At 31.9% G+C, this 576,716-nt stretch overlaps 7 protein-coding genes and 1 long non-coding RNA gene across 10 annotated transcripts; 4 read left to right on the forward strand and 4 right to left on the reverse strand.

The window, feature by feature from the left end:
• The first annotated feature begins 1,436 nt into the window (after positions 1-1,436).
• On the forward strand, positions 1,437-65,085 carry LOC115878852 (conserved oligomeric Golgi complex subunit 5). The gene is made up of 13 exons (XM_030895470.1): positions 1,437-1,468; positions 1,561-1,689; positions 1,747-1,994; positions 9,279-9,441; positions 14,767-14,927; positions 19,108-19,344; positions 33,001-33,218; positions 33,278-33,421; positions 41,277-41,410; positions 45,299-45,487; positions 51,784-51,973; positions 54,091-54,410; positions 64,873-65,085. The coding sequence occupies exons 2-13, from the start codon at positions 1,650-1,652 to the stop codon at positions 65,061-65,063; spliced, it is 2,235 nt and encodes a 744-aa protein (XP_030751330.1). The 5' UTR covers positions 1,437-1,468; positions 1,561-1,649; the 3' UTR covers positions 65,064-65,085.
• LOC115878863 (jerky protein homolog-like) lies at positions 24,282-25,354 on the reverse strand. The gene is made up of 2 exons (XM_030895483.1): positions 24,862-25,354; positions 24,282-24,701 (listed from the first exon to the last, which is right to left on the reverse strand). The coding sequence occupies exons 1-2, from the start codon at positions 25,225-25,227 to the stop codon at positions 24,390-24,392; spliced, it is 678 nt and encodes a 225-aa protein (XP_030751343.1). The 5' UTR covers positions 25,228-25,354; the 3' UTR covers positions 24,282-24,389.
• On the forward strand, positions 28,261-29,662 carry LOC115878860 (putative nuclease HARBI1). 2 transcript variants are annotated; one of them, XM_030895479.1, is made up of 4 exons: positions 28,261-28,407; positions 28,504-28,561; positions 28,621-28,825; positions 28,886-29,662. In XM_030895479.1, the coding sequence occupies exons 3-4, from the start codon at positions 28,634-28,636 to the stop codon at positions 29,651-29,653; spliced, it is 960 nt and encodes a 319-aa protein (XP_030751339.1). In that variant the 5' UTR covers positions 28,261-28,407; positions 28,504-28,561; positions 28,621-28,633; the 3' UTR covers positions 29,654-29,662. The 2 variants fall into 2 exon arrangements, with proteins under 2 accessions (XP_030751339.1, XP_030751337.1); XM_030895477.1 differs by lacking the exon at positions 28,261-28,407 and having other exon boundaries at positions 28,478-28,561.
• LOC115878862 (myb/SANT-like DNA-binding domain-containing protein 3) lies at positions 29,706-30,771 on the reverse strand. The gene is made up of 4 exons (XM_030895482.1): positions 30,546-30,771; positions 30,163-30,382; positions 29,995-30,105; positions 29,706-29,937 (listed from the first exon to the last, which is right to left on the reverse strand). Exons 1-4 carry the CDS (start codon positions 30,705-30,707, stop codon positions 29,741-29,743), a joined length of 690 nt encoding a protein of 229 aa, XP_030751342.1. The 5' UTR covers positions 30,708-30,771; the 3' UTR covers positions 29,706-29,740.
• Positions 65,086-85,550: 20,465 nt separating the features above from the next.
• On the reverse strand, positions 85,551-259,492 carry LOC115878913 (teneurin-a-like). Its single transcript, XM_030895523.1, has 7 exons — positions 259,117-259,492; positions 180,049-180,332; positions 179,269-179,391; positions 157,499-157,697; positions 149,857-150,005; positions 138,014-138,289; positions 85,551-85,849 (listed from the first exon to the last, which is right to left on the reverse strand). The coding sequence occupies exons 1-7, from the start codon at positions 259,206-259,208 to the stop codon at positions 85,551-85,553; spliced, it is 1,422 nt and encodes a 473-aa protein (XP_030751383.1). The 5' UTR covers positions 259,209-259,492.
• On the forward strand, positions 144,949-146,148 carry LOC115878865. The gene is made up of 3 exons (XM_030895485.1): positions 144,949-145,311; positions 145,477-145,545; positions 145,603-146,148. Exons 1-3 carry the CDS (start codon positions 145,233-145,235, stop codon positions 145,911-145,913), a joined length of 459 nt encoding a protein of 152 aa, XP_030751345.1. The 5' UTR covers positions 144,949-145,232; the 3' UTR covers positions 145,914-146,148.
• On the forward strand, positions 209,356-210,350 carry LOC115878869. Of its 2 annotated transcripts, none has more exons than XR_004049619.1 (4): positions 209,356-209,385; positions 209,600-209,854; positions 209,907-210,127; positions 210,191-210,350. It is a non-coding gene; the product is annotated as an uncharacterized LOC115878869 (long non-coding RNA). The 2 variants fall into 2 exon arrangements; XR_004049620.1 differs by having other exon boundaries at positions 209,368-209,389.
• Positions 259,493-458,438: 198,946 nt separating the features above from the next.
• LOC115878914 lies at positions 458,439-460,292 on the reverse strand. Its single transcript, XM_030895524.1, has one exon. The coding sequence runs from the start codon at positions 460,290-460,292 to the stop codon at positions 458,439-458,441; it is 1,854 nt and encodes a 617-aa protein (XP_030751384.1).
• Positions 460,293-576,716: the final 116,424 nt, after the last annotated feature.

Here is a 576,716-nt window from a genome sequence, read left to right on the forward strand (position 1 = left end):
TCCAATTGGGAATTCTTTTTGGGATACCACAAATTAAATTACCACAGATGCACATTTTCAACTGAATATGCAGAGCACAATTTTGAGGTTGCCACAGGTTATGCACAATCAAACCAAATCAAACTTCAAGCAGGGTTCGGAAGTAGTTAATTAAGACGTAATTTACCTGATTGACTATTAACTACGTGTAGTTTTTCTTCAAAAACTACGTCTTTTCCCGTTTATTAACTACATGAAAACTACGTTAATAATCTATGTATTGATATTATGAATAATTTTGCTTTGTATGAGGGGTCTAAATAATATGATGTGTGAATATTATATTTAAAGCCTTCTGTTTTCTTAAATACATTGTGTTTTCTAAAGCTTCAACTTATTATAACCTCACCAGGGTTCGGAAGTAGTTAATTAAGACGTTATTTACCTGATTAACTACGTGTAGTTTTTCTTCAAAGACGACGTCTTTTCCCGTTCATTCAATTTTTCTTTGTATGAGGTGTAATAGATATAATATGATGTAAATATTATATTTAAAGCCATATTTCTTTTGTTTTCTTAAATAAATTATGTGTTTTTAAAGCTTCAACTTATTATAACCTCACCTCAAACCTTTGACATTTGAAAGTTACATACATAGGTTACATAAGCTACACCCTCTACATAAACTACATTAACTACATGTAATGTAGTTTATGTAGTTTTTAAAAGTAACATGTAGTTTTCCTAACCCTGACTTCCAGGACAAGGAACAACCCTGCTTATTTTTACAAATATGACAAATTAATTTGACAAATATCAATCAAATACAATCAGGGCCATGTAAGTGAAATATTAAAAATGGTTCCAGCAAAAGTTTCCCAATTATGACGGATGATGGCGCTGATCGTCAAATTTTTGGACAGGGATTTTCCATACCGACAATACGACGTGAGCTACGACCGGACCAGGACCAATCAGAATGATCGGTCTTTCTTGGACATTTGCCGCGGACGTGTGTGTTAATTTCTGTTGTGATAAGTGTGGTTGTGTTTGCAGTTTGATTTTCGGTTTTGATATTATGTTAAAATTAATTTTGAAGTATTGTATCACCTGTTTTTATGTAATAGTACTTTTTTAGTTCTATGATTGTTTCTATGTTATGATTTGTTAATGTTTGTTTAACAATGTTATACCAAGAGGTTATACTTAATATATCAATTTGCATAGCATAACTTTTTATCAATAAACTTTGTAAATTTACTAAGTTATTTAATTCCTTTTGTTTCCGTTTGTAATTTAATTTTTAAGACATATTATGTAATTGTTTCACATAATATGTTTCAAAAATAAAATCATTAAAATAAAAAAGTGTATTTTACAATTCCCCCCGGCCCGCACCCCTTTGGCTAACCTATAATGTCAGCTATGTCGAGAGATGGCGTTACGAAAATGGAACCGATTTATTACAAGGAACTTGGGCTTCTTTTTCGTTAGTATATTCTGTGAATACGATCATAATCATATCATAATCATAAGGTTATCTATGACAAATATGTAAAATTAAAAATGTATTATTTTTAGGAATGGAAAATGTGATGTAAATTATAAATATCAATAAATATTGAGTTAAATTAACCAACATTTGGTGAATATAAGCAAATATAAGGACAATGAGTACAGAAAACGTAGTACAGTTAATTGAAAATGATGGTATATGCGATTTCTGTTTTCTACATTTTTGAATAATTGTATCTGTTTTATTGCTAGAATTCTATGGCCAGTTTTTAAAAAATAATTCCAAAGCTTTATCAGAGTCACTAGCTTTTACAGAACAAGTAAGAAAATTAGGAGAAGGAATTGAAACTTTAAATAAAGAATTGCAGAAGCAAGTATTAGAAAACCATGATGATTTACTTCGACAGGCAAATCATGCTACCAAGTTGGAAAATGTTTTATCCATTATGAATATGCATATTCAAAGTCTATTTGCAAATGCTGAAAGATTGAAAACCCAAGTAAGTATTGTATTAGGTTTAACTAAGTCAGGGAAGATTTGAACGGACAATATCCAAAGAATGGCACAAACATACTACTGACCTGTTTATTAAAATGGAATACTATAATTTGAAGGGTCCAGGGAAAAACTTGATAAGCGCCAATTTCTTAATTTTACGATTTTACAATATTATAATAGGTCTATAAGAGGGTCTATCAGTCTATCTATAGAGAGTCTATAGTAGGTCCCTACAAATGTATAAACTCTGCAGGGTAATAAGTTGGTAAATCCTATGATAAATGCCTAGTAAAAATCTAAAATACACGGAGAGAACTGGTAACATGCCAATAAAATAACCACCAACCATCCAGTCAGGGTTACCAAGTTCTCAACATTCATTTCACAATTTTCATGTGCCCTGAGCCTTTCAGTAAATTTATAGAACTACAAATTTAGTTTCTTCCGCATCGCTAGACGGCGTAAAAGACATTAAAATACAGGTTTCTAATTTATATTATGAAGATGACATGACAGTCTCTATGTTGACTACCGTCTATGGTCTAGTTCTGTTCTAGTTGACAAAATGGTGATCATACAGTTGTTTTCCCTATTATTTAAATAATTATTAATTCAGATATTCATGATTTGTCGGAAAGTTCAGGGATTTGAGTGATTTGTGTTTATAGTTTGTGTTTTATTAGTTTTGTGCATTCCTTTGGTGCATTCTGGTATTTACAGTCGATCTGATTTCGTGTTAGATACAGATAAAGACCTTATACTATTAAATGGTTAGACAACTTATAATACATTTCAAATTTTTATACAAGGGCGCCTCTGGTAGACGGAGGAAGGAATACTAATGGAAGAGAGGAGCGCGGAAGAGTTGTTTAGTTAATTTAAAATAAATTGTAAGGACACTTTGTGTGCTTTTAATTAGGTCTAACGTATTATAAACGATAAATCAACTGAATTAAAGCATACAAGTGTTCTTATATGTCGGATATTAATTAAAAATATTAATACTTGAAATAGTATATATTAAGTTGTTACAGTTAATTTAATCTTTACGGTTTTTCAGCAAATAGCAGGCAGTTTTACATAGTTTTCCTCCCTTTGAAGTGAATTGGAAGCGACTGGGTATATATTTTTGGTGTAGGCAAGATTCCCAGTTGGTTTCCGTTTGGGACCTGAAATAATAAAACAAATTAAATCAGATGTAATCATCTTCTGATCATGCTAATATAAACGCGCGTCCTTAATTCCTTACATGCACTGTAAAAAGAATTCAAATAACTGCTCTGCAAGTAGCATTTTAATTTAAAAATCTATGATAGTCTTTAAATTTTGCCACCATTGTATCCTTCGGAAACCAGGTGTATAACAATTAAACTCCATGATAAAAATAATTAAAGTATTACAAAACACAAATTGTCCACCATTTTAAAACATTGTCTAAAACAGAATACTGGCCTGCAAAAAATCAGAGAATTTAATTTTTACAATAATTCGACAAATCAAAACGAAATCAAACCGTAAAATCACAACATAAGCGTCTCTGAGTGACAGTTAAAAATCAAATTTTATTGTCAGATATTGACATTTGCATTAATATTGACAGTTTAATTTTGCTTTCTCTACATCTTGGAGGAAAACTATTTTGCAATGAACTGTCATTTCCATTTAAGTTTCAATATATTAGATACTAAACTTTTTATTAAAGTCATTTGACATTTTAAAGTATAATTTATAAATTAAATACAAAAAATAGTTTAATAATAAATAGTAAGTACATAGTTGGTAATATATAGTATTTTAGTAACAGTTAATTAGTAGTCTATAATATTTTTACTATATTATAATTTAGTTGTTAAATCAAAAAAAATAGGCGCTATGTGATCTATTGTCGGTGTTTAAAATGTATGTATTCTCATTTAATTTTGTTTCGAGTATGTTACACTTCTAATGATCTAATAAAACATAAATGGCAGTATTAAATCTATATTTACTATTTTATATTTTACAAAATAATTTTGCTCTTGAATAACGTTACCGTTTTAATTAGCGTTAATAAGTAACAGACGATTAGATATATTAATAACAAAACATATTTAAACTCTCATTAGTTTCTTCCAGATCACCAGGTGGCTCTAAATGACGGACCCATTTGTTTTATATCAGTGTCCAATCTATCTCTAGTATGTGATATTATGGTGGGTTCATACAGCCAAATAAAATAAAATAAGAATAAAATAAAATAAGAAATAAGGAATTCTTATTTGTGTGCGTTCATACAGTCAAATAAAATAAAATAAGAAATATATATTTGCTCATGCACGCAGTACGAGGCTGGATAAAAGTTAACCTTTACGATTGTTTATAGTAATTTTACTATTTATAGTATATTTATTTATTCGTTGCCTACTATATTATACATTTTGCCCATGTGAAATTATAAAATAAATTAAATCAAACTGAAAATATTTGTAGGTTAGAATTAAGCGTGCGCAAAGCCGTTTTCACATAAAATAAAACAAAAAAAAGTTTTTTTTTTTTTTTTTTTTTTTTATTTTATTTGGCTGTATGAACGCATGTACGGTATCCCATATAACCAACTTTCTTATTTTATTCTTATTTTATTTTATTTGGCTGTATGAACCCACCATTAGTCTATGCATGTAGCTCAAATTACAGTACATGGCTCCTTTTTACTGTACATTTTACCGTTAAAAATGTTTAAAATTATGTTTAATAAATAAACATTTGTTAACTTATAAGGGGGAACATAAACATGTTCCTCCGTTATACAGAGTGAGTCAGAAATATATGCAAATATTTTCAGGATTGGTAGATCTTGATAAAAGTAACATATCGTCAGTGAAATGTGATAACCAGCTAAACTCCATTTTTGATTTTAAGTGAATAATAAGTTTAATACATGATTTTTACGTAAAATTTTAACAGAAAAAAAAATATTTTTTTTTTTTTTTTTTTTTTTTTTTTTTTTTTTTCTTTATCATATTAACGCAAGAATGTATTTGCTACATGTGCACATATTTTTTTGTACTGTTTTATTGCTCTAAATCTATACTAATATACAGGGTTGTTCTAATGGCTTTAGATAATTAGATTTTTCAAATTTTAAGCTTAGGATTTCATGAAGGGACTATTAAAGGCTACAATTTAAAATAATTTTACAGATACAAGTGTCCCAAACAAGTAAAAAAATGCTATGGTGTATTTTTCAGTAGACACCTAATATTATCTGACCCACAGATTCTACGATTGGAGAATAAAATTCAATTTTGTGAAATTGCAGTAAAATTTTAGGCTTCATTTCTCCAAGGAGAATCTTTCTGCAATGTTTTTAATACTAAATATTTACTGAAGTTTATTTATTGATCAGTTATTGTGTTGCAATAATAAAAATTATACTACCTTATGAGTGTCTAAAAATCATTATTATTTAAATATTTACTATTTAAACGGCAATAACTTGTTTAATTTAAATAGAACGCCCTGTATATTTTAGGAGAATCAGATGCATAATTTAATTATCCTATCAAATTGTATTATACCACTTTTTACCTATCCCTTCTAAGTTTTCGTAGAAAATGAATATTTTTTTTTTTTTTTTTTTTTTTTTTTTTTTTTTTTTTTTTTTTTTTTTTTTTTTTAAAGCAACAATGTACAAAATGTACAGGCTAGTAATATTGTTTTTTAACAAACTACTAGCCCATTTAAAAAGGTAAATTAAATTATAGCCGTTTGTATGCAAAAGAAAACTATTTAAATCTTCATAAGAGTATACCATTAATTAAATATACCACCATAATTAATTCTTATTTTGCCGGTATGTTCGTGAATAAATTATTCCAAAATAAATGTGGATTTGAATCAATATAATAATAATAAGTTATAAAAATGAATGTCTATGTTGTTACAAATAAGCATTTGTCAAAAATGAAATATCATTTTTAAGGTATTACTTTTCACACTGTCCAATACACATAAAAATTCAGTTTTTTTAGTTTTTGGGTAATTATTATTAATCGCAACAGTCAATTAATGTAGTTTGAATGTACTGGAATAATTGGTGGTCCTTTGTAACAAATATTTAAACAGTTTTTTTATTTTTATGAAATAAACAAAGTATATCGAGAATATTAATATCTGTACTCTTTAAAAAGTTGGTATCTTTAAAAATAATCTAAAATGTCAGTCTTCCATGGATATATTGATAAATGAATTTAAAATTACAAGAAAAATGCATTTTCTACGGAAATTTGAAGCTATAGGTAAAAATGGTATAATACAATTTGGTAGACAATTAGTATCTGAATTTTCGAATGTTCAATAAACAAGTTAAAAATGATATTCGTGGGCTTTACTCTGTATAAAATGGTATATTACGATCAATAATAAACTTCAGTATATTTAATGCGCTTTATTGAATATGAAAACTCAAAAGACGGTAAGGTTTAAATTAATAAACCTTTATTTTAATCAGATTTGCTTTATTTTAATCGTAGAAACTAAAAATGTAATACAGGGTGTTCCGTTTAAATACAGGATTAATGTTTGGGACACTCTGTATAGCGTGGATGTAGCTCTAATAATCAGCAATAATCCGTGTCATTACAAATATCCTTAAGTGACTGACGACACTGGATAATCACGATCCTGCTTAAACCACTCAACGTAGAAGCTCAATTTTAGCATAGAGGTTGATTCTAGGGTGTAGGGTTCGATAAGAAGGATTTTTCGACATTCCAGTTCCAAGGGGGTGAGACCACCCTCAAATATTACAATATTTTTTAAAAAACGGTCAAGTTTCCCAAAACGCTTAAGCACGTATATTTTATTTTGTTTTTACATGTTTAAGATTTTTTAAAAATGTATATACAGGGTGTTTCGAAAAATCTGGTCATTGATTAATCACGATCCTGCTTAAAGCGCTTGACGTAAAAAGACGATTTTGGAAAACAGATTGACTTTAGGGTGTAGAGGTTCGATAAGAAGGGATTTTCGAAACCGAATTAAAGGGTGAAACAGGGTTGGAAAAAATTTTGATTTTTTAAAAAAATCAAAAAAAATCAATTTTTATTAAATCAGATTTTTTAAATCAGAATTTTTTATTTTTTTATTTTAATAGAAAACATTATTTAAATCAGTTTCCAAATAATTAAGACTTAATTCCAATTAAATTCTTATCCTAAATGGTTAAATCGTCATAACTCTGTCCAATACTGACAACATTAACAATTCTACGGCGCGTGTCATTTTCCCAGACATCGGTCACCAATATAATCCGCAAAAAAAGTCGCTCGCTTTAGATCAAAAGATTTTTGAAATGCCACAAGAGTATTAATTTTGTCATTTCAGCGCCTAGGCATAAAAGTAATTAAAGCACTTTTACGCCCTAAGCACAAAAAGTACCAAAATATATTATTAAACTGATATTAAGCGTCAATTTCAACCAGTGTACAAATTGTTACTCGATTACTTACAAGGCATTACTTTTTATATTATTGCAACGTTTGAAGTGATTAAAGATTATTTGTAATGTTTAATTTGTAAAAATATAATAGTATATATTCTATTCGAGATAAAAATACTTTTTATTGCCTCCCTGTTACATATATAGTCCGTCAAACGTACAACCTCGTGTTAAAGGAAGTATAATTTTACTCCTTACACACAATACAATATTGTTCGAAAATAGTCTTAAGTCGAGAATGAAATTGGTATTATCTATTGTCAAAGTGTAAAATAAAAGATATAAAACAGCATATTTTCTGACAACGATTTGAAGATATAGTCTAACATGAAAAGAACCTTTTTCTGCACTAGAGGTTGCGAATGGAATCTATTCGAACAGCATTTTTTTGTCACTTGTACATAAATTTCAAAGCCAATCCCTGCCTTTAGAAGTCTAATGGATTCATTACGAAATTACTTCAAAAGTCGGTCCAACATTTTAGTACTGAATGAATAGATATGTAATAGAATAGGTATATGTGTTATACAAATTTTTATATAATTTTATAACATTTACAATTTTTTCGATTTATTAAACGTATTTGAACGTTACAATAGTAAGTGTAACATTTCATTTAACGAATAGATATAGGGTATATATGTTATAGAAACAAACATAGTTTTCTAGAGACATTTTATAAACTTTACTTATGATTAGTTTTCGATTTATTGTAAAGTTTTAAAAGTTGATTTTTGATTTATATCACATGATTAAAATTAAAAAATCACTTGATTTATCACGTTAAACGTAATAACCCTGGGTGAAACTATTCCTCAAATATTAAAATGTTTTGATTTAAAAACCGGTGAATTTTCAGGAAAAACTTAAACACGTATATTTTATTTTGTTGTTTACATATTATTTTAAGATTTTTTATAAATTTATACAGGGTGTTTCATAAAATATGACCATTGAATAATCGCGATTCTATGCTTCGCGTTTAAAGCTGATTTTAACCTTAATCAAGAGTTGACTGTGGGGTGTAGGGGTTCGATAAGGAGGGGTTTCTCGAATCTCAAATTCCAATAGGGTGAAAACGCCCCTCAAATATTACAATATTTGTTATTTAAAAACGGTTAGTCTTTCGAAAAAAAACGCTTGGACAAACATAATTTATTTGGTTTTTATGTTTTAAAATTTTAAAATCATACAGGGTGTTCGAAAAAGTTGGGTAATTGCTTAACCGATTCTGCTTAAACTGCTTGACGTAAAAGCTTATTTGGGCAAACGGATTTTCGAAAGTCAAATTCAATGAGATGAAACTACCCTTCAAATATTAAGTTATAATAATATCGTCATATTGTTTTTTCTCATGCTGACATAAATGTGAGAAAAATTTATCCAGTTTGTATGTTAATGGCAATTCTTGCTTTGCTTTATCATCACTATTACAAATGATTAATTCGACGCGAACGAAGTCGCTGGTACACGCTAGTTTAAAATAAACGTATTATTTTCATTTTTTTTTATATAAATCCGAAACTAATCAAGATACCGGGGTTTTCTTATAGGTGTTTGTCTAATTACGCAACTTTTGTGCCATTTAACCGAATTCGTATCTCTCGTAGTTTCTGAGATGCCAGTGTTGAGCATCGAAATTGACACCACCCTGTATACTTTGAGTAAATTTTTGAGTCTAGCCCCCCCCCTTTCCTGAATCATGGATCCCAATCATGGATGCCCCTGATAATATGGGAGTATAATATAGATTAAAAAGGATTTTAATGAATTTGTTTTTGAACGTCTTTATTTTTTTTTAATTAGATTACTGTTTCATATGAACAACTAGAAGCGCATACAAAAGTTTTGGGCCATCTTCATAAAGCAAGTCACATTTTGCGACAAGTCAGTCGTATTCAACAGCTTAGTAAAAGATTGGCTAATACCAGTGATCCATTACAAAAAGCCACATTACTACAAGAACTAGGTAAGTATCTTTTGAATAAAAAGATTAAGGAAGAGGTATAATGCTGTCCATGTATTCATGCGTATACGGAATGGACACCATAGGTAGTTCTGTTTGACGTTGCAATAGGAAGATTGCAAAAATTGTAACATATATTTTTTATCCAAATGTGTCAAAAAAAAACTACTATAACATACCAAAAAATACATTTAAATATATGCAATACTTAAAAAAAATTCCAAGATTAAGTAAAAAAAAAGTTTATTATTAACTTTTACCTATTTATATTGACTTCAATTCACAAACTCCGTTTATTATAAACTTTAGTATTTGGTAGTGATGGGATCACTCGAGTGAAAAATACTCGGTCATCCGAGTATTCATATCCTCGATATGTCTCGAGTATTTTTTTCGATCCTCGAGGATTACTCGGCACGCAACTAACATCGGGTCTAGTGTACCGTCCTCGCTCGCGGCGATACAGGCGATTTACGATTTATGCTGAAACTTTTTTTATCGATCCCCGAGCATTACTCGGTACGCAACTAAAGACGGTCCTACACGATGCGTCCAACGTTCGAACCAACATTTGACACAGTTTTCGACAATATTACAATTGGCGAATGTGTCTCCTACACGATGCTTCGAATGTTCGTTCCAACGTTGGACGCAAACCTGGCGCTACATTTGTAAAATTAACTCAGTGTCGTACGTACTCTTGGCTTGCGCAGATATGGATAATATATTAAGTGCTAGGATTGCCGCTGGTATGGTTTGGTTTTAAGTTGTGCTAAACTGTTAAGAAGCAAAAGAACTAAACAACAGAAGCAAAAGAAAAAGAAAACGTAACAGGATCTTATGAATCTGTCTATAGCATCATAAGCAAACCTAGATGGTTTGTATATATCTGCACTCCCAGATCCGGTTGTATATAAGAATCTATAACTTTATAACTTTCCTCCTCAACGTTTTATACGTTGCCATTACAGATTCTTTTTTTTTTCTTCAATTCTGCTACTGACAAGTCTATATACTCATTTCCTGAGAAATGTCACGCCAAGCATCATTTAAGGCATTCCGGGTTTTATGCTCGGAATGCCTGGGATTCCATATAATGGAATATTTCTCGTAAATCGAAATAAATTCCATTATTATTTGATTATTCCATTCCATTTTAACTAAAAACGGAAAATTTTAAAAGTAATTTTAGTAAAAAGTAAAAACTTATTCACATATCTAATAGAAGAAGAAAATCTTGTTGCATAGAAAAAGTGAATGAATAAAAGGAAATTTCAGTGTTTTCACTAAAGTAATGTAATAACCAAAAATTCTGTCAGATATTTATTAACACAAAGAAAACCAATAATTAATCTTTCGATACAGGGTTGTTCACCACATACGACACGGAGTATTGTAGCTAAACGATTAGATTTTTACAAATTGTAAGTTTTGGGTTCGTTGAAGAACTATTAAAGCTACAATTTAAAAATATTTTTACAAGATACAGAGTGTCCCAAATAAGTAAAAATATAGTTGTATTTTTTAAATAGAGACAGCCTGTATATTATTCTATTTTTGGATTCTACGATTGAAATAAAGATAAATTTGATTAAGGTTTATCACACTTAAATCTTACCGTTTTGAAATATTTTCAATTTTGAAATTACTGAAAAATTTAAAGGCTTTATTTCTCCAAGGGTATAAAGTTTTAATGCTAAATATTTACTGAAGATTATTTATTGGGTCATATTGTGTTGCAATAATAAAAATTTTACGACCCTAATACAGGGGTGTCCAAAATTTTTTTTATTAAATAGTAATAACTTTAAACGGCAATAGCTTGTTTGAATTTAAATGGAACACCTATATATTTTACGTGAATCAGATACATAATGTAATTGTCATATCAGAATTATATTATTTCCATTTTTACCCATCTCTTCAAGTTTTTCACTTAAATGCATTTTCTTATAGTTTAGACCTCATTTATCACTATACCTATGGAATATTGACATTTTAAAACTATTTTTAAGGATGTAACAAATTTTCAAGGGTACATATAATATTGTTGATATAGTTCGCTTATTTAATTAAAAATAAAAAAACTGTTTAAATATTTTTTTTTTGTTAAAGAGGGACCAATTAATATGATCAGTATTCAGAACTACATTAATTGACTGTTTACGTTGTAGTTAATAATTGTTCCAAATACTAAAAACTGAATTTTGTGTGTGTATTACACAGTGTAGTAAAAGTAACACATGTAATTTTATTTCATTTATTGACAGATGCTTATTTATAAAAACAAGAGACATTCATTTTCATAACTTATTATTATATTGATTTCTGACAAATCCACATTTATTTAGAATAATTTATTAATTAAAACAATTTTAAAGTATGTAATTAACTAATTTTTGGTGTTTTGGTAGAAATAATGGTGGTATATTTAATTGGTATGCTCTTTTACAAGATTTAAATAGTTTTTTGTATGCCAATGGGCATGCAATATTTACCACCTGTTACATTTTGTACATATTATGGTGGTATAAAAAATCTGAAATGTCAATTCCATGGGTATGGTGATAAATGGGGAGTCTAAATTATAACAAAATGCAATTTCTACGAAAACTTGAAGAGATGGGTAAATGGTATAATACAATTTGATAGACAATTACATTGTGCATCTGATTGACGTAAAATATATGGTGTTCATTTAAATGAAACATGTTATTGCCGTTTAAAGCTAGTAATTGGTATTTAATATAAATTTTTGGACACTCTGTATAAGGTAGTAAAATTTTTATTATCGCAACACAATATCTGATCAATAAATAATCTTCAGTAAATGTTAGTAATAAAAACTTTGATACCTAGGAGAAATAAAGCCTTAAAATTTTTACTGCAATTTCATAAGAGTGAAAATATTTCAAAAACGGTGAAGTTTAAGTGTGATAAACCTTAAAATTCACCTTTATTTCAATCGTAGAGATCAAAATAGAATAACATACAGGGTGTTCCATTTAAAAAATACAACTATAATATTTTTTTTACTTATTTGCAGGACACTTTGTATCTTATAAAAATTTTTAAATTGTAAGCTCTAATGGACTAGCAAACCCAAAACACAGTTGTAAAAATCTAATCGTTTCCCAATACAATACTCCGTGTCGTATGTGGTGAACAACCCTGTATACCTATGTAATGTATATATATTTCTGGCAAAGGAGCAAATCACGAAAATTTTCAGCCTGAGGAGACCACGTTTTAGCATTAAAGCGGGGCCGCTACTGATCCTATTAAAATATCAGCCACGTAGAGACTCCGTGTGGGGCGCAGCAAACATTACTTCGAACGTTGGAAGGTCCTTTGACTCGCGTAAAATTTACCGACAAGAGCCCGAACTTGCTTCGAACGTTCGACACATGGATTTCTGCGCTCCAACAACACGATGTGGCGAATGCCGTGCGTCCCACGTTTGAAGGTGTTCACCACATCGTGTAGGACCGTCTTAACATCGGGTGTGGCGTACCGTCCTCGCTGCTCGCGACGATACAGGCGTTTTACGATATATGCTGAAACCTTTTATATAGAGGACAGAGGATAACCATAGGATAACCGTTTAATCACTTGCTCGCCTGCTCGCATATCGCTCGCAATAATAGTCGGTTTCAGATTAGTAACCTGGCATTTTGAACAGAAATACATTACTTATTTTTGTTTTGTTTTGTTTAGATGGGATATATTAATTATAATATTTATTTAAATTATAAAGATTTTTTCCCATACTTTATATTTTAAGATTTATAGTTTTTTAATCAATGATATAATAATAAAATATTGTTTTTTCTGTGTAATAATTCAGGATTTAAACATTTAAAAATTCATAATACGTCAGTTTTCGACTTTCAAAATTCCATTTGACAAAACCACAGTTGTTTATTTGGGTTAAAGGCTTTGGAGATTTTGCTTTATTTCGCATTTAATTTTTTCCAATTTACGTGTTTTTCTTATAACCTTTGCTTGTAGTTGTACGTTGGGGAGACCATATTCTGATGAAAGAGTATAATCAAAATTTAGTGTGATGGAATGTAGATATAAAGTGAATGATTTGCGGAATTTGCCAACAAGAACAATAACAATATTGCTGTATATTTTATTTCTTTTTTTTTCAAACAGTTTTTAAAGCGACAGCTGCCTCGTTGTAAGCCTTCAGCTCGGCCTTAAGTAAAATTTTATTAGTTAATATTTTTCTATTATGAGGGTTCACAAGAGAAAGAGGTTGAAGATCCGAAACAATCATAACTACGATAAAAAGGGTAGTGGAACGTTTTAGACAAATTGGCCGAATAAGTAAGGTGGCAGAAAGCGCAAAACTACCGGTCTAGACGACCGATATATCAGAATTCATGCTTTGCATTTGCCATTTAACAACGGAGCAAACAAGACGTTGGTATCGAGGTTTGAGGTGTGAATGTGAGTGTATTAACCCTTATGATCTAGGGTATAGCCCTTATGATCTAGGGTAACAGTTCGTCGAATCGTAGGTACATCAAATGTAACTATCGATATGACATTACGACAATGGTCACCCAAGTCACCTCGTCATATTAAAAAATATCATAAAAATGTAATGATAATTGAAAAAATTAAAATTTGTTGGTGGCAAGTTCATTTCGCTCTTAAAAATAAACCAAGACATGTGTTGACATGGATTAAAAAACAAAATGCTCAGGAGTCATGGTTCTGACCGAAAAATAATGTTTCGGGAAAATTTACTCACGATATCATTGCACAGGGTGCTTTGAGATATGGTAGAAAAATAACGCTTCGATTAACACTGTATAATAAGCCAAATACTAAAGTTTATAATAAACTGAGTTTGCGAATTAAAGTTAATATACTTATATGTATACAGTTTGTTAAAAAAATCATAGAACTAAAAATAAAAAAAAACTATTACACATTAAATTTGACGAAAAAAATTTCCGTTGCGTTTTTTGCATCTGAGTGTATTTTAAATATGTGTGTATTAATGTTTTAAACAAAATTAGAATGGCACTGATAAGTCGGAATTTAAGTCAGGCATATTAGGGCCCCATCGGGCTCAACCTAAGTTTTTTGATATGCTTCTTCCTTAATATTTTTATTCAAAGTAAGTATCATACAATCGAAAAAAATCGGCGTTAGCTGACTTGGAAATAATGATCAAGGGCATTTACCGTATAATATTCCATATGAAATGTCATTGATCGTCCAAAGTAACTTGACGCCGGCGCCGTTGTTAATTGTGATCATACGTGTTATTATTGACATATTTTTTAATACAAAAAATAATATTTCTAGAACAACTAGCTGGAGACTCAGAACTAACTGATGTAGATATAATTACAACTGAGCTGCGGAACATAAGGATACAACAGCAAAAAGTTATTAAATTGGCAGCAGGTTCTCTTAATCAAGGAATAATTAACGAAAATCTTATACAAACTACTACAGCCTTACAAGTAAGAAATCATATTTAAATAAGTAAGAAATCAGGTATTTACTTGTATACTATGTATACCGATCTGGTCATCGAAACTGCGTGGTTTGGATTTTAACGTGTAACGTTTTGTCAGTGATGCAGACAGCTTAAATGAAAAATCAAATGTATTAAAAAGAGATAAAAGTTAGGTTGATACATTTCTCCTATGCGGTATTGCCGGATTTTGCATCAAAATTTCAAACCGTACAACTAACAGCGCTTTCAGATGGAGCGGACCGTCCGTCGTGTTTTTTCAAGATAGCCGTCGGACGGAGCATACGCGCCCATGTGAAATTGTTCATATAAACTCATGATACTTGCTCGAAGTAGCGGACGGTCCGTCGCGGACGCTCCGCTCCATCTGAAAGCACTGTAAGTGTTTACGAAAAATGTTGCATCTAGGGTTGCAACTTTATTTTTTCACAATTAGTTGCTCATTTTACTAGAGTTGTAATAGATTCTTAAACAACTATCTAACAGAAATGAGCATTATTGAATAACTTATTTATTATTTTATTTCTCGTACGACTCGGCAACACTGTATGCCGCTTTTTATTTTGTCTTTCTGTCAACTGGTCATATATACAGGGTGTCCCAATATTCCGTAGGCATAAAACTACTACGTATTTTTGAAATGAAAATATAGTCTGTCCAACGACAAGATCCTTGACAGTGTCAGATCCAGACAGATGTGTCTGTCATTTTAATTTCAAAGTAGTTTGTTTTATTTTACAAAGAAATCAGTTGGTACAATTGGCACGCATAGCGGGAAATTAATATATTTAAAATGTGACCGACAAGTGATTACTTCAAAATATTGTGAAAAAAAACTGTATAAAACTGAAAAAATGTAATCGAGTTATTTTATTTCCAAAAAAAACGGTATGTGTTAATACAAAACAAGCAAGAACAAAACACCACATACCAAAAAAATATAAAAAAGAACTATTTCTTACTTCCAAGCTTCAAGAAACTTCCCGCATTTATTATTATATTCATCAATATAACTTATGTACAAATACAAATTTGTAATATTCCACATTCCACAGGAATAAATTAAATGACATAAATAAAACAAATTATTTTAGTAATTATAACACTTACCAGATTTTATACCTTAAAGATTGATTCATTAACTTTAATCTTAATTTTTTTAAACCAGTACCTTTTGACATTATTTTTCTGCAGTACTAAAATCCATTATGTGTAATGTCCTATCGTGTGATGTCGATATTTTACAGCTACTCCAGTTTTTAGTATAATATATGTTTAGTACGATCCTCTCATATACGAGATGCACTTATCTACGACGAGATGGTATACAAATTTATTGATGGTAACTTTATTGGTGTATAAGACTTTTTGCCTGGGCAGTGAGTATTAACTATAAACTGTGCTCTGGGTTTACAGTTAATTTTCCCCCGATTTTTCCTCCACTTGCCCACAAGACAAAAAACACGTAATAACACGAATCAAAATACATCAATTTCCAAAACGCAGGCTATTTGACATAAGTTGACACAAAATTATAATCTATAATTTGGCAAGAGACTTTTGACAAGCCTCAAAAATCTAAAGGCGAGTTCATACGCATCGGCGTCCGTTTATTGTCGTTCATCGTTCCGTCAAACCAATAAAATTGAAATATGATCTGTCATTTTTGAAATAAACCAATAAAACTGGTTAAAAACAGCAAACGTTGACGGATGACGGATTTATATTTAAACCCATCCATAGTTAACTTTAAAAATATTAGATATTTTTTCGAGAAAAAAAAACAGAATATATCAAAATGGTAATATTCGGTAACGTTTTATATTTATAGGGGATTAACGGTTTTAGATTTGTAAATTTCAATCCCTTAGCACTTACATCTTCGACACCGTGATAAAAATTGTTCAGAATATTCAGGGCTACATTTTCATTGTCTAAGCCAAACGGATTAATTTATGAGATGGAAAAGTGGGGTGAAATTTTGAAAAATCAGTAAAATTTGATAACACCTCCAAGAAAATATCAAAATATTTCAAAAAGTCGTTACTCAAATAATTTAAAAACGATGCGTTTTTGCTCAATGTTCAAATATACAAAATATTTATTATATTTTGTATATTTCATTATGATTATATTTGATTAACTTTCATTGTAGCACCACCGAAAATTGTCTCTATTATTTCTTCGGGAACATGATATAAATGGTATAAATGGCAATGCGCTCAAAGCTCAATATATGTATCGTTTGAGTAAAATCGTTGATTGAAGAAATAAGATGCGTTCCCATTCCTCCATTCCGAAGCTTATGGGCGATTTCGCAGCACAAGACCTATCCGAGATGTAGCTGCTGGTGATACCGTCGCCGCTAGTCAACCTGTCTGAGATTTAGTTTAGTTCTCCGCCGGTGCGCGCTGATAGTCGTTTACAGCGCAGCGGATAAAGAATACTGTAACGTAGTTCTACGTTCAGTCGACAGAGTGGGTGGTTACCGGAAACAGTGTTGCCAGAACTACGGATTAATTCGTAGATTTACGAATTTTGGGTAGAGTAAGATAATAATACGGTTTTTCTGTTATTAAACAATTTAATATAATATTATATGATTAAACAAACGACGGCGTTAGAATTGGCTTGGAAATGAAAATCGCTGTTATTTCATATATAAAATATTATGGTAAATGTCAATAGTCGTAATTTCCAAGCCAACTAGTCTAGTTTTTTCGATCATACGTACTATATGCAGTACTATTCAGTACTTATAAAAGAACTTTTATTTTTGTTGTTTATTCTGTGTTAACACGAATAAATTTGCAATACATAAACGCGGATATTTCATCCAAAGATATTTTCGTCAAATGTAATACAGATATTACACATTTGAATATGGCAACACTGTCGCTTTCAATTCCACACCGTCTTCGATATGCCTTCGCTAATTAACTAGAGAAAATGTGCTTTAAGCGTTGGCCGCAGAACGTGTAGAGGCTCCACCGTATAGCACTTGAGACATAAGAGGAAATCAAATCAGCTTTGTAAATTTGACTTTGGTTGGGTTTGGTTTCTTCCTTTGAATAAGAAGACTAAGGAAGGAGCATAATGCTATCCATGTATTCATGCATGGTGGGCGGAAAAAGCTCTCTAGGGTGGGGATCCTTGACAGTTCTGTTTGGCGATTCATTTGACACATTTGAATTTGATTTGAAATTTTGTGGATTTGTCAGTCTTTACGGAGCTTATTTTATGTTATTTATTATTTATTCTACCTACTGATAGTTGTTTAAGGTGAAATGAAATCTAGATGGAAATTGTGGCAGAACTTAAATTAACACTATCGCGATTTATCGAACAAGACTCAAATTGTTGGTTGTGTAGCGTGCATTAGATCTCGGCAAAGGGTAGGTGAAATAATGGAACAACTTTTTCGCTAGTAAGTGACTATATAATATACATGCATTAGTAAAACCGATCATTTATGAAATTCACTTAGAATTAACTTCAAATTATATATTTTCTTGCATTTTAGCTTTTATTTATTACTTGTGAAAGATCAGATGTCAAAGAATTTTTTGATACGTTAATTTGACTTACCTGCTTCAGTAGCGTATCGGATGTTTGTGTTAATAAATGCTTATTATAACTTATCTATTTTTATTAGATTATATATTTTTATAAAAATTTTGTAACTTCTAACATTTATTCACAACGTAAAATAAAATAACAAATTATTGAGTCTACCCCACGTCTACCCTACATCATAGTTTTACATTTTTTAAATAAAATTAGAACGGCACTGATAAACCGGAATTTAAGTCGGCCATATTTGAGGCCCATTGCGGTGCACCTAAGATTTTGATATGCTCCTTCCTTAGTCTTCTTATTCAAAGGTTTCTTCCCAATTCTTTCAATCAACGCTCTAATAGTGACCGTATCCGACATTTTCTACACCATAACAGAAAATGATAGACTTAAAAATGAATGCACCAGTGTCGACGATTTCGTGCCCACATCGAGATTACGCCGCTACCGATAGTCGCTACCGAATAGCCGCTACCGATAGTTTATAATAAACATTTTTAATTGTTAAATACGCAAAAAGAACATGCTTGATACTAGAACAATAATATCTATTTAGTTCATATAAAAATAATATATTTTTATCTTTGTAGATTTTTATCAATCTAGGAGTCATAAATGATACAGTGAATAATTTTATTAAACAGAATATTGATGAATGTCGTGATATTATAAAATCCGCCTTGGACGTCAATATATCTACTAGTATAAATAAATCAAAAGGTGGCAGTGGTAGAATGCAATTTAATTCCAGTCAAGGATTTTCGAACAAACTTTGGAATGAATTGGAGAAATGTTTTTCAGGAGATATCTATCAGATTTGTAAACAGGTTATTGATAGAATAGTGATTAAACAGACCTCGCAGTTAGTGTAGTGGTTTCAATTAGCGTAGAAATTTGTTCTTTTAATTTCAACGTAAATATTCAGAACGTCAAAATTAGTGGTAGAGTTAAAAGTTAACAAACTTTTAACTTTTCAACTAATTATATTTCAAAATTTGCGAGAAATGTCATTTTGGCCTTTGATTATTTTCCGTCAAGAGAAATTGTGGTTAGAATTCAAAAGTTGATTGTTTTATAAGCTGAATCACTGCCGTTCTTTAAAAGATCAGCCTGGGGGCGGACTTTTGTTTACTTCATCAGCTGTACATACTTAGATATTGGGTTAGATTCCGTTTCATATTTTGTCGGTTGATTTTTGGTTTTAACTCTATGATTTTTGGTATTATTTATTAGTGTAGTGCAAAAAACTAATTATTTTGGTGTTTAAGTGACGCAAGCTACTGCCAGATATATGGGTCACTCTCGGTTTCGCATAAAAATAGAAAATTGAAAAATTACGTTGTGTAAGTGATTTAACCCCTAAAGTGCCCATACATTTTACTCGTCGTGATTTTGTGTGTGTTTTTAAGACTCCTAACAATTCATCAATAAAGCTTAAGTGAATTAATGTTTTGGTGATATGCCTCATCTTTGTTGTGTTCACGGTGGAAAAGGATAGTTATACTAGGCAGCCACAAAGTGTCAGAAAGGAGCAAGAAAAGTGGAGTGCAGGTTATAAATCAAGAGAATTTTATTGAAAATATCTTTAATAAATTTAAAAATAATATTCTCCCATGATGGTATTAATAGAAACTGGACAATTATGTTTTATTTTTATTCATGTTAATGAAATCCTCACTCCAAGTGTTGTTGGTTCAGCTTGATAGATTCAAACCGCGTGAAGTAGGTATTATGATCTGTATGGAAAAATAAAGAATATGTGTATTAAAGATCATGAAAAAGATTATTATTTTGAGTTCAAATTTTAAAAAGATTTTTGTAAAGAACAAGACTGATACAGTTTAAAGAAGAATGTTTTTGTTTTGATAATATATAATGTAAGTCAAGTTGTCCAAGAAGCATAACATATATTTTTGTTAGGTAATTTTTAATGAATAGTGTTGATTATTTATAATACCAAATTAATATCAAATATTTAAGTGATGGCTGAATACAATGAATAAATAACAATAAAATTGGTATATATGCATAATACAAAATTAAGTTGTAAGAATAAAGATGTTACTAAAATACTAAAATTCATATTTCTTTTGTTTAATTGGTCTAATGTTATTTACATTTCGTAAAAGATATACCATTATCATCAATAAAATCGGCGTCTAGTTGGCTTGGAAATGAACATCGATGACATTCCCTAAATAACTGTACATAAAATAATTAACTAGAGATTTTACAATCTTGGAAAATTTGATATTCTTTACCTTGTTTCTAAATATTCTAAATTTTTTGATTTTCTTGGGATTTAAGTTCGGGAGAAAAACGCTGATTAAGTTTTCATTTGGTTTTCATTATTTTTGTTGGTTTTAATAAAAAGCGTTGGCTAACATTATAGCCTTCATCAGTGTTGTGTCATATGAAAAAAATAGTGTCGAATATAATCCAAAATTACATATAAAATATTCATACCACACACATAATGTTTACTGCGTACTCCATAGTCAATGTAGATAATTTTTAGTGTTAAGAATAATAATTTTAAAAATATGTGGTCATCTTTTGATAAGTTTATATTAGTTTTATAATAGCAGTAAACGCATTATGAGGTGTGAATTATATTGTATATGTAATTTTTTGGATTATAATCGACACTATTTCTCATATGACACAACACTGATAAACTCAGATAACCGAAACGTTCACAAACAAATAAAAATAATGAAAAACAAATGAGAGCAAATCAACATTTTTCAATTTCACATCCAAGAAAATCAAAATTTTAAAATAATTTACTATAAAATGCCAGCGATCTTCATTTCATTGCCACCGCTGGCCTTTTTTAGATAATATTGTATTTGTAAATATAATTTTCGAACATTGATGCTTACCAAAATATACATATAAATTTTGTGAATGCAAATAATAATACATCACTATTAGTAGATATTGAATGTTTTTTGTTAAATTAGATCGATTTTCAAACCCCAAAATTTAAAATATATTTACATTTTACCCATTATCTTATGTAGCTATACATTATTTGTACATTGTAAAACATTTGCTGCATTTGTATGGTTCATAGTTTATTTGCCAAAGTATTTATTACTATACTATAAATAGGTATATATCATGGTACAAAGAATACAAGGTATGATATTGCGCAGGTTGGTCGTTACGTCACAGGTGATAACAGGTGCTATTGGTCAGTACGCTCCGCGCGCCAGTTCAAATCGTCAAGATATTGTTATAAACCGGTTTTTTTGTTTATATACCGTCATTGAATTATCCTTCATACGTTACTGTGGAGCAGTGCGTAAGGAGTCGGAGCTGGAAGCGAGACCGGGTTCGAATCTCGACCGGGACATAACTTTTATTTATTTTTTTTAAATATTGTTGTATTCTATAGTTTATTTTTTGTAGTATAAAAAGAACTATTTATTCACCATTATTTTTAATCTCCGGTATTAATATAAATTGATTGTTGGTACAATACCTCATTTAATATAAAATAATATTCTACTTTTTGAAATGTATCGGGCCTAATTGTACCTAAAGTAATGTATTTTTAATGATATACCATATTGTAAACTATTTAATATTTCAGTCATAAAAGTTAATTTGCATTGAATAATTGCCTACCATTAAAAGGAAATTTGAGGCTATATAATCCTTGATGGGCATATTCTGGGTATGCAAATGCTTCCTCTAAATTTTGGAGTTCGTTCAACCGATTTATTCTCAAAGACACAAAACATCTACATATAAAGAAGCGCCAGGTAACTAATTATAATAAACTTCACCCTTGAAGTTACTTCCACTAATTATAATAAACTTCACCCTTGGAATTACTTCTATCACAATTACAATACATTCATCTGCATTGGCATTTTCTACTTTTCGATGGGAAACAATAAAATTCCCAACATTTTTAAATGATGTAACAATTCCTCTTGTGGTTACTTTTCATATATATCCTCATCTCTGTCCTCATGTGAAATCAGAGGCAATGAACATGAAATTATTTACCATAAGCATCGCAAACTAAAACCTAATAAACAATTTTATAGGTACCGAATATAGAAATAAATTTGAGTATTCTCTTACGTATTATGGTCAAAGTCCAAATCCATGTTAATAGATAATTATTATTTTTAAATATTTTTGGAACTTCTGGTTTTAGTAATTATTAAATTGAAACAGACTAAAAAGTCTTAAAATAAACAACTCTTACCCATGGCCCCAAAATGCAGATCTCCTGTCAACTTTCTTTATTTTTAATTTAGTCCTCATTTTCCTAGTGACGTCACAGGTGGTATGCGCGAACTGAACGAAATTGGAGCCGCTATCGATCATACCTTGTATTCTTTGTACCATGGGTATATATGTTGTAGTTATTAACTGTATATTATGTATATTTCATGTAAACTATATCATTTTTAAAATACAAATCAAAAATCTGAGGAATAATTATGTTTTCCATGTATTCTACAACATATTTATTAATCCGTTATATCTAACTAGCGTGACGTCATAAATCTCGCCCGTAGGCTGATCTTTTAATAGAAGGCACTGGCTGAATATTGGGCTTTCTCTATGGATACAACTGACTAACGCAAGCTGTTGCTAGGATATTCTATTAATTTAATTTATTTAATTTTAATTGTGTTTTTTAATCATTGTGAATGATTAAAACTAAAAAGTATAAAGTGTAATTGAAACCACTAATTGCGAGGTTCTGAATGAAGCTTAATAGAATAATCTCTGATATAAATAATATACTGGTTGGTCTGAATTGTATTCGGGAAACTTTGACAGCATATTCTGCAGATAGTGTAGAAATTACATTTTTTTTCGATTTTTTACAAAAAATTTCTCAATTAAAGTCGATATTTCGATGAAAATTGGTGTCTGAGAGTTTAATTGGCAGGGCGAAATTAATTTCGATTTCAATATGACTCCTACTTGTAGGGGGCGCCACCTACATATTTTTTAACCATTTTTTAACTGGTTTGAAGAGTAATAACTTTTTCCATACCTGTATAAAACTACTGAGTGAAAAAATACACATTTATCCACGACTCGTCTATAATTTGATGATTATACATGAGTTTATGAAATAATAATAATATTCATTATTCACTAGTGAATAATGATTTCAGTATTCACCGCTTCCACAGATATCTCGATCCAAGCTTTTTGAAGTTTTTAATGTCACTTTTTGCATTCATCTTGGGGTATTCCAAAAGTTGTTTTTCTTGTCATAAGATTTTTAAAATATATTTTTTCCGTTTTAATAAGTCTCTCATGTTATATCTCGACATGTAAACAAATTATTAAACACCATTACGAAGAAACAATGTTAAAATTCCCTCATTTTCTACTCTAAAATTCGATTTAAAAATTTGAAGTTTTAAATGTCACTTTTTGCATTCTAAAATTCGATTTAAAAATTTCAAGTTTTCAATGTTATTTTTTGCATTCATCTATGGATTTCAAAAGTTGGTTTTTAAAAATAAAAACTTAATATTAATATTATCTAAATTTTTTTGATAGTCTTGGATAAAGTATAGTATTCTACTCGCATATAATGCACGCCTTTGGCTCGTGTCATAAACTTCATCCGCGTGAATAACAGCCACCATTATATGCTTGTTGAATAATATACTATTTCGTCGTTTTTAATATAGTATGGTTCTCAATATACAGTTCAATCGCGATAATATGAACACAAAAAATTTTAGGTTGTTCATACTAACGGTATGTTCATATTATTGAAGGTAGTAAAAATACATAATAAAATACGGATTAATATTTTAAAAATCGTTTAATCGTACATCAAAATCAAGTGCTTAATATCTATGTACATTACATGAAACTAATTATTAGTTCTAAAATATGAAGTTATTTTTGACTGAGTTTGTTTGGCCGAAATGTTAGCTAAAACTGCTTTTTCAAGAATGTTTTTTAGAGTTGTAATATCCGATAAATTTATTGCGTTTTGTTTAGCCCATTCTACTGATACTGTAAGGGCCTGGACTGCTTCGCTATGTTTAATTGTAATTATTGGCTGTTCCTCGATTTCAATGCCACTCTCATTTGAATCCATATTTTCAGCTTCTTCCAGGCTCGCTCCTTCTATCACTGAATCCTTGTTCCATTCTTCAATGTCTACAGCCGTGTATTCCGCCTGTTAAAACGTTTAAAAGTTACTACATAATATGTATTAATTATTATACTATAGTTAAATTATTATACTATAGTTAAATTATTATACTATAGTTAATGACCTAGCGCTTACTTTAGATAAAACCGATTTTTAAACAAAAATGTACAAATGCAAAACTTACAGGCCCTATAGCGCCTAAAAGTGCTATTGTGTCTCTTATTGGGTCGGCAGCTCGTTCTTCAATTAGCTGTTGTCTTATGCGTGATAGAGGCAAGTCGTCCTCATCTAATGCATCCGTAAAGTCAAGAATGTTTCGCCAACATTTTGAGATCATGTCTGGGTTTAGTTTTTCCCATGCGGCCATTAAATGGATCACTGCATCCCTTAATTTAGTTTTCTTAAGGGCTTCACCTACAGTGTCATTTCCAGTAATAATGGAACTAAGAAGACTGTTCCTATAGAAAAGCTTGGTAAGCCTAAGCACATTCTGATCCATTGGCTGAATAGGTGGTGTAACGTTCGGAGGCATGAACATTACAAAGATCATACCATCACTAGATTTTAAATCTGCTGCAGGTGGATGAGACGGAGCGTTATCCAAAAAACCGTTAGTACAATAAAGTTAGAAATTAGAGGAGAATATTTTTTATGCTTACCTCTGGAACAAATTGCTGAAAAAAAGCAGTTTTTAAAAAGTTTACCAGTCATCCAGGCGTTCTTAGTGTGCCGGTACACCAAGGGATTAAGAAAGTTTTTGAAACATCTCGGATTTTTTGCAGTTCCGATAAGTAATGGTTTTATTTTATGCGACCCTGAGGCATTGGCGCATCCCAAAAATGTAACTCTTCGTTTAGCCATTTTGAGTCCAGGTGCAGTTTTTTCGGTTAGTAATACATATGTTTTATCAGGTAACAATTGCCAATACAACCCAGTTTCATCAGCATTGTACAACTGGTGCTCATTTAATTCATATTTTTCAATCACCATTTTTAGTTTTTCTTTAAATTGATTAATAAGTTCTGGCTGACTTGACAGTTTTTCTCCGGTTATTTTTAAAAATTTTACCCCATACCTTTCTTTAAACCGTTGCAATCACCCATCACTTCCTTTAAAGCTGCTAACTTTTAAACTGGAACTTAAACTCAAAGCTTTTTGCCTTATCATCTCTCCAGAAACTGGCATATTTCTCTCGCGTTGTGCAAGGAACCATTTATAAAGCAGTTTTTCCATTTCCGGAAGTTCTCCTTTTTTTAATGTGCATTTTTTGTTAATTTAGACGCACAACTTGCAACTCTTTCGACAATTCTTCTTTTTTTGTTTTTAATTAAACACACTGTTGATTTGGCAATACCGTACTTTTTTGCCAAAAGCGTCACGCCTAACCCTTTATCAACATCTTCTAAAAGTTTCGCTTTCTCATGAAGAGAGAGACATTTTGATTTGCCTTTCACTTTAACCATTTTAAATTATTACAGTTAAAGAGTTATTAAACACTTTATAGACTCTGTTTAGCAAACTAGCTGCGTTCACCTCTGTTACATAAATAACAATGAATTCGAACCTCTAACAGACACAAAATAAGTCTAACAAGTTGTTCATATTACCGAGATTTCAGGCTGTTCATACTATAGAGTAGTCAATGAAAAAATGATTGTGTTCATATTACGGAGTGGTTCATATGACTGCGTGTTCATACTATCGCGATTGCACTGTATTCTGAATCGAAATAATCAATACTTGTCATCATTGACAAAAACTGAACATATTAACGAGATAGTTATAAGTAGACTGAAATTATAAATTTGAAATGTTTTGTGGCCAAAGGTTCTACAGAAACTGCTTCTTCATATTCTTTTCTACAAAAAGTTATTATTAATTTAAAAAATAAAATAAAAAGTATCCAAAGTCACCATTTCAGTCAAATAACTGTCTAGTCAACATGTTTATTTTTTGTCAATTATGACATACAGGGTGTCATTGAAATGGTGTAAAAAAATCGGGGGGTGATAGTACTCCTAAAAATAGTAAAAAAAAGTTCCTATAAGTATCGGGCGGAAAATGCATATTAAGGGAGTTAAGGGCACTGAAAGGGTGAATTTAAAAAACGGTTGTTTTGAAATTGTAGGCTTAAAAAACGATATAAAACTCCTCTGGCAAATTTTGACCCTAAATCAAATGGTGATACTGAAAAATTATTTGGAAAAGCGGAAAGGGTAGTTTTTGCAAGGGTGGGGGGTTGTTTCGTGAATAACTTTTTTGAGATTATGTTTTTTGCAACGTGGGTTCATTTTATGAAAACTACATACTTTTTCCTACAAAAAAGGTACTCTTGTTGCACATCGCCCAGTGCGATGGTTTTCGAGAAAATTGAAAGCAAAGAGATTGCTCTGATGGGTTTTGCTAACTGATTCCAAATCAACATAAACTTATGAAAGTTATGGCGGTTCAAAAGTAACCAAGCAGTAGTTATTAAATAATTAATTGGAAAATCAAAATTTCATGATTTTTAAAAAACATCTTATTGCTTTAAAAACGAAATAAACTTTTTTGGTTTTAAAAAAATTTGGTTTACTCAGTGCCGATTAATACTGAAGAGCAACTACGGCAACGCATTATTGACTGTTCCAATCAAATTTGGACGACACTAAGGATATTCCACAGGGTACCTACGCAGATCGTGGAGAAGAAGATCAGATTTCTACGTTGAAATGAATGGTGGCCACTTTGAACATTTACTATGAATGAATTAAGGAATGCATTATTTTAATAAGGAATTTTGGTAATTGGATTATTTCGTTTTTTTTTAACCAATAAGATGTTTTAAAAATCATGAAATTTTGATTTTTCAATTAATTATTTGATAACTACTTGGTTACTTTTGAACCGCCATAACTTGCATAAGTTTATGTTGATTAACCAGTTAGCAACCCATCAGAGCAAACTTTTTGTCTTCAATTTTCTCGAAAATCATCGCTCTGGGCGATGTGCAATAAAAGTACCTTTTTTGTAGGAAAAAGTATGTAGTTCTCAAAAAATGAACCAACGTTACAAAAAAGATAACCTCAAAAAAGTTATTCACGAAACAACCCCCTACCCTTGCCAAAACTACCCTTTCCGCTTTTCCAAATAATTTTTCAGTATCACCATTTGATTTTATTGCAGAGGATTTTTTTTTCGAAGTTTTATCTCGTTTTTTAAGCCTACGATTTCAAAACAACCGTTTTTTAAATTCACCCTTTCACTGACCCTAATTCCCTTAATATGCATTTTCCGCCCTATACTTATAGGAACTTTTTTTACTATTTTTAGGAGTAACCCTCCGATTTTTCTTACACCATTTCAATGATACCCTGTATATTCATAAGATACATTCCAAATATCTTGAAAACGGTTACACGTAGCGATTTTTATTAAGGGGGCTTTTTACGTAAAAACCGTAGGAAACGTATCTACAGGGTTGTTCACCACATACGACACGGAGTATTGTAGCTAAACGATGAGATTTTTACAAATTGTAAGTTTGGGGTTCGTTGAAGGACTATTAGAGCTACAATTTAAAAATATTTTTACAAGATACAGACACTGGTATTCATAAACGATCGCTGGCGCGCCGCCAGCGGTTCGCCAATCTCCCACGCATATTTGTCATGCAGAGTCGTTCGCCAACAATGACACACATGCGCATTCACTGAAATTTTGGCGCGGCGTTAGCGATTCGTTGGAGATGGTCAGTACTATCTCCGAGCGACCGCCAGATTAGTAAATAATTTAAATTTTGTTTATTTTTCATAATAATTCGATTTAACAATGGAACGTGATTTAGATCTATTATATAATGCCCACAGGGATATTTTGGACATAGATTTTCATATACATCGGAGGTAAATTGGTTGCAGAAAACCTTTGAATTTGATATTATTTATTTCGTTGATTATTTTAGGTATATTCGAGATATGGAAAACCCTTTTGAATTTTACAGTGAAATCCAATTTAAAAAACGATTTAGATTTAGGAAAGAGGTGGTGCGTGATATTCTATTACCAATGGTACATGTCCGTGAACCCATGACTAACAGAGGATTGCCGGTACCCACATTGATAGGATTACTTTTAACGTTGCGTTTTTACGCTAGCGGAAGTTTTCAGGTGAAAATTAACAAAATAAAAAAGCCACACTTTTATAATAATATAATTATATGTTTGTAGATTGTCTGTGGAGACTTGAAAGGACTCAGCCAAAGTACTGTAAGCCGAGTTGTGACAAGAATCACCAGAAGACTTGCAGCACACTCTAGAACATATATCACATTTCCACTTAATGAGGATATTCCGGAAATGCAACGGCAATTTAGTACAATTGCTAACTTTCCAAATGTCACAGGGTGTGTCGATTGCACACATATCACTATCAAGAGTCCAGGAGGAGATGTTGCCGAACTGTTCCGAAATAGAAAACGATACTTTTCTATTAACGTACAAGCAACTTCAGGTCCTAATTTACAAATATTAGATATTGTTTCACGATATCCAGGAAGTTACCATGACAGTTACATTTTTCAAAGGAGTTCCTTAAAGGGAAAGTTTCAACGAAGAGAACTTCCTGGATATTTGCTTGGTGATGCGGGATATCCATGTTTACCTTACTTGCTGACTCCATTTAGACAAGTACGTACTCCAGGAGAAAGGCGATACAACCAAGCACATATTCAGACAAGAAATACCGTAGAACGATTATTTGGTGTTTTAAAGCGCCGATTTCCTTGTTTGAGTCGGGGACTTGCTACCAAGATCTCCACTTCCTGTTATATTATCGTAGCTTGTGCTATTCTTCATAATATTTCCATTACTTACCGTGACATCATAGACGAACCTCTACAGATCGACGATGATGTTCCAGAAATTATTTTTCGTGAAGGAAATTTAGGTTTAGGTAATGTGATGAGAAACCATATAGTTCATAATTATTTTGATTAAAAATCTATATCTACTATTAGGTACATACTATTGAAAATAAAACTATTACTTGTTAATCATTTATTAATTATTAAATTAATCGTTTATTTATTCATCTCTACTTTTCTTCCATTTTGCCTCTTCTTGTAACATTACGAACTTGGCAGCCGCCGCCTTATATTTCGCCTCCTCCATACGGATATCATGAAGTTCTTTCATATATGATTCTTCCTTTTCAACTAGGCCTAACCTTGCCTTGGTCAACTGATCAAGATGATCTTCCTTTTTTTTAGGGGGGCGCGAGACTGTGACAATAATTAATTTAAAAATATTTGCTAGGTCCTATAATCGTAGAATATTACCTTTAACAGCACTTGGGTTTAATGGAGTGGATAATGTTGGGGTTTCTGGCACTAAGACGTAAGAGGTGACTGATACCGTTGAAGCAGTTGCCTCTTCTGATGACCGTACAACTGAAACAAATAAAAATAGCAATTGTTTTGATGATTAACAAAGTATAGAAAGTTTACCTTCTGTATTTTTTAAATTTATGCCATCAGAATCATCTTCAATATTAACTTCATAATCGAGATGAGGTATCAGGGCATCTACTTCGGGTTGTGAATAAGGTGGTAGTGGTTTAGACGGCCCGCCTCCTGTGGCCATCACTTCACGCCTCTCTTCAGCTAACGCACTTTTCCTGCTTCTTTTTATTTTATCCCATAATCTTTTTAACTGGATTACTGTTCTCTAAAATAAACAGAATTTTTTAAATGTAGCTACTAAAAATATTTCTTTCTATTTCCTGTTTAAAAGATATATAATCTACTTTAATGCATAATTATCTCAAACCATAATAATAAATCCTATATCAAAGAATATTATAGCTACACAACATAAATTTTATATTTACCTTTTCTGTAGCTACCTCATTATACTCTAACGTAATTTTATCCCATGCTTTTTTCTTCTTCTCAATATTATAGGAATCAGTCCTTTTATCTTCTATAATAGGATAGTTTATCAACATTTTAATAAATTGTTCCTTATCACTTGCCGAATATTTTACCGCCATTGCAAAAAGACAACAAACAATAATAACAAGAAAAACGTTTTGGGATCAGTACCGCGCTCTGGTTTAAAAAATCGTCGCGTGCCGTGGACGGAAAACACATAAACAAATTAAATGCGCTTGCTCAAATCGCCACACGAGTCATAGCGAGTTGCCAGCGCGGCGACGGCGAGGATATCGTCTATGCATTCAAAATTGATATCGTTCGCTTCGCCGAAAGTTCGCTGGCGGTGCGACTGGGAGATTTTTCAACGCCTCGCCGGCGAATGACTATGAATACGGGTGAGAGTGTCCCAAATAAATAAAAAATATCAAAGTTGTATTTTTTTAAATGCAACACCCTGTATATTATTACATTTTTAGTTTCTACGATTAAAATAAAGGTAAATTTGATTAAGGTTTATTATACTTAAACCTTACCGTTTTTGAAATATTTTCAATTTTGTGAAATTGCAGTAAAAATTTTAAAGCTTCATTTCTCCAAGGGTATCAATGTTTTTAATACTAAATATTTAATGAAGTTTATTTATTAATCAGTTATTGTGTTGCAATAATAAAAATAATACTACTTTATACAGAGTGCCTAAAAATTTATCTTAAATAATTATTAGCTTCAAACGGCAATAACTTCTTTAATTTAAATGGAATGCCCTGTATATTTTACGAGAATCAGATGCACAATCAAATTGTCTATCAAGTTGTATTATACCTATATTTTTTACCTATCCCTTCAAGTTTTCGTAGAAAATGCATTTTCTTATAATTTAGACATCATTTATCAATATACCCATGGAATACTGACATTTTAGATGTTTTTAAAGCAACAAATGTACAAAATGTACAGACTAGTAATATTATCGTTTTTAGTAAAGCGATAATATTACTAGCCCATTTGTATGCAAAAAGAAAACTATTTAAATCTTTATAAAAGAGTATACCATTAATTAAATATAACACCATTATTTGCGCCCATATACTAATTAATTACATACTTAATTGTGTTCGTTATTAAATTATTATAAATAAATGTGGATTTGAGTCAGAAATCAATATAATAATAAGTTATCAAATTAAAGTCTCTGTAGTTATAAATAAGCATTTATTAAAAAATGAAATATCATTTTTAAGGTGTTACTTTTTATCACACTGTCTAATGCCCATACAAAATTCAGTTTTTTAGTATTTGGAGCAATTATTATTAATCAAAGCAAACAGTCAGTTAATGTTGTTTGAATACTGGAATCATATTAACTGATCCTCTTTAACAAATATTTAAACAGTTTTTTTTTATTTTTTAAAGAAATAAACGAATTATATCGACAATATTAGTATCTGTACTCTTTAAAAATTTGGTACATCTTTAAAAATAATCTAAAATGTCAATAGTCCATGGGTATATTGATAAATAAGTTCTAAATTACAAGAAAATGCATTTTCTACGGAAACTTAAAGAGATAGGTAAAAAATGGTATAATATTATTTGATAGACAATTAAATTGTGCATCTGATTCTCGTAAAATATACAGGGCGTTCCATTTAAATTAAACAAGTTATTGCCATTTGAAGCTAATAATTATTTAAAATAAATTTTTAGACACTCTGTATAAGGTAGTATTATTTTTATTATTGCAACACAATAACTGATCAATAAATAAACTTCAGTAATTATTTAGCATTAAAAACTTTGATACCTTTGAAGAAATGAAGCCTTAAAATTTTTACTGCAATTTCACAAAATTGAAAATATTTCAAAAACGGTAAGGTTTAAGTATCATAAACCTTAATCAAATTTACCTTTATTTTAATCGTAGAAACTAAAAATGTAATAATATACAGGGTGTTCCATTTAAAAAAATACAACTTTGATATTTTTTATTTATTTGGGACACTCTGTATCTTGTAAAAATATTTTTAAATTGTACCTCTAATAGTCCTTCATCGAACCCAAAACTTACAATTTGTAAAAATCTCATCGTTTAGCTACAATACTCCGTGTCGTATGTGGTGAACAACCCTGTATATTTTGTCAATCAATAGTTTTATACAGGTACGGACGAAAAATTATTACACTTCAAACCAATTAAAAAATATGTATCTTAAGAGTCATATTGACATTGAAAGCAAATTTCTCATGTCAAAAGACACCCATTCGAAAAAAATCGAAATCAAAACCGAAATACATACCTAGGACATAAATGTATAAGAACTTTTTCACTTATTTTGTGAAAAAAAGTTTCAAGAATACAATTCGGACCACCCTGCATAATTGTTTTTTATTATGTATTATGATTTTCAGGTGAAGTTTTTTCAAATAACTATAAATGAACTTCATTTGTCCAACATAGATAAAAACTTAGCAAATAAGTTTTGGACCGATCTTGGTAAAATTATTCAAGAAGAAATAAATCAAAGTTCTGTTGCTGTTCAGCAAATTTTAGAAACAGACTATCCAAAATTATTAAAAAAATATTATGATATGGCGAATAAATTAAATTACAAACAATTTAAATTTGAGTAAGTACCTAATTTGTTTATTTTTGCTATACGCGAAATGATGAATTATTCCTTTTTAGCCGATTTGTTTTAAAGAGATTGGAAAATTCATATTTATCTAGTTCATTAACCAAAATTTTAGAACCAGTTGAGGATATGTTTAAAGAAGAAAATAATATTCCTAATCATGATGAAATTGATTCACTGATAAGAATTATGTCAAGGTATGTAAAATGTATTGTGTCTTCTAATATATACAGGGTAAGTTTCCTACGATGTTCTCTATGGGCATCTCGGAAACTACTGGAGATAGAGAGTCGGTTAAATGGGAAAAGAATTGCAGTTTTGTGGGGTCATAAATATGCGCCTTTCAGATTTTTGAAAAAGTTCATGGCTTACTAGATATTTCGAAAAAAACAAATTTTGGCTATTTTAAAAATTGTCCCTAATTCCATTACAATCTATTTTAGACAAAAAGTGTTCAGATAAAAGTTGTAGATAATCACATTCCTAATGAGTTTGTGTTCTCCGATTTTTTATAAAAGTTGTCATTTTTGACATATGACACAAACATATGTTTTTTTAAATGGAAACCATAGTTGGCTATGACTTCATAAAAAGCGCCATTTTTTAAGCTTTTCAGCAATATAAACTATAATATGTTTCTTTCACAAAATTACTGAGTTATAGCCAATTCTTATCTTTCTTGACTAATTTCACTTAGTTAGCCATGGAAACAAGTTCAATCGTCGTTGCTCTCAGAAATGTGAAATTGTATCACATCCAATCTTTGTAAATTAAAATAAACAAAAATTGTAAATAAAAATTTTTCAAATGAAGACAAGCGTGTAGGATTATTGATTCAACTTTTCTTGGCCATACAGGATACGTTGACCGGTGAAAGTTACTTAAGTTTTTTAGAGAACGGTTTTCAATGGTGTTCAAATTTTGTTGTGATTTATAACTTATAAAACGACAAAATATGTTATTAAACGGCTCTTTACAATTTAGATTACACAAACTAAAACTCAAAAAAATAATATCACTACATACACTTTAAATTATTTTGGAAAATGTTCAAAAAATCCGCAATTATTTTGAGTACATAAATGCATCTTTTTAAAACTGAAGTTCTAGCTATTGTCACAGAACGACCGGTCGCCTTAATTAAACTTCTCCTGTTCCGCCTCTTCGAGTGCCTCTCTTGTTAAACCTTGTTAACCATACCGCATAAAAAAATCTAAAATGGATAGGTCAGGTGACCGAGGAGACCCATGCAATTGGTCCACCTCCCTGAGTCTACATAATAATGATATAAATAATTTTTTAAATAACATTTCTTACTTGTGGGGGGGGGTTGGTGCGTTATAATGAAAGTCATGTTGGAACCACTGTATTAATGCGCGAGTATCTAAATTTAACTTTTCTAACATATCTTGAAAACCGTTTTCTAAAAAACGTAACGTTCACAGGTCAACATATCCTCGAAACTGTATGACCAAGAAAAGTTGAACCAATAATTCTACACGCTGTTCTTCATTTAAAAAACTCTTATTTGCAATTTTTGTTTATGTTAATTTACAAAGATTGGATGTGACAATTTCACATTTCTGAGAGCAACGACGATTGAACTTGTTTCCATGGCTAACTAAGTGAAATTAGTCAAGAAAGATAAGAATTGGCTATAACTCAGTAATTTTGTGAAAGAAACATATTATAGTTTATATTGCTGAAAAGCTTAAAAAACGGCGCTTTTTATGAAGTCATGGCCAACTATGGTTTCCATTTAAAAAAACATATGTTTGTGTCATACGTCAAAAATGACAGGCTTTAGAAAAAATCGGAGAACACAGTCTCATTAGAGATGTGATTATCTACAACTTTTATCTGAAAACTTTTTGTCTAAAATAGATTATAATGGAATTAGGAACAATTTTTAAAATAGCCAAAATTTGTTTTTTTCGAAATATCTAGTAAGCCATGAACTTTTTCGAAAATCTGAAAAGCGCATATTTATGACCCCACAAAACTGCAATTCTTTCCCCATTTAACTGACTCTCTATCTCCAGTAGTTTCCGAGATACCCATAGAGAACATCGTAGGAAACTCACCCTGTATATTCTACCTGCAAGCGAAGTTTCATACGCTTTGAAAAATACTTGCTTTTCTTTCTTTATCTTGTACATCTTATTGTATTGGGAGTCAGATTGGGAAAAGAATATCATCAGATGTCATTCAAACAATGGTAGAAAATACAATATGATAAAAAAACGGCGTCAGCGATGGTTATAAAATGAAGATCGCTGTTATTTTATATGTAATTTAAAATTTATTATATGTAATATGGGAAATGTCATCGATCGTCATTTCCAAGCCAACTGGACGCCGTTTTTTTCGATCATACGGTACAATTTATCTGTCAATTAAAATGACAAACAACAACTCTCATTGTCAGGTATATTATCATTAGACAAACTTTAGATCTTAGATCTTATAAACTTCGTGGATAAAGCTATGCCATATGTATATTACACACGACTTTGTTTACGGGACTTTGCAAAATAAAAACACTAAATCTAGTTAATATTGATCTTCTAGTTTGCCCAACATATTTCTGGTTACAATCTTTACAAGAAATTTCATAAATACCCGACCTTTCTAGTGGAGGTGTTTTATCTTTTGGATTACCTAATAATTGTTGTAATTTATTATTCGTACTATACACAAGTTTATAATTGACGTTCTTCTATTGACAGTCTGCGTGTGGTCGTATTTTTCCTATAGATATCAAATTCCAGGCAATTATTAGTATTTCTAATAACTAATACATCTAAAAATTATTAGATGCTAACATGGTTAGCGAAACGCGCGTCCAGTGTAAAATAAAAGTGTTTTGGTGTATTGTGGTGATTTAGTGTTTTTATTTTGCTGTGTAACACCAAAGGTTCCAACCCTCAACTGTAATATACGGGACTTTCATATGCATTTTTTTATTTTTATTATTATTTCTTTCGGGAACAAGATTATCGTAGAAGCCTATCCGTCTCTCTGAATACGCTACTGAGCATGCGCAGAACGATATTAGACGTGAATGTTATCTTGGGACATTTTTTCGCTGCATTGACAACAATTACTAAAAATATAGACCATTCAAATTTATTAATTAAGATATAACTGATACGTGTATTTATTATTTTGAAAATATTTGTCATATTATTTGAATATACTTTTTTTATAAATTTTAAACAAAAATTAAATCATATAACGATAAATTCTTCTTTAAAAATATTTTAAAATACTACTTTGAAAAATAGCTATGATGAATGGGCAACACATAGAATCAGTAACCAGGGAAACATGAAAATATGTTTAACAAACCTAACCTAACCTAAAACATACCATAATACATACATAAAACATAATTTTGTAAAAATATGTAATTAATGTCACTTTTTGTGATACTCTTTGACAAGTGATAATAAAGATTTCATTTCGATTTCCGACAATATTTTAGATTTGTGTTCTTTTTGAAAGTTTGTTTTTGTAGTATGATAAAGTTAGTGGATAAATAAACATTATGACTAGTGATATATCTGAAGCTGCCATAATAGTTTTATCATTAAAAGAACTCCACAACACTAAAAGTATGAAAACCTCTGAAGTATGTTCCATATTTTCCAAAACAAGATTTATGTTATTTAAAATCTATCTATATCTATGTATGTTAGGTAACTTAATCACTTATTTAAACATTATTACAGTAATCGCAAAACATTTTTTTTTAATAAATATATTGTTTCCCAATTTTACATTAAGATTCATCTCATTAATCCTTCACAATCTGGCAGCGCTGTCGCCATCGCTTGTCACTCAGAGTTGATCACGTTCATTGGAAATAGTTTTGCGATTATTTTAGATAATTTACATTTGATTTTTGTTCTTTAAACAATTAATATATTAGTAAATATTATTCAATAAATAATTAATATCCGAATAACAATATTATTTTCTCTAATTTATACCGGGTGCGTCTCAAAACTGGCTCACCCCTATAACTTTTTTATTTTTTCAGAAAAAAAAACGAAATTTGGTATGGTAGTATATGACCTAAATTAGGATTGATTGACGCATTCAATTGTTTTTGGTCACTTCCTTCACCTGAAACGACTACAACTTTTGATTTTTAAATGGCATTCTCGGTATTTTTTTTTACTTTATTCGATAGAAAATGACATTCTGAATAGAATGACATATCACATGTCAACTTTTGACATTCTCACTTAAGAAAAAATCGTATTTTATATTTCAATATAGAGTGCCATGCTTTGAATAAGAAGACTAAGGAAGGAGCATATCAAAAATCTTAGGTACACCGCGATGGACCTCAAATATGGCCGACTTAAATTCCGGTTTATCAGTGTCGTTCTAATTTTATTTAAAAAATGTAAAACTATGATGTAGGGTAGACGTGGGGTAGACTCAATAATTTGTTGTTTTATTTTACGTTGTGAATAAATGTTGGTAGTTATTAAAATTGTTATAAAAATATATAATTCTAATTAAAATAGATAAGTTAAATAAGTATTTATTAACACAAACATCCGATACGCTACTGAAGCAGGTAAGTCAAATTAACGTATCAAAATTCTTTGACATCTGATCTTTGACAAGTAGTGAATAAAAGCTAAAATGCAAGAAAATATATAATTTAGTTAATTTAAGTGAATTTCATAAATGATCGGTTTACTACATGTATGTATATTATATAGTCACTTACTAGCGAAAAGTTGTTCCATTATTTCACTCAATTTTTTCCGAGATCTACCGCACGCTACACAACCAACTATTTTAGAGTTTTTTTCGATAAATCGCGATAATGTCACTGTTAATTTAAGTTCTGCCACAATTTCCATCTACATTTACTACCTTTATACAACTATCAGTAGTAGAATAAATAATAAGTAACATAAAATAAGCTCCGTAAAGACTGACAAATCCACAAAATTTCAAATCAAATTCAAATGTGTCAAATGAATCGTCAAACAGAACTGTCAAGGATCCCCACCCTAGAGAGCTTTTATGCTGGCTTTTCCGCCCACCATGCATGAATACATGGATAGCATTATGCTCCTTCCTTAGTCTTCTTATTCAAAGGTGCCATGGCTATGTTAAAAACACTATTTTTTAATGAAGGGGCCTTGGAAAAATATATTTGATCGTTTAATGTTTTTAGTGTCTTGTCCTTACCGGTTAAAAGATGCCCAAATCGTATTTTTAATCATAACTCAATTTTTTCAAATGGAACGAGGGTGGCTCATTAGCATATTTGGAAAAAGCATTTTTTTTACGAATAATTTGATACCACACACTTGGTATTTCGAGTCGGAATTTTTGTTACGAACCGCATGTTATAATTTTAAATAAACCATATGCGAAAATGTCAAAAGTAAACGATCAAAACTATTTTTCAAAGGCTCCTTGATTAAAACTTAGTGTTTTTAACACCGCCATGACACCCTGGATTGAAATTTAAAATTCGATTTGTTTTTAAGCGACAATGTCAAAAGTTGACATATGATATGCTATTCTATTCAGAATGACATTTTCTATCAAATAAAGTAAAAACATACCGAGAGTACCATTTAAAAATCAAAAGTTGTAGTCATTTCCGGTGAAACAGGAAGTGACCAAAAACAATTGAATACGTCAATCAATCCTAATTTATGTTAAATACTAGTAGTGGGAACTATCGAATGAATACTATCGAAACATTCGATAGTTGCAATTCATTCGAATAATTCGATAGCTAGTAAGAAAACATTCGTTGAAAACTATTCGAATAAAAATTATCGAATAGACGCGTCATCTGCCTTGAAATATTGTATTCTAGTAATTCGGCAGCAAAAACCATTCATTTATAAAATTCATTCATTTATGAAATTCATTTATTCGTCAGGATCGATTATAATAAAATATTAACTGGATTTTAGTTGTCGCCCGGCGACGTAGGTTTGTTTCCCAGAAACCCGACAGCGGTCGGTGGCAATGCCATGAAAGAAGGCGGCATCTTTGATTTTTTGCGGAGTAGATAAAAATAAGGACACATTATTTTTTTTATTGAGGTGCTAGTATTTACACAAAAACTACATTATGAAAGGCGCTGTTGCCATATATTGGTATTAGTTGATATTAGCAAAGAATATTATTGTCTGGCTTTAGTTAGTTAGGGATAGTATGTCTATATATTTTGCATTTTTTTATTAATATTCTGTTTGTTACACTGCAGTAATACTTGTTATTTTGGATGTAGGAAAATGATTTTTAATGCTTTTAAGCAAAGACTGGTATAATAAATAATAATAACAGTAATAATTTGTTATACCTAACGACAAAATTTAAAATCATTTAATATGAACATTTTTTTAAGTAGTGGCAAAATATAAACAACAAATTAAATGTCAAAATTATTTATATTAGATCCTATTTAAAAATAATATAGACTCTAAATTTTTTGGCAACGGTTGTTTTTTAAATAATAATAATTACAGAACTAATTTGTTATATTAACAACAAATTTTAAAATCATGAAATATCAACATTTATTGATTTTCTAAGCATGCAGTGTAATGGAAGAAAAATATAAATAAAAAATTAGAAATCAAAATTATTTATATTAGGTGCTTTATATTACTATTTAAAAATAATATTATTTACTTTTACTGGCATTTACTTTAAAAAATAAATGAAATATTTCTTCGCAAAAAACTACATGTAAGAGAATTAGCATCAACAAAATACAAACATCGTTAACTTTTTTAAAATTGGCACGTGTAAAACTTTCAATTTAATTTTCTCACCCCATAGTTTGAGTTCGATAACCATTTACTTAACCACATTACTTAAATATTAATAATCATATTTAAGTAAGTTCAACTAATTCATATTATTAAAACATCTAAAATACAAACATCTATTTTTAAAATTAATTGTAAGTTCATTTCATCTCTCTTAAAAATTGCTACTTCTCAAAATTTTCCATTAAAAAATAGACCATATAACCATATAAAATTAAATAATTGAAAGATCGGGCTACGGAAAATCACAAAAATTTTCGGAAAAATGTTGACCACCTGCACACGCACACAATCGTCAATTAAAAAAAAACTACTATTTTAGTATTTTAAATATTTTAATAAACGCAAAAATAGCACAGTATTTATACGGCGAAGTTATAAAAATTTGGAAGAACTAATAATGCACTGACGCACACAAAAATCAAACTTACTAAAGAGATACTAGATACTAAATTTCATTTATCAAAAGCATTCGATAGTCGTGGCTCAACGATAACCATTCAGGGGCACGGCGAGGTTGTCACGTATGCTCTAGTATACAAATGAATGAATGATTTTATTCGAATAAAACCATTCGATAGTTGAAATCATTCATTCAGTAACCATTCGATAGTCTAATTCATTCGATAGTTCCCATTGCTATTAAATACTAACATACCAAATCTCATTTTTCTATCTGAAAAAATAAAAAAGTTATAGGGGGTGAGCCGCTTTTGAGACGCACCCGGTATATTAATTATATTTTTTATTTTATGAAATGTACACAAATAAAAATGATATATACACAAAAAGATAGACGATTGGTCAGTCAGTGTCAAAGACAAAGATGATCAGATATTCGAAAGTCGCTAACTGTCTTCAACAAAAATGAAGCGAATTTACTTATCCACGAAGTTTATAAGATCTAAGCTTTACATAAATAATTCATTTTTGGACGAAGTCCGGATTTTGTCGTTTCAAAAGAGTTCACTTCTCTGGAATATTCAAAAACTTGTATGGAAACCCTAGCGATCAGGCTAACATGGGTAGAAAATGGTGTGCGATAAAAGTATTTTGATATAGTTTAGTTAAAGTGTGTAATTTTATGTAATAAAATAAAACATATTCATCAAAATGTTTTTCTTTCTTTATAAGAACTCTTAATTAATATGGCGGTGGTATCTGGTGTGGTATATCTGGTATTAAAGGATCATAGGGATCATTAATTGACCAGCTTATTTTTTAGTGAACTCAGTGTAGCTCTAATTGAAGAGAATTTAAGTGAACAAGTATCAAAAAATATTGGAAAATGTATAAAAATGTTTAATGTTAAAATTGAAAACAAAATCGAAAGCGGACCAGAATCGGCTCAAGTAATTGGTAAGTTTAAATTTATTGAATACAAGCTGCGTATGATATAAAATTACAGAGCGTCTAATTTTACATAGAGGAGAAAATGTTATATCTAGTTTTGACTCATCCTGATTTATTAATATTATAAATTATAACAAAAATAAAAGAAACTAAACTCACCTTGGATGCCAAAACATCTGTATAGTGCCTCTCACTCTTTGAGGTTTTTATCCCGTGATTCGCAATCTTTAAATATAAAATAAACTTGAGCATCACTAGGAAAACGCACCTAGTCACATCACCATAATCAATTAAATAAGTTAAATATTTATGTTGTTGTTTAGTAGTTAAGGCCACAAGGCGTCTGTCTCACAAAGGGGATGGCCACAAGGCGACATAGCGTTTTGTTGTCGTTTCGTAGCTAAGGCCACAAGGTGTCTGTCCCACAAGAAGAGATGGCCACAAGGCGACATAGCTGTAGCTAAGACCACAAGGCGTCTGTACCACAAAGGGGATGGCCACAAGGATATTTCGAGATTTTTCATTTTTTTTCTTTCGTTAAAAGCTTAAAGCTACCAAAAATCTAAAATTTGAAGTTTGTGGAACTTCTAGAAGTACATTAAAATTTTGATGACGGTGAATGAGTCGCTATCTAAATTGAAGTTTAGTCTTGTTACATTGATATATGTATAAATAAAATCAGATAAATCGATTTAATTCTAGATTTCTCATCAGATGCTATGCAACACAGATAAATTTTACTTAATCAAAATATACATACTCTGCTGGTCATCCAATTTATGTGGTCTGGATTTTAATCAGTGTGACAAAGAATAATATAAATGACCGGTTGACAGACCGAGAGACAAAATCAAAAACGGCATGCAGTGTTGCCGGTTTTTTACGTTTGTAGGAAAATGTGTATAGAAAAATATAAGCTATAGTTTGTCCAACGAGAAGATCCTTGACAGTGATAGATGTGTCTGTCATTTTAATTTCAAAGTAGTTTATTTTATTTTACAAAGAAATAAGTTGGTACAACTGGAACGCATAGCAGGAAATTAATATATGTATTTAAAATTTAACTGACAAGTAACTTCAAAATATTGTGAAAAAAACTGTATAAAACTGAAAAAATGTAATCTACTTATTTTATTTAATAAAAAACGGTATGTGTTAATACAAAACAAACAAAAAGAAGACACCACATACCAAAAAATATAAAAAAGAACTATTTCTTACTTTATGAAACTTCCCGCATTTATGATTATATTTATCGATATAACTTATGTACAAATACAAATTTGTAATATTCCGCAGGAATAAATAAAACAACATAAATAAAACAAACTATTTTATTAATAATAACACTTACCAAATTTTATACCTCACAGGTTGATTAATTAACTTTAATCTTAATTTTTTAAACCAGTACCTTTTGACATTATTTTTCTGCAGTACTAAAATCCATTATTTACCTATCGTGTGATGTCGATATTTTACAGCTACACCAGTTTTTAGTATGGTCCTTCTACCATATTCGAGATGCACTTATCTACAACGAGATGGTATACGAACTTTATTGATAGTAACTTTATTGGTGTATCTGTATAAGACTTTCTGCCTGGGCAGCGAGTATTAACCATAAACTGTGCTCTGGATTCTACAGTTAATTTTCACTCGATTTTTCCTCCACTTGACTTCAAAAGACACAAAACACGTAATAACACCAATCAAAATGCATCATCTTCCAAAACGCAGGGTATTTGTCAAAAGTTGTCACAAAATTAACCTATAATTTGGCAAGACTTTGACAAACGTCAAAAATCTAAAGGCGAGTTCATACGCATCGGCGTCCGTTTGTCGTTTATCGTTCCGTCAAACCAATAAAATTGAAATACGATCTGTCATTTTTGAAATAAACCAATAAAACTGGTTAAAAATAACAAGTGACGACGCATGATGAATTTATATTTAAACCCATCCATAGTTAACTTAAAAATTATTAGAAACTTTTTTTAGTAAAATAAATAGATTGGTATGGGACGTCATCTGCTTTTCTTCTGTCATCGTCTGTCGAAATCTTACCTGAGAAAAAAAACAGAGTATATTTTAAAAACTTCCATGTACAGGGTGATCGGAATTGGTCTGTTTTAACAGAGAAAACCTATTTCCTGACTAGATAGAGCAAAACCGACATAGATGTCATGGGCTCGATTTCTGAGACACGTTTAATGGCATAAACTGCCTGTTGATATTTTCACTGCCAACTGAGATACGGGGTCTTTTTGAATTTTTTACCATTTTGAAAATTGCCCATATCTTTTTTATTTCGCGGAATAATAAAATTCTGTAAAGACGTTCTTAAGGCACTTTTTTAAGCACAATCCAGTGGCGTAGTGAGTTTTTTCCTATGCTTGCTCTTTTTGTCAGAAATAATAAAAAATATAATTTTTTAAATGGAAATCATAGTTGGCTATGAACTTAAAAAATGCTGGCATTTAACCATTTCGAACGATATAAAGTTATGGATCCCTATTTCTAAGAATGAGAGAAATATTAGGGTTTTCATCTTTGTATCGAAGTGTGCCTTGATTTTGTGTTGACCTAGTTGTCTAATTATTTTTTATCGCAATTTAAGATTCTATATTATTATTGATCTGCATAATTAAAGACTTTTGAAAAGGTAAATTAATATTCTATATTAGTTTTAGTAATTGCAATTGAAATCGATACAATAAACAAAGATCAAAACTAAAAAACGTATTTTATGAGTGAGGAATATAGTTTTCTAAAAAAAATCATCTAAAATGTTCAAACTGAGCACCTCCTTGTTGAACACATAATAAACATCTTTTGCGCACAGAGTTACAGCGATTTATTAGGCGAACTGGTGTAAAAAGTCCAAAAGCTTACCTAACAGGCCAAGATATGAGGCCCCTTGTTCCAATCCGATTCTCTCTAAATTCTCCATTTAATGGCGTTTTAATTGTAATTGGTAAAACTAATAGAGAATGTTGATTTTTCTTTTCAAAAGTCTATAATTTTGCAAATAAATAATGATATAGAATATTAAATTACGATAAAATATAACTAGGTCAACATAAAATCAAGGCCCGCTTCGATACAAAGATAAAAAACCCTAATATTTCGCTCATTCTTAGAAATAAATACCCATAACTTTATATCGTTGGAAAAGGTTAAACATCAGCATTTTTTTAAGTTCATAGCCAACTATGATTTCCATTTAAATAATTATATTTTTTATTATTTCTGACAAAAAGGGCAAGTATAGAACAAAACTGACTACGCCACTGGATTGTGCTTAAAAAAGTGCCTTAAGAACGTCTTTACAGAATTTTATTATTCCGCGAAATAAAAAAATTATGGGCAATTTTCAAAATGGTAAAAAATTCAAAAAGACCCCGTATCTCAGTTGGCAGTGAAAATATCAACAAGCGGTTTATGACATTAAATATGTCTCACAAATTGAGCCCATGACATCTACGTCGGTTTTGCTCTATCTAGTCAGGAAATAGGTTTTCTCTGTTAAAACAGACCAATTTCGACCACTCTGTACACTACTGAAATGATAATATATCTAAACTAAATATAATCTAATACAGCTGTACTAAAATGAGTAACTAGTAATGAAAAATAAAGTTAGCAAAACCCTAGATGCAACATTTTTTCGTAAACGTCTACTTGTGCGGTTTGAAATTTTGACGCAAAATCCGGCAATACCGCATAGAAGAAATGTTTCGACCCAATTTTTATCTCTTTTTAATGCATTTGATTTTTCATTAAGCTGTCTACATCACTGTCTCGGGTTAAAATCCATACGGCACAGTTTCGATGACCAAATCGGTATATGTATGTAGTTTACATACATAAGATAGCATTATTTATTTTTAGGTGGTACCGCAAATACAGGTCAACAGAAAAACGTTCAATATGCAAATATTCTCTATTATTTGAAAACTCAGATACACCGAACGTTGATTAATATGAAGGAAAGTTTACCAGAAAGTAGTGCAACCATCATTAACGAAAATTTGGAAAGTATTAACGGTTTAACAGGATCCATAATAGAACCGTTAATTGGTAAGTTATTGAAATCTTAAAAATATACTAATACGGTGTAACGGGAATATTTTGTATTATTATAACGATTATATTATTTTTATTATTGCTAACAGGTTGACTGGCACGGCGGCGGTCGTATTGATAAATAGACTAAAATGCGAACTTAATAGGCTAGAAAGAAGAACTACCTGAATTAGATTTTTATGCATGATATTTTCAAAAAATAATTTCTTTTCTTTTTAATATTCATAATATTTTAAATCATTTTTTGTGTATTCTGTAAAATTTGTCTCAACGGACTTGTCGGGTTTTGCATTTAGACGCCTGAAATATTACTTATCTGTATCCTGGTAGCGTATTTCCATAATATGCCATGTAGAAAGCATAGGGTATCTAGGCCAAGCTTAGTTCAGCATTGAAGATATATCTAACGCGGTATAGAATGGAATAGCATAATTCGCCAAATGTGATATACTGGTCCGGTAATACGATATCTAGGCATAGGAATTACATGCATTGGAATGAAACGCCTATAGAAAGTCTAAGCTGAAACAGAGATGGACGACAACTTCCCCGTTTCCACTTCCACTACGACTGTCGAGTTAGACAAACTCCAATAAGATAACAAATTTTGGAAATTCCGCCGCCTCCCATCCACCCATGATACCCATCCACCTGCCCTTTATCGCCATTATTTTATTTCCCTTCCTGCGCCTCCGCAAAACGCCATCACCTCAGTCCATCACAGAGTTGCCAGGTCTACCGGTTTCGTCTGTAAGCTACCGATCTACCGATTTAAACAAAAATCTAACGATATGTTCAACTGCGTTTTTAGTCTAATCTGACTTTATTATTGTTTATTAAATTTTATTTAGTAATCATAGGTCATCGTTCTGTCTAGTTGCAGAGTGACAAAGATATTCCTACAAATCCTTATTACTCTTTATTAGGCGCGATATTGGCGATATGCCCGAAGAAGTTGATATCTTTTGAAAAGATTTTGTTTCATTCATCTACTAAAGTTAAACCCATATTTTCCCCAAAAAAATATAAACAAAAAACAAAATCTAAGTTAAGAAACAAACTGAATACGAATAAATTTTAGTGCTTTTCCTGTCAAAAAAATATATTAATGTGAAAAAAGAGTTGAGAGTTGCTACAGCTTTCCCATTAAAATGAAATTAATTTTAGATATCACTGATCAAAATTTGTACAAAGGTAAAAAGTGCCTGCTATCCCTACTTGTTATAGTTTTTATTAATATATTAATATTGTTTAATTCAATATATTTTTTTTAATATTAAATAAATATACCTCTTCCTCAACCCAGATTCATCCACTCCTGGATATAGGTCTCTCCTATCCTTTTCCATGTCTCCCTGTTTTGTGTTATATTTAACCACCTGCCACTTCCTTAATGTCACGCAGGGACGTGCCCCTGCCCACGCGAGCCTTAGCTTATCTCCCAAGACCATACTGGGGAAATCACTGTCCCATCCCATTCTCATATCCAAACCTCAAAATTTTCTAATCAAAAACGTGGCATTGAAATTGCCAAACCTCTAAACCACGAAATGTCGAACCTTAAAACAAAACTACCCCAGGCGAGTAGAACGTATGATTCAGAATCTCGCACTGAATATAATATACCTACCTATTTCTAATTCTTGTTATATTTACTATATTTGTATTTTATTTGAGTGATCTAGTATTACGACACATACGAATACTAATTTTGGACTTAAATATTATATTTTATTTTGTTTCTGTACTTTTGATTTTTGTTGAAGATCTACCGAGAATTTTGTTCTCGTATGGAATTATAATCTAACAAACCCGGCAACCCTGTTCGGCTACACCTTTATAAAGTTTTTTCGGTCTAATTCCTTTGTCGCCGCCGCCGACTGACCGGTCGGTGTCGGGCCGACTGGAAGGAAGATCGTACAGTATTGCCATTTCATAGAATTGCACTTGCTATTTTAGAAATGATTTCAAAGTTCTGCTTCTGCATGTTACTTTTTGTTTTAGAAAGAAATTGTTATGTGCCTAGAGAAAACATTCTTAAAATTGTTTTGTACTTTATTTAATATTTCATTAAGTAGGCAAGATAATGGGATTAGAAGATTCGGGATTTAGGATAAGCCAACATAATTTTGATTTAACAGAATGGCAACACTGTCCTTCGTCTTTCTATTTTTTCGATTCTATTCTATTAGTAGCCGGTAGCCCCCACACAAGCGTCTTAAAGACCCGCCCCCTCACGCAGAAGCTCTCTCGTCGTATCACTTCTATGATCACTTCCCCTATACAATGGTAGGGAAAAGACACTTTATCCGTCTCTGTTGTACTGCAGTGTATTTTGCAGCCTTACCATCTTTTTTTATCGTATTGAAAAGCTCCTATTGCTAATGAAATTTTGCCACACGTGTATAAGCTAGGTGAACATTTATAGTAATTTCTTGCATTTTTGCATTGAATTAGCCAGTTTGTGACCGTTGCGAATTCGCAACGGTTACAAAGTGGCTAATAACAAGGATAGCTGAGCAATGTACATTAATAATAAATTCACATGATATTGACACAGAGCAGCAGTCAAAACATTTCAGTTCACTACGTTAAACTGTAAAAAAGCAAAAGTACAACCAAGAGCTTTATCCAAAAAAAGAAGGCTATCAGTAAGGTCATCAGAAGAGACTAAAGAAGAAACAATGGTACAAAAATATTATCGAAAATACACTAAATGCCAAAGGACATTAATACTTTAATGCTTTAAGCTAAACAATACAGTCTAACAGGAAATAGCAATGTTTAATATTATTTTTCTTTAAGTGTCTGATATTTTAAAGAAATTAATATAATATACATTATTTAATAATAAATGTTATTTTTGTTGACATTTTGTTTGTTTTATATTTGTAGTCATGTTTTTAATGTAATGATAAAGATTATATATACCGGGTGCGTCTCAAAAGTGACTCACCCATATAACTTTTTTATTTTTTCAGTTAAAAAACGAGATTTGGTGTGTTAGTATATGACATAAATTAGGATTGATTGACATATTCAGTTGTTTTTGGTCACTTCCTGTTTCACCGGAAATGACTACAACTTTTGATTTTTAAATGGCACCCTCAGTATTTTTTTACTTTATGCGATAGAAAATAACACTCCGAATAGAATGACATGTCGTATGTCAACTTTTGACATTTTCGCATATGGTTTATTTGAAATTATAACTTGCGGTTCGTAACGAAAATTTGACTCGAAATACCAAGTGTGTGGTATCAAATTATTCGTAAAAAATGCTTTTTCAAAATATGCTAATGAGCCACCCTCGTTCCATTTGAAAAAATTGAGATATGATTAAAAATACGATTTGGGCATTTTTTAACCGGCCAGGACAAGACACTAAAAACATTAGACGATCAAATCTATTTTTCCAAGGCTCCTTGTTTAAAAATTAGTGTTTTTAACACAGCCATGGTACTCTAGATTGAAATTTAAAATACAATTTTTTATTAAGTGAGAATGACAAAAGTTGACATATGATACGTCATTCTATTCAGAATATCATTTTCTATCGAATCAAGTAAAAATATACCGGGGGAGCCATTTAAAAATCAAAAGTTGTAGTCATTTCCGTTGAAACAGTAAGTGATCAAAACTAACACACGAAATCTCGTTTTTATCTGAAAAAATAAAAAAGTTATAGGGGGTGAGCCACTTTTGAGACGCACCCGGTATACCGTATGGTCGAAAAAAAAACGGCCTCTAAATTTAAATATAAAATGACAGCGATCTTCGTTTCACAGCCATCGCTGACGCCTTTTTTTCGATCATACGGTACTATTTTACACAAATGTATATTACTGTTTATGCTCTCAAAAGTTACGCCAATAATGCGACTACGAACTATACCCGATTTTGTGGTGCATTTCCAATTCCGTTCCATACCGCGTTAGAGACATCTTTACTTCTGAACCACAAATTACCTATAATAGATGCGAAAGAAAGCGACTGCATCGGAAACCACTCGGCAAACCCCACACGCCTATTGAGTGGTGTAAATACACCAGTCGTTTAGTCCGGAAACCTATGCTGTGTCGTATTCGCTTGCTGGAATGACATAGTGCGTGGTTATATGTTTCTTTTTTAAAACGGGTGTAGGATTTTTGTTGAACTTTTGAACTGTTATTTCTAAGTTTTGGTAATTTGTAATCTTATTTAAAATGGGATACAAATGTGTTTATTTATAAGGAAAAAAAGATATTTATAGTATAAAAAATTAATTTATTTAACAAAATTTAATTAAAAATGTGACAAAAATAGTACCTTTCTATTGGTTCTATCGGACTTTTTTCGACTATATAAATCTTTATTTGTAAACTTTAATACATCAAATATTTTCAATCTAATAAATCATTTAATGATGTAAATAATAGGAAATTTCTCACATGGGTGGTCAAATTCTATAGTTTTCATTATATCAAACAGCCTCTGAGAAATGTTTTCAACTCAAAATGCCTTTAATTATGTTTGACTACATCAATTAAAAAGGGTCTTCAAATACATCAATGTGATATTTGTCTAAAATTTGCAAAAGAATCCGAATCTCTGGATAACTCGAAATTATTTACCCATTTAAAAGCCTTTGATCATGAAAGTGGAAAAATTTGTTCATTTTATTTACTGGAAATGGAAAAATTATTTATATTAAATTTTGATGAGTTTTGCACTGAAGAAAACATTCAGAGGCTGTTTGATATAATGAAAACTATAGAATTTGACCACCCATGTGAGAAATTTCCTCTTATTTACATCATTAAATTATTTATTAGATTGAAAATATTTTATGCATTAAAGTTTACAAAAAATAAAGATTTATAGAGTCGAAAAAAGTCCGATAGAACCACTAGAAAAGTAACTATTTTGTCACATCTTTAATTAAATTTTGTTAAATAATTAATTTTTTATACTATAAATATCTTTTTTTCCTAATCTCCTACGAACTGATATAATATGACGAGCAATCTATTAAATTACTGTGAGATTATATGCCTCGATAACATATTGGTGCAGATTATTTTCACCCAAACGAATAATAACCCAAACTATACATTGATGCGGATTGTCTATGAACTCTTTCTGAAGGTCACAGAAACTTGAACGCGTAATTCGGTGTTCTTTCGCATCTGTTGTAGTTAATTTGTGGCTGAACTAAGCTTGTGGGCGGGGCTTAGAGACCCTATACTCTCTACGTAATATATTATGGAAATACGCATCCTGATATTAGGTAAGTCTTTTGATAACCGCAAGTTTTGTTACCACGGTTGAATAACATTACATATTGTATTTAGAGTGAGCCTAAGTTCGAATAAAGCTTGATTTTCATGCGTCCGTTATCTGTTGATACGATGCGATGGTCCGACGGCGCTCTAATTGGTCTTAGCACTTTCATGCCACTTTTCACCCATAATTTTTTTACTCCAATCTACCAACGGCGAAAGATCGTACGATAACGTACGTTTTAACACTTTTTGACAAGTTTAATCTAACTTTAATACAAATATAATAGTACAAGAGCTAGCGACGTCAGGAAAACGAGAATTTTAAGAAAACTGGTTTTTTGATATATCTTTTGCTATGCTCTCCTGACCAAAATGCGGGCCATCTGACTGCCGGTAGACTACAGCGGTTCACTACTACGCATTACATCTGTACAATGTATCCCATTTTCATGTGTTTTATGGGATTTCTGATTTATCGTTTATGAGTACAGATACAATGATGCGATTTTCACATTACTTTGCTACTTTTTTATGAAACTAAGCATGCTACACATATGTTTGTCCTAGCCTCCTTAGTTCCTGAAATACAGGGCGAATTAGTGATGCGCAGTAATGAATAGATGTTGAATACAGATATGGTGCGCAGAAGTGAACGCAACGTCTACCAGCAGCCACATGGTCCGTTCTCTGTTCAGGAGAGCATAGCAAAAGATTATATTATTATATTAGAGCTTTCTTAAAATTCTCTCTCGAAAACGTTGCTAGCTTTTGGACTATAAGTAAAACAGCGAAATCGTTATGGAAATGAAAATATAAAATGAAACCAATCACAGTTAAATCCAACACGCAGTTCTAGAAAGTTTTCTAAAATATACAGGAAAATTTAAAAGAAAATGCAGTTTTTTGCGAAAAAAACTCATAGACGTGTTCCTGGGGTCGAAATATACCACCACTAAAATTATTTGTGCTTATTTATGATTCACCCTGTATAATAATAAAGCGTATTAAACATTTTTATTATTTCAGTATCGATAAATTCTGTAATAGAGACGATTTTGGTAACCATGCATTTGGAACCAGATTGGTTAAAAATTCAAGTAGTAGCAAACAAAAATTTACCTTGTAGCCCATACATGAAGGAGTTAATACAGTTTATAACGAGAGTTTATAATACATACTTGGTTAACTTTCATAATAAGGAAGTGCTGTCTGAAAAGTAAGTACTTATATAGCATACTTATGTAGGCTTTTTATCAGTTGTCTAGGGGTTGTATTTTTTAAAAAACGAGTTCATAAAAAACTCAGTTTAATGGTTAACAACACAATGGAAAAGTAGGTATGTGTGTTTAAATTTTAAACAAATCTTAACAATTGTTTGGACTTGCCCCCTTACTATCTCTTTCTCGTCTTCTATCGTCACGCGTTGGTTTTAATTCGTCTTGGTGTAAGCTGTAATCGTCTTATTACAAATTATTCGTCTTAATCGTATCGCGTCTTCTTTCTGTCAGCTGGCGCAGAGGCCATAAAATAATTAACTAGAAAGAAGTGTCAACTCTGTGTTAAATCGTGGAAACACGATACGCCACCGAAAGCCTTCGTTGTCGTCTGGAGAACTAACTTTCCAATTGACAGGTTGACATGATAAGGACATGATGGCTTAATTTTCATTTCCGTTTCCGGTTATTCAATGGCGGGCCCTCTTTCAGTTCAAATGTATTTTGTATTTTTTCTTTTCATAAATAAAACCAAAAAAATAATTTATTCACATATATTTATTTGAAATATGGAACAACGTGACTAAATAAATATAAAAATATAGAGGATTGTATTGTTTCAATACCAATTAGTTAATTATATGCACTTTTAACGTAAATTAGTTAAGTTGATGATGACTTACAGTAATTTGTAAATAAACACACGCATTCGCAAACTTCAAGGACAGAAAACGGACACAGGAATATGAAAACGGGAGCATTATAAAAAAACCTGAAAACAGAAAAACAATTTTTTTATCACAATGTAAAAATATCAATAGGTATAAAATATAAATATACTGTTTAAAAAAAGCGTCCATTATTCCCAAAGAACCTGGCTTATAAATCAAAAAGATGCAAAAAGAGACTTTTAGTCGGATAATATAATCAGATTATCAGTCCGATTTATTGCATTATTGACAATAAATCGCACATACTGGAGATAACTAATGTTGGCTATAGTTAAAAATGATCTTACCTTGCTGTAAATTGTTTCCATTTTCAAAAAAATCGCCGATCAAGGAGATTATAACACCATTTTCTTGCATCTAAAAAATGTAAAAACAGTTTATTTACTACCTATTTTTCATATACATGGGACATACATACTGCATAAACGTCATTTTCTCCAGGATTCTTCATGTAATACATATTTTATATACTTTATTACCTTTATATTTATAAATTTCAGCCGAAATATTAAACTGAACTTCCAAAACGAAACTTAACGGAATGAATTAAAATGGCGTCGAATATTTTCGAATTTGTTCTAGAACAAATCTGAAGTTGTCTCTGAAATTGAAATCTGTCAATTCTAAACTGTGAAGTTAGACAATAGTTAGACAAAAACAATGCTGTCCTTGTCTAGGCGGCCATACTTGTCGTGAAGAGAATGACAGGAATGACACTAATGACTGTTTCCAATTTTCCTATTTCACTGTCACCCCCCTGGCAGAGGCTGGCGTCTGCTGTCGTCTGTCTTTTTTTTCGCGTCCCCACGCTACAAGAAAGTAGTAAGGAGCAAGTCTCAACTAATTAGGGCTGGGAACACAACAATATCGATATAAAACTATCGAGCACACTACACTTATTTTGCCAGAACGGCTAGTGGGGATAAAAAAGAACTAGCAATTAGAAAAAAAAGCCTTTAATTCACGAAATATCAAATCATAATTTTTCTTTTCCAATGACAATACATTTTTAAACAACTAGTCTTTGTCACAAGAATGTTGGCTATGAAAATCTAGTAGGCTTAACATTTTCAAACTTTTTTGTAAAATCATGTTGAAAAAACTTCAGGCTGCCAAACTGTGTACATTTAGTTTAAAAATTGTATATTTGCTCACGATTTTTGATATCAATTTAAAAACATCTATATGAAGTCAAATAAAAAAATATAACACTAATAGTATATTGTTTTATTAGGAGTAAAAATGGCACTTTTTGTGGCGAGTCTGTACGTTGGCTGTACGCAAAAATGAATACTTTTATGACGTTTGAAAAAAGAATGAATTCACCCTGTTATATGCGTCTTTAAACACAAATCGGCAAAGTAATGATATTTTACTTTATTTTACAGGTGCAATATAATAGCAATAAAATGCATTGATCTTTTGGTGCGCCACTCGGCGATTCTAAGGCCTGTGGGCCAAGGTGGACGTCATCGTTTACAATCAGATTATCATCATCTAGAGGAAGCTTTAAAAGTGATTTGTCCTAATTTAACAAACTTGGGTCGCCCGTATAGATTGTTAAAATCGATGGCATCACTTATAATCCAAACACCGGAAGATATTATAGCAGGGCAAGTTTCTGGAAGTTCAGTGCCTCACAGCACTATTCTCTTCATGCTGTTCTCATTTGCTAATCTAGAATTGGCTAGTCCACATCAAAATACAGGTAAGAAAATGTGATTAAAAATTTTACAAGTAATACAGTGCTTTTGTTTTAACTCTTAAGATTTATAATGCATTGTTATTTCGCATAATGTCACTACTATTAGAATGGGCGTGTTGTATGTTATACATATGCTATGTATAGATAATATACAGGGTGTCCCAGAAATGAGTGCAGATATTTTAAAGGGTGGTAGATCTGGTCAAAATAAACATATTTTCTCTTTACCATTTTTAAAATAAATTGAAAATAACCGAGTTATTTAACTTTGAAAATTTAAAAAAATAATCGCAACATTTTGAGAACCGCCGGCAGATATCGCCAACTACATCCAATTACCCGGATCAAGCCCGGATTTCAGTTAATTCGACGCACTGTGTTGCCATAGGGACAAGAAAGTATATGTTAAAAGTAAGTCATAAAATCACAACACCTGAGGAGTTTGCAGAGATGCATTACATTTTTAAGATTGTGATATTATTACATATTAAAGTACATAAGTTAAATGTTTAATAATGTGTTAAAAAAGTTAAATTAAAAAAGTTACCCAACATTAAAAAAGATACTTATGACAGATCGATGTAACTGTGACAGTTCTCTTTTTCGATATACACTTAACTAAAACACACTTCACTGTGCTGCTTTACTTGTACATGCTATTATAATAACTACTAAAATAACAGTCCCCGTTTTTAACACATTATTTTCATATAGGCCTCATCACAATTTGAACCACTGATTTACAAAACACCCTGAAAAGCACACATTAGTTTGAATACCTTTCTGAATGAATAAATGTTGAGAATTATTGTGTCTTACCGCCACTTTCCGAACTACTTTCAATCTAAGAAAATACATGTTTCACTCAACAATTTTAAATACGTATTTTTTTTCGCTTTTTTTTCTATGTATTTCAACAATTCCATGGACAGCCAAACCGTCGCGTCGGCCGTCGGCCAAGAGAACGGCGCATCACTGGTAACTGCTCCTTTGTCGCGCCGCCGTGTCGAGCTTGCGTCATGCGAGGTTGCCTGCTTGTTTCAACAATTTCAAATTCAAGACAGTCGAAGCAATCAAATTCTTATTAAATTTTAAAAATAAAACAGAAATACATGAGAGGAAACAAACAAAACACAAATGAATTGGTTATTGATAAGGTCACAAAAAAGAAATTTCTAAAATGTTTATCGTAATTCAGAATTAAATACATCGAAAACAGCCCGACGAATAATAAATTCATTTTTGTTTTGTTTATTTCCTTTCATGTTTCTCTGTTTTATTTTTAAAATTTAATACGAATTTGATTGCTTCGAATGTCTTGAATTTGAAATTGTTGTAACTACGGCAATGTTGCGTAACATCGTCGTCTGACGCAAGCCCGCCACGACGGCGCGGCGACCGGCGACTCAAAGGACCAGTTCACACGCGGTAGTTCTTGGCTGACGGTTAGGCTGTCGATGGAATTGTAGAAATACATCGAAAAAATAGCGAAAAAATAGCGAAAAAACAAAATACGTAATGTTTTAGTTAATTTTCGGTGGTTTTTGTTAAGTTTTCATTGAAAGGGTAAGTACTAAAAATAATTAATGTGTTTTTTTTCTATAATTATTAATAATGAGCACTGATAAAAGATTAAATTTAAGATTCCTAATTTTTTGAGTAGAAATTTGTCTATGAATTTATAAATGTAGAACTATGTTCCGCCGAACTATGTAGAATGTGGATAACATAGGAGGTTGCAACACTGCAAGGTTTAGATACACCTTAGGGAAATCTCAGGTGAATAAACAAGTGGCACTAAAAGGTTTTTTCAAATTTCCCGGAAAATGTCAAGAAAAATTTTAAATTTTCAACATTTTTTTTCGCAAAAAAAACCTCATAGGCGTGTTTCTGGGGTTGAACTATACTACCAGTTAAAATATTTGCACTTATTTCTGGGACACCCTGTATATCGACGGTTAAAAGGAGAAACTGCTAATACGCCCCTTTCGTAACTTTCGACCCGTTTAAAGATTAGTTTTTTCGAACAAAAATCATAAGAGGTGGAGGTATTGTCCAAGATAAGATTTTTTGTAAGCACGTGGGTTGTATTTTCATTTTCCAAATTTAAGTGTATGATTTATCAACTATCTTCAATTGGTTTCAAAATTAGGGGCGTATTATACAATATTGTTTTGAAATTCAAACAGGATAAATGTATAATATTATAAATGAATATTACTTTTTTGCAAACAGAAATGGCTTATGACCAAAATTTTGAAGCAAATTTTTTAAGAAAAATGTAATATAAGTAAAAGAAAAATAATTTCGATTCTTTAATATGGTTTTATGGTGCAACTTTGCAACACTTTTATACATTTTAGAAATGTATAATAATAGCTACTTGGATATAAATTTGTATTCTTTTGTATAATCGAACTGCATTTTTTAAAAAAGTCTTACAAACAAATTGATTTTAGATAGTAAAATTCTATTAAAAATAAATTAATAAATGTTATCTTTTACGCACAACGGAGATAGTGTATTTAAAGAAAAACAGTTTTATATTTTAAGCAAAATGATACTAGGTAGAAAAAAACTAGAAATACAGTTCTTTATTTAAAAAATGCTTAAACAAAACCAACATAAAACAAAAAAAATATCCTATACTACAAAGCAACTAAATTACACAAAAATAGCAAAAATAATGTAGCTTGTATAAAAATATAAATTTTCATTATTTTGTACTCTTAAACTAGGAACATACTTTAACTGTCTTTTGTCTCAAGTCTATTTTCTCTTAAGAAACATTAAAACTAAAAAAAAAGTAGTATTAGTAATCTGAAACCTAAACTAGAATCACTAATTAAGTGGAAAATACATTTTTTTTATTAGTCTGTTCAGCTTCCCCTAGGAGATGCAAGACCTTGTCGTTGGTGGGGAAGCTCCTGGTCAGGTTTTCTGGGGGGAATCCCCTCTAGCACTTGGCTTGGTCTAAGAAGCATCTCACTCATCGTCTTGTCCCTGACTGTAGTGTCGTGGCCAGGGAATTGCACCAAGACATATAACGATACCGGGCGGGGCTACGGACAGCCTCAACCTTGGGGCACCGGGGGGCACCCCATTGTATTTTACCCCTTACTTGTACATGCGGGGCTCTGTAGAAGTGGACCGACTGTCCCTAGCGACTCATAGGAACACTATGAGTCTGATAATAATGGTAATAAAAACATCACCGGTGAAGCTGTGGGGAAACCCCCTAGCGACACTGGGAACAGTAACAATGAAAGTTCCAAGGGGCCAAACCCAAAGAGAACTACAGGAGAGGTGGCTGACACTTGCGTGAGACCATCCTCCGCAAGTGGCATACAAGCTACCACCTCCTCCAAGGGTCGGGAGCCTACCTCCTACCTCTAAACCCAACAGGCGACACAAGCTACCGTTTCGTCTACCCGGCCTGGGTCGTAGCTCCTCGACTGTGAGGGACACGGGTCTCCGTAGGAAGTCCTGGGACTGTATGATGAGTTATAACTCAAGAAAGGGGGACACAATAGATCTCTAAGGTCGCAGAGATTAACCCCCCCACTTATTCTAATTCTAAATTCTAGTCTGTTCAGATGTCATTGTCTTCTTCATCAGTCTCTGGTTAGTTATTAGAGATATACTGACTTATAGGCAAAAACTAATAAAAACTGAAACAGCATAATTGTTTAATACGCCAAATGTGTGATTATTTAATCACATCGAATGGTTTTATTTGTCAAGAGGTTACTAAAACGCGTAGAGCAAAATGATTAATATTTAAATTTGTCAGTTTTTATGAAAGCAAAATTAATTAATTTACCATTCGCACCGAATGCGATTGGTAAGGGCTAACGTGTCTGTTAATTAAAGGCTAACATGTCTGTTTTATTTTGAAACTCTGTCGCTTAAGACATTATGTTTCTCGTAATTCATTCAAAATTTAAAATGTTCAATGCGCCAAACCATAGGATTATTAGGATGAAACCTAAGTAGATCGACGCAGAAAAATTCGCTGATTTCGAAGGTCTTTTCTGTCTACTAGTTCGTTGTTCATTATAATCCAGAAATATTACGATTTAAACTCGACAAAATTCAGAAAGTTTTGAAAATTGGTAGGTATGTTGGGGATAACATGAGGATTACTAAACCGAATAGTTTCCACCCCTAAATAGTGTGCGTCATCCCCAGGACATCGTTTCTACCCCCATTTTGAGTTTTTTAGATAATCTCGGCAACGGTGCAATTCTCGACAAAATACCTACATAGAAAATTGTTCTTCGTAAAATTCTCTATCAAAAAGATAATTATACTTTTTTTCTAAAGTTAATAATATACATTCTTCTCTCACACTCCCCTACCCCTATAAAAAGGGTGATTTGTACTTATTTCCATATCACCGTAGAGGTAAAGTATTTGATGCGTTTTTTTTTAAAGTGGTATCCCCTGTAGGCCTAATCCACTAATTATCAAATGTTAACTAGTAATCTTCGTCATCTTCCACAGGTTCAATATTCAAGCATGACTTCCATGGCAATGATAACACAATGATAACAAGTTCTGCAGCTACATCTGATTTGCATGAACATGAAATAAGCGTTAAAACAGATGCGGGGGCTGGCTCTTTGTTTGTCATTGTTGGGGCTAATATACTGCCAACTTTTTTCCACCCCCCAGTCGGTAGGTTCGAGCATAACTCCTCTCTCCTCTCCATGCTTGAATTTGGTGAAAAACCCGATACGAGTGTTGCCGAGCTGCAGCAGAAGTTGGTGGTGGTTTTGACAACATGATAATGTTGTTGGCTTTACCAACGAGTTTGTTGAAGTACATAAATCGGTATTCATCTAGACTGCTTTCTGATGAGGTACAGATGTATCAACCTGAAATAAATTGCTCTCCTACGTTTGCAATTTCTTCATGAGTAGATTTCTCATTGAAAATGTGTACAATATGTTGTAAATCACTTCTTTTAGCGAATACAGTGATTGCATTAAACTTTCCTTTGGAAAAAAAATCCGAGGTTGTGTCACCACCGCTAATGGCGTGTACAAATAATATAGTGTCTTTGCAATTTTTTTAAAAAAGTTGCGGATTATAAATCTTGATAACTATAAATTCTTTTGCAAGTATTACCCTGTTTTTCTTTTAAAAATTTCATATCTTTGTCAGAGGGAGAGAGTTAGTGATGGGTTGTTATTTAACTATCTGTTATTTTATAACAATTATTTAGAAATAACATAACGCAACCGTTACTGCTTTTAAAAAATAACAGATATAAAATAACGACACGCAGAGATCGAGTGTTCGTGAAACGAAGTCGGCGCTCTGCACCGCCACGAAATTCGATGCTGCTCGAAGCAATTCCAAAAAACAACTAGTATGGATGGAAAACCTATTATTTCGACAACCATCGATACAGGCGGCGAGATACAACGGACAACGGAGTGGGGTATGCGCTACGGCGCGGCTTATTAAGTTTCAATATTTAAGTATTTATTTATTCTGAAAAATTTTCAGAATAATATTTTAAGATTTTTTAAAAATGTATACAGGGTGTTTTGAAAAATCTGGTCATTGATTAATCACGATCCTGCTTAAAGCCCTTGACGTAAAAAGCTGATTTTTGGAAAACGGATTGACTTTAGGGTGTAGAGGTGCGATAAGAAGGGATTTTTCGAAACTCAAATTCTAAGGGGGTGAAACCACCCTCAAATATTAGAATATTTTTTATTTAAAAACTGGTGAGTTTTTCGAAAAAACTCTTAAACACGTATATTTTATTTTGTTGTTTTACATATTTTGAGATTTTTACAAAATATATACAGGGTGTTTCATAAAATATGACCACTGAGTAATCACTATTCTGCTTAAACTGCTTGACGTTTAAAGCTGATTTTTGGTAAACGGATTGACTGTGGGGTGTAGAGGTGCGATAAGGAGGGGTTTCTCGAATCTCAAATTCCAAGAGGGTGAAAACGCCCCTCAAATATTACAATATTTATTATTTAAAAAACGGTTAGTCTTTCGGGAAAACGATTGGACACGCATAATTTATTTTGTTTTTTTACATATTTTGAAATTTTTTAAAAAATAATACAGGGTGTTCCAAAAAGTTGAGTAATTGATTAACCACGATTCTGCTTAAACTGCTCGACGTTTAAAGCATATTTTTGGCAAATGTGAGAAAATTTTATCCAGTTTGTATGTTAATGGAAATTCTTGCTTTGCTTTATCATCACCATTACAAATTAATAATTCGATGCGAACGAAGTCGCGGGTACAACTTAACAAGTATAGCTAGAGACGTGAGAAATATAAAATAAGAGACGCCCCCCGATGCGCAGTGGACATCCCACAAATTTGCTTCAATCAGATTTTTCGTAGCGTAACTGCATCTCTCTTCCGCCGAATGCGTTCTCTCTCTATCGTGTGCGCGACCGGTGCTATCCCCAAGTCTCTTCCTATATTTGTCAAACTGTACATGCTAGTTTAAGTGTAAAATTAATTCGAACTCTAGTGTGTAGTTGGTTTACTTATGAAGAATATACTACACATTTTCTTATATTGCTATTTTTTGACCGCAAATGGTAAAATCATAACGAAGAGCTTCTCGCCCGTCGAGTGAGATGCACCCTGTACACTGCTACGCAATTCAGAATCTACGCGGATCGAGGGGTAGGGCGTAGGTAGATCGGAATTTATAGATATAGACGAGTGGCGGCATTTTGGCTTTTTTATATCGCAATTTGTAAACAGCGCTTATTTGTAAACAACCCCCGTTTTTAGAGAGGTATTTTAGATAACAATCGATATTTAGAAATGTTATGACACCCTGGAAATACTACCACCGAGCACGTCATTGTTGCAACTGCGTTAATACGCCTGGCGGTGACCGCCTCATATTCTTTCAGATATTTAGCAATAAAATAAAGAAACCTGTTATTTTTAAGCTGTTATTTTAAGCTGTTTTTTATAAATAACTATAACAGTTTCAACTGTTATCTAAAAATAACAGTTTTGCCCATCACTAGAGAGAGTGCAATAAGAAGCTTGCCCTACTATAACAGTTGTCTCGCAATTATTAGATTTTTCTATAGCAGTTTGAATTATTAATAAATCGGCGTCATCCGCAGCAACAAATACTTCTATACCTTCTTTCCTAAATTTGTTTACTAGTTCTGTGATTAAGCGTTCGTTGTTAAACAAATTACTTAGGAACTTCTGCTGAGTTTCAGAGACAACAGTATTCTCGTCACACATAATTTGAGGACAGCTTCTTTGAAGTAGCCGCCTCTGTCGTTCTAGTCTCTTCGTGCTGTTTGCATTTTCCATATAACCATCGAACACGACAGTTACTCCATTCCCATAATGTTTTTTAATGTAACTAACGTAAGCGTTGTAAACAATGTTAAATGTCCCTTTTTTTGGTCATATTACGCTGCGAAGCAAATATCCTCCATCAATGACATACTCGCTGTTTTCAAAAATATGGCCTCGTTCTGGAACTTTATTGACAATCTGGTTTATACCAGATTGTCAATAAAGTTCCATTATTATTGGAACTAATTACTATTGGAATTAATTGGAACTTTATTGACAATCTGGTTTATACCAGATTGTCAATAAAGTTCCAATTAAATCAACTAATAAAGACAATCAAACTAATAAAGCAGCTTTATAGCTGCTTTATTAGTTATCCTCATTAAGCCTTTCGCATCGAAAAGAGAAAGAGGTACTGACGCTAATTCGAAACTAAAGCACTTTTTTAACTCCAGGCTAGAATGAACGGTGCAAATAATTCTTTGAAATAGTAATGTTGAGTCAACTTGAACATCATTGCCATTAATTTTCATTGTATCGCTCAAACTAGATATCGGCTTTACACGATTTGCACGACGCACTTTTAAAAAAAATCCCATCTTTAACATTTGATAATTAGTGGAGTAGGCCTATAGGGAATACCACTTTAAAAAAACGCATCAAATACTTTATCTCTAGGGTGATGTAGAAATATGTACAAATCACCCTTTTTATAGGGGTAGAGGAGTATGAGAGAAGAACGTATATTAAAACTCTAAGTATAATTTAGTGGTTACTGCTTTTTGTTAGCGTTAAGCATTAAACTTTAAATTAGATTGAACTGCAGATAGTGTTAGCCATAATCAACCCTTATTGCGCCCTAATTGCCACTTTATTATTAAGTTTAGAAAAAAAGTGTTATTATCTTTTTGATAGAGAATTTTATGAAGAACAATTTTCTATATATGTGTTTTTGTCGAGAATTGCACCGTTGCCGAGATTATCTAAAAAAACTCAAAATGGGGGTACAAACGATGTCCTGGGGGATGACGCACACTATTTAGGGGTGGGAACTTTTTAGTTTATTAATACATATGATGTCCTGATTATTTCCACCAATTTTGAAAACTTTATGAATTTTGTCGGATATATCGCAATTTGAACCATAATATTACTGAACTATTACTCTAGTTTTTGGTAAATTCATTTTGAGATCCACTTTATTGCTGGCTGTATTTAGTTTGTTAATTTGTGCTTGTAGTTCTTCAGGCTATTGGCAATTAGGACTATTTCATCAGCGAATCTTAGATGGTTAAGATATTCTCTACCTATTTTTAATCATTTGTTGGTCCAGTCTAGTTGACGGAAGATTTCTTCTAGTGTTGTTGTAAACAGCTTTGGGGATATCGCATCTTCTATCGTATTCCTTTGCTTGTTGGGAATTCTGGGGTTGTTTTATATATTATTATATATACTCTTGCTTTGGCTTCTTTGTATATATTGACGAGAGTTTCTTTTATTGTATTTCTAGTTATATACTATGTTCATTGTAATTGTTAATTTTCTACTAAACTTAATGAATTTCTGCGTTTATTTACGTCATGGATATTAATAATATTAGTCTTTATTGGTAATGATTTTAGTGCTTTTGTAGTGGGCAGTTGCATTAATTATGTTGTTTTCAGTATTACAGATAAATTATTTATTTATTATTATAAATATAGTATACAGGGTGGTCCGAACTGTATTCCGGAAACTTCGGCAGCATATTCTGCAGATAAAAATAAGTAAAAAAGTTCGTATAAATGTATATCCTAAAATGCTTAGTTTCGGAGATACAGGGTGTTGAAGTTTCATTTTTATTTCGATTTTTTCCAAATAATTTCTGTATATATAAGTATGTAACATCATTATTTGGATGCAATTAATTGGTGTCTGGGAGTTTTTTGACATGAGACATTTGATTTTGATGTCAATATGACTCCTATTTGTAGGGAGCGCCACCTACATGTGTTTTAACTGATTTGAAGAGTAATAACTTTTCGTCCATACCTGTATAAAACTACTGAGTAAAAAAATATACTTTTCCGTGACTTTTTACGTAAAAAATTGTCTCTTGGTAAAAATCGCTACGAGCAACCGTTCTCAAGATATTTAGAATGAAGATAGTCAATACATGTCATTGTTGAAAAAAAAATAAGCATTTTAAGTAGATAGTTATTTGACTGAAATGATAAATTTGGGAAATTTTTATTTTTTTAAATTAATCATATTTTTTTCTGCAAAAAATGATGATAAAACAGTTTCTCTTGAACTTTTGGCACAAAAACATTTCAAATTTATGATTTCAGTCTTATAACTATTTAGGTGACATGTTTAATTTATGTCAATGATGATAGGTATTGATAATTTCGATTCTAAATATCTCGGGAACTATTACTCGTAGCGATTTTTACCCAGAGACCTAATTTACGTAAAGAAACTCCTAAATGCATATTTTTTTACTTAGAAGTTTTATACAAGTACGAACGAAAGGATATTACTCTTCAAACCAGTTAAAATATGGGTAGGTGGCGCCCATTACAAGTAGGAGTCATATCGACATCAAAATCAAATTTTTCATGTCAAAAAACCCCCAGACACCAATTTTCATCCAAATATTGACGTCACTTTAGAAATTATTTTGAAAAAATCAAAATAAAAATGAAACTTCTACACCCTGTATCTCCGAAACTAAGCATTTTAGGTCATATATTTATACGAACTTTTTTACTTACTCTTATCTGCAGAATATGTCACCGAAGTTTCCGGAATACAGTTCTGACCACCCTGTATATAAAAAAAATATATATACAGATTGTTAACTGGACAGTTACTTATAGGGGAACAGAATGGCAACACTGCTTATTGAGAACGCATGCACTTATAGGGTTTTCCGCCGACTCGTCCCGTCGCGTCGTCTATCGACGAGCGGGCTGAGGTTGCCATATTTCAACCATAAAGCTCTTACCGCGAATAATAAACAAATTAACAACCTGTATGTAAAAAATAGCTTAATACATATATCATATTAAATCACCAGTTAAAATAAACGCACTCAATAAATTATCAGGTGCAGATAATTTTAACTAATTTCGTTTAGAAACATTGTATAATATTTTTTAAGGATGGTCGTTGCCGAAATTATCAACCTGGTTGGATGAACATCCTAATGAAACGGAACGGCTGGATTTAGTGGCAGGAGCACTTCAGAAATATGAAAGTATGGTAAGGCAAAAAAATTCTACAAACTATGATCCAGTATATCCGTTAATGTCAAACTTTCTTGAAATGGCAGTTAAGGAGATTAAACATTGATTAAACATTTTTGAGACATCATTGTAGTTTACTTTTTTAGGACTATCGTGATTAAAATAGGTACTTGAAAACTAAAATGTTTCATTAAATATTGACTAGGTGAAAAAATCTATGGAATACCTATATCTATGGATATTGTATAGTTTTTGAAAAGTCACTTAATTTCTCCACTACCTGTCGGCCCCTTTGTCGGCATCGTCTGTACAAAAGTAGTCTGTCCAACGACAAAATCTTTGACAGTGATAGATGTGTCTGTAATTTTAATTTAAAAGTAGTTTATTTTATTTTACAAAGAAATAAGTTGGTACAATTGGAACGCATAGCAGAAAATTAATATATTTAAAATTTGAGTGACAAGTAATTACTTCAAAATATTGTAAAAAAAATTGTTTATGTATACTCTGTTTTTTTTTCTCAGGTAAGATTTCGACAGACGATGACAGAAAAAAAGCAGATGACTTTCATACCAATCCATTTATTTCAATAAAAAAAGTTTCTAATATTTTTTAAGTTAACTATGGATGGGTTTATAAATAAATACGTCATTCGTCGTCTCTTGTTGTTTTTAACCAGTTTTATTGGTTTATTTCAAAAACGACAGATCATATTTCAATATTATTGGTTTGATGCAACGATAAACGACAAACGGACTCCGATGCGTATGAACCCGACTTAAGATTTTTGAGAGTTGTCAAACTCTTGCCAAATTATAGGTGTGTTAAATTATGTCAAATAGAAATTATAAATATTTTGCATTTTGCATTTTGGACTGTGGTGTTACTTGTGTTTCGTGTTTTTTAAATTTAAGTGGAGGAAAACTCGAGGGAAAATTAAGTGTTGACCCAGACCATAGTTTACAGTTAATATTCGGTGCCGAGAGACCGCCAGAAACACAGTTTGCCAGAGACTATGGCCAGAGAGTTGTATTAGCTACAAATAAAGTTGCATACCATCTCATATATGGTAGCAAAAACTGGAGTATCTGTAAAATAACATCATACTGTTAAGGTCAAGGTGTATTACTGGTTGCATAACCTGGCGAATTCGCCAGAAAGTAAAAGAAAATTACAGAATTCTTTAGAAAATTCCAGAAACCATCGCCAGGGGGTATATAAGGCCCGCGCTTTGACAGTTGGACCAGTTTGAAGATATGGTGGGTTCATACAGCCAAATAAAATAAAATAAAATAAAATAAGAAAGTTGGTTATATGGGATACCGTACATGCGTTCATACAGCCAAATAAAATAACAAATAAAATAAGAAGTCTTTATCTTTTAACTTCTTGTTTTATTTTATGTGAAAACGGCTTTGCGCACGCTTAATTCTAACCTACAAATATTTTCAGTTTGGATTTAATTTATTTTATAATTTCACATAAGTAAAATGTATAATATAGTAGACAACAAATAAATAAATATACTATAAATAGTAAAATTACTATAAACAATCGTAAAAGTTAACTTTTATCCAGCCTCATCGTACTGCGCATGAGCAAATATATATTTCTTATTTTATTTTATTTGACTGTATGAACGCACACAAATAAGAATTCCTTATTTCTTATTTTATTTTATTCTTATTTTATTTTATTTGGCTGTATGAACCCACCAATAGTCTGAAGTCTGAAGTTTGAACGTGGTTTGAATATACCGCACTTTAAATAGTGAAATACCGTTAGAGTAATAGTAGTTGCATAAATTGTGTTGTAAATAGTATGTTGTGTGTACAGAGTGAGACAAATAAATTCGTTAAGTATTTTATCGTGAGTTTAAATAGTGGACTCACGGAATCCGTAACAATACGATAGGTAAATAATACATTTTAGTACTGCAGAAAAAATTAAGATTTAAGTTAATTAACCAAGATTATATTTCTCATTTTTATACAGGTTTTTTTTCACAATATTTTGAAGTAATCACTTGTCACTCAAAATTTAAATATATTAATTATGCGTTCCAATTGTACCAACTTATTTCTTTGTAAAATAAAATAAAATACTTTGAAATTAAAATGACAGACACAACTATCACTGTCAAGGATTTTGTCGTTGGACAGACTATAAAACCGAAATAATCTAATCGAGTTATTTTATTAAAAAAAATTACGGGATATGTTAGTACAAAACAAACAAGTTAAACAAAACTCCATATACCAAAATAAAAATAAAAAATGTTTGTACTAATAAACCCATCCATAGTTAAACTTTTTTTGTGAAATAAATGGATTGGTATGGACGTCATCTGCTTTCTTTCTGTCATCGTCTGTCGAAATCTTACCTGAGAAAGGAAACTGAGTATATTAAGAGCCTCAGTACTTCCAATTGACTTCGGAAATACTATATATTTTTCTCTTACAACTTACAAATGTTAATTTAGTGACGATGATAGAAAAGTGAACCACTTGAATGAATTAAGTTTGTATTGTTTATTATAAAAATATATACATAATACAATAAGATTCCCAGTATTATTTATACAATTTCCATTTTCTGATAAGGTGATAAATAGAAACAAATATCAAACCACAAACTGAGTGAACCAGAAACTGAACAATTTAAATGATTTTAAATGTAATGTATATAAATCATTTAAATACAAAATAGTCTGTACAGGGTGAGCCTTAAATAAGTGCAAATATTTTCAGGGTTGCTAGATCTCGATAAAAGAAATATTTTTTCTTTATCGTTTTTCAGATAAATCCAAAATAACCGAGTTATCATAGGTACTTTGAAAATTTCCAAAAAATGATTTTATGCCAAAATTTTGAGAACCATAGATCTTTTCTGGATGTTCTTTCTTGTAAATTAGACCTATGTTGCCATATTATCAAGATATTATGTTTTTTTAACTAAAAACTAAAAAAAAAATCAAATTTTCCAAAAATTCCTAATTTTTTTAATTTTTTTTCGCGAAAAGCCTCATAATCCTGTTTCTGGGGTCGAAATATAGTACCTCTAAAAATATTTGCGCTTATTCAAGACTGACCCTGAACAGTTGGCCCAGAAAAACAAGACACACATCTGGTCTACAATTAAACGTTTGGCAGAGGCTATATTCATATACTTATCCTTTTCGACCAGGTTTGAAGTGTTTGGCAAACCCACGCTAGACCTATCAGACCTAGGAGACATATCACCTTCGGACATAATGGCCTATGTTAAAAGGGCTGGGTCTTGAGGGTGAACTTTAATGCTCTTTTTCTATTAAAGGGCTTGTAGAAACTGAGCCACAATAGGCCCTCGCGGCCCAAGTGGGACCCACTCTTTGTCAATACGATGCAAATATCCTTTTTCAGGTTTTGAGAACGCCATTGGCGTAGTTTCAGAATATTCCTAAGGACAATAAATAGTGTTCAAATTTCTCTGTTTACGTCAAGAAATTACATATGTAGATGTTAAATAACGTCTACAGAAAAAATAAACAGAAGAGCAAGTGTGACAGATTCTGTTTTTATTTTTGTTATAAATTCAGCTAAATCATACATTTTATACATTCCCTCACTCAGGTTTTTGTCTTAGCCTACGGCCACACTTCTGCGTAACTTAAATATTCTGCTCTAAAACTAAAATTAGTTTCAGAATATTCATAAGAACAACAAATAGTGTCCAAATTTCACTGTTTACTTCAAAATAATTTAGAAATTACATATGTAGATGTTAAATAACGTCTACAGAAAAAAATAAACAGAAGAGCAAGTGTGACAGAGTCTGTTTTTATTTTTGTTATAAATTCAGCTAAATCATACATTTTATACGTCCCATCACTCAGGTTTTTGACTTAGGCCACGGCCACACAGAAAGCGAGTAAAGCGATTTTGCCTGTAAAGCATCTGAATAGTCTTTTTCGTATATTAAGAAGCGCAAAACGCTTCACGCTTTTGGTCGGACCACTCTTTTGGCAATCTCTTCTTTGATTTTAAAGAACATAACATAAATAAACATAACATACGTAAAATATAAAAATAATCATACAGAAAGTTTGGGCTTTTTGGTTTGGGGGTACTTAAACTGCCGATAGACGGTAGCTTACTAAAATGCTGTTAATAGGTATGACGTCGTTGATGTGACGCACTTGACGGCTTTATGAAATATAGGAATTTTATAAGGACTAACCAACGCTATCCACCCCACCAAATAACTAACTTAACTAACGCAACTAACCTCGACACTGATAAAATAATTTAAAAACAAATATAAATTAGTAAAAACCAACCAACCCCACCAAATAACCAACTAACCAATGAATTAACACCCTCCAAATAACCACGCTAACCAACCCGCCAAATAACTAAACCAATCCAACCAAAAAGAGTGAAACCAATGCAATAAGATCACGCTATAAGCAAAAAAAAATATAAAAAAGTCTTGGTCGGCGTGAGATTTGAACTCCGGACCATTCGCTCACGAAGCGATAGCCTCAGCCACGGAGCCACAGGTGCTCTTGCAAAATGCTTATGGCTAGGCATTACTTTCCGCCGACATGAACGACGATGGGACCTTTCCACCACAGTTCTAAATCACGTAAGTATGAAGCGGAAACTCCACGGGATAGACAATCTGCAGGATTATTTTCCGACTGAACGTGATACCAGGTTTTAGGATCAGACAAATTTTGAATTTGTGTGACTCTGTTAGCCACGAATGTTTTCCAACGACTAGGACAACCCTGAATCCAACATAAAGTTATGGCTGAGTCTGTCCAATAGAAATATTTATCGATAGGAATATTTGTCGATTGTTTAATCTTCTCTACTAATTTGGCAGTTACATAGGCCACGCAAAGTTCTAAACGCGGTACAGTTATCCTCTTTAGAGGAGCTACCCGAGCTGAAAACCAGCGGTACTGAGAATAAACACGATGTCCTGTTGCAGTTGTAGTAATTTTGCTTCTCAAAATTCACCAGCCAGCAAATCATCCAGATAGAAACAATTCAAAATAGTTTTACTTGCTTGGGGGTATTTATCCTTGTACTCTAAACCTAATTGGTGCAATGCTCGAACTGCTAAAAATGGAGAAGATGCACAACCGTAAGTTACCGTGTTGAGTTCGAAACATTGTATTTGTGCGGATGGATCGCCAGGGGGTTTTCCACAAAATTCTTTGCAATTTACGTTGACTAGGGTCGATCAACACTTGTCGGTACATTTTAGTGATATCAGCATTCATCACATAAGGATAAATTCGAAAATTTAAAAGAATGGACAACAAATCTGGTTGAATAGTGGGACCTACATATTGCACGCCATTCAAAGAAACTCCGATGTCACTTTGTGCCGAGGCATCAAAAACTACTCTGAGGCGAGTTGTTAAACTGGTGTCTTTGACAACGGCATGGTGGGGTAAATAAAAATATTCATTTGAATCAACGGAATCCATAGAAAAATTTGTGATTTGAGTCATATGACCGAGCTTTTGATATTCATCAAGAAATGCAAGGTATTAATCGGACATTTTTAAAAAAATTAATTTTATTTTTCAGAAACTATTAGAGACAGAGTTTACCAAAAATGCTTTTTATAACTACTAGCGGATAAATGAATTTCTAGATATATTACGAATTTTTTTGAAACTTTAATTTCGGAGATATAAATTTAATCGGACCTTTTTAAAAAAATTAATTTTATTTTTCAGAAACTATTAGAGACAGAGTTTACCAAAAATGCTTTTTATAACTACTAGTGGGTAAATGAATTTCTAGATATATTACGAATTTTTTTTGAACTTTAGTTTTGGATATATACATTTAATCGGACATTTTTAAAAAAATTAATTTTATTTTTCAGAAACTATTAGAGACATAGTTTACCAAAAATGCTTTTTATAACTACTAGTGGGTAAATGAATTTCTAGATATATTACGAATTTTTTTGGAACTTTAGTTTCGGAGATATAAATTTAATCGGACCTTTTTAAAAAAAATAATTTTATTTTTCAGAAACTATTAGGGACAGAGTTTCCCAAAAATGCTTTTTATAACTACTAGTGGGTAAATGAATTTCTAGATATATTACGAATTTTTTTGGAATTTTAGTTTATAACCGTTATCCTTGAGCAAACTTTTTTCTAACATAAGAAGTCTTTTAAATGCCGTTTCTCTAGAGAGACCTATTCGACTTATATTTTCCTTAAAAGGAAATTTAACCACGAAACGACCTTCTGAATTTCGAGTATGAGTATTATTGAAATGATCTTCACAATACTGTTCCGATTTTGACATTATTTTGTGATGCCCTTCACAATCCTCTAATTCCCAGAATTTCGCTAAAGTATCTTCAATTTTTTGTTCTACAGAAAGACATGCCAACAGACTGCGACGTCACAATATCTATTAACGGCATTTTAGTAGGCTACCGTTTAACGGTTGTTTAAGTACATCGGTTATAATAACTATTTTATTAACTATTAATTAAACTATTTTCCCCTATCAGCTAAAATAAAGTGGTGGGGGAAGGTTAGATCTGTTTTTATTTAAATATTAATAACTCCGGACTGGATAAACGGAATCCAACAAACGGGGGCTCGTTTAAAAGAGAATTTCTTACTCTATACTACACCGTATAAACAATAATAATAACCTTTTCAATATAGACGCTAGGGCGATGTCTTATAATTTAACAAACAATACGCGTTTTTTCAAAAAAATTAAATGCGATAGTATATGTAGTTTTAGCTGATAGTAAAGAGTAATAAAAGCTTAAAAAGCCAGCGAAAACCGCATCTTGATATCTTCTTTCAAACCGATGATATTAGCAAAATTATAATAAATACGAAAAAATAAGCCCTTAATTGCCTTATTTGTATATATAATAGCCCTCTTGATTATGAACATTCTGACAAAAAATAAGCTAGAAATTATTAGTTCTAAAATCGACATATACCAGAATATCATAATAACTGATCTATTAATATCTAATCTGTGATCTAATAATTAAGATATCAATGACAGATGACAGTTAATAAGAAAAGACGCCTCAATGATGTCATGATAGGTTTTGGAAAAAATTTTCTTTTGACGTAATAGTATAAGCGTCAAAGTGCTATTAGATCAACATTTTGATAGTCTTAGCAGCGTTTTTTTTCTCTATTGAAGAAAGGTATTTTTAGAAAACAATTAAGGAATAAAAAAACCCTGCTGAGACTATCAAAATGTTGATTTAGTAATATTTTGATGTTTAAAACTATCCCTCTAAAAGCAACCTTTTTCCAAAGCCTACCATGAATTCATTGAGGTGTCGTTTCTTGTCCACCGTCATTGATATCTTAATTATTAGATATTAATACACCTAGTATTATGGTATTCTAGTTTGTTGTCGATTTTTTGAATAAAATAATATTTTTTATCTTATTTTTTTATTAGAATGGTAATAATCAAGAGGGTTATATAATTAAGGGCTTATATTTTCGTATTTATTATACTTTTGCTAATAACTTTGGTTTGAAAAAAGATATCAAGATGCGGTTTTCGCTGACTTGTAAAGCTTTCATTACTCTTTAGTTTTAGTATCAACTAAAATTGCATATACTATCGCATTTAATTTTTTTGAAAAAAAGTGTAATGTTAAAATAGCGCCCCCTAGCGTCTACGTTTAAAATGTTATTTTTATTGTTTATGTGTTATAATATAGAGTAAGAAATGCTCTTTTAAACGAGCTCTCATTTGACGGATTCCGATCATCCAGTCTGAAGTTATTAACATTTAAGTAAAAACAGATCTAACCTTTCCCCACCACTTTATTTTATCAGATAAAGGAAAATGGTTCTAACAAAAAAGATTCAAAATTTACTGAAGATTATGAAGCTATTATTTATAGTACATCGTATCTAGGCAAAATTTCTTAAAATTCCATTTTGTTATTTTCGATAGCAGTAGCGCCCTATAGCTGACGTCCTACATACTTGAAAATAATTTCCAGCAATTTCTCATGGTCTCTTTAGTTATAAATATTTTTTTCCGCAAGCCCTACAACTAATACTTTCCGAGATACAGCCGAGAGCTATTCTTAGTGGGACACCCTGTACATAAAAGAATGATCCGACCAACAGCGTGCAGCGTTTAGCGCTTTTTAATATAATTAAATAAAGCAAAAACTGCAAATGTGATTTTCACACGGGAAAGAATAGATTCGGATGTTGGTTCTGAAGCTTTTACGTTTCTAGGAATAACGCTAGATAGTCACTTGACCTGGAGTAATCATATGGACAATATTTCCACAAAGATTGGGAAAAACATACTTGTCATAAGAAATCTGAAAATAATATCGGATAGATATATATATATATATATATATATATATATATATATATATATATATATATATATATATATATATATATCCTTGTTTGACACATTGGAATGTTTGATCCACTACCAACGAGTATTTATGAATGAGATGTTCGGTATATCTTTATAATGTCTTTGATATATATATATATATATATATATATATATATATATATATATATATATATATATATATATATATATATATATATATATATATATATATATATATATATATATATATATATATATATATATATATATATATATATATATATATATATATATATATATATATATATATATATATATATATATATATATATATATATATATATATATATATATATATATCATAGATTTAGTAAGAACAGATATCTCATTAGACATTTTAACCCGATCAAACAATCGGAGGTTGACTACGTGCTGTAAAAACCAACTGAGATAGAGAAGGCGACATTGCCGCATCTCAAATTTGCGCCTATCTACTCAGTTTGATTTGCAGATTACCGGATATCAATAAATCTCAATTTCTTAATTAAATTAATAGTTTATTTTTAAAGGAGCATGCGTAATAATATGTTATTAACCAGAGGATATATGCGTTACTATTAAAGGACATGTTTACTGTTTAATGTGCTGAAACGTCTAGAACTATTGGCAACGTCGCTGCTAGTCTTCCAGAATGAAATGAGCCGTCCGTCCCACCACCCCTCGCGACGGCCCTTGGTCCGTTATAGCGTACTACGTTTAGCTTGCGGTGTGTTTGAAGTCGGAATCAAGACGAAAGTGAACTTTCAGTGTTTTTCGGTGGTTTTTGTTTTTGTTTGACGTACTTTTGAATCTGCGAATTCAGTATGGTACGACAGTGTCAAGTGTGTGGAAAAATAAGCTCAAATTACCCGAATTTGTCTTTTCACAGGTGAATGTATTGTTTTCGTCATTGTACATAGGCGTCCCACAAAGGAGCCTCTCCCAATCAAAATAATTTTTAATTATATTTGTAATTAATCTATTAAAACAAGAACGTAGTAGCCAGTAATTGAATTATAATTCGTCTCAATGACTACCTAACTGTTGTAGATCATAACAAATTTGAATATAAACGTTGCATTTGAAATTTTATTATCAGCCAGAAAGTGACATTTTTTTCTTAAAATTGCGTCATTTCTTGTCATTATATATGATATTCTAAAGGAATTTTGCTCAACAAATAAACAAAGGTGTTACCCGACCTTTTTTACATTTTATTGCTTTATTATATCTGTCACTTCGGCCTTATTTAGACAATTTTTTACCACTGTACAAATACCTCTTCCTAGAGTTATTTGTACGGTGTGTTTACCTTTTTTTTAGAATGGGACGAACTGTAAATAATTCTTAGGCTACTAGTTTTATACATACCTATATACAGAGTGACCCAGGCCTCCAAAAAAGCTTTTTACCTATTACTACTAGCTGCTCTCGCCATAGTAGTACGTTTTGTACTCAAATGCTATTTTCTGCTTTTATGCTTTTCGTTTGTCGGATTGAGGGTTACAGCAAAGTCGACCTGACGATGGAGATAAATCTCCGAAACCGGTCGTCGAATGGCTGTTCCCTTCAGTCTGATGAACTTAATGCAGAGAATAAGCATATATGTAGGGGTTAGGCCTTAATAATTTTTTGCTTCTTGTATTTTGTTTATTTATACGTACCCTACCAAGCCTTGAGCTCCATCTACGGTAACGTAGATGAAGCAAACGTAATTCATTATTATGCGACAGAAATCCCATACTGTAGCACACAGGTTTGATACTTTTAATGAATCAATTTTCAATTTTCTCATTAAATATTTATTTTAGGTATAGGAAGTTATTAATAATACAAGATTAAACAACTATTACACAGCACTTCACAGGAAGCTATCGATTGCGAACTAACTAAATCGTTACTAACTACTAATTTTGAAGTTCTTTTTAAGATCAAAAATGGTAAAACTAAAACCTAAACTATCATTTCAGATTAAACGGGAAGTTCTAAATAATGTTGCCTATTCTAAACAAGAAAAATTTATTTATAAGTTTTATAACATCTCTAATTAAATTTGGACGAAAAGAATATTTCTGTTTGCTGAGGTAATTTTCTCAGGGACGAAATAAAATGACTTTTTAAAGTAAAAAGTCAAAAGGACAAGTTATTCCAAAAGGACTGTCCTTTTCAAAAGGACAGGTGGCAACCTTAGGTATTTCTGGAATGGAAATTTAATGGCAAATCTACAACTTTAGTTTGAAAATATGTTCCGGCCACCTATGTTTACAAAATGTCTAAAATTTGCTTTACCATTGCCTCCATATTCTGAAAAAAATTGAAAGAAATGTCACCAACCACAAACCTAATATAGAACTGTTTCGGAAGCCTGAGTCACCCTGTGAATATTCAAAAGTAACTGAAAGTTTATATAGAAGTAACTGAAAGTTTAAATTGAAAATCGACGTTGGAGCGATTTTCGAAAACCACCTACTAACGTTTCAACATAGGTATATGTGGGATATTAATTATATTATTATATTAGACCTTATAACAAAACTCATCTGACGAAAAAGTGTTAATGTAGTATATTAATATGGAGTATAAATTTTACTAATTAATTTACTTTTACTTTACTAATTAAATGCTTTCCAAAAAACGATACGCCTCTGGCCATTAGAACAATCGAAATGCTCCTAGTTGCCGGGGTCGGAAATGTTAGACTCCTCTGTCTCTTCTGTCCTTGTTTGACACATTGGAATGTTTGATCCACTACCAACGAGTATTTATGAATGAGATGTTCGGTCTATCTTTATAATGTCTTTTGATATATATATATATATATATATATATATATATATATATATATATATATATATATATATATATATATATATATATAAACGCAGGTGTCATGTCAGCTGTTACTCTCTTGTGGTATCTCATATTACTTATGCAATAACAAGTTGGGATCCCTCAGTGCATATGAGCAGAATATTTAAGTTGCAAAGAAGGGTCCTTCGTATTATATTTAGTTGTTCCTACAGGGAAGATATTAGGGAAAAATTCAGAGAAAACAAAATTTTAATTTTGTTTTCTTTGATTTTTTTCCAAGGGAATTCAGAAAATCGAGAATCGAAATCTTTCAAATTAAATATCTCAGAAACTGTGTATTTTCAAAACACAGTTTAAATGGGGCGAATATACCGGGTGCGTCTGAAAAGTGGCTCACCCCTATAACTTTTTTATTTTTTCAATTAAAAAACGAGATTTGGTATGTTAGAATATGACATAAATGAGGATTGATTGACGTATTCAATTGTTTTCGGTCACTTCCGGTTTCACCGGAAATGACTAAAACTTATGATTTTTAAATGGCACCCTCGGTATTTTTTTACTTTATTTGATAGAAAATGACACTCTGAATAGAATGACATATCATATGTCAACTTTTGACATTTTCGCATATGGTTTATTTGAAATTGTAACCTGCGGTTCATAACGACAATTTGACTTAAAATACCAAGTGTGTGGTATCAAATTATTCGTAAAAAAATGATTTTTCCAAATATGCTAATGAGCCACCCTCGTTCCATTTGAAAAAATTGAGATATGATTAAAAATACGACTTGGGCATCTTTTAACCGGCCAGGACAAGACACTAAAAACATTAGACGATCAAATCTATTTTTCCAAGGCTCCTTGATTAAAAATGAGTGTTTTTAACACAGCCTAGATTGAAATTTAAAATACAATTTGTTTTTGAGCGAATATGTCAAAAGTTGACATATGATATGTCATTCTATTCAGAGTGTCATTATCTATCGAATAAAGTAAAAAAATACCGAGGGTGCCCTTTGAAAATCAAAAGTTGTGGTCATTTCCGGTGAAACAGGAAGGGACCGAAAACAATTGAATATGTCAATCAATCCTAATTTATGTCATATACTAACATATCAAATCTCGTTGTTTTATCTGAAAAAATAAAAAAGTTATAGGGGTGAGCCACTTTTGAGACGCACCCGGTAGAGCTCCATTAACTCTATCCGTAGAGGCTTCACTGGTCGTTTAGCTACTTACCGTTTCCAAGAGGAAACATCTTATTTTTATTAACACCTTTATTTTTTTCTGCTGGTATAATTTAATATAGCGACCAAATGCCAAAATTGTCGAAGTGACTTCCACGTTTAATTTCAACTTTTTAACACCTTAAAAATTATTTAGAATAATAAAAAATAGATCTTCTGAAAACACACGGATTTTGGTAACTCGACCGGACTACCAATGATTTTTTTCTTGTATTTTATGTTGAGAGAGCCATATGAAATAATACTGCGTGTATCTCCGAAACCCTTAAAAATTTTGAATGTTTATTTTTGAATGATCATTTTTTAATTCTACATCTAATAAAAAAAATAATATACAGGGTGTTCCATTAAAAAAAACAAGAAAAGTTATTTTATATTTTAGAAAGTTTGGCGTAGAATTTTGAACATCCTGTATGATTTAAGATTACGATTTAAGTAAAAACAATCTTCGGGTCGTCACAGGGTTTCTAACAGGACACTGTCTCCTCAACGAACATCTCACTAGGCTGAAGCAGAGAAACAACGGGAAAATAGGAAAACACCAGAACACCCTATCACTGAGTGCGCCGAGACTACGACCGTTCATGCCATGAACTTTGGTACGGCTGATGTCGAGGATGGAGAGCTGGCCTCTGTGGAGCCGTTTCAGATACTGGCTTTTGTTAAAGCTCTGAGACTGTCTGATGAGTTATAACTCAAGAAAGGGGAACACACAATAGATCTGTAAGGTCGCGGTGATTAACTCCCCTCCTAAACATTCTACATTCTACAAATACTCAACCGACGAGTTTTTATTTCTGCAGGCAGAAATCTTCGCTATTCTGCAATGTACGAGAGAAATCAACAGAAGAGCTTAATAATAATAATAAATCTTTATTGCCCAACAGTAACAAACCAATTATAGGACAATTTTACAATATGTATATAGCTATAAATTAGTAGTAAATTAACCTCTAAATAAACAATAAATAAAAAAAAATTACATTCAATGTAAATTAAATCTTAAAAATTAAATCTTAAAAATTAACAGGAGTAAAAAAGCACTGAAAGGTGAATGATACAATCCATCAGATACCAAGTACAGATGAACAAAAAAAAAGAAAAAAACTCAAGCATAAACAAAATATAAGAACAAAACACGATATAAAGAAACAAAAACTCAAATCACATCGCTGAGCAGCATATTATTAGCTAAAGCAATTATGTGACTCAAATTATCAAAGAAAATATCACATTTATCAGATATTACGTTATAATTGCTACACATGACATAAACTGGAGATTTAAGCAACAAATTAGTTCTGGCTCGAGCACAATAAAATGTTCTATGCGATCTAGTTGACATAGAAGGAACCAAATAATCCATATGTGCAACAAGCTCAGAACTATCTATTCCATTATGCAACAGCTTATACAGAAAGACTATTGATGCACACTTTCTTCTCGAATCGAGAGTTTGCAACTTAAAGGTGTTAATTAAATTAATGTAGGGAATGCCCCTTTCAGGATACACTCCGCTAACTTTATATGTGACAAATTTTAGAAATCTTCTCTGTACTCTTTCAACAAGCTGCCTGTAACAGGTATATACAGGGTACCAAATCAATGAAGCATATTCCAGTTTAGTTCTAATGTATGCTGAGTATAATATTAAAAATGCATTTGGGTCAGTAAAAGACGACAGTTGCGAACTATAAAAAGCCGTAAAATTTAAGAGCCTCACGTACCTTGGTTATAATATGATCACTACATGAAAGAGACGAATCAAAATAAACTCCAAGGTCTTTAATTACACTAAGTCGTTCCATTTCGGTACTATTTATATTATAATTAAAATACTGTACATTCTTTTTCCTGGAAAATGTCACTACCTTACACTTATCAACATTTAACTTTAGTTTGTTCTCACCACACCATTCCACAACGCGATCAATCTGAGTCTGCAAGAAATTACAATCCGTCCCATCCGATATACGCAAAAATATTTCATCATAAAAATAGTCTACAACAAGTCATCAGCAAAAAATAGTCTACAACACTTAAGGATATTATCTAGATCGTTAATGAATAATAGAAATAAAAGTGGGCCCAGGTTCGATCCCTGAGGAACTCCTGACGTAGCAATATAGTCACTCGAACAGTAGCCATTATATGAGACAAATTGCTTTCTTTGGGAGAGATAAGATTGTAAAAACAATAAAGATGGTGTGGTAAAACCCATACAGTTAAGTTTGTCCAGTAATATAGAGTGGTTCAATTTGTCAAATGCTTTGGCAAGATCTGTATATACAACATCTACCTGCCCATTACTATCAATGCATCCAGACACATACTGTGTAAAACATGCTAAATTCGTAACGGTAGATCTACCCGTCATAAAACCATGTTGATTACTAGATATTATGCCACGTACTGAAGTATATATTCGATTATACATAATTATTTCTAGTAGTTTAGCAAAATTTGATAAGATTGAGATGGGACGATAGTTTTCCACGTTATTTTGATTTCCTGATTTCAGAATTGGACATACTCTTGCCTGTTTCCACACCTCTGGAAAGGTGTTTGAATTGACAGCTAAATTAAGTATTTTACCTAGTGGGGTTGCTAATATGCCAATGCAATCCTTCACCAGAAATGCTGGAATTTTATCAGGACCCGATGTCATCTTATTTTTTAATTTTTTTGCAGCTATGAGTATTTCCTCTTCCGTAATATTAAGAAACGTTATATTAAATTCATTGCTAACTACAGACCGATTCCAATCAACATCATCTTTATCGGGTGGGGTGAAAACACTCTGAAAAAATCTAGCAAAACTGTTCACTATTTCGTTTGGACAATCATGTACCTCATCATTAAATTTCATTTGACCGGGTATTCTAGAAGATTTATTCCTCGCGTGGACAAAGCCCCAAAAATGTTGTGGATTTGAAGATACAGATGTTTCGACTCCGCGAATGTAATTTTCGTAATTAGCATTGATTAAGTTTTTAATAAGTGCTCTCAACTCTCTAAACCTCTGCAAAAATATATCTCTCTTATATTTCTTATACTTGTTATGATAGACGGCTTTTAATTTAATATTTTTAATAATTTCGGCATTGTACCACGGTGGATATTGTTTTTTATGCGATTTGTATAGAGGTACATAAGTGTCCAGAATACTATACAACACTCCATACACCTGATTGACGGCTCGATCACCACAAGTAACGTCATCCAAGAATGACCAATCAGTATTAAATATTGTTCGGTATATACTCGAATAGTCAGCTTTTTTGAAATTATATGCCTTACAAGACGTATTAGAACTCAAAGCATTACTCTTAACAAACAAATCATCGATATATATTATAAGAGCCAGATGGTAGCTAATATCCTCCGATACAAAAGGAGTAAGATCTCTCACAAATGTACAATATATATTAGAAATAACTAAATCTAACAACCTGCCGGTGCTATTTATTGTGGTATTGAACTGTCTAAGATCCATTACGCTCAGCATATTATTAAGACAACAAGATCGTCAGTCATTGTTATTTGCGTGAATAAATCCAGGGACATTAAAGTCGCCCAGTAAGATAACCTTTCCAGACTGAAGACAATCAAGTTGTTCCAATGCCTCGCAAAATGAATCAAACAAATCAATAGCTAAGGCAGGTGGTATGTAGACAACAACAATGTGAAAAGATATATACAAAATGTTGCACTTACAGATAACAATGTCAATTGTTGGAAAAGTCATATCCAAAGTGGGAACATTAACAATCTCGGTGCTGATAACAGACGTGGTTGCCAATAACACTCCACCTCCAGACTGGGCATCAACAATATCAAACTTTCTGTCCCTTCTAAATACCGTGTAATCAGGCGAAAACAATTCACTGCTCAATATTTCGGGATTTAAGTTAGTCTCTGTAAGAGCGATCAAATCGAACCCACCAGTACTATGTCCCGTATAAAATTCCTCAATTTTAGACCGAAGACCACGCACGTTTTGATAATAACAGCTGACGTTGTAACTGTTGGTATTTAGTTTTCCGATACAATTTTTGGTATACCATTTATGTATCTAATTTTTAAATTGGTTTCACCGGAATTTATACGTTCAGTCAACTGTTCTTTAACTTTCTTATAATAATCTATTTGCCGGGGTGTTCGATCAAATGACAGAGAAATCTTCTTATGATATGGGGTGCCTTGCAATGCTTTAGCATTCTTAATTACCTCGATGACCTCTCTCTCGTCCTTGAACACAAGTTTGATAGGGCGATTTCGATCGTTACTGTGTCGGCCAATACGAACATGCTTCACACTGCTCAGATCCATAGACGGTCTCACCATCCTCACAATTTCTTCTGCTGCCTGTTTGTCCCTATCGAATCTGTCATTGGCAGGTGCAGCCTGATCCTGCTCGTTTACCCCAAATATTAATAAGTTTCGCTTACGTTTGGAGCGTTCACTCATTTCCAATAATACTTCTTCGAAAGTGTCGTCATCGGTAGATATTGGACGCGGACCCGCCATTCCCATCTGCAGTACTTGAATGTCATCCTGCAGTTTCATGATCATTGCCTTTAGATCTTTTACTTCATTGCCTGTAGATCGACACTTCATGCAAGACCAATCGCAGCCTTTGTTCGCATTAAGCATACGAACTTCAGCAGAAGATATATCTACATATGTATTTTTGAAAAACTTTTTACATACTGAACACTTCAGCATAAGAATTGCTTCGTAAGTACGATTGCAGCAAGAACATGTAATGGATGTCGGTGCCATATCCAATAATACTCAAATGAATTTCAAGAAAATCCGAGTATAATGAAAGAAATACAAATTTCAGGAAACCTCCTCTCAACTATCGACAACTAATCACAAAACGATGAATAAATTCTCCTGCACTAAACACGGAATCGCCGCAAGAAGTTAATGCGAAATTCCTCACTGATAAGAAATTTATTGATATCGCCCGATTTATTGTGGTTTTCACCAATAGAGATGATTTTCTATTAAGACGAGAAAAAACACACACTTCTTTAATATTTCCATGTACCAAATTAGAAATTCAAAAAAATTCTGCACACATTGATACCAATTTCAATTAATACATTTACTTTAGTCCTCGTAAATAAACGATAAACACAGAGAACACTTTCACGCAGGTCCGTATACTAGAGATGCAAACAATACTGTTGATAGAAATCTGTGTAATAATGTTGGAGAAATTGTAAAAAACATACACCATAGCACAGAACTTTAAAGAAAAATATCATACGTTTATATATCAAAATTATCAAGAAATGTCAAAAGGCGACGAATACAGCGGTGGAGTACGGTGTATTTAATAAATAATACTTTTGACTTTTGCTGTACATTCCTTAAGCTAACTCCCTCATAAGACCAAACATTTCTAATTATCGTTTATTAATCCAAAAGAAGAGAAAGACTCAAAGTTACTTCCTTCTTTTTAATTTATAAACCAGGTCTCTTTGGGAAAACGGACGCCTTTTTTAAAAACTTTATTAAGTAAAAGAATTGATTTTCTATTAAATGATACGTTCAAAATATAAAGGCCTTTTTTCCAAAATAATTGCTAAATTTAGTGGTACATACATCAGATAAATTAAAATAGGTTTAAAAACAATAAAAAGCAAACGCGTTTAATATTAAATGTCATTTGTTGTACTGCATACGCCGTATATCGTTATAGTGTACATACGGTTGGTGTGCCCGAAATGCATTTTTGTAATTTAAAACTTGTTAGAATTAGACAAAATTCTAACGTTTAGGAAATACAATTTGATATTGACAAAATCAAATGTTGACATCTTAAGGTATTTACCTGGTTTTGCCTTTTCAATTTTAATTTAAAAATAAATGCAATAATTTTTATTAAATTAGTAAGACGTAAAGCTTCATTCAGAACCTCGAAATTAGCGGAATAAATTAGTGATTTTAATTAGCATAGGGTTTTGTCGACTTTGACTATAAGCATTCAAAATGGCATTTCGTTCAATTGGTAGAGAAAGTCAACAACCTTTCAACTTTTACCACTAATTTTACCTCAAAATTTGCAAGTAATGTTATTTTGGCCTTTGATTATCATCCGTCGAGAGAAATTGTGGTTAGAAATATTAGTTTAGTAGTATTAGTTGGTTAATAATGAAATAATGAAATAAGTTTATTGTTTTCTAAGCTAATTATTAGACCTTCTCTATGGACACAACTGACTACCGCAAGCTGTTGCTAGGATAATCTATTAATTTTAATTGTATTTTTTAGACATTGATGAATGTTTGTAAATATTTAAGTATCAAGTATAATTGAAACTATTAATTTATTCCACTAAATTCGAGATTCTGGATGAGGCTAAAGCTTCATTCAAAAAATTAATGGAAGAAATTAGTGGCTTCAACTAACATAGAAATTTGTTCCTTTAATTTCAGTGTAAGCGTTCAGAAGTCAAAGTAAGTGGTAGTTATTTTCAATTAGTAGAAAATCAGACCGCTGTAGTAAAATATAACAATATAACAACTGAACCAGCAAACATACAAAAAGGTGTCCGACAGGGTTGCATTTTATCACCAATGTTATTTAATCTATACTCCGAACGCATTTTTGAAGAGGGAATAAAAGGCACGAGTGATGGGATTAATATCACTTCGCACTTAACAACCTAAGATATGCTGATGATACCGCGGTACTAGCAGATAGCCCAGAAGCTTTGCAACGCGTGATAAATCAACTCACTGCAATCGGAGATCGTTACGACCTTAAAATAAATACCACTAAAACGAAAATACTTATAATATCAAAAACACCAGAGCCGCCCATAGATATTAGTATATATGGGAAAGGAATAGAAGTGGTAGAAAAATTCAAATATTTGGGGACCTGGATTTGCAACAACCTAGATCCAGAAATAGAAATTAGATCCAGAATCGAGCAAGCAAGAGCCACTTTTAAACTGATGCGGCCATTACTGTGTAATGCCATCCTAAGTCTGAGTCTTAGATACCGGTTTGTAAAGTGCTATTTACACCCGGTTTTGTTGTATGGCTGTGAATCATGGACTCTAAAGGTTAATACCATTGACAGAATATAAGCCCTTGAGAGGTGGATTCTTCGTAGACTTCTCAAAATACCTTGGACGGCACATGTCACAAACGAAGAGGTGCTGATGCGAGCCCAATGCCAAAGAGAATTAGTGCACATAGCCAAGACACGTAAGACAGTCTATCTGGGCATATAATGGGTGGAAGTAGATATGAGCTGTTAAAATTGATAATGGAGTGAAAAATTGAGAGCAAGCGGGGTATAGGTAGGAAGAAGCATTCATGGTTGAAAACATCAGAGATTGGACGGGTATGGATGCACACTCATTATTTCGAGCTGCCCAAGATCGTCAGATGTTCGCCGAGATTGTTGCCAACCTTCAATGAATAATGAAGACGGCACTCTGAGTAGAAGAAGAAGTAGAAAAAGTTAACAGACTTAACTTTTGCCACTAATTACACTTCAAAATTTGCGAATATGTTATTTTGGCCTTTGATTATCATCCTTCAACAGAAATAGTGGTTAGAAATGTAAAGTTTATTGTTTTTTAAGCTAATTATTAGGCCTTTGCTATTGATACTACCGCAAGCTGTTGCTGGGACATTCTATTAATTTAGTTGTATTTGTTAGACATTGTGTATAATCGTAAATTTTTAAGTATAAAATATAATTTGAAACCACTAAGTTATTACACTAATTTCGAAGTTCTGAATGAGACATAATTGCAAATCGACTTGTCTATTTAATAATTTTTATATGAACTATAAAATATCTGATTTATATTAAAATATATCAGTATATGCTGGTCTTTAGATTAAGTTATATTTTTCGTAATGAACTACTAAGACTTTAGTCGGAATAAATATGCACGTTTCTTCTTATTTCATCTAAACAATGTAGTAGATATATATATATATATATATATATATATATATATATATATATATATATATATATATATATATATATATATATATATATATATATATATATATATATATATATATATATATATATATATATATATATATATATATATTTTCGTAATTAAATAACGTCCGAGCTTAGTGAGCATTGGCCGTGCCAAATCCCCAGCTCGGCTTGGTCGTTTTCACGTAAAACCGCAGTCGCAGCAGCAGCTATTCCATCCCTGGGGAAATAATAATTACCTTTCCAGGCCGGCTTGCAATGGCAGGATCCCCGGACGCATTTCCCATGGCCGGAGCAATCGGCAATGTGGCAGTCACCTTCGGGGATGTCGCATTCCGTTCCCTTCCATCCTTCTTCGCAGTGACAAATGCCGCCGCCGTACTGGCCGTGGCCGGAGCATAGTACTGGGCATATACCTGAAAAAATATTACCAATTATTTTTACAGATCGACTATATTAAAATGTCGCTTTCTCCAACGTATTTGGCTTGAACTATCAACAATGGGCATACATTTTACTAGAATATTAGGCACTGATTACACTGTAAAAAAAAATGAGTGAAATTTCACTCAGATTTCACTCAATACTTTCTCAATTTCTGTCCACACCCGATTGAGTGAAATTTCCACTCTACAGAACCGAGTGAATCTTCAATTCTCAGAGTGAAAAGCACTGAGTGTTTTCACTCAATCGAGATTAGACGAAAGACTCCTTTTTTACTCATTATTGTTTACCTTGAGTAGGATTTTGATCGATTTTGATAATTTATTCACTTTAAAATGAGTGAACTCACTAAGTGTTGAGTTCAAGACACCTTTTATTGAGTGACTTTTACTCAAATTTGTGTTACACTTAACTCGATTAGTACTCATATCTGAGTATTAATTTCACTCAGTATTGAGAAATATATTCTAAATTATTTTTTTAAAAGCTATATGTAAGCTAACTTGTTATTTTATAACAGGTGGGCAGGTGCCTTTCAAAGGTAAGTTTCAGTTTAGGACATGGTCTCGAACATGTCCATTTCCTAAAATTCACTTTTGGGAGGCATCTGGTCACTTGTAATAAAATAACAAGTTAGCTTACATAGCTTTTAAAAAAATCATTTAGAATATTTCGTTTTTTTTAACAAACCAAATAAAAAACTGTAGAACCTTCAAAAATATTTTTATTTGTCATTTTTATTTGACAAAAAAACAAATAAAACCAAATATAACACTATTATTATAATATCAAAAACATTTTAAAAAGTTTTCAACTCTTTTTGGAAAAAATACAGGAACTTTTTAAGCTAGATGTCTAGAAAAGTTGCATCACATCGCAAAAATCCGCTTTATTAAGAGCATTCGTCAGCTCGGCTACCAACATTCTCGAATATTTCTAATTTCTAAACTAACTTTTAATAACGAAAATCCTCCGGAAAATCCAGATACTTTTCCTCCTGAAAATTAAAAAAAAATGTTATTCTGCCAAATGTTCCAGTTCCCAGTTCCAGATTGAGGGAAAGTACCTAGATTTTCGCTACGCTAATTAGTCCAGGAAACATCCGAGCATTGCGGCAATCAGTAGACGCAGTCGAATTTGAATATATGTTAGGCGGATTTCTGCGATGTGAAAAAAAATGTTCTTAACATAAAACATATTTAGGAGTTATGAGTTCGTATTCGCTTCACCACGCCACGCGGCCACTGTCACACTTTACATCACACACACATACACTATGGACTTGTAACCTGGGCACCTTCGAAGGAACAAGACAACCTACGACTCGAACAGATAATTAAAAACTGAGGAACAGGGAAATAGCTTATTCGGTATCGAAGAAGCGCGTATGACGTATGATTAGTAATGAGCGAAAATACTCTAAACTGGGTGATTTCACTCAAATTTTTATTGTGTAAAACTATAACATGAGTTTTTAAGTGAATTTTTCTATTCCATTACTCAAAGATAGGGGTTATAACTCGAACATGAGCTTATTCAATAGCTATTGATTAAATAGAGATCATATTTGAGTAAAATGATGAATTTACTCTATTTTAGATAAAAATGTACTCAATTATTTCACTCAAAAAATTCACTCCCTGAGAAATATGTGTTCACTCAGGCTGATTTTTTACAGTGTAAACAATCGCCGGCGGTATTAGTGTACCTATACAAAAAAATGTGACGGCTTGATAGTTCTATATGCCTGTGGAAAATTGAATTAATTTGGTGTTGTTATGCGACGGTATGCTTAACCTGATAGATAAATGTTGTCCAATGGCGACATACTGTATTTTAAACATCAAGTACCGCCGATTCTTAGTTTTTGACTTGAATTGAGGCTGTCGTTAATATTTGATGATTGTAAAGAATGGTAAAATATTGAATTTTAAAATCAAAATATTTCAAAGCAATCAAATGCACATTAGCAAATAGAGAAAAACGAAAAAAAAAAGAATGAAACCAAAGCAATCACAACAGGCTCACAGCTTGTTTTAATTGGTAGATCTATAGTTAGACTTAAGTTAATACCTAACTTTCTCACCGACCAACAAATTATTACTGTTTTGCGTCCTTCAATTTTGATGAACTCATTTCGAAATGAAAACATAACTTTTATTTTTGTATTTCGGTTAGGGAATAAAAAAGTTTTTAGTATTCGGCTGCTTGCTTATATTGCATCTAACATGTCAAAAATCTTTATATTCGTATGCAATAAAATGTAATTTTATTTACACAAAAGTACTTAATTGCAGAACATTGGGAAAAACCAATAACACATAAAATTTTCTTAAATAAAACCAGTATTTGTGTTTTTAAAAAAGTATATCGCTAAACGGCGTTATTTTTTATATATTTAGCATTAACTGCTGTACTTGAAAAATTTACCTCGTTGTTCGGCGGATTCATGTTAATAAATATGTAAAACCGTCTAACGGCTATTTGACTTTTGACAATTGTCTATACAGCCGGCGGTATTTAATCGGTTTGTATTTTAAAATGTCACTATCACCGATATAAGGGGTGGCCCATTAGTGCGAGAAATTCCAATATCGTGGTTGTTGAAGATATGAGAGGAAATTTTATACAGTGTGGTCCGAACTGTATTCCGGAAACTTCGGCAGCATATTCTGCAGTTAAAAATAAGCAAAAAAGTTCATATAAATGTATGTCCTAAAATGCTTAATTTCGTAGATACAGGGTGTAGAAATTTCATTTTTATTTCGATTTTTTCCAAATAATTTCTTAAATAACTTCAATATCTAGATGAAAATTGGTGTCTGAGAGTTTTTTGATATGAGAAATTTGATCTTGATGCCTATGGACACCCTCTCCTACTTGTAGAGGGCGCCACCTACATATTTTTTAACTGGTTTGAAGTGTCATAACTTTTCGTCCGTACCTGTATAAAACTACCGGGTAAAAAAATATACATTCACGACGTCTTTTACGTAAAAATTCACAGATTTTGCAACATGCGCAACCATCATAGGCGTATTGAAAATACCAGACACAAAAGTCGGCGGTGGTCAGCAATCACCTGTTTTTTACATTTTATATTAACTTATGACGTCATTTGGCAGAGCTCAATAGAAATATAAAAGAACTAAAGCTTGTTTGGAAAGCAATTTGACATTCGTGACGTCAGCACTCCGGCAGTCTAACGTATCGCTAATTGCCATTCGCAAATATATTCCAGATACGTATAGTGATATTGTATTAGTATTTTGATATTGGATTTTTATCGTGATGGTTTTTATAAAAAGTGAAGAATTTAGTAAGAAAAATATTAATGATGGAGATGAACGTGTACGGATTCATGAATGGTCACGATCACGGTCACGACACTATAGAAATGTGAGGTATGATAATAGCACCTTGAACCCACAGTTTCATTATGGAGCCAGATTAAACCAATCAGAATGAGTATTATGTTACCGTAAAAGCCTGAATATTGGTTAAACGTAGGGTTACCCACGTAGGAGCCCGAAATATGCAAAAAGGTCACTTTAGGTTAAGTTTAGATTAGGCCTATATTTTTATTAATGCAAAACCAACTAAAACCTAATTCTAATCTAACCTAAACTCACTCCCTCTTTTGCATATTTCGGGCTATTACCTGGGTATTTCCAGGTTTAACCAATATTCGAACTTATGGTGTAAATTTATGGACGGTCCATAAATTTAAAAATTCGCCGTACAAAATATAAGTAATAGTTACTGTAGATAAAAATAAATTAAAATATAGTTTCACGATAATTTAGTTTGCAGCTTCTTTTCATCATACCTAATAAAAGCCCGTCACAACCACTACGCATAGTATGTATACCTATGTATTTTTAAACATCATTATGAGATTTAAGTCATAGGTGCCCATAATATGAGTAGCGGTATTGACGGTTTTTTGTTATGATGAAAATGTTGTGTGATATGAAAAAGCAACAAAATATATTATCGATTGCAGCAACTATACCTAGTTTACATTCAGTAATTTCAATTAATATAGAACATTATAGCTATGCATGATTTTAAAAATTTGCTACCATTATATTTTGATAGTTGAGTTTTTGAAATTATTTGTTAGCTTCTTAAACAAAATAGGCCCATAATAATTTAAATCTTTATCTTCCAAGACTTCCAAGAATTATAAAGTAACCTCACGTCAGAATTTTTTAAAATTATTGCATGCCTTAAATGTTTGCAAAGTTAAAAAAAATATGTATTTGATTACCTGCAATTAATATAATTGGTCCAATTTATCAGTTCTGCATCATATCCGAAATTCAGGTTGTGTGTGATACAACGAAGAGTCAACGTGCAACGTGAACGACAAGAAAATGGCAAGTAAAAAAATTGTAAAGTCTTAATTACTAATTACACAGTCGTTCTCTTGAGTTCTCCTGCCCAAAGTCTATATTGCCTTCCCTAAGATTTTAAATATACATGATTGAAACTCATACAAGTTTACCACAATTCAAACTTAAGATAATTATTTAATTATTAAATCCATAATTATATTAAAATATAACACTTACGAAGTTACTAAATATTAACTATTTCTACTTAATCATTTAATAATTCTGATAAAAACACGCTTGAATATTTATTTTAGAAATCATACGGGCTATAATCATTAATATGACTTTATTAACAATACTTAAATGAAAATTTATTTGAAGGAATGCTACTGTATTACAATAATTGTAAAACAAGTATGTAATAATAACTCGGAATAATTATTAAAAACTGCTCATCTTGTTATAGATGTCGGCGTCTCTATTATTTTATTAGCCGTTTAGCTATAGTTTGATTTCAGATAATGCAGATTTTAATGTGCCATTTGTGTTTTTTTATAGGAATTATTATTTTTAGCATATTTGGTATACTCTATGAAGTTATTTTTAAGTGCTCCTGTCCATTTTTCAATTATTAAAGTGCCTTTAGATACAATTAAAATTAATTAATTGGTGTATAGTATTTGTATTATGGGTTTGTTTATTTTTTATGAAATTATTTTTTCCTATTTAAATAAACATAGCTTACTAAATCACTAGCTAGCCATTTTTAAATACAGGATGTTAATTAAGTATCTGGCCAAACTTCAGGAGGTGATTCTTTGAGTGTTTTTAAGGTAAAAAGTTCATATAAACAGATAAGTGTCCGGAAATATTATTATTATATATTATTATTTACGACAATATTTAAACGTTAAATACTTATCCCAATAAATATTTGGCGCCGCCTTGAATTCATTTGTTTTACGTTGGCGGTGGAAACCATGCAAGCTTTTTCTTTGCCCTAAGTTGTTAATTAAAAAAAATATTATCATATAAAAAAATATAGATCCTAATAGCCTAATTTTTATCAAAATTTATCAGCAAATCCGATGAACCCGAATTATTATATGTTTTGGAATTTAATGATTTAATTAATTATTCCCTTTAATGCATCGATTGTGCGCATTATCCTACGCGCCAAGAAAAAAGTTGCATTAGTCTAAATTTATTATTTATGTTATTCCGCTCTTTCACGTATAATTTTCCCCCTGCTTCTCATACGGAAAGAGTTAGATTAAAACAGCCCAACTGTACTTAACAACCCATGCCTTGACGCATATTCTTTTTTATAATAATATCGGCTTTCAGAGACTAAACATCCATATCCATAAAATAGTTGGCCCACACTAATAAGACCTCATTTCGGCCCTCGGCCGGCCTTGCTCTATTCACGACTTACGTGTTGACAAGTTGATTAGGCAGGTTATTGAACTCCATATCGCCTCTAGCATGTCGTTTTTTCAAAGATGGGTCCCATATAAACGCGGCCAGAAGTATTTCCAATACTAAAAAGATCTCTTGGTAAAAATTGATACGAGTAATGGTTCTTGAGAAATTTGGAATCGAAATTATCAATACCTGTCATCATTGACATAAATTATTAAACATGTTGACTAAATAGTTATTAAGGCTCTCCTATCCCACTGGCGCTAGCCTAGCATTTGTAATGGGTTTGGTTGTCACAAAATGCTGCAAAAACCATGTGACCTTTCTTCACGAATCTTTTTTTATTTGTTTGTATGCATCTTAAGACGTGCTTATAATTATATTTCTTTCCACAAACTCAACTCAAACTGTTTCAAATTTACCCCTAAACCACCCTAAAAAAAGATGATTTTATAAGTAATTTTAGCATTTAATGTATTCAAATCGATTTTAAAACTAATTACGAGCATGTCTGGAACCTTCCTTAATAAAGTGAAACAAAAATTATTTCAAAATATTAAAAAATATGGTCCCAATTTTGATCATTTTTGTTGCCCGTAATGTAGCGCCTCCACGTGAATTTTGTCGCTGACGCTTTTGAAGGCGGGCAAAGAAAACCAGGTACGCATTCGAATTATTTAGATAAATTATTTTATAACGCTTGTCTCTTACATAATAATTTGAAATTTTTATTTTGTAATCAAATCAAACGGCAAACAAAATTTGCGTTGCATCTATTGTGTGTTTATGATCATTGATCATGATGCAATGTAACGAAACATAAAACAATAAATAATTAATAAGATGGTTTGACCACTGTGAATTAATATTTTAACATTGAAAATGTTTCTGTTATCCTATATAAGGGAGCCCAAATCGAATTAAAATGCTACATTTGCCACACCATGACGTCATATATTCAAGGGTATAGGAAATCTCGGCGCAGCGGCGGCAGTCATCTCGGCGCAGCAAAAACCATTACATCGCTAATTGTTTATTGATATATCTTTATTAGTTTAAAAGCAAAAAATATGGGGTTTGCTTTGATACCTTGTCAAGACATAAGCGAAACTTTTAAATTGTTTCTTGTTTTCATTTAGGCCTTCGCTTTTCGTTACATGAAAGTTATATTAAAAAAATTCACAGTCCTTTACAAAGATGCAACCGGGGGGGCATTGAAAATGATGAATAAAAACGTAAAAATATGACTAGTGTTAATATGAGTGTATTACATACATATGTTTAAATAACGAACTTAACAAAAAACAACAGATTTAAAGATTCACTGAAAAAGTAGTAATGTTAAAATTAAATAATACATTATCAATAATAATTATGCGATCGCACCTATCCGTAAAACAAGCAAGCAAAAAAAAAGAATTCTTACAGAAAGTTACACTTTACGATATAATTTTTTAACTGTTAAAGGCAAACCCCATTTAAACACAAAACTTTTTAATACCTACTACTGTATCTAAAAGACTTTTTTTTAAATTACTAAATTCTTAGCCACGCTTCTGTTTTTCTTGGCTGTTGTGCGTCACGTCACAGATTAACAGGCCCACGTTTGCACCACAAGGCGATGCTGCAGACCACTAGGTAGACCGGTCGTAGAAATTTATGTTATACAACTTGTAGTCAATCTACACAAATATTATCAGAAACTTTTTTTCTTTTAAAATGTGTTCAGATTTTGTAAAAAGTATAAGTCAAAATCGCAAAACTTAAATTTGATATGTGTTTCTTAGTTTTTAACTAATATAGTGGCGAATTACAAAAATTCCTTTTCAATGAAAATTAATGAGTTAAATAAAATAATTTAATAAATTACTAGCTTTTTCTCGCGACTACGTTCGCGTTACACCTCGAATCGTTCATGCATTAATTTAAATGATTTTTTTTTCTTTATAGAGAGCTAGTGAGCATAGATGTTTTTTTTATTTTTCATCTTTTTTTTATTTATTAAGAGCACCAATACTCTCTTTATAGGTTATTTTTTATTCTTTGAAGGATAATTGAGGAAGCTATATTTCGTTATGATGTCACTAAATAAACCCTTGTATAAAATTTTATACTGTCTGGTTTATAATGTTATAGTATTGCATTTTCGTACAGCAAACTTTCATTCCCTATTCTACTTCCTAAGGGTATAAATTTCATAAATTCGCTTTACCTTTGTGCTAATTTTTATGTGTATAATCCAGAGGTCACCAAGTTTTATATAAACTTTTACTAACTTTACCCATTTGGTTGGTGAATTTCAAAAATTTCTTCTAATTCTTTTTGTAGGATTTCATTCTTCTAGAGCAAATAGTAAGGAATTTTCATACAACAAACTGTTCCGAGATAATTTTACTCTCTAAGAGGACGAATTTCCTAAAATCGCTTTGTGTAGCTAATTCACTAATGTCGTTTAAACGAACCTTTTGCTAATATTTATGTATGTAAAGCTGGCGGCATGAACTTACTCTAAAATATCTAAAAACGTAATATATAATCTAACTGACACACCACTGACAAAGACAAATAATTTATATCTGGAGGTATTGTGTGTAGGTGTTTTTCAGGCATGTTTTAGTATTTAGTCGTTTTACACAAAGAAATAGCCATTAAGCACTATAAAAATACTTCATAACAAATCTACACATATATACCTTTCATTTAAAGAAAGAATCATCAAGATTGGCAAAGCGGTTTCGGCGGGATGGATGCAACAAAAAAACCCTTTGAGCTTTTATATATGTATGGATTAATTATTTTTCCAACATATTTTACTTTGCAAATTTTTATAAATATTCAGACTCGCTAATATCGTACTCCACCGTGTCCAGCCTGTTTAGCCAAACGTAGGCCGATTCCTCTTCGGCTGCGTCGTGACCCTGGCCGAAGGAAGAGTCTTGAAGACGCTCATCCGCGCATAGGAATAAGTTGACTGCGTAGCGTATTGCGTATAATCGATTCTGAAAAACTCGAACTAAATTATAAATATTCTTATTACCTATGTTGTTATAGCTTTTATAGGCCTGTTTAACGACTTAATAAGTTACCTAGCGAAAAAATCTGTGCGCGTACCTACCACTATTGTTACAGGTTAATTCGTTAAAGAAATATGTTACACAAGTTAAAAACGCTAAAATTTTAATGGTACTACTTGTGCATTATTGGTCTTATAATGTAATTTGTTGGAATTATATCTTCTTTAAATATAATTAGACTTTTAACGACTTTTAAGTTACCTAGAAAAAATCTGTGCACGTACCTACCAGTATTGTTACAGGTTAATGCGTGAAACAAATGTCTACATATTATTCTTAGTATTAGTGGTATTATATTGGAATCATTAAAGCATTAGTGGGGCATTATATGAGAAATTTTGGTATTTAATTTGTATTTTTGGCATTAGTATACAGACATTTGTCAGCGGTTTACTCCTTGTAGATAATCAAAAGTTTTTTGATAAAATTTGCTTTTATGTCAGATCATTTCTATGAAAAATTACATTAGATTTTATTAAAGACGCTGGGTAATTAAAACATTGACTAATAAAGCTTGTCCACTTTAAATAAGGGGTCACGAAATATCCTCCTTGGAGTTTGGGTTAAAGGGTGTATAATAAATTAATTGTTGTTTTATAATAAAAACCATAAAACATTTATTTGTGAGTAAAATAATGCAATGGTTGGATATCTCTCCCTTTATAATTAGGTGACTAAAAATACACTAAAATAATTAGAAAAAAAATCTTGTAACTTATTTAGTAATTACGTCAATATTAATTAATTGACTTTCTAGTCTATTTTATTTTATGTACAAATATATTATTAAATTTTAAGCATTAAGTAATAAAACACTTTGTGCCCTCTTATATCGTAAGAGGTTATGAAATATACTCTCGGTTACACCCCTTACAGAAAACAGTGTAAAGGGTGTTTTTTGCTTAACAGGAAACAATCCAAAACCTACCGTTATAGGAGGTATAAGATGATTAAACTTATATAATGACAACTACTTATCGGATAACAAATAAATTACTACTGTCAGCTAGTTCAGCTACTGTCTAGGTAGAATATACCTAGAGTACCTACACCTACCTATAATGTAGGTAGATTAAAGCTTATTTTGACGTTCCATCTCACTTCGGTGTCACAAGCTGAATTTTTCAGGGATGGAGGTACAGTACATGATATGGGGACCCTTATTCCGAAAGTAGTACAAAATTAGACCTGGTAAAAGGGCACTATCATCAAAAATCGATATATTAATACCACCGTATAGAGAAAACAAATACTTATTTTTTCATCCAGTACACAATAAAGTCTTCGTAGGGAGTAATTTTTTATAATTATTTACGAAAAAACATTTCCATTAGCGCTTATGACCAAAAAAAACTTTAAGCATGAATATTTCAATCATGCCAAAATTTGGTTTAAAAATAGATTTTTTTTAATATAACTTTCATTTAACGAAAAACGAAGGCCTAAATGAAAAAAAGAAACAATTTAAAAGTTTCGCTTATGTCTTGACAAGGTATCAAAGCAAACCCCATATTTTTTGCTTTTAAACTAATAAAGATATATCAATAAACAATTAGCGATGGAATGGTTTTTACGCGCGCTGGCCGACTGCCGCCGCTGCGCCGAGATTTCCTATACCCTTGTATATATGACGTCATGGTGTGGCAAATGTAGCATTTTAATTCGATTTGGGCTCCCTTATATAGGATAACAGAAACATTTTCAATGTTAAAAATCTATTTTTAAACCAAATTTTCGCATGATTGAAATGATTATTCATGTTTAAAGTTTTTTTTTGGTCATAAGCGCTAATGGAAATGTTTTTTTGTAAATAATTATAAAAAATTACTCCCTACGAAGACTTTATTGTGTACTGGATCAAAAAATAAGTATTTGTTTTCTCTATACGGTGGTATTAATATATCGATTTTTGGTGATAGTGCCCTTTTACCCGGTCTGATTTTGTACTACTTTCGGAATAAGGGTCCCCATATCATGTACTGTACTTCCATCCCTGAAAAATTCAGCTTGTGACACCGAAGTGAGAGGTAACGTCAAAATAAGCTTTAATCTACCTACATCATAGGTAGGTGTAGGTACTCTAGGTATATTCTACCTAGACAGTAGCTGAACTAGCTGACAGTAGTAATTAATTTGTTATCCGATAAGTAGTTGTCATTATACAGGGTCCGGCAATAGTGCGTCGGGCATCTGTAGCTCCTAGAATAAAAAACTTGAGAATTTTGTTTTAGTGCAAACCTAAGGTATGTACCAGGATGTATTTCAGGAAATTATTTTAACTTCTATAGGGTGGCTCAAAAAAGTGTGGGCGGACCTGGATGATTTTTTTTAAATGGAACACCCTGTATATTATTGCATTTTTGGCTTCCTTTCAGATTACTTTACATAATCCTAAGATATAAATAAATATATTTCAATAGTTTCAGAGATATTAAAAAATAAATCAAAAATATATATTTTTTCGGCCTTCCTTAAAAAAATTATTAAAAATACAAGAACTGTTCTGAAATCAAAACGATATTAGGTATTTACTTTAGATGGTCTGTTCTTACTTTGCTATAAATATGGTAATCGTAATTCATACAGGATGTTCAATATTCTACGCTAAACTTTCTAAAATATAAAATATTTTTTCCTTGTTTTTTTAAATGGAATACCCTGTATATTATTTTTTCATTAGATGGAGAGTTTAAAAATGAACATTTTTTGTATTTAGAGTATTTCAAAATTTTTAACGGTTTCGCAGATATTTGCGGTTTTATGTTTCATATGGCATTTTCCACGGTAAATTTTTATCAAAGCCACCCAATAATTTTTCTCTCGTATTTTAGCATTGAAAGCGCCATATGAAATAATACTGCGTGTATCTGCGAAACCGTTAAAAATTTTGAAATACTCTAAATACAAAAAATGTTAATTTTTTAATTCTCCGCCTATTGAAAAAATAATATACATGGGGTTCCTTTTAAAAAAACGAAGAAAAATTATTTTATATTTTAGAAAGTTTGGCGTAGAATTTTGAACATCCTGTATAATTTACGATTTTCATATTTATAGCAAAGTAAGCACAGACCATCTAAAGTAAATACCTAACATAGTTTTGTTTTCAGAACAGTTCTTGTATTTTTAATAATTTTTTAAGAAGGGCTGAAAAAAATATATTTTCGATTTATTTTTTAATATCTCTGAAACTATCAAAATGTATTTATTCATATCTTAGAGTTATGTAAAGTGATCGAAAGGAAGCCAAAATGTAATAATATACAGGGTGTTCCATTTAAAAAAAATCATCCAGGGCCACTCACACTTTTTTGAGCCACTCTATAGAAGTTAAAATATTTTTCTGAAATACATCCTGGTACATACTTCAGGTATACACTTAAACAAAATTCTCAAGTTGTTTATTCTAGGAACTACAGATGCCCGACGCTCTATTGCCGGACCCTGTATAAGTTTAATCATCTTATACCTCCTATAACAAAAATATACTGAGCATATAAATGTTACAGGTTAATTCGTTAAAGAAATATGTTACACACATATTATTTTAATAATAATAGTATAATAGTAATAGCTATATTATGTTATAACACATATGTATTGAATGTACTTATTTTAACCAATGCATTGTTTTGTTTTTTTAATCTCACAAATAAGAAATGTTTTATAGTTTTTATTATAAAAAACAGTGATTATACAATTTATTTACACCCCTTACACTGTTTTCTGTAAGGGGTGTAACCAGGAGTATATTTCGTAACCTCTTACGATATAAGAGGGCACAAAGTGTTTTATTACTTAATGCTTAAAATTTAATAATATATTTGTACATAAAATAAAATAGACTAGAAAGTCAATTAATTAATATTGACGTAATTACTAAATAAGTACAAGATTTTTTTTCTAATTATTTTAGTGTATTTTTAGTCACCTAATTATAAAGGAGAGATATCCAACCATTGCATTATTTTACTCACAAATAAATGTTTTATGGTTTTTATTATAAAACAACGATTAATTTATTATACACCCCTTAACCCAAACACTCCAAGGAGGATATTTCGTGACCCCTTATTTAAAGTGGACAAGCTTTATTAGTCAATGTTTTAATTACCCAGCGTCTTTAATAAAAATCTAATGTAATTTTTCATAGAAATGATCTGACATAAAAAGCAAATTTTATCAAAAAACTTTTTGATTATCTACAAGGAGTAAACCGCTGACAAATGTCTGTATACTAATGCCAAAGTAATGCCAAAAATACAAATTAAATACCAAAATTTCTCATATAATGCCCCACTAATGCCAAGCTGATTCCAATATAATACCACTAATACCACGAATAATATGTAACACATTTGTTTCACGAATTAACCTGTAACAATACTGGTAGGTACGTGCACAGATTTTTTCCTAGGTAACTTAAAAGTCGTTAAAAAGTCTAATTATATTTAAAGAAGATATAATTCCAACAAATTACATTATAAGGCCAATAATGCACAAGTAATACCATTAAAATTTTAGCGTTTTTAACTTGTGTAACATATTTCTTTAACGAATTAACCTGTAACAATAGTGGTAGGTACGCGCACAGATTTTTTCGCTAGGTAACTTATTAAGTCGTTAAACAGGCCTATAAAAGCTATAACAACATAGGTAACTAATATTTATAATTTAATTCGAGTTTTAATCTCAAATAATAAATGTTTTTACTGGTGTATTTCTGAAGTGTTCATTATTAAAAGTAGATATTCTTCAAGTTATGCGAAGTAATAAGTAATGTTTCCGGTGAGACCGCGTATATGTCACCGGATTCTGGTTAGTATAAAGACTTTTTCTATAGAAAGAGTTTTTTCTATATTTTCCTTTCAAAATAAGACTAATTTCTTCTTATTCTTTTAAATATTACAGTGTTTCTTTTTCCTAAAATGTTATACTTAATTTTCGCTTAAAATTAAAAAATCACCAAATGGAGGAAAATATACTTTATTGAATAAAGTTTATAAAAATCATTTTACCATAACAAAAAAGTAAAAACATGTCATGGCGGAAGATACTCAGGTGGCATTTCACATATTTATCTATTAAAATCGAGATTAAGATAATAAACTTGCGTAATATGTTATAAATGAGATAAAAAGTTTCAGAATCGATTAATACGCAATACGCTACGCAGTCAACTTGCTCCTCTGCGCGGATGAGCGTCTTCAGACTCCTCCATCAGCCAGGGTCACGACGCGACGCCGCACGCCTCCGAAGAGGAATCGGCCTACGTTTGGCTAAACAGGCTGGACACTGTGGACTACGATATTGGCGAGTCTGAATATTTATAAAAATTTGCAAAGTAAAATATGTTGGAAAAATAATTAATCCATACATATATAAAACCTCAAAGGTTTTTTTTGTTGCATCCATCCCGCCGAAACCGCTTCACCAATCTTGATGATTCTTTTTTTGAATGAAATGTATATATGTGTAGATTTGTTATGAAGTATTTTTATAGTGCTTAATGGCTATTTCTTTGTGTAAAACGACTAAATACTAAAACATACCTGAAAACACCTACACACAATACCTCCAGAAATAAATTATTTGTCATTGTCAGTGGTGTGTCAGTTAGATTATATTTTAAGTTTTTAGATATTTTAGGAGTGAGTTCATACCGCCAGGTTTAGATACATAAATATTAGCACAAAGGTTCGTTTAAACGCCATTAGTGAATTAGCTACACAAAGCGATTTTAGGAAATTCATCCTCTTAGAGAGTAAAATTATGTCGGAACAGTTTGCTGTATGAAAATTCCTTACTATTTGGTCTAGAAAAATGAAATCCTACAAAAATAATTAGAAGAAATTTTTGAAATTCATCAACCAAATGGGTAAAGTTAGTAAAAATTTATATAAAACTTGGTGACCTCTGGATTATACACATAAAAATTGGCACAAAGATAAAGCAAATTTATGAAATTTATACACTTAGGGAGTAGAAAAGGGAATGGAAGTTTGCTGTACGAAAATGCAATACTATAACATTACAAACCAGACAGTATAAAATTTTATACAAGGGTTTATTTAGTGACATCATAACGAAATATATCTTCCTCAATTATCCTTCAAAGAATAAAAAATAACCTATAAAGAGAGTATTAGTGCTCTTAAATAAAAAAAATATGAGAAATAAAAAACATCTATGCTCATTAGCTCTCTATAAAGAAGTAAAAAATCATTTAAATCAATGCATGAACGATTCGAGGTGTAAAGCGAACGTAGTCGCGGGAAAAAGCTAGTAATTTATTAAATTATTTTATTTAACTGATTAATATTCATTGAAAAGGAATTTTTGTAATTCGCCACTATATTAGTTAAAAACTAAGAAACTCATATCAAATTTAAGTTTTGCGATTTTGACTTATACTTTTTAGAAAATCTGAACACATTTTAAAAGAAAAAAAGCTTTTGATAATATTTGTGTAGATTGACTAAAAGTTGTATAACATAAATTTCTACGACCGGTCTACCTAGTGGTCTGCAGCATCGCCTTGTGGTGCAAACGTGGGCCTGTTAATCTGGCACAACAGCCAAGAAAAACAGAAGCGTGGCTAAGAATTTAGTAATTTAAAAAAAATGTCTTTTAGATACAGTAGGAGGTATTAAAAAGTTTTGTATTTAAATGGGGTTTGTCTTTAATAGTTAAAAAATTATATCGTAAAGTGTAACTTTCCGTAAGAATTCTTTATCTGTCATCGATCATGATCTGTCATCATGTTAACCTGATGTTTTGTTGTTATTTTGTTTTTTCGAGGTTTTTTGCTTGCTTGTTTTACGGATAAGGTGCGATCGCATAATTATTATTGATAATGTTTTATTTAATGTTAACACTACTACTTTTTCAGTGAATCTTTAAATCTGTTGTTTTTTGTTAAGTTCGTTATTTAAACATATGTATGTAATACACTCATATTAACACTAATCATATTTTTACGTTTTTACTCATCATTTTCAATGCCCCCCCCGGTTGCATCTTTGTAAAGGACTATGAATTTTTTGCTATTAAATTATTTTCACTCTGCTTCAGTTGTCATGGTAAGGAAGCCCACACTAACTTGGACCGGCGCGACTTCAATAAGCAAAAATTAGAGTATAAAATCGTTATATCGCATTAAATAAAGAGATAGTACATGATACATGATACAGAGATTACATGATATAACACTTGTTACTACCTATTCTTACTTTGCTCTATTATTTTTAAATTGTTTAAAAAAATAATATCATTAAAAGCGATAAAAATTATAATACTAGTATAATATACTGGTGCCATAATAGTAGTACTCTACAAACAAAAAAAAATTCGCTGAAAAAAAAATTTCCAAAATAAAATAAAAAACACTGAGATGAGATGTACTAAGATGATATCTTTACTCAAAAAGTACGTACTACATATACGAAGTCAATGGACATACATGTAGGCAATAATAATGCATATAAACATTTACTATATTAGATAATATTATTGTTTAAGAAATGGGCGATTACGATGGACTATACTTAACTTGTAACAGAGATATTTATTTCTAATAGATTCTAGGATCCAGCAATTCGGTCAAAAGACATTTCATGTAGAATTCCGTAAGCTGTTTTTTAGTTTTTTCCCAAAAAACTTCATCTTTGAAAATAATTTCGTGTTTAATCCCCATGGGTGTCCACACAGGAAACAACAGAGGGCCAGGGTCACTAAAAACATTGAATATCTCCAAAAAAAAAAATTAATATTTCATAAATCTTGTCAATTTACAACAAGTAGACTTTGGAGCATCACAAAACAAAAGCATATGAATAATGGAATTGTCGTAACATGTCGAAAATCGCTTCACTTGATAGTAAGCTTTGCGAAATGCTATTATACACTGAAAAAACTATTGTTCATAATATTAATGAACATTGATTATTAACTGTTGTTTCATTGGGACAGTGATTTTTTTATTAATATAATGATTTGTTAATCATAGATCGATGTCCGATTTATTAATACTATGAATCTAATTTCATAAATATAATGAAAATCTGGTTATTAAATTAATGTAAGATTTTCATTAATATAATGATCGCGTTCTTTATTTTAGTGGTGAAACTTTAATAAACACATATTCATTATATTAATGTACTAAATCATTGATTAATGAGTTGTACATTGTGACAATGAACAATGTTGTTAATACAACGAACACACTACATTATATTAATGTACGCGGTTATTAATATCATGAATAAAATATTAGGGCTAAATGTCCGCCATGTTGATCGGTTACTTTGGCACTTTAATAACGTCTGTGTGGTTGAGTTATTTAGTGAGGCTTTAGTTTCATTAGAGCGGTAAGTGTTCTCTTCAATATTTTAAATAAAAGTCCTATCGTATTGTAGTTAATTTGTTGTGTTGTCAAATTAAATTCCGCTGTGTCAGATCTCTGGTGTGTGTATTCATTAAAACAGCGGTTTCCAAATATGTTTCAGAAGATAAAAAACAAAAAGAAGAAAAACATAGTAACAAGTCGAGGCATGGAACTGATTATGGTAAATTCGAATGTTCTTTTAACATTTGGTATTTTAATTATTTTGATATATGTCTTTTAGAACCGGAAGAAGATGTTGAGACCTGCCTTCAAGCCCTCAAATTCGACAATTTAACATCGGACCCACTTGATGCAACTTGGAAAGCCTGTTGCAAATTCGTCTAGACGTTATCAAGTCTAAGTATACAGCTAATATAATGAAGAAATGTTTTTTTTATAGAAATCCCTCAGGATATCGACTGGTAAATTAATTTACTTATTATAATTTACCCTAAAATTAATAATAACATTACTATTCTCTTCGTCAATTCGTTTTTTTTAATTTATAATTTGTATATGCTATATCGAGTTTAATAAATTATTATTAGTTTATTGCACTTGTTTTTTATTAATAATCCCTAATGGAAAAATTTTCTGTGCTCGTAAGTAAGTCGGCATTATTAGTAATTTTGTTACCTTTGTAGCTAAGGGCTTGTTCAAATGGACATCTATTTATAGTAGAATTATTTCAGGTAGTTGGCTGGGAAATGTCTATCAATGACATTTCATATCAATGACAGCGATCTTCATCATCGATTATACGGTGTAACAAGAGTTACTAATATTGTCGAATTTTAAATGTATAACTATAAATAGGTTATGAAATTATTTCATTGTATTAATGATAACGGTTCATTAATATAAGGATTTAGGTACATTATATTAATGATATCTGTTCATTGTACCAATGAATGTGTTCTTCAAATTAATGAACACTGTTTATTGATTTAATGAACTTAAAGTTCATAGAGTTAATGAATTACTTTTCATTGTGCCAATGAAATCGTTTATCGGCTCAAAATTAATGATTTATTTCATTATATTAATGAACTTTTTCATTATATTTATGTCAACTTTCGGTTCAGTGTATAGCAGCAGAAGAGTCTCAATTTTGTAATTTTTCTAAAACGTATATTTTTTAAATATTTTTTTATGATGAATGTAGATGATAGGGGTAAGTTTTTACTGTTTTTCTGATCTTTCACATTTTAATAATATTTTTCCATATTTGTGTTGGGGTTATTTTTGTTAAAATATATTTAAAAAAAACGATTTTAAAAAAATTTTGAAATATCGTATTTTTATACATCTCATTCGCTTAGGTAGTCCTTATACTTTTATATCGCGCAAAATAAATCTGCCCCAAACTGCCATCCTGTGTGGTAGAGCATATTGTTTTGTTGGATGCACAGTCCGGCAATAGTGCGTCAGTCATCTCCTAGAATAAAAAAACTTGGGAATTTTGTTTAAGTGCAAACCTAAAGTATGTACGAGGATGTATTTCAGGAAAATATTTTAACCTCTATAGGGTGGCTCAAAAAAGTGTGAGTGGACCGGGATGATTTTTTTAAATGGAACACTATATATTTTTACATTTTTGCCTTCCTTTCTGATCATTTTACATAATCCTAAGATAAGATGTAAATATATTTGGATAGTTTCAGAGATATTAATAAATCAATAAAAAATATTTATTTTTCAATAAGTTACAAAGTTGATAAAATATTGTATTTTGAAAATAATTACAAGTAAAATGAAGGTACAGCTCTTATCATTTTTATGGAATTGCCTTAAAAGTCTTAAAAATCGATTTTTAAGAAAAAACTAGTTTTATAAAAAAGTTTATTACTTTTGAGACACCCTGTATAACAATTTTTTTTACAATACTATGATGCTTCTAGGCTCATACATTTTTTGGAAACTAGTTAAAGTGTGACTTTGAGCTGAATCTGCGAAAATATGATTTTTTTGTGGCTTAATATTGTGTAGGTTATTGTTAAACCAAACACCCTGTATAAACCATTTCCTATGGACTAATAATTGTTATTTTTTTCATATTTTGTATTGAATTTTTAATTTTATACACATATTGAATAATATCTAAGAGCAAAATAATTTTTCCATAAAATATGGTCCACCGTTGGGATTTTGGGCGCCGCGCCGTTGACCCTGGAAGTGCAAGTAGTCGATGCACCGCCTTCTGTTAGTTTAAAAGCTACCTCGTATCTTCAGATTCCCCGCAGGTGTTAGAGTTTGTCTAGGGAAGGGAAGCCTTAAACTGAGATCATAAATTTGAAATGTTTTTGTGTCAAAAGTTCAACAGAAACATTTTTATCATCACTTTTTCAAAGAAAAATTTATGATTAATTTAAAAAAATAAAAAGTTCCCAAATTTACTATTTCAGTCATATAACTATCTACTCAACATAGTAGCATAGTATAAGGAAACTAGTAGTTTTACTCCTTGTCAAATCCATTGTTCTTTTTCTGCCACTTTATATGACCTTGTTCTCGCCTCCCGTGACCACTGACGTAGCTGTATAGTCGTGGTCTATTAACAAGGCAAAGTATAGTTGTGGCACTCGCCATAGTTTCACAGATATGTATTTAGGAAAATATGAGTTCACAATAAAATAAAATAAAAAAAAATGATCATCGAGTAAAAACTTGCTTGAAAACAGAATATTTTCACATTTCGTGTAGGTAACAATTCTTCTGTATCTGAAAATCTTCTGATGGGAAGAAATGCGGAAAAAATATATAATGACATATTTTTATATTATTATCTATTTCAGAGATTTTCTACAACTTTTTTTAAATTTAAAACAAGTTTAATTTTCTGTAGATAACTGGATTCGGCATAACATTCTGCATATAGTACACCGTCATTATTTAAAACACACTGCGGTGTTGCCATTCTATTTCTTTATTTGTGAATATAACTTTAGAGTGAATATAACTTTATTAATACTTAGCTGTGTTTTCTTAAACACGAATTTACTTTATCGTATACAGTATATTTTTTATGGCGTCACCAAAATCGTAATATTTAAAATATTGTATCTCATTTTTTTTAAATGCAACACCTTGTATATTATTTTTCTTTCAGATGTAGAATTAAAAGGTAAACATTTTTTGTATTTAAAGTGTTCTTAAATTTTTAGCCGTTTTGCAAATGTTTTCTGTATTTCATTACATATGGGATTTTCAACGATAAAATATCAGACAAAGATCATATTAGGTGTCTTCGATAAAAATTTACTGTTGAACGAGTCATATGTAATATAATACTGCGAATATCTGCGAAACCGCTAAAAATTATATATATATATATATATATATATATATATATATATATATATATATATATATATATATATATATATATATATATATATATATATATATATATATATATATATATATATATATATATATATATATATATATATATATATATATATAGATTTATTAAACCGCTTATACGAGCCCAAAACTACGTTGCTTCATTGGGCTCAGACCCGATTTCGACATTTCAGGCCCGGGGTCGGATCTGAGTACGATTTCAGTGGTTATCGTCTAGAACGGTTTCCCCACTTCCCTGACCAAATTTCAGCTGGGCCTGAAAAAATGGTTTTATGTTTTTTATATACGATTGGGGGTACACCGGTATTGTCACGGGCGGCGCCACCTTCGACATTAGTATAAGTGTATAAGCCGATTTACGTTGAATCGATGTATTCAGACCCAAGAACCGGCAACACGGTAAAGCAAACTGTTAAAGGAAAACGAAGATATAGCAGTGTTATATTTGATAGAAAACAAAATGCTCATACTCTAATTAGAATATTAAGAAATTCAGACGAAAAAAATGAAAATAAGTATTCTTTTAAAATTATTCCTACTAGTTTCATTTAAAAATATCAATAATTTACGGTCTAATCTTTTTTTTGAATTGCTGTCATCACCGGATTTGTATTTATTGTCGAAACCGGTCGTTCGGCTAATAAATACTAGAAACAAAATTATTTCGATTGGCGGGTCAAAAATTGTACGAGTACCTACAAATTTACTTCGATGCTATGATTTCGTTGTAGAAGTACCTAATTTTTTTTTTCATCTAATTCGATCAGCGATCGTCGCGTCGTGTCAAAGAATTGTAGGAGTAACTACAAAGTTATTTCGATGCTGTGATTTCGCTGTTGAAGTACTTAAAATGTTTTCGTCTAAATCGATCGTCGTGTCAAAAAAATGTACGAGTACCTAGAAATTTATTTCGATACTATGACTTCGTTGTAGAAGTATTTAAAAATTATTTTCAATTAAATCGATCGTCGTATACCGGGTGCGTCTCAAAAGTAGCTCACCCCTACAACTTTTTTATTTTGTCAGATAAAAAAACGAGTTTTGGTATGTTAGTATATAACATAAATTAGGATTGATTGACGTATTCAATTGTTTTTGGTCACTTCCTGTTTCACCGGAAATGACTACAACTTTTGATTTTTAAATGGCACCCCCGGTATATTTTTACATTATTCGATAGAAAATCACACTGAATAGAATGGCATATCATAAATATGTCAATTTTTGACATTTTCACATATGATTTATTTGTAACATGCGGTTCATAATGACAATTTGACTCGAGTACCAAATTGTGGTACCAAATTATTCGTAGAAAAATGCTTTTTCCAAATATGCTAACGAGCCACCTTTGTTCCGTTTGAAAAAATTGAGATATGTTTAAAAATTCGGTTTTGATATCTTATAACGGGCCCGGACAAGACACGAAAATCATTAGACTATCAAATGTATTTTTCCAAAGCTCCTTGATTAAAAATTAGTGTTTTTAATCAATATTTAAGACATCCATGGCAGTCTATAATAGATAGAAATTTAAAATACTATTTTTTAAGCGAAAATGTCAAAAGTTGACATATGATATATTATTCTATTCAGAGTGTCATTTTCTATCGAATAATGTAAAAACATACCATATACTAACATACCAAATCTCGTTTTTTTATCCAAAAAAAAATAAATAAAAAAGATATAGCGGGGTACCACTTTTGAGACGCATCCGCCAATAGAATTACTGGAAATCTATTCAAGGTCGTTGCGTCGTTACGCCGATACGCCGTTTTTAGGATAGTGTGGATCCACCCTCAATAGAATCACATATCATAATATGTCATTTTTTTACATTGTCGCATATGGTTTATTTGAAATTGTAACATGCGGTTCATAATGACAATTTGACACGAAATACCATGTGTGTGGTACCAAATTATTCGTAAAAAATGCTTTTTCCAAATATGCTAACGAGCCTCCCTTGTTCCGTTTTTAAAAATTGAGATATGATTAAAAATACGATTTAGGCATCTTATAAGAACGGGCCCGGACAAGACACGAAAATCATTAGATTATCAAATCTATTTTTCCAAGGCTCCTTGATTAAAAATTAGTGTTTTTAACACAGCCATGGCACTCTAGATTGAAATTTAAAATACAATTTTTTTAAAGCGAGAATGTCAAAAGTTGACATATGATATGTCATTCGATTCAGAGTGTCATTTTCTATCAAATAATGCAAAAACATACCGGGGGTGTCATTTAAAAATCAAAAGTTGTAGTCATTTCCGGTGAAACAGGAAGTGACCAAAAACAATTGAATACGTCAATAATTCCTAATTTATGTCATATACTTACATACCAAATCTCGTTTTTTTATCTAAAAAAAAATTAAAAAGTTATAGCGGTGAGCCACTTTTGAGATGCACCCAGTATAAAATACCAGCAATCTTCATTTCATGCCACCGCTGACGCCGTTTTTTTTTCGATTATATGGTAGTTAATTAGTACAATAATTAATTTTATTACATTACTACGTTCACTAAGATCTAAAATAGCAATTTTAGTGTAACAAAAATGTTGATTGCTACAGTAATACGTTGTATATTCAGTTTACGGTTGGATGCTATCTACCAACACCATATAAATGTAACAAACACGTTCTATGGTTGCATCTCTATAATATGTTCTATCTTCTATCTATGTTTACTTACTATGTATTCGAAAACTTCTTTTGTGTAATATATGGTAATATAGTATTATTAATATTAATATTCATTAATCGCAATAAAAATGAGAATAGTGCTTTCTTTTAATCACAATTCTAATAAATTGAACTTGAAAGTATGTTTCCCAGAAAAGTAGGTGGTTCCCAGACTATACAAATAGGGAACTCCCAGAAGTTCATGCTTTTAAATCTACACTTTTTTTACTACTTTACTGCTATACGAATTTTTTTTAAATTTATATGATTACATTACACTTTTAAACATTTTGTTTACAGTTTCATCCAAACTCAACTCGCCAGATTAGACTTTAAATTATTTATGTTTTGTGACGGGGATTCGTTACAATTATTTTGTTGGGTGTCGAACCATAAACTTTATGATAAAACTCGAAGAATTTCAACAAAACACTTTTACTAAACTTTACGTTTCCGTGACAAATCAAATCATATGTTTTTTCTACCTACTGTCCCTCGCTCTTTTTTATAATGGACTCGTCCAAGCGGTCCGAGAGGGGCCCTATAATAATAATAGTTCTCTATTACAATTTTTAAATAAAACTTGTAGAAACAATTTTAAAAAATACTTACTACCTATTTTGATTGTTTTCGTCTGAATCTCTTAATATTCTAAATGAATACACTTTACTTATTAGATAAGTATACACATGGCATATATATGATTCCAAAAAACAGCGTCAAATTACCTTTGAAATGATAATCGTCAGAATCGATCGTCGTGTCAAAAAATTGTACGAGTATCTAAAGTTTTTTTCATCTAAATCGATCACCGTGTCAAAAAATTGTACGAGTACCTAAAAATTTATTTCGTGTTATTATTTCGTTACAGATGTACCTAAAGATTTTTTTCATCTAAATCGATCGATGGGTAAAAAATTGTACGAGTACCTAGAAATTTACGTAGAAGTACCTAAAAATGCTTTTCGTCTCAGAAAACAGATCGTCGTATCAAATAATTGTACGTAGAAATACCTAGAAATTTATTTCGGTACTATGATTTCGTTGTAGTAGTACCTAAATTTTTTTCGTTTAAATCAGTCGTCGTATTTGTGTTTTGACATTATTTGATACAAAATTACACTCTGAGGGTGCATCCACACTATCCTAAAAACAGCGTAACGGCGTAACGACCTTGAATCGATTTCCAGTAATTCTATTAGCTGAAATTTTTGACAGATGAATTTGATAGATATAATTTCTGACAGATGAATTTTTCAGCCAATAGAATTACTGGAAATCTATTCAAGGTCGTTACGCCGTTACGCCGTTTTTAGGATAGTGTGGATGCACCCTCAATAGAATGACATCATAATATGTCAATTTTTGACATTTTCGCATATGGTTATACATAAACAGAAGTACCTAAAGATTTTTTTCACTAAATCGATCGACGGGTCAAAGAATTGTACGAGTACCTAAAGATTTATTTCGGTGGTATGATTTCATTGTCGAAGTAATTACATCAAAATAATTACGATCATCGTATATATGATAGTGATTGTACGATAAGGCCGTTTTGTATGATATTTCTCCCCACAGGAAAAAGTTTAAACAAAAAGGTACCGTATGATCGAAAAAAAGCGGCGTCCAGTTGGCTTGGAAATGACGATCGATGACATTCACCATATAATTTTACATATAAAATGACAGCAATTTTCATTTCATAGCCATCGCTGACGCCGTTTTTTTTCGATCATAATATTCGATAGAATTCAGTTAGAATTCAGTTATTTCACAATAATTAATTTTATTGCATTATTTCGTTCAGTGAGATCTAAAATAGTAATTTCAGTGAAACAAAAATTTTGACGGCTACACGTATTCTTTAAACTGTGGCTACACACTACAGTAATAGTTTGGTAATAGGTACGTTGTATATTCAGTTTACGGCTGGATGCTATCTACCAACACCATGTAAATATAGCAAACACGTTTTATGGTTGCATCTCTATAATATGTTCTATCTTCTATATTTACTTTGTATTCGAAAATTTAATTAGAGTAATATTTGATAATATAATATTTTTATTATTCATTGATTGCAATATGAATGAAAATAGTGATTTGTTTTAATCACAGTTCTAATAATTTAAACTTGAAAGTATGGGGTTCCCAGAAAAGTAGGTGGTTCCCAGCCTCTACAAATACGGAATTCCCAGAAATTGATGCTTTTAAACCTATACTTTTTTCCTACTTTACTGCTACATTAATTTTTTCAGACGCAGAAAATTTAAATTATTACATTTATACTTTTAAAAATTTTGTTTACAGTCTCATCCAAACTCAACTCGCCAGATTAGACCTTATATTATTTATATTTTTAAATAAAACTAGTAGAAACAATCTTTAAAGAATGCTTATTTTCATTTTTTTGTCTGAATTTCTTAATATTCTAAATCTTTTTTCTACCCGTCTTGCCCACAGTGCAAATTTTTAAATTTCCGCCCTCATATCTGTATGTAATAAAAAAATAAGTTAAAATAATTCTTTATAACAAAATAGAAAAAAGGTTAATGATAAATACACACATACCCTATGATTCCAAAACACGGCGTCAAATTACCTTAGAAATGACAGTCGTCGGACGACGTACCTAAATATTTATATCGATGCTGCGATATCGTTGTAGAAGTAACTAATTTTTTTTTTGTCGGAATCGATCGTCGTGTCAAAAAATTGTACGAGTATCTAAAAATTTATTTCGATGCTTTGATTTCGTTGTAGAAGTAGCTAAACTTTTTTTCTCTTAAAGTATAAAGATAATAAACGGGGTTCCATCATCACTTAGTAAACACTTACAAAATCTACTAAAAACTACTGAAATTGATAATGCATTGTAACTTGATTATGCTTATTACAAAAAAATTTCAGATAAAAACGCTTTCGTACAGATGCATTTATAAGACAAAATATATCTAATACTAAAAATAAGTACAATAATATTCACTATAGCAGAAATGCACCGTTTTTACTTCTGCACTGTCATCAATTACCGCGTCAAAAGGTCCGTTCGTCTAATTCTAATATAAATATTTGAGAATTAAAAGCGGCAACGACGTGGGTCTGGCGAAAACGAATAAACCTCTATTTTTTATATAAATGGGACAAATTAAACGGTCCAGCATCAGGGCCTGAAGGCATCGCTTGAACATTTTTCGTCCGATATACCCCGGGTCTGACGGCCTATCTTATTGTCTGACTCCGTCGATTTAATAAATATATATATAGAAACACTATATATATTTACATTCTTTAGAAACACTATAAACAGTTCTTTAGAAACACTTCTTTAGAAACACTATAAATAAATGTTCACTTTTTAATTCTGCATCTGACAGAAAATTAATATACAGAATGTTGCATTTAAAAAAATTGAGATATACCATTTTAAATATTTCGATTTTAGTGACGCCATAAAAATCCCCTATATAGAATAATGTATATAGAATTAATAATTAATAATAATTTATTTCCAGAAACAAAAATTACAAAATAATAATAATACATTGTAACTCCTACAGAGATAAATAAATTATCTGTGTGTAGGGCTGAATGTACCTATATAATAATCAACAAACTACTAATACATAATAACAATAATTAATACTAACCTAAACTAGTGCGACAAACATGACTACAAATGATAATAGCGCGTTGCTGTATTCACTTGTTATATGAGTCATGAACCATAAAAACCAAAAAAAAAAGTTTCTATAACATAATTATCTTTTAAATCAAACATTAATTCTAACCCAATTTTTTATTTTAGTTTTAATATTATGTTTTGACGTTGTTAGTGATTTTAACTCATTTGGTAACCTATTATATAATTTATTGTTGCTAAAATATAATTATTTTTATTGCTTACTCTTTTAATCATTTTGGGTAACGGTATACTTTTGTTTCTTGTTATACTTTCTGATTGTAAATATATTGTTTTAAGACTATTGTAGTGATAAATTAAAGATTCTAAAGAAAAAACTTGTTATAAATTAAGTGGTAAGTTTGTTGTAAATAAAGTGTTTTTACTGATCATTTTTATTATTTTTTTCTGTAGATTATTCAAAACATTTAAGTTATTCATATAAGCACCTCCCCATGCTATAATTCCATAGCTTACAACACTATGGAAAAAAGCATAGTAAATTAACATTAGTGTTTTAGTCGTCATAATTTGTTTTAGTTTATAAAAAATTATTGTTAAGTATTTTGTTTTGCTTATAACATGATTTATGTGCTCATCCCAACTAAGTCTATAATTAAAAATTACCCCCAAATATTTATAACTATTTACACGTTTTAGGCACTTATTATTAATTTTTATTTCTGCCCGGTCTGGCACACTATCACAGTAATTTCCAAAGGTGATAAAAACAGTCTTATCTATATTCAATGATAACTCATTCAATACTAACAATCTTGAAATTTTCTCCAAATAAAGATTCATGTTTTTTATTGTTTCCTCTCAAGTTTTTGCTGCAGAAATAACTGCTGTGTCATCTGCATATGACATTATTGTATTTTTTTATAAAGATTCCAAGATGTCATTCACATAAATTATAAACAAAAGGGGTCCAAGTATTGTATCTTGTGGAACTCCTACTTTTACCTCTCGATAAGAACTTATAGTATGATTGACTTTAACTCTCTGTTTTCTGTTGTATAGATAACTATTTAACAATCTATATGCACTTCCCCTTATCCCATACTGATATAATTTATCCAATAGCAACTTGTGATTGACCGTGTCAAAAGCTTTAGCCAAATCTAGGAAAGATACAATATATATATATATATATATATATATATATATATATATATATATATATATATATATATATATATATATATATATATATATATATATATATATATATATATATATATATATATATATATATATATATATATATATATATATATATATATATATATATATATATATATATATATATATATATATATATATATATATGGGAACTATTTCTGCACTTTTCAAGGAATCCGGCAAAAAAGAGAATTCAATGCATTTATTAAAAACATACATTAATGGTTCTGCAATATTTTCAGACAACACTTTTAGTGTAGTAGCATGGATATTATCTATCCCACCTGATTTATTTTTTAAATTATTTATTATTGTTTTAATTTCGTCTGTGCTAGTTGGTTTTAGAAAAATAGTTTTTGGATTCATTGGTGGAAGATTTATTGTTTCATCTGAGAATTTTTGAATTTTTTTACTTAATATGTCACCGATCTCACTGAAATAACCATTCATAGCTTCAGCTATGTGTTCCGCGTTTGTTATTTTTGTATTATTGTCATCTATAATATGTTCTATTTTGTTATTTTCTTTTTTTCTTTTTCATATTTTATTATTTATTATTTTCCAGAGATTTTTTGGAATATTACAATTTGGCTTCGACCAGTTTTTTTTCATGTTTAACTTTAGCATCTTTTATAACTTTATCAAGTATTTTTGTGTAAGTTTTATAATCTTTTTTAGTTGTTCATTTTTTTTATCTAGTTTCCACAAGTTGTAAAGATGTTCTTTTTTATTGCATGAAATTATTATTCCTTTTGTAATCCAATTTTTTCTAGGCAACTTTTTGCCATTTTTATTTGTTTTTTTACTTTCCTTTGATTTACATATACAATTTTGTATACTTTCAATTATTAAGTTAATGCTTACATTAGGATCTTCCAACAAAAAATTATTCCAATTTATTTTATTAGCTACATTTTTAAGTCTTTTATAATTTATTCTATATGGGTTATAATTACTTTCTTTATTTATTAGAGTTGTATCTATATTAATAAATAGTGGATAATGATCAGTAAAAGTTTGAGTCATTTTAATTGCCTTATATGCTACTGTGTTTGTTTTAAAGAAAAAATTATCAATGCAGGTTCCTTCCTGCTTACATTCTGCTGGTCTTGTTACTCCCTGGAAACAAGGCATATAGCCATCCTCCAGAAAGTTACTCAGATATTCTTGACTAACAGTGCTGTGCCCCAACAGATCAATATTGAAATCTCCTATAACTAAATAATTTTTAATATTTTTTTTTATTATCCAAATACTTTTTTAAACTTATTAAGAATTCATTTTTTGGTATGTCATGTGATCTATAAAGTGCCGAGATTTCAATATTGTTACAATAATTATTAGTCTTAATATTTATATTCATAAGATTCAGCCTATCAATACATTCAATTTTTGGAGCAGTTTCTATGTTATCCCTTACGTATATAACAACACCATCAGATTTGTTTATCTTACTCTGATTATAATATATTTTATATTCTTTTATGCTAAATTGTTCATATTTTACAAGATTCCATGTTTCAACACAAACAATAATGATAGGTTTAATTTTTAAACTTGCAATAGTCAATTCTAGTTTATTAAAATTGGCATTCAAACTTCTCACATTAACATAAAAAATTAAGTTTTTACCTATATTACCATTATTAAATGTGATCAAATCATCATACTCAGTTTCTTTTTCTACAATACCATCGCCTACATTATTTTGATCCATTTGGTTCCACAATTTTGAGGTTATCTATCTTTCCCAAGAATCGGGGAAATAGAGGCTTGATAGTAAAATAATAATAATAATAAAAATAAAAATAAATAATATATTAATAGTCAGTGGTATCCATTACCTTTTTAATTTTACTTTTTAATATCACACACATTTTACTGTCCATTGTTACATGCTCACAGTTGTATTTTGTGCCAAATGTTTTATTGCTATAGCTACAATTTGCACAACACGTTGGTTTTGTCCCATCACAATTTCTGGATAAATGAGGCCCCGCACATTTTAAACAATTAGGAAATAACTTCCACACTTAAAACATGGTGTTACATTGATAACATCAAACACCTTACAGTTTTGATATCCCACAAAAATCCTGTCTTTGTTTTCTCTTATATGTTTATGTATTTCCGGAGACACTTCCATTAACACAGTTGTTTTTTGATTTTTAGTAAAAATATGTATTATTGATCCTTTCGATAGTAAGTCAGCAAAATTTCTATTTCTATTGTCTATTTCTATTGTTTATATCTTCTTCCATATCTTCTTTAGTTAAGTTAAAAGTATTTTCAATTCCTATTATTTTAATAACTGGTTTTTTTAATTGTTCTTTTTCTATTTTGTAATTTCTTGATAGCTTTTCATCTAAAACCTTCTCGGCTGTCTTAAAACTTTCAATGTTCATACAATTAATTATAATTTCGTCCTTTTTATTTAAAGAAATTTTCATTGTTTGTATGCTTTTCTCTTTTATTAAATAATGTAACACTTTTTCTTTCATATCAGACTTATCTTCGTTGTTTTTTCTCTTGATAATTATTTTTGGTATTGCTTTCGATTGCATGTCTATTTTTGGTGAAGTTAAAACAGTGGCAAAAGACTTTGGTATTGTTGAGGTTGCTTTTTCTTTCTCCAGTAATTCCTCCAATAGCTTGTTTTTGTCATTAAGGGTCCCATTTAGTTCTTTTAAAAGCAGATTTTCTGTTTTTAGTGCATTCATTTTGTTAATCTCTACATCAGAAGGTGTTGTTTTTGTTCGGTTATCCTCTTTGTTATTCTCTCTTTGTTCGGCTAATAAATTTTCGTGTTTAATAACTAAATTGTTGTGTTCAAATTTGAGCCTATTATATTTCTTTCTGTATTCATCAATTGTATTGTTTTGTGTCTGTACTTGAGATTTCAAAGCAGCCAAAATAACTCGTGAATCCTGAGCTGAAGTTGAGGTTATGTCTATTCCCGAATGTTCATCACAAACAACCATAACATTGCTCAGGTATTTTACACTTTTGCTTCTGTTAAAGTCACTCTTATGAAAAACACTGTCACACAACACACAAAATACTGTAGCATTCCGTTTATCTGGATGACATTTATAATTAATATCAGGAGGAATTTCCTCAGGTGGCAGTCCCTCCGACGCCTGATGTAAAAAATGATGTAAAATAATTAAAAAAAATAAAACTAACTTTACCATAACTTTTTTTGTGACACCCTGTATATAACAAAATATTTTAGGATACGCCCCTTTATAAACCTTGAAACATATGAATAAAACTTTTTTCACATCTTCGACAACGACGACGATATTGGTCTTCCTCGAACTAATGGGCTACCCTGTATATTCACGGTGGTTTAAAGCTAGGTGTGGCACTTTTCTTCCCTCAAATCTAAACTCAATATTTTCTGTATAATATTTTGAATATTGTTATATTACGACCACTTATAATAAAAAATAAATAAAAAATACAGTCCACTAAATTTATAAGACATTATGTTATAATAAAATTCTTTTAATTAAAAAATATGAATAATTTGCGGAGACTTTAGATATACAAAATATTTACTCTAAAATTGTTTCAAAAACCAATCTATATAAATAATCTCGTAAATTATTATTGGAATGAAAATTTTATGGCAGATCCCCTGACCAAAAAATATTTTCATGCGCATATTTGAGACAACCTGTATATCTAAAAAACTATTTTTAAAGTCTGCCCACATGCTAAAAAAAATAATAACATTTAATTAATTACATAATATCTCAGCTTCTAAAATAAACAAATATAATTAATTTAATTAAATGTTAATTAATAATTACTATCAGCTTGCCGATTTATATCCGATGGAAATCTAAAAAAACTCAAAAAACAATTTTTTGAATTATTACTACAATTAATAGCAGCACACAGTAAGGCACTCATTTTTTGTCAATCCGTCTCTGTGCTGGGATACAACGCTCGAACCTCGCAGCTCGACGGACGGAATTCAACTGAAACGCTTTGCAATCTGCCGATATTCGACAGCTTGCAAAAACTGGCAGAAAATATTTGCGAGAGTGCAACTACTCTTTTCCTTAAACTATGATATTAGGGCACTTGACACAGCCACTTCCGGTCCAGATACTGCTGGAGTTTGACGTAAATCAGCTAAGAACATGTAAAATAGGATAATACAGAAGAATAAATAGGTTTAAACAAGAAACAACTACTTTGAAATAGAAATAAACGAGTTTGAACAACAAATGAACAGGTATGTTGTTTTAAGCTAAAGAGCGGTTCAAAGCAGTTCAAAAGCGGTTCGAAAGGGTACGAACCTGTTTATTCTTATTTATTAGCCTATTTTACATGTTCTTAGCTGATTTATGTCATACTCCAGCAGTATATGTACCAGAAGTGGCTGTCTGGCTCCAAGTGCCCTAATACCTACTCAACATGTTTATTTTTTGTCAATAATGACATGTATTGACTATTTCCATTCTAAATATCTCGAGAACTGTTGCTGGTATCCATTTATACCAAGAGATATTTTTTACGTAAAAAATCACGGAAATGTGTATTTTTTCGCTCGGTAGTTTTATACAGGTACAGACGAAAAGTTATTACTCTTAAAAACAGTTAAAACGCATTTAGGTGGCGCCCTCTACAAATTGAAGTCATATTGATATCAAAATCAAATTTCTGATGTCAAAAAACTTCCAGACACCAATTTTCATCTAAATATTGACATTACTTCAGAAATTATTTGGAAAAAAATTGAAATAAAAATGAAACGTCGACACCCTGTACCTCCGAAACTAAGCATTTTATGACATACAGTTATAGGAACTTTTACAGTTATAGGAATTTTTTATTTTTTAGATAAAAAAACGAGATTTGGTACGATAGTATATGCCATAAATTAGGATTGATTGACGTATTCAATTGTTTTTGGGTACTTCCTGTTTCACCGGAAATGACTACAACTTTTAATTTTTAAATGGCACCCTCAGTATTTTTTTACTTAATTCGATAGAAACATAACACTCTGAATAGAATGACATATCATATGGCTAGAAAAATTTTGGCTAGAAATATCAAATGGGTGCTACCAAACTATTCGTAAAAAAATGTCTTTTCCAAATATGCTAATGAGCCACCCCCGTTCCATTTGAAAAAATTGAGATGTGATTAAAAATACGATCCCGGCATCTTTTAACCGGCCAGGACAAGACACGAAAAACATTAAACGATCCAATCTATCGACATTTTTTATCGAGTAAAGCTTCATTCAGAACCTCCCAATTAGTGGAATAAATTAGTGGTTTCAATTACACTTTATACTTTTTAGTTTACGATCATTCACAATGTCTAAAAAACACAATTAAAATTAATAAAATATCCTAGCGGCAGCTTGCGGGCGTCTGTTGTATCCACAGAGAAAGCATAATATTTAGCTTATAAAATAATAAACTTTTGATTTCTAACTAAAATTTTCCTTGACTGGTGATTATCAAAGGACAATATGACATTCCTCGCAAATTTTGAAGTATAATTAGTGGAAAAGTCAAAAGTTAAGTTAAGTTGTTAACTTTTTCCATTAATTGAAAATTACTACCAATAATTATGACGTTCTGAATGCTTACATTAAAATTAGGTGAACAAACTTCTACGGCTAATTGAAACTCATAATTTATTCCACTGATTTGAAGGTTCTGAATAAAGCTTAAAGTTGCAGTAATTTTCGGTGAAACAGGAAGTGCCCAAAAACAATTGAATACGTCTATCAGCCCTAATTTATGTCATATACTAACATATCAAATCTCATTTTTTATCTGAAAAAATATAAGTGACTGACCCCCTATCAGTCACCTTTGAGACGCATCCGGTATGTTGCATGGTTTATAAAGGTGGACATTAAAAAAAAATTGTCGTATACACGTACACGATGTCCCAAAAAAGTAATGATATATTAACTTCTACGGTAATATATTATACTGGGTGGTGCATCGTGGTTGGAAACAGGAAATCCCATGCAACTGTTCAAATATTGGCTCCCCTATTAATTTTACAGCAAAGTCGTAAATAGATTTTTTAAAGGTTTATGTATGTAATACACATGCCAAATTTGAACAATTTTGGATCAGCCAATTCTGAGCAATTTAAAAAAGATTGCAACTATTTTTAAATTAAAACCGTAACAGGTAACAATCAAACACCAGTAAATGGTTAGGTAGGTTTACAAACTATGATTTTGTCATTGTCAAAAGTAAACTGTCTGTAAATGAGTCGCGTTACAATAGCGACCATTCCAGAAAAATACCGCGATTTTGTAATCGAGGTTCCAACTTCCTAAGTGTCGCGGTCCTCGCTTATGTAGTATTTCTGGCATTGGTACCTACTTTTATTTTATACTACCTACCTAGTCCCACAAAACCACTGTCAAAAAAAATCTTTATTGGTGACCGGTTTCGGCAATTCCAGCCATCATCAGATCTTAAAAATAGATATAAACAATAAAACTTATATAAATGTATAACGTATAATAATGTAATAAACTTATAATAATGTATACTTTCATCTTTGAAACAACGCTATTTTATACCATGCTTGGTACATACCAAAAATCGCTATTTCAAAAGTAACGTAGCGATGGCGACAGGAGCACCAACGCCAATAGTAACCGACCCAATCGCTACAGGCGAAAACGAAACCCTAGAAGCGCTCCAGCGACTGCTGGAACGAAGTAAGCCGCCTCCGAGGTCGAGCGTCGATAGCCAGTTACAGCAGTTACTTCTGTTCGCGACAGGGAACTAAAACTCTAGGAGCGCGACGGCTGGAGCGAAGTAGGCCGCCGCGCCGCCGAGGTCGAGCGTCGATGCCCAGTTACAGCAGTTACGCGACAGGGAACTACAACTCTAGGAGCGCGACAGCTGGAGCGAACACCTCGCCGTCGCCATCGAAATCGCCCGACGCTACGTACAGTTCCAGTAACAATTGTAGGCGACCGACGAAATCGCGACGGCTGGAGCTAAACACGTCGCTATGCGGTTACTACGGTTCAAACCATGTTCAAACTAACTTCAAGAGCGATTATAAATAATTTATTTGCAAATTACAAATAATTTATAATTGTGTCGTCATTATGATCGTCGTTCTTCAGTAGCAGGTTCCCCATTCGTTGTGGAGCGCGACAGGGCGTTACAAAAAAATACCGCTCCAAAATCGCGTTACTCATATACCGACACATCACTAGTGTTTACCAAATGTAGCGCTTAAAAAATCTATTTATGACTTCGCTATAAAATCAATAGGGAAGCCAATATTTAGGCAGTTGAAAATTTGCATAGGATTTCGTATGTTCCCAACGACGATGCACCACCCGGTATATTGTGTAATCATATTATATATTGTATGATATAATATAGTAACATAGAAGTTGAGTTCTCTCGCCTGAGAACTCCATATGATATATCTGATAAAATTCCCATCAATATACTATTTTAAATAATTTTATCACCTAAATAAATTAAAAAGTAATATACAAAAAAAATAATATGAATAAAATATGCAATTAGCAGAGAAGTAATAACAATTGCTGTCTGATGCGCTTTTTGACGACTATATTTTTAATTAAAAATATTAAATATTCGTTAAAAGTCAATTTGTTTTCTGTTATTTTCCAGCATTCACATTTGAAATTTGCATATATAGCAATATAAAATTTGGCAGAATATGAGATATATGTGGACCGTAACATACAATTTCAAACACAGAAACGCAGTGAGATCAATCGGTATTAGATTTATAGAGAATTTTTTTAGTTCATATACCGTATAATACACCTCGTCAAGTTGGCTTGAAAATGACAGCAATCTTCACTTTTGCTTTTGTGTTAAAACTATTCGTCTGATTTAGATAATTTTGATTTTAAAAAGAAACGACCATTAAATAATATTAAATTTTAATCAATCAAATTTGATTTTTTCCAGAACCAATTTCTAATAGCATGATGATTTTTATGGACTTACTTGTGAGATATTTCCTATCCAATTAATTTTGACCATTAACTGACAATAATTTATCCGATATATTTAGTGGAAGAGTTGCAAATTATGCATAATGGCGGTATGTCCAGCAAATTGCATTGAGTCAATCCACTGTGCGCCATTTTCTTTTCGATCGTATGGTACTTTATTAAAACAATATACATATGTATAGACAGATAGAATGTTGAAAATATAAATGTATATATGTTCTGTTTATAACGTCTTCCGATGTTTTCCGATTTCAGGTCTCCACTTCTCTCTGTTTAGCTATAGGTCTTCTATATTTCTAGTTTTCTGTCAATTCCTCCCCTCCAACTCTTTCCTCGTTTGCTTTCCTGTGGTGTCCAATCTCATAGTTTATAGCTTTGCGAGTTTTATGCCCGGCATTTTTTGTAGATGTCCAAACCATCTTAGCTGGTTTTCCGTGATGTGTTATTCCCAAAGACTACATTATAAAGATTAACCGAACATGTCATTCATAAATCCTATCTCGATGTGTATCAACCATTAAAATTAATTCCAATATATCAATCAAAGACAGAAGAGACAGAGAAGTCCGAAATTTCCGATCAGTGCTACTACACGGGCACAAACGCGGATTTCCGATCGTGTTGTTTCGTTCTAACCTCGGTTCTAACCTAAACCCTCCCTTTCTGAAGCAATGGAATCCAGAGCAGTCCCCAACTCCATATCATCCCAACTCCAACTGCTTGATTAATTTTCTCGATGGAAAATCAAAGTTAATGCAGCAAAAACTTCAACCTTGTTCATCTCCGGACGAATGAGACTCCCTCTACTTCATCCACTTGTCATAGACGACGAAGAGACCGCCAAGTATCTCGGAGTGAGGCTTGACCGTCGGCTATCCGGATCCCTCATATCGACAGGAAAATTTCTGGTGCCCGTCGCTTATGCTAGCCTACATGGGCTCCTCAGTAAAAAGAGCACTCTCCAAACAAAGTCCTCCTTTTCAAAACTATCTCTATAAAATCGTCTATAAAAGATTTTTAAACCAACCCGTCACCAAAAAAGAAATATTTAGTACTAGATCATGCGGACCCGAAAAATCTATCTAGTGCACCACACGCCCTTTTCACGCTTGTCACAATGTCATATGTGCGGACGATGTAACGTTAATATCTAGTGAAGTGAGTCAGACTCAAGTCTGACTCGCTTCACTAGATATTCCCGTTATACCGTCCGCAAATATGAGAGTATATTCATTAGTTATATTTGGTATTTCGTTAGTATACAGGGTGTATGGTATGTCAGGCAAATGTCGGTCATGCTTTCGAGGAATGATAGGGCACGTCGAAATATTAATTTTTATATAGAACACTATGGGTGGGAAATGCCTCTTACGCAAGATACAGAGTGTTAACATTTTTATAATAGAAAAATTAAAGATATTCTTTAATAGTTTTTTTACAGTTGAAAGTATCGTTATAAAATTTTATCATATAAAATTACCTACCTACACTTTAGAAGTCTAAAGAGACACTTTAAATGTAAAAAGAAGAAGTTTTAGTTTGAACCAGTGGCGTAGATGTGATACGCGTCAGGTAATTTTTTCAAAAAAGAATAGAACGCCACTGATAAAAAATAAAAATTTTTGAGTTTTTTTATTTACCGTAAAATGGGGTGAATAGAAACAGTTTCGTAGGCTATTAGCGATATACCGGTTGATAAAAATGTGGTATTATTTTCCCGAATATTTTAAAACATGGGTCTTTGTTTGTTCTTTGCGTATACATATAATTTGATTTTTGAAAAATATGCATATAAATATTAAATAAAAATAACATTTGTGTTTCTATTCACCTGCTATTGGGGAGAATAGAAACACACATAGATGTTTAGGTTTTTATCTATTCTACTTCCAATAAGGTGATTAGAAACAGTAAATTATTACATATTTAAGTAGGTTTAACAATAAATAACAATACATATAATATGACAACTTACATGTACCAGCTTATGTATTACTTTAAAAATAAATATTTTATTTATAAAGTTTTCGCGCCATACAAAATAGGTGATAAATCGATCTCACATTTATTGATCAGCTGATTGACAGAAACAGTGCTGCCACAGATAAAAATATAGTTTTTACATTTTATTGTGTATTACCAATGATAGAAAAATTAGATATGTCGACTCTTTTTACTTTGAATATTTTTAATCGTGATTTGATTTTTTTCAGAAATTTTGTTTCTATTCACCACTATGTTTCTATTCACCACATTTTACGGTACTCGGTTTATTTCCAAGAAGAAATGTATCTGACTTCTCCTGACTAGAGGGTAGAAACACATGCATCGTTAGCTCGCTTCATCAGTAACATGTGAATTTAAATAGGCCAAGGTTAGAGTTATTGCACACCTTAGGTAAATTTAGTACTTTTTACTATTGCACCTTAAATAAATTTTTAAAAAGTTATTAATTAATTTAAACTAGATTTTTTTTATTATTAATAATAAAATTCTTAGTTTTAAGGTAGTTTTAAAAATTCGCGTATTTAAGTTTCTCATTAAAAAATTTATTTATTTTTAAATTGTGACAAAATGGTGTTGCAAAATACTAAATTTTTTTCTTGGAAATAAACCGAGCAAATAAAAAACTCTGATATTTTTATTAGTGGCGTACTATTTTTTTTAATTACCTGATGCGTATCACATCTACGCCACTTATTGAAACTAAAACCTCTTCTTTTTACATTTAAAGTGTCTCTGTTAGGTAGGCTCCTATAATATATTTTTATAACAATACCTTCAACTGTTAAAAACAATTAAAGATTATCTTTATTTTTTCAAAAACTTTAACACCCCGTATCTTGCGCAAGAGATATTTCCGACCCATAGTGTGTTATATCAAAATTAATATTTCGACGTGTATATGGCGACAATATGTCTTATAGAAATAATTATCAGTTACCAGATTTTTTTTATTCTGTAAGAGTCAAGCACACGTTTTCGCTTACACGACACTCTTATCTCCTTTGTTATCCAAAACTTTGATTTATTGTGCTGAATACATTTTTTAAGTGGAAAAATACATTTAAAATAGTTTAGAAATAGAGTAACAAAAGCACAATTATTAGCCTCATTCACTGTGCTGAATGTGTATACCATAGACCGAAATTAACAGATTATATTTTCTCTTAAACGAAAATATTTTACTTCTTGGAAAGATTGTTTTATAATTGTAGGCTATAGGTTTTTTGTTAACATGACCAAATGAACTAAAAATATAGTAAATTTATAGGCAATATTGATTTTTTTTATATTGGTAAAATTGACAACGCCGATTTTTTGCCTGCATTCCTTTCGCTACTTTCGCTACTACTAGATTCGTTTGCTTGCTATATGATATAGTCGCTTTTGAATTTGGGACACACTGCATATACGACAAAATATAATTTCAACTGTTCAACGTGGCTATAAATATATAAGTAATATAAAGAACAGGAAATAAAATTAGTAAACTGGCAAAAACGTACAAAAGAAAGTCCATCCTGTCGCTTTCTCTGGAACCACGCCTGTCGGCAAAATCCGAAACTGTCTAGCTATTTTGTTCTGCGGAAATCTGCTTCAGAAAGTTCGAAATTTGTTTTCGGATTCTAAAAGTGGGCAAATTAAATTTTTCCACCAGTTTGAAAGTTTAAAAGCTGGATGTTACGCGTCATTCTTTTATGTTTTAATAGTGTTGCCGGTCTACGTATATTTGGAATTCTATTAAAATTTATTTGGATTCGTTCACGACTCTGGGCAACGCGAAAGATATGAAATGTCGGAATACAAATTAGCTTTTAACGAATATTTTATGTTTTAATTTACAAAACATTTTTAGGGAAATGCGCTATGCAAAACTTAAAGATATATTTTAATACACTTTTATTCATTTGTACTTTTTATACTGAGGACAATAATTATTTCTTATTTGTTTTTGGCGATAAAATTACATTTGTAAGTGTCATGCGTTACGTCAATTTAAATACCTCCATCTTTTGATTTTCAAATGGTATCCCTCGAAATTTTTTTTTTATTTGTTAGAAAATAATATTCAGAACAGATTGACACCATATATCAATTTTTTAACAATTCCGCTTAAAAATAGTATTTTAAATTTCAATCTTGGATGAAAGAAATAAGTCAAAACTATTAATTTTTAAACAGGAGCCTGGAAAAATAGATTTGATTGTCTAAAGTTTGTGACATTTCCTGGCCGGTCAAAAGATGCCCAAATCGTATTTTCAATTACAATTCAATTATTTCCAATGGAACAAAGGTACCTTCTTGGCGTATTTGGAAGAGGATTTTTTTACGAACAATTTGGTAACACATACTTGGTATTTCGAGTCAAATCTTCGTCATGAACACAAATTTTAGATTGAAATTTAGCCTCTACCATTCTACATTGAAATTTAAAGTCCAATTTTTTAAGCCAAAAATTTCTACTATTCAGATTGCTATTTTCTATAAAATGAAGTAAAAACATACCGATGGTACTATTTAAAAATCAAAAGTTGTAGTCATTTCTTGAAATTTGATTGAATTTTAAAATACGATTTTGTTTTAAGCGAAAATGTCAAAAGTTGGCACATGATGTGTCATTCTATTCAGAATGTCATTTTCTATCGAATAAAGTAAAAATATACCGAAGCCATTTAAAAATTAAATGTTGTGGTAATTTTCGGTGAAACAGGAAGTGACCGAAAATAAATGAATACGTCAATCAAGCCTGATTTATGTCGTATACTAACAGACGAAATCTCATTTTTGTGTCTGAAAAAATAAAAATTTCTTGGGGTGAGCCACATTTGCGATTTGGTGGGCAAATTTGAGATTCGTGCATTTTTCGACTCCCCTCGTATCTCGGTTATCTTATAACTTATTGAAAAGGCAAAAAATGTGTTCCTGTAGAGTTTTTCGCATAAAATCCGGAGGCATAACTAGATTTCGCTGGGAGCTGTTTTTTTTTCAAAATGTGACTAAACTTACGTGCTTTTAAATAGGACACAAAATATTTTCATTTTATTTGTATTATTATGAGCTTTCCAAAACTATGAGTACTATATACTTATTTTCTTAAATAAAGTAAAAAATGCATTATTTAACTTTTTAACATAAATCAACCTAGTTTAAAAGAGTTTTGGGTATTATTTTATTTAATTTAATTTAACCAGATCATTTCGCTTTCCTTCGTGTTTTTTAACAAACTGAACTGAAAATGAACTTGTGCAGCTTTTAGATAACAAGCCATCTATCAGAGATATTGATATTTTAGATGCACTAGTTCAATAAAATCACATACAGTAACTAGCTTGGAATAGCTAATGACAAAAATTTGACATCAAATAAATTATTCAATTATTTTCATTACCTAATTTATACTGGCCGCCTATGATAAAATGTGAAATAATGCATTTTTACATAGTATATGAAAATAAGTACATATTATATTTTTAAAAAGCTCATAATAAGGCAAATACAATAATATACAGGGTGTCCCATTTAAAAAAAACATAAGTTTGAGTCATATTTAGAAAATAACAGCTCCCAGCAAAAACGAGTTACGCCACTGGATTCTACGTGAAAATCTTTACGGAACACATTTTTCACCTTTTCGATAGGTTAAGATTAACCGAGAGGTATCGAAAGATACAGTAGCTAAACTCACTAATGTGTAAACCTCATTACTGTATCTATATTCATATACGAGAAATCCCATGAAACACAGAAAATGGGACACCCTATATAGATGTGCTGCGCAGTAGTAAACGCAACGTCTACCGGCAGCCGAAATAATATATCTACCGATATATCAAATTTTGATTTTTTGATATATTAAAATTGCTAGCTCTAAGAATATCACTACTAATCTATTTTTAAAAGTATTTTTACAATAAGAAAAATCGACTTTTGTATATGTCATAAAAACTAAATCTGAAATAAAATGAAAGCTTAAAAACGTTATAAAGTTTTTTTCCTTGAAATTGTCCCTAATCTATACCAAAACTTAATTTAATGATCTGAACTACATGGCTCCGTTCATCCAAATACTGTCAACAAGCAATTTATAGTTTTATGCTGGAAATCGCTTACTAACAATTAATGTGTAATCCAATTAAAACTTGGCGCCACTCGCATTTAAGTGTTCGATTTTCTATAAACTTAATTTAATGAGTTAAGCGAAATAATGGTGTTTTGCAGGAATGTTTTATAATTAAATCGGCCGACAGGAAATAATGCAAAACCTTCAGACTGATTTTAATGCATACTGCTAAGGACAGTGCTTGCTTACCACGTCTCCTTACTATTGGAAGTAGGGCAGTCATTAGAGAACAGTTTAATAATCACCGGAGGCTAGTAGTTCAATAAGTTTGTTAAAGTTGAAAATTATTGTGACAAAGATAGTTCTAAATTTAATGCTTATGATTAACTATAAAAAAAATAATTACTAATTTTCTTCTGTAAAATTTAATAAATCCATAGTGTAACGGTTTTCGTCGGTTCCGTGTGGATAGAAAGTCACAATTTATTTAAACACTATTTATTTAACACTAATTAACAAAAACAATAACGATAAAAGACTTATAGAACTATTTACAAACGATTTATAACTAAGAATTTATAACTACCCTCTCTAGGCCACAGCCGCCAGCTTTTATACCTACAGTTAAAGTTTACTAGAATAGTCCATAGATCGTTAGGTGCATAGAGAAGGTTTCGAATGTTCTGGTATGTACTACTCCATTCCGGTGGGACTCGATCCTTCTCGAATCTTCGAATGAATCATTACGGTGTCTATGCGATGTTAAGGTCATCCGAGGGCGGGCCATATTGTTAGGTTAGGTCGAGTCCACACCGGTCCGCAACAATAGGTTTGCATGAAAATCGACCATTTTTGCCGATTCTTATGTAAAATGACCTCCAGAATCTAAATATAACCTCCATTTTCCTCCACCACCCCCCAATTTTGGATGATAGCCCCTATTTATTTTTGCTGATTTTCGATAGCCTGATAGAATGAAAAAGACTGTTTTGGCTTCTACACTCTACATTGATATTTTTGGGGTACTAGATATATTAAGGTGTTCTGAAAACATGTATCTTTGCATGTATCTTGACTTTTATAGGAGGGGGTGCCGCTCAAATTGTAATGAAATCAAAAAATGTGATCGATATGTATAATTCTTATCCATATGTAAAATATTTACTTGCCGTCTTTGGTCGTCCAAATTAGAGTGGATGAAATAGTTGGTAGAAACATTTTCATTTATTATTGTTTACAGCAAAAATAATTATGTTCAGCTCATCAAATTAAATCGAAATAAAAACTGTTTATTTTAAAACGATAAAAATTCTATTGAAATGAAATTCAAAAATTGTTCGAGGAATATTATAAAAGAGCTTTTGTAAATTTAAAAGTAAGGTGCAGCAGTTCTGCTTTGAAACTTGCAAAAGACTGGAAAAATGAAATTTACCCATTTTAAAAATCTGCCCACATTTTACGTCGAAACAAAATAACCCGAGAGTTTTACATTTTGCCGGACGCTGTGTGACCGTGCTACAAATAAAATTCATAAAACGTTTTCTTTTGTGTGATAAAATTTCGGAAGCGACCAATTTTCCATCGCGCGTTAGGAATTTTGCCAGAATCTGATAAATGATTTCTTTCTATTATATTCTTTCACACTCGACTTTTAATAGGGAAGGTATTGTTCGAACAAACAATGTCCTGGCCATGGAGGCAGAATGCCTTTTTGCATTTTTGGCGAGCTTTGAAAATATACTAGAAAAAAGTAGCCTTTAGAAATATACATACATTTTAAGGTCTGAAGATGGCTGAATAACCAAAACTGGTTACCTATTTTCAATAAATATTTTATTGAATAACTTTCATTACTGTACTTATGCGTTCAGATTGCGCTGTTTACAATACACATTGGAAAAATTATGACAATATACAATATATAAGATGGTTAGGAAAAATATATAAAATACGAACATCCTTCAAAACACAAAATACATTTAGATCCATTCTATTTGACACTAAAATACCCTCAAAAGTAAAATTCCATTACTCCAACTATTACTACTAGTGGATGACATACCAAGAATGTACAACTTTGAGAAACTCCTCACTGTAGTATTAAGCAATAAACAAATTGGAAGAGAGAAACGTTTGCTCAGCAGTTAACATAACCCTCTGTGGTATACTGATGCTTCCAAAACCAAGCAAGAAGAGGGACAGGGTTATTACGTATTATCATAGGGCCGAAAACTAAATATTTAGAACCAATTGGCATCTATCACGGCATCAAAGGCAGAAATCTACACTTTCGAAAGATGCGTACAACTTATCTTAGATAGGAATTATCGGAAACCAATTCAAAATCAATTCGAAGTTGGTCAAAGAATGCCTAGAGAAGAAAAGCAAATTAGGCGAAGAAAATAAAGTCCCCCAATCCTTAATGCGAGCCCACCAATGGATAGAAGGAAATGACAAAGCAAACAATCTAGCTAGAAAAGGAGCGAACACTTCACTACCTGTACTAGCATTACAATTCTTTTTAGTGAATCGAATCACGCAATTCGATTTCTCATAATGAATCGACTCTTACGATTTGTTCATTTGAACAAACTACAACACATTTTGCGTATCACAGTATAAATAGATTTTTTTGTAAATAAAACCTAGCCTAACTTTCACATCGCTTTTAGTTTATATCCATGACCGATCTCATCTAAACGAAAAATAAAAGAGGCTTTTTTAACTCAATTTAATATAAATTAACGTATCGCTCAGGCATAGAGGTTAGTACTGAATGGCTATCGTTTCTTTGATTTTAATAAAAACAACATAAGTAAAAATTAAAACCAAACAAAGATTAATCACTTTTTATCAATTACTTCATTAGGTAATCATACCATACCATACCGCCATTACTCGCTGACGAGTATTTGACACGCATCAGAAGATGGTCACGCAAGGCGTTTTATTTCATGAGCTTTTCTGTGACTGAAAAGCCTGATACGTGATGGTATCTTTCTACCGCACTCCAGACATTCAAAAATCTCATCGCTTTGTTGCCTCTTTACTTTTTGGTTGTCGCTCTTAACTGACTTTACAATTTTTCTCCTTTCCGTTCTATTGTGAGCTGCCTCTTCCCACTCATTCTGCTTGTTAATTCCCTTTAAGTTTTCGTGGAAAATATCCTTGAACCTTTTGAGTTGTCCACCCGGCCTCCTCTTACCGTCTACAAGCTCACCGTAAAGCAGAGATTTTGATATGCGGTTTTCTTGCATTCTGCATACGTGACCAGCCCATCTTAAGCGGGACTTTGTAATCATGACTTCGATACTCTCGCAGTTATCGGATCGATACGTTTGAGACGTGATGGAACCATTTTATTCTTATAAGAGTTGTCTAAGATGTCTCTGTTGCAACTTGTTTAATGCGTCCATGTGTCGGCCGTACGGCACCCAAGTTTCGCTTCCATATAACATGGTGGGAATTATTATCGTTCGGTACACCGCAAGTTTCGTTTTTGTGCTCAAGTCATGATTGTAGAAAACCCTGTCTTTTAATTTCCAGATTGCTCTTGAGGCGCTGCTAATCCTGTGCTGAATTTCAGAGTCGATATTGGCCCTTTCCGAAATCAAACTGCCGAGGTAATTGAATTCCGCTACATATTCCAACAGTTCATCTCCGATTTTTATAGCATTGTTGTGATCTTCCGGGGGAGTGCAAATGATGATGGTTTTATCGATATTCAACTTAAGTCCCAAGGCCTCGTATGCCCATGTATATGTATTCAACATTTCTTGCAATTGCTGTAACGTATTAGCAACTAGAGCACAGTCATCAGCGTATTGAAGTTCTGTGATGAATTTTGTACGTGTTTTTGACTCAGGGCAAAATTAGGTAATCAGAATTACCTAAGAAGAATTATTGCATTAAGTAATAATAAAATCTAAATAATAAACAAAATCTTGAATTATGTAATAATGTTTTTCTTTAATTTGTGAATTATATTAAATATATGGTAAATTTAAAGTCGAGTACGTCGAAGGAATGTGATAAATACTTCAAGAAATACATTTTAGTGTGAAAACGAAGTAATACATTTACGAACCAAGACGGGGTTAAAAGTTACTAAAGTACAAGTCGCTTCACAAATGCTGGGAAACAAGAATCCCAATAAAAAAAATCCCCAGGATCAATAGCTCGAGCTGTTTCTCCACCTGTCCAAAAGTTGAGCACCAATGATAGCGGCAAAATCCTATTATATATATATAAGGTAAATACTCTCGTTTCTACTGCCTATCTGTCGGAATCTTGGGATATAAAACATTTTAAAAAAATATACATTATACCCATACTGCATAATATTTTTACTGTAGTTTGACTCATCAATAAACATATTTTAATTTATCTTTAAGAATTATACTCTTTCAAATGAGATTTTTTATATAAAAATTAACTTCTCAAAAACATTTTACAAATGATTTATCTATAAAATTAGTTAATATACAGAATAATATTTGATAAGTATATCTGCACTAAAATAGAATATTTAGCACCGTAAAATGAAAAAAAATGGTGGCAAAAGCCGGCTGGGAATGACAATCGATTATAATTTTGGTGAGGTCAATCTCTAGACATCATTTACTAAAGGTTGGCAAAAAACTTAATTAACGCTAATTATAAAATGATAGAACGTTTCCAGATCCGTTAATCTATATCCATAAAATATTTTTTTTCTCGAATTTTAAACTGCACCATTTAAAATTATTTTTAATCAATATAAAAATGTAAAACTTGGAAAATAAGTTGGTTATAATAATGGTTTTATAATTCGGAAACTCTCTATTTATTTATCTAGCAATGCTAGAACACTCTATTAATTTGAAAGTCGATTAGAGAAAATAGTATTATTCAATGGCAAGCGATGTAAATATTTGTGATCAGGTAAAAATGTGATGTAAGAGGAGGCTTAGCTTGCCGGCGCGCGGCGGGTCAGTCAGTAGTAGACGGGACGGCCGGCTGTAAAGTAGTGTTGTGTTGTGTTTTGTCACAGAGCTGACATTTGGAGGTTGCGAGTCTTATGACTAAGTGTAGGTTAGGTTAGGTATAAAGGATTAGGATATACTATACTATAGGATATATTGACTATTTGGATACGAGTCTTATTGACTATTAGGATACGTGTCTTATTTACTATTAGGATACAAGTCTTATTGACTATTAGGATACGAGTCTTACTGACTATTTGGATACGAGTCTTATTGACTATTAGGATATGAGTCTTATTGACTATTTGGATACGCGTCTTATTGACTATTAGGATACGAGTCTTATTGACTATTAGGGATGCGAATCTGTTTAGCTGCAGATTTGCGTCCGGGGGGAAGCGCCTATACTTATTTCAGGTGACACTAGCTAGTTGTTGAAGATTAACCAATAGATCCGAATAATATTTGAATTAGATGGAAGATATGGAATGGGATATGTTGAATAGAATACCAGTGGCTAGGGGGCGGAGTACCCCCGGGTAAGTTTTACTATTTAACTATCAATTTTATCCAGATCAGTAAATGTTTGTTTTGTTATTTTCATGTACAATGAGAGCCTGCTTGCCAATGACCAACTAAATGGATATTTGAGGTGAATTTTCATTGTGAGACCCGGTTGAGTAAGTCCCAGAAATAAGCGATTTTACAAAAATAAATTAAAAAACTTTTTAAGTACCTACAATTGGTAGTTGAAAGGAAAAATAGCCTAAGAAAAAATAAAGAAGTGTACGGGCCAATTAATGACGTCTAGGAGCGTCCTCTCCAAAATCGATCTTACTGTATATTTATAATCAAAGAAATATATTCAAAATAGAACTTTTTCAGTGCTTTATTATTCTATGTCTTATAAGTCTTAGTGTAGGAATATGTTTGTGCTCTAAATATATTGGGTTGCCGTATCATTGTTACGTTAGCCGGGGTACCAGAGTACGAAGGTCTCCAGGGTAACAAAAAGGCAGACGAAATGGCCAATTGGCCAAACAAGGCTCATCAATGCCATTTATAGTCCCAGAACGGTTCTTTCAAAGTCGATAGAAGAAGAAAGCAAAGAACGAGAGACAGCCAAAGCTGTAGTGGGTATACTAAAAAGATGTTGTAAGCTAAGTAGGCCCGAAAAAACCATGTGCAGATTTTGTCGAACTGAAGAACAAACGACAGAACAAATTTTATGGCGGTGCGAGAGCTTGGCAAATGTGTGCGCCCTGTATCAAGCTATTATAGACATTAAACCATTTTATTAGTATCCATTGACTGAGAGCTATATGAAGGGTTCTGTGTCCAAGTTGCTAGACATTTTGAAAATGATAGGACTGGAGAATGTAATCTAAAGATCAGAATAGATATGAAAAGGTTGCCGCAGATCAGCCACCTCGAAAAATATAATCTAATTTAATATGTTATAAACACATTGTCATTATATAGGAGAAGAAAATAACTAGTTAGTTACACTTTTAGTGTTCAGGTTCTCTCTTTTGTTTAGCGTTAATTATTTATTAAGTGTTTACATACCTAACAAGAACAAGTACCAGCTATTTTCCAGCAGTATAAAGAAGATTATTTTACTATTATTTAAAATTATATCAAAACGATATATCCTTTATAGTATATTTCCCATAAACCTAGTAAATAGGTTTTCCAAAGACCGGATAAAACAAGAATACAAGCTAACAATGTTTCATAACGAAAATTTCCGGTCGAATCAGTCCGCCGTTGCCGGTTCTTGTTACCTGAGTGAACAGGATCGTATCGAGGGGTTTTCAAAAGGATCTGCTACTCTCAAATTGCCCGGGTTTTACCTTACCCCTACAACTCTCCTATTAACAGTGACGATTATCTCTAGGGCTTCCGGAATTTAATAGGTTTAGTCGATGGGACCATAGATAAAACAAAGGAGCAATAATAGATCTCGAGTTTTTACAACGTGTTATCAGCAACTTTTGTTTTTGGTTCTACCATGGAAACCTTTTATAAAATTATAAACTGCATTTTATACGATATAAACAATTTTACACGACAATTTTATTTATCTTTTATTTTACGAACACTTCGATTATTACTTTTATTACGAAAACGAAAATTGCAAAAATTGGAAAAAGTAAGGTTTCAAGGCAAATTAAACAAGGTTTCTGTTTAATTTTCTACAGCGAGATAGCATTGCGAACATTATTTGATTCGTAATTAATCTCAATCAAATTTTTCTAGGCCATTTTTTCTTTCGTGTGTCGTGTCGTGGCGTGTCACGACCTTGAATTTTTACTCCCAGCGCACGTAAAGAAGTTTCACTTCAAAAAGTCCCTACATTTTTGCACAAAGTTCGCCATACTTTATGCGTAGTAATTATTAACATAATATTTAAAACAGTGCCAAATTTTAACCATAAATTATGAGATCGATTTTATTTGTAACAACTAATATTTTTATACCCGCCTTTTCCATAGCGCTAAATTGTATTCAATTTTAAATTGCATTATTTTTTAGCTACTAGGTTATTAGTATTTTCTCAGTGTTTTATATCTATATTTTCTAAAAAACTAATATCAGTCTTCTGAGATTGATTTTTTAGTTCAATTTAGAAGTTTTCCCAAATTGAGTGGCGCCCAAAAATATTGTAAAGACGTAAGTAGGTAGTATTTTATTTTTGACCAATCTACGAACCATTGGTCAGCGCAGAACAGCGCAGTTGCATATTATTAGTTGTTATCATAATATGAAGGGTCAGAGGAAAAAAGCAGGTAAGTCAATTTCTCTCCAAACTTAGAAAAGCGCGGTTTAATGTTCAAAATGGAAATTGACAGCAGGCCTGGAAATAGTAATAGAGATTTGTTAGAACAAGGTAAAGGTATTTTTATTAGATAAAATACCATTGTAACATACAATCGTACGAACTCAACAATGATTTGCCTGTTTCTTTTCTCTTTTTGCTTAACTTGCCTGATTTTTCCCTTGATAGTATATCAAGGTATATATATTTGACGGTATATATCTTCTGACTAGACTGTTTTTTTAGCGGTTCCTATAAATGCTGATACTCATAGGACTTTGTTGTCCGTCCGGCCGTCTGTCTCTTAAGACGCTTTATCACAGAAACGCATGGAGATATCGAGTTGAAGACTACAGTCACTTAAAGCTGTAAAACTTCTAAGTTTATGTAAAAAATACGATTACAGTTGGGGGTTGAAACCTTTGGTGTTACAACTGCAAAATAAAGCACTAAATCACCACAACATACCAAAATACTTTTACTTTTACACTAGACTCGCGTTTCGCTAACCATATCGCATCATCATCAGATGGTTGAAATTAAACTAATATCTACAAATTGAGCGTTTATATACTCGCTCAGTTGGCTCCGAGTAGGCGTGGCCAAAAACTAGCCAAGCTACTACCTAAAAACTAGCTACCATATATTATCTGAGCTATATGTTCTTTAAACCTAGTTAATATTTATTGATCTCCTAGTTTGCCCAATATTTCTGATAAATCTTAACATGAAATTTCATAAATACTCTACTTGTTTTATATTTAGGATTGTTTTATCTTATTATATAGGAATGAGATGTTTTATCTTTAGGATTACTTAATAATTGTTGTAATTTATTATTAGCACTATTCGCAAGTTTTTTGATTGACATTGTTAAAAATGCTTTTTAAATCACGGGATAAGTCTCTATCAAACGGTATTGAAAAATATTTTGGACGTATCTTTCGCCACTTGAAAATTCGACCAAACCAACTGAGCGAGTATATAAGCGCTCAATTTGTAGGTATTAGTTTAGTTTTAATCATCTGCTGATAATGCTAATATGGTTAGCGAAACGCGCGCCCAGTATAAAAGTAAAAGTGTTTTGATGTATTGAGGTGATTTTGTGTTTTATTTTTCTAAAAAAATACGGCCATATACCAACAAAAAAAAGTATATTTAGACAAAAATGTATATTTTATTCAAGGGAATCAAAATTTATAGGATATTTTCGGTAAATTTCTCAAGTTATACCGTCTTACACCACAAGTATAGGGAAAATTCTTAAAACTATACATTTATAATTAAATCATCAAAATATGTATGGTCTTTATTTAAAGCACGCAATGAATCATCGATTAAACAACGGTATGCACAGCCATAACTGTGCATGGCCAAATATTTTTGTAGATTTTTTAAACTTTTACTAATTTGTAACAGAGGAGAAATATCTGAAAGCTGTATAAATAATAAAAACAGGGTCATTATACAGGGAATGGCATGTAAGCGGCTGATATAAATGTTGATATAAATTACAGTTGTTAGAAATTGATGATTGTTGTGCATTTTAAATTATTTTTGCATCAATTCCCTTTTTATTAATAAGTGTTTATGTAAACTAGTTCTAAAATAAACTAGCAAAAAAGAAAAAAATCGATATTAGATGGAGACACAAAAAACTTTTTTGCATTTTAAATAACAACAACAAGGTTTCATTTCAATCTTTTTCAATGACATTCATGTTAATTATATCATTATATTCCAAACATTATCAATACTTCAAGGTTATTAAATTAAACAGGTTGCCTCGTAACTTCACATTACCCGCCATATTGCGTGTTATCGTGAACTTTGGTTTAACATACACTGGTGGTTTACGTACTCTGGTTTGACGTTGTACCCGTCCCCGACTATGCCCCTCTAACGAATCCATGGCTTGATGCTTTTATTTGAATATAAAAATATAACCTAGAGTTATGCGTGTTGGTCTCTATACTCGTGAACAGACCTGTTTTATTATATATACTCAAATATATTTATAGATATTTTTTTACAACAGGTTCTTTTTATAACAATCTTCTTTAATCTTCCTTTAGTGAGAAACAAAAGAGATCGAGTATTAAATATGTACTTACTTTTTGAACAGTCGATTCCTTGAAAGCCGTCGATACAATCGCATTTGCCGAGATAACAAGACCCTCTTCCGGAACAGTCGTTCGGGCAAGTCGTGCTCACGCCTTCCGCCTCAGAAACGACCAGGGATACGCTGTACGGCTGCAACTCGTCATTGTAAACCGAGAGAAACCAACGGCCCGTGTCGAGATACTGGAGCAGGCTAACGTTCACCATCATGGATTCGAAGTCTGCCGCATCGCGCTTGTTGATAATGTGCCGTTCATCGGCAGGTATATCTAAAATTAAAAAGAATATATACGTATATATGGTATATTTATACCTATATAAAAGATATCAGTTATTTTTTTTCGAGATAATGGATAAAGAACGCTTTACGAATATATCTAGAAATCCAATATATCCTAAGTAGCATTTTTGGAAACATTTTAGGTAATGTTTCTAATAATCGTGTCTGTTTTTTGACACAAAATGGAAACTGTATGCCACAAATAGGAAACATTCTCGAATGCCTTTTCAATATGGTGGCACTAACCGTTTCCTGAAATGTTTCGATGCGGAATCAAAACTTTCAGAGAAAATGTTTCCTGACATTTTCTGTAATTTGTGTACGAGATATTCCCGTTTTCAGTAGCCACTGGTTTCTAAATGTGAAGAAACAAAATACTGTTAAGGGCCTCAAATTTAGTGGAATTAAAATAAAACTTTCTAAAGTAAACTTTCAAAAATAATCTATTTTCCCTCAAAAACTATTATGCGTAACCAACGTTACACATATGCGAATTGTTTAGAATACAATATGCACCAAAACTAATAAAAGAACAAGATAAATAAATTTACGTTAACAGCTCGGCCAATCCTGACATTTGAACGACCTCGATCAAGATATAAAAATAATAACATACAATTTTATCTACTAATTACTATCAATATTCAATGCGAACACAAAATAATTTAAACTGAAAACAATACAACAAATATAACACTAAAATCCTTAATTCTAATTAAATAAGGGTAATTATTATCAGGCCACAATACTCCATTATCAGAAACATTATCACAATAATAGGGTTTAAGTCTAGAACTTTCAATTATTCCTTCATATGGAATTCTAGTATTCTGGAAACCAATTACATCATTCAAAACATAGCGATTGTTAGGTAAAATAGACTTAATTATAAATGGACCACGATATTTGGGTATAAGTTTTTTACTAACTCCTTAAAATGATACCAATAATTCTCTATTTTATTCACTTGTATCCCAGTTCTGCATCTGTTAAGGGCCTCACGTTTAGTGGAATTAAAATAAAACTTTCTAAAGTAAACTTTCAAAAATAATCTATTTTCCCTCAAAAACTATTATGCGTAACCAACGTTACACATATGCGAATTGTTTATAATACCATATGCATCAATACTAATAAAAGAAAAAGATAAATAAATTTACGTTAACAATACCAAACTGAAATAGTCTTTGTCTGTGTTTGGATTTCAAAATGAATACAACCATCAACAATGTCGACCCCCCCATATTTTTTTTTCTTAAGATCTTTGTTTTTAGGTTTTCTCACACAAAAAATGTCTAGCAAAAGCAAATTCATCGTTTAATGATTAATGTACTTTTATATTTTTAATGCTTCAATCAATGTATCAATTTAATAATGTACTTTCATATTTTTAATGCCTCTTCTATATATCATTATTTGTTGCTACAAAATATTTTTGTCTGAAATATAGATTTTTATTTTTATTTCTATATCATGGTTCTCAAAATAAAAATACATAAATTAAGAATGCGTTCTTATTAGTTTAAAACCTAAACCTGCCTAACTCAACAACTGATAAATACATACATTTTTAGCCAAAAATGCTATCACTAGTCAAAATCGTGGAATTTTAATTCATTATTTTATAAAAATGACATGAAGTCGGATACAAATAATCTGCATTATGTCATATTTGTGTCTAAAAAGAGAGAAACTCGCGTTTCGAAAAGGCTTGATCGGAGCAGTTTCTCAGTTAAACCATGATTTATCATTATCACCGTATGTGTTTAGGTTTATTAGTGTCGGTTGTTGAGATTTATGTTTAAAGCAATGTTAATCTTCTTCTTACAATGCCATACTCTATACAGAGTGTCGGCTACATCAGTGTTTCATAAGTACACGGGACCTACAATGCTACTTGGGATACATATGCTACAGAAAATTGTTATCATCTTCATTAAGAAAATTCGTAGGCTTGGTTTCCACAAATTGCACTTACTAATACTTTTCAAATAATGTAACAAATTTTTCGTGTACTCGCTTTTAAAGCTGTGTATTTGTTTAGTCGGCTGTTTACGGTATTCTCCGATGGTGGCAACACCGGTGGAGATGCACCAAACCTATGGCTATATACAAGGTGATCTATTAGAGCGATTATAACAATAATTAGAGTCAGTTTAACTTTATTAATACTTAGCTAAACTCTCGTAAACATCAAGTACCTATAACAGAATAAACCCGCAAAGGAAAATTTCCATTATCTTATACACGAAATATATCAGAAGATTCCTATCCTTCAATAAGAAGAAGAGAGACAGCCGTTCCCACCAAGACAATTAAGCTGACATATACTTTTTACTTTTTATTCTAATTCATTTTAATTAAGCAGTTGATTGTCAACCATCATAGCATACACATGTACTAAAACCAATTTTTTGTAATAAATAAATTTTATAATCGTTATATGATTATGTAAGATGATGTTATATGATTATAATTATGAAAGTGTTATATGATATGTAAAAATAATTGAATTCAAAATCAGTAATCGTATACAGTGTATATGCCAACAACATTCTGTTCAAACCATTAGTCTTAATTGTTTTTATAATTTATTAAAAAAATAGATTATGCAATTGATTTTTTTTTCAAAAAATTTCTATACCTCTGTGGCGGATTTATCCGGGTATTTGGCTACTTGCACTATAAACAAATCTACAGAATAAAATAGTTATTTTTTTTGCAAACACTGCTGCGTTAATCCAACGGAGACCAACTTGTCAGTAGTAATTTACTAACAAATTTGCCTAACGGACAAAAAATGCTTAGCCGTGTCGGGAAGTTATATCTTTTCCCGTCGTCAGAAGCAAAAAACACAAAGAACAAATAAAGAACTATTTAAAATATCTAAATATAACTATTCAAGAACACTTTATATTTTCTTATAGTGCAAGTAGCGAAATACCCATATAGGACTTTTTTAAAGATAATTTCTTTTTTGTTGAATTATACTTGCGTTTCATGGTAAGTTTTATGGTAAGCTTTTATCGATAGTTATCACTATTTCCGATTTTGTACCGAAAAATCGTTTGAACTATTAATGTTGTGTTCTAAGAAATAAATTATTGAATTTGCTTCGCTACATTTTCAAAATTTTGGAAATAAATATAAAACAACTAATAAAATGCAGTAGATAAAACAACTATGTAAAACTAGTATAATGTGCTGAAAGAAAACTAATTAGGTCTAAATAAAACAGATATATTTGAAAAATAACTAAAAATTTATATTATTTTATTAAATTTATATGAAAAAAACTGCAATAAAAGGTGGTATTTTAGATGCCAAACTTTGTCCAGTATTTTTCTTCAGTGCTGAATTTGTTGCAGACTAAATGAACTTTTTATTGTTAACGAACTATTTTTGCAATTCCTTCAAAAGAGAAATATACTTTTCTCAAAATAAGGACTAAAATTTCTAGTCTTACATAATTTTTAAAATTATGTCTCATAATATAACTAAATTGCACCGCCTCTTTGAAAAAATCTGGGTCACAGGGCTGAGGAATGACAATCGATATTAATTTTGGCGAGGTAGGCTCTTTCTAGACTGCAATTACCAGAAAATGAAAATTTGTAACAAAAAATTGCACCTATAGAAGGATTAAAATAGGATATAACGTTACCAGACACACAAATCAATTTCCAAAAAATTATTTTTTTACTGAACTACACCATTTAAAAAACATTTTACTGAATATAAAAATAAATTACAACCTCCTTAAGACGAACTGGCAATAAGCTCCATTAAAAATTAAAGAAGAATACATGTCGTAACTCTTAAAAAATCTAGGAGTTAGTGGTACAGGCCAAGTAAATGACTTAGGACATCACGAAAATTATCACGCGATTTTTACTCCCCAGATTCTTTGACGCCGTTTATAAAGATAATATTTTACTATAAAAAAGTATTGTTTGTCTGGTTGATAGAGGGGCTAAACATAGCTTTTACCCGAGACAATTTTATTGAAATTTAACTTAAAAGGAAAACGCTATAAAACCAGTTTACCTATTTCAACAGTCGGATGGGGTAGGTCTGCGGTGGCGGCGGAAGTGAAATCCTTACGGTAATCTATTTTTATATCGTGGGGTATATAGTAAGGTCCCCTGGGCTCGGAATCGGCAAGGATTTTCCGTGTACCTTCGTAAGAACTCGAAATGCTGTCCAAAACGTCGCTCTTGCGAGAGTTGCGGTTTTCGTAAGGGAATATGAATTGAGATAATGGACGCAGGTCTTCCGCTTCGCCGTCTTCCGCTCCTGAAAAGAACGAGGCTCCAATATAGATAAAAGCTTTCACAACCACGAGCTGCGGCGGCTATCGATTTGCCGGAAATTTACCGTAAACAGATTTATGCTCGGCTACTTCGTCTTGTTCGTCCAATATTGAACATAAATTAGCGACTCTACCAGCAATTTCGTATATCTTTTGAATTTTTCCGACAATATTATTTACATACCTAGAAATATATATCTATTTAAACATTTGTTATAACAGAACATGTTAATATTTCTCCAAAAATAAGTCCTATGTGTATTTCGCAAAAAAAATATTTATTTCCAAGAATTATAATGAAAGAAGCGATAGTCTCTAAAATAAAAATAAAAGAGGCTTTTTAATACAATCTAATAAAAATAAATGTATTGCTCATGCATCTGTAGATGTTAGTAATGTATGTCAATCGCGTCTTTGATTTTAAAGAACATAACATCAATAAATATAACATACGTAAAAATTAAAAATAATCATACAGAAAGTTGGAAACTTTTTGGTTTTACCTTATAAAGTAATTGTTATCAAGTAGTAATTGTTAATTTTGAAGTTTAACTTGATATAATGTCATTTTAACAGAACTTCAACGGTTTTTGTATACGTATCTGTTTAAAAAAAATAAAGTGTTCTCGGATGCATATAGATAAGTTGCATTTAGATATTTTAAGTTTAGTTTTTTTAGTTTTTTTTCTTTGTTCTTTGTATATTTTTTTGCTTCCGACGACGGAAAGAGATATGCTTTCCGAAACGTTAAGCATTTTTTTTGTCCGTTATGCAAATTTGTTTATTAGTAACCCACTGCTGACAATTATTTTCCGTTGGATTAACGCAGTAGTGTTTACACAAAATAACTATTTTATTTTGTAGATTTTCTTACAGTGGCGAAATACCCATAGCATTTCTTTTGGAAACATGAATCCGCCACAGAGGTATAGACATATTTTAAGCTAATATTTCCTATAATATTTTTTAATGAATACATTAGTAATAATAAAATTTGTCAGACAAGGCTGCAACATATGGGATAATAGGGACATATAGGGGGGGGGGGTTAACAACAAATTTAACATAACTATACTAGGACAGGAGGACTGGATGAAAAGTGTACTCATGCAAGTTGAGGCAATCTGGTATACATACGCAGAAGAAGCTGGAATATTTTTGGGTCGACACAATAAATGCCTTTCCATGGTAAAGACTATAATAATAACGGCAATCCACTATTGTGTAGAAGAAATAATATTGCTGCAAACGACACAGACAGGCAAGCAGCGCTAAAGGCACTCGTTTCCACGGAAGTCAATTCTAGCCTAATGAGAGATTATGTGTGTGCTCTAAACACATTATATGAGCATAGCAATATTACGTCAGCCTGAGTAACAGGGCACGACGGTCACTAGGGTAACGAAAAGACAGACGAAATGGCCAAACAAGACTCGTCAATGCCATTTATAAGCCCAGAATCTTTGTCACCTGTGGCGTTGCAAAAGCGGTTATAAGAATGGCTACAGAACGGTGGGTGGCCGACAAATTTCTAGAATGTTGGAAAAATTCACCAGGGCGGAGACAGGCGATAAAGTTCATAGTAGAGATTCAAATAAAAAAAGTAGCAGTCAAATCTATAATGGGTCTACTAAGAGGCCATCGTAAGCAGAATAGGCATCTAATGTTAATGGGATTGACGGACGAAGCCATGTGTAGATTCTGTCAATCTGAAGAAGAAACAATCTAGTTACTTTCGGATTTTCTCTGCGACCATATAATTTTTATCTTAATTTTAAAGAACACATCCTTTATAGAAGTTTGATATAAAAAGTTTTCTCTCCCTCTAACAGTTTGGTCAGTGGGCATCCGTTCTACTTGATTTTTAAAGTTAGCAGACAATGAATTAATAAACTTTTGACTTTGTAGTTGCTAATCCCGTAGACGATCCCATCAACCAACGTTGTTTTGTTATCTTAAATGTTTCTGCTATTAGCTCAGATCATCGCCTTTATATAATTCTGTAGAAAGATAGAAAATCTTGGGAGGATTTTCAATCACGATTTTTAATTTTCTACCACTTTCTATACTTCTCTATTTTCTTTTCTAATGATTAATATTTTATTACCATTTTTTTTTAATTTGATACTAAACTGTTTAATATGCTGGTTTTATTTTGCTCTGCGTTTGGGTTTTGTATTTGTTGCAATTATACGCGATTATTTATATATTTATTTAAAATATTTTTTCAAAATACACAATTACATTATGTACATAACAAAATTATTTTCATAAATCGTGGGCATACTGCCAAAAGTGACCAAGTCAGTTTTTTCTTGATTTTAAGGTAACATGTCCAAGTCAGTCAGAAGTTACAGCGGAATATCTGGAAAAAGTGGCCAAGTCAAAATATAACACATAGAGGGCTCCACACGAATAACACTATTATGACCAAGTCAAAGTATTTAGGTTGAGTACAGGCACAAATGAGTATGTTAACTTGGTCATTTTTTCACTTCTCCAACAAGCTTGATACCTAACAGACAGTGATAAATGACTATTACGACTTGGTCACTTTTTAATGTCCAGGCAGTGTGTTCACGTGCATAAGAAAATCTGAGGAAATTATTGTGCTTGTAATATGGCTTCCAGAGGAAAAGTTTTAGTGCAAATGTGTTTGGATAGTTCAGAAACGATTGCTTCAAATATATATAATGAAGGTAAGAATTTTATAGTTGTTATTGATTTTTATTATCGATTTAACCTATTTTGAGGTTATGTTGAACTCGAAAAAATATTTTGGGATTGTAGACCGGCGGTGCATTTTAAAAGTTTTTTAGTAGGATGAAATAGGGCCAGCTACTAATAACACGTATTGTTTTTAGAACCGTGTTGTTCAAAATCGTTCGTCCAAAGGGTCTCCACTTTATCTGCGGCAAGCAACATTGACGAAGGTAAATACTTTTAGTTTGATTGTCTTTTTCCTTACTTACTTAACATTTTTTAATTAGGTTCATTATGCTCTAGTGCAACGCAAGATTGCCTAAGTACGATAAGTAATGCCCTTATTGATGAACATTTAAGGCAGGAAAATGTTCCTACACAATATGAAAACGATGGTTCGGACTTTTCGGCAGGCAGTAGCGATAATTATATCCCGAGTGATAATGGGGGCCAATCAAACATAGAATCAAGTTCTGATAGCGATACTCCCTTATCAAAACGAATGTGCCGTTGGAAAAAAGCTGATCCTCCACATTGGAAAAAAATATTAATAAAAAGAAGAGAAAATCGCGTTTGCCATACGAATCCAAAGGAATAATTAGAGCAGCAAAGAAACCTAAAGTCACGAATTGCAATTCTTGCAAGTTTAAATGCTCACTTCATTTTGATGACCCACTTAGAGACCTGTTATGTTCCGAATTTTGGAAACTAGATTACAATCGCCAAAAAGACTTTATTCTCTCTTGTGTTTCAAGCAAAGAACCTGCTTGTAGAAGAATTCGATCTGGGAAAGGTGTACAAAAAACTAGTAGCCGGTATTATTATTTTTTAAAAGCGGGTATCAAAGTTAGAGTTTGCAAAATGTTTTTCTGCAAACTTTGTGCATTAGCCATGGCCCGGTAGACAAGGCATTTTCTGGGGTGAATGAAACAGGAATATTTGCTGCAAACGATAAACGTGGTAAAAAAGAGCCTGCTAATAAAACAAAACCACAAATCATTGCTGAAATCAATGCTCACATAAGAAGTTTTCCGACTATGGCCTCTCATTATTGTAGAGCATCGACTAAACGAGAGTATTTAGATGCAAACTTGTCTATTTCAAAAATGTACGCCTTGTATGCTGAGAATTGTAAAAACAAAAATAAGGAATATGCATCCCAAATAACCTACCGCCGCATATTTTGCAACAATCTTTAACTTGTCTTTTTTTTCAAGCCGAAAAAGACCAGTGCTTGACATGTGCGAACTACTTGAAAGAAAAATCAGCTGACATAGAAAGAAAACTACCAATGTCATATTCGGAGAAGAAACGAAGCAAACAATGCAAAAAAATTAGATAAGGAGCGTGCAATGACTGATGATTGTTTCGTAAGTGTCACCTTTGATTTGCAGAGCGTTCTGCAAATACCATCCTCAGATGTTTCACTAATGTACTATAGCAGAAAGCTATATGCGTATAATCTTACAATTTACGAGGCAGCTTCACAGAAATCCCATTGCTACACGTGGACTGAGATTAATGGTCAGAGAGGTAGTTCGGAAATAGGCACATGTCTGTACCGTTGGATACAAAATTTGCCAGATAATGTCACTGAAATAAGTTTGTTCTCTGATACCTGTAGCGGACAGAACAGGAATCAGTTTATTGCCGCTTTATTTTTATTCATAGTACAAAACAGCACTTTAAATATTATAGAGCACAATTTTTTAGAGTCTGGCCATTCCTACATGGAAGTCGACTCTATGCATAGTGCAATAGAGAATGACAAAAACAACGTTCTTGTTTATACTATGCATGATTGGTTGAACGTTTTTCGACTGGCGCGTTCGAATCGCGGCCGAAATAAAAAAAGTGACCCTTACAATACCCAAGAGTTAAAGTATAATGACCATGGACAAAAACAGAACCATGGACGAAAGTGGAGAACGTGTTAACTGGCTTAAAATTAAATGTATGCGATATGAAAGAGCTAAACCTCAGTTTATAATGTTTAAGTACAATTAAGTGATCCAGAGTTTCGTATGCTTAACGTAGCTGGACGTTGTAGTCGCAATGTAAACAGTCTTGTCATGCCAAATGGAATACCACGATTGTATACTAAACAGGTTCCAATTTCAAATGTGAAAAAACAGGACCTTTTAAAACTATGTAAGACGGGAGCAGTACCTTCCGAATTTCATGCCTGGTATCAGTCTATCCCAGCAGAAAATACAAAGAAGGATGTAGCACCAGAGCCATTATTTTGGTCCGAATCGGATTCGGATTAGTTTTAGCTGTAAATAGAAAACCCCTTTCGCTATTGTTTGCATTTATAACTATTTTATTGTAAAAAATAGAAATAAACTGTTTTTTTGTGTTCATTTATTAAATAAAAGTGTTTTTGTTTGGCCATGTCTGTAATATGAACAAAATTGTACATGCAAAAATGACCAAGTCAATTTTATTTTGAAAACCAACATATAAAATGCAATTGGAATACTTAATTATGAACGACTGACTGCATCTTAAAAATCTAAAATCTCTATTAAATATCTAATCTCTAATAAACTTTTTAAAATAATAATTAAAAAAATTACAAATTTTCAAGATCAATTATCCAGAAATGATAATAACTGACTTGGTCACTTTTGGCAGTATGCCCACGAAATATATTTTATATTTGCGTCACATATCCATGTAGGCCTAATTCGTTCATTTCGTTAACACGAAAACCTATCATTAAGCAGAAAATTACACGAAATCAGGCAGATCTCGTGTATATCGTTCATTCTGGACAAGACTAATGAAATTTGCTTTACGAGCAGCCATTAACAGATATGGTGGTTACAAGTTATAATCACTGGAAAAACATAGCATGCAAGTAGGTCGCTTTTAAATTAAACACTACTTGCTGTGATAGTTGTTCTGCGTTTTTTAACCATGCATAATTACTAGTATCACCTCTACAACTAGCCTTATTCTTCAAAAGAAATCAATTATTATTTTAATTAATTTAAAAGCCATTATTAAAATATTTATTCAAGTTATTCTATTAGTTTATTGAAAATTTCGATGTGGTTCCAAATGATATTTGCTTAATTTGAATTTCAATTAGTTCTACAGAATATTCAGTTTACATACCGAAATGATTAAAACAAACGTAGTCGGTTCGGAAAATTGTATCCAGTCGAGGGTCATGACGAAAAATTCACATATATGTAAACAAAGACGAATAGATTGAAATATATTGCATAGAAGTCCTTCAAAATTTTATTTCATTGATGACTTATAGTTAGTCGTATTAATTGTATAAACGATATTTGATATTGTTATTTGATAGTTTTTGACCTTTAGTAAACTTAATTGGAATTTATTCTTGGTCTTAGGTCCGCAATTTAAATACATAAATTAATATAAGTTGGATATTAAGTTGCCACTCTCTATTCCTTTCATTCGTAAAATTTGACAGGTCTCACACAATTGAAACAAATGTTTCTCTTTTGATAATTTAACCTTAAATGTCCCATTCTTCTAAATGTATAGAACTCAGCTATATTGACATTTCATTTCAAGAAGAATTCAACTCAGTATTGAAACCTATTGAAACATCTCTGTGATTGCTCCAATTGTGTCGATATAATCTATTCTTAATAGTTTTATTCAAAGACATCAAAGACTAAAGGGAAAACACGATATTCCATTCATAAAACTGCATTTTTTTGCAATCATACACACTTTAACGCTTTTTTATAAGCTAAAAAATGGGTGCATAAATATGGCAATACTGTTCTATGTGCATGTCCCTCTTTTTGTTCTAAATTTGGTGCTGTTTTTTTATCAACAATCAAATTTGTAATGAATGGTTATAATGATGTCTCTATTAGAATTATGGTATATGCGAATTCAAGGTATGAAGTCCATAAAAATCGTATATGTATGATTTTATTTTTAATAATGCTTTTTGTAATAACCTACTAGAATAGTACACATTTTTGCAAACTAAGCACTGACAAACCACCTTATATATATACAGAAACTTTAAACAATTCTTTTGCAAAGAAGACAAAAATTACTTGAAAAACACAAAAGCTCACAAACATAGCACAGCAACACCGCTAAATATAACTTGAATGAATCCGTCAAAAGTTGGCTTTTTCTATTCATAGTAAACACATTTTAAAAAAATATATAGAAACCAAAGATCTTCTGAAGCAGCGTTGTGACAATGATATATTCCCTAATAAATTTTAATCTAATTTGACTAGAAAAATAAAAATAACTTGAATGGTATAATCTATGTATTTTCACTAAAATAATATACATACACATATATTTAGTGCGCCGCGCCAATGCCGTTTCTATATGTACCCCAAAAAACTATTAATAACAACAATAACATAATTCGTTTTCAAACACAAGCCGTAGATTTAACACAATCCGCAGAAATTTGTCACCACAGATTTTTGTTGAAAAGGATGTTTGATCGAAATAAAATGGTAATAGTTTTATCTGTTTTAACTTAGATGTATGTAGTTTTTGGTCAATATAAAAATACTCACCTTGATCTAAAATATCTCTCTTCTTTAGTCGATGATCTACTCGTCCACCTTTTACAAATTCCACGAAATCGTATTGGGTAACGCTTGGAGCTACATTCCTTCTTCCGTATACTGCAAAATTCGCACCCCACGGTAACGTGAAATTAAACCTGAAAAATCAAACACTAATATAAAAATCCATATTCTATATGTTCTAGGGAGAATTGATTGTTGAGATAATAGGATAAATTTCAGATTTTCTAATATGGTTCGAAAATCCAATATCACTGTGCAAGTTCATATTGAAAATTCTCTGAATAAATAATGTCAAGATGAAATTGTTATTGGTTTCAATAAATTATACTGGCCAAGTTTCGCAGTTACGTTCAAAGATAATCACGTCGGTTATAGTCATATGGCAGCTTCAAATAATATGCTTTATTTTATATGGTTTTAGATCCGGCGTATTGCTGACCTCTGTTTTTATAGCTACGGCTATACGTTTTCATGACCACACTTGAGCTCATATTTATACGTTACAAATAACCATACATATTAGTTAGCCTGTAGGATACTGCTGTCTGTTAGGACTACTAATATTATTTTTATGTTTTTTATGTTTTATTATAATATTTTACTTTTATATTGCGTTTAATTCTTTAATATGTACCTGGAATTGCACGGTTTGTACTTTTCCAAGTTAAATCAAATAAAGTAAGAATTAATGAAAATGAAAAAAGTATGGTCGTTTGTTAATAATAGGTAAGTTGACCTTTTATACATTTCAAGTCAAAAATTGAAAAATAAAAAAGAAATCCACGGTGGTATGTCAAGAAAATCGAAAATTGAAGGCTTTTTCTTAAATATACGAGAAACTATTAATTTTAGAAACAGGTAAGAAGAAGCTCTAGAACACAGGTTCTACCCTTCATCTAACCATACATAATTAGTTTCAGTCAATGGAAATATATAGAAATTTTTTTTAAAAAGTTTGAGTTTTCTGAAATTTTTGATATTGATAATTGATAATTTTATATTTAAACCATCTAGCTCTCGTCATTGTAGTGGTACTTTTGGTACTCAGGTGCGATTTCTGCAGGTTGTTTATCAGATCGAAGGATACAGCAAAGTCGGCTTGAAGATGGGGATAAATCCCGGAAATCGGTCGTCGGATGGCTGTTTCCTTCGGTCTGATGAACGTAATGCAAAAATTAGCACACATGTATGGGTTAAGGTCTTTAAACTAAAAAAATCAAAATCGAGAAAAAATTACAGTAATAATGTAATGTGTAAGATATATCTCTTATTAGGAAAAAAAATAATACGTTATTTTGTTAATATTACTTATAATTTATTATAGTGTTAATTGTAGTTATATTGTACTTCTACTTATATTGGTTTCTTTTGTTATTAAGGTTTTTTACTTTTAAGTGTACACCGTTTATCCTTAATTGTCATTAAATTGGGGATTTCCTGTTAGACAATAAATGAGTATTTATTTACTTAAAAATATACATTTTCTACAATATTTTATTAATAAAAATAAGTTAATTTTAATCAAATAACAGCAAAAAATACATTTTTCCAAATTATGGAAAAGAAAATCTGATATTTTTAAAAAAAGTATGTATTTCCTAAACTATGTATTTTAACATTGAAAATGTTTCTGTTATCCTATATAAGGGAGCCCAAATCGAATTAAAATGCTACATTTGCCACACCATGACGTCATATATACAAGGGTATAGGAAATCTCGGCGCAGCGGCGGCAGTCGGCCAGCGCGCGCAAAACCCATTACATCGCTAATTGTTTATTGATATATCTTACGTAAATTAATAATTCGATTGAAAGGAAATATAAAATAATTAAAGTTCATTGGCATTTACGCAACAAAAGTAAAGTTTTAAAAATCAAAGTTAAGAGCATAATTGGCAATTGCGAAAATATTTCCTTTCAAAATTACGAATTTATAAAATCATCAAATCAGCACTAACGCGGTCATCGCACCGGTCATCGCACCGATAGACCAATAATGCTGATTCGATGATTCGACGTAACGAACCAATAAATACAAAAATGTCACCTGTTGGGGGGACAGTCGATAGTCGTGAATTGATGTTAGATAAGGTCGCGGTCGAGATTCCGGCATTGACGTTACACTACCCTGACACTACCCTCGAGCCAGTGATGATGTTCGTCCATAAATATAATATGTAAGTACATATTTAGTTTTATAATTATATCACTATTCGTAAATTAATTAAATTAATTATTAAATTGAATCATCTGTTTTATTCCGCTATGCCCCTAGTCATAACCCACAAAATGGGCCATGACATATGATACCCGGCGCCTCCACCACATATGTCACGGCCCATTTTGTGGGTTATGACTAGGGGCATAGCGGAATAAAACAGATGATTCAATTTAATAATTAATTTAATTAATTTACGAATAATGAAATAATTATAAAACTAAATATGTACTTACATATTATATTTATGGACGAACATCATCACTGGCTCGAGGGTAGTGTCAGGGTAGTGTAACGTCAATGCCGGAATCTCGACCGCGACCTTATCTAACATCAATTCTCGACTATCGACTGTCCCCCCAACAGGTGACATTTTTGTATTTATTGGTTCGCTACGTCGAATCATCGAATCAGCATTATTGGTCTATCGGTGCGATGACCGCGTTAGTGCTGATTTGATGATTTTATAAATTCGTAATATTGAAAGGAAATATTTTCGCAATTGCCAGTTATGCTTATAACTCTGATTTTTAAAACTTTACTTTTGTTGCGTAAATGCCAATGAACTTTAATTATTTTATATTTCCTTTCAATCGAATTATTAATTTACGAAATATATTAATATTAAATATGTTATTTTATATATCGAATAATTCCATCCTTGACAATATTTTCATTAAATATATACTGTTTTTTTAATTGGGTTAGGACCGAAAAAAAAACAAAAGGGTCGTTTCTTTTAAATTTGTCCACGTTTCGCAAAATTTATTTGCATCACCAGAACAATTTAAATCTGGTCTTTCTTTGTCATTGATATAAATATACGGATAGAGTGGATATTCCTCTTTTATTTGACACATAACGTACATTAAAAAAACATCCATATCAAAAAAAATCACAAAAAAAATTCAATGCAGCAATGCAAATACGCTTACATTGACTGTATTCAGAGAGCAACTCCAAGAGAGTTGCTCGTCTAACTGACTCCAAGAGAGTTGCTCTTTTGTCGAGAAATTAAAAAAAAGGACACAACCTAATCCGATTAAAAATAAAAACGAAAAAAAAATATATTATTTTGGATCGACAACAATAGAAATTAAATTTTCATTAAAATTTTATTCAGTAACTAAAAATCCTCATAAGTCTATTCCAATATCATAACAATCAAATCTATTTTCCTCGCCCTCAGTCGGTCGCAGCACACTACAAAATAGCAACAATTTTACAAGTACTGGACAATTTTCCCAGTTAAGAAGTCCCGGTTAGTTAAGTAGGTTTTTTCGATATTTTTGAGGAAATACTTATTTGGGAGTGTTTTGTTTACCGTATAGTTTTCCTATAATGCATGTTTTATAATAGTAAGTATTTTGATTTTTTTTACCTTTGTTATTTCCATCATTTTCTAAATGATTTTTTATCTATTAGGCGACGCTTTATCACCTGAGCTACGCGTCGTCTGCGAAAGGCAAAATTTATGGCAATCAAAAAAGAATTTATGGCAATCTCATCGCGAGTTTCCTGCGCGCAGCCGAAGTTACTACCTATCGAGACTGTCGATGCGGCTGGAAACTGAATGCCGCTACGGATATTTTAAGGCACCTCTAAACATCATTGATAACAATTTAGCTAGCATTTTAACGTTTCTTAATTTATTGTTTTTTCTTGCAGTGGACTTAATTTATGTTGCTATGCAGGGAAATCGGCATCTAAGCTGCAGAATGTGGCTTTTCTTCTAGATCTCTTAACGTAGTAATGCATGTTTCTATAAAGTTTTGATTGTAAACAGAATATAACTAAACCTAAACCGGGAGACGTGACAACTTTGGACATAGTCGGTAACGTGTAGTCTAGGAGACTACTTATTTCAAATGGACAAAAAATAAAAACAACAGATAATTTGATGATGAATCTATTATAATAAGTGAAAATAACCGTTACCTATGAAAATATAAAATGACTTAACTCAGATAACTTTAAAAAAAACGCGTTTATATACACGGTGAATCTTAAATAAGTGCATAAGTGCAATAAGTGCTCCTCTTAAATAATATTTGTAGGGGTAATATATTTCGACCGACGTCTATGAGCTTTTTGAATATTTGGAATTTTTTGAAAAATTATTTGGAAATTTTTAGTTAAAAAACATAATGTCTTCATAATATACCAATATAGGTAATAGATTAAATTTACAAAAGAGAAAGCACAGAAAAGATACATTGGTTATCAAAATTTAAACGAATAATCATTTTTTTTATTTTCAAAGTATAATATCTTGGTTATTTGCAATTATTTGGAGAGCGGGAAAGAGAAAATATGTTTCTTTTATGGAGATCTGCCAGCCCTGAAAATATTTGCTCATATTTAGACTCACCCAGTATTAGTATCACAGTATATTAGTTCATCATGTTTATCAAGACGTTCACTTGGTCTTTACAGTCCGCATTGCAAGAACATATATTTTTGAACACACGTTTCTCAAACTGGTTCTCAGCATTGTAAATAAAAATTGCCTTGCGATACTGAACACACAGATATTTTGTTAAGTTTTTCCATATCTGTTTGTCCATGTTTTTTGCTTGGAGAAACATAATACACTCTGCTCTCAATCATTCTCTAATATGAATGCTTCTAATGGATCACATTTTTTGGTTCTCGGAATTCCAAGAATACGGCTAATTATCTCATGAATATCTTGTGAAATGCGAGTGTTAGTCATTGGCCCCTTCATATGTTCTTGTACTAACTGTTTAGCTGATTTTTTTGCGAAAACATTTTTTCTCTTTAATCAGCTGATTCCTTTTGTAACATTAATGTAAAATGTATGAAATACCAATGGGAATATCTTATCGCCTTAAACATCTGCTGATAATGCTAACATGGTTAGCAAAGTACGCGTCCAGTGGAAAAGTAAAGTATCTTGGGATATTGTAGTGAATTAGGTTTTTATTTTGCTTATATTCATATATAATTTCGCTTTTTAAATACTCAAAACTCAGGTCCACTTACGGTGGAAAATGTTTAAATCAAATTTATATTACAAAATATTAAATTTTATCTGAAATCGTACAAGGGAAACGCGTAAACAAAGTATCAAATTAGAGAAATATTGTTGATTATTCCATAAGATAAGAAACGATTGTGTTCACGCTTTAAAATATTAGTCCCAAATTCTTAATCTAAGTACAAAATAAATTTGAAACCTAAATGTATCTTTCCACTAGCTCTATTATTCCTTGAAAACCGTGCCAAAGATGTTTTCCCAAAATAACAAAATTGAACAAGGAAAAGCTTTCCGCTTTAGGAATTCAAGTGCCGGTACTTGACAAGTGGAGAAACCTCTTATTGTATTTATTTGATTTGTATTTCCGAGTTACTTAACAAAATATTCAGTTGAGAAGCAGTTTTTCTTTTAGACAGCGATAGATAGATATCATATCAGAAAAGTTTGATAAAATAATAGTTTTAATATTATGCTGTAATGATTCACTATTACTTATTAGTAAATTTCTTATATCTTCATCTCATAATGAAATGAGTTCCGTACATTAACAAATTATGAAAATCCTGGCCCAAAAAAATATTTTAAGTGGGAATAAGCGAAAATGGCTCGATTTTGGCCGGGAATTTTTTTGAAAATTTTCGAAATACAGTTTAAATGGGGCAATTATAGGGCTCCACTAGCTCTATCAGGAAATGTCTCACTGGTCGTTTATCTACTTACCGCTTCCGAGATACTTCAGTTTTTCGATATTGGCAAAATGTCAACTTTAAATCGTTTTCTACTTGTTCTTATGAAAATCTAAATGCTAAATTTCCAGGCCAAAATCGAGCTTTTTCACTTATTCCGATTTAAAAGATTTTGAGAAGTGGATCAAAAAGAAAGATTAGTGAAATTTTTTAGTATCCACGGTTTGTCAAAAAAGTACATACAGGGTGAGAAAAAAATAAAAACACATTTTATTATTTTAAGCAAATTTTTTAAAAATACAATATAACCTAAAATAGGGGTTAAATCGCATTAGAATTCTTACAATTACGCAAGAATTCTTACATTTACGTCTTCTAACCGTAACAGGCGAAAAAAGTGGAAAAAGTTAATAATTAAAAAAAACGATTATTTTTCAAAAGGGTATATCCAGAAAATGGACAATCAAAATTTTCAAATTAAATATCTCAGGAACGAAAAAAAAAGAAGGTCCCCTAAAAAAACTCATAGGATTTAATATCTCGACCGGACTATAAGTAGTAAATTATTTATTAAGTAGTTAAACCCAGAGTTAAACTATTTTTTGTCGTAAATTGGTATATTTCTATTTTTAACTGGCTATTCACATGGTGACAGAGATGATACATCTAATATTGTAAATTCTTATCTTAATGTTATTGTTTTCAAGTTATGTGACGGCATAATATATGCTGAATCAATTAGGACACTACAAAGGAAAAAGTGATATTTTGGAAGGATTAAGTGATGCAAAGTATGAATAGCTACTCCATATTTAAGACAAGACGACTTACGATAGAAAATTATGTAAACTCATTTTTATATTACAAAACATCAAAATTTATCTAAAATCGTACAAAGAAAACAAAACAAACGGTTGTGCTATAAAATAATAGTCCCAAATTCGTAATCTAAGTTACAAGATATAATATGTGAAATCTGAATTTATCTTTCACTAGCCCTAGTATGCATTGAAAATCGCAAAAATAAAAAATAAATTTGACACCTAAATGTATCTCCCACTAACTCTATTATTTCTTCCTTATAAAATCATGCCAAAGGAACCTCTTATTGTATTTATTTGATGATTTCTATTTCTGAGTTACTTAACAAAGTATCTAGCTGAGGGCCAGTTTTCCTTTTAAATATCGATAAATACCATAAGATCGAAGAGAAAAAAACGGCGTCAAAGAAAACTGCGGAATGACAATCGATGATAATTTCACGATGCCAAGTCCTAGACGTCATTTACTTGGCTGGTACTCTTCTTATTATTTAATGGCGCTTATTGCCAGTTGGCCTTAAGAAGGTTGTACCTAATTTTTATATTCAGTAAAAATTATTTTTAAATTTTGTCGTTTAAAATTCGAAAAAAAATAATTTTCTAGATTTGTGTGTCTTAAAACCTATCGTTTTTTATACTTTCTACAGTCAGTGGTAGTTTTTGTCAGGTTTTATGTCAATTTTTAACGAATGAAATCTAGAGCCAACCTCGCTAAACTTATCATCGACTTTCATTCCTCAGCCGTCTTTGACATCGTTCTTTTTCGATCATACGGTACTAAATAAATATGAAAATTTTCATATTTTATATAAGTTATTTTTTATTACAGTATTCTATTTTCTCCGTACTTTTAAGTAAATTCTAATTGAATAGTCCAAATAAATATAGTTGTAAAATTACCTTATGAATGCTGGTTGCTTATTTCGAAATTCCGAATGCCAAAATTGATAAGGTGGTATAGTTGCAGTATGCAGAGTGTCTAATTCGCGTTGCTCTAAAGGCAGTGGCGACCACTGTTGCTGCTGTTGTGCTTGTTGTAATAGTGAACTATGTTGTGTAGTGGCACTAGAATGTTCCGCTGTACTTGTTGGCAGAGATTCTGAAAATAGTAATAAGATAATGATAATTTAAAAAAGAACTTACATGGAATATTGACATTTTATAATTTTTAATAATCATGCAATTATCAAGAAAACATTTTTTAGGTACAAAGGAATAACAATTGTTTGTTTAAGATTAGTAAATTATACTTAACTCTCTAAGAGTTTTGAAAGTTTTGTAAAGAAATAATTATGCTTCTCTCCGGCTTTCTAAAACATGAAATGTATTTGTTTCTTTACACAAGCGTCTAACAGTTTTTCAAAAAAATATGTTCTAAAACTTCGAAAGTTTTTCAAACTTTCTGATACTGTCGTCGTTAATTTTCGACAGTGACAGACTGTAATTACTATGTCTAAGTAGAAAACACTATCGAGAGCTTTTTGGTAGCCACGTCGAAATTTTGTTTTCAAGTTATTTATCTCCTTTAATAACAACGTTCTACCTTTACAGATATTAATGGGTCCAAAAAGTTCTTTTGAATTATTTTCTTCCCCTTTATTCTTTAATGGGTTGCAGAAGGGAAAAAGCACAATTATAAAAATAACTTATTTTTTTAGCATTGACCTTTAATAAAAAAATTATTACTTACTATTCTTTATTTTAGTTGCAAAAATATCTTGTGCTCAACGAGATCGTTATAATCCGGTATATTAGTGAAAACATAAAGATTATTAAGAGAAATGTCTATGTTATATTATATGAAAAATAAATTATATAAAATGGCATAATTATATAACCTATATAAAGTGTGTTGTAGTGGCATGAAGGTAAATGCTACCACCAAATATTCTCATATTCTGAAACATTTTCTTGAATTAAAATTCCAATTTGCTTTGGAAAAGATGAACGGGTAATATTTATGCCAAAATTATGCGCAAACCTGACCATTAATGTTTATTAAACTTAGTCTTTTTGTAAGTTTCTAGTTGAATGCTACATAAAAATAAAATATAAACCATTACTTTATTTCTTATTTAATCTTAGGTGGGAGCTAGATTCAACTGATGGAAATAATATCACCCTCATCGAACGAACGGAGATAAAAATCGCGGCAGCCACCCTGAAAACCCACAAGGCTCCAGGACTTGACAATATTCCTGCAGAGGAGGTAAAGATTTTGGCAGATGATTATCCCGAAGAGCTGACAGAGGCCATGACAAAGTTACTGCGCGAGGGACGTTTTCCTGATCAGTGGAAAAGTTCACGAGTCGTTTTGATTCCCAAACCGGGAAAAGATCCAGGAGAGCCTGGAGGCCTACGACCAATCTGTTTAATCAGCGCGATGGGCAAATTACTTGAGCGTATAATCCATACCAGACTGGAGGAAAATATGACAGCTAATAATCAAGAACTGAACTCAGAACAGTACGGGTTTCGCAAGGGATGCTCCACCGTGGAGGCTGTTACAATTTTGCAGCTGAGAGCACAAAGGCTGGTGGATACAGGCACAGGGAGACCTGCCTGATGGTAGCTTTGGACGTGAAAAATGCGTTTAACACGGCCATGTGGGACATAATTATAGAAGAGCTGGAGAAAAGGAGAATACAGAAATATTTACTCCACATCATAAAGAGTTATTTCTCCAAATGGGTGGTTCTTACTGGGAGTGGTTACAGTAAGATAGTCAGTATGGAAGTTCCACAGGGGTCAGCTTTAAAACCTTTTTTGTGAAACATCATGTATGATCCGGTCCTCGCCATCGATAAACCAAGTGGCGTCTACACGATAGCCTTTGCGGACGACTTAGCCATTGTGTCTATAGGTAAAGGTCTGGATGAAGCCAAGAGACTTGCAACAGTAGCCGCCGAGATAAGGCAGTGGATAGAAAGCAGAAAGCTGGAGCTGGCTGGAGTTTACAAACTGACCGGCAGAGCAAAACTGGTAGGGGCTTTGGAGGTCAACATTCTGGGAGTACAAGTGCCAATTAAGGATAATATTAAATACCTGGGCGTCTGGCTAGACCTTAGGGCTAGTGTGCTAGACCTTTGTCTACAACACTCAGACAAAGGCAAAGAATGCAGAGGAGAGTGCAAGAGATCTAACAGGGCTCAGGCCGCGCGATGGTGGCGCCGGCGATTGGGCACGCAGGATGCTGCCAACTGCACACGCGTCTACCGTGCTGTATGCTGCACCCGCATGGGCCGAAACCGCTCTAAAGCTGGCAAAGAATGTTGACGCTCTAAACCGGGCACAGAAGACAGTGCTCCTGTATGTAAGCAGGGCAAACAGGACAGTGTCCACAGAAGCACTACAAGTACTCGCTGGGATAATGCCTCTTTACCTACAAGTTCGATACAGGAGCGAATCTTACGGGCTAGAGAAAAGTGCTATCAAGGTAAAAAAAAAATTCCTGGAGCTGTGGAACAGAAGATGGCAATGCAGCGATCGGGGCGGCTGGACTCAGCGCTGGATACCAGACCTGAGTCCATGGCTACGGAGAGACCATGAGAGACCTACTGCTTGGTGCAGTTTCTGAGTGGACATGGTACTTTGCTGCCTACAGGCATTGCATCGAAAAAGCTGCCTCTCCTCACTGCGTAGCTTGTGGGGATATAGAAGATGCCGGGCACGTACTACTGGAATGCGACCGACATGCGGCACTGAGAACTGAGACGGAAGCCATCAGAGGACCTCTGACTGAGGGAAGCCTCATCACGGTTATGCTGCGTGCCGAGTATTGCTGGAAGGTTGTTGACAAGCTGTGTCTCGATATTCTTATGGAAGTGGACAAGGTAGTGGCCGCGTGACGTGTTAGATCTGTGTAAATTGTCCTGCACGGGCCCCTGTTAGTGATAATCAATTTTGTGATAATCAAGATTAAGATTAAGAACTAGAGCGATTCAGTGTCGACGGAATGACGAGTAAAGGTAGGAGTGGATGCTTCCGTATGCCTCACGGCGATCGACATCCACGCCTAGCATAGGAGAGGGGTTTAGTGGGTATTATTCTTTAGTATCGCATTTTCGCATCGAACCCCACACTTCGGCGGTAAATCGCTTCCCCTCTTCTTTAACAAAAAAAAAAGAGTCAAAAAGTAATAAATTGAGAAACCTTTTCGCAAGTGAACTAAAAAACTGGGTTTCGATTTGAAAAAAAATGATTAATAATAATTTTTAATCGCTCATTTCCATGTACACAATGTCCCATTTTGGTTGAAATCATAGGGTATCTCCGTTATTAGTGAAGTTAGAAGGGTGCGGTTTGCACAAACCTGTACCATTTTTTTGTCAAACGGAAGATGCCGTAAAAAAAAATTTCATAGCAGTCTACGTTTCTGAGCTACAGGGTCTTTTTGAAAATTTTGCAATTTGGGACAGCCCCGTATCTCCGTTATTGTGGTTGATATCGAGAAGGTGAAAACTGATCCTTGTAGAAATGTTTACGTAGATTACAGTGGCGTAGTCTGTTTTACTACGGAAAAAATATTTTTGAAAATATGAACTAAAATTATGTTTTTTCAAATGGAACACCCTGTATGTTTCTTATTAATATGATCCGTCTTGCTATGAACTTCTCAAAAATATATATCACTCTATATTTATTTTCGCTCTTTACTTCAATATTTAAAAATAATTTCATTATTAGTAGGCCGTGATAAATAACATAAAAATCAAAATAGTATTTACTAAAATAGTCATACACACATTAAAATTTTATTTGGGATTGATATAGATATTTTACTTTTGAACTGTTACCACTGAATCTTTGAATATATTTTTCTTTCTTTATAACGGAATTTATTATAACGGGATGGGTTTGCAATTATCTAAAAGCTTGCATTATTAAAGCATTTTCCTGGTGTTCGACATTGTAGTAGTTGCCACGATATATTTCATATTTTAAAAATTCCTAAAATCAGAAATCGAGAACGGATAAATCCGAGAATCAGGGACATCATCATATAGGTCCATTGGATCCAATTCATTGATTTCAGAAATAATAATTTAACAAAATTCTAATATTTTCAAAGTTGTTAGGGAAAGCCCCATCTTGCTGAAAGTATTTCACGTAAATTAGCTACAGGAATATCTAAAAGTTCCGGTACGATATCTTCCAAGATTTGCAAATAGCGGTAGAGAGTTAAGTGTTAATATATAAAATAATAATAATATATAAAAAAATTATTAGTGGCCCCTAAAATAAAATACAGACAGATAGCAGTATACTTTTAATAATTCTTTATTTTCTTTTATTATCAATCATGGCCTACTAATAAATATGATATTTTAATAAAAAATTTTAAATATTGCAGTAAATAGTGAAAATAAATATAGATTGATTTATCTTTTTTATGCTTATGCAATTTATTATTTTTTATGCTTATGGCAAGCCAAATCGTATAATTTATAAATATATAGGCTGTTCCATTAAAAAAAACATAACTGTAGTTCATATCTTCGAAAATATTATTTCCGTAGAATAAAAGACTATACCACTGTATTCTCCGTAAAAAGTTCTACAATAAACAGTTTTCACCTTCTCGATACCTTTCGCAATAACAGAGATACGGGGGGTGTCCCAAAAAAAAAAATTTCCAAAAGACCCTGTAGCTCAGAAACAAAGAGGGCTACGAAAATTTTGTTTACAGCATCTTTCGTTTGACAAAAAAGTGGGACAGGTTTGTGCAAACCGCATCCTTTCATTTTCACTAATAACGGAGATACCGTATGATTTCAACCAAAATGGGACACCCTGTACAGCCATTATTATAACATTCGGAAAATTTAATTTTTGAAACAGATATCCACATGTCCTATTTTTAAGTCACAGTGGCTGTGTTAATCACTAAATTTGACGTTTAAGCTATACAAATATTTTTTACGGGCTGTTTTTTTGCGGACAACATTTTTTTTTCTTAAAAACGATATAAAGTGTTTAATATCAAAATATCAAAATATTAATGTAAGTGCAATTTTTTAATTTAATGTCTTGTATTGTCCAAACCAAACCAAACCAAACCAAATCAAAATATTAATGTAAGTGCAATTTTTTAATTTAATGTCTGAGCTCGAAAATATAAATAATTTACAAAATTTAAATTTAACGCCTTCAAGTGACCCTAGTGTACCTAATAATTTAAGAACTTTTAGAGAAGAAAATTTAATTTTAAACGTTAAAATATCTTTAAAACCAGAATATATAAACTGTGTTCCGTTCTTTGATGGTAAACCAAATAATCTAAATAGAATACTTAGTCAGAGTCTAATAATTGAAAATTTTTATATTGCAGCTGAACCACAGAATTTTCAAAATATTGTGACGGGGTTCCGTTACATTTATTTTGTGGGGTGTCGAACCATAAATTTTGTGACAAAACTCGAAGAATTTAACAAACACTTTTATTAATAAACTTTACGTGACAATACTTTCACACTACTTAAGATACTCATCATATGTTATTCTTCTTCCTACTGTCCCTCACTCTCTTGATAATGGACTCGTCCGATCGGTCCGGTCCAAGAGGGGCGCTATATAATAGTTCTGTGTTACATTCTCCCCCTTTGCACCACACTGGCGTCCTCGCGGGTGAAGCAACAGATGCATTTCTTCTGGATATTTCGGTTGGATGGCCGGAAAGGGATCTTCGGCTGATGTCGGGGTTTGTTCTACGGAATCATTTTGAGGAATCGTTGTGTCCTTCGGGGTGTGGGAACTGTCGGAACTCAGCTTCGGTGGTCTGCCTCGATTACGTAAAGGTTGAAGAGGGCTAAGGTTTCTTTCTTCCGAGATCTGGTATGGGGTCAATGCTGAGGTGTGATACTTTCCCAGTGGTTGATCCGGTTTATCCGTGGAACTAAGGATATATGTGGTAGGGCTCACTATCTTCTGAATCAAGTAAGGGCCATCACGTCGTGGAGCAAACTTCGATGTGAATTGGTTGCTTGCTTTGCTAAGAACATGAGTTGTCACTAATACTTTATCTCCAACTGAGTAATTATAAGGTAGTCTATGTTCATTTTTTATATTAGTGCGTCGATCTTGGTTCTTCTCATGGTTTTCTCGTGCTTCGTGCAGAGTATTACTTAAGGTAAGTAGATAAGGCGTGATTTGCGGTACAAAATTGTCGGTTTGGACTATAACTCGCATATCACGGTTTACGTCATCTGGGGTTCTTAATTCACGTCCAAATGTAAGAAAAGCTGCTGTGTATCCAGTGGATTGGCATTTTACGGTATTCATGGAAAATCTTACAGCAGGTAATTTGTCTATCCATAATGTATGATCATCTGAGGTAAGTATAGCTAATTGCGTTTTTAGATCTCTGTTCTTTCTTTCGACAGGATTGGATTCTGGGTGGTAGACAGGTGTTAAACATTGTTTAAATCCTAAACAGTGGGCTAATTGTTGCATAATAGAGCCTACGAATTGTACTCCATTGTCGCTAATAATTCTCCTGGGCACTCCATATCTAAGAATTATTTCATCGGTCAGGCAGCGTGCACATGCCTCAGCTGTAGCAGTTTTTAATGGGAACAATTCAGTCCATCTACTTGCGGTGTCTTCAACAATAAAGATCCAACGATATCCATCATGAGTTTCTGGCAGAGGACCAAAAAGGTCTATGGAAATAACTTCAAATCTTTGTGCTTGTATCGGAGTTTGTAGAGACCAGCAGCTTTTAAGTTGGTTGGTTTATACCTTTTGCATTCGATACATTGTCCAACATAATCGGTTATGTTTCTTCTCATTCCAATCCAATAGTATCTTCGTGCAATGCGTTGGTAAGTACGTTCAATACCATAGTGTCCTGCGGTTTCCAAATCATGGTACTCCGGTAAGATATGAGGAATTTGGCTAGAAGGTATTACTTGTTGCGGTTCTTCTTCGTCAATATCTGGATTATAACGAAATAGAATTCCGTTTGACATTATATATCCACGTTCAGCCCATTTCTTGAAGTCGGTACTAGTGGCGGAGGATTCTAGGTCAGTAATGATTTTACGAAGCTCTGGATCTTCTAGTTGTTCAGCTCTAACGTCACTAGCGGGTTTACTAGGCATATCAACACTAATCATGTTGATGGAATCAGGTGACTCGTCAAGAACAGGTCTGGACAGGGTGTCGGCAATTACATTCTTCTTTCCAGTTATGTAATCTATATGTAAATCGAACGCTTGTAAGCTCAAAGCCCAACGAGCAAGTCGTCCGGTTGGGGTCTTCAAAGACATAAGCCATCGTAGTGGTTGGGATCGCTCTGAACAAGAATTGTGGCTCCTTCTACATATCCGCGAAATTTCTGGATTGCCCAAACAATAGCAAGAGCTTCTCGTTCTGTAGTGGTGTAGTTCTGTTCAGCGGTTGTTAACAATCTTGATGCGTATTCAACAGGTCGTTCGTCTGCGCCCTCCCCCTGGAGTAAACATGCTCCCAGAGCATAGCTACTGGCATCAGTGCGTAGTATATATGGTAACTTCGTATCTGCTTGACGTAGGATTGGGGCTGAACTTAGCAACACTTGTCTTTTGTCAAGCTGATCAAATGCTTCTTGTTGTGGTAGTTTCCAATTCCAAGTTGCATTCTTTTTCATAAGCATCGACAACGGTTTGGATACTTCAGCAAAAGTGTGGATAAATCTCCTGAACCAAGAGCAAGTTTGCAGGAAACTGAGCAACGGCTTAACGTTTTCGGGCGGCATCATCTTCATTATCGCTTCAACTTTTGAGTCGTCGGGTTGTACACCTTCGGGAGAAATAATATGTCCATGGTATCAAACAGATTTACAGCAAAAGAAACATTTCTTCCTATTCAGTTTCAGTTTAAAGGTGTTAAGTCTTTTAAATACTTTCTGAAGATCAGCTAGATGCTCTTCAGAACTTGAGGAAATGACGATTAAGTCATCTAGGTAGGCCAATAGGAGAACTTCAGGTATTCCAGATTTGAAACGATCCATCAACTTTTGAAACGTTGAAGGCGCTGTGGAAAGTCCAAAGGGCATTCTGATATATCTGTACGTATCAAAAGGGGTAATAAAAGCTGTCTTATCTCGATCTGAGGCTTTGACATTAACCTGGTGATAACCGCTTTTTAGATCTAGGGTAGTCATGTAATTTGTTTTCTTAGCTTCATGAAGCAGATCATCGATTCTTGGCACGGTCTCGTCACGGCGTTTAAACTGTAACTTTAGTCTACAGTTAAGCGTATTCCACCATCTTTCTTAGGTACTAAAACAACTGGAGCGGCGTAAGGTGAGTCACATTCTTCTATCGTACCATTTTCGAGCAATTTGTCAAGTTCGTTCTTGAGTTGTATCTTCTTCGGTTCTGACATTCGGTATGGAGGAACTGCGATGGGATTGTCATCTGTCAAAACGATGCAATGTTCTGCGTATGGAGTTGGTTCGTTACTACTCTCGAAGACTGTATGATTTTCTTGTAAGAGACTATTTAAGTTCTTCCTTTCTTCTGGTTGCAAAGAACTACCTTCTTCGTCTCGTAGAATTATCTGAGAAAAGGTTACAGTGTTGACTGAGACTAGCGAAACAGACTCCTCTGCGGTAAAGTTGTAACATTCATGTGGATTTTCACCAAAGAAGTATGTCTTGTTTGGAATATCAAGGATAACGTTAGCCTTGTGAATGAAGTCTACACCTAGTAATGTACGACTGTTTTGATGTTCTGGGACAGCTAACATCTCTATAGGAACACTTCTACCATGAAATATGATTTCAATGTCAAAAATATGGGCGGTAACTTTTCTTCTAATACCATCAGCAAGTGTCATTTCAAGGTCGTTCTTGATAATGTATGGTATATTGTCTTTTAATAGTAGTTGAGCTAATGCAGATCCGGCAACACTGGATTTTGCACCTGTATCTACGTTACTTGAAGCAGTTGGTTGTGGTACAGAATTTCTTGAATCTGCTGACTGAATTTTCTTCAGCTTGCGACAGTTGTCTTTTACATAGCCAAAATTACGACAATACAGACATCTTGGACGTTTATCTTTGTCTGCGTGGACGTTTGTCTTTTCATTTCGTGAGTCGGTGCGTTCAAACGTTTCTTGAACTAGTCTAGCTTGGGATAGAAGTTCGTTGAAGTTGTTGATTTTGTTGCGAGAAAGTTTTTCACGTATTCTTCTATGTAGGAGTCCATATACCATGTCTAATTGAGTTTCTTCTGTTAGCGTATTATTTGGAAGTTGTGCTAGCGTAGAACGGGCTTTACAAACGAAAATGTCAGTAGGTGTACTTTCATCTTGTTCATTTGCAAATAATTCACGATATACACGATAGGCAGGTTTTTGCGGCCAAACGTAAGCTTCAAAAGATCAATTGCTTCTTTCCAGGTACTTATGGTAGCATTTACACCTTGATACCATTCGGCAGCGAAACCATCTAGTAACATCGGAAGCCCTTTCAACGCATTTTCATCTGATACTTGCGCACAGTCTTTATATATCGATACGGAGTCAATAAATGCTTGAACACTGGAGATTTTTGCACCATCAAATCTCGACAAACAACCAGTAAAATTTCCATTTTGAGCTGAAGCAACTTGAGTAGGATTTTGATTACCTACAGAAAGTCTGGCTAAGAGTTGTTGAAACTGTTCATCACTCATTGTTATTGACGTCATGTTTTCGTTATTTTGCGGGTAGTTCTGACGGGAACGTAAATTATATCTGTGTGTGTCCGTGGTTGCACAGAATTCGATGGGTATTTATAAATACTGTTGATTTTCTTGAACCGTGAGCACACTGATGTAAAAGAAAGTCTTATTTGAGTGTTTTGTTACTCCTTAATCAGTTAAACCATTCGCGAATTGAAATTTCGTGGAGAAAGTTTCTTGTTTCAGGAAAGGATTGCCAAATATCCGGTATTGCTTTACGACTGCAAAGGCTTATTCGGGGCGAACCACTATGACTGCAAGACTTCGGTTTTTTGGAACAATTCTACGATTTTTCACCTTTTATGGTCCACGATTGGGCGCCAATTTGTGACGGGGTTCCGTTACATTTATTTTGTGGTGTGTCGAACCATAAATTTTGTGACAAAACTCGAAGAATTTAACAAACACTTTTATTAATAAACTTTTTGTCATACGCTCCCAAAAACAGCTATTTTACGGACTCATTTCAGTCCGTAAAATGTTTCTTTTTCGGCCTAGGCCGTAAAGGTCGTCATGGCAACCTTTATGGACTAAAATGTCTAAATTCGTTATTTGGTTGTTTTATTTTGTCATTCGAAATTTGTCACAAAATCACATAAAATTATACATATATTTATAATTAAATTATTAAATACTAACAATATCAAAAGCTAAGTTATTTGTTTAAAGTAAGTACCTAGGTACTTACTTTTCGTGAAATAATTTAGCAATACATCTTCATTTACAACGAATACGCCATTTTTGTCTTTCCATTCATTAAAAACATCATATTCTTTCTGGTAAATGGCACGAGACTTCACAGGAAGTAAATCCAACACGATTTCTTTGGCCTTATTAGCAATATGTTCGGGATTTTGGAACATTTTAAAATTGTTGATGAATTTGTGTGATTTTGTGACAAATTTCGAATGACATGTCAAAATGCGATGAAATAAACAAACTCGTTACTAAGATATGAATTTATAAGCCAACTTTTTCAAACATTATAATTTCAAATATGGAAAATTTGCAAATATGCGTTCTAAAAAACTGTAAAAAGCGTATGACAAAAAATAGTGTATGTAACACGTACCTAAATTATGTTTTTTAGGACTCATCTACTATTTCGGACTCGGCTAACGCCTCGTCCGCAAACAGTAATGATTCGTCCTAAAAAACATCATTTTAGGTACTAGTTACATAAATAGCTATTACGTGACAATACTTTCACACTACTTAAGATACTCATCATATGTTATTCTTCTTCCTACTGTCCCTCACTCTCTTGATAATGGACTCGTCCGATCGGTCCGGTCCATGAGGGGCGCTATAGGTATAATAGTTCTGTGTTACAATACTTATTTACTTAACTCGTTGATCGGAAAATTCAAAATTAATTGTTAATATACAGAACGTCATGACTTGATGAATTAAAAGACACTCTTCGGCGTTATTTTGCCGATCAAAGAAATTAAGTATGCCTTAAGAGAGATATGGTTATGTTGCGACAAAATCCTAATGAAAAAACCCAATCAATTCACGATAGAGTTCTTCATATACTAAATTTACTGTGTTCTCATATTGATTTACATGAACTAACACAGACAGCTAAAATTAAAAAAAGGAAATTGTATAATGAACTTGCCTTGAAAACACTTTTATCGGGATTAAGGGAGCCTCTTGGCACAGCAATACGTTGTATGCGCCCCCAAAATTTAATGAAAGCCCTACAGTTTGTGAGTGAAAAATTCAGGAAATTTATGCTTAAACCTCAGTTGTCTAATAATTTATCTAACAGTACAAATAATTTTTGTTTTTAGCCCGAATATCAATCCTAATTTTAATAATTTCGGTCCACCTCAATTTGCCTGTGAGGAACTACATAATATCAAAACGAAAAATTGACAAAAAACCTTAATCTGAAATTCAGAGTGATAATTTCGAAAACGAGTACGAAAGTGATTTTTGATATGCCGAAAATTTAAACGATTTTCCACAAGAACAAGAATACGAAAATTAACTCGACAAGCAAAGATATATAACACCAGAAATAATTTCCTTTAATATGTTTAGCTCTAGAGAGTTACCCTTTGTAATTTTTGCTGAACACAATTTAAAAATACTTATTGATTCAGGTTCAACTAAATCATTTCTAAATCCGCATATTGCAGAAAAATTTTATTCACAAAATATTATTAAAGATCCATTTATAGCGTCGACAGTTTTTCAAAAATCGACACATCAATATAGTGCAAATATTCCTATTTCAAGAATATTCAACTTATCTAAAAAACAAAGACTAAAATTCTGTTTATTCAAATTTCACAACGTGTTTGATGGACTTCTAGGACTTGATAATTTGAAACTTTTACAAGCTAACTTAGATTATAAGAATTGATTTTTGTTAACACCACACGCGAAGATGAAATTACAGTATCATCGCACTCAAACAAGGTTGAACTGTATTACAGTATCGCCACATGCGGAACAGGTCAATGGAATAAAAAACAACTATAAAAACGGTGAGCTGCACAATTGCGAGATACCAGAGTCTTTAACTATAGCTCGAAATGAAAAAGCTGTTACAACAATTCTGAAGAATACCGTCGATTCTATTAAAAAAATTAAAAAAATTCTCTTTGTTTCTCAAAATACGCACAAGCGTACGCAATACAATCAGCTTCGGGTACAGAAATTGTCGATAATTTATTATCCTTTTTCTCACATCATGGCGTACCAAAGCAAATTGACGTTGATACAGAATTTAAGAATACTCTTGTTAGTGAATTATTAGGGTTGCATACAATAAAATACACTTTTGTTCCCCAAATCACCTACAATCTAACGGGGTTATCGAACGTCTACATTCAACTTTGTTTGAACATATAAAATTATTAAACACCTATTAACCAAAAAATGGTTTATGCTATTTTAGCGTACAATCATACTTTACATTCTACAAAATTAAAACCAATCGATATTATAAACAGCCATATAACTTCTAATGATTCATTCGACCTTAAAATTGATCAATTACCTTTAAACAATTTTGTAAATGAACATAAGGAAGAATCGAAATTGCTGCATTAACAAATCAATGAAAATTTAATTAAACAAATAGAAAAAGTTATTAGAAAAATAAATAGTAAAGACCGTGACAACCCAGATTTATTTGTGGTAGGTCAAGAAGTTGGAGTCAAGAAACATGTCCGACAAAAGAACGCAGAAAAATTTGCAAGGCCAACTAAAATCTTATCTCTGAACATGAAACGTAAAACCGCGACAACAGAGTCTCGCGATAAAGCACACCTATGTAATATTAAAAGACCGCTTAGAAAAGCATATAGCTTTGATTAGTAAATAATTAATTTATAAAATTTAAGTAACTTATAATTTTAATTTTATTATCAGTATATTAAAAAATATCGTTAGAAAATATTTTACTGTCTGAAACGATTATAAAAATTACATGATTTATTTTATTTGCAATGCTTCTTACTTATTTATTAGATGTACCAATAGTACAACCTTATATTCTATTCCAATAGAGCATAAGGGTCATTTTAAGGTTATCATTCCAAAACAAAAAAAAAATTAAAAAGTGCTCTAAATCCTACATATGCTCACAAAATTTCATTTCAATACAAACTGTCGTTCTTTTTGGAGCCTCCGCGGCGTACGAGAGGCGCCACCCTGTACAGATGAACTTAAAACTAGGACCAGTGAAGTGCATTTTTAGTGGTAAAAATATTAATATAGTGAAATTACTGAAAGTTACTAGAGATACAGAAAAGGAATCGGATAGTTAGAAACTGTACAAAATATAATTTGCATCTGTCGATGTACATATTAAAAGTAAATGTTTAAAATATTGTAAATTATCGCATTCGTTGCTATTTCAGTGCATAATTAATCGGTATATATTTATGCTTATCAAAATAAACCGAAACAACAATTTTGAAATTTATAAAATTATTTAATGTTAAATAGGCTTATTTTAGTCGTTATAAGGCAAACATTCATATATAATCACAGCATTAACTTTCCCAAACTCTATTTTACTCATAATTATTATTAAAACACATTACGCATAGTTTGGTCTAAATTAATTTAAAATTTAAAATAATCCGTGGATTGTGTTTGTTCGGAGTTGCGGTAAATATTATCTAAACTAAACCCAATACGATTAAATGTGATACAGTTAATTTAGTATAGTTTTGGGAAATTTCATTTTTACTTTTATTGGATATACTACATATTGTTATAATGTTGTATACGTAATGTAGCCCATTTAATAATAAGCTTAATAATGTGATAATATGTTGTAGATGTAGATTGTAATAGAGGGAAAGTTAATCACCGGAACATTATAGATTTATTGCGTCTCCCCATTTTTGAGTTAAAACTCATCATACAGTGTCAGAGCTTTGATAAGGGCCAGTATCTGAAATGGTTTAACAGAGGTTACTAACTGTTATCTCCGATATCAGTCCTACCAAAGTTTATAGCACGAATGATTGTCGTCTCGGCGCACTCAGTGATGAGGTGTTATTTTACCATTTTTCTCATAGAATCTGGAATCACCATTGTTTCTTATCTTCAATCTACTGAGGTGTTCGTTGAGGAGACAGTGTCAATCAAAACCCTTTGTCAATCCGAATATTGTTCTTGCTTATCAAGGAAAATCTTTGATTTTTCACCTATGTAACTTTGGTATGCACCTTTTGAAGTTGGTTTCCACTTGGAAAGCAGAACTGTTCTGGTCCAGTTAGTGTAGTATTCGCTCCTTTTCTAGCCAAATCGTTTGCTTTTTCATCACCTTTTAGCCCTTGGTGGGTCAGCACACAGAGTAGTAGGACTTTATTTTCTTTTCCTAATTTGTTCAACTTCTTAGATATTCTTTGACTTCAACTTCTCTAGATATTCTTTGACCAACTTTGAATTGATGGTTATTGAGTTGATTGCTTTAATGCTGCTTGACTTTCGGTTAAGATGGCTATTTCTTTGTTCCGATAGTTCTTATGTAGGACAAGTTGTACGCATTTTTCGATAACGTAGATTTGTTCCTGAAGGATGCTGAGGTATTGGGGTATGGGCCATACTTTGTTCGGAGTATTTAGTTTTCGGCCCAAATACTCGTATCCCTGTTCCCGAATTGGTTTTGCAATCATCAGTATACCACGTTATGGTACGGTCTTTTATCTGCTGAGCAAACGTTTCTCTCTTCCAATCCTTTTTATTGCTCAATATTACAATGAGGTTTTCCTCAAAGTTATACATTCTTCGTATTTAATTTTTACTTTTATTAGATATACTACATGTTTTCGGAACGTGGCATGCGCAATATTGCCAACTTAATAATAAGCTTAAATAATGTGTTAGTAAATAATCCTTTTTTGAATTTTAAGAACTATGAATAAAGTTTCGCATTGAATAATAATTTGAGAACTTGATTGCAAAATTTGTATGAAACTTTTAAATAAAAAAGAACTGATGCACAGTGTGGCATGTAATGGACAAAATTCAAACCAAACGCAATTTTAAACTATGCAATATGAGAATTTGTATAACATCTTTGGATACAATATTGGTCACTATATAACGTAAGTATAATAGCAAATCGTAGTTGGCTATGCTTTTGTTTATCTGCGCGCATAAACTTTGACATGTCAAGATTTGTCAAATTTTAAGTTAATACACGCATTTATTTACCTGTCCAATTAATTGTGTTTATAATTAAGTGTTTTGGGTTTTTCCATAAAATCAAAATGGGTTCTATTCCTGAAGGTAAGTACTTTATATTGCTACCTAATATTACTTTTTGCACTAAGTCCAGTTAAGGATTCAGAACGGTTTAAAGTTTCCTGTTCATGTTTTTTTGTAATTTCTAATTTTTAGTTTTGTAAGTTTAAAAAAAAATCACTTCTGATCACCTATTGTACTTTTTTATCATTTTATCAGTTGTTCATAAACTAATGGTGTTGTCACAGACAAATTTTTAATCACCATGGGTTACTATTAACGGAGTTATGATTTTTTTTAGAGAGAGGTGTCGTAGTCAAAAATAAGGACTTGGTAGAAGCTTGGTTAACAAGTCCAAAAAGAAATAGAAAGCAGGTCGTATACGAAAAAATATTGAACCTCATTAATGTATATGAACCTTCCAAGCAGTTGCAAGATGAACTTCAGAAATGTGGCCAGTTTTTCGGTTTAAAAATTGCCTTAAAATGGCAAAAAGTAGATTGTTCCCGAAACCAACTTTAAGAGGCGAGAGGGATTGGCTAGAACAGGTCATATACGAGTACAATAATAGTAATCAAGTTACAATAATAGTAATCAAGTTAAGAAAACTGACAGCCGTTCAGTTGGAAGACCCAGAGTTCCTTTTGAGGAAGCTTCGTCTATAACAAAAAGAAGGCGCGTGGCAGAGTTAGTCGACAGAACCCCCGAAGAGCTACGGTTCGCTGCAGAAACTGTTTCAGGAACTGTGCGTGGCCAGTTAACCACAACTTTTACTGCTGTTGAAGCTTTATCCCTTATGATAGACTTAGACATATCCATAAGAAAATACATTATTCTTAGATCCGTCATCAATGCCAAAGCCCAGAACTGCATTCCAAGTTATTTTCAACTCAAACAAGCAAAGAATGCTATTTTACCTTCTAAAATCAATTTAACTGATACAAGAGCTTTCACAAAAAACTATAGAGAGCATTTTGAAATTAACTGATGTAGACAGTCAAAAGCGCCTAAAACTTATATGCAAATAGGGCATGGACGGCAGTTCTGGGCATAGTCAATACAAGCAAAAGTTTAGTAACACGGAAAGCACAGACGAGTTTTTATTTTTAATAGCAATGGTGCCTCTAAGGCTAGTTGATGAGGAAACAGAAAAAGCAATATGGAGAAATCTTAGGACCTCGTCAACTTTATACTGTAGGCCAATTAAGTTTTTGTTTCAAAAAGAAAATTCGAATCTTGTGCTTAATGCGGAAAAAGAAATTAATGAAAAAATCCAAAATTTACAGCCTATGGAAATTGAAACTAAAGATGGTCACAAATGTGAAATCAAAGCTGAATTGTCGTTAACGATGATGGACGGCAGTGTGACCAATATACTCTCGGAAACAAATTCTACAATGAAGTGTATTATTTGCGGAGCCACCCCTAAAGATATGAATACAACTGAAGTAAGTAGTCGTCCATCTAACCCAGATAATTATCGCTTTGGTTTGTCCACATTACATTGTTGGATTCGTTTTTTCGAGTGCCTTTTGCACATCGGATACCGGCTTCCAATAAAGTCATGGCAAGTTCGAGGGACTGAAAGCAAAACTATCGTAGAAGCCAACAAAAAACAAATCCAAGCAGATTTCAAAACCAAAATGGCTTTAACAGTGGACAAACCAAAACCAGGGTATGGCTCTTCAAATGACGGGAACACTGCCCGAAAATTTTTCCAGAATCCCAACAAAAGCTCTGATATCACTGGGGTTGACAAAAATTTAATTGAAAAGTTCTCAATTATTTTACGGGTTTTAGCAAGTGGAGGCATAATTGATTTAGTAAAATTTAAATTATTTCTAGAGGAAACGAGGACTTTATATATAAAGCTATACAAATGGTACAATATGCCTTCATAAAGTGCTAGTTCATGGATGTGAGATAATCGATGCCTTTTCTTTACCAATCGGAGAAATTTGTGAAGATGCTCTTGAAGCTAGGCATAAGGAGGTAAGAAAGCATCGATTATCTCATACCCGGAAATGCTCTAGAATAGCATCAAATAAAGATTTATTCCGCATTCTTCTTCTTACCTCAGATCCTTTTATTTCTTCAAAAAGAAAAATAACCACCAGAAAATGTGTAAGTTCAGATGAAGAAATAAAAAATTATCTGAAGAAAAAAGAAAATATAAGTCACGGTTTAGATCTAGATTTAGAGGAATTCGTTAATTATAATAGTGATGAAGAGTCTTCATATTCTGATTAAAATTGCAATTATTGTTTTAATTTAAATGTTTTTTTGAAAGTTTCTTGTTCATTTTTGTACACGTTCTAGTTTAACCCCAAGTAGAGTAGGTTTAATTAATGAACTGAGAAAATCTAAAGTAGACTTAGGAAATAGTGTTTGCTCCTAACGGGCTTTATTTTACCTCAATTCTTGTGACAAATAATTAAATGTATTAGTCCTACCACAACCATAGAAAAATACAAGTAATTTAGTCACTTGTATGCAAAATGTAAAACATAAATATACAGGGTGTCCCAGTAGAGCGTCCTCGATTGATATGTTGATAACTGTTATTTATAGCACCTACAAAAACGGTTAGAGATAGGAAAAATAAATTTCACTTCAACTCTTCAAGGCCTATTCAATTATGGTGGTACCTTGGTACATCATGGTAGCACCAAATCTAGTAGCGTACATTGTCATTCTTCTTTCATTGGTACCAACATTGTGACTTTCGGATAGTATTTGAAAAGTTAAGATGGGAAAGTGAAATTTATTTTTTGTTAACTCTAATCGTTATTATACTATTAATGGTTCAAGAATGTAAAATGCCAATTTTACCTTAATAGCTTGAAAGCAGTTGAATTTAGGTATAGTATATTATACATGAAATGTGCCTAAAATGTTGCGTAGATGCCAAATAATATGAAGAATTCTACAGGGTGTTTCATCAGAAAAACACAGCTTTGCTCTGGTACAGATTTTTGAAATACCCTGTATGAATGAAAATATTTTTAGATTATGCAACCTAATTACTGCACAATTTTTTAAGCGAATTTTTTCTCTATCGCTAGTTGTTTGGGTTAGTTATTAAAATATCAACCGATAACGCACTATTGTGACACCCTATATATATATTTGCTCATTGCATACCTACTCATTACTCCTGTATTTTTTTAGTCTAAACTATAAGTAATAAAACAGCGTTTACAGAATTGAAATTGGTTCACTCATTTTTGAGATATCTAATTTTGTCCTTAACGCATATACCACGCCACACTGTGTGATGGTAAGAATTAATGGTAACGTGTTTACGATGCACCTTTAGTAATAATATTGTCGAGGATGGAATTATTCGATATATAAAATAACATATTTAATATTAATATATTTCGTAAATTAATAATTCGATTGAAAGGAAGTATAAAATAATTAAAGTTCATTGGCATTTACGCAACAAAAGTAAAGTTTTAAAAATCAAAGTTATAAGCATAATTGGCAATTGCGAAAATATTTCCTTTCCTTGAACTAACTAAGAAAGTACTAAGCCAAATAGAGAATTTACTTCATTGTTTCTAAAATTTATTTTGGTTTTACTGTGTTGGTTTAATTATATAAAGTTTCTAGATTCATAATAACTACATAAATAAATACATTTTTTATAGAGAATTGTTTAAAAATACTTAGTAACTTTTTTTTTGTCTATCGAGATAAAATATTTTATTATCAACTTTGTTCAGCTTTGAATAAATATTATAAATTTATTTTATTTTGTAGGTATTTCTAAATTATATTTTTATGGTTCCTTAAAAATATTTACTCAATAATTGCAATCGTTTATATATGTTTAGTTACATTGCGACTACTAAATATTAATACAAATTTCAATAACGACTAAAACAAAGTCTTGATTAAAATTCAAGAGTCGTTAACTAAAAAAACAAAGACAAATGCAGAGCATAGTGTCGTTATTTTAAAGTAGGAATGTCATTCAGGCTCGTGACTTTGCAAAATAATAATTCTAATTTGAAATTTAAAACATTTTAAAGTAACTTTTAAAGAAAGTAGGGCAGTGTAAGACTACCAATATTTCAGTCGATTTAAATACCATACGGCCAAAAAAAAGGACGGTAAAAGCAGCTGGGGAATTGTCATTCGATGATAATTTTGGCGAGGTTAAACCCTAGACGTCATTACTTGATACGTACTCTTCTTTATATTTTAATGTCGATTACTGTCAGTTGGTCATAAGAAGGTTGTTATTTATTTTTGTATTGAGTAAAAATGCCTTTTAAATTTTGTAGTTTAAAATTCGAGAAAAAATATTTTTTTGAAATATATTTGTGTGTCTGGAAACGTTCTAATATTCTTTAATGTTTCTATAATTACTGTTAATTTTTGAAAATTTTATGTCAATTTTTAGTAAATGGCGTCTAGAGATTGACCTCTCCTAAAATTATCATTTGTCATTGCCTAACCGTCTTTTACCCCGATATTTTCGATCATACGGTATTTATCTTATAAGTATTAACTGGATTTTCTTGTAATATATTACTTTAATATACCTACAAACATATATATCTAGGGGAGATATTAATCAAATCATAAATAATATACAAGGGGATTGAAGGAGAAATCATAATTAGATACTTTTTGGTTCACTTTGCCCGCTTCTTATAAGATATCTTTCCTAAATTTCCTATTACAATCTCACATATATGACATATCATTGAAAAGCTCGCTGCTTTCTCATTACTCTCTTATAGCAAAATCTTAAATAGCACAATAATTAGTTTTGCACACATAAAATTTATCAACTAATGGTTATTCTCACTATACCTTCCGTTTCGAATTTTTTTCTTCGAAAAATGGTCCTAGTATTTACTACATTTTTTGTCTCTTGTGAAAAAAAAACCCTCGCATAGTTTCTTAGAGAAATAATATTTTTCCGAAGCTGACTTCCAAAGAATGTATCAATGGGAAGCGCATAAAGCTATTATGCTCTAATAATCTAGTTGGCGAAAATAGGGAATTTTATGTTAATATCACAAATTATATTTGACAATAACGTATACAAATAATAATAATAATAATAATAGCTCCCGTATATAGCGTTTAACGCCTTGGGAGTAGCAAGGTACATCTTGCCATAATAGAGCCGTTCGGTATACAAGGAAGGTAATGTGGCTAGCATTACGCTTCAACCGCCTATTATTACCTCAGGATTGTGAATCCCAAGTACTCATTTAAGGCTGAGTCGACCTAGGTACCCAAACTATTTTTATTTTAATAAAAATAGTCGGCTGATGCAATGCCGGGTGTGGGAATCGAACCCACTACCTTGAGATTGGTAGACGAGAGCCTGTACCTCTACGCCACCGGGCACCTTACGTATATAAATGATAATAATAATTTAAAATAATTACTTCTATAAAGCAATGTACTGGTAATATATAATATAGGAACGTAAGAACGCTCTTTCCGATACGCTTCAGTCCTTCTGCCAAAAAAATCTATGAAAGGAAAGGATATGGAACGGGGACGAAACGGAAGGGAAAGGGAACGGATAGTGTGCATTGTCCAATTCATTTACATGATACAATATTTTACGTAAACAGAAGGTAGTTGATACGGAAGTTATACTGGGAATCAACCTGTAAGCAACTTTAAAATTCTCATGGCAGTTCTCATCCGTTATAATTGTATATTTGTTATATTGTTACTTATTATTGTTGATCAATATCAGTAATCACAAAAATATATAATAGCTTATATATAACAGAAAAATAAATCAAATATTATGTTAGGTATTTTACCGTATTACTAAAAAAAAACGGCGTCAAAGACGACTGGGGAAAGACAATCGATCATACTTATGGCGAGGTAAATCCCTAGACGTCATAGGTATATATGTATAAAACTTGTCAAAATTAACACTAATTACAGAAAGTTTAAAAAACGAGGTATCTATGGGATATACATACGTAACAAATCTATTTCCAAAAAATTATTAAAGTAAATGACGTCTAGAGCTTGACCTCGCCTAAATTATCATCCATTGTCATTCCTCAACCATCTTTAGCGCTGTTGTTTTAACGCGTATGGTATATACCGCATAATAAAAAAAAACGGCGTCAGCGATAGCTATGAAATGAAGCCATGGCAAATGTCTTCGAGAGGATTTGCCATTCAACTAGACGCCCTTTTTTCGATCATACGGTACACTTGATAAAGATGTTTAGCACATACCTTCTGTAGGAATTTGTGTAGATTCGGAGCCCATTGTCATTTGATCTTGCGTTGCACCGTCCTTTACATCTTGCACTAGTATACAATTTGAAGAATCAATATTTGGTTTCATCGAACTCACAGCTGAAAGTAACAAAAATTTTTATTTATAAAATACACTTATAGATATTTTTCAAAACGAAATACATAATACAAAAATATATACTTATTAAAAATTGGTATTAAGAAGTCTTTAATAAATAGTATATATGAATTGGATTGATAATTTAATATTATTGGTAAAATAATCAATCCAATAACGCCATTGTCATAAAGTGTTGAAAATCAAATGAAAGAACTGTATATTTCTTTTTCTGGTCCAAGTCATTGTCCGTCTAAATTATCACCGGTAGTGACAGTTACGATTCTTGTTTTTAAGAATGGTAAATTTTGGAATGTGGTGTGCAAACCATCCAATAATAAGAGTCGATTAAATATGAGAAATTGAATCGTGTGATTCGATTCATTAAAAAAAATCGTAATGCCAATCACTAGCTCTCGCCGTTTTGTGTTTGTTCCCTTCCAAACCTGCAAACGCATTCGCAGGCATTTTATTTGAATCGACAATCGATGGATCGACTTCGAAGCGAACGATAGCGTCAATGCGAACAGCCAAAATTTGCAAACATGTTCGTAGACCGTCCAAACTTGAGTGTCATTTGCCGTTTGGTTGTTGTTCCGGTTTGTTGTTTGGCGCAAAGTTCAGGTCTGTACGAGGCTTAATACTTTAGACTCACTTACCTGCAAAATATGTCAACATTCCCGTCAACAACACGCTAAGTAATATCAATCCGATACTGAGACATTTCCAGGAGCAGCGATGCTGGCATCTTTTGTCGATATGGAATCTGGACGGGGAGTACGGCGAGTAGTGTGACGATGCGGGTGCCGGAGCGGGTCGCAGAGGGAAAACCGGCACAACGATCGGTGCGGACGGTGGTGGCGCCACTTGCGCCGGAAGAGTGTGGTTCTGACCTCCTGACGGTAAGTTTTGACTAATTTGGGTTTGCTGGAGACTGGCCATTCTGAAAAGGATAAAAACATAAATATAACGGGCTCCGATATATTTTGTGTATTTTTTTTTGGTTGTACTCTGGATCGTTTTTATGCTCAGTCGGTGTTGCTCCATACTCCTGAGCATAGTCGTCAGTGACAAAACTAGAAAAGTTGGATTGATCATCAGTAAATCTCTGCAATCACGTACAAGGGGTAAAATTTTGTTATGGAGAAATGTATAACACGTTTTTCTGCAGTTCTGTAGACAGCGAGCGATGCTATTAACCCTATTGGCAAGCGAAGTTTTGAGTCGGTGTTTATGTGTCTAGGAGTGAATCACTATGGAGATCTAGTAAGTCGGAGAAAGAAAAATGCGAAGTATTTATTACATAACCAATTAATCCCACGTTTGATTTCATGCCCTTGGAAAAATATTTCTCTTCTTAATTCAGTACATCTTATTGTACTGAGAATATTGACAGTACTCTTCGTACTCACAAAAATCGAAGCCGACAGAAATGCCGACCCCGTTTATAGTGCTATGTAATTTTTATTAAAGGCAATATACCTGCTGAAGATATTGCTTATAACGTATGACCGAAAAAAAAACGGTGTCAACGATGGCTAGGAAATGAAGATCGCTGTTATTTTATATGTAAAACTATACGGGGAATGTCATCGATGTTCATTTCCAAGCCAACTCGACGCCGTTTTTTTTCGATCATGCGGTATAAAACATAATATCATATATAAGGATATATGGACACAAAGAAAGTAGGTTGCCTGCTTGCTGGCAATAAAGCTTGTAAGCGCCAATAATTAAATGCGCTTTTAAACATACCCGCACACAGACAAAACTGGTCGGTACTTGTTGCTAAAGCAGATAGGTGCCGACTAGAAGATATTGCTTATAACGTATGACCGAAAAAAAAAACGGTGTCAACGATGGCTAGGAAATGAAGATCGCTGTTATTTTATATGTAAAACTATACGGGGAATGTCATCGATGTTCATTTCCAAGCCAACTCGACGCCGTTTTTTTTTTCGATTATGCGGTATAAAACATAATATCATATGTAAGGATATATGGACACAAAGAAAGTAGGTTGCCTGCTTGCTGGCAAAAAAGCTTGTAAGCGCCAATAATTAAATGCGCTTTTAAACATACCCGCACACAGACAAAACTGGTCGGTACTTGTTGCTAAAGCAGATAGGTGCCGACTTTTAATCGGATTTATATGAATTTTAATTCTTGGTCGCTTGTGGTCGGTGCCGAATGTGCTTTCCGTCGCATCGATTATCTAAATATTAGTTTCAAGCATTTTCCAAATATAGAGGACAGTTTTGAACACGAGGAACAGGTCAATCAAAACATAGCTAAGCTGGAGCAGATATTTTCAGGGAAGTGCAATGCAAATGCAAGCCTTTTGGCGGAGTACTGCTAATCTTTGGAATAACAGAATTATACCTCAGAGTGAAAATGACTAGCAATCTCCAAATAAAGGTAGAAAGAGATATTTTTATTTATTATTGTTTACAGCTAAAATAATTATTATTTCACTTCTTTAAATTAAATTCATATCCATAAAATTATTATTATTACCGAAAAGCCACTAAACTGCGATACAAATAAAGAGGTTCCCCCAAAAAAGGGAGTGGTGGAGAAAACAGGAGCTATATTTAGATTCAGGATAACATTTTATATAAGAATCAGCAGAAATGGTTCCAGAGCTCGAGAAATATATTTTTTGCAGACCATTGTAATCTCACAACTTCTGACAGTCTTTAATAATATTTTTTTAAACATCACAGAAGTATTAGTTTTTGCGATGTAATTAACAATGATGATGATTAACAATGATTGAAAATGATGATTAACAATGTGATTGACAAATAAAAAAGTAATTTGACTGCCTAGTCACAAAAGTAAAACACCTTTAAGCAAACTTTAAAACATAACTTTTAAGCACACTATGCATAAAATTAGGAAAATATATTATTAAACTGACATAAAGTGTCAAATTTAACGAGCGTAACCATAGTTTCTCGATATAATATAATTACTTACAAAGTATTCCTTTTAAATCTGTTTATATTATTTGGAATGTTTGAAATTGTTTAAAAAAATATTTCTGGCATTTGAAATCGTCTATTTGGAATAAAAATGACCTTTTGTGCTTCGCCTGTATGTCGGACCTAACCACAAAAAGTATCATTTTTACTCCCAATAAAACAATATAATATATTATTATTTACAAATTTTAATTGATAGATAGACCAGGTTTGTGGTATATTGTTTATTTTTGAGGTAAAATGCTATCTAATCTAATATATAATAATAATAATAATATATCTAATGCTATAAATATATCTTAAAACTATACAGGACAGGGCGAGTCTTAAATAAGTGCAAACATTTTTAGAGGTTGGTTTATGAGTTTTTTTTTGCGAAAAAAAAATTGAAAATTTGGAATGTTTGAGAAATTTTTTGAATTGTTAGTTAAAAAAACATAATATCTTCATAATATAGTATATAACATAGGTAGTAGATTAAATTTACAAGAAAGAAAACCCAGAAAAGATTCAGTGGTTCTCAAAATCGAGAGAATAATATATAATACATATTTTTTTTAATTTTGTAAGTAAACTATCTCAGGTATTTTGGACATATTTGAAAAAATAATAAAAAAGTGGTACGAGGAAATATGTTTCTTTTATCGAGGTCTACCATCCGCAGCCATGAAAATATTTGCACTTATTTAAGACTCGGTATATTTTAAATATTTAGAATACAAATTACAATGAAGGGATTATTTGGTATAAAACCGATATAATAATGCAATATAAATTTAAAGTATGTCCAGAAAATGAAATATAAAATTTATCATATTAAACCTGTGTTTTTTTTTTCATCGGTTTATTGTCCGATAAAAACAAGTTAAGTTACATTATCGTAACACAAAAAGAACATTGAAACATCGATGAAACTCTGAAAATTCATCGAATTGGTTAAATTATAATCCAAACGACGGGATCAGCTTAAACTAATCTAATGCATATTAATGGCAGAAGTTGTGAGCTCGCAACAGCGGCGTCAAATTTGCATGGTCTGCAAATAAAAGCAATTTATATTATTGACATAGGGGGGTGAGTCTCATCTCATCCAGGACTATCGAAGCGGAAAATTATGTTTTCATAAGCAATATAGGGTGCAACCACTGAAGCTGCCGTACTGAAAATTATAGTGGACGTTAAAAAATAGCCTTAAGCTAAGGTCAGACACAGCTACTTTTACTGCGTTGCTGTCACATATAACATAGCACACGTATATCTTATCTGTGGTTCTAGTAATATGAAAAACTACGCAACTTTAGTGAACCCTCATCTGAACAAACTAACGTGCACTTTCTAAAGTTTCAGGCGTCAACGTGCCATATTTCTTTGCTGCCTGCAACATCAAAAGTAGCGACACGACGCCGACGTGCGAATAGATTTTTTTTGTTGAAACTCTTTACTGCAACATAGGCTGCATTTGACAAAAGGTAAATAAAAAAAAAATAATATAATTTTTTTTGTTGAGGTACATATATAATAATAAATACTTATTACTTTATTAAATCCTATTAATTTATATTTTATTAACATTTCTTAATATAGTTGTGTAAGATAACAATTAAATCTCAAAGTAATATTTTAAAGTCTGAAGATATTTAAACTTTTTATTATAATGAATTTTTAGTAAAAAATACTAGTAAAATCCTAAATATTAAATATCACTTTTGTATGTCGACCATATAACCAATGGTCAGTGATGTCGATGTGGTTTTATTTTTTTTAACTTATCTATGTAATTAACTAAATATCCACTAGTTACATATAGACGGCTTCCAAACTGAATTGGACCCGTGAACAAATGCTAAAACTACTTGTGGAAGATAATAAATTTTTGGGGTTTTATTGTATTTAGAACAAGAAGGCCTAATGTTTTTGCTTGCATTAATAGGGGGCGGGCACTTGGAGTGGTAGAGGAAGAAATTAAAAAAGTCCTCATCAATATCTATATTTTCTACACTTTGTTATTTTCCAAAGAAACGAGAGAAATCACTAGATACAACAAGAAACAGAAAGAAATATTTTTTATTTAGCTTATGGTTTTTATCAAACACAAATAAAATACAACACTATCAACGAAACATTAAATGCACAAAGATGTAAATGTACAAACATACAAATGTGTAGATAGATAAAAAAATGTCTTAGTATAGAGGGTGGCGCACCTCATTCGCCTCGGTTGATTTTACGAAATCGGAAAGATGTAGAAACAAAATATTTTATGGGTATATGTGCATAATTTAAAATTATTTTGATATGTACAGGGTACGTCAGAACTAAGATCCACACCAAAGTTATATATTTTCTTATGGAACGCCCGTTATTTTATTCCATATTTGGATTCATGGACACAAAATAAGGCATTTATTATAAGGGTTAAATATGATTACAAGCTTTGCTTTTTGATATTTTTAAAGATATTTAAATATGCATGCTATAATAAAAAAAGATTGTCAACACCCTGTACATTGCTGTTGAGAATTAATTCTTGTGCTGTCAATTACGGCAAAAGAGCCAATTAAGGCAAATTCATTTTCTTCACTTCAAACGACAGGTTTTTGCCTAATATATTTTTTTATATACCACACAACCAGCTCTTCGAGATAGGACAAGTAGTTTTTCAAAGTAACGCTTATCAGGAAGATTCCTCTTTAGATATCTTTGAGCACTAGTAATAGATACTGCTTTATTTTTCTTGATAAAATAATGAATACTTACTTATTAAACTATTGTAGGTAAATTTACGTAAACTGTTATAAATCTAAATAATAATGTCCATAAACTAATGTCGACTTTGAAATAAGTTACTAAATGTCACTAGAAATATTGCCATGACGACACCAGCCATCTTGATTGCGATTTTATTGGAAAATCGCTTTTAATTTAAAATCTGAGCTAGAGGTATAGGAAACCCTAATATAGTGTGAAAAGGCATTTGAATCTGCTTCGATTTAATTTTAAAAAAATATAGGGTGTTGGATTTGAAATAACGTAGTTTTTATATAAAATAAATCATTAAAATAGATCAGTAATTTTTGGTACCCCTGTATAAATTTGAGGGAGCAAGAACATTTGTTAGTAAAGTTTATTTCCCCACCTTTAAACTCGGTACAAAAATTAATTCTGAAAAGTAATGTACAGGGTATTAATAATTTATTCTATTCTAGCATGCATATTTAAGCAACCCTTAACAGGAGTGGTCGGAATTTTTAGCACTCCATGCGTTGCGGAGTCCCTGGGACCCCAAAATATACAGGTACACTGTATTAAATACATACATACTGCCATTTCTTCCCAATGATTCTGCATGTTAATCCCTTTTAAGTTTCGTGGAAAATGTCCTTGTACCTTTTGAGTTGTCCAGCCGGCCTCCTCTTACCGTCTACAAGCTCACCGTAAAGCAGAGATTTTGGTATGCGGTTTCCTTGCATTCTGCATACGTGGCCAGCCCATTTTAAGCGGGATTTTGTAACCATAACTTCAATACTCTCGCAGTTAGCTTTTTCTAGGACCTATACGTTTGAGACATGATGGAACCACCAGATTCTTAAGAGTTCTAAGGTGTCTCTGTTGCAACTTGTTTAATGCGTTCATGTGTCGGCGGGGGGTACGGCACCCAGGTTTCACTCCCATATAACATGGTGGATTATAATTGCTCGGTACACTGCAAGTTTCGTTTTTGGACTCAAGTCATGATTGTAGAAAACCCTGTCTTTTAATTTCCAGAATGCTCTTGAGACGCTGCTAATCCTGTGCTAATTTCAGAGTCGATTTGGCTTTTTCCGAAATCAAACTGCCAAGGTAATTGAATTCCGCTACATGTTCCAATAGTCCTTCTCCGATTTTTATAGCATTGTTATGATTTTCCGATGGAGTGCAGATGATTTTCGTTTTGTCGATGTTTAGCTTAAGGCCCAAATCCTCGTATGCCCAGGTATATGTATTCAACATTTCTTGTAATTGTTGTACCGTGTTTGCAACTAGAGCGCAATCGTCAGCGTATTGAAGTTCTGTGATGAATTTTGTACGTGTTTTTGCCCTGAGTCTTTTCATGTTGAACAGACCGCCGTCGTATCTGTATCTAATGCGCAATCCTCTCTCCTGATGTTTGCTGTCCATTATAATGGAGCTAACTCCTAGCTGCCTAACTTCTGATTTGTTAGGAAGAGATCGCTCAGTGATCCATGATGGTGACACTCTTGACTGGTTGTTGTTATGGAGGCTTTTACACACCGTAAGAAATTTGTTGGGTACTCCGAACTTTTTCATAATTGCCCAAAGTGTATCTCTGTTCACAGAGTCGAAAGCTTTTGTTAGATCGATGAATGCAACATAAAGTTTAATCGAAGAGAGCCGTAAGGTGACCAATAAGTTCTTTACTGGTACACTTATAGATTTCCGCCGGGATGGCGTCACAGCCAGTTGATTTGTTGTTTTTAAGCTGTGTTATGGATGCCATTATTTCCTGTTCTGTTATTGGGGTATCTAATACATCGAGGCTGTTATACTGAGGTATTGTGTTTAGTGCATCTATATTGGGGTTGTTTTCTTGGTTAAGGATATGGCTGTAATGCTCTTTCCAACGGTTTCTAATTTGCTCTTCCTCTTTTAGAAGTTTGCCATTTTGTGCCATGATTGGGCAGCTTACCTTCTTGGTTGGGCAGTATACTTCTTTTACATCCCCGACGAATTTACAGTAATCGTGATGCGTGGCGTACACTTAAATCTGATTAGCCTTTTGTGACCACCAATCATCCCTTAATTGGCGCAGATTTCTTCGAAGCGTGTTGTTGGCTGCTTTAAAGTTGTCCACCAGCCTTGGATTGTGTGTATTTGCAGTGACTGCTTAAAGTGCTCTATACTTTTGTTCAAACAAGGTCTATATGTGAGGTTGATTTTCGTTAAACCAGTCTGGTTGTTTTTTTTTGTTGAACTTTCCCAGTACTGCTTCGCTAGTTTTATGAATCGCATCTCTTAATTGTGTCCAGCCTTGTTCAGCTTCCAAGATTGAGATTGAAGTTATCGGTGGAAGTGACTCGTTGATGGCTTCCCGGAGGGCGTCGGCGGTATTTTTGGTCTCTAGACCCCGTACGTTCAATCTGGTCATGTTGTTTTGCTTTTTACAGTGTGGATGTTTGGGTTTTAACTGGATTTTAATTTTTAAAATTAAAAGTCGGTGGTCAGTGCCGCATTCGGCATCTATTCTGTCTTTTGTGAGTCTGACATCTTTTAGATGCGTCCTTCGAACGATTACCTGGTCCAATTGATGCCAGTGGCCTGATCTGGGATGTTTCCAGGTACCTTTAAAATTGTCCTTCAACATGAACCACGTATTGGTGTTGCATACATTATACTCTGTGCATGTTGTTAATAAGCGTTCACCATTGCTATTTACGTTTCCTATTCCATGTTTTCCCTATACATCAGGCCATATTTCCTGTTGTCTACCGACACGAGCATTAAAGTCACCTAGCAAAATGATTCGTTGGTGCTTTGGAATTCGTTGGAGAGCATTTTGTAGAGCTTGGTAAAATTTATCCTTATCCTCAATTTTAGAGTCTAGGGTGGGAGCGTAGGCACTAATGATGTTGACGTAAAATTTGTCTGATATGGGGTACCTTAGAGTCATAAGACGTTCGGAGACACCAATAGCTACTTCTGTTAATTTGGTGGCGATTTCGTTTTTGATTGCAATGCCTACGCCATGAATTTTCCTGTGTGTTGCAGGGTGACCTTTCCAAAAGAAAGTGTAATGCTCCTCAGTGAGACCACCCGGGTTTCGCTAAGTGCGGCAATTATTTAGTCGGTGGAGTTCCTGTGAGACCAGTGCTGTTTTTCTCTCTGGTCGATTTGAATTTATCTTGTCCAGTAGAGTGCGGACGTTCAACGTCGCAAAAGTGAAACACTGATGTTTTTTGTTTCTCCAATGATACGCTCGAGTAGGCACCCCCTCCCGGAGATCCGATTGAGGGGGTATTTTACCTCCGGATGATAATTTTGTCCCACTCGAATGTTCCATCATTGATGTGTGTTAGCTGCGTGAAAGGGTTTAACTGTAACGGTTACGCTGCCGCACAGTTTTGGCTGAAACTGTAGGACGGGATGACTATGGCACAGTGAGGACCGCGTGCTACGTTCTCGGCCGGCTAGGAGTTTACTACTCCTCTTCCCAAGAAAGATGGTAGGTCTGAGGATTGTATAAGGTACCGCCTATAGTCGGACGTCAGACCCTCGTTTGTGTAAACAGGAATATGGAAGCACTAAACACAATACCTCAGTATAACAGCCTCGATGGATTAGACATCCCAATAACAGGACAGGAAATAAAGACCTCCATAAAACAGCTTAAAAACAACAAAACAGCTGGCTGTGACGCGATTCTGGCGGAAATCTATAAGTGTGCAAGTAACGGACTTATTGGTCATCTTAAGGCTCTCTTCGATATCGTATGAGAAAGCGGAGAGGTACCTCAGGACTTTCGCAACGCTAATATAGTGAATATATTTAAGAACAAAGGAAGTGCATCAGACTGCGGAAATTACCGGGGAATTTCACTATTGGCTATCGGCGGAAAAATTCTTGCAAAAATAATGTCAAACCGCCTGCACCCATATATAGAAAAAATCCTTCCAGAATCGCAAACGGGTTTTCGTACCAACCGCGGCACCGTCGATTCCATATTTTCCATCCGTCAACTACAGGAAAAAGTAAAAGAGCAGCAGTTTAAACTTTATGTTGCATTCATCGATCTAACAAAAGCCTTCGACTCTGTGAACAGAGATGCGCTTTGGGCAATTCACTAAATTGATATCATTACACTAAGGGCGTCGCGGAGACCCACAGACTCTAATATGTTTGTTAGATGCACTGCACAGAACACACTAAAGAAGAACGCTAACTCGCATGCATTTTTTAGTTTCAAAACGGTTTCAAATTTGTAAAGAAATCTGTAATCTGTATATTGAAGTGGCGCCATCTAGCCACCCAGGAAAGTAACAAATGTGGCGGCAAATTTAAATAGATGTAATTTATTTTTAAGCAAGACGTATGACTTGTTCGCCAGTTAGAGCCAATCAGGTTTCTACAAAATAATGTGTAGTCATCTGATTGGTCCCAAGTTGGCAAACAAGTCAAATGGTAAAAAACAAGGATTTATATATAAAGGTTAAACCAGGTTAAACTATTGTAAAGTGTTAAATGGTTTGCTTATATCATTAATATATGTGCATAAAAACCTACAATAAATAATTTATTTTAATTTACAGAAAATTATACCATAAAACATTTTACAAACAAATAAAACAACAGATTAAAAAGTATAATATTTATTATAGTACCAGATTTAAGAACACAACAAATATCGTTGGAATACAAGAGAAAGTGACGTCCATTAGAAACAATGTTTTATTTACGTGTATTTTTTACATAATGGACTCGAACAACTGTGTAATATCACATTGTGGAGTTTATGTACAAAAATATGGAGTTGATCAATTTTTTTGTAAAAATATATGGCGTTGTAAATATTACATTGTTAAAAAATAAAATTCAGGAACATTTGGACTTGGTTAGGTTACCTCACCTCACTTTCTCGGATTATTAAATAAAATTGTTAGATAAATCAAAGACCTTTAACTTAAACCTTACCTTTAATAAAGATCTTAAAAATCAAACACAAAACAAAGTTCAAAAAAATTCAAAAATACAAAATCACGATTGTAAAATGTAAAAAACACAGCCAAACAATCAGAAAACAGCGAAACGCACATCTCCGTTCAATTGCAAAACACAACTGAAGAGGAAGGAGGAAGCCGGAAACGGAAAACTGATTTGACATACAGAACAATGACAGAACAAAATTAATAGGCCTATTTAGGCAACTATAAAAACAATTTTGTACGCAATTGTTAGGCAACTAGAAAAATTAAAATAAAAAGACGCCATCTAGCGCCCCAGGAAATTACTACCCCAAAAAAAGATCGTTCAAGGTCGTATATCTCAGTTGACTGGCCCTGATGCACTGGCCGTGCCAACAGATCGAAGTCGACTCAACATCCGACGGGTACCATAACCATAGGAAGCTACCAGACGACGCGCGTCGCTTGGTCGACAAATACGAAAGTTATTAAACAATTTATGTTTACTAGAGTCCCAGAGACGAAAGAAACGCCAGTTAAGGGTTAATTATCTCAAAAACTAAATATTTTAAACATGTTTAACCCTTATAATATATGCCTTTTTTAACTAAAGAGTCCAAAATTGAAATAAAATACCGGGTATTCTATAAAAAAATATAACTTTGGTATGGATCTTAGTTCTAAAACACCCTATATATTTCAAAATAATTTTAAATTGTGCACATTGCCTCACCACATATATCCATAAAATATTTTGTTTCTACGCATCTTTCCGTTTTCGTATAAAAAACCGAGGCGGATGAGGTGCGTCACCTTGTATACAGTATGTGTCCGGATTGTCTTCACAAGAGGAAATACTCTTTTATTGTTGACATTTTGAGAAAAATTCATTCTTCATAAGAATGTTTGCTTGTTCTCAAATGACATGAATGACATGAAGAAAACATGAAGATGTAGTTGAATTTTTTCTAAGTTTAAAAATCAAACGGCGTCTATAGTAATATAATTTCATGTTCATTCTTTGATAGAATTTTAATTAACGTCATATTTTCTTATGTTTTAAGATGTTAAAGAAACACAGAATTTATTTTGTTCAATGTTACGAAAAGGGTGATTATAGCTATCGGAAAATGTGATACTTTAACAACAGCAAAAATATGACGTATAATATAGGTTGATATGAGGTTGATTAACGAACCTTTAATATTACCTTTAAGATGGTATAACTAGTACACATCATATACATAATATGTACAGGGTCCGCCATTAGTGCGTCGGTCATCTAGCTCCTAGAATAAAAAAATTTGAGAGTTTTGTTTTAAGTGCAAACTTAAAGTGCCTATGTACGAAGATGTAATTCAGGAAAATATTTATCTTCTATAGTGTGGCTAAAAAAAGAGTGGATAGAGATGATTTTATTAAATAGAACACCCTATATATTATTGCATTTTTGCCTTCCTTTTTTATCACTTTACATAATCCTAAGATATTATTAAATATGTTGAGACGGTTTCAAAGATAAATAAAAAAATAATTCTTTTCAGCCTGTTTAAAAAAAAATAATAAAAATACTAGAAATGTCCTAAAGTCTAAAGTCAAAACTATATTAGGTATTTACTGTAGTGGGTCCCCTGTACTTACTTTAACACAAATATCGTAAACTTTAACTGTTAAAATATATAATAGTTTTACTTCGTTTTTTTAAATGGAACACCCTCTATATTATTTCTTTGTTAGATGGAGAATTAAAAAATAAACATTTGTTGTATTTAAAGTATTTCAAAATTTTTAGCGGTTTCCCAAATACTCGCGGTTTTATTACTCTTTCAATGGTAAAATATGCGAGAGAAAAATCATTGGGTGGCTTTGATAAAAATTTACTGTGAAAAATGCCGTATGAAATATAAAACCTCGAATATCTGCGAAACCGTGAAAAATTTTAAAATACTTTAAATACAAAAAGTGTTCATTTTTTAATTCTCCATCTAGCAAATAAATAATATACAGGGTGTTCCATTAAAAAAAAGGGGAAAAATATATTTTATATTTTCGAAAATTTGGCATAGAATTTTGAACACCCAGTATGGTTAAAGATTACGACATTTGTAGCAAAATAAGTACATACCCACTATAGTAAGTACCTAATACAGTTTTGATTTCAGGACATATTTAGTATTTATTAATATTTATTATTAAGATTTTTTTAAAAATATCTCTTGGTAAAAATGGCTACGAGCGAACGTTCTCGAGATATTTAGATTGGAAATAGTCAATACATGTCATTATTGACAAAAATAATGTTGAGTAGGTAGTTATTTGACTGAAATAGTAAATTTGGGAACTTTTTATATTTCTAAATTAATTATAATTTTTTCTTTGAAACCATCAAAGCATATTTAATAATACCTTTGAAACCATCAAAGTATATTTAATAATATCTTAGCATTATACAGGGTGGCGCACCTCATTCGCCTCGGTTGATTATACGAAAACGAAAAGATGTAGAGACATGTAGAGAGGCAATGTGCATAATTTAAAATTATTTTCAAATGTACAGGGTGTGTCAGAAATAAGATCCATACAAAAGTTATATTTTTTCTTATGGTTTATTTTATATCATTTTTTAATTCTTGAGCATAAAATAAGGCATATATTATATGAAATAAAATACCGGGTGTTCCATAAGAAAAAACATAACTTTGGTATGGATCTTAGTTCTGACACACCCTGTACATTTCAAAATAATTTTAAATTATGCACATTGCCTTCCCACATGTACCCATAAAATAGTTTGTTTCTACATCTTTCCGTTTTCATATAATCAACCGAGGCAAATGAGGTGCGCCACCATTTAGAGAGTGTTCCATTTAAAACAAATCATCCCGATCCACTCACACTTTTTTGAGCCACCCTGCAGAAGTTAAAATATTTTTCTGAAATACGTCCTAATGCATACTTTAGGTTTGCACTTAAACAAAATTCCTGACTTTTATATTATTGGAGCTACAGATGACCGACGCACTATTGCCGGACCCTGTATATGCTGTGCAATATACATCTATGCAATATAAAAATACCACTGCATTCTGCTTATTGGTCTCAAGTCAATATCGACGGTCTGAAACCTTTTAGCATATCAATTTTAGTAAATTGTCGCCGAACAAAATCGATTGGCATTACTCGAACTGGCTCGGACAAAAGACTGTAATGAATATAATGGGAAAGCTACCCGATTTAACGGAGGCTGAACATTTCAAAGTGTGGGGTTATATGCATCGCACTTGATTTCAGCGGTGGGTGGCGTAGCACCACCAATAATTCCAATAATTGCTTTCAATTATTGACGCCGGATGGATTTCGTAGGGCAGGGGATAGTTTAAATTGAGTCGCAGCTCGACCGTATCGAAAGTTATATTTATATGTAAAACTGCTGCAGCATGTGTCATAAAAGTAGGTACCATTATACCGAGCATTATACAGGGTGGTCCGGACTGTATTCCAGAAACCTCAGCAGCATATTCTACAGATAAAAATAAATAAAAAAAATATATAAATGTATGTCCTAAAATGCTTAGTTTCAAAGATACAGGGTGAAGAACTTTCATTTTTATTTCGATTTTTTCCAAATAATTTCTGAAGTAACGTCAATATTTAGATGAAAATTGGTGTCTGGGAGTATTTTGACATGAGAAATTTGATTTTGATGTCAATATGACTCCTATTTGTAGGGGGCGTCACCTACATATGTTTTAACTGGTTTTAAGAGTAATAAATTTTCGTCCGTACCTGTATAAAACTAGTGGGTGAAAAAATATAAATTTCCGTGATTTTTTACGTAAAAAATATATCTTGGTAAAAATGGCTACGAGCGAACGTTCTCGAGATATTTAGACTGGAAATAGTCAATACATGTCATTATTGACAAAAATAATGTTGAGTAGGTAGTTATTTGACTGAAATAGTAAATTTGGGAACTTTTTATATTTCTAAATTAATTATATTTTTTTCTTAGAAAAAATGACGATAAAAAAGTTTCTGTTGAACTTTTGACACAAGAACATTTCAAATTTATGATTTCAGTTTAATAACTATTCAGTCAACATGTTTAATTTATGTCAATGACGACAGGTATTGATAATTTCGATTCCAAATATCTCGAGAACCATTACTCGCAGCGATTTTTACCAAGAGATCTTTTTTACGTAAAAAACGTCGTAAATGTATATTTTTTCACCCAGTAGTTTTATAAAGGTACGGACGAAAATTTATTACTCTTCAAACCAGTTAAAAATGTATAGGTGGCGCCCTCTACAAGTAGGAGTTATATTGACATCAAAATCAAATTTCTCATGTCATAAAACTACCTCAAATATTGACGTTACTTTAGAAATTATTGGGAAAAAATGTGTGAAAATAAAAATGAAACTTCTACATCCTGTATCTCCGAAACTAAGCATTTTAGGACATACATTTATACGAACTTTTTTACTTATTTTTATCTGCAGAATATGCTGCCAAAGTTTCCGGACTACAGTTGTATATTTAAGGGAACCCTTAAATATACAGGGACTGTATATATATGTTCCCAGGGTTTATGAAGCGGATAGGTATCGTAAAAATTTGGCCAAATATATTATTCATAAAAATAAATAATGCTATTCAGGATCTTTTTGACCTGAAAAAAGCTAGTATTAGATTTTAGTAACAGACTACAGATTTCTCGAACAATAATTGCTTTTCAAAACTATAATATACAGTATGTCCCCGAATTATCTTTACCAGAGGAAAAACTTTTGTTTTTATTATTGGCAGTTTAAGAAAAATGCATTCTACGTGAACATTTTTGCTTGTTCTAAAATGGTCAATCCCGTTTATACTTTTCCAAATTTCCATACCGTTTTAGAGAAAATTAAAAAGTCCTAAAAATCAAAACGCGTTTCCATGGTAAAGTACTCTGCTGGATCTGTGTCTATGAAAGGAATGCGGACAAAAAACATTTAAATAAACAGCAATATATTTTATACGTCGACTTGACGAGTAGGTACGTCACCGCAAATCGCTCCTCCCACTCATTTTATTGGCTACTTGCAAATTTGTCGAATTTTTATTGATGGGACGCGTCGTCTAATTTTTTTCGAAAAACATCGAGCTAATATCGTTTCCCCTCTCACAGATACCCCGTAGCTCCAGAACGGACAGACGTACTGTAAACATAATTATTATTATTGACAGAATTTTAATTAGGGTCATACTTTTGCTGTTTTAAAATGTTCAAGAAGAACCGCAAAATGTATTTTGTTCAATGCTACGGAAAAAGTGATAACAGTTATCGGAAAATGTGATACTTTAACAATAGCAAAAATATGACGTTAATCAAAATTAATAATTACCATCTATCAAAGAATGAAATCGAAATGCTATTACCATGAGTAAGATGATGCCTTTTCATTTGTAAGATTTTATTTTCACGTTTTTTTTTAATTATCTCTAAATCGGTATGGAAATATGGAAAAGTGGAAACGCGATTAACCATTTTAAAACAAGCAAAATTTTTTTATGACGGATGCATTTTTCTCAAAATGTCAATAATAAAAAACTTTTTCCTCTTGTAAAGACAATCCGTTGACATACTGTATACATATATAGTTTTAATGTGATACTTACATACCTAACTGAAGTGTATTTAAGTTACTAATTCTCCTTGTTCCTGTCCCAATTGGCTAATTATATTGATGTTAGGATATCGCTATTTTGTATGCCAATTTCATCATTATTTTCCTCATTTTGGTAATTCATCATTTAGCGATATTATGAAGCATTGGTAGTATTTTTGCCAAACTTTGCTTTTAACTGTTCGAAGCATCGTGCAATTATTCAAAAAACGTTATTATAATTTTGCTGCTCTTTATTTACAGGATTTCTCCAGGATTTAATAATCCAAGACGATAGTTGAGTACCTATAGTAGGCCATAATACTGATAGCAGTTAGAAAACGCCATCTAACCAAAATAGTTCAGCTTCCAGAAAATCTTCTGCACTTCTAGAGAAAACCAATTCAAATACTGGCCTCCTCTAGGTTCTCCAAAACAGCATGCATTACAAAAGTAGATATCTTGTAAATAATCTGGCAGATAGTTTGGCGAACACCGATTTCTTCAGCTAGAATTTTAAAAATCCGTTTGGTTCAACAATTGTCGCAGAAAACTACAATCTTTATTATAGGTGATAATGCGGTTCCTAGTGTTTCACAACTATCATTAAAAATAATTTGCTAACCACTCAACGTTTTCTCGAGAAAATCGATATAACTTTTTGAAATCATCATCTCTGTATTCTTTATCTACGCTGCACATTTTTCTTTTTCGCAAATTCATATATCCAGCCATAACAGAATAGCTCAAACATCTAGTATCACACATATACCGCAAAATAAACTAAAGTCAAATGATTCAAGTAAATGATGCTGTGGTCGAGCTACCTTAAATATTCTAAAGGAATTACTACACTAGAAAAAACACTTTCTTAACAATACAAATCAGCTTATTTAAAAGAAAATTATTGCAATAACACACCAATCGCTAAGAAATAAAAATATATATTTTTTGATACTTAGAATTCTTTTTCGTCTTGGAATAAATATTTAGAAAATGAATATTATATTTTTCGGAACAGGGGTCATTTACAATAATTTTTCTTTCAATATTTGCTTATATAACTACTGATTTAAAATTGACCGTCATTTAACTATTTATTTTAGCTTTGTATGTAGTAAACGGAATGTTGAAATTGAGGATAAGTTTGAATATACTACGCTTAAGAAGGCTGGAGACCAACGATTTTGTTTTATTATAGGTAGTCAATGGAATTATTATCATTTTGTAAATTACCATTATTGTTTACATTCAATAAATATATTTAAATCTACAATTAGAGCAGTTATATTTGACGTATTATTTAAAAAATGTTTTATTGTACACTTAAGAAATATCGACAAAAATTATATTATGTATAATAATAGAAACAAGAATATTAACATAGGGATTTAACAATTGACAGATTTAATAATCCAAAAATTTGTTTTGCATTTATTCAATTTGGGTATTACGTTACATCGAATGCCAATTCCAACTCTATCTAGCCCTTCCATATTCACCCAACTTCAATAATTGGAAGCAATTATTGGAATTATTAGCATCCCTATATTACCCATCGTTGAAATTAAGCCCTGTGCATTACTACATATTTTGAAATAACCAGTGGCTGTAAAATTAAACAGTTTTCTGTATTATTAACCGTACCGTTATTTTCATAGCAAACCATTTTGCATTTCAAGGTAATTATATAATATGAAGGTAAATTTCGTCGCAATGAAAAATACTAATCTAATTGGCAGTACCAAGGTCTACTTAAATTCTATATAGCTAAAACAATTAGTATTACAACTATATACATAATATAAGCCCAATAACTCTGTAACTTTAATAACTTTCGACTACCTATCCATTTTCTTCTAAATGACAAATATGCGTGGTAACATGTATACAGGGTGTCTCAGGCTACGCGTGCATTAGAAGTTTCTAGAGAACTACATTATATTGTAACATTTTTAGTTCGTTACATGTCTTTTATATATGATATATGATGTCTGGCGTATTGTCACCGAAATCCGTATAGCTCAGGCCTGATAATTTATTTGAGACGCTTGGCGTAGTTCTAACATTCTCTAGTCGACAACCCTGTTATTGTTTCACTGCTTCTGTGGAGGGCTGTCAACATCGTTTCAAGGCGCCTCTCTGCGCTTTAACCTCACTTTTTGGTTTGCCGCTCTGTCGCCATCAGCAACCCGGCTTAGAAATTGCAATTGTTTAAATCTTGCTGCATAATCTGAATCGGCTGCTATTTCGAAGCTACAGGTAAAGATGAGATGTTATTTTTTAGATCGATATTATTACTGCGTATTTTTAGGGTGGAGTTTTGGATTGGCCCAAGTTAACTTGTATTTGTATTTTGCTGGCAAGTCGGTGTTCTTTTGCTTTTGTCCTCCAGAATGTTGATTGGAAGAAAGAACAGTTGCCTTTGTTTATTATTGAGCCCTCGGAAGTAATTCGAGGTGGGTTTATTTTGTTTATTAGACCTTGTTTGGTTTTAAGCGATAGTATCGTGTTTTCAGGGTTCTGTGAACGGATGTGCAAGGTACGGACATTATCCTATGTACAAGAATGATTCCTATGGACAGGTGTCTTATGGACGGATGTTCTATGTAGGGGCGTAGTTCCCATGTACGGATAGTTTATCCTATGCTTAGATTGCCTCAGTATGGATGTAGCGTAAGCCCCATGCTGCTTTGCTCCTGTCTTTAAGGCTAGTCGATAGTTACAGCTGTATTGGTTCATGGTGTTCTCATTCTGGTCCCTTTCATCGTATTGGCCAACAGTAATGCCGAGAGAGAGAGTGCAGAGATACAAGTCCCACCTCAGGCTGCTACTGTTTGAAGCAGGATTGCCTAAAGATTAAACAGCTAAGTTTCGATTTAAGTTCTGGTTTTTATATTTATAAATCGTTTTTAAGTTATTTAAGATTTAGTTTTAAAGCGAATATTTTTCTTGATTTTAACCAGTAGCTTATGACTTTAAACGTCAAGCGATGTGAAACAATATATCTGGCCATATCATACTGGTACAATTTAAAAAAAAATCAGTATGGATCGCCATTTAGAAGCCAACTTTGCGCCACTTCTTTCGATTACGCGGTACATGGTTAATAATGTCCAGTATTAATACAGGGTCGACAGAGGCGTCGGGATATGTTTACGTGCAAACCTAAAGTATGTATGATAATGTATTTCAGGAAAATATTTTAACTTCTTAGGGTGGCCCAAAAAAGTGTGAGTGAATCGGGATGATTTTTTTTTATTAGAACACACCTTGTATATTATGGCATAATCCTAAGATATCAGTTAATATATTTCGATAATTTCAGAGATATTAATAAATAAATAAAAAGTATATATTTTTATGATTTTACTAATATTTATTCAAGATCATGTTCTTGTCAATTTCACACATATCTTATTTTTTATCTCGAAAAGTATAAGAGGTATAGGTTAGTATACTATAAAAACTATGAGATATGAATCTAGTTTCCAAAAATGCAGAAATATACTGGGTGTTTCATTTAAAATAACAAAAATGCTACCACTTTGTGTTAAGAGTCCATTTCACTAGTATTACTTTTTTTCTGTAAAACTGGCTAGGTTTTACAAAACTGGTTGGCTTAGCTAGTAAAAAAAACAAATGGAGAAGAAAATTAAAGGTAAAGGAATATACTATATCCGTATTCGAGCACATTTTTATACAAATTTTTTATTTTTAAGATTTTGATGGTCAAACAGCAACAAAATATTCCTTATGTTTGAACTAAATTTTCTCGAAAATAATGGCATCATTTAAAATACCGTTAGAATACGGAAATAGACTAAAGTTTTGTGATTACATTGATATATAATTTATATGGTTTTGTAACAAATTGCTCGCTATTTTATGGCAAATGCTGAAGCTCTGCAAACCTTAATCAAGCCTCAATCAAAACACGTATGTTTGGAATTATGGGTGTGGCTTAACACGACAGAATCGGGCTAAGCCTTAGGCAGATTTTTGAAATATAATATATATTTTCTTCGGCCACACACCCACTTTACCCGACCCTTGAGAGCGACCCGAAAGTACAGCGTAATAGATTCTTAAGATGCGTTATTTTAGATAGGTGGAGCAGGGGTGAAACTCTAACTAAATAGCGATCGGTAGCGATGAAGAATACTGTTACTTACTATTTTTCAACGTTTCTACAGCCAAGGACAGTATTTTTCATCGCTACCAATCGCTGTTTAGTTAAAGATTGCCACCCCAGGTGCCTTACGTCTTAATCCAAATTTTGGAAAGGATCCTATGACCGGTTCTTCTTAAACGTCTAACGTGCCATCGCCGTGAATCACTCTATATAGATCATTACAAATTATGTTTAGAAGTTCACGTAGAATCCGAAAAACGTAGAATCCGATAGGAATTGGGGGGAAGCCATATCCGTTTAAAACAAAAGTGCCTGGCTATGGTAAGTATTTTAAAGAGAAAGTATGCTTCGAAATATGTTTCAACTAAAATATTTAGATTTTTATGAAAAAATAAATCTTAAAATAAAATTATTCAGCCGGTTTCTGAAAATCTCTGTATACCCCCATACATTTCAATGATATTAATAGATGCTAAATGTTGAATAATAAAATAACAAACAAAAATGGACAATCAAAATTATCAATCAAGCAAAAAATCACAAAAGTGGCATCCAAAAATGAAACATAATAACATTATTACACAAATGGCAGTTAATACGAATAAAATTTCGCATTGCCTCTCATATTTATTGTCATTCAAATAAATTACGTAGCCATTTTCTATTAAAAATTTTACTCTAAAAATCGAATTATCCTACATCGAGCTGAAAATTGAATTTTCTCCTTAATTACCTTTATTTTGAGGTGCGATTCAAAATTGACGTTTGATTGCATTCACTTGGTATGCTAATTTTCTGTTATAATAGAATTATTCAAGGTTTAATTATTAAGCGATATTTGCCGAATAAATGGATTTAGTTAACTACAAAGAGATATAAATTTTGCGAATTATTATATGGCGTCTAAATATACAAGGTGAGTCTTAAATAAGTGCAAATATTTTTATGGGTGGTATATTGCGACCTCACGAAAACGTTTATAAGTTTTTTTTTTCAAAAAAAATGTTAAAAATTATGCATTTTCCTTTAAATGTTTCCTGTATATTTTAGAAAACTTTTTAGAACTGCCTGTTCACCGCAAATTTTCCTACGGCATAATTTCTCTGATATTACCATGGTTTTGCAAAAAGAAAGGGAAAGGGATGCAAATACAGAAAAAAATCGATAACTCCCACATTTTTTAAAAATAAATCAATTTAAAAAAAAACAAACTTAAATATCTCGTTTATTTTGGACTTATTTGAAAAAACGATAAAGAGAAAATATGTTTCTTTTATCGAGATCTACCAGCCCTGAAAATATTTGCACATATTTTAGATTCACCCTGTATATAATGAAAAATGTAAAAGCTCTATGTCATTATTAGTTATTTTATTACGTGTTTATATGAATATAATAAATATATAATATTAATAATATGACTGCATTAAAAAAACTTCTACGCTAATTGAAAGCACAAGTAGTTACCCCTTCATTTTTTTTGAATATTTATATTCAAATTAGTTTTCTTTAGTTCCTAGTAATATTACACAGATAACATAGAATGAATAGAATGGAGAGATGAATCCGCCACATAGGTATAAACATTTTTTAATATTACACAGGTCACAGGACAACACGTAAAAATATCCTTTAAGGAATAATCATTCAGAACATCGAAATTAGTGGAGTATATTGTGGTATCAACTAGCATAGAAGTTTGTTTCTCTAATTTCAGTGTAAGAATTCAGAACGCCAAAATTAGTGGTAGTAACTTACAATTACTAGAAAAAGTTACCAAACTTTTTTCACTAATTTTTAAGTATTTCTGTATTTCATTCTTCAGGCATTTTCGAGTATTGTCATTTTGACCTTCGATTATTATTCTTCAAGAGAAATTGTGCTTGTAAATGAAAAGTTTATTGTTTTATAAACTAATTCTTAGGCTTTCCCTATGGATGCAACAGACTACTGCAAGCTGTGAGTATATTCTATTAATTTTAATTGCTTTTTTAGATATAAAAGTAAGAAATGTAAAAGTAGTAAACTAAAAAGTCTAAAGTATAATTAAAACTACTAATTTATTCTACTAATTTCGAGGTTCTGAAGGAAGCTTAATACACACTAATTTCTTATAGTGAAAATTTGATTTAATAGAGTCGAACCCATTATGATTTTCTCTTATAATTTCTATATGAGTTTTCACGTTTATGATCATATTTCGGTAATGCTCTTGGTGAAAATAACTTATAACCACGGCACATAAAACAATCGGCACGACAACTCTACTCAGATTCCATTGTTTAACATTTCTATAAAATTTGACCTTGACGGCGCCATTATCGTTTCCAAGTCAGGGCCGGATTAAAACGTATCAAAAAATTTCTCAGAAAATAAACTATTGATAGACAGGGTCGTATTAAAAAAACACTGTAATTGACTGAAACTGTATTTTATTTACACAATACTTTGGTCCAAAGAAATGAATCGTTAACCGCGCATACTTCTCGAAAACTAAAAACGAAAAAATCAGTTAAATATTTCACTGTAGAGAATAGACAATTAAAATTAAAAAACATGCCAGGAGTTACAAATAAAAATTAAAGAAATACCAATAAAATATTTATTGAACAATATAAAGAGGCTACGTACAAATTATGCCCATCAATGGGCGTAGCAAATTTTATTAATATTCAAATTTCACAAATTAACAAATCCAAAATTTTTACACAATCTGTACCTTTTGTGGCCCTTATTTATATCTTCAATCAAGTCTTCTCTACTAGCTGCAATTGCCCATGTTCTTGCCCTAAAAATGTATTTTTAACTTATTTTCAATATACTCATCGTATTTGCTTTTATAATTATATTTAAATTAATAATATAATGATTTTTAAATTTAATTTTTAATGTCTAGATACATTAAATTTTACTAAATATTTAACATTAAATCTTACTAATATTAAAGTTTCTTAAGATTTTTAATTAGATCTTCCTATTTAGCTGAACGTCCTAATATGTATACTACTCTTTTTTTCACAACTAAAATATGTTAAAATAATTAATCACATAATTATATACATACCTAATAAGATCTCTAGGAAACAGAAAGACACTTTTATTGAACAACAAAAATAAAACTACTTAGTCAAATTATATTACATAAGAAACGAAAATAAAACTAGAAAAACCAAATATATCACATAATAAACAAAAATAAAACAACAAAAACAAAATATATCACTCAAGAAAAAATCAAAATAAATTAAGCCGCACGCTACTGACTCGAATCTGCCGTAACTGTGTGTTGTCGCTAAAAAAACTACGTTAGGGTACGAACATAGTGGAGGCAGGTTTCTGCTTACCGGCAACCAGCGCCGTGTCAGGGTACCTATTCTTGATCACTCGCATCTTCAAATATCGCTCACATCTCGCATCTCCGAAACAGCCATATCAATACACGTGATGCGTATCTTTGTGTATATGCATCACGTGTATTGTTATATGGCTTTTTCGGAGATGCGAGCAGGGTTCGGAAGTAGTTAATTAAGAGGAAATTTACCTGATTAACTAACCTAACCTAACCTAACCATATTCAAACCCCGCGCCCGCGACGCCGCGCCGGCGCCCGCATAGGGGTATTTGATCTATAAACCTGGCCAAAAGTGATCTTTTTTATTTTCATTTTTTATCTTAACTGAATACAAATCTATAAATACTAAATGTAAGCACGTTTATTAGTTTTTTTAAGTCGTAAGTTTACTATCAAATAAATAATATATTTCAATTATAAGTATGAATTATCTTGAGTGTATTCTGAATATTTCTAAGTTTATAAAATAGTGGAATTGTTTGTAGTGCTTTTTTTGCAAATTGTTTATAATAACTGTCATGATGGATACAGAGCCAGCTGGCAAGTCCTGTTTTATGCCATATTTTTATTTTGAAACGTTTCCTTCTATTCTATTTCTTTATAATGTTTTATATTTAAAAAATCAGAGGCATTTTTATAAGGTGTAAGACTATTCGGCAATATTCCGCGTGGAAATTAGTATCCGTGCTTAAAGTCTCCAGCTTTGGAATATGTACAAAAATCTTGCCAATATTTGCCACTGCCAAAAAAAAACATTGATTTAAATAGATTCTTAAAGGAAATAGTCTTTACACTATAACACCCATCCTCGCTCAAATATCGTCTATAATATACAACTTACTTTCTTGCTCTAGCATCCTCATCCAATTGCATGGTTTTGCACAGAATGGCCCTATTTGATCGGTGGAAAGGGCTTCAGAGTAGAAGAAAAATTATAGTGTAGAAAAAACAAAATGGGGTTCCATATTAGCACCCTCTCCTCTAATAATTAATATTACTAGCAAAAAAGCAAAAAAATCATAAAACATGATTTTGGCCAACTTTTAGTTCTTAATACCCTCTGTGCGCCGTCGGCGCGTGCAAAAACAGAAATAAATAAATTTTCGTTCCGGTAAAAGCGAGAACGCCGAAGAACGCTGGTTGACGGCGCCTACCTGCTTTCACTGTGAACTAGCCGATTTGATAACACGCTATGTTATATTTGATAACACGCGCGAGGCGGCGCGGCGCTACTATGTACCCATATACACGGTGTCCCAGAAATAAGTGCAAATATTTTAACTTAACTGGTAGCATAGTTCAACCCCAGAAACACGCCTATGAGGTTTTTTCGCGAAATTTTTTTTTTGAAAATTCGGAATTTTTGGAAAAAATTTTTGGATTTTTTTTTAGTTTTTATTTAAAAAAATAACTTCTTGATAATATGGCAACATAGGTAGTAGATTAAATTTACAAGAAAGAAAATCCAGAAAAGATCCAGTGGTTCTCAAAATTTTAGCAAAAAATCATCTTTTTTTTGGAAATTTTCACTTATAATATCACAAGAGCTTAAATTATTTTCGGAAATTTTTTTGAGGGCACGAATATTTTGAAAATTATCCCGAGTCGAAGACGAGGGATAATTTTCCTAAAATATTCGTGCCCGAAAGAAAATTTCCAGGAATAATTTAAGCTTGCGTGGTATTCGGTAAGAAAAATTCACACCTAAATTTGAAAAAAAATATTAATCCAACATGACTTTTAAAATAATTTCAATTTGTTAATAATATTAACAAATATTATTATATTTTTTAATTAGTTACATCAAATGCTAAAACTCAAATGGGTAATATTTCAATATATAGACATTGTAGTTCATTCACATTATGATTGTAGATCTTATGTTTACCTTTTCAACTGTCAAAAAATTTCTACTAAAGTTTCGTGGCGCCTCGAAAAAATTTCCGGAAATTTTTTCAGTTGCCATGGTAACTAGTCAACATTAAAGCATGTTATTGGTTGAAAAGTAGAGGTGTGAAATTTTCAAAGTAAAATAACTTGCTTGCTCCACTAAGTGTGCGAACACAGTGCAAGCAGGTTTGCCGCTTACCGGTAGTCGGCGCCAATCTGGGTACCTATTCTTGACATCGTTCGCAACTTTGCGTATACGCATCACGTGTATTGTTATAAACAGGGTATCCCAGAAATAAGTGCAAGTATTTTAAGGGGTAGTAGATCTCGATAAAAGAAACATATTTTCTCTTTATCGTTTTTCAAATAAGTCCAAAATAACAGAGTTATTTTACTTTGAAAATTTCCAAAAAAAAGATGATTTTTTGCTAAAATTTTGAGAACCACTGGATCTTTTCTGGATTTTCTTTCTTGTAAATTTAATCTACTACCTATGTTGCCATATTATCAAGAAATTATTTTTTTTTAAATAAAAACTAAAAAAAAATCCAAAAAAATTTTCCAAAAATTCCGAATTTTCAAAAAAAAAATTTCGCGAAAAAACCTCATAGGCGTGTTTCTGGGGTTGAACTATGCTACCAGTTAAGTTAAAATATTTGCACTTATTTCTGGGACACCGTGTATATGGGTACATAGTAGCGCCGCGCCGCCTCGCGCGTGTTATCAAATATAACATAGCTTGTTATCAAATCGGCTAGTTCACAGTGAAAGCAGGTAGGCGCCGTCAACCAGCGTTCTTCGGCGTTCTCGCTTTTACCGGAACGAAAATTTATTTATTTCTGTTTTTGCACGCGCCGACGGCGCACAGAGGGTATTAAGAACTAAAAGTTGGCCAAAATCATGTTTTATGATTTTTTTGCTTTTTTGCTAGTAATATTAATTATTAGAGGAGGGTGCTAATATGGAACCCCATTTTGTTTTTTCTACACTATAATTTTTCTTCTACTCTGAAGCCCTTTCCACCGATCAAATAGGGCCATTCTGTGCAAAACCATGCAATTGGATGAGGATGCTAGAGCAAGAAAGTAAGTTGTATATTATAGACGATATTTGAGCGAGGATGAGCGAGGATGGGCGATTGCACTTATTTCTGGGATACCCTGTTTATAACAATACACGTGATGGGTATACGCACAGTTGCGAACGATGTCAAGAATAGGTACCCAGATTGGCGACAACTACCGGTAAGCGGCAAACCTGCTTGCTCCACTAAGTGTGCGAACACAGTGCAAGCAGGTTTGCCGCTTACCGGTAGTCGGCGCCAATCTGGGTACCTATTCTTGACATCGTTCGCAACTTTGCGTATACGCATCACGTGTATTGTTATAAACAGGGTATCCCAGAAATAAGTGCAAGTATTTTAAAGGGTGGTAGATCTCGATAAAAGAAACATATTTTCTCTTTATCGTTTTTCAAATAAGTCCAAAATAATGAAGTTATTTTACTTTGAAAATTTCCAAAAAAAATATTTTTTGCTAAAATTTTGAGAACCTTCTTCTCCATGTGCCTTCTCCTCATCGGAGGTTGGCGACCATCAATTGAAATTCCTCCCTGTCTTGAGCCAAACGGATAATTGCACTGGCCTCTCCTATATTAAACCACTGGCGCAAATTCCGCAACCAGGAAAACCGTTTACGCCCGATGCCTCGTCGTCCTTCAATCTTTCCTTCAATGATCAGCTGTAGGAAACTATATTTGTTATTTCGAAAAATATGACCAAAATATGCTGCTTTCCGTCGTTTTATTGTAGTCAATATTTCTTGGTCTTTACACATTCTTTCCAATACTTCGAGATTTGTTTGAGAACCACTGGATCTTTTCTGGATTTTCTTTCTTGTAAATTTAATCTACTACCTATGTTGCGATATTATCAAGAAATTATTATTTTTAAATAAAAACTAAAAAAAAATTGCAAAAAAATTCCAAAAATATTTTCAAAAAATTCCGAATTTTCAAAAAAATGAACTATACTACCAGTAAGTTAAAATACTTGCACTTATTTCTGGGACACCCTGTATATGGTTACATAGTAGCGCCGCGCCGCGCCGCCTCGCGCTTATAACCTTGAAAAATTAAAGCGTGTTATCAAATCGGCTAGTTCACAGTGAAAGCAGGCAGGCACCGTCAACCAGCGTTCATCGGCGTTCTCGCTTTTACCGGAACGAAAATTTATTTATTTCTGCTTTTGCACGCGCCGACGGCGCACAGGGGGTATTAAGAACTAAAAGTTGGCCAAAATTATGTTTTATGATTTTTTTGCTTTTTTGCTAGTAATATTAATTATTAATTAGAGGAGAGGTTGCTAATATGGAACCCCATTTTGTTTTTCCTACACAATATTTTTTCCTCTACTCTGAAACCCTTTCCACCGATCAAATAGGGCCATTCTGTGCAAAACCAAGCAATTGGATGAGGATGCTAGAACAAGAAATAATTTGTATATTATAGACGATATTTGAGCGAGGATGGGTGTTAATAGGGTAAAGACTATTTCCTTTAAGAATCTATTTAAATTAATGTTTTTTTTTGGCAGTGGCAAATATTGGCAAGATTTTTGTGCATATTCCAATGCTGGAGACTTTCAGCATTGAATGGATACTAATTTCCATGCGGAATATTGCCGAATAGTCTTACACCTTATAAAAATGCCACTCATTTTTTAAATATAAAACATTATAAAAAAATAGAATAGAAGGAAACGTTTCAAAATAAAAATATGGCATAAAACAGAATAGAGCCAACAAACAAAGCTGGCTCTGTATCCATCATGACAGTTATTATGAACAATTTGCAAAAAAAAGCACTACAAACAATTCCAGTATTTTTATAATCTTAGAAATATTCAGAATACACTCAAGATAATTCATACTTTTAACTGAAATATATTATTTATTTGATAGTCAACTTACGACTTAAAAAAGCTAATAACTAATAAACGTGCTTACATTTAGTATTTATAGATTTGTGTTCAGTTAAGATAAAAAATGAAAATAAAAAAATATCACTTTTGGCCAGGTTTATAGACCAAATACACCTATGTGCGGCCCCGGCGAGGCGGGCGCGGCGTTTGAATATGGTTTGGTTAGGTTAGGTTAGTTAATCAGGTAAATTTCCTCTTAATTATCTACTTCCGAATCCTTCTCGCATCTCCGAAATAGCCATATACAATACACGTGATGCATATACGCAAAGTTACGCATCTGTGTATTGTTATATGGCTTTTTAGGAGATGCGAGATGCGAGCGATATTTGAAGATGCGAGTGGTCAAGAATAGGTCCCCAGAGACGGCGCTGGTTGCCGAAAAGCAGAAACCTGCCTCCACTATGTTCGTACCCTTACTTTCTGTTGATGGAAACGCAAATGGCGGCGTGCGCGAGGATATGCACGTAGCGAGGTGGCGGTATTCGTCCTAAAAGTCAAAATTCCTACAAACCGAATATCACTTCGGGCATGTTCGGTTGTCCTAAAAATTCCTATTTAAAGAATTTTGTCCTGGCTAACGTATTAAATCTGTCAACGTCGCATACTATCCAATCTTGTTTTGTTTTTGAATTTGACAAGATTAACCTCAGAAAAAGTTTAAAAATTATAATTTTTAGGAACATTGACGAATAATGTAATAGAACCTGATATAAAATAATCCGGAAATATTTACAAATAAAGCATAAACAAAATGAAAGTGATAGCAACGCGATTACCTTTGATAATGTGTTTTTTATATAAGAATACGTCTACATACGTTGAAATCTCAGGTGTGTATCTAGATAATATGTATTCAAACAAAAGCTGTAAAACGACTAACAATTTTTAGAAAATATTAAGCTATCCACAAATTCCTGAAAATAAATTAGCCTTGATTTGCAGAAAAAGTGTTCTTAATTATTTTTCCCACATGATGTCCTTTCAGGTTCCAGGTATGTGATATTGTTTTAATTGCAAGATCTATATGTAGCTTACAAAAATTCATTCTTCAGGAAACAGCACGGGCATGTATTAGGCATAATAAGTAATTATAAAAATATAGCAAAAATGAGATGGTTTAAAAGAGTGAAAATTTTAAGGTTAAGAAATCTAAAACTCAAAGGAAATCTGAAGTATTTTATTATGAATCTATTCAGTATAACATTGTGGTATTTTACGAAATGTATTTCTTTTAAATTACAGCTATACGCATAATACAAAAAACAATTTATCATCTTTAAAACTATAAGGCATAGCCATAGGATATATGATATATGAGATAGGTAGGTATGTACCATGTGGTAGGTACAATATGATCGAAAAAAAAAACGGCGTCAGTGATGGCTATGAAATGAAGATCGGTGTCTTTTATATGTAAAATTATATAGGGAATGTCAAGGATCGTCATTTCCAAGCCAACTGGACGCCGTTTTTTCGATTATATGAGATATAAGTGTCAGCCTTGCTAGACCACAGACCTTTATATTATACTTCTAGCACAAGGACATATCGGCAAGCCTTAGGTTGGTGTTTACGTGTGTAGGTGTGAATCACTATGGTGATCTGGTCGGAGATAGAAAAATATAAAATATTTATTACATAACCACACTTAATCTGATGATTTCCTATGCATTCAATACCAAGATCAATACATCTTATTGTAATAAGCATATTGGCCATACTCTTCATATACATGAAAATCATATCAATCGTGTATCACATAGCACATTTAAGAGGACTGATCCTATAAAGGTATTTATTTTTGTTTTCTATTTATAACCTCGTTAACTCATTTATTTTGTAGATTTATTGAATATTAAGCTCTAGGATAAAAAAAACCTGCTTAGACAGAACATGGGTATTTTCGAATACTTTATTTAGAAAATCTTGTCAGGACAATGATATAAGATTACAGAAAAATATCTGACGTAGGACAAATGTATAAAGTATTCAGGATACCCTTCGGGAACAATTTAGAATGATGCAGCGTAAACTACAGTAAAGTCTGAACATTAAAGCATAAAGGTAAATAAATTATCCATACATATGTGCAGCAAAGTCGTAATATAATAAATTTATTGTTTTCAGAAACAAAATCCACAACTTATTCTGCCAAATACAAATAGTACACATCTTATTTTACTAAGCGTGTTGACCGTACTCTTCATACACACAAAAATCGGCACCCAAGGCCTGAAATGCCGACTCTAGTATACCTATTCTATGTAATAAATATTTTTTAAGTATATTTATTTGTATTATTATCTTTCTAGATTAAAATATTTTTAATCAGTCTGAGAATCAATCTGAATTTATTTTTAAAAAAGAACGAGTATACCTAAAAGCAAAAATGATTTAAGTTAGTATGTCAAAATAATAAGTTAAGATATTTTTAGAAAACCTGTATTTTAAATTGCAAAAGCTGATAAAATTTCAAATATTTTTCAAACTAAAAAAATGTATCGATCTGAATTAATTTTTCAAATATAACCAGAAAAAAATATCTATCTTAAAGTTGCAGCAATACTCTGTATTAAAAAAACATTTTATTTATTAAAATTACAAAATTACGGTATAAAGTTATAAAAAAGTACTTTATAAAAAAAGATCTCCAAATTGTCAAGAAAATAATAAAAAGGGGAAATTCTGAAATTTACAGAAATTTCTTTTTCACTTTATTCCAATTATGTTAATAAGAGTGAAAGTAAAGACTATGGAGAGCTTATTCGTAGTAAAGTAACTAGTTAATTAGTTATTCTGTGTATAGCAAAGACTACCTGTAACGACCCCTAAAAGTAGTTAATAATAATTTAACATTAATAATGAGGTATTTCTTGCTTGAGTGCCTTGAGACAAAACCGGTAAACAAATAAGAACAAAATATGTGAGCATGTTCATAAAAACCGTAATATGTAAAGTTGATTAAAATAAATACATATAAATACTGTAAAATAAAAAAAAACAGCTGGAAGAGCAGCAATTTTTTTTCAATTGTAGAGTACTGTATGATCGAAAAAAAAACGGTGTCCAGTTAGCTTGTTAATGATTATCGATGACATTCCCCATATAATTTTAAATATAAAATGACAGCAATCATTATTTCATAGCCGACCACTCATTATTTAATAGTGACCATTGTGTATTATTCTTGTTACTAATACTGCACCCAATCACTTTTTTGACAATAATCTATAAAAAACAAAAAGGTAAACAATTTTTTATATTATAAAATAATTTATTTCATTACAGGCCATAGGCACAAACCGTCATTTTTACTCCGAATAGGGCATGCTAATTTTTTCAAACGTCACAAATATTTTTTTAAACAATTTCAAACTTTGCAAATGATATAACAAGATTTAAAAGTAATACCTTGTAACTAATTATACCGTATGATCGAATAAAAACGGCGTCAGCGATGACTATGAAATGACAATCGATGACATTTCCCATATAAATTTACATATAAAATGACAGCGATCTTCATTTGATAGCCATCGCTGAGGCCGTTTTTATTCGATCATACGGTATTTATATCGAGAAACTATGGTTACACTCGTTGAATTTGACACTTTATATCAGTTTAATAATATATTTTCGTACTTTTGTGCTTATGCGTAAAAGTGCTTTATTTTTATGCTTAGGCATTAAAATTACTTTTATTTTATCAATCACGTCGCCAAAATTAATACTTTTGTTGCGTTTGAAAAAAAAATCATTTATTTGTAAGTTTTATAACATATCTAATTAAATTGGGCCGAAAGGAATCAGTTCTGAACACACATCCGTGGTACTGAATCATTCTTAATTTATTTTTAAAAAAGAACATAAATACCTAAAACAAAAATAATTAAAGTTATGTAGATATGTCAAAATAATAAGTAAATTAGATATTTTTAGAAAACCTGTATATTTATTTAATTGGAAAAACTGATGAAATTTCATATATCTTTCAAATTAGAAATTGTATCCTAATTAATTTTTACTCTAATTGCTAAAAAAACGAAAATTACAAAAATTAAGTTATAAAGTGAGTTTAGTTATATAAAAGTTCACCATATTGTCAAGAAAACAATTTATTGCTTTTAAATTAAAAAATTATGTGCAAGTTAGGTTAAACTACAAGTTAAACGATATAGATAATCAAAAAGTTTTTTGATAAAATTTGCTTTTTATGATGTCAGATCATTTCTATGAAAAATACACTAGATAGAATACATTAGATTTTTATTAAAGACGCTGATGGATAACTAAAACATTGACTAATAAACCTTGTCCATTTTAATATAAGAGGTCACGACATATTCCCCTTGGAATCTTTGTGAAGGTGTAAGGGGTGTATAGTGTGTAATAAATTAATCCTTGTTTTATAATAAAAACCATAAAACATTTATTTGTGAGTAAAATAATGCAATGTTGGTTGTATATAAAACGCCTGCCCTCGCCTGTCCTAGGCAACCAAAAATACATATAAAAAAATCTTGTAACTTTACATGAACTTTAGTAATTATGTCAGTAAACTCTTAATTGGGCCTCTAGTCTATTATATTTAATGTACAAATATATTATTAAATTTTAATCATAGATTAAATATTTTAATCTAAGCATTATGTAATAAAACTATTTGTGCCCATTTATCATAAGAGGTCACGAAATATACTCTTGGTAGTACACAAAACAGTGTAAGGGGTGTAAATAAAATGTATAATCATTGATTTTTTATAATAAAAACTATAAAACATTTATTTCTTATTTGTGAGAATAAAAAACAAAACAATGCATAATATAAACTATTTTAGAATTAGGCATAGGCAACCAAATACACAAGAAAAATAATTTAGATAAAACCTTGTAATTATTTATTAAATATGACAATTCCAATAAACTCTTAATTAAGTCTCTAGTCTATTTTTATTTTATATTTGCATAATATAAATACCTTACACTCTTTTTCCGATACAGAAAATTTTGTTAATTGCTTCTGGAAAATGCGACAACCTTACAACGCTGTTTTTAACGTTCGGGACGCGTTCGGGTGGACGACTCTACCCGAACAACTGGTAGGAATTTTGACTAATAGGACCAATGAGGTTATAAGGGGGGGAGGCGACATAAGTTATCGAGAAATTTACCCAGTTACGTCATATTGGTACTGGCAATTCTGACAGTTCAGTTTTTGAGGTTAAGTGCGTTGCTGCGAGTGTTTTTTTTAATTTTCCAAGACTATTTTTGTGTTTTTATTTGAATATTTGGACTTTCCGAACATGTCTTCGTGTGCTGTAAGTAGTTGTTGCAGTCGACAACGTGTAGAGAGGAAGAAATCCACTGAAATTGGTGTTGAATCACAGGTAAGTGTAAACATAATACAGGACCTGATTAAATTATTTTCGTATTTTCCATTTAACTAGTTATGCGTTTATTAATTAAATATTAAGTGTTTCTATATTGACAAAGTGTTTAGTTATTTAATACTTTGTTAGAGGCAATTAAGTAATTAAAACATGCCTCGACTTCTATTCTTTAAAAAAAATTCTTAACAATATCTGTTATTTTTACTACATATACTTTTTTTGACAGGAAAGAGTATTTGGCTAGGCCAAATTTAAAAGTTTTGTTTTAACTACGGTTTATTTTTCTATTTTTACACTAAGATTTTGTACTTAAACATTTATTTACATTCCTTTTTAGCATCTGCTAGCATATACTATGTACAAACTTTATATAGTATAGCTTCAATTTTTAGATAAATATTATAAAATCAACAAAGTAAATTTACTTTTTGCAGATAAAGTCTTAACAACTTATATTTATTGATAAACATTTATTATTTTAATAAAATTTTATATCAGAACATTTTAAATTTAGTACGTAGTATATAAATTTTGCTCTCTTTAGAAAATTTTTATCAAATAAATATTATATTAAATCTGATTTTTAGGTTTCAAAAATCCCATCCGTCGAGAAGCTTGGGTGAAGTTTGTGAACAGGAGAAACTGGCAAGCTACATCAGGTAGTGTTCTATGCTCGAAACATTTTTCTGATAGCTGTTTTGACAGAACATCTCAACAAAATGTTAATTATGGTAAATCAGTAATCATGTTTAATTATTTTCCGCTTTTTTTCTAATTTTTTTTAAAAATGTTAAGGATATTATTGTTAGATACATCAATAAAAACAAGGCAATTAGTTTAAGACATACTAAACTACTAGCAACAAAACAGTGTTATTTAGTGAGCAATAAAATTTAATTTATTTAATGTGTATTATTTTTTTGTGTTTCCTCCTTAAATATACATAGTATATAGTCATTAAAATTTATCTTGTAATTTATATTTTTGAAAAAATTGTAGGTTTTCTAGTTATTTTGATTAATTATTTTTTTATTTAAAAAAGTTGAGGTCGTTATATTGTGTAAAATAAAAATTTTCAAAGAAGTTTCTGTAATCCGGCCCTGCTAATGCCGCCATATTGGTGCTGGCTTAAGCCACGCCTAGTGTTACCATTTTTCGCAAGCACTTTAAATGCTCATAGCGTCTCCCTGTATATAACCTCATTGATTAGGACAGATGTGGTTCTCCCCACGTAGCGTTTCCGCGAGTTAGCCTGCCGATTGATTTATATGCCGTGTTATAACTGTATTGTTATTGTATATATGTTACAGTAAAAGTCGGAAATTCAGTATTGTAAAATTCACTACGAAATGCTAGCAATTAGGCATTGGACCAGTGAATGTAGTAGGTATTTTAAAGAGATTTGTCGACTTTTCCTAATAAGTATAAATACTATAAATAAATAAGTTAATATATATAAATATCCTAATAATGGTGAGAAATAATGTTAGTGGAAGTTAGAACGAATAAATAAAATATTGGATCACCTCAATTAGCGGATCCACATATGTTACAAGCGGATCCACATATCTTAAAATTACAATTTACTTCTTTAGTATATTTATTAAAAATTATAGAAAATAACGATATATTAAAGCCTTCTAAATATTAAAAGAGAAGGAATTTTAAAGTGTACAAAACAATTTTAAAAAAACATTCATAAACATAAGATTACTTATTGGTACAAGATTTTTTTAATAAAGTACTTCATCGTGGACAAAATAAAGTATGCCCGAATTTTCTTCAACTGGAGTTATTCGTTTTTTCAAACCCACTAACTTAAAGCATATCAAAACGATTAATAACTTCATGGTCACGAGGTTCATGACTTCATTATATTGGAATAATGAAAAAAACAAGCACTATTACATTCCTGCGACTGCCTAGTTTATCTTAATTTTTCACAGAAATTTTCTTCCATGGGTAAAATACCGCACAGCACTTTTTACAATGTTAACAAAACAATTATACATAACCACAAAAAACAAAGCGAATTTACGCCATATGTCTGTCAACGTTGCCAACGTTTAGCCCAATTTAATACTACTCTTATATTGCCTAATATTTAACTTATCCTTATTTATCTTTATATTTTACCACATGTGGCAACCGCGCTAACTGAATCTTTCAAACTCACTGCTATCGTCCAGGGAATGCTAGCATTCACTAGTAAAAGTTGATTTCAAAAATAGATGTTGAACTTTTACTGACATAGTCTTAGGCAAATCAGTGAATGTGAGCTTTTACTAGTAATTGTTAACAATCACTGATTTCCAACTTTTATTGTAACATATACGGGGTCACTTTTAAGTATGGAAACTGTCGATTATTAGGTAAAATATAGGAGGTACTGGCAAAAAGTTAAATATAAAAGTTATAGGGTTTATAAATATCTATTAGCGGGTAATAAACTTAAATATACAGGGCCGGTCATAAAGTAGTGACACATCAAAGTTATAGGGTTTATAAATATCTATTAGTGGGTAATAAATGTAAGTAAACAGAGTCGCTCATAAAGTGGTGGCACATCAAAGTTTCATTTGTTTAAATGGAACCCCCTGTAAGAACCCCCAGTTCAGTTGTAGGGTCGGTTATAAAGTTGTGTCACATCAAACTTCCTTTTTTTATCTTTTTAACTATAATGGCAATACACAATGTACATAAATTGAAGAATTGAAATTTTAAACGAAAATTTTGTAATTTCCTTGCTATACTCTCATTTTGTACATCTACAAATGCTAACTTGAGAACTAATGTCAAATATTATTAAGTATCACAATTTCGGAAAGATAGCATCGTTAAATGAAACTGAACATATCGAAATTAATTAAATCAAATTGTTTAAGTGATATTTTCAAAAGTCAATAACTCGGAAACGGTTGCTTTGAGGTACAGGGTTATCATTTTAGTTTGACCCACTTTTAAAAGCTTATAACTTTTTAGTTTGTTGGGTTAAAGCGGTCATTCAGAAAACATGTTGTAGCAGTTTCAGCCAAGTTTTTGCGAGTGTTGTCAAAAATGACAGTAGGTGTCACGTGTCAGATATTTAAAACTAAAAAAAACTTTTTAAATGGGACACTCTTTATATTAGTATCGCATTAGATAGTCCCCTTTGCTCCGAATTCAAAAATGTACCACACATGTGCATTCTTCTTCTTAATTTCGTTCAAGATTCACAAAAGTATGTAAAAACAATTAATTAAAAGAATCAAGATAGTTATAAATGGTTTTGTTTCCTAATTATGTTTGTTAGTTTACCTTATCAATGAAGCGCAACACATTAACGAACAAACAATTTTATTAATACTGACATAACAATAACAATAACTAGCTATAGAATTAAAAACAGTTATAGGTTATTCATTTTCATAATCTATATGCTCTACATGACAACCTTCTTTTTCGATGCATTTTCGAAATATTTTCACAATATGACGTTTATAATTGTGATATATTTTTGAATTCGGAGAAAAGGGGACTATCTAATGCGCTACTAATATAGAGGGTGTCCCATTTAAAAAGTTTTTTTTTTAGTTTTAAAAATCTGACATGTGACACCTACTGTCATTTCTGACAACACTCGCAAAAACTTGGCTGAAACTGCTACAACATGTTTTCTGAATGACTGCTTTAACCCAACAAACAAAAAAGTTATAAGCTTTTAAAAGTGGGTCAAACTAAAATGATAACCCTGTACCTCAAAGCAACCGTTTCCGAGTTATTGACTTTTGAAAATATCACTTAAACAATTTGATTTAATTAATTTCGATATGTTCAGTTTCATTTAACGATGCTATCTTTCCGAAATTGTGATACTTAATAATATTTGACATTAGTTCTCAAGTTAGCATTTGTAGATGTACAAAATGAGAGTATAGCAAGGAAATTACAAAATTTTCGTTTAAAATTTCAATTCTTCAATTTATGTACATTGTGTATTGCCATTATAGCTAAAAAAATAAAAAAAGGAAGTTTGATGTGACACAACTTTATGACCGACCCTACAACTTAACTGGGTGTTCTTACAGGGGGTTCCATTTAAACAAATGCAACTTTGATGTGCCACCACTTTATGAGCGACTCTGTTTACTTACATTTATTACCCACTAATAGATATTTATAAACCCTATAACTTATATATTTAACTTTTTGCAGTACCTCCTATATTTTACCTAATAATCGACAGTTTCCATACATAAAAGTGACCCCGTATATGTTACCTATGTTAACCTTTGGGTTATATTTAAAAAATTAAACTTTGATATGCCACGACTTTATGAACGACCCTGTATACTTAAATTTATTACTCACTAATAGATATTTAAAAACCTTATAACTTTTGTATTCAACTTTTTGCGGTACCTCTTATATTTTACCTAATAATCGACTGTTTCCATACATAAGAGCGACCCTGTATAATTTATTGGATCCGCATTAGTTTTCTGTTGTTTTTTGTTAATCCCATTTTTCTGTAACTATTTTGATTTTTTAATAATAGTATTAAATATTATTCTGCAGATCAAAAAGGGCAGAGTACCTACATAGTTTTAACTAAACACACTATATGTATCTATTAGTCTACTGATTTATTCAATTGAATAAACGTGTTTCCTCGAGGTACTGTCTATCAAGTAACTAAATTAGAAAGCTCTCTATCAGCTCTGCGGGACGCGGAGGAAAGAATAATGGTAATTTGGTTATACGAGAGGGGAAAGTGCCTTATATGACGATTAAATTAATTCAATATAGAGACGACGGAGTTTGTTGACCCTCGACTTAAGGGATATCTTTATTTTTCAGGAGCTGCAAATTTTGTCTCAAAAATTGCACTGTATATAAATATTAATATTCGCTATGTCGACGGATAAAGAAACCCGAACTAGTACATTTTTCCATTTTCCATTATGTATATTAAAACATCATAGCAGGATTCAAAATTTCCAAATAAAATGCATCGTACGAGTAAGTCACAGTAGAGTAAAACTTTTTACATGAAAAATGGGGTATTTGTAAAAAACTTTGACTTACTTTGACTTATTGTTAAACTTGTAGATAGAGAATTTTTATATAAAAATTGTTTAAAAAATGAAATTCGTAAACTCAATTGAAATTAGTACTTCTGGCGTTTCAACGGCAAAAGTAAAACTAGATCACCGCGATTCACTAAAACATTTTAACTTGAACTCTGTGCGCGCCTTTTGCAAACCATGTTTGCATCATCATCAACAAAATAAAATACGAATTCGATACAATACACCAAAACAATACACTTCCGACAATGGACGTATGTCGTGCATGTATTAAGAGTAGGAAGTGATGACTAAATGCAAGACCGAGACTAAGACTGCGTAATCCTCTAGCACCGCCATTTTCACTTGTCCAGCAATAGGGGCAAAGCTGGTTATACATTAGGGTGGTTCGTAAATATCGAATACCTACGAAAAGTTGCCTTTGGTATTGTTGATAAAAAAGTGTTACTACAACTTTTTAATAAAATCACATCTTCCTTAAAAAATGAAAAAATTTTTTTTTTAAAATCGATTTGGAATACCTACCAAAAGTTACCTTTAGTAATGTTGATAAAAAAGTTTAATTAAAATTTTTTGATTAAATCACGTCTTCTGCCCTCTACCGGCTGTTAAAAGTTGAAAAAAAAAAGAATTTCAAACCAAAAATACTTGCCTGTTTGATATCAGCGCATGCAAATGTCAATTGTTTGACCAATGTTCTTGCGAAAAGGAGAAAAGGTACCTAAAAATTAACAGGTTTTTTTGATAGATCAGAGGGGGCTTAGAAAAATGGTTATTGGGAAAATTGACATAATGGAAACCTCAAAGCTGATAGGCCAGCAGAACGGAAAAAGATATGCAACGGAAAGAACTACATCAATCCATCCAACATGAAAACAACATCAATTTATCAAGAAAGCGAAAGTCATCGACAGATATAGAAATTGATCATGAATTGCCTTCCACTTCCTATGATAGTATCAAGAGAACAATCCAGTGTACCCGGTTAGCTACAACCTAACTGGATTCTATATTTTTGGGTCACACAGTTCCCAGTTCTGGATCGGCTCTAAGCATTTGACAAAGTATTGTGAACTTCTTAGAAAGTAATGAATATGACCTAGAAGACCTAGTAGCAGTAGGATGTAACGGAACCGTGGTGAATACAAGAAAAAAAATGGTGCAATTTCTCAATTAGAATTAAAGTTAGGACGCCCTTTACAAAGATTGGTCTGCCAGCTTCACGCTAATGAGTGCTCTTACGCATCTTTTTCAAAAGCTTGACGGTCAAACCCTAGGTCCAAGAGCTTTTGCTTCTGCTACAGGAAATCAAATACAACAGTGCGAACATTTACTACAGGAAATCAAATACAACAGTGCGAAAATATGTCAGTTGTGAACTATAATGGTATCGAATAGTACCGAAGCCCAGGAAAGTTAAGTCATTCTCGATTGCTCACTTTGGCTAATCGCATCTTACGTCTTTATGTTAGTACCGAAAATCCAACATTACAATTAAAGGAACTGTCCAAATTTATTGTCAAGGTTTATGCTCCTTTATGCTTTCAAATTAAATGCAACTCTTCATGTGTAAATGGTGCCAAACATCTTTTAGAAACAATAAAACGTAACCGATATCTAGAGCAAGATTTCAAAAGTGTTATAGACCCTGTAAGGCAAAGAAATGCCTATTTTGTCCATCTCGTAAATCTTCTGATATGTATGCTCTCATCTTGGTCTTGCAGATTAAATGCTAGTCTTGGTTTTGATCAAGACTAAGATTTTTGTGCAAGACCTTGAGTGAATTAAATTTTACTTTGCTCTTTAACTCCATATGTTCGAATCCAACTGTAATGATCATCAAGAATATTAGATTTCCATCAAACTTCTACAGTAATAAAATTTTAGTCCGTAAATACAAGTTTTCAATTCAAAGCTCTTGTGTATACGAAAACTGTTAACATAAAATAACTCAATGCAGTAATTTTCTCTGCGTGGCTTAACAAAATCGGCGGCTCATCGCAAAAGCTCTATGAGTTGCCGAAACTGCAGCAATAATTATAAATCTTTTCCATTAAAAGTGCTATTAAAAGTGTTTCACACATACTCTTCCGCAGGCACCAAACAAGGGTTTATTTTTGCAGGCGAACAAACTTTAGTTTTACTCTGCGGATAATTAATTATTGTGCTACACAAAGTTGGCCATAAAGTTAAGTTGGCAAAATAAAATTAGCGTCTAGTTCGCCCTCCAGCTTAAAAGGATAGTAATTGACTATTCTCTCCGGTCGGAATCTGGAATAGGGGCCGGGACGTTCCTCACAATGGAACTTAATGACCGCACTTAGTTTAACAAAGAATTTCGCAGATTTATGCAAATACTTTTTGGTCAGTGGGCAAGCGGTTAAGGATTCCATTCCAAAGCAATCAATAATAATATTTCTTCCACTTAGTAAACCGCTGGTGTTCCACGTATGGACTGTTTATATAGGGTCCTGCAACAGTGTGTCGGGCATCTCTAATTCCTATAAAAAAGAACTTAGAAATTTTGTTTAAGGACATGCCTAAGGTAGTGTCTATTTCAGAAAAATATTTTAACTTCTACCGGGTGGCTCAAAAAGAGTGAATGCATGGATCTGAATTGTTTTATTAAAATTGTAATTACATTTTTGGCTTTTTTAACATACTAATATGGAAAGCTTACAGCATGTTCTGATTGCAAGAGCTTTAGCTATACATTAACCTAACTTAAGCCAAATTATTACTGTTTTGAGTCCCTCCGTTATCACGAATACATTTCAAAATGATAACGTAACATTTATTTTTGGATTTTGATTTGTTGATAAGAAAGTTTAGTGTTCGTTGCTTTCTTTTATTGTTTTACATATAAAACTGATTTGCTTAACTGACAAATTAAATGCGTTTAAGTTTCAGGTAGTTATCTCCTCCCGTGGAAAATACAAAGAACAAAGAAAAAAATATTTAAAATACCTAAATAAACCTCTTCCCCTAGGAGATGCAAGACCTTGTCGTTGGTGGGGAAGCTCCTTGTTAGGTGCTGGCAGAATCTCCTCTAGCACTTTGGCTCGGTCCAAGAAGCATCTCACTCATTGTCTTGTCTCTGGCTGTAGTGGCCAGGGAATTGCACCAAGACATTTAAACCAGGCACCTTCTACTGTCTGTGGTCATGTCTCGCGGGTAGAGGGTGTGGGGGGGTCTTGGCTTAACCGCCTGGACCAAGAGGAGACAACCTCACCAAAACCTAAATCCTACGATGGCGGGGTCAGGTCAAAGGGATGCGTGGCTAGATAGAGGACTAGCCATTACTGGTCTCAACCTTTGGGCATCAGGGGCACCCCATTAGTATTTACCCTTACTTCTACATGCGGGGGCTCTGTAGAAGTGGACTGACTATCCCTAGCGACTCATTAGGGAACACTATGAGATCCAGTAATAACAATAAAAAACACCACCGGAAGCTGTGGGGGAAACCCCTAGCGACACTGGGAACAGGAACAATGAAAGTTCAAGGGATCAAACCCCAAAAGAAAACTACAGGAGAGGTGGCTGACACTTGCGCGGGACCGTCCTGCGCTAGTGGCACTCAAGCTACCACCTCCTTTAGCAAGGGTCGGGAGCTTACCTGTAAACCCAACAGGCGACACAGACTACCGTTTCGTCTACCTGGCCTGGGTCAACCAGGCGGGTTGGACGATCCGCTGAGAGTGGGTCTTAGGGGAGCAGAAGCACGGAGCACCTCCTACACTGGGTGCCTGCTCACCAAGGGATAGAAGGCAATGAAAAAGCAAATAATCTAGCTAGGAAAGGAGCGAACACTCCACTAACTGGACCAGAACCGTTCTGCTTTCCAAGTGGTAACCAACTCAAGGCGGAACTCAAGAACTTGGAAGATTCCATCCGCAACCTGGAATGAAAATCTTGCAATAGTCTAAGACACTCGAAGAAGTTTCTCAGGGCTTATGATCAAGAAAAATCACAGATCTTCCTGAGTCTGAGTAAGAACAATCTTCGGATTGTCACGGGGTTTTTAACAGGACACTGTCTCCTCAATGAACACCTCAGTAGATTGAAACTAAGAAGAAACGGCGAATGCAGATTCTGTGGGGAAGATGGGGAAACACCAGTACACCTCATCACTGAGTGCGCCGAGACGACAACCATTCGTGCCATGAATTTTGGTACGACTGATATTGGAGATGGAGAAATACCCTCTATAAAACCGTCCCAGATACTGGCTTTTGCCAAAGCCCTGGGTCTGTATGATGAGTTATGATTCAAGAAAGGGGGACACAATGGATCTGTAAGGTCGAAGTGATTAACCCCCCTCCCACTCATTCTAAATTCTAAATTCTAATCTAAATAAAACCAGAGCTGCACAAGTCAGTTTTAAAAAGACTTGAGTCTTAAGTAATTTTTAAAATCAAAATGATTTCTAAGTCTTATAGTTCAGTCATTGGGGATCAAAAAAGGAGCCTGCTTGGAAAAAAGTCCGGAAGTTTTGAAACTTCGCAGGTTTATAGGTTTTGGGGTCCCTAACTAAAATCCATAAAATGCACATTTCCAGACATGCCGCCGGCGCCGCCATCTTGCCAAGATGGCGCCCAAAATCGGTATTTCTTGAATATCTCGAAAACTATGCGTTTTTCGCGAAAATTTGAGGAGAGCAAAATAAAAGGTTTTATAAAAACTTTCGCTAAAGTCAACCGTTTAGGCACAAAATTCCTGGAAATTTTACAATTTTACGTAAAATATGATATATTATGTATAGTCCATTTTCCGAAATCAAATGTCGATTAAGGTGTACGCGCACTGAATCGGTACCAGTCCGGCGAGAAACGGCGAAGACGGTGACTCGACTATCGTAGATAAGTAGAGGTAGGAATCTGGCCTCTACAGGCCGAAATGTTTTAGTGGACGCCGGCGCCGTCTATATGTACGATGGTCGCAGTCGCTTTTGCTGGTCGGTCCGAGCCGATGCAGTGCGCGCGGAGCCTTTGGGTTCACTAAAACTAGTTTTAGTTTACTTTCTCCAATTTTGTCATGAAACAGTGGCGTATCATTAATTCGCTCATTAATTTATGCGCCGGCGGCAAGTCTGGAAATGTGCATTTTATGGATTTTAGTTAGGAACCCCAAAACCTATAAACCTGCAAAGCTGCAAAACTTCGGGACTTTTTTCCAAGCAAAAATCCCCAATGACTGAACTATTAAGTGAAATTCAACATAAAGTTCAAATGATTTAAGTCTTAAGTCTTTGACTTAAATCATTTTATTTAAAGTCAAGTCATTTTTGTAAAGACTTAAATCAATATAAAGTTATTTAAGTCGTTTTTATGACTTAAGTCTATATTTTTGAAAATCATGATGATCTGCAAGTTAAGTTAGTAAAATGACTCAAATCGATATAATTACCCTCAAGTCAAGACAACCAATTTTAACTACCTTCTTTTAAATAAATGTTAATATTAATTTTCTTGTATTACCAATTAGGCGATTTTCTTAATAGTATTATAATATTAACTTATTGTTGGTACAGATGAGGGGACTAAAGCCATATTAAATAAAACGGTTGATTTTCAGAACAACTACAAACGCGAAGATATGTTTTTTAATAAAATTTAACCGATTTTGTAGTACTTGTTACCATATTACAGTTTAGATTTGATCACTATGTAATATATTGATGGCATAAGCTATGGGCTGGGGAATTTTAAGGTACTCTTCAATATATTGGAGATAAATTCTTTCCGTTCGTTTTCCAGGCTACATAACGAAGTCGGAGATTCACTTGGAAAACAACAGACCCAGTACGCACGCACAACACGACAAATATTTACAACCGGTTCCAAAAAACTAACGTTTTATTTGCTAGTGGTATTGAGCATTGCTTTTTTATTCTGCTGCCTGGCGGCCGCCTAAGAGTTTAAAAAGGTATGCTGCTGTTAAAAACTTATCATAAAAATATTCAAAAATCTGAATTAAGCCTTTTATAAAAAGACTTAAATCTTTTTAATGACTTAAGTCTTTAAGTACCGAACCGCGGTCCTCGGCCATATCATTGTTAATGGCCTACCGACTTGACGAGTGTCTAAATCGACTCTAATTCACGAGATATCCGATTTCATATTTCATCCGGTCTCAAACGGGCGTGAATGAGCAGTGTATAAATAGATTTTACACATATACTATGGAACAATAGCAGGACAGTGTTGTCAGATGGTCACCGGTCTATCCTCACGCATCATCCAACATCGCTTAACTTCGGTGACCTATCGGAAACCGATCTTAACAGACATATATAACCGATCTTAACAGACATAACCGATCGACATAATTGAGTCGTTGTCCCTCAACAAACTAATCTGATTTTTAATTGATGGCATTTTCGTTGTAAATTTGGTTCAAAAATCATTCTTATAAAAAAATTAAAAAAGCAAAATATATAAGACGGATATCTAAAAGTACTGCAGTAATTTAGCAAGTTTCATTATTTTTAGATATATTAAATTTAATTTATTTTAATATAAAACATTTAAATTGTAATAATCCCCTGTAAGACAGATAGCAACATCGCTGTTAATAAGTATTAAGATTCGTTATGGCGCTCATGTTAGCTACCTTAAAACCTAATCTCTGCAAAATTTCCCCATTTTAGCTTTTGTGGTAAAACCAAATTACTATAATAAAAAGATTATAATTCCCATAGGTATAGTAGCTTATTTATTATTACGAGTTTATTAGGGCTTATATTTTGCTTCTATATGATGAAATAAAAGTTCTTTTTTATGTTAATATTTGTTATATAATGATAATAGCTCCAATATACAGGGTGTTTCAAAACAAATGCGAAAAACTTTAGGGGGTGATTCCTTGTTCAAAATAAAGGGTAGTTTGCTTTATAAACGTTGGGTCAAAAGTCAACCATTAGGGAGATATCGCGGTACAAAGATGGCGGAAAAATAATGTTTTTATTTTTTATCTTGAAAACGAAAAGAGATAGACTAATGAAATTTTATGGAAGCATTACTGTTATGAAAACACACTTTCAGGTAATTTTTTTACATTTTTAAAATGAGTGGAAGGGGTTGAAATAAACTACCCCTATCATTCTTGTTAACGAAATTTAAAGAAAAATCTTATCAAACACATGCTTTAATTTTGATAGTTTAGTTTGTTTAAAAACTTTTTTACCTCTTGTGTTTTTTTGATAAAACTCACCGATTGGAAATTAAAAAATAAAATGTAAAGCATTACATGTCAGGACAAAAAACATTTTTAGATTAAGAATCTAGTGATAATAACGATAATAATAATCATCTAGATAATAACGTATTGCAGTAGAATAACGTCAAATAAAATAATATTAGGAACATCCTAAAAAGTAACAACGGCCGATTAGATTTTTTCCTAAAAAAATTACAGCGGCCTACTAGATTCTTTATCAGAAAATGTTTTTTGTCCTGACATGTAATGCTTTACATTTTATTTTTTAATTTCAAATCGGTGAGTTTTATCAAAAAAATACCAGAGATAAAAAAGTTTCTAAACAAACTAAACTATCCAAATTAATTTTTTTGCATGTGTTTGATAAGATTTTTCTTTAAATTTCGTTAACAAGAATGATAGGGGTAGTTTATTTCAATCCCTTCCACTCATTTTAAAAAAGTGAAAAAATTACCAGAAAGTGTGTTTTCATAACAGTAATGCTTCCATAAAATTTTATTAGTCTATCTCTTTTCGTTTTCAAGATAAAAAATAAAAACTTTATTTTTCCGCCATCTTTGTACCGCAATATCTCCCTAATGGTTGACTTTTGACCCAACGTTTATGAAGCAAACTACCCTTTATTTTGAACAAGGAATCACCCCCTGAAGTTTTTCGCATTTGTTTTGAAACACCCTGTATAGCGTTTAACGCCTTGGGAGTAGCAATGTACATCTTGTTAGTAGTAGTAGTATAGTAGTAGTTAGTATAGTTGATTTTGATTAGGATATTCGAGAATTTTGCTACAATAGCGGTTGCGTATGTTTCTCCAAGAGGATTTTACATATTTACGAAATATATAATCTGGCTCTATATAAGTGGCTCTAAAAAGAGCAGAAATGCATTGTGTTTGATGTTTATACCCGTGTTTCGGTTAAACTTTAAACGGTAAACTTTACAATGCAAAGTTTGACGTAATAAGAAAAGTTCTTTTAAATGTTAATGTCGCTCCGTATCGTGTTAAAGTTTCGAATTGGGTCACTTTCAAACCCGTTATCTAGTTTAACTAATTCTGATTAAAAATAAATTAAAACTCAAACTTTCTAATTGGAGGTCGACTTAATCCTAAGTTGACAGTTAATAACATCTTCGGATAATTATTAAACTTTTAAAGTTTATACATACATTTGTTTTATACAAGTAATATGTATAGTAGTAATAGATGACAAAAAAAATCTAAAAAAATATAAACAGGATTGTTCCCACAATATCATATCTGTACTCACTTATTTATAATTCAAGATTATTTTTAGCCGACCATACCAATAGTACATAGTATGGTGGGGTATTAAGGTCGTCAAAAAAGTTGTTTTAATTTCACTCAAAATGAGTTGTTTGGGTCATAAATGACCTAAATACAAAATATTTTCATGGTGTCTGTCCGTCTGTTTGTCCGTCTGTCTATCCATTTGTCTGTCCGTCTGTAACAGGATAACTCAAAAACCGCTGAACCGATTTTAACAAAATTTGACACAAAAATACTGTGGCACCCGAAAATCTGGCCATTAGTTTTGGTAAGAGGGTATGGGAAGGGGTTAAAAATTTTAAAAAATCGTAACTCCAAAATCACAGTAGCTAGCGAAACGCGGTTTTCAAATTAAGATTAGGAATAATATTTGCAACAAAATTTGCAATAACATCAAAATCAGTCTAAGTCGCAGTTTTTGAGATATTAAAATATTTTCGTATGGGCGGCTATACGTGCTTCCCGGCGCCAATTTTTTACTTTAAATAATGTCTATACCTATGTGGAGGATTAATATCTTCAAATAATACAAATAAATTCAAAATATTTCGCCACTAGAAGAAAATCGGTGAGTACGACTGCGAGATTTGTACAAATTGTAGAAAAAATATTCAGATTTGTATAATATATGTAATAACATCTGAATATGCAAAAAATGATATAACTTAAAATACTTGGAATGACGTGGCAAATGAAATAAAATGGACAGGTTAGTACAATATCGTCATATACAAGGTGAGTCTTAAATAAGTGCAATTATTTTTAGAGGTAGTATATTTCGACTCCAAAATAAGTAAAATATTTTTGGGAGGCGTTCTGCCACTATACAATACCAGCAAAAATGTGATTCTACCCACTCTATCCAACATATCTACCAGCATTTCTCAAACGCTAGCATATCATTGAACAAAATTTGCTACGTTCGGTGCAAGCCTGCGTTATATTTTACATGACAGTTGAATAAATTGATTCGTTCTAAGGTAAAATGTGCTAAACTATATGTCTAATTATTATAATGTAAGCAACGCTTTGATAGGAAAAGAGCATCTCTACTTGCAACAATAATATTTTCACATTTCACATTTAATTAGAGAGATCAGTTTATCATAAATAAATGTTTTTAATCGCAAATATATGATTTCTTCTAAATCGGATAATAAAATGTTGTGAGTTTTAACAATATGTCTATATTTAAACTAACATGATTATAATAGTTCTACTAACTGCACTATGTTTGTATGAATGGGCACTTAATTAAACTGTGTAATGGGTTTCTGTGTGCTAAAAAACTGTGCTAAACTGTGCTAAAAAAACAAAAATGTTCTTGAATAATTGCATTTTGATATTTTAAATAGTTTTTACTTTGTTTTTTGTGCTTTTTTTTGTTTCCGACGACGCGCGACGGGAGGATATATATATCTTGAAATGTTAAGTATTTTTTTGTCCGTTAGGCAAATTTTATTTATTAGTAAATACCACTGATAAATGTCATGTCACATGTTATTATCGTTGAATCGAAATTTATACCTGGAAGAGTAAAATGATTCTTTTGTATTACGTGGTATATTCTTGAATGAACAAAATTAAACATAAATATTTTTTATCAATAATTATTTTGTCACTTTGTTAAGCAATTAATATCTGTATTCCGGAAACTTCGGCAGCATATTCTGCAGATAAAAATAAGTAAACAAGTTCGTATAAATGTATGTCCTAAAATGCTTAGTTTTGGAGATACAAGGTGTAGAAGTTTAATTTTTATTTCGGTTTTCTCCAGATAATTTCTAAAATAACGTCAATATTTGGATGAAAATTGGTGACTGGGAGTTTTTTGACATGAGAAATTTGATTTTGATGTCAATATGACTCCTATTTGTAGGGGGCGCCACCTACATGTGTTTTAACTGGTTTGAAGAGTTATAACTTTTCATCCGTACCTGTATAAAACTACTGAGTGAAAAAATGTTAATTTCCGTCATTTTTTACGTAAAAAATATCTCTTGGTAAAAATCGCTGCGAGCAACCGTTCTCAAGATATTCAGAATTGAAATAGTCAATACATGTCATCATTGACAAAAAAATAAACACGTTGAGTAGATAGTTATTTGACTAAAATAATAAATTTGGGAAATTTTTATTTTTTTAAACTAATAATAAATTTTATTGCGAAAAAATGGTGATAAAACAGTTTCTGTTGAACTTTTGACACAAAGTCATTCCAAATTTATGATTTCAGTTTGATAACTATTTATCGTCAACATGTTTAATTCATGTCAATGATGACAGGTATTGATAATTTTGATTCGAAATATCTCGAAAACCATTACTCGCAGCGATTTTTACCAAGAGACCTCTTTTACATAAAAAATGTCGCAAATGTGTATTTTTTACTCAGTAATTTTATACAGGTACGGACGAAAAGTTATTAGTCTTCAAACCAGTTAAAAATATGTATGTGGCGCCCTCTACAAGCAAGAGTCATATTTTGTCATGCCAAAAAACTCCCACACACCAATTTTCATCCCAATATTGACGTTACTTCAGAAATTATTTGAAAAAATCGAAATAAAAATAAAACTTCTACGCCCTGTATCTCCGAAACTAAGCATTTAAGGACATACATTTATACGAAGTGTTTTACTTATCTGCAGAATATGCTGCCGAAGTTTCCGGAATACAGTTCGGACCACCCTGTATACAGGGTGGCGCACCTCATTCGCCTCGGTTGATTATACGAAAACGGAAAGATGTAGGAACAAAATATTTTATGAGTATATGTGGGAAGGCAACTTGCATAATTTAAAATTATTTTGAAATGTACAGGGTGTGTCAGAACTAAGATCCATACCAAAGTTATATTTTTTCTTATGGAACACACACCCGGTATTTTATTTCATTTTTGGATTCTTGGGCATAAAATAAGGCATTTATTATAAGGGTTTAATATGTCTAAAAGCTTCAATGAAATTGTAATCAAGATGGCTGTTGTCGCCATGGCAATTTTCTAGTGACACTTAGTACCTATTTTTAAAACCGACTTTAGTTTATGGACCTTATTTACATTTATAACAGGTTATTTTTATTTAACTTACCTACAATAAGGTTAATAAGTAATTATTTATTATTTTTTAAATAGGAATTTTCTTGACAAGCGTTTCTTTGAAAAACTACTTTTCCTATTTCGCAGAGCTGATATATGTACCTATATGAAAGACCTATTAGGCAGCAACCTGTCGTTGGAAGTGAAGAAAATGAATTTGCCTTAATTGATTCTTTTATAGAAAATCCAATATTTAATTATTTTTATTTACCATTAATTATAAGTCATCGTATATAAATCAAAGAACTACTTCTTTATTTTTCTTGATAAAATAATAAATACTTACTTATTAAACTATGGTCGGTAAATTAAATAAAAGTAAACTGTTATAAATTTAAATAAAGTCAATAAACTAATGTCGATTGTGAAAATAGCTACTAACTGTTACTACAGCCATCTTGATTGTCATTTTATTGAAAAATCGCTTTTTATTCAAAATCTGAGCCAGATAGGTATAGCAAACCCTAATATAGTTTGAAAGAGCATTTAAATCTGCTTCGATCTGTTTTAAAAAATACATAGATTTGCATTTAAAATAATGAAGTGTTTATGTAAAATAAATATTTAAAATAGACCAGCAATTTTTGATACCCCTGTATTTACATTTTTTTAGTAAATTTTATTTCTCTGGCTTCAAAGTCAGCACAAGAATTAACTTTGAAAAGTAATGTACAGGGTGTTGACAATTTTTTTAATATAGCGTGCATATTTAAATATCTTTAAATATCTCAAAAACCAAAGCATTTAAATATATTAAACCCTTATAATAAACGCCTTATTTTATCCCCAAGAATCCAAAAATGAAATAAAATACCGGGTGTGTGTGTGTTCCATAAGAAAAAATATAATTTTGGTATGGATCTTAGTTCTGACACACCCTGTACATTTAAAAATAATTTTAAATTATACACATTATCTTTCTACATATACCCATCAAATTATTTTTACATCTTGCCGTTTTCGTATAATTAACCGAGGCGAATGAGGTGCGCCACCCTGTATATACATTCAAGATGTGGATGCAAGCAAAAATCCTTCGTTAGATTTCGTTTGCTTATTATCGTTGAATCGAATTATCGTTGAATCGAAATTTATACTTGGAAGAGTAAAATGATTCTTTTGTATTACATACTATATTCTTGAATATTGCTAGTCACTGTTATTTAAACAAAATTGAACATAAATATTTTTTATCAATAATTATTTTGTCACTTTGTTAAGCAATATTAGTACAGCAATATTCATAAAAGTTTTAACTTTCATTATAAATCTTTTCCATTATTCCTTAGCTACAATTAATGCAGCAATATTACAAATATTTGACATCTGCATGGTAAAATCCGTTTGTCTTAGTTGTAATAAAGTGATAGGATCACTTCAAAGGGAAACTGATATACAGAGTGTCCCAGGCTGAGCGTGCATTAGAAATTTCTAGAGGAGTACAATATCTAGATCGGAAGTTTTTGGCACATTATTGTTTCACAACGAGATTTATCGATTAAAAATATTTTCAATATGGCGGCATTTTCGGAAATACCGGAAGTTCACAGCAACGTTCTTATTTTAAATGGGTACCCATATTTTGTATTACATAGTTAGGTTTTCTGTAAAATTTTATGAATTTTGATATGAATCACTCTGTACCTAATATTAACTGTTTTTGAGAAAAAAAATATTTAAAATTTTTGGAGGAAAAAAACTGCCTGTCAAAAAAATCGGTATAGCCTAAACGACAAATTTAGTGACAACCACAGCCACTGTGGCATAAAGTGAAGGCATGTGGCTATATATTTCAAAATTTAATGTCATACAATATTGGCCATAGATGTTGAACGATTAAAAAATTATCATAAATATTTTTGTTCAAATGAAAACCCATGAACCCCCCCAGTGAAAAGGTTTTTTAATTCGTTACGAGGGGTGTCTCACTAGGGTAAAAAATGTACACGTATTGCCAAAATTTCATTTTATACAAGACTGCCAGTGACTGCCAGCGACTGCCAGTGACTGCCAAAGACTGCCAAAGACTGCCAGCGACTGCCAGCGACTGCCAACGACTGCTAGCGACTGCCAACGACTGCCAGCGACTGCCAACGACTGCCGGCTCAGCGGTATCTTAAGTTCCGGGCCTTTGTCGACCCTTGACATATATTATTTATTAACACATGTACAGGGTGGGCCAGATTGAACGCATTTAAAGGGAAACACCCTTTTCTGTAGGAGATAGACGAAGACTAATATCGGTGTCTGGAACTTAATTTTTATCAAAAACATGAGGTGAAAACCGCAAATAGATATCTGTTACCGTTTCAGAATTACGGGATGTTTTTCAAAAAAGTGAATTTTTAACCAATCACTGTAACTTTTTTTCTATAGAAAATTTTGTATTTTTATGAAAACATTTCCAAAGCACCTTTTTATGTAGAATTTAATGGTTTAAGAATATTTTTTTTTAAATTAACAATTTAGGAATAATGAATAGAAAATTTGATTTTTTATATGGGACACCCTGTATATTTTTAATTCATTGAAAATAATTTTACTTGATATTTTGCTCGATTCCTCTTCTCTCGAGATATACAGTTTGTAAAAATTCGCCCACTTTGAATAAGTGGGCTTTGAACGGCGGAATAATATTTGCAATTAAAGATGCAGAATTTTATAACAATTTAAATTACATTTAACAACATCAACACAATTTATGATAATATATAATACAAATTAATATCAAACCAAGATTTGAGATTTTGGTTGTTCGATATGTCAACCGTCTTCTGTTATGGACAGACGGGGCAGTTTTTGAACATTTCTCGCGGAATTAATTATGTAACTCAGTGGGGATGAAAGATACCCTCGTATTAGTAGTTCTAATTCTTGCCTAGATTATATATGGGCAATTTAAAAATAAGAACCTTTATTCTTCCGCAAAAATAAAAATCCATAGGAAATAAGTCCGCCGCACTGGCCTCGATATCCAACGCCTGGGATCTTGGTTAGCTATTTAATTATTCCCGAAATTGGCTGCAAAAATTTACTGATAACTTCAGCATTCTGAGGCGGTGCCTTGTCTTGCTGGAAAAATATGTTTTCGTTTTCGATTTTTTCGAATATACAGGGTGTCCGAAAAATAAGTGCAAGTATTTTAAGGGGTGGTAAATCTCGATAAAAGAAACATATTTTCTCTTTTTCGTTTTTCAAATAAGTCCAAAATAACGGAGTTATTTTACTTTGAAAATTTCGAAAAAACATGATTTTTTGCTAAAATTTTGAGAACCGCTGGATCTTTTCTAGATTTTTTTTTCTTGTAAATTTAATCTAATACCTATGTTGCTATATTATCAAGAAATTATGTTTTTTAATTAAAAACTAAAAAAAAATCCAAAAAATTTTTCAAAAAAAATCAAATTTTGAAAAAAAAATGTTCGTGAAAAAAACCTCATAGGCGTGTTTCTGGGGTTGAACTATAGTACCAGTTAAAATACTTGCACTTATTTATGGGATGTATGTTATCAAAAAGCATGTGCCATCTTTCGTGGGCAGATTCCTCACGTAAAAATAAGATTTATTTTTCATATCAACATTGGTCCGATTTGGCTTTGTTTTGTAGCTACAGGGTGTTAAAGTCATAATATTTGTTCGATTTATTGTAATTTTCTTCCAAGTGCTTTTAGCAATTCGAATGAAATTTTGAGGGTAAAAGTTACTATTAATGCGATATATTTTAACGCTAAAAAAGTGTCAACATATTCACCAGGGACGTGCATATGGGTTTTCCCTGGAATATTTTTCTAGAAAAAAAGCATGTTAGCCACTGCCTTTTTTCTCATGTTAGCGCAATAGCGTAAGTCGTTTAATGTCGATTAAAAGTTGTCTCTTCATATTTTGTCCATTTCGCTTTTCATTTGATTCAAGTCTAATAGCAACCTTTAAAAACATTTAATATCATTAACTTGCAAAAGTTTTAAAAAGTATTTTTTGATTCCTCATCAAAAAATATGAAAAAGGTTATTATAAACATGGCTATGGAAATGCATACTTTCATAATTACAGGGTGTTAAAACTTTTTAAAATAATTTTTTTTTGTAATAATTATCTTAAATATCATTATTTTTTATTCGAAATTGCTGTATGTTGGACTAATAGTAATGATAACTAACAGTAATAATATTTTGATAATAAATTAGGTAAAATATATAATTTATTAATTTTATTTTAATTTTAATTTTATTAATTGTGATTAATAAAATTGCGTTTATCTCATCCAGGAGGCCGAAGTGGCATTAAACGGTCTACACAATTTTGATATCAAATGAAAAAAGTCAGTGGCGCACATGTTTTTTTAAAAATATCCCAGTGATAACCCATATCCTGATGCATTTATTAACACTTTTTTTGTATTAAAATATGTAACATAGTAACACCCTCAAAATTCCATTCAAATCACTAAAAGTACTCGGACGAAAATTATAATAAATCAAAAGATTATTATGACTTTAACATCCTGTAGCTACGAAACAAAGCAGAATCGGAACTATGTTGGTATGAAAAATAAGTCTTATTTTTACGTGAGGAATCTACCCACGAGATGGCACATACTTTTTGAAACACCCTGTATAATTTTTGTTTTTCGATTAGGGGCAGATCATCAATAAGAGGTCCACAGCCTACTAGATAAAAGTGACGAACTTTTAAAAATTCTGTATTTCAACGGGAACTATAACAAAATATTAAGTGTGCTATATTTTTGGACAGGTAATTTTAAGTTCTTTTCATTTAATTAAAAATATTCCCAAAGTGTCCCAAATAAAAAATCAATTTTTCTAGTGATAAATAGAATATAGAATCGAAACTTATTATTAATTTTAAAAAAATTATACTTAAACCATTAAATTCTACGTAAAAAGGTATTTTGGAAATGTTTTCATAATACATACAGAATACTACAACATCATGAAAAGCAGTGGCGGATACAGAGGGGAGGCCATAAGGCCCGCCCCCCCCCCTGAAACCTGTAAATTGTGTTAAATATTAGGCTTTTGGGTTAAAAATGGCACCCTAAAAAGCATATTCTACATTACTTTTTTATTTTGGCCCCCCCTCCTTAAAATAAATTCCTGTATCCGCCCCTGATGAAAAGGAATGTTTTTATTTTTACTTACTTTAACTGTTTATTTCTTTAATTCGCGTTTCTGCGGCAACCACAAAAACGCGCAGTGTATAACCGGGATTAGTCGCACCAGTAAAAAAGTATGTATTATAATTTTTTCTGATAGAATCTACAAATTTTGCGTCACTGATAATTTTTACCATATCGAAATCTACCATTTCTCTAAACAAATTTAATTATTACAAAATCTATTAATTTTAATATATAATATCATATCGAGTGTCACAAGCTCGGTCACAAGGCATGGATCTCGTATGATTTTTTAATAAAATTATATTATTTTTTAAAACAATTTTTGCGATTTTTTCACAAAAATAATTCAAAATATTTCATTTAATAATGAAGTATTGATATCTCGGCTCTATAAGATAATTCGTTTAAAAAAAATATAATAGTTTAATATAAAATTTGGTATGTTTAAAAAATGATACTTAAATGAGTTACTGCACTGTGACCTTCGATATGCAAAAAAGTTACCGAATTGTACGTAGAATCTAATTCTAAAATAAAAATAGGGTATTCTCATTAAAAATATAGGTATGTTATATCCGAACGACAATCAACAATCACAAATCCAAACATTTTTTGAAGTACCCTGTATACTCTACAGTAGTTTTAAAATGTGCTTTTTAATCTTCCCTATAATTTTTCCGTTTAATATTTTGTCCCAAAAAGCGTTAAAAAAACAAAACCAAAACATTTTTGATATACCTTGAAGTCGTTAGCTTTTCATTATCTATTATACTGCAGTTATTATGAATTAATTTAACATCATTAACCATAAAACAAAAATCTATCTGAATGTATGTGAAATTTTCGAGAAAATTTTCTTTTACCCGATCATCACATGAGTCGTTTTATATATATATTTTGTTCAAGAATTATGCTGCAAGTTCTTTTTTACATTAAATTGAAAAAAAAATATATATATATATACCTATATATGTATATTTGCTTCAAAATTGACAAGTTTTTATACAAAACATCCCGAAATTTGCCGATTGACTTCTGAATTCCAAGAGACTGCCGCGACTGCCTAGCGACTGCCAGTGACTGCCAAGAAAATGTACATATAATTCCAGCAGTGAGACACCCCTCGATTCGTTACTTCTTGATTATACCTGTTCCTATACCTAAAATAAATCGTTTTTAAGTTATTTAAGATTTAGTTTTAAAGGGTATATTTTTTGTTCTTTAACCAGTAGCTTATGACTTCAAACGTCACGCCATGTAAAAACTATATCTGGCCATGTCATATTGCCATTAGCTATCACTAAAATACGAGATATATTTTTATAAATATACTTTATAAAGTTTTACCAGCAGTATTTATAATATACGAAATTTAAATAATTAGTTTTTTCATAGAAGGAAACAATTGTCTGATGGTTTGACACGTGAATGTCAATGGAGGCTAGATAAAATCAAGAAAAAAATACGTTTTAAAACTAAATCTTAAATAACTTAAAAATTATTTATTTTAGGTATAGGAACATGTATAAGTAACAAAAGTAATGAATTGAAAAACCTTTTCATAAATGATGGGTAATATAATTTTTAATTATTCTTTAGCTTATTTAATAAACAAAAAAAAAGGAAATTAATAAAAGATTTTCGGTAATACAACTTTTTTATGATTGTAACATAATATCCGTTTATACAAAATAAAGAAATATAAATGTAGATCTCATACAAATTGTAAAAATAATATTTCTGATAATACTGTGTAATTGAAGGCGGTCGTTGTACATATACAGGGTCAAGAAAGAACTACTATTCTACTTGTAACAATCGTCCGAGAGACTTTTAAAATAAGAAATATTATATCGTATTACATTCAATATTTTTTCTACATTAAGCAGTTAAGCAATATTGGAAAATATAATTATTTGATTTAAATATAGTTTGGTTTGATTTGGTTTGGTTTAATCGCGAACGAAACCTCAAGCAAATAAATTTGTGAAAAAAATCAAATACCTATGCTAGTTTATTCAAAAAATAAAAATTTGGTGTAAATTATTTTTTATATACAATTTAATTACCATTTTTCATTACCATCATATTTTTTGTAGTACATTAACTAATATTAAATATATCATGTTTTATGTAGATGTTAATAATATTCTGTTTCTCTTGGCAGGGTATAAAATGAAATTGCTGTTCAAGTGCCATACTATTCAGAACCGCATTTTTTATTTGTTCTTTTACTCTGTCTCTGTTAACTGGTCCATCTAAAAGCAGTTCAAAGGAAAATTGATATATGCATTAAAGACGCAGTAGAAAGTAAAGGTCGCTATTAATCCAACCGCAGAGTCCGATAAAGCTGTTAACATCTTTTCTTTAAAATACATTCATCTTAGCTATAAATAACTAAATTTACTTCTTGTCTACTTGCCCAAAAGCCAATATATCCTCGAGAACTTTTGTGGCTATGAATATATTATTAAAGTATACTAAGATTTTCAAAAAGGTATGTTTTTAGAAATGAAGACATCGAAAATACTATATACCTATACACAGGGTGGCCCATCGAAAACGTTCCGCAAGGCATAACGGCCAGAGTATTTTTGTTTTCAAAAAATCCAAAAACACGCCAATTTTGTTTGTGAGGGGGACAACTTTTGCCCCAAAAATGATTGCAAAATCTTCAACCCTCTAAGCGGGGGTGTCATCCCCCAACTTTTTTCAAATGATAAGGGGGTCAAGTGGCACCGCAATGAAAAGAGCTTTCCATTCTCTATATTTTCCCGCTTCATTGAGAAAATATGAAGGATTGAAATTTGAAAAGTGTATTTAAACATTTATCAGAGTAAACGAAAAGGATAAATTCCTTCGACCAATTTGAGGCCAATTGATTTTTTCTTATTATTTCTAGATGTTTACGCATTTTTTTTTCACTTGCCACAAGGCTGAACGATCAGGTGCGGTAGTTCCTAGATAGCTGTTCTGTGACTTGTGCGTTGAAGTTCTTCTCAATATCGTTAAACTGACCTATAATAGAATTTCCAAAATACCAGCCCACACGTTAAATTTCTGAGGATTTTGTGTGTGCACCTCGTGAAAAACCCTAGGGTTGTCATCAGCCCAGTACCGACAGTTGTGCCGATTAACGACACCGTTCAGAAAGAAAGTACACTCATCCGAAAAAACATACATTAAATAGGAAATTATTATCATTCGCCACTCGTTCACTCATAGTTTCACAATATTCAACTTCAACGCATAAGTCACAGAACACTATCTAGCAACTACCGCACCTGATCGTTCAACTTTGTGGTAAGTGACAAAATGCGTAAATATCTAGAAATAATAAGAAAAAACAGCAAATTGGTCGAAGAATTTATCCTTATCATTTACTCTGATAAATGTTTAAATAAACTTCAAATTTCAATCCTTCATATTTTCTCAATGACTCGACCGATTTTCAAAAACGAAGCGGGAATGTATAGAGAATAGTAAAGCCCCCTTCACTGCGGTACCACTTGACCCCCCTTCTCATTTGAAAAAAATTGGGGGATGACACCCCCGCTTAGAGGGTTCAAGATTTTGTAATCATTTTTGGGGCAAAAGTTGCCTCCCTCACAAACAAAATTGACGTGTTTTTAAATTTTCTGAAAAAAAAAATTACCCTGGCCGTTATGCCTTGCGGAACGTTTTCGATGGGCCACCCTGTATAATTTTTTTATTTTAATTGTGATTTTCTTGGGTATATGTTTTTTTTTTATTAAAAATTAAATGATTTCTGGGTGTTTTAAATCATTTATTGCCTACGTTTCGATTTTTTTGCAAATCTTTATCAAGGCATTTTAAAATATTTAAAAAAACATTAAAATACGATTACAATTATTTTTTTTTAAATATATAACAAACAGGTGTATATAGAGTCAATATTAATACATAAAAACATAGTCAGTTAAAAAATCTTACAAAACAATACATTAAATAATCATCTTATATACTGAGAAACCCCCCCAACTCACTAACAGTTACAGACCAATCTCTCTTACTAGTCACATATGTAAAATTTTCGAAAAAATGGTCGACAACAGGCTTTCGTGGTTCTTAACTGAAAACAGTATTCTCCACTCGATGCAATATGGTTTTCTTAAAAATCGAGGTACACTGGACCACTTACTAGGTATGGAGATTTAGATTCACTAAAACTTTTTGAAAAAAAAGCATTTAATAGCTGTGTTTCTAGACATTAATAAAGCATGTGATATGTGCTGGAGATTTAATGTCATTAAAAATCTTTATAAAATAGGATTAAGAGGATCATTACCACTTTTCATATCAAATTTTCTTTGCCAGCGTGAATTTCAAGTTAGAGTCAACAATGTTCTGTCTCCGTCCCAACCTTTAGAGAACGGCATGCCTCAAGGGTCTGTTTTGAGTTGTTCTTTATTTCTTCTATCCCTTCTTGACCTCCCTACATTTATCTCCCCTGACATGTCTATCTGCATGTTTGCTGATGATTTGGTTATTTACTATTCTTCTAGATCACCCAGAGTTTGTCAGAGAAAAATCCAACAAAATCTTAATTCCCTTAGAAAATGGTCTAATTGCACTGGATATTCCTTTTCTGCTTCCAAGTCCTCTGTAATGCACTTCTGCAAAATACGAAGTTGTATTCAAATTGATGATATTAAATACCAGAATCATCCTATTTCTAGTGAAGGTCAACATAGGTTTCTTGGATTGATCTTGGATAGTTCATGGAAGCCTCATATATCATATACTAAATCAAAGTGTCTCAAACATCTCAACATCATTAAGGCTTTTGGTAATTTCAAATGTGGTTCCCATCCAACTTGTCTTCTTCAGATACTTAATAGTTCTATACTATCTAAACTTGACTATGGTGATGTTGTCTATAACTCTGCCAGAAAGTCTTACCTAAAACCCTTGGATACAATACTCCACCAGGGACTACGATTATCTTTGGGCGTCTTTCGCACCACACCGGTGGAGAGTCTTTATGCCTGATCTGTATATTCTTCCTTGTACCGCAGGAGAATTCTCCATACTCTTAATTATGGAATATCCATTAAGTCAAAGCCTTTTTTGATTGACTATGGCAAGTTCTTCGACTAACAAGACAGTGAAACGTATACCGTTCATCCAAAATACCAACGCCCCATTAATATAAGATACCTCCCAACAAAACATTCCTAATATCCCTGTATCCACTTTTTCCGACACACTGCCCCCTCCATGGAAGGATCCTGTTTGAGTCAATATGGAACTTTGTAAATTAAAAAAATCTGAAACATCCAGATATATTTACAAAACTAGTTTTAATACAAATTTTAGACGATAAATATCGTGACTATATTTATTTTTACACAGATGGCTCGAAATTTGATCAAGGTGTTGGCTGCGCTGTTTACAGCTCGGTTGCTAATAAAAAATTATATTACCTAATTTCTCTGGCATTTTAACAGCCGAACTCACAGCTATTTATCAGGCTCTTATCCAAATTCGGAGCATGCCGATTGAAGCATTAATACTATCTGATTCACTTAGTTCCCTCAACAGTATTGCTTCTTTAAACCCCAAAAACTCTCTAACCTGTAGCATTCGAGATCTAGTATATAAACTTACTAAAAGAAACTACAATGTTAACTTTATGGGTATTCCTGGACACTCTGACATTGCTGGTAACGACCGAGCAGACAAACTGGCTAACGAGGCAACGCTCTTACAGAATATTGAAGGAACTCCATCCGTTGTCGATTTCAGAAATTTCCACAAAAAAATGTTCTTCAGTATACTTCAAAATGAATGGGACATCCTCGAGGGAACTAATAAACTTAGATCACATATGCCACTTCTTCATCTGTATCAAAATATATATTCTCTTGAACGCGGATCTTTCTGTAAAGTTGTTAGAACCCTCACAGGACACTCATATCTTACCAAATCATATATTATCAGAAATGAATCCCCTCCGAAATGCACCTTATGCAATAACTTAATGTCAATGAGACACATTGTTTTTGAATGCTTACCTGTTGCCTCCCATAGGTCTAGATTCTTTAATGCTGTTACCTATGAGAATATTTTCGCGCCTTTTAACATATCGACGATTAATAAAGTTATGGAATTCTTAGACAGCATCAACATAACGAAAAAACTTTAATTTCTAACTTAAAATAATTTAAAATAACCTCATATTAAATAAAGCTTATTATTGAGCGCTAAAAACCCTCGCTGTTGACGCGCTCTATAAATCAATACCTCTCTCTCTCTCTCTCTTATTTACGAGTACATATAATCATTACATCTTACATCTTATACATATAATCATTAAATAAAATCGAAACGTCGGCAATAAATGATTTAAAACACCCAGAAATCATTTAATTTTTAATAAAAAAAAACTATATCCAAGAAAATCACAATTAAAATATTGAATAAAGGTTTAAGAAGAAGAAAGATATCTATATAATTTTTTTGTTTCTTTGACCAATCTAATAATATCTACTGTCTCTAACCCCTATATATAATATTATATCTAAAATTATTATAATTAAAAAACATAAGACATGGTCCCTATGACATAATAAACTTTCTTGTAAATCATTTTTTGTCGTGAAATATTTACATTATAATAAGTTATCATATACAGTACATTATATAATAAGTGTACATATTTACATTAAAATTAGTTAAATAATTTAATTATTCCAATGGTTCATTCAAAGTTACTGCAAAGAACTTATTTGTCATTGATTTTACAGGAAATTTATTTAATTTTTTTATAAGAAAATTTAAATGAGAAAGCGTAGAATATGCCAATAATTCCCAGAATTGAATAAATAAATTTCCAGTTTCTACTTACCTAGCGGTGCTGGTAACCTATAGAAGCTGAACAAAAATTAGGCAAAAAAAATCCACCGAGGGATAGGAGGTAATAAAAAAGCAAACAATCTAGCTAGAAAATGAGTAAACACTCCACTAGCTGAACTGGAACCGTTCTGCTTCCAAAGCGAAAAACCAACCTAAAACGGAACCGAATAACATGGAAGAGTCCATCTGTAATCTGGAATAGGAATCTTCCGACAGTCTAAGGCACTCGAAGAAGTTCTCAATAATTACGACCGAGACAAATTAAAGATTTTCCTTAATTTAAATATGAAGTATCCTCGTATCGACACGGGCGTTTTAACAGGACCCTGTTTTCTCAAAGAACACCTCAGTAGATTGAAGTTAAGAAATAATGGCGAATGCATATTCTGCGGGGAAAGAGAGAAAACACCTCATCATTGAGTACGACGAAACGACGGTGATGGAGAACTAACCTCTGTAAAACCGTTTCAGACACCGGTTTTTGGCAATGCCCTGAGATGGTATGATGAGTTATAACTCAAGAAAGGGGGACACAATAGGTCTGTAAGGTTATGGTGATTAACTTTCCCCTTTCATAAAATTTTCATCTACACCTACCTCGCAAAACATAAATCAATCTCAAAATAATAAGAACTGATAATTGTAAAGTAAAGCATTAGCTCACCACAACACACCAATAATATTTTACCCTAAAGTCTGCACGCGCGTTTTGCTAACCTATTAGCAAATAATTAAAACTGAAACTCCTGACTCCAGCCTCCAAAGTTTAAGTAGTGTTTTGGCCTATGAAGGAAACATTGCTTCTAATAATCACAAGCGCTTAAAATTGATGGAGTTTTAAGTAAAATTAAAAAAATTCTCAGATTTTGCAACATGCGCAACGATCATAGCCGTATTGAAAATAATATAATAATAGCTCCCGTATATAGCGTTTAACGCCTTGGGAGTAGCAAGGTACAGCTTGCCATACTGGAGCCGTTCGGTATACAAGGAAGGTAATGTTGCTAGCACTACGCTTCAACCGCCTGTTATTACCTCAGGATTGTGAATCCCAAGTACTCATTTAAGGCTCAGTCGACCTAGGTACCCAAACTATTTTTATTTTAATAAAAATAGTCGGCTGATGATATGCCGGGTGTGGGATTCGAACCCACTACCTTCAGATTGGTAGACGAGAGCATGTACCTCTATGCCACCGGGCACCATGTATTGAAAATACCAGGCATAAGTCAGCGGTTGTCGGCAATCACCTGTTTTTTACATTTTATATTAATTTGTGACGTCATTTGGAAGAGCTCAGTAGAAATATAAAAGAACTAAACCTTGTTTAGAAAGCAATTTGACATTCGTGACGTCAGCGCTCCGGCAGTCTAACTTATCGCTAATTGCCACTCGCAAATATATTTCAGATACGTATAGTGAACAAGTGAATCGTTTCGTATAGTGAACAAGTGAACCGGTCGCAATCGTGATGAAAGGTGAAAAGTGAAGATTTTAGTGAGGAAAATATTAATGATGGATATGAAAATGATCGCGTTATCGATGTCGGAGTCTTGTCACTTTTATTTAGTCTTGTCACTATTATTTTATTAGCCGTTTAGGTATAGTTTGATTTCAGATAATGCAGATTTTAATGTGCCATTTGTGTTTTTTATTCGAATTATTATTTTTAGCATATTTGGATCTTATTATGAAGTGATTTTAAGTGTTCCTGTCCATTTTTCAATTTATTAAAGTACCTATTTAGATACATTTAAAATTAATTAATTAGTGTATAGTATTTGTTTTATGGGTTTGTTTATTTTTAGCTTACTAAATCACTAGCTATCTATTTTTAAATACAGGGTGTTAATTAAGTATCTGACCAAACTTCAGGAGGTGATTCTTTGAGTGTTTTTAAGGTAAAAAGTTCATATAAATATGTGTCCAGAAATGTATAATTTTAAAGATACAGGGTGTCAAGGTGTTTTCTAATAGACCTTTTTTATTAATATCTCAAAGATCCGTTGGCCGATTTTGTTGAAATTTCGCCGTATTGTGAACTTTGATAAGTTAGCACTAATTAAATGATAATTATTATTTACAACAATATTCAAACGATAAAATCCTATCCCAATGAATATTTGGCAATGGCTTGGATTCATTTGTTTTTATGCCTGTTGGCGGTGGAAACCATGCAAGCTTCTTCTTTGTCCTAAGTTAGTGAAAAAATAATAATCATATAAAAAATATAGGTCCTAATAGCCTAAATTTTAGCAAAATGTAACCCGAGTTATTATATGTTTTGGAACTTAATGATTTAATTAATTATTCCCTTTAATGCATTTATCCTACGCGCAACCTATCCTACGCGCCAAGAAAAAATATTGCATTAGTCTAAATTTATTATTTATGTGATTCCGCTCTTTCACGTATAATTTGCCCCTTGCTTCTCATACGGAAAGAGTTAGATTAAAATAGCCAAACTGTATCTAACAACCCATGCCTTGACGCATATTCTTTTTATAATAATATCGGCTTTCTTAATCCGCCGGCCCAGCCGAAACATCCATATCCATAAAAGAGTTGGCCCACTGATAAGACCTCATTTCGGCCCTCGAACGTCCTTGCTCTATTCGATGATCAACGCCGGCTAAACTATCGACTTACGTGTTGACAAGTTGATTAGGCAGGTTACTGAACTCGGACCGTACCATGTCGCATCTAGCATGTCGTTTTTTGAAAGACGGGTCCCATATACATTTAGTATTTTCAATACTAAAAATATAGATCTGTCCGTAACAGTAAAGAGGACTTTTAATAATAGGTTATATAAATATTCAAACATGAAAGCATGGAAATACAGTGAAATTTTCTGACCTGTAATGTTTCATCAAGTAGGTTATCTTTGAAGATGATCAATACCGAATAGAACCGTCAGATTTTTGTGCACCCGTTACGTTTAAATCTCTGATCTTTTATACGTAACCTTTAAAGCGCTTGTTTATTATACACAATGCAATTTTCTTGAGTTATTCTCTTATACTTATTTTCTAACTTAATCAAAGGAATAAAAGAACTAAGGATTAGTGTAAAAACTGTGATAAGTATCTTAAGTATATTGTAAAAACGAAAAGGCTGCAGTGCTAAATACTTATAAAAATGATTACAATAAACAAATTTTATAAGATTCGTATAATAAAAATTGTATATATACTTCAAATTAAGCTTTAAATTGCGTAGATAATGGGTTCCTTGTCTTCAATTGTCTCGTCTGAAATATTAATTAATATTATGTTTTACACATTTTACGCACGTATGAGAGTCTAAAAAAATAAAAAAAACTTGCTACTGTCAATATGTTCAATTTATGATGGCATTAATATTACCCGAATTAGAAATTAAAAAAATATACTTATATGTAATAGTAAAAGTCCCCCGAAATACTTAGTGAGATAACAATAAAAAAAACAAAATTCAAGGCAATGATATATCAATAATTCATAAATATTGAACAAACTGAATTTCAAATTCTGTGATTGTGTTGTGGGTGTATAACACTCGCTAAACTTTAAACATCTCATCTAAAATAATACTTAATATTATGTAGTTCATTATATCTAATAATTCTTTCATAAAATTATATAAGAGTTTCTTGTCTTGAACTGCTAATATAGAAATTAATTCCACGCTGTGTTCGTCATAATGTGGATCAACCTGCTCTCACTACCGGTTTCGGGGCCCTACCCCATCATCAGGTGAGCTTGTGTATTTCCACAAAACGACGAGCACAGCACAGAGTATAAATGAGAGACTTGTCGTAAAGTAGCGGTAAGATATTAAGTCCTGCATCGCGAGATAGCGGCCTGTGTGCAATGGTAGTACTTTCGTGCCACCGAGGCACAACTATCGATAGTAAATAAAGGCTTTTTTCGGCTAGCCCAATTATTTTCCATTATAATTCTTTCATATACAGGTTGTTAATTTGTTTATTACTCGCGGCAAGAGCTTTATGGTTGAAACATGGCAAGCTCGGCCCGCTCGTCGAGAGACGACGCGACGGGACGAGTTGGCATTAGCTTAGTACATTTGGAATGTAGGCAGTGTTGCCATTCTGTTTCCCAATATGTAACTGTCCAGTTAACAATCTGTATATATGCTAATTAATCACTACAGAACCTATATAAATAAGCCCTCTTATGAAAGGTAGCGAATAACTACCATAACTAACCCTTAATTGTACAATGCAGCCTCTTAAATAATGCTGTTTGGATTTGGCAATAAATTGTAGAACTGGTATCTACAATTTAATGCCTAGTCTGAAATACTAAAAAAAGAGAGAGAAGTACTTCTTTTCAAGAATAGTTCTGAAATACTAAAAGTGACTCACAACATAGCATGGAACTATTAAAGAGAAATCAACTATTATATCTGTCCAATTAAAATAAAAAGATAATCTCTCTAAAATAAAAAGATCTATCTCTATAAATGTATTTACTCTTTTCTGGAAAAGGTATTTTAGTGTGTGCGTATTTTCCTTGTCCATAAAAGATAATCTTATCTTAAAAGATAATACCTGTATAATCTTAGATTTACACAAAATACCGTAAATCAGAGAAGGATTTTTCAGCCTAATATAATATTTTTCTTATAATTTCCATAATAAATTATTAAAAAATCATTCAGTTTTCAGATCCAAAACCGATAATAGCTCGATCGAAAACCAATAATCTCTAATGTCCATAAACGTATTTGTTCCAACCTTCTCAGGCACACGGGAATATACAGAAACATTGTTTTTATTCGGCGAAATTCTAGTAAGGAGTAACCCTAATGACACACTCAAACCTAGCAGATCATCAATCATTCGGCCCAACAGAAAAACATTTGGAGACAATTAGCTGAAAGGCGCGGACCGCCTTTTCGAATCCGAAACTATTAGGCCTATACCGAGCGTAACAAGAAAAACGTGTGCCCTAATTATTTTTACAATTTCATAGTTGATGTAACAGAGCAAATACAATTTCAATTTCAAATGTCTGAAAAGTTTAGAGGTGAGCACATCTTTTTTTACACATTAATACAAGTACTTGTTAATTGTTCAATATTAATTTTGTCTCACCCTGTATGGGTCAAGCTTTAATTTGATTTAAAGTACAATAATTATTATTAACTACATATCAGGCTATTATCGAGTAAATTCCAATTCAGGAAGCTAATACTAAAATTGAAAATTTGTTCTTCATTCTTTTGAAAAATATGTCGAAAACTTTACATTTTAGTCATGTACTTCATAATGAAACTCACCTTTATGTTTCTCCTAGAATCAGTTAGTATACATGGTGAGTCTTAAATAAGTGCAAATATTTTCAAGGCTTGTAGATTTCGATAAAAGAAACATTTTCCCTTTATCATTTTTCAAAAAAAAAAAAAATAAAATAAATCCAAAATTTTCTTTGAAGATTTAAAAACTTGATTTTTCGCTTAAATTTTGAGACCCACTGAATCTGTTCTGGGTTCCCTTGATGTAAATTTAGTCTACTACTTATGTTATATTATATATATATATATATATATATATATATATATATATATATATATATATATATATATATATATATATATATATATATATATAGTATATATATATTGGCTGTTTATACATATTATTACATATTATTATTATTATTATTACACACATATTATTAATATATTGACATACATATTATTGAGCACACATTGCCACATTATTACATTAATACACACACATATTGGTTGCCACATTATTATTATTATTATTATATATATTATTATTGCCATTATTACATTACACATATTACATTATTATTACACATATTATTATTACATTACACATATTATTATTACATTACACATTACACACATTACATTACACACACACATTACATTATTACATATGAGCTGTTGCTTGCTACATATATACACACATGTTGGCTATTGGCTGGCCATTACATATTACATATTACATACATTACTATTACAATATATATATATATATATATATATATATATATATATATATATATATATTATGTTTTTTAACAACAAATTAAAAAAATCCCCAAATTTTTTTTTTCGGAAAATTACAAATTTTCAAATTTTATTTTCGCGAAACCTTAAAGACGTGTTTCTGGGGTTGAAATATACTACACCTAAAAATATTTGCGCTTGTTTAAGACTCACCCCGTACATTCTCTCATATTCATACTATATTTAAAAAAATGCTCTAAATTAATCAATACAAACTGTAGTTCTCCTTGGAGGCCCCGAGTCGTACGAGACAGGCGACCCTGTACAGTTTAGAACTAACGGAATTTTTCTTCTTACTAAAAACATTACCAGTGTAGAGAAAACACTTGAAAGACAAGAGCTGTTTTGTTCAATTGACATAGAAGAGAGTCGAGATGCCTTAAGTATCTCCTATCTGTTATAATATATGTATATGCTGTGAAGTGGCAATTTCCTGATTATTTCTCTAGCTAAATAATAATAGCCATATGGATGTTTCTTGTTATAGTGTAATAATCAAATTTACAAAAGGGCACACCGTGAAAACACTAATTACGTTACAAAGTTGGTATTCTGAATATTAACATTTTTCGATTCTTACGAAAAGCGTCCAACATACATATGAAAAAAAGATATATTGAAAATAATTATCATCTTCCAGAAATTGATTATGGAAAATCCCTGTGTATGTTTGACAGGTTTTTGGAAATAAATAAATTACAGTTGGGGGTTGGATTTTTGGTGCCTTTGGTGTTACACAGCTAAATAAAACAATAAATCACCACAATACACCAAAACACTTTTACTTTTACACTGGACGCACGTTTCGCTAACCATGTTAGAATCATCAGCAGATGATTAAAACTAAAAAAATACATAAATGTAAAAAATCTCGATCGACAAGTTTTCACTTCATGATATTCAGTCATTGACACTTTATTATATTACTAGCGTGTACCAGCGACTTCGTTCGCGTCGAATTAATCATTTGTAATGGTGATGATAAAGCAAAGCAAGAATTTCCATTAACATACAAACTGGATAAAATTTTCTCACATTTATGTTAGAATGAGAAAAAACAATAATGGCGATATTATTATATAACTTGGTAATATTTGAGGGGTAGTTTCATCTCGTTGGAATTTGACTTTCGAAAATTCCGTTTGCCAAAAATAAGCTTTTTACGTCAAGCAGCTTAAGCAGAATCGTGGTTAATCAATTACCCAACTTTTTAGAAAACCTGTATGATTTTTTAAAAAAATTTAACCATAACCAAATAAATTATGTTTGTCCAAGCGTTTCTCGAAAGACAATCCAAGTTTTTTTAAATGAACAAATATTGTAATATTTGAGGGGCGTTTTCACCCTCTTGGAATTTGAGATTCGAGAAACCCCTCCTTATCGAACCTCTACACCCCACAGTCAATCCGTTTGCCAAAAATCAGCTTTAAACGTCAAGCAGTTTAAGCAGAATCGTGATTACTCAATGGTCATATTTTATGAAACAACCTGTATAAATCTATAAAAAATCTCAAGATATGTAAAACAACAAAATAAAATATACGTGTTTAAGAGTTTTTCCGAAAAACTCACCGGTTTTTGATTAAAAAATATTTTAATATTTGAGGGATGGTTTCGCCCCCTTAGAATTCGAGTTTCGAAAAATCCCTTCTTATCAAACCTCTACACCCGAAAATCAATCTATTTTCCAAAAATCAGCTTTTTACGTCAAGCGCTTTAAGCAGGATCGTGATTGATCAATGACCACATTTTTCGAAACACTCTGTATATATTTTTAAAAAATCTTAAAACATGTAAAAAAACAAAATAAAATATACGTGTTTAAGCGTTTTTTCGAAAACTTTTCCGGTTTTTAAATAAAAAAATATTGTAATATTTGAGGGGTGGTTTCACCCTCTTGGAACTGGAATTTCGAAAAATCCCTTCTTATCGTAGAGGTTCGATAAGAAGGGATTTTTTGAAATTCCAGTTCCAAGAGGATTTCAAACCAAACTACACCCTAGAATCAACCTGTATACCAAAATTGAGCTTCTTACGTTGGTTTGAGCAGGATCGTGATTAATCTGTATGTCAGATTTTATATATTAGTATAGATTTATGACTATTATTAGACAATCTATATTATATATGATATTCAGTATTTTAACTACATGTTTTACATATTTAGATAACTTGGCGTCCAGTTGGCGGGGAAATGATGATCGATGACATTTCCGATATAAATTTACATTAAAATGACAGCGATCTTCATTTTATAGCCATTGCTGCGCCGTTTTTTTTTTTGAACATACGGTATTATGTGTCAAAATGATTTTATTTGTCATTGGGCAGACTAAATATATTTCTCATAATTGATATTCAAAAGTGCAGTAATATTTATTTGTTTTTTTTTATTTATTTTTATTATTATTTAACATTTTTTTTGTGTTAATATTTAAAAAAAACTTTAGTTTTAATAATATTAACTCTAATTATGTTGTATTATATTAATGAAGCTAAATTAATAAACTCAACTAAAGAAAATTAAATGGACGTAGTGGAATTCTAGAATATAAAACAAAAAACTTTTCAAAATAACTATATGTCTATATTTTTTCAAAATAACAATGAAATAATATCCGACACGACATTGTTTTAGCAACTAACAAAAACGCCTACTTTTATAAAGACTAACAAAGCAAGCAAATGCCACGTACATATTTTTTTTATTATTATATTGCTGTTTCCTTCCAGGTTTTATTATTATTTCAGTTCATATTATTATATACAGGATGCTACAAATTCGAGGTACGAGCATTGGTGTCTCGGAAACCGTAATAGATACGAAGATGGCTAAATTGGGGCAAAGTTGCGCCTTGAGATGTTCACCAAGATGCCATCAAAAAGTTTTAAAAATTTCAAGGATTGTTGAGTTTTTTGAAAAAAAAAAGGATTTTTTGGAAAATCAATTTTATTTTTTCCTGTCGTTACTTTTTAGAAAATCAAAAAACTAATTACACATTCTCATAGCCAGTTTATTAGGGTTATCTGATAGTGCTTTTAGATTTTCAAATTAACTGATAATTTATGAGATACAGAGGCCAACTTAATTTTTTTTAAATACGAACCTGCATTTTCTATTTCAGGTTTTGAAAGAACTCGGTCTCCTCAGTATAATGATATGCCACACTTGATACTTTTTTTTGTTTTAGGTACCTTAACAACAACAAAACTATTTAATTATTATTTAAAATAATTTCAAGTACGACTCTGGGTTTTTAAATTATTTAATCTGATTATATTCATCGCAACAATATTGATCAGTGCCAAGTAACATTGAATTAGGAAAATTGAGCCAATTCAAAGAAAAACTATCAAGGTCAGCAATTTAAAGATAAATATTTTTAACTTTTTTTATTGTGAATTTGGAATCTCAGTGTACGATCTAATAATATTCATAATATTAATCGTAGTTATTATAAATAAATCAACTTCTATAAACTAGTTCCTCGACTAGTTCCTAATGCTCTACATGTTCGAAAGGGTTACCACCCTCCCTATTGCACAAGTTTATTTTTTGTTCAATCTTATTTATAGCTCTTTGAACATAACTTCATGTTATAGTTCTGAATGCATTTTGTTCTCTTTATTGTAAATAATGTAAAAAAATTATTGTAAATTATGTTGAAATGTATTGATTTCATTTTTACAAATGGCGCCAAGTAATGCCCCTTTAGTTATTGCATTTGATTTTCCGTATTCAATATTTTCCCCACGTCATTGTTAAGTTTGAAAACTTATCAATATTGTATCGATGAATAGATTAAATCTTAAAAAAAAAACATAGTCGGACTTGAAATCAGTTTAAATAAATTATGTTCGCAACAAAAAAATGTCCGAAACAAAAAAAATAAGTGTGGCATATCATTCAACTCAGGAGACCCAGTTCAAAATCTGAAATAGAGAATGCAGGTCCGTATTTAAAAAAATTAAGTTGGCCGCTGTATCTCACAAATTATCAGCTAATTTGAAAATCTAAAAATTCTATCAGATAACCCTAATAAAGTGGCAATGAGAATGTGCAATTAGTTTTTAGATTTCCTAAAAAGTAACACCAGGAAAAAATTTAAATGATTTTCAAAAAATCCGTTTTTTCCAAAAAACTCAGCAATCCTTAAAATTTAAAAAAAATTGATGGCATTTTGGTGAACATCCTAAAGCGCAACTTTGCCCCAATTTAACCATGTTCGTATCTATTACGGTTACCGAGATATCAATGCTCGTTCCTCGAATTTGTAGCACTCTGTGCATTTAAAATCGCACAAAAATACCATTATAGTACTAAGGTCGGTACATCATACGATATTTTTAATGCAAAATGTATAGGGTATAGGGAATGCAATCGATAGTGATTTCGAAACTAGATTCGATTAAATTAGATTAGATTCTTTGAGGTGCTTGTCGGCTTCTTCCACTGTGAAGTTTTAAGATTTATTGTAGTCCTCTTCCTATCCTCAGGTTACCTTCTCCAATTTTATCTTTTTCAAAAGGTCTAGCAACTTGGAGACTGAACACTCGGTATAGCTCTTTGTCAATGGCCTATCATTGCCTAGTGGAAAGCATCGCACATTTGCTAGCTTGTTGCACCGCCATAAAATGTGTTCTATCGTTTCTTCTTCAGAGTGATAAAATCTGCACATGGCCCATTCAGCTTACAATCCACTGTTAGTAGATCCAGTACAGCTTTGATTGTCTTTCTGTGTTATTTGCTTATTAGGCCTGTCGTAAATTTCGGCGAATGTTCTACTATGAACTTTTTACCTGGTGAATTTTCCACCATTCTAGAGATTTGTGGGCGATTCTCGTGACTGATTTTGCAACTCCGCAAAAGCATTTTGGGTCTATGAATGTAAAAAATAAACGAAACTAAATCTGACGCCATTTTTCATCGATTATAGGGTGCTTCTGTAAAATCTCTTTGAAACTTATTAAATATGCGGGAGGTCAGAAGTCTTCAAAAAAACAAAATTACTTAAACTATCAAAATTTATTTTATCAGAATAAATATTCCATAGTAAAATTTAACCCCTTACTCTAAGGTACTACTTACTCTGCTAAATTTGATATTGAAATAAATAAAATATTGATAAATGGTTAAAACATGGGTGTGCCAAATTTTTAAAACCTTTATTTTATGTATGTATTTTCAAAAAAGTTTTTCATGTCTTTTTGAAAAAATTGAAAACAAAAACTAACGCCAAAGTAAAATTTAACGTAAAGCAATAAAAACCATGACGCGTAGTTGATTGTAAGGCACGAGTATGACCTTAATGCCTTTAAAACTCAAGAAACACTAGAACGCTAATAGTATAATGTTCCATTGGGATGTACTAAAAAATAGCATGTATTATTCCGAGTAAAATTTGACTTATTGTGCCTCGTCTGGAACGTCAAACATACAGGTCCGGCAATAGTGCGTCGGGCATCTGTAGCTCGTAGAATAAACAACTTGAGAATTTTGTTTAAGTGCATACCTGAAGTATGTACCAGGATGTATTTCAGGAAAATATTTTACCTTCTATAGAGTGGCTCAAAAAAGTGTGAGTGGCCCTGGATGATTTTTTTTAAATGGAACACCCTGTATATTATTACATTTTTGGCTTCCTTTCCGATCACTTTACATAACACTAAGATATGAATAAATACATTTTGATAGTTTCAGAGATATTAAAAAATAAATCGAAAATATATTTTTTTCAGCCCTTCTTAAAAAAAATATTAAAAATACAAGAACTGTTCTGAAAACAAAACTGTATTAGGTATTTACTTTAGATGGTCTGTACTTACTTTGCTATAGATATGAAAATCGTAAATTATACAGGATGTTCAAAATTCTACGCCAAACTTTCTAAAATATAAAATAATTTTTCTTCGTTTTTTTAAATGGAACACCATGTATATTATTTTTTCAATAGACGGAGAATTAAAAAATGAACATTTTTTGTATTTAGAGTATTTCAAAATTTTTAACGGTTTCGCAGATATTTGCGGTTTTATGTTTCATATGGCCATTTTCCACGGCAAATTTTTATCAAAGCCACCCAATAATTTTTCTCTTGTATTTTAGCATTGAAAGCGCCATATGAAATAATACTGCGGTTATCTGTAAAACCGTTAAAAATTTTGAAATACTCTAAATACAAAAAATGATCATTTTTAAACTCTCCATCTAATAAAAAAATAATATACAGGGTGTTCCATTTAAAAAAAACAAAGAAAAAATATTTTATATTTTAGAAAGTTTGGCGTAGAATATTGAACATCCTGTATGAATTACGATTACCATATTTATAGCAAAGTAAGAACAGACCATCTAAAGTAAATACTTAATATCGTTTTGATTTCAGAACAGTTCTTGTATTTTTAATAATTTTTTTAAGAAAGGCTGAAAAATATATATTTTTGATTTATTTTTTAATATCTCTGAAACTATGGAAATATATTTATTTATATCTTAGGGTTATGTAAAGTGATATGAAAGGAAGCCAAAAATGCAATAATATACAGGGTGTTCCATTTAAAAAAAATCATCCAGGTCCGCCCACACTTATTTGAGCCACCCTATAGAAGTTAAAATATTTTCCTGAAATACATCCTGGTACATACCTTAGGTTTGCACTAAAACTTCAGGTATGCACTTAAACAAAATTCTCAAGTTTTTTATTCTAGGAGCTACAGATGCCCGACGCACTATTGCCGGACCCTGTATAGCCTCGCCACGACTAGTCTCATTTTTACTCCTAGTAAAACAATGCACTATTAAAATACAAAATATTTTGATGAAATAATGATCTTTATTCCAATAGAAGTTATATATAGAAGAGAGAATAAATCTGATTAGACTGTAATTTAAAACTAGTACATCGAGAGCTGAAAAGCTGCATATTGCACCATTTATTTTAACGATTGTCCCCTGCGCGACGAAAATTATGTTTGATACTAATTACACGAACCAGAGCCCGGTATATTCCTCTTTCACAAAGATATTGTTAGCCGTAGTTAGCAACATCCCCATAGCTATAAAATGGCAACTTGAATCTCTCATTTATTTCGCAAATCGTCCGCATTGCAGGCGGATTGCTAGCAATATATATATATATATATATATATATATATATATATATATATATATATATATATATATATATATATATATATATATATATATATAATATACTTTTTTTTTCATTTCCTTGACCTGGTATACTATATATTTTTTTTCTTTTTATTCTTGGCTTTAGATCGTTGGGGTTACAAAGATGTTACTAGATTTTGGTCATTATTTTATTTTTATGACGACGTTTCGACAGTATATGTCTTTTTCAAGTCTCTTGAACGTAGATTCCTACAGAATTAAAATTTGTTAAAACTAGACAAAACACAATAACACATGTTAAAACTATTATTTTAAATGTTTATGGACATCACACTTTAGTATAGAGCACGTATCTATTAGTATAGAGCAGATACGTGCTCTATACTAAAGTGTGATGTCCATAAACCATTAAAATAATAGTTTTAATATGTGTTATTGTGTTTTGTCCAGTTTTAACAATTGTTAATTCTGTAGGAATCTACGTTCAAGAGATTTAAAAAAACATATAGTGTCGAAACGTCGTCATAAGAATAAAATAATGACCAAAATCTAGTAACAGCTTTGCAACCCCAACGATTTAAACCCAAGAATAAAAAGAAAAAAATATATAATATACTTAATCTATTTTTTTTCGCCCTTTCTGTTCGTTTGTGAAGTAGGAGATAGCTTGGAAATTAAGATCGCTGTCATTTGTGCTTCAGAAGCCAGTTGTAATGATATAAAACTTTTACGGCTAGTAATTAGGCGTAAAAAAATTATGCCCTAAAGTTTTGTAATTGTTATAAAACCTTAGGGCATAAATTTCCCAAAATGGCTTTCTCAAAGTGCAATTACTTCATTTAATGAAACTTTGTTTAAAATTTTATACTTCTACAGCAGATGTTAAGTATTTTTTAGATACCTTCAGTTCTAATATCACCATCTGAGGGGATAAATTTTCAAAAACCCACTATATGATAATACCCAGTCACCTAAAGAACCTTTTTACAAAATTCCATATTCCTTTACTCTTGAGTTTAATAATTTTTGTACAAAATATCACGCCCTAATTTCACCCTCTTAGGGAGTGAATTGAATTTGGAAAAATCGCTTTTAAGTACTCGCTTTTATCATTCAAATTACTTTTGTGCAAAATTTCATACTCCTAGGCGATTTAAACAAATTTTCTTCAGCTTCAAATCTTCACGTCTAATCACCCCCTTAAAAGACAAATTTCCGAAAATCGCGTTTTAGTACTACGTCACTTAAAAAACCTTTGTGCAAAATTTCATATTTCTAGAACCAATTTTAACAAATTTTTGTACAAACTTTCAGGTCTAATTTCATCCCCTTGGAAGACGAAATTACAAAAATCGCTTCTTAGTGCTTTCTTTTGTCAATGCATGAACCTTTGTATACAATTATATACTACTAGAAAAGATTTATAAAAACGCACATAATCCACTGCTAATTTAATTCTCTTTATGGATGAATTTCCAAAAATACCTTCAGCGTATTTAGTTTCGTCAATTAAGATACCTCTGTGCAAAATTCATATACTTAAGACAGCTTTAAAATTCTTTATACAAAATTCAACCCCTAGTGTTACCCTCTTAGGGGATGAATTATCGAAAATTGCTTCTTATTAAAACAAATACGCCAAATAAAAAAAAAAAATACAATTAAGCCACTTAAGGGACCTCTGTGCAAAATTTCATACTCTTAGGAGAGATTTTAATTTTTATATACAAAATTTAGCCCCCATTTCACCCTTAGACGGTGAATTTCCAAAAATACCTTCTAAGTACTCAATTACGGCATCTATTAACCTTTGTGCAAAATTTAGTACTTCTAAACCTATTTTAATAAGTTTATGTGCAAACTTTCATTCCTAATTTCACCCCCTTAGGGGATGAATTTCCAAAAATCGGTTCAAAATCATACCGACCTACCATCAAAACTGATACTTAAAAATAATATTAATAAGAAGCAATTATATTCGGTACGAAAATTATATTTAAACGATAAAAACTTCAATAAAAGCATTCATATCTAATGTCATTTTCATAAACTATTGATTATAACAACTCACATCCCATGGCCAATTAACAACTCATATCCCCCACTCAAAACTTTGTATACATTCAATAGTATCAAAATTTGAATGTATCGATGACATAATCAATTCCAGTTATAATTTTTAATACCTAAAAGGAATATATTTCATTAAAAAAATAAAAACGCAACAGCAATTACTTCAGAATTTTAAATAATATCATGAAAAATGGCTGGTTATACATACCAGGTGTTTCTCAGAAGTGCCTTACCTCTTTAACTTTTTAATTTTTTCATTTTTTTGTACGGAATAAATCAGGAATGATTGACGTAGTCAATTAGTTTCAATCACTTTCTGTCCTTCCTGTTAAATGACTAAAACTCTTAATTTTTAAATGGTACCTTCGATATTTTTTTAGTTCATCACTTAAAAAATAGTGTTTTTAATTTCAATATAGAGTGCTATGGATGTGTTAAAATCACTTTTGAGTAAAATCTTGTTTTTTCATGTGAAAAAAAAATTATAGGTGTTGGCCACTTTTGAAAAACACCCGGTATAGTTGAAGTTGTGATAATTATTTATAATATATATTGGAGAATTAGTAGGCGATGTAGTATAGAGAGATGAACTTATAGGGGTATGCATTTAATTTTGTGTATTTTCAACAAAAAAGAGATCTTTTTGAAGCACTACTTATACTTGAAAATGTGTTTTGATATCAAAAATTTTTGACTTGAAAAAAAAAACTTGAAAAGTTGTGACAAAATATTAGAATACTGTAGATGTAAAAAGAAATCAACAAAATTGTCAAAAAAAATTAGGAATTGTTTTGATTGAATTATGGAATACACAAAATTTTTGGAAAATAATTAGCATTGACAATAGAAATTAAATTCGATAATATAAAAATATATTTATTAATAATATAGAATACATTTTGGCTTCGAAATATTTTTTTTATATTAACTTCTCAAGAATTTTATACATACCTAAATCTTACTAGATACTATAGAAGACTAGAAACTACCGAGAGTAGTACTATATTAGAAGATGCATATAATCATTATTCAGTTATTTCGGACGAAGTATGAAGCAAGCATATTATGTTTTTATATGTCTCATCATATTACTAAAATTTATAAAAATAGGATATTGTATTTTATTAGGAGTAAAAATGATATTTTTGTGGCGAGACTGTACGTTTGACAGGCGAGACGTTATCGGCTAGGCACAAAAACTACATTTTTACTTCGAATATAAGATGTTATTTTACAAATAATATTTTAAATCATTATAAAAGTCGCAAATAATAAAAGAGTAATACCTTGTAAGTAATTATATATTGAGCAACAATGGATACACGTTAAATTTGACAACTATGACATTAGAATATATTATTAAACTGGCGTTTAATAATATATTTTTGTACTTTTGGGCTTAAACGAAAAAGTGTATTATTTACCAATATCAATATCAAAGAATATTATTATTACCAATATCAAAGAACAGTAAAAATACAATATTAAAACTAAACACAAAAACTAGAGCAATACAACATCAATAGTACATAACATAAAATAACAAAAAAACTCAGCTACACTAAGACAATGCTAAAATAATATAAATATTAATAATATAATAATATTTATATTGTCAATAACATCTCAAAAATTAATACTTTTGTGACGTTTGAAAAAAAATATTTTGTTATCAGCAGGTCATGCAAAATGCGTTCATCCATTCGCCTTTACCTGGCGTCGTGAATGAAGGGCTCTGCATATTCGTTTCGAACCCTGCGAGGCAACGGTGGAGGCCGTTGGTTGCTAGGATAATATCCCTCCATGTCGAAAAATATCGGCGAATTCGACTTCACTCGGCAAAGCTGCACATACAAAACATATCACATCGTCGTCGCGATATCGACGCGTCGCGCACTTCGACGAGACCGATGTCCTTTAATGTCCTCTCGTCGATGTAAATGTCCGAACGAAACCGACGGAAACTTACCAACGATGGCAAGTCTTAATTTAAACCAAAGTATGTCGATTCAACGTCTAAATTGCATCTTATGTGCTCTCTATGGGGGAGTATTTACTACGAGGCAGCAGGAATTAAAGACGTGGCGGATCAAACACGCACGGTTTGTTCAACAGTTTGCAGCGAAGTGGGGTTGATGCGGAACAACGGCGGTGCGAGTCGGGGGCGCGAACGTCATAGGGTTGCGCGTGCGCCTTCTCGTCCACCCCTCAGACTCACCCCTATGTCGTATCTGTCCTGTCGCCTCACCTGCCGCCTCGCCGGACTACGGCAGCGGACGATACTTCAAACGCAGCTCGATTTGCTTCTCTTCGCTTTTATTTTACAGGAACGTTTGCTGTTGCATAGGCTGCCGTGTGCTGTTGTACCCTGCTGATGAAAACGATTGACAGCTACGTTTTCAATGGTAGGATGGCATTTTTATAACGGATTATAACAGATACAGGGTCTCCGGCAATAGTGCGACGTTAATCTGTAGCTCCAAAAATAAAAAAAAAATTGAGAATTTTATTTAAGTGCAAACCTAACTGTTTATATTATAGGCAATGTTTATATTATAGGAAAATATTTTAACATCTACAGAGTGGCACAAAAAAAAGTGTGAGTGGATCGAGATGCTTTTTTTTAAATGGAAATTGAAAACCCTGTATATTATTGCAATTTTGGCTTCCTTTCAGATCACTTTACTTAATCCTAAGAATATGAGTAAATATATTTCGATAGTTTCAGATATGTTAATATATAAATTAAAAATATATACCTATTTTCAGCCTTTATTAAAAAAAAATATTACAAATACAAGAACCGTCCTGAAATCAAAACTATAGTATTAGGTATTTACTTTAGATAGTATATACTTACTTTGCTATACATATCGTATTCTTAAATCATACAGGGTGTTCAAAATTCTACGCCAAACTTTCTAAAATATAAAATAATTTTTCTTTGTTTTTTGAACACAGTGTATATTATTTTTTTGAATTAGATGGAGAATTAAAATATGTACATTTTTTAACGGTTTCGCATATACTGGCGGATTAGTTCATATGGCTCTTTCAACGGCAAAATACGAGGAGAAAAATCATTGGTTGGCTTTGATAAAAATTTACTGTGGAAAATGCCATATGAAATATAAAACCGCGTACATCTACAAAACAGTTAAAAAAATTTAAATACTCTAAATACAAAAAAAGTTAATTTTTTTAATTCTCCATCTATTAAAGAAATAATATATAGGTTGTTACATTTAAAAAAAGAAGAAAAATTATTTTATATTTTAGAAAGTTTGGTATAAAATTTTGAGCATCCTGTATTATGTAAGATTACGATATTTATAGCAAACTAAGTATAGGCCATCTAAAGTAAAATAATAATAATACCTAATATAGTTTTGGTTTCAGGACAGTTCTAGTATTTTTAATAATTAAAAAAGGCTAAAAATATACATTTTTTTTAAAAAAAAGAGAGATTTCAGTTAACGTCTTCTTTTTGCTGCCAGGGCTAATCTGGACGGGGCCTACTTTGTTTACGCGGAATCCGAACCGCGGTCCTCGGCCATATCATGGTCAATGGCCTACCGACTTAGGAAGTGTCTAAATCGACTCTTATTCACGAGATATCCGATCTCATCCGGCCTCGAACCGGCGTGAATGAGCAGTGTGTATCAATAGATTTTACTCCTTTCCCTTGGACAACAGCACGATACAGAGTTTCGAACCGGTCACCAGTCCATCCACCGTGTTTCAACGTAGCTAGGCCGTTGCCTTGCATTTTTTATTTATTTAGTAATATATTTGGAACTATTGAAATATATTTACTCATATCTTACGATTATGTAAAGTGTTCTGAAAAGAAGCCAAAGATCGAGTCAAAGAAGTAATTATATTACAGAGTGTTCCATTAAAAAGAAATAATCCCGATCCACTCACAGTTTTTTGAACCATCCTGTAGAAGATAAAATATTTTTCTGAAATTTAACCTAGTACATACTTTAGGTTTGCACTTAAACAAAATTCCCAAGTTTTTTTTATTCTTGGAGCTACAGATATCCGACGCACTAGTGCCGAACCATGTCGATTGAATAAGACTATTTAAATGCGCTCTAGTCTGTACTCTTGTATAGTGCCGAGTGCCGAGTCCTGGACATTGATAGAAGCGTCCACAAAGAAACTTGCAGCTTTTGAGATGTGATTATAGATGAACTAAGAATCTCCTGGGTAGACACTTATTTTTATTTAATTCCACATGTTTTTCATATGCGCTAGCCGAGGTTTAATGAAGGCTATCACATTTCCACATCACCTGGATAGAAACCGTCTCACAATTATTGCTGTAGTTCCAAGAATTGCAGCTTTTTGCAATAGAACCAGGACTGATCTCCGTAATCCCAAATGCCTCAGGATATCAGGTAAGTTTTTATGTATTAAACCGTTGGCAGTAATAATTATTGGCAAATTTTTTACGGTTTTTAGATTCCAAACTCTCTTCAACTCAACGCTTATAGCCTCATATTTATCCATCTTCTCTTTGTACGCCCTGCCTATGTTATCATCTACAGGAATTGACACTCTATAAGTTCTACATTCTGTAAGTTCTTTATTTCCCTTTTCCAACAGCATGATATCAGGCCTATTATTGGGTACTAGTTGATCCGTAATTATGCTCATATCCCAATAAAGCTTAGCAGAATCATTTTGGATTATTGCTTTAGGCTGGTATTTATAATATGCCTCTTTATTTTGGACTATTTTGTGTTTCAGTCCCAGTTCTTGGTGGATGATTTTGGCTACTTCATTGTGTCGGTTGAGGTATTCTGTAGGAGCCAAATGAGTGCAGCTTGACACTATGTGCTGGATGGCAGGAGTGTGGTACCGAGTCAAAAGCCGTTCGGTAATCTATTCAAGCCATTGAAAGATTTCACTTCTTAAGTGTTGCCTGCTTAGACACAATACAATCTATTATGAGATTTTCTTTGTAAATCCTTGCTTTATTTTTACAACCATTTTGTTCCCATGCCATTAGGTTTTTGCTATATATATGTTGTGAAATTTTCTGTGATAATATTGATGATAACAATTTATATACATGATTCAGGCACGTTATTGGTCTATAATTTTCTGGTAGGCTTGGGTCTCCTGATTTCGGAAGCATGTATGAGATTTCTTCCTTTTGAGTTAATTATTTTGTCGATTTTAAATGTGAATAAGGTGTTTTTAAAGTTTTTAGAGCTACAGAGTTTATAAATACGTTCATTTTGTGTTGTGGATTTTGACTAAGCGCTTACTAAGTGCCTAGATATTGTTTATTAATTATTTTAAAGCAAAATATGTAAGTACTCTAAAAGAATGCTTGCAAAAGGTGATACTGGGAACTGCTGTTCTTAAAAATGCATTATGCGAATATTTAATACGATTTATACATTTAATTTTCTATACTGCATACATACATATAAGATGTTTAAATAAATAAACTAAATAATGAAGGTTTTGCATATGGCAACCAATAATACACACACTGTGATGACAAGGACTACAATGACGTCACAAAGCGAAGAGTTGCTGCACCTGGCAGACACTTTCAGCTAAATGACCAGTCCTATTAGGTTAACTGTTCTTGGATTGGCACACTCTTCGGATCATCTATAAATTCTTGGAAATGTTTAGCTAATGTGCTATGACATCCCTTAAAGTTCTTTAACCAAATATTCTGTATCCGGTTTACCCCGGGTGCTGTCCAATTTTTTAATGTGTTTAAGGTATCTTTGATGTTTTCTCCTTTAATATTGACTTTTAGCATTTCTGGAGTTTCTTGACAGCGTTTAAGACGATTGTTTAATCCAGAAATTTCCTGTTTAGTCTGTTCCAAGAGTTCTTCTAGTTTTGGTCTATAGTTTGGGTTGGTTGGTGATATAGAGATTCTTGCTGCTATTTTTTGTACCTTAGTTTGATGTCTTACTTACTACTACTAACAGTACTACTTACAGTTGGTTCATTAGGCCCAAATAGGAAACTTTTGAGTATTCCAGCTTTCTTTCTCAAGTTTTATATCTGCGTTATTAAACGTTTCTCCCAGGGACTTAATAAAAGCCATTTTCCATATGCCATTCCAAAAAGTTTCCATTTGTGATTTCGTAGGTATTTTTTCTGGAAATTTCTGTTCTTCTAGGTTTCTATAGAAGGCTTTTTGATAATTACTAAATTGTCTGTTTTGTTTAAATCTTAACGTTCGTTTTCGGTAGCGTTTAAGACGATTGTTTAATCCAGCAATTTTCTGTTTAGTCTGTTCCAAGAGTTCTTCTAGTTTTGGTCTATAGTTTGGGTTGGTTGGTGATATAGAGATGCTTGCTGCTATTTTTTCTACCTTAGTTTGATGTCTTACTTACTACTACTAACAGTACTACTTACAGTTGGTTCATTAGGCCCAAATAGGAAACTTTTGAGTATTCCAGCTTTCTTTCTCAAGTTTTCTATCTGCGTTATTAAACGTTTCTCCCAGGGACTTAATAAAAGCCATTTTTCCATATGCCATTCCAAAAAGTTTCCATTTGTGATTTCGTAGGTATTTTTTTCTGGAAATTTCTGTTCTTCTAGGTTTCTATAGAAGGCTTTTTGATAATTACTAAATTGTCTGTTTTTTGTTTAAATCTTAACGTTCGTTTTCGGTAGCGTTTAAGACGATTGTTTAATCCAGAAATTTCCTGTTTAGTCTGTTCCAAGAGTTCTTCTAGTTTTGGTCTATAGTTTGGGTTGGTTGGTAATATAGAAATGCTTGCTGCTATTTTTTGTACCTTAGTTTGATGTCTTACCTACTACTACTAACAGTACTACTTACAGTTGGTTCATTAGGCCCAAATAGGAAACTTTTGAGTATTCCACCTTTCTTTCTCAAGTTTTCTATCTGCGTTATTAAACGTTTCTCCCAGGGACTTATCTGTTTATCACGGCAAGTATATATTTGGTCTAGGACTCCAATTTTTAAATTTAGAGTCTGACATACTGTTAGAGCCGCACAATATATGACCAAGTTAGCGTTTTCTAGGTTATCAATATTTGCTAATTTTACTCTTACTATTTCATTAACTCGTCGTAAAATTTGCCGTGCATTAAAGGTCGGCTTTATTCTTGGTAATCTAGGACGTGCCGAATGATGTGCTCCTCTGTATTTGACAACATTAACCTCGTAGCTAATTAAAAATTGTTGATCCGAGCCATGCATCTTAGGATTATTATTATTATTAGTTTCATTTGCCTCGGTTGGATGCACCTGTGCTTCAGGTGTCGTAAGCAATTGAGGACTTACGCTAATTTGTTGATGTTCTCTCTGTATTGTTTCTTTGATGCTATTCATTTCTCTTTCCGAAAAAACTTGACTCCTTTTAATTGAGCGAATTTGGTCAGTTAGTCGTTGTGCTTTACATGGTATATTAGGGTATTGTAATTGCCATAAGTCGCTTACTTTGTCTCTGTATCCTGTTAGGTCTCTTTCCAAGTCAGTGGCTTGAAGGTATGCGTGAATTAAAAATAGGTTCATTTCTCGTGTCCAACGCATTCTTTTCAAGGTGGGTCTTGGGTTAGGGGGCCTATCACTTAGATCGACCAAACTTTCCCTTTCATTTTCAAGTGTTGATTCTTTTTCAATTACCTGGAGGTTTGTCAATGTAGTCGAATTTTTGCCTACCCCCCCCGAATCCGTGAGGCAGACTGCGTTTCCAGTATGGGATTCCGAGATCTCTACCCATCTGGGGTATATCTTTTTGTTTTGAACTCGACGCCATTAAAATTCAATTGTAAATAATATATTTTTGTTTCAGGTAGGTTTAGCCACCGGAGGGAGTAATTGGAGTGTGTGAGGAAATAAAGGATAAGGTAAGATAGGATGAAGATATATTTTTAGGTTATATGGATAGGGTTATAAGGACAGCTGGACAAACTGCTCCAATTGGTCGCCTCTTACGACAGGCAGGAGATTCATTGGTGCTATCCTTTTTACAACCCGGCAACCACACGGGTTGTAAAAATTAAAAGTCATTGTACAGTACACGGGACCTACAGTTTATATCGTCGAATCCGAACGGCACTATTTGAGACACTATACGAGGCAAATTTACTCAAAGTCTCTTGAAATGGCGGTCGCTGGACACTGCTTCTTCTTCCTGTGCCTTGTGCTTAGCCGCACGTTGGTGATTATCTGTACTCTTCATATAATATATGAAGAATGCCGTTTTCGGCTTTTCGAAATATGGTGGCTGCGTGGCTGATGTTACACCAATCCCGTATGTTTCTTAGCCAGGAATGTTGTTTTCTTCCTGGGCCTCGCCGTCCCTCTATTTTTCCTTGTAGAATTAGTTTAGGAAGGTAATATTTGTCTCTTCTAAGGATATGGCCCAGGTAGGAAACTTTTCTTTCTTTAACTATATTAAGTATTTCTTGTTCATAGCCTGCCGTTCTTGCTTCTTGCTCGCTGGACACTGTTCTAAATATTTTTATGTATTTATTTTTTATGTCACGGCTGGCCACAATCCTCGTGTGGACATTATTAGACAACGAAAATTGGAATATCTGGAACATCGAAAATAGGAATAGAAATTAATCCAACCTAACTAATATCTAGAACTGCACCTGGGAACACAATTCCTGGGTCTGTCATGAAAGATAGATTGATGAAATGTAAATTCACTTTTAAAGCTTAACCACATACTTAAAATTTGCCTAAAACTATCAGTCCCCTTTAAAACATACTTCAAAAATGTATTAGTTTATTTAGTAGTTTAAAGTAATGGGAAAGTAAGTTTTTTAAGTAGACTTTTTGTATTCTACAACCTATTATGTAAAAGATATTTAAATAAAACTTATTAGCCTCTCCTGTGCGGAATTCCATACCGTTCTCAATACGTTATATCTAAATGTGTCCTAGATTTCTTTTCATTTCCATGCAAATCTTATGTCAATCTCCGGTGCCCGAGTTTCTCCGGTTCGGCAAAAGAGAAATGAAATCCTGTCGGTACAAAAACAAACATACGAAATCCAAGATTATGTCTTATCTTGGGCACACTTTGTTTTTTGCTAGGATTCAGAATTTATTGTCTGAATTGAAAAAAACTAAAAGGCTTAGTTCGGTCCATGGTGGATAGCGAAAAAAAAAGATAAAGAGATATATTTTAGTTTAAAAAATTATTATGTTATATAGTTTACTATTTGTTTACTTTTGTCAATTGATAATGATGGCAGAAGTTAATGATAAGAAAAAATGATATATAACAATGTCTCCATGTCCATCTTTGGCCTTTGACGACAAAGTTTAGAAAAATATATTATTCTAAATAAATTGATTCATTGTCCCAAACATATCACTGATATACTATTATCTTATTTCTTTGTTGCACGCGCGGTACTGCTACTCTATCTATCCTTATACAGCAACTATCGACTACGCGCCAAATTTGAATATGAATTTTAAAAACAGATATACTAAAATTAAAGAAACATAAAATTAACTTCTAAAAAAAACAAACGTCATCCTAATAAAAATAAATTTATAAGTTTTACGACTTTGATGACAGTTTCCAGGGTTGTTATATCTATTAAACGTTTCATAAATGCAATAAGGAAGGTATGAAAATGGCATGTCGTGATGATGGAGACACCCTTTTTATTGCTAACTTTATGCCGTTGATATACCACGTATATACGATGTACGCTTGTACATCATTCCTTGAAAAATATCATGAAGTCATTAGACAACCTAATTTATAAAAAAATGGTGGTAATTTGCCTAAAAGTAATCTTCGTAAAAGGGCCATAGCAAGCGAAGCATTTATCCAGGGACACATGGCGCCATCCAAACCTGGTTTTTGAAGTGACAAATTTGATCATCAGTCCTGTTTTGAATTACTTAACCGAACCTAACCTAACCACCTGTTTTGAATTAATGAGGTGAGTTCAGGTCCTAAAAGGTGCCTTCTTAAAATTCGGAGAAATATTTTTGCCCTGGGCTGTCAGTCGAATAAGTATAACGTCACTTTTTTTTCCAAGGCAGAATGACAAAAATCATATTGCTTCTCAATTCACCACTGGAAGAGTACATTATTATTTTGTTATTAATGCAAAACATAAATTGCTAAGTTGTAAAGGATAAAATTAATTTAATAATTTTTTAAAATAATTTTTTAACTAGTAATTTAACAAATAGTTAGTTTCTTTATGAAATAATTTAGTTACAGGAGTATCATAAGAAGTAAACGCGCCTAACGTTAACGTTATTTACTGTTCTCCATTCACGCAGTTGTGCAGCTCTGAACTGTTCAAGAACGCGATACTCTCACTCCATTCAACTGAGTCATAAAGTTCAGAACTGTTCCGCGCCATATCATGCATATAGGCATCAGGCTATCGCGCACAGCTCCTTTCAGAACGGTTCTGAGTAGCCCAGGGCGTAAAGGTCTGGAACTTAAAATTCGCGAATGGAGGACAGCAATTGTGGTGTATTAAATATTTTTTACGAGTTCATACCATTGTGTATACAGGACAACAAGCTTTAGGTCTTTATTTTTAAAATTTGTTGTTTATTAAGAAGTTTTGAAAATTGTATTAACGCCTCTAACGCCAGATCCACAGAATGACTATTATTAACATACGTACAAAGCATGTGTAGCATGTGTTCTGTTAACGCTAAGTTTATTTTATTTCCCTATGATTTTTGATTAACAAAACTATGAAGTTTAAAATTTCGTTAATTTAGTAAATCGTAAAATTAATTTAGTTAATTAAGTAAACCATTGAGGCTAAGCAATGGTATGCACGGTCATAATTGTAGGGGTGGTCAATTTTTTTTTAGATTTTTTTAAACTTCTACTGATATGTACAGAAGAGAAAAATCTGAAAACCGTATATTTTCAATTAAATCACGAAAATAAGATCTTTATGCAAGGAACGGAGGCGTCACTGTCGTCCATATTTTGAAATGAGTTAACCCTGTCATGTGGGGTATCGTGTGAAAGGGTTTCATTGTCACAAGCTTAAATATATTTTTAATTATTTTTATGATGTATAGTTTTCGATTTATGATGAAGAGTGACAAAAAACTGTGTACTGTACCGGTACCTACAAATTTGTACGGAATTGCTGGATGGGCGAGTCCTACTTGTCCGTTTTTTTAAACATAATACATTTTGTTATAGTAAATTTGAGAAAAAATCGCATAAACATGAATAAAAAATAAATCTATTGCTATACATATTTCATGACGATATAAACAGATAAGAAAAATAACTTTTTTTCAGAAGGATTTCTTTAGTTAAGGCAGTCATATTGAGGAAATTTATCTTTAATTAATAATTTAACACCAAACCCAACAAAGTTTTAATGGGATTTCTCGTTCATTACCCAAAGTACAAGCTTCAAAACTTCATCGAGAACTTCTCTTATATCCCAAATTTCGTATAAAAGCAAAAATATTAGAACGGCCATCAAGAATCACAAACGTGTCAAGTGGAGAGTAAAAAGTTCGATGAACTAAAAATATGTTGAAATAAATACATTTCTAATTCAAAAAGTAAATTAAATTCTGATATGGAATAGTATATAATGTATTCTAATATTGAATGGATAAATAATAATAATAAATTTAATTAAATGTAGTTATTCTGACAAATAATTTTTTGATAAATATAAAATGTTCAAAATAAAATCTAGACTGTCTATACTAGGTATGCTAAACTATAAATTAATTTCATCTCTCGTTCCCCATCAGTTTTCTGAGACACAAATTCTTCTTTAGTAAAGTGACGCGATTCTTTGTTTTAAATAATAAAAAAAACTACCTCGTCAAAATCAGCTTTTATTAGAATGTAGTTTAGTTCTTACCTATAATAAGTAAGATAAATATCTGAATAATTTATTTATAGATAGTTTGATTGTTTTTTGAATTGCAGGTTAATAAGAGATATGTTTTTCTATTTGTCGATACTTCACTTTTTATTTAATGCTTTTTCAAGAGACTATTTATGTCCTTTATTTAATATTAAGTGCAGTAAATGCAATAAAAAATTATATTACTTAAACATTGCAAGAACGTTTCTTCAATTTTTTTTTATTAAAAGTCACAGCAAATCGTATTTAAATTAATAATCTGGATATACAGGATAGTCCGAACTGTATTCCGGAAACTTCTTTAGCATATTTTGCAGATAAAAATAAGTAAAAAAGTTTGTATAAATGTATATCCTCGAATGCTTAGTTTCGGAGATACAGGGTGTAGAAGTTTCATTTTTATTTCGATTTTTTCCAAATAATTTAAGTTCACAGTTGGAACCTTTGGTGTACACTGCAAAATAAAAACACTAATTCACCACAATACACCAAAACACAATCATCTGCTGATGATGTTAACATGGTTAGCGAAACGCGCGTCCGGTGTAAAAGTAAAAGTGTTGTGGTGTATTGTGGTAATTTAGTGTTTTTATTTTGCAATTTAAGTTCCATCAATATTTGGATGAAAATTGGTGCCTGGAAGGTTTTTTACATGAGAAATTTGATTTTGATGTCAATATAACCCGTATTTATAGGGGGCGCCACCTATATGTGTTTTAACTGTTTTGAAGAGTAATAACTTTTCGTCTGTACCTGTATAAAACTACTGAGTTCAAAAATATACATTTCCGTGACTTTTTATGTAAAAAGTGTCTCTTGGTAAAAATCGCTACCAACAACCTTTCTCAAGATATTTAGAATGGAAATAGTCAATACAAGTCATTATTGACAAAAAATAAACACGTTGAGTAGATAGTTATCTCCCTGAAATAATAAATTTAAGTAGCAATACCGGGTGTCTTAAATAAGTGCACTTATTTTACTACCAAAGTAAATGCAATTAAAGAAATGCACTTATATTTTCGATTCCAAGATTACTATTCTAGAGGATTCTATACCATTCTACAGATTACACAAGATATATTTAAATAACTTTCAGATACAAGGTGTAGATTATATTTTTATTTCGGTTTTTTCCAAATAATTTCTAAACTATAATCGTTATTTGGATGAAAATTGGTGTCTTTTCATATGAAAAATTTGATTTCGATGTCAATATGAGTCCTACTTATAGGGGGCACCACCTCCATGTTTTTTAATTGTTTTGAAGGGTAATAACTTTTAATCCGTACCTGAATTAAACTACTTAGTAAATAAATATCTATTTCTAAAGTTTTTTACGTAAAAAAATCGCTTTGAGTAATGGTTCTCGAGATATTTGGAATTGCAATAGTCAGTACATGTCATCATTTACGTAAATTAAACATGCCGACTAGATAGTTATTTGACTGAAATAATAAATTTAAAATGTTTTGTGGCCAAAGGTTCAACAGACACTGTTTTTTAACTGTTTATAATTTTTTCAAAGAAAAAATTGTGATTAATTTATAAAAACAAAAGATTCCAAATTTATCATTTCAGTCAAATAACTATCTATTAACATGTTTATTTTTTGTCAATCTGTATACAGGGTGGCCCTTGCGAGGAAGTCCAATAACGTCGTTATTGTCAAAGATATGAAAAAATGTTTTATACAGATGTTGCATGGTTTATAAAGGGGCATATCCTAAAAATATTTTGTTGTATACCGGGTGTTACATAAAAAAATTATGATAAAGTTTTAAATTTTTTAAATTTTACCCCCCATCTTTCTGTACATAACTGGATTTGGCATAAAATTCTGCATATAGTACACTATTAGCGATTAGCGATAGAACCAAACCAAACCGTTCTCCATAAAAATAATATCTGAATTAAGGAGTGTACTAACGAATATACTTTATATAATTAGTGTATTTTACGGCAATTAAATGATGTAATGGTAAGAAAAGCAAATATATAGTTAAAAAGATTAAATAATATAAAACTAGTTCGTCCACATAACAACTTCCTAGAACTAAGTGAAAATAAAGGAATTGAATTTATAGCTGCCGCAATGATTTACGGATAAGGGGGTGATTTTTTTGTTTAACATTATTGTCATATCAGCAGACATATTAATAAAATGCTTTAATGTTTTTCAATAAATATAAACCCCATTAACCAATTTTCTAAAGCAGGTATAGGAGTATTTATTCAGGGGTATCAAATGCATTAATCTCTTCAAATACGATTCTTTATACCAGCTACCATTAATATGAGTTTCCGCTTAATTTCTCCCATAATGCATTTCCCGATAGATTACATATGATGTGCTCGAAACTTGCATTGAACTATCGAGTATACTAAACACCCCACATATACATCGACGCCCATCCGCTTTCATTGAAGAAAAATAGGAGATTAAGAACAGCAGTGCGTATGATCTGTTGCACGTGTTGCAGGTTTTATACGGATTATTGGATATACATTTCGATTTTACGTACCGTGGGCATACCACTTCGTCATTATTTTGAGAAAATATCTTAATTCCATATTGGTCTCGGTGGAAATTTAATTGTTTAGGATCATAATTACACAATAATGAAATAACATACATAGTGGTTATTAAACTATTTATTATGACGGATTTCATTGACTGATAATTAGTATAAAAGTTACAATATGAACTGAAAAATGAAGAATATACAAAATTTCATAAATTTTTCGAGTTCCAGTATTATTTTTAATTTATTATTAAGCTTTAACCAGTAACATCCTGTCTATGAGACTCTGGTAACTATATTTTATCTTACAACGTGACAATGCAGGATAAGTGCATATTAAATATTCCTAATGGTATTATCGAAAAGTTTATAAGAAAAAAATTAGGAAAAGATCAAATCAGTCCAATTTCTGCTCTAAATCTAAAACAAATAATAAACATTATAGTCAATTATTTGACATTAATAATTATTAAATTTAAATTTTTTTGAATTGTATTATTTGTATTGTGTATTTTTTGTTGTTTGTATTTTTTGTGATTTTGTTGTTTGTGAGTGCTTTGTCGATGAAGCTGTTTTGGCTTTTTGCACAATAAAGCGTTGTTTGTTTGTTTGTTTAATAATAGAATAGTACAGCCAAATCACTTTAGATTGTTTTAACAAAAAAAAATAGAGAGTTGGAACTTTTGATGCAGTTAGTTTCTATTTGACAAGTAGATGACAAAATTACACTCTTGTCCATATATTTGTCCAACATTATGTCATCGAGCAATTCCTATATGCAGTGACCAAGAATCTCTGAATCCTGAACTAAGTAATATAACGGATTTGCTCTTCAATTCCATACGACTTGACTATCATAAAAAGCATACATTATGAGGTGAAACAATGAATTGAGGCATTGCAGACCATGTTCAAGCACCACAACATAAAATGGTCGGAAGCCCGGGATATCCACAAGAAACCTCATTGGAAAAAACTCAAATTCAAAGAGGCGGTATTCACATCTGGCTATAATAAAAACAATATAAATGGAAAAATACTTCTTGCAGTTATAGGTATATAATAATATTATATAAATATTTCTTTCTTTGAACTGCTAATATAGAAAATAATTTCACACTGTTTTCGTCATAATGTGGACTCAACCTGCTTACTACCGGTTTCGGGGCCCCACCCCATCATCAGGTGAGCTTGGGTCGATTCCACAAAATGACAAACACAGCGCAGAGTATGTAAATCCGAGTTGTCGAAAAACAGCGGTGAGATATTAAGTCCCGCATGGCGAGATAGCGGCCTGCGTGCAATGGTCGTACTTTCGTACAAGGAAAACACATTATTGATGCTAAAATAAAAGGCTTTTTTTGGCCTAAAATATAAATGGAAAAATATTTCTTGCTAATGAGCTCGCTGCGAGAGCGCTGAAGGCGTGATTACTAAATCTTGCTTAAGATGGGCTGATCACGTATGCAGGATTCAAAAAAACCGCCTACCGAAATCTCTTGTTTACGGTGAGCTTATAGACGGTAAGAGGAAACTGTGTGGACAACTCAAAATGTATAAGGATATTTTCCACAAAAACTTAAATAGGATAAGCATGCAGAATTAATGGGAGGAAGCAGCGCACAATAGAACGCAATGGAGAAGAATTGTAAAGCAGTATTGTCCGGAGTGTGGAAGAGAGATAACATCACGTATTGGCACTTCTCAGTCGCAGGAAAGGAAACGCATTGCGCAACCATCTTCTGATGCATGTAAAATACTCGTCAGCGAGTAATGGCAGTAAGTGAGTCATGTATTTTGATTACTCTGTAATTTGCTTGGAGGTAAAGGTTAAATAAAAAAAAAATAAGAAGGACTTTTTAAGAACCATTTTAAAACATAAGTGTTTAGCATTTTTGGATGCAGTTTTAATGCGAGTATGACATATTTTGTTACTAATACTTATACTAAATTCCAAGTCAAATGTTTCAAATATTTTAATATCAAATATAAAGCCTTTACGTATTTTCAGTTCTAAAGTTAAGTGTGTAACAAATGTTCACTAAAATTAAGTTATATAAAAAATAATCCCAGATCCAAACCCCAACATCCTAATAGAGCATTTTTGGAAGATGCCGTCTAACTGCAACACGTGCCAAAAACCGTAAGGGCTCCCTTCTCTGCGACGGAAAGAGATCCGGTCGAGATACGAGTAGTCTGCCTTTCGGGTTTGCTCTTATAAGTTCTCTCTCCGGGATGGGAAACACTACAAACACACGACCGAACGTAGTTTGTAAGAGCATCTGGCGTTCAAACAAACTCCGGGATGTTTAGTTTTACCGCACGAAAATCTACAACTTCCAAGATTTGCCAGGGGCGCACCTGGTTCTGTTGATTGAGGATACTAAAGATAATATTTAACGCGCGCATAAAGTTATCGTTGAAAATAATTTCAGAAGACAGAATAAAATTATATAAAAAATGTTTTTGTGCGTTTTAAGAGAACATTGGTAATTGAAACGTGTAATTAAAAAAAAAACAAAAAATCCAACATATCTAATTCCGTATTATCCTTTCTTTGTTATTAGTTATGTGTTTTCCTTTCCTGATTTTAATGATAAGTTTGCAGTTGTTTTTAATAGTAGGTTTTACGCATGCAATGAAATATGTTATCCTGTTATTTACTACAGGAGTGAAACCGGGTTCTATTCAGTGACGAGTCACGTTTTTGTTTAAGGGCTCATGACGGTCGTAGCAGAGTCCGCCGCAGGTATATAGAAAGGCACCAACTTCAATTTTGTATGGAGCTTGAAACTGTGCTGTACGGGGCGTTATGGTTTGGGCGAGGGACAAACCGCTGCCAAAAATGGTGTACAATAAATACCATTTTTGGGAAAAGAGTACCAAAAATACCAAATTATTTCCAAAAAATACCAAATTAGAACCAAAAATACCAAATCAGTACCAAAGTCTGTCTTAAGCAACATGTTTAAAAATTTGTTTGCTGGCATTGATTCTGGCCTCGATTCTGGCTTATTCTCCTCAGGCTCATTCTCGGGTTCATTTAGACAAACCATCATATTTTCCTTAAGAGCTTTCGATATTTCTCCATTTTCCTTAAGAGTAGAATTTATTTTCTCTAATATCGAAATAAAGTTGGTTATAAGAGGTTGATTATACTGAAACTTTTCCATTTTTCTTTTATTCCTTCGCGAGCGGCTGTATTTTGTAGACTTCAAAATTGAATTATTGCTTGTTGACGGTAAGGTTGAAGCGGCAGCTGATAATGGTGGTAAAGGGGTAGATAATTATTATTGCTTGTGGATGGTATGGCTAAAGTGGCGGCTGATAAGGGTAGTTCCGAGGCTCGTTTAGTTGGGGGGATAATTACGAAGTCTAGAATTTTTACATTAGGATATCTTTGATTACAGGGAGCTTCACATATTAGATTAGGGGGTACAATTTTGCTACATGAGGATTTGCATGCCTCTGTGATTTCCTCGGTATTTTCCGTAGCAGGCTCGCAAGAAAGCTTTTTTAGAAATGAAGTTATTTTTGGATGTGCCTCAGAGGTGTTTGAAAAATTATTGCTTACCTCTGATTTAACCTCGGATTTAACACTGCGATTATTACTAATTTTTAATATAAATAATTTATTTGTTATATCAAAATGCTTTATCAAGTGTGTTTGAAAATTTGAGATTACCCAGCGTGCCTTTGTAACTCTTGTTTTTGTAGAAGGATGATATTTTATTTGTAAAGTTACGGCTTTTTAAAAAAGCAGGTTATTTTGTATATTAAAGTCGATCCCGAAATCAAGTTTGCCTCGAAGTTTGAAGTAGAATTTGGAAGTAAAATTGATGTGCTAAAAATAATGTTATTAAACAGACTATTGCAGTTTAGAGTGCTTCAGAGTTTATCACCAATTTCACTGATTAACATTGACATCCCCGTTTACTAATGGGTTTCGTTATAAGTCAGTTTATAGTATTGAAACTAAAAGAATTTTGGACTTCCATTACAATGTACGAAATATTAACGAGACGTGTAATAGCGTATTAATATACGCTATTTATTTTTTTATAAGATACTTTTTTAAACGACGTTTTATTAAAAACATATAGGTAAGTTTTATTGCAGATAAAAACAAGAAATTAAAGAAGAAACTCAAATCAGAGTTTAAAAAAGTATAGCATAAATCAATTGGAGCAAATAATAAAATAGTTAAGTATAAAATGAAACACATAATACATAAAACACACAATACTACAACAAAACACAAAATACTGACACATGTAGCTAAATGATAAATATGATGGTAAAGTTTTCTTTGTTATCTTGAAAATTGCATCTTCCTCACTTCGATTGGCTAAGATTTATTTTTAGAGCGCATATTTTTCTGGTTTTTAACCAGAAGCCTATGACTTTAAACGCCAAGCGAAGTAAAATAATATACCTGGCCATGTCATAATACGATACTGCGTTAAAAAATCAGTATATCATCGATCATCATTTCCAATATCAACTATTATAAGTTTCAACTGTATTTCTAGTTGCTATTTCCACGTTGCTCTACGCTGCACCGGTGTGGGGTGGAGCTATGCGCTATCGCAAATATAGAGACATGTGTCAACATGTATTGAAAAGAATGGCTATCAGGGTGTGCTGTACTTTCCGTACTGTATCTACTGAGGCTGTACTGGTTATTGCAGGAATAGCTCCAATCGAACTTCAGATGGAGGAAAGGATCATGGGAATAGGAGCAGATAAATGCGCAAAAACTGAGGCCAGGCAAAAGACGCTGAACAGTTGACAAAATAGGTGAGAGGCCATGCGCGAAGCGGCTCAGTGGACTAAACGCCTCATACCAAACCTAATACTGTGGATGAACAGAAAACATAGTGAGGTTAACTACCACCTCGGTCAGCTACTGACTGGACATGGTTGCTTTCAGGTCTACTTCTGTAGATTTAAGCTGGAAGATACACCGGAATGCAGAGGCTTGCCGGATACTAGTTTGGTTTGGTTTGGTCCCCACAGTAGAGCTGTGGGGACTAAACCAAACCAAACTAGTATAGTAGAGCTGTGGGGATTTCTCGCAGAGCACAATGCCGAACACAGCTAGTATGGTATAATTTAATTTTAACAAGTAATTGTTGATATGTTAAGATAACTTGGAATATAACTTTTTGTTTTATCTTTTGTGAAATCATGTTTTTTAATAAATAAATAATAAAAATGTTGTGTTTTTAAAATTATTTTATAACATTAATACAACATACAATAGCACAGACAAAACAGGCCTACTGGAAATTCCTCTCTAATTTTAAATTTTAGTAGAGCTGTGGGGATTTTGATCACGCATAGCACACATTTTTTCAATGCTTCAGGCAGGAACTACGCACTACCACGGAAGTGGAAATAGGAAAAAAGATTACCCCTGATAGTCTCCTCAGGCTCATGTTGGCAAGCGTAGAGCACTGGAAACTTATCTCCGACATAGCGAAAAAAGTAATCTCACAAAAACAGAAGAACAGACTGGAGAGCAGGCAACGCAGCTAAGGCAACAGCCAGAGAGTGAGAAGTAATACCTACCGGTGGTTCCTTTACTCAACTGGCAGAAACGAAACTAGAGGCGGTTTTTTAGTGGGTAAAAATCCCACACTACCTGCCGTCAGACATCAGGCAGGTGTCTTTCGAAGATTTTTCTCCTCTCAAAAAAAAACTGTATTTCTAGATTTTATAAGAATTGGCAATAATTGGCAAATTATTGCGCTTTATTTATTTAGTTATCATTCAAAAACTGAAGTAAATTTAGTAAACAGTGTAACTGAAGTAAATTTAGTAACTGAGGTATTCGTAGAGAGAGAATATTGTAAATTTTGGATTTGTTAAATTGCAAAATAAAAACACTAAATCACCACAATACACCAAAACACTTCTACTTTTACACTGGACGCGCGTTTCGCTAACCATGTTAGCATCATCAGCAGATGATTATAAACTAAAATACAATCTACAATTGGAGCGTTTATATACTCGCTCAGTGGGCCCCGAGTGGGCGTGGCAAAATCTAGCAATAAAACACACATTTCGTAAACAATCATTTATTTTTTAGAATTGAGATTTTTATTACAATAATATTGAAATATATATTATGTATTATATTATTTTATAAAAAGAGTAGCCCGGACCCTAAAAAAGAAAGAATCAATTAACGACTGAAATTAGTTCAAAATATACGTTTATTATTCATTTGCTGATTTACTGATGATAATAAGTATGTATATAATAAATAACATACATAAGACACTATGATATAAAGTAGAATGTAGAATGTTTAGGAGGGTAGTTAATCACCGCGACCTTACAGATCTATTGTGTGTTCCCCTTTCTTGACTTATAACGAGTTATAACTCATCATACAGTCTCAGGACTTAACCAAAGCCAGTATCTGAGACGGCTCTACAGAGGCCAGCTCTCCATCCTCTATATCAGCCGTACCAAAGTTCATGGCACGAATAGTCGTTGTCTCGGCGCACTCAGCGATAAGGTGTTCTGGTGTTTCCCCATTTTCCCTATAGAATCTGAATTCGTCGTTGTTTCTCGGCTTCAGCCTACTGAGGTGTTCATTGCGGAGACGGTGTCCTGTTAGAAACCCCGTGACAATTCGAAGATTATTTTTACTTAAAACCTTTGATTTTTCTCGGTCGTAAGTTCTGAGGACATTTTTCGAGTGTCTTAGACCGTTGGAGGACACCCATTCCAAGTTAGGGATGGAGTCTTCCAGATTCTTCAGTTCTGCTTTCAGTTGGTTCCAGATTGGAAAACAGAACGGTTCTGGTCCAGTTAGTGGAGTGTTCGCTCCTTTCCTAGCTAGATCATTTGCTTTTTTATTGCCTTCTATCCCTTGGTGAGCAGGCACCCAGAGTAGGAGGACTTTATTTTCTTTGACTAATTTGTTGAGCTTCTCTAGGCATTCTTTGACCAACTTCGAATTGATGGTTACTGAGTTGATCGCGTTTAGTGCTGCTTGACTATCGGATAGGATGCCAATTTCGTGTTTTCGATAGTTCCTATATAAGATAAATTGTACGCATCTTTCGATAGCGTCAATTTATGCCTGAAGGATACTGGGGTAGGTGCCCATTGGTTCGGAGTATTTAGTTTTCGGCCAAAATACTCCTATCCCCGTCCCTTCTTTGGTTTTTGGAAGCATCAGTATACCACGTTATGGTATGGTCTTTTATATGCTGCGTTTCTTCCTTCCAGTCATTTTTATTACTCAATACTATAGTGAGATGTTTCTCAAAGTTGTAAATTCTTAGTATGTCATCCACTGAGAGTTGGAGAAATGGAATTTCCTTTTTGAGGGTGTTTCAAGCCCCCGACCTGAAAATTCTCCCATTACTGTTTCCGTCAATGACCATTCTAATCATTGTCGCATTGGTATAACTGCCGCCGACAATATGCAGTGGTGTTAGGTCTAGAATGACCTCCATTACTGCTGTTGGACATGTTCTCATATTCATGATATAATATAGTTGTATCATGATAACACACTAATATCACAAAAAATAATGCGAATTTAAATTCCTTTAATGACCTGATGAAACACTATCTAGCCTCGATGCATGCAATTCCAAAAGCAAAAAAATGTACTAAATATAAGCAGAATAAAACATAAACCAAGCCAACGTGCATGATATAACAACCAAAAAACATAAATGTATCAAAAAATACTTTTCTCAAATCATACCCTTGGATATATTATGTATTTTATATATCGCACATCCCGGTCAAAACTTTATTAACTCAAAATAGGAAACAGTGTCAAGAGAAGCAAAATAAAATTTAAGTTAAGACAATACGCTTCTTTTTGAATATTAATGGCCAAATAATATTATAGTGGGGCTTTTATACCTAGAACTTTACTGACCTCCTTCTGGGATATAAATCAAATTAAAAGTATTAATTGTTTTGTATTAATTGTTAATTATTAATATTGTCTACAAATTGAAAAAAATTTTGACAATAAATATATAATAATAATATTTTTTTTGGAGACAATACAGTTTTGAACGGAAGTGCGATATAAACAAGGATCAAGCATCGTACTAATATTTGAGGTTATGTAAAGTATTTAAATATTATAAAACATGATTAAAACAATTTATTTCCTTAAATTATAGAGGTATACTTACGTGTTTTGATATTATTATCAGGAAATAATACGTTTGGTTAAAGACGTATGTACGCTGCCAAGCAAGCCCTATCCGCGGATCTTTGCAAAAGTTGAAATCTAAAGATACAAAAATACGTTTATATCTTAGTTGTATTTACGAATAAAGTATTTGTGTGAAATTTCAAACTTATCAGTTAACTGAATAATCGCATTAAATACATCCAAATGGTAATTTAATATTGTAAAAAAGCAAAACTGTTTTCAATCACTTGCCCGGACAGCCGGCCAGCTTACATTTTGGAAAAATGGCCGCGGTATCATGATTTAAATTTAAGCAATGTGAGTGACAAAGACAGCCAATGCCTGGCAGATGATGCTTTCTTTGTCGTTTATCCTGGCATGTTTAAATTGACTGTTGCCTGTTTTCCCATATAATTAACACCCCCGTGGTTTCTGCTTTGATTTAAGAAAAGTTTGTCTCTTGACTAACGGGTATTTTCTAGATATCTGTCAAAATTGACATTTATAGCAAAAAAAATCACAGTCCTTTACAAAGATGCAACCGGGGGGGCATTGAAAATGATGAATAAAAACGTAAAAATATGATTAGTGTTGATATGAGTGTATTACATACATATGTTTAAATAATGAACTTAAAAAAACAACAGATTTAAAGATTCACTGAAAAAGTAGTAATGTTAATATTAAATAAAACATTATCAATAATAATTATGCGATCGCACCTATCCGTAAAACAAGCAAGCAAAAAAAACCTCGAAAAAAACAAAATAACATACAAAACATCTGGTTAACATGATGACAGATCATGATCAATGACAGATAAAGAATTCTTACGGAAAGTTACACTTTACGATATAATTTTTTAACTGTTAAAGGCAAACCCCATTTAAACACAAAACTTTTTAATACCTACTACTGTATCTAAAAGACTTTTTTTTTAAATTACTAAATTCTTAGCCACGCTTCTGTTTTTCTTGGTTGTTGTGCGTCACGTCACAGATTAACAGGCCCACGTTTGCACCACAAGGCGATGCTGCAGACCACTAGGTAGACCGGTCGTAGAAATTTATGTTATACAACTTGTAGTCAATCTACACAAATATTATCAAAAACTTTTTTTCTTTTAAAGTGTGTTCAGATTTTGTAAAAAGTATAAGTCAAAATCGCAAAACTTAAATTTGATATGAGTTTCTTAGTTTTTAACTAATATAGTGGCGAATTACAAAAATTCCTTTTCAATGAAAATTAATGAGTTAAATAAAATAATTTAATAAATTACTAGCTTTTTCTCGCAACTACGTTCGCGTTACACCTCGAATCGTTTATGCATTGATTTAAATGATTTTTTACTTCTTTATAGAGAGCTAGTGAACATATAGATGTTTTTTATTTTTCATCTTTTTTTTATTTATTAAGAGCACTAATACTCTCTTTATAGGTTATTTTTTATTCTTTGAAGGATAATTGAGGAAGATATATTTCCTTATGATGTCACTAAATAAACCCTTGTATAAAATTTTATACTGTCTGGTTTATAATGTTATAGTATTGCATTTTCGTACAGCAAACTTTCATTCCCTATTTTACTCCCTAAGGGTATAAATTTCATAAATTCGCTTTACCTTTGTGCCAATTTTTATGTGTATAATCCAGACGTCACCAAGTTTTATATAAATTTTTACTAACTTTACCCATTTGGTTGATGAATTTCAAAAATTTCTTCTAATTCTTTTTGTAGGATTTCATTCTTCTAGACGAAATAGTAAGGAATTTTCATACAACAAACTGTTCCGAGATAATTTTACTCTCTAAGAGGATGAATTTCCTAAAATCGCTTTGTGTAGCTAATTCACTAATGTCGTTTAAACGAACCTTTGTGCTAATATTTATGTATCTAAAGCTGGCGGCATCAACTCACTCTAAAATATCTAAAAACGTAATATATAATCTAACTGACACACCACTGACAATGACAACTAATTTATTTCTGGAGGTATTGTGTGTAGGTGTTTTCAGGTATGTTTTAGTATTTAGTCGTTTTACACAAAGAAATAGCCATTAAGCACTATAAAAATACTTCATAACAAATCTACACATATATACCTTTCATTTAAAAAAAGAATCATCAAGATTGGTAAAGCGCTTTCGGCGGGATGGATGCAACAAAAAAACCCTTTGAGCTTTTATATATGTATGGACTAATTATTTTTCCAACATATTTTACTTTGCAAATTTTTATAATATTCAGACTCGCCAATATCGTACTCCACCGTGTCCAGCCTGTTTAGCCAAACGTAGGCCGATTCCTCTTCGGCGGCGTCGTGACCCTGGCCGAAGGAAGAGTCTTGAAGACGCTCATCCGCGCATAGGAATAAGTTGACTGCGTAGCGTATTGCGTATTAATCGATTCTGAAACTTTCTATCTCGTGTATAACATGTTACGCAAGTTTATTATTTTAATCTCGATTTTAATAGATAAATGTGTGAAATGCCACCTGAATATCTTCCGCCATGACATGTTTTTACTTTTTTGTTATGGTAAAGTGATTTGTATAAACTTTATTCAATAACGTATATTTTCCTCCATTTGTGATTTTTTAATTTTAAGCGAAAATTAAGTATAACATTTTAGGAAAAAGAAACACTGTAATATTTAAAAGAATAAGAAGAAATTAGTCTTATTTTGAAAGGAAAATATAGAAAAAACTCTTTCTATAGAAAAAGTCTTTATACTAACCAGAATCCGGTGACATATACGCGGTCTCACCGGAAACATTACTTATTACTTCGCATAACTTGAAGAATATCTACTTTTAATAATGAACACTTCAGAAATACACCAGTAAAAACATTTATTATTTGAGATTAAAACTCGAATTAAATTATAAATATTAGTTACCTATGTTGTTATAGCTTTTATAGGCCTGTTTAACGACTTAATAAGTTACCTAGCGAAAAAATCTGTGCGCGTACCTACCACTATTGTTACAGGTTAATTCGTTAAAGAAATATGTTACACAAGTTAAAAACGCTAAAATTTTAATGGTATTACTTGTGCATTATTGGCCTTATAATGTAATTTGTTGGAATTATATCTTCTTTAAATATAATTAGACTTTTTAACGACTTTTAAGTTACCTAGGAAAAAATCTGTGCACGTACCTACCAGTATTGTTACAGGTTAATTCGTGAAACAAATGTGTTACATATTATTCGTGGTATTAGTGGTATTATATTGGAATCAGCTTGGCATTAGTGGGGCATTATATGAGAAATTTTGGTATTTAATTTGTATTTTTGGCATTACTTTGGCATTAGTATACAGACATTTGTCAGCGGTTTACTCCTTGTAGATAATCAAAAAGTTTTTTGATAAAATTTGCTTTTCATGTCAGATCATTTCTATGAAAAATTACATTAGATTTTTATTAAAGACGCTGGGTAATTAAAACATTGACTAATAAACCTTGTCCACTTTAAATACGGGGTCACGAAATATCCTCCTTGGAGTGTTTGGGTTAAGGGGTGTATAATAAATTAATCGTTGTTTTATAATAAAAACCATAAAACATTTATTTGTGAGTAAAATAATGCAATGGTTGGATATCTCTCCTTTATAATTCGGTGACTAAAAATACACTAAAATAATTAGAAAAAAAATCTTGTACTTATTTAGTAATTACGTCAATATTAATTAATTGACTTTCTAGTCTATTTTATTTTATGTACAAATATATTATTAAATTTTAAGCATTAAGTAATAAAACACTTTGTGCCCTCTTATATCGTAAAAGGTTACGAAATATACTCCTGGTTACACCCCTTACAGAAAACAGTGTAAGGGGTGTAAATAAATTGTATAATCACTGTTTTTTATAATAAAAACTATAAAATATTTCTTATTTGTGAGATTAAAAAAACAAAACAATGCATTGGTTAAAATAAGTACATTCAATACTGTTTTCAATTGTTAATTCAATAATGTGTTATAACATAATATAGCCATTACTATTATACTATTATTATTAAAATAATATGTGTGTAACATATTTCTTTAACGAATTAACCTGTAACAGACATTTATATGCCCAGTATATTTTTGTTTAACAAACCAATCAGGAAAAATCCAAAACCTACCGTTATAGGAGGTATAAGACGATTAAACTTATATAATGACAACTACTTATCGGATAACAAATTAATTACTACTGTCAGCTAGTTCAGCTACTGTCTAGGTAGAATTTACCTAGAGTACCTACACCTACCTATGATGATGTAGGTAGATTAAAGCTTATTTTGACGTTACCTCTCACTTCGGTGTCACAAGCTGAATTTTTCAGGGATGGAAGTACAGTACATCACAGTACATGATATGGGGACCCTTATTCCGAAAGTAGTACAAAATTAAACAGGGTAAAAAGGCACTATCATCAAAAATCGATATATTAATACCACCGTATAGAGAAAACAAATACTTATTTTTTGATCCAGTACAGAATAAAGTCTTCGTAGGGAGTAATTTTTTATAATTATTTACAAAAAAACATTTCCATTAGCGCTTATGACCAAAAAAAAACTTTAAACATGAATAATCATTTCAATCATGCGAAAATTTGGTTTAAAAATAGAGATTTTTTTTTAATATAACTTTCATTTAACGAAAAACGAAGGCCTAAATGAAAAAAAGAAACAATTTAAAAGTTTCGCTCATGTCTTGACAAGGTATCAAAGCAAACCCATATTTTTGCTTTTGAACTAATAAAGATATATCAATAAACAATTAGCGATGTAATGGTTTTTGCGCGCTGGCCGACTGCCGCCGCTGCGCCGAGATTTCCTATACCCTTGTATATATGACGTCATGGTGTGGCAAATGTAGCATTTTAATTCGATTTGGGCTCCCTTATATAGGATAACAGAAACATTTTCAATGTTAAAATGGATAAAATAGGTTTCCTGGCAGAAGTTCGAAAAAATTTATTGGAAAAAGCTGTTTCTTTCTTAGTTTTTTATAAGTGTATTTTTTATAAGTGCGTTTTATAAGTGTTTCCGTCATCTAGATAAAAAATAAAATTTAATAATTTTTAACCAATAATAGTCGATCGGGTCGATCCTTGTAATAGAAGTAAAAATTACCGATGGTAGTTCATTTATTTACAAGTATTTGCTTATAGGTCGTATGTTTAGTTGCATTTATTGAGTCTATTAGTAGTATTAAAAGAAAAATAAATTCAGTTGTGAAAACCAGACAAAGAATGATGCCAAGTATGAATAAATTCTGCATTTAATAGAAAGGCCATCATAAAATTAATATTTAGAGCCTACTTAAGAATTGTTTAGTTAGATATTTCCCTTGTATGGTCTCTGATCAAATTAAAACGAAACTATTATAAAAATTGTTTAACTACCTTTCCTTTAACTTACTAATATAGCGTTTACTCCCTGATTTTTAAAGAAAATCTAAACTTAAATTGAGTAATTAAAGATAAGAAATATATAGAAATGAAGTCACCTATCGAGGTGTGCTCCATATATCGATATGGAAGTATTACTTATAGTTTGTATTATACAAGCAAATGTTTTTACAACAAAATTTAAATTTTCTTAAAAAAGCTATTAATTTATTCATAACGTTGAACTAAATATATGAGTATTGTATAAATAATTAAATGATAATTGGGTTCGGGGTAATCAAATAACTGATGGAATTTTGGCTTCTATCCTGAGAATCGGCTGTTATTGGTTAAAAGATGTTAGATGGCTGAAAATTGCTATATTTATGTAAAATTAAAAAAAAATCACTTTTTTAAATAAGGGTTTTCGAAATTTAGCCAGGAAACCAATTTTTAACCATTTGTTACTTTAAATTTCATATTCGACACATACCCGAGGGCAACAGAGCAAATTTTCTTATGTCATTTTTAATCTAAATCAAAGCAGAAACAATAGTTCAAGTCAAATTTCCACTAAGTCAATAAATAAATACAAATCCATAGGTATATTGCGGACATTATCTGTGATACTGTATTATGAATTGCTTAGTTATAGCACCGAATATTAAGTTGTTATAGTGATAAGCGGAATATTTTTTCGTGGAATCGAATTGAACTTTAGAACCCCCAAAAAGAGAATGGCTTAAAACCAAAACATAACTGCGTAAGCACGTATGCGGTTTAATATTAAACAGGCACTCCTGCATTTGACAGTCAATTTTACAATCAGTATTTGCTTATTCAACGATACCAGTAATGTTAATCACCAAACTTCAATTATCATTATTACTATATCCTACACACTCAACCCGTATGCAATGTTGTTTTCGTAATTTATCACTTTATAATTACTATAGAGCAATAATTTTAATAACTAAGTATAATTTTCCTTTGAGTATTATAGCAAACCTGTTCTCTCATGATTCTTATTTTGGAACAGTATGAACGAGAAAAAAAAAGTCAGAGATGATTTATAATATTACAAGAAGTATATTTTATTAGTATTTTTTTATTCAGGTTACTCTGTGTTTTCAATATTTGTCGGACAAGTGTGAAGACAAATATCTACGTAGAGGTTTCAAGAACTGGACTGATAAAGGTTGATTCTTACTATAGCTTCCGTTTCCATTCCATATGCGTTCGGTATTTTTATTGTATTGACGCTATACGTAAGCTTCCGTGCCGTATCATTTCCATACTTTTTATTGTACAATTTATACCATTAGGAAAGCTTTATTTTGAAAATTTTGTATCTTTTGAAAAAGGTAATAAATTTAAGTAAGAGGTGAAAGAATAAGTAAATACAGCAAAATGTTAACCAAAATGTTGCTGGTACAAATAACGTAAACAGAGCTGGTACAAATAACGTAAGAACTTGACAAAGATTTTTTCAAAGTTTCCGATACGCTTCAGTCCGTCCGCCGAAAACATGTATGGAAGGAAAGCGTATGGAAAGGAAGGGAAACGGATTTTATTTTTAATTTTCTCTAAAACGGTATGGAAATTCGAAAAAGTATAAACGGGATAGACCATTTTAGAATAAGCAAAAATATTTATGAAGAATGCATTTTTCCTAAAATGTCAATAATAAAAAAGTTTTTCCTCTTGGAAAGACAATCCGGGGACATAATGTACATTTAAATGTACATATAATGGATAGCTGGGATTTTTCAATATAGCTTATACTACTGATACATAGTGTAGATGTCAATATAAAATCGGTTGTCAAGATTATTATTTAATTAACAAAACCAGAAAATACAAGGTAACACACCTTTATAACTATCTTAATCAACGTTATCAGATTATTGTTAGAAGTTTTAATATTCGTCTCTGAACTTTTTTTACCAGACTTCAGCTGAAATAAAAACTCTCCACCAAAAGTGTAAACTAATCTAAAATTATCCGTTCTATATAAACTGGAATTAATGACGACCCGAATTTAAATCAGCGAAACGGAAGTGCTTTCATGTATGCTTCCGTGAGGAGAGAGAAACGCAGCTAATTTACTGTTTCACAAAGTTAGTCCTTTTCAGGCAAGAGAGCAGGACCTTTAATTAAATTTTTCCTAGTTTAAAATTGTCGAATGCAGTCCCTTCTGCAGTCGAGGTAATTTTATTTGGAGGATTTGACGTTAAAGGGAAAGTTTTGTAGTCAGAGATTTTGATTACGTACATGTCCATTATGTCCCATTGTTAATCATGTTAAAGCCGGAACACGTTAAAAAGGCAAATGGAGCTAGTTCGGTTACCAGGAGACGAATTTTTCCAATTGTTAGTTTGCTGAAAATTTCGGTGGAAATGTTTTGTAAAAAAGATTATTTCACAGGCTTATTCAAAACAAAGCACTAGAAGATTCTACCAGATGCCAACAAAGTTGTTGTTTTTTATAACCATATCATCATTCCTATCGTTTCTTATAAAATACATTTGAAATTTCATTTTAAAATATAGTTTATCTGAACTAAAATCTCTCACAATGGAAAATAGTTATGACCGCAAGCAAAGAGTTTCAAATGACACCCTCTATAATTTTTGTATATTTTCATAAAGCTTACAGTACTATTTTCAATGGCACATTATAAGTTGACGCTACTTTTAAAAGGGGCGGCAGAGCACGATTTTACTTCAATATGCCAGAATTTATAATAAAATGGTGGTACTAAAACATAAAATTAGGGAAATCTAAAAGCGCCGTTTTCTGTAAATACGAAATTATGAGTTCCTATAATTTACATTAGAATTTAAGTGCTCATAACAAAGAAGACAAGGTTGTTCTTGGAAATTTTGTTTTGGTCAAGATTATTTCCAATAAAACCGAAATTTATTATGTTGGTCAAATCATTTCTATGGATAACAAAGAATTCGAAGTGAAATTTTTAAGAAAAAAATCCAACTGCTTCCTCTTTCCTGATGTAGACGATTTTGCACTAATATTTTTTAATGATATTGTGGTAGTTTTACCACATTCTACCGTTCAAGAAACATCAAGAACAACACAATTTTTCCTCTCTCAAGGTACGTTAATATTAGTGTCTAAGTTCTAAGAGATGTATTACCTATGTCCTGTTTTTTGTTCAAAATATTTTGAATTAGTTTTGTTCATTTGTTTACTATGCATTAAACACTTATTTTACTGATGTTTGTAACTTATTTGAATTAGTTTGAGTTTAAGCTTGAACCTAGATGAATGACCACCACCGGTGGGCATGATTCGGCTATTTACATTAAAAGTAAAAACTGAAAAAATACTTGAAATTTGGTTAAGCAGAAATCTGCCTGGGGTGGAACTCTGTAACGAAATAGCGATCGGTAGCGGGTATCCTCATTGTCGCATGTCGTTTAGTTTGTACGGCCAAGGCCAGTATTCTTTATCGCTACCGATCGCTATTTCGTTACAGAGTTCCAACCCTGTGCGCCTTATCAATATACAATACTACCACAAATTCATCGAGACACTTAAAATTAATTTTTTAGAGGTTTTTAAAAGTTAGTGAAATTTAAGTAAATATGCATAATGATCCCCACTTTCCCCTATTATTTTTATTTTGTTCTAAAGTTTTCAAATAAATTATATTTAGTTAGTTAGTTGGTGGTTATTTATTCTCCATAATCATATACCTATTCGAAAACATCACGCAATTATAATATAAATTTTAACCCTATTATTATCATATTTTGTGTTAATGGTTTTCGAGATATCTCGTCTCGTCTCGCCTTGTCTCGAAACATTTGATCTCGTCTCGTCTCGTCTCGTAATTTGAGACAAAATGCTCTCGAGACGAGACAAAATGACTTCGAGACGAGACGAGACGAGACGTCTCGTGTCCCGCAGCTCGCGGCATCTCTTATCATTTAATAAGGCACTAATGCGGGTATCCTCATTGGCAACATGCATGACTGCCTCCGACTCTTTCATAGGTAAATGCTCTGCTTCAGTATATAAGGTTTAGGAATTTGCTTTAGAGTGAGCTTTAGGATTGTGCAAAATTCTTAGTTTCAATACTAAATCATTGTCTACCACATTTAAAAAATCCACTGTATCTAATATATAAAATTCTCGCGGTTACAGTTTTAGTTACCATTTACCATACATCTCCAAAACTGCTGGATCGATTTTGATGAAATTTATATGTATATTCATTAGGTCTGAGGGCAGGTTGTTTTCAATTTTTTTGCCCCTAAGTAATAAAGGTGGTCCGCCCCAAATTATTTTAAAACAACGTTTTCCGGGTCAGCCAGGTATATTATATTAATTTTAATTTTAAACAGATAACTAAAAAGCAAAAGTTTATGTGGCCCCTGTATAAAAATTCCCAGCCGATTAAACTGTAATCATTATAATTATTAAGGAAAGTTTTGTTGCTACAACAAAAACTTTACACAAGTGTAAACTATTCCAAAATTATCTGCCCAACGCAAACTCTAATTAACTAATGATTTAAATCAGCTAAACATAACTACTTTCCTGTACCTATGCTTCCTTACAATAATATAAACTTGGTTTCACACCCATTACCTAACATAACAGAAACCATACGGAGTTTAGAATTTATAAGACATCTACAGTAAAGAAAGTTGGAATAATACCACTTAAGGGCGTATTTCTAATTTCCAGGGCAACAGAGTTAGTCAAGGAAACTGCATTAATAACGATTCCTCTAAACTGAAAATTTTAACTGAAAGTTAATATTTTACACTTGAATTAATACACTGTGTTAATAAGTTCTATTTTATATATAGCTATTTTATATCTATAGTTTGAAAGAGCCTTTAAATCTGCTTCGACTTATTTTATAAAATACAGAGTATTGCATTTGAAATAACGAAGTTTTGATGTAAAATAAATATTAAAAAAAAACAACGCTTTAAGAATAAAGCGTTGTGCTTTTGACAAAAAGCCAAAACAGCTTCATCGACAAAGCAAAACAAAAAAGCACAAAAACAAATATACAAATAACAAAAAAAAATGTCATACAATACAAATCAATTCAAAAAAATTTACGTCATAAAATTACAAATAAAACATATATGGACATTGCAGAACACAGGTCATACTTATTATTATTTGCATTAAATGAATCAATCAAAGTTTCCAGTAAATTTTATTTCTCTGGCTTAAAAGTCAGCACAAGAATTAATTCAGAAAAGTAATGTGCAGGGTGTTGAGAATCTTTTTTATTACATACGAAATAATTTTGAATTGTGCACATTGCCTTCCCACGACATATTCGAATAAAATACTACATCTTTCCGTTTTCGTATAACCAACCGAGGCGAATGAGGTGCGCCAGCCTGTATACAACGTGTTTTTTCAGATTGATGGAAAACTAATCGAATATTTAATTATGAAACATCATTTAATCGCTACTATATTATTATTATACAGGGAGAGTCTTAAATAAGTGCAAATTATTTTAGGGGTGGTATATTTCAACCCCAGGAACACGTGTGAAAATTGTGCATTTTCTTTCAAAATTTCCTGTATATTTTTTTTCTTGTATATCTTTAACTTTTAGGAACTGCCTGTTCACCGCAAATTTTCCTACGGTATAATTTTTTTGATCTCTGATATTGCCATCGTTTTACTCTATAGTTACAGCTCTAAAAGAATGCAAATGCAGAAAAAGTCCGGTGGCTCTCAAATCTGTTTAAAAATAAATCAATTTTGTTTTAAATTTTTATACTTCAATAACTCGGTTATTTTGGACTTATTGAAGGCTCGCCCTGTATATCTCATCTAATATTAGTATAACAGGTAGCATATGAAACCCTTCAATAGTTGAGCAACCGTACACCCTTAATGGACGAAAATATTGTCTGAGTTTAAATAAGATCCGAAGGAGTAATTTATTGGAGCCAAAGCATCCCTCTTCCAACGTTGGAAATATAATGCCATAGCATATGCTATCGATTTTGAATGGCTATGATTTGGTTTAAAATATCCGAGATATCGACTTCCCTCCTCCCCTTTAGTTGCCAATGTCGACGTTCCTTCTCTGGTATAGCATTTTTCCTATCGGGATAAACATATGCGTCAACACGTTGGGGGGTGAGGATATTTCTAGGCGAACAACCTTGCAACGTTTCAAGCCGAATAAATTTTATAACCTTATAGTGTATATCAGGAATATCTTTTTGGAGGGAAATTTAGTTATTGTAGCTATCATTTTTCTTCGTCGAATTTTAAATTTCTTCTAAAAATATCTTTGATATGTATCTTTTTTTTATTCTCTTTCCTAAAATATTAGTTTTCCTAGAGTTGAAATGCGAGACATATAAGAAATAAAAATCACATTTGAGTTTTAAAATACCTAACTATTCATTTTAAATAGAATTCCAAAATTTTTGTTAATACTGCACCAGAAGACTATACTGAACCAGAAAAAAATATTATTATCAATTTGAATGTTTAAGACTTTAAGTTTTTATTTTATACTGAAGCTGCAAAAAGTCAGTCGACGCATCAACGCATAGTGAGTATGTGGATTTAGTAAATGTGTACCCATTGTGATAGTAAAAAACAGGTTTGTTATTGTGTGACTATCTACTTCCGCCTTTCTTTTTGCCCCTTCGCACTGTAGATAAAAAAGTTTCAAACAATGTTTTTAATTTTTAGTAATTGTGTGTTCAATAGATGTGCTAAATGTGATTAATAAAATTTAGTAAAATTATCAAATTAAATCTTATTTTATTAATTAATAATTATTTTTTCTCGGTTTTATATTTCATTATTTAACGAAATATTTATGCCTCTTATAAGCTATAAATTTGTATAACTAGTAGTAATTAGTAACTATAACAGTATAAGCATTCAGGTATTAGATTGACAGAAAATTAATAAAATATTTAAATAAACGATGATGTTATACCTACTTGGATTTAATATGTTTAACATCTCATCCGATTTAAAACGGAGTGCATATAGAAAACTTCAATAATTGAGTAACCGTATACCTTTTTATTGGACGAAAATATTGTATGGGCTTAAATAAGCGCAAGTTCCGAAGGGGTAATTTATCTGAGGCAGAGCATCCCCCTTGCAGTGTCGATAGTATTATGCGGAGCAGACTGCTATCGATTTTGAATGGCTGTGATTTGGTTTAAAATTTCCAAGGTATTGACTTCCCTCCCGCTCTGTAGTTATGAGTGCCGACGTTTGTGCTCCGATATAGAATTCTTCCTATCGGGAAAATATATGTATCAACATGTTGGGGATTCAGATATTTCTATGTGAACAACCTTCTAAAAATTAGCCGAATACATTTTACAACCTTAAAATAAAGGCGGGTTGATACGGGTTGAAGTGAACTTGGACCAATATACACTTGGATGCTACCATATAAGTACACTTATAAGCAGTTTATAAATACAGTTATATAGAGGCCGTGCGTGTCGCACTTGTATGCTCCTCCTATAGTATCAACTTCAATTTATTTGGAGCTTCTGTCCAAGTTGAGTTGGACAGCATCGAAGTAAATTGACAGCCATCCTACTTACCTGAGTGTTACAAATCTTTCCAATTCAACTTGGATAAAACAGATTCTACCATAGACGCATCGTATAAGTGAAATGCGCACAGCATCTATATAACTGTATTACCATATACAGGGTCCGGCAATAATGCGTCGGGCATCTATAGCTCCTAGAATAAAAAACTTGGGAATTCTGTTCAGGTGTAAACCTAAAGTATGTACAAGGATGTATTTCAGGAAAATATTTCTACTTCTATAGAGTGGCTCAAAAAAGTTTGAGTGGATCGGGATGATTTTTTTAAATAGTACATCCTATATATTATTGCATTTTTGACTTCCTTTCAGATCAATTTACATAATCCTAAGATATGAATAAATATATTTCGATAGTTTCAGACCTATTAATAAATAAATAAAAATTATATATTTTTCAACCTTCATTAAAAAAAATATTACTAATACAAGAACTAAAGTATCAAGTAGTAGATCAAAAGTATATTAGATATTTAATTTAGATGGTCTATACTTACTTTGCTATAAATATCGTAATCTTAAATCATACTGGGTGTCAAAATTCTACGCCAAAGTTTCTAAAATATAAACTAATATTTCTTTTTTTTCTCTTTTACAGAGTGTCCAAAAAGTTATATTAAATAATTACTGGATTTAAACGGCAATAACTTTCTTAATTTAAATGGGACACCCTATATATTTTACGTTCATCAAATGCGTAATTTAATTGTCTATCCATTGTATTATACCATTTTTTACCTATCTTCTCATATTTTCGTAGAAAATGCATTTTCTTATTATTTAGACCTGTTAGATATTATTTGTTGCAAAAATTTTTCATTTTACTTTGTTCTACAATACATAAATATTGATAACTTATAGTTCGTTTAAATATTAAAAATATAAACGCATGTAAACTATATAATCAATAAACTCGTTTTTAAAAGTGCCTACATATTCCCGTACAACAAAAAATAATAACAGAGTCAGAGTGCGTTATATACAGCTTTAAAGTCACCACCTAGTAATTTAGACAGTAAAAGGAGTACAATAAACTTCGGTCACCTCCTACATCAAACGCACTGTTCTCTTTAATTTTGCTCGGGCGCCCCTCGCTGTAAACAGAGCTTAACCATCGCGTTACCGGGGCCCACTATACGGTAATGCACAAAGAATGTAGCCGTAGCCGTAGCGATAGACGGGGGTATAAAATTTCATTAGTTTCTGTTCGATCTAATTGAAATGCGCATTCCGGATTTCAATCATACGCATCGGAGATATTTTCGTCGATGGATGTGTTTCACGGTTGGGGCGCCGTAATTTAGTGTTTTATGAAGTTAGAATTTAGAATGGGCGCCATCGACGCCTGGTGACGGGAAGGTACAGTTTAATTGAATTTTTAGCTAGGTGTTGGATGTACTGATCGAAATACTAGAAAGTAGACAACGGCCTCATGGTTGTTATCGATTTTTATTTTAAGCGTGACTTATGTTACACTATAGACATATGTATGTTACAATTCTGAAAATTCCATAATATGTTTTCTATTTTTCCCAATCATTTTTAAAGCATGTGTGGTTATTATGATGGTGTAATATATGATAATGCACATTGTTATTAATGTTTATAGAGATCAAACTTTGTTTTCATATTTATTTTGGCCGTATTAAGCTGACTTATTTGCTCTTTCGGGCTGTTAACGATCAGTCCATTACCATTATCGTGGTCAGGTGTTATCGTAGTCCCTTACCATTATCATCTATCGTTAGGTATTTTTAGTTCCAATGGAAATGATTGATGATATAGTCTGTGAAACGAATAACTTTGAATTCGGCAGATCCCGCGGGCTTTTCTAGTGTTAATTTTATTAGGTTAGCAACTTGCGGCCATGCTGACGCAATGCCGTCTCTAATATAAAAAAAAATAAATAAAAAAAAATATTTCATAGCCATCACTGACGCCTTTTTTTCTCTGATATAGTATTGTTTGCAAATATAATTTTTCGAACATTGATACATGCAAAATATACAGGGTCCGGCAATAGTGCGTCGGGCATCTGTAGCTCCTAGAATAAACAAAATGAGAATTTTGTTTAAGTGCAAACCTAAAGTATGTACAAGGATGTATTTCAGGGAAATATATTAACTTCTATATGGTGGCTCAAAAAAGTGTGAGTGGATCGGGATGATTTTTTTTAAATGGAATACCCTGTATATTATTGCATTTTTGGCTTCCTTTCAGATCACTTTACATAATCCTAAGATATGATTAAATCTATTTCCATAGTTTCAGAGATATTACAAAATAAATCAAAAATATATATTTTTCAAACCTTAAAAAAATATTAAAAATACAAGAACTATTCTGATATCAAAACTATATTAGATATTTAGTTTAGATGGTCTGTTCTTACTTTGCTATAAATATGGTAATCGTAAATCATACAGGATGTTCAATATTTTACGCCAAACTTTCAAAAGTATAAAATAATTTTTCTTCGTTTTTTTAAATGGAACACCCTGTATATTATCTTTTATTAGATGGAGAATTAAAAAATGAACAATTTTTGTATTTAAAGTATTTCAACATTTTTAATAGTTTTCTGGATACACGCAGTATTATTTCATATGGCGCTGTCAATGGTAAAATACGAGAGAAAAATCATTAGGTGGCTTTGATGAAAATTTATTGTGGAAAATGCCATATGGAATACAAAACCGGGAATATCTGCGAGACCGTTAAAAATTTTGAAATACTCTGAATACAAAAAATGTTCATTGTTTAATTCTCCATCTATTGAAAAAATAATATACAGGGTATTCCATTTAAAAAAAAACGAAGAAAAATTATTTTATATTTTAGATAGTTTGGCGTAGAATTTTGAACATCCTGTATGATTTACGATTTCCATATTTATAGCAAAGTAAGAACAGACCATCTAAAGTATACATCTAATATAGTTTTGATTTCAGAACAGTTCTTGTATTTTTAATATTTTTTTTAAGAAGGGTTGAAAAATATATAATTTTTATTTATTTATTAATATCTCTGAAATTATCGAAATATATTTACTCATGTCTTAGGATGATGTAAAGTGATCTGAAAGGAAGCCAAAAATGCAATAATATACAGGGTGTTCCATTTAAAAAAAATCATCCCGATCCACTCACACTTTTTTGAGCCACCCTATAGAAGTTAACATATTTTCATGAAATACATCCTAGTACATAATTTAGGTTTGCACTTAAACAAAATTTCCACGTTTTTTTTTCTAGGAGCTACAGATGCCCGACGCACTATTGCCAGACCCTGTACATATAAATTTTGTGAATGCAAATAATAATAGATCACTATTAGTAGATATTGAATGTTTTTGTTAAATTAGATCGATTTTCAAACCCCAAAATTTAAAATATATTTTACATTTTACCCATTATCTTATGTACCTATTCATTATTTGTATATTGTAAAACATTTGCTGCATTTGTATGGTTCATAGTTTTTTTCCCAAAGTATTTAATACCATAAATAGGTATATACATATATTGTATTTATTAACTGTATATTATGTATATTTCATGTAAACTATGTCATTTTTAAAATACAAGCCAAAAATACGAGGAATAATAATTTTTTCCATGTATTCTACAACATATTTATTAATCCGTAGTATCTAACTAGTGTGACGTCATCAATCTCGCTCCGAGGCTGTTCTATTAGAGACGGCATTGGTCTGATATTTAGAAATGTCAAAAGCTGATGATATTTTACTTTTGACAATTATGACAGTTCGTGTTGATTTTTGCAAGAAGAGGAAGAACTGTCACTTGTTTTATTATTTTCCTTTTCTATTTCACGAAAGTAAAAACAGTTACCTATCTGATTCGTTCAGGCACTCAATTTAAAGAATATCAGTAACTTTTTTGACAGAGGGATTTTATATTTGCCATGTTGGTAAAAAATAACGGTCAAAATTCAAAGTTATTCATTTTATAGACTATATTCTGTAAAATTCTTATCACTGCAAAATCTCGATGTTTTGTATCGAGATTTAGATATAATATATCAGAAAATAAAGGTAATGGAAGTAGGACATATCAGTTTTATTTGAAATAAAATATTGTCTACCATTATATCTTACATATACCTTGATGGAAGGTTTAAAATAAACGGAAAAAGGAATAATAAAGAAAAATTTCACTTCACCTCGTCATAGTACAACATTATACAATAAATTTTTGCGAAAAAACAGAAACATTTTTTTTACTCTTAACAATTGTTCCACCAACTACTGTTTTTTTTCTACTTCTATTATGTTGCCGTATTATTAAGATACATTTTTTAACTGGGAATTAAAAAAAATCATTTTTTTTTCATTTTTTGCAAAAAAACTCATAGACGTGTTCTCTGGAATCAAAATATACAACCGCTAAAAATATTTCTACTTATTTAAGACTCACCCTGTATAAAATAAAACTCCAGTAACAATAATTAAAGAATTTATGGTAATATTATTAGGTATAAATTTAATAGTAATTTCCTAGAACCTAATTGCCAATATAAAGATTTAAATAATTATATTTTTATTTTTCCATGTTTGGATATGTTTCATGGCTCGGCGATCGTAATTTAGTGTTTTATGAAGTTAGAGTTTAGAGTGGCGGTAGAGGGGACAGTTTAATTGAATTTTTAGCCCGACGCGACGCAAATGCAATCACTATAATACCGAGGCGACGTCTGAAAGCTTTTATAAAGGGGACGGGGACTGGCTAGATCGGGAATCGATTTCAGTATCACTGGCATTCCAAGTATTCTCGCTGGGCATTCCCTTCTGAAAGGTTGGAAAATTTATGATTTATGAGTAGTTTTGCTTTCCGTTCAGACAATATTTATTAAAAGTATGTTAGGGAGCACAATATTTTCTAATTATATTTACTAGTATTTTACTACCTACAAAAAGTTACAGCTTCAATGTTAAAAATATTTTTTGTGTAAAATTTGTTTAAAATATCAAGAACTCAAGCAGAAAGAACAAGGGATGCGGAAAGCCTGGTACGTCAAAATAGACTTTGGTTAGTCTTATCCATTGAACCACCACGCACAGCCATTCTAAGCCTTTTTTATATTCCATGCGTCTCATGTTCGACTTTTGCTTTTAAGACAAAAGATTAAAAACTAAAGTCGTAATAAAATTCCATCCTTTTTGAACACTTTTTTGACCACCATTGTAGTGGAGTGCTTTTAGCTGTTATGGGATACAAACCTCGGAATTTATTTACTGTGAACGAATTTTTATAAAACTTTTTGCATTGTATTGTTAATAAGATATATTACAAAGTTTACCCATTTAAATTCGTTGCTTTCACTTTAGTATTTAAATAAACACAGATATACAAATGCATACATACAAGATAGTTCCTTATTCCGGAAAAGCTCTGTATCAGGATTCCTATTTGAGATTTTCACTCCAAACCTTTTACAAAATATATGTTTAATGGTAGTTCACATTTCAAAAATATTTTTATAGATATACAGGGTGAGTCAAATATATATCATTTATTTATTCGAACTCAGTGAATTTGCTATAAAATTCCGGTTCGAAAAATACCTTAATACCATAGAGTAATATAACTATGAACAATAATATAAAATATACTAAATGGTCTTTGAATTATTACCACGTCCATGAGGACGTCAATCTAGACGTCTAGGAACCTTCGTATGAGAACTTCTAATCTGGACGATCGACTTATTGTAAGTTTATCGCTAAGAAACCGCCGTTTGTCAGCTTTTCAAATTGATAATGAATTGCACTTAAGGACCGTACGTATTAACTAACGGACTACAAGAAGAAGATTAAATGAAGCAAATCTAATGTCAACAAGGCCTGCTTTGGGATCAGAACTTACTAGATGTGTTGATTAGGCCCAGAAGCAAAGGCATGGTCTTAATGTAAAAATTACGAAAAAATGTTAGTGCTTTCTTTAAAACCGAATATTTCCAACAAAAATAAAGCTAATGAGATGAACCAAAAAAAAAACATCGAGAAAGGATGTATCTAGATGATAAAATGATTTTTAAATTTCTTGCTGTTTTAATATATTTCACAGGGTGTTTCAGACTTTCACCAAAATCACAAAATATTTTGTATTTTGATGGGGAGTTTCATTTTTAATTTTGAAAAAGATACTAAAAATTCAAATAATTTGGCAACGCACTGCTTAAAAAATCATCAAAACCGGCCCATTAGAATAAAATATATTAACCTTTAAAATGCATCAAAGTTTTAAGGTGTTCATTTTTCGTGCCGGTGAATGTGCTTCAAAAACTATACATTTTGGTCATATACTTTTCTAATGAAACAAACCTTTATTTTTTTTACTAGAATCCAAAAATCAATTAATATATAGGGTGTTCCATTACAAAAAAACATAACTTTGATGTGTATTTTTTTTTGGGGACACCCTATAGAACTCTACATAATTTTAGAAAATGCTTTAAATTGGCTTACATAAGCTCACAAAATTTCACTTCAATACAAACTTTTGTTCTCCTTGCAAAAACCGCGTCGTATATGACACGCCACCCTGTATAATTCGATTTCAATCAAAATTTCAATGATTAGAATATAAGCAGCATAGCTATAGCTTATGCATTATATTTATTTATTTCAATAAATCTACTTAGAAAAAGAATTAAAAATATCAAGTATTAAGAAGGAAATAATTAAGAATTTACTAAAATTACTAAAATAAAAAATTAATAGCAACGAAAAAAAATGGGTAAACATTTTAGTATTTTATCTATAAAACACAATACAGAAGGTTTCACATTAATACATTCACAGTAATTGAATTCCGAGGTAAAAATCTCTGGGCACTCCACTATTGTGGCATATGGTGAAAGGTGAACACCTTTAATATTCCGCCATATCGAATTTGAAATCAGACAGCTCTATACCATCATTTCGAAGTATAATATTAAATATCTGTAAATGTACAAAAAACATATAATCTACTTAAAATTCTTCATTTCAGGGGCAAGAGCCCGACTACACAAAACACAGGTTTTCAATAGATCACCGAAGTTAAACATCGTTGGATGATGCGAGTGGATGGACGGGTGACCATCTGGAAACTCTGTCGTGCTGTTGTTCCATGGCGAAGGTGTAAAATCTATTGACAATCACTGCTCATTCACGCCGATTCGAGGCCGAATGAGATCGTATATCTCGTAAGTAAGAGTCGATTTAGACACTAGCTAAGTCGGTAAGCCATTGACAATGAGAATCGCGGTTCGGATTCCGCGTACACAAAGTAGGTCCGTCCAGATTAGCCTTGGCAGCAGAAAGAATACGTTAACTTAGAATACTTAACTTTCCCTTCACTTCTGCTTAATTTAAAGTAAATCGGAAATGGTATTGAATTATTACTTCCTGATAAATGCGAGATTTGTGAATTGTATTTTTGAATTCAAGACTCAAATGTATTGGATAAAAAGCGCAAAATAACGAGGGCAGTGTTTTTTTATAGATGACTCTCACCTATAAAAACCACAGTAAATAAATAAAATCGGGGTTATTGCATTTAGAATGCATTGCGACATTAATAGTAAATAAGAGATTTCGTTCAAAAATATATGTATCCAATTATTATCAGGTTCCGTTCAACCTAGACTCGGGATCCTGATTTATGCCGCCAACAGACACCATTCTTTACCGTTCTCTCGGCGCTAAAACATGGGGTGGTGAAATTGTTAAATTCGTAACGCTAACACCATTAGGGCCCAGACAGACTATATATTCTGGGGTTGTGCAAATTGCAGCGGTGCGACGGATAAACGAAGGCTCCACAGTGCGTAACCCAGATTGACTCATAGAACAAACGCCCCGTTCAGACTGTTTTATTAAATGCGGAGGCTAATATTGCAGTCGTTCTCAAATCTCTTTCACTTTAATTTTAACTTATTTATTACAAAACTAACACAGTGTCGTAGAAGTCTGTATTATATGAGATCTGTTTACTAACTGATTTAGACAAAATATGAATTGGGCGTTATTTTTCTTTGAATTTATTAAATATAAAGGAGTCTAATACCGTTTTAATATTCATAAGCGATAAAAGCGACGTCATGGAATCCCTATTAAATATTATTTATTAAAAAAATATATTTTAATTAATTATTTATTTTTTATTATTTTTAAATAGTTTTTTCTTTGTTCTTTGTGCGTTTACAAGAAAATAACTATTATATTCTGCAGATATTTTTCTGGTGGCGAAATACTTACAAGTCTGTTTTGAAGAAATCCCTATTGCTTGTCAATTTTATAATTGCTTTATGCACAGTGCATAAACCTAGAAATATATTGTTTAAGTACTTGAATTTGAATGGGACTGTTGGGAATTTTATAGAAACAGGGTTTCAAAATAGCAATTATCAGCGCAGCGTGCAATCGTTCCCAAAACATAAAAAATAGGAACATTTTAATATTTAGTAATTACCATCATAATAAATTATATTTGTTTTGAGTAAGTATATTAATTAAGTTTATATTTTTGTCGAAACATATTATGATAAGCAAATTTTATTAATTTTACTTTGTTCTTTTAGTAGCGTATTTTTTTGTTTAAAATATTAGCTTATTATTTTAACATTGAAAATGTTTCTGTTATCCTATATAAGGGAGCCCAAATCGAATTAAAATGCTACATTTGCCACACCATGACGTCATATATACAAGGGTATAGGAAATCTCGGCGCAGCGGCGGCAGTCGGCCAGCGCGCGCAAAAACCATTACATCGCTAATTGTTTATTGATATATCTTTATTAGTTTAAAAGCAAAAAATATGGGGTTTGCTTTGATACCTTGTCAAGACATAAGCGAAACTTTTATATTGTTTCTTTTTTTCATTTAGGCCTTCGTTTTTCGTTAAATGAAAGTTATATTAAAAAAAAATCTATTTTTAAACCAAATTTTCGCATGATTGAAATGATTATTCATGTTTAAAGTTTTTTTTGGTCATAAGCGCTAATGGAAATTTTTTTTGTAAATAATTATAAAAAATTACTCCCTACGAAGACTTTATTGTGTACTGGATCAAAAAATAAGTATTTGTTTTCTCTATACGATGGTATTAATATATCGATTTTTGATGATAGTGCCCTTTTACCCGGTCTAATTTTGTACTACTTTCGGAATAAGGGTCCCCATATCATGTACTGTACTTCCATCCCTGAAAAATTCAGCTTGTGACACCGAAGTGAGAGGTAACCAAACCAAGAGGTAACCAAACACTCCAAGGAGGATATTTCGTGACCCCTTATTTAAAGTGGACAAGCTTTATTAGTCAATGTTTTAATTACCCAGCGTCTTTAATAAAAATCTAATGTAATTTTTCATAGAAATGATCTGACATAAAAAGCAAATTTTATCAAAAAACTTTTTGATTATCTACAAGGAGTAAACCGCTGACAAATGTCTGTATACTAATGCCAAAGTAATGCCAAAAATACAAATTAAATACCAAAATTTCTCATATAATGCCCCACTAATGCCAAGCTGATTCCAATATAATACCACTAATACCACGAATAATATGTAACACATTTGTTTCACGAATTAACCTGTAACAATACTGGTAGGTACGTGCACAGATTTTTTCCTAGGTAACTTAAAAGTCGTTAAAAAGTCTAATTATATTTAAAGAAGATATAATTCCAACAAATTACATTATAAGGCCAATAATGCACAAGTAATACCATTAAAATTTTAGCGTTTTTAACTTGTGTAACATATTTCTTTAACGAATTAACCTGTAACAATAGTGGTAGGTACGCGCACAGATTTTTTCGCTAGGTAACTTATTAAGTCGTTAAACAGGCCTATAAAAGCTATAACAACATAGGTAACTAATATTTATAATTTAATTCGAGTTTTAATCTCAAATAATAAATGTTTTTACTGGTGTATTTCTGAAGTGTTCATTATTAAAAGTAGATATTCTTCAAGTTATGCGAAGTAATAAGTAATGTTTCCGGTGAGACCGCGTATATGTCACCGGATTCTGGTTAGTATAAAGACTTTTTCTATAGAAAGAGTTTTTTCTATATTTTCCTTTCAAAATAAGACTAATTTCTTCTTATTCTTTTAAATATTACAGTGTTTCTTTTTCCTAAAATGTTATACTTAATTTTCGCTTAAAATTAAAAAATCACAAATGGAGGAAAATATACGTTATTGAATAAAGTTTATACAAATCACTTTACCATAACAAAAAAGTAAAAACATGTCATGGCGGAAGATATTCAGGTGGCATTTCACACATTTATCTATTAAAATCGAGATTAAAATAATAAACTTGCGTAACATGTTATACACGAGATAGAAAGTTTCAGAATCGATTAATACGCAATACGCTACGCAGTCAACTTATTCCTATGCGCGGATGAGCGTCTTCAAGACTCTTCCTTCGGCCAGGGTCACGACGCCGCCGAAGAGGAATCGGCCTACGTTTGGCTAAACAGGCTGGACACGGTGGAGTACGATATTGGCGAGTCTGAATATTTATAAAAATTTGCAAAGTAAAATATGTTGGAAAAATAATTAATCCATACATATATAAAAGCTCAAAGGTTTTTTTTGTTGCATCCATCCCGCCGAAACCGCTTTACCAATCTTGATGATTGTTTTTTTAAATGAAAGGTATATATGTGTAGATTTGTTATGAAGTATTTTTATAGTGCTTAATGGCTATTTCTTTGTGTAAAACGACTAAATACTAAAACATACCTGAAAAACGCCTACACACAATACCTCCAGAAATAAATTATTTGTCATTGTCAGTGGTGTGTCAGCTAGATTATATATTACGTTTTTAGATATTTTAGAGTGAGTTCATGCCGCCAAGGTAAAGCGAATTTATGAAATTTATACCCTTAGGGACTAGAATAGGGAATGAAAGTTTGCTGTACGAAAATGCAATACTATAACATTATAAACCAGATAGTATAAAATTTTATACAAGGGTTTATTTAGTGACATCATAACAAAATATATCTTCCTCAATTATCCTTCAAAGAATAAAAAATAACCTATAAAGAGAGTATTAGTGCTCTTAATAAATAAAAAAAAAGATAAAAAATAAAAAACATCTATCTAGCTCTCTATAAAGAAGTAAAAAATCATTTAAATCAATGCATGAAGGATTCGAGGTGTAACGCGAACGTAGTCGTGAGAAAAAGCTAGTAATTTATTAAATTATTTTATTTAACTCATTAATTTTCATTGAAAAAGATTTTTTGTAATTCGCCACTATATTAGTTAAAAACTAAGAAACTCATATCAAATTTAAGTTTTGCGATTTTTACTTATACTTTTTACAAAATATGAACACATTTTAAAAGAAAAAAAGTTTTTGATAATATTTATGTAGATTGACTACAAGTTGTATAACATAAATTTCTACGACCGGTCTACCTAGTGGTCTGCAGCATCGCATTGTGGTGCAAACGTGGGCCTGTTAATCTGTGACGTGACGCACAACAGCCAAGAAAAACAGAAGCGTGGCTAAGAATTTAGTAATTTAAAAAAAGTCTTTTAGATATAGTAGTAGGTATTAAAAAGTTTTGTGTTTAAATGGGGTTTGCCTTTAACAGTTAAAAAATTATATCGTAAAGTGTAACTTTCCGTAAGAATTCTTTATCTGTCATTGATCATGATTTGTCATCATGTTAACCTGATGTTTTGTATGTTATTTTGTTTTTTTCGAGGTTTTTTTGCTTGCTTGTTTTACGGATATGTGCGATCGCATAATTATTATTGATAATGTTTTATTTAATGTTAACACTACTACTTTTTCAGTGAATCTTTAAATCTGTTGTTTTTTGGTAAGTTCGTTATTTAAACATATGGATGTAATACACTCATATTAACACTAATCATATTTTTACGTTTTTATTCATCATTTTCAATGCCCCCCGGTTGCATCTTTGTAAAGGACTGTGAATTTTTAAATTTACAAATACATTAGCTTATTATTTTTAAATTTTTATAATAATATTTATTGGCTAAACGTAAAACAAAACCTAGCAAATTACTGAGTCTACCCTACTTTATATTTTTAGCCTATATCATAATATATACTTCCGTGAATACGTAAATAACTGTCGCCAACATATCAACAAATTACATTTAGTAACTTAAACATTTTAATTTTATCCAATAGCCAGCCGTTTTTCGGTGGTACAAAAGAAAAAGTAACAAAAGAATCAATCCACGGGTGAAGTAACTATCTGGTAGCTATACCTTTGAATGAATTAAATCTGTTGAAATTTTAAAACCAACAATTAATTGCTTTTAAACAAAATTTAATTTTATTTGTAAGAATACCGACTAATAAGTGATCATTTCATAATATGAATAACTTTCTTATTACAGTTGAGGGTTGGAACCTTTGGTGTTACAACAGCAATAAAACACTAATTCACCACAAAACACAAAAACACTGCATTGGACGCGCGTTTCGCTAACATATCATCCTAAGCAGATGACTAAGACTAAACTAATACCTAAAAATTGAGCTTTTATATCGGATGCTCAGTTGGCACTGGCTAGGTGGGGCAAAACTAGTCAATCACGTCAAAACCAACCGAGCGTAACAATTAATTACCGAAACTAGAGCAATAGGAATAGACTTAGAACTACACTTACCTAAAGATTACGTTATTGCCAAAAATCACACTGTCTCTACGACAAATTATTTAGCTTCAATACATTGAATAATTAATATGAAAACATATCTCCATTGGAAATTATTAATAAAAAGAATTAATATTCCCAAAATGAATGAAACATATGCATTTATTAGCACTAAAATTAATAAAAGAAATTATAGAGGACAATGAAGTATTAATACATTAATAAGATGAATATTCTAAATGATTGAGAAAGTAAAAAAGCTTTACATTAAAGTTATCGAATAAATGCAGTACGATTGTGACAGCTCCTTTACTAAAAATATATTTAAAAGAAATAATAGAATATTCTGCGATACTTTTCATGGCGGATAGACAGACTGGGATTATTAATTTAACAGTTTCAAGTGGTTTCTAGTGTCTTGAATTATATAATATAGAAAACAAATACATAATTGAAGGTTTCAGCGACTCGAACGACGTTGAAAATATAATAAATTAAATAAATTATAAAGTTATACCGGGTGCATTTCAAAAGTGGCTCACCCCTATAACTTTTAGGATAAAATTAGGATTGATTGATGTATTCGATTGTTTTCGGTAACTTCCTGTTTCACCGGAAATAACTACAACTCTTGATTTTTAAATGGCACTCTCGGTATTTATAACTTTATTCGATAGAAAATGACAATCTGAATAGAATGACATATCATATGTCAACTTTTGACATTCTCGTTTAATAAAAAATCGTATTTTAAAAGTCAATCTAGAGCGCCATGGCTATGTTAAAAAACACTAATTCTTAATCAAGGAGCCTTGGCGGATATCCTGGCGAGTTAGAAAATGCTCAAATCGTATTTTTAATCATATCTCAATTTTTTTAAATGGAACGAGGGTAGGTTATTATCATATTTGGAAAAGCATTTTTTTACGAATAAGTTGATACCACACACTTAGTATTTCGAGTCAAATTTTCGTTACGTACCGCAATTTATAATTTCAAATAAACCATATGCGAAAATGTCAAAAGTTGACATATGATATGTCATTCTATTCAGATTGTTATTTTCTATCGAATAAAGTAAAAAAATATCGAGGGTTCCATTTAAATATCAAAAGTTGTAGCCATTTCCGGTGAAAGAGGAAGTAACCGAAAACAACTGAATGCGTCAATCAATCCTAATTTATGTCATATACTAACATACCAAATCTCGTTTGTCTAACTGAAAAAAAAATAAAAAAGTTACAGATGTAAGCCACTTTTGAGACGCACCCGGTATATACTGATTGTTAACTGGACGGTCACTTATTGGGGCATAGAATAGCAACTCTGCCTACATTCCAAATGAGTACTAAGCTAAGCTGCCGACTCGTCCCGTCGCGTCGTCTCTCGACGAGCGGGCCGAGGTTGCCATATTTCAACCATAAAGCTCTTGCCGCGATTAATAAACAAATTAACAACCTGTATACACTTAAAATATAGATGGGATTTTGGTTTTCCAAATTAGAAATCATTTTCACTATTGAATATATAGCTGCACCCCTCCCTTTTTAGAGCTCTAATCTTACTTTGTGATCTGTATAAATTTACAGATATTAAAAATTTCACACCAATATTTTAATCTATATAAAAATTAAATTTATAAAAGTCAAATAATCCTGGAAACACTGAATCTTCTTGTTCACTTAAGTGTTAAAGTTTCTTCTTCTTCTTCTTCTTTCTTTCTATTATGGTTGCCCATATAGGTAGGCTATCGCCTGTTCAATCCTAACAAGTCTTCCCCGGAGGACGACGTCCAGCATTCTCTCCACCGTTTTGGCGGCCTTCCTTGCGACCTTTTTCCAATTGGGTTGTTTTGTTGCGCTTTTTTTGCTAGTCTCACATATAAGGGAGCCCAAATCGAATTAAAATGCTACATTTGCCACACCATGACGTCATATATACAAGGGTATAGGAAATCTCGGCGCAGCGGCGGCAGTCGGCCAGCGCGCGCAAAAACCATTACATCGCTAATTGTTTATTGATATATCTTTATTAGTTTAAAAGCAAAAAATATGGGGTTTGCTTTGATACCTTGTCAAGACATGAGCGAAACTTTTAAATTGTTTCTTTTTTTCATTTAGGCCTTCGTTTTTCGTTAAATGAAAGTTATATTAAAAAAAAATCTCTATTTTTAAACCAAATTTTCGCATGATTGAAATGATTATTCATGTTTAAAGTTTTTTTTTGGTCATAAGCGCTAATGGAAATGTTTTTTTGTAAATAATTATAAAAAATTACTCCCTACGAAGACTTTATTCTGTACTGGATCAAAAAATAAGTATTTGTTTTCTCTATACGGTGGTATTAATATATCGATTTTTGATGATAGTGCCTTTTTACCCTGTTTAATTTTGTACTACTTTCGGAATAAGGGTCCCCATATCATGTACTGTGATGTACTGTACTTCCATCCCTGAAAAATTCAGCTTGTGACACCGAAGTGAGAGGTAACGTCAAAATAAGCTTTAATCTACCTACATCATCATAGGTAGGTGTAGGTACTCTAGGTAAATTCTACCTAGACAGTAGCTGAACTAGCTGACAGTAGTAATTAATTTGTTATCCGATAAGTAGTTGTCATTATATAAGTTTAATCGTCTTATACCTCCTATAACGGTAGGTTTTGGATTTTTCCTGATTGGTTTGTTAAACAAAAATATACTGGGCATATAAATGTCTGTTACAGGTTAATTCGTTAAAGAAATATGTTACACACATATTATTTTAATAATAATAGTATAATAGTAATGGCTATATTATGTTATAACACATTATTGAATTAACAATTGAAAACAGTATTGAATGTACTTATTTTAACCAATGCATTGTTTTGTTTTTTTAATCTCACAAATAAGAAATATTTTATAGTTTTTATTATAAAAAACAGTGATTATACAATTTATTTACACCCCTTACACTGTTTTCTGTAAGGGGTGTAACCAGGAGTATATTTCGTAACCTTTTACGATATAAGAGGGCACAAAGTGTTTTATTACTTAATGCTTAAAATTTAATAATATATTTGTACATAAAATAAAATAGACTAGAAAGTCAATTAATTAATATTGACGTAATTACTAAATAAGTACAAGATTTTTTTTCTAATTATTTTAGTGTATTTTTAGTCACCGAATTATAAAGGAGAGATATCCAACCATTGCATTATTTTACTCACAAATAAATGTTTTATGGTTTTTATTATAAAACAACGATTAATTTATTATACACCCCTTAACCCAAACACTCCAAGGAGGATATTTCGTGACCCCGTATTTAAAGTGGACAAGGTTTATTAGTCAATGTTTTAATTACCCAGCGTCTTTAATAAAAATCTAATGTAATTTTTCATAGAAATGATCTGACATGAAAAGCAAATTTTATCAAAAAACTTTTTGATTATCTACAAGGAGTAAACCGCTGACAAATGTCTGTATACTAATGCCAAAGTAATGCCAAAAATACAAATTAAATACCAAATTTCTCATATAATGCCCCACTAATGCCAAGCTGATTCCAATATAATACCACTAATACCACGAATAATATGTAACACATTTGTTTCACGAATTAACCTGTAACAATACTGGTAGGTACGTGCACAGATTTTTTCCTAGGTAACTTAAAAGTCGTTAAAAAGTCTAATTATATTTAAAGAAGATATAATTCCAACAAATTACATTATAAGGCCAATAATGCACAAGTAATACCATTAAAATTTTAGCGTTTTTAACTTGTGTAACATATTTCTTTAACGAATTAACCTGTAACAATAGTGGTAGGTACGCGCACAGATTTTTTCGCTAGGTAACTTATTAAGTCGTTAAACAGGCCTATAAAAGCTATAACAACATAGGTAACTAATATTTATAATTTAATTCGAGTTTTAATCTCAAATAATAAATGTTTTTACTGGTGTATTTCTGAAGTGTTCATTATTAAAAGTAGATATTCTTCAAGTTATGCGAAGTAATAAGTAATGTTTCCGGTGAGACCGCGTATATGTCACCGGATTCTGGTTAGTATAAAGACTTTTTCTATAGAAAGAGTTTTTTCTATATTTCCTTTCAAAATAAGACTAATTTCTTCTTATTCTTTTAAATATTACAGTGTTTCTTTTTCCTAAAATGTTATACTTAATTTTCGCTTAAAATTAAAAAATCACCAAATGGAGGAAAATATACTTTATTGAATAAAGTTTATAAAAATCATTTTACCATAACAAAAAAGTAAAAACATGTCATGGCGGAAGATACTCAGGTGGCATTTCACATATTTATCTATTAAAATCGAGATTAAGATAATAAACTTGCGTAATATGTTATAAATGAGATAAAAAGTTTCAGAATCGATTAATACGCAATACGCTACGCAGTCAACTTGCTCCTCTGCGCGGATGAGCGTCTTCAGACTCCTCCATCAGCCAGGGTCACGACGCGACGCCGCACGCCTCCGAAGAGGAATCGGCCTACGTTTGGCTAAACAGGCTGGACACTGTGGACTACGATATTGGCGAGTCTGAATATTTATAAAAATTTGCAAAGTAAAATATGTTGGAAAAATAATTAATCCATACATATATAAAACCTCAAAGGTTTTTTTTGTTGCATCCATCCCGCCGAAACCGCTTCACCAATCTTGATGATTCTTTTTTTGAATGAAATGTATATATGTGTAGATTTGTTATGAAGTATTTTTATAGTGCTTAATGGCTATTTCTTTGTGTAAAACGACTAAATACTAAAACATACCTGAAAACACCTACACACAATACCTCCAGAAATAAATTATTTGTCATTGTCAGTGGTGTGTCAGTTAGATTATATTTTAAGTTTTTAGATATTTTAGGAGTGAGTTCATACCGCCAGGTTTAGATACATAAATATTAGCACAAAGGTTCGTTTAAACGCCATTAGTGAATTAGCTACACAAAGCGATTTTAGGAAATTCATCCTCTTAGAGAGTAAAATTATGTCGGAACAGTTTGCTGTATGAAAATTCCTTACTATTTGGTCTAGAAAAATGAAATCCTACAAAAATAATTAGAAGAAATTTTTGAAATTCATCAACCAAATGGGTAAAGTTAGTAAAAATTTATATAAAACTTGGTGACCTCTGGATTATACACATAAAAATTGGCACAAAGATAAAGCAAATTTATGAAATTTATACACTTAGGGAGTAGAAAAGGGAATGGAAGTTTGCTGTACGAAAATGCAATACTATAACATTATAAACCAGACAGTATAAAATTTTATACCAGGGTTTATTTAGTGACATCATAACGAAATATATCTTCCTCAATTATCATTCAAAGAATAAAAAATAAACTATAAAGAGAGTATTAGTGCTCTTAATAAATAAAAAGGAGATGAAAAATAAAAAACATCTATGCTAACTAGCTCTCAATAAATTAGTAAAAAATCATTTAAATCAATGCATGAACGATTCGAGGTATAACGCGAACGTAGTCGCGGGAAAAAGCTAGTAATTTATTAAATTATTTTATTTAACTGATTAATTTTCATTGAAAAGGAATTTTTGTAATTCGCAACTATATTAGTTAAAAACTAAGAAACTCATATCAAATTTAAGTTTTGCGATTTTGACTTATAGTTTTTACAAAATCTGAACACATTTTAAAAGAAAAAAAGCTTTTGATAATATTTGTGTATATTGACTACAAGTTGTATAACATAAATTTCTACGACCGGTCTACCTAGTGGTCTACAGCATCGCCTTGTGGTGCAAACGTGGGCCTGTTAATCTGTGACGTGACGCACAACAGCCAAGAAAAACAAAGCGTGGCTAAGAATTTAGTAATTTAAAAAAAAGTCTTTTAGATACAGTAGTAGGTATTAAAAAGTTTTGTGTTTAAATGGGGTTTGCCTTTAACAGTTAAAAAATTATATCGTAAAGTGTAACTTTCCGTAAGAATTCTTTTTTTTGCTTGCTTGTTTTACGGATAGGTGCGATCGCATAATTATTATTGATAATGTTTTATTTAATTTTAACATTACTACTTTTTCAGTGAATCTTTAAATCTGTTGTTTTTTGTTAAGTTCGTTATATAAACATATGTATGTAATACACTCATATTAACACTAATCATATTTTTACGTTTTTATTCATCATTTTCAATGCCCCCCCGGTTGTATCTTTGTAAAGGACTGTGAATTTTTTGGCGGACGGACTGAAGCGTATCGGAAACAACGTTGTCAAGTTCTTACATTTCTACCAGCTCAGTTTAAATTTTGCTGATATTTATTTATTCTTTCACCTCTTAATTAAATGTATTACCTTTTTCAAAAGATACAAATTTTTAAAATAAAACTTTCGTAATGATATAAATTGTACAATAAAAAGTACGGAACTGATACGGAACGGAAGCTTACGTATAGCGTCAATATAATAAAAATACGGAACGAATATGGAATTGAAACGGAAGGTATAGTGAGAATCAACCTTAACACGGAAGTCCTCCGTATTTAAGACAACCAAAAAAGTTCTTCAGGAATTATGACAGAGAAAAATTAAAAAAAATCCTTGATTTAAGTCAAATCAAACCAAAATCAAAAAATATTTATTTCTGCAATGGTACATGGTTTTTCAAATTATAATAAAATATAAATATACCGGGTGCGTCTCAAAAATGGCTCACCCCTATACCTTTTTTATTTTTTTTAAATGAAAAAACGAGAAACATATAACTTAAATATGACAGGCATACATTGTGTCTCTATTCGAAAATATGATATGATGATTATCATATGAAATATAATAATTGAAAGACGTTTTTTTTTTAATTTTTATAGACATATTTTCTACATTGTATGTAGATTAAGTTTATGTATGTTACTTATTCTGCGTATCTCCAGAGGAATACAATTATACAATTTTGGGCTAAGTAAAAACAAATAGTGAATATTTTTTTGCAACTTTTTTTGTTATTTTTTCCATAATAATGAATAAATCGATAGTAAGCTATATCTTTATATTACTTCCTGAAATAAAGGGCAAATTTTAAAAATATTACACGCAAGAGGGTCGAACTCTTCGTATCCTGGTTATCTTATAACTTGTCGAAAAGGTAAAACCTATGCTCCGTAGTGTTTTTCACGTATCATCAAATTAAACTCAGCTGCAAGATCTTATTAACTCATTATATATGACCAGAAATATTCTTACCCTAATATGCTCGAAAATAGTAGTTTATAACTTTCAGAGATAACCTCAGGATAAACCAACATTTTTTTCTCTTGGATTTTTCTCTAAGAATAAATAACTCTAGAATAACTATTGGACATATTCAACTCCAAATTCAAAATATTTATTTTTCATATAAATGTAAAGAAAGGTTAATTTACAAAATGTACAAAATACCGATAAAAAGAGACATGTATATTCAGGAAGATCAGCGTAAGATGACGTCCGACTGGCAAAGGAATCTCAACTGGCCTAGTACATAATAGAGTCATAAACTATCTAGTGGGGTCGGATAGCTCTGAAAAATCATAAAAATATTTCAGTTCTGGCGGCGAACTTGTATTTTTGGACATGGATAGTACATATACCAAGCATCAAAAAACGCCCCAGACCCCAACATTTTGGTGCCCCCCACCGCCGGTATGACATCATTAAAGCGAGGGTCAAAAAACGGCTTTTAGGCATATAAATACTTTGTTTTTCTTTGCAAAAAAACATTTTAATTTTATTTTTTATACTAAAACAACTTTCATGAAAATATTTTCAACTGTTTTTAATTATATGGCGGCCATCTTGTTATATAAATGTCAAAATTTTGACATTTTATCTGAAATTTCGTGTTTGATATCAATTTATAGGTTTATGGGGTCGACAAATTTAGTGATGATATTAAAATTTTAATACGATACATCTACAACTAGATGCTACCCCAAACAACCCCTCAAAATTTTTCTTTGATACATCCCTTCCACAACACCCCCCTATGCAACAACCTTTATACTAAAATATAAACTTCTATTTACATTCATAATATTTTATTGCATCAAACGCATGAATAAAAACGACTTGAAAATTAAAAATAAGTTAACATTCTAAATAAAAATAACATTTTAATAAAATAAGTTAATACACTCTATTAATCGTTTTCAGAACAATGTCCTTCACATGCACACAGCTGTGTACACCGAAGACTGTTTTTTACACATTTACATGCTGAACACCGTTGTTTGTAGCTACAAGCAATGAGTTCCTCACAGCTTTTCACAACATCTGTCGTTAAATAAATCCGTCCTTATTTTTTTGCCATCCCCAATTATCAGGCAATGGAGCTTGAAAGTCTTTTTCCAAGCAGTTGTTCCATATAAGGGCTTGTAGACTGGCTCGCTTGATATGTTGTATCAAGGCATTTTGCGTTGGAGGTATATTCTCAATTGCCCTATTTTTTTATGAAAAGGAATTTTTATGAAAACGTCTACACTCGTTAATAGTACTCAAGGGTAATGTCGCATCAAATAATAGAACCATAAATCTTTCCATAGTACTTAAAATATCTTCATCTGGATCTCTTCCCATAAGCAGTTGTTCAAAAGCCGAATTAACATTAGGATCTGCTATCCAAACCTTCCAAGCTCCTTGCTTGCCCATCCCACAGAATGATGACACAGTATCGCAACCTGTTATAGAATGAAATATTGGTAGATATCTGTAAGTATCTTTGATGTTTCCCAGTTCCAAAATCGAATTTTTACGATTTTAGATGAAAACAAACAGCAGCTATTTAGCTTTTTGGCAAAACAGCTAACAAGCGAAACTTTTATTGGAAAAACAATAGTTTGTACGCTCGAAGAATATCAGTAATATCTTCTTCAGCAGAATTGGATCTATCAGATATTTTGCCATCGTGGCATGAAGAAGCAGGCGGTCGCCTTCTTCTGCGTGCTAAACATGCAGTCGATAATGGACACAACTGCGACACCATTTGAACGGTGGATTCGGATGTTGTTGTCATTGCAGTGTCAACATTTTTTAAAATTAAAAATATTCAACAACTCTGGATTGATTTTGGAACTGGAAAACATCAAAAATTAATTAGCATCCATTGCTTATGATCCCAGCTTTCACGGGAGACTTGCAGATATCTACCAATATTTCATTCTATAACAGGTTGCGATACTGTGTCATCGTTCTATGGGGTGGGCAAGAAAGGAGATTGGAAGGTTTGGATAGCAGATCCTAATGTTATTTCGGCTTTTGAACAACTGCTTATGGGAAGAGATCCAGATGAAGATATTTTCCGTACTATGGAAAGATTTGTGGTTCTATTATATGATGCGACATCACCCTTGAGTTGTACTGTTAACGAGTGTGTAGATGCTTCCTTTTCATAAAAAATAGGGCAATTGAGAATAATACCTCCAACGCAAAATGCTTTGATGCAACATATCAAGCGAGCCAATCTACAAGCCTTTATATGGAACAACTGCTTGGAAAAAGACTTTCAAGCTCCATTGCCTGATAATTGGGGATGGCAAAAAACTAACGACGGATTCAGCCATTGTAGTCTACCATTCCAGATGTTGTGAACAGCTTGGTGCATAGGGGGGTGTTGGCGAAGGGATGTATAAAAGAAACATTTTGAGGGGTTGTTTGGGGTAACATCTAGTTGGAGATGTATCGTATTAAAATTTTAATATCATCACTAAATTTGTCAACCCCAAAAACCTATAAATTGATATCAAACACGAAATTTCAGATAAAATGTCAAAATTTTGACATTTATATAACAAGATGGCCGCCATATAATTAAAACAGTTGAAAATATTTTCAAATAAGTTGTTTTAGTTTAAAAAATAAAATTATAATGTTTTTTACAAAGAAAAAAAAGTATTTATATGCCTAAAAGCCGTTTTTTTAAAGACGTCATACCGGTGGTGGGGGGCCCCAAAATTTTGGGGTCTGGGGCGTTTTCTGATGCTTGGTATATGTACTATCCATACCCAAAAATTCAAATTCGTCGCCAGCACTGAAATATTTTTATGCTATCCGACCCCACTAATCGGCAAGCAAAACCTTAATCTCAGTTTAAGTCAGTTTAATTAATCCGACTCTAGATTTCATGCACTTGGGAAAATACTTTCTCATTTCTTTATTCAGCATATATTTTACTGAAAATATGACCGTACTCTCCATACACACGGAAATCGGCACCCAAGGCAAGAAATGCCAAGCCGTTATATGGGTACAGGGAACGTGTTAATAATATTAATGTAGTAATACCCTTACAAATATATTTCAAAGTCTGTTTATTATTCGGTTTAAATGTCTTTTATATTTGTAAGTAGCTGTTTCTAAGATCGAAAAAATTCCATTATGGCATAAAATAAATATCAAATTACAATAAAATAAAATCCTCCTCCGCAAGTGTATCGATTGACTGTACCTATTAATAATATAAGGTCGATTCGAGTGGATTCCCGTTAGGAGAGATAAACCCAAAATAACCCCTTTCAACCGTAAAATTACGTGAAATTTTCTGACGTAAAAACTCGCTGCTCAGAATTTCATCTCACACGGACATTTAAAATTCAGGAAAGTCGAGCACTCCATTAAATTTTTATCAAGCATTAAATAATTTCTCTGTTCGGGGGATTTGCACTTTTCTGCACGACGGGATCAAATAGCGATGGTAATTGAGCCTTGGCCCCGTTCTGTGCCAACTTATTGAAAGCTCAGGGCGGTTATTCCTTGCAAGGGCGACCGACCCGTAATAAAATAAAACGGAAAACTCTCATTATCTTAGACAAGACACGCAGCACGACGCTTTATGTCGCAGCATCCCTTCCTTTATTGCCTTCTTTTTGTCCCCTGCAGATACGACTCCTTTTGATGTTAATAAAGGTGCAGCTCAGCAAATAAGAAATCTTATACACGTTATTTCTGTTTGAAAAAGATGAGAAGATCTTTGTAGGAACTTAATTAATTATGGAAGATAAAAATAATAATGATTTCCTTCATCTGATATATGTCTGTGTATATTTAGAAACCTATATCTAAAACACAAATGAGTTCATAATACTGTAACGTTTTAAAATTACATTAAGTTAATTTTGTATTACACAGTACCATACCATCGAAACTTCCCCTAGGAGATGCAAGACCTTGTCGTTATTTTTATTAAAGTCGGTTTGTTGTAAATTTCACTTCTTAAAAATATTTTAACATAACAGTTTAAAGGATTAAAATCACCTCGAATATCACTTATTCAGATATAAATTCTTTTCTATCAAAATAGCCAGATTGGATAGTATGTAAACTATTCATTAAGTCAATAAATTAGCTCAGTAATAACTTCCAACCGTAATATACAGGGTGGTCCGAACTGTATTCCGGAAACTTCGGCAGCATATTCTGCACATAAAAATAAGTAAAAAAGTTCGTATAACTGTATGTCATAAGTGCTTAGTCTCAGAGATACAGGGTGTAGAAGTTTCAATTTTATTTCGATTTTTTCCAAATAGTTTCTGATGTAACCTCAATATTTGGATGAAAATTGGTGTCTGGGAGTTTCTTAATATGAGAAATTTTATTTTGATGTCAATATGACTCCTACTTGTAGAGGGCGCCACCTAGATATGTTTTAACTGTTTTGAAAAGTAATAACTTTTCGTTCGTACCTGTATAAAACTATTGAGTAAAAAAATATACATTTGCGACATTTTTTACGTAAAAAAGATCTCTTGGTAAAAATCGCTACGAACAATGGTTCTCGAGATATTTTGAATCGAAATTATCAATACCTGCCATCATTGACATAAACATGTTGACTATAATAGATAGTTATTAGACTGAAATCATAAATTTGAAATGATTTTGTGCCAAAAGTTCAAAAGAAGCTATTTATGATCGTTTTTTCGCAGAAAAAAATTATGATTCATTTAAAAAAATTAAAATTTCCCAAATTTATTATTTCAGTCAAATAACTATCTACTCAATGTGTTTATTTTTTGTCAATAATGACATGTATTAACTATTTCCATTCTAAATATCTTGAGAACGGTTGCTCGTAGCTATTTTTACCAAGAGATCTTTTTTACGTAAAAAGTCACGGAAATGTATATATTTTACTCATTAGTTTTATACAGGTACAGACGAAAAGTTATTGCTCTTTAAAACAATGAAAACACATGTAGGTGGCAGTCCCTACAAACAAGAGTCATTTTGACACCAAAATCAAATTTCTCATGTCAGAAAACTCCCAGATACCAAATTTCATCCAAATATTGACGTTATTTCAGAAATGATTTGAAAGAAATCCAAATAAAAATAACACTTCTTTACCCTGTATCTCTGAAACGAAACATTTTAGGACATACATTTATACGAACTTTTATACTTATTTTTATCTGCAGAATATTCTGCAGAAATTTCCGAAATACAATTCGGACCACCCTGTATATGTACAGGGTTGTTCACCACATACGACACGGAGTATTGTAGCTAAACGATTAGATTTTTACAAATTGTAAATTTTGGGTTCGTTGAAGGACTATTAGATCTACAATTTAAAAATACTTTTACAAGATACAGAGTGTCCCAAATAAGTAAAAAATATTATCGTTGTATTTTTTTAAATGGAACACCCTATATATTATTCCATTTTTAGATTCTACGATTGAAATAAAGGTAAATTTGATTAAGGTTTATCACGAAATGCTAGTTTATTTTGAATGTGGTTGTTTTAAAACATATAAGGTAATAATTACTTTAAAAGGACTAAAATATTTAGTCCTAACCGGACATCGGACTTTAACCGTAACATATACAATAAAAATTGAAGCAATCGAAATAAAGTTCTAGAGTTAAAATCTAAAAAAAGAGATCATAAAATCTAAAGTTCCAAATCTATATTAGATATCCGATAAAATAGTATTAACTTTATTTCGGTCAATGGATATCTAATATAGATATCCAATAAAATAGTATTAACTTTATTTCGATTGCTTCAATTCTTATTATGTATATGTTACGGTTAAAGTCCGATGTCCGGTTAATGTCGACATTAACATGCTAATGTTTGGGTTAGGTTATGTTTTTGGTTGTTTTGTTGTGTGTTATTCTCGAGATTAACCGGGTAATGTCGACATTAACCGGACATCGGACCTTAACATATATAAAACAATATTATATATTATTAGCAATCGTTTATGAAACAAATAATTAGGTAAATCGAATTCCATAGAACGATTTAATTATTTTAACGTAATTTATTGTGCATTTTACAATGCATTTTTTTTCTCAGTGTAGTAGGTACAGTAGTACTTTGTAGCGCTAATAGTCCTTCAACGAACTCAGAACTTACAATTTTGTAAAAATCTAACCGTTTACCTACAATACTCCGTGTCGTATGTGTTGAACAACCCTGTATACTATATAATAATATACAAGACAAGAATTTCGTTCATTTCATATATAATAATATATTGGCATGAAGTTCAATTATTTATACAATATAATAGATATAGGACTGAATATTCCAGGTCTCTTCAAAAAGCGATTTTTTCCCGTTCGCGTCGATAGACTTTACCTTTTTGTGTTGACCAACACTTTCCAGAGTACACCACTTCGCCTAATTGGAAACAATGCTCCCATCTGTGGCTTTCTTAATCTAGCGCAACTAATACATTTGTTTCAGGATTTTTAAACTGCGGATTTTTAAACTGGATGTTATTTTAGTTTAAAATAACATTGTAGATGTAGATTGTATGGGAGGGGGAAGTTGATCACCGCGACCTTATAAATCAACTGTGTCCCCTTTCTTGAATCTCATCATACAGTCTCAGGGCTTAGCCAAAATTCTAGCCAGTATCCGACATGGTTTTACAGAGGTTAGTTCTCCATCTCCCATATCAGTCGTACCAAAGATTATGACACGAATGGTGCTGGTCGTCTTGGTGCACTCAGTGATCGAGGCGAAGTGTTCTAATGGTTCCCTATTTTCGCCATAGAATCTGAGGTGTCCATTGAGGAGAGAGTGTGCTTTTAAAACCCGTGACAACCCGCGGTTTATTCTTACTTAAATCAAGGAAAATCTTTGATTTGTCTCTCTATGAAAAAGAGTATTAGTCTACATATATTTCTTAATTTGTGTTTGTGTTTTAAGTGGCAATATACTAAGGCTAAATATTATAATATTTATTTATTTTATATTTATTAAAATCAAAGAAGCGATAGCCACACATTACTAACCACTACTGATAACAGTACATTTATTTATATTAGATTGGTTATACAGGGTGTGCAAATATTTTAACTGGTAGTATAGTTCAACCCCAGAAACACGCCTATGAGGTTTTTTTTGGCGAAAAAAAAATTAAAAATTCGAAATTTTTTGAAAAATTTTTTGGATTTTTTTTAGTTTTTAGTTAAAAAACAATTTCTTGATAATACGGCAACATAAGTATTAGATTAAATTTGCAAGAAAGAAAATCCAGAAAAGATCCAGTGGTTCTCAAAATTTTAGCAAAATATATTTTTTTTTGGAAATTTTCAATGTAAAATAACTCCGTTATATTGGACTTAATTGAAAAACGATAGAGAAAAAATATGTTTCTTTTATCGAGATCTACCACCCCTTAAAATATTTGCACTTATTTCTGGGACACCCTGTATAACGCATAGTCTCTAAAATAAAAATAAAAGAGGCTGTTTTAGGCACCTATTTTATCCGTTCTTTCATCATAATTTTTGCATTGGTAAAATCGACTCTGCGCCCTGTGTCCCATGAATGCTGACAAATCTGTGAAGAATTGTGAAAATCGCCCTTTTTTAAATAATGTTTGTGTTCTTTAATTCTAGATGTTTGCCCAATATAAAGGATATAATATATTTTTCTGATGGTGACATATCACATTTACATGAGAGCGCTCACTTAAGAGTCCATTTCACTAGTCCAAAGTAGCAAAATAATCGTTCGGCATTTAACGTTTTATATGTAAAGCTGGCTACTAGCCGGCTACTGGCTAGGTATTTTTACACAAAATGTAGAAGAAAATTAAAGATAAAGGATTATATTATATCCGTATTGTAGCACATTTTTAGACAACTTTATTTTTAAGATTTTGATGGTCAAACATCAACAAAATATTCCTTATGTTTGGACTAAATTTTCTCGAAAATAGACATAATTTAAAATTCCGTTACAATACGGAAATAGATTGAAGTTTTGTGATTGCAGTGATATAATATTTATATGGTTTTGTAACAAATTGCTGGCTATTTTATGGCAAATTCTGAAGCTCTGCAAACCATAATCAAGACTTATCACGAGAGTTTGGAATTTTGCGTGTGGCTTAACACGACAGGATCGGATTAAGCGTTAGGCAGATTATAAAGAAAAAAAATCCACAGATTTTGCAATATGCGCAACCATCATAGGCGTATTGAAAATACCAGACACAAAAGTCGGCGGTGGTCGGCAATCACCTGTTTTTTTTACATTTTATATTAACTTGTGAGGTCATTTGGAAGAGCTCAATAGAAATATAAAAGAACTAAACCTTGTTTGGAAAGCAATTTGACATTCGTGACGTCAGCACTTCGGCAGTCTAACGTATCGCTAATTGCCATTCGCAAATATATAGTGATATAGTGAACCGTTCGCAACGTTAAATAATTTTGATACTTGATTTTTATCGTGATGGCTTTTTATAAAAGTGAAGAATTTAGTAAGAAAAATATTAATGATGGAGATGAACGTGTGCGGATTCATGAATGGTCGCACGATCACGGTCACGACCCTATAGAAGTGTGAGGTATGTATATTATTGTATATACATAGGAATTAATGGCATTAATTTGCAATAGCACCTCGAACCCACAGTTTCATTATGGAGCCAGATTAAACCAATCAGAATGAGTATTATGTTACCGTAAAAGCCCGAATATTGGTTAAACGCAGGGTTACCCACGTAGGAGCCCGAAATATGCAAAATAGGTCACTTTAGGTTAAGTTTAGATTAGGCCTATATTTTTATTAATGCAAAACCAACTAAAACCTAATTCTAATCTAACCTAAACTCACTCCCTCTTTTGCATATTTCGGGCTATTACCTGGGTATTTCTAGGTTTAACCAATATTCGAACTTATGGTGTAAATTTATGGATGGCCCATAAATTTAAATTCGCAGTACAAAAAAATAAGTAATAGTTACTGTAGATAAAAATAAATTAAAATATAGTTTCACGATAATTTAGTTTGTAGCTTCTTTTCATCATACCTAATAAAAGCCCGTCACAACCACTACTCATAGTATGTATACCTATGTATTTTTAAACATCATTATGAGATTTAAGTCATAGGTGCCGATAATATGAGTAGCGGTATTGACAGTTTTTTGTTATGATGAAAATGTTGTGTGATATGAAAAAGCAACAAAATATATTATCGATTGCAGCGACTATACCTAGTTTACATTCTGGATGTCCAATTAATATAGAACATTATACCTATGCATGATTTTAAAAATTTGCTACCATTATATTTTGATAGTTGAGTTTTTGATATTATTTGTTAGCTTCTTAAACAAAACAGACCCATAATAATTCAAATCTTTATCACCCAAGACTTCCAAGAATTATACAGTAATCTCACGTCAAAATGTTTTAAAATTATTGCATGCCTTAAATGTTTGCGAAGTTAAAAATATTTCTTTGAATACCTTGCAATTAATATATTTGGTCCAATTTATCAGTTCTTCATCATATCCGAAATTCAGATAGTGTGCGACCCAATGAAGAGTCAACCTGCAACGTTAACGACAAGAAAAATGCCAAGTAAAAAAAATTGTAAAGTCTTAATTACTAATTACACAGTCGTTCTCTTGAGTTCTCATGTCTAAAATCTATATTGCCTTCCCTAAGATTTTAAATATAAATGATTGAAACTCATACACGTTTACCACGATTTAAACTTAAGATAATTATTTAATTATTAAATCCATAATTATATTAAAATATAACACTTACGAAGTTACTAAATATTATCTATTTCTACTTAATCATTTAATAATTCTGATAAAAACATGCTTGATTATTTATTTTAGAAATCATACGGGCTATAATCATTAATATGACTGTATTAACAATACTTAAATCAAAATTTATTTGAAGGAATGCTACTGTATTACAATTATTGTAAAACAAGTATGTAATAATAACTCGGAATAATTATTAAAAACTGCTCATCGCGTTATAGATGTCGGCGTCTTGTCTCTATTATTTTATTAGCCATTTAGCTATAGTTTGATATCAGATAATGCAGATTTTAATGTGCCATTTGTGTTTTTTTATTGGAATTATTATTTTTAGCATATTTGGTATACTCTATGAAGTGATTTTAAGTGCTCCTGTCTCCATTTTTCAATTATTAAAGTGCCTATTTAGATACAATTAAAATTAATTAATTGGCGTATAGTATTTGTATTATGGGTTTATTTATTATGAAATGTATTTTTTTCCTATTAAAATAAACATAGCTTACTAAATCACTAGCTAGCCATTTTTAAATACAGGGTGTTAATTAAATATCTGGCTAAACTTCAGGAGGTGATTCTTTCAGTGTTTTTAAGGTAAAAAGTTCATATAAACATGTGTCCTAAAATGTATAATTTTAAAGATACAGGGGTGTCAAGGTGTTTTCTAATAGACCTTTTTTATTAATATCTCAAAGATCCGTTGGCCGATTTTGTTGAAATTTTGCCGTGTTGTGAAATTTGATAAGTTAGCACTACTTAAATGATAATTATTATTTACAACAATATTCAAACGATGAAAACTTATCCCAATAAATATTTAGCACCGCCTTGCATTCATTTGTTTTTACGCCTGTTGGCGGTGGAAACCATGCAAGTTTTTTCTTTGTCCTAAGTTGTTAATTAAAAAAATGATAACCATATAAAAAATATAGGTCTTAATAGCCTAAATTTTATCAAAATGTATCAGCAGATCCGATGAGACCCGAGTTATTATATGTTTTGGAACTTAATGATTTAATTAATTATTCCCTTTAATGCATCGATTGTGCGCATTATCCTACGCGCCAAAAAAAATATTGCATTAGACTAAATTTATTATTTATGTTATTCCGCTCTTTCACGTATAATTTGCCTCTTGTTTCTCATACGGAAAGAGTTTAATAGCCAAACTGTACCTAACAACCCATGCCTTGACGCATATTTTTTTTATAATAATATCGGCTTTCTTTATCCGCCGACTAAACATCCATATCCATAAATAGTTGGCCCACTGATAAGACCTCATTTCGGCCCTCGAACGTCCTTGCTCTATTCGATGATCAACGCCGGCTAAACTATCGACTTACGTGTTGACAAGTTGATTAGGCAGGTTATTGAACTCCATGTCGCCTCTAGCATGTCGTTTTTTCAAAGACGGGTCCCATATAAACGCGGCCAGAAGTATTTTCAATACTAAAATGAAAATATAATATATATTTCCGTCGGCCACACACCCGCTTTACCCGACCCCTGAGAGCGACCCGAACAGTACAGCGTAATAGACTCTTAATCTGTGTATAGTGTGTATAGAGCACGAAGCAAGACGAGGTAAATAGTAACAATTTCTGAGACTATAACATTTTTTTTATTATTTTAGTACCGTAAAATGGGGTGAATAGAAACAGTTTCGTAGGCTATTAGGGATATACCGGTTGATAAAAATGTGGTATTATTTTCCCGAATATTTTAAAACATGGGTCTTTGCTTGTTCTTTGCGTATACATATAATTTGATTTTTGAAAAATATGCGTATAAATATTAAATAAAAATAACATTTGTGTTTCTATTCACCTGATATTCGGGAGAATAGAAACACACATTGAGAATGTTAAGGTTTTTATCTATTCTACTTCCTGCAAGGTGATTAGAAACAGTAAATTACTACATATTTAATTAGGTTTAACAATAATTAACAATAATATAATATAACAACTTACATGTACCAGCTTATGTATTACTTTAAAAATAAATATTTTATTTATAAAGTTTTCGCGCCATACAAAATAGGTGATAAATCGATCTCACATTTATTGATCAGCTGATTGACAGAAACAGTGCTGTCACAGATAAAAATATAGTTTTTACATTTTATTGTGTATTACCAATGATAGAAAAATTAGATATGTTGACTCTTTTTACTTTGAATATTTTTAATTGATTTTTTTCAGAAATTTTGTTTCTATTCACCACTATGTTCCTATTCCCCCCATTTTACGGTAGTAAATAAATAATTGCGAAATATACTAATAAAGTTAGTAAACTTACAATCATTTTTAATATTCATGATCAGTCTTTAAAATTATTCACCCAAAATCACAGACAACAGAAACAAAAGTCAGTGTCATATAATTATCATAAACTATATTACGGTTGGTGTCCTATAAAAAAGAGAAAAGAACCGCTAGCGCTGTCTCTTTAGTCAATATTTTATCTCTGTTTAGTATAAATTTTACCTCTGTATTGGGCTCTCTTACTATTATTTTCGTAAAATCTTTTATACATGAAGATAATGTACTCTTTCAAAGGATTAAGTTTGTAAAGGATTACCTCCATCATTGAGTAACTAAATACCCTGGAGGCGTTTGTGTAATACGGGTTCGAGGATACAATAATACGGTATAATAGCATCCTCTGCATCTATTACAACTCGGTATCAGCGTATACTGGCCCTTTTTAAATCGATTTCAGTTCTGCCACCAGGTCGGATATTGCAATGCCGTCTGATGGTCTTCTATTATCGTTATTAGAGTTGGTATTGAAACATTGCTTAAAATCTTAAATTTAACTTTAAAGTTACTTTCTGTTTAACGATGTCTAATAATTGATTTTGTATACTCAATCCTCTTATACGGCTCTGAGACATAGACGCTTAAAGTGAACACCATGAGACGGTTTGAAGCTTTTGAAATGTGGATCTACAGAAGACTCTTAAAAATACCCTGGACAGATCATGTACACAATGAAGAGGTTCTTAGGAGGCTTAACAAGGAAAGGGAATTACTGACAAATATAAAAAAAACGAAAGACAGCATACCTGGGCCTATCTGCGCAATAGTAGAGCAAAGCTTCTGAGACGCAAGCACTCTTGGTTGAAAAACTTACTGAGAGACTGGACTGGACTGAACTCACACGAACTGTTTCGAGCTGCGCAGGATAGACAGTGTTTCGCCGCGATTGTTGCCAACCTTCATTAGAAATTGGTACTATAAGAAGAATCATTGATTCTTCTATTGACATTGCATTCTTTTTTGGCGAATGCAGATTCTGTGGGGAAGATGGGAAAACACCAGAAGACCTCAAGCTAAGTGCGCCGAGACAACAACTATTCGTGTCATAATCTTTGGTACGACTGGTATCGGAGATGGAGAACTAACCTCTATGATTCATAGAGGTTAGGTTTCACAGACTATGAAACCGGCTCAGATCAGCCCTGAGACTCTATGATGAGTTATATCATCAAGAAAGGAGTGATAAACTTCCCCTCTCCGCTCCGATTCAATCTGTTGGTATCTACACTGTCTACATTTCATTTTTTTAGTTATTTTGTAAACAAACATCTCATTACTTTTAGGATAATAAACTGTATGAATAATTTAAATTTAGAAAAATAATGTTTTTTTTTCAAACGTCACAAATGTATTAAATTTTGATGACGTCATTGACAATATAAAAAGGGCATTAAAATAGTCGAAGAGCTAGCAACGTTTTCTAGAAAGTATTTTAAGAAAGCTGGCCCTTTAATATATCTTTTGCTATGCTCTCTGGAACAGGGTGCGAGTCGTCTGGTTGCCGACAGACGTTGCGTTCACTACTGCGCATTGAAAGAAGATTCTATATTTTTTATTTATTCCGTTAAATACTAGTATTGATTATAAATCGAACAAGTTTCCATAGGGCGGCGCAGAAACGTTCAGTCTCTAAAGCGAGAAGTCCAGAGTTCAATACCGGCTCGGGGTAAACTTTTTATATATTTTTTTCGTTGATATTCTGATAGTAGAGTATTAAATAATTGATTTTTTATTCACCAAAATTATTTAATACTATACTATTAGAATATAAACGAAAATAAAATAAAAAAAAAATACCCCGAGCCGGTATTGAACTCTGGACTTCTCGTTTTATTGGCTAAACGTCTTCCCGCCGCGCTATGGAAACTTGTTCGTTTTATATTCAATACTGGTATTTAAAGGACTATCTTCAAAGAAGCTCTAGAAGGAATCGAATGTGGAATTAAGATTAACGGGAAAGTGATCTCTGAATAATATCAGGTATGCCGACGATACAGTTGGGCTGGCCGAGAATGAACAAGATTTGCAGAGGCTAATGAATGAATTAGTTCGGCATAGTGAAAACTGCGGTCTCCTCATAAATACCACAAAAACGAAGGTTCTTGCATTCACCAAAACACCTGTGCAGATTCACCTGGATATCAACGGTGGCCCAGTAGAGCAAGTGTCTTCATACAAGTATTTGGGGTGTATTGTAAATGATCAATGCGACCCGAAGAAAGAAATTAGAAGCCGCTAGAAAAACATTTATAAATATGAGACAATTTTTCACAAGGTCAGATTTGAGTTTGGAGCTACGGGTACGCATGGTCAGATGCTACATTTTTTCAGTTCTCCTGTACGGGTGTGAGAGTTGGACTCTTGACATATCGTTAGAAAAAAAACTAGATGCCTTCGAAATGTATATTTACCGCCGTATATTAAGAATATCATGGGTCCAAAGAGTTTCAAATGTGGAGGTTCTTAATCGAATGAGAAAACAGAAAGAACTCATGCTTACCATCAAAGAAAGAAAAACACGTTACATAGGCCACATAATGAGGGGTAAAAGTATGAACTTCACATTAATAATTGAAGGCAAAGTCCAGGGCAAAAGATCTATCGGCAGACGCCAGAATTCCTGGCTAAAGGACATTCGTAGATGGTTTGGTTGCTCATCAATCGACATATTTCGTATGGCTGTATCTAGAATGACGTTAGCTATTTGGATCGCCAACTTTCGAAAGGAGACGGCGTCGTAAGAAGAAGATTTAAAGGACTAAATAAAGATATAGGAACTAGGAAAGATATATGAAAGCGTCAGCTTTCTTAAAATATTTGTTTTCCAGACGTTGCTAGCTCTCGTACACTATAACGCCTAAGTATAATAGTAAGGCACTTTTACTACTACTTTATTTGTGACGTTTGAAAAAAATAGCATGTTGTATTGGGAGTAAAAATGTATCTACTTTTTGCGTCTCGCCTGCAACGTCGCGCGTCGCCGCGCCGTCAAGCGTGTAACCTCGCCACAAAAGTGTTATTTTTACTCCTAATAAAACAATATACTATGCGATATAGCAAATTGCTGTCCTAGGTGACAGACAGACGACTGTTATAGATATTCGCACAATGTTAAATAATATTAATAATAAAACAGACGTTAGTTGTTTAATGTTCGTTAAATATATAAAACACTTTGAACATCTAAATAACAAAATCATGTTTGTTTAACTTTATGTAGTTCTACTTTATATTAACATAGTCTCACCATTCCAGTAATTATAAAATAAATTTAAAACTTTTAAAGTGTGCACTCAAAGATCAATTTCATTTCATTACGCTGCTACCTTTTCTGTGTGCTTAGCTACAATTAAAAATGTACCCCGAATTCCGCCTGTGTTTGAACAGGCATAACTTCGACCGGGTGTCTAGAAACTTTTTGAAAACCTAATCAAAGCTTGCAGCAAGAACACATTTGCAAATACAATTTTGTTAAATAGGGTTTTGTGGAAGCTAGCCAAGCCAGCCAGCCACTCGAAAGCCCACCCTCTGTAAACGACACAATATGGGATTTGGCACAATACGTCATCGGTGAATAAGTAAACTTTATTTACTACCAGAGGCGTAGGGAAAAATATTAGAATGAATTAATTTCTGTATTCTCTGTTGTAAAAATATAGAAATATTAGGTATATGAAAACGCTTCTGAGGTTTTCGTCACTAGAAAAACACCTACAAAAAATAGACATTTTTTGTTAGCGCCACTGCGTTGATCCAACGAAGACCAATTTGTCAGTAATATTTTACTAATAAAATAAATTTTTGGCATCAGAAGCAAAAAATAATAAATAAAGAACAAAGAAAAAAACTATTTAAGGTATCGAAATATACTATTCAAGGCCACTTTATTTTTTAGCAGATACGTCTGTTATAAACCATTGACGTTCTGTTAAAATTACATTATATAAAAGAAAACTCTATTAACAGAACGTCAACACATTATAATAGATGTATATGCTAAAAACCAATTTATTCGGGAATAGTTTTATTTAGATATTTTAAATAGTTTTTTCTTTAATCTTTTTGTAATTTTTTTGCTTCTAACGACGAGAATCGTTAAGCTTTTTTTGTCCGTTATGCAAATTTGTTTTATTAGCAAAATATCAGTGACAAATTGGTATGCGTTGAATCAAGGTATACAGGGTGAGTTTCCTACGATGTTCTCTATGGGTTTCTCGGAAACTACTGGAGATAGAAAGTCGGTTAAATGGGGAAAGAATTGCAGTTTTGTGGGGTCATAAATATGCGCCTGTCAGATTTTTGAAAAATTTTCATTCGAAAAAAAAACAAATTTCGGCTATTTTAAAAATTGTCCCTAATTCCATTATAAGCTATTTTAGACAAAAAGTTTTCAGATAAAAGTTGTAGATAATCACATCCTTAATGAGACCGTTTCCTCCGTTTTTTTTTCTAAAGCCTGCGATTTTTGACATATGACACAAACATAGGTTTTTTTAAATGGAAACCATAGTTGGCCATGACTTCATAAAAAGTGCCATTTTTTAAGCTTTTTAGTGATATAAGCTATAATATCTTTTCTTCGAAAAATTACTGAGTTATAGCCAATTCTTATCATTTTTAAACAATTTCACTTAGTTAGCCATGGAACAAGTTCAATCGCCGTTGCTTTCAGAAATGTGAAGCTGTCACATCCTTTTTTTCCACACTTTCTAAATTAAAATAAACAAAACTTGTAAATATGAATTTTTCAAATGAAGAAAAGCGTGTAGATACTCGCGCATCAATAGAGTGGTTCCAACATGACTTTCATTATGACACACCAGCCCTCATAATGAAAATAATGTTAAAAATTATTTATATCATAAGTATACAAACGCAGAGATAGGAAGAGGTGGACTATTTGGGGCCTCTCCCCAAATAGTCCACTATTTGAGACCATGGGCCTCCTCGATCACCTGACCTATCCATTTTAGAATTTTTTTATGCGGTATAGTTAACAATAAGGTTTACAAAAGAACTTATGAATTAAGAGAGGCACTCGAAGTGGCGGTACGAGAAAAGTTTAATTAAGTCGATCGGTCCTTGTGTGGGAATCATTCAGTTTTAAAAAGATAAACTCACAAAATAATGTCGAATTTTTTGAACATTTTCTAAAATAACTTAAAGTGTATGTAGTGATATTATTTTTTTAAGTTTTAGTTTGTGTAATGTAAATTGTAAAGATCCGTTTAGTAATATATTGTGACTTTTTATAAGTTATATATCATAACAGAATAAAAATACCATGCAATCTAAGTGAAATTAGTAAAGAAAGATAAGAATTGGCTATAACTAAATTTAACTTTTCTAATATGTTTTGAAAACTCTCTCTCTATAAAATGTAACATTCACCGGTCAACGTATCCTCGAAAATGTATGGCCAAAAGAAAAGTTGAACCAATAATCCTACACGCTTTTCTTCATTTGAAAAATTCATATTTACAATTTTTGTTTATTTTAATTTACAAAGTTTGGATGTGACAGCTTCACATTTATGAGAGCAAAGACGATTAAACCTGTTTCCATGGCTAACTAAGTAAAATTGTTTAAAAATAATAAGAATTAGCTATAACTCAGTAATTTTTCGAAGAAAACATATTATAGCTTATATCGCTGAAAAGCTTAAAAAATGGCGCTTTTTATAAAGTCATGGCCAACTATAGTTTCCATTTACAAAAACATATGTTTGTGTCATATGTCAAAAATGACAGGCTTTAGAAAAAAACGGAGGACACAGTCTCATAAAGGATGTGATTATCTACAACTTTTATCTGAAAACTATTTGTCTAAAATAACTTATAATGGAATTAGAGACAATTTTTAAAATAGCCGAAATATGTGTTTTTTCGAAATATGTAGTAAGCTATGAACTTTTTCTAAAATCTGAAAGGCGCATATTTATGATTCCACAAAACGGCAGTTCTTTTCCCATTTAACCGACTCTGTATCTCCAGTACTTTCCGAGATACCTATAGAGAACATCGTAGGAAACTCACCCTGTATATGTTGGAGGCAGATGCCGAATTCGGCCTATGTCCGAAATAATTAGACATATGGCGATATTATAATTAAGTATACCTACCTATACCAACAAAGTTACGCGGAAGATTTTTGATTGCATTGGTTTCAACTTCTATGCGGAGGGTGTTAATTTTTTGTTGTTATATTATACCAAAAAAAGATTAACCCCCTCCACAAAGAAGTTATATAAAGACTATTTATAACCACGAAGTTGCACGCATCTGGCAAGTTTAGTATGGACAAATCGCCATATGTATAATTATTTCGGACATTGGCCGAATTGCGCATCTGCCTCCAACATATAAAATAACAAGGTATTTTATTTTGTAGATTTTCTTCTAGTGGCGAAAAACCCAGAATATTTTTTAAGAAATATGAGCTATAAAAGTATAGACAATATAATATAAATTTTAATTGTCTTAATAAGATTTATTATATTTCAAAGTAATTGAAGCATTGCAAATAACATATTTTTTATTAGAGACATTGAAGACAAAATATATTGAGTATCAATTTACCATAATCTGGAACTGATAAAAAGTATTTTAAAATATTAGGTATTATAAGAGGCTTTATGGTCAAAGAATAAAAACATTTCTAATATAAAAGTTTTTCAACATTTTATTTAAACAATAACGAAGAAGTATAAAATATATTAGAACTTTTAGAAATCACCAATTTTTTAACATTTTTTCCGAAAAATGCAACGTTCTTTAACGCTACAGAACAAAGAGATTTAGAGAATACATATTTTTGGTTTCTCTTTTTGTCTGGTGAAAACAGAAGCTCAATTTTTAAATTTTGAAATGAGCTGTCGAAATCAGTCCGATTAGTTGGTAAATTCGATAAACGGAAATATATGATAAACAGTTAATTTTAAATCGATCATACTGTACTGCTAGATATATGAGCCCTATAATGGTTGATCTCACTATACTTTCCGTTTCCATTCCGTATCCATTCCATATCATTTCCGTATTTTTTATTGTATTGATGCTATACATAACCTTCTGTTCGTTGGTTTTATTGTACAATTTATATAATTACGAAAGTTTTATTTTAAAAATGTGTATCTTTTGAAAAAGGTAATAGATTTAATTAAGAGGTGAACGAATAAATAAATATCAGCAAAATATTAACTGAGCTGGCACAAATGTAAGAACTTGACAGCGCTGTTTCCGACACGCTTCAGTCTGTTCGCAAAAAAAAAATGTATGTAAGGAAAGGATATGGAACTGAAGGGAAACGGAACGGATAATATGCATTGTCCTATTTATTTACATGGTATAATATTTTTTGTAAACGGAAGGGAGCTGATACGGAAGGTTTATTGATAATTAACCTTAAATAAATAGATTTAAGGTCTCTATAAAAAAGTGGAGAAATGCAATGAAATAATGTTCCTTTGGTTTCTAAAATTCATTTCATAATCTACATTCAAATAAATTTTGTAGAATACATTAATACAGGGGTAGCATTTATTAGTATATAGAGAAGTTGGAATTCCTACGACTATACGAATTCCTCTATAAAGTCTTGTGGGATATAAATACTTGCGCATACTTCTAGGGGTTAAAGCCTTTTAACTTTTCTGTATACTATTTTATATAGAAGCCTACGATCTGTACGATTGCCGACTGCCGCCAGAAGGCGATATTGCCTAGATCTTACACAATCATAATTGCCTATATGGCCACCAACAGCCAACATAAAAAATTACAAAAAATATATAGTCTCGGTTACAGCGTGTAAAATCATAAGAAGGATAAAAGTAAGTATAGCTTCAGTTCTTGATACTTTTCACTTAAATCCGTAATCAATTACACGAAAGTTCTAAAGCTTCTTCCATATTTAGGCACAAAAGCTCCCGAAGTATAAAATCTTAATCAATCATCTATATACCGGATCTAAATTAAAATTTGACGGAGCCAACATCAAAATAAAGAATTTCTTATTAAACGCTGTGTGATGGCTGGAGCGAAAATGAAATATTGCTTATAATATGAAATTAAAAACTAGATGCCCGTTTCTTTGTTATATAAACGCTGTTTGTTTTTAAATTTATTGCGTAGTAAACTGATACTTGTAAGGATCTGCTAATAAATATTTATTAATTTGAAAAAAATAAGTGATTGGCTTTTGTAACCTGTCAACAGTAAGATAATTAATATATAGATAACACAAAAGGTATTGAATATAAAGGTACTGACATAAATGTGTTCTATCGTTCTTTTTTCCGACGGTCTGAGTGAAATGATTAATTTGTTAATTCTATCAGCTTTAAAATCCTATTGAGTTTACAATGTTCTGTTAGTATACCCACCATATTCTTAAAAGTTTCATCCTTTAGTTATCAGATTTCTCTTTGCTTATCAATTTTGGCAAATATCCTAATAAGTAGTATGAATTTTTCTATCATTTTGTTGTCATTTTATTACTACTTTTGCAGCACCTTAGAGGATGCATTTCCAAAAATGGCTTCTTGAAAGTCAATTACGTCATTTATGGAATATTTCAATAAAATTTATATTTTTAGATCAGATATTAAGGATTTTTTTAGATACTTTCACCTCCAATTTCACCATCCACGGGGATGCATTTCCAAAAATCGATGTTAGTTGGTTTCCAAAAATCAAAGTCAATTAATGAATCTTTGTGTAAAATTTCATACTCTCAGAAATGGTTTAAACATTTTTCGTACAAAATGTCACGAGTAATTTCATTCCATTAAGGGATGAATTACCAAAAATTGCTTTTTAGTAATAATCCCTCTCTTTAGTTAATGAAAAGAAACCTTTGTACCCCTAGAAACGATTTTAAAAAATAAAGTACAAAATTTCGGTCTTAATTTAACCCTCTTAAAAGACAAATTTCCAATAAAATATATAATTTTACACAACATATTTAATGTCTGCCGTTTTTCAAACTTTCTGTTCAGACCCTATGCTTCAAACTTATGACAAAGGTTTGCTTCGCAGCGTTATTTAATATTAGATGACGGTGTACTCCCATCTGTGACGTATTTAATTCTTCTCAATGGTTGACCGAATGAAATTGTCACAGCTGTTCCCTCTAGTCGCCTGTCAAAATAGCTCAAACTTACCACAATGTGAGGGTTTAGGCTCACTAAATTAACACCTTTAACTCGAGCTAAAGCCATATATTTTACCTAAATATACATGTAAAATTATTATGTTTTTACAATACATTAGTATGGACGTCATCTGCATTTTTCCTGTCGCCGTTTGTCGAAATCTTCCCTGGTTCGTAAAACAGAGTATATGCGTCTAATATTTCGTACATAATGGCTTTTCTAAATAAATTTGCAAACGCCAAACAGCGTATCAAATGTTCGTCTATTCAAACATTTTTCCCCCTGTTGCTCGTGTGCGCTCCCTTTTACATTCTTAATACGGTTTTTGTCAGGACCAAAGTCTATTTATTATATGTCAAGAAGCGAATACGAAACAACTTTTCAGTGTCAATAGGAAAATGAAGTGGGCTCGGGTTTCTCTATACAAGATTAGAGAGAGATGCAATGTGTCATGGTCTAAGGTTTATGCAAAGCCCTACGTCATACTTTGCACGAAATACATCAAGCTTCAGGAGGAAAAAAATAATGACATGACTTCGACTCGAGATTTTGTTTCGTATATAATATCAAAATTATATATTCCCAGTATAGGTACTCTTTTTTTAAGCTAGATATCTATTATAATTATATTCAATTATAGCCCAAACTTTTTTTTATATTTTTGAAAATCTTATACAATGCTGGCTAAAAAGCATAAACTACACAACTATAATGAACTATATTTTAATAATTAAAAGCAGAGATGGCTTGATATTGATCTATGTGTTATATTACAACTGTTATTTAGTGTAGTGCCGAGCAAACGCAAGCCAAGACCAAGTATACCTTGGTCTTGGTGTTGTAGTTAATAAGTAGTCTTGGTCTTGGTCTTACTGCAATACTCCTGCAAGTCTTGTATTTTTTAATAGATTTTACTAGATGCTATTTATTTAAAAAAAATGCAAGAAGAGTCATGCATGCTTGGTCTTGCACTTTCCGGTCTTGCTCTAGATGCTACTGTTATGTACAAGGTCCGGCAATAGTCGGGCATCTATCGCTCCTAAAATAAAAAATTTAGCAATTTTGTTTAAGTGCAAACCTAAAGTATGTATCTCTCCAAAAAATCCTTTATGGGTATTTCACCATTGCACTGCAAAAAAAAGAACACTAATTATTACTTTATTATTTTAACAGAACGTCAACGGTTTCTTGTAGAGGTATCTGTTTTAAAAAAGTAAAGTGTTCTCGAATAGTATAGAATAGGAGTATAGAATATAGAATAGTAATAGTTAGAATTTAAATATTTTAAATAGTTTTTTTTTTCTTTATTCTTTGTATTTTTTTGCTTCCCACGACGGAAAGAGATTAAACTTTCCGAAACGTTAAGCATTTTTTCCTTTGTTAGACAAATTTGTATAACTGTAATTATAACTTCTGACAAGCAGTGTCCGTTTAGGTTTAATGCAGAAGTGTTTACAAAAAATAACTATTTTATTTTGTAGATTTTCTTGCAGTGCAGTGGCGAAATACCCATAATTTTTTTGGAGAGATGAATCCGTCGCATAGGTATAAACATTTTTTACTAAAGTATGTATTAGGATGGATTGTAGGAAAATAATTTAACATCTACAGGGTGACTCAAAAAAGTGCTAGTGGATCAGGATGATTTTTTTTAATTGGAATACCCTGTATATTATTACAATTTTGGATTCAATTCTGATCATTTGACATAATCTTAAGATATTTTTAAGTTTTCACACTTTCAGAGATATTAATAAATAAATAAAAAAAAATATTTTTTTCCATTGCCTTTTTTAAAAAAATATTAAAAATACAAGAACTGTCCTGAAATCAAAACTATATTAGGTATTTACTTGAGATGGTCTATACCGAGGTCTATACTTACTTTGCTATAAATATCGTAATCTTAAATTATACAGGATGTTGAAAATTCTACGCCAAACTTTCTAAAATATAAAATAACTTTTCTTTATTTTTTTTTAATGGAACACCCTGTATATTATTTTTTAATAGATGGAGAATTGAATAATTAACATTTTTTGTATTTAAAATATTTCAAAATTTTTAATGGTTTCGCAGATACACGCAGTATTATTTCATATCGCTGGCTCAACGGTAAAATACGAGAGAAAAAACACTGGGTGGTTTTGATAAAAATTTACTATAGATAAAACCGCGAATATCTGCGAGACTGTTAAAAGCATTGAAATACTCTACATACAAAAAATGTTCATTTTTTAATTCTCCATCTATTGAAAAAATAATGTGTGTTTCAAAAAAAAAGAAAAATTATTTTATATTTTAGAAGTTTGCCGTAAAATTTTGAAATCTCAACGGTAAAATACGAGAGAAAAATCATTGGGTGGCTTTGATAAAAATTTACTATAGACAAAACCGCGAATATCTGCGAGACTGTTAAAAGCATTGAAATACTCTACATACAAAAAATGTTCATTTTTTAATTCTCCATCTATTGCCGCATCCTTTTCTAATTTGAAGTTCAATAAAACACAAGTATACTTAATTAGGATGAGTTGCATAGAGGCCACTAGCTTCTTAATTTTAACAGCCAGGTGGTCGGGGTTCAAAGATCTTAATAAAAGGGCGCCACGAGATTATACTCTATGAACTCGGCATAAAAGATGTTACTATTAAGTAGACTTCAACACTAACCTCAAACTGTTGAGTGTAACTACCATGAACTTCAAATGTTACTATAATTGTTTAAACTTAAGTGACTCTAACTTAACTATGAGACTAGAATGTAAAAAAAAATACTACTAAAAATGATTAAGCAATTTATTAAATATCAAAAGTTAATATATATAAAAAAAAATGAATGAAATGTAAAATGGAAGGTTGGAAAAGAAAATAGAAGTTAAATTAAATGGAATAACTAGTAATTTTGACGTCAAACCCCCTTATCTAACTTAACACTAGATACAGTCAGGGTGGTTTACATAAATCAAATCTAAACTAAACTAAAATTATACAGTCTTACTCTATTCGATGCATGTACTTGAAAATTTCTGAAACTTCCACCGGTTGAGCTACGGTGTATAGCTAAGGGTGGCTACAGGTCGGTGTACTGTCACTGGAGCCCACGTATGTCAGTCAGCAGATGTACAGATGAAAGGCAAGTTGGTGAGGTTTCAATTGGTGAACATAAAAACCCTAAATAATATTGGTTGTCTTAGAAAAGAGCCTCAATCATAGAACAAGGACTAGCACAACGTGTAGGAGTTAATAAAGGTAATAAAGAAGGACTAATCAAATCTGAACTTTACCTCAACGAGGGTTTATGATGCCCAACGGGTACCTCTACACGGACAACAGGAACGGATGGAATTCTGGACTGTTCTGTGCTACGGTCTGGATCGGTCTTCTTGCTCTACAATTACGAACAACCAAATAAGATTTAAGAAAGATAACACTCAACTAATTTTTCTACACCACGTAGGCGTGGAAAAGTCGAAAACCAGTCAACAATACGAACAAAAATCAGTTGAGCATTGACTTAGAATAGGCAGAAGAATTATAGCATACCTTGGAACTATTCGGGGACTTCTTGGGCACGTGGAATCGGGATATCGGTCGGAAAAATTTGGCTATTACGGAAATTGGTCGGTGGTCTATGTAAACTCAACAAAATCCAGCCACGTCTCTAACCAAATGTGTTTCGGAAGCCTTAATCCTTCTTTACGAAGCAGGTCTTCGTAAAAGTTATTCACCAATAGGGAATTCTTCACGAAACGGCAGCCAGTTCTTCACGACGATATTCTCGGTCGGGGAGTACACAAGAAGTGATGCAAGGATTCGATTTCCTTCACAAAATCAGATTTCAACCGGAAATCTCCCTCCAGGATATAGATAGAGAACTATATATCTCGACTAGTCCCACTCACAAAAAGGCATAAATAAAAAAACGATGTTCTAGAATATTTTCCAACAGCCATATTTCATATCCGGTCAATGAACGAACTTAACTCAGAAATTCCCACAATTAAATGAACGAATTGCACACTGCGATCCACAAAAAAAAATAAACAATTTAACTACGAAATTTTATCTAATAATTATAAAATTTCAATAACCAAAACAAATGATAAATAAATCCAAAAACATCTGATTTGGTCTGACAGTGACAAGTGACAAGTGATAACCAAAAATAAAGAGAGGTCGACAAAAATTCTAATGCTGGGCCAGTGACAATATTGTGGAGCTGTAGCTGTAAAATATCGCGGTACACCATCAGTAGCTGTATAATATCGCGGTTATGCAACCCGATATACATATCGGGTTGCATAATCGTAAAATTTAAATAAAATAATATTTAACAATAAAATTATAGTAAACATGATGCAAAAATAATAACTATTTGCGATATTTTATGAGTTAGCACACAGAGGTCGTTGCGAGGAAATTTGACTGTTACACTATTGAAAAAATAATGTGTTTCAAAAAAAAAAAAGAAAAATTTACATACAAAAAATGTTCATTTTTTAATTCTCCATCTATTGAAAAAATAATGTGTGTTTCAAAAAAAAAGAGAAATTATTTTATATTTTAGAAATTTTGCCGTAAAATTTTGAAATCCTCTATGATTTAAGATTACCACATTTATAGCAAAGTAAGTACAGACCATCTAAAGTAAATACCTATTATAGTTTTAATTTAGCCACAGTTCTTGTATTTTTAATATTTTTTTTAAGTAAGACTGTAAAATATATATATTTTTTATTTATTTATTAATATCTCTGAAACTATCGAAGTATATTTACTCATATCTTAGAATTAGGTAAAGTGATCTGAAAAGAAGCCGAAAATGCAATAATATAGAGGGTGTTCCCTTTAAAAAAATCATCTCGATCCAGTCACACTTTTTTGAGCCACCCTGTAGAAGTTAAAATATTTTCCTGAAATACATCCTAGTACATACTTTAGGTTAACACTTAAACACAACTTACAAGTTTTTTTTATTATAGGAGCTACAGATGCCCGACATACTATTGCCGGACACCTGTAGAAGTGTAGATGTTACTTTTCAGACTGAGGACATATTGATTTTGACTTTCTATTATAGTCAGAGATTTGCAGGTAGATATAATTTTTTTATTAACTTTCATTTAGTTTAATTCTAATTGTGACAGGCCGTTGATGGAGAGGCCCAACAATTGTCATATATTTAAAAAAAATTCTATTACAAATTTACATCCGTCAAAACATCAATTAATTATTCATTATTTAACTTATTAAATTAAACATAAACATTTTAGCACTACAATTATTTTCTGTTTGTTTTCGAAATTTAGAGCGTTCAGAATAATTTGGTTACCTGATTATCAGATTACCTTTTATAGAAGCTGTATTTTTTCTAATCCAAAAAACTACCACTAAAACGAAAGCTAATAAAATATTCAAATTTATTAACTCGCCAGCTTCATTCCGAAAGCGATTGACGAACATATTGTACGTATTAAATGCCCAAAAGCGTCCCAGTTTTAATAATAGAAATCCTCACAACAAATAGCACAATGGCTGCGCCGTACGACTCCCCTGTCATAAATTACGCCTCATGTGAGCTGGGGTTTTCGCTTCACTCGGTTACGTACAAAATAATCTCCACTACAATGTACTATTCATATCTAAAATCTCAGACTGTATTTTTAAATCATAAATCTTTCTATATTTTCACGTGGGGCACCTTCTTTAATGAAACGCCGAAAGTAATATTTCTCCCAATCTTCAGTCGTTGGGCACATTTTAACGGGGGTCTGAATGTTTTGCACGCTTTTTTATGTTGCTGGCTTTGTTAATAATTTTCAATTTATTATATTATAGAGTTCACCATATTCTTTTTGAATTACTGCATATTTAATATATTCGGTTTATTCACAGCAATCTAACTTAAAAGAGACAAAACTATTTACTTACATTTTATCCCGATGAAACATCTTTTTCAACCAAAATTAGTTATTTGTTAGATCTACGGCTTGTGTTTGAAAACGAAGTATTTATTATTGTTGTTATTTTGGGGTACCTACAGATACTTAGTTAAGTTAGTAGTTAACTTACTTAAACTTAGTAGTAAATATGTGTAGATATATCATTTTAGTTTGGCAGTATTGCGGACAACGTTCGAGGCCCAATACCAGCAAAGAGAAGAGTGTTAGCATATGCGTGCCAGAATATTATTATGTATGGAGCACCTGTGTGGAATGAAGCAACCAACATGCAAATAAATAAAAAAAAAGACTTGAGGGTGCACAGAGAGTCGTGGCTTTGAGGGTCTGCTCGGTATATCGGAGAACTTCAACGGAAGCAGCCTAGTTATATTGGGTCTGGTGCCCCTGCATCTCCACTCAAGAGAAAGAGGACGACTCTTTCTTAAGGGTGAAGTACAAACCAGGGCAATCAGAGAGATGAAGAGAAACCGCTCAGTGCAGCAATGGCAGGCAGAATGGGAAGCATCTGAAAAAGGAAGATGGATATACCGGGTGCGTCTCAAAAGTAGCTCAACTCTATAACTTTTTTATTTTTTCAGATAAAACAACGATATTTGGTATGTTAATATATGACATAAATTGGGATTGATTGACTTATTCAGTTATTTTCAGTCACTTCCGGTTTCACCGGGAATGACTACATCTTTTGATTTTTAAATGGCACCCTCGGTATTTTTTTTACTTTATTCGATAGAAAATGACAATCTGAATCGAATGACATATCATATGTCAACTTTTGACATTTTCGCATATGGTTTATTTGAAATTATAACATGCGGTTCATAACGACAATTTGACTCAAAATACAAAGTGTATGGTATCAAATTATTCGTAAAAAAATGCGTTTTCCAAATATGCTAATGAGCCACCCTCATTCCATTTGAAATAATTGAGATATAATTAAAAACACGATTTGGGCAACTTTTAACCGGCCAGGACAAGACACTCGACAAGACACTAAAACATTAACGATCAAATCTATTTTTCCAAGACTCCTTGATTAAAAATTAATGTTTTTAACAAAGCCATGGTACTCTAAATTGAAATTTAAAATAGAATTTGTTTTTGAGTGACTATGTCAAAAATTGACATATGGTATGTCATTCGATTCAGAATGCCATTTTCTATCGAATAAGGTAAAAAATACCGAGGGTGCCATTTAAAAATCAAAAGTTGTAGTCATTTCCGGTGAAACCGGAAGTGACCGAAAACAATTGAATACGTCAATCAATCCCAATTTATGTCATATACTAAGATACCAAATATCGTTGTTTTATCTGAAAAAATAAAAAAGTTATAGGGGTGAGCCACTTTTTAGACGCACCCGGTATAAGCTCATCCCAAATATAAATATGTGGATTTAACGAAAGCGTGGAGAGGTAAATTTCTATCTTACTCAAATATTTAGTCATGGAAATTTTAGGAGTTACTTGTGTAAGATTGAGAGGGAAGTCGCGCTTGCTAAACCTAACGATACTCAATGTTTGCCTGTCCAAGATGGGAACAGGAAAGATGCGAGACGCGCATGGCGATTGGTAGAAACATCTCCCCAGATACCTTCTTAAAAACTATTACAGAAAGGAAGGAAAACTTTAAAGCCATCTCAAAACTGGCCCAAAATATACTATTAATTAAACTAAACTAAACTAAAAAAATCATTTTAGTGATTTTAGCTTGGAAATGACAATCATTCAATCATTGACATTTACCATAATATTTTACATATGAAATAATAGCGATCTTTATTTCCATGCCAACTCTGACGCCGTTTTTTGTTTAATCAAATAATATTATTTTAAATTATTTAATGATAGAAAAACCGTGTTATTCACGTACTGTCTCGAAAATCCGTAAATATACGGATTAATCCGTAGTTCCGGTACCACTGTCTCGGGTAAGCACCCACTCTGTCGACTTGAAGCAGAACTACGGTACATTCTTTATCCGCTCTGCTATAAATGACAGCGCACAGAGCTAAATTAAATCTCGGACAAGTTGACTAGCGGCGACGGTATAGCCAACTACATCTCGGACAGGTTTTGTGCCACGAAATCGCCCATAAAGTTGAGCATCTTCTTATTTCTTCAATCATTGAGCATCTTCTTCTTTTGTTCCAAATTAATATATCCGTTGCGCTGTAAATGACTATCAGCGCGCAGCGGCTCAGAGCTAAACTAAATCTCGGACAGGTTGACTAGCGGCAACAGTATCGCCAGCGACACCTCGGGCAGGTTTTGTGCCACGAAACCGCCCATAAGGTTGAGCATCTTCTTATTTCTTCAATCAATGCTAATGTATTTGGCTATACCTGGTAAATTGCAATTTAGCTAGCTTTAATTGAAATTTAAAATTTCTTCTTCCTTTTTAGAAAATATAATGTGAAAGAATGAAAATTAGTGATGGGAAAAACCGATTAATTTCAATAATCGAGTACTCGAGATTCAAGCGATTGCAGTAACCGAGTGATCGCTCGAATGAAATATCACTCGTATTTAAAAATACGGGTTTTCACCCGTCGCTTGTTGTAAGTGAGCGCCAAGCAGTAAGTTGCGTGCGCAGAGCACATATTCTTTCGGTGATGAATGGCAAGTAGCAAGCGGCGAGCGATTCGCTTGATCGCTTGATTTATTTATTTCAAAGCATTGACGATGTAGATCGTAAAATTTTGTCCCTCGGACGCAACGGATAAATATATATTTATACGGCGTCGTATAAATTTGCCACCTGCAATGTATGTAGAAAATTCGCTCGGCTTTTTATCGAGTATGTCACATTAAAATCGGATTTCAATTTATTTCATTCTAGGATCGCTTGGTACTCGTCACTTGCATCGCTTGTTCATAATCGAGCGATGTCGGTTATTTCAATAATCGAGTACTCGAGCGAATGTTCGCTCGAGTTATCCCATCGCTAACGAAAATCACCTTTTATTTTTTTTTTCAGAATCCAAAAATATATTAATATATAGGGTGTTCCATTACAAAAGAGACAAATTTTATGTGTAACTTTTATTGGGAACACCCTGTGGAACTTTAATTAACTTACATATTGTCCTTCTTATCATTTCACTTTAATACAAGCTGTCGTTCTCCTTGGAGCCTCTCTGTTGTATGTGAGACGCCACCCTGTATGTATTTTTCTTTTACCGTTAATTTGTTGATGATATACCTTCATTATTCATTTTTAAACCGTAAAAAAATCTGTAATAGAAAATACTTATACTAACTCTGTTATAACGTCAAAATGTCAAACTGTTTTGTTTTTATGAAGAAAAAATTGCATTCTTCAGTATCTCTCTCTCTCTCTCTATCCCTCTTGGACTCCTGTTCTTTCAAAGGATTTTAATAATCCATTTCCCCTGGTTTTTAGTCGATTGGCTTTGTTAGCTCTCGCTAATATATTATATTACAGCACTCACCATGCTATTTCTAGAAGGGGTTGGACATCTCAATTCCTCCGTATCAACTTCTCATTACGCAAACTACATTTTAATCTATTTTCATGCTCATTAAATTACTTGCTATAAAATACTGCTTTAAAAAAAATGTTGAGTACCTAGTGAAAAATATTGTTTATTATGAACTAAATTTGTACCCGTCGTACAATATTCTTTGGAAAGAATATTAATTTCAAGCAAAATCTTTTAGTTTAAAAAAGAATCAAATAACAAATTAGGTCTTCTAAGGTTGTGGGTTCCAATCCTACAACCGGCATTTCATCAGCCGACTATTTTTAATAAAATAAAAATAGTTTGGGTACCTAGGTCGACTCAGCCTTAAATGAGTACTTGGGATTCACAATCCTGAGGTAATAATAAGGGGTTGAAGCGTAGTGCTAGCCACATACGTATACCGAACGGCTCGAGCATGGCAAGCTGTACCTTGCTACTCCCAAGGCGTTAAATTCTATATACGGGAGCTATTATTATTATCAAATAAAACACTGACACCGCAATAAAATAAATAATAATAGAAGTTTCGTCTTATTTTATTATTGCCTCAGTCCAGTGGATTTACGTTTTACGTGATCAAAAATGTAGACTAAGTGCTTCTAATTGAAAATCTGCATGACGAAATAGCGCAGCAGGTAAGAGTGTCAGTTATATCAGAATCAAGATTCCATTCAGTATTCCCACTTTAAAGAGTAAACTGAAAGAGCACCAGAATGTTCAAATCACAGTCGAAGATGTGTCTCCAGTTTGCGAATAAAAGCTAAGTTGTTTCACTTGATATCCTCGAATTTAAAAAATACAAATTGTAGTAGTACAATTGCAAATATACCTGAAAAAATGCTCATGCGTATGTGAACAAGAAGGAAAAATGCAAAAGATTCTGTAGTACTTCTGATACATTTCAATATGTGTTACTATACAACAGTCATAATTGTGTAATGTAGTATAATGTGCTACATTATACTTCTCTAATTACTTATACCTTCATTTATGCCTCTGTGTACTATAATTATATATATTTTACTGCAATTAATTGAACAAAGGGAAACGATAACCACCGCTTCTGAAGTTCACAGGATAGCCTATGTCAAACTAATAACCAAAAATATCCGAAGAAATGAGTAATCGTGAATCACTCCCTTTCTAATGACAAACCTAACCTAAAACCTGCACATTCTCGACATTGTCGACATCTATCTCATAGTCGACGTCTTGAGGTCAACAATAACAGTCGACGTGTCGACGCCCAACTCTTATAGCTACTCCCAAATAATATTTACATTATAGAACTTAAAAACATTGCAGTTCTACTTAAAATCTCTCAAAACATTATTTTCTACAATTCAGTTCCTCTATTGGATATTTGGAATTGAACCCAACTCGGCTCACAATCTTTCTTATATCTGTTCAGTCGTGTCAAATTGTTTTCCCTTCGCTGGCATTTTTAGCAGAAGGGACGAAAATAAATTCGATGTGCCACATCCCGCAAACATAATTGGTTTTGAGTGAGTGTAGTTCTTTTTCCCCAATAAAAAAACAATTCCATTTTAGATAAGAATGCTATATATATTACCGTACAGCAATATCTATAATAGAGCTGCAAAACTTGAGTATATTATAACGTTTATTCAAAGATATGGGCGAAACTAATTAACTTACTTTATCAAATATCTAATAATAGAAAAAAAATAGTTTCAATTGTTTTGAAAGAAACGTAGGATATTGGTGCTTTATCTATTTGATAAAACGTTAATTTTATGTCGGATATAAAATATTTTTCTTTTAAACTTAACACGTATTATTATTTTATTGGACTTTGCTTAAAATTATATAATTAATTTTGTTAACACAACATAATCGAAAAGAAAACGGCGCAAGGTATGGCTTTGAAATGAAGGTCGCTGTAATTTTATATGTAAATTGTATGGGGCATGTCATCAATCGTCATTCTCAAGCCAAAAGAACGCTGTTTTTTTATCATACGATACTATTATGCATTTAAAACTCGTCGTGTTTGATTTAATTTTTTAGATGCTACAGTGTGTTTAAAAGGTACTTATACTTTTCAACCAAACATATACAAACATTTAAAACTGCTAATTGTTGAAGAAAGATTAGAAGTGACATAAAATCCCAATTGCGTACGAACTACACCCACCTAACAAAATTTGAGGTAAATTACGGAACAAACATAAAATTTCGTACTCTTAAGAGACTTGTTCTATTATAAAAGCTGACCAAAGTCATTAGGAATAAGTGGAATATTGATCAAGAACTACCGACCATCTCTTTTGAGAGCTATTCCGTTGTTTCATGTTTATTTTAACTTCTTGAGACACATAAACTTCATTTAAAGAAAATTGCGAAATGAACTGACTATTTCATTTTTATTCTCGTAATTACAGTTGGGGTTGGAACCTTTGGTGTTACAGATCAAAATAAAACACTAAATCACCACAATACACCAACACACTTTTATTTTTTACAATGAACGCGCGTTCCGCTAACCATGTTAGCATCATCAGCAGATGATTAAAACTTTTTTAATCATCAAAGTTTTTAACAATCAAAGTTTTAATCATCTGCTGATGATGCTAATATGGTTATCGAAACGCGCGTCCAGTGTAAAACAAATAAAATAAAAGTGTTTTGGTGTATTGTGGTGATTTAGTGTTTTATTTTCCTTTATTCTCTTAAATGTGATAAGTTAATCCAATGTAATAGAAATGTTAGAGCTCATTAATCAGTGACTTAAAGTGATAGGGCTTTGAATCTGTATCTGTTAACTATTTTCATATATTTTTGTTCGCAACTTCTCATTAACCTAATGCTAATATAGTATTAAGTAATATATTATAGTCATTGTCAAATAATGCTCCTTCATTTTTAGACATAATTGGACCCCTCTTTAAAAACTATTTTTGGACAAAATAATAAAATCCAAATAATTTACTCAAAAATTCACAGATTTTGCAACATGCGCAACCATCATAGGCGTATTGAAAATACCAGACACAAAAGTCGGCGGTGGTCGGCAATCACCTGTTTTTTACATTTTATGTTAACTTGTGACGTCATTTGGAAGAGCTCAATAAAAGAACTAAACCTTGTTTGGAAAGCAATTTGACATTCGTGACGTCAGCATTCTGGCATTCTAACGGATCGCTAATCGCCATTCGCAGATACTAAGGTCGGCATTACTGATTTTGGGGGCCGATTTTCGTGTGTACGAAATGTAAAATAAGATGTACTGAATAAAGACAGAAGGCAAGTATTTTCCCAAGCGCATGGAATATAGCGTCTGATTAAGTGATTATATAATAAATACTTCGTATTTTGGCTCTCTCAGACTTAGTGGATTGTCATAGCGACTCACTTCTATACATGTATACGCCGACCCAAGGTTTTGCTTGCTAGTAGGGTATATTCCAGATACGTATAGTGAACAAGTGAACCATTCGCAAGGTTAAATAATCTTGATATTTGATTTTTATTGTGATGGCTTTTTATAAAAGTGAAGAATTTAGTAAGAAAAATATTAATGATGGAGATGGACGAGTGCGGACTCATGAATGGTCACGATCACGGTCACTACACTATAGAAATGTGAGATATGTATATACATAGAATTAATGGCATTAATTTGCAATAGCACCTGGAACCCACAATTTCAGAATGAGTATTATGTTCCCGTAAAAGCCCGAATATTGGTTAAACGTAGGGTTACTCACGTAGGAGCCCGAACCAAACAAAAAAGGTCAGTTTATATGTTAAGTTTAGATTAGGCCTATATTTTTATTAATGCAAAACCAACTAAAACCTAATTCTAATCTAACCTAAACTCACTCCCTCTTTTGCATATTTCGGGCTATTACCTAGATATTTCTAGGTTTAACCGAGATTCGAACTTACAGTGTAAATTTATGGATGGCCAATAAATTTAAATTCGCCGTACAAAAAATAAGTAATAGTTACTGCAAATAAAAATAAATTAAAATATAGTTACACAATAATTTAATTTGCAACTTCTTTTCATCATACCTAATAAAAAACCGTCACAACCACTAGGTACTCATAGTATGTATACCTATGTATTTTTAAACATCATTATGAGATTTAAGTATACATAGGTGCACATAATATGAGTAGCGGTATTGACGGTTTTTTGTTATGATGAAAATGTTGTGTGATATGAAAAAGCAACAAATTATATTATCGATTGCAGCAACTATACCTAGTTTACATTCAGTTTGTCCAATTAATATAGAGCATTATACCTATGCATGATTTTAAAAATTTGGTACCATTATATTTTGATAGTTGAGTTTTTGAAATTATTTGTTAGCTTCTTAAACCAAACAGACCTATAATAATTCAAATCTTTATCATCCAAGACTTCTAAGAATTATAAAGTAATCTCACGTCAAAATTTTTTAAAATTATTGCATGCTTTAAATTTTTGCAAAGTTAACAAAAATATTTCTTTAAATACCTTGCAATTAATATATTTGGTTCAATATATCAGTTCTGCATCATATCCGTAATTCAGATCGTGTGTGACGAAACGAAAAGTCAACCTGTAACGTGAACGACAAGAAAAATGGCAAGTAAAAAAAATTGTAAAGTCTTAATTACTAATTACACAATCCTTCCCTTGAGTTCTCCTGCCTAAAATCTATATTGTCTTTCTTAAGATTTTAAATATAAATGATTGAAACTCATACAAGTTTACCACAATTTAAACTTAATATAATTATTTAATTATTAAATCCATAATTATATTAAAATATAACACTTACGAAGTTACTTAATATTAACTATTTCTACTCAATCCAGTAGCGAAGCGTAGGCCCCGCAGCACACGCAACGGGGGCCTTCAATTTTATTTACTATATACATATATATGTGAACAGCGTCCCCTACAATTTCCAAAAATGTTGTGTTGATTTATTTTTTAATGTCTTATTTTTTATGTTCCTTTATTATTATTTTTTCTTATGTGGAATAAGTTCTTTTTTTTTGTTTTCATATTTTAAATGACTTGATATACGTACAGAAAGCTATATTATGTTTTTAGTGTATTTTTTTAATTTTAATATAAGGGCCCCATAAAAGTCTTGCGGGGGGGGGGGCTCACATTTGAAGTTACGCTACTGACTACCAAACCAAACCAAAAACACGCTTGATTATTTATTTTATAAATCATAAGGGCATATATATATATATATATATATATATATATATATATATATATATATATATATATATATATATATATATATATATATATATATATATATATATATATATATATATCATTAATATACTATATATATATATATATATATATATATATATATATATATATATATATATATATATATAAATCATTAAATCAAAATTTATTTGAAGGAATGCCATAACCATCATTACAATAAATTGTAAAATAAGTATGTAATAATAACTCGGAATAATTATTAAAAACTGCTCTTCGCGTTATAGATGTTGGCGTCTTGTCTCTATTATTTTATTAGCCGTTTAGCTATAGTTTCATTTCAGATCATGCAGATTTTAATATGACATTTGTGTTTTTTTATAGGAATTATTATTTTTAGCATATTTTGTATACTCTATGAAGAGATTTTAAGAAGTGCTACAGTTCATTTTTCAATTATTAAAGTGCCTATTTAGATACATTTAAAATTAACTAATTGGTAACCAGTATTTGTATTATGGGTTTGTTTATTTTTTATGAAATGTATTTTTTTCCTATTAAAATAAACATAGCTTACTAAATCACTAGCTAGCCATTTTTAAATACAGGGTGTTAATTAAGTATCTGGCCAAACTTCAGGAGGTGATTTTTTGAGTGTTTTTAAGGTAAAAAGTTCATACAGGGTGGCGCACCTCATTCGCCTCGGTTGATTATACGAAAACATGTAGAAACAAAATATTTTATGGGTATATATGGGGAGACAATGTGCATAATTTAAAATTATTTTGAAATATACAGTGTGTTTCAGAACTAAGATTCATACCAAAGTTATATTTTTTTCTTATGGGACACCCGGTATTTTATTTCATTTTTCGATTCTTGGGCCCAAAAAAAGGCCTTTATTATAAGGATTAAATATGTTTAACATCTTTAGTTTTTGAGATATTTAAAGATATTTAAATTTGCATGCTACAATCGAATAGACTATTGACACACTGTACATTACTTTTCAGAATTAATTATTATGCAGAGTAAAGGCAGAGAAATAAACCTTACTGAAAAATGGTATTGGTTCCTTAAATTTATACAGGGCTATCAAAAGTTGCTGATCTATTTTAAGGATATATTTTATATAAAAACTTCGTTATTTCAAATGCAACACCCTGTATTTTTTTAAATAAATCGAAGCAGATCCAAATGCTCTTTCAAACTATATTAGGGTTTTCTATACCTATCTAGCTCAGATTTCGAATAAAAAGCCATTTTTAAATAAAATTGAAATCAAGATGGCTGGTGTCAAGATGCCATGGCAATTTTCTAGTGACGGTTAGTAACTATTTCCAAAGTCGACATTAGTTTATGGACATTATTATTTATAATTTATAACAGTTTACTTAAATTTACCTACAATAGTTTAATAAGTAAGTATTCATTATTTTATCAAGAAAAATAAAGCAGTGTCTGCTGGCGGAACGAATAGATATGTAACTAGTGATATTATTTTGTGAGAAAAAATGCATCTTGTGCTCAAGGGCTTATGCTCAGAGATATTCAAATAGGAATATTCCTGATAAGCGTTTCTTTGAAAAACTTCTTGTACTATTTCGTAGAGCTGGTAGTGTGGTTTATAAAAAACCTATTAGGCAGAAACCTGTCGTTGGAAACAGGGGCGGATACAGGAATTTATTTTAGGGGGGGGCCAAATAAAAAAGTAATGTAGAATATGCATTTTAGAGTGTGATTTCTCACCCAAAAGACTAATATCTCACCCAATTTACAGATCTTAGGGGCCCCCTCTGTATCCGCCACTGGTTGGAAATGAATAAAATGAATTTGCCATAAATGGCTATTTTATAGAAAATCCATATATCTACAAGTCATCGTAAAATAATTCAAAGAACTACTTCTTGTTTTTTTTTTTGATAGCATAATATACACATAATTAATAAATATTATTTATTAAACTATTGTAGGTAAAGTAAATAAAAGTAAACTGGTATAAATTTAAATAAGTCCATAAACTAATTTCGATTTTGAAAATAGCTACTAACTGTCACTAGAAACTTGCCATGACAACATTAGCCATCTTGATTACAATTTTACTGAAAAATCGCTTTTTATTCAAAATATGAGCCAGATAGGTATAGGGAACCCTAATATAGTTTGAAAGAGCATTTAAATCTGCTTCGACTTATTTAAAAAAATACATAGTGTTGCATTTGAAATAACGAAGTTTTTATGTAAAATAAGTATTTAAAATAGACCAGCAATTTTTGATACCCCTGTATACATTTAAGGAAGGAATAACATTTTTCTGTAAAGTTTATTTCTCTACCTTTAAACTCAGCACAGGAACTAATTCTGAAAAGTAATGTACAGGGTGTTAATAATCTATTCTATTGTAGCATGCAAATTTAAATTTCTTTATATATCTCAAAAACCAAAGATTTTAAACATATTAACCCTTATAATAAATACCTTTTTTTGGGCCCAACAATCCAAAAATAAAATAACATACCGGGTGCGAAAGAAAAAAATATAACTTTGGTATGGTCTTTGGTATGGAAACACCCTGTACATTTCAAAATAATTTTAAATTGTGCACATTACCTCCCCACATATACCCATAAAATATTTTGTTTCTACATTTTTCGGTTTTCATATAATCAACCGAGGCGAATGAGGTGCGCCACCCTGTATAAACATGTGTCCGGAAATGTATAATTTTAAAGATACAGGGGTGTCAATGTGTTTTCTAATAGACCTTTATTTACAACAATATTCAAACGATAAAAACTTATCCCAATAAAAATTATTTGGCACCGCCTTGGATTCATTTCTTTTTACGCCTGTTGGCGGTGAAAACCATGCAAGCTTTTTTCTTTGACCTAAGTTGTTAATTAAAAAAATAATAATCATATAAAAAAATATAGGTCCTAATAGCCTAAATTTTATCCTTCTTTATAATATATACAAGGATATTATCAAAATGCATCAGCAGATCCGATGAGACCCGAGTTATTATATGTTTTGGAACTTAATGATTTAATTAATTATTCCCTTTAATGCATCGATTGTGCGCATTATCCTACGCGCCAAGAAAAATTATTGCATTAGTCTAAATCTATTATTTGTTATTCCGCTTCTTCACGTATAATTTGCCCCTTGCTTCTCATACGGAAAGAGTTAGATTAAAATAGCTCAACTGTACCTAACAACCCATGCCTTGACGCATATTCTTTTTTATAATAATATCGACTTTCCCAGACTAAACATCCATATACATAAAATAGTTGGCCCACACACACTAATAAGACCTCATTTCGGCCCTTGAACGTCCTTGCTCTATTCAACTATCGACTTACGTGTTGACAAGTTGATTAGGCAGGTTATTGAACTCATGTCGCCTCTAGCATGTCGTTTTTTCAAAGACGGGTCCCATATAAACGCGGCCAGAAGTATTTTCAATACTAAAAATTTAATCACAAGTTAATAATAATATGTATCAAACCAAATGCATATAAGAGAAAAGATCCTTGCTTTTAATAGAATAATATGTCTGAATGTTACACGCTAGTTCGTAAAAGACGGAATTCTAAAGCATTTTGTCCAAAAAAACTAATTGGGTGAATGCAAGCGCCAGGAAGAGATACGTACGCCTTGATATCTAAGAACGGAGCTTGCTCGTCTCTTGCTATCCTCCCCATTCCATCCCCTGCCGGCAAAGATTCCAACAATAGCTCGCGATTAACATAGAGGGCTTTGAGACAAAGCTCGTTGCGATAACGGCTGATGCTGTGGAGGACAGCCGCACAATATCACGTCGAGTCAGTAAGCCGCTTTACAGACGAAACGAGTCGTTTCAGTCTGGCGCAGACGACAGATTTTCCGCCGCGGTAGAGGTACATGCCCAGGATCCTAACTTGTTGATCTTTTACGTTTCGATAATTAAGGAACACAGTGAGTCAATTTTGAAAACATTAGAAGAGTTTAAATGGTAATGGCTGCAGTGGATTTTGTTGAGATTTTATTTAGATAAAACAAACACGAAATGTAAAAACGCACCTTTACAATAAAATCATTACTTGATCTAATTTCCAGAATATATGAGACTACTATTGATCAACAGCTGGCGACAATAATTATTGAATTCACATTATAATACAACAGATTCTACGTTATGCTGAAAGGGAAGAAGAATAGATGGATAAGACAAAAAAACTTTCTTCTTCAAGGGTCTTCCTCAGGGAAGCGTGCTGGCTCCGATGTGTTTAACATCGACCGATTAAGCCCTAGTCACTCCAGACACTTTTTTTACGTGGCCGTTTATGTAGTGCAATATATAATGCGTCTTCATTTTTAGACATATATTATACCCCTTTATTGAAAACTGTATTTGAACAACAAAACATTACAATCCAAATAAGTTGCTCAAATAATATAACCACAATATAATTTCCATATGTATCAAACCAAATGATGATGAATGTTACACGTTAGTTCATAACCGACGGAATAATTTTATCGAAAGCATTTTGTCGAAATCTTAAAGCATTTTGTCAAAAAAATTGGGCGAATGCAACCGTCAGGAAGATATGCACGCCTTGATATCTACGTACGGAGCTCTCTCGTCTCTTGCTAACCATTCCATCCTCTACCGGCAAAGATTCCAACAATAGCTCGCGATTAACATAGAGGGTTTTGAGACAAAGCTCTTTGCGATAACGGCTGATGCTGTGGAGGACAGCCGCACAATATCACGTTAAGCACGGATTCAGTAAGCCGGTTTACAGACGAAAGAATCATTGCAGTCTGCGATAGAAGACGCATTTTTCGCCGCGGTAGAGGTCATGCCAAGGATCCGGGCCAAGAGATCATGTCAAGGATCCGCGGCGGACATGCCAAGGATCCTGACTTGTTGGTATTTTACGTTTCGATAATTTAGGAACAGAGTAATTTTGAGAACATTAAAACAGTTTAAATGGTGATGCTGTAATGGATTTTGTTGAATTTGTTTTTAGGTAAAACAAAACCAAATGTAAAAAGAGGTACATAACATCTCCCCAACAACAGACTGATTACTTTATCTGAATTCTTTATAATTCTTATTATTTAGGAAAATATTTTAAAGACAATAGCGCTTGTTTAGTTATCAGTATGAGACATAACAAAAATGTATGTTAAACAAATTTATGGCAAATCTCCAATATCTGTAATTAACGATTTAAACTTTCCGGAAACTTATATTTCCCTCCGTTATAAAGTAGGAGTAATACCCTAAGCACAAAATATACGCATAAGTTGTAGATATTCAACCAGGAGGAAATGATTCCCAAGCGAGATTCTGCCACAAGAAAAAGTGAATTAATCTGCTGAAGAATAAACTTTTAGCTGTTAGTATTTCAATACTTGATTTAATATCATTATAACTGTTTTAAACAAAAAGCTTTTATATACTTTCATTTCTTCTAATATCTGTTAACAACTCTAATATTGGACCATTGTCTGTCATTCATTTATATAAATTCAGTTTATATAAAGTCATTTTGTTCACCCTCTGTAAAATTGTCCACAATCTCATGGTACCGGATTTATTACAGTTGGCGATTAGAACCTTTGGTGTTAAAATAGAAAAATAAAACACTAATTCACCACAATACACCAAAACACTTTTACTCTTACACTGCTGATTGCATCATCAGCAGTTAGCATAACAGCATGTTAGCATAACATAATTAGCTAAACCCGCGTCAAGTGTAGATAGACATCCAGTGTGATAGACACATTCTTTCTTCTAATATTATTTTTTCTGACATTTTTGCTGACTGGCACCTGATTACAGCAAGGTCCCACATTTTGTATAACTTACCCAAAATCCATTAGTAAAGTGTGCCTTTTAGGCATATAGCCAGTTCCAGGGTCCATGATCTCTCCGATTAGTTAGTAAGTATTTGAAATAGATGTTTGCTAAAACAGCAGAACTTTAACTAGGACAATTAATCAAATTATCTTATATAAGAAACGTTGGACACTGTGTTAATATTATTAAAAACCTAGAATTCAGACCATCTAATCAAAAAGCCATTGATAAAATGTAACTATGATATATCGTCTTTAAAAATAGTCGAATCTAGATTTAATACGGTCAAATTTTACTCAAAAAGCCCGTCGGAGGATAGTTATGGGATAGATTAAATTTCTGCTATTCATTATCTTTTTTGGGGTACCGAATCTGAGGTTTTCCGCGAAAATTTCGAAGAGGACCATTGAAAAAATTGCAATAAACTGTAAAAAATCTGATTTTTTTATACAGGGTGAATCTTAAATGTGTGCAAATATTTTTAGATAGTATATTTAGACCTCAGAAACACGATTATGTTTCTTTTTTCGCAAAAAAAATTCGATAATTTGGAATTTAAGCGATAAATATTTTTTGGAAACTAAAATAACTTGGTTATTTTGGTTTTGGATACCCTGATAAAAACCAACAAGTTATAAGTCGTCGAATGAGAAAAATGGAATAAAATCGATATCAATCTTCGTCAATGGGTCAATGTGTCGTCAATTGCGTTCAATCATGAAGGTAATATATATTTTATTTTTACAAAAGTAATGCTAATACTCTAATATTGTGTGCATTGTATGCATTTTTTATATATACAGCATATTTAAAATAAATATGTGTGAAAAAAATTATTGGAAACATAGCATTTACTCTTTCCAATTATTATAGATCAACGACTTTGGAATTAAGGAAAATTCAAAGATTATTGCCTACAGCAGATACACGCGCCAATCAATGCTGCTATCGGAAAATTTTCCATAAATATTCGAAAGGAAGACGATATTATTCGTTCCTTTGAAGCTCTCACATGCATTCAAAAAGTATCCATTGTTACTTATCTAAGGGGGTTCTTATATTGTCAGTCATAACATAATCTTCTATTTTTCATCCCCTATATAAACCCTGACAACCGGTCTATGTTCTATAGTAACCGCTCCATGCAGGTTAACAAAATAATACAAGGTAAAGTGCACGGAGTTCGATGTAATGGGGTGAGAGGTAGGCCGAGATCGGGGTGAATCATGCTGGAGATAAAACTTAATTCCACACAAGTGGACGCAAGCCGTTATCGATATTAGTATAGTTGCTTGCATATTTTCAAAAAGTCCATCTTTGATATTGAAACAATTGTAACAAACATTAAGCCCTTCCAAGAATCATGTTTGTCTATTTTGAATTATGTAGTAAAATATATGGGTATCTCTACAGTGAAACGAGATTGTAGGTAACTGAAACAAGTTTTCTTGTAAAATGACACTGAATTAAAATCGAACCTTTAAAGTCAGCTTCTCAGTTAATAACTATTAAACAAATTTGTAAATAAACTAAAAAAAGTATCACGGGACATCATCCTCCCATCCCCAGAAGCAAAAAAATATATATTTAGGTATTTCCAAAAACCAATATAAAATTTAAACTATGCTATACATATAATACTAACACCATAATTTTAAAAAAATTATCTACTATTTGAATTTCTAAGTAAATCCAAACAGTGCACCTAAGAATAAAGTATTTTATTAAGCAAAATATGGTTTCCGTGAAATTAAGAAGTCATTGTAATGACTATTATAGAAATAAAAATGTCTAACATTGATACCGTCACTATAAATGTTAATAGTAATAGTTTTAATAACAATTTATAACAAATTTAATGAATAAGTGCTTCCATCAACACTAACTAGAAAAAGTGATTTGGTTTTACATGAGATCTCACAACTTTTAGTTTAGAATAACAGCGTTGCTAGACTTTTTCCACATTTTATGTTCTAGGCGGGATTAAAATTTATTTCTTCATGGATATAAAAACAAGTTTTTATCAGGATATTTCTCTTGAGTAAGTACAATAATTTAATTAGAAAACATAACTTGTTATAAAAGCTATGTGTTGTAATATCAATCTCTTTCTAAAAGGAAAAAAAAGGAAAAAAATAATTATAAAAAATTAAAAAGTGAAAAATTCAAAAGCAAAATGAATTGTGTATAGAAAATATATTAGAATACAAAATAGATTAGTGATTAAAAACGTAGACAAACGTAGCTTAAAAGTATGTCTCCAAAGTTGTTGTTTCTTCAGTTACTCTAAAGCATGACTGACACAGTTGTCGATAATGGGATATTAGAAAACATTCGGGTTTATGGAGCTGAAGTAATTTTGATGTAAGAAAACTGTGTTTACGCTCAAATAGGCTTCTCGCTTATTTATTGAATGTTTGAATGGTGTCTCTAATTTTAGTATATGATTTTTTTGGTATGAATTTTGAGATATAAAAAACACCAGCAAAACTGTGTAATTACGGAGGAATCGTTTTTATTACATTTAGATTCACTAGGTATGTTGGAGGTTAAGAGCACGATAGTTGGAGGTTAAGAGCATCAATACACTTTTTGAAATTTAAAAAAACATTACACATATATTATATTAAAAATAATCCTAAGAGGTAACTATGGTACGTACTGGAACAACTTGATGTGGATGAATGTATCACAAATTTAATTATGATGCTGTACAACATCAATACAATACAGCCCATATTAAGAGTGGTGACAAATTGTCTGAGGCAATTTTTAACCCTTTTAACCAAACCAAACTAAAAGCCTTCGACAGGAATGTCCTCTGTCTCCTCTTTCATATAATCTATATTTAGAAGTGGTTCTTAGGGACTGAAAGAAAAGGCGTGCGCCATATTATCCAGACTGGACAGAATTAGGAACGAAGAAATCAGACTAAGGAAGGACGCTGCACAGACAATAGTTGATAGATCGAGCAAAGGAGCCTTAAGTGGTTTAAACATCTGCTACAAATGGAACATCAAATATGGCCTGTAACGTATCTACAGCTCCAACTGCTATCCAAAGCAAACCTCCTGGAAAAATAAAGAGGACATCCTAGAAGATCATGGATTGAGGCCATGAGAGCAATGAAGGACCGTAACTAGGAAGAGAAAGATGTTCTGGATCATAACAAGTGGCGGTTAGGCGTGAGGATGTACGTTAGGCGCGACAACCCTAGAAAATTATACCAAAAACAGCATGAACAAATGTTTTCATTGACCACGACTTTTTAGAAATTTGGCAGTATAGTGCTATGAAAAATATTTCATAAAAGTAGACTGTAAAAAATTGGCATTATTTTTGTAATCGGGTTTTTAAAATTTAATTTATTTTAATATGAATTTGTAAGTTAGAGAAAATTGTATAGATTTTCCACTTAGAGAGCCATTAGCCACATTCGATTTATGGACCTAATGCAGCTAAAAATAATCATAATAGATCAAAAAATTATTACGTACATAAACATCCATTTGGAAATAGTAAAAATATTTAAGGCTGAAACGCATGAGGCGGTAGCGGTCCAATCGCATGGCAAGCAAGATATTTTTCCTATATCTTTTCCTCCGCTACATTTACTATAGAAGCGGTTGATTTGATAGTCCGGACCGCGACTGTCTAATGTGTTTCGACCTTTACGGACCTAGTTTTAACTTACCGTATATACAGGGTGTCATTGAAATGGTGTAAAAAAATAGGGAGGTGATAGTTCTCTTAAAAATAGTAAAAAAAAATCCTATAATTATAGGGCGGAAAATGCATATTAAGGGAGTTAGGGGCACTGAAAGGGTGCATTTAAAAAACGGTTGTTTTGAAATTGTAGGCTTCAAAACCAAGATAAAATTTCGAAAAAAAATCCTCTGCCATAAATTTTGACCCTAAATCAAATGGTGATACTAAAAAATTATTTGGAAAAGCGAAAAGGGTAGTTTTTGCAAGGGTAGGGGGTTGTTTTGTGAATAACATTTTTGAGGTTTTTTTTTTTGCAACGTGGGTTCACTTTTTGAAAACTACATACTTTTCCCTATGCATTAATAATTATTGCTGCACTAATTCATTATTGCTCTGATGGGTTGCTAACAGTTCATATCGAACAGTCATACGAGACGGTCGTGCTTTCGTTTCGTTTGTGGACCGCCGGTATTGAACGTTTGTTTTGTTTTGTTTTGTTTGGATTTGTCGTGTGTTGTTATTCGGTCTTGACCCGACCCGGTTCAGTTCGCTAGTTTTCGCTGAACGTGCGTTTCTGCTTTATTTTATATAGAAACATCTTATTGCTTTAAAAACGAAATAAATCCAAACGAAACCAAACCAAAATTTCTTATTAAAATAATGTTTTAATTCATTCATAGTAGCTCTTCCATAAATAAAATGCATATCTGCCAGTTCACGCAGTGTATTCCATAATTTGTCAAATTTCACGTATACGCACATTTCAACAACAATTAACTGACAAAAATACTTGTGAACCGGAACTTTTTATCTTCGTACATACAAAATAAATACAGTGATAAGACCGCAGACCTTCAATGAATCGAATAAGTATGCATTCAATTTTGGTAATTAGATTATTTCGTTTTTTAAAGCAATAAGATGTATTAAAAATCATGAAATTTTGATTTTTCAATTAATTATTTGATAGCTACTTAGTTACTTTTGAACCGCCGTAACTATCATAAGTTTATGTTGATTAACCAGTTAGCAACCCATCAGAGCAAACTCTTTGCCTTCAATTTTTCGCTCTGGGCGATGTGCAACACGAATACCTTTTTTTGTAGGAAAAAGTATGTAGTTTTCAAAAAATGAACACCCGTTGTAAAAAAAATAACCTAAAAAAATCATTCAGGAAACAACCCCCTACCCTTGCAAAATCTACCCTTTCCGCTTTTCCAAATAATTTTTCATTATCACCATTTAATTTAAGGTTAAAATTTATGGCAGAAGATTTTGTTTCGAAATTGTATCTCGTTTTTTAAGGCTAAAATTTCAAAATAACCGTTTTTTAAATTCACCCTTTCAGTGCCCCTACCTCCCTTAATATGCATTTTCCGCCTTATACTTATAGGAACTTTTTTTACTATTATTAGGAGTACTATCAACCCCCGATTTATTTTACACCATTTCAATGACACCCTGTAAGTGTGGTGAGAATTTCAATGCTCGACATTGGTATTTAGGACACTGACACAGAGACGGATTTGGTTAAATGAGACAAAAAATTGATATCTTTATTTGTTTCTGATTTATGTAAAAAAAATTCACAGATTTTGCAACATGCGCAACTATCATAGGCGTATTGAAAATACCAGACACAAGTTGGCGGTTGTCGACAATGACCTGTTTTTTTTACATTTTATATTAACTTGTGGCGTCATTAGGAAGAGCTCAATAGAAATATAAAAGAACTAAACCTTGTTTGTTGGATAGCGATTTGACATTCGTGACGTTAGGACTCCGGCAGTCTAACGTAAACGTATCATTGATAGCTATTTACAAATATATTCCAGAGACGTACAGGGTGGCGCCTCTCATACGCCGCGGATGCTCCAAGGAGAACAACAGTAGATATTGAAATGAAATTTTGGGAGCGTATGTAGATCACTTAAAGGCATTTTTTAAAAATATGTAGAGTTCTACGGGGTGTCCCAAAAAAAAGTTCAACATCAAAGTTGTGTTTTTTGCAATAGAACACCCTATATATTAATCAATTTTCGGATTCCACGAAAAAAATAAAGGTGAGTTTCATTAAAGAAGTATATGCCTAAAATGTAAGGTTTTTGATATATTTAGCATTTTTTAAAAATTTTAAATTTCAATAAATTATTTTTGGCAAGTTTTGGCTTAGATTAAGATACAATGGTTATTTTAATTGAATATTAGGATATACAGGGTGAATTATACAATTTAGGTGGTTTTTATTGAATTTTAAAATTTGATCTTCATTTTTAGAAAATGCTAAATATGTCAAAAACATTACGTTTTAGGCATATGCTTCTTTAATAAATAAAACTCACCTTTATTTTTTTCGTAGAATCTAAAAATCGATTAATATATAGGGTGTTCCATTACAAAAAACGCAACTTTGATGTGTAACTTTTTTGGGACACCCTGTAGAACTCTACATATTTTTAAAAAATGCCTTTAAGTGATCTACATATGCTCTCAAAATTTCATTTCAATACCTACTGTTGTTCTCCTTGGAGCCTCCGCGGCGTATGAGAGGCGCCACCCTGTATAGTGAGCAAGTTTAACGTTCGCAACGTTAAATAATTTTGATATTTGATTTTTATCGTGATGGCTTTTTGAAGAAGTGAAGAATTTAGTGAGGAAAATATTAATGATGGAGATGAACGTGTGCGGATTCGTGAATGATCACGATCACGGTCACGACACTATAGTAGAGGTAGAAGGGGGTTTCACCATCAGTGGAGGGTGGAGGGAGCGCACAGCGCATGCGCGGAAATCAGCTAGGAACATGTAAAATAGGCTAATAAACAAGAATAAACGGGTTTGAACCGCTTTGAACCGCTTTTGAACAGCTTTGAACGGCTTTTTAGCGTAAAACAACAGACCTGTTCAGTTTTTGTTCAAACCCGTTCAAAGCTGTTCAAAAGCGGTTCAAAGCGGTTCAAACCCGTTTATTCTTGTTTATTAGCCTATTTTACATGTTCCTAGCTGATTTACGCGCATGCGCTGTGCGCTCCCTCCACCCTCCATTGATGGTGAAACCCCCTTCTACCTCTACTCAGTATGACAGGCTCCTATCCACGTAGGAGCCCAAAATATGCAAAAAGGGGATCAGTTTAGCTTAAGTTTACATTAACTCTATATTTTTATTAAAGCAAAACCAACTAAATCCTAATTCTGATTTAACCTAAACTCACTTCTTCTTTTGCATATTTCGGGCTACCTGAGTATTCCTAGGTTTAACCAATATGCGAACTTAGGTGTAAATTATTATTATGGTGTATTAAGGTGTAAATTAATATTATTTATGGATGGCCCATAAATTTAAATTCGTCGTACAAAAAAATTACCATTCACCAATTTTTACATTAAAAATTAAAATTTATAAATCATAATATTTTCTTTATAGAAATGAGGGAATAAGGGTGAACGGGGTGCCGGTAGACCAAGAGGATACTTGGAATGTAAATGTTAATTTATACTCGAATTGAGTTGCCTCACAGTATAGGCATATTTTGAACCCCTACCGTGCATACTGTAGATAGAAATAAATTAAAATATAGTTGGATCCAACGATAATTTAGTTTGCAGCTTCCTTTTCATTATACCTAATAAAAAACCGTCACAACCACTACTCATAGTATGTACCTATGTATTTTTAAACATCATTATGAAATTAAAAATACATAGGTGGCCCATAATATGAGTAGCGGTAGTGGTTTCATCATAACGGATTTTGTTGTGCTGAAAATAAACAGCAAAATATATTATCGATTGCAGCAACTATACCTAGTTTACATTCGGTATGTCCAATTAATATAGAACATATGCATAGTTTTAAAAATTTGCTACCATTATATTTTGATAGTTGAGTTTTTGAAATTATTTGTTAGCTTCTTAAACAAAACAGACCCATAATAATTCAAATATTTCAAATTCAATTTTTAATTCAAATATTTCAAATCATTCAAGACTTCCAAGAATTATGAAGTAATCTCCCGTCAATTTTTTTTTAAATTATTGCATGCCTTAAGTATTTGCAAAGTTAACAAAAATATTTCTTTGGGTACCTTGCAATTAATATATTTGGTCCAATTTATCAGTGCTGCATCATATCCGAAATTTCGATTGTGTGTGACACAACGAAGAGTCAAAGAGCAACGTAAACGACCAGAAAAATATCAAGTAAAAAAAAATTGTTAAGTCTTAATTACTAGTTACACAGTCCTTCCCTTGAGTTCTCTTGCCTAAAATCTATATATGTCTTCCATAACATTTTAAATATAAATGATTGAAACTCATACAAGTTTACCATAATTTAAACTTAAGATATTCCTTAATTCTATTAAAATATAACACTTACGAAGTTAATAAATATTAACTATTTCTACTTATTTTTAATCATTTGATAATTCTGCTAAAAACACGCTTTATTTTTTTATTTTAGGGATCGTACGTGCTATAATCATTAATATGACTATATTAACAATACTTAAATTAAATTTTTTTTGAAGGAATGCTACTGTATTACAATAATTGTAAAACAAGCATGTAATAATAACTCGGAATAATATTATTATTTAAACTGCTCATCGCGTTATCGATGTCGGCGTCTTGTCACCTTTATTTAGTCTTGTCACTATTATTTTATTAGCCGTTTAGGTATAGTTTGATTTCAGATAATGCAGATTTTAATGTGCCATTTGTGGTTTTTTATTGGATTTTTTTGCATATTTGGTATATTCTATGAAGTGATTTTAAGTGCTCCTGTCCATAGTGTCCATTTTTCAATTATTAAAGTGCTTATTTAGATACATTTAAAATGAATCAATTAGTGTATAGTATTTGTATTATCAGTTTGTTTATTTTTTATGAAATGTATTTTTCCCATTAAAATAAACATAGCTTACTAGATCACTAGCTAGCCATTTTTAAATACAGGGTGTTAATTAAGTATCTGGCCAAACTTCAGGAGGTGATTCTTTGAGTGCTTTAAGGTAAAAAATTCATATAAACATGTGTTCGGAAATGTATAATTTTAAAGATAGGGTGTCAAGGTGTTTTCTAATAGACTTTTAGTATTGAAAATACTTCTGGCCGCGTTTATATGGGACCCATCTTTGAAAAAACGACATGCTAGAGGCGACATGGAGTTCAATAACCTGCCTAATCAACTTGTCAACACGTAAGTCGATAGCTGAATAGACCAAGGTCGTCCTAGGGCCGAAATGAGGTCTTATTAGTGTGAGCCAACTATTTTGCCGATATTATTTTAAAAAAGAATATGCGTCAAGGCATGCATGTGTTGTTAGGTACAGTGGGACTATTTTAATCTAACTCTTTCCGTATGAAAAGCAGAGGGCACATTATACGTGAAAGAGCGGAATAACATAAATAATAAATTTAGACTAATGCAATATTTTTTCTTGGCGCGTAGGATAATGCGCACAATGGATGCATTAAAGGGAATGATTAATTAAATCATTAAGTTCCAAAACATATAATAATTCGGGTCTCATCGGATCTGCTGATATATTTTGATAAAATTTAGGCTATTAGGACCTATATTTTTTATATGATACTAATTTTTTTAATTAACAACTTAGGACAAAGAAAAAGCTTGCATGGTTTCCACCGTCAACAGTAAAAACAAATGAATTCAAGGCGGTGCCAAATATTTATTGGGATAAGTTTTTATCGTTTAAATATTGTTGTAAATAATAATTATCATTTAATTAGTGCTAACTTATTAAATTTTACAACATGGCGAAATTTCAACAAAATCAGCCAACAACAAAATCTTTGAGATATTAATAGGTCTATTAGAAAACACCTTGACACCCCTGTATCTTTAAAATTATACATTTCCGGGCACATGTTTATATGAACTTTTTACCTTAAAAACATTCAAAGGATCACCTCCTGAAGTTTGGCCAGATACTTAATTAACATCCTGTATTTAAAAATGGCTATCTAGTGATTTAGTAAGCTTTGTTTATTTTAATAGGCAAAAAATTCATTTCATAAAAAATAAACAAACCCATAATACAAATACTATACACCAATTAATTAATTTTAATTGTATCTAAAGGCACTTTAATAATTGAAAAATGGACAGGAGCACTTAAAAATAACTTCATAGAGTATATCAAATATGCTAAAAATAATAATTCCAATAAAAAAACACAAATGGCACATTAAAATCTGCATTATCTGAAATCAAACTATAGCTAAACGGCTAATAAAATAATAGAGACAAGACGCCGACATCTATAACAAGATGAGCAGTTTTTAATAATTATTCCGAGTTATTATTACATACTTGTTTTACAATTATTGTAATACAATAGCATTCCTTCAAATAAATTTTGATTTAAGTATTGTTAATATAGTCATATTAATGATTATAGCCCGTACGATTTCTAAAATAAATAATCAAGAGTGTTTTTATCAGAATTATTGTATGATTAAGTAGAAATAGTTAATATTTAGTAACTTCGTAAGTGTTATATTTTAATATAATTATGAATTTAATAATTAAATAATTATCTTAAGTTTAAATTGTGGTAAACTTGTATGAGTTTCAATCATTTATATTTAAAATCTTAGGGAAGGCAATATAGATTTTAGGCAGGAGAACTCAAGAGAACGACTGTGCAATTAGTAATTAAGACTACAATTTTTTTTTACTTGCCATTTTCTTCTCGTTCACGTTGCACGTTGACTCTTCGTTGTGTCACACACAATCTGAATTTCGGATATGATGCAGAACTGATAAATTGGACCAAATATATTAATTGCAGGTAATCAAAGACATGTTTTTGTTAACTTTGCAAACATTTAAGGCATGCAATAATTTTAAAAAATTTTGACATGAGATTACTTTATAATTCTTGGAAGTCTTGGATGATAAAGATTTGAATTATTATGGGTCTGTTTTGTTTAAGAAGCTAACAAATAATTTCAAAAACTCAACTATCAAAATATAATGGTAGCAAATTTTTAAAATCATGCATAGGTATAATGTTCTATATTAATTGGGCATACTGAATGTAAACTAGGTATAGTTGCTGTAATCGATAATATATTTTGTTGCTTTTTCATATCACACAACATTTTCATCATAACAAAAAACCGTCAATACCGCTACTCATATTATGGGCACCTATGACTTAAATATCATAATGATGTTTAAAAATACATAGGTATACTTACTATGAGTAGTGGTTGTGACGGGATTTTACTAGGTATGATGAAAAGAAGCTGCAAACTAAATTATCGTCGAACTAATATTTTAATTTGCCGCCGAAGTTCCGGAATACAGTTCGGACCACCCTATATATAAATATATATATATATATATATATATATATATATAAAACAACTACATATATATATATATATATATATATATATATATATATATATATATATATATAAATATATATATATAAAACAACTATATATATATATATATATATATATATATATATATATATATATATATATATATATATATATATATATATATATATATATATATATATATATATATATATATATATATATATATATATATATATATATATATATATATATATATATATATATATATATATAGGGTGGTCCGAACTGTATTCCGGAAACTTCGGCGGCAAATTAAAATATAGTTCCATATATTATTTATAAAAAGCCATCACGATAAAAGTCAAATATCAAAATTATTTAACGTTGCGAACGGTTCATTTGTTCACTATACCTATCTGGAATATATTTGCGAATGGCAATTAGCGATACGTTAGACTGCCGGAGTGCTGACGTCACGAATGTCAAATTGCTTTCCAAACAAGCTTTAGTTCTTTTATATTTTTATTGAGCTCTTCCAAATGACGTCATAAGTTAATATAAAATGTAAAAAACAGGTGATTGCTGACCACCGCCGACTTTTGTGTCTGGTATTTTCAATACGCCTATGATGGTTGCGCATGTTGCAAAATCTGTGAATTTTTTTTATTAATATCTCAAAGATCTGTTGGCCGATTTTGTTGAAATTTTGCCATGTTGTGAACTTTGATAAGTTAGCACTAATTAAATGATAATTATTATTTACAACAATATTCAAAGGATAAAAACTTATCCCAATAAACATTTAGCAACGCCTTGGATTCATTTGTTTTTACGCCTGTTGGCGGTGGAAACCATGCAAGCTTTTTCTTTGTCTTAAGTTGTTAATTAAAAAAATAATAATCATAACAATTATAGGTCCTAATAGCCTGAATTTTAGCAAAATGTATCAGCAGATCCGATGAGGCCCGAGTTATTATGTTTTGGAACTTAATGATTTAATTAATTATTCCCTTTAATGCATTTACCTATCCTAGGCGCCAAGAGAAAATATTGCATTAGTCTAAATTTATTATTTATGTGATTCCGCTCTTTCACGTATAATTTTCCCCTTGCTTCTCATACGGAAAGAGTTAGCCAAACTGTACCTAACTGTATATGCCTTGACGCATATTCTTTTTTTTTTATAATAATATGGGCTTTCTTTATCCGCAGGCCGAGACAAACATCCATATCCATAAAATAGATGGTAACCACTGATAAATTAATAAGACCTCATTTCGACCCTCGAACGTCCTTGCTATATTCGATGATCAACGCCGGCTAAACTATCGACGTACGTGTTGACAAGCTGATTAGGCAGTTATTGAACTCGTGTTGCATCGAGCATGTCGTTTTTTCAAAGACGGGTCCCATATAAAAGCGGCCAGAAGTATTTTTAATACTAAAATAAAACGTTTATTTTAAATGGCAATATATTGAGAACTATATTTTATTGCAACATAAATTGGCAGTTTTATATTTTTAACCTCGGCCGTCATCCTGAATTTTTATCCCATTAGAACCAAGAATATCTATTCGGTCATATCCAATTTTGATAAATTATTATCCAAAATTTCTACAAAATGAATTAACAAATAATAGTAATAAATTGTACAGCTATATTTGAATCACCTTTCACAAGAAAGAGACTGTAATGTGGTAAAATAAAAAAAATCATAAAAATTACTGTAAATTCCTAAAGAAATATTTTGCTTAAATTAAAAATTATTTAAAATGTCAATTTTGGGAATAATTTTTTATTTTTCTTTATTTTGTAGTTAAAAAGTATCTTGATAATATGGCAACATTAGGTGGCAGATTAAATTTAGAAGAAAGAAAACCCTGAAACATTTATCAAAATTCAAGCAAAAAATATATATTTTTTAATTTTCAGAGTAAAATACTCGGTTATTTTATACATATTTAAAAAACGTCAAAGAGAAAATATGTTTATTTTATCGAGATCTACCAGCCCTGAAAATATTTGCACTTATTTAAGACTCACTCTGTATACATAATATATGGAATTGTTGCCTTTTATATTTTATAAGTAAGCTTTCAATATCCATATCGAATCCTAACAAAGTCTATACAGGACACCTCTAAAAATATCTAAAAGAAAAGAGAGAATATAAAGACAAAATTTCCGTTAAAATCCCAAGGCGACTAAAAAATTCTCGGCAAAGACCCTAGAAGTCTTAAATATTTAAGACAAATTTCTTTTAGAATTGCATTCATAAGTTTGAAAAATATGGGGACCGTTGAAGAGGCAATATCTTCAAATAATAAAATCCAATATGCCGTGTATAACAGAATAAGAACGTAATTTAATTTTATCCTGCGTTTCGTTTAAAATTAAGTAAGATGAAACTAGACGGCAGAAGTTTCCAAAAACATAAATATTAATATTTCTTTCGTTCGCTTTTTTCTCGGCATTATCTGACACGATATACTTGCTTCATATCTCTTAATTTCTAAATGAAGTTTGAATACATATTGAATCTAAAAATTCACAGATTTTGCAACATGCTCAACCATCATAGGCGTATTGAAAATATCAGACACAAGTCGGCGGTTGTCGGCAATCACCTGTTTTTTTTTCATTTTATATTAACTTGTGACGTCATTTGGAAGAGCTCAATAGAAATATAAAAGAACTAAACCTTGTTTGGAAAGCAATATGACATGTTGTGTGCCCAGACATGACGAGCCGAGCGCGAGACGAGAGCAAGACAAGAGCGAGACGAGAACGAGACATTTTCTATCCATTTTTTACGCAAGCCCGCCACAAGACAGGCCGAGTGGGATCATAGTGAAAGGAAGCCAAAGACATACTAAATTGCAATTGAATATAACAAACCATGGGTAAATAATAACGCATACAGTAATAAATTTTTGTATCTTTAACATGGTGTTCGGTCTTTAACATGGTATTCATCGTCGGTCTTTCCCCTTTTGGCTGTTTTCCTCTTTATCCCTAATCAATACCTATGTTGCCATATTATCAAGAAATTATGTTTTTTTAACTAAAAACTAAAAAAAATTCCCAAAAATTTTTTTAAAAAATTTCGAATTTTCAAATTTTTCTTTGCGAAAAAGACCTCATAAAAATAAATAATAATAATAAAATTAATAGATGTTGTAATAATTCAATTTGTTTAAAGAAATGTTGGATTTCGGTACGGTAAAAATTGTTAGTGACGCAAAATTTGTAAATTCTATCAGAAAAAATGATAATACATACATTATACGATTTAAAAATTTCAGATTAGGTACTTAATTTTAAATAATCGAGAGAGCTTTCTTTGATCAGCCGTTGAAAAACCGACAGGGGACTGATAGCAACGAGGCTCCGTGGGTTGACTCGTTCACACTTAGAGAATTTGGAATGTCTCGCGCTCGTCTCGCGAGGTCTGGACGCATCATCGTATCGCTAATCGCCATTCGCAAATATATTCCAGATACGTATAGTGAACAAGTGAACCGTTCGCAACGTTAAATAATTTTGATATTTAATTTTTATCGTGATGGCATTCTATGAAATTGCAAATTAATTGCATTAATTTGCAATAGCACCTCGAACCCACAGTTTCGTTATGGAGCCAGATTATACCAATCAAAATGAGTATTATGTTACCGTAAAAGCCCAGATATTGGTTAAACGTAGAGTTACCCACGTAGGAGCCCGAAATATGCAAAAAAGGGGGTCAGTTTAGGTTAAGTTTAGATTAGGTCTATATTTTTAATAATTCAAAACTAACTAAAACCTAATTCTAATCTAACCTAAACTAACCCCTTCTTTTGCACATTTCCGGCTATTGCCTGGGTATTACTAGGTTTAACTAATATTCGAACTTACGGAGTAAATTTATGGATGGCCCATAAATTTAAATTCGCCGTACAACAAAATTTAATTAAAATATAGTTGGCTCCAACGATAATTTAGTTTACAGCTTCTTTTCGTCATACCCTTGTATGTCATACCTAATAAAAAACCCAGACAACCACTACCTATAGTATATACCTATGTATTTTAAACATCATTATGAGATTTTAGTATTTATAGGTGCCCATAGGGTGCCCGGAGCAAAGGTGCCCGGTGGCGGAGCAAAGGTACAGGCTCTCGTCTACCAATCTGAAGATAGTGGGTTCGAATCCCACACCCGGCATTTCATCAGCCGACTATTTTTATTAAAATAAAAATAGTTTGGGTACCTAGGTCGACCCAGCCTTAAATGAGTACTTGGGATTCACAATCCTGAGGTAATAATAGGCGGTTGAAGCGTAGTGCTAGCCACATTACCTTCCTTATACCTTGCTACTCCCAAGGCGTTAAACACTATATACGGGAGCAGCAGGAGCTATTATTATTATTATTATAGGTGTCCATAATATGAGTAGCGGTATTGACGGTTTTGTCGATTGCGGTATAATCGATTGCAGCAACTATGTATACCTACTTTACATTCAGTATGTCCAATTAATATGGAACATTATACCTATACATGCTTTTAAACATTTTCTACAATTATATTTTGATAGTTGAGTTTTTGAAGTTATTTGTTAGCTTGTTAAACAAAACTGACCCATAATAATTCAAATCTTTATCATCCAGACTTCCAAGAATTATGAAATAATCTCACGTCAAATTTTTTTAAAATTATTGCATGCCTTAAGTATTTGCAAAGTTAACAAAAATATTTCTTTGCATGCCTTGCAATTAATATGTTTGGTCTAATTTATCAGTTCTGCATCATATCCGAAATTCACATTGTGTGTGACACAAAGAAGAGTCAACGTGCAACGTGAAAGACAAGAAAAATGGCAAGTAAAAAAAATTGTAAAGTCTTAATTACAAATTACACAATTCTTCCCTTGAGTTCTCCTGCCTAAAATATATATTACCTTCCCTAAGATTTTAAATATAAATGATTGAAACTCATAACCACATATTAAATCTTAAGATAATTATTTAATTATTAAATCCATATTTATATTAAAATATAACACTTACGAAGTACGAAGTACTTATTCTGATAAAAACACGCTTGATTTTTTATTTTAGAAATCATACGGGCTATAATCATTAATTTGACTATATTAACAATACTTAAATTAAAATTTATTTGAAGGAATGCTACTGTATTACAATAATTTTAAAACAAGTATTAACTCGAAACAATTATTATTAAAAACTGCTCATCGCGTTATCGATGTCGGCATCTTTTCACTGTTGTCTGGCTGATTGGCCGTTTAGCTACCTATAGTTTGATTTCAGATAACGCAAATTTTTATGTGCCATTTGTGTTTTTTTTATTGGATTTTTTTGCATATTTGGTATACTCTATGAAGTGATTTTAAGTGCTCATGTCCATTTTTCAATTATTAAAGTGCCTATTTAGATACATTTAAAATTAATTAATTAGTGTATAGTAATTGTATTATGGGTTTGTTTATTTTTTATGAAATGTATTTTTTTCCTATTAAAATAAACATAGCTTCACTTACAAAATCACTAGCTAGCCATTTTTAAATACAGGGTGTTAATTAAGTATCTGGCCAAACTTCAGGAGGTGATTCTTTGAGTGTTTTTAAGGTAAAACGTTAATATAAACATGTGTCCGGAAGTGCATAATTTTAAAGATACAGTGTGTCAAGATGTTTTCTAATAGACTTTTTTTATTAATATCTCAAAGATCCGTTGGCCGATTATGTTGAAGTTTTGCCGTGTTGTGAACTTTCATAAGTTAGCACTAATTAAATGATAATAATTATTATTTACAACAATATTCAAACGGTAAAAACTTATCAACTTATCCCAATAAATATTTGACAACGCCTTGGATTTATTTGTTTTAACGCCTGTTGGCGGTGGAAACCATGTAAGCTTTTTCTTTGTCCTAAGTTGTTAATTAAAAAATTAATAATCATATAAAAAAATATGGTAATTAGTCTAAATTTATTATTTATGCGATTCTGCTCTTTCTCGTATAATTTGCCCCTTGCTTCTCATACGGAAATAGTTAGATTAAAATAGCCAAACTGTACCTAACAACCCATGCCTTGACACATTTTCTTTTAAAACAATAACGGCTTTCTTTATCCGCCAGACTAAACATCCGTATCCATAAATTAAGACCTAATTTCGGCCATCGAACGTCCTTGCCCTATTCGCCCATCAACGCCGGCTCTATCGACTTATTCGAGGTTATTGGGCCGTACCATATCGCTTCTAGCATGTGGTTTTTTCAAAACCGGGTCCCATATAAACGCGGCCAGAAGTATTTTCAATACTAAAAAATTTCGGACTCTCATTGTCTTTATTTATTTTTTATTTAAAAATTTATTAACAATGTTTCGGTAAGAAGGATCACTGACCGTGTAAATTAAACTAATTCCTAAAACTATAGAACTTTTATACTGCAGCAAAGCTGTGATCAACCGTAAGATTGTCCACTTGGAATGCATTATGGTACTTTTTATTAGTGGTTGTCATATCGTAGATATTTCAGTACTAGAATTACTGAAGATATTTGCTACAAAACGGCTCCTTTAAATTTACTCTTTTTCCATTGTGGTTTCCTGTGGACAACCAGAGCTTGGGGTACCCGATGTTGGTTCGATGCGTTAGCTTTATGATTCTTATGAGGTTTCACACCTAGCCTATCATAACACTTCTACGCATTTAATGTATTTAGGGCACTCATACAACGGTTCGTAGTGTGGGTACATTACTCTAGAATTGACTTACATAGAGTTATACGCCTTTACCGCTACTTGTTATGGGGTATATACTCACTTCTGTGTTATGATAATTTAGAAGATATCAATATGTTAAAATGCATAAAAATCGATAGATATTTTCCCACCATTAAGAGCATAACTCTGGATTGAGATCTAGAGATGCCTAGAATGACAACACTGCGTAGACTCCACTAACATGTTTTTTTTTAATTGGATTTGAACAGAGAGCAATCCGTAATTTATTAATTAACGAATGACCGTCTATTATCTAACAAAACAATATAAATGTATATATAAAAATAGAGAATCTACTTCCCTTTATATTTATTACATTTGCTGTTATTTTACAAATTTTCCAGTTAAAGTAAATTAAAAACCTACATGAAATATTGTCCAAATTGTGTTGGAAAGTATAATTATAAAAAGGTTTGTATGACTTTATTATAATTACGGTAATCATACCCCTTTTACTAACCATATAAAATAACTTTTGTAATTTCTAATTTAAGGCATTATTCTCGGTAAAATCTAGGTTAATTTGACGCAACCATTTCGGCTGAAAAGTTTAAAACTTCATAACTCACTGCCTTTTAATAGGAACCAATATACGCTGATTTTGTATCCTATAATAATAATTAATTTTAATTGTGCTGTAGGGATAAGAGATGAAACGTGATACCTATGTATTGAGATAGATTCCTTGATATAGGAATCTGGAATATAGGCAGTGTTTATAAAATATTTTGTTACTACACATACATTTATACTGAGTAATTACACAAATCATTTTTGTTTATTAAAAACTCAACTTAGTTCGGAACCAAATAGATTTCATTTGAATAAACCAACGATTTAAATCATGTGTTAAAAGCGCCAAGACGTTTCCATATATCGATATCAACTCAGATCATAATGCTGTTGTTGCAAATATCAAACTAAAACTAAAACTCACTAGAAAAACAACATCCATATAAAAATAGGTATCAAGATGTTGGGAAACGACGAGGTAAAGAACAGAGTAATCCAAGAAGATAATGAAACTTTCGAAAAAAAACGAGTATTGAGCCACACAAATACATTTAACGGATCTAAAACGAAGAAAAATCAATGGGATGACAGACAAAATTCTCCAACTTATAGACAAGCGCAGAGAATACAAAGGCCGAGATATTATAACATATAGACGTTTTATTATTAAATTGATAAAGCAAAAATATAAGCTAAAAAAAGTGGATTTCAGACACACTTGGCAGAAATTTGGTAACGAAAAAAAAAACTGAAAAATAAAGAACTTTCTCGGCATATTTCATGTACAATATCCAATATCCATCTTCAACTGTTTCAGTAATATTAAGTGGCTTTGGCCACCTCTAAAATTGATATTCTGTCCATTTCTGTTATTCAGCATTTTTCTGATAACTAATTACAAAATTCAAATGAGTATGATGTTAAAATAATTAACTGGGACCGCTTAATAATTCTGAAAGTGTTAAGGGTAAGTAGTTCACCTACATAAAATAGTTCTAGAATTTTGCAGAATTACAAAAATTTAACAATTTACCGGATGTCGCATCTACAATACAAATGTTGGAATTTTTCATTATTATAACATATCCTGTATAAAAATATTTGTTGATAGAAGTGCCCAATAAATAAAATAAGTCGAGGCGACGCTTTCGAGTTTTTTTTTGACTACGCACTTATTTATTTTTATGGAATTTATAGGCTTGGTGCATTCTCTACCGGTGCTGCCACCATCTGAAAGTATTGTAAACAACTAATATATACAAATAGATACACGAGTTTAAATAGCGGGTATACGAAAAATTTATTATATAGTTATTCTAAAAGTGTCAGGAAGTATAATTTGGGAAAATTCTAAAAATAAAAATAAAAAAGTAAATATTTTGAATCTTGAACTTGTATTATAATTTATTATTCCAGTTAAAAAAAAAATTTTATATGAGTTCAACTACGGTAGCGAGCATAGTTTTTATCACCGGTATTGCTAGTGCGGCATAATTGGAGCTATTAAGTAATTATAATTTTAGAAGATGTTCATAAAATATTTAATCACTAGTTGATTAAAAAAAGAATATCATTAATATTGCAAATAATTATATTTTATCCTCCCTCAGTAGATGTCTATTTAATTTTTTGATTATGTAACGAGCCCTTTGTTTACTCACTTGTTTCGTCGAACTGCTTAAATCTATTTTTGCTTTTGATCAAATCGGTGTGAGAAAATATGAAGCTATAAAATGTTGTTTCGGGAGAATTGAATATCCAGGAAAGTTGAGTTATTGAATGACGTTGAACCCAACGCCCTCATTACGCTTCTCCTTTACGCGTTAACGGGTTAGGGGAATAAAGGAACTAAAGTATATGAAACTGTGAGCTTTATATATCCCGCTCAAATATATGAAATGAACAAAATTCTTACAGCTTTAGTGTATATTAATAAATAATATAGAGAACCAGCCCCTGGACAGCCCACCTGATGAAGGGTAGGCCCAGAAACCGGTTGTGGGAGTGGAGCTTGGTTCCCCCCTTTACGACAAGCAAAACAATTTTCTTTTTACTTTTTATTTTTTTTAATTTTTTCTCTACTTTCGATTTTTCGAAATTAGAAAAAATACACAGCTAAAGGCAAGAAAATATTATTTATTAATATACACTAAAGCTGTAAGAATTTTGTTCATTTCATATATTTGAGCGGGCCGAAAAACGCTCTTTACCATCTTTTGACGGGAGATGCACTAATATCTCACCGACACTTTACGACATCGTCTGTTGATATAGAAGAAGTTTTGCTTGCCGTATCGGTGAGAGCCAGCCCCTGGTCAGCCCACCTGATGAAGGGTAGGCCCAGAAACCGGTTGTGGGAGTGGAGCTTGGTTCCCCCCTTTACGACAAGCAAAACAATTTTCTTTTTACTTTTTATTTTTTTTAATTTTTTCTCTACTTTCGATTTTTCGAAATTAGAAAAAATACACAGCTAAAGGCAAGAAAATATTATTTATTAATATACACTAAAGCTGTAGAATTTTGTTCATTTCATATATATATATATATATATATATATATATATATATATATATATATATATATATATATATATATATATATATATATATATATATATATATATATATATATATATATATATATATATATATATATATATATATATATATATATATATATATATATATATATATATATATATATATATATATATATATATATATATATATATATATATATATATATATATATATATATATATATATATATATATATATATATATATATATATATATATATATATATATATATATATATATATATATATATACTATATTTCAATATTATTTTAATGCGATCAACATGACGGCTACTGATATTTCAGATTTTTTCCACTGCGGTCGGAATTTGTTGAAATGAACTGAAATGAACCAAGCCTATACCATTTGGCTGTTAAACGCCGTATATTCGGACTTGTCCTTGCCATTTTAAAAATAAACCAATATAAAAAGGTATTTTTACTTGCTTTGAATAATTTGAATTTTTATATATGTTATATGTTTTGAAATAATTGGAATGCAACTTCCAGTACTTTTCTGGCAGTCAAACAAATTTTAAATTAAGAAGCAGCTCAGACAGGATGAGTTTCCAAATATAATATATTTTCTTCTTTCTGTTTATTCGAAATGTTTCAGCGGTTCTTTTCCGTTCCGAATTCTTTACGATTTATACTTTTATTGCAGTTTCCCGGAATTTTATATCACCGTTATCCGAGAGCGTACCTTAATAGAAATTTGTTGGAAAATCGTGCACAATTCTTCCCGGGTGAAATATAAAGTCCTACTTTACATGCTGCTATATTATATGTTATTCGAAACTTTGTGAGCTTAAACTTACTTGCTCTGGTGCATTGCAAACAAAGTATTATCTCGTTATTCGAGCAATAACATACGTTTCTGATTATATTATGGCTTTCTGTTGTTAAATTCCGAGAAATTCCAAAGTATCTATGAAACTGTACACTAAAATTTACTAATTTATACAGGGTGTCCCAAAAATAAGTGCAAATATTTTAAGGGGTGGTAGATCTTGATAAAAGAAACATATATTCTCTTTATCGTTTTTATTTTAGTCATTTTTATTAGTTTATTATCGAGTTATTTTACTTTGAAAATTTCCAAAAAAAAATTATTTTTTGCTAAAATTTTGAGAACCACCGGATCTTTTCTGGATTTTCTTTCCTGTAAATTTAATCTAATACCTATGTTGCCATATTTTTAAGAAATTATGTTTTTCAACTAAAAACTAAAAAAATTTTCAAAAAATTTAGAATTTTCAAATTTTTTTTTCGTGAAAAAAACCTCATAGGCGTGTTTCTGGGGTTAAACTATACTACCAGTTAAAATATTTGCACTTATTTCTGGGACACCCTGTATAAATAGAATCGCTATAGATTCCTAATATAAGATATGTTTTCGATAAATGTAAAAATATGTACAGGGTGGGTCAAATTGGACGCTTTTAAAGGGAAACGCCTTTTCTATAGAGATAGACGAAAGCTACTATAGAGATAGATATAGAGATAGACTAAAGCTACTCGTAATATCGATGTCTGGAGTTCAATTTTTATCAAACATATGATGGTGAAAACCGCACATCGATATCTGTTACCGTTTCAGAGTTACGGGATGTTTTTCAAAAATATGCATTTTTAATAAATCGCTGTAACTTTTTTTCTATGGATTTTTTTTTATTTTCATGAAAGCATTTCCAAATCACCTTTTTACGTAGAATTTAATGGTTTAAGTATAATTTTATTAAAATTAATAATTTAAGAATTATCAACAGAAAATTTGATTCTTTACATGGGACTCCCTGTATATTTTTAATTCATTGAAAATAATTTAAAATTACCTTTCCAAAAATATAGCATAGTTGATATTTTGCTCGACTCCTCTTCGAGATATAGAGTTTTTAAAAATTCGCCCACTTTGAATAAGAAGGCTCTGAATGCCGACGGCTGTAATGCAAAAAAATTCTAGCTGTGAGCAGCAGTTAAAATAAAAATAATATTTGCAGTGAGGGATGCATAAGTTTATAACAATTTAAACTATATTTAACAACATCAACACATTTAAACTATATCTAATAACAATAAAAATGTCGAACGTCTTCTGTTATGGACAGACGGGACTGTTTCTGAACATTTCTCGCGGAATGGGAGTGAAAGATGCCCTCGCATAACCGCTATGTATTTCTAATTCTTGTCTAGATTATACGGGCAATTAAAAAATAAGTTAAAATAACTTTTATTCTTCCGCAAAAGTTAAAAAACCATAGGCCCGGCGGCGGCCTCAACGGCCAATGGCTGGGATCTTGGTTAGCTATTCAATTATTATCGAAATTGGCTGCAAAAATCGTAGGAAAAACTTTGAACCATGGCAACCCCTATTTGCTGCAAGTTTTTGATGATAGGCTTGTGAAAATTGTATTCTCCTATTCATAAATATACGTTAATTATATTTCGATTAAAAATACGATGAGCATATTAATCATGCAGACGGATCTTAGACTAACATAATTAATTATAATATCTCCGAAATTCCCCAGAAATCCGTTCGACTTCTACACAAAATTTACCGAAATTCAACGAAATACCTTCTTGTCTCAACACATTTTTCTCTACTGAAGAGCAACAAAGGAAACATAAAATTCAATGTTATCAAGAACGTTACAACTGGACACTAAAACACAATATGTATACTTGATTTATTCCAATATCACCCTAAATTATTTAAATTATTCCAATATCACCTTATAGTTTTGACAATCACTCAAATATTGAAAGATGTCTACTGTGTTTTTGCGAATTTAATATGCTGTTCTAATGAGATCACATATATGGAATTTTATTTTTCCCATGTAATTGCTTCTTTAACTGCTCTATGCTAAAAATGTAAACGTAGAGACAGAAAAACCCTAACTCATTAGAAAAAATATTCTAGAATTAATTGGAATAAAAAAATATATTAAAACATTGCAAATCAAGTTGCTTTTTAAACATTCTCTAAATGATACTAGTAATGAGATTTCACTAAAAACTGAATTTGAATAGTATTATAACTAAGTTAAAAATCAATATTCTGGTAACAACCGGTTAAAAAAATAACGTTATTTTATGTGCCGTTCTAATAGTTACTAAAATACATTTTTTACTTTAATCGTTTTTCTGGAAACATCGAAGGAAATTTAATAATAACCTAGGATTATTTAGAGAATGTCGAATAAGTGGAAGGGAGGTTAATCACTGCGACCTTAAAGATCTATTGTGTCCCCCTTTCTTGAGTTATAACTCATTATACCGGCTGTAACTCATCATTTCTGTTGTATGGGGGGACTGTGTATTTCCCTAGGTCGGATTATCTAAATTGATTATTTGAAAAGGAATTCAAAAATGTATTAATATACAAGTTGTTCCACATAAAAAAATTACCCCCTATACAAATGAAAATATTTTTTTGGTCCGTATATGAACGAAATTTTTAAGTACTAGATTATTGGACTTAAAAATACATGGCGCATTTTAGCCAGACCTTGTATTTAAATAAAAAAATTATATACCCCAGTTTTTGAGCACCCTGTATATTCAAGAATAATTTTATGTAGGGTATAATTTATCAAGCTCTAAAACTGTTCTATTTGACATTTTTTCGTAATTCTTATAAGGAGGGAGATAATGAACTTTACCGTTGACTTACTCTATACAGCAAACGAAAACGAAACGTGTTTTTCTGTATGAAAGTAAGTTGGAAACGAAGCTGATCGGGATCGATCCGGAAAATGTGACATTTTTCGTTTCCGCCTTATAAGATTTGTAAGAACACGACGCGACGTATGGGTTCTTAATAAATATTTTAACGCGCTTTCCTTCTACTTCCTTATTTTTACTTTTCATCTTATTTCGGCACACACTCGTTCTAGAAATATATGAACGACATTTATCCAGGCTCAGATGTGTTGCCGTGTTGTTTGATTTGGACTATACAGTAAATCACTAAGAGCTTTTCCTTCGCCCGTGTACAGGTTTATTGAAATTTCCAGATTAAACAAGATGAAAAGTAATATTTGAACTTCGAAATTTGCTCGCAAAAAACAGCAACTTGATTTATCTAGAAAATATATTAGCATGAGATTGTTTTTTATAAAATTTTAACGAGATGCAAATTAATTTTCAAAGATATTCTATTCTTATTCCCTTTCCCGGTTTAAAAGGTATAATTTAAGAAATATTACATTTTCTTAATTAGTATCTATTATATTTCACTTAACCTAAATCTGTTTTTTTTTAATTATCTTTTAAAAATTATTTTTTTTTTAATTATAATTTCCGTACCTGCTCCCCAAAAGAAATGAAGAATAATTTGCAAGTTTAAGTAAATAAAAATATAGTGTTCTTTTAATTATTGTCCATGAGAAATGAAGTGTTGTAGCAGATTTAGTTACTAAAGAATTATTATAAAAAAAACTAAATTGTTAACCCTGGGTACGACTACTCGTATTGTTCATAGCTGGTTCGTAGGTTCATTAATATTTTACTAGAGAAATTACCTCGAGAAATACTAAAAAATATAATATAAATACTAATAAAATATAATATATATAATATAAATAATACTAAACTAAAAGTATTGAATGCCAAACAAGATACAGAGAGAAAAACAACAAAACTGCAGTCGTTTAAAATTAATAACTATATTCAATCAGGATGAATCCTAATGATGGTAATTAACATTTTGAAATTTTTATAACTTATAGTGGTAATATTTGTCAGAGAAAATTATGTTAAAATGAGGATTATTTTATGTGGAAAAATTATAGAAAAATATAATATAATTAAAGCAAAAAAAACTAAAAAAAGGGTAGAATTACCTTATTTAATTTTTCATTCCTATACGATGTTAAATTAAAGTCGACACGAGAAATAAATTTTAGAATCTATGTTGGGGCGCAATGTAAATGATCAGAGAACAAACGGTATATTTTTTAAAGTAATACCATTACAGAAAAAATAAGATCTAGATTATATTTTTAAATACTAAACTGACATAATTAAATATCCACTATACGTAAAGTCCGTACGAGATAGATTTGAGACTGAAACTATGTTGTTGGTAATGTAGAACATAAAGCTAGAACTTAGCTGCTAGTTACTTTATCCATGCTATCTTGTTCTAAGCAGTGACAGCGTGATGAATATTATAATATATTATAAACGTTAATACAAATTATAAATGCGTGTTCAAATATTAATCTTGTAGAAGTACTAGCTATATACATCAACTTGTAATTGTTGTATATGTTACTGTAAAAGTTGGAAATCAGTGATTGTTAACTATTACTAGTAAAAGCTCACATTCACTGATTTGCTAAGACTACGCCAGTAAAAGTAAAAGTAAAAAGTTAACAGCTATTTTTGAAACCAACTTTTACTAGTGAATGCTAGCATTCCCTGGACGATAGCAGATTCAGTTAGCGCGGTTGCCATATGTTGTAAAATATAAGGGTAAATAAGGATAAGTTGAATAATCTACATATATAAAATGCTAATGTTTATCTGTGTCGTCTCTACTGAAGTAACGACTTGCTCTAGAAAGTTGCTTTTTTTACTAAAAGATAGCTAATTGGCTCTTCTAAAAACTGTCGTCGCCGGATTTTTCGTTTAATTAAAAAAAATTGTTTTTTTCCTGATATGTCGTGGCGGATGCACCAGGCTTCAACTAGTAGGCAATATAAAGATAACATTAAATTGGGCTAAATTTTGGCAACGTTGACAGACATCTGGCGTAAATTCACTTTGTTTTTTGTGGTTATGTATAATTGTTTAGTTATCGTTGTAAAAAGTGCTTTGCGGTCTTATGCCTGTGGAAGAAATTTTCTGTGAAAAGTAAACTAGGCACTCGCAAGAATGTAATAGTGCTTGTTTTTCATTTTTGCATAATGATGTCATACCAAAAGTTAAGCATGCAAGAGAAAATATATTAAGGAACCTAGTGACTATGAACTTATTAAAGTTTTGATATGCTTGAAGTAGCCGGTTTGAAAAAACGAACAACTCCCGTTGAAAAAAATTCGGGCGTAAGTACTTTATTTTATCCACGATATGAATAACTTTATTAAAAAAAAATTGCACCACTAGTAATCTTATCTTTACGAATGTTTCTTTTTCAGTTGTTTTGTAGACTTTAAAATGTTTATTATGCCTTCCCTTTAATATTTCGAAGGTTATAATATGTCGTTATTATCTATAATTTTTAATAAATATACTAAAGAAGTAAATTGTAATTTTAAGATATGTGGATCAGCTTGAACATTGAGTTGACCCAATATTCTTAAAAGTTTTATTTGTGCTAACTTCTACAAACATCCCTTCTTACCACACTCGCCCTGTACGATAGAATAACTTTTACTGGCAACCTTTACTAAATGTTACTTTCACTAGTGAATGTTAGAAATTACCAGGAAAAGTCGACAAATCTCTATAAAATACAACATTCACTGGTCCAATGCGCAATTGCTAGCATTTTCTAATGAATGTTAACAATCACTGAACTTCCGATTTTCACTGTAACATAAAATATACATCAACATATAACGGAGATCTAATTAAAGAAATATCATCGTAACAACAGATATTTTAGGAATGTCTAGGTTTACTTATTTCCATTGAGGTTTGTAAAAAAGGTCCTCTGTCTCGGGTATAGATACCGACACGCCATGGAGTAGCTCGAGACAAAACGAAATTGAACGAGACAACAGGAGACAAACAAAAGTCGCCAAAATAAAAATCATCCAAGTCCCTCCTCAGCAATTTTACAAGTGGTTTCGAGGCGTTTTTAAGAAATTAAAATAGGCCAAGACCAATGAAAATAATCCGAGGCAACCGGAGATAAGCCGAAACGAGACAAAGTTAAACAAGATGTCACGATTTTGACATGTATCGCACTGTTTTTCGCATAGTGTAGAGGGTGTATACCGCTAGTTTCAACCTTGATCATGCGGTCTTTGTGTTGCACAAAAAGATTTATTATAATTTTATCAACTTTAGCACAATACGAATTATATTTTTTCTTATTATGTTATTATATTTCTTTTAACTGGAAACTTTGGTGGGAGTGAATAAAACGTTTGTCTTAAAGAGTTTACATTAAATTATTCACTTGTCGTTTATTCCATTGGATGTTTCACGTAAAATGGGACTAATTAAATTTAACTTAACAAGTCTATAAGACGCATTCTGTCGTATAAATCCTTATCTGATACACTGAACAAGTGGAGATTATTTTTGTAAATATTTGTATTTTTTTTTGGTTTGTAATAATTTAACAATAATAATTTATATTTACACTTCAGGTAAAACTATAATTTCAAATATATCAGGTAAGACTATATATCAAAACAAAATAAAGCAAAATAAGTGTTTTTGCTCTACACATTTTGTTGGAATGACCTTAAGATTTTTAATGACACGCTTGTATCACAACTGTAGTTAATGTAATATTTGTATATTTTTGTTTTTGGTTCGTAATAATTTAACAATAATAATTTATATTTACACTTCAGGTAAAACTATAATTTCAAATATATCAGGTAAGACTATATATCAAAACAAAATAAAGCAAAATAAGTGTTTTGCTCTACACATTTTGTTGGAATGACCTTAAGATTTTTCATGACACGCTTGTATCACAACTGTAGTTAATGTAATACTTGTATATTTTTGTTTTTGGTTTGTAATAATTTAACAATAATAATTTGGATTTATACTTCAGGTAAAACTATAATTTCCAAAGTAAAGCAAAATAAGTGTTTTGCTCTACACATTTTGTTGGAATGAGCTTAAGGTTTTTAGTGGCACACTTGTATCGCAACTGTAGTTACTGTAATTTTCGTTAACACGGAAGCATAGGTTTCATGTTTTAAAGTTTTTCATCGCCATTAAATTTGAATATTGTTATATTATATACAGGGTGTACCAGAAATAAATGCAAATATTTTAAGCGGTGCTAGATCTCGATAAAAGAAACATATTTTTTCTTTATCGTTTTTCAAATAAGTCTACGTTAACGGGTTATTTTACTTTGAAAGTTTTCAAAAAAAATGATTTTTTTGCTCAAATTTTGAGAACCATTCAATATTTTCTGGATTTTCTTTCTTGTAAATTTAATCTACTACCTATGTTGCCATATTATCAAGAAATTACGTTTTTTTAACTAAGAACAAAAAAAAATCAAAATTTTTTTCAAAAAATTTCGAATTTTCAAAATTTTTTTTCGCGAAAAAAACCTCAAAGGCGTGTTTCTGGGGTTGAACACAAGTATTTTAAGTGATTACAGTTGAGGGTTGGAACCTTTGGTGTTACACAGCAAAATAAAAACCAACCGCAGAGGGAAAAGTGTACACCGTAATTCCTTTTACTCAAATAATTCCTCAGAATTCCTCGTAATTCCTTGGTCTTCAAGGTCAAGGTCAATCATTCAAGGTCTTCCTTAGAATTCCTTGGTACGAACTCGGTAACTCTTTCAGTCTGAATCAGCGTTGCCACCTCGGTTTCGCAGTTCCGCAATGAATTTTCTCGTGATTTTTATAAATGTCTAATGTCTCTATAAGTACTAGATCTAACAATAAAAAGTACTATTACGAGATTTACGTTTTTTAGTTAAATTTTAGGACTAATAGGGGATCATGAGGTGAAAATACTGGAAATATATCGGCACTTACTTATTAAAATTAATTTTTCTCGGGATTTTTTGAAAATGATAGGTACCTAGTTGTATCTATAGGAAAGGAAATTAATAAAACTTCAGTTGCACGTCATAATACGATCACCAGTAAATTCAAATAAGATTACGCATGGTGTTATTGATGAAGTGCACCGAGAAGTGCACCCAAAGTTGAATTAATTTCCCTATAGTATATACCTAGGTATTATTCCGAGGAAATGAAAAAAACAACTTTCTGAGTATAAAATGAGTGAATAAAAAAATCTTATGAGGGTTTCTTTGAAAGGGCGAAATCAGGGAACGTTATAAGTAGATCTCTCGGGGGTGGTTCTGCCGTACTATTGGAATATATTTTAGATATATAATCCAGGGTACAATATTAAATTAAAAGAATATCTAACCTGTAGATATTTGATATTAGGAAATTTTGGAAGCGATTCGAAAACGAAAAACAGACACTAAAAAATCGCCTGCAAAACGTTTTTCTTTAAATTCAGTACTACCTATTCTAGTATTCATGGTCTACTAATGTTCATTAATATTTTATAAAGTTGCTTGTAATTCCTCTTAATTCCTGTAGAATTCCTCTAAATTCCTAAGGAATTCCTTGGAATTCATCAGAATTCTTACGGAAATCATTAGAATTCCTAGGAATTCATCGTAATTCCTTGGAATTTCTGTAGAATTCCTTCATAGTGTACACCATAATTCCTCTGCGGTTTACCCCTCGAAAACCACTAAATCACCACAATACACCAAAACACTTTTACTTTTACACTGGACGCGCGTTTCGCTAACCATGTTAGCATCATCAGCAGATGATTATAAACTCTTATTAACGTGTTACGAATAAGTGCCAGTATTTTAACTGGTATACGAAACTTTGTATACCAGTTAAAATACTTGCACTTATTTCTGGTACACCTTGTATAAGCAATTTCTAAATAATGCGAAGATGTTTCAACTACTAGGTATAATGTCAAGTGAAAAAGAAGAATATCTCAAAGTTCAACTATATTCGCCAAGTTTCAATATGTTAAACAATTTCCCTAAAGAAACAAAAATTTGAATATATCATTTAAAATTGAAATCAGTAGAAGCAGAGCCTCAAAATACACACGTTTGTATAATTATTTATAACTCTTTCAACTATTAAAATACGAATTTTCAAGTGACACCTTTCCTAGCTGGTTTAGATTTTAATGTAAAAAGGAATGAATCACTTATCACACTAATTGCCGTATAATTACTAGAGCTGTAAATCATCATAAATATTAGTTTATCTTCAAACCATCATCAGACCTTAAAAGTATAACTAATAAAAACTCTATATAAATGTATAAAGGGTATCAGAAAATAATGAAATAAATTATTTAGATTAATAATAAGCACAGAGGCAAAATTAATTAACCCTAACATATTAAAACATTTTTAACTAAAAAATAACTTTCCCTTTCTAATAAAATCTACAAATTTATTAGAAATTACCTTTGTCAAAATCGGTGTTCGTTTGACTATTGCTATTTATACAGGGTGTCCCAGAAATAAGTGCAAGTATTTTAAAGGGTGGTAGATCTGGTTAAAAGAAAAAAAAATCTCTTTACCATTTTTCAAATAAGTCCAGAATAACCGAGTTATTTTACTTTGAAAATTTAAACAATTTTTTTTTAATTTTGAGAACCCCTGGATCTTTTCTGGATTTTCTTTCATGTAAATTTAATCTACTACTTATGTTGCCATATTATCAAGAAACTATGTTTTTTAACTTAAAACTAAAATTTTTCTTTCAAAGAATTTACAATTTTTAAAAATTTTTTTTTTCGCAAAAAAAACCTCATAGGCGTGTTTCTGAGGGTGCAATATACTACCAGTTAAATACTTGCACTTATTTCTGGACCTAACCTACTATATTATAGTATATATAACCTACTATACTATATTATAGTTCAAAAAACAGTGAAGATTTTCGGTACTTATTTTCCCAGCCAGAAAATACCGATAGAATTATTCGGTATGTTATTCTATGCAAATTTCATACACTCCCTATATGTAAGGGGGTGTTTTCCAATGGGTTGAGGCGGAAAATGCGTTAGAGAGTACATATTCTGCAGTTTTTTCTCCAGCGATAAAAATAGTTCTATTAGTGAGAGATGTGATGTAGTGAGAGATGTTAAGAAAAAAAATAGTCTTGCTAATCTGTGAGAGTGGATAATATTCTGGCAGGTCAAAAATTAGATAAAATATTGAAACCATTGCCCTTATTTTCGCAGTCCTAAAAATTTGTCAGATATTTTTAATTTGTCTTTATATTACAAATACAGCTGCTAATATAGTTTGGCTAATATGGAACATCCCGAAAGGCTTTTCCTTATATTTCAAATTCCTAACTTTCCAAAATTCCAAAAACAAAACACAAAAATTTGCACCGTTTTAGAACGGTAATTGGTATCGTCTGGATCAAAATTGTGCGCATGTTTCGACTTGGACAGTTCTATTACGATACCAACATTAAATGCAGATGGGACGGTTTGTGAACCGATTTTAGAATCCACCCTGGCAGCTATGGCATTACGCCATTGGCGTAACTACAGGGGAGCCCGGGGGTGCCGAGCCCCCCCCCCCACAGGTACTGCTGGGCACCCCCCAGATAAATCCTGAATTATGACTCTTGGCTACGTAATAATTTTTATTTGCTTAAGATGTATTAAAAATTACGTTTTCTAGTTTTGTTTGTTAATATTATTTTGTTGTATTCAAAAAATGTGTTATATTTATTTTTTTTAGATAATTTGTAGGTATTTAAGTAATCTACAGGAACACGGCTTGCTAACCAAGTCTACGAAATTTATTGATAGAGAAATTCATGTAAACGTTTTATTCAAAAAATTGTTTTTTTAATTATTTTTCATTTAAAAAAAAACTAAAGCCGTAGGCCCCCCTGGGCTCAACACCAGCCCCCTCCCAGGCCCACCCCAGGATAAATTGCTAGTTACGCTAATGCATTACGCTTGAAATATTTGAATCCAATTCATAACCTTATTTTTTTAACGAAACTTCGTATCTTCTGTTTGACCTGTGTATACATTGTGAGATAATTCCTAGTTTTTTACTAGGAGCATTCAGTTAAAATATAATAGCTATTTTTTGCGTTCAAATATTTCAAATATTCTCGTCAAGAACGTTGGAGACCGTTAAGTATTAAATATCATTAACACAGCCCTCAACAAGTAGACAGGGTGCTAATTGATCTACCGAACTATTAGAATGTATACCCCAACTGGATAGAGCCTCATCGTATAGCTTTTTTGCGAGCATTACCACCCGGACTTGCAAGGGCTTATTAGACTGGCGGCGCTGCTTTCATTTATAAAACCGGACAAAGGCATTAATTTCAGGAGCTTTCCTGTTGTCGACAGCCTAATTAATAGTCGAAGTTACGTTTTAATGTCACTTCGAAATAAGTTCCACGTGTGCTCGTTTCTGGAATGGGGAAGGGGAAGGTGACAAGTGCCTTTTGCCATGAGAAAAGCGATACGCGGAAAATAATAACCTCTATGACGCCGTTTGTCTCGTTCTAAAAGACAGCAGTGATGTAGAACTGCGTATTTCATTTCGTTATTGTTTCATTTTGTTGGTATATCTAATATATAAAATAGAAAACAAATTTCTTGCAGTATAGGTATATAATAAAATTATATAAGGATTCTTGCCACTTAACTGCTGATATATAAATTTAATTCTACGCTGTGTTTGTCATAATGTGGATCAACCTGCTCTCACTACCGGTTTCGGCGCCCTACTCCATCATCATGTGAGCCTGGGCAGGTCCACAAAATGACAACCAGAACGCAAAGGTAGTTAATTCCGACTTGTCGGAAAGTGCGTCGGTTAGATATTAAGTCCCGAACGGGAGATAAGCGGCCTGCGTGCAAAGTTAGTACTTTCGTACCTCCGAGGCACAAGTTGTGGTGCACAACTATCGATAGTAAAAGGATGTAATGGTATGGATGGATATTATGTCTCGTTCGGGTTCTTAATATCTAACCGACACTTTCCGACAATTTATTTTATATATAAAGATATATTACAATCAGAAGCAAGTATAATTTTTCCTCTGGAGCTTGCACTAAATGACAATTTTTGTATTATTAAAGGTAGATTAAAACTGCCTTTAAACTATTCCCGAAATATCCCGAAGGTCAAGTAGTGAAGAGGGATATTTTGTATTTCCTTGCCTAACGTTGCCTCATCTCTGATTATTTTCATTAGACGCGGAAACATGAAATAATACAAAGCTTATTTTATAATAATTAGAAAACAAGGTCTAATTATTGTACCACAAAGTTAATAATGCCCAACGAGCCAGGAATGTATTAGATAATCGAACTCAGAACAATGTTTCCCAACGTTAAACGGCCACTACACTACTCGCGAAATAAACCTAAGTAGGCCAACAACGAAACATTTTGTTAAATTCTGCTGTGACGTTCACTTAATATAGCAACTAACATACAGTTTATACCAAATAAACTTTTAGTCACGTGATTAAGCTTGACCGGCACAGCATTGTCCACTTTTATGTATTTTCTTTTGATCAAAATATTTTAGGAAATAAACATAAATTAGTTATAAATATATAAACAGTAATTATTTACATCAACAAAACTCACCTTCGTAAAGTACTTAAGGGACATAACGCGCCATCGCTACAGCCTTCTCGTTCAAAATCTTCGAATAAAATTGCGATTGATATGAAATATATTTATTTTAGTTTTATCCAAGATTATTTTAAATTTTCATATCCATTAGTGTTAATTTATCTACAATTTTTTACAAAAATTTTGCTATTGCCAGGCTTGGCAATGTGACAACATACTTCCTATAGCAAAACCAATTAACGAAAACAATGTGGATCCTATACCATTTTCTGCAAGAGACAAGCTGTCAATTTAATTTTCACATCATGTTGTTATCGTCTGAATAGATCCAGCCCATTCCATATTAAGGACATTGATAATTTGGATAACTTAATACCTGAAAATCACTACACATCATTATTTTGTTTAGAGAAATTAATAACTATATTTGAAAAAATAACGTTTATATTTATTTTGGAAATATATGAGTATAAAGCAATTTAACGTATATTAATAAATTGATAATAATTGGGAACTAAAATATAAATTGTATACTGGGGAAAATAGTAGATGTTTAGGCTACCGTTAATCTTAAAAATTCACCATTACGTTAAATTTTTGATATAAAGAAATATATTTTCAACGGAAAGATTATTCTAAATATATTAATAACAAGTTACAGTAATTACTAAAATGTATTTTAGGTTGTAACCTATCATAGTTTATTAGTTCATATAAATAATATAAATTTGATTACTCTTTAATTCGTACAAAATTATATGTATAAACTTAAACTGATTAATCATATCACAAAAATATAATATTCATATTTATAAAATACTGCTTGATTCTATCTACATACAGGGTGTCCCAATATTCCGTGGACATAGAACTACTACGTATTTTTGGAATTAAAATAAGGTCAATGGACACAATTTATCTCTATACAAAATGGTTCGTTTGTCCGCTAGAGAGCATCAAACTTTAAAAAAATAAACACATTTTTTCAGATATTTGAAGAACCGTTATGCGTTATTCCCATTTGAATGAGATTTTGAGTGTCTATGTTTTGCTAAATGCTTTAACATTTGACTTTCACAAACACACCCCTACATAAATTTTGGTATAAATATTTTCCAATTTTGCCGAACACAAATAGAAACTTCTAATATTTACTACATTTTTTTGAGTCTTGTAACCGTGTCCACCTTGCATAGTTTTTTAGAAAATTTATTTTTCCAAAGCAGACTTACAAAATATACAGGGAGTTCCAATATTCCGTGGACACACAGAACAACTACGTATTTTTTTTTTTAATCAAAATAAGTTAATTGAACATAATTTGCGTTTATACAAAAGTGCTTCGTTTGTCCGTCAGAGGGCATCAATCAAAAATAACCCGAACGTTAATTAATTTAAAATTTATTATTTTATTTTACGCTTTTTATGAAGCTTATTGTCAAATATAATTTGTGATACTAACATAAAATTTCATATTTTCGCCAACTAGGTTATTAGAGCATAATAGATTTTATGCGCCTCCATAGCTTGATGTGACAAAAACATTTTTCGAAAGGCAGTTTTGGAAAAATAATGTTTTTCCTCAAAAAGTATGCGCGTGTGTGTAAAATACTAGAATGACTATTTTACAAAAAAAAACGATCGTCGGTTGAGTTGGAAGACATTTATACTAAAATTTATGTAAGGGTGGGGGGTAGTTTTCACCCTTCTCGTACTTTTTATTGATATTTGTGAAAGTAAAATGTTAAAGGCACGTAGCAAAACGTTATTTAAATCTATTATAATCGAGATTATAATTAAATGTATCTCATATATTTTCTTTTCAATACTTTTTAGACTATGTGTGAAATTAGGGTATAAATAATTCATATATAAGCGGTAAGAAAATTTATATGGTGGACAATATAACCTCTTTGTAACAAAGTATCGAAAACAAACTTTTTTCAGCGTGTTTTATTAATAATCGATAAGAAGGAAAACTGAGAAGTTTATAAAACAACCGTATCTAGGAAACAAAAATGGATATAAAGCACTTGATTGCAGTTTATACGATCTAGCAGATTGCTTTTTGGTCAATATTGGGCAGAATTTACGAGACTTCGTGACTCGAGTCAAATAAATTACGTTATATTTACTTTGCCGGAGGTCTTCCAATGACAAATTACTGGATCGTCTCCTGATTTATAAAGCCGGAAAGAAGTTACGCTGCGATAATTATGGGAAACGTGTTTAAAATACTATTCGGGTCATAAACAATTTTTAAGTTACTCGAGCAATACATACTGATTACATTGGCCGCATGATCTAATGTACTTAAGGCGAGGAAGTTTTTTTTATTTGTAGCAATGTTTTCAATTGTATTCTTAAAAATATCATTTGCTACAAGATTACAATTTCGCCTAAGACTTTTGATACTCCAACAAAAAATTCACAGTCCTTTACAAAGATGCAACCGGGGGGGCATTGAAAATGATGAATAAAAACGTAAAAATATGATTAGTGTTAATATGAGTGTATTACATACATATGTTTAAATAACGAACTTAACAAAAAACAACAGATTTAAAGATTCACTGAAAAAGTAGTAGTGTTAACGTTAAATAAAACATTATCAATAATAATTATACGATCGCACCTATCCGTAAAACAAGAAAGCAAAAAAACCTCGAAAAAAACAAAATAACATACAAAACATCAGGTTAACATGATGACAGATCATGATCAATGACAGATAAAGAATTCTTACGGAAAGTTACACATTACGATATAATTTTTTAACTGTTAAAGGCAAACCCCATTTAAACACAAAACTTTTTAATACCTACTACTGTATCTAAAAGACTTTTTTTAAATTACTAAATTCTTAGCCACTCTTCTGTTTTTCTTGGCTGTTGTGCGTCACGTCACAGATTAACAGGCCCACGTTTGCACCACAATGCGATGCTGCAGACCACTAGGTAGACCGGTCGTAGAAATTTATGTTATACAACTTGTAGTCAATCTACATAAATATTATCAAAAACTTTTTTTCTTTTAAAATGTGTTCATATTTTGTAAAAAGTATAAGTAAAAATCGCAAAACTTAAATTTGATATGAGTTTCTTAGTTTTTAACTAATATAGTGGCGAATTACAAAAAATCTTTTTCAATGAAAATTAATGAGTTAAATAAAATAATTTAATAAATTACTAGCTTTTTCTCACGACTACGTTCGCGTTACACCTCGAATCCTTCATGCATTGATTTAAATGATTTTTTACTTCTTTATAGAGAGCTAGATAGATGTTTTTTATTTTTTATCTTTTTTTTTATTTATTAAGAGCACTAATACTCTCTTTATAGGTTATTTTTTATTCTTTGAAGGATAATTGAGGAAGATATATTTTGTTATGATGTCACTAAATAAACCCTTGTATAAAATTTTATACTATCTGGTTTATAATGTTATAGTATTGCATTTTCGTACAGCAAACTTTCATTCCCTATTCTAGTCCCTAAGGGTATAAATTTCATAAATTCGCTTTACCTTTGTATTTGAATTATGTGTATAATCCAGAGGTCACCAATTTTTATATAAATTTTACTAACTTTACCCATTTGGTTGATGAATTTCAAAAATTTCTTCTAATTCTTTTTGTAGGATTTCATTCTTCTAGACCAAATAGTAAGGAATTTTCATACAACAAACTGTTCCGAGATAATTTTACTTTCTAAGAGGATGAATTTCCTAAAATCGCTTTGTTCACTAATGTCGTTTAAACGAACATTTGTGCTAATATTTATGTATCTAAAACTGGCGGCATGAACTCACTCTAAAATATCTAAAAACGTAATATATAATCTAAGTGACACACCACTGACAATGACAAATAATTTATTTCTGGAGGTATTGTGTGTAGGTGTTTTTCAGGTATGTTTTAGTATTTAGTCGTTTTACACAAAGAAATAGCCATTAAGCACTATAAAAATACTTCATAACAAATCTACACATATATACCTTTCATTTAAAAAAAGAATCATCAAGATTGGTAAAGCGGTTTCGGCGGGATGGATGCAACAAAAAAACCCTTTGAGCTTTTATATATGTATGGATTAATTATTTTTCCAACATATTTTAGTTTGCAAATTTATATAAGGTGATTTGTATAAACTTTATTCAATAACGTATATTTTCCTCCATTTGTGATTTTTTAATTTTAAGCGAAAATTAAGTATAACATTTTAGGAAAAAGAAACACTGTAATATTTAAGAGAATAAGAAGAAATTAGTCCTATTTTGAAAGGAAAATATAGAAAAAACTCTTTCTATAGAAAAAGTATTTATACTAACCAGAATCCGGTGACATATACGCGGTCTCACCGGAAACATTACTTATTATTTCACATAACTTGAAGAATATCTACTTTTAATAATGAACACGATGTTGGCTCGAAATACACCAGTAAAAACATTTATTATTTGAGATTAAAACTCGAATTAAATTATAAATATTAGTTACCTATGTTGTTATAGCTTTTATAGGCCTGTTTAACGACATAATAAGTTACCTAGCGAAAAAATATGTGCGCGTACCTACCACTATTGTTACAGGTTAATTCGTTAAAGAAATATGTTACACAAGTTAAAAACGCTAAAATTTGAATGGTATTACTTGTGCATTATTGGCCTTATAATGTAATTTGTTGGAATTATATCTTCTTTAAATATAATTAGACTTTTTAACGACTTTTAAGTTACCTAGGAAAAAATCTGGGCACGTATCTACCAGTATTGTTACAGGTTAATTCGTGAAACAAATGTGTTACATATTATTCGTGGTATTAGTGGTATTATATTGGAATCAGCTTGGCATTAGTGGGGCATTATATGAGAAATTTTGGTATTTAATTTGTATTTTTGGCATTACTTTGGCATTAGTATACAGACATTTGTCAGCGGTTTACTCCTTGTAGATAATCAAAATTTTTTTGATAAAATTTGCTTTTTATGTCAGATCATTTCTATGAAAAATTACATTAGATTTTTATTAAAGACTATTACAGTTGAGGGTTGGAACCTTTGGTGTTACACAGCAAAATAAAAACACTAAATCACCACAATACACCAAAACACTTTTACTTTTACACTGGACGCGCCTTTCGCTAACCATGTTAGCATCATCAGCAGATGATTATAAACTGTTGATAATCTGCTGATGATGCTAACATGGCAAGCAAGTCATTAATATAATGTGTGATTAATGTTTTATTTAACTTTAATAAAGAACGCTGGGTAATTAAAACATTGACTAATAAAGCTTGTCCACTTTAAATAAGGGGTCACGAAATATCCTCCTTGGAGTGTTTGGGTTAAGGGGTGTATAATAAATTAATCGTTGTTTTATAATAAAAACCATAAAACGTTTATGTGTGAGTAAAATAATGCAATGGTTGGATATCTATCCTTTATAATTAGGTGACTAAAAATACACTAAAATAATTAGAAAAAAATCCTGTACTTATTTAGTAATTACGTCAATATTAATTAATTGACTTTCTAATCTATTCTATTTTATGTACAAATATATTATTAAATTTTAAGCATTAAGTAATAAAACACTTTGTGGGGGCCCTCTTATATCGTAAGAGGTTACGGAATATACTCCTGGTTACACCCCTTACAGAAAACAGTGTAAGGGGTGTAAATAAATTGTATAATCACTGGTTTTTAAAATAAAACTATAAAACATTTCTTATTTGTGAGATTAAAAAAACAAAACAATGCATTGGTTAAAATAAGTACATTCAATACATATGTATGTGTTATAACATAATATAGCCATTACTATTATACTATTATTATTAAAATAATATGTGTGTAACATATTTCTTTAACGAATTAACCTGTAACAGACATTTATATGCCCAGTATATTTTTGTTTAACAAACCAATCAGAAAAAAATCCAAAACCTACCGTTATAGGAGATGTAAGATGATTAAACTTATATAATGACAACTACTTATCGGATAACAAATTAATTACTACTGTCAGCTAGTTCAGCTACTGTCTAGGTAGAATATACCTAGAGTTACCTACACCTACCTATGATGTAGGTAGATTAAAGCTTAATTTGACGTTACCTCTCACTTCGGTGTCACAAGCTGATTTTTTCAGGGATGGAAGTACAGTACATGATATGGGGACCCTTATTCCGAAAGTAGTACAAAATTAGACCGGGTAAAAGGGCACTATCATCAAAAATCGATATATTAATACCACCGCATAGAGAAAACAAATACTTGTTTTTTGATCCAGTACATAATAAAGTCTTCGTAGGGAATAATTTTTTATAATTATTTACAAAAAAACATTTCCATTAGCGCTTACGACCAAAAGACTTTAAACATGAATAATAATTTCAATCATGCGAAAATTTGGTTTAAAAAGATTTTTTAATATAACTTTCATTTAATGAAAACGAAGGCTTAAATGAAAAAAAAGGAACAATTTAAAAGTTTCGCTTATGTCTTGACAAGGTATCAAAGCAAACCCCATATTTTTTTGCTTTTTAAACTAATAAAGATATTTCCCGGGGAGTGAACAGTGGCACTCAAAAGTTTTTCAACATTTTCCGGAAAATGTCAAGAAAAATATAAAATTTTCAACATTTTTTTTTCGCAAAAAAAACCTCATAGGCGTGTTTCTGGGGTTGAACTATACTACCAGTTAAAATATCTGCACTCATTTCTGGGACACCCTGTATAGGATAACAGAAACATTTTCAATGTTAAAACTATACAACATCAATAATTTCAATGCTTAACTTTTCGCGGGCCATTTTTTGCCTTTTGTAATTGGGGAAGGGTGTCTCATTTGGGTAAAGAATGTGAGTGTACTGCCAAGTCGTACAAATGGATAAAGAAGGAGTAAGTGGAGGATCAATCAACAGAATAAACTGCACATTTGATCCCGCAAACCAGGAGTTTGATCAAAAATTATGACGATCAAATAGGTTCTAAACGGTGACTGTTAAATATTACATATTATTTCCCATACGAATAGTTTATCTAAAAAGGTCAAAAATCCCCTCGAAAATCCCTTTTTTCGTAAAGACTCTCTGAGAGTTGTATTATAAATAAAGTTGGCAATAATGAAGTTTGTATACCATCTCGAATATGGTACTAAAAACTAAAGTAACTGTAAGGTACTATGGGTAAATGAACCTAGATTTTAGTACTGTGAGAGTTAAGGTGCAAAGAGTACTGATATAAAATTAAAATGAGATTAAAATTAGTTAACTAACATTTAGCTTAAACAGCGCTTTCAGATGGAGCGGACCGTCCGCGACTTCGAGAAGGTACCATGAGTTTATATGAAAAATTTCACATGGATTGCGTATGCTCCGTCCGGCGGCTATCTTGAAAAAACACGACGAACTATCCGTCGCGGATGGCCCGCTCCATCTGTAAGCGCTGTTACAGTATAAAATTCAGTATATGTTAGTAAATTACTGAAATAATTAATATAAAATTAGAATAGATAGAAAAATAGATATTTTTTATTAATATTGAAGTTTGAAAGTACGAAAGTATTTTTTTGTGTCTAGTGTTTTGTTTAACACACCTTTGTTTAAAACTACTTTGAAATTAAAACGATAGACATATCTATCACTGTCAAGCATTTTGTTGTTGGACAGACTATATTGTTTCTAGCACTACACTACTACGAAATGTAAACACTAAATCACCATAATACATCAAAGTATTTTACAATTACATTACACGCGCATTTGACTAACTATATTGGCTATATCATCAAATATATTAACTAACAGCAAAATAAAACACTAATTCATCACAATACACCAAAACACTTTACTTTTGATTGTGAGCATCATCAGCAGTTGATTAAAACTCCGTACCGCGTGCAGTCCAAAAGTAAAGTATTTTGGGGCAATGTGGTGAAATAGTGTTTTATTTTGCTGTAATAACTAACTGTAATAACTAAAAATAATTTTTAATCATCTGCTGATGCATCTAATATTATAGTAACACGGGTCTAGTGTAAAGCAGACATATGGAAAATGAACGGGCATAATTTTTTCGTAAGTCTAGTTGTGGGTTTCCATGAAGTATCGGGTGAAAGAATTAAATGAAAAGTAAAGATTGAACTAAACTAAAAATTAAAAGTACAGTATACCGTAGTGAACTACTGTTTTATTTTGCTGTTATTACGTCAAGCTCCATCTGCATTATTTATTAATCTATATCGAATCATTTAGCTTGTTTCAAATTTTGAAAAACAAATACATAGTATTATAAATAAGAACCGAAAAATAAATAACAGAAAAGTAAAGCTGCAGCAATTTTATTAAATAGCATTTGAGTTTAATTTCCTTGAAAAACTCGAAAAAAAAACGACAGCCAGAATTGATTAAAGAATTTAGTCTCAGATCTCGGACCATTAAAGAAGCCAAACATACCAAAGGCGTTGTAACTTATATGAGGGAAAAGGCTGAAATTGCCGCAAGAATAAAATATAGGAAGTCAAACAAGGTGCCAAAAAAGTTCCGTTAAATGAACTTGTCAGCTAGAGGTCATTTTCATTTTGTGATTGATGACAAAGGCTATAGAATTTAGAAAGAAAACTAAAGAACTTCATTAAATATGTGACAATAGGAAAATAAAAGTTGGTTTTATCGTCAATTTATAATATTATATGCAGTCATACTTATGTACAGGGTGTCCCATTGTGATTGAAATAATACGGTATCTCCGTTATTAGTGAAGATAGGCGGATACGGTTTGCACACCCCTGCGCCACTTTTACATCAAACGGAAGATGATGTAAACAAAATTTTCATAGCCCTCTTCGTTTGTGAACTACAGGGTCTTTTTTAAAATCATGCAATTTGGGACACCCCCGTATCTCTGTTATTTTAAAAGATATCTCGAACATGAAAACTATTTCTTCTTAAACTTTTTATGTAGATTAGAGTGGCGTAGTTTTTTCTCCGGAAAAAATATGATTGTAGATATGAACTAAAGTTATGTTTTCTCAAATAGAACACCCTGTATATTTATAAATTACATGAACCGGCTTACTAGGAGCGTCTCAAAAATATGTAACACTATATATTTATTTTGGCTATTTACTGTAATATTTAAAATATATAATTTTCTTTTATTAGGCCGTGATAGACAGTGATAGATAAAAAAAATCAAAATGGTATTTAGTAAAATATTCATACACATATTAACATTTTATTTGGGTTAGTGCCTCCGGTTCTCGCCAACTCACTATTCCGCCTTATTAGTTGAAGTTGTTCGAATCGTTTTTCCTCTGAATCTAAAAAGCTAATTAGTATGCACCGATGGGTCTCCAATCTGTTTGTATTGCTTTACAATACGAACCTTTTAGAAAGTTCAAATTTAATGCCAATAAGTTATAAACTGAACTGATAGTAGGTACTTTGGTTTTATTTTAGTCTTCTTTCTTCTTTCAGGATTTCTAAAGGAACATTTCCAGATTCTACCGATTTATCGTTTCTTAACTTTCGGCAAACTTCATTTAATTCCCTCGTCGCAAAATGTTCAAACCTGGACGCTAGATCGCATGAATATATGTTCATGGGTTGGGAAAAGGTGATTTACTACAACCTCCTTACCTAACCATTTCATGGCAATCTTGTATCCATCATCAAATATATGACGGCTATACTAGTAAGTATTACTTCCCCACAGATTGTATTTAAGATGTGTGTAAACTCTTTTTTACTGAAATGTCCGTCGCAATGTCTGACACATTATTTAAGACAAGGATCAGTTTTTCTATCGATCCTTTTGAAGTTCCAACCACCGACTATATTCCCTGTCTGGCGTAATTTTTTTACTAATGTGATCTCGAATATAATATATTTATTATAACGTACCTAATTATTCTTTGTGATAGAAACTAATAAGTGATTTCTAGTTGAAGAGTTATTAGTGTGATATCTAAAACAGAGATATGCCCCTAACATTAAAATGTAGGACTATACCAATATTAATTACAAAGAGATCGTTAGCGGCAATCCAGTCAGTTAAAACTACATCTCAGTTGTCTGTATATTTCATACTCCATTTACTCTCTCCATCTACTCTGTATATTTCATACTCCATTGACTCTGCGTTAAAGTTTCCAACTATCACTGCCGGCTTTTTACTTATTTTTATTATGTCACCTAGACTTGCTAATAGTAGTTTCCAGGTTTTTCTGGCTTACTGGTTTCAATTGTCTTTTTTTTTTGGTTCACAAGTGTTATTGCTGTATGCAGTTTACTGTCAAATATGAAAAATTCCATGTTTTTAAGAGATTTCTTGTTTGGTTCGCTCAAAAGATGTAGATTGAGTTTCAAGCCCAGAGCTGCGGCTGTGGCCATGATGTCTTGTAAGTACTGCTCTACTTCTATTTACATTCTGCTCTACTTCTCTTTACATTTGTAATAATTTATAATACTTTTAAGCGGGTCATTTCGTTTAGGCGGGTTTTGCTTTACATTTAAAAGCTTTTTAATTGCGATTTTTTATACCTCTTCATATTATAGATTTTTAAAACCTTATTTAATAATGCCAATTCCTATTTAATCCAACGAGCAAAAATCGAATGCTGATGAAATTTTCTAATCGTACATATTTTTGCATCTTACATCGTACGTACGCAATATACCGGCAAAATATTTAATATCGTCATAACACAAGTGAAAGAAATTCTGTAAAACGCTAGGTTATTTCGATTAATAAAATATAAGGAAGATATACTCGTAGTCGACATAGTGGGGAAACGAACGTTGAAGCAGAGATGTTAAGGAAACTGGAAATAGAGTTCCGGAAATGCTAGTACAGGTTTCTTTACTATCTCAACAAACTGTTTTGTTTCTTAAAAGACTTGTATATCTTGTGGAATTGATACTGTACAATTATTGCCTTAGTAGTTAAATAATAGAATATTTCATTAGCTGTTTTAAGCGTTTTTTTTTTTGTTTGGAATGTAAAGAATTATTACAGGCTTTTGTGGGACAAATAAATTATCGTAAATTAAAGTGATTTATTCTCGGATTTATTCTTCCCCTAGGAGATGCAAGACCTTGTCGTTGGTGCGAAAGCTCCTGGTCAGGTGCTGGGAAAAATCCCCCCTAGCGCTTGGCTTGGTCTAACAAGCTCACTCATCGTCTTGTCCCTACAACCAGGGACAAGACGACGAGTGAGTTTGTTAGACCAAGCCAGACTGAAACAGACTGTGGCCCGGGAATTGCACCAAGACATATAACAATGCCGGACGGGGCAACCCCTGTCCGTCATACCAAGCACCCTCTACTGACTGTGGTCATGTCTCGCGGGTAGAGGGTGTGGGGGGGGGTGGTTTAACCGCCTGGACCAAGAGGAGACAACCTCACCAAAAATCTAAATCCGACGATGGCGGGACCAGGTCAAAGGGATGCGTGGCTAGATAGAGAACTAGCCATTACTGGCCTCAACCTTTGGGTATCAGGGGGCACCCCATTGTATTTACCCCTTACTTCTACATGGGGGGCTCTGTAGAAGTGGACCGACTATCCCTAGCGACTCATGGGAACACTATGAGATCTAGTATAAAAACGCCACCTGAAGCTGTGGCTGGCTTCCCACTAGCGACACTTAAAAAAAACTTTAAAAAAATGCAAGACCGCAAGTCTTGCATGCTTGGTCTTGGGGAAGCCTTGCACTGGTCAGTCTTGCTTTTTGTCATGATTGTAGAAAACCCTGTCTTTTCATTTTCAGAATGTTCTGGAGGCGCAGCTAATTCTGTACTGAATTTCCGAACCTATATTAGTCTTTTCTAAAATAAAACTGCCGAGGTAATTGAATTCCGCTATATGTTCCAGTAGTAGGTAGTCAACATGATTGGCATTTACTCCACAGCTACTAACTGCGATCTTGTGCAGTGTGTGATTTCTAGTATTTATTTTTGCAGCCGTCTTGGTGTGATGTGCATGGTTTGAACGCGAGGGACCGATCCAATGTGATAATGTGACACACAAGTATTTTGAGTTTTATTTTACCAGTTGATGCCTAAATTTGACTTGCAGTACATACTTAGCTTGTATGTTGTGATGATGGAACAAGGAAACTTCAGTCTTCTCTATGTTTGGGCGAAGCTTCCACTTGTGAAAGTAATCATTTAACCTCTGCAAGTCAACTGACGGAATATTTTCGCCTCTAGCGCAATCAGTATTATTTTTTATATACGTTTATGAAGATTCGAAATGTAATTAAAAGTCTACTACACTACTCGCGAAATAGGCCAAGTTGGTCAAAGTCGAATGGTAAATAGGGTTATTTCGTGTTTTCTCGTGTAATGAAAATAAGCCGAGACGAGGCCAAGTTAGGCGAGAAAATACGAAATAGCTCTCTTCACTATGCGCCCTTGACCTTTTTCGGATTATTTCGCAAAGAGTGTAGAGGCAGTTTTAGACTATTGTAAACACGTTAAATAGGAGCAATATTTATAAAAATATTTCTAAAAATATTTGCACACAAAACTATACTGTTACAAAAAAAAATTGTAACAGTTATACACATTTTACAAATTAAATGTGTCTTCTCCTGTATCTATATTACTGTATATTACTATAAACGCTTGTACGTGTTATGGAAATGGTATATGGCTTTAATACTACTACTGTTTTTGAATGCAAAGTTACAGCACGACCGACCCAAAAAGTCACACCACATGTTTTGGGAACAAGTAATCTCATTAGAGGGTTGGATGCCTACATAGGAGGGCGATAATTTATTGCCCATAAAAATTTTCCTGAAAAGTCGGCTTTTATTTATCTTTTTCCTTTCGTCCTTTTGTGTGGGGTAACTTTTCCATGGTTTTTACCTGTAACAAAAGAAAAATACGTCAATCAAATATGTCGACAGTGTAAACAACAGTTAAAATGTTAAAATTGAATAATAAAGGGTCGACCGAAATATACGGAAGTTTTTACGTAGGAATATTTTAATGAAGTAACGTACGTAAATTGGGAAAATGTATTTTACAGAGTGATTTAAACTTCTCGCCTTTGACTAAAATTTGAAAAAACGTAACTGAATTGAAAAAAAATATTATGACGGTATTTAAAACCGAGCGATTTAGTATAAAGTCAAATTTAGAATCTGTTTAAAATGACAAATGCAATTCCATTAAAACATTTGTTTGACATCGGAAATTTTTATGTTATCGTAAGTTGTTTTGGGGTTCAATTCACGTTGTTTCGTTCACAGGCAAAAGACGAAAGTGTCGCTGGAATTGTAACTATACATAGATGTTTTAAAAACATAGATACTTGCAATTCTCTATATCGTATTAATTAAATAAAAAAAAATATTTTTACACAAAATTTACTGAAAATTGCATTTAAAGTTTTACCAAATTTTGCATTTCTAGTATAGTATATTATCTTCTTAGAAATTCTTTAACCAAAGATCTAGGAAATTCTTAAAATTCGATCTGGCTATCACTATACATAGCTCTACCCGTTCAACATCATTTATAAGATAATATAAAATATAATGTATAATTATTAAAATATTTTAAATTATTGTGATATTATTATAATTTTATATTATCTCGTTGTTCAGAGGCACACTGTTATTGCATCTGAAGTGGAAACGATATGTGAGGGTTACAAGAGATCTCTACAAGATTATCATTCTATTCGCACAGCCGATGAAGTGCACGCAAGAAAGACCATGATCAAGACCAAGCACGCAAGACTCTTGCGGTTTTGCGGCGTTGTGTGATCTATATCCTAAAAATTTGCAAAATAATAACAAACTTAATAGCCGCAATATAATGCTCTCTTAATTTTTACTGTATATTCAAATTGCTATACTCGTATATCCATTATAAAACGTAGTCCTATTGGTTTACCTCGTTTTTTTCATTATTATTCCAATGCAAATTGCGTAGAATTGAAAATGCATAAATAATTTAAATTAAATTTATGCAAATTTATACGACAATATTATTTCAACAAATATCTTTACCTACATGTGCATATGTAATTTTAGCGAGCAGTGAAATATAAGTATATTTTAATATCACTTTAAAGGGTTGGAAAAAATCATGATTTTATTAAAAAAATCAAAAAAATCATTTTTTTTAAATTTAAATCAGATTTTTTTGATTTTAATAGAAAACATTGTTTAAATCGGATTTCCAAATAATTAGGACTTAATTCCAATTAAATTCTTATCCTAAATGGTTAAACCGTCATAACTCTGCCCAATACTGACAACATTTTCTACGGCGCGTGTCATTTTCCCAGACATCGGTCACCAATATATTCTGCAAAAAAAGTCACTCGCTTCAGATCAAAAGGATTTTTTTTGAAATGCCACAAGAGTATTAATTTTTGTCGTTTCAACGCCTAGGCATAAAAGTAAATCACTTTTACGCCTAAGCACAAAAGTACCAAAATATATTATTAAACTGATATTAAGCCTCAATTTCAACGAGTGTACAAATTGTTACTTGATTACTTACAAGGCATTACTTTTTATATTATTTGCATCGTTTGAAATTGATTAAAAAATTATTTGTAATGTTTAATTTGTAAAAATATAGTATATTCTACTCGGAGTAAAAATGTACTTTTGTGCGTCCCTGTTTACGCTATAGTCCGTCAAACGTACAACCTCGTCAAAAAAGGTATAATTTTTACTCCTTACACAATACATTATTGTTCGGAAATAGTCTTAAGTCGAGAATGAAATTAGTATTATCTATTGTCAAAGTGTAAAATAAAAATATATAAAACAGCATATTTTCTGACAACGATTTGAAGATATAGTCAACATCAAAAGAACCTTTTTCTGCACTAGAGGTTGCGAATGGAATCTATTCGAACAGCATTTTTTTGTCTTGTACATAAATTTCAAAATAAATCCCTGCCCTTTAGAAGTCTAATGGATTCATACGAAATTACTTCAAAAATCGGTCCAACATTTTAATTGATGAATAGATATATAATAGGTATATGTGTTATTCAAATCATTTTTATATAGTTTTATAACATTTACAATTTTTTTTCGATTTATTAAACGTATTTAAACGTTACAATAGTAAGTGTAACATTTCATTTACCGAATAGATATAGGGTATATATGTTATAGAAATATTTTTATAGTTTTCTAGGACACATTTTTATAACTTTTGTAGTTATTTTTCCATTTATTGTAAAGTTTTAAAAAAGTTGATTTTTTGATTTAAATCACATGATTAAAATTTAAAAAATCACTTGATTTAAATCACGATTTAAATCATGATTTAAATCATTTGATTTAAATCATGCCAACCCTGCTTTAAAGCATACCTACCAGTCTTAAAAAAAATCTAATACTTACTAGTAAGCTACATCATATAACTTTCTGAAAATCCTACTATTAGATCTATAATATACAGTAAGAATATAAAAAACGAAATAATGTGTTATTTTATTATTTCTTGCCATTTCGAATAGGTAGACAATTAAAAATTGCACCTACTTGAAGATATAAATGTAATAAAAGATTACTTATCAATGTCACAAAATAAATTGAGCATCTTAAATTCAAATGTTAAATATGCCTTACTCCAATGGCTTCCAACTTTTTGTACCTGCGCCCCACTTTAAAAAAATTGTTGCGTCCCCTTAATTTTTCTAACAATCTTATTTCATAAATACCCATCTGATATTATAATTTATTTAACAGGCTACAAAATAATATTCAATATTATGTAAAAGTATACATAAAAAATAATTATTTATTATAAGAAATAATAATTTTAAATGTAATAAAAAGAAATCTTACAAAAATACTGGTAAATTTTTGGGGTTTGTATTCGGAAATTATATTTTGGAAACAGCTGCATGCCCCCCTTGCAACAGTCTCGTGCCCCCCTAGGACGCCGCGCCCCACAGGTTTGAAACCACAGCCTTACTCTGTGAATGTGCAACCTAGATAAAACCTAAAAAAAAACAACGAAATTTAGTGAATTATTCGGACAAAGATTTTGAACATATTTTTACCAACAAGAGGTGCACATAGAAATTTGGAAAATAAAATGGCGATGGATATGTAATTCTTTGAATGATTCCACATTAATACATTGCGGTATCTGCACTGGTACCAATTTCCGTGGTAAAAGGAAGTTCTGATAGGCCAGCGCAAATTTGGTGACATTCAAAAATACATGCAAATTATATAATTATAGCATTTCATTAGTTTCATTTGACAAGGTATCACAAAAGTAAAGCCACATTTTCATTGCCACTTTTTTCCGGCTACATTACGTTCCCAACGTTTCCCATTTCCCATTTTCAAATTAATACATTGCGGTATCTGCACTGGTACCAATTTCTCTGGAAAAAGGAAGTTCTGATAGGCCAGCGCAAATTTGGTGACATTCAATATTAAGGAAGTTCTACCACATGGGGTAATTTTTGTTTGAAGCAAAAATACATGCAAATTATATAATTATAGCATTTCACTAGTTTCATTTGACAAGGTATCACTAAAGTATAGCCACATTTTCATTGCCACTTTTTTCCGGCTATATAACAGTGTTTACATTTCCCAACGTTTCCCGTTTGTCATCCAACTTTTCGCCTTTTGGACACCACCATCCACTTTATTTTTTCTTATAGGGCCATATTGGATTTTTACACATCTAGATAGATAAATTCATTGCAGTTCTATATATATATATATATATATATATATATATATATATATATATATATATATATATATATATATATATATATATATATATATATATATATATATATATATATATATATATATATATATAGCATATATGTAAGGATATACAATACAGATATAGGGGAGGGGTTAAGTGTTAGAATGGCTCTCTAGCTAAACTTCGCCCTATACCGTTTGTTTCAATTATTGTTTCAATTTTTGAGATTAATGAATAAAGACGTTTCATTATTATTATTATTATTAGATATACAGTAATAGATATACATAGTAGCTTTGAAAAATCAATAACTTGTAAAAATCAATTGGCTGTTTGAAAGAAAAATGCCACCTTTTAAAACTTTATTGCAAACTTGACAGAAATAGCGCGAGAACATCAGAAATATATTTGCAAACGTATCTGGAAAAAGAACAATCAGACAGAATATTATTTAAAACAAAACATAGATGTAAGGACTTAAGGAGATTAAGAAACCTAGAATTTGGTTAACAGTAGGTGTTTGTTCACTCCCAGAATGCGCACCCATATTCAGGGTCTATTCTATGCAACTTATCTAAGTGCTTCTTTTGCTAGGAGTATCTGGTTGATTTTTACTTTTAATACTATCACCATAAGCAAGAAACTTTATAGGAATATTTTAAGGTACCTAAAACCACTAGAATAATTCCACTTTTAAGAAAATTGAAATCGTTAACTTTGAGATGAACCGCCTGTTTAAAAATAAACATATTTCTTTAATTCCAAAAACTATTTTTTAAGACACTCTGTATACGTAAATAAAATTATAAAATTATTGATTTTTAAAATATTGTTCGCAAACTAGGGAGAGGGAAATCGGACAAACAACAGGAATATTAGATGTTAACTAATAGCTTATAGACTACCGTTAGAGAAGCATTGATGTTTTTTTTTGGTTTATAATATTATGACAAAGAATATTATTAAAGGTAAAGTAAATGTTCCCTCATTTATTTAACTAATGTTAATTAAAGCATAATATTTTGTTTTCTTGTTGTAATATTCTGTTTTAAAGTTTTTCCTTATTTGTTTGATCTGACAAAGATATTGTATAGCATGTATATGTATTTAATGGAATCGATTTATGCTGTAAATAATTTTTAGTTTAAAATTAAATCTGAATCAAATAGTTTACTGTACATTCGTGCCGATGTTTTTGGTTCAGTATGATTTAGAGTGACAATAGACGTCTTGCTCCGTGTACTAATAATTTACAACCGTGCATGGGCGAATATCTTAGCAAACATGTGAGCAGTCAAAACCAAACTATGGTATAACTCATAGTCCAAAGATATTGGCACCAAAAATATTAACTCTAACTGAGTAGCCTCCCGAATCCAGGGCCCTGCAGGTGTGGACCTGCTAAGTAACAAAACGTCTTCAATTATGAATGTTTTAAGTGTGTTAAACCTCAAACATTCGTATAAAGACATTATTTGTATTATTATTGTTTCTCTTTTATTAAATTTCAGAACAGCATAGTAGGATTCTGTGGAATAGTGATCAATGTTTTCTCTGCTATGCTCTTTTACTTGTGAATTCCAGGCAGAGTACGGTACCAGTTTCATTGATTTACATAACCTATCTTCCTCAAATTTCCCAAAATATTGTTTCTCTCGAGCGCATCCTAGGTAATCACTACAAAAAATATTTTTAACGCAACGTAGCTTCCTTTATTTCATTTAAATTGTTTGTATACAGATGGCCAAAATATTACCTCTACAACTTTGTTGAAAGAAGGGTTGTTATACAAGTTGAGTCTATCAATCTCATTGAGTCCTATAAATTATTCGTCCAGTTCAATAATTAATACAGCGAAATAACCCTTTCCATTAAAAAAGATCTCTTTACAAATTCCGATAAGATCAGAAGTAATGTCTCCTCAAAGCAAGTACGTTCGAGTTCTTTTGTTTCGCGAATATTTAGCCTTTCATCTCTTAAATGAATGTTTAAATGTAAGACGTGCAACGGTATCATTTGAAGTGTAGATTTCTGTTCTTTGTTTTAGGTTTAAGGAGAGAGGAATATTGTTTCTTTTCCTTTTAGTTGATTAAACTTGAAACAATGCTTTATGCACACTCGTCTTTACAAAAATGTTAATATATTTATATATAGGGGAGAATATTGTGAATGGTATTAGTGTATTTGCAATATTTAATATTATGTTTATAAAAATTGTAGATTATACCGAGTGTCATTCAAATGTACGTCGATCCTATAACCTTTTTATTTTTTCAGATAACACAACCAGATTTGGTATGTTTATGACATAAATTAGGATTGATTGATGGGGGGGGGGGGTATTTAACTGTTTTCGGTCACTTCCTGTTTCACCGGAAATAACTATAACTTTTGATTTTTAAATGCCACCTTTGCTATTTTTTAATTCATTTGATAAAAAATTACATTCTAAATAGAATGACATATATCATCTATTGACATTTTTAATTAAATAAAATAAAATTTTAAGTTTCAATTAAAAGTGTCATGGCAGGACAATTTGACTCGAAATACCAAGTGTGTGATAACAAATTATTCGTAAAAAATGTTTTTTTCCAAACGAGCCACCCTTATTCAATATTTGAAAATATTGAGATGATTAAAAATACGATTTGTGCACCTTTTAACAATAGACCATCAATTCTATTTCTCCAAGGCGCCTTGATTAAAAATTAGTATTTTAACACAGTTTTAACGCTCAGTAGTAGTTCTGATGAAGAATTATTTGTAATTGCATGTGCATTTCAAGAGGAAGAGCAAGGGAGCAAGAAAAAAAAAACGAATTTGGGTCCATAATGTAAATTGAAGGGGAAATTGTATGGAGAATTTCATACCTTGTTTGATGACTTGATAAGAGATGAAGTTTTGATAGTTTTGGATGACCTATGAAAAATTTAGAGACGACAATCAAATTCTGCAAGTCGATTCATGTTTAAATGGCGCATTTGATTGAATGTATCCGCACTATATTATGTACGGATTTAATTCTTTTGTAATTATTCTGAACGAATTTCCGTGTCTACGATGCGTCCGATACGTATGTATGTGCGTTATCTCATTTAAAATAAGGCAAATAATAATTTTCGTCCGTTCCGTGTGTCCGATACGTCTGTCCGATGCGAATAAATGCGCGCTTACCTTTAATGGCAAATCCACTAAGTTGAAATAAATATATACTTTAGTATTCGACCTAAAATATACAACATTACTTTGAAAGTATCGTTGAATCACCCTGCATGTTGACAAAATATTTATAAAATGTACTTATCGTTATCCCCATACTCGGTAAAAAACCTGTAATAAAAATCATAAATCAAAAACCAAATATAGGGCTTTTTCGGAACCCTGGGTCACTCTGTCTATATGATAATAAAGTTGTACAAAATATATTTTTATATAATATACTTCTATTATTTTTCAAAACCCAACATCATATTTAGACCGTTTTTATATTCACGCGCCTTTATTTTCATCAATTTCTCTGAGAATATGCAGGCGATTTCATTTCCCTCTTCCGTATCCGCCTCAGACAAACTTTAACAACTTTAGGCTTCATCGAATACCTACGATTACTTTGGTTATTCAATGTAATTTTCTCTGCGAAATTAGATAAGGCGAACCGAATTTCTTTGAACTTTCCCCCCAAATGATACGACTATATCGATGCGTGCGTTCATTATAAGTTCAGAGACGTAACGTAAAGATGACAACAAACAAACCGACAAGCGGGAAAAATAATCTGATGAAACGAAAGGAAATCTAAAATTTTACTTTCATTATTATAATTAATTATGAGCGGAACTTTGTGGATAATATAGCGACAAAGGGAATTCTTTTTTTTTGATAATTTAGTAAAGTTAAATAATAAAAAAACAGTATTTGAAAATACCTTATTTGTTTATCCAAATGTCATTATTTCATAGCAAATTTATTCCTTGGTGGTTATAAATTAGAAAAATAAACTCATAGTTTTTTTGCATTTACATACCCCTGAAATACATTCATGTGCTGAATTCACGGAAACTGTGGAACCAATAAGGATTTTTGGTGACATTGCGATCATGTAGCCATATAACATAAATTTATTAACGGAATCCAACACATGGGGGCTCGTTCAAAAGAGCATTTATTTTCTTACTTTATATTATACAAACAATAATAAGCTTTTGAATGTAGACGCTAGAGGTCGCTATCTTATTATTTAACAAACATAGCGCGTTTTTTTTAAACAAATAAATGCGATAGTATATGTAATTTTAGCTGATAGTAAAGAGTAATAGAAGCTTAAGACGTCAGCAAAAACCGCATCTTGATATCTTCTATCAAACCGAAGATATTAGCAAAATTATAATAAATACGAAAAAAATAAGCCCTTAGTTACCTTATTTTTATAACACGGACAGTAGCTGTCTTGATTATGACCATTCTAATAAAAAATAAGATAGAAACGATTTATTCTAAAATCGACAATATACCAGAATACCATAATACCAGATGGATCTAATAATTAAGATATCGACTATAAGATAGAAACGAAGTTTCATTGAAGCCATGGTAGGCTTTAGCAAAAAGTTGCTTTTGACGTAATATAGTATAAACATCAAAGTGTTATTAGCTGTGATCATTTTCATAGTCTCAGCAGCGTTTTTTTCTTTTGATTGCTGAAGCAGTTGATGGCAACTGTTGCAAAGTTGCCATTGCATTGTTGTTGTTTATATGCCCACAGGCACTATTACGACACTAGAATGTTTAATCGCTTGGCCTGTCGTTTTCGTGTTACCGAAAGTACTCCTTGTCCTGTTTATCGATGACAAAAGAGGTAGAACTGAAGTTAAAACAGGATAAATGTTTAGGTATATGTACACTTTGATCCCCAAGTTAGTACCAGGGTAATTGTCTGAGACTTGCTTATTGCATTTATAACAATCTATTGTTATAAATTACTTGCTTTTCTTCTGTCAAAGTTCCTATGCATAGTAGTGCGAGCGTTAGATTAAAGTCGGCAGTGACATGAACCGTTTCCTCAAAGTAAGAAAGGTATTTTTATAAAAGCAATCAAAAGATAAAAAACGCTGCTCAGACTATCAAAATGTTGATATAATAACATTTTGACGTTTAAACTATCCCTTTAAAAGCAACCTTTTTTGAAAGCCTACTTTGAATTCACTGAGGCGTCATTTCTTGTTCACTGTAATTGATATCTTAATTATTAGATATTAATACACCTAATATTATGGCATTCTGGTACATTGTCGATTTTTTTAAAAAACTAATATTTTCTATTATATTTTTTTATAGAATTGTCATAATCAAGAGGGCTAGTGATACCGTGTTTGAAAAATAAGGTAAGTAATGGCTTATGTTCTCATATTTATTATAATTTAGCTAATAACTTGGGTTTGAAAAAAGATATCAAGATGCGGTTTTCGCTAACTTTTTAAGACTTTATTACTCTTCTTACTCTAGTATCGGCTAAAATTACATATACTATCGCATTTTTTTTAAAACGCTTAATATTTGTTAGATTGTAAGACAGCGCCCCCTAGCGTCTACGTTCAAAAGCCTATTTTTATTGTTTATAAGGAATAATGAGTAAGAAACGCTCTTTTAAACGAGCTCTTTGTTGCATTCCGATCATCCAGTCCGGAGTTATTAATAATTAAATAAAAACAGATCTAACCTTCCCCCACAACTTTATTTTGGCAGATAGGGGAAAATGGTTCTAACAAAAAAGATCCAGAATTTACTGAAGATTATGAAGCTATTGTTTATAGTTCATCTTATCTAGGCAAAATTTCTTAAAAATTTCATTTTGTTATTTCCCATAACAGTTGCGCCCTCTAATTTCCAGCAATTTCTCATGGTCTCTTTAGTTATAAATATTTTTTTCCGAAGGCCCTACGGCTAATACTTTCCGAGATATAGCCGAGAGCTATTCTTAGATGGATTCATCTGTTATGATATAGGTTTATAATTTCGATGTGTGACCTTTTTTTGAAAAGTTATTTTATTGGAATTTTATCGGCCTGTAGACCCTTGTTCAGCAGTATACTTATTGCTTCTCGTAGAGTCTCTCCTCTCAGCTTTAACATTTCTGTATCAACTTGGTTTTCTCCTGGACATCTGTTCTTCATTTGTTTCAGTGTTGTGGTAAATTCGCTGTATTATGTAGTTTCTGGAACATCTTCTGATCTGACATTCACAATTTTTTAATTTGATTTTGGGATCTGGATGAATATAGACTATTGTAGAAATTTTCAGTGACTTTAATGATATTATTTTTGTTATTATAGTTCTTCCATTATAGAGTTTCCTTTTCAATATTTCTATTTTAATATTATCATTTATAGTGTCTTCTATGAGTTCTGTGTTGTAGTTTCTTTTGTCTTTCATGATTTTTTTTAACCATTTTGATTAGTTCCGTATAATATTCGGTTATTTTGTCGGTTATGGTTTGCTTCTTTTGTAGTAGCTCTACTGTATTATATGACTTAGCTTTGAGCCTTTGTTATTCCTTGTTCTTGTATATCAACTTTCGTCTTGGCCGCAAATGGCCGCAATTAAGTGAAATCCACTTTATATTTTGACTCGCTTGCTAAGCTGAAGGAAATATATGACAGAACGCTAAGTCGCTTTATTTTAACATGCATTTTGTGCAAGGCATTTTTTATGAAGAAGACAGTTTAAAAGCAAACTTCTGAAAAATAAACTCGGTCGAGTTAATCCCAAGGAAACAAAATAACGCGCGCCATACCCGTCTTAGGGATTTGAGAGAAACCGTCGAATGCGCACTCAGCGAGATGGAGGTTATCTGGATTAATATCCAGAGAGTATAATATAATGGTTAGTTTGAGAAGTTCTAAGAAAACGGAAACACGCATCAAATTTTATACTGTTAAAACTGCTTTGATAACTTAGATAATATAAAAGATGTGACCATTTTTAAGCACTTTATTTTTATTAAAAGATACTATATTGTCTTTATTATACGTATAAATATATTTGTTAGTTTCTGAAAAAAAAATGAGAAAAAAATTTTGTTATGTATTTGCAGCTTAAAACAGGAATCTTAAATATAACTTGAAGTTTTGTATGTCTAAACGATTAGCATTAACTAGATTTTTGAGAACGGGAGATCTCTATTCCATAAATTATCCTCTTTGTGGTAATGGTCAATCAACAATATTACTATTTACATTCCACTTTTCCTTCTTCTTCTGGTGCCGTCCGCTTCAGTAACGTGTTGGCGTTCATATGTTCACTAGGCACGATCTTATCTGGGTACGGTATAAAGTGTGCCCTCCTCAGCTCTTCAGTTATTAATCAAATCCCATTTTTCGTATTAAAGAACCCAGTAACATCTATAAGCCGTCCACTAAGATCTATTATTTCACATAAACATGAACAAATGAAAAAACGTAGTTTAAAGTAGTCAAACGTTGTTTGAAACCTAGAACATATTGCATAAACAACAAAACGATCTATGTATTATGAGATATAAAGTAAAATAAATGTAACACATAAATATGAAACGTAAATTTCTAAATATTATAGTACCTATACCCCATAAAATGAGAAAATACTGCATAGGCCATCTAATTTCGGCGATCTTTAGGGTTAACCGGTAGTTGCTTATGCAGCTAATTTTATGGTCTGTAGCCCTCTAGGTGAATACATTTACCTTTAATACGAAAATTATTATTGTAGGATAAGCTTCGGCAATCGCCCGTAGCAAGCATTGAACTTACGAGGGTAATGTGCGTTCTATTTTATGGTTCGCTATTTAACTAGTGGTGTTTCGCGAAATGATTGCATTGGAGTAATTTATTTTGTGAGTCTAATCTGAACGTTTATTCGAAAGCTTATTGGTTAGTTTCGCATCATAGTGTACGGCTATGGACAGTTAGCCAATATGCAAATTTAGCATGAATCGTTTGGTAATATATGAATCTATAAGATTATGATGAGAATACGGAATATACTCTGCTGGCAAGCGAAACCTTGAGTCGGCGTTTACATGTATATTAGTAAATCGATATGGCAATCTAGTAAGTCGGAGAGAGCAAAAATACGAAGTATTTATTACATTACCATTTAATTTGACGCTAGATTCCATGCGCTTGGGAAAATACTTGCCTTCTGTCTTTATTCGGTGCATCTTATTTTGCTATGCGTGTTGACCGTACTCTTTGTACACACGAAAGTCGGCACCCAAGACCAGAAATGCCAGCCCTAGTATTGGTACGAATACTGGATAACAATTTGATAAGTAATAAATGGGAATATCTCTAATTGTTAGACAAGAATTTACTATCAGGGACCGCGACTAAGTTTCCAAAAATAAGTTTAGAAAATAATACTTTCTCTATAAATATATATATAAAAAATCCCAGAAAAAATTCAAACGCAGTTTACTATAAAATGCTTCAATGGACCACAAAATTACATACGCAACAAAATCGCAACTCCTAAAAATTCAAACTCGCAGGTAGAAGATTATCACGGCTCTAGTTTACAAAATCACAGTCGCAGCAAAATCGCAACAAAATCGCAAATCGCAACTATAGTAATATTGGATGCCTAAATTGAAACACGCAAATAGAAGAAATCGCAGTCGCAGTTTCCTATGAGAGCCAATCGCAAGTTGCGATTACGATTTTAAAATCGCTGCGATTGAATCGCTGTTTTCGATTTGTTGCTCATCTCTACAATTTACCTCTATAAAAAAGTGCTTCGTTTGTCCATTAGAGGTATCAAACTTTAAAAAAATAAACACATTTTATAAGCTATTATTTAAGTTGCTTTGTATGTATCTATGTAACTATCTATGGATGGATGTATGTTTGTTCGGGGCAAATCTTGTAAGCTAAATTAGAAGCACTTCCTTTTATTGTAGGAAATTGAAATTTGGCATGTAGATTCAGTCCCGATGACAATACATTTTTTGCAAGGCATGACCCGAATTTTTGACAGCTGTCAAAATGGCGGCATTTTTGATGTTTTTGATTTTTTAAAATTCTATTTATGAATGGATCGGGCTGAAATTCTTAAAAAAATGACAGTTTAATGACATGTCAAAATTTCAAAGTCAACCGATTTTGATAAAAATCGATATATAGGATGGCCATAGGCTAAAATGAAAGAGAAAAAAAATTGAGCTGTCAAATTTGACAGCTGTCAAAAAAATTTCAAAGTTGTCCGATATATATTGGATACCCACTAACCCATAGTCAGCTTTCATTTGATTTGTCTCACATTTGAACTGTCAAATTTGACAACTGTCGTTTTTTTAAAGTTCTCCTTTTTTAATGAAAATCGATATACATATTATTAGGATGCCCATAGGAAGTTATATAAGAAAAAAAATTGAGTTTAAGTGTGTGGCACTGAGAACCAAACCCAAATTTCCCGCAGCAAGAACGTTGTGCTTTTTATTTTTGTCTGAATTAATAAATATAAGCTTATATCGTCTTGGTTACGCTAACAATAAATACAGTCATAACTCCCTTGGCATTATTAACGGGAATTAAGATTCCATAATTTTTTCTACCTTTTATAGGTAACAATCATGAAATACAATAGAGATTTTCAGTAATAATATAAAATGAAAATGGACACTCACCTAACTACTCTAATAATTTATTTACAGCATTAATGTCACATACCTATAGTAGCATAGTAGCATAACTAAAAAGTAGAAAATACATTTTAGAAAAAAAACTGTTTTAAAGACAAGCTTTTATTTAAATACAATAAAAAGAAAAAAATAAACTTTTTCTTTACAACTTTTATTATGAACTTATAACGTCATTACACAATTTTAATATTATATAAAAGCTTGCGGGATTTCTCTACATCGATAAACAAGTAAATTAACTAAAACCTGTGTCTACCCTGTCTCATTTTCAAAGTTTGTGTTATGATAGACCACTAGACCAGGGGCCTGTAACACAAGACCTACAAGTGCTACACTTGTACGCTTTTGGATATAGACTTGTAAAGCTGCGTATTCATTATCCGAACGAACGAACGAACGAACGAACGAATGTTCGCTAGTGGTATGGACGGGGACCGCACGATAGGACCGCACGAGAAGACCGGAGGCATTTGTTGGCGAACGCCTTTGATTGACCGACTCGAAACGGATGGTCGAGCGAACGAACGAACGAACGGCCGCATGTGTTCGGTCCCCGTCTAAATACACCGCACTTTCATTCGTTCGTTCGTTCGGATAATGAATACGCACCTTAAAGTTTCGTAACACACGGCAACTTGTACTTACCTGTGTAGGACTTATAATTACGGAAAATATTTTACAATTGTAGTTCTGTTCTGTAACTCAAAGATAACACTTGTAAGTTTATGTTACGCATTCCATTACAATTGTAGGAAAATTTTAACCATGCTTAAAAGGTGGGTACAAAATTCTACAAGAAACAGTTTAGAAGAAGTCGTTGCTTTATTCACACGTCTCGCGCAATGTGGTTAAGTTCAAGTGATGACAAAAACGAACCTCGTTTGCCATATCGATTCAGAGAGAGAACTGACTTTGCATTCCTTTCCGATAAAGAACTTGAGGAGCGATTTCGACTAAGTAGAGCGCAATGCCAGGATCTCGTAGAAGACCTCTCCCCGGCGCTACAAAAATAGCAGTAATTGGTGGTATGGGCTGCAGCCTCTACAGAAAATGTTGATTGCACTACACTGGTTAGGCAATGGGGGCAAATTTTTCTCATTATCCAATTTTAACTAAAATAGGAGATTTAAAGAATACCTACATATCTATTTTTCTAGATACCAACAAATTATTAAAAATCCGTTCTTCAGCGGTAAATGAAAAAAAAAACAAATGGCCAAGCTTTCACTGTACTATAGTCATAGTATATGTATTTGCAAGCTAATAGGAGCCTAAATGATTATGGATTAGTAGGTATTTTTTTGCAAAACACTCTATGTTTATAACATACACTAACAAAACAGATACGCGATTAGACGCTTTCTATTTTTGTAATTTTGAGAATCTGTTTTAATCCAAAACACAACATTACACAAGCAACACTTACCACTGCACTCTTCTTTAGATTTTGCCAAAGGGTATCTCTTGCGTATGTACAATCTTTCTCTAAGGACATTATGCATACGCTTTGAGGACGAAAAGCTAACTCTTTCCATTGCTTCACCTTGTCTTCTTTTCGAAGAGTATCCGATAATGCCCCAAAAAGAACCTCTTTATTTTCTTTAATTTGCATAAGCCATTGCATTTTTCTAGCAAACACCACTTGTTTCGAAGACATTTTTACCAAAATTAATTTTAGAACGAACTTGTCTAAACAAGTCTTTTATCCCCATAGGCAATAATACACAAACGAACGTTTACTCTTGTACGTTTTAGCTACACTTGTTAGAAATATTCGCCGTTATTACAAGTCATTTTGAGACCTCTGTGTTACAGAAATGAACAGGAATTGTACTACAAGTGAATCTTCAACAAGTTCTACACTTGTTGCAGTTGTAGATTTTGAGCCCCTGGGGCCTGTAACACAAACAATACAATTGTATGAATATATTTTACACTTGTAATTTTTTCATAACACAACTCATCTTGTAACTACAGCTGCGGCATTGGACATACGACTGATATTGGAGATGGAGAACTACCCTCTATAAAACCGTCCCAGATACTGGCTTTTGTCAAAGCCCTGGGACTGTATGATGAGTTATGATTCAAGAAAGGGGGACACAATGGATCTGTAAGGTCGAAGTGATTAACCCCCCTCCCACTCATTCTAAATTCTAAATTCTACAGCTGCGGCACCAGTAATTACGGAAGAATTTCTACATATGTAAGCATGTTCGGTAACAAAAAATTCACACTTGTATAATTATTGTGTTACAGAATTTACTACAATTGTAGATAATGTTTTACCTATCTTCCAGCCTAGGTAAATGCACAGTAATTCCCGTACCGTGAACACGTACTTCTCCCATTATGTGGTCAAGTGTTTCAAAAAGTGACAATGAAGATAGAGCTAGAGAATATCGGTTGAATATAAGGAAAGACTTTGCTTTTCATAGTGACAAAGAATTCAACGAAAGGTTTCGCCTCAGCTGATGCCAATTTGAAAATATCTTTCTTGATATCAGATCAAGGCTTACAAATACTATAGTTCGATGGTATGAATTGACACCACCGCAGAAGATGTTAATTACCCTGCACTGGTTGGGAAATGAAGGCTAGTACCATCGTGTTTGCGACAAGCGCGGGGTATCAAAAATGACTGTTTGTAGAAGCGTACATGACACCATAAGTCCTGTTAATGAGATTAAATTTGAAGAAATACTGTCATGGCGCCAAAACATGTTTGATGTTTTAAAAAGATTCCATGCAATAGTCGGTTTTCCTGAAGTGTGTGGAGTAGTGGATGCAGTGGCGGATTCACAGGGGTGGGGGATTCGGGTGCCGATAATACGATATTTTTAATTTATTTTGTCACAACCGACTGTGGAGAATACACTTTGCATTTTGAGACTAGCCTCCTCCCCTTTCCGAATTCTGGATCCGGCCCTGAGTGGATGGGACACTTATAAATATAATGGAAACTAAATTTCTTGCAGTTTTTAGGTATATAATAAAATTATATAAGAGTTTCTTGTCTTGAACTGCTAATATAGAAATTAATTCCACGGTGTGTTCGTCATAATGTGGATCAACCTGCTCTCACTACCGGTTTCGGGGCCCTACCCCATCATCAGGTGAGCTTGGGTATTTCCACAGAACGACGAGCACAGCGCAGAGTATATACATACGACTTGTCGTAAAGTAGCGGTAAGATATTAAGTCCCGCATTGCGAGATAACGGCCTGTGTGCAATGGTAGTACTTTCGTACCACCGAGGCACAACTATCGATAGTAAATAAAGGCTTTTTTCGGCTAACCCAAAATATATAATGGAAAATAAATTTCTTGCAGTTTTTAGGTATATAATAAAATTATATAAGAGTTTCTTGCCTTGAACTGCTAATATAGAAATTAATTCCACGCTGTGTTCGTCATAATGTGGATCAACCTGCTCTCACTACCGGTTTCAGGGCCCTACCCCATCATTTACGACAAGTCGTATGTATATACTCTGCGCTGTGCTCGTCGTTCTGTGGAAATACCCAAGCTCACCGGGGTAGGGCCCCGAAACCGGTAGTGAGAGCAGGTTGATCCACATTATGACGAACACAGCGTGGAATTAATTTCTATATTAGCAGTTCAAGGCAAGAAACTCTTATATAATTTTATTATATACCTAAAAACTGCAAGAAATTTATTTTCCATTATATATTTTGGGCTAGCCGAAAAAAGCATTTATTTACTATCGATAGTAGTGCCTCGGTGGTACGAAAGTACTACCATTGCACACAGGCCGCTATCTCGCGATGCGGGACTTAATATCTTACCGCTACTTTACGACAAGTCGTATATGTATACTCTGCGCTGTGCTCGTCGTTCTGTGGAAATACCCAAGCTCACCTAATGATGGGGTAGGGCCCCGAAACCGGTAGTGAGAGCAGGTTGATCCACATTATGACGAACACAGCGTGGAATTAATTTCTATATTAGCAGTTCAAGGCAAGAAACTTTTATATAATTTTCTTATAGATATAGATACTCTCAGAATTAGTGAACCAGCCTATATTGACCGCCGTGGTAAACACTCAGTTAACTGTATGGCTGTTTTTGGACTTTATCTAAAATTCTATTATGTTAGTGTCAATTCGCCCGGTAGTGTTTACGATGCACGGGTACTTCAAAATAGTTCTTTTTTTTTGAAGGATGGAAAATGGTTGGAGAACTCATCCCAATGCAGTTATTCTCGGTACACATGTAGCTACATATATACAAAATTATTTAATTTCTACACTTGTAGCAATTTCCGTTGTGATACCAAATTAAGTAGGAGTTGTAGCTACAGACACATTACTTGTAACTTGTAGAATTGTTACAATTGTATGTTACTGTTACAGGGCCCAGGAATTACAAGATAAAATTGTCGTACCAGATTTTTACGAGTGCAACCGTACACTCAAATCTCGCGACAAGCTTTTATATAATATAAAATTGTGTAATGACATTATAAGTTCACAATAACTGTTTTAAAGAAAAAGTTTATTTTTTTCTTTTTAGTGTATTTAAATAAAAGCTTGTTTTTAAAAGTTATTTTTCTAAAATTTATTTTAGACTATTGTAAGAATCTCGAGTTTTAAGAGGTTTGGAGTGCCTATGTTTTTCAAAGTGCTTTAACATTTGATTTTCGCTAAAATTTAAAATCAAGAAAAAATATGGGAAGGGTAAAAACTAGCTCCACCTTTACATACATTTTAGTAGAAATATTTTCCAATTCCGCTGATCGATTTTTCTTTCGTAAAATGGTCCTTCTAGTATTTACTACATTTTTTTTCTCTTGTAAAACAACGCCACCGCGCATACTTTTTGAGGAAAAAATGTTTTTCCGATGCTGACTTCCAAAAAAAGTTTTTTTTTTCAATCAAGCCCTATGCAGGCTCATAAAATCCATTATGCGCTGATAATCTAGTTGGAGGAAATATGGAATTTTATGTTAGTACTACAAATGATATATGACAATAAGATTCATAAAAAGTTTAACCTTTCGGAGGTCGCCGAGTCACAGTCCTGAGTTGTCTATTTTCCCGATATTTCGAAATTCGGGCAATATCAGATGCTGCGTCGCTTAGTAGCTTCCTGTCTTTGCGTATGTTATGATTGGTGTACGTTTGCAGATCGTTATCATTAAACTCGTATACGGAGTGTCAGTCCGCGGGCGACTGTTTGTGATCGATCAAGATAAGTCATTTTACTGCTTTTTTTAATTGAAAATGAGTAAAACTGTGATAAAAAAGTGAATAATCGATATTAAATAAGTATAATTTTTTTAGATGTAACTATATGAGGCAGATCAAAAACTATTGCTCAATCAACAACTGACGTAAGGCTATTTGAACGAAGATGACGAATTAACTACTGAATCTGACGCTGATGAGGAAAAAGAAGTGGGTATTATAAAAGGACAAGAACCCGAAATAAACTCTGATACAGAAAAAGAAATTTTAGATTCTGCAGCACTGAATACAGTATTACCAAAAGATCGGCACTTCAGAATTGTGATAAGCGGAAAAACAGACCAACTCGTTACTCTTTGTACAGTATCACAATTTTATATGTTTAGAACACACTAGAAAATATTCTGTAATCACTGTTTTACGGATGGTTTTTTTCATCATCATTATTTATTTTTGTTTTTAAATAATATCTATTAGCTTGTGTTTATGCGAGTGTTATATTGTTTTAGTTTTTTTGTTTATATTTGGTATTCATAATAAAGCAAATTAATATATCGCTTTTATTTAGATTATCATATATTTTTATATCTCTACACCACTAGCAACGCTTAAGACCTCTTGAATTTGACATGCGGACTCAGAGTCCGTGCGCGACCTTTCATGTAAAAAGTAAGGCGCGACCGCCGAAAGGTTACAAATATAAATTAATTGAAAAATTATTAACTTTTGGGTTTATTTTTTTTCCTACCTTCTAACGGACAAACGAAGCACTTTTTATAGAATAAATTTCAAAAAATTCCTATGTCCACCGAATATTGGAACTTCCTGTAAATTTAATAGGTCTGCTGTTTAATTTGAAGTTTTTTTTACCAGAGGTAAAAATGTAGCACATACTAGGAATACCATTTTACAAAAAAAGTATTTCTACTAAAATTTATGTAGTTTTCACCGTACTTTTTCTTGTTTTTTTTTTGTAAAAGTCGGATGTTAGAGCGCTTAGCAAATCATATGCAACGCAAATCTCATTCAAATCGGAATATCGGTTCTTAAAATATCTAAAGAAATGTGATTAGTATTTTAAAGTTTTGTGCCCTCTAACGGATTACGTAGCACTTTTGTATAGAGGGAAATTATGTCCGATGAACTTATTTTGATTCCAAAAAAAAACGTTCTATGCCCACGGAATATTTGCCCACGGAATATTTGAGTCTCCCCATATTGTACAGAAAAAAACTCACAGATTTCGCAATTGCACATCAGAGACATTATAAATGATAACACCACATATAAAACATAATACGCAGAAAAACGTAACTAAAGTATTAAATGTAACAAAAATATTAAATGCAATAATCATATTAAAACATAATTAACGTTACGATATTTCATACAGATATCTTGAATAAATAATACATACACTTAATAATGTATTAAATCTTTTAATCCTTAAATCCTTTCTGGAATATATCAATACCTAAATAAAAATATCGTTTCATAACAAACAACATAAATAATCGTCAAAACCCATATCAAAAATTACGAAAATAGTACCTTTTTTTGTAACCTTTGTAAATATCAATATCAATCTATTCAATTTTATAATGGCCTCCCGTAGCATAGTCGTCAAGTAATATCATCGGGACTAACAAAATTAAACCTCGTATATCGCCGAGAGTTTCGTGCTGTCAGGCCAGTTCACTTAAAATTAGGTATCACGCGACAAAGTTTTGATGCTTTAATTTGGTCGACTGTGCGGCTAGTGCAACACCGGTGCTGAAATGCTTGAAAGAAAACTCCAAATTTGGCCCCCATGTACGAACATAAACATTTCCAATGTTAACAAAATTCCGTTGTGTAATCGGGAGATTAATATATTTAACAGAAATTGATATTTTAAATATAATTCTAACTACTCTGACAAGCAACGTCTTCTCTGCGCCGAAATCAACAGTCTCCAATATTCAACTGTTTCCAAAGCCTACGACTCCGCTACTCGCAAACATTAGTGAACACGGGGTGCAGACACGGCGTGAAAATGACTGCCTATCATAAGGATCATAGCCGTCGATAACAGTGGTCAAATTAATCAAGAAGTTAATTATTGTAGGTAGAAATTAAACAAAAAACAGAGTGAAATAAAAAGTATATAACAAAACACTAGAACGGATTTAACTTAAAAATTAATACTTTAATATTTGCGTAAATACAGCAGGCAGGCCACTGTTAGTAGGAGGTGGAAAGGGAGATCAAATTCTGAGAGATGGAATAATAAAATATGTTAACAATGCTGAACATACTTGAGTGAACGACCCATACAGGAGAGACACCTGAGAACAGATACTTGATTAGTTTACGATTTTCCACATAAAAATATAGTTTTTGTTCATTTTATAACATAGTTTTCTACATAGAAGAAAAGAGAATGTAGAAAGAGCTAGTAATCAATAAAACAAAATGTAGCTTTGTCACATTAATTTGTTATCTCCACTTGCATTTATCCATAAAGAAAAAAATATTCACTTTTCTATATGTATTAACTTTCCACCGTCGCCGTCAGTTTTGTCACTTCATTTCTATTCTTTATTGAGAAAAATATATTTTTAAACATCAATCTCTCTGTTTCCTGCTCATTTTTTGTCACATAGTTTTAAACATCAGTAATGAATGTGTTTTATCAATAATAAAACTTATTTATTTATTATAGATATACACCGTCAGCAATTTGATTATAATTTTAGTGGAAACATACAACTCGCATGTATGCTAGAACGTTACTGAATATTATTCGACGGCCCTTGTGTCTGCCTCTATTTAGTGTTAATTGAAGTTGAACCCTTAAACGTTCCCAGACAGCCACCCATTGTATCTTATCTACCGGCGAGCATCCTGCCAATTGAGCCATATACATTCCAGTTATAACGGCGCTATTTAGTTAGAGTGCAGTTAATTAATGTTAGGTAGACCATGTCCGTATATGTAGTCCAATATTCTATACACCCCTGATTTTAACTTTGCGATAGGTACTCGGGCGTAATGAGCTGGGTAATTAGAAAGGGATGCTGTTGCTGCTTTGATTTTTATTAAATTAAGTGTTCGTGCAAAACGCACTCGAAGATAATAACAGGGACGCATAGGGGAGTTAAAGCATTTATGTAATAGATTAATATAACTCGGTATTACATTTTTGTGTATTATTCACATTTTTTCAGTATTAGACATTAGTACGGAAGCATTATGTGTCCCGTGGGAAAGAAAATGAAGGGACGGTACTAGTAGTACTAATCGATAGATAAAAACATGTAGTCCAATAATGTCGATGGTGACACTTTCACAGATGTTGCGTGTGGGTGGCTATGATGAAGTCATCCAAGATGGCCGTCGCTTCATTATGAACCAAGTGGCATATCTCGGTCCCTGCTGAACCGATTCCAATTTATCTTATTTTAATCGAAAGGTATTTGTACCAGCTGACAAAAATATTCCTAACATGCATTGCGAAAAAATAATAGATTCGATGCTACTAAAGCTCAAAATAAATCAATTTTAATTCTATCTGGCGAACTGGAGCGTATTGAAAATCCTTTTCTAATTGAGGGTCCCGAGTTTCTGAACATAACCACAAAAAATCTGTATTTAGCGAACAAATTACATCAGATGTTAGCCGAATTGAAACATTAGGAACTAGTTTATTTGAAGCCTTCAAGACAGATAGACTTCATAATGGATCAGTTAGTCTTTGGGCACCTATAAAAAAATAAACTTAAACTATGTTTTACCAACAAGAAACAAATAAAAGTGAAAATTGCTGGATCCCTTACAGGAGTTAAATGCAGACCGTTCTCTTTTTGCTCGACTTCTCATTGTCAAATATATCATCTGACATATCAAATATAAATTTGAAAAAGTTGTTGTCACGTACTCATACCAAGGATGAATTAACCACCTATCTTGCACATACAATTCTAAGTCATGCCAAGATATCAGCAAAAAAATATGTTGTTTCATGGCGCACTGAAGTTTCTGCGACGCACTGCTCTTTGGATTGTTTAAAGAGTACTCAAGAAGAAGCCGACACAAAAATTATACTTCATTCTATTAATGCGAAAGTTAGAGGTGCTGATACACTACTATACTGATATTTGCTAATGATACAGATATTTTAGTTTTGCTAGGAGGCGCTATGCAAGGCTTCCCGAAAACACCTTTTTTGTACCATCGTCAGGCGAGGCAATATCAGTTAAAAACATATATATTTCACTCGGACCACTAAAATCTTTAGCACTGCCCGTGTTCCATGCAATATCTGGTTGTGACACCACCGGAAGTTTGTTTGGAAAAGAAAAGTTGTCATACTGGAAGGCATTTATTTCAGCGTGTGAAGAAGAACTTACTGCCTTGTAGAAACTTCATACCAGTGATTTAGTACCTGATGATGTTTTGCACCAGCATCAGCTAATATTTCTTTGTCGAGTTTATAAAGCAAACACTCTAACAAAATCACTTGCAGAATTACGATGATCAATATTTACTACTAAACAAGCCCTTGGAGATAAGTTACCCCCCACTAGAGGTTCCCTTGTACCCGCAATTAAGAGAGCTAACCTTCAAGCCTTTGTGCGGTCAAAAGATGATGAACCAGATGCAGTCATCCCTTGGACATGGCTGGTATTTGGAAGAGGGAGTGCTTACCCCTGTTAAGTGTGAAGAACCATGTGCTCCAGAGTCTCTTCTTCAACTGATTAGATGTTCGTGTCTTAAAAATCGATGTTCACCACCATGTAAATGTTTAGCAAACAATATGCTTTGCACAGAAATGTGTAGTTGTAATGCGGACCAATCAACTTGTGATAATTTGCATCCGCCTGATTTTGCCGACGAAGGTAGTGATGAAGTTCATAGTGATGATGTAATCACTTAAATTTTTATAAATACATGAACTTATATTAACGTAGACCAAACCAAACACAATATTTCTCAATTTTTTCACTTTAAATCCAACCAGCAACCAAAATATTACTTTTTCGCAACACTTTCACGAATTAATTGTTTTCCTCTTTACATATATACCTTCTAACAAGCTAAAAAAAATTGAAATCAGTTAAATAGCGGCGACGATAACGCACATTGTCTATATTGCTATGGCGGCCATTTTGTTCAACGCACTCCAAACAAACGCAACATCTGTGACGGTGTCACCATAAAAATTAATGGAATACATAATTTTTCTGATAAAAAAACTCCACTGGCACCTTCCCTTCATGAAGTTTCCCACGGGAAGCTATTTTTATACGTTGTACTCCCCAACTACATAGAATTTTGCCTAAATAATGATTAGGCAAAATTATAGTTGCCAATAGATAGATGCCATAAGATTATTTTAAATTTCATTGTTTAAATAATTTACCTAAATGTAGGCTTCTTGTGAATTAAAAAAATCGATCTGGACATTCAAACACAACGGTAGAATTTCCAAACAAACCAATGAATGTCATTGACAAACAGCATCGACGCGACGTATCGCTTTGCCACTATGGCATCATACTCACTATGGTAAGACCATGAATGCATCAAATCGACGCATAGTGAGTATGGGGCTATATTTCACACGCTTGGAAAAATGTTCTTCTTTTTTTGTTAAGAACATCCTACTGTACTGAGCGTATGGATTGACACGTATGTCGTATATTTAGAAGACGGTTTTGTTTCTGAATTATACGACTCCCGTATTTAAAAGGTAGGTACCTGGTAGATGCATTATTTCTCTTGTTTCGATGTTTTCGATTTTGAATTTGTTAAAACGATTCTTAGAGTCATTCCAAATTTGAAGTTTTAATGTTAACTTATTTGTCTCTATTATATCTTTATTAGAATGCTACACTAAATACTATAATATCAAAATAATATACCCAATTAAAATTACTATAATGGGCAATGTAAAAAATGTATATACAGAGTGTTTCAAAAAACATCTTATGTGGGAACCATCTTTCGTGGGGAGATTCTTCTCGTAAAAATAATATTTATTTTTCATATGAACATAGGTCCGATTCATTTCTTCATTTTTGTTCGATTTATTATAATTTTCTTCAAACTAGCAATTCGAATGAAGTTTTGAGGGTAAAAGTTACTATAAGTGCGAGGAATTTTAATGTTAAAAAATCTACGTATTCATTAGGGACGTGCATATGGGGTATCAGTAAAATATTTTTCTAAAAAATATGTCAGGCACTGACTTTTTTTTCTTGTTAGCAAAATTTTGTAAGATCAATATTTTGTCTCTTAATATTTTGTCAATTTCGGTGTTCTTGATGAAATAATCGCATATTAATAATAGGAACCTTTAAACATTTTTAATGTCACTAACTACTTACTGCAAATGTTATGACAACGCAGAACATACCTTTTTTACATGCGACAGGTGGAGCATATAAAGAAGGAATATCGAGAAAGAAATTGAAGGACAACTATCCTCTGATAACATCGTCCAAAAAAATGCATCAGAGCCCTGAAAACTGGAACCGCATATCAAGGTATGTGGAAGGATACTGAGGGAAAAGAAAAGGACCTGGACAACCGCTGATACCATAAACAGAAGCGAGACCGATGGCGATAAAAAACGGACTAGTACTAAACGGTCCCGAACTAGAGTCCAAGACTCAAAAGGAGGTGTTTTAGTCCGTATTTATTAAGAGAGCCCGACACTTCGTGCCTAAATTGCATTTCACCTCCTTACCAAAAAAAAAATGTCATTAACTGGCCAAGCTGTTAAATAAGTACTCATTGATTTCTCATCCAAATATATGAAAAAAGTTCCTATAAACATGGGTACGAAAATGCATAATTTTAAAAACATCTAAATTAAATATCTAATATAGTGTTGATTTCAGGACAGTTCATGTATTTTTAATAATTTTTTTTTAATGAAGGTTGAAAAATATATATTTTTTATTTATTTATTAACAGCTCTGAAACTATCAAAATATATTTATTCATATCTTAAGAATATGTAAACTGATCTGAAAGAAAGCCAAAAATGCAGTAATATACAGGGTGTTCCATTTAAAAAAAATCATCTCAATCCACTCAAACTTTTTTGAGCCATCCTGTAGAACCTAAAATATTTTCCTGAAATACATCCTAGTACATACTTTAGGTTTACACTTAAACAAAATTCCCAAGTTTTTTATTCTAGGAGCTACAGCTACAGATGCCCGACGCACTATTGCCGGACCCTGTATAGTAGACATAATATAATTATCACTTCTTTGACTGTATTTTCCTCGGTATTTTCTTATCGCTTATTTTGACTGAATGTTATGAAGTGGTACCGATACTCCTAAAATATATATTAAAATATCTGATGTAGTAAATATATTATTTCCTAAAACATTCTAATGTTCCAAAACCTTTACTCTTATTCTGTTATACAAGCGGTCCCAGTATGTTCAATTTCATTCTGTATCAGTCAACTCCAGGACTAACTGTTTTCATTACGTATAGTAATAATGGAATGAAAATAATAAAAACGATAACGCCGAAACGATCCACCGTGCAGGAGCGGTTGCCCATCTGAAATTCATTGTTATTTTAAAATTTATTTTAGTTAAATGTAACGAGTTTAATTAAATCTGTTATAATAACAATGGACAAAACGTAAATGCTGCATAACAGTATTGCCTAGTGTTATTGAATTAATTTCATGAGCAAATTTATCTAACGCCATATTTTGTGTGAACATTAAAAAATGAACCGGTTGTTTTAGTCAATAAAACCGAATTCTGATTTATGGGTATCTATTTAATTAAATAGATTTGGGTAATATTTCGCTACAATATGAATATTTAGCAAATGTTGGTGCATGATTAAAAGTGTTAAAGCTACGACATTAATTTAAGACACGATGCATTTAGAACATGGTTTAGTTTAAAATTCAATTTCTGCTTAAAATTATAAACAAACTTAGGAATAAATTTGTATAATTTCCTCTACATTTCTGTGGTTGAATTACATGAAACTAATTAAATGCCTCTTCTATACAGGTTTAAGTGCAGATGTAAAGTATGTATTAGGATGTATTTCAGACAAATATTTTAACTTTTGCAGGATGACATAAAAAAGTGTGATGATTGGGATGAAATGATTAGGAATAAAACACCCTGTATATTATTGCATTTTTATCTTCCTACATTATGAATATTTAGCAGTGTTGATGAGTAGTATTTAGTAGCATGATTAAATGTAGGTATTAAAGCTACGACATTAAAAATATATATATTTTCAGTCTAAAAAAAAAATATTAAAAATACAAGAATCGAAATTTTTCTAAATATTTGCTACAGTTAGTTTATACTTGCTTTGCTATAAATATCGTAATCTTAAACCATACATGGTGTTCAAAATTCTATGCCAAACTGCTTAAAATATAAAATAGTTTTTCTTCGTATTTAAAACGGAACACCCTGTATATTATTCGTTTGTTAGATCAAGAAATTAAAAAAAATTAAATTAAAAAATTTAAAAAAAATATATATTTAAAGTATTTCAAAATTTTAACGGTTTAGTGGATACTGGTAAGATTATTTTACATACCTATTATGGGTTTTTCAACAGTATTTTTATATTAAAGCCACTTAAATGATTTTTGTCTGGTATTCTACCATAGAAAGGGCCATATGTAATAAAAACGTGAATATTTGCAAAACCGTTAACAATTTAAAACTACTGTAAATACAAAAAATGTTCATTTTTTAATTCACCATCCAGTAAAGAAATAAGATAGAGGAGAAAGTAAGAAAAAATTATTATATATTTTAGTATTAAGTTATATAATATACAGGGTGTCTTAGAAATAAGTGCAAGTATTTTAACTTGTAGTATATTTCGACTCTATAAACACGCCTATGAGTTTTTTTTTGTCAAAAAAAAATGTTCAAAATTTAATTTTCTTCTTGACAATTCCCGGAAAATTTGAAAAAACTGTTTAGTGCCACTTGTTTATTCACCTGAGATTTCTCAGGATTGAGATTTCTGCTATGGTGTATCTAAACCTTGCAGTGCTGCAACCTCCTACGTTGTCCATATTCTACATATTTCTATATTTATAAATTGATAGACAAATTTTTATGCAAAAAATTAGCAATGTTAAATTTAATCTTTTATCGGTGCTAATTATTAATAATTCTACAAAAAAAAAACACATTAATTATTTTTAGTACTTAGTACCCTTTCAATGAAAACTTAACAAAAACCACCGAAAATTAACTAAAATATTACGTTTATGACTTTTAGGAAAATCTTTGGTTATGATGCAAAATAACTTTATTTTGGGATAAATTTAATAAAATGATTCATTATATTATTCACAATCAGGTCATAAAAAAGAAATTCCTAATATGTTTATCGTAATTCAGAATTCAATATATCGAAAATAGCCCAACGAATAATCGATTCATTTTTGTTTTGTTTTGGTTTGGTTTGGTTTTTTTATTATTTATTTTTTATATTATTTATTTTAATGTTTGTCTGTTTTATTTTTAAAATTTAATAACAATTTTATTGCTTCGAGTGTCTTGAACTTGAAACTGTTGAAACTACGGCAACCACGCTTAATATCGTCGTATGACACAAGCTCGACACGGCGCGGCGGCGCGGTGCGGCGCCTCAAAGAACAAAGGAGCAGTTACCAGTTGACACGCGAAATTTTGTTGGCTGTCAAGTTGGCTGTTGTTTGTTGGCTGTCAATGTCATTGTCGAAATACATCGAAAAGATAGCGAAAAAACAAAATATGTATTTAAAATTGTTGAGTGAAACATGCATTTTCTTAGATAAAACGTAGTTCGTAAAGTAGCGATAAGAGACAATAATTCTCAACATTTATTCATTCAGAAATGTATTCTAAGTAATGTGCGCTTTTCAAGGTGTTTTTTAAATCAGTGGTTCAAATTGTGATGAAGCCTATATGAAGTAATGTGTTAGAAATGGGGACTGTTATTTTAGCAGTTATTATAATAGCATGTACAAGTAAAGCAGCACAATGAAGTGTATTTTAGTTAAGTGTGTATTGAAAAAGAGTAACTGTCACAGTTACATCGATCTGTCAAGTATCTTTTTTTAATGTTGGGTAAGTTTTTTAATGCAATCTTAAAAATGTAATGCATCTCTGTACCAGTAATATCTGCTAAATTCCTCAGGTGGTGTGATTTTATAACTTATTTTTAAGCATATTCTTTCTTGTTCATATGGCAACACAGGCCGTCGAATTACCTGAGATCCGGGCTTGATCCGGGTAATTGGATATAGTTGGCGATATCTGGCGGCGCGGCGGTTCCCAATATGTTGCTATTATTTTTTAAAATTTTCAAAGTCAAATAACTCAGCTATTTTCAATTTATTTTAAAAATGGTAAAGAGAAAATATGTTTCTTTTGACCAGATCTACCACCCCTTAAAATACTTGCTTTTATATCTGGGACACCCTGTATAGTAGTATAGTTAGAGCTTATATAGTATTTTGAACACCCTGTATTTTTAAGATTACCATATTTATAGCAAAGTAAGTACAGATCAACTGTAGTATACTTAGTATAGTTTTCAATTAAGAGTATGTAAAGTGATTAGATAAGAAGCCAAAAATGCAATAACATACAGGTTTAACATACTAACGCAATAACATACTTGTTTGCATTTATACAAAATACCTAAGTTTTTTATGATAGGATCTACAGATGCCAGAAGCACTATCCTGTATTAGTGTATATGACAAAATTTCATTTCTACATCGAATAACTAAGCGCAAAAATGACTATACAACCAGCATTCAAAAATTCAATTGCTCTAATGGGTTGTTAATATCACAATATCGATCCCCCATTCTCCTACACGACTAGGCTTTTACGAGACGTTATGTCCACCTCTAAATGTGCCAGGGTAATCTCATTATCCATTTCTTAATAGCTGACCTTTTTTCCCCATTAACATCAAAGTTCACTTTACGTTGACTTTCAATTAAGTTATCATGCAGCTTTTAAGCCCTGATATTAAGCGGATAACGCAATTTGTTAACCAATGACTTAACCGAGCCGTAAATCTTTATAATTTGGTTTCCAAAATTATAGAGTTAAAAGCGTGCGAAATCCAATAAACCGTCATAATAGACCAGTCGGTACGTCGCGTTGTTTTAAATAGGCCTAGGTGGAAATAATTAGGGGCAAGCTGAATTATTTTTTATTTCTTTGTTTTGATGTGCTGAATGATATATTCAATTTGCACCGTCTGTCGATCCCGGATTTGGCGGCCATTTTGAAAAAGTCGATATAAAAACTACATTTTTATGGATATTTTTAAATATCTCGGTCTGGGTGTATTGTAGAAATAAATGCAGGTAACCAATAAAGCAAATTAAACTCTCTACAATAAAGGTTCTATTAATTATTCTCGTAAACTTATCAGTTCTAAAGTTATAGCAATTAACATCTAAGGCTTATTAGCCTACCATACCAACAGGTATGGTAGGCTATTAAGATCGACAAAAAAAAGTTTTTTTAATTTCACTCAAAATGAGTTAATTGGGTCATAAATGACCTAAATACAAAATATTTTCATGGTGTCTGTCCGTCTGTAACACGATAACTCAAAAACCGCTAAACCGATTTTAACCAAATTTGGCAAGAAAATATTGTGGCACCAGAGAATCTGACCATTAGTTTTTGGTAGGGGTGGGGGGTTGGTAAGGGGGTATAGGAGGGGGTTAAAAATTTTAAAAAATCGTAACTCCAAAATTACAGTAGCTAGCGAAACGCGGTTTTCAAATTAAGATTAGGAATATTTGGACAATTGGAGTTAGTTCACAGATATTATTGAGTTAAAAAAGCAAATTTTCTTTAATGGGAAAAATGTATTTGCTACTTATAGAGTATTTGTTTCTCTTTCTAATGGTATAAAAAAAACGTATCAACATAAAAAATGGAGTTAGCAGGTTGTCACGTTTCACTGACGATAGCGCCTGTATCTCATTAACCTGTTCCTTCACGAAATCGGTGAATAGGACCTTTTTTGTAGAGAATTTAAATGGCTTTCTTTTTGTCTATTTCAAATTTTCTGTACATAGCACTCAGACCGAGTTATTTAAAAAAAAACATAAGGCGGCCAAATCCGGGATCGATAGACCGTGCAAATTTAGTAGAGCATTCAACAAAGCCAAACAAAGAGAATAAGTGTCATTGCAGCTTGCCCCTAATTATTTCCACCTAAAACCACTTGTCGACTGGTCTATAACATAAAATAAGGCGAGCAAATTATTGAGTCTCAAATTAGCCATATGTACCCACTTCCTTTTTCTGGTTCTAGTCGCCTATTCGTTCTGATCAACCGCTACATCAATCATGCCTAATTTGTCTGAAAGTTTCTTTGAAAATATGCAAAGTAAAATAATAGCAAAAATATATTTTTATTGTAAGTTCTGAAAGAGATGCCAGATTAGAAATGAGACAAAGAAATTAAATCTAACATAATAGGCTCTCTAAAAGCTGCAAATAAAAAACAACAAAAAAATCTGATATTTTATTCTAAATAATTTCATAAACTCTTAGCAAATCAAAATTAAACGAATTAGATGAGTATAACGAACCAATAAACATATAGGTTTTGACCTCGGTTTTCACCTACATGTCGATGGCTTTATATGAGTAACCATGTTAGAATAAACTGATGAAGCTCAAATATTTTGACTGTAATTTAACTTGTTCATATTCCCCAGTTAGGGGAATATGAACCAAAAAAACAGACACTTATAATACTTAAAAAATAATGTAGTGCTGTTTGCACTATATATGTATTTACTGTATAATCCTTGCCTTTAAATCTTGTACTTTCAGATTATAAATAAATAAATAATAAATAAATAAATAAATGCATTTATTGTCAAAAAATTTTTCAATTTGTAGACAAAGGTAAACTAACAAACAAAGTAGAAAAAAAACAAGGTACACAAACAAACAAACAAAAGATAATACAAAATATTATATAAAGAATATTGTCAGTCTTATTGTTAAAATAAACATTTATAAATGTTTACAATGTCAAAGAACAAAAAATTTAGAATAATATTCAAAAATATTTAGCCAGTTTATAGCAAAATATCAATGACCTCTAAATAAATTAATTTCGATGTCATTAGTAAATATAGCAATAGCAAACAGTAGACCAGTGTTTTCAAGATCAAATTCGATTTTCAATTCAAATATAATTCATTTACGGCGTAGAAAGCCTTGTCTAGTAAATAAGAGTTCAATGCTTTGCGAAATGAAAAAAATGATGTTATGGATTTGATTTCAAATGGCAGGTGATTGTGCATTTTTTTCGAGTTGTATAATATTGAACTTTTAACTAACTCTGAGCGTGGGGTAGGTAGATAAAGATCTTGCTCCGCATTCCTGAGTGGATAAGTGTGAGATGGCCTTTCTTGAGAAGCTGATACATGTTTACGTATTAGGCAAACGGATTCAAATATAAATAAGGAAGGAAGAGTCAATATTCTTAATTCCTTAAAAAAGTCCCGGCAATGAGTTCTGCTGTTTAGTCCTAGTGAATATCGAACAGCTCTCTTCTGGAGCTTGAAAATGCGATCAAATTGAGTCGCACAACACGTACCCCAGAATGGAAGGGCATACCTGAGGTGCGACTCAAAAAGTGCCCAATAAACAGTTCTAGCCACTGACAAGTTAAGCTCCTTAGAAACAGACCGTAATGCAAAACAGGCAGAGCTCAATTTTTTCGACAAAGCTTCGATATGTATGTCCCATTTCAGAGAATTGTCCACAACAAGCCCTAAAAATTTTACAGATTTTACGACGTCAATGGTGGTGTTGTTAAGTACAAAAGGCTGCAACGAGTTTTTATACGACAAAGCTTTAGTTTTAGAAATGTTGAGACTCAGGAGGTTCGAATCGCACCAAGATTTAATGGTGATTAAGTCATTTGATATAATCCTATGAAGTGCCGTGATGTCCTTGTTGCTCCAAGTGAAGCTAGTGTCGTCCGCAAAAAGACATATTTTGCCACTGATGTTTATGTTAGCAATGTCGTTAATAAAAAGAAGAAACAAAACAGGGCCTAGTACTGAGCCTTGTGGTACTCCACATTCTATTGGCTTTCTAGAAGACAACGTGGTATCCACCCTCACAAGTTGACTTCTGTTGCTCAGATACGACTTAAACTATCCGAGAGATGATCCCCTGAACCCATAGTGCTGCAGTTTATTAATTAAGATCTTATGATTAACAATCGAACGCCTTAGAAAAATCACAGAAAATTGTTGCTGTAGAATGATGGTTGTTTAGGCTGGAGTAAACTTTATTAAGGAGGGAAAACATAGCGTCATTTGTGGACTTGTTGCTTAGAAATCCAAATTGATATTCAGTAAGTATTTCGTACTTAAACAGAAAAGATACCAGCCTTCTTTTAACCAACCTTTCTATGATCTTAGATAGCGTTGGAAGGAGTGCAATTGGGCGATAGTTAGAAGCTTCATCTTTGTCTCCTCCTTTGTGCAGAGGAATGATTATTGCCGTCTTAAGACATTTTGGAAAAACACCATTTTGGAACGACATGTTTATTAAAGTTGTTAGGTGATTCAGAGTGCTTTCTGGCAGATTCGAAAACATTTTTAAAGTTAGCCCGTCGGTCCCAGAAGAGGATTTATTTTTGATGGTATTAATTGTACTCCGAAGCTCTTCAAGAACTACGGGCGAAAAAAAGAAACTGTGTAAGTTTACATTATCATTAGAGAGATAAGAAAGTGGATCATGAGGAGGACATATGGTATTAGTTAAGTTTTTCGCTACATTTACAAAGTAATCGTTAAGGTTCTCAGGCGAGGTAGAGATATTGCTAGACGAAGAAGCTTTGTTTCTCAACTCATTCACAATAGACCATGTTTCCTCAGCAACATTACCAGAATTGACTATTCTCCTATTATAATAAAGGTCCTTAGCGGCTCTTATAGTCTTATGATAAATTTTTCTGTATAGAATATATATACAGGGTGTTTCAAAACAAATGCGAAAAACTTCAGGGGGTGATTCCTTGTTCAAAATAAAGGGTAGTTTGCTTCATAAACGTTGGGTCAAAAGTCAACCATTAGGGAGATATTGCGGTACAAAGATGGTGGAAAAATAATGTTTTTATTTTTTATCTTGAAAACGAAAAGAGATAGACTAATAAAATTTTATGGAAGCATTACTGTTACGAAAACACACTTTCTGGTAATTTTTTCACTTTTTTAAAATGAATGGCAGGGGTTGAAATAAACTACCCCTATCATTCTTGTTAACGAAATTTAAAGAAAAATCTTATCAAACACATGCAAAAATTAATTTGGATAGTTTAATTTGTTTAGAAACTTTTTTATCTCTTTTATTTTTTTGATAAAACTCACCGATCTGAAATTAAAAAATAAAATGTAAAGCATTACATGTCAGGACGAAAAACATTTTCTGATAAAGAATCTAGTGAGCTGCTGTAATTTTTTTAGGAAAAAATCTAGTCGGCCGCTGTTACTTTTTAGGATGTTCCTAGTATTATTTTATTTGACATTACTCTACTGCAATACGTTATTATCTAGATGATTATTATTATCGTTATTATCACTAGATTCTTAATCTAAAAATGTTTTTTGTCCTGACATGTAATGCTTTACATTTTATTTTTTAATTTCCAATCGGTGAGTTTTATCAAAAAAACACAAGAGGTAAAAAAGTTTCTAAACAAACTAAACTATCCAAATTAAAGCATTTGCATGTGTTTGATAAGATTTTTCTTTAAATTTCGTTAACAAGTATGATAGGGGTAGTTTATTTCAACCCCTTCCACTCATTTTAAAAAAGTAAAAAAAATACCTGAAAGTGTGTTTTCATAACAGTAATGCTTCCATGAAAAATTATGGTCGAAAATATCCGAGTTATTTAAGTTTCAAAATTAAAAAAATGCTTCTTTTGGAAAAAATCTGAGAGCCGCCGGATTTTTTCTGCAATTTGTTCCTATACTTTTAATCTACTACCGATGTTGTCACGTTTTTAAGATATTAAATTTTTTAACTGAAAATTTCAAAATTTCACCTAAATGGTAGATATTTATTACACGCCACCCAAAAGCACCCATTTCCAGGCGCGTTTCTTGTTTATGGTGTTTGCTAGTAGCACTGTTATCAATAAAAAAAAGCTTACCTTATTTATTATTATAATTAACTTAACTTAACTTAATATATTTAAATATTATGCTATTATGTTATTATTCATTATATTCTTAATGTGCCTTATCTGTACAAAACACAACCCTTCTTCCCATTTTCTTAATCACTCACGAAACGTACGCATTTACTACAAGAACATTTTTGCTCTCTTTCAGAAATTTTTTACTTGTTAGTGGCATTTTCTCGTATGAATAATTAAAAATGTAGGTCATGTAGGAAGTGCCAATATTGCAACCCTTTTAGTGCCGTAACCAGGGTAATATTAGAGATTAAAAAGGAGTAATAACACCATAAAGAGACGGTTCTTTTCAAAAACAAAATCAAAGAATAAAAAAGAACTGAAATCCGGCATAATATATAACATTCCCTGTACTCAATGTCCTAAAAGATATGTTGACCAGACCGGTAGATATTTAAAACAAAGATTAAACAAACATAAAAATGACCAAAAAAACTTTATTTTGAAATCTAATCCTACCGCATTAATAGAACACAAATTAGAGACAGGCCATAACTTCGATTTTGACAATACCACTATTTTACAAACACAATCTAATTATAAGAAAATTATTTGCAGAGATGATAGAAATCTAAAAAAACAAAAATTGCGTTAGTAAAAGAACAGACGTAGAAAACCTGAGTACAGCATATTTTAATATTCTTTCAAAAATTAAATAATATAACTTCAAAATAATGGTTTAAATCCAAATAATATTTTTATGTTTACCTATATTTCTTTTTTCAACTATTCTTTATCTCCAGGTAAAAGTTATATTAGTATTTTATCAACTAGAAAAACTAGTTGCTCTCTGTATACGGTCAATCTAGGTATATCTGCACTGCTTGTCTGTGAAAAGAAAAAAAAAATGTGATATTTCTCTGTACCTAATATCGATGTTATGTTTTTTTTTAAATGTAAGTGTGTTATGTGTTTTAAAAGAAAAAAAGGGATATATAGATACCAATCCCCTCTATACCATCCGTGTATTAATGGATATGACTAAGAAAGTCCAGATTTAAATGTGAGTAACATATACATATATTTTATTTAATTGTTAACATTAGGGTAGTTTTACCAATTGTATATGTGTGGAATTCCACTGATATGTGTTTTAAGTTGTTTGTTAAATTTTTAAAATTTTTTGATTGTATTTTGCTCTCTTAACTGTGTAGTGTCCTGAAGATGCAAATAAATTTTGCTAAACGTCGACAAATTTAAAACAAAGGACTTGTGTTTTTTTTCGGTCCTAATCCAATTAAATAAAACACAGTATTAAAAAATTATACCGTGGAAAAATTTGCGATGAACAGGCAGTTCTAAAAAGTTTTCGAAAAATATACAGGGATATTTAAAAGAAAATGCACGATCTTTTTTTGTGAAAAAACCTCGTAGACGTGTTCCTGGGGTCGAAATATTCCACCCCTGAAAATATTTGCACTTATTTAACACTCTCCCTGTATATATATATATATATATATATTATATATATATATATATATATATATATATATATATATATATATATATATATATATATATATATATATATATATATATATATATATATATATATATATATATATATATATATATATTTAATCGAACTAACTTAACTATAATTATTACTAAACTGTATAATTTAACTGGATTATAAAAAATTAAAAGAAAATAAGAAATTTAATTTGAATATTCATTTAAGTATAAACATATTTGAATATTTCTGTAATATATAAATAATTATATTTTTGTAATTGTTTAGACAAAATTTAGGTTATTGAACATTTTTGAAACATCGGAAATATTCATTTGTATTAATAAAACATTACATTACTATTACAATTTCTTGATCTTATTGAAAGCAAGTATATGGAAAAAGACACCGTATTATATATAAATCTTTTTTATGTTTCTTCCTTTACGAAAAGAGGCAATATCCTCGAAAAATACCGGGTCGCAAAAGCAATATAGTGTCAACTTGGACGCTACTAGAATACGTTTTACGAATAGACAATTTCCTTATCATCTTTTGGTTTTGTAAAGGAAATTGAATACGGTTGTCAAGGGGTTTATTAGATTGCTGTAAATATCGTCTACAGAAGAATGTGGATAGGCATATATTGTCATATATTAAAACACCTCTAGTTTAGTAAACCAAATTAGCGACATATAAAAATAGTCTAAGTCATAATAATAAATTAATCTTAAATAGTTTCTTGTTCCTAAATATATACCTATTTTTTTATTATTGTGAAATTTGTTATTTTGTAGAATTTATATGGAATGTGCTCAAGACTGAAATTAAAACAATATTTTAAGAAAAATTATTACTACTCTCTCTCTCTCTCTCTCTCTTCTTAACGATGGAACATTGGATGATATGGTGCAGTGCGTTAGAAAAAAATCATAAATATAAAATATTAATTAAAAAATATATACCGGTTGTTTTTCAAAAGTGGCGTACCTCTATCACTTTATTATTTCTTCAGATAAAAAACGAGATTTGGTATGCTAGTATATGACATAAATGATGTTTGCTTAACTTAAATTCACTTAGTTTTGGCAACTTCCTATTTCAACAGAATTGATTAGAACTTTTGATTTTTAAATGGTACCCTTGGCATGTCATTCTGAATAGAATGACATATCACAATATGTCAACTTTTGGTATATTTGCTTAAGAAAAAATATTTATATAAGTATTTCAATCTAAAGTAATAAGGTTGTGTTAAATCACCAATTTTTAATCTGGTAGCCTTGTAGAAATTGATTTTATGGTCTAATATTTTCATGGTTTTTTTTCTAGCCTATTAAAAGATTTAACCGTATTTTTTGAAACAACTCATTTTTTCAAAGGGAACGAGGATGAATTATTAGCATAGTTGGAAAAACAAAATTTTCAGAATAATATTTTAAGATTTTTTAAAAATGTATACAGGGTGTTTTGAAAAATCTAGTCATTGATTAATCAAAATCCTGCTTAAAGCCCTTGACGTAAAAAGTTGATTTTTGGAAAAAGGATTGACTTTAGTATGTAGAGGTTCGATAAAAAGGGATTTTTTCGAAACTCGAATTCTAAGGGAGTGAAACTACTCTCAAATATTAGAATATTTTTTATTTAAAAACCGGGAGTTTTTCGGAAAAACTCTTAAAACGCGTATATTTTATTATGTTGTTTTACATATTTTAAGATTCTTTAAAAATATATACAGGGTATTTCATAAAATATGACCATTGAGTAATCACTATTCTGCTTAAACTGCTTGACGTTTAAAGCTGATTTTTGGCAAACGGATTGACTGTGGGGTTGAGGTTCGATAAGGAGGGGTTTCTCGAATCTCAAATTCCAACAGGGTGAAAACGCCCCTCAAATATTACAATATTCGGGAAAACGCCTGGACACGCATAATTTATTTTGTTTTTTTACATATTTTGAAATTTTTTAAAAAATCATAGAGGGTGTTCCAAAAAGTTGAGTAATTGATTAACCACGATTCTGCTTAAACTGCTCGACGTTAGAAAGCTTATTTTTGGCAAATGTGAGAAAATTTTATCCAGGTTGTATGTTAATGGAAATTCTTGTTTTGCTTTATCATCACCATTAGAAATTATTAATTCGACGCGAACGAAGTCGCGGGTACACGCTAGTTTAAGTGTTTAAGTGTAGAATTAATTCGAACTCTAGTGTGTAGTTGGTTTACTTATGAAGAATATACTACACATTTTCTTATATTGCTATTTTTTGACCGCAAATGGTAAAATCATAGCTAAGAGCTCGCCCATCGAGTGAGATGCACCCTGTACACTGCTACGCAATTCAGGATCTAGGCGGATTGAGGGACAGGGCGTAGGTAGATCGAAATGTATAGATATAGACGAGTGGCGGAATTTTGGCTTTTTTTATATCGTAATTTGTAAACAGCGCTTATTTGTAAACAACCACCGTTTTTAGAGAGGTATTTTAGATAACAATCGATATTTAGAAATGTTTTGACACCCTGGAAATACTACCACCGAGCACGTCATTGTTGCAACTTGCAACTGCGTGTTAATACGCCTGGCGGTGACCGCCTCATACTCTTTCAGATATTTAGCAGTAAAATAAAAAACCTGTTATTTTTAAGCTGTTATTTTAAGCTGTTTTTTATAAATAACTATAACAGTTTCAACTGTTATCTAAAAATAACAGTTTTGCCCATCACTACTTGCGGCTAATTGATTGCTGCCGGCGGCTCTCAAAATGTTGCCATTGCTTTTTAAATTATCAAAGCTATATAACTCAAAGCTATACATATAACATTGATTGCTGCCGGCGGCTCTCAAAATGTTGCCATTGCTTTTTTAAATTATCAAAGCTATATAACTCAGTTAGTATCAATTTATTTTAAAAATTGTTAAAGAGGAAAATATGTCTCTTTTGGTCGGATCTCGGGTCGGATCTACTACCCCTTAAAATACATGCACATATTTCTGGGAGACCCTGTACTAAAATAATATTGTTTTAGCGGCAATGTAAAAAGTTGACATATGAGATGTCACTCTATTCAATATGTCATTTTCTATCGAATAAAATTAAGAAATATCGACCTGTATCATTTAAAAATCGGAAGTTGTAACCATTTCCGGCAAATCAGGAAGGAAGCGATCGAAAATAATTGAATAGATCCATCAATCCTGATTTATGTCATACACTAACATTCCAAATGTCGATTATTTATTTGAAAATTGTTGAGCAACTTTTGAGAAACACTCGGTATAGAATCATAAAGTAGTAAATAGAATTTAGTAGTTAATTTAAATTTAAAATTATAATGGAAAAATTATTATTATTTTCCAGCTGCAAATTTCACAACAGGAGTGAAAAAGCTTCAACTTAGTAGATTCTATTTAAAAGATCAGACATCTATAGGCAAATAAAACATATAATAAATACCTATTTTATAAACAAAAACTTTGATGTCTAGTGATATCAGTTTCATACAAGAATCTCTAATACTCGATATCAATCAATTCGAGAATAAAGAGATAATTAATTAACCCTAGCTAGCTCCGGATTCAAATTAAAACGGTTTAACTTTGTTCTTTATATTAAAAGAATCATTGAGTTTTAGTCCTATTCACATTAATTGATTAATACGAATAAGTACTAATTTTAATTAAACATGCTATACCACACGTTGTAGAGTGTTCGTGTTTTTCTATGAAATCGGCTATAAATGACGAATTTTGCTCTAAAGTCCTCTAAATTTTGGTAAAAATTTCTCCTTTGTGGAATCCACCATAAAAATATAAAATTATATATCTTATGATAGAACTATTTTGATGCAAATTTCATGCCGACTGCATGTTGGAAATTTAGAATATAAGTAAAGAGCTAATCGAATCTTGATAATAACATAATCAAGCATTTATCTTTTCCTGCCAGGATGTAATATGATTTTTCTAAAATTTTGACTAAGCTGAATTCCGCTGTGATATTTTGTTATAAATTGTCTAGTTAAAAAGTCGAGATATTTTTCTAATTTTAACTTATTTATATATTCGAAATATAACGAATTTTCTATTTTAAACTTATTTACATATTCGAAAATTAATAAAAATATTTTTTATTAACTTTCTACTAAGGTTTTGTTTTCAGTGTCCAATAATTCTTGTTAATATTAGATGATTCTAAAAAATTCTTGCGAAAATACTATTTGCAATAAATCGAGGGGTGTCTCACTATTGGAATTACATGTACATTTTCTTGGCAGTCATTGGCATTCTTATGTCAGTCATTGGTAGCCTTATGGCAGTCGCCTATAATAATTACATGGCAGTTATAGGCAGTCTTCTTCATAGGCATTGGCAGTCGCTTAGCAGTGGAAGGATATTTTGGCAGTACGTGTACATTTTTTACCCGAGTGAGACACCCCTCGCAATAAATGAAAACAATAATATTGAACAAATAAGTAACTTTTTATATCATAAAAATTATTTTGAATGATTCAAAAACTATAAGCGCTTAACTAATACTGTAATATTCGGTATGTATCGAAAAAAAATGATATTTGTTTTATACCAAAAATGTTTATTGTTGCATGCATAAATTATATATTCGCTGGCGATAGTTTCGGGAAAAATATATTTCTTTATTTAAAAAATTATGGAGGTGAGGTGTAATAAGTAAATACAAATTTCCTTATTGTTTTAAAATATTATCTATGGAAAAATTAAATAAAAATATTAAAAATGCAAGATCAAAAGAGTCTTGCAGGCTGGCCTTAGTCTTGCGCCAGTTTTGCACTGTCGGTCTTAGTCCTGCAGATAAAACGCTAGTCTTGGTTTTGGTCTTGCTTTCTAAGACCAAGACCATTCTCGCTCATCTTTACTTATTAGTGATATCATTTAGTGTTGCACAAGAGTCTTGAAAAAGTCTTGCAAGACCAAGACTCTTGCAAGAAATCCAACACAAGACTTTCTTCTCAACAAGACTTTAATATGCAAGAAATTTCAAGAGTCTTGCAAGATTTTTTGAAAGTTAGAAATGACACATTTTTTTAAGTGATAATTTGGTCTTTGCGCAACTTATGCCGAGCTTAAACCCGGCATTAATATTGACCAGTGTTCATTTTTTTTCTAGCATAGCCAGTGTTTTAGAGTTGAGAATGAAATAAAATAAAGTCGAAGCAACAAACCGTATTGGTAATTGGTATTATACACAAAATTATATTGGCATAATAGTATTATAAAAAAACTAACGGTAGTTGAAACTAATGGTTGGTTCGTGGAGCACGCTATTTGCGCTATTTGGTACTACTTTTCATGCACGAAATTGCTCCGCAAACAAAAAGTAGTATCAAATAGCGCAAATAGAGTACACTTTAGCATGACCTTTCCGTACACCTTGTGTCCAAACTTTTCCAACCAATCTTCCATAATAAAAAAATAAAATAAAGACCATAAAAAATAAAAGTAACAAACGGGTAACCAAAGTAGAATATAATTTACGACGATAAACGACGCGACGCTTTCTATGAAATATTACCTTTTTGTTAGAATGTAAAATTTTTCAAGACAAGAAATTTCAAGAATCTTGCAACACAAGACAAGACTTTGCCATTCAAGAATTCTGCAAGACAAGACATTGATTTTCAAGACAAGAATTCTTGTCTTGTGCAACACTAATATCACTAAATAAACCTAATCCATAATCTTATACTTTTAAATCAGATAGCAACGAATTTTCATACAACACACCATACCAAACTTAATAGGACGAGTTTCCGAAATCACTTGTCTACTGAAAGAATGCTAGTTAGAAACCATTGTGCTGATTTTATTGTATATCAAGTCAGGTATATATGTATTAAACTATTCATCTTTTATTAGAAATACATTTTTTGTTAAACTTTAGTTATTATTAATATTTTAACATTTTTGTAAAAATTATTTTAAGAATTTAAAAAAATAATTTTTAAATTAAAAAATTTAATTTTTTATTTTATTTTTTTACTATTATTTTTTAAATAAATTTTTCATTTCAACCATAACATATAAAATTATATGCATAAGAGGATAAAAACTCCTCAAAGCAATTTTCAGCTTATGTCTCCGCTAAAGTAATTCCATTAATAAAAAATGTGAGTATATTAACTGCTTAAATATTTGACACAAAGGGCTTTGTTTAATACTTCATGAGTTTAATTACATAAAGCAGTTACATGAAACAAAGGCGGGACAGTGAAAGAGCGTCAAATTCAGTTTTAAAAATTCATTGCTTGTTTCTAGTTTTCGAGCGAATAATTTTAACGTAAATGGTAAATTCTGAAATTCTATCACTTTTTACTGATATCGTAACGTACGTTTGGCTATTTACGGATAATGAAAATTTCCTGAATTTATGAATTATTCATTTTAAAGAATATTTAGGTGACTAGGCCAAAAAAATATTTTTTCTGTTTCCGACTTACTAGATTGACATAGCGATTCACCACTATTCCTGTAAACACCGACTCAAGACTTCGCTTGCAGTTTGGTTTGACTGAATTCAACACCAGTAATTAACAGACCAATTAAAATATTAAGCTTAATTTATTTGTCTATATCCTTAAAATATAAAATATAATATAAATAAATTCTAAGTAAAATGGTAAACACAACAAAATTTGTAAATAATGTATATAACTTTCTGACGCGTCAAAAGCAAAAAAAAGAACATCTAAAAACTATTTAAAATATCTGTCTAAATACAACTATTCAAGAAGACTTCAGTTTAGCAAATACGACACTGTGACACCGATTGCTCATCTCAACCAGTTAGGAATTGCACTGCATCAAAATGCACTCCAATCCCTCACCGCCGAGCAAGGCATTCTAGTTTACAGCGTGTTTTGATTGCTTTGGTTAGGTATGTTTTGGTTTGTTGGTTCAATTTTGTTTATTTTCGGTACTAATTATTTGTTTATTTTCGGTACTTGTTTATATTTATATGTATTTGTTTATATTCGGTTTATTTTCGGTATCTGTTTATTTTCGGTACTAATTTTGTTTATTTTCGTTTTTTTCTCGGTACTGCATTAACTACAGTCTAAATTAGAGATCAACTATAGGTTAAGTTCATACCTACACAAGAAAAGTGCTCGTTAATAAATAAATACGTTTAGCTCACTTCGGCATCTTTGTCGTCCTTCCCGAGGGATTTGAGTGCACTTTGATGCAGTGCAATTCCTAACTAGTAGAGACGAGCAATCGGTGTCATATAGAAGGCATTGTAAATGTGCCAACGATTAACCTGGAACTCACCCACCTAATGTAGTTTCAGGCAGCTGCTTTTTGCAAACAAAAATTGTCATTTAAAATACCGTGAGCTTCGTTTCTAGGTGAGTAGCGAGGTGATTTGCTCCAATTTGTTTCAATTTATGTTTGTGTTAATTTTTGTAGAAGAATATTTTAGTAACGCAGCACGAATCAGTCATTATGTTTTTACCCTTGATAATGGCGTTTCTTCTGTTATCCATTCTTCATCTATTTGTCTCACTAGATGACCTGCCAGTTGCAATATTAACGGAGTCAGCTTTACATATCACGTTTGTTATGTATATAACATTTGTATATAGCAATAAATTTTAAATAAAAATATTTTTTGCCATATAACCGCTATTTTGTGATATCTTCAGCTTCCAAACTAATTTGCTCATATACCCGTTAAATATGTAAAATGTAGAGTTGAATGGCAAAGTCAATTATAGTTTTTTCAAAATTGTTGGAAGTATTTTGGACACCGCTTTATATAAAATTTATTTATTTTTTAAAATACATAGAAGGCTTAATAACTAACAGACAAAATTAAAATAAATTTAATATTGATAATAATGTAAGTGAATAAAAATCACTAGAAAGTACCCAAGTAGCATTTGGACGTTATCTAACGTCGGGTATACGTCGCGTTCAATAAACCCGACGTCGGGTACCAACGTCGGTTCGACCGCCTGACGACCCTTATTTGCACCTAAATGGGGAATACAGATTCGGGTCGCCTCGACGTCGGTATCTGACCTAATAGGGAATGTAATTCTACCAATTACCAACGTCATATTACGTTGGATTTTAGTTACTTAAAATTCGTCGCTAAGCACTTACGTTACGTTTGGTTGCTATAGAACTTGCAAAATATTTTTTTTATTTTCTAGCTGGTTTAATCATAAAACTGTACTGTGGTTCCCCCCAAACTCAACCTTATCAATATTATTCTACTAGAAATCGGAATGTGAATATAAATTTTAAAAATAAAAAACGATTTTAAAATGGCTGACAATCGGATACCTGTTAAGAATGGCGGATTTCTGTGTCTAACTTAATATGAACTACCAATATACCAATTCCGACCGGGTCTCCAACATTGGTCGTCTCACACGACCGAAGTCATCAAACCGGACGACCGGCAATCGTATTATGACGTATATAATTCCAACGTACGCCACGTAACCTCACTTTGCGTATCAGTGATTTGTGGATTTGTGCAACTATATTTTAGTTTTTGTTTTCTCTTTAAAACAAAGGGCAGTCACTTTTTTAAGATAGTATATACAACATTTAAAAGAATTGGAACCAGTACCTCACATGTGGGAGGAAGATGGGGTCTGCTGGTTTCCTAAGCTAAAAAATGAAATTAAGATGCACCAGTGTAATGCAGCATCTCTTACGGATAAAAAGCATTCGTGGGTGGAGGGAAGACATCACTACTACTATTATTATTTTGCAAAAGCCTCGACCTCTTTCTGTAAAATGTAGATGAATGTCTAAATGCCTTTTTGGTGTTTTTAGGCATAATAAAAAAAATTAAGTTTGTTTACAAAAATTTTTATTAGGTTATGTTCATGATGTTTATTAGGCCGCAAACGCTACTTGATGGGTTGTATTTACGGACGTAAATAGAGATACGTAAATTAGGTTAAATATATGAACATAAAATACAACAAAATATAATTGGACGTTACTTTAGGGATTATCAGTGAGACGTATCCTATTCGGACAACGGGTAGACGTCGGGCTAGTTCAAGTATAGGTACGTCGTGCAAGCCAACGTTGGAACGACGTTGGGAAATTAATAAAAATGGCACGTTGTTATTTTGTACGTCGACAGATCGTTGGATTTACCGACTCGGATCCAACGACGTCGCTTTTAATAGGAAAGCGACGTCACCAGTCGTATCACCAGCACCCGACCTAAATTTGCACAAAGTCTGACGTCGCTTCAGGTCAGATTTAGTTCGAAGTCAGATAGATGCTACTTGGGTATTAACCAATTAATACTGAAAAATAATGAATAAATAGAAAATAGAGATTTAGTTAAACGAATCAAAACTCCCTATACAATCTTAACTATTTATGTCTCAATTTACTTAACGGGTCAATAGCTTGTTGCCGAAGAATTTTATTTCTTTGGGTATTAAATATTAAAGGAAACGTGATGGAAAAGAAAGCAGGTATAAAAATTGAAAGGAGTTCTTCGTAAATACGAAGTGAAATTCGATGTTGTTACTCCCAAGCCAAATAAAGTCTCCCATTTGAACACTGATTGCGGTTCCATTTGCTTTTATTTCTTTCTCCGGAAAAACTAAAGAAGCAGAACGTGTTGACTTCAAAAGATTTTATCTGGGTGAAGCTATTTAAGTTTTTAGATTTGATGCAAGCGACATACTTAAGCGGGATAATTTATATATAGACTTTATCCAAGAATTTGAACAAGTGGGAAAAATAGAATGTGGGGAAAATAAGAAAAAATTTTTAGTTACCTATATTGGTGGAGATTCAAAATAAACAAGTAAAAATTTAATTATTTTGCTAGAAGACCTCTTTAAAATGTAAAATAAATTAATAATAAATACCGGGTACGTCTCAAAAGGAGCACACCTCTCTCTTCTTCTTACGCGTCTAGCGTGATTACGTTAATTAATCAACAAACTGAATTTGACGCCTAAAACCTGAATTTGTTTATTAATAAACATATGTAAGCAGTTTTCAGGTATTTTTTTTATATATTTTGGTAAAGTCTGTGATTAAATTAATTTAATTTATAATTTGTGGGTAAACTGTATACCGGGTGCGTCTCAAAAGTGGCTTACCTATATACCCCCCCTATAACTTTTTTATTTTTTTTCAGGTAAAAAAACGAGATATGGTATGTTACTATATGACATAAATTACGGTTGATTGACGTATTCAATTGTTTTCGGTCACTTCCTGTTTCACCGGAAATTACTCCAAATTTTGATTTTGATATGGCATCCAAATTTTGATTTTGATATGGCACCCTCTAAATAGAATGACATGCCATATGTCAACTTTTGACATTTTCTAAAATGGTTTATTTGAAAGTGCAATATGCGGTTCATAACGACAATTTGATTCGAAATACCAAGTGTGTAGTACCAAATTATTCGTAAAAAATGCCTTTTCGAAATATGCTAGTCGGCCACTCTCGTTCCATTTGAAAAAATTGAGATATGGATAAAAATACGATTTGGGCATCTTTTAACTGGCCAGGACAAGATACTAAAAACATAAGACGATCAAATCTATTTTTTCAAGGCTCCTTGATTAAAAATTAGTGTTTTTAACAGAGCCGTGGAACTCTAGATGAAATATAAAATATACTTTTGTTTTAAGCGAAAATGTCAAAAGTTGACATATGATATGTCAGAATGTCATTTTCTATCGAACAAAGTGAAAAAATGCCAAGGGTGTCAATTAAAAATCAAAAGTTGTGACCGAAAACAATTGAATAAGTCAATCAATCCTAATTTATGTCATATACTAACATACCAAATATCGTTATTTTATCTGAAAAAATAAAAAAGTTATAGGGTTGAGCCACTTTTGAGACGCACTCATCTATATATACACCCACCGGTATTTATAGTCGTCCACTTTACCAAAATATATAAAAAATATATCTAAAAACTGCTACTTATGTTTAATAATAAACAAATTCCGGTGTTACGCATCACATTGAATTTGCTTATTAATTAACATAATTACGCCAGACGCGTTAGAAATGCAGATGAACAACTCAAATTTTACAGTAGTCCACTATGCAAACTAAATTTAAAATATAAAAAAATTAAAAATGTCTTGATTTTCAATAGTATAAGGTACCAGTGCAATATATAACTTTTATCTGAGTTTTAAAAACAAATCATATTTTTGTATGAACATCATAAATGAGAAAAAAATTAGTAATGCAAATATTTAAACTTTACTGGAACACAATGATTCGTGTTAATGTAAAATAATAATTTATAGAATTCTTTTTTAGGTCAATGCTATAAACTGCACTGCGATATACTTTAAAAATTATGTTCCAATAATAAATTTTATCTAGTGAATGTTAAGGATTATTTTACCATTTGCTGAAAACTCATTATTTAAGGTCGCATAACATTTGACAATAATTTGAACTGATTGGCTAATAGCAAGCAACAATGTCTTATTACAGCTAGAGATATGCTTACCATCGATATCATTTCCATCTATTCCAGTTATACATAACAAATGCGATCTACGTCTTATTGTCAGTAGATTATCTTCTCAACTTAATTAACGGCTTTAGATGAATCAGTTTGTCGCTGCGTTCGCATTCGACTAACTTGGCAATAATTGTAGAATTCCAGAGATTTAGCATTCCGCTGGGCTCAGTTACAATGTCTAAACATATGATTAAACCTGTATGGCTGTACATGGACGATTTATTAGTATTAATCGAAAGTGATTGGATATTGTTAAACCTATATCTATATAGTCGGTATTAGTTGCTACAATTGTATTATTGTATTATTGTATATTGCAACTTACAATTGTATTATTGCATATTGCACGGGGATGAAAAATATAAGTAATAATTTAGGAAAATAAAACACTAAATCACCACAATACACCAAAACACTTTTACTTTTACACCGGACGCGCGTTTCGCTAACCATGTTAGCATCATCAGCAGATGATTATAAACTAGTTTATAATAATAAATAAACTAGTTTTTTTTAATTTATTATTATAAACTAGTTTATAATCATCTGCTGATGATGCTAACATGGTTAGCGAAACGCGCGTCCAGTGTAAAAATAAAAGTGTTTTGGTGTATTGTAGTGATTTAGTGTTTTATTTTCCTAAATTATTACTTATATTTTTATATATAAACACTTTGTTTTTTTTTGCGTGTTCGCTAACCATGTTAGCATCATCAGCAGATGATTATAAACTAGTTTATAATAATAAATAAACTAGTTTTTTTTAATTTATTATTATAAACTAGTTTATAATCATCTGCTGATGATGCTAACATGGTTAGCGAAACGCGCGTCCAGTGTAAAAATAAAAGTGTTTTGGTGTATTGTAGTGATTTAGTGTTTTATTTTCCTAAATTATTACTTATATTTTTATATATAAACACTTTTACTTTTACACCGGACGCGCGTTTCGCTAACCATGTTAGCATCATCAGCAGATGATTATAAACTAGTTTATAATAATAAATAAACTAGTTTTTTTTAATTTATTATTATAAACTAGTTTATAATCATCTGCTGATGATGCTAACATGGTTAGCGAAACGCGCGTCCAGTGTAAAAATAAAAGTGTTTTGGTGTATTGTAGTGATTTAGTGTTTTAGTGTATTAAGTTTATTTATTATTATAAAATAGTTGATAATCATTTGCTGATGATGCTAACATGGTTAGCGAAACGCGCGTCCAGTGTAAAAGTAAAAGTGTTTTGGTGTATTGTGGTGATTTAGTGTTTTATTTTGCTGTGTAACACCAAAGGTTCTAACCCTCAACTGTAATAATAATTTAGGACTAAATTAGGGCAATCATTAATAAAATAATTAATTTAAAGTAAATTCAAAGTAAATTACAATGTACACCTCGATGTATACAAACCTTTGACTGTACCTCAAGTGAAAATAAAAAAATTATGCAAAGCCACAAAATGTTTACTAACAAATATATAAAAGAATCCTTGTATTTTTTTACTTAATATTTTTAATTAGGAACAACATCGAGCTACGTCGAAATACCGGTTGCTTATGGATTACCAATTTAGACGATATTGATATTTGGACAGGCATGTGTCTGAAATTTTTTTAAACATATTTCCATCGTACATTTGCTTGTACTTAAAATCTCTCAAATCGGAATAACTGAAAAAAGCTCAATTTTGACTGGTAAAATTTTTGGAAATTTTCTAAACAGATTCTAAATGGGCCTATTATAGGGATCCGCTAGGCAAGGTTCATTGGCATCCTATCTTGGTCCAGAGCCAGTACTGGGAATACCCAAATGTATGGCCAGTAGTGCACTGAAACTCTAAATCAGGGAAAAGCAGAATATCTACTGGAGAAACAGACAGGGGCACAGGCACAGCAAGGCTTTTATCTAAGGATCTAGCTCTAAAACCGCAAAAGAACTGCTAATGCTTAGCACGAATAAAGTGCGGATTACAACAGGTCTCTTGACAGGACACATGGCTGTCAAGTGTTACCTGAACAACTCAACCCGTATCAAGGAAGTCTTTGCCGCAGACTCAGCGATAAAGATCCTGAAACAGCGGAGCGCATAATGTGTCATTGTGAGGCTCTGGATCGCAAGCGACACTCTTTATTTGGGAAAGCTAGGCTAGAACCGGAGGAAGTATGCTCCCATCTTATCAAGGACCTGCATAAGTTAGTGCAGGGCACAGGGATAGGAGAACGGGTGCAGATATAGAAAGGGGACAAATACAATAGGCCTCACAGGTCGCAGTGTTTCCGGCAGAGGATGGCCCCTTTTTATGGAAAAAAAGTTATAGTGATCCATTAGCTCTATCCGTAAAGGCCTCACTGATCGTTTAGCTACTTAGCTACTTACACCTTTTTTCTACTAATTTAATGTAGCAACCAAATGCCAAAATTTTCTAAGTGATTTCCACGCTTAATTTCAACGCTCACACCTGAAAAATTATTTAGAATCATAAAAGAAGGTCCCCTAAAAAACTCATGGGATTTAATATCTCGATCGGACTAAAAGGCCTTGTAAATGATAATTATATTATATATTGAAACTATGGCTACGCTCTTTGAATGTGACACTTTATGTCAGTTTAACAATGCACAAATAAAATAAAAATAATGCAAAAAAATAAAAGTACGAAAATATCGTACTTATCTGCTTAGGCATAAAAGTGCTTTACTTTTATGCCGAAGAGCTAAAATTATTTTTTTATATTGTCTACCGCGTCGTATTAATACCTTTGTGGCGTTTGAACAAAAAACAATATTTTTTATAATGCGTGAAAGATATTCATCATTTATGAGTCATGAATTAAATTAATTCAATTAATTAAGTATCTTTATACTAATTCGTTTTATTTTGTTAGCTTCATAAAGTTGATCCTGTTATAATACAAATTAATAAGCAAATTACATTTACACAAAGGAGAGCCTAATTCTGATAGAGCCATACTAAATCCACTAGATATTAGCCAGATCACGTCTGAAGCAAGTCGATAAAACAAACATACTAAATATGAAATTAAACTTAACATTAATGACTCGCATCGGTCGTATGGAATAGCAATCATTAGGGAGTTTGCCTAGCATTTAACCCGATATAATTAGATTACCGGATGTAGAGCCAATAAGCCAAATCTGATTGATCCTATTCGCAAAGCGGGAAACTGTACCGGACCTTGGTTACCTGAAATAGGGACGGTAATGGCAGAAGATAGTTATTCTAATTTACTTGACATAAAATTTAATTCAAGTATTGGATTATAATATTATAAAGCAGTATTATTTATTAAAACTAATTATGCATTAGTTTAATTAAACTTTCTCTCTCTAGAAGATGACAGTTAAATCTTTTAGCTGTTTTTTATTGTAACTTTATTATAAATTTATATTTTTTCCACAAAATGGAATATATATTATTTAATGTGTGTTTAGAAACTACTCAAGCCATAGTTATTTGCAGCAAACAGTAGTAATTTCCATAATTAATTCCTCTATTTATTGTGCTGTGAAATATGACTTTAATTAGAGGCTAAACCTGCCTATGTACATGGAATGTTTTTACAATTTGCTGCGAAATTATTAGTTAGCCCTTTTATTATTTTGTTTTGAATTAAAATTGGATAAAAACTAACACAATAATAAAAATAAACGTAAAATTGGATAAAAAATCAGTTTAAACTTTTTCAAAAGTTCTATTTGAAAATGAATTTAATATTACCAATATGTAAATAAACTATTAAATACTAATAATTACCTAAATGGTAAATTATTTTAAAATAATTGGCTCCGGGAGGCACGAATAGCCGCCCATTCTAAAATATGTTAATAAAAAGTTGGTAGGCAGTTCTTTTAGTTTCAAAGTAAAGGATTTTTTTGGTCCGCGGTTATTTGCCCTATCCGCCAACTGGGGTCGCGTCCGGTGGGAGTTTGGAGTTCTCCACACGGATTTTCTGAAAAACGGACTGCGGAAACAAGGAATATTTCAAAAACTGCGACTTTGACTGATTTGATGTTATTACAAATTTTGTAGCAAATATTATTCCTAATCTTAAATTGAAAACCGCGTTTCGCTAACTGCTGTAACTTTGGAGTTACGATTTTTTAAATTTTTTAACCCCCTTCCATACCCCTCTTACCAACCCCCCACCACCACTAAAAACTAATACCCAGATTCTCGGTTGCCACAGTATTATTGTGCCAAATTTGGTTAAAATCGGTTTAGCGGTTTTTGAGTTATCGTGTTACAGACAGACGGACAAACGGACAAATGGACAGATGGACAGACAGACAGACACCATGAACATATTTTGTATTTAGGTCATTTATGACCCAAATAACTCATTTTGAGTGAAATTAAAAAAAAATGCCGATCTTAATAGCCTACCATACCTGTTGGTATGGTCGGCTAAAAATTGAAATAATAAAAAATAAAGCGGCTTGACAGACAGACAGACGGACAAACAACAAAGTTACTTTACTCCCTGACGAGTATTTGACACGTATCAGAAGATAGTCACAAAGGGCGCTTTTTTTTCATGATCTTTTCTATGACTGAAATCCCGATACGTTATGTTATCTCTTTTACGCATTCCAGACATTCAAAAATCTGATTATTTTGTTGTCTCTTTATTTTTTTGTTGTTTTTGTTAAATGAGTTTGCTCTTCTCAATGGCTTTCTTTGGTACGCTGCTTCCTCCCACTGATTCTGCATGCGCCTATCCCCTTTAAGTTTTTGTGGAAATATCCTTGCACCTTTTGAGTTATCCACCAGTTTTTCTCTTACAAGCTCGCCATAAAGAAGAAGAAATTTTGGGAGGCTGTTTTATTGCATGCTATATACGTGACCAGCCCACCTTAAGCGGGATTTAGTGATCATGACTTCAGCGCTCTCACAGCTACCTTTTTCAAGGACATATATGTTTGAGACATGTAGGAACCATTTGATTATTAAGAGTTGTCTAAGGTGTCTCAGTTGAAAATTGTTTAATGCGTTCATGTGCCGGCTGTACAGCACCCAGGTTTCGCTCTCATAGAACATGGTAGGGATTATTATTGCTCGGTACACCGCAAGTTTTGTTTTTGTGCTCAAGTCATGATCGTATAAAACCCTGTATTTTAATTTCCAGAATTCTCTTGAGACGCTGCTGATTCTGTGCTGAATTTCAAGAGTGAGTCGATATTTGCCATTTCCGAAATCAAACTGCCAAGGTAATTGAACAGCTACATATTCCAGTAGTTCTTCTCCGATTTTTATAGCACTGTTATGATTTTCCGGGGGAGTACACATGATTTTAGTTTTATCGATGTTCAGCTTAAGGCCCAAAGCCTCGTATGCCCAGGTATATCTGTTCAGCAGTTCTTATAATTTCTGTAACGTTTTTGCAACTAGAGTTCAATCATCAGCGTACTGAAGTTCTGTTATGAATTTTATACTAAGTCCTTTAAAGCAGTCCCGCAAACTAAATGCTAACGCTGACCAAACCGCCCCACCAAACCGAGGGAAGCCTTAAATCTCCACGGGAAAAATATGGAGGTTTATACTAGAACCTGGAAGTGGAACCCTAAAACTAACATGAAGCTTAGCAACCTTGCTAAAAAAACTTCCACAAACCCACATCTCAAGGCTGTCCATGATGAACAAATCCAGTTCCGTTCCTTCTCCATCAAGCATTCTGGAGTGAAATTGAATAAAATGCGCCAACCAGCGTGTCAGATATTTTAGATCAATTTGAGCTCAGCAATGTATGAGAGGCTTAGAGGAAACATCTAAGCCGACATGTTTTATGTCAACGGCGCCATGTTCCTATCTAAAGTAGTAATTGAGTAAATTAAATAATTTCTTACAGCGCGGAATTGTCACAGATTTGTATTTTTTTGTTGGGGCACTTTCACAGCGGCATGATTATCCTAAAATATGTTTTTCCCCGATAGGTGGTCCCGTTTTTTAAGATATTATATTTTTTAATTGAAATTTTCAAAATTTCATTGTTTACCAAAGAGTATTGCAAAGGCGCGTTTCTTGGTGTCCGCCAGTAGCACTGTTATCCCACAAAATAAATAGAAAAAGCTTACCTCTGATATTTAAATGATATTAAGCATGTACCATGTGTTCATATTTCGTTGTTGCTTCTCTATTTGTTTCATAATGATAGTATCTATAATGATCTGCTCTTTACATCCTCGGCTATTTTTTCGACATCCTTTCTGTTCTTCTGGTATTATGTCGTTTTGTGTTAGGTGATTGTCAATCTTTTGTGTTATTAAAGACGTAATTATTTTATACAGGGTAGGTAAACATGTAATCGGTCTGTAGTTGGCAGGTTTTTGTGTGTCTTCACTTTTAGGCTTTATGTATGTTTTTCCTTGTGTTAGAAAATGTGGCATGTTTTATGGCTCTAGTATAATGTTGTTTATTAGTAATAAGTGTTGATGTATTGCTGTAAACTTTTTATACCAGTAGTTGTGAATGTGGTCTACTCCAGGGGCCTTCCAGTTGTGGGATTTTTGTATGGTTTTAGTCAGCTCTTCTATTGTAAATGTAGGATTTGCTTGTTGTTGTATATGTTTGTACTTATTTTGTTCTTCTTCAATCCACGGGGCACTTTCGTTATGAGTTATTGGGCTTGACCATATACTTTCCCAAAATTGTTTGATTTCTTCTGCATTTGGAGGTAATATTGGATTATGTGTTGGTTTGGCCAGGCTGGTATAAAATAGTTTTTGACTTGCATTAAATTGTGCGTTTTGTTTCCTTCTTTCGTTAGATTCGGTGTATCTTTTTAGTCTAGTAGAGTATACAGCTAACTTTTGTTTTAATGTATCTAATGCTTCTATTGGTGTTTCATTGTCGTTTTTATTGATAATGTGCTTTAATTGTTTTATGACTTGTTTTGGTCGGTTTCCCCTGCAATATTGTGTCAATCTACCTAGATCTTTCCATATATTATCTATTCTCTTTTCTATCCTAATAAGCCAAGTAGGTTTTAGTTGCTTTCTATTACAGTTTCTTTTGTTGTCTCTAAATTGTTTATTTTGTATTATCACCGTTGTAGCGGATGCATATACCAGAAGATGAAGGTCTTCTAATGTGATTGTGTTCTCTATTTCTTTTTTTTATTAAGGTATTGACTGTATTAATAATGTTGTTCGTGTGTTTTTTAAATATAAGTTTTGGTAATGGTGGCCGATTGATTGGATCGATTCCTGTCCATTTAATTATATTTTCTTGTAATTCGTTGTATATTCCTTCAGCGCTTAGTGATGTTTTTATTTGTGGTCTTGGCACTGTGGTAGTTGATGGAGTTTCTATGATTTCTATTTGTTGAGTTGTTGCTTCTGTTTTTTTATTTCTGTTTGGCTAAGTTCTTCTGGTAAGTTATGTTCTTCTGGTAAGTATGTGTTTAACTGGGCAGCGATTTCTTCTTTAATGGTCTGAATTTCCTGATCTGTAAGTCTTTTGTTTGTTAAAATTACACGTTTTTGGTCTACAAGTCTTTGTGGTGTGACAATGTGTGTTAGTTCTGGGTATTCTTGTATAAATAGTCTATACAAGTCTGATCTGTATCCTATCTTGAATGTTTCTAGTTTTGTAGCGATGTAGTAGCAGCGCATGACAGTGGTGTTCATTTCTCGTGTCAAAGCCATACGTTGCCGGGGTTTTCCCTCCTTGGTGGTTGCCTGTTGACCAGGCAAAACACGTTCAGTGGGTCCATTTTCGGTATCCGGTTCTGTATCCATTTGATCGAGCTGTTGATTCCCGCGCCGCCCTCGACCATGGCGTCGCTCGTCCGAGGCTATTCCTAATTTTTGAGGAACCACGTACACACCAAAGGGTGGTTAGCCCTGTATGGTGGTTGACAAGAATCCACGTGCTTGTCAGAGCACGTAAGGTACCTTTCACGTAACCTTTCCTTGCGGTCCTAGAGCACGTAACCTTTCCTTGCGGTCAGCTAGAGGCTGCGTGTTTGCCATACACGTAAGGTATTTAACCATTTCTTGCAGGATTTTTTTTTAACTAGGTTAACTCCCCGGGGAGGAGGAAAAGAAGGTAAAAGGATGAAAAGGTAAGTATGGCGGGATATGTAGGGCTAGGTGGTGATGGAAAGAGAGGATTCAGGTAAGTGGACAGCGGACAGCTGGCCACTTATTATTTATAATAATAAATATTATTATAAATAATAATATTTATTATTTTTATTATTTTTTTTTTCAGCAAATGCTGGTTGGGCTGGCTTCTAGAGAAGGAATTCACCTTATCCCATAGCCAGAAATTTACGTACTATCCTGCATGTGTGTAAAATTGCGCTTCTCTGCATTGGTACGTAAAGGCCTGAGTGTAGAGAGGCCTTATGCAAAAATTCCTTAAATCGTTTAGATACAACTCCCTCAACTGATATCACTATTGGTATTATATCCACATAATTATTTTTTTTTGTCACTCTTGGTGGTATATTCTGACAGACGGGTGTTAATTACCAAGTACTGTCAGAGTTTCTATTGTTTTGTTTCTATTGTTTTAAGAAGGAGCGGGTTATGTTTGTGGTTTTAATAATTACTGCTTTTTGAGCAAGTGTGTGAATATGACCTTTTAAATTTAAAATATCGAGGTTTTCTTTAAATTTCCTGTGTGTGAGGCCCGTGCTAGATATAATAAATGGTAGGATTTTAACTTCTTTTTGTTGCCATATTCGTTCTACTTCCTGTGTTAGTGGAATATATTTGCTAATTTTTTCTTCATATTTCTTTGTTATGTTGTTGTCATTCGGAACACTGATTTCTATTAGATATGTTACTTTCTCTTTTTTTAGTGTTAACGTTATATCAGGTCTATTGCATGTTACTGTCTTGTCAGTATGGATCGTTCTGTCCCAGTAGAGTTTTATAGTGTCGTTTTCAAAGACAGATTGCGGCGTGTATTTGTAATAGGGCTGTTCTTCTTGTATAAATTTATATGTTTTTGCTATTTCTTGATGTATAATACGCGCAACAAAGTCATGCCTTAGAGTGTATTCTGTACCAGTGAGTATTTTACAACCATTTGTAATATGCTCTATTGTTTCACTTTGGAGGTGGCAACGCCTGCAGGTATCCGTTTGTTGGGCCCTATCTTTTATTATGTATTTCCTGTAGTTGCGCGTTGCTATTACTTGATCTTGTATCGCTATAATGAATCCCTCCGTTTCCGGTTGCAGTTGCCCTTTTTGTAGCCATGAATATGACAGTTCTTTATCGATGTCGGGGTTGTTCATAATATGACAGTGTTTTCCATGTAGTTGCTTTTGGGACCATTTGTTTTTCTTTTCCTCTAATGTGAGTATATTTGAAACAGGAATATTTTCTGCGTTAAGATTTAATGGTGTGTAGTTAGCATCCGCTATAGTTACTGCTTGGTGTAATGAGGTATTTTTTTCTTTAAAGTATTTTCTTAGTGAATTAATCTGTTTGTTGTGTATTTCGTGAATATCTGTCAGGCCCCTACCTCCTTCTTTTCTTTCAATGGTCAGCCTCTCCTTGCAAGAGTTGGGATGCAGCTGTCGGAATCTAGTTAGCTGAGTTCTTGTCAGAATATTTAAATTTTCCAGATCTGTTTTGGACCATTTAATGATTCCAAATGAATAGGTGAGCAGCGGTATGGCGTAGGTGTTAATCGCTCTAACTGTGTTTTTTGAATTTAGTTCGGTTTTCAGTATTTTACTTAGTCTTTTCCTGTATTGTTCTTTTAGTTGGGTTTTGAGTGCGGTATGGTCAACTTTTCTGTTTTGTAAAATTCCCAAGTATTTGTAATATTCGTTGGGTTGCATGTTGTCTAAGTGTTCATTGTTTAATGTAGATGCCTGCTCTTCGTTTTGCCATTTACCTCTGTTTATGTGTAGTGTTTTACATTTGTTCATCCCAAATTCCATTTTTATGTCGTTTGTGGATTTTTCTAGAATTTTAAGTAGCTCGGTGTGTTCTGTTTTTGTCGCTGTATATAGTTTTATGTCGTCCATGTATAGGAGATGGTTAATTTTATGTCTTACTGATTTTTCGTATTTAATGTTAAAGCCATATGCTGTTTCGTTCAAAATATTGGAGAGTGGGTTAAGGCATATACAAAACCACAGTGCACTTAGGGAATCGCCCTGGAAGATTCCTTTTTTGATTGGGATTGTATCTGTTTGTATATTTGCATTACAGGTTGTTAGATGGATGCTTGTTCTCCATGACTGCATTGTTTGACTTAGAAAATTTTGAAGCATTGGATGGATTTTATAGATTTGAAGAACCTTTTTTAACCAGCTATGTGGGATGGAGTCATACGCTTTTTTGTAGTCGATATAAGTTACGTGGAGATTTCTACATTCCTTGACAGCTTGGCCCATTACTACCGCATCAATGGTTAACTGTTCCTTGCATCCTTGGCTCTGTTCTCTACATCCCTTTTGTTCCTCTGTAAGTATATTATGCTGTGATAAGTGCTGATTTATCTTCTGACATATGACTGCTGTAATAATTTTATATAATGTTGGTAAGCAAGTGATAGGTCTATAGTTGGCGGGGTTTTGTGTTTCATTATTTTTTGGTTTAATATAGGTTACTCCTTCGGTCAAAAATTTTGGAGTTAAGTTTGGTCTTTCTATAATTCCGTTAATGTACTTTGCGAGGTACACATGTGTGGTTGTAAATTGTTTATACCAGAAGTTATGGATCTGGTCGACACCTGGCGCTTTCCAGTTGTGCGTCTTTTTTATAATCTGCGAAAGTTCTCGTAGTAATATTGATGTTGACTTGTTGTGGTGTGTTTAGAGGTCTATTCTCTTCATTCTTTATCCATGATGCGTCTTCATCATGATCTACCGGGTTTGACCATATATTTTGCCAAAATATTTTAATCTCGTTTCCTGTGGGTGCAATAATATGAGTCTCTTTGTTGATTGTGAGTTTCTTGTAGAAAAGCTTTTCATTTTGGTTGAATAGGTTATTATCATTTCGTTTTTGGTTTGATTTTTTGTATCTATGTAGTCTTGTTGCATATACAGCTAGCTTTTGTTTAATTATGTCTTGAGTTTCAATTAAAGTTTCTTTTTTATTTTTCATAATTTGTTCTACGTGTTTTCTGACTTTGTCTGATTTATTTCCTTTTATGTACTGAGTGACCCTGCCAAGTTCTTTTCTTAGACTGTCTATCTTTTTTTCTATACGTGTTTGCCAAGTAGGTTTCCATTCTTTCTTCTGTTGAGTTCGCTTTTTTATTGTCTGTTCGTTGCATGTAAGTATTGTTAGGGCTGCCATGTATATGAGAGCGTGTATATCTTCCAATGTAGATTGTTGTGACAGATAAAGTGGAAGTATTTCGGAGTTCATAGTTGTTATTAGGGCACGTGTATTTTTTTTGAATATAAGTTTTGGTAGTTTTGGTCTTTTTGTTGGGTCACTACCATTCCATTTAATTTTGTTTGTTTCCATTTCATCTATTAGTTTATTTTTATTTGTTTCCCTTAGACTCTGAAGAGATCCATTAGATGTTTCTTCATCTCTTGTCACTCTCTGTACTGTACTTTGATTTTGTTCGTTTAGCATATTCTGTTCTTCTATGTTGGTATTTTCTGCATCACTTGTTTCTTCTATGGTGGTATTTTCTCATTTCAGGTCATTACTCACTTCTTCTTTTACCTGTTCTCTTTCGGCTTGCGGTATTCGGTTATTTCTGATAATGACTCTTATCTGATCTGCTAGCCTTTGTTCACTTACGATGTTCGATAGCTCCGGATATTTATTTAAAAATTCAGTGCGAAGTTTTTGTCTCTATTGAGTCATATCTGATTCCAGTTTGGTGACTTTGAAATAGCATCGGATGAGCATTCTGTTTATTTCATCTGTCCACTTCATCCTTTGCCGAGTTTTACCCGTTTGAGTGGTTGCCGGAAGTATTTCCCGCAAAGCATCTCCAACGGACTGTTCCTGTTCGTTTGCCGGGTCAGTCGTCCTATGGTCGGGTTGTGAATTCCCGCGGCATTCCCGACCGTGATGCCGCTCGTCCGAGGCTTCGTCCTGTGATTTAGGAACCCAGTATTCACACTAAAAGGGAGGTTAACCCTTTTAGTCGTGTTGTCGTTTGCCGGTTGATAACCGTTGCCCGAGGTGCACCACGAGGAGGTGACAACTTGCACCCCTGTTTATTATTATTAACTACCCTATTATAAATTACCCCTAATTTATTATTATTATTATTATTTTTTTTTTCACAGCACTTTTGCTGGGTACGGCCAATGTTCGCGGGGTCTTTATAGACCAACGCGACCATCTGTTGCCAGTATACGTCTCACGGTGTGACAGGTTGCCAAAATGACAGCTTTTTGTGAGATTGGCTGTGAGATTGGCTACAATTTGCTTCGGGTTGCGTATGCCGGTAGCCTTAAGATTGCGAGCTAAGTACTTATCTACTAACCCATTACACGATATTATTATAGGATATATTTCCACCTTTTCCAACTGATACATTCTCTTTATCTCATCCGCCAGTTCTTGGTATTTCAGGACTTTCTCCATTCTTGATTTTCCTACATTTTCGTCTGCTGGAATTTGTATATCTATTACTTGCGCCTTTCTTTGCTTCTTATCAAAAACTAAGATGTCTGGTCGATTGTGACTCACCGTCCTATCCGTTGTTATAGCTAGGTCCCATAGGATCTTCCACGATTCGTTTTCTAGTACCGTCTGAGGCTGGTATTTGTAGTATGGGACTTTTGCAGTAAGGAGCCCCATTTGTACACAGAGTTCCTGATGTATTACGCCTGCAACTTGGTTGTGCCTGTTTAGGTAGTCCCTCGGGGCAAGATATGTGCAACCAGCAGTTAGGTGTTGAATAGATTCAGTAGTGGTCTGGCATAGTCGACACTTATCAGATGGTAAGTCCTCTTTTAGGATACATTTTCTCCGGTTTCTCGTAGGTATTACCTGTCCTTGTACGGCGTTTATGAATCCTTCAGTTTCGAACATTAACTGGCCATCAGAAAGATAAGACGTTGAAAGCTCCTTATCGACCTCACCTCCGTTGAGGTTGGCTGCATACCGTCCATGTAATGGTTTCGCCTTCCATTCTTCCTCGAATTGGCTGATTGTAACTGGGATTGGTGGGGGATTCTTATCTGCAAGTTTAAACTGTGAATATGGGTCGTCAACCTGTATTAGCGCTCGATGCAATGGCTGATCGGTACGGAGAAAGTAGTCTCTGAGGTTGGTGGTCTGTTGGTGGTGTTGTACGACTAGATTTTGTAAACCTCGTCCTCCATTTGCCCGCGGAAGGTATAATCTGGCAGTCAAATCTTGTGGGTGGTGGGACCTGAATTTTGTTAGAAGCATCCTTACTTTCCTGTCAATGCTTTCCAGGTTTGTTTTGCTCCATTTCAATAAAGTGTGGGATATAGTTGGTATGTGTGGGATATAGTTGTATTACAATGTGTGGGATAAAGTTGGTATTACCCAAGAATTAATTGCCTTGACTTTTGCCCCAGAGTATAATTCCGTTTTAAGTATTTTGGTCACGCGTTGGAGAAAAGATGATTCGACGGCCTTTTTCATTTCAGTGTGGTCTATAATAGCGAACTGTTGCACACCAAGATATTTGTACTTTGCTCCTAGTTCGAGTCCTGCGATGTGTTGTCCTCCCCTCAAGTCGATACCTTCGGATTCTATGATTTTTCCTTTTATCACGTTCACGTATGCGCACTTACTGATACCAAATTTCATTTTAATATCCTCGCTAAAACATGACACTAGTTCTAGCAGGCTGTGTAGTTGGTCCCTATTTGTAGCGTAGAGCTTCAAGTCGTCTACGTAGAACAAGTGCGTTAGTCGAACACTTGGGTTTTTCGTTATCTGGTACCCGTAGTTTCCAGTCTTTAGCATGGAACTAAGTGGGTTAAGTGCCAAGCAAAACCATATTGGGCTCAGGCTATCCCCCTGGAAAATGCCTCTCCGGATTTTTAAAGTGTCAGTAAGGTATGAAACACCATTCAGGTTCACCGCTAGTTGCGTTCTCCATCTATCCATGGTTTGCCAGAGGAAGTATATTACTTCTGTATTAATTTTATATATTTCTAATGTTTTTACTAACCATGAATGGGGGACGGAGTCAAACGCCTTCTGGTAGTCGATCAATGCCATTGCTATATTTCTTTTTATAACCATGGCCTGTTTTGTTACGATGGCGTCAACTACGGTCCACTCTCTACTACCCTGCGATCCCTCCCGGCTTCCATTTTGTTCCATGGCTAGAATTTTATTTTTTTTTAGATGTTGAGTTATTTGGGCGTTTATTACAGATGTAAGTATTTTATAGATTACCGGTAAGCAGGTTATTGGTCTAAAATTCTTTGGATTTTCAGGTTCCTGATTCTTGGGGAGCATGTAAGTTACTCCTTGCGCGAAGAAGGGCGGCATCTTTTCAAGGTCGACAAGGGCTTGCTGGAACTGCCTGGACAAGATTGGGTGGGTAGCAGGAAAGTTTTTCCACCAGTATGCTTGGATCTTATCATTCCCTGGGGTCTTCCAGTTGCTCAACCTTGTAAGAGCTTTTCTCACCAACTCTGCCTTTTCTCTGTTCTTCATTTCTCAGCCAATAGGCATCCTTATTATGATTTTCTTCCTGAAACCATATTTCACTCCAATATTTCATCATATGTGCCTTCTCTGGGGGTTTTCCTTGCTGTTGTTGGGAATCTGTTGAAAGGTTGCGGTAGAAGAGTTTCTGGTTCAGTTGGAAATCACGATTTTGTTTGTATCGCTTAACCCTTTTGTTGTATCTTCTTAGTCTAGCCCCCAAGGCGGAAATTTTTTGTTTGAGGTTCTCAAGGAGCGTTCTGAGGTTCTGTTGGTAAGCTGGTTCATTGATATTAAGATCGTGTGCTTTGGCTATGTTGTTAACTCTATGCCTTAATCTAACGCTAGAGCCAGCAGGATTTTGGGTATAAGTGTTAATTGGCCCTATCACTTCCCTTAATTTCATTATTTTTGATTCCAGTCTTCTTTTCCACGGTGGGTTGCTATCTGTCTTGATCTCTCGTGATATTCTGTGGGACGTACTACATCCTGTTGCATTACAAACAGTTATTGCGGCACTGTAAATTAGGTGGCAGGTTTCCTCTAGGTTGGAGCTAGAGGGAAGCTTCTGAGCAAGTATATTGTTAACCAGTCTAACAGTTTGAAGAGTTTTTACATTGTATTTGATTTTTGGGATTTTGTCTCTTAACTGTAGCGGGATACCTTCGTATTTTAAACAGTTTTCTTCAAATTGGGAGTGAAGTTCGTTAACCGCTGGGACGTTTTCGTCCTCGGTGAGAAGAGTTGTCACGGTTTCTCGTTTGTCTTCAGCGCTTTCCTCTACAACTTCCTGTATGGCGGAATGCGGTTCTTTGTGTGGTGCCACTTCTTCTTTTAAGGCTTGTAACTCTGCTTGGGAAAATACTTTTCTATTAAGAACTGATCTTATTTGGCCTTACAGTTGTTGAAATGTTTTTGGGTTGTGGAGGTAAGTACGTTCCATATCCTAACTATTTGCGTCCTGTAACCTGTCATTTCGTTTTCGTTTTTCGTAGCAATAAAGTATGCACGTATGAGATTGATATTACCTTCTCTTGGCAAGCGCATACGCCTGTTTCGTGTTTGTCGTCCATTAGCGGGGCTTCCTGTATGGTTGCCCAAGCTATCGGTTCGATTTTGATTTTCAAGTCCATCTTCAGACCGGGCTTTTCCGGTTCGGGGGTCAGCGTCGCCCGTCTCACTCGTTCCTCCTAGGGGCTGGGACTGTCCGCTTGCAGGTGCTGCCCCCGCACCTTCAGCTTCCGAGGCTCGTTGTACTCTTCTCATTTTAAAATGGTAAGTGCATTTTATACCTTTTGCCAGGTAGTATTTAGCCGCTCCTAACATGGAGTACAGACGCTATCGGACTACCGCTCCTTACATGGAGATCCGTCGTGTCCTATTATAATGTGTTGGTTAGTTACGGTCCACCCCGGGTATTTGATTTCCCCGGTACCACCCATATCTGGGAGGCATTCCCCTATCCGCCACCTGAGGAGGCGCCTGGGAGAGGTCCAACACCCCTCCTGCAAGCAGGTTCTGCAAACAGGTTCCAGGTTATTTATTATATTATTATTATTATTATGTGGATACTGAAATAGATAAATTAATCATAATATCACAACTAGTATTTCTGCCGAGATTTCTGCACTTATATAATACAAAGTATTTCGTTCACATCTTTTTTGAATGTTCCACCCCTTTACAGCAATTTTTACTTGTTAATTGCATTTCCTCAGATTTTCATAGGCATAAAAGTAAAGCACTTTTACGACTAAGCATAAATGTACGAAAATATATTATTAAACTGACAAAGTATCAAATTTTTATCCAGAAACTATGGTTACAGTTTCTAGATATATAATTACATACAAGGTAAATATAATTTTTAAATATTTTAATATTATTTCGAATGTTTAAAATTGTTTAAAAATTATTTGTGGTGTTTGGAAAAAATAGCTTGTTCTATTCGGACTAAAAATTACTTTTTGTGCCTCGGCTGTATGCCAACATACAGCCTCCCCACAAGAAGTGTCATTTTTATTCCTAATAGAACAATATACCTACTATTATTAAAATATATCTATTTTTCGTAAATATTAAAAACTAATAAAATAGACGAGTTTATTAAACGTTAAATATTTTTATGAATTATATTTATAATAAAATTCAATTGATTTGTAATTTAAATTATGAACAAAGAAACCCAATAAGCTTCATTTTCAACAAGAGTAAAAATAAAAATCTGACGTACCTACGCAATAATCAGTCAGGATATTTTTCCACTACGGCGATTTAAAGCGGCCTGATTAATCTTTTAAAATGAATTCTGTACTGCGTTTAATTCCGAGCCGCCATTTTTTACTGCAGCTCCAGCGACCTGCACTCTTGCATTTAGTTCGCGACTAATCAATTTTTGTAACCAATTAAAATGGTAAACAGAGAGATTAGGTGGACGGAGTATTTCATCGGTTGTTAATTGCTTTTTGAAACATAAAATTCAAAAAACGTGTTTATTCTATTATTGAATTTTTGTCTCCCGTATTCTCTTCAACTTTGTATTTAAAAATAATTTTCATTTTCAATCTAAATTGCGCTGCTATATAATCCGCAACTAGAACAGTTTTTTTTTAAATTGTTTTTATTTTACTCCTTTTATTAAAATATTATTGAATAACCAAAGTAAGACAAGATTGGCGTTTATTAATTAACTGATACGTAAATTAGCTGACACTTGTTCACAGCGCAAACCTTTAGAACTTATACATTTTTTATATATCTTGTAACATTACAAGATGTGTTTGATGTAATGAATTTATTTCACTTTAGAGACTCTTGTATCAATATTGATATAAGAAGTTAGAATTGAAATAAATGCTTCTACACGTCAATTATTATTTTAAGTTGCTTACATTCCTGCGTAAAGATATTTTTTAAGAACAACTAAAACCAGAAAGATAACGCCATTCTCGTATTTTTTTCTAAATGGCAACCAACTTTCTATTAGGTTTCTATTAAGTTTTAAAGAGCTATTAATGTTTTCCACGCTTACCGAATTCCACCTTATTACTGATAACTGTTTTTAGCACCAGCAAACATTTGTAGCACCTTTTTTCCTTCTTTTTTTGTTCAGGAATAATATTGATAAAAATTATTATAAGAAATAATTGTATTATCAATAACGTTATTTTTGGAAATATGATTGATGATTTTCAATAGTATTTTAAAATGTGGTATTTTAAACGTAAGAAAGTTTAATGCAATGTATCCTAAATTTGAGATATGACATCATAGAATGTAAATCTTATTACTAATAAATCACCATTTTTATATTAACATATGAATATATACGACATCAAACAAAAAAATAGTTCAATCAATTTCAGTTTGTAGATTAATTACTAATAAATTTTTAAATGTTTAGTGCAATATTTATTTAAATTAAATCATTATCTCAGGCAGTTTCCAAATAAGTTTCCATGTTATTAGTGAATTAATTTCATAATGTTTTTATTAGTTTTATTGATGATTATGTTTAAATTGCACTTACTTAATGCTAAAATTATTTAGCTCCGGTGAATGTGATATTTATGGAGTTATTGTATATAGATCTACTTAAATTGTTTAAATTAATATTGCAATAGCACACATGTAAACAGTAAACATGCCGAATATTATTAAACAAATATTTAGAATTTTATAATTATAAATTCTATTAATAGAAATTTTTGATCCCCAGTATAGTATATTTTGGTTTTGTTACAAACTGTGTAAAATCCTTTATATTGAGTGAAACGCTATTACGTGGATCATTTTGATAAGCCAAAGAATATTCTTCGACAAAATGCTTAGGTATGTACAATGTAGAATGATTTTTGTTTAGATTTTTGTACTGAGTTTTAATCATCCACTGATGATGCTAACGTGGTTAGCAAAACGCGCGTCCAGTGCAAAAGTAAAAGTGTTTTGGTATATTTGGTGTATTGTGATGATTTAGTGTTTTATTTTGTTGTAACGCCGAAAGTGCCAACCCCCCACTGTAAGCCATAATATATTATTGAAGGTACCTAGTAATATTAACAAATTTCACATATTTTAGATTTCTCATTCAAATAGTTAATTGGCCTCTGATTTGTAGAAATATATATACAATTTTATGTATATTATTATTTCATTATTAGAGATACTGTAAATCACAAGCCATTTAATTCACCATATATCTTCATTTTCTTTTTACCTTTTTTTCCAATCGACAAAAACAATCTTCACTGATCTAAAAGTATCTGACAGCTCAATTTATCAACATGAATCCCGTCACTGTTTATATTTCAAGTTGTTAGTTTCTTTTTGCATTCGTGTCCCAGTTTAAAAGCTAATTTAAGCTCTAATTAAACTTCCTTGTTTATTTCTTTTCGGATAGGACTTAAAAATATTAGTTTTCTAAAGCATTCGAAATTAGTTCGCAAATAAAATAACCAAAACTTTAATGTAGATTTTAATGGTAGGAATATATCTCCTTTTATTAAGCGCTCGATTCTATTTATTTAACTTTGGGTTCTCTCATTGTATTTTCCAGTAAATGTCTTTGCTCTGAAAGTATAAATGTTAAATTACAATAAAATGGATAATATTGATTGATAAGATAATTTAACCAGCTACCGCTCTCTAAACATCTCTCTCTTTAGTTGACTTCACCCTACGTGAGAGTATAGTGACATCATGTATTGGCTCCCCTTACTTCCTCGGACTAAATTGTTCGACACTACGCCATATGTGAGGCCTCGGGCAGGTTGTGGCCTGCTAGGGTTTTGACTTCATATACCTACCTCTTAGGTGATCTTTCCACCTGATCCCCTTACTTCTACCTTCCCCTCCACCATCAGTCTCTCCATTGAGGTGCTACTACTTGCAGTATGACCAAAATATTGCAGGGTTAACTGATTTAATTTTGTGACCAGACGTGTCTCAATATTTAGTTCATCAATAATGGAAATGTTTGTTTGGTTTGGTGATGAGCCGATGATGAGCCGTCCATGGTATTCCAGCAGCCGTCGATAACCCACATCTTCAAAGCGTTTATGCTTTTATTATCACTTTCCTTTTTTTCGTATCCTTCGGTTTCTGAGCCATACAAAGCTATGGGGAAAATTTCCAATGCGCACTTTCTTAGTCAGTTTTATTGTTGCATTCCTTGCCATTGCCATTCTCTGCGCAGGATTTCAGTCTAAAATCCCCCAGAGTTTGCTATCATGGAACCTAAATATTTGAAATGGCTAACAACTTCGTATTGAGCCACGGTTCGGACATCAGGCTGGTCGTTGCGGAGGCTGTCAACAATCATCGTCTTGATTTATCGTTTGTTTAGTTCCAAGCCATGTTCTTCACTAATAGAGCACAATGCAGCCATGACTTCCTGCAACTCATTTTTGCTGGCGGCTATAATAACGGTATCATCCGCTTATCTCCGATTTTTTTATCGTCCTGCCCCCCACTGATATTACACCATACCATTCTTCTATTACTTCACGCATGATATATTCAGTGTAAAAATCATTGTTGTTCTCATAGAGCTGTTTGACTAAATAGATGAGGTGAATTGGAGTGCCCATTTCTAGTAAATAGTCCAGATTTTATTCCATTTACCTTATCAAAGGCCTTGGAGTAGTCCAGAGGCTATACCATCTCGATGTTGTATTCTCTGGGTTTTTCTATGATGTTTGTTTATCTGATATCTGCAGGAGGAAAAAGGGGTTTAAGACGCTCGTGGTTAGGATAATATTTAAGAGTATTTTACTGGCATGGGGAATCAGGGTTCAATTGTTCTGTAATTACTACATTCTAGTAGTGATCCTTTCTTAAATATACACTCATGGACAAAATTATCGAATATTTTAAATTTTCAAAATTCTAAAAAAGAAAATTAAAAAAATTTAAAAATTTTAAATTCTCAAAAAAAAAAACAATGTATTTTACACATTGTAAATAAGGAACATTAAATTATTATTGGCAGTAAATCGTAAAAAAATAATGTTAAATTTATGAAAATGAAGGATACTTAGTTTCAACTTAAATGCTTCAGAAGTAAGGAAGTAAAACCTTTTGAATGGAAAAATAAAGAATAGTTAATAACGAGTATTCCCACCTCGAGCTCTAATTAATGCTTGCATCCTTCTCGGCATGCTACTAATTAAAGTTTGAATATATTCTTCAGGAATTGCATTCCACTCGTGTTGTATCGCATAACGAATCTCTTCTAGTGTATTTGGAACAGGATTTCTTCATCGTATGCGACGTTTTAGCTCATCCCACAAATGCTTAATGAGATTTAGGTCTGGGTTATATGGTGGCCAATCTAATCTTTGAGTCTAGACTACATCAAGATAATTAGTCACTATGCCAGCTGCATGTGTTCGAGCATTATCGTGCATAAATAGGAATCTGTCGTATCCAATGAGGCCTAATATGGCAAAACATGATCTTGGAAGATATTTTCAATATACCAATCACTGGTACAATAATTTCTGAGTTCAGTGCACCCCTCCCAATGAATGCCTCCCCAAACCATTATACCGCCACCTCCAAAACTAACAGTCTGTATAAGGTTGCAGCTTCTGTATCGTTCCCCGACACTTTTATAGACATGACTTCACCCATCTGGCTTCCATAATTGTATTCTACTCTCATCAGTGAATAGAACTTTTTTCCATTCCTCGATATTCCACTGAATATGTATTCTGGCAAATTGCAATCGACGAGTTTTGTTATTTTGGAGAAGACGTGGAACTTTGGCTGGTTGTCTTGGCTTTAAACCTACTTCCTTTAATATTTTTCTAACCGTTCTCGAACTAACATTAACTTGTCTTACATTTAGTAACTCATTTTTGAGGTATGTGGATGTCAATGTGCGATTTCGAGTAAAATTAAGTACCACAAAACGGACATCAATTGTCGATGTACACCTTTTGCGTCCTTGGCCGCGTCTTCGTACAAAATCCACAGTCTCTTGATATCTTTTTAAAACATTTGATAGGTAGACTGACCTCTTCTAAGACGCCGAGCGATTTCTGTTTGTCTATATCCTTCCTCATACAAAATTACAATATGTGCCGCTTCAGCCTCACTGCAATACCTCACTGGTGGCATATTTCTTTTAAATAGAGAAAATAACATATAAAGATCACTAACAAATTACTTAAATTCACTAAAAATAACTTAAATTCACTACAAATAACTTAATTCAATATAATTCTTGATTTATGTAAGGAATGTTTAAATCTCAAAGAGGGCTATAGAAAATAGACGCCATTAAAATTAATTAAATGTCAAAATATTTTAAAAGAAATGAATATAATCACCTACTAGACGAATAACATTAGCAAATTTATAAATTTACAACGATAATATAGAATTTTGTTCGAGTAATAGTGATAACAAAAAATATTCGATAGTTTTGTCCATGAGTGTAGGTACGAAGATGGAATTGCATGACTCAGCGGGGCATTTACCGGTATCCCCAATTTGTTTGCACAGAAAATGTTTTAGGTATATTTTTGCTTCTCCCATTGTCTTAAGTACCTCACTGGTAATACCGTCAACTCCCGGAGCCTTGTTGTTCTTAAGTCTAGTTTTTACTAATAATCTAGCCCATTACTAATTTCATTAATTAGTAAAAAATTAAAGTAAAAATTAAAGTAATGTACAACGAACTAGTGGAAAGAAAAGACATTCTAATAAATAACAAAACACTGGATATAGTAGAAGAATTTGGGACCACTAATACACAGCTCAGGATCTTTACTACCAGAAATAAATAGAAGAATTATGTTAGCATGGAGTACCTATGGAAGAAACTCAATCATATTAAAATCTAGACTGCTGCTTTATCTAAAGAAGAAAATATTCCACAAATGTTTACAACCAGTGATGACCTATGCATGCGAACCCGGGACACTTGAAGGGACATCATAAGGAAACTGTGGGTCGCACAATGCTCAATGGAACGAAATATGGTAAAAGAATAGAGTGGATACGAACCTCAAATGCTAGGACACCTGGCATGGTACCCACGTGGAATTAAGACCGAACCTGAGATGGGACCATGATATTAGAAAATTAGCAGGGGTAACTCGCGCCCGCATAGCCAACACCACATAGCCAACAATAGACAACAATGAGCCCAACTACAAAGAGAGTATCTAAATATGTGGGGGAAGCTACGCCATAATTTGAAACGGTTGAATGGGCTGAAAATGATCATGATTTTTAGTAATAAAAAAAATTATAAAATGAAAAATTTAGGGTAAATCTAGGTGAGATGACAAGTGACCGTTTTCGTAGTAATATCACTATATTGAAAAGGCAACACTATGTAGTATCTTTCAGACAGTCGAGCAATAAGGGTCGTCTACAATTGATTTAGAATAGCCGTAGTGGTAGTGTTCATCCAAAGTTTTTTTGGAACGTACGAAAATTTATTCATCCTTGACGATAACTTGATGTACAGGTATTTAAAGGTGACATTTTCTTATGCTTTTCATTTTGAGATGGTTAGTGGCATCATATTTAATTGTATAGAACCTCAATTTAGCACGTTGTGCCAGATCATAGTTGCCAGAATTTAGTGCGCCATCTCTCCTTATAGAGTTAGGTGAGTTGACGCACCCAAGTGTAAGGTGAGACGACGCATTTTGTGAAAATGTTTCGTTATTAAATTATTGAATTTTTATAGATATGCCTACGGAATACAAAAGAAAAGGAAACGTCAAAAGGGGCCGATGGATAACCGAACAGTTATCAAAGGCAATTACTTCTATTGAAACGGGAGTAATGGGAGTTCGTGAAGCTGGTAGACCATTGGCATTCCTGACAAAAAAGAAAGAAGATTGGATTCAGTGCGTAAATTACAGCCGATGGTTACATGAGGGCTGCACCAAATTTTTGAATTTCTGCGATAATTGTGGGAAAAAGTCACAATGAAATAATTTGAGCTAGAGTCTTTCGTACTTTGTTTAAATATTTTTTAATTACAAACTAATTTTTCTTGTTTTGTGTTTACAAGTGTTTACTTTAGAACTACATTTTTTTCGTTTAGTTTTGAATTTTTATTTTAGAACTAATTTTTCTTCTTTATTTAATGATATGAAACAGTAAAAAAATGTGTTTGATATTAAAATTATTGTATATGCCTTATCCATTATCAAAATTAGTTATTTTTTGAAACTCATCATACCATTTTAACCTATACAAAAGCATGCGCTAACACTCTGCGCCATCTCACCTTATACACTTAAGGTGAGATGGCGCATCGTTAAAAAAACACATAAACACTTTTCACAGTCTTTCCAAACTTTAAGATTTTTTTTAAAGCGATATTTAAAAAGTAAATAGGTTGCTAGCATATGTTTTGGATTTGTTTTCGTTAGTTTTGATATCATACATAATTTACATTTGCACAAAAAAAAGTGCGTCATCTCTCCTCGATTTACTCTAAATTTGGTATCGTTTTAGCTACTTCAAAATACCAAGGAATTTTTATTTTAGACGCACTGCTACTTCACAACAGTTAAAGGCTGGATGTCTACTTAAACACTCTTAGCTGAGTCGATATTATATAACTGGGAAATATATATACTATAAAACTATGTTACATTTAGATTGCAAATGGTAAATGTATCTGGGGGCACGGCAGTGCCCCCGCCAAGTTGAGCACAGCCGTACCATCATTTTCTCGAAGGTATTACAGCAGCATTATTTAGGCGGCACTTTTGACCACCCTGTAACTTCGTTGTGGATAAAGCAAGAATATTATGATTTTTTTCTAGTCAGACTTTAACTTGTAATGAGATCTCTATTTATTTTTTTAGTTTAATATGTTAAATGCTAGGCTTGATAACGCGGTGGCAAAGTATTCCGCTAGTTCGGAAGGCCGAACTCGGGAGGCCCGAGTTCGAGGCTGCATCGGGGTGTATTTTTTTTTATTTTATTTTCGTTAATATTCTGATTGTAAAATATTAAATACATATCTTAAACAATAATTCACGGATTTGTCTCTTATAGTTTTCGAGATAAAAAATAAAATATGTCTAAAATTGACGAAAAAATAATTATGAATAAGCATTGGTAAAATTATGAATTGATATTTGAGTTATAACGAAAGTCGGAAACACAAGTCGTTAGAAAACTAGAATTAATTCAATTGATATTATCTCACTTAATTAATTATACGATAATTGAAAGTTTTTGAATTATAGTCAAACTTCTTTAATATTATTTTGAATGACCCGAAAAAAAAAATAGAAGAATAACCTACAAAAGGAAATAAGATTCCATCAAAAACGTAGAATGTAAAAAAATGCCAAGTCTCGCAACACAATTCCTCCGCTATAAAAAGTTGTGAGATCTAATGTAAAACCAAGTCAGTCTATTTTATTTAGTCTCTCTTTAAGCGCCTATTCAACAATTTTGATATAAATTGTTAGTATCAATATTAGTCATCTTTATTTCTATAATAATTATAATGACTTGGCAATTGCACGATATGATATTCTATAGTAATTAAAAAAACACCGTTTATTTGATTTACCTACTTAGTAATCCAAATAGTAGATTATTTTTTTTATAATTATGGTGCCGTGTATGCAATTGCCAAGTCATTATGATTATTATAGAAATAAAGATGACTAATATTGATACTAACAATTTATATCAAATTGTTGAATAGGTGCTTAAAGAGAGACTAAACAAAATAAACTGACTTAGTTTTACATGAGATCTCACAACTTTTTATAGCGGAGGAAATGTGTTGCGATACTTGGCATTTTTTTACATTCTATGTTTTTGATGGGATATTGATATATCCATCATTATACTTTTTATATAGGTTCTTTATGAATATTGTTTTTATTTTGAATACGTTAACAATAATTTCACTAAAGATAGAATGGAAATTTGGTATTTTTTCAAATTATTAAATACTATTTTATTTGCTCTTCAAATACCTACGGAAAAATATTTAGTTTTGAAATAGCTAATACGTAGCTCATAACCAAACACAAAAAGAGAAACATTGGGTTATAACGTTAAAATGGTAAATCCGAGTGGTAAAATATTTGTTTAAAATACTTTCGTAATTAAAAAGCAAAATTGGAAAATTTTTAGCGCAAATATAAAATGACTTTTTATATATGTCGAGCTTTGTACCTAACGTGAACAGAGCAAATGAATCTAATTCAAATGAGTTGCATGTGAAAATGCAGTTTATGAGTTGGCTTGATTAAATTACAGTACGTGTATAAATATTAATAATTTCTGAGTGGAGGAATAATAAAAAGTGCAGCCCATTAGAAAGATTGGAACAGTTTAAATATAAAAGAAACTACAATTTTTGATTTGTATATAATTTTCCGTTTATAAACGTTTCTCATGTCTTTCCTGATTTAAATATATAATTAAGGGAATTTATATTTAGAGTGACTAAAACAACCTAAAATAGCAAACTCATAACTATATTATTAATAAAAATATAGTATATTTAAAATATAAAAAATGTTTTAAATTCTGAAATGTGTGTTGAAACAGTTTGTGTTAAATACCTTCCCAATTATGCGCTGATATCAGCTAAATATACATTTATTTAAATTTCGTTAGATAACTTTTTTACGTTTGATTTTTTTGTATATCAGAAAAATTAGTTAGTTTCGCAGAAATGCACAAAATAACAATTCTATAGATTTTCGTTTATGAAAATAACAGACCGAAATGAAATTTGCTCGTTCATATGATAAAAAATCCAGATTTGCTCCCTATAGGTATACCAAGTATTATTAGTAAAATAGAAAAACAGTTTGGCGACCTGAAACATGTAAGGCAAATAAAAAGCAGTTACAGATCTAATACGTACTCAAGTATAGTAGGTACCCAATTGTGTCAGCAAATTAAAAAAAGCAAATCAGACTGTGCGCGTCAAAAATATATGAGTTGAGAAAAACTGATATACTTCTAATTGAAGGCGGTAAAAGAAGGTCAAAGTGTACTGAAACCAAGTACACTTGCCAAAATATAACTCTACTTATAATAATACTGCGACCGTCTAACTTGTTCAGTACTTTTATATTATTGACTGTTTTTTTAGTCGAGTTAGAAAGCTTTTTAACATCGAAGTAAGTGGGTTAGCTACCAACTTACTTGAATGCCACGAAGCTTTTGAACTCGACTTTGGTCCGGTACACTTGGACCGTGTCAACCATTCTTGACAGGAGTTTTTCCTTTTTATCTATTCATTAGATATTCGAACCATAAATGAAAAATATGATAGTTTTCCATGATCTTAAGAAATCTTGAAAATAATGTTGGTATTAGCTTACATGACACACTCACTCTCCCTCTTCAGTCCTTCACCCTGAGAGTGAGAGTACATCATGTATTGATTCTCCTCACTTCCTCGGGCCAAGTTGTTCGACACTGCGCCATGTGTGAGATTTCGGGCATTTTGTGACCCACTAAGATTTTGACTTGGTCTACCCGCCTCTTAGGTAACTTTCCACGTGATCGCCTTCCCTCTACCTTCCACTCCGCCATCAATCTGTAAATACTGTGCTATTTTTGCGTTTATTAAAATATTTAAAATACTAAAATAGTAGTTTTTTTTTAATTGACGATTGTGTGCGAAGTGGTCAAAATTTTTCCGAAAATTTGTGTGATTTTCCGTAGTCCGATCTTTCAATTATTTAATTTTATATGGTATATTATGGTTAGGTTAGATTGCATTTTTTTAATGGGAAATTTTGAGAAGTAGCAATTTTTAAGAGAGATGAGATGAACTTACAATTAATTTTAAAAATACATATTTGTATTTTAGATGTTTTAATAATATGAATTAGTTGAACTTAATAATCATATTTAAGTAATGTGGTTAAGTAAATGGGGGTTATCAAACTCAAATTTGGGGTGAGAAAATTAAATTGAAAGTTTTACACGTGCCAATTTAAAGAAAAAGTTAACAATGTTTGTATTTTGTTTATGCTAATTCTCTTACATGTAGTTTTTTGTGAAGAAATATTTCATTTATTTTTTAAAGTACATGCCGGTAAAAATAAATATTATTTTTAAATAGTAAATATAAAGTAATAAAAAGTAATATAAATAATTTTGATTTCTAATTTTTTATTTATATTTTCCTTCCATTACACTGCATGCTTAGAAAATTAATAAATGTTTATATTTCATGATTTTAAAATTTGCTTTTAATATAACAAATTAGTTCTGTAATTATTATTATTTAATAAACCAATGTTGCCATTTAGAGACTATATTATTTTTAAATAGGATCTAATATAAATACTTTTGACTTCTATTTGTTGTTTATATTTTGCTACTACTTAAAAAAATGTTTATATTATTGAATGATTTTAAGTTTTGTTGTTAATAGGTATAAGAAATTATTACTGTTATTATTACTTATTAAACCAGTCTTTGCTTAAAAACATTAAAAATCATTTTCCTCCATCCAAAATAAAAAGTATTATTGCAGTGTAACAACAGAATATTAATAAAAAAAATGCAAAACATATAGACATACTATCCCTAACTAACTAATGCTAAAGAAGTTGTGTTTCTCGGCAGAATCGTCAGGGAACGACCGTTACGACAGAGACAACCTATCTATCGCTCGTGTCGCACTCGTTATAACCTAAAACAATAACACAACAATAACAAGACAGTGTCTGACCGCATGTTCCAGCTATTTATGAATGAGATGCTCAGTCTATATTTTATTTTAAGTCTATGGATCGATCGCTGTCGGGTTTCTAGGAAAGAAACCTACGTCGCCGGACGACAACTAAAATCCAGTTTATATTTTATTAAAATCGATCCTGACGAATAAATGAATTTTATAAATGAATGGTTTTTGCTGCCGAATTACTAGAATACAATATTTCAAGGCAGATGACGCATCTATTCGAATGTTTTCTTACTAGCTATCGAATTATTCGAATGAATTGCAACTATCGAATGTTTCGATAGTATTCATTCGATAGTTCCCACTACTAGTAATTACTCCTCCCAGGAAGAAATTTATGAATAAAATAAAATGTGTTATAAAATAAAATGTTCTCAAACGAAGTTAATAATTCCAATCAAAATAGAAAATCCAAATCAAAGTATATTTCCTTCTACAGTTACAATGCGAAAATATAGTGTTTTTACTCCTTTTTTTAATGTTCCGTATGGATAATTGAAAGTCGTTGATAGTTTTCATTTAACACAATTTATTTTCACTAATTAATAAAATATAAAAGTGGGCAACGCTGTGCTGGACAAGCTTAATCACGCGACTAAAAGCTTAATTGGTATCGCTAATAGCTCTAATATATATAATTTATAAAGTTTGTTTTTAATATGATCTATTCCTATACAAGAAATAGAATTAATAACGAATATTGTAGACAACCAAACCAAAACAAATCTCGTCAAACATATCCTCCCTGTTACCTTATCACGTTACCATTCTTTGCCACACATTAAGTAAAGCAGCATTTCGTGCATATTATGGCCCAAAATTTAGTCGATTGCAATCGAGGTAAGTTTTTTCAATTAGAGATGGAGGTTTACGTAGGGGTGACTAAGCGATAAAATGACCAACGGCATACAAACCGAGGACATGCAATAAAAAAACGGGAAAATTTATGGATGTCGCCCGACGCCAACTTACAAATTTAAGGCCATAAATGAACTAAACGACGCCTACTTAATTTCCGTTAATAATATGTAGGTAAGGTTTTTGACACTGCCTTCAACCTTTTGATTTGTTCACGTTAATCGAGACAGTTTCACTTTTTGAATCACGCGAGGAACAAAAAATGAACTTTATATCTTCCCATATTCATTTAAATCACTTTGAGATAGATTATAGTACACAGAAATTAATTTATTTTTATGAATTAGAATTTTACATTATTTCCAGAAGTTCAGTTTCAGTAACAGTAAAATAGAATTATAATTATTTTGCTCATACGTACAACGTTAATTGAGTAAGTAATATTAAAATATTGTTAAGATAATTAGGGATTGTTGGCTCTGTAAGTTAAATGTTTGGTATATAAAGCTGAGAATATTTCAGAAGCAATTTAATTTTAGACATTTAATTTGAAACATTACACATAAAATATATTTGTAATTTAGTGTTGAATTAAAACATGTAATAATATACAGTGTTTAAATTATTTGGGTTCTTCTTTGTTGTTTTGCTTCTGACGACGGGAGGAGATATACCTTCTGAAACATTGGGCAATTTTTGTCGGCTAGGCAAATTTGTTTTATTAGTATATAGTATCACTGGCAAATTGGTCACCGCTGAATCCGCGCAGGGGTGTTGACAAAAATACTTTTTAGTAGATTTTCTACTAGTGGCAAAAAATAATAATAAGAAGAGATTTCTTTAATATTATACTGTATGATGGAAAAAAAAATCAGCGATGGCTATGAAATTAATATGTTTCTGTCATATGTAAATTTATAAGGAAAATGTCATCGATTGTTCTTTCTCTGCCAAGTGAACGCCATTTTTTCTCATCATTCGGTACGCATTAAAACATTATATCCCTTGATCTAGCCACAGCGCGAAAAATTGACCAATCAAATTCGATGTTTCCAGGGTCAGAATGTTATTGTGTGCGAAAACATTATGACCCTCCCACCAAGAAAAAAAACTCACATTACATTTGCAACATTGCAGTCAATCCCCAAACAGTTTGCTTTGTAATGTTAATTTCTAAACGTTGTGTCGTGATTGATGAAACCTTGCTACAGAAACATTGTTTTTGAATGGTGATTAAAACGTTTTTTCTGCAACATTGCAACAAAGATTCAAATGAACGATCCGCGAAGTTAATAATAATTAATAATATAACAAATATACCATAAGATCGAATAAAACGGCGTCTAGTTGACTTGGAAATGATTATCGATGACATTCTCTATATAATTTTACATGTAAAATGACGAGCGATTTTCTTTTCATAGCCATCGCTGACGCTTTTTTTTCGATCATACGTTTAAGTTAGGTTAGGTTAACGCACTTGTTTTTTTACGTTTTTGGTATCACGTTTTATGCTTTTCGAATGAGATTTTAATGAATGTAAATGTAAGTATAATTTTATTATTATGTGTGTTTTAATAATGTTTGTAGCCATGAATAAGTATAACAAATTTTGTTTAGTTTGTTTTTAAGTTAAATTTTATGTTTTAGGTTAACTTTTAGCCAACTAAAAATTGAAGTAGATAAAACATGGATAAAATATCAATCTAATGATAAAATCGATCACAAATAATATTCAGTATTATATATTCTCAATAATATTTTTTTAATGATATAATCATTTCAAATGTTTAAAATAAGGACCTAAAGGAGCCTCAAAGATTACTGTCACAAGAGGTAAGTTTCTCATGTTTTTTTTTTATTTATTACAACTGATTGTTTTTATTTTTACTACTTTAGAAATGATTGGATATAGATCTCAAAACTTTACCGAAGAGGAATTTGAAACCATGAATAAGACAATTCAACATGCGAAGACAAAATATGAAAGATCCAAAAAATCAATTAAAATGTAAGTTTGCTTTTCCTTGTACATATATTTAATGTTACACTTTCCTTTTGTATTTTTGAATAAGAAATATATAATAATGTTTATACTGTACCTATATATATATTTTGTATTATTTCAGATCTTCAACTTTAAGATTTTTTTTTAGAAATTCGATTCAAGAGGTCAGAGTTGAGTAATTCCTTATTTAATGAGCAGCCGAAAAGATCAGTAAGTTCTCAGTACTCAGTACTTAACAGTATTTTTGATATTTTTGAAACAAGTAAGTGATAAATTTCTAGTTTTTATTTGTTTTTTTTTCAATTTGTTTGACAAATTCGACTTTCTTGGTAGGGATATATTTACCGAGCATTTTTAATTTTTCTAAGTCAATGGATATAGAGATATGCATATTTTTATCAATATTGTTTATGTTTTTCGTCAATACAATATTAGTAAAAGTAGGTATATTATACCTATCTGAAAGTCTACAATTAATACCCATTAATGTTTCTGTTGATTATAACCTATTACTGATGTATTATTGTTAACATAAAATTGCATAAAATTGCTAATGTTGCTAATGAAATGGTTTTTTATTGCAAACATTTCTCTTTTTTTGCTATATTATTTAGCAATAAGTCAGTTAATAAGTTATAACAAAATATAGAAAGTTTAATGGATAATAAGTTTTGAAACATAGGTACAATATAATTTTACCAATATTGTATTGACGTAAAATTAACAATATTACTAATACATCTCAAATTAGTACTTTCCTGAACGTTACATTAGCAACGTTTCAATAATATTGTGTATTTCAACCTTGCACTGCAATGTAATTTGGCGGAAGATTAAGCTACCCTGCCACCCTTGCATAAACCTCCCTACAATGAAAAAAGCAATGTTACACCTTGCTTTGCGAAGTTTTGGCAATGTTCCAGCAATAAATTTTGCTTGTTGGGCTTGATCTAGCCACGCGCTTTAACAGACAAGATACAAGTAATACGTGTTTTATCACTCTATTACCTAGCCGATTATTATAAAAATAAGTGAAAATAACAGATATGGAAACGTTAAATAATGGCCAAATACTATTTCCAACAACTTTTATATATTCGGATATAGGTGAAAAAACTTATAGAGCAAATTTACTATGTGAAAATGATATAAAAATCTGGATTAAAAATATGAAAACCTAACCTCACTTTGCTGGATTATAAAATTTCGTAAGAATAATACGCCTCATTTCGTTAAGTAGGTAAGTACCTACCAAGTAGGTACCTGGGGTTCAAACCTTATTACATATTATTTTGATGTAAGTCTGCTACTATACAGGGTGTCCCATAAGTCATGGGTCAAATTTAAACAGTAGATAGGGGATATCATTTCCAAAATAAAAATTATTTTCGTAATCTCTTACTAGTTGCTGACAAAAATGGTCTCTTGACATTTTTTTATACGACGAGCGGTTTTTGTGTAAAGAAATAAAATAAATTTATCGGCATTTGCTTAATTCCTGAAGACACACTGGCTATGCAGACAAATGTATTTTATTTTTTTACACAAAAACCGTTCGTCGGACAAAAAAATGTCAAGATGCCATTTTTATCAGCAGCTAATAAGAGATTACAAAAATAATTTTTATTTAAAAAAAAAGCAGTGGCGTTTTTTTAGTTGAAAAAATTGTCATTTTTCACTTTCAACACCCTGTATCTTGTAAACCAGGCATTTTAGGACATGTTTATAGGACTTTTTTTGTTGAAAATGACCTCCCCTATCTCATTTAAATTTGATCCATGACTTATGGGACACCCTGTATAGGGACTTTTTTAGATACGAATTTTACTGCCACCACACAGGATATAAAAGAGTTAGCGCTGCAAAAAATAAAAAAGAAAAATCAAAAAACTACCAAAAGTATTAATAGATTCTTCCCCTAGGAGATGCAAGACCTTGTCGTTGGTGGGGAAGCTCCTTGTCAGGTGCTGGCAGAATCTCCTCTAGCACTTTGGCTCGGTCCAAGAAGCATCTCACTCATTGTCTTGTCTCTGGCTGTAGTGGCCAGGGAATTGCACAAAGACATTTAAACCAGGCACCTTCTACTGTCTGTGGTCATGTCTCGCGGGTAGAGGGTGTGGGGGGGTCTTGGCTTAACCGCCTGGACCAAGAGGAGACAACCTCACCAAAAACCTAAATCCTACGATGGCGGGACCAGGTCAAAGGGATGCGTGGCTAGATAGGGGACTAGCCATTACTGGTCTCAACCTTGGGGCATCAGGGGGCACCCCATTGTATTTACCCCTTACTTCTACATGCGGGGCTCTGTAGAAGTGGACTGACTTTCCCTAGCGACTCGTGGGAACACTATGAGCAGTAATAAAAATAAAAACACCAACACCACCGGAGAAGCTGTGGGGAAACCCCCTAGCGACACTGGGAACAGGAACAATGAAAGTTCCAGGGGGTCAAACCCCCCAAAGAAAACTACAGGAGAGGTGGCTGACACTTGCGCGGGACCGTCCTGCGCTAGTGATACTCAAGCTACCACCTCCTTTAGCAAGGGTCGGGAGCTTACCTCTAAACCCAACAGGCGACACAGACTACCGTTTAGTCTACCTGGCCTGGGTCAACCAGGCGGGTTGGACGATCCGCTGAGAGTGGGTCTTAGCGGAGCAGAAGCACGGAGATACCTCCGACTGCTCCACGCAGGACTTGCTCCAGAGGAAGCAAAAGAGAAAGTACTCCTCCATAGAGGGGAGGGCAAAGGAACCAAGAAACAGGCCGGCGCATCTTCACCAAAGGGCAAAAGAGGGAACGAAAACCTTTCACCTCTGCTCCGGCAAGAAGAGAAAAAAGCCAGGATGGAAAGACGTCCAACACCGAGAGGCAAGCAGGGACATATCACCAGCTTTGCCTCTATTGCTGGACAAGTGAAAATGGCAGTGCTACCAAAGGATTACCCAGAGGTTGTACTGACCACCGACCAGCAACGGCTCTAGAAGAGGCGATACTGGACGAAGTAGTGGCGATTGGAGAGCAACACAACGACGGACAAAATGTGGGTCAAATGCGATTTGCGGGGATTCACTTTCGGGTGGGCATGCTCCTCATAGACTGTGTATCTCCAGAATCGGCGGATTGGTTGATAGAAACGGCACCTAAACTTAAGAATTGGCAGGGGCCGGGACTGGTTGCTCTGGAAGGGAGAAAACATCCCTAAGGAGGCGACCATCACGGTCTTTTTGCCGAGGAGCAAAGGGAAAGACACCACCTACCTGCTGAACCTTATCCAGGGTCAGAACTCCGATGTAAGGACGTCGTGTTGGCGAATCATCAACTCGAGGGAGGAGGGCCACGGCCAAGTCCTCACAATAGGAATTGACCTCAAATCCAAGGAGGCAATATAGAAAGAGGGATACACTCTTTACTATAGATTCGGGACAACACCGGTATCAGGTCTAAGAAGAGACCAAGCTAAACAGGTAGAGAAAATGGAGACAGATCCTCCAGCCTCTACCTCACAGGTACCTCAGCCGAAGACTAGCTCCTCGACTGTGAAGGGCACGGAGGGCCAAATCCCAACCGTGGAAGGGTGTATATCCTCGGAGAAGGTTGATGGCCACTTCTCGGAGAAGGAACTTCCGTTGTCAGAGGAAGATGAGGAATACCCTATCCCCTTTAAAACGGGAGAATCCTCACACACCCCAGTAACCTAAACCAGGTCCAAAGTCCTACTCCAGCCCCTCTTCCCACCCCGAACTTATCCTTTCTTCCTCCCCCCCCCCGTGCATGGGATATCCCAAATAAACCTGCACCATGCAAAAGGGTCCCTAGAATACAATAGCAAGACCCTCCGCTACAATAGCGAGACTCTTTGAGAAAAATCATTATGCAATGGTACTAGCCCAGGAACCCTGGGTGTATCAGGGACAAATTAGAGGTTTGTCTGGAAAAAAATTCAAAGGTAATATATGATAACAGGCAGGAATTTCCCCGAGCCTGTATTCTTAAAAGAAAGGACATTAACTACACATGTGTTTCAGAATTTACAACCCGAGATCTTGTTCCTATCATGGTTCAGCATAATATCGAGGATTGCAGTAAAAACATCGTGAGTGCCTCTGCTTACGTTCCGGGTGACGGGGAGGCACCGCCTCCGGAGGTACGGGAGCTCGTGCGATTCTGCAGCCAACGGCGACTACCTCTGCTATTGGGATGCGACTCCAATACACACAATGAGGTATGGGGAAGCACTAACACTAACACTAGAGGTGAGTGTTACTTGAATTCCTCTTAGCATACAATCTTGAAGTTCTCAATGTAGGGAACAGCCCCACGTTCGTGACAAAAACGCGGGCAGAAGTATTAGATTTAACAATCGGGAGTGCTAGTGTAATCAGTTACGTGAAACACTGGAGGGTCTCAACGGAACCCTCCCTATCAGATCACAGAATCATCGAGTTCATATTAGGAGGAATCACACTCCAAACAGAAACTCGAAGGAATCCAAGAAAAACAGACTGGGACATATATAACTCCAATCTCGTAGACAACCTAAACCGTATAGATGCAAGTAGGGCCAGAAACCATCTGCATCTAGAATGGTACGCAAGGGAAGTCAGCGGTGCAATATTGGATGCATATGAATCTAGTTGCCCCGCAAGTAAAGGCATACAGAAAAGTAACAACAAGCCCTGGTGGAACAAAAAGTTGGCCAAACTTAGATCGGAGGTCCGACGACTTTTTAATAGAGCTAAATCCAGTGGCGAATGGCAGCTCTACAGCGAGAAATTAACTGAGTATAAGAAGGAGATAAGAAGGGCAAAGCAGTCTGACTTTAGATCCTTTTGCGAAAACATCACTTCTACTCCTGATGCAGCTAGATTACACAAAGCTATGGCCAAGAGTGGATCTATCCCCAACATGGCACTTAAGAAATCTGACGGAAGCTACACGGAGGGAGAGGAAGAGAGAGCAAATCTCCTACTTTATACACACTTTCCAGGTAGCATACCTATTGATACTTATGTAGCTCCCACTGAACCCTACAATCCCTGCAGGGAAGATTGGGAAGTGGCCAAGCTAATAATAACAGAAAAAAAGCTGAAATGGGCGATCGACACCTTTCAGCCCTATAAAGCAGCAGGAGTGGATGAGATCTTTCCTGCCCTTCTAAAGGAGGGTCAGCAAATAGCTACTCACCATCTACTAAGCATTACAAGAAGCAGTCTAGCGATGGGATATATACCAACCACATGGAGAAGAGTAAAAGTAATCTTCATACCCAAAATAGACAAAACAGACTGGGCCCGAATTCTGTAACTTTGACATGAAAACGTTACGCTTTCAAAGCGGTGAGCGAAAGTATGCGATAAGCGGAACGTCCAGCAGTCGATTTTGGTATTCTCGTTGCTGTGCGAATCGTTTTCTGGATACGCGTTGAGCACATATTGACAGCATCGTAATTTCGCAGGTATCTAATAGTCAAATGTGACTAAGACAATGAAAAATGTCAATGTTACGTGAATTTTATAACCTATTGTTGAGTTCTGTCAACCTATTTTTCTATGGATATGTCATTATTCTTATTATACGAGGGAAATGTTGAAGACGCTTCTCAGCATTTTCGATGTTTTGAACAATATTTATAGCTACCAACTTGTAATTTGTCGATTACTTATTTAGGAATTTATAGAACAAGTAGTAGTTTTCACTAAAGAGCAAGATAACGCACGAAATCACAATTTTTTCGATTTTCACTGACAGTTCGACAAGCAAAACGATCCTTTAAGGCAACCGTTTTCAAAGCGCTTAGCGCAATCAATAAAGACGCTAAGGGCGTCAGACGAGAATACCCAAATCGTTAGTTAAGTGCGCGCTCAGCAAAAATTAACGTCATATACGCTGAGCGTCTAAAATCGCTTAGCGTTTTCTAAGTTACAGAATTCGGGCCCTGGACAAATCCCAAGTCATTTAGGCCTATTAGTCTCACATCGTTCATACTAAAAACGCTGGAGAAAGTAGTTGGCAACCATATTGGAGAAAATCATCTAAAGGTTAAACCACTGCATGATAGTCAGCATGCATACAGAACGGGCAGATCCACAGAAACTGCTCTGTACCAATTAACGGAGCTAATACAGACAAGTCTGGATAGCAAAGAAACAGCAATTTGTGCCTTCTTGGATATTGCGGGGGCGTTTGACAATATACCACATAAGGTGGTCAGGCGATCTCTAGAAACAAGAGGGGTGAACAGAACTATTATTCGCTGGTTTTGGGAAATGCTGTCAACACGAACAGCAGAGGCTCAGATGGGCACCAAAACTGTAGCTGTTAAAACAACGCAAGGAACTCCACAAGGTGGAGTAACCTCCCCTTTGCTGTGGAGCTTGGTAGTGGATGAACTACTAGACGAATTAACTCTAGCGGGAATACACTGCATTGGGTATGCAGATGACATAGTCATCATCGCTCGGGGGAAAAGGCACCCTGTGTAATATTATCCAAAGACGACTCCGTATCACTGAGAGATGGTGTAGGACTGTCGTGCTGAGTATCAACTCAGACAAAACCGCGATAGTGCCATTCACCAGAAAGCGAAGTCTGAAAAACTTGAAAAGAATTCAACTAGATGGAAAGGTAATACTGCCAACACAGGAAGTTAAATATCTGGGAATAACCCTGGACAGTAAACTCCTGTGGAACAGGCATATTAAGAACACTACCAGCAAAGCCATAAAGGCTCTCATGATATGCAGAAGACTGGCCGGAAATAGATGGGGCTGCTCCCCTAACACTTTGCGCTGGATGTATACCATGATAGTAAGACCCATGATTACTTATGGAGCAGTTGCCTGGTTCACAAAACTAGAGCAACGGACGGCAAGGCTAAACTTGTGCAAAGTCCAGAGACTAGCATGCGTTTGTATCACAGGAGCCATGAAAACCTGTCCAACAGCAGCAATGGAGGTCATTCTAGATCTAACACCACTGCACATTGTCATTGGTAGAGATGCCCATGCGACAATGATTAGAATGGTCACTAACGGAATTAGAACTGGGAGAATTGTCAGATCAGGGGCTTGGAACACCCTCAAAAAGGAAATACCACTCCTGAAACTCCCAGTGGACGATATGCCAAGAACGTACAACTTTGAGAAAATCTCAATGTAGTATTGAACAATAAAAATGATTGGAAGAGCGAAACGCTTGCCCAGCAGTTAAAAGACCATACCATAACTTGGTATACTGATGCTTCCAAAACCAATACGGGAACAGGGATCGGAGTGTTTGGACCGAGAGCTAAATACTCCGAACCAATGGGCACTTACCCTAGTATCCTACAGGCAGAAATCTACGCTATCGAAAGATGCGTACAACTTATCTTAGATAGCAACTATCGGAAACAAGAAACAGCCATCTTGTCTGATAGTCAAGCAGCGTTAAAAGCGATCAACTCAGTATCGATCAATTCGAAATTGGTCAAAGAATGCATAGAGAAGCTGAATAAATTAGGCAAAGAAAACAAAGTCCTCCTACTCTGGGTGCCTGCTCACCAAGGGATAGAAGGCAATGAAAAAGCAAATAATCTAGCTAGGAAAGGAGCTAACACTCCACTAACTGGACCAGAACCGTTCTGCTTTCCAAGTGGTAACCAACTCAAGGCGGAACTCAAGAACTTGGAAGATTCCATCCGCAACCTGGAATGGAAATCTTGCAATGGTCTAAGACACTCGAAGAAGTTTCTGAGGGCTTATGATCAAGAAAAATTACAGATCTTCCTGGGTCTGAGTAAGAACAATCTTCGGATTGTCAGGGGTTTTTAACAGGACACTGTCTCCTCAATGAACACCTCAGTAGATTGAAACTAAGAAGAAACGGCGAATGCAGATTCTGTGGGGAAGATGGGTAAACACCAGTACACCTCATCACTGAGTGCGCCGAGACGACAACCATTCGTGCCATGAATTTTGGTACGACTGATATTGGAGATGGAGAACTACCCTCTATAAAACCGTCCCAGATACTGGCTTTTGTCAAAGCCCTGGGACTGTATGATGAGTTACGATTCAAGAAAGGGGGACACAATGGATCTGTAAGGTCGAAGTGATTAACCCCCCTCCCACTCATTCTAAATTCATTCTAAAAAAATTAATAGATTTGCTACAAGACTTAATTTAGTTAAAACGGATAATGCATGGGAGAGTTTCTTAAATACAGCTGGAAGCATCAGTCCGCTGAAGTTTAAGAGGAAATCAGTAATTCACGTACAACCAACGTCTATTGCTAGACGAAGACCAGGAATTGTAAGGGGATGCAAAAGAGCTTCTATAGGCCACCCAGCAGAATACGAACCCAAAAAAGACCAAAACGGCGACACAATTTGGCAGATAATGTCAAAGCAAATCGCCCTAATGCAATAAAACATGGCGCTGCGCATTGAGCATGGTCTCATACTTAATGATTAATATTGTACGTTTTTTAAATATTTATTTTAATAAAAATTTGTTTCTTAGGAGGTATATATTTATTTAAATAATTTTTTACCATCAAATATTCCAAATAAAGTATATCCTGCTTAATGGTGCTGGCTGTATTTTATGCAACAATCTGACCCTCGATTTGGCGCATTACCATTATAACCCTGAAAATAGAACAACACATTTGATTGCTCGTTTGCCATGGCGTGTGGAAGAGTCATAATGTTTTACTTAATATTATACAGATGTTTCTTTAATATTCTACACTTCATTTAGTTAAGGCTAGGCGGCCCTGGCCCAGTGACAAGTGTATCTCAACACTGCTCCGAGAGTACCGTACGACAAGCGAAGGATTCAATCCATAGAATATATTCTAGGGATTGAAACCTATGCTCAGGTCACTGGGATCACTATAAGTAGAGTATATAAACATAAAAAAATAAAAGACAGTTATAACCAACAGACAATGCCGGACTACAAAGATACTTCAAATCAATGTTAACAGAAGTCGCCCAGGCTAAATTTTAGCTCTTGCCACCGTTAGGTAGATAAATGCTGGACCGTTAGGTAGATAAATGGCTAAATCAGCCATTATAGCGGGTGACTACATTGCAAAGTCTCCAGCAGTGGGGCATTTGTTTTACTGAATAGATAGCTGCTCATGATTTAGTGATATTAAATCAAAAAGACATGCCAACCTTTCAAAGACGGGAGTACACCTCCATTCTAGATTTGACAGTGGCAACATTAAACGCTAGATCCTGTATTAGGAAATGGGAAGTCAGAATAAGACTATAATAAGAGAAGAAGTAAGAATATAATAAGGGAAAAATATATATATTTTTTAATTTTGAAAATAAAATATATTGATTATTTTGGACTTACTTGAAAAAGAGTAAAGAGAAAATATGTCTCTTTTGTTGAGATCATTTGCACCAAAACACTAGCACTTATTTAAGAGATCCTGTATAGTCATAACAACCATATTGTAGCAGCATTTTACTACTCTCGACGAAGATCCAAGTGATATTATTGCAGATAGTCGTTAAACTTAACAGTTTTGATCTTTTGATCATTATCCCATATGTAGTTAAGCGGAGTGCCTAGCAATAATGATACTATTTTTTGTCATAGATCACTAACATATAAATTAGTAAATTTTTTTTTGAACTGGCCTTTCATATAATAATATTAAATCGACACATTGAAAAATGGGTAGATGATCAATATATAAAATAACATGGGGCGAGTCTCTATCCAATCTCTTAATAAAGTTTTCCAATCGTCAGATGATAAACGTAAAAACGCCCCGACAATTTTTTACCACGTAGGCGTGCTCATTTTCTTGATGTTCTTTTATCTTTCTGCCCTTTTCTCCTTTCAGTTTTTCTTCTGCTCGTTCGGTCGGAGTCTTTTTGTTTTTCGTGCATTATTTTGAGACCGAAAAGTAGAAAGCAGACATCTGGACGTCCGCGGAATTTTCTCAGTTAAAATAATAGAGGCGGCTTCGGTTGCTCGCTCGCTCGTTTCTCTTTGTTGTAGGTGACGGCGTGCCGTTCTTCCCAAGAATGCCATAAATTTACTAACCGGCTGACAATTGGAACCCCGCACGTTATTTGCTTTATCAATTTTATAGGTTGCCCACGGAGATTCCGGCAAAATTTACTTCCTCTATGTTTCGGTATTTACAGATATCTATGACAGAGTAATAAAACAAAGGCAAAATGAAATATACCATGATCCCTGTAGCTAATAAAGTTATGTTATTTATTGTTCCGAAATTTGACGGAGAAACGGTACAATATCATAAAAAGAAATGTTCTAGCAGACATAGTAATAGCCCTAATATTTCTTAATGTCGGATTTTCCAATTTTTTTTGTTTCTAAGTTGAATGGGAGTAGAATTTTATTTTTAGCTTAAATCTTACATTGGGTTTGAAATACAAGACTTTATTTTCAGAAGATGAAACAGTTATAAAGGAGACGGTTATTTATATCTGAAACAAAACTCAAATATTAGCCAAACGAGCTTGGTCTATAAGCCACACCACTGACGAAAGTCTACTAATGTAGGAGCAAAATGTTTGTAAGGGGTATAGCCGGATTAATATGGGAAATCTGCCCCGCGGCTTTTTTGACTCGCACTCAGGGGATCGATTTGGTGTCGAATCAAAATAATTCACCTAAATTTTTAGCTCTTTAACTCAAACGGTTTTCGAGATTTTCAAAAAAATCTGCTTTTTCAATTTTATTTTTATAGTAAAATTCAATATTAATTAATATTAATGATGAATTTTTCTAATTCATAGAAGTCTAAGACATGAAAAAATAATATGATCATGATTCTTAAACGAAAAGCCGATTTTTAGCGGAGGAAAGAATATCTTAATTTTTTTTAATCTTTGTGAAATATGTCACTGAATAAAAATCGTCAGAAAATGTCTTTTTTTTGTATAACCTAACAAAGAAAAAAATGCTTAACGTTTCGGAATGTTATCTCTTTCCGTAGTCGGAAGCAAAAAAAATACAAAGAATAAAGAAAAAAACTATTTAAAATATTTAAATTCAACTATTCGAGAACACGAATAGTTGAATTTAAATATTTTAAATCGTTCTTCATCTCGAGAACACGAATAGTTGAATTTAAATATTTTAAATCGTTTTTTTTTTCTTTATTCTTTGTATTTTTTTTGCTTCCGACTACGGAAAGAGATAACTTTCCGAAACGCTAAGCATTTTTTTCTTTGTTAGGCAAATTTGTATTACTGTGAACATAACTTCTGACAAGCAGCGTCCGTTTAGGTTTAACGCAGAAGTGTTTACAATAAATAATTATTTTATTTTGTAGATTTTCTTGCAGTGCAGTGGCGAAATACCCATAAAGGATTTTTTTGGAAAGATTATAGTTGTAATAATACAGTTTAGAATTAAACGTTTCATGATAATGCTGACAGGGGATAATACGCACGCGTTTTCACAGTTTTTAAAAATATTGTATGGATCTATTTTGGTGAACTAGTGTTGTGTGATTTTGCTGATCTATCGTTCAAAATAACTGGCACTGATCTATCATTCAAAATAATGTTAAGAAAGTTTGACCAACAATAAATTACTTTAAACTTAATAAACTTTAGATTATTGTATAGAATCAGATAATATATCAAATTGATTAATTCCAGTTTTCTAACGACTTTTGTTTTCGACTTTCGTTATAACCCAAATTTTAACTTTTAAAATGTTCAATTCATCATTTTACCATAATCTTATTCAAAATTATGTTTTTACCAATTTTACATATATTTAATTTGTTTTGGTGTATTGTGGTGAATTAGTGTTTTATTTTACGGAAACTATAAAATATGGTAAGGCAAATTTTAATTAAACTTTTAAAATTAAACTCGCTGGGTCCCTTATACACATTCCATCTAGGTACACCTCTACATTATCAAGCTCCGCTTCATCCCGAGATACACGGGATTTCAACCCCTCATGAATTCATGAATATTCACTTAAATCTAAATGATTAATCATCATTACGCCGGACGCGTTATGAATGTTTTATAATGACATCTGTTTGTTTACGAGGCAAAATTGTTTGCTTAGGGAGAAATTATCCACTATTACTACGTAGCTGTACAATCAGCAGCGGGTGGAAAGCCCTACAGATAATTAATTGTTAGTGTTAAAAATGTTAATGAGTAAATGTAATGCCAATAACTATGTATATGCTTCGCTCTACACCAGGATTAATTTATATACTACCAGATGGTTCACGGGTAGCGAATTTGCCGGTAACGACGAATTAGCTAATTATCAATTTATTACTAAGACTATTTATCTGATACAGGGTGACCCAGGCTTCGGAAAAGGCCCCAATTTTAAGTTTTATATTTTATTGCGTTTTTGGTTTTCGATTCTCATTTCAATTACATATTATGGGGCCAATTCTAACTCACATTTTAAAACTATTTTGGTCACCATACAGGGTGATTCAAACATATTTTTAAACCAAAATTGTATAAGTTTAAATAATTACTATACATTTTTTTAACTCATTGGATTTGCCATTAAATTTGCATTTCAAAAACACTATAATGTTATATAATATACACAGTAGTTTTTGAAATATAACCGTTTTTTAAACAAAATTTAATAACTGCTGTTTTTTAAACAAAAAACCCTAACCAACTGCTTATTTAAAGACCTCTTAAAATTCCAAAAGAATTTGATTTTTTTTAACAGGAAGTACTGTACAAAAGTACCGTATAAGTACTGCTTCTTCTTCAAAATTCGATCTACCAAAATTCGAGAGAAAGTATTCGGATTTTCTGATTCTGATAATAATAATACATTTAGCTTACTAGCTTACTAACTCTTCTTTTATACAACATCTAACATTTTTTGTATAACCCACGTTGTCCGTGTCCGTACTATCAAACTTTCATTACAACTTCTTGAATACGGATACTTGTGGTGCCCTTAAATCTAGATATCTTTGATGATAAATTCTTTTTGCTAAATAACTATTTTCAGCTGCTCCAATATAATAAGTCAGATATTTATTAATTCGTCCAGTTAAAAATTTATTATTTAGTTAATTAAAAGGTTTTTCTACTTTTTTGTAGATAGGTAAAACAGTTTTAATGATAAACGTCTTTTATTGAAAGAGCAAAAGTCAGATTTTGACTTATATTTTCAAAAAGGGCAATTTAGGTAGGCTTTAAAGTATAAATCTAGATCGATAGAAGGTAGATATCTGTCATCGGTGGTGTCGGAAAATATTTATATTAACAATTATGTAGAGGTGGGGGTAGTTTCACTTTTCCCGTACTTTTCTTGATTTTTGTGAAAGTCAAATTTTAAAGCAGTTAGCAAAACACAGACACCCAAAATGTGTTTATCTTTTTAAAGTTTGATGTCCTCTAACGGACAAGCGAAGCACTTTTTATAATAAGAGGTAAATTTTACCCAATGAACTTATTTTGATTCCAAAATTACATAGTAGTTCTATGTCCACGGAATATTGGGACATTCTGTATGTTATTCTATTTAAAAATATGCAACTTGGGTTTGAAAATATGTTTGAATCGAGGAGCGAGAAACGACATTCATATATACGACGAGGTCGTAATAAAAAAAAATGCAGGGGACTCAGGCTTCCGCTATATTAGGTTTTTGGTTTGTGAATTTCATTTCAATTGTTTTACATAATATGGGTGCAATGGCGCACATTTTGAAAATATTTTGGTCAGCAACCCTGTATGTTCTCGAGCTCGGTTTGCATAAATTCCGATCCCACCAGTCACCATATGTTAGGTTCCTTTCAAGCATGGCCTCCTGTATATCATCCCGCCATCTTCTTGTTGGTCTTCCTCTTTTTCTTCCTCTTTTACTAGATCCCAGTAGAGAGAAGAAAAAGAGGTTTCTTTGAGGGTGGCCGAACCATAACAATCGCTTGGATTCTATAGTGTACAAGAGAGTGCCATTTACTTGTATTTCATCTCTTATGTAAACATTTCTTACGTGTTCTAAGCGAGATTTTCTGTTGATATGTCTGCAATAGTCCATTTCAAGTGCAAGTAGTCCTACTTTGTTTCTCCTTGTGAGTTCCCACTTCTCCGATCCATTCACCGAGCAAAAATAGAGTTGTACATAATCTGTTTCGTTATTCTTAATATTCTATCGCGCTAAAGAAGAGTTTAGTTTCCTAATAATTGTTTTTCAAAATCTGATTTCATTGGACTCTTTACTTTTTCCATTTTTGAAGAAAGAGTTACTCCAAGGTATTGTGGAGCAGTGTTTTATTGTTTCGCCCATACCGTTATCCTAATCGGTATGATCGTCGCTTCCTAAAGTCACGAATTTTTTATTTTTCAATATATTATATTGAATCAGCATTTATTTTTTATTTCTTTAAAATATTATAAAATGGCCGAGAAAACACTATTTGTATAAATTGAAAAAATAATTTTGAACAAATAATTTCTTAAATCCTATAGAGATAAAATAATATCTAAGACTAAACTATGACAGTGCTAGAAACTAAGAGAAATATAAGCACAAAGTTATGGCTGTTCTTGGCACTTAGTCTCATCCGAGGTCTCATCTTCATAAAAATACGTGCTAAAGATACAACAAAGTCATCTATATTAGAACAGATCAAATATTGCCACGTAAGATATGGCTTTAGAACTTTGTCTAATACATGCAGCATGGCCAAAAAAATTTATAAAAAAAAATGTTTTAGAGAATTTGGCATTTAGACTCTATGGGAATATCACGCATCAAGGATTAAGTAAGAATTAAATATATTTTTTTTTGGAGCACCTTCTGCATAAATAAATTATTTTTAATATGGTTTGAAAAATTAATTTTAATATAAATAGTATTTTTAATTGGAGAGTCTATGATATGTGAGAGGGGGGCATTCATGTTTTCTCATTTTAATTTTCAAATACTTGTTTTTATAAAGTTTGTATCACATATCACCTAGCATTCTTATCAAACTATATAATAGTTATTTTTTCTGAAGTACATACACCATTAATAAAACCTTTGACTCGAGGAATAATTTTAAAAATGTCCTCTTTGCGTGACTCCAAAGAATTTTTATTTTGTGCTGTACCTGTTAAACGCTGAATAATGTTTTAGATAAGGGATATTATAGAAATATACTGCATTTTTATATTGCTACTGTTATTAATTCTTTTATAGATTTGAGGTGTAAAAAATGCTAACAAAATTGTATATAAATTTTTAGGAGAAATTTGCTTAAAATGTAAAACAGTAACAATTAGAAATAAGACTAATACTATAGACACTTGTATAATAGTATAGAAATTTTAGTAATTGAAAACAATTATTGCCCAATACAAGAATAAAAAACAGTAAAATTTAACACTAAAACAATTACTAAACAAATAATCATGAATAAAAAAATCTCTTTAACCTCCAGTTAAACAATAATATTAAGGATTGTTTTACATGACCTACTGTCCAATTTGAAATTGGTATTCTGAGAATTGTATTTTGTGTGGTATATGGATATATTTATCGTCTTTTTTTGTAAAAATAGACGATCTTTATTTGCGGAATAATTTGCTTCACAGAGAAGTAAGTGAACGCGTAAGTTTGTAAAAACCCTAGAGTTTCTAGGGTTTAAACTTCAAGAAACATTTGAAATGAATGAAAAACTGAGTGACATTATACAGTTCAGCGCATTTAACATGATTGAATTGTTCTTCGTAAAAAATAAAACAGCCTCTACACTACTAGCGAAGTTTGGGCAAAGTTGAACAGTGTGAAGAGTTATTTCAAGTTCCCTCGTCTAACCTTGCCTCGCCTTGGCTTATTTCCACTAAAAACACTTCCACTATCTCGAAATTACCAAGAAAGATAGTAGAGAGAGTGACTTTCAGCTGTCCCGTTCAGTTTCGTTTCGTCCTAAACGAGTTCCATTCCGTGTCGGTTTGTGAACCCGAGTCAAAGTTTTTTTTTTAAGTAGACATAGATGTTTTTAAATATCTGTTAATACAATCATGCTTTGTTATTTAGTTCTCGTTATGTTGACGTATTTCACAATATTAACATTTGCGCACGGATTTATCTGCAGTAATATATTTAAAAACTCTTAGATTATTTTAATATACCTTAAAATTTATATATATATATATATATATATATATATATATATATATATATATATATATATATATATATATATATATATATATAAAATTATTTATGTTAATTATATCTAGTTTTATAAGTAAGTAGAAGTTTAAAAATATAACTGTGATATTTCACATTAATCTGAGCAATATAATTAATAATATAATCGAGCTGATTAAGAAATTAACTAAATTATACTTAGTGGTTGGCTTAGTTGCTTCTTTATCAGTGGGTCAGATGAGTTAGACCAGAATGAACTGAAGTTTGTGATCAAAATTAAAAAAAAATCTGCATTTTTGTCTCTACCGAATTCTTCATATTCGCACAAGGTTTTAAAACACGACCGAAGAAACCATTGTTAAAAATTTGTCTTTATAAATTAGTCATGAAGTAATAAAATTAATTAGTGAGCCGTGATTTTAATTGAAACTTAATAATAATATCTAAATGCAGTTCATAGCCTACCATTTGTAAGTTTCGTGGTAATAAACTTCAATAAAAAGTTTTTTTCATTATTATCTACTTAAAAATATAATACATAAATGAAAAATCAACAAAATTACTAACTTATTAACTCCCTAATTTATTACAGATCAGATAATGAAAGCAACAAGGGATAGTTACATTGGACCAATATTACATAAATGATAAATTAATAGCCGGTTTGAGATTAGCTTTATAATTTCCGTAATAAAAGTTGTGGGAAATTACGTCGCTAATTATAAATTTAGCAGGTTTCGCCAGTATCAGACCATCAAATTGAGTTATTTGAACGGTAAAATGATATGAGAATTTAGAACTATGAGAAATTCTAGTAATAATAATAGTAATGAGAGTAAAAATAGTACTGATATACATGGTGATCCGAATTGTATTCAGAAACCATAGGAAGCATATTCTACAGATAGCAAAAAGTAAAAAATGTCGAATAAATTTATGTTCTAAAAGGCTTCGTTTCGGAAGATACAGGGTGGGGAAATTATATTTTTATTTCGATTTTTTTCTAAATAGGTTCTGAACTAGCGTCTATATTTCCTTGAAAATTGGTGTCTAGGTGTTTTCGGACATGAGAAATATGATTTCGATGACAATATGGCTTTTACTTTTAGGGGGCGCTACCTATATGTTATTTAACTGTTCTGAAGGCAAATAACTCTTTGTATGTACCTGTATAAACACTGAGTAGAAAGAGATACATTTCCGCTGTTTTTTACATGAAAAGGATATCGTCGTAAAAATCTCTACGAGCAAGAGTTCTCAAGATATTTGGAACAGATATTATCAATACGCCATAAAAAAATATGTTGATTAGTTAAAAATGGCTATACCTCTGTAGCGGATTCATCTCTTCAAAGAAAGTTTTCTTTGATAAAAAAAAGATATACTTCCCGAAACGTAACACATTTTTTGTCCGTTAGGCAAATTTTATTAGTAAAAAAGTTAAAATTAAACAACAGCTGACAAGTTGGCCTCCGTTGGACTAACGCAGGGGTGCGGTGTTTAAAAAAATAACTATTATATTTTGTAGATTTTCTTATAGTGGAAGTGGCGAAATACCCAGGGAAATGTTTTTAAAAATGTTCATCAGTGCTGTTTCATATGGAGCGGACGACCTGCGTGGACCATCGGTTGGTTGAAGAAGTACCCCATGAGTTTATATAAATATTTTCACATGGTCGCGGATGATTCGTCCGGATGACTTCTTCCCATGGCCATCCGTTGAGCCTTTGCTTCGATGGACAATCCGCGCATGGACGCTATATGACTAAAAACATTGTTTCGCATGCGCAGATTAACGCACAGATGAAAGTACTCAATGAGACCTTAAAAATACACACGATGGTCAGCGCGGACGGTCTCTTCCAGCACTTGGAAAGTTATTTCACTGAAATAATAAACTTGGGAATAATTTGGCTCAAATTTTGTGCTCAAATTTTGCAAACCGCCAAAGAGAAATTCACAAAAGTTTTTCTGTGAAACTGCATCATTTTCATTTTTCTGGCTTTAGAAAAATCGAATCAGATACATGAAAACATTGCTACGTGAAAATATAGAATATAATAATAGAATTATATAATAGAGCATATAATTTTCTTAAGATATTCCTTCTTGTCGCAGTTTAAAGAAGAAATGCATAAAACAGTATACAATTACTTTTAATATCAACGTTGTTGCATGTTGGGTAACACTACATAATTCTCTGTTGCGGCTGAAACCTACGATGTTTCTCATTAAAGGACGAGTTCCCGGTGCATAATTTAAAAGCTGCATGCGGATCTTTCTGAGGTCACGATTGTGGAATAAAGCAAGTTTGCATATCCACATTCCTGAAGTACAGATTAAATAAAATTCAGCTTACTAGAGAAGACCTACATTGCAGTAGACTTTCGATGATTATTTCTAGAGAAATATATTAAATTATTAATATTAGTAACGTAGTATTTTAATGAATAATTGAAATACAGGGTCCGGCAATAGTGCGTCGGGCATCTGTATCTCCTGGAATAAAATACTTGGGAATATTGTTTAAGTACAAACCTAAAGTTTATGTACTAGGATGTATTTCGGGAAAATATATTAACCTCTACAGGGTGGCCGAAAAAGTGTGAGTGGATCGGGGTGATTTTTTTTTAATTGGAACACCCTGTATATTATTGCATTTTTGGCTTCCTTTCTGATCACTTTTCATAATTCTAAGATATTTTTAAATATATTTTGATAGTTTCAGAGATAATAATAATTAAATTAAAAAAAAATTGAGCCTTTTTAAAAAAAAATATTAAAAATACAAGAACTGTCCTGAAATCAAAACTATACTAGGCATTTACTTATTTTTTAATAGATAGAGAATTAAAAAATGAACATTTCTTGTATTTAGAGTGTATCAAAGTTTTTAACGGTTTCGCAGATATTTGCGGTTTTATATTTCATATGGCAATTTCAACGGTAAACTTTTATCAAAGCCACCTAATGATTTTTCTTTCGTATTTTACCGTTGAAAGCGCCATATGAAATAATACTGCGTCTATTTGCGAAACCATTGAAAAATTTTATATACACTAAATACAAAAAATCATTTTTAATTCTCCATCTGTTAAAAAAATAATATACAATGTGTTCCACTAAAAAAACAAAGAAAAATTATTTCATATTTTAGAAAGTTTAGGGTAGAATTTTGAACACCCTGAATAACATAAGATTACGATATTAAAAATAATATTATTATAAGCAAAGTAAGTACAGACCATCTAAAGTAAATGCCTAATATAGTTTTGATTTCAAGACAGTTCTTGTATAATCCTTTAAAAAACGGCTGAAAAAATATAATTTTTCATTTATTTATTATCTCTGAAACTATTAAAGCATATTTAAAAATATTTTGGGATTATTTAAAATCGTCTGAAAGGAAGCCAAAAATACAATAATATACAGGGTGTTCCATTGAAAAAAATCATCCCGATCCACTCACACTTTTTTGAGCCACCCTGTAGAGGTTAAGATATTTTCCTGAAATCTTAGTACATACTTTAAATTTACACTTAAACAAAATTTACAATTTTTTTATTCTAGGAGCTATAAATGGCCGACGAGACGCACTTTTGCCGGACCCTGTATATCAACTTTGCTTTAAATGGCATTAAAAATACACCTTGTTGTTAAAATAATTTATTTTCTATTTTTTTTTTGTTGGATTTGGGTCACTGACATTTGGAACTGACACAAAATGTATAGTGTGACCAACGGATCTGTAGCTACGGGGTATCGGCAGGGGAACGCAGTTGTAAACAAAACACGCCCAATTTCATTCATAAAATAGGCATGGGTGTACGGTGTTATATGAAAATAATGTGTATCATAAATATAATACTCAGATTAATATTTTTTTTCAAAAAACTTTATGCTGTTTGAATCGTTACTGTTGAGTTAGCAGATAAACACTAAAAGCTTTTATTAAAGCTCCCTTAAATATTTTGAATCATCTTATTATTGTGTTGTTAATATAATTTTACTTGTGGGGTTGTTACTTCCACATTGTGACACCACATGACATGAACTTGACAAAGAGTTTATAAAATTACGATTTTAATATTATTTATTAGGACATGTTTTTCAACCTTTCTTAGATCAATTTAGCAGGGGCTAAATTAGAGTGTCTGGAGCAGAAGCGTCTGTCTGTTGAATGTCCATGACTACTGGAATTAGCTCTCTTTCAATATAAGTTCATAATCATTCGACCATATTGGTGTAAGTGGCCAATAGCATGGGATAAACTGGGATAGCAAGATCTTCAACTCACCACTGGTAAGAATAGACATATGTCATATGCCCATTTCTTAATTTATAAAAAAAAACAATTACGGATAGGTATAGGGTAAACAAAAACTATAATTGGTATAAGGTGCATTCTCACGACTGGTGTACTTGACAAGTACGCCAATATTTGCGTACTTGGCAAGTATCCCCACCAGTCCCCACTTTGTAAACAACATTGGCAAGTGAGGCGCTCACACGACGTGTCCATTTCAACAAGTACGCCAGCAGTGCCAGCCCAAAAATTGTTTAAATCCTTGGCAAGTAAACAGTATAGTCGCATCGATGGATACCGGTCGTCCCGAAATTGTCGTTGCTAGTGATTCTTTTTTCTTTTTAAGTTCTTTTACTCTACACTGCAATACGATTTCTATATTATTTATGTTTGGGCTATCCATATGAAGGGCTCATTTTCGTATAAATCCATAAATTCCAAAACAGCATTTGAAGACTACACGGGAAAAGCCGGTTTTGTCCATTTTAATTGGAGCCGAGGAAAATGCAATTTAATGTTTTTAAAGAAATATGTTATTTTCGGTTGAATAATTAGAAATATATATATTACTACCAATTCTGAATTATTAATATTGTGAATTATCGCCATATTCTGAAATACTGAAATAAAAATGTCAAAATGCAAAACAAAACAGGGGAAAACCAGGGATGTTCAATTAAAGGTTGTATAAAACCTAAATCTAAACTATTATTTTTTTGTTGTAGGGAGAAAAATAATAGTTAAGTACGTTTTTATTACAATACATAAATTTATAACATATAATACTAACTGCAATATGCATGCTTGTCGCCCATGCGTCAGGACATCTCTGGTTTTTGCCATTTACGCGTGGACTACTCTGGTTTTTCCTTTGTACGGCAAAATGACCAAGCTGTATAAGCTGTACTAAGCGCATTATTGCTTCTTTTTTCTCGAATGACGTTAACATTTGTCCATAAAGTTGTATCGCTCAACGTCGCTATCTTAATTTCTATAAAACTGTGACATATCTGGTTTTTTCCGTGTAGTCTTCATTTGTCCACTTTATTTATTGCTGTGGGAATGATTTAGATGCCGCCAATATTGAAGTTATTAATGTAAATTTGATATTACATAATCTATTATTGTTTTAACGTTTGAAATTATCCGCAATTAACTCGAAAAACACTACGATCAGGAAATAAATCGGACATGCGCTATAACAGTAAAATTATTTGCGCAGTCGTTTTTTTGCGCCTCGGCAAGTGTAAACAAGGCTGGCCCAGGCTGGCCAAGTACACTTGGCAAGTGTACGAATAATCGTTTGACTCGGGCTATATTTACCGACAGAGAGTGGGGACGCGACAAGTGACCAAGGAACCCGTTCTCACGACATGGCAAGTGTATTCCAATAACAAATGTTTGTCAAGTACACTAGTCGTGAGAATGCGCCTTAACAAATAATGTTTGTCAAGTACACCAGTCGTGAGAATGCGCCTTAAAGTAAAAGTTATTCGGCGAAAAAATACTATCATCATTTCAGTGGCGGCTCGTCAGGGTAGGCAAAGTAGGCGGCGCCTACCCCACAATTTTCTGAGAATTAAAGCGCTTTATTACATTACATTATTTACTATTGATGTTGCCATTACACAAAAATATTGTTAATACACGGTAGTGTGTTGTAATCATCAATATTAATTTAATATTTGTGGTCTTCTGTATTAAAATAATCCCTACCGCGGGCGTACAAAAACAAAATAATTTTGACCGTTGCACATATTGCAGGCGCCCTTGTTCGGCGATTTCTATACCGCCTGTTCTCAGAGTCGATGCACGACGTACGGCAGTCTTCTGTATGCTTCTGTCCCTGTCTAGCTCATCGTGCGGTAGCGACGCGACGTAAGTCTGAGTTGTATCGTATTAAGGCAGAGCTTAGACGAAATCTTCGATCGCCTTTGCACTTTGCATGAAGTCGCGGGAGCTCGGTAGGCTTAGGAGTTAAAGGGATATTTCGTCCCGATATTTCGTAGGATTCATTATACCTAGTATTTAAAACTTTTATATGGAGATTCAAAAAATATTTACAGCAAATTAGAAACATTTTTCGGGCTTGTTCGGACCTTTTTAAAAAAATTAATTTTATTTTTCAGAAACTATTAGACACAGAGTTTACCAAAAATGCTTTTTATAACTACTAGTGGGTAAATGAATTTCTAGATATATTACGAATTTTTTTGGAACTTTAGTTTCGGAGATATAAATTTAATCGGACCTTTTTAAAAAAATTAATTTTATTTTTCAGAAACTATTAGAGATAGAGTTTACCAAAAATGCTTTTTATAACCACTAGTGGGTAAATGAATTTCTAGATATATTACGAATTTTTTTGGAACTTTACTTTCGGAGATATTCATTTAATCGGACATTTTTAAAAAAATTAATTTTATTTTTCAGAAACTATTAGAGATAGAGTTTACCAAAAATGCTTTTTATAACCACTAGTGGGTAAATGAATTTCTAGATATATTACGAATTTTTTCGGAACTTTACTTTCGGAGATATAAATTTATTCGGACCTTTTTAAAAAAATTAATTTTATTTTTCAGAAATTATTAGAGACAGAGTTTACCAAAAATGCTTTTTATAACTACTAGTGGGTAAATGAATTTCTAGATATTTTACGAATTTTTTTGGAACTTTAGTATCGGAGATATTCATTTAATCGGACATTCAAAATGATATAACCGGTTGTATTTCAGAACACGCCACAGAACTAATAGAATCCGAAATAAAAAGCGCGTTATTTTATTCCGTCCAAGCAGACCATACAGAAAAGTCTCAGTGTGCTATTTCAATTCGATATATTAATAAAAGGGGGAAGTCAAAAAACTTCTTTGCGAATTTTATTTTATTTTATGAAATATGAGATAACATTGTTATACATTTAGAAATAAGGTTTGTAGATATGTCTCAATTATTTTTATTTATCTATTGCTGATTCCCAGAAATTTAAAGAATCATGTTTTTGACCAACATAAATTAATGAATAAATTGCAGGTATTAATAATAAATATGGTAATTTTCGATTATAAAATAATTTAAGGAGAATGATCCGGGAAATACATTTCCAGAGACTTTCAAATGGTTTGTTTTGATTGTTACTACACCATTTACAAGTATTTGGGTTGAGAGGCATTTTTCATGTTTGAAATGCATTAAAATTTACAGTAGAAATTCCATGAAAAATAAAGGTTTATCGTCACTTGCCTTACTTTCATTCTAAAAAAATATTTTCACAGCCCTTCAACAATCTAATGATTTTACTGATATAATAATAAATAACTTTTCATTATTAAGAGAACCACTCATCAATTTAATATATAAAACATAATTAATCTTTCCTTTTTTTATTAGTCTCGAAATATACAGGGTGTCCCAGAAATAAGTGCAGATATTTTAAGGGGTGGTAGATCTGGTCAAAAGAAACATATTTTCTCTTTACCATTTTTAAAATAAATTGAAAATAACCGAGTTATTTAACTTTGAAAAAAAAATTGCGACATTTTGAGAGCCGCCGGGGGATCTCGCGGATCCCCCGGCAAAGGGGAGAGATCTCGCGGATCTCGGCTTGTTCGCCGCCCGCTGTTGCCACATCGACTAGAAAGACTTAAAAAGTACTTGCAAAATTCCACACCACCCAAGAGGTTCTGCAGCGGTGTGTTACTTTTTTTTAAGTGGGTGATCGCCAGTAGCCCTACTTTCCACATTCCACAAAATAAACTAAGCTTACCAAACAATAAAAAAAGATATCCCTATAGCAGAGAGATACAACTGCAAAGCTTTCTGTTTTTTCCATTTTACCACTCTTAAAACTGCACATAACACTACACTTAACAACACTTCACTACAATTCTTAACAACACTATGCAAATTTTCAACTGTGGAAATATTGGCTCCCCTATTAATTTTAGAGCTAAATCGTAAAATGTTTTTAAAGATACATTACAAATTTGAACAAGGGGATCCAATATCTGACAGTTCAAAATTTGCATAGGATATCCTATATTTCCAACGATGATGCACTACCCGGTATACCCTTCGCTTCTTGACTGCATACTATTATAATAATTGTTCAAAATGACGACCTCCATTTCCAATACATGCTCTCCTTCTTCTGAGCATGGAATTTTTAACGTATTACAGCAATTCTTCGTTGCTTTTCCCGAATCCCTCAAATGCTGAACCATACTTACAAAGGTTCGAGCATTAGGGATTTGTCTATTCGGATACTCTTCGGAATAAAGCCTCCGAGATTCTACAGCGCTTTCCCCTGCCAGGAAGTATGCTCTTCTTAGCATATCCACCTTCTCCGGAATTGTATACTCCATCGCGATTTGTCTATACCGATACCGATTACTGACACAAAAATATGCACTAACGAACATTTCACAACACTTTAAACACAATCTCCAATCACTTTCTCGAATTTTAAAAGCTCGATACTATTAGAAATCAGACCGATTTCTAATAGTGTCAATGCTTTGTGTACATGCAATTAATAATGTCGTTAGTCGTTAATATAATACAGGAATCTGTAATTTTCTCCCCACCGCCCATTTCATTGGAAAAAACGGCGGTAAGTTTTCTGCTTTTGAAATTACGATCGATGGCATTTTATTGTGTAAAATTGGATGGTAAATGGCATCGATCGTAATTTCTCAGGCAATTTAACGTCTTAGCAAGTATACTTATTTTTTTATCAAAAAAGCTTTATAGAAAATAAAATAACTGAACATGTTAGTAGCTTTATTACTAATTAAACTATTCAAAACATGTTCTGATATTACTAAAAAAATTTAAGTAAAAAATATAGCAAATTTTATAGTTTGACGACGTTATAATTAACAATAGGCAAATGGAAAAAATTACCTAAGTACATATTAGAGAGATAATTCCATACCTAGAAATACCGTATGGTCGAAAAAAACGGCGTCCAGAATGGCTTGAAAATAACGGTCGGTGACATTCTCCATAAAATTTTACACATAAATTGACAGCGATCTTTATTTCATAGCCATCGCTGACGCCGTTTTTTTTTTCATGATCATATTGTATTTCCCATTAATCGCATGGTGGCAATACTAATTTATATTTAAAGAGATATATCTAAATGTGTATAAACTAAGTATTTTATTAGCAATCATATTTAAGCTATTTGTACTCATATCATATTCTAATTATTTGAAACTTGAAACATACTATCTGCTCCTATTATATTCATGTAACTAAATTTTCTAATATTAATCAGAGAGTTGATAATAAAAAACAAGAGTGGTGTTTTGAAAAAGTAAAGCATAACTACTGTGTATTAACTTTATTATGAAAAGCAACCTATTTGAAACACATTTACGTAACTTACAGAATAGTTTAAAAAAGAACTTGCACACGTTTTTTTAGTCTATTTTCTTTATTATATTTTAAAACTACAGTCCCCCTTCCAATACATAAAAACATTTATATTCAAATATACTCTAGATAGAGAGCTCCAATTTTTATATGAAACGAGAATTTGTTCACACGTAAACTACCGTATGATCGAGAAAAAACGGCGTCAACGATGGCTATGAAAGGAAGGTCGCTGTCATTATATATGTAAATTTATATGGGAAATGTCATTGGTCGTCATTTCCCAGCCAACTGGACGCCGTTTTTTTTTTCGATCATACGGTACATTTTATGTATTTTATTCTTTAATTTTAATTACTACAAATGGTCTTGATACTTTTCTTTTGAATACATATATTCTTGTTACTCTCTTTCATCTTTGTCTCTAATATACAGATGCATTGCAATTTGTTGTTAGTATATTTATGTAATCATTTCATAAATCCTAAAAATAAAAATGGTTATAACATGCTTTCCAGATATCCATATCCGCAATATTCTGTATAGATATGTTCAATTTTTAATAACCCATCACTGAATGAGATTGTGAGACAACATACAGGTAGCTTTTTAAATAATTTTCAATCTTTGTATGTAATAATAGATTTCACATATTATATGCATTACACAATATGCATTACCTGCAATAATAAAAGATATTTTCTTTAAAGTGTATAATTCTATCTAACACACTTCTAATAAAGTATACTCTGACTCTTTGAACATTTGTTACAGCTTCTAATAATTAGGTATATCGATAACTTCCTAAGAAATTTTGTTAGCACTTTTAGTTAGTTTACCATTTTTCTCAATATATTCTGCAGAATATAATATGACTCGATACATTCACCTAGAATAAAATCAATAATATCATTTATGAATAGAAAACTACATGTATAACTTTTTCATTAATATTTGCAATTTCAGACCAGAACTTGTCTGAAGAGAACTTTCTTGGTTTGTTTAAAAATATCTTACCGTATAACATAAATTTACATCTGAATTAATCTAATCAGATCAAATTTTCTTCATAGTATAGAAAACATCGAAACTATTTGACTGGTAATCGAGCTATCAATAAGCTGACACTAAAATTTAATGCATAATTAAATGGGATAATTATTTTCATGTAAAACAAAACTTTATACTTAATAAGACTACAGGGAGTACATAATTACAACAGTGTTACTGAGATTTTTGATTTAATGTATTGCTTGGTATTTGTAGATCTATTATTGTATTGTGATTACAATTGCCTTCTTCTCCATTGATGCATCCTAATTTAAGATTACTGATTTTCTAATACGTAATTAAAGTGAAATTATTTTTCCTACCATTACATAAATAATTTCTTCCTACCATTAGGTAGATACCTGAAAGGTTAATAAATTAAAAACGAATTTATTAAGACATTTAAACTGTTTACCTCATTTCTCACATATTTTTGACACAAAACATTATAAATAAATAAAAAAATATTCGTATACCAACTGAATTAAATATTTCATTTTGAATAATAAAAGTTCTTTTTTACAGGTTTATTTGGCATTATTTGCATTGTCTTTTGTTGTTTTCTGTTTTGTGCGAGTTTAATAACCCACAAATAACCTTAAACAGAAACATAACCTTAAACTACAGAACTACACACCATACTAGGGATGTAGAATTCGAATCGATTTTAATCGGAGATCGATTTTTATCAAATCGACGTGATTTTTATCAACGATCTTTTGGTATAATCGATATTTTTTTTTAAATCGAAGACCGATTTTATTTATACAGTTTTACAGGTTTATTTATTTGTTGGAATAAGAAAAAACACTTGAGTTTTGCTGGAATATTTGTTTGCAGTGCATCCCTAGTAAAAGGCCATCTAGCAATGAATTGAAAAATTAAGTGTAAGTGCTCGATGCCGCATGCGCCGATGTTTGTTTATCACTTTGATATCAGGTGTCAGATTTTTGTCGGGGCTTCCCATATTTTTATATTTTAGATAACGTAGAATATTCTTTGATTTTACCTTAATTCTTTCTTGTACTTTTATTTTATTTTTGGGACATCCCTACTCCATACCTTAAACATTTAGAAAATTGATTTATCTATCTTTATACAACCACCAAAACGTTGACCCATAATAGTAATACATCAGTCCAGTAGAGGACAAAAGTTTAGTAGAGGACAAAAGTTTAAGTCAAAAAATTCCCAAATAAAAATTTGTAATTTGTAATTCCTTCCTGTTCCTTCAGCTGTGTCCTTCAGTGTTTTCGAAATCGTCGTTGGGGTTGCGTCGGTTTTGAAGAAATGTCGAAGAAAATCCCGTAATGTCTGTCTACCATCAACCGCCGGATATAAGATATTAAAGCAAGTTTTTTTAACATTTTTTATTGAATTTATGAGTTTAGTGTTTGATTATTATCTTGTGAAAAATTTTAAATAATATTTTAAAAATGATAGGCATGTGATAGGTTTGTGATGTTCAGTTTAATAGATATTTGGTGTGTATGTGTTTGCGTATATGTGTGCTGGATAAAAAACACTTTCATCAAAAGGGTAAGCTCTAACTAAACATTAAAGGTTATAATTGTTTATTGAAACGATTGAAAATATTTCCTAATATGGCGAAAAAAGAAGCTATGATAATTGTTAAGATTTATTTTTTCAGTTTACTCCACTGTAAAAAGTATTTAAAATATTGCGCGTTTCTCTAGAAATAGTAGAGCAATCTACACTAATATGAATAAAATAAATTTTCGTATTTTTTTCTGTAGCAACTTAAAATAATTGAATTTATAGATAAACATGCAAAATGTGGGTATGGTAGGAGGTGGCAACGTTGCATTCTCTCCGACACTCGCTATGCCCGGTAAATGAATTTCCCGGGGAGTGAACAGTGGCACTCAAAAGTTTTTCAACATTTTCCGGAAAATGTCAAGAAAAATATCAAATTTTCAACATTTTTTTTTCGCAAAAAAAACCTCATAGGCGTGTTTCTGGGGTTGAACTATACTACCAGTTAAAATATCTGCACTTATTTCTGGGACACCCTGTATATATGTATATGAATAAGAGAATCGATTTTCTTTGTAAATTTAATTGTCTATATACTTACGAATTTTTAAGTTTGCGTACTAATAAATAAAATAAAATAAAATCTTATGATGTACGCCATGGTACTATTAACCTTATTTATCAAAGTACTTAAAAATTAGCATCTGAGGAGATAAGAAAAAACATATACTTCTATATTATGTCAATCATTGAATGCTGCTATTTTTGATTTAGTTTTGTCCTAAATATTCTTGAGCTATGTTTTTAACCCAGAGATAACATATATTTACGAACTGGGTTAGGGTATTATGTAAATTTAGGGGGGGGGGGAGGAGGCAAAGAGATGCAACTTGTCGCCTACCCAGTCCCACTGGTCACGAGCCGCCACTGCATCATTTATCATTATCAGAAATATTAACATAAATATAAGTAGATTTTCATACTTGTATTTAAAATTAAAAAAAATCTTACATGCTTAAATTTATACAAGTACCTAATATATTTTTTACTACTATACTTACATTTTCTTTAAAGTATATGCAAATTATATAGGATATCTGAAAACTATGCTTATAGTAGAAACGAAAATTCTTGAATGCTTCTGAAACGAGTGTCGGAAGCGCCAACCGACTGCAAACTAGGAGGCGAAATACGCCACCACTTTATCATAATTAACTTTATTCATTGCAAATCAAGTACTTTAAATGCTAACGTGAGAAATATAGTCTTTAAAATACGAAGTTTCTCTAGGCGACTCCAAGAAAAGAGTCTAAAATTGCTAATGAGACACTTTTCTGAATAGGTCACCGTCGAGAGCATCTAAAACTTGCTGTAGAAAGACCGTAGCTAAGGAAATTTTTACGTGAAGTGTAGATTTATTAAGATTTGCATTTTCGGAGTTACATAATTTGATTGTACAACTTTTTGAATCATAAAATACTTCAGATTTCATATTAATGTAACCATTGAAAAATATTCTAATAATAATAATAATAATATAATAATAACCCGTGTGGTTGCCGGGTTGTAAAAAGAATTGCGCCAAGGAACCTCCTGCCCTCGCTCCTGCCTGTCGTAAAAGGCGACTAAAAGGGGAGCGGTGGGGCCCGCTAAACAACCTCCCCTAATTCCAAAGTGTAACTCACAGGCCAAGGGGATGAATGATACAGGGGTAATATGTATCTTGGCTGTGGAACTCAGGGAACCTGGTGACACCCTGTTTAAATATTGCCTTACCAGCGTACTCCGGGTCTCTGCGTTGGTCGACTGAATATTTCCCTAGGTACTCGTGGGAACGCGATGAATATACCCTTACCTAACAAACAAGAGTCGCGGCGTTTACGTCGCATAAAAACCCAATCATCATCACAGGAAAAACAAGACACCCAACCAACACCAGCTGTGCTTTGCCTGGACTTGCAGCAACCACAAAAGCCAGAGCTACACGACAAAGAATTACTTGGAATGAAGAAACGAATAGAGCAGTCATGCGTTGTTACTACAAGGCTACCAAATTGGAAACAATCACAACAAAAGAAATATAATGAAAAAATTGTAAAGTACACAGATTTATCTCTAGAAATACCAAGACTTTGCAAGCAGATAAAAGTAGTCGTTATTCCCTTTGTCATTTCTATTACCGGGATCGCTCCACACACATCTAAAGCAACTCCGTAAACTCCTCCATACACGCGAATGTTCAAAAATCTGTCGTCCTAAAAACATGTAATATAGTTAGATCATTCCTAAATTCAAGCAATAGACTCTGAAACGACTTGGTACAGCCCGTCACTTCAGAACTAACAACCACTTTGCTTAAACAAGTGAAAAGAAAGAAAAAGAAAATAATATAATAATAATAATATTTTCACACACGGAATTCACAGCCCGACCATAGGACGACTGACCCGGCAAACGAACAGGAACAGTCCGTTGGAGATGCTTTGCGGGAAATGCTTCCGGCAACCACTCAAACGGGTAAAACTCGGCAAAGGATGAAGTGGACAGATGAAATAAACAGAATGCTCATCCGATGCTATTTCAAAGTCACCAAACTGGAATCAGATATGACTCAATACAGACAAAAACTTCGCACTGAATTTTTAAATAAATACCCAGAGCTATCGAACATCGTAAGTGAACAAAGGCTAGCAGATCAGATAAGAGTCGAGATCAGTAAGAGTAGAGAGTAGCAGATCAGATAAGAGACCTGAAACGAGAAAATACCACCATAGACGAAACAAGTGATGCAGAAAATACCAACATAGAAGAACAGAATATGCTAAACGAAACCAAAGTACCACAGAGAGTGACAAGAGATGAAGAAACCTCTAATGGATCTCTTCAGAATCTAAGGGGAACAAATAAAAATAAACTAATAGATGAAATGGAAACAAACAAAATTAAATGGAATGGTAGTGACCCAACAAAAAGACCAAAACTACCAAAACTTATATTCAAAAAAAATACACGTGCCCTAATAACAACTATGAACTCCGAAATACTTCCACTTTATCTGTCACAACAATCTACATTGGAAGATATACACGCTCTCATATACATGGCAGCCCTAACAATACTTACATGCAACGAACAGACAATAAAAAAGCGAACTCAACAGAAGAAAGAATGGAAACCTACTTGGCAAACACGTATAAAAAAAAGATAGACAGTCTAAGAAAAGAACTTGGCAGGGTCACTCAGTACATAAAAGGAAATAAATCAGACAAAGTCAGAAAACACGTAGAACAAATTATGAAAAATAAAAAAGAAACTTTAATTGAAACTCAAGACACAATTAAACAAAAGCAAGCTGTATATGCAACAAGACTACATAGATACAAAAAATCAAACCAAAAACGAAATGATAATAACCTATTCAACCAAAATGAAAAGCTTTTCTACAAGAAACTCACAACCAACAAAGAGACTCATATAATTGCACCCACAGAAAACTAGATTAAAATATTTTGGCAAAATATATGGTCGAACCCAGTAGATCATGATGACGACGCATCATGGATAAAGAATGAAGAGCATAGACATCTAAACACACCACAACAAGTCAACATCAATATTACTACAGAACTTTCGCAGATTATAAAAAAGACGCACAACTGGAAAGCGCCAGGTGTCGACCAGATCCATAACTTCTGGTAAAACAATTTACAACCACACATGTGTACCTCGCAAAGTACATTAACGGAATTATAGAAAGACCAAACTTAACTCCAAAATTTTTGACCGAAGGAGTAACCTATATTAAACCAAAAAATAATGAAACACAAAACCCCGCCAACTATAGACCTATCACTTGCTTACCAACATTATATAAAATTATTACAGCAGTCATATGTCAGAAGATAAATCAGCACTTATCACAGCATAATATACTTACAGAGGAACAAAAAGGATGTAGAGAACAGAGCCAAGGATGCAAGGAACAGTTAACCATTGATGCGGTAGTAATGGGCCAAGGTGTCAAGGAATGTAGAAATCTCCACGTAACTTATATCGACTACAAAAAAGCGTATGACTCCATCCCACATAGCTGGTTAAAAAAGGTTCTTCAAATCTATAAAATCCATCCAATGGTTCAAAATTTTCTAAGTCAAACAATGCAGTCATGGAGAACAAGCATCCATCTAACAACCTGTAATGCAAATATACAAACAGATACAATCCCAATCAAAAAAGGAATCTTCCAGGGCGATTCCCTAAGTGCACTGTGGTTTTGTATATGCCTTAACCCACTCTCCAATACTTTGAACGAAACAGCATATGGCTTTAACATTAAATACGAAAAATCAGTAAGACATAAAATTAACCATCTCCTATACATGGACGACATAAAACTATATACAGCGACAAAAACAGAACACACCGAGCTACTTAAAATTCTAGAAAAATCCACAAACGACATAAAAATGGAATTTGGGATGAACAAATGTAAAACACTACACATAAACAGAGGTAAATGGCAAAACGAAGAGCAGGCATCTACATTAAACAATGAACACTTAGACAACATGCAACCCAACGAATATTACAAATACTTGGGAATTTTACAAAACAGAAAAGTTGACCATACCGCACTCAAAACCCAACTAAAAGAACAATACAGGAAAAGACTAAGTAAAATACTGAAAACCGAACTAAATTCAAAAAACACAGTTAGAGCGATTAACACCTACGCCATACCGCTGCTCACCTATTCATTTGGAATCATTAAATGGTCCAAAACAGATCTGAAAATTTAAATATTCTGACAAGAACTCAGCTAACTAGATTCCGACAGCTGCATCCCAACTCTTGCAAGGAGAGGCTGACCATTGAAAGAAAAGAAGGAGGTAGGGGCCTGACAGATATTCACGAAATACACAACAAACAGATTAATTCACTAAGAAAATACTTTAAAGAAAAAAATACCTCATTACACCAAGCAGTAACTATAGCGGATGCTAACTACACACCATTAAATCTTAACGCAGAAAATATTCCTGTTTCAAATATACTCACATTAGAGGAAAAGAAAAACAAATGGTCCCAAAAGCAACTACATGGAAAACACTGTCATATTATGAACAACCCCGACATCGATAAAGAACTGTCATATTCATGGCTACAAAAAGGGCAACTGCAACCGGAAACGGAGGGATTCATTATAGCGATACAAGATCAAGTAATAGCAACGCGCAACTACAGGAAATACATAATAAAAGATAGGGCCCAACAAACGGATACCTGCAGGCGTTGCCACCTCAAAGTGAAACAATAGAGCATATTACAAATGGTTGTAAAATACTCACTGGTACAGAATACACTCTAAGGCATGACTTTGTTGCGCGTATTATACATCAAGAAATAGCAAAAACATATAAATTTATACAAGAAGAACAGCCCTATTACAAATACACGCCGCAATCTGTCTTTGAAAACGACACTATAAAACTCTACTGGGACAGAACGATCCATACTGACAAGACAGTAACATGCAATAGACCTGATATAACGTTAACACTAAAAAAAGAGAAAGTAACATATCTAATAGAAATCAGTGTTCCGAATGACAACAATATAACAAAGAAATATGAAGAAAAAATTAGCAAATATATTCCACTAACACAGGAAATAGAACGAATATGGCAACAAAAAGAAGTTAAAATCCTACCATTTATTATATCTAGCACGGGCCTCACACACAGGAAATTTAAAGAAAACCTCGATATTTTAAATTTAAAAGGTCATATTCACACACTTGCTCAAAAAGCAGTAATCATTAAAACCACAAACATAACCCGCTCCTTCTTAAAACAATAGAAACAAAACAATAGAAACTCTGACAGTACTTGGTAATGAACACCCGTCTGTCAGAATATACCACCAAGAGTGAGAAAAAAAAAAGCTCCCGTGTATAGCGTTTAACGCCTTGGGAGTAGCAAGGTACAGCTTGCCACACTAGAGCCGTTCGGTATACAAGGAAGGTAATGTGGCTAGCACTACGCTTCAACCGCCTATTTTGAAAAGAAAATAATAATAATAATAAAAATGTTTATTCAAAATAATCCATTATAAAGTATTATAGAAACACTTCAAATACCGTATGATCGAATAAAAACGGCGTCAGCGATGGCTATGAAATGAAGATCGCTGTCATTTTTTATGTAAAATTATATTGGAAATGTCATCGATGGTCATTTCCAAGCCAACTGGACGTCATTTTTTTTCGATCATACGGTACTAAATATATAGTAAGTAATAGGAAATAGGTAAATCCTTGTCTGAGGTTTCATTACTACAATAAGTACAAAGTTGTTATATCTATAATTCTAAAATAATATCTAAATGTATACAATTAATTTATTTCACATCCATACTAATACACGCAAAAAAAAACAAATAAAAAACACCTTACACCGCATAAATAATTGAGACATAGAGCAGGTGGCACCTTCTAAGATTGCATAATATTTTATTTTTAATATTATTATTCCTTATATATAAGTTACTGTGTATCACATTCTGGGGGGCTAAGTTTAAGTTGATCTATTTCGGTTATTACATATCAAGCATCCATTTCTGTTTTTAAGAAATAATTAGGCACAATTCAAAATTTCTGTAAACAATTACTTATCAATTTTCAATGCCTTTTTATTACCTATATCCAGTATTTAGTATTTTGTTAAGTATTCAACGAACATAATATTTTATTAGTATCACTATTCCATTGTTTTTATTTATATTCCTTCTTTATATTATATATCCCAGTATCCTAATATAAATAAATCAACCTTCCCTACACAGAGGTAGTCCCGAATATATCAATTCACTCTAATTTTATATAATATGCTTTTAAATATTTAACCTACAATCTGTCCCATATCACAACACCAACGGTATACAAAAGAATTAAGAGATGAAATATATAATTTTTAATTTACAATACACTCACAATAAGTTACAATACACTTACAATACACTCATAATAAGTTTTGGTTAAGTACATTTTTGACCACTCTTTCCTTCTTGGAGAGGTCGTGGTCAATGAAAATCTGCTTCCCTCTCAGTTTATAGGCGTATCGGAGAATTAATGCCTTTTTTAGATATGAATTTAACTCTATGTGCAATGGCTTATTTGCGTCGTTTCCCAAGTAATATATATATATATATATATATATATATATATATATATATATATATATATATATATATATATATATATATATATATATATATATATATATATTGCTTATGTCGTTTAGATATATATCTATTCCTAACAGACTCTTTAGTTGATTAATTACCCAATTAGGTAATTCAATATCTCTTAAGTTTTTGTGATCCCTAAGCCGAAATATTATTAAGTTGTTTTTCTTAGCCAGTTTTTCTAGCGTTTGTACTCTGCATTCTAATTTGTTCAATTTACTCTGTATTACAGTAATATTCTCCTTTAAAACTTCCGTCTGAATTAATAAATCCTCTCTGACCGTTTTTATATCCTCTTTTAATTCCTGTTTACTGTTCTGTATTAAATATTTTATTTCTTCAAATTGTTTGTAAATGATCATATCTGCCATTTTTTAGGATTATATTAAGTCAATATCTGTTATTCAATTAAATTAATTTGCACTTTGCATGTTTAAATATAGATATGTTTAAATATAAATATGCACTTTTTTATTTAAAGATTAAAGGCTTACTTGCGTGAACTATCTGTAACACTTTATTCAATTTATCACAACTATAGGGACCACAAAAAAACTCAAAAATTTATTCCACGATTAAAGTATTCCTTCTGTTACACGTGCCAATGTTGCCAATCCTGTGTTGCAATTTTCCTGTAAGGGCAAGGAATCAATTCTAAGCGACGACGGCCTAATAAGCCCAAAAACTAAATTTCTTCAAATGATGGCCGCGAAAGCCTAAACCACTACTCATTCCATTTTATTTCTTGATAAGGGCTCAAACTCACTGACTAGTCGGCTGGCCGGATGTATTGCGTTTTTAGCTGCGGCCAGATGAACGACCAGTTTCAACAGAGTTGTCAAATCTAGCGATTTTTTACGTTTTACCAATTAGAAAATATTGTTTCAGAAATGTTAAAATATCCGAGTTAACTAAAAAGCGAAGTTGCTATTCAAAACAAACAAAAAGTATTGTGTACGCGCGACCGACAAAAAGGGAGATATTCTGTTTCTTTTTTCTACTGATATGGCGCCCTTATCGACTTTAGAAGTAAACATATTAGGGCCATCGTAAAAAAAGATCGTCAGACACTGGCTCTAAATATAAGCAGGTAGTAAGTTTAGCTTGCAGTTATTTCAATGTTTACAATATAAGGAAGAATCTACAACAGTAATTACTTCTATTTTTATGAATGTTTAAGTTACTTTCTTATTTTTTTTTTCAAAATAATGTACCTAGTAGAAATATAGTCTAATGAATCCTGTTTGAAAAACGTTAAATTAAATATAATATTTAAAATACAGTTGTTCTCCTTGTACATGACTACAATACATCTAAAAAAACTAATTTAATAAAAAAAAACAAGTGGTTGTCGAAAAACTTTAAATATTATTTTTTTATTTTTTAACATCGAAACTCAAAGGTATAATAACAGATATCATACCAACCATAAATAGAGTAGGTATGTCATATAAAAATGTTTTGAGTTTTTACTAGAATCGACCCTTGATAAAAAAGGGGATTAGATTTAAGTTTACCTTTGATCCAGTCTGTATACTATTTCTTTGGATTTTCTGCACGTGTGCAAAAACTACACTTATCTTAGAGAAAATAAAATATTGTGCCTTGAATTTGAGGGATTTCATCTGAAAAATTATTAATTTGGAAGAAAACCGGCAGAAAATAATAATATTTCCGTGCAGTCTTCTGGCCGCAACGACCAACGGACGACCAGGACGTTAGTGTGCGCTATATCACTTGATTTAATGGTTTTAGAGGTAGCTGCGGCCTGGCCGGTGCGACCTGGTCGTCAGTGTGTTTAAGCCCTAAGGTTCACTTAAAAATCATTCCAAATTCGATAATATCTATAGTAGTTTTTCTAGTAAGCAAAACTTTTTCATGGAAATCTGCAATTTAGCTTATAAATTAGCTGTTTTGAATTGAATCTGAAACTCACGTGTCTAAAACTTAACTTTTTTTTCAAAACTTACAAATTACAAACTACTAGTATATGCATGTCAATAAATTCTAGTGCAAAATACTTCAATCTCACTAAATTGAAGATTACATATACAACATTTATGCACTGAAAAAAAGGATCTCTCAGTCGAAATGAATATGACTTTGACCCAAAAGATTGGCGCTTTTCAATAGGGCCAAGAACGACGTTTCTTTGTCCAAAGCATTAACTATCTTTTAATATGACTTAAGAGAGGTTTTCTTCAGGCAAAATATTTTCTTTTACGCTAAAATAAATTCTCTTGCCACTATTTTTTTTTCAGGAACGATGACGACTTTAGTTCAAGTCTATCATTTTTATCAGTGTGTGAAACCAAAACACAATATTCTTACTACCTGAAACTCCCTACTCATCATACCGATTAAAGGAAAGTGATTGTTGAATGTGGTGGTTTAACTTCATCATCGCCATGGATAAATATGATGACTACCAGGTATAAAAGTAATGTCCACAGTTTAAAGTTCAATGTTTTAAGCAATCAGAAAACATCCAAGCGTTTTCTGATTGCTTAAAACATTGGATTTGTCGAACACTGCCTAAATTTTTTCAAATAAGAAAGCGAAATGTTAAAATATATCTTTTTTGGGCATTACATTTTCTTTAAACAGCGCTCATTTATTGAGAAATGGCATTTCAAACATTTTACTGTAGATCTTATCTACAAATAGGTTTATGTTCTAAAACATTATTTTTTAAGTAATAAGTATCAGTCAAACAATTGAACTATTGGTTGTTCTAGGTCTACGTTATCCATGTATGTATAGTTCTTTTCTTCTTTTTTCTCTTCATTTCATATCAGGGCATAAAAATGGTTTATGCTACTGAGGAGAGAATGAAAATTACAGAATTATATTTTATAAATAATCAATGTGCATGAATACCGTTTACTTTGTTTAATGACAAACGACCTGATAAATACATAAACAACAGCAAAATAAAACACTAATTCACCACAATACACCAAAACATTATACTTTAAACACTGGACCCGCGTTTAATGTTAGCATCATCAGCAGATGGTTAAAATTAACTTCAGTTTTTATAATCTGTTGATGATGTTAACATGGTTAGCGAACCGCGCTTAGTGTAGTCAAGTATAGTATAGTAGTCAAGTCAAGTATAATATTGTGGCGAATTAGTGGTTAATTTCACTTTTGTAATATAAAAGGTCCCACCCCCCACTGTTATTAACGTATATCATAGTTATCATAATAATCTAGAATTAGTGGCAAAATATTCCAGCAAACTGGTTCAGTGGCCAATAAAAAAAATCATTGAAAATCCAGTGCGAAATGGTGCAGTTTTTCTTTTTTCTCCATTAGGTAAAATTAATCCAAAATTACAACAAACATGTAAGTACTAATCAATGGCACTACATTATTTAAACCTCAATTACTCGGCAACTTGAACTCAAATTAATAATTTATTACCGTTTAAAAAGATCTTTCACAACACTGGAATCAATAGTGAAAACTATCTCGTTGACAACAAAATTATACGGGTACAGTTTTTATTTTTATTTTTCAAAGTCATATTTTGCCGAACTGATGTACTATATATCGAATTATTAGCCACGTATTTAATTTGTGACAATAAATCGCATATTTGATAAAAATGATCTAAATAAGTTTCGCAAGTGATACTAAAATATTTGAATTTCAAAATAATGAAAAGTTTTATAGAGCATTTTTTCCATAACGTGAGAATGAAAGCTTTCCTTGACGATTACAAAATTGTTGCCGTTTAAAATACGACTTTTTTAATTACATTTTTTATAGCATATGCGCCACGTTCAGCTATTATTTAAGTGAAACGTTCAGTTTTTATTAACTGAAAAAAGACGTAAAAAATAACTTGGAAAATACTTTATATTTTTCTAAATCTTATATTCTTTTTATATCATGTGCGTTACAGTTAATAGTCGACATAGCAAAAAACGGTGTCCAGTTTACGTAAACATGACAATTAATGACATTCCACAATTTTACATATAAAATGACAGCGATACTCATTATGGGTCATCACTTTATTATGTAGTTTATTCATAATTTCTTAAAAACCAGAGTAGTAAATTAAATTATATTTATAGAAAAAAATGATTAAATTGGCAAAGATTTTAATTACAATTATTATCTGAACAATTATCTGGTTAAACAATATTATCTGGTCTGCTCGTAGAAATTATAGAACTAAGTGTATCATATAAATAACGGCAATAAACTTCACTAATTTGTTCAATACCTTCTAATTAAGTTAATATTACAATTTTCTATAAGTGGTTTATTAGAATTTCGCATTAAAACCGCGAAAAATAGACACTGATTTTTGTTTCACTCTGTCTCCAAACTAATTGCAATGTTCAAAAATAATAAGCAAAATCCTAGCTGGATTACTATATGGTACTATATACTCAGAATATGGAAGACAATTCGGATAGCACCTGCAAAGTACTGGGCTGTAATGGACAAATATACATGTTTATGGCAATCAAGTTTGAAGAGACTGCAGTAAACTCAGGTTAAGTAAAATTAACCTTAAAGGAAACATCTGCGAAACTAATAGACTGGTCTGGGTAAAGGAAAAGCCATTGAGCATTTTTGGTAATATTATTAAGCTACTTCCAGCACAACTATTATAATTTAGAGTTCTCAAAGCGCCATTGACACATTTCTCACAGTATTGTGCTCTAACCACCCTAAATAATTATTCCATGGCAAACAAAAGAAATATTGAATTTATATTTCCGCATAACTGTTTTCCAAGTACAATCAAAACTCATAGCCATCTATTCGGTAATTTTGCGCTTTGAACTCTGAATGGGACATGTTTAATACTGTAGATTTCATGGAAATTTATTAAAGCGGGGCATTTTATCTAACTAAAGCACAAGCGGCAGCGAGCCCTTCTTATAAAGCGCAATTTCTATTTCTTATTGGCACGCGAGACAGTCATTACTGTATATCTCTTGAACTACAGACATATAAATTAAATGTCCTTTTGTTATGTGTCCTCCGTTGTGTCATTTCCTTCTAAATAGGAAGTAACTGGCTTAGAAAGAAAAACCTTTTAAACGGCATCTAATTTACTCATCGTGCACCCTTATGCTGATTTTAAAAATGTTGTACAAATTAAAATGTAATTAACTTTCTATAAATATATGTTTAATCATTATTTTTTTTTCTTTTTCTTAAACCTTTACCTTTAGAAATTTAAATATATATTTTTTTCTCCTTTCTTAGGTATGAGGTTTTTTTTTATTATATGAAAATGGAAACTTTTTTTTTATTATGCCACGTTTCGCCTCATCATGGTGGGCTTTCTCAGGCACTTTATTCTACAAAAAATATAAAATATCACAATTTTTTTCCCTTTCTTAACTAACAATAAAAAATAATAAAATGTGTCATACAGAAATATAAATTTTGTCATGTATGTACTATAAAAATAAAATTAATTAACTATTTGAATAATTATTAATTAATTATTAATTTGTGTTAAAATCGTTAATTTGAATTTTTCAAAAATAGTTGGGGTCTTTATATTAAATTAAGTTATGATATATTTGTGACAAATTGTTAGTATCTTGTCTACAGTTAATTGAATTTTTTTCTTTTTTAATATGGAGCATCTCTTTTACAGTTAATTTTTTATAATTTTTGTCCTTAGTCAGTTAATTTTTGTGTTTTTAAAATTAAACTCGTGATTCTCCTCAGTCTCATGTACATGTAAGGCTGTTGTTGCATTTTTCGTATATTTGTATATATATATATATATATATATATATATATATATATATATATATATATATATATATATATATATATAATATATATATATATATATATATATATATATATATATATATATATATATATATATATATATATATATATATATATATATATATATATATATATATAAGCATAAGCATTTTTCTAAAGTAACTAATGAGCATTTTTCTAAAGTAACTAATGACTGTATTGTTTTGAATTGTGTTGTGTATTTTTGGTATTGTTGATTTTTGATGTTTTATTTTTGTAGTACATACGTGACAAAATTTATATTTCTGTATGACACATTTTATTATTTTTTATTGTTAGTTAAGAAAGGGAAAAAAAATTGTGATATTTTATATTTTTTGTAGAATAAAGTGCCTGAGAAAGCCCACCATGATGAGGCGAAACGTCGCATAATAATAAAAACAAAAAAGTTTCCATTTTCAATTAATAAAAAAAAACCGCATACCCAAGAAAGGAGAAAAAAAATATATATTTAATCATTAAGCTAGACTACATTTATTATTCTATCTAAAGTAATAAATAAAAGCATATCGCTCTATTTTTCTGTTTATAAGTAGGAGTGGGTTAGTTGATATTATTATGTATTAACTATATATTTTTTAATAAATGACAATAGAATTAGCACCAAAATATACCTCTTATTTTCTGCGAAAAATAAAAGTATATCTTTCATTGGTATGCGGTTCATCCAATAATTTTTTCGCAAAATTGATATTTTGTAATTTGTGGCTTTCAATGAGACTGTCAATGGCAGCATTTTAGAATACAGTGCTCTGTATAGAGAAAATTCCTACCTATTAGTATTGCTTATCTTATAGCGACTCTGGTAAGAAGTTAACAGTGTCCTGGAAAATTAAAAATGAAATGTGGAAAAAAAGCAGGGTAGAAAAAAACCAGTACCATATCCCAAGTTTCTGTTCGTATTGTGCATGTTTCTTTGTAGTATGAGTGGCTGGAGTTCTCATGAATCAATATGTAGGTAATTGGAATACTAAATGTTTTAGTGCCTAAAGAAGCGAAAGAAGTCGCGAATCATCGCAAAAAAAATAATTATTTCCTTTTCAACCTTCCCAACTACCCACAATTTTTTTCTATACACTAATTACTGGAAAAAACAATAATCACAATTAAAAAAATAAAACTTGCTAGAAACGCTAATATATTGTGTATTGATTATTGTTTCGAAATATGAGGGACGATCAGATGGGAGACCTGACACAATGACAGTCAAGGAGCAGTGGACTTCAAGAGCGGGATGTCGATTATGATATGCTACATCATAATATTACAATTTTTATTTTGCGTTATTTCATGTCTAATGAATACCATGTTCAAAGCAATATATGTAAACTGAGGAGAGCTGTTCTTTGGTAGCAAAGCACGAGAATATTTCAAAAGGACTTAAAAAATATTTTAAATAATCTTTATTTACTTTTTGTTTGGAAAGTTTGTTATTTGATATAATGACTGAACTGATTTTGATTGAAGAACTTGTAGTTCATATAATAGGTAGAATATATCCCAAAATTATGTATACGAGTTTACCGGGTGCGTCTCAAAAGTGGCTCACCCCTACAACTTTTTTATTTTTTCAGATAAAACAACGATATTTGGTATGTTAGTATATGACATAAATTGGGATTGATTGACGCATTCAGTTGTTTTCGGTCGCTTCCGGTTTCACCGGAAATGACTACAACTTTTGATTTTTAAATGGCACCCTGGTATTTTTTTACTTTATTCGATAGAAAAGTACACTCTGAATCGAATGACATATCATATGTCAACTTTTGACATTTTGGCATATGGTTTATTTGAAATTGTAACATGCGGTTTATAACGACAACTTGACTCAAAATACCAAGTGTGTGGTATTAAATTATTCGTAAAGAAATGCCTTTTCCAAATATGCTAATGAGCTACCCTCGTTCCATTTGAAAAAAACTGAGATATGATTAAAAATACGATTTGGGGATCTATTAACCGGCCAGGACAAGACACTAGAAACATTAGAAGATCAAATCTACTTTTCCAAGGCTCCTTGATTAAAAAATAGGTTTTTAACACAGCCATGGCACTCTAGATTAAAATTTAAAATAGAATTTGTTTTTGAGTGACTATGTCAAAAATTGACACATGATATGTCATTCGATTCAGAATGTCATTTTCTATCGAATAAAGTAAAAAAATACCGAGGGTGCCATTTAAAAATCAAAAGTTGTAGTCATTTTCGGTGAAACCGGAAGTGACCGAAAACAATTGAATACGTCAATCAATCCCAATTTATGTCATATACTAACATACCAAATTTCGTTTTTTTATCTGAAAAAATAAAAGAGTTATAGGGGTGAGCCACTTTTGAGACGCAACCGTATAATAATTATTACATTTGGGGGTTGAAACCTTTGGTGTTATAAATAGCAAAATAAAACACTAAATCACCACAATACACCAAAACACTTTTACTTTTATACTAAGGTGTAAATGTAAAAATGTTTTGGTGTATTGTGGTGATTTAGTGCTTTATTTAGCTGTATAATAATTATACCAAACCTTCAACCATAAATAAAAAGATAAACTGATTGCTAATATCTTGCTAATTCTGTTCCTGGCTGTCACCCCTAGAAAAGTTATTTGTTTGAAAGAATTCTTTATCGTACTTTACGCCCTAACACCTATATGTATCGGTAACTTTGTCTGTATTAATATAGCGCATTTTCCATCGTAAATCGTATTTTAGACCGTTTTGATGGTTGCCAAACAATTGAAGTAATGTCGGGTGCTCTCAGTGTCCATGTCGTCCAGTTTGATAGCAAGAGTACACTTTTTGCGCACACGACGATACTGAAATCGTGGATACTCGACGACTGAGATACGAAGTTCTAGAAACTGAAAGACTCAGGTTGACTATGATTCACAGACAGCTCCTACTAAAGTTGCGCGAGGTTCTTATTAAAAATGAAATTAGTATTCAGTCCGCTCCGTGTGTAAGGTTCGTTTTTACAGAGCGCTTCGTTTACAACGTCTGGTGACAGTAGTAATAACACAGAAAGCGTTTTTTGCGTTTTTAGCTTGAAGCTTCTTTTGCGACTAAAACAGAATAACAGGATTATATAGGAGTTGCCCGACCTAAAGCGTCTAGCGTTTGGTCTAGCGACCAAAAGCGTCGGCGTGTCTCGCAAAAAACGCAAATGAAAACAAATCAATTTGTTTTCTGTAGCGTCTTTAGCGATTTCTAAGATGAGACCCCGTCATAGGCGGACATAACATTTAATAATACAATAAAAATAAATTAAATAGTATGCATTTTCTTCATTTTAGGGTACCTATTATCTAAAAATCGAGGGGTGTCTCACTCGGGTAAAAAATGTACACGTACTACCAAAATATCCTTCCACTGCTAAGCGACTGCCAATGACTATGAAGAAGACTGCCTATGACTGCCATGTAATTATTATAGGTGACTGCCATAAAACTGCCAGCGACTGCCATAAGACTGCCAGCGACTGCCAAGAAAATGTACATGTAATTCCAATAGTGAGACACCCCTCGCTAAAGATATTCTTATAGAGAACATCTACTGTTTAGTAAGATTCTATTAAATTCAAAAATTTGAAGAAAATGTTTGAAAAAGTAATTAAATTCAAAAATTTGAAGGAAATGTTCAAAATAGTAATAAATTAAAGGAATATTTTTTTACGCGTAAAAATGCGTAACAAGTGTTTTTTACGAGTAATACCAACTGTAACAAATAGAATTTTACAAGTAAAAAATAGTTTTTTTCTGAGTAAAAAATGGTTTTCTAGCAGTAATTTTATACGCGAAAAAATAGTTTTCTACCAGTAACAAATAGTTTTAAACGCGTAAAAAATATTTTTTTTAATTCAATCTCAGCATATCTTTATCTTCGTCTCTTCAACGCTAACCGTGCCGATCTTGCCTATATCTTTCTCACAGGATTGACTGTTGAACGAGCCGAACGAGGGGCCGAAGATCCATGAGCTTGCGATGTTACTAATTGACATCTTGATAGAAACTGCAGGCCTGCCGCTTCTTTTGCGTTTTTTTAATGGACACAAATCGGAATAAAAGCTTCAAACGGTAATATCGCAAAAGCGCTCGAACGCAAAAAACGCAAAAACGCTTTCTGTGTGGCCGTGGGGTTATTCTTGTTGCCGCAGAAAAAAATTCTGATTACATCCTTATATTGAAGAAAGCAGAAATTGTAGATTATTCGTTGATGCAAAAGAATTGTTGATCTTTACATCATAAGATAACAGTACTATATAATCATTAAAAATTACCATTAAAAATAAAAAAATAATTAATTTATAATTCCTTCTAGCAAAAAATAACAGAATCGATAATCCTTTGCTTCACTGTATTCTAAATATTAAAAATAAAAAAAGTTAGTATCGAAAGATGCGTACAATTTATCTTAGATAGGAACTATCGAAAACAGGTAGTAACCATCTTATCTGATAGTCAAGCAGCACTAAACGCAATAAACTCAGTAACCATCAATTTGAAGTTGGTAAAGAATGCCTAGAGCACCTCTACCAATCTGATCATCAGATTCCAAATTGCTTGCATGATACAGAATGAGAAAGAACACGTTTCAACTAATGAAGGTCATAACTCCATTCATTGTAAATGGATCCATATCAGTTATTTGTTTTATTTTTAATGCTATTTTTTAATGATTATATAGTACTGTTATCTTATGATGTATTTTTGATATACTATTTCTCTCTTTCTAGCAATGAAAAATAACAAAATCCATAATCCTTTGCTTCACTATATTTTAAATATTAAAAATAAAAAAAGTTGTAATTTTAAATTTATTTATAATTCATACCATTAAGTACAGAGAGATCAAATGGTTAAAAATTATATAAAGTAGGGTAATTGCTAATACAAAATTTTATTGCAATTAGAATTTACTCAATGCATTTATGAACATATCTTTAAATTCATTAAATTTTCTCATTATATCCTACAAACTTTCTGAATCGTGCACAAAGTTTTATAAAGCCCATCGTCATAAATTTCCCTGCACATAAAATTACATTTGGCTATTAACCCGATTAAAAGTAGTTATAGTCGCAAACACAGAAAGATCTTTTGGAACACTGTTAAATTTTATTAAAAATTCCCTGTTTAGGAAGAATCATTTGCAGAACACAATTGTAGTTTCGTAAATTCAATAATATTTTTTTCTTCATGAATTATTATTTTCATTGATTGGAATATCATATTATTATTATATTAATATTATATTACTATCTATGATTTTGCTTGATATCGCTATTTCATCTAAGATAATATTTCAAAATTTCACTTATTATAGAATACGTCAAAATACATTTATTTTAACATTGAAAATGTTTCTGTTATCCTATATAAGGGAGCCCAAATCGAATTAAAATGCTACATTTGCCACACCATGACGTCATATATACAAGGGTATAGGAAATCTCGGCGCAGCGGCGGCAGTCGGCCAGCGCGCGCAAAAACCATTACATGGCTAATTGTTTATTGATATATTTTTATTAGTTTAAAAGCAAAAAATATGGGGTTTGCTTTGATACCTTGTCAAGACATAAGCGAAACTTTTAAATTGTTTCTTTTTTTCATTTAGGTCTTCGTTTTTCGTTAAATGAAAGTTATATTAAAAAAAATCTATTTTAAACCAAATTTTCGCATGATTGAAATGATTATTCATGTTTAAAGTTTTTTTTGGTCATAAGCGCTAATGGAAATGTTTTTTTGTAAATAATTATAAAAAATTACTCCCTACGAAGACTTTATTGTGTACTGGATCAAAAAATAAGTATTTGTTTTCTCTATACGGTGGTATTAATATATCGATTTTTGATGATAGTGCCCTTTTACCCGGTCTAATTTTGTACTACTTTCGGAATAAGGGTCCCCATATCATGTACTGTACTTCCATCCCTGAAAAATTCAGCTTGTGACACCGAAGTGAGAGGTAACGTCAAAATAAGCTTTAATCTGCCTACATCATAGGTAGGTGTAGGTACTCTAGGTATATCCTACCTAGACAGTAGCTGAACTAGCTGACAGTAGTAATTAATTTGTTATCCGATAAGTAGTTGTCATTATATAAGTTTAATCATCTTATACATCCTATAACGGTAGGTTTTGGATTTTTCCTGATTGGTTTGTTAAACAAAAATATACTGGGCATATAAATGTCTGTTACAGGTTAATTCGTTAAAGAAATATGTTACACACATATTATTCTAAAAATAATAGTATAATAGTAATGGCTATATTATGTTATAACACATACATATGTATTGAATGTACTTATTTTAACCAATGCATTGTTTTGTTTTTTTTAATCTCACAAATAAGAAATGTTTTATAGTTTTTATTTAAAAAAACAGTGATTATACAATTTATTTACACCCCATACACTGTTTTCTGTAAGGGGTGTAACCAGGAGTATATTTCGTAACCTCTTACGATATAAGAGGGCACAAAGTGTTTTATTACTTAATGCTTAAAATTTAATAATATATTTGTACATAAAATAGAATAGATTAGAAAGTCAATTAATTAATATTGACGTAATTACTAAATAAGTACAAGATTTTTTTTCTAATTATTTTAGTGTATTTTTAGTCACCTAATTATAAAGGAGAGATATCCAACCATTGCATTATTTTACTCACAAATAAATGTTTTGTGGTTTTTATTATAAAACAATGATTAATTTATTATACACCCCTTAACCCAAACACTCAAGGAGGATATTTCGTGACCCCTTTATTTAAAGTGGACAAGCTTTATTAGTCAATGTTTTAATTACCCAGTGTCTTTAATAAAAGCTAATGTAATTTTTCATAGAAATGATCTGACATAAAAGCAAATTTTATCAAAAACTTTTGACTATCTACAAGGAGTAAACCGCTGACAAATGTCTGTATACTAATGCCAAAGTAATGCCAAAAATACAAATTAAATACCAACATTTCTCATATAATGCCCCACTAATGCCAAGCTGATTCCAATATAATACCACTAATACCACGAATAATATGTAACACATTTGTTTCACGAATTAACCTGTAACTGGTTAATAAAACGAATTAACCTGTAACTGGTAAATACTGGTAGGTACGTGTACAGATTTTTTCCTAGGTAACTTAAAAGTCGTTAAAAAGTCTAATTATATTTAAAGAAGATCGATTCCAACAAATTACATTATAAGGCCAATAATGCACAAGTAATACCATTAAAATTTTAGCTTTTTTAACTTGTGTAACATATTTCTTTAACGAATTAACCTGTAACAATATTAAGTCGTTAAACAGGCCTATAAAAGCTATAACAACATAGGTAACTAATATTTATAATTTAATTCGAGTTTTAATCTCAAGTAATAAATGTTTTTACTGGTGTATTTCTGAAGTGTTCATTATTAAAAGTAGATATTCTTCAAGTTATGCGAAGTAATAAGTAATGTTTCCGGTGAGACCGCGTATATGTCACCGGATTCTGGTTAGTATAAAGACTTTTTCTATAGAAAGAGTTTTTTCTATATTTTCCTTTCAAAATAAGACTAATTTCTTCTTATTCTTTTAAATATTACAGTGTTTCTTTTTCCTAAAATGTTATACTTAATTTCGCTTAAAATTTAAAAATCACCAAATGGAGGAAAATATACATTATTGAATAAAGTTTATACAAATCACTTTACCATAACAAAAATGTAAAAACATGTCATGGCGGAAGATATTCAGGTGGCATTTCACACATTTATCCATTAAAATCGAGATTAAAATAATAAACTTGCGTAACATGTTATACACGAGATAGAAAGTTTCAGAATCGATTAATACGCAATACGCTACGCAGTCAATATATAGTCTGAATATTTATAAAAATTTGCAAAGTAAAATATGTTGGAAAAATAATTAATCCATACTATATAAAAGCTCAAAGGGCTTTTTTTGTTGTATCCATCCCGCCGAAACCGCTTTACCAATCTTGATGATTCTTTTTTTAAATGAAAGGTATATATGTGTAGATTTGTTATGAAGTAATTTTTATAGTGCTTAATGGCTATTTCTTTGTGTAAAACGACTAAATACCAAAACATACCTGAAAAACACCTACATACAATACCTCCAGAAATAAATTAGTTGTCATTGTCAGTGGTGTGTCAGTTAGATTATATATTACGTTTTTAGATATTTTAGAGTGAGTTGATGCCGCCAGCTTTAGATACATAAATATTAGCACAAAGGTTCGTTTAAACGACATTAGTGAATTAGCTACACAAAGCGATTTTAGGAAATTCATCCTCTTAGAGAGTAAAATTATCTCGGAACAGTTTGTTGTATGAAAATTCCTTACTATTTCGTCTAGAAGAATGAAATCCTACAAAAAGAATTAGAAGAAATTTTTGAAATTCATCAACCAAATGGGTAAAGTTAGTAAAAATTTATATAAAACTTGGTGACGTCTGGATTATACACATAAAAATTGGCACAAAGGTAAAGCGAATTTATGAAATTTATACCCTTAGGGAGTAAAATAGGGAATGAAAGTTTGCTGTACGAAAATGCAATACTATAACATTATAAACCAGACAGTATAAAATTTTATACAAGGGTTTATTTAGTGACATCATAAGGAAATATATCTTCCTCAATTATCCTTCAAAGAATAAAAAATAACCTATAAAGAGAGTATTAGTGCTCTTAATAAATAAAAAAAAGATGAAAAATAAAAAACATCTATATGTTCACTAGCTCTCTATAAAGAAGTAAAAAATCATTTAAATCAATGCATAAACGATTCGAGGTGTAACGCGAACGTAGTTGCGAGAAAAAGCTAGTAATTTATTAAATTATTTTATTTAACTCATTAATTTTCATTGAAAAGGAATTTTTGTAATTCGCCACTATATTAGTTAAAAACTAAGAAACTCATATCAAATTTAAGTTTTGCGATTTTGACTTATACTTTTTATAAAATCTGAACACATTTTAAAAGAAAAAAAGTTTTTGATAATATTTGTGTAGATTGACTACAAGTTGTATAACATAAATTTCTACGACCGGTCTACCTAGTGGTCTGCAGCATCGCCTTGTGGTGCAAACGTGGGCCCGTTAATCTGTGACGTGATGCACAACGGCCAAGAAAAACAGAAGCGTGGCTAAGAATTTAAAAAAAGTTTTTTAGATACAGTAGTAGGTATTAAAAAGTTTTGTGTTTAAATGGGGTTTGCCTTTAACAGTTAAAAAATTATATCGTAAAGTGTAACTTTCCGTAAGTATTCTTTATCTGTCATTGATCATGATCTGTCATCATGTTAATCTGATGTTTTGTATGTTATTTTGTTTTTTTTTCGAGGCTTTTTGCTTGCTTGTTTTACGGATAGGTGCGATCGCATAATTATTATTGATAATGTTTTATTTAATGTTAACATTACTACTTTTTCAGTGAATCTTTAAATCTGTTGTTTTTTGTTAAGTTCGTTATTTAAACATATGTATGTAATACACTCATATTAACACTAATCATATTTTTACGTTTTTATTCATCATTTTCAATGCCCCCCCGGTTGCTCTTTGTAAAGGACTGTGAATTTTTTATCCCTACAGACACACGTTTTTTTAATCATGTTAATATAGATTTTAAAAGTAAAGCCCAGACTCTTTGTACCAGAGAACACTTCTTGAAGAGGAGACATATATAAAAAAACAGACTAACCATTTGCAAGTATTTGTTTTGACCCTGCACAAAAGCAAAATGTAAATCGTTATTTATTTACAGTTTGATTAACCACAGCCTTAGTAAGACCCGTGATTACCTATGGAGCAGTTGTTTGGTAAACAAACTATAGCAACTACTAGAGCAACGTACAGCAAGGAAAAACCTGTGCTAAGTACAGAGACTGGCATGCATCTGTATCACAGGTGCCATGAGAACATGCCCAACAGCAGCAATGGAGGTCATCTTAGACCTAATACCACTTCACATTGTCCCTCGGTAGTTATGCCAATGCGAATTATTAGAATGGTCATTGATGGAAACAGTACTGGGAGAATTTTCAGGTCAGGGGCTTGGAATACCCTCAAAAAGAGAATTCCACTTCTCCAACTCCCAGTGGATGACATACCAAGAATCTACAACTTTGAGAAACATCTCACTGTAGTATTGAGTAATAAAAAGGATTGGAACGAAGAAACGTCTGCTCAGCATGTAAAAGACCATACCATAACGTGGTATACTGATGCTTTCAAAATCAAAGCAGGGACAGGATATTATTAGTATTTCGGCCGAAAACTAAATACCCCTAATCAATGAGCACCTGCCACAACGTACAATTTATCTTAGATAGGAACTATCGAAAACAGGTAATAGCCATCTTATCCGATAGTCAAGCAGCACTAAACGCAATAAACTCAGTAACCATCAATTCGAAGTTGGTAAAGAATGCCTAGAGCAGCTAAACAAATTAGGCAAAGAAAATAAGGTTCTCCTACTCTGGGTTCCCGCTCACCAAGGGATAAAAGGCAATTAAAAAGCTTTCTAGCTAGATCATTTGATCATTTGATCTTGCTAGAAAAGGAGCGAACACTCCACAACTGGATCAGAACCGTTCTGTTTTCCAAGCGGAATTCAAATAAAGGCGGAACTGAGGAACCTGGAAGATTCCATCTGTAATCAGGAATGGGAGTCCTCCATCGGTCTTCAACCAAGCCTCCAAACCTTCGACCAAGACGCTCGAAAAAGTTCCTCAGAACTTACGACCGAGAAAACAAGGATTTTGATTGATTTAAGTAAAAACAATCTTCGGATTGTCACGGGGTTTCTAACAGGACACTGTCTTCTCAACGAACACTTCGGTGGGCTGAAGCTGAGGAACAAGGACGCATGCAGATTCTGTGGGGGAAATGGGGAACATCAGAACACTTTATGTGTGCCATGAACCGGCTGATGTCGACAACGATTGGAAAGCTGGAAAGCTGGCCTCTGTGGAGCCGTTTTAGATACTGTTTTTTGTTAAAGCCCTGAGACTGCATGATCTCTGATAGTTATATCTCGTTATAACTCAAGAAAGGGGAACACACAGTAGATCTGTAAAGTCGCGTTGATTAACTCCCCTCCTAAACATTCTACATTCTACAATCTATAACCACAGCCTTATTATAATCTTGGATTCAAGATTTTGCCTCATTGGCGTTGTTTCTGGATTGTCATAAATGTAGGAAGAGTTCTAAATAAATAAATGTCTCAATTTACCCCAAAAACAGACAGCTTGTCCAATCTTAACGCTTTTCACAATTTTGACACCAAATAAAATATAGACCTCAAATATTCAGATTTTTATATAGATTTTACAGGGTGTCCCAGAAATAAGAGCAAGTATTTTATGGGGTCGTAGATCTCGATAAAAGAAACATATTTTCATTTCATACATTATAAAAAAAAAGATTTTTTGCTAAAATTTTGAGAACCACTGGATCTTTTCTGGATTTTCTTTCTTGTAAATTTAATCTAATACCTATGTTGCCATATTATCAAAAAATTAACTAAAAACTAAAAAAAATTCGAAAAGATTTTTCAAAAAATTTTCAAATTTTTTTTTTTCGCGAAAAAAAAACCCTCATAGGCGTATTTCTGTGGTTGAACTATACTACCAGTTCAAATACTTGCATTTATTTCTGGGACACCCTGTACATTCAGATTTTGAATCCTAAAAAACATTTAATCAACGTGTTTGTTGTAAGTAACAATCTAGAAAAAATAAAAATCAATATACCACAAGAGCGGATTATCTTTTGTATCCCATACATCGCTTTCAACTTACTGAAAGGAACCCTGAGATATGTGTATTAAGTGTTTTAATAAGCTACCTCTAAAATTAGGAAAAATTGAAAGTTTAAAAATAATTTAAAAAAGAGGCTAAAACATGTTAATTGCAATGGAACCGTATTGTTTTAATGATTATTTTGTGTAAATGTGTAAAGTTTGTATAAGTGTATCTTTCTTAGTGACGTAATTTCATTTTCTTAATTTATATAACAAATATGAAAATAAAACTATTATTATTATTATTATTATTAGAAATGTTCTCAAATATAGAGAGTATGATATATACTGCAAATAACAGTCACCTCATTATTTTATTGTACACTTGCAAGAAATAATATTTCAAATCGCTCCAACAGTAACTCATATCTGCGTATTATTTACTACCCCCAAGTCTAATCAGCATAATACATTCCTGTACGGGTCTGGCAACGTGTATTCTAAATGGAATAAGAAAAATAACTGCAATAATTCTCGGCGGTGTCGAGTTGACAATTGCCCGCTCCCGGTCCTATCTCTCGTAGCCAAGGGACCGATACGTCAAAGTAAGTGTCAGACGAGACCTTATAAAACGACTGCCTTAATGTCTACGTGAGACAATTGAACAAATAGTTCTTTCTGAGGAAATTAATTGAAATTATTTTAAACACATTTAAATTATGCAATTCATTTAATCGACTTTATTTGAATGTTATAATATAATTATCTTAATTTAAACTCATCGACAACCATAAAATAATTTGGCCACATATTAGGTATATTCCTCAATAATATTCCAAATTAAAAAAAAAATGTATAGTGTTTATACATGGGAGAATATTTTTATTATTGTTAAAACATAATTTAGATAATCTTATTAAAAGCTTCACTGACAAAAAAAATTGACAGAAACATGATCTCCAAAAAAGCATTGATAAAATCATGAATTTTTCATTTTAAAGGTTGAAATATGGTTATTCAATGTATTTAAAAAATGTCAAATGACTCCGATTTTACTACCCGAATAATAATTTAATTAACCCTTAACTAGAGATTCTCAAGTCTCTTTTTTAAGTGTTTTTTTCTGGCTTTCAATTTTTTTTTGTTTTATTTGAGTGCAAATAACAATTTTTTATTATGTTTTCAAATGACTTATTACAGAAAAGATTAAACATTATAAATAATGCAACTATAGAACAAAAATATAATAAATTATACATTTTCTCAGTTTTATAACCTTTTATTAAAAGAAAATTTATATTTCTTATTCTACTTAACAAAATGAAATTTTGTATGGAAAACTGTAGCATTATTTAAATTTATTAAAAATAAAATTCTAAACATCAATGAAAAAAAAAACTGCAAGTCATCGTTTTGACGCTAATTTTAATGCTCATCGTAACACCATACGCAAAATTTTCGCGGGCACTGTAGAAAAAGTCTTTTTTACATTTTATACAACTAAATGTAGCCTTTCTTATTAAAGTAGAAGGTAATATATGGTAAATACTTAAGATCATCGTCATTAACTGAATCATAAATGTTTCTTTCGACTTGTTCGCTTTCAGAATCATGATCACTTTCGAGACAAATTTTTCTTTTTCAAGGTTACTGTAATCACTCTTATATCTATCTTGTCATACCATTTTATCAATTGTCTCTCAAAATTATTGTCAAGAACACTGATGTGTTTGGACTTAGCGGGCCCAGAACCCTTTCCATACCATTCAAAAAAATTGGCGCCGGGAGGCTAAAATATGTTAATAAAAAGTTGGTAGGCAGTTCTTTTAATTTCAAAGGATTTTTTCCAATTTTTTTTTATCTCAAAAACTGCGACTTTGACTGATTTTGGTGTTATTATAAATTTTGTTGCAAATATTATTCCTAATCTTAAATTGAAAATCGCGTTTCGCTAGCTACTGTAATTTTGGAGTTAAATTTTTTTAAAATTTTTAACCCCCTCCCATACCCTCTTACCAACCCCCCACCCTCAACCCCACAAACCATAAACTAATGGCCAGATTCTCGGGTGCCACAGTATTTTTGTGCCTAATTTGGTTAAAATCGGTTTATCGGTTTTTGAGTTATCGTGTTACAGACGGACAGCCGGACAGATAGCTTGAAAATATTTTTATTTAGGTCATTTATGATCCAAATAACTCATTTTGAGTGAAATTAAAAAAAAACTATTTTTTTGCAGATCTTAATAGCCTAACATACCTGTTGGTATGGTCGGCTAAAAATATAACGTGATTACTTTCTTATGATTATTTTTTTCACAACACTTTCAAAAGTCACTAACTTACTTTTTATTACTTCCGAGAAAAATGCGTCTAAAGATGAATTGCATTGCATAAAGATGTTATAGTTAGTAACTATTCGGTATTAAGATAAAACATAAATAGCCAGAAATCGTAGTTAATGACATTTGCAATCGATTCTCCGATTCAAAACATAGTTAGTGATTGAATTTGGTTGTTCGGAAAAATGTTAGTTAGTGACTTTTGGCAGCAATAGGACGATATTATTATATTATACACAGACTATATTAGTTAACTTTAGGAAAAATATATGGATGTCAATAAAAAAATACGTAAACAACGCAAAATACGTAAGTTATTTATTTTGAATTTTAGTATTGTTACGGATTCCGTGGGTCCACTATTTAAACTCACGATAAAATACTTAACGAATTTATTTTCTCACTTTATACACAATTACTAACTGATAACACACAACAAACTAACTATTTATAAGATTCCTTCACCAAATTGTCCGATTTTCAATTTCCACGCGGTATATTCAAATTTCAAAAAACATACATGGTGGCTCATTAGTGCGAGGAAATCCAATATCGTCATCGTTGTTGGAGATATGAAAAAAAAAATGCCTATGTTGTATGGTTTATAATAGTGCATATTCTAAAAATATTTTGTTGTTGAGTGTCACAAAAAAAGTTATGATAACATTTTAAGTTTTTATGTAAATTTGCAACCCCCCCCCCCATTTTTCTGTAGATATTTTGATATAGCATAAAAGTCTGTGCATATCCTCAATATTTTTATTAGAAGCAGAATTTGGTGTTGCCATTCTATTTCTTATTTACTAAAACTTTGAATTAAAACACTATATATCCGAAAAATTATCAAAAAAAGGAGTGAATATAACTTAGCTAACTATAATACTCTTAATACTTAGCTATTATTTTCCTAAATGCCAATAATTTCACCCAATTTTACCCACCACAAATTTATTTATAATATAAATTATTAGGAATAAACTATTTTTTTTATTACAATAAATATAATTACAATAATACTGATAAACTCTCTTTTGATTAACAGTTCCTATTTAACATTCAAGTGGTTAAAAAAGGTGAAAAATTATAAAAGTTATTACTTCTTTTCACATTCTGTAAGAATAGGTTAGTGTGCACTCGTGCAACTGCACAAAAACAACAAACACATTACTCAATGATTCTTCGAAGTTCGGAACAAATCACGCGATGGGATAATAGACTTGCCGAAGCTCGATTTCGGAATGAGATTGCTATGTAAATTCTTTGTTTGCCAGATTTCAATTCCATTTAAAGTAAAAGGATTCAAGAAGAATAGTTTGGCTTGCGATTGTCGGATAGTTGGAAAATGATACCACTAGCATTATCATCCGAATATTACGGTAGAGAATTGAATAAATGTAAAAATAAAATTCTGCTCTATTATTGAAGAAAAACTAACGGTAATTTTACAAACCCTTAAAGTAACAATGTTTTATAATTTCATTTTGTTGATTTTTTATGGTATACATTTTTGATAATTGGTTACAATAGAAGGAATATCACATTTCCCGAAAAAACCTTGTCACTAAAAAAATATAAAAAAGTTTTTTTTTGTAAAATATCATGTCGTAGGACATTAGGAAGGGATGCCGATTGTATGGAAAGACTCATTACACAGGGCAAGGTTTCAGGGAAAATACCAAGAGGCCGCTCGCCCACCCGATGCGACGGATAGACCAGCTGTCAAAGCTCACCTACAAGCCACTGCACACGCTGGTACGTGAAGCACAAAAGAGGGAATTATGGAGACAAACCACACACATCACTTGACTGCTACTACACTCCTCTTGCAGGAATAAAGACACACAGAGAGAGAGAGACCATGTCGTATCAGGTTATGCTGATAAACTAATATAACATGTTATTTTACAGAACATGTATTTTCCTGCGATCGTGCATAAAGTAGGAAAAGTAGTTTTTTATCTATTGTATTAAAAGTCAATTTTTTATACTAGTGCAAAAAACACCTTGACATTATTTATTTTTTATGTTTATTATTAGTGACGAGTTTAACTAAAGAAAAAGAAATTGCAAATTTTGGTAAAAATTTGTAAAATCCTGGAATGTGCACCAGAACTGGACACCTCGCAGCAACATTCCGGAAAATAGTTTTAAGTGAAGAACAAGAACCTGAGGCCTCCGCTAATAGAAATGAGAATAAAATTCAAAAGACTACTGGAAATAAACTTTGTCCATCGATTACTATTAGGCCACTAAACGTAGCCTAGTATTATATTGTAAAGGTGGAAAAAAATAGTAACTAACCGATCTCAACGGGAATGTGTAGATAATGATCTTCTATTTAACCTCTCAAAAGTCCCATTCGGTCCCAGTGGGAGAAGTTTGAAAAAAACCGCCGCCATCTTGGATTTTTTCGTTTTTTTTTCTAATATCTCCGTTTGTATAACTTTTTTCGAAAAAACTAAAGATATGTTTTTTGTAGAGAATTAAATTTAGAATATTTTATCTTCATTAAATCTTCTAATATTTTTTTTATATAAAATAAATAGTAATAGAGATACAGCAATTTTTTACTATACGTCCAATAAATTTCCCAGTTTTTTACAACCAATCGACTATAATTTTTGCCTGAACAGTATAGTGTTAATATAGATAAACCAAGTATAAATTTAAGCATTAAAATAATTAAAAATAACGTTTAAATATTATTTATTAAATAAAATCTGCTGTGTAGAATCTAAAAAATACAATTTATAACATTTTCTATAATAGATATATCTTTAAGTTACCTGAAAATATGTCCTGAGTAGACGGAGTTTTGCAGAGTTCTCAGTTGGAGGCAATTTAACTAAGACTACCTTTAAGTCTTAAGAGCTTGTCTTAATGTAATTCTATTGTATAGGGTATATCTCAGATGGTTAATATGTTTAATATAGCTTAGGCAGTGATACAACTTTAAAAGATAATTTAATTCTAACTGAAACAAGTCATCTTTATATTAGCATTATTTTCTAAAAATACGTCGAGGTATTGACAAAGATCGTCATCTTTTTTCAATACCGACAGGTACATTTTTGACTTATTTCAGTCAGGATTAAATTATCTTTTAAAGCTATATCACTGTTCAAGCTATATTAAACGTATTTACCATCTGAGATACACTCTATACAATAGGATTACATTAAGAGAAGCCCTTAAGACTACTAATTTAGCTAATTAACTGAGAACTCTGCAATACTCCATTTACTCAGGACATACTTTCTGGTAACTGTAAAGATATATATATTATAGGAAATGTTATAAGTTGTATTTTTTCGATTCTAGAATGGATTGGTAACAAGTTAGATCCTTTACAATATGGATGAAAGAAAGATCAAAAAGGCAATCTGACACCTATTCAATCAACAGAAGATGTGGCGCCTACTGACCCACTAAAATTATTTTTTTGCAATTGCAAAGAGAGTAAAAAATGCTCTTGTAGAGAACTGGGTCTTAGATGTTCTTCAAAGTGTGGTTAGTGCTGCGGAATCAATTGCACAAACTTTTGTATAATAATTTTGTAATGATTATTAAGAAAAATCACGCTAATATAACGTTACCGCATGCGTTAATTTAACAATTATTAATTCTGCAAACAAATAAAAGAGAGGCGCTTTTTTCGATTTCATGGCTTGTTTGCGGAATTTTGTCGTTATAGTAAAAAGTCATTATTGATCCCATTTAGTCAATTTTAAGAAAAATCTCGCTAATATAACGTTATCGTTTACAATTTTTAATTTAACAATAACTTGTAATACTTTTATAATGTCTTGGTTGAGAAGGAATCAAACACCTTAGTTCATGACAAAAGTATCTTTATTAATAATGTTAATAACATATTACAAATTATTGATTTTACAAGCAAATAATAGAGCAGCAAATTTTTCGTTTTCACGGTGTATTAGTAGTTTGAAGAATTTTACTCCTTGTTATATTGGTGCCTGTGCTAATTTTATATGTATAGGACCAGTGACGCTATATTTTATAGGAAATAGCGTATTAAACAAATATTAGTGGTTAATTTTTATAATACTATTCACGGCAAATTCCTGTTATATTTGAAATTCATCAGTGACCTGTTTTAGTTATGTCCCGGAAAATGTACAGTAATATTTAAAAAAAAAATTAAACTTTATCGCTTACGTTAATTTAATAATTATAGATTTTACAAACAAATAAAAGAGCGGCAAATTTTCGCTTTCACGTCTTGTTTACGGCATATTCTTATTATACTAAAAAGTACTTATTAGTCTCTTTTAGTGATTATTAAAAATCGCGCTAATTTAACGTTATCGTTTACGTTAACTAAAAAAAATAATTTTACAAACAAATAATAGAGCGGTAAATTTTTCGTTCGCATGGTATATTTACGGCCAATTTACGGCAATTGTTCCACCTAATTTCAGGCATTTTATTTAACGTACACTGGAATAGTTGTGCTAACTTAATATATGATCTTGACGCTATTCCATTTTTTATGCAGGGGGCTACAGAATGATCGGAGGATATTTTTTTAATTGTATCTATGAACGGCAAATTCCTGCTGTATAATAATGTCTTCTTCAAAATTCGGTCTACCAAAATTTGCAATCTTGTATGCAATCATGTCTTAGATTTTCAAAAAAAAACACAATTTTCTCATTAAATATATCGATTTTAGGTATAGGAAGTACTTAATAAAACAAAATGATTAAACAAAACCCTGTTCGATTATGATGCAAAATACAGTGTGTTCCATTTAAAATAGTAGAGAAAAATACAACATTTAGTTTTGACTCGCCTTATGACTCGTATGTATCGAACAAGATTGTAAATTTTCGTAGAAGACACCTGTTACTACTTCCTGTTAAAAAATAAAGTCCTTCGAATTTAGAATTTTTAGAGGGCTTTCAATAATCAGTACATTTAGTTTAAAAATGGTTATATTTCAAAAACCATTCGCTATAGTATATGACATTATGGTACTTTTGGAACAGAAATTTAGTGGCAAATCCACTGAGCCAAAAAAAAATAGAGTATTCCGATTAAAAATATACAACTTTGGTTTGAAAATACATATATTTGAATCACCCTGTATGCTGACAAAATATTTTCAAAATGTGCATTATCATTGCTCCCATATTATGTAAAACAATTGAAATGAAATTCACAAACTAAAAACCTAACAGAGCTTTTTCGGAAACCTGAATCACCCTGTAGATTTTATAATGAAATAAAAGAGCGGCAAGATTTTGGATTTCACGCCTTGTTTACGGCATATTCTTATTGTACTATAAAGTCCTTATTGATCCCATTTAGTGATTATTAAGAAAAATCGCGCTAATTTAACGTTATCGTTTACGTTAATTAAAAAAAAAATATCTATTTTATAAACAAATAATAGAGCGGCAATTTTTTCGTTTGCAAGGTGTGTTTACGACTAATTTACTGCAATTGTTCCACCTAATTTCATACATTTTATTTAAAGTTTACTGGAATGGTCGTGCTGACTTAATATATGACCTTGACGCTCTTACATTTTTTGTTGCAGGAGGATAGAGAATGATCGGAGGATATTTTTTTTTAATTGTATCTAAGAACGACAAAAAAACGACAAATTCCTGCTATACTGTAAAATTCCTAAATATGTTCTTTCACTGATTTCCCATGAAGGTTGTGCTAACTTAATATTAACTTAGCACAACCATCTATTTAACATACTTCGCGAAAAGCGGCAAATTTCTGGCAACTATTCCACATAGTTTCATACACTTTTTTTAAGTGGTTGTGCTAACTTAACAAACGTAACTTCGTGCCCCTCCCTAGGAGTAGTAAAAACAGTCACTAAGACTATTGAAAAATCCAGTGGCGGTGTTATTGTATTGTGTTTTATGCCTTTAACTTGATTTGTGCTTATTGAAATTAGTACACGCGTTTTAACAAATATTACTATATTTGGCAACTGACTCAACAAAATGTAGGTACATTTAAAGTAAAATAATATTAAAAACTTTACTGAAAAATATTATAAAAATTCCTGATATAATTTTATCAAACATCGCACACTCCTGGATATTTTGTGGATGAAATCGGTCATGATTTTAGAAAATGGCGATCCCCTTACCGTTGCCCCGTTGTTTCAGATTCGTTTGTCAGACTGTATAGCTTATTGGTTTAAAAACACTGGAAAATTTATAAAACGTATAGTTTTTTCGAAAAAAGTTATGCAAACGGAGATATTTGAAAAAGACGAAAACATCCATGATGGCGGCGGTTTTTTTCAAACTTCCCCCACTGGGACCGAATGGGACTTTTGAGGGGTTAAATAGGAGATAATTTTCTACACATTTCCGTTGAGATCGGTTGGTTATTAATTTTTTCCACCTCAACTTCCAGATTGACTGGCATATATAGTGAATTGTTCAAACTTCGACACTAAAATCAAAATTAACTGAAAAAAAAATTATTAAAAAAATAATACTTGGTTATAGTGTCATTGTTAGTGGTAATATTATTCTGTGAATTACTGAAAACTTTTAAATAAGAATTTCAATTCGATCGTAGAAAAAATGTTTACAAATGACAATATGCACACCTTTGATTTTAACATTGAAAATGTTTCTGTTATCCTATATAAGGGAGCCCAAATCGAATTAAAATGCTACATTTGCCACACCATGACGTCATATATACAAGGGTATAGGAAATTTCGGCGCAGCGGCGGCAGTCGGCCAGCGCGCGCAAAAACCATTACATCGCTAATTGTTTATTGATATATCTTCAAATGCTATCTGCCTGAATAAATAGCTTCATGAAAATATTTTCTAACTCAAATGGAATTTGACGTAGTAGTTGTTAAGCAACTGACTGGTCTTTGATGACTGTATCAGCATATGTGTTTATTGTAATTATGCTACAATTTTTATTAAATGTATCTCCATAGTAGGTGTGGCAATAAGTAAAACAACTGATTATATAACACATTAAAAAATAACATCGACAGTCGATGTTTTCTGGGCCAGGAATTTCAAAATGGCAATGTCTGCCATCAAAATATCAGTGTAATACCAATCGTGCCTTATTCTAAGTCAAAAATTATATCGAGGGTCACAGTGCAGTATCTCGTATCATCTCTGATACGATTTTCCCGAAACTCCAAAAAAACATACCTAGTTTTACATTAAATTATTATAATTTTTTTAAATGAATTATTATCTTATAGAGCCGATATACCAATGCTTTATTACCAGAAAAAATATTTTGAACTTAACCTAACTTAACTCTAAGTGCCAATTTCAGCAATCCTTGTCAATACAACTATTCAGTTAGAGAATATTTACACCAGATTGAATTTTAGTTTTTTTTAACATTACATTAAAATTAATATATTTTTAGTTTACACTTTGTTAGTTATAAATGGAATGGTTTTTTTTTATGTCCGAAGTATCACTGACCGTTATCAACTGTAAACTGATAACAGTCAGTGAATGTTTTTTTGATTGTCATTATCAAATATTCATGAAATAAGTTAAAGTGATTTTGTAATTGCAAATAAGTATTTTCATTTCCATTTACTAAAAATTGTTTAGGCAAAAAGCATTAGATGCAATTTTATTACTTAAATATCATTTGGCTAGTCATTTAGCGTTTGAAAACGGAACAAACACTATTTTCCGAGAAAGATAGCCTTTACCTAGACAAAAACCATTTTCCTTGAATTACCATTTAACAGTGACATATTATACATCACTCTCATATTTCTCATTGCAATTGAATATTAATCAAAAGTTTAGACTAACTTTTGATTAATATTTTAAGCCGTATTTTAAATGGCAGCCTTAAAAATCCATTTCCATCGATCACAATTTGATAATATTTCTCACAATAGCGGCGTGGAACTATTCTAAATTCAATAGTGTGTGAGTTTTCAAACTATCTACTCCTTAAAAATCAAAAAATACTGTATATATTCAGAGAGTACTCGTATGCTTTTTGTCCAATGAGTGTATTGAGCATGTACGACGTACGACTTTTATTTTCGTTCTCAAAGTAGGCAATTGCCATTATAAGATTTAAAATAAATAAGTAAGAAAAATTAAGAACATTTTTAATTGTTTAATTTATATTTATTATCTTATTTACTCTTATTAAAAATGGCCCGAAATAGGGCAAATAAACTAAATAAAGAAATATAAAAAACATTACCAAAATCGGTAGCAGTATCGTCACCCTATATTTTATATCTTCCTTTAAGCAGTCCAGCTGTCCTTATACAGGGTGTTTAAAAGACATGTGCCATCTCTCGTGGGGAGGTTCTTCACGAGGTTCTTCATATAAAAGTAAGATTTATTTTTCGTATCAACATATGTTCGACTCTGCTTTGTTTCGTTAGGTTAGGTTATTTTTTCAATTATCATTACTTTTTTCGGTTACTATTGTTATTACGTCATATTACGCTGCATTGGATACTCGATACTAAATTTTAAAAAATACGTTAAAGACTAACGAGACAATCCTGGTTTTATTAAATATTAATAACAATAACAGAACCTAACGATATTAAAGAAAACATGTATAATACTCAAGTATACAAACAGAAACAAAAATTGTAAAATATACACTAATACTTCGTGACGAAGAAGCAAGCAAAGTTTATTTAATAAAGTTGGTATCGCTTCGCGACCTCTAACCCTCCTGCAAAGCATTTCCCAAACGTCAAATATGGTGGGCAGTTCACAGTAGTATATAGTTCAAGATAATCATCAAAGCCAGCTTTTCATGTTGAAAAATAACTTCAAAAATAAATGATAATTGAAAAAATTGCAAATTATTGCAAAATAAAAAACAACCCCTCAATTAACCCTGTATAATATTCCAAATACTATAGTTTATAAAGAAAACTGATTTTACGAAATAAAGTTGATATCATTATATACAGATTGCTAAAAAAATCATGAAAATAGGACTAAAAATAACAAAAATATAACACTTTAATTTTGACGAAAAATTTTCCTTTGCGTTTTTTTGCATCTGTGTGTAATTATCTTAAATACCATTATTTTTTATATGAAATTGCTGTAGGTTTCACTAATAGTATTAATAACTAACAGTTTTAATAATAAATTAGGCAAAATTATTATTAACATATTTAATAATAAATTAGGTAAAATATATAATTTATTAATTTTATTTTTATATTAATTTTATTAATTGTGATTAATAAAATTCCGTCTCTTCAAAGAGGCCGCATTCGACAAAATATCAAGAGATAACTTAATTGGCATTAAACGGCCTACACAATTTCGGTTTCAAAAGAAAAAGTCAGTGGCGCACATGTTTTTTTTTGAAAAATATTCCAGTGATAACCCTGTATACTCACTCAGTATGCACGTCCCTGATGAATTTATCGAAACTGTTTTAGCATTAAAATATGTAGCACTTATAGGAACTTTTACCCTCAAAATTTCATTCGATTCAATAAAAGTATTTGAAAGAAAATTATAATTAATCGAAAAATTATTAAGATTTTAACACCCAGTAGCTACGAAACAAAGCAGAATTGGAACTGTGTTGATACGAAAAATAAATCTTGCTTTTACGTTAGGAATCTCCCCACCAGAGATGGCACATGTTTTTTGAAACACCCTGTATACGTCTGAACTGTAACTGTTAATAAACATCATTGAAAATATCAGAAACTAATACACTTTCTAACAACAAAAAAATAAAATTCGTAAATATGCTTACAAACCCATATGTTACATGTATCTATACAGGGTGTCCCAGAAATGAGTGCAGATATTTTAACTGGTAGTATAGTTCAACCCCAGAAACACGCCTATGGGGTTTTTTTGCGAAAAAAAAAAATGTTGAAAATTTTATATTTTTCTTGACATTTTCCGGAAAATGTTGAAAAACTTTTGAGTGCCACTGTTCACTCCCCGGGAAATTCCTTTACCGGGCATAGAGAGTGTCGGAGAGAATGCAACGTTGCCACCTCCTACCATACCCACATTCTGCATGTTTATCTATAAATTCAATTATTTTAAGTTGCTACAGAAAAAAATACGAAAATTAATTTTATTCATATTAGTGTAGTGTACGCGCAATATTTTAAATACTTTTTACAGTGGAGTAAACTGAAAAAATAAATCTTAACAATTATAGCTTCTCTTTTCGCCCCATTAGGAAATAGTTTCAATCGTTTCAATAAACAATTATAACCTTTAATGTTTAGTTAGAGCTTACCCTTTTAATGAAAGTGTTTTTTATCCAGCACACATATACGCAAACACATACACACCAAATATATATTAAACTGAACATCACAAACCTATCACATGCCTATCACTTTTAAAATATTATATAAAATTTTTCACATGATAATAATCAAACACTAAACTCATAAATACAATAAAAAATGTTAAAAAAAAACTTGCTTTAATAACTAATTATATCCGGCGGCTGATGGTAGACAGTCCGGGGTTTTCTTCGACATTTCTTCAAAACCGACGCAACCCCGACGACGATTTCGAAAACACTGAAGGAATTACAAATTACAAATTTTTATTTAGGAATTTTTTGACTTAGCGTCCTCTACTGGACTGATGTATTACTATTATGGGTCAACGTTTTGGTGGTTGTATAAAGATAGATAAATCAATTTTCTAAATGTTTGATGTATGGAGTAGGGATATCCCAAAAATAAAATAAAAGTACAAGAAAGAATTAAGGTAAAATCAAAGAATATTCTACGTTATCTAAAATATAAAAATATGGGAAGCCCCGACAAAAATCTGACACCTGATATCAAAGTGATAAACAAACATCGGCGCATGCGGCAGCGAGCACTTACACTTAATTTTTCAGTTCATTGCTAGATGGCCTTTTACTAGGGATGCACTGCAAACAAATATTCCAGCAAAACTAAAGTGTTTTTTTCTTATTCTAAATTCTAACAAATAAATTAACCTGTAAAACTGTATAAATAAAATCGGTCTTCGATTTAAAAAAAAAGATCGATTATACGAAAAAGTCGTTTGATAAAAATCACGTCGATTTGATAAAATCGATCTTCGATTAAAATCGATTCGAATAGTACATCCCTAGTATGGTGTGTAGTTTAAGGTTATGTTTAAGGTTATTCGTGGGTTATTAAACTCACACAAAAACAAAACAGAAAACAACAAAAAAACAATGCAAACAATGCCAAATAAACCTGTAAAAAAGTACTTTTATTATTCAAAATGAAATATCATATAATTCAGTTGGTATACGAATATTTTTTGATTTATTTATAATGTTTTGTGTCAAAAATATGTGAGAAATGAGGTAAACAGTTTAAATGTCTTAATAAATTCGTTTTTAATTTATTAACCTTTCAGGTATCTACCTAATGGTAGGAAGAAATTAATTATGTAATGGTAGGAAAAATAATTTCACTTTAATTACGTATTAGAAAATCAGTAATCTTAAATTACCAGTCAAACAGTTTCGATGTTTTCTATACTATGAAGAAAATTTGATCTGATTAGATTAATTCAGATGTAAATTTATGTTATAGGGTAAGATATTCTTAAACAAACCAAGAAAGTTCTCTTCAGACAAGTTCTGGTCTGAAATTGCAAATATTAACGAAAAAGTTATACATGTAGTTTTCTATTCATAAATGATATTATTGATTTTATTCTAGGTGAATGTATCGAGTCATATTATATTCTGCAGAATATATTGAGAAAAATGGTAAACTAACTAAAAGTGCTAACAAAATTTCTTAGGAAGTTATCGATATACCTAATTATTAGAAGCTGTAACAAATGTTCAAAGAGTCAGAGTATACTTTATTAGAAGTGTGTTAGATAGAATTATACACTTTAAAGAAAATATCTTTTATTATTGCAGGTAATGCATATTGTGTAATGCATATAATATGTGAAATCTATTATTACATACAAAGATTGAAAATTATTTAAACAGCTACCTGTATGTTGTCTCACAATCTCATTTAGTGAATGGGTTATTAAAAATTGAACATATCTACACAGAATATTGTGGATATAAAAATATAAATAAAGATCGCTGTCAATTTATGTGTAAAATTTTATGGAGAATGACACCGACCGTTATTTTCAAGCCATTCTGGACGCCGTTTTTTTCGACCATACGGTATTTCTAGGTATGGAATTATGTCTCTAATATGTAGTTAGGTAATTTTTTCCATTTGCCTATTGTTAATTATAACGTCGTCAAACTATAAAATTTGCTATATTTTTTACTTAAATTTTTTTAGTAATATCAGAACATGTTTTGAATAGTTTAATTAGTAATAAAGCTACTAACATGTTCAGTTATTTTTTTTTCTATAAAGCTTTTTTGATAAAAAAATGAGTATACCTAGCAGGTATACTCATTTTTTTGAGACGTTAAATTGCCTGAGATTGCTTTAGACGTTAAATTGCCTGAGAAATTACGATCGATGCCATTTACCATCCACTTTTACACAATAAAATGCCATCGATCGTAATTTCAAAAGCAGAAAACTTGCCGCGGTTTTTTCCAATGCAATAGGCGGTGGGGAGAAAATTACAGATTCCTGTATTATATTAACGACTAACGACATTATTAATCGCATGTACACAAAGCATGTACACTATTAGAAATCGATCTAATTTCTAATAGTATCGAGCTTTTAAAATTCGAGAAAGTGATCGGAGGTTGTGTTTAAAATGTTGTGAAATGTTCGTTAGTGCATATTTCTGTGTCGGTAATCGGTATCGGTATAGGCAAATCGCGATGGAGTATACAAATCCGGAGAAGGTGGATATGCTAAGAGCATAGGTACTTTCTGACAGGGGAAAGCGCTGTAGAAGCTCGGAGACTTTATTCCGAAGAGTACCCGAATAGACAAATCCCTAATGCTCGAACCTTTGTAAGTATGGTTCAGCATTTGAGGGATTCGGGAAAAGCAACGAAGAATTGCTGCAAAACGTTAAAAATTCCATGCTCAGAAGAAGGAGAGCATGTATTGGAAATGGAGGTCGTCATTTTGAACAATTATTATAATAGCATGCAGTCAAGAAGCGAAGGGTATACCGGGTGGTGCATCATCGTTGGAAATATAGGATATCCCATGCAAATTTTGAACTGTCGAGATATTGGATCCCCTTGTGCAAATTTGTAATATATCTTTAAAAACCATTTACGATTTAGCTCTAAAATTAATAGGGGAGCCAATATTTCCACAGTTGAAAATTTGCATAGTGTTGTTAAGAATTGTAGTGAAGTGATATTATTAAGTGTAGTGTTATGTGCAGTTTTAAGAGTGGTAAAATGGAAAAAAAGAAAGCTCTGCAGTTGTATCTCTCTGCTATAGGGATATCTTTTTTTATTGTTTGGTAAGTTTTTTTTCTTTTAGTTTATTTTGTGGAATGTGGAAAGTAGGGCCACTGGCGATCACCCACTTAAAAAAAGTAACGCACCTCTGCAGAACCTCTTGTGTGGTGTGGGATTTTGCAAGTACTTTTTAAGTCTTTCTAGTCGATGTGGCAACAGCGGGCGGAGAACAAGCCGAGATCCGCAAGATTTTCAATTTATTTTAAAAATGGTAAAGAGAAAATATGTTTCTTTTGGCCAGATCTACCACCCCTTAAAATATCTGCACTCATTTCTGGGACACCCTGTATATGTATAATAAAATTGTGTTTAGTAAATGTTTTTAAATCTATTCTTCCATGATGATGCTATTAGAGATAAAAAATGTAGAATGCTGAAAATTTCATGTTTAACTATGTTATTACATTATAGAATAAATTTATGTATTTTCAGCATACTTGTTTTTACTTTATTTCGCACTATATTATAACTTATTCTATTGTACTTGTAAGTACAGTACGTATAATTTAGAAATATTGTGATTATATGTAGACAGATATTATTTATAATAACTTAAAATACTTTGACAAATGGAAATTATGAAGTTTAATTCAAACTCTTTAAAAAATAAAAATAATTAAAAAAAAATATTTCCGATTTGATCAAATTATGATTAGGTACATAGTTCTCGGTTTATTATTAAATTATTTATTACTTCATAAAAGAATTTACATGAAAGTTTAATATTAAAACTGGTCAACTGTGTAGTTAAATAAATTGGCGTACAGAATATTAATAAAAATATACGTGTGGGGCGCAGATTAACATTATTAAGGTAATGCAATAAATTATTTTAGGGAACTAATATAGTTTATTATGATATTTCAATTTTATGACATGTTTTTAAAATAATTATTCTGAAAGCACCGAAATGTAATATTCCAAGTTCATAAACTGTTTAATAATACTAATTTATTTCCGTATTCATCACCGTTAAATATTGCTTTATACTAGAATTATATATGAGACTAATAGATATATCAGGATTTAATGTAAAACATAAAAAATGTAATAATATTTATATCCTATAACAAATATTACAGAAAAATTATTTTTTTATGTACTTACCGGTGAGTGGTAAGTCTGAGTATAGCAAATTATACTATGTCCTAACTGAAGGGGAAATGCGTTTTTTTTTTGACCTGAGAGGATCTATGAAACAATGTGTTTTACAAAAGGGTAGCTCATATTCTGAAAACCGCAAGATTTTTATGAGTTGATAACCAAAACACTGTACAGGACATAACACTGAAAGAAGAAAATATATTTTGAAAAAGATGAACGAATTTTTGTTGAGTTTCTGATCAATTTTTCAAATTAAAGTTCCACATATAACTCTACATCGAATTTAATTTAATCGTGATAATATTTTTAAAATATTGAAGTTTCAGCAAAAATAGAAAGGATATATAAACAATATTAGCCTTAACAAATAGCCTTTAATACATAAGATACACTTACATCCATTTTTACCCACACCAAGCAACAACAAACAAAATAAGTGATAAATTAAATTCCACGTGAATGTGAGAAATTTTATATAGATGAAACATCTAGATCTTTAACTGTTTGAATTAAACCATAAAGAACATACAAACAAAATAATGATGTAAAGAAAGTTTTATAAGACACAAGTCACAGAGTCGATGAAAGAACCCATAGCCTTAAACAAAAAATAAAAGAGTACTTTTCAATCCAATCTAATATAAATAGATGTATTGCTGAGTTATCTGTAGAAGTTAGTAATGTCAAAACATAACATGATTTGATGTCAAAACAAAACATAACATAATTTTGATGTTGGATTCATGTATATAATGCCAACTAACAAAACTTCAACAGTACAACAAAAACGTATCTGCTAAAAACTACCTCGATAATAGTTGTCTTCTGACATTTAAGTAGTTTTTATGGTTAATTTTTGTTTTTTAGATATACCTCCTAAAATGTTAACCATTTTTTGTTCGCGACTGACAGGCTGATTTCCTTTTGTGTTAGAAAATTATTTTTATTTTATCACCAGACAACAACATCCTCCATAATATAATTTTTATTGCTGATTCTAAACATCTACGTAACTACATATTTTGTTGATGCTTATAGTCTTAGAATATTTAATAAATTGTATATGTTTTTCACTTTTTGTTATTTTTAATTCTAAATATCGTGTATGTGTTTTATTCAATATTTTGACTTTATGTCCTTTATTTTGTAGTTTTTTATGCTTAGATCGAATATTCTGATGGTTATTAACTGTTATAATTTTATATAACTAATAATTGTATATTGATGTCGATAAATGCAAATGGAGGTTACTTAAAAACACCAATTTTTAGTTTCAAACTTAAAACACATATTTTTACCATATGAAAATTGAAAATAGCAAACATCCAACCATACTTTCGTGTTCAACATAATTAAGTAACACCAGTCTTCAGATATTTTCAATAACCGTTCGTGACTCAACATCAAAACTGCTAACGGGTTTTGCTCCGTCATAAAGAAATTTTATAATGGGTATATTAAAATGACTTAGCACATTTTCAAACAATATAATGTTGAATTTTGTGAGATTACCAACATTGATATTGTCAACACCTTGTCTGCGCATGCAAACAACAACTTTAAATTATTAATAAAGCCATAAAATACAAAAATATTTTTTATAGAGCCTCACAATTATTATGACACACAACGCATTTTATTGAATAATGTACTCTACCTCTACATATTTTATGCAACAGAAGCAAAATTCTAATAAATAAACTGACATTTCTTTATATTATAGAATTCACCTCTTCGATGTAAACATATCTTTGTCTTCCCAAAAAAGTTTTGTTCTTAATAACTAACTTAATACTATTCGGTTTTCGCTACTTTCTGCTTTCTGCTTAAGGTACTAGGAATCAAGCAAGTAGAAAGAGAACGTAACTAGGGAAATATAACCATCCCCCAATTCACCCGTAATTAATTAACCATTTCACGCGTAGTAATCCTTTAACTATAATAAAGTTAATTTTGAAAATCATGTCCAAGGTTTAGAACTCTACCAGGGACATTAAACATCTTCAATATTTGCATAAGCGACTACGTAAAACGCTTTTTGCTTTTCATATTATATAAAAAACGTAATTCCCAGTTGGTCATAAATTAGCAAGCGTAATAAATGAAGAATGTATCTCGCTCAGAAAAAAAGAAAACATGAAATAAATTTAAATAAAACTTGTTTTCTGCATAACCGACTTAGCTTGGGTGCTCGTCGCTTGCGGCTCTATCCACCCTCCACAATATTTCACAAATGACTGACTTTGGGGAAGATTATATGCGGACCTAAATCAGTGTCGCTCGGCAACCGGCTCAAATGGCAATTAGCAATTAAGGCACTTCTCCGGCTCTGTGTATTTATGTATCAGCGCCCCTTCTGAGGAATCAGTAGCGCCTTATCCATTGCTGTATTGCCAAAACATGGATTCGATCTAGATCGATGTCAGCCAGATAAATGGACGCAGCGATGGATCTAGTTGTATCAAGTGTCGATCCGATTCGTTGGAGTGAATATTTAGATGGTTTGATGCGAAAATTTGGCCAAGGTAATATTAAATCGGTGGAAACCGATGCGGATATTATTATAGTATCGAGTTTCGCATTTAGACGAAACTAGAAAGTTTTAATATTTGTATCTGTTCAGTTGAAAAATACCATGAATAAAAGTAATTCAACGTAAAAAATGAAACAAAAGTAATTCTCAAAATATATAAGTTTAAAATTTATTCCGACGATACTTCCATTGCGAGTACGGTTATAACCGGTATTATATGTATACAGGTTGTTAATTTGTTTATTACTCGGGGCAAGAGCTTTATGGTTGAAATATGGCAACCTCGGCCCGCTCTGTTTGTTAAGTTATCTTAAACTATATTGTTTAGAAAATAACTGCTGTTAGGGAACGCATATTGTTGTAGGGGATATTATTGCAAGAGAACGCAAACATTTTTTATTAATTATAATTTTCTCCCGATTATTATCACCAAATATTAATATACAGGGTGGTCCGAACTGTATTCCGGAAACTTCGGCAGCATATTCTGCAGATAAAAATAAGTAAAAAAGTTCGTATAAATGTCCTAAAATACTTTGTTTCGGAGATACAGGATGTAGAAGTTTCATTTTTATTTCGATTTTTTCTAAATAATTTCTGAAGTAACGTCAATATTTGGATAAAAATTGGTGCCTGGGAGTTTTTTGACATGAGAAAATTGATTTTGATGTCAATTTGACTACTACTAGTAGAGTGCGCCACCTACATATTTTTTAACTGGTTTGAAGAGTAATAACTTTTCGTCCGTACCTGTATAAAACTACTAAGTAAAAAATATACATTTACGACGTTTTTTACGTAAAAAAGGTCTCTTGGTAAAAATCGCAACGAGTAATGGTTTTTCAGATATTTGAAATCGAAATTATCAATACCTGTTATCACTGACATAAATTAAACATGTTGACTAAGTAGCTATTAGACTGAGATCATAAATTTGAAATGTTTTGTACCAGAAGTTCAACAAAAACTGTTTTATCATCATTTTTTTGGAGAAAAAATATGATTAATTTAAAAAAAATAAAAATTTCCCAAATTTATTATTTCAGTGAAATAACTATCTACTCAACGTGTTTATTTTTTGTTAATAATGGCATGTATTGACCATTTCCATTCTAAATATTTTGAGAACGGTTGCGTAGCGATTTTTAGAAAGAGATATTTTTTACTTAAAAAATCACAGAGATGTATATTTTTTCCCTCGGTAGTTTTATACAGGTACGGACAAAAAGTTATTATGCTTCAAAACAGTTAAAACACATGTAGGTGGCGCCCTCTACCAGTAGGAGTCATATTGACATCAAAATCAAATTTCTCATGTCAAAAAACTCTCAGACACCAATTTTCATCTAAATATTGACGTTACTTCAGAAATTATTTGGAAAAAATCGAAATAAAAATGAAATTTCTACACCCTGTGTCTCCGAAACTAAGCATTTTAGGACCTACATTTATACAAACTCTTTTACCTATTTTTATCTGCAAAATATGCTGCCGAAGTTTCCGGAATACAATTCGGACCACTCTGTATATTAATTTAATAGTTTTTAAAATTTATAGACTTAGAAAATATTTGTTAAGCGAGTGTCACAAAAAAATAAGTTTTACGGATCTATTAACGTTCTAATCTAATAAGTTTTACGATCTATTCCCTAAAGTGTATCTTTTTTGGCCGCTTTTTTACTTTACGGCCGCTTTTGCAAATAAAGTCATTATGAGGGCAGCCTACTAGATACATTTAATTTACTTATTTGAGTTATTTCCCCGTCCGATATTAAGATTGTCAAATTATAAAGGCGGCCTACTAGACACACTTAATTTAATAATACACTTTTCATTTGGTTAATAAAAATTTAAATCTAATATTCCAGTTTCATCTTTAACATAATAATAAAATTGTAAAAAAAAATGTTACCTACTTCAAAAGATACTCGCTTAAAAAAATTGTGTACACCTCGGCCGTATGATTTTTCATGTCCTCACCTGAAACTTGCGGCCGAGGTGTAGCCGAGGTCAAGTATTAGTAAATTGCCTGGTATTAGTAAATTAGATATAAGCAACGAAAATTAGAATCCATTTACATTGAAAGCGATATAGTAGAATGAGAGTGAGTAGGGGTTTAATCACTAGCGATATAGTAATCTCCAGATGTATTTTCTCAAAATGGATAAACTATATCATTAAAAAAAATCACGTATGGGTATTTCGCCACTGCAAGAAAATCTACAAAATAAAATAGTTATTTTTTGGAAACACTTCTTAGATAATCCAACGGAAACTACTTGTCAGCAGTTAAGTTTATAGATAAGTTTATAGATCTCTTTCCGTAAAACGCAAACAAAAATACAAATAGTAAAGAAAAAAATAATTTAATATATTTAAAATTCAATTATTCGAGAACACTTTATTTTTTTTTAACAAATACGTCTACAAAATCCGTTGAACGTTTTGGAGAGATGAATCCGCCACATAGGTATAGACATTTTTTATATAATTAAATAGTTTTAATTTGTTAAATGTCAATTTTGTTACGAAAAAATGTCCATCGGAAAACGATGAGTTATGTTAAGATTAAACGAGACTTAATGACACAAATCTTTCACCATGCGAAATGTCGAGATTTCATCATTGAGTTTTGATTATGAAAATTCAACATGGACAAAACATTGTCCAAAAATAGTAAAAAGTTGGAATTGATCGCTAATTACCCCCTCTAATGATAGTGAGTTGCTTTGCCTTTGCCTTTGTATATACACATTTTCTTCACCCGTAATAATATGTATTACTTTTTACTTGTGCTTTTATTTAAATAGCATATAATGTTATATTTAGTATGCCATACTCCTTCTTACATTTTACGAATCGTATGATATAAATTCGTAGTAAGTTAGTGCAATAGGATCTTAATGCTAGTAAACCGGGCTAACCCCTATTAATCCTCGACAATCTCCTGAAACTCAACCGCACTTTATAACTGCCCAATGACGACGCAAAGATGCCTTACATTAAATTTATTCGAATTCAATTCCCAGTTGTAATTATTTTCTCCCAGGCTAACTGACATTGATGGACTTCCAACTTACAGCAACTTGACAAATACTGATAAATCCGTGTGGGATAAATGAAAGGGCTGAAAACGGTTACCAAAAACAAGTTTATAATAGATAGAAGACAAAGAAAGTACATCTAGGACAACAGCGTTTTAATTAATTTAATTAGTAAGTTAGTAATTTAGTATCTTAGAAAGGAAATATCGTAAATAAGATATAATCTAATTTTACACCCTATTGAAAACCAACAAGCTTTACACCTAGTAATAGTAGGTATATTGTTTTTTTATTAGGACTAAAAATTACACTTTTCGCGGCGAGGCTGTACGTTAGACATACAGGCGAAGCACAAAAAATAATTTTTACTCCGAATAGAAAATGCTATTTTTCTTCGAACGCCACAAATAATTTTTTAAACAATTTCAAACGTTCCAAATAATATATAAAAAGATTTAAAGGTCATACCTTGTATGTAATTATATATCGAGAAACTATGAGGAGCTCGTTGAATTTGAGACTATATCAGTTTAATAATATATTTTCGTACTTTTATGCTTAGGCGTAAAAGTACTTTAATTTTATATCTAGGCGTTAAAATGACTTTCTTATATTGTCAATCACACGCCAACTTTAAAAAAAATAATTTTGCATGTTTTATCTAGTCTTATAACAGATATTTATTTTAATCTTTAAAATAAACTGTAAATTATTATAGACCATTTTACTTGATATATTAATGCGACCGTTATTCGACACATTTCCTAAAAAAATTGCAGCCAATTTAAATTGAGTAAAAATTAACTATGGATTTACTTCAAGATAAGAGACATTCCAACCTAAGCTAGGAAGGTAATGAAGATTTCGTAGTACTAGATTCGATTAATTTGGGTTCTAATTAAATTTTGTCTGACTCGTCAAACAAAAAGCATTTTTGAAATTACAAAAAGGCATAACTAGAATTACACTAAATAGTTTATAATTTAATCATAACCAATACAATAAATTCGCGGCGTATAAGGAACTCTTCTAAATTTGAATGACATACGAATTAAAAATTTATTATTTAATCTAATAAGTGTCAAATAGATGTTATGTTTACTACTTAGTAAATTATTATCATTAATTTTGTTTCTTTAACTATATAATATTGAACTTAGGTCTTTATTTTCTATAATGTGTCATAAAATGGGCGCTCGTGTATTAATTTCGTCGTCACTCTCTGTATCAGTTTAAAATCATATTTATTAATGATCATATGGACTATTAAGAAAAATGATTATCCCATGTTTTTGCAATCTATTTTAATCTTTATTGCCCTAAATTGCGTAGCAAATACCAAACAGCTAAAACTAATTATATATATAAAAAATAATTACTCTACCGTGACACAACCGTATTCAATTTCGTGGTTCCCCTCGATGGCTTGTGACGTGATTAGATGCATTATCTTGGCTAATTTGTCAAGCCACTTCTGGATGATTGGGGTGTTAAATTGGATGCTAAGCTATGCATGCAATGCTGCTGATTTTATATTTTTTAATGCCGGAAACAAAAGAAATTTCAACATTTAACTCAATAACATAAAAAAGTAGTACTAGAAATACTGTAATTTTTTTATCTCATTTATCTTAACTTATAAATTTAAAATCTTTAAATTTAATAATTAGATCTAGATTGTCAATCAGTCAAATACATATTAAACATACAATTCTGTCATTTCGAAAGCAATACTAAAATATAATTAAATGAAATTTTAGCTTACTTTATCAATTACAACATCAATCGATTTTATGTTTAACAATTTTTAACAATCATGTTCCAAAAAATATAAATTCGCAAATAAATCATTGTATTGCATAGATTAAGTCTTCATTACTTAGAATACATAGGAAATTAGGGAAAATTCCATGATATCTTTTTAGAAATTAAATTATAATTTTAAACTTGAACATTCCCGGTTGAGTTGTGACGTACGTAGCCTTCACCAATCACGTTTCAGATTGTAGAAAGGGAAGTGTCATATCATATCTTGGTACGACTGATTGCCTGGCTCATGTGTATGGCTCAAAACCATGAAAAAGCTTTTTCGGATAAATTTCGAATGGTGACGGAGTATATGGTGGACAGATTTTATATAGACAATTTAAAATACTTAATTGTTCAAATAAAGCACTTGAAATGAGTGAGAATCAAGGTGAGATTTTTTTTCTTGAAAAAGTTATTTAAAGTAATAAAACCATTATTTATAGAGCATAGAGTGAATAATAATGATAACAGTTCGATTGGATACGTTCAATAAAGAGAGGGCTTCTGTACAATCAAACAAAAAGTACACCTAAACGTTATGTGACTGTAATGATAAAAGTGTACAGAAAGTGAAGGGAACTAAATTTTTAAGCTGTACAATATCACTGGTGAGTTTTAAATTATAACTAAATATGTACGTTTTTATTTATCTATTTATATTTTAATTTTAGGCGGCATGTATACATATGGTCATACATAACCAATAAAATCAAGAAAGTACCATGCTATGATTTATGTAGAATGAAGGAAGATAACATCTTACTTTCTAGCAACTTTTATTGCCATTCTTGTCTTCTCATAATATTTATATTTTATATTCTTGTAGCGGGTTAATTGTAAATTGACTGCCCTGATATACAGTAAGTCTCATCACCATCAAAATGTAAATGATTACAATATTGTAATTAAAACACTTTATATTTACTTGCCTTTTAATTTAATAAATTTATATGTATATGTAATACACAATGTATCTTTCCTTCGAATCTTCCTGATTATGTATAACACTCTTAAAAAATAATGCTTTATGCTTATATAATAAACATTATTGATCACATATTAATACATTTAATAACAAAACTTTAAAATAAAATATTTACTTGGTTTTATGTACATTAGAGCCTTATTTTATCTATACAATGTATTTTATTAATTGTCTTCTGAAATAACGTAACCATGAACGTATTTATTAAGATTCTTGGAGCCAATAGAATTTTTCTAATTGCCTTGTTCATCTTCTCTAAATTTTCGTGGTCAGATAGTAGACGTACTTTTCATGGTTAGATTTTAGCGTACCTGTTTAATACCATAACTGTGATTTTCCGGAAATACAATTAATCTTAGTTATCAGGAATTACATTTTTTTCAAATTAATTTTCCCCCACCTTCTTCCACATGTAAAAAACAGGCCATTAATGATTTAACAAATGAAACATAATAATATAAACTCACTTTGAAATGCTTTGAAACCACATTGATAGCTTAAGAGAAGGTTTCTGAAAAAAAAAGCAGCATTTACGATTTTCCATCTTTTTCGGCGCTTACAAAAACATTTTATTACAGTTACTGGAAAATTTTATCCAACAATGGAACAAGTGATTTATTAACATTATTGAAAATAGTTTAAATGCAAATTTAATTTAAAATCAAAAATAAACAATTGTAAACAATGTCATTTTGACATTGAATAAGCAAAACAGCAATGCTGCCAACAGTGCCAACATCATAAAATTCACCAAGTTTATTTCGAGACGAAAACCAACCAATCATATTGGCGAGGGCTACATAGGTACGTCATCGCAGCGCGGGTAAGTGTGAAATTCAAACTTTTACCTCATTTTTTGGCCTAATATTAAGTTTTATATAAAAAAGCCTAAGTAGCAAGCACTAAATAATTGAAATTTGCGTAACTACGTGAAAATTGAAAAACATGAAACATGCCTATTGGAAATTCTTATGAGCTTCCTAAGATACACTATACTTATTTTTATAAATAAGGTAAAAAATTAATTATTTAACTGTTTAACATAAATCAACCTAGCTCAAATGTGTATTATTTTTATTTCAGTGTCTTTGGTCTGTACAGAGCGTTGGCGATCTCTCATTTTAAGTGTCTCACTTAATTTATATTTTTCCTGTTTCGTATATAAAGAGAGTAGAAATATCTTTTAATATAATTTTTTGCGAGAATGCCGATTTTCTATAAAAATTTCAGCTAATTTCAAAAATATATAGTTTAGTATAGCTTGCGCTTACCGTTTTCTATATAAAGTGGATTTAATAATGAAATCTTCTAGAATCATTTTGCACATAATGCACTACATATCGAAAAGGGTAAGTGTAAAGTATACTAAACTATATATTTTCGAAATTAGCTAAATTTATTATTATTAATAAAAAAAATCAAGATGACGTCGTATCTATCAAAATTAACGTTGTAAAAAAATTTCAGATAGAAAAACGGCATCCTCGCGAAATACTACATTAAAATGTCTCTTTACTTATTTATCTTATTATACTTACTTTACTTACTATCTTAAAATAGGAAGCAAGAAGATTTTAAGAGATTAAATTGATTTTTTCTCACCCAATTAGGGTGAGACACTTAAAATGATTCGGGAAGATTGCATTCTTAAATTCACTGTAAGAAAACGGTAAGCGCAAACTATACTAAACTATATATTTTTGAAATTAGCTAAAATATATCTACAGGCGATGTTAAAATATGTGGGGGTTCCATTTAAAAAAATAAGATTGCGTCGTATCTGCCAAAATTGGTGTTTTAAAAAATGTTGAAGTAGAAAATCGGCATCCTCGCAAAAATCAATAGTAAAAAAATTAGTAGAAAAATCATCGTAGTAGAAGTTATGCCCTTTATTTGAAAATATTTATTATCGAATACATTAAAAATTAGGGTAACCGCATGTTCTCAAACTTTCTGCATTTTTCTCACTGAAATTATAGATATTTCCAAACTTATTAACTGTCAAAGTTACGAATCGCCTGGAATTATGATTTAATTTTTTTTTCTCTACATTTACTTATCCTCTAACAGGTTTATATCAGGTTGCTTGCACTTTTTTGCACCCTACAATTTTATGGATTTTTGTAGGTGCGTTCCCGTTCTCAAAAAGAAAATTGTATGTGGCTCACAGAAAACGGGACCACGATTAGAATAATTTGATATTTGCTGTTTGTTGTTTGTCACATAAAGAATTACTTATTTTGGAAATAACTAATTTTCGGTCAGATATACAGAGCGCTCAAAAATATATAAGTTCAACATTTTACAAATATTACCAAATTTCATTTTTGACACTGCTTGATTAATTAACATGAAAGTACATGTAAAATATCTAATAGGGGTTTTCGATGCCAATTATAGTTATTTTAATATTTTATCTCTCTAAATGAATATTTATGGTATTTAATTCTGAGGTCTCAAAAATTAAGAAAAAAATGCAAAGTGTCAAACCTGCATATTATTTTAACACCCTGTACACTGTATATCTGACCTAAATATCGATACTGCCAAAATTTAGTACTGCTTGATGCAGTAAGTTTTGTGAAGAATACAATTTTCTGCAAAATTAGTAATAAAAAGTTTCCCATATGTGGAGAACTTAAGCAGACACACTGTGTACGTATTGTTTTCTATTTGTTTGGATAAAATGCATTATATGTCTTTAAAATTAAAATTATGAATATACTTTGTTACTGAACATCAATTAAAACATTATTTGTTAATATAGTAGGTAACTTCCGCCTTGTTTGCGAAAATAAACCACTGTGCGGCGGCGCGGCCGCTCGACGTAACGGTGACGGTATGTTATAGTGAGAATAGCGCCTAATCGCAACGGCACTATTTGAGAGGCTATACTAAGGCAATATAAAATCAAGGTAGTTTGCCATTGCCTTCCTTGAGGTGGCGGTTCACTGACTGCTCTATTGAAATATATAAAGCGACCGTACTGGCTGAGATAGAACCCTGTACCTCTCGCACAGCATTCCAGCAGTCGACAAACCACTGCTGGAATTACGGCAGGCAACAGAGTATTACTATTTTATTTAATTTAATTTTTTAGATAATTTTGCTTTGCGACGTGATATTTCAACAAACTGCACTGAAACTGAAATTGTGCTGCTTTTAGATAATATGGCTGTCAATCATAGTTATGAGTTATACACAAAAACTAGCGTGGAATAGCCAGTAACCAAAATTTGATGTCGAATAAATTATTTGATAAGTTAAATAACGCATGCATTTTTACCTCGTTTATGAAATAAGTATAAAGTATATAAGGCATACAAGTGTATAAGGCATATAAGTTTGAGTTATATTTCGAAAATGACAGCTTTCAACGAAGAACTAGTTCGCTGGTTAGGTTAGGTAGGTGCGGAATGCCGATTGTAAGTCGTTTGCTGATATTTTGTTGAAAATTTGGACATTAAAATGTCAATGTAGTGTTATAAGAAATAATAAGAGAATTCCTTTTTCTCCGAAAATAAGTAATAATGTATTATTTCTTGAATTGTAATAGAACATTTTTTTGAATGATGTTCATCCTATGATGTGTGGATCCTAGGAATTTAAACGCTAAAATCTAATTGAACAAAAAAATTTTTAATAAAATTTTTACACTTCACATTAATGACTTAATTTTTATAATTGATGCAAATATATTAAATATAACTACTTTATTATTATTATATAAAAAAATAATACATTAGCTTATTATATGTAAATAAAATTCCTTACAATGAATTTATTTCTCATTTATTATTTTAGATATTATTCTATGACTATATATTATTATATTTTTCCCATTTACTATATTTAGTTTATTATATTATAAATCTTCATAAGTAGAGTGTACTTCTAAAAGACCCTTGCTATAGATTTAATGAATTTAAATATAACATTATTTCAATATATTTAGCTAATGGTATGAATATTACAAGAAACATCTGAACCACATATTTTTGATGTTAGTGATCTGGCAACACAGCCTAAACGTATGCGAATCTTGGCCTTTCCATTTTCGCAGTGCGTGTCTTTTACAGAGTTCGAACCCCTTATCAAAACAAATAAGTGTCAAACAAACACACTAATAATGTATGCGTGCTTTTAAGTCCTGTGGGATATGTTACAAATAAGGGGATATAGAATTGTAATTCACGGAGGAATCTAGCAGAAAATCGTAATTGGTAAAATAATTAGACAATTTTAATTTTATAGAGTTTAGAGATAATTTTTATTCAGTCGAGTTGTCTGTCTTTGAATTGGAGTCTTAGAATACAGGGTGTTTCAAAAAACACGTGCTCTCGTGAGGAGATTCCCCTCGTAAAAATTAGATTTATTTTTCATATCAACATAGGTCCGATTCTGCTTTGTTTCATAGCTAGAGGGAGTTAAAGTCTTCATTTTTATACCAAGTGCTATTAGCGATTCGAATGAAATTTTGACGGTAAAAGTTAATATAAGTGCGACGTATTTTAATGCTAAAAAATTGTCGACATATTCACCAGCAACGTGCACTTGAATATTTCAATAAAAAAATATGTGGGCCACTGACTTTTTTCTCTTGTTTGCAAAATTGTGTAGACTAATTAATGCCGATTAAAAGTTGTCTCTTGCTATTTTCTCGATTTCGGTCTCTTTGATGAGATAAACGCAATTAATTAATTTGTCTTACTCCAATAATTCTAGTAGCAACCACTAATTTTTTTTTGTTATGTTATTAACTGGCCATAATGTTAAATAAGTAGTAATTGATTCCTCATCAAAGTATATAAAAAAAGTTCCTATAAATATGGGTGCGGAAATGCATAGTTTTAAAGTTAAAGGATCTAAAACTTTAATAAATAGGTCTTTTGCAATTATCTCAAATACCATTATTTTAGGGGGAATATGCTGTAGGGTAGCACTGTACGTCAGTGTTAAAAATGTTGATAAAATTTACTAATAGATTAAATAAATCAAGGGCTTTGAATGTGTCTTCTATTTCTAAAGACAATGGAAAGCCCGAAATACTTTTAGTTTCAATACTGAATCATTGTCTTCCACATTCACAGGAACGTTGCAAAACCGGTACGGACCCGGCATGAGCAAGAAATTCCGAGGCTACGAGAAGAGCAAAATTAAGCTGACTAAGAGAAAGTCTTAAAGACAATGGAAGTCTGAAATTATTTTGGTTTCAAATCGAGGGGTATCTCACTTGAGTAAAAAATATGTACTGCCACAATATCATTTTACTGCCAACGATTGCCAAGACTGCCTATGAGGAGATCGAAATGGATAACATATCAAGATACAACTTTTAATCGCCAATAAACGGTCTATACAATTTTACTAACAAGAGGAAAAAAGTCAGTGGCGCACATGTTTTTTCATAAAATTATGCCAGTGATAACCCATATGCACGTCCCTCGTAAATCTGATACTTTTTCAGCATCAAAATTAATAGCACTTATAGTAACTTTTACCCTCAAAATTTCATTCAAATCACTAAAAGCAATTAAGAAAATTAGAATAAATCGAAAAAAATTAAGACTTTAATATCCTGTAGCTACTAAACAAGCAGAATCGAGCTTATGTTGATATGAAAGATAAATCTTAGTTTTACGTGAGGAATCTACCTCGAGATGGCACATGTTTTTTGAAACACACTGTATATGCTTTTGTTCCATTCAATCTCATACACTTTTATTTCTTGTAATTTCATTGTCACTAAATATGTAATAATATATAAATAATATATTCTTAAGCATTTAGGTTACAGATTGTTCAAATAATTTATTTATGCCGTTGTCTAAATTTTATTGTTGTCAAAAACGGAATACAAAAAATGATGTTGAAATAAATTTGATTTCATTAATAAATTATCGTTTTATTATTTGCAATTTTTATATAGGCAGAGAATACGAGTTTATCGCAATAAATTTAAATTCCTATTATTTATGAGAAAAAAATAATTAATTTTGTTCTATTTATACTGAGCCCAAAAAAAAAAACACAAAAAACAATTATTATGAATCGTGGCTGACAGAGAGTGATACTTTAACTCGTTAACTCGTCTGCGTGCCTGGATGTGCACGCACCAAAAACGAAACAAATGAAAACAACGCGTGCGGTTAGATTTCATTGGGGTTTGCGCATCATTGTCATTTTCTATTAGTCAGATAAAAATGAACTTGTTTAATTTTAATATATGTTTTAATCCGAGCATTTAAAATTTTGCATTCAATTGACATATTAATTACTTGTTTACAATCAAGAAGTGCATTATGTATTATTTATTTCTTTGGGTCCAACATATTCTAGTATGTTTATATTTTTAATTTTACGCTAATCTATTTAGGATATATTTATAGTAAAAAAATATTAAATACAAATTACCCGGTTGCTTTCTCTTAGTTCCTCAACGTTACATATGGTTGTGGTTTAGAAACATAATGTTCTCAAACAGCATTAACATAGAAGTAATATTGGCAACTCGACATGGTGATCGCGCATCTAAAGCCGCGTCCAAGCTAGTCGAACAAAACGTTCGCGAACATATATAATTAAACAGATACTAAGTTAAAATTGTGAGATAGGTAGATTTATAAATAATAAAGCCAACATGTACAGCTAGCCTAGGCCTATTAAGGAGCGCGGAGCGCCGAACGGCTAGCTTGTACGCCAGAGCGTGCGTCTGCCTGATAGAGCGCGCGCGTTCTTTTTCCGACGGGTGTCGGTACATCAAAAGGAGTGAACGGCGTGCATTTCGGCGGACACTGTAGCGGACACTTGGAAGGATATCATTATTTAATTTCGGGCGTCCATCTGTGATGTTTATTTTTTACCGAGTATTCGATAATGGGAGACGCAGTTATGGAGTGGGATCGTGAAAAACATTTACAACTAATTTGTTTACACAAAGAAAAGATTTTATAATTTTAATTTTATTGTGGGTTGAGTGTGAATAGCTATGTAGCTAGACTTCGTCCATACAATTTCATTTTTAAAAATTAATTTTAATAAAGACCTTTATGATTATTTCTATTAAAAACCGGAATTATTATGGGATTCTAAAATTAAAAATTACTACTTAATAGGAAGTTTGACACCGGAAATGAAATTTTACCATTACATTTTTAGAAATAAATATATCGGGTGTTTCTGAAAAGTGGTTCACTTCTATAACATTTTTAATTTTTTAGATAAAAACCGAGATTTGGTATGTTAGTGGACATAAATCAGGGTTGATCGATGTTTTCATTTATTTTCGGTTACTACCTATTTCACCGAAAATTACAACAACTTTTGATTTAAATGGTACCCTCGGTATTTTTTTTACCGTATATGATGTACCGTATATGTGGTACCAAATTATTCGTAAAAAATGCTTTTTCCAAATATGCTGAGCCAGCCTCGTAGCATTTGCAAAAATTTGAGTTATCACTAAAAATACGATTTGGGCATCTTTTAAGCGGCCATGAAGGGACACGAAAAAAAATTACACGATCAAATATATGTTTCCAAAGTTCTTTGATTACAAATTAATAAAACTATTATATATATTACTATTATACTTTATTATTAGTCTTGGCACTCTAGATTGAAATTTAAAAAGCTATTTTTATTTAATTGGAAATGTCTAAAATTGACTATTCAGAATGTCATTTTCTATCAAATAAAGGAAAAAAGTACTTAGGATACAATCTAAAAATCCAAAGTTGTAGTCATTTCCGGTGAAACAGGAAGCGACCGAAGGTAATTGAATACGTCAATCAATTCCGATTTATATCATAATACAGGTCTTAAAAATACACTATAACGAATAATCTACCAAAAGACCGCTGTGACACTCCGCCTGCTAAATATTGATTCTTCAACAACAAAAGTTCTTAAACTAATGTTTACCGGTTAATTTATTTAATAAAATGCTTGCACTGTAGTTTTCTCAGCTTTGCATCAATTTTGTTTTGCTACAGAGTTTCTTTTGTTGTCTTTTTTTGTAAGCATCAGCCAATACAATAAAAGCAGCTGCCGCAATTTTCACCTTATCATCCATATTTATTTTTTCAACTCACATTAAGCCGGGCACTAGAAAAAACAGCGACCACCTAAACGCATCCTAGATCTATAGAGTAAACTGGTTGTCGCATTCTTCCCCGCACCTCAGTCCTCGGGGCCGATGCGATGGGCTGTGCCGTCGTTTACGACCTGCTGCAACGGGTATATAGTGCTAATTATATATGTTCGCGAACGTTTTGTTCGCTTAGCATGGACGCGGCTTAATATAACCACTTAGAACAAATAGCCGTGCGACTAAATTGTGTCGGAGTTTGCACAAATAAAAAAATACGTTTGGACCTTCATCCTAGGTCACTACTCTTATTAAAAAGCCGTCTGATGTCATGATGGTAGCAGGATTTTATTTTTTTTTAACATGATTTTATCCATTTACAGTTTTCCTTTTGTAAAATTTTCTAGATACGCCTGTGTTCTGCAATGTCCATATATGTTTTACTTGTAATTTTATGACGTAAATTTTTTTGAATTGATTTGTATTGTATGACATTTTTTTTATTATTTGTATATTTGTTTTTGTGCTTTTTTGTTTTGTGAATGCTTTGTCGATGAAGCTGTTTTGGCTTTTTGTACAATAAAGCGTTGTTTTTTTTTAATTTTTGCATTCATTTAGAATGTTACATTCGTTTAGACCAAATCTGTATATCTATCTACACTACGTGGTAGCTTACTTCGTATTCGTTTTTCTTGTTTTAGTCTTTTATTAATATGCCACATCTCCAAAATAAATACACATATACAGGGTGAGTTTCCTAGGATGTTCTCTATGGGTATCTCGGAAACTACTGGAGATAGGGAGTCAGTTAAATGGGGAAAGAATTGCAGTTTTATGGGGTCATAAATATGCACCTTTCAGATTTTCGAAAAAGTTCATGGCTTAGTAGATATTTCAAGAAAAACAAATTTTGGCTATTTTAAAAATTGTCCCTAATTCCATCATAATCTATTTTAGACAAAAAAAATTCAGATAAAAGTTGTAGATAATTATATCCCTAATGAGATTGTGTTCTCCGATTTTTTTCTAAAGCCTGTCATTTTTGACATATGATACAAACATACGTTTTTTTTTAATGGAAACCATAGTTGGCCATGACTTCATAATAAGCGCCATTTTTTAAGCTTTTCAGCGATATAAGCTATAATATGTTTCTTTCACAAAATTACTGAGTTATAGCCAATTCTTATCTTTCTTGACTAATTTCACTTAGTTAGACATGGAAACAAGTTCAATCGTCGTTACTCTCAGAAATGTGAAAATGTCATATCCAATCTTTGTAAATTAAAATAAACAAAAATTGTAAATAAGAGTTTTTCAAATGAATAAAAGCGTGTAGGATTATTGGTTCAACTTTTCTTGGCCATACAGTTTCGAGGATACGTTGACCGGTGAATGTTACTTACGTTTTTTAGAGAACGGTTTTCAATACATGTTAGAAAAGTTAAATTTAGATACTCGCGCATTAATAGAGTGGTTCCAACATGACTTTCATTATGACACACCAAACCCCCCGTAATGTTAGAAATGTTAAAAATTATTATTATCATAATTATATATAATTATGTAGACTCAGGGATAGAAAGAGGTGCACCAATTGCATAGGTCTCCTCGGTCACCTGACCTATCCATTTTTAGATGCGGTATGGTTTTCAACAAGGTTTACAAAAGAACTTATGTATTAAGAGAGGCACTCGAAGAGACGGAACAGGAGAAGTTTAATTAAGTCGATCGGTCGTTCTGTGAAAATAGCTAGAAATTCAGTTTTAAAAAGATGCATTTATGTACTCAAAACAAGTGCGGATTTTTTGAACATTTTTTAAAGTAACTTAAAGTGTATGTAGTGAGATTATTTTTTTAAGTTTTAGTTTGTGTAAATTGTAAAAAGCCGTTTAATAATATATTTTGTCTTTTTATAAGTTATAAATCATAACAAAATTAGAACACCATTGAAAACCGTTCTCTAAAAAACGTAAGTAACTTTCACTGGTCAACGTATCCTGTATGGTCAAGAAAGTTGAACCAATAATCCTACACGTTTTTCTTCATTTAAAAAAAGTTTATTTAAAATTTTTGTTTATTCTAATAAACAAAGATTGGATGTGACAATTTCACATTTCTGAGAGTAACGACGATTGAACTTGTTTCCATGGCTAACTAAGTGAAATTAGTCAAGAAAGATAAGAATTGGCTATAACTCAGTAATTTTGTGAAAGAAACATATTATAGCTTATATCTCTGAAAAGCTTAAAAAATAACGCTTTTTATGAAGTCATGGCCAACTATGGTTTCCTTTTAAAAAAACATATGTTTGTGTCATATGTCAAAAATGACAGGCTTTAGAAAAAAATCGGAGAACACAAACTCATTAGGAATGTGATTATCTACAACTTTTATCTGAACACTTTTTGTCTAAAATAGATTCTAATGGATTTAGAGACAATGTTTAAAATAGCCAAAATTTGTTTTTTTTTCGAAATATCTAGTAAGCCATGAACTTTTTCGAAAATCTGAAAGGCGCATATTTATGACCCCACAAAACTGCAATTCTTTCCCCATTTAACCCACTCTCTATCTCCAGTAGTTTCCGAGATGCCCATAGAGAACATCGTAGGAAACTCACCCTGTATAAACTTCCATTAATATTTTTGACGGCTATAACATAAACTATTTAAATGTTTTTCTATTACATGATTTAGTTTGATATATGTATTTAATATATCCGATAGTTTATTTCCTAAATAAGATTTATATCTTGAAGAATATTTTTGACTTTTCCATTTCCTTAACCTATATTCCCTTATCCCCTAAAAGACGTCCTGTTGAAACAAATCAAATAAAATTTTACAGTTGTATGGCCTATGGGATTGACTGAAATTTCTAAAAGATTACGCCGCTGTATTTCCCCGTTGAATTTTAGTTGTAAACCTTTAAATTGAAGCTATAAACTAAACACGTGAGCGTTATACATAAACGCTTGTTCTCTTAAACGATCAGGTTTAAGCTATTTCGGAGATATAAATGTTATGTAGCAATTTTATTGTTAAATCGGCACTATAATGGGATTTATGTTGCATAGAATCGTAAAGTGATAACCTTAATGGTGGTGGAGCTTTAGGATGGTGGTTTAGAGAATGGCATATTAGGAATTTTAACTAAAAGTAAGGGGTTATTACAAAAACATCAGATATAAGGGATAATATCACCAGTCGGTCGGGTCGGTGCAACTTCAGGTAGAAGATTTTAATTTTCAGTTAGTGAGAATAGTAGTGAGTAGTAGATTTTAATTTTCAGTTAGTGAGAATATGGTATTATATAACATAGTTTTTGACGATTTCTGATAATTTTAGAGAGCTGTAATGTTATTAATTTACATATTTATTTTGAAGAAATACGTTAGACTAGCAAACGAATCGTGTGTAACTAAATATGGCAGAATAAACGCCACTCATACAAATTGTGAAATCGCAGCACGATGGTTTATATTCTCTTTGAATTTCAGTGGCTAACAAATAGCAAAAAATTTCGAAATCATATTTAATAATACTGTGAAAACTGCGGAGTGACCTATTATCGTTCAATAGCAAATCGAACATTAAGTTGTTGCCGTATATTATCACTACTTTTAAACTTCTTTGTTTTGTGGTATAGGAAGTTCTTAGGACAAACACAGCATACACAACAGCGATTATCATTTTTTTCTTCTATTCGTGCATTCTTCTTCTAATTCAAAGTGAGTTATTTAGTACTTAAAATAAATTGCTATGTCCAAGAAATATGTTGTCAAAATACTAAAAATAATTATTAGCCAGTCTGTACATATAATTTCTTCACAGCTTCAATATGAATATTTAAATTAAATAATCAAAGAAAGTGTGTTAATATAAGCATTCACTATAAATACTTAAAAACTGAAACATGTTAATAATAATTAATAAGTATTTAAAAAACTCTTCACCAATAGAAAAGTATAAAACAGAAAATTGTAACAAAATTTTTCTTCTACCTTTATATTATTTTTCCACAATTTACCTCAAGTTTTATAGGAAGAAATAGAATTACTTTCTTATGAATTGTTTAACATAATTGAACCAATACTCACTGTGTACATTAAAAGAAACGCTAAAAGAAAAGTTTACGGTTGTTTCAAAGTTTTAAACACAACCTCCAATCATAGAACTGCATATAACTACATTACAACTTTTCATAACTTGTAATAACTTTTCCGCGATCTGAATCCATAAGACTTTCAACTTTAGTACCAGATTTTTCCTATGAAGTTTCTCATTTTTCCGACAAAAAGAAAAAATTAAAAAGTTTTTTAAACGTGTTATTAGACTTTCCGATCTACCGGAATATTGGGATATAAATACATGGCGATGTATAGCTAACAAATTTTACTAGTGGATCAACCGACAGTCACATTTATAATAATATATAAGCAAAATTTATATGTAAAGTAAAAAAATAAAAGAGTTTTTTACATTTACTAAGAATGTAATCGTCTTACTCTCACTTTCTTACTTATAAGATTGACCTCCGTTACCTCAAAAGGCACATGTTGGGTTAATCGCCAGATGACGGATATAAAAAAATTGCGAATCAGCACCGATCGATATCTTGTAGCTGTGCTCTGTTATTGATGTGCCATCTGTTTACGAATGTGGAAGGTTATCTCTCGCCTCCTTACAGAATCGTGTAAAGTACGTCTACTGGATCTGTGTCTATGAAAGGAATGCGGAGAAAAAACATTTAAATAAACAAACAGGTAAAAGCGGCAGAGAGTCACACTCCGCCCACTCATTTCATTGGCTTCTTGTAAATTTGTCGAATCTTTATTGATGGGACGCGTCGTCTAATTTTTTACGACAAACATCGAGAGAATATACCCTTACGGATACCCCGTAGCTACAGAACGGATAGACGTACCGGACTACCGTCGTTCTTTGGCAGTAAAACAACAAGTTACGATTGAATTTGAAAATGCTCTCGTATTCTCAATCTTCTAATGCTTACCTACCTGGCTTCTTGTTGATTAGAAAAATCAAAGCAGGAAAGAAAACGTTTCACTTCTTTTTTCCTAGGGTGAATAAATGGCTGTTGCTAATAATGCTGTTGCTGAACTCTTCTTCATGTGATAATCATTATTACATTATCTAGTAGCATTATCAGATAATTCTACTAGATTTCATACAGATAGCTATCTGTTAACTGTAAAAATCTGGACACAATTTGTAAGAAAATTTGTAGTTATTAGAGATAAATTGCTGTAAATACCAAAATTTCAAAAATCAGTCTTTTGTAGTAGTAGTAGGATTGATAGTCCAATATAGCACGCAGACTCTCCCTCAAAATGATCGAAAATAATATTCTATGGTGATTTCTATACTTCCAGGTCCTATACTTAAACCATAAATAAAAATCTCATTTATTGTTCTTAAGACGTTTTTCTAGTAATCAAACAAAAAGCTCTGTTAGCAAATTATACACACACCCATAATAAAGTTGCTCAATAGATATTAACGAGATACTTTTCTCTGGAACTTCAAATTACTTAACTCCAATTCTATTTAGGAAAAAGGTGGTTACGTATCTATTCTAACCCAATGACATTTTCCAAAAAAAGAGTTTTCTTTTTCAATAGTCAAATACCCATACCCTATCAGAAGTAGCCAAAGCAGTCGAAGAGCCTAAAAAATAGACAATTACTCAATGATAACATCTTCCATTAATCCATTCGTCATCTCTCCTTTTCACTACGTGAATAAGCTACTAAGTGGTTTCAAAAAAACTTCAAAATAAAGTAAATCTTATAAGAGTGTGGTGTACCTACTACACAGTTACTGCATGCCCCTCCCAAAATATTTTCTCATTTAAATCCCAGAGAAAAGTATCCTATCTAGCCTATCTATATACTAAAGGAGCAACAAAAACGTAAAAAATAAATTAATAAATTAGCCAAAACAATAATTGGTCGCTGTAGATGATGGTCATTCCTAGTTGAAACAAAACACTTGAAAAGTAATAGAAAAACTTTCGTTAAAATACTTCACATATTTCTCATTCGTTATTAAAGGTCTGAACACTAAAATTTGAATTATGTATGTAGTGTTTTTCAGTGAAACATAAATGATAGAACTTAGTGCAAGTTTCGAATCCTACTCCTGATTTTAATAAAGTAATGTTTTCAGTTCAGGTAAAAACACATTTCGGTGTTTATAAGTTCTAGCGATCAAATATTAAATTACCCCGAGTATTCTCTGCATTTTTAATATCCGGAATATAATTGTTATTTTTATCATCAATCTCTTCAAACTCTATTTTTCTTTTGTTCTCTTCGTTAAATTTTATTTTCTGTCCTAATATCCCGAAAACTTTTAGTATTTTTTATTTTCCATTTCTTCTATAGCATCCATAGATCTAAATCACTAGCCTCATATTCATTTAATAAGACATAAGAACTAATATGAGTTTCTTAACAGGAATATTTTAAATTATTTATTTAATGAAACTGAAAGGTCGTCTGTTCTAAGAGTAGCTGGTTTTCGTTTTTTGGAAAAACAGATATGAAAGATCAGATATATATTTTTTCTTTGATTTCTTTATAATTCTACAATTAGGCCCTGCACACTAAAACGTTTGAAGATATATGTTCTGCGTTATGCATTTCACATTCTACTTCATTTTTAGTAACATCATATTTTTTGGTGTTAAAGATACATTTTCAAGAATCATAATTAAAATTCTAGTTATACTTATAAATCTTAATTGAACACCATTAAAATGTATTACCCATTTTCTTCTAAATCACAAGAAAACCGAGAACAACCACGAACAAAATGACAATTAAAATGCATAGGGATCTATTTTTTTTTAATTTCGCTATAATTCTATTTGCCAATTGCGCAACGACAGAAATTTCTCGTATTCGCTGACTAGGCTTGGGCGACCGTCGAGCGGCAGGACGTGCCCCTGAATATTCATGCCTTCAAAGAGCGCGTTGCAAGTCGTTTTAAACTTGTTTCCAACCGACAGAGTATTTAATGGCCGTTTAATATTAACAGGCCGATATCGATTTTTTAATCGTAGTCTGGATAGGAGAGACAATCCCTAATGAAATTATCTAATTAATTTTAATTATACAGATAAAGTCGAATTTACTTTAGATATTAGAGCTCACGCGTTTTTTAATTAAAACAACATAATTAACGATTACGCAGACAAATTCTATTAGGTTTTTTTACAATCAATCACATTTATATAAATTTACTGTTCTTATATTATTAAGTAATAAAAAATACCGATATCCAATATTTTTAAAATTTACTTTTCAAAACTATTTCCCTCGCTGTTATAATGTCAATATTTATTTACTCGTCTTTTTTGTGATTAATAGTATTTCTCATATCTGTTACTCCATTTTGCGTCAGGGACTGTTAGCTAAATATCGTATTAACATGATTTTCATTGTAAAAAATAAACAGAAATTTACATACACTATGCAATTCTATTTCTATATTATTAATTCTTATATTTTGTCAACTTCTACTCTGTTCTTTATGTTACTTTTTAATTGATTTACAAAAACCAAACACCAATCCAGTACTGGCTGTTACAATGTTACACTTTTATCGTTAAATTGTCTGAGTAAAGGAGTTGGCCGGATGAAATTGGATATTTCGTAAGACTCGATATAGACACTAGCCAAGGCGGCAGGCCATTAACAACATTAACACTATGGTCGAGGACCGCGGTTTGAATTCCACGTGAACAAAGTAGGCCACGCCCACGTCCAGATTAGCCTTAGTATCAAAAAGGAGACCATAATTTAAAGTACATAGAACTAGTGTCTCTCTTAGAAGAAATAGCTACATTATCCGACAGTCAAGCAGCATTAAAAGCGGTTCAACTCAGTAGCCATTAGTTCAAAGTTGGTCAAAGATAGAGAAGCCTAGAGAAGCTGAACAAATTAGGCAAAGTTAATAATTCGATTCTCTTCAATTTGAATAAAATGTAGAGAAAATTAAGATCTAGTAGCTTATCAACAGTGTTTTTATTAAATTAGCTTATATTTTTTAACAAAAATATTTGAATTTAATTTTAACTCAAAAGAAAGTAAATAAAATTAAATAAGTATCTTGTAAACATTAGATTATGTTCTTCTACTTCGTATATGAGGACCAAGTCCTATGTTTTTTGCAAGGGTTCCCTAGGAACAGTTTAGATAACCATCTTACAGGTGGTCGTATAGGCGGTCGGGGTATGGTAGATCGTTTCTCCTTAGCAAGTTTCGCTAACCGGTCATTTGGTATTCTTTCCACATGGTCTCTCCACTTTCTTCTCGTCGTTCTTGCTCATCTTACTACATCCTGTATTTCACATGTTTCTCTTATATCCTCACTCCTTTTCAGGTCATACAAGGTTTCTCTGCAATTGATCTAAGTATTCGCATTTCTGAGCCCTTTTGTTATTGTGTTCTCGGTTTAAGTTTCTATCGCGTACGTGATAACCGGTCTCACGCGAGCCTTATATTACATCTCCCAGTTGATATCCTCTCCCAGCTTGCTTTACTTCATTTATGAATTCATCCATTATGATGTTAAACAGGGTTGGGCTTAAGCTATCTCCTTGTCTGATTCCGGTTGTCCCAAATATTTTTCGGTTTAGTTTATTGGCCACCCTTACGTGTATTTCTCGGCATTCGCCTTCTTCTAACATTAATTTAATTTTAAGTATTTATTAAAGTAGAATAAATAACCTACTACAACTTGGTAACATTGTTGGGTGCCCGAGCCCCGAGTGGGACTTAGACGCTAGTAGGGAAAAACACTATTGCGGAAAGCTTTCCGGTCGTTGCTGCTGGGGTGTACGTAGATCCTTTTGAAGTAGACTGCCTTTGACTGCCATATAATTACAGTCAACTGCCATGCTGTAAGACTGATACTGAGACCCCCCTCGACTCTACATTTTTTCAAGAAATTTATTTTATTATTTTACTGAATTACTATTAAGTTATACTACATTTTATTCAAGTTTAGTTAATATTACAAATGAATGTAAAAGAAAAAAAAATATTTGAAGTGTTTTCAAAATCGT

This window comes from Sitophilus oryzae, unplaced genomic scaffold, assembly GCF_002938485.1.
Source record: "Sitophilus oryzae breed Bouriz unplaced genomic scaffold, Soryzae_2.0 scaffold_1536_pilon_pilon, whole genome shotgun sequence".
Classification (NCBI taxonomy): Eukaryota; Metazoa; Arthropoda; class Insecta; order Coleoptera; family Curculionidae; genus Sitophilus; species Sitophilus oryzae.

What these genes read in the sequence shown, in the direction of transcription:
- LOC115878852 (XM_030895470.1), top strand. Translation starts at nt 1,650, where the DNA reads ATGAGTACAGAAAACGTAGTACAGTTAATTGAAAATGATG. An exon ending in ACAGTTAATTGAAAATGATG is followed by an intron (nt 1,690 to 1,746) that starts GTATATGCGATT and finishes TTTTATTGCTAG; the next exon opens with AATTCTATGGCCAGTTTTTA. An exon ending in TCTATCAGATTTGTAAACAG is followed by an intron (nt 19,345 to 33,000) that starts GTTATTGATAGA and finishes TATGATTTTCAG; the next exon opens with GTGAAGTTTTTTCAAATAAC.
- LOC115878863 (XM_030895483.1), bottom strand. Translation starts at nt 25,227, where the DNA reads ATGATCTTTGTAATGTTCATGCCTCCGAACGTTACACCACCTATTCAG. An exon ending in TTTTAGGCGCTATAGGGCCT is followed by an intron (nt 24,702 to 24,861) that starts GTAAGTTTTGCA and finishes ACGTTTTAACAG; the next exon opens with GCGGAATACACGGCTGTAGA.
- LOC115878860 (XM_030895477.1), top strand. Translation starts at nt 28,488, where the DNA reads ATGGAACGTGATTTAGATCTATTATATAATGCCCACAGGGATATTTTG. An exon ending in GATTTTCATATACATCGGAG is followed by an intron (nt 28,562 to 28,620) that starts GTAAATTGGTTG and finishes TGATTATTTTAG; the next exon opens with GTATATTCGAGATATGGAAA. An exon ending in ACGCTAGCGGAAGTTTTCAG is followed by an intron (nt 28,826 to 28,885) that starts GTGAAAATTAAC and finishes ATATGTTTGTAG; the next exon opens with ATTGTCTGTGGAGACTTGAA.
- LOC115878862 (XM_030895482.1), bottom strand. Translation starts at nt 30,707, where the DNA reads ATGGCGGTAAAATATTCGGCAAGTGATAAGGAACAATTTATTAAAATG. An exon ending in ATGAGGTAGCTACAGAAAAG is followed by an intron (nt 30,383 to 30,545) that starts GTAAATATAAAA and finishes TGTTTATTTTAG; the next exon opens with AGAACAGTAATCCAGTTAAA. An exon ending in AAATTTAAAAAATACAGAAG is followed by an intron (nt 30,106 to 30,162) that starts GTAAACTTTCTA and finishes TATTTGTTTCAG; the next exon opens with TTGTACGGTCATCAGAAGAG.
- LOC115878865 (XM_030895485.1), top strand. Translation starts at nt 145,233, where the DNA reads ATGGCTTCCAGAGGAAAAGTTTTAGTGCAAATGTGTTTGGATAGTTCA. An exon ending in TTCAAATATATATAATGAAG is followed by an intron (nt 145,312 to 145,476) that starts GTAAGAATTTTA and finishes TATTGTTTTTAG; the next exon opens with AACCGTGTTGTTCAAAATCG. An exon ending in GGCAAGCAACATTGACGAAG is followed by an intron (nt 145,546 to 145,602) that starts GTAAATACTTTT and finishes TTTTTTAATTAG; the next exon opens with GTTCATTATGCTCTAGTGCA.
- LOC115878913 (XM_030895523.1), bottom strand. Translation starts at nt 259,208, where the DNA reads ATGGAGGGATATTATCCTAGCAACCAACGGCCTCCACCGTTGCCTCGC. An exon ending in AAGCAACCAGCATTCATAAG is followed by an intron (nt 150,006 to 157,498) that starts GTAATTTTACAA and finishes TTGATTTTTCAG; the next exon opens with GTTTAATTTCACGTTACCGT. An exon ending in GAGAGATATTTTAGATCAAG is followed by an intron (nt 138,290 to 149,856) that starts GTGAGTATTTTT and finishes TTTTAATTTTAG; the next exon opens with ATATACCTGCCGATGAACGG.
- LOC115878914 (XM_030895524.1), bottom strand. Translation starts at nt 460,292, where the DNA reads ATGGGCCAAGCTGTCAAGGAATGTAGAAATCTCCACGTAACTTATATC.